General features: G+C 46.4%; 1 protein-coding gene and 5 long non-coding RNA genes across 6 annotated transcripts; 3 read left to right on the forward strand and 3 right to left on the reverse strand.

Annotated features, from left to right (window-relative positions):
• The first annotated feature begins 54,541 nt into the window (after positions 1-54,541).
• Positions 54,542-421,923, forward strand: OTOA (otoancorin). Its single transcript, XM_063934462.1, has 31 exons — positions 54,542-54,678; positions 58,468-58,619; positions 101,054-101,139; positions 165,004-165,032; positions 165,163-165,193; positions 168,883-168,910; positions 175,654-175,738; positions 188,007-188,138; positions 205,185-205,420; positions 211,077-211,180; positions 245,644-245,750; positions 247,795-247,934; positions 263,675-263,798; positions 266,879-267,094; positions 278,072-278,239; positions 285,741-285,881; positions 288,145-288,200; positions 308,895-309,012; positions 311,544-311,617; positions 312,283-312,415; positions 313,360-313,550; positions 313,646-313,739; positions 315,208-315,337; positions 349,659-349,846; positions 357,488-357,643; positions 360,883-361,025; positions 364,197-364,333; positions 364,530-364,627; positions 376,379-376,577; positions 378,911-379,012; positions 421,120-421,923. The coding sequence occupies exons 3-31, from the start codon at positions 101,055-101,057 to the stop codon at positions 421,128-421,130; spliced, it is 3,456 nt and encodes a 1,151-aa protein (XP_063790532.1). The 5' UTR covers positions 54,542-54,678; positions 58,468-58,619; position 101,054; the 3' UTR covers positions 421,131-421,923.
• On the reverse strand, positions 62,494-63,061 carry LOC134943698 (uncharacterized). Its single transcript, XR_010181684.1, has 3 exons — positions 62,998-63,061; positions 62,806-62,924; positions 62,494-62,577 (listed from the first exon to the last, which is right to left on the reverse strand). It is a non-coding gene; the product is annotated as an uncharacterized LOC134943698 (long non-coding RNA).
• On the reverse strand, positions 66,651-68,192 carry LOC134943699 (uncharacterized). The gene is made up of 3 exons (XR_010181685.1): positions 68,129-68,192; positions 67,937-68,055; positions 66,651-67,708 (listed from the first exon to the last, which is right to left on the reverse strand). It is a non-coding gene; the product is annotated as an uncharacterized LOC134943699 (long non-coding RNA).
• On the reverse strand, positions 71,782-73,323 carry LOC134943700 (uncharacterized). Its single transcript, XR_010181686.1, has 3 exons — positions 73,260-73,323; positions 73,068-73,186; positions 71,782-72,839 (listed from the first exon to the last, which is right to left on the reverse strand). It is a non-coding gene; the product is annotated as an uncharacterized LOC134943700 (long non-coding RNA).
• Positions 76,874-77,417, forward strand: LOC134943701 (uncharacterized). Its single transcript, XR_010181687.1, has 3 exons — positions 76,874-76,937; positions 77,011-77,129; positions 77,358-77,417. It is a non-coding gene; the product is annotated as an uncharacterized LOC134943701 (long non-coding RNA).
• On the forward strand, positions 82,005-82,548 carry LOC134943702 (uncharacterized). The gene is made up of 3 exons (XR_010181688.1): positions 82,005-82,068; positions 82,142-82,260; positions 82,489-82,548. It is a non-coding gene; the product is annotated as an uncharacterized LOC134943702 (long non-coding RNA).
• Positions 421,924-423,191: the final 1,268 nt, after the last annotated feature.

The following is a 423,191-nucleotide window of genomic DNA, read 5'->3' on the forward strand; positions in this document are numbered from 1 at the left end:
TGCTGTCACAGCGGCGCCATGTTTGAATCCTGCATGGCGTCTCCCGTTCTCCGCGGCCTCCGCCGCCGCTCCTGTGTTATAGGTGCAGGTTGTCAGTGTGGTGTTCCATGCCTGCCGCGGCCTCCGTTGTCATCCACGAGTATCAGCATACATTTCTCAGTCTGGCGTCTCCTGTCCTCTGCGGCCGGCGCCGCCATTGCAGTTATGTTTCCACATGGTTTCCTAAACCAGTTTTCCCTCCAAGTTCTAACATGGGCGCAGCCATGTTGGATTCAATCACATGCTTCAGTTCCTTCAATCCACTACCTCTGGAAATCTGCATAATTGCCCAGCCAATACCTGCATTGCTGCAGGTATAAGTATCCTGTGCAGGGCCGTCTCTTTGTATGGGCTCAATGGGCTCTTGCCCAAGGGCCCCAGGAGTCTAAGGGCCCTAGGGCTAGGCTGTTAGCTGAGGGTCCCCTCTTTCTAGTGGTACCAGATTTTTGAAAATCGGCCCTGGGGAACCAGAGATATCTGACTTTGAAGCAGTGGTCCCCATCCAAGACTGTTAATTGCTCTTCCCAGCCAGATATCTTGGGTTCTGTCTGACTTAGAGTTTTTCTGAGTGGACTATCCAAAATATGGGACCCCTTCCCTGTCAGTAGACACTGGCAGCTTGTCTCTACTATGCCCAGAAGTGGAGATATAAGCCTTCAAGCAGCTGGTCGCTGCTCCAGCTCCACACATCTGGTTTGCAGTTTTATATTTTCACCGGTGGATTGCTCTGGATCCTGAACTCTGATCCCCAAGTCCCCAGTACCTCCTGAAAGGTGGGAGTATCTAGTTTTTTATCACATTCGAAGCTAAGAAATCTTTTTCCAGGAACTGTGGAGATATCTGCAGTCAAGCAAGCTGCCCTCCCACCGGAAAATGATGAATATTAAGCCCACTCCACTATCCACCCTTCCCCTGCGTATTACACCCCCCCCCCCTACCACCCAGTAAGTCATGTACTGGGGCCACTTCATTCAGCCCAATGTCCCCTTCTACAGTTTAGTGTTCTCTCTCCCGCCCCATCTTCCACCATCTGTGCAGTAAAGGAGTAATTAGCAGAAATTACTGCTCCAGGTACTACATGCTGAGCGGAAGATAGAACACCCCCTACCACCCACTGATAGCACCCCCCACACACCTACCGCTGGAGGATGGGTAGTGGGCCCAGTGCATTGCTGAGCCCAGGGGCCTACACTGCTGTTAAGACGGCCCTGATCCTGTGCCTGGGCCAGGAAATGGTCAGTGCTTTGTTTGTCATACCTTGTTCCAGTCTCTCTCCTGTGGTTGTGTTTCCAGGTTCCAGCTCCTGTCTCCAGCATCCACTAAGAGACCCGCACCTGCCTACCATCCTGCAGTGCAGCCTGACTCTGCAGTCCTCCGTGGCTGATCCAGTTTCCAGCTTCCAGCTATTTCATCTGCTTCCAGCAGTATCCACTACCACCGGTAATCATCCTTCAATTCCTCTGTTTCCACGCTCCCTAGCATCTTACTATATTCACTCCGTGTTTCATCACCTGGCTGGTTCCACCCAGCATTCATTCAGTGACTTTATCATCTGGCTGATTCCATTCCGCATCCACTCCGTGTCTTACCACCTGGCTGGTTCCATCCAGCAATTACAACAGCTGATTCAAGTTACCAATTTCATCTGTTCCATCTACTGGCATGTTCCTTGGATATCTTCACTACTACAGCCAGGCCTGGTAAGGTTATTCCATCTAAGGACTGTAACAGCTGTTCTTACCTACCAGTGTCCTGTGTAACCATTTCATGGTCAGAGTGCTCCAGGAATCATATTATTTATTATTGCCATTATTTACCTTGAATACTGTTTGTTTACACGGAGTCTGTTAATAAACTTTTATTTTGACTTTTACCTGGTTGTCATGGTGACACCTTCGGGTTTCCTTTTAACACTTACATGTCCAGGGGTCTGATTAAACCTCCCCGGTTTAAGGTCCTCTCAGCCCCTACAACTGAGGCTTTCTCCTGTCAGCCAAAACCCTCAGTTGTGACAGTAAGCACTGACCATATGAATCCAGCCGGAGACCAGGATCAAGCGGCTAGGCCGATGCAAGAACTGGCAGCCAGACTCGAACATCAGGAGGCTGCACAAGGCCACATCATCCGCTGTCTCCAGGATCTCTCTACGCGGCTGGATGGGATTCAAATGACCCTCCGTGGACCTGGCACGTCCGGTGCGTCCACTACAGTGACACCAGCTGTAACCCCACCCACCTTACCCATTTCCATTCCACGTCTTCATCTCCCAACGCCAGCAAAGTTTGACGGATCTCCAAGGTTCTGCAGGGGATTTCTTAACCAATGCGAAATCCACTTTGAGCTTCAGCCTGGCAATTTCCCCAGCGACCGTACTAAAATTGCCTATATCATTTCCCTTCTCAGCGGCTCAGCCCTTGACTGGGCATCACCTTTATGGGAGAAGTCTGATCCCCTGCTGTCCTCCTATACGGACTTTGTGGCAACATTCAGGCGCATCTTCGACGAGCCAGGCCGGGTATCCTCTGCTTCATCTGAGATTCTCCATTTACGCCAGGGAACACGTACTGTGGGACAGTATCTCATACAGTTCAAAATCCTGGCATCCGAACTGGCATGGAACGATGAGGCCCTGTATACTGCATTCTGGCATGGCTTATCAGAACGCATCAAGGATGAGTTAGCTACCAGAGACTTGCCCTCTAAGTTGGATGAGCTAATTTCTCTTTGCACGAAGGTTGATCTACGTTTCAGAGAGAGAGCAACCGAGCGAGGAAGATCGTCTGCTCCAAAATCTTCTGCTCCTCCTCTTCGTCAACCGTCTCCATCCAAGGATGAGCCCATGCAAATTGGCCGTTCCCGTCTATCTTCCGCTGAGCGCCGAAGACGTCTCTCTGAGTCTCTCTGTCTCTATTGTGCAGCTCCGTCTCACATTATCAATGCCTGTCCCAAACGTCCGGGAAACTCCAAATCCTAGCTCGCCAAGGAGAGGGCCGGCTAGGAGTAATGATCTCCTCTCCATCTCCTCATGATTGTAATCTCCCAGTCTCGCTCCAAATTGCTCAACGTTACAGGAACGTCATTGCCCTCCTTGATTCCGGGAGAGCTGGGAATTTCATAACCGAAGCTTATGTTAAACGGTGGTCCCTACCCACCGAGAAACTTCCTTCGTCCATCTCCTTAACTGCAGTAGATGGCAGCAAGATTTTTGACGCAGTTATTTCTCTAAGGACTCTACCAGTTCGTCTGAGAGTGGGAGTTCTTCATGCAGAATTTATTTCCTTCCTAGTGATTCCAAGAGCCACACATCCAGTGGTTTTGGGCCTTCCATGGCTCCGTCTCCACAATCCGTCGATTGACTGGACGACTACGCAAATACTAGCATGGGGTCCCTCCTGTGCTAAGACTTGTTTGTCCAAAGTGCTTCCTGTTTGTTCTTCTTTCCCCAGGTCGTCTGATGTTCCACCTCCTCCATATCAAGACTACACGGACGTATTCAGTAAGGCTTCTGCTGATATCCTTCCTCCTCATAGAGAATGGGACTGCCCAATTGATCTCATTCCAGGGAAGGTTCCACCTCGAGGCCGAACTTACCCGTTGTCTCTGCCTGAGACGCACTCCATGGAGGAGTACATCAAAGAGAACCTGGCGAAAGGTTTTATCCGACCTTCTTCTTCTCCAGCTGGCGCAGGCTTCTTCTTCGTTAAGAAGAAGGACGGTGGTCTGCGACCGTGCATCGATTACAGAGGTCTGAACGACATTACCGTCAAGAACCGGTATCCTTTACCTTTGATTACAGAGCTTTTCGATAGAGTCAGCGGAGCAACCATCTTTACAAAGTTGGATTTAAGGGGTGCCTACAATCTCATCCGGATCCGTGAGGGTGACGAGTGGAAGACCGCTTTTAACACCCGTGATGGACATTATGAGTACCTCGTCATGCCCTTCGGATTGAGCAACGCTCCAGCTGTCTTCCAGCATTTCGTGAATGAGATCTTCAGAGACATCTTATACCGCCATGTCGTGGTTTATCTAGATGATATCCTCATCTTTGCCAATAATCTAGAGGAACATCGTTTCTGGGTAAAGGAGGTTCTGTCCCGTCTCCGTGTCAATCATCTCTATTGCAAATTGGAGAAATGTGTCTTTGAAGTTAAATCCATTCCATTCCTAGGTTACATTGTGTCCGGTTCCGGACTAGAGATGGATCCTGAGAAACTACAAGCAATCCAGAATTGGCCGATACCCTTAACCCTCAAAGGGGTCCAGAGGTTCTTAGGGTTCGCCAATTATTACAGAAAGTTCATACGAGACTTTTCCACCATTGTGGCGCCTATCACTGCATTAACCAAGAAGGGTGCTAACCCGTCCAAGTGGTCTGAAGAAGCTACGCAAGCTTTTCATCTTCTAAAACAACGTTTCATCTCTGCACCAGTTCTGAAACAGCCCGACACCGACTCTCCTTTCATCTTAGAGGTGGATGCCTCCTCCGTTGGAGTAGGAGCGGTGTTATCCCAGAGGGCTAAAGATGGCCATCTACATCCCTGCAGTTTCTTCTCCCGGTAGTTCTCCCCAGCTGAGCGCAACTATGCCATTGGCGACCAGGAGATGCTAGCCATCAAGCTCGCTCTTGAGGAGTGGAGATATCTGTTGGAGGGAGCTTCTCATTCAATCACGATATTTACCGACCACAAGAATCTTTTATACCTGAAAGGCACACAATGTCTTAACCCCCGTCAGGCCAGATGGGCACTTTTCCAGGTTCGACTTTAAACTCCAGTTCTGTCCGGGCTCTCAGAATCACAAGGCCGATGCCCTTTCCCGCTCTTGGGAGCAAGAAAACGAGTCAGAGTCTTCAGACAAGCATCCTATTATTAATCCGTTGGCATTCTCCACGGTAGGGATGGACTCTACGCCCCCACCAGGGAAAAGTTTTGTGAAGCCGGTGTTAAGGAAGAAGCTCATGCATTGGGCCCATGCTTCCCGTTTTGCCGGACATACAGGCATTCAGAAAACCCTCGAGTTTATCTCTAGGTCCTACTGGTGGCCAACTCTGAAGAAGGACGTCAAGGAGTTTATTGCCTCTTGCCCAAAGTGTGCCCAACACAAAGTTCCCCGCCAGTCTCCTGCGGGGCAAGTGGTTCTATTATCTGTTCCCAGTCGACCGTGGACCCATTTGTCGATGGACTTTGTTACAGATCTGCCTATATGCAATAAGTTTAATACCATCTGGGTGGTAGTTGACCGGTTCTCCAAGATGGCACATTTCATACCCCTCACCGGTCTCCCGTCAGCTTCCAAGTTGGCCCAAGTGTTTATCCAAGAGATCTTTCGACTTCACGGTCTTCCTGAAGAGATCATCTCCGATCGTGGAGTACAATTTGTAGCCAAATTTTGGCGAAGTTTGTGTCAAGCCCTCCAAGTCAAGTTAAAGTTTTCTACAGCTTACCATCCTCAGACCAATGGTCAAACCGAGAGGGTGAATCAGGACTTGGAGGCCTTCCTCCGCATTTACGTGTCTTCCTCCCAAGATGACTGGGTTCAACTCCTTCCCTGGGCCGAGTTTAGCCACAACAATCAATACCATTCCTCATCCTCCTCAACACCATTCTTCATCAACTATGGATTTCACCCTAAGGTTCCAGAATTCCAACCGCTTCCAGCAACTTCTGTTCCAGCAGTGGATGTCACCTTGCGTCAGTTTTCAAACAACTGGAAGAATGTCCGCGCAGCCCTGCTTAAAGCCTCATTTAGGTACAAGAAGTTTGCCGATAGGAAGCGTAGAGCGATTCCGGCTCTCAAGGTGGGTGATCGAGTATGGTTGTCCACGAAGAATTTGAGGTTGAGAGTTCCCAGCATGAAATTTGCTCCTCGTTATATCGGTCCTTTTACAATTGAACAAGTCATCAATCCTGTTGCTTACAGACTTCAGTTACCTCCCTTCTTGAAAATACCCAGGACATTCCATGTTTCCCTGTTGAAACCGCTGATCCTGAATCTGTTTCATTCTGCACTTCCTCCAACTCCTAAAGTTCAGACTCAACGGGGAATCGAGTATGAGGTGGCCAAGATTCTGGACTCACGTTTCCGTTACGGTCAGTTGCAGTATCTTATTGACTGGAAGGGCTATGGTCCTGAAGAACGCTCTTGGACCAATGCGTCTGATGTCCATGCTCCTGCCTTGGTCCGGAATTTCCACTCGAGGTTTCCTCTAAAGCCTAAGAAGCGTCCTGGGGCCACTCCTAAAGGGGGGGTGCTGTCACGATCCGGGTATCTGGACGCCATTACCTGCCTTTCAGATGTCTCCTGAGGCTCACTCAGCGTTCCAAGGCCGGATCTCATCTGTGTCTACATACTGCACATCCCTCCTGTCACGCTGAGATGCTGTCACAGCGGCGCCATGTTTGAATCCTGCATGGCGTCTCCCGTTCTCCGCGGCCTCCGCCGCCGCTCCTGTGTTATAGGTGCAGGTTGTCAGTGTGGTGTTCCATGCCTGCCGCGGCCTCCGTTGTCATCCACGAGTATCAGCATACATTTCTCAGTCTGGCGTCTCCTGTCCTCTGCGGCCGGCGCTGCCATTGCAGTTATGTTTCCACATGGTTTCCTAAACCAGTTTTCCCTCCAAGTTCTAACATGGGCGCAGCCATGTTGGATTCAATCACATGCTTCAGTTCCTTCAATCCACTGCCTCTGGAAATCTGCATAATTGCCCAGCCAATACCTGCATTGCTGCAGGTATAAGTATCCTGTGCCTGGGCCAGGAAATGGTCAGTGCTTTGTTTGTCATACCTTGTTCCAGTCTCTCTCCTGTGGTTGTGTTTCCAGGTTCCAGCTCCTGTCTCCAGCATCCACTAAGAGACCCGCACCTGCCTACCATCCTGCGGTGCAGCCTGACTCTGCAGTCCTCCGTGGCTGATCCAGCTTCCAGCTATTTCATCTGCTTCCAGCAGTATCCACTACCACCGGTAATCATCCTTCAATTCCTCTGTTTCCACGCTCCCTAGCATCTTACTATATTCACTCCGTGTTTCATCACCTGGCTGGTTCCACCCAGCATTCATTCAGTGACTTTATCATCTGGCTGATTCCATTCCGCATCCACTCCGTGTCTTACCACCTGGCTGGTTCCATCCAGCAATTACAACAGCTGATTCAAGTTACCAATTTCATCTGTTCCATCTACTGGCGTGTTCCTTGGATATCTTCACTACTACAGCCAGGCCTGGTAAGGTTATTCCATCTAAGGACTGTAACAGCTGTTCTTACCTACCAGTGTCCTGTGTAACCATTTCATGGTCAGAGTGCTCCAGGAATCATATTATTTATTAATGCCATTATTTACCTTGAATGCTGTTTGTTTACACGGAGTCTGTTAATAAACTTTTATTTTGACTTTTACCTGGTTGTCATGGTCACACCTTCGGGTTTCCTTTTAACACTTACATGTCCAGGGGTCTGATTAAACCTCCCCGGTTTAAGTTCCTCTCAGCCCCTACAACTGAGGCTTTCTCCTGTCAGCCAAAACCCTCAGTTGTGACACCCAGTGGTGCAAGTAGTACAAATGGTACTGTGTGCGCGCGCACCAAAGGCGTCCGGGCCAAAAAAAAATGTGTGTGGCCAAATGCCACATGGGGCATAGCCATTTAAAATGGGGGCATGGTACACATATGGGGGGGGGCAGATACACAAATGCCCCACCATGCCAGATACACATTGCCCCCACTGTGCCAGAAACACATTGTCCCCAGTGCCAGAAACACACTGCCCCCCTGTGCCTGAAACACATTGACCCCACCGTGCCTGATCCACATTGCTCCCACTGTGCCTGATCCACATTGCTCCCACTGTGCCTGATCCACATTGCCCCTACTGTGCCAGAAACACACTGCCCCCCAGTGCCAGAAACACATTACCTCCCTCATATGTGGACATATTAATCTCTATAAGTTGATATAAGGAACAGAAAAGTAGACCTTTTTGCTCTGAGAAACGTGTGATATTATTCAAACTCACTTTGGATTAAAGTGAGTAATATTTAATACGTTTTTTAATATTTAATATTTTCTTGTGATTGTCTGTTTAACTACTCAGTAAAAAATAAAAGTTAAGTTTTAACTACAGTTATACCCGCTGTGTAAGTACAATTACCAACCAAATTATATAAAACTTGATATACATCATACTAATTAATCAAAAGGGTGGCCCCAGTAAGACCAAACAGTCTTCTTGCTTCTTCGCAAAACCCCAGGAAATAGTTTGCCCCCACTGTGCAAGAAACATATTGCCCGCACTGTGCCAGATCCACATTGCCCCACTGTGCCATAAACACATTGCCCCCACTGTGCCAGAAACACACTGCCCCACAGTGCCAGAAACACATTGCCCCCACCGTGCCAGAAACACATTGCCCCCACCGTGCCAGATACACATTGCCCCCAGTGCCAGATACACATTGCCCCCACCGTGCCAGATACACATTGCTCCCACCGTGCCAGATACACATTGGCCCTCATTCCGAGTTGATCGCTCGCTGACGTTTTTTGCAGCGCATCGATAAGGTTACTACTGCGCATGCACCGCAGTGCGCACATGCGTCGTATGGGTACAAACAGCATCGTTGCTGTGCAATGCTTCTAGCGACGAATCCATTCGCACAACCAATCGCAAGGTGATTGACAGGAAGAGGGCATTTATGGGTGTCAACTGACCGTTTTCTGGGAGTGGTAGGGAAAATGCAGGCATGTCCAGGCGTTTGCAGGGCGGGTGTCTGACGTCAATTCCGGAACCGGACAGGCTGAAGTGATCGCAAGGGCTGAGTAAGTCCAGAGCTACTCAGTAACTGCAAAAAAAAAGTTTTCGTCCCGCTCTGCTGCACAAGCGTTCGCACACTTGCAAAGCGAAAATACACTCCCCTAGAGGCGGGGACTATCTGATCGCTGCACTGTAAAAAAAATAGCTAGCGAGCGATCAACTCGGAATGAGGGCCATTGCCCCCACTGTGCCAGAAACACATTGCCCCCACTGTGCCAGAAACACATTGCCCCCCAGTGCCAGATCCACATTGCCCCCACTGTGCCTGATCCACATTGCCCCCACCATGCCAGATACATTGCCCCACAGTGCCAGATACATTGCCTCCCAGTGCCAGATCCACATTGCCCCCACCGTGCCAGAAATACACTGCCCCCACCGTGCCAGAAACACAATGCCCCCACCGTGCCAGATCCACATTGCCCCCAGTGCCAGATACACATTGCCCCGACCATGCCAGATACATTGCCCCACAGTGCCAGATACATTGCCCCCCAGTGCCAGATCCACATTGCCCCCACCGTGCCAGAAACACAATGCCCCCACCGTGCCAGAAACACAATGCCCCCACCGTGCCAGATCCACATTGCCCCCAGTGCCAGATACACATTGCCCCCACCGTGCCAGAAACACATTGCCCCAGTGCTAGATACACATTGCACACCGTGCCAGATCCACATTGCCCCACTGTACCAGAAACACATTGCCCCCACCATGCCAGAAACACATTGTCCCCACCGTGCCAGAAACACATTGCCCCCCACGGCCCCACCGTACCAGAAACACATTGTCCCCACCGTGCCAGAAACACATTGCCCCCACTGTGCCAGAAACACATTGCCCCCACTGTGCCAGAAACACATTGCCCCCAGTGCCAGATACACATTGCCCCCACCGTGCCAGAAACACATTGCCCCCAGTGGTAAATACACATTGCCCCCACCGTGCCAGATCCACATTGCCCCCACCGTACCAGAAACACATTGCCCCCACCATGCCAGAAACACATTGCCCCCACCGTACCAGAAACACATTGCCCCCACTGTGCCAGATACACATTGCCCCCACTGTGCCAGAAACACATTGCCCCCAGTGCCAGATACACATTGCCCCCACTGTGCCTGATCCACATTGCCCCCACAGTGCCAGATACATTGCCCCACCATGCCAGATACATTGCCCCCAGTGCCAGATACATTGCCCCCCAGTGCCAGATACATTGCCCCCCAGTGCCAGATACATTGCCCCCAGTGCCAGATCCACATTGCCCCCACCATGCCAGAAACACATTGCCCCAACTGTGCCAGAAACACAATGCCCCCACCGTGCCAGAAACACATTGCCCCCAGTGCCAGATACACATTGCCCCCACTGTGCCAGAAACACACTGCCCCCAGTCCCAGAAACACGTTGCCCCCACCGTGCCAGAAACACATTGCTCCCAGTGCCAGATCCACATTGCCCCCAGTGCCAGATCCACATTGCCCCCACCATGCCAGAAACACATTGCCCCCACTGTGCCAGAAACACATTGCCCCCACCATGCCAGAAACACATTGCCCCAGTGCCAGATACACATTGCCCCCACTGTGCCAGAAACACATTGCCCCCACCATGCCAGATACATTGCCCCACAGTGCCAGATCCACATTGCTCCCACCATGCCAGAAACACATTGCCCCCCGTGCCAGATACACATTGCCCCCACTGTGCCAAAAACACATTTCCCCCACCATGCCAGATACATTGCCCCACAGTGCCAGATATATTTCCCCCAATGACAGATACATTGCCCCCCAGTATCAGATACACATTGCCCCCAGTGCCAGATACACATTGCCCACACCGTGCAGGAAACACTAACCCCCAGTGCCAGATACATTGCCCCCCAATGCCAGAAACACATTGCCCCCAGTGCCAGATCCACATTGCCCCCACCGTGCCAGATCCACATTGCCCCCGCCGTGCCAGAAACACATTGCCCCCACCAGTGGCGGAACTAGCGAGCGGTGGGCCCAGGTGCAACAAAATCTTTTGGGCCCCCCATCCCATCCAAGTCCACCCCCTCACCCCTGGAGAGGACCTGGTGAGGGGGACCTGCTCAGGGCCAGAGAAATGGATACCTAGCAACAGTGCCGTTACTAGACATTTTAGCACTGTGTGCAAGAAACGGCATCTGAGCCCCACCCCTGCATGCAAAACAGGAGCAGTGCGGCGCGCGCAAAAATACATAGTGGCGTGGCTTTGTGGGGAAGGGGTGTGGCCACAAAATAATACCAATTAATAAAATGGTGCACAGTAGTCTCCATTATTCAAATTACGCCGCACAGTAGCACCACTACACCAGGTAGAGACCCTTTTACACCTTACGGCAGACAGATTCCTCTTTTTACACATTACAACAGTGTCCCCTTTTTACAAATTACGGCAGACAGCGCCCCCCTTTTTACACATAACGGCAGACATCGTGCCCTTTTTACACATAGCGGTAGACAGCATGCACTTTTTACACATAGCGGCAGACAGCGTACACTTTTTACACATAACGGCAGACAGCGTGCCCTTGTTAAACATAGCGGCAGACAGCGTGCCCTTTTTACACATAACGGCAGACAGCGTGCCCTTTTTACACATAACGGCAGACAGTGTCCCCTTTTTACACATTACGGCAGACAGCGTGCCCTTGTTACACATTACGGCAGACAGCATCCCCCTTTTTACACATTACGGCAGACAGCGTCCCCTTTTTACACATAACGGCAGACAGCGTGCCCTTTTTACACATTACGGCAGACAGTGTGCCCTTGTTACACATTACGGCAGACAGCATCCCCCTTTTTACACATTGCGGCAGACAGCGTCCCCTTTTTACACATAACGGCAGACAGCGTGCCCTTGTTACACATAGCGGCAGACAGCGTACACTTTTTACACATAACGGCAGACAGCGTGCCCTTGTTAAACATAGCGGCAGACAGCGTCCACTTTTTACACATAACGGCAGACAGCGTGCCCTTTTTACACATAACGGCAGACAGCGTCCCCTTTTTACACATTACGGCAGACAGTGTGCCCTTTTTACACATTACGGCAGACAGTGTGCCCTTGTTACACATCACGGCAGACAGATTCCAACTTTTTACACATTGCGTCAGGCATATTCCCCCTTTTTACACATTGCGTCAGGCAGATTCCCCCTTTTTACACATTGCGTCAGGCAGATTCCCCCTTTTTACACATTACGTCAGGCAGCTTCCCCCTTTTTACACATTGCGGCAGGCAGATTCCCCCTTTTTACACATTGCGGCAGGCAGATTCCCCCTTTTTACACATTGCGGCAAGCAGATTCCCCCTTTTTACACATTGCGGCAAGCAGATTCCCCCTTTTTACACATTGCGGTAAGCAGATTCCCCCTTTTTACACATTGCGGCAGGCAGATTCCCCCTTTTTACACATTGCGGCAAGCAGATTCCCCCTTTTTACACATTGCGGCAGGCAGTCCCCCTTTTTGTACATGGAAAGAAAGAAAGAAAGAAAGACAGAAAGAGAGAAAGAAAGACAGAAAGAAAGAAAGAAAAAGAGAAAGACAGAAAGAAAAAGAAAGAAAGAAAGAAAGAAAGAAAGAAAGAGAAAGAAAGAAAGATTATACTTACCCTCTCCGCTGGCTCAGGCTCCTCGGTGCAGCTTCTGGTCACGATTCCAGCGCAGGAGAGAAGGAGGGAGGTGGAGGAGGGAGCCGCAGCAGCGCTGTGTTATTGGTGGAGGCGCTGCTGCTGCTGCCCCTCTGCTTCACTATAGGCTGTTCTCGGAATACAGCCTATAGTGAAGCAGAGGGACAGCAGCAGCAGCACCTCAACCAGTAGTAAAGCGCTGCTGCGGCTCCCTCCTCCTCCTTCTCCCCCATACCGCTGCGCTCCTCTCCTCTCCTCTCTGTCCGGGCGGCTGTGTGCTGCGGGCAGCGGTTGCCCGCAGCACACAGCGGCATGTAATGAGTCAGTTTGACTCATTACATGCTTTGGGCCCCTGGACAGTGGCTGGCCCCAGTGCAAAGCACTGGTTGCACTGGCGGTAGTTCCACCTCTGGCCCCCACCATGCCAGAAACACATTGCCCCCAGTGCCAGATACACATTTCCCCCACTGTGCCAGAAACACATTGCCCCCACCGTGCCAGAAACACATTGCCACTACCGTGCAAGAAACACATTGCCTCCACCATGCCAGAAACACATTGCCTCCACCGTGCCAGAAACACATTGCCCCCACTGTGCCAGATACACATTGCCCCCACTGTGCCTAATCCACATTGCCCCCACTGTGCCTGATCCACATTGCCCCCACCAGAGCCGGATTAAGAGGGGGGCCCCGGGGGTACGTACCCCGGGCCCCCCTTTTTAAAAGGGCCCCCACTGCTGCCACAGATCGGATCTCTAGTCCGATCTGCGGTGCTGCGCTCCCGGCTCCCGGGAGCCGGCACGGCGGCTCCACATGCAGGGCACTGTCCCCAGTCCCGCGGCGGCTCTGCTTCATTACCGCCGCACGCAGACAGTGTGCACAGGAAGGACAGCTGAGCGACGGCTCAGCTGTCCAATTATCTGTGGAGCAGCAGCCTGTGGCTCAGCTATTGGCTGAGCGTGCAGGCTGCAGGGAGCGGGGAGGACAGCATGTGGAGCCAGCCAGCACCACTATACATTAGGTTCTGGGTTGTTATTATATATATATATATATATATATATAATATATATGTATTTATATATATATATATATATATATATATGTATTTTTATATATATATATATATATATATATATGTACACAGAGCAAGTTCAGGCGGCACTCCACGGATTTTCAGCACCAAAAAAGACAGCTACACAGGCTTGAATGTCAACGTTTCAGGTGCTATTTAATCACACCTTTCGTCAGGATACAAACACAGAGAATACAACATACCTTATATAGATCACCCAGTGTCTAGACCCTAATCACCTTCACCACCCATTTCCGGTCACGGGTGCCGTCATTAAACACGGCAACCCACAGCTGACGGGAGATCGGGTTTCCATGGTAACAAAACAAACATCACGTCACCTCCGTGCTCAAGGTCTCCCACACCCCCGGAGTCCGCCCAACGGAAGCGCATCAGAGCGCGTCTACCAGTCAGCGGACGGGGGAGGCGGGGCCCATCACCAAGGTAACAAGTAAATAATAACAAAAGAACCAACAGTCAGTGTGCGTAATCTTGCTGAAAAAACATCACAGGCAATTAAGGAACAACTCTCTATGACGTATAGAACTGTACATAAGACTGCTACGGCAGGTTAAATGAGTCTGGATGCTGAAAAAACATTAATGGATAGGTTATCTAAAGGATTGCAACATTAGAACAGTGTATATTGATAACCGTGTAGTAGTTAATTTAAAGCTACTACGGTCCATAGAAGCAACCGCAGAAACAATCAGTTACCACTGGACTGATAGGTATGTACGAGAATTATATCCCTGTACTTAAACTAATTACTTCTAAGATAAAAAACCATTATAAATTACATAGACATGCAGTAATAATCAACCTGTAAACCAGACCAGGTCAATTAGAGAAAGAACCAATAATTTGGTGCTTGATTAATGGAAAAAGCTCATTGGAGCTGTTTTAACATTGAGAGGTACATCCAATATCTAGAGTGCTCATTAATGCTATCACCGGACCCATTAAACCAACATCAGAAAAAATTACAGGAAACATAGAAGAGATAAATTTTCATTAAGGCCCATTGGTGAGACAGTATTAAGGTCGTTTATCCATCGTGCCTCCAACTTTAACAGCTTCTTATTTCGATTGCCCCCTCGCGACATAGGTGGAACATGGTCCACCAATTTGTAGCGCAGCGTGGCCATACCATGGCCCATTTCCTTAAAGTGACGCGCTACCGGTTGTTCGGTGGCTTTGCCCTCCAGGGCCATTCTAATGGAAGATCTATGCTGTGCAGCTCGCTCCCGGAAAGTACATACGGTTTTGCCTATGTATGCTAAGCCACATGGGCATTTAATGATATAGATGACAAATCTTGAGGTGCAAGTCAGTACATGCTTAATAGCGATTTTTTTACCAGAATGAGGGTGAAGTACCGCTGGTCCCGTTTCCAGGAATCTGCAGGTTGTACATCCCGTACACCTGTAGGACCCAGGTGGCTTACTTAGAAAATGAGATCTAAGCTCTCTTTGTGGTGATATTATATCGGAATGTACCAGCCAGTCCCTTAAATTTCTTCCTCGACGATGACACTTGAGTAAATCACTATTGTGGAGTGCTGGAATGGAGTTATCAGAACTGATAATAGGCCAAAATGTATTGGCATTCTTCCTGATGATCGTACTGGCCGTCGTATAAGTAGTCACCAGAGGTACTACCTTCCGTTCAGGTTTAGTTTTTCTGCGTAGGCATTCTTCCCGTGATAGTGCCAATGCTTTTTCTTTGGCCTTGATCAAATCACGTCTTCTATATCCACGTTGAAGGAATTTTTCCATCATATCATTGATTTCCCTCTCCGCATCAATATCGTTACTTGAAATCCGTTTTGCTCTTAAAAATTGGGAGTACGGAAGACCTTTTTTCATGGCTTCTGGATGGAAGCTCCTTGCATGAAGCAGTGTGTTTTTATCCGTGGGTTTATGGTAAATTGATGTAGATAATGCCGTTCCTGTTCTTGTAACTTGGACGTCCAGATAATGGATTGTGTCAGTACTCACATCATAAGTAAATTTGATGTTTGCGTCCATTTGATTGATGAGTATCATGTGACTCACAAAATCATCTTGTTTGCCAGACCATACAATAAACAGATCATCTATGTAACGCAAAAATAAGATGATACTGTTGGCAAAAGGAGTATTTTCCAAAAACAGCTTTTTTTCCATGGACAGCATAAATGCATTTGCAAACGCTGGGGCCACGTTACTCCCCATCGCGCACCCCAAGCGTTGCAGGAAGAAGGTCCTGTCAAACATAAAAAAATTTCGGGTAAGGGTTTTCTCTAACAAAAGCAAAAAGAAATCAATATCAGGGCCCTTATAGTGCAAGTTACCTGTCAACAACCGCCTCATTGAGGGCAAAGCCACCGAACAACTGGTAGCGCGTCACTTTAAGGAAATGGGCCATGGTATGGCCACGCTGCGCTACAAATTGGTGGACCATGTTCCACCTATGTCGCGAGGGGGCGATCGAAATAAGAAGCTGTTAAAGTTGGAGGCACGATGGATAAACGACCTTAATACTGTCTCACCAATGGGCCTTAATGAAAATTTATCTCTTCTATGTTTCCTGTAATTTTTTCTGATGTTGGTTTAATGGGTCCGGTGATAGCATTAATGAGCACTCTAGATATTGGATGTACCTATCAATGTTAAAACAGCTCCAATGAGCTTTTTCCATTAATCAAGCACCAAATTATTGGTTCTTTCTCTAATTGACCTGGTCTGGTTTACAGGTTGATTATTACTGCATGTCTATGTAATTTATAATGGTTTTTTATCTTAGAAGTAATTAGTTTAAGTACAGGGATATAATTCTCGTACATACCTATCAGTCCAGTGGTAACTGATTGTTTCTGCGGTTGCTTCTATGGACCGTAGTAGCTTTAAATTAACTACTACACGGTTATCAATATACACTGTTCTAATGTTGCAATCCTTTAGATAACCTATCCATTAATGTTTTTTCAGCATCCAGACTCATTTAACCTGCCGTAGCAGTCTTATGTACAGTTCTATACGTCATAGAGAGTTGTTCCTTAATTGCCTGTGATGTTTTTTCAGCAAGATTACGCACACTGACTGTTGGTTCTTTTGTTATTATTTACTTGTTACCTTGGTGATGGGCCCCGCCTCCCCCGTCCGCTGACTGGTAGACGCGCTCTGATGCGCTTCCGTTGGGCGGACTCCGGGGGTGTGGGAGACCTTGAGCACGGAGGTGACGTGATGTTTGTTTTGTTACCATGGAAACCCGATCTCCCGTCAGCTGTGGGTTGCCGTGTTTAATGACGGCACCCGTGACCGGAAATGGGTGGTGAAGGTGATTAGGGTCTGGACACTGGGTGATCTATATAAGGTATGTTGTATTCTCTGTGTTTGTATCCTGACGAAAGGTGTGATTAAATAGCACCTGAAACGTTGACATTCAAGCCTGTGTAGCTGTCTTTTTTGGTGTTGAAAATCCGTGGAGTGCCGCCTGAACTTGCTCTGTGTATCTGCTCTGTTTGGACCGAGGGAGGGCACCCAGGTATTTAATTAAGGTATTTGGAGTGCCGGTCATACTGGAATTATATATATATGTATATATATATAAAATATATATATATATATATATATATATATATATATATTATATATATGTATATATATATATATATCTATATGGATATATACATATATTTATATATATGTATATATACATATATATGTGTATGTATATATATATATATATATATATATATATATACACACACACACATATACGCACAGTGGTCGAAGTGGGGCGGTATACAGCGGTATGGTATACCGCCACTTCTTCCACTGACTCGGAAATGAGCCCATGAAAGTGCAGCAGGAGGCGAGGGAAGTGTCCATCCTGCTGCACATGGTGTTCCCCGTCCCTGCGCAGCGGACGACGGCTGTGTAGAGCACTGTAGTAGCTCAAAGCCGCTCACCGCTGCTTGCCGTCCGCGCACACCGCTCACCAGCCTCCCGTCGCCCGACACCAGCCGCCTGGTGCCAGCCACTAGCTGCCCGACGCCGCCAGCAGCCCACAGCTCACTGTTGCCAGCAACAAATGAGGTAATGTTCCCCTGCTGTCACTGTCATCACTCTCCCTGTCGTCACTGTCGTCACTCTCCCTGTCGTCACTCTCTCTCCCCCTGTCGTCACTGTCTCCCTGTCGTCACTGTCTCTCTCCCTGTCATCACTGTCTCTCTCCCTGTCGTCACTCACTCTCCCTGTCGTCACTCTCCCTGTCGTCACTCTCTTCCTGCCGTCACTGTCTCTCTCTCCCTGTCGTCTTTGGCTGCCCCTGCTGTCACAATTTCAGCTCATTCAGTGTCCTACAATGTGAATTTCGGCTCATTCAGTGTGTTACAATGTGAATTTCGGCTCATTCAGTGTGCTATAATGTGAATTTCGTCTCGTTCAGTGTGCTACAAGGTGAATTTCGGCTCGTTCAGTGTGCTACAAGGTGAATTTCGGCTCATTCAGTGTGCTACAATGTTAATGTCGGCTCAGTCAGCGTGCTACAAGGTGAATTTCGGCTCATTCAGTGTGCTACAATGTGAATTTTGGCTCATTCAGTGTGCTACAATGTGAATTTTGGCTCATTCAGTGTGCTACAATGTGAATTTTGGCTCATTCAGTGTGCTACAATGTGAATTTTGGCTCATTCAGTGAGCTACAATGTGAATTTCGGCTCGTTCAGTGTGCTACAAGGTGAATTTCGGCTCATTCAGTGTGCTACAATGTGAATTTCGGCTCATTCAGTGTGCTACAAGGTGAATTTCAGCTCATTCAGTGTGCTATAATGTGAATTTTGTCTCATTACCGTTTGCTATAATGTGAATTTTGACTCATACCAGGTGCTATATTGTTAATTTTGTCTCATTCTGTGTGCTATAATGTGAATTTTGGCTCATACCGTGTGCTATAAAGTGAATTTTGGCTCATTCTGAGTGCTATAATGTGAATTTCGGCTCATTCTGTGTGCTATAATGTGAATTTTGGCTCATTCTGTGTGCTATAATGTGAATTTCGGCTCATTCTTTGTGCTATATTGTGAATTTTGACTCATAACGTGTGCTATAATGTGAATTTCGGCTCATTCTGTGTGCTATAATGTGAATTTCAGCTCATACTGTGTGGTATAATGTGAATTTCCACTCATTCTGTGTGCTATAATGAGAAAGGTGCACTACTACTAGGTAGCATAAGGGGTCCTACTATTGTGGTGCATAATGTGTATAAGGGGTATATGGTGTGGTAAACTACACTGAAGGATACGCTTCCTTTTGAGTGGCCACGTCCCCTTCCCTGGAGGCGCTTGCATAATTGCAACCTTCACTTTTCCATACCCCCACTTCAAAATTTCCGCTTCGACCACTGTACATAGGTAAAATATATATATATATATATATATATATATATACACACACACACACACACACACACACACACACACACACACACACACGTATATATTATATATACATGCATGTGCTCCCTATATGAAAGATTCTTTCATATTTACCACCAAATTGTAATTTTCTTTGTAGTAATTAAAGATGTTATGATTTTAATTTTAGATTTTAGGGCCCCACTGTCTTAAGTACCCCGGGCCCCCCGAAGCCTTAATCCAGCTCTGGCCCCCACCATGCCAGATCCACATTGCCCCCACCGTGCCAGAAACACATTGCCCCCACCGTGCCAGATACATTACCCCACAGTGCCAGATACACATTGCCTCCCGTGCCAGATACACATTGCCACCCAGTGCCAGATCCACATTGCTCCCCCCGGGCCAGATACACATTGCCCCCACCATGCCAGATCCACATTGCCCCCCAGTGCCACATTACCCACACCGTGCCGGAAACACTAGCCCCCAGTACCAGATACATAGCCCCACAGTTCCACCAGACACATTGCCCCCCAGTGCCAGATAAACATTGCCCCCAGCGCTGACCACCGACCCCCCCTTCCCCCTTCTGGATCGGTATCGCAAGCTCATATCGCAAGCTACTAAAAATACTTGCGATATACACTAGATAGTACACCGATCTAGCAAGGATTGACTTGCCTGCACAGTCTATTTTTTCTTGCGATACTGACCTGGCGGGACTACGCATCAGGATCAAATCGGAATCGCAAGCGGCATAACACCTTGTGATTTGCACTAACTTTTCTTGCGATTTTGACCGATTTTGACTATATGGTCTGTGCGACCATGGATGCAACCATTGATGCTAGGGTACCGCCGTTCACCTAGGGAGCCTTGGCTGTAAAACTCAATTCATTCAAAATTGGCACATCAGTAATAGGAGCACTGGCCTCAACAAGCTCATCTGAACAGAATGGGTGAAAATAATAATGCATAAAATAAATACAGCTACTATACATAATGGGCAATATGTATTCATTACATTGTAATAAGAATGAAATGATCAGAACTGAAAATGATTTCCAATGAGAATATGTTATGCCCTGAGACAGCAGATGGCAGTACAGCTGCAGCTAAGCCGTAAAAGCTGAACATACAGTCTTAGAACATTTAAGGCCAATGGATTTGCATAGTAATAAATAATCATGTGCTGATTTAAATCCATTTCTATGCATTAAAACTTAATGTGATGGTACTAAAATTGATGTGTCTTATCTCAAATCAGTGATTGACTAGTAATAAATTGTGTATTGAAAATAATATTTTAGGACAGCTGGGTTTGTTGCTGCTTTTTACATTAAACAAGATGTGAGAAACTCTGAAAAACTGAAAACCATACTATCCCTTTAAACTGGGACACTCATGAATTACACAGCTGGCACCCCCTCTCTGCGCCACTGTGTCTAGTACCCATGGTGACTAGGAAAAACACCCTGGCGCCCAGTTTACAGCAGTCACGCAGGAATCCGGGGCTACGGAGCTTGTGCTCTCCGGGCCTCCGTCCCTTCTGCAGTAATGTTCACAATGTGTTCTACTGTGAAACACAAGTGCTGTTTAGTTAGTCTGTTGTATTGCAGTCAAAAGCAGTGGCGCACCCAGGGGGGGTTTCCGAGCACCCAGAAACGCTGTCTAGCGTCCTCTGCAGCCTGCTTTCTTCCTGGTGGCACTTGTAAGTGCTTAATAAAAGTTTACTTTATTTTAATTATAGTACATATATATCCATGTGCAATTTGTGCATACATATATACACATGTATATACATACATACATATAAACACACACACATATGATATATATACATGCGTATATATACGTGTACTGTATGTGTATATATATATATATATATATGCATGTTTAATATGCTATGTGTATATGTATATAAATATATACATAGGTGTATATACGGTATATATATGTGTAGATATGTAGATATATATATATATATATATACACAGACACACTAGTTTTACGGACCCAGCATATACTTGGTCACCTCAGTCCCCACCCCCGTGCTTGGCTCCACCCAGTTCTGGAAACCCCCCCCCCCATGCAAATCCTGCGTTTGCCACTGAATAGTTCAATTGTAATGTGTCCTGTTCTAGGACCTTAGAAGGTCCATGTTTTATGAATTATACTAATGCAGTGTCTGTATGGAGCTTTCCATGAGATGGAATCAACCAATCTTGTAAATGTAAATATATGGGGCATGTGAATGATGTTTGATCCCATATAAGGAGCATGTGAGGGATGAATGGACATTATAATGGTTATGTGTGGGTATCTGGTTTGCATATAAAAGACAAAAAGGCATGTGGGGAGTTCTGATGGCCATTTATGAGGCATGTGTGAAGATCAGACATAAAGCTTGCACAGAACCTGGTGCGCTGATAAGGGCTGTTTTGTGTCACTGTGGCAACAGTATATGATGACCCACCTGTAATGTAACACAGGGACGTGCAGTCAGGGAAGGCAGGGGAGTCATTAATGATTAAAATAACACAAGGAAGATACTTATGACACATATTCTGTGTCATAAGTATCTCCTTTATAGTAATCTAATCATTTTTACTTAGAATGGGTTTGGGAGGCACCGACAGTGGTGCCTCCCGTTGTTAATGGGAAAGAAGCAGGAGCGGAGGGCGGGCGGGGTCGGAGCCAAGCCATGAGCAGTAAAAGCCCATTGAAAATATATTGGAAAGCGGCACCTACTAAAGTGCCGCTTTGATACAGGGATGTGCTTTCAACCCATGAAAGCACGCCCCTGTCAGTGAGGCCAGATGTGATTGGCCAGCGGATCCGTCACTGGATCCGCTGCCATCACTGTGTGGGTGCGGGTCCCTTAATGTCCGGGCATGCTGGCACTTGTGGTTCTCCAAGTACTGGCATGCTGGGGCAGGCTTGCTGGGACCTGTAGGCCACCTGTAAAGAACAATATTATCATACTATGAACCCCGCACCCACCGCCACCAGGACCCCATTTAAATTTTTGGGGTCGCCACTTTCTGCTACCCTGGGCTGACTGCTTTAGGGGGTGTTTAATGTTATGACAGGAGGACCCCATACTGAGTGTCTCCCCTGCTATGGCATTATCCCCCCTGGCTGGTACAGCCTGGTGCTGGTTTTAGTGATATAAGGGTGACTCTATGCTTTTTTTTCTGGGGGAGGGTCGGTTGGTTAGCAGCCAGTGCCTCCCCAGCCACTGACCACACCGCACGTCACTGATGTAACATACAGATGGAGCCACGCACATCTTGGCTTCTCTGCTGCGCCTAGGTGCACCATGGTTTATTAGCATAAGCCTTTCATCTGCAATACAATACAGATAGAACAATACAGCAGAGGATTAAGTCCGACTGCCCTGGCTCAGTTAATCCTATTAAAGACAAAGATGAAGAGGGCTCCATCTGTATGTACAATAGTTATTAATTAAGCACATGATCTGTCTATATATACCACTGAATTGTCAGGTCTTGGTGAGTTTGTGTTCCCGGACTAGAGTCTACAGTAGGCTTGGAGTTGGAGAAGAGACTGTATGCAGAAAACTTGGTGGTTTGATAAAGTTTGTGCGCATCAACTAGGACTGTGATGTTTTCTGGAAGCTAACAGGAAAGCAGGTGAAACAGATGAAGCAGATGCTGCAGGGCTATAGAACTCAGAATGACCTGTCCTGACTAGGCTGGTGGACCACATGTAGAAATCGGTTAGGACCAGCAAGGATTGACTTGAGGTAGGTCTGAGACCAGTAGAATACTCGAAAAATGGGCGGGACTTGGACCGCACACCTTAATTCTAAAGATAATTTGAGGTGCTACTATTTTGAGGCTTCTACTACCATAAAGGAAAAAGAAAAATGCAGGTGCACACTCTAAGCACTATGAGGGAGATGTACTAAGCAGTGATAAAAGTGGAGACGTGAGCCAGTGAAGAAGTTGCCCATGGCAACCAATCAACATTGATGTAACATTTATAATTTGCATACTATAAAAGTATACACAGCAGCTGAATGGTTGCCATGGCCAACTTCTCCACTGGCTCACTTATTCACTTTTAGCACTGCTTAGTACATGTCCCCCTTAGAATACTGACAGTCAATATTTTGTCTACCCCCATTTTGTGTCATCTCTTCTAGGGGTAGACTATTCCACCCTGGGTAATCCTACGCTGAGCGCCCAAGATGGCTGCTGCACTTGGTACCTATGAGGGTGGAATACACAACCCTTGGAAGTTATTACCCAAAATGCCTGCACCAATCCTGCGTTATGCTTTCTGTGGGCTTAAGGTTTTTCTTTTATGTCTGTGTTGCTTGTCTATTGTTGTATTACTCAAATCCTCTGTATCATGTGCATTGTTTTTGATGTCTGTAAAGCGCCTTGAGTCCTGTTGGAGAAAGAGCGCTATATAAATAAAATTATTATTATTATTATTATTATTAATATAATTTTGATATACTCCATGTTAATTGTAAGAGTTTAAGTGAAGTTCTTAGCACACATTTGACCAAAAATGTCAGCCCATCCACCACGTCCAGATGAACTTCATCAGATGGGTCCCAAACATCCCTATAACTAACACATTATATCAATTTAGCAAGGTCTCACCTTTAAATAGTGCCCATTCTAATATGCAGTCAGCAATGCAAGAACATGTGCTGATTAAAATCACCTAAGAGTAGATGGGAGGGGTACTAATACCAAACTGAAGGAGCCTCACCTTCAAGTGTAAAATGCACAATTCTTTGACTAGTAGAATACTCAGCTAGGAAAAAAACGAGACTTGGTTCCATCAGGGCTCTGAGGTCATGTGTCACAACTGAGGGCTGAGGCTGACTTAGGGAAGCCTCACATGAAGGATCTGGTGCATAGGTGAACCGAGGAGGTAGGATTAGGTTCCTAGACATACAGGATGTTAGAACACCATCAACCCGAAGGCGTGACCACAACAACGAAGTAAAATATAAAAGTCAATTTATTGAATACACAGTATGTATCTTGGCAGCGATATCTTCAACAATTAAGTGCAGAAAGAAATGCAGTACAGTTCCTGAGAATGCAGAAGGTATTTAAGACTGTGGCTATGCAGAACAAGATGACTAAAAGTCCTTACCAAATTCCGGAGTTGAAAAGTCCGTGGCCACAGCTAATCGCTGTAATGAGGAACAAGCAAGTACTGGCCAGTAGGTGGTTGACAGGAGACTGGGATAGGCACTGATACACTGAGGTTGAAGAGATGTAATTGGAATTGCCAGAGTTTACCAGACGGAACAGGTATGAGGAACGATGTGCTGAACTCACCGCTGGAGCAAAAGTTCGATGGTGAGCATCGATGAATACTGTGATCCGATTTTGTGTAGAAGGATATGCAGGGCGATATAGGAATACCGCTGGAGATGACGTGAAGCACCGCTGTAGGCAGATGGTAACACCAAGCACTGCTGGAAGCTGGAAGCGATATGAATGAAACACTGCAAGCTGGAAGCCAGTGACAACTGTACCATAGAAGCTAGTGAGCGATGCTGTAGATAATGGAAGTAGCAACGATACCAGAACACCGCTGGAAGCTAGGAGCAGGGTAGGTCCAAAGCTGGAAGCCGATGTCAGGATAGCAGTAGATAGCCAGGAAGCTGAGCTGGAACACTGCAGTAGTCAGGCTGCACCGCAGGGTGGTAATAGTTGCCGGTCTCTTGGGGAAGCTGAATCACAGGAGCTGGAATACCTGGAAAGTCAAGCTGTAAATTCACCAAACAGGAGAGACATGTATGCAAGGATTGACAACCAAAGCACTGACGATTATCCAGCCCTGAAACAGGATATTTATACCAGCTGGTGAGCAAGGATTGGCTGGATAATTAAGGCAGATTTCAGACTGCAGCGGATAGGCTAGAAACAACATGTGATGAAAAACAAACATGGCTGCGCCCATGTTTGAAACTGGAGGGAAAGTCTGTTTGTACTTTACATGTGGGAATTGGTAGTAATGGCGGCGGAGGCGGCGGAGGGCAGGAGACGCCATACTTTAAACAAATGGATATTTTGTATAATATTGCCATGCCAGCGCTGCCGCGATCACTGAAGAGAACCTTGAGACACAGACATGCAGCGTGCTGCCCGCAGACAGCGCAGGTGGAATCCAGGCCTGGGACCCCAGGCCAGTCTCAGAAGGCACTAATCAGGTAAATAATGGGGGCTAATAATCCAGATCGTGACAGCACTTCCCCACCTTTAGGAGTGGCCCCAGGGCACTTCTTAGGTTTATGAGGAAATCTAGCCTGGACCAACTTGGGAACATGGACATCCGATGCATTTGTCCAGGATCGTTCCTCTGGGCCATAAACCTTCCAATCAATCAGGTACTGAAGATGACCATACCGGAAGCATGAGTCCAGAATCTTGGCGACCTCATACTCGACACCTCGTTGAGTTCGAACCTTGGGTGCAACGGGAAGTACAGAATGGAAACGATTCAGGACCTCTGGCTTGAAAAGAGAAATGTGAAATGTCCTAGGTATCTTCAGAAATGGAGGCAACTTGAGTCTATAAGCGACTGGATTGACGACTTGTTCAATCTGAAAAGGACCGATATACAGAGGAGCAAACTTCATACTTGGAACTCTCAATCTCAGATTTTTAGTGGACAGCCAAACATGGTCACCTGGTTTGAGGGCCGGAATTGCTCTACGCTTCTTGTCTGCAAACTTCTTGTACCTTGAGAAAGCTTTTAAGAGAGCTGTCCGGATATTCTTCCAGTTTTTAGAAAACTAACGAAAAGTGACATCAGCTGCAGGTACTGCTGTTGCGGGAAGCGGTTGAAACTCTGGAACCTTTGGATAGAAACCGTAGTTTGTAAGGAATGGCGTAGAAGAGGATGAAGAATGGTACTGATTATTGTGACAAAATTCGGCCCATGGAAGAAGATGAACCCAGTCATCTTGAGAAGAGGATATATAAATTCGGAGGAAGGCCTCCAAGTCCTGATTCACCCTTTCGGTTTGCCCATTGGTTTGGGGGTGATAAGCTGTGGAAAACTTTAGCTTGACTTGGAGTGCTGAACACAGACTTCGCCAGAATTTGGCTACGAACTGGACACCTCTATCAGAGATAATTTATTCTGCTAGACCATGTAATCTGAATATTTCTTGAATGAAAACTTGAGCCAGCTTGGAAGCTGATGGAAGACCGGTGAGAGGGACGAAGTGAGCCATCTTGGTGAACCGGTCAACTACCACCCAGATGGTGTTATAGTTGTTACACTTAGGAAGATCTGAAATAAAGTCCATAGATAAATGGGTCCATGGGCGATGAGGAACAGACAAGGGTACCAGTTGTCCAGCGGGCAACTGGCGAGGTACCTTGTGTTGGGCACACTTGGGGCAGGATGCAATAAACTCTGTAGTGTCTTTCTTCGGGGTCCGCCACCAGTAGGATCTGGAAATAAATTTGAAGGTTTTCTGAATACCCACATGTCCGGCGAAGTGAGAGGAATGTGCCCATTGCAGGAGCTTCCTTCTAAGAGCCGGTTTCATGAAGCTTTTCCCTGGCGGAGGCATAGAGTCCACTCTCACGGCGCAGAATGCCACTGGATCGAGAATGGGATATTTACCAGTAGATTCAGACTCATTTTCTTGCTCCCAGGAGCAGGAAAGAACATCAGCCTTACGATTCTGTGACCCTGGACAAAACAAAAGTTTAAATTCAAACCTGGAGAAGTAGAGTGCCCATCTGGCTTGACGAGGGTTGAGGCACTGGGTGGCTTTTAAGTACAGAAGGTTCTTGTGGCCTGTCAGGATAGTGATGGTATGAGAAGCTCCCTCCAGTAGATATCTCTATTCTTCAAGAGCGAGCATAATAGCTAAAAGTTCTTGATCGCCAATGGCGTAATTGCACTCAGCAGGAGAGTACTGCCGTGAGAAGAAGCCACATGGATGTAGGTGGCCATCCTTGGCTCTTTGAGACAGCACTGCGCCAACTGCAACTGAAGAGGCATCCACCTCCAGGGTGCAGGGTGAGCTGGTATCAGGCTGCTTTAGAACTGGAGCGGAGACAAACTTCTGTTTAAGTAGATAAAAAGCTTGAGTGGCTTCTTCCGACCACTTGGAGGGATTAGCACCTTTCCTTGTAAGAGCAGTGATAGGTGCCACAATAGTAGAGACGCCCCGAATGAACCTCCTGTAATAATTGGCGAACCCCAGAAATCTTTGAACACTCTTGAGTGTTGTGGGTATTGGCCAATCACGGATAGCCTGGAGTTTCTCAGGATCCATTTCTAATCCAGAACCGGACACGATGAACCCCAGAAATGGAATTGACTTGACCTCAAAGACACATTTTTCCAATTTACAATAGAGATGGTTGGCACGGAGACGGGACAGAACTTCCTTGACCCAATGACGATGTTCCTTTAAGTCGTTAGCAAAGATGAGAATATCATCGAGGTAGACCACAACATGTCGGTAGAGGATGTCATGAAAAATTTTGTTCACAAAATGCTGGAATACTGCTGACGCGTTACGGAGTACGAAAAGCATGAAGAGGTACTCGTAATGTCCGTCATGGGTGTTAAACGCGGTCTTCCACTCGTCAACCTTCCGGATACGGATGAGATTGTACGCACCCCTCAGATCCAACTTGGAAAAGATGGTGGCTCCACTGACACGATCAAGTAGCTCGTGATAAGAGGCAAAGGATACCTGTTTTCACTGTGATGTCATTGAGCCCACGGAAGTCAATACAGGGTCGCAGACCACCGTCTTTCTTTTTCACAAAGAAGAAGCCTGCGCCAGCCTGTGAGGAGGAAGGTCGAATGAAACCTTTGGCAAGGTTTTCCTTTATATACCCCTCCATAGAGTGGGTCTCTGGAAGCGACAACGGATAGGTACGTCCTCGCGGTGGAGACTTCCCTGGAATGAGAGCAATGGGACAATCCCACTCCCTATGAGGAGGAAGAATATCTGCAGAGGACTTACTAAATACATCAGTGAAGTCTTGGTACGGTGGAGGTGGAACATCTGTAGGCTTGGAAGAAGAGGTGCGGGCTGGAAGTACCCTTTGAAGACAAGTCTCTAAACAGGAAGGACTCCATGCCAGGATGTCCATAGTTGTCCAATCAATTTGTGGATTGTGAAGACGATGCCATGGACAGCCTAGAACCACAGGATGCTTTGCTTTAGGAATGACCAGAAATGATATTAACTCAGAGTGAAGAGCTCCTACCTTCAGACGGATAGGCAGAGTCCTGAGATTAATGACTGCTTCAGAAATCCTGCTGCCATCCACTGCAGTCAGGCATATGGAAGATGAAAGTCTCTCGGTGGGTAGGGACCACCGCTTAGCGAATTCCGCAGTCACGAAGTTCCCAGCTGCTCCAGAATCCAACAAAGCGATGAGGTTACTGAAGCGCTGAGATACCTGAAGAGAAACTGGAATTGTACAATCACACAATGATGGAGAGTAACTCATTACTCCTAGCCAACCCTCTCCTTGACTGGCTAGGATTTAGAGTTTCCCTGACGCTCCGGACAAACGTTGATGACATGGGATGGAGCAGTACAGTATAAACACAAGTGTTCAGATAGGTGTCTTCTACGCTCTGCAGGCGGCAGACAAGAGCAGTTGATATGCATAGGCTCATCTTTGGGGGGAGATAACTGACGAGGAGGTAAAACACTAGAGGTTTTAGGAAGCGTGGACCTTCCTCGGTCAATCGCCCTTTCATGGAATCTGAGATCAACTTTGGTGCAGAGGGATATGAGCTCATAAATTTTAGGAGGTAAGTCTCTAGTAGCAAGCTCATCCTTAATTTGTTCAGACAACCCATGCCAGAAGGCTGCATAGAGAGCGTCATCATTCCAGGAGAGTTCAGACGCTAGGATCTGGAATTGTACTAAATATTGCCCGACTGTCTGTGTCCCCTGACGTAGACGGAAAAGATCAGTGGAAGCAGACGTCACATGACCTGGCTCGTCGAAGATGCGCCTGAAGGTTGCCACGAAATTTGCATATGACGAAAGCAAGGCATCAGACTATCACCATAGTGGTGAGGCCCAATCCATTGCAGGGCCACTGAGGAGGGAGATGATATAGGCAACCTTAGTGCGGTCGGTTGGGAAATTACCAGGCTGTAACTCAAAGTGTATTTCACACTGATTAAAAGAGCCCCAACAGGCTTTAGGGGAACCATCGAACTTGGGTGGTGCCGGCAAGTGAAGACGAGAAGCAGAAACGGAAATGGTGGGTAGGGTTACCACCGAAGGTGCTGTAGTCGAAACACTGGACGCCCCTGAACCACGAAGGGTTACTTGAATCCCATCCAGCCGGGAGGAGAGGTCCTGGAGACAGCGAATCACTTGACCCTGTGCAGCCTCCTGATGTTCAAGGCGGGCTGCAAGTTGTTGCATCGGGGTAGTCGTTTGGGCCTGGTCTCCGGCCGGATCCATTAGCTCAGTGCTTACTGTCACAACTGAGGGCTGAGGCTGACTTAGGGAAGCCTCAGGTGTAGGATCTGGTGCATAGGTGAACCGAGGAGGTAGGATTAGGTTCCTAGACATACAGGATGTTAGAACACCATCAACCCGAAGGCGTGACCACAACAACAAAGTAAAATATAAAAGTCAATTTATTGAATACACAGTATGTATCTTGGCAGTGATATCTTCAACAATTAAGTGCAGAAAGAAATGCAGTACAGTTCCTGAGAATGCAGAAGGTATTTAAGACTGTGGCTATGCAGAACAAGATGACTAAAAGTTCTTGCCAAATTCCGGAGTTGAATAGTCTGTGGCCACAGCTAACCACTGTAATGAGGAACAAGCAAGTACTGGCCAGTAGGTGGTTGACAGGAGACTGGGATAGGCACTGATACACTGAGGTTGAAGAGATGTAATTGGAATTGCCAGAGATAACCGGACGAAACCGGTATGAGGAACGGTGTGCTGAACTCACCGCTGGAGCAAAAGTTTGATGGTGAGCATCGATGAATACTGTGATCCGATGTTGTGTAGAAGGATATGCAGGGCGATATAGGAATACCGCTGGAGATGATGGTGAAGCACCGCTGTAGGCAGATGGTAACACCAAGCACTGCTGGAAGCTGGAAGCGATATGAATGAAACGCTGCAAGCTGGAAGCCAGTGACAACTGTACCATAGAAGCTAGTGAGCGATGCTGTAGATAATGGAAGTAGCAACGATACCAGAACACCGCTGGAAGCTAGGAGCAGGGTAGGTCCAAAGCTGGAAGCCAATGTCAGGATAGCAGTAGATAGCCAGGAAGCTGAGCTGGAACACTGCAGTAGTCAGGCTGCACCGCAGGGTGGTAATAGTTGCCGGTCTCTTGGGGAAGCTGAATCACAGGAGCTGGAATACCTGGAAAGTCAAGCTGTAAATTCACCAAACAGGAGAGACATGTATGCAAGGATTGACAACCAAAGCACTGACGATTATCCAGCCCTGAAACAGGATATTTATACCAGCTGGTGAGCAAGGATTGGCTGGATAATTAAGGCAGATTTCAGACTGCAGCGGATAGGCTAGAAACAACATGTGATGAAAAACAAACATGGCTGCGCCCATGTTTGAAACTGGAGGGAAAGTCTGTTTGTACTTTACATGTGGGAATTGGTAGTAATGGCGGCGGAGGCGGCGGAGGGCAGGAGACGCCATACTTTAAACAAATGGATATTTTGTATAATATTGCCATGCCAGCGCTGCCGCGATCACTGAAGAGAACCTTGAGACACAGACATGCAGCGTGCTGCCCGCAGACAGCGCAGGTGGAATCCAGGCCTGGGACCCCAGGCCAGTCTCAGAAGGCACTAATCAGGTAAATAATGGGGGCTAATAATCCAGATCGTGACAGCACTTCCCCACCTTTAGGAGTGGCCCCAGGGCACTTCTTAGGTTTATGAGGAAATCTAGCCTGGACCAACTTGGGAACATGGACATCCGATGCATTTGTCCAGGATCGTTCCTCTGGGCCATAAACCTTCCAATCAATCAGGTACTGAAGATGACCATACCGGAAGCATGAGTCCAGAATCTTGGCGACCTCATACTCGACACCTCGTTGAGTTCGAACCTTGGGTGCAACGGGAAGTACAGAATGGAAACGATTCAGGACCTCTGGCTTGAAAAGAGAAATGTGAAATGTCCTAGGTATCTTCAGAAATGGAGGCAACTTGAGTCTATAAGCGACTGGATTGACGACTTGTTCAATCTGAAAAGGACCGATATACAGAGGAGCAAACTTCATACTTGGAACTCTCAATCTCAGATTTTTAGTGGACAGCCAAACATGGTCACCTGGTTTGAGGGCCGGAATTGCTCTACGCTTCTTGTCTGCAAACTTCTTGTACCTTGAGAAAGCTTTTAAGAGAGCTGTCCGGATATTCTTCCAGTTTTTAGAAAACTAACGAAAAGTGACATCAGCTGCAGGTACTGCTGTTGCGGGAAGCGGTTGAAACTCTGGAACCTTTGGATAGAAACCGTAGTTTGTAAGGAATGGCGTAGAAGAGGATGAAGAATGGTACTGATTATTGTGACAAAATTCGGCCCATGGAAGAAGATGAACCCAGTCATCTTGAGAAGAGGATATATAAATTCGGAGGAAGGCCTCCAAGTCCTGATTCACCCTTTCGGTTTGCCCATTGGTTTGGGGGTGATAAGCTGTGGAAAACTTTAGCTTGACTTGGAGTGCTGAACACAGACTTCGCCAGAATTTGGCTACGAACTGGACACCTCTATCAGAGATAATTTATTCTGCTAGACCATGTAATCTGAATATTTCTTGAATGAAAACTTGAGCCAGCTTGGAAGCTGATGGAAGACCGGTGAGAGGGACGAAGTGAGCCATCTTGGTGAACCGGTCAACTACCACCCAGATGGTGTTATAGTTGTTACACTTAGGAAGATCTGAAATAAAGTCCATAGATAAATGGGTCCATGGGCGATGAGGAACAGACAAGGGTACCAGTTGTCCAGCGGGCAACTGGCGAGGTACCTTGTGTTGGGCACACTTGGGGCAGGATGCAATAAACTCTGTAGTGTCTTTCTTCGGGGTCCGCCACCAGTAGGATCTGGAAATAAATTTGAAGGTTTTCTGAATACCCACATGTCCGGCGAAGTGAGAGGAATGTGCCCATTGCAGGAGCTTCCTTCTAAGAGCCGGTTTCATGAAGCTTTTCCCTGGCGGAGGCATAGAGTCCACTCTCACGGCGCAGAATGCCACTGGATCGAGAATGGGATATTTACCAGTAGATTCAGACTCATTTTCTTGCTCCCAGGAGCAGGAAAGAACATCAGCCTTACGATTCTGTGACCCTGGACAAAACAAAAGTTTAAATTCAAACCTGGAGAAGTAGAGTGCCCATCTGGCTTGACGAGGGTTGAGGCACTGGGTGGCTTTTAAGTACAGAAGGTTCTTGTGGCCTGTCAGGATAGTGATGGTATGAGAAGCTCCCTCCAGTAGATATCTCTATTCTTCAAGAGCGAGCATAATAGCTAAAAGTTCTTGATCGCCAATGGCGTAATTGCACTCAGCAGGAGAGTACTGCCGTGAGAAGAAGCCACATGGATGTAGGTGGCCATCCTTGGCTCTTTGAGACAGCACTGCGCCAACTGCAACTGAAGAGGCATCCACCTCCAGGGTGCAGGGTGAGCTGGTATCAGGCTGCTTTAGAACTGGAGCGGAGACAAACTTCTGTTTAAGTAGATAAAAAGCTTGAGTGGCTTCTTCCGACCACTTGGAGGGATTAGCACCTTTCCTTGTAAGAGCAGTGATAGGTGCCACAATAGTAGAGACGCCCCGAATGAACCTCCTGTAATAATTGGCGAACCCCAGAAATCTTTGAACACTCTTGAGTGTTGTGGGTATTGGCCAATCACGGATAGCCTGGAGTTTCTCAGGATCCATTTCTAATCCAGAACCGGACACGATGAACCCCAGAAATGGAATTGACTTGACCTCAAAGACACATTTTTCCAATTTACAATAGAGATGGTTGGCACGGAGACGGGACAGAACTTCCTTGACCCAATGACGATGTTCCTTTAAGTCGTTAGCAAAGATGAGAATATCATCGAGGTAGACCACAACATGTCGGTAGAGGATGTCATGAAAAATTTTGTTCACAAAATGCTGGAATACTGCTGACGCGTTACGGAGTACGAAAAGCATGAAGAGGTACTCGTAATGTCCGTCATGGGTGTTAAACGCGGTCTTCCACTCGTCAACCTTCCGGATACGGATGAGATTGTACGCACCCCTCAGATCCAACTTGGAAAAGATGGTGGCTCCACTGACACGATCAAGTAGCTCGTGATAAGAGGCAAAGGATACCTGTTTTCACTGTGATGTCATTGAGCCCACGGAAGTCAATACAGGGTCGCAGACCACCGTCTTTCTTTTTCACAAAGAAGAAGCCTGCGCCAGCCTGTGAGGAGGAAGGTCGAATGAAACCTTTGGCAAGGTTTTCCTTTATATACCCCTCCATAGAGTGGGTCTCTGGAAGCGACAACGGATAGGTACGTCCTCGCGGTGGAGACTTCCCTGGAATGAGAGCAATGGGACAATCCCACTCCCTATGAGGAGGAAGAATATCTGCAGAGGACTTACTAAATACATCAGTGAAGTCTTGGTACGGTGGAGGTGGAACATCTGTAGGCTTGGAAGAAGAGGTGCGGGCTGGAAGTACCCTTTGAAGACAAGTCTCTAAACAGGAAGGACTCCATGCCAGGATGTCCATAGTTGTCCAATCAATTTGTGGATTGTGAAGACGATGCCATGGACAGCCTAGAACCACAGGATGCTTTGCTTTAGGAATGACCAGAAATGATATTAACTCAGAGTGAAGAGCTCCTACCTTCAGACGGATAGGCAGAGTCCTGAGATTAATGACTGCTTCAGAAATCCTGCTGCCATCCACTGCAGTCAGGCATATGGAAGATGAAAGTCTCTCGGTGGGTAGGGACCACCGCTTAGCGAATTCCGCAGTCACGAAGTTCCCAGCTGCTCCAGAATCCAACAAAGCGATGAGGTTACTGAAGCGCTGAGATACCTGAAGAGAAACTGGAATTGTACAATCACACAATGATGGAGAGTAACTCATTACTCCTAGCCAACCCTCTCCTTGACTGGCTAGGATTTAGAGTTTCCCTGACGCTCCGGACAAACGTTGATGACATGGGATGGAGCAGTACAGTATAAACACAAGTGTTCAGATAGGTGTCTTCTACGCTCTGCAGGCGGCAGACAAGAGCAGTTGATATGCATAGGCTCATCTTTGGGGGGAGATAACTGACGAGGAGGTAAAACACTAGAGGTTTTAGGAAGCGTGGACCTTCCTCGGTCAATCGCCCTTTCATGGAATCTGAGATCAACTTTGGTGCAGAGGGATATGAGCTCATAAATTTTAGGAGGTAAGTCTCTAGTAGCAAGCTCATCCTTAATTTGTTCAGACAACCCATGCCAGAAGGCTGCATAGAGAGCGTCATCATTCCAGGAGAGTTCAGACGCTAGGATCTGGAATTGTACTAAATATTGCCCGACTGTCTGTGTCCCCTGACGTAGACGGAAAAGATCAGTGGAAGCAGACGTCACATGACCTGGCTCGTCGAAGATGCGCCTGAAGGTTGCCACGAAATTTGCATATGACGAAAGCAAGGCATCAGACTATCACCATAGTGGTGAGGCCCAATCCATTGCAGGGCCACTGAGGAGGGAGATGATATAGGCAACCTTAGTGCGGTCGGTTGGGAAATTACCAGGCTGTAACTCAAAGTGTATTTCACACTGATTAAAAGAGCCCCAACAGGCTTTAGGGGAACCATCGAACTTGGGTGGTGCCGGCAAGTGAAGACGAGAAGCAGAAACGGAAATGGTGGGTAGGGTTACCACCGAAGGTGCTGTAGTCGAAACACTGGACGCCCCTGAACCACGAAGGGTTACTTGAATCCCATCCAGCCGGGAGGAGAGGTCCTGGAGACAGCGAATCACTTGACCCTGTGCAGCCTCCTGATGTTCAAGGCGGGCTGCAAGTTGTTGCATCGGGGTAGTCGTTTGGGCCTGGTCTCCGGCCGGATCCATTAGCTCAGTGCTTACTGTCACAACTGAGGGCTGAGGCTGACTTAGGGAAGCCTCAGGTGTAGGATCTGGTGCATAGGTGAACCGAGGAGGTAGGATTAGGTTCCTAGACATACAGGATGTTAGAACACCATCAACCCGAAGGCGTGACCACAACAACAAAGTAAAATATAAAAGTCAATTTATTGAATACACAGTATGTATCTTGGCAGTGATATCTTCAACAATTAAGTGCAGAAAGAAATGCAGTACAGTTCCTGAGAATGCAGAAGGTATTTAAGACTGTGGCTATGCAGAACAAGATGACTAAAAGTTCTTGCCAAATTCCGGAGTTGAATAGTCTGTGGCCACAGCTAACCACTGTAATGAGGAACAAGCAAGTACTGGCCAGTAGGTGGTTGACAGGAGACTGGGATAGGCACTGATACACTGAGGTTGAAGAGATGTAATTGGAATTGCCAGAGATAACCGGACGAAACCGGTATGAGGAACGGTGTGCTGAACTCACCGCTGGAGCAAAAGTTTGATGGTGAGCATCGATGAATACTGTGATCCGATGTTGTGTAGAAGGATATGCAGGGCGATATAGGAATACCGCTGGAGATGATGGTGAAGCACCGCTGTAGGCAGATGGTAACACCAAGCACTGCTGGAAGCTGGAAGCGATATGAATGAAACGCTGCAAGCTGGAAGCCAGTGACAACTGTACCATAGAAGCTAGTGAGCGATGCTGTAGATAATGGAAGTAGCAACGATACCAGAACACCGCTGGAAGCTAGGAGCAGGGTAGGTCCAAAGCTGGAAGCCAATGTCAGGATAGCAGTAGATAGCCAGGAAGCTGAGCTGGAACACTGCAGTAGTCAGGCTGCACCGCAGGGTGGTAATAGTTGCCGGTCTCTTGGGGAAGCTGAATCACAGGAGCTGGAATACCTGGAAAGTCAAGCTGTAAATTCACCAAACAGGAGAGACATGTATGCAAGGATTGACAACCAAAGCACTGACGATTATCCAGCCCTGAAACAGGATATTTATACCAGCTGGTGAGCAAGGATTGGCTGGATAATTAAGGCAGATTTCAGACTGCAGCGGATAGGCTAGAAACAACATGTGATGAAAAACAAACATGGCTGCGCCCATGTTTGAAACTGGAGGGAAAGTCTGTTTGTACTTTACATGTGGGAATTGGTAGTAATGGCGGCGGAGGCGGCGGAGGGCAGGAGACGCCATACTTTAAACAAATGGATATTTTGTATAATATTGCCATGCCAGCGCTGCCGCGATCACTGAAGAGAACCTTGAGACACAGACATGCAGCGTGCTGCCCGCAGACAGCGCAGGTGGAATCCAGGCCTGGGACCCCAGGCCAGTCTCAGAAGGCACTAATCAGGTAAATAATGGGGGCTAATAATCCAGATCGTGACAGCACTTCCCCACCTTTAGGAGTGGCCCCAGGGCACTTCTTAGGTTTATGAGGAAATCTAGCCTGGACCAACTTGGGAACATGGACATCCGATGCATTTGTCCAGGATCGTTCCTCTGGGCCATAAACCTTCCAATCAATCAGGTACTGAAGATGACCATACCGGAAGCATGAGTCCAGAATCTTGGCGACCTCATACTCGACACCTCGTTGAGTTCGAACCTTGGGTGCAACGGGAAGTACAGAATGGAAACGATTCAGGACCTCTGGCTTGAAAAGAGAAATGTGAAATGTCCTAGGTATCTTCAGAAATGGAGGCAACTTGAGTCTATAAGCGACTGGATTGACGACTTGTTCAATCTGAAAAGGACCGATATACAGAGGAGCAAACTTCATACTTGGAACTCTCAATCTCAGATTTTTAGTGGACAGCCAAACATGGTCACCTGGTTTGAGGGCCGGAATTGCTCTACGCTTCTTGTCTGCAAACTTCTTGTACCTTGAGGAAGCTTTTAAGAGAGCTGTCCGGATATTCTTCCAGTTTTTAGAAAACTAACGAAAAGTGACATCAGCTGCAGGTACTGCTGTTGCGGGAAGCGGTTGAAACTCTGGAACCTTTGGATAGAAACCGTAGTTTGTAAGGAATGGCGTAGAAGAGGATGAAGAATGGTACTGATTATTGTGACAAAATTCGGCCCATGGAAGAAGATGAACCCAGTCATCTTGAGAAGAGGATATATAAATTCGGAGGAAGGCCTCCAAGTCCTGATTCACCCTTTCGGTTTGCCCATTGGTTTGGGGGTGATAAGCTGTGGAAAACTTTAGCTTGACTTGGAGTGCTGAACACAGACTTCGCCAGAATTTGGCTACGAACTGGACACCTCTATCAGAGATAATTTATTCTGCTAGACCATGTAATCTGAATATTTCTTGAATGAAAACTTGAGCCAGCTTGGAAGCTGATGGAAGACCGGTGAGAGGGACGAAGTGAGCCATCTTGGTGAACCGGTCAACTACCACCCAGATGGTGTTATAGTTGTTACACTTAGGAAGATCTGAAATAAAGTCCATAGATAAATGGGTCCATGGGCGATGAGGAACAGACAAGGGTACCAGTTGTCCAGCGGGCAACTGGCGAGGTACCTTGTGTTGGGCACACTTGGGGCAGGATGCAATAAACTCTGTAGTGTCTTTCTTCGGGGTCCGCCACCAGTAGGATCTGGAAATAAATTTGAAGGTTTTCTGAATACCCACATGTCCGGCGAAGTGAGAGGAATGTGCCCATTGCAGGAGCTTCCTTCTAAGAGCCGGTTTCATGAAGCTTTTCCCTGGCGGAGGCATAGAGTCCACTCTCACGGCGCAGAATGCCACTGGATCGAGAATGGGATATTTACCAGTAGATTCAGACTCATTTTCTTGCTCCCAGGAGCAGGAAAGAACATCAGCCTTACGATTCTGTGACCCTGGACAAAACAAAAGTTTAAATTCAAACCTGGAGAAGTAGAGTGCCCATCTGGCTTGACGAGGGTTGAGGCACTGGGTGGCTTTTAAGTACAGAAGGTTCTTGTGGCCTGTCAGGATAGTGATGGTATGAGAAGCTCCCTCCAGTAGATATCTCTATTCTTCAAGAGCGAGCATAATAGCTAAAAGTTCTTGATCGCCAATGGCGTAATTGCACTCAGCAGGAGAGTACTGCCGTGAGAAGAAGCCACATGGATGTAGGTGGCCATCCTTGGCTCTTTGAGACAGCACTGCGCCAACTGCAACTGAAGAGGCATCCACCTCCAGGGTGCAGGGTGAGCTGGTATCAGGCTGCTTTAGAACTGGAGCGGAGACAAACTTCTGTTTAAGTAGATAAAAAGCTTGAGTGGCTTCTTCCGACCACTTGGAGGGATTAGCACCTTTCCTTGTAAGAGCAGTGATAGGTGCCACAATAGTAGAGACGCCCCGAATGAACCTCCTGTAATAATTGGCGAACCCCAGAAATCTTTGAACACTCTTGAGTGTTGTGGGTATTGGCCAATCACGGATAGCCTGGAGTTTCTCAGGATCCATTTCTAATCCAGAACCGGACACGATGAACCCCAGAAATGGAATTGACTTGACCTCAAAGACACATTTTTCCAATTTACAATAGAGATGGTTGGCACGGAGACGGGACAGAACTTCCTTGACCCAATGACGATGTTCCTTTAAGTCGTTAGCAAAGATGAGAATATCATCGAGGTAGACCACAACATGTCGGTAGAGGATGTCATGAAAAATTTTGTTCACAAAATGCTGGAATACTGCTGACGCGTTACGGAGTACGAAAAAGCATGAAGAGGTACTCGTAATGTCCGTCATGGGTGTTAAACGCGGTCTTCCACTCGTCAACCTTCCGGATACGGATGAGATTGTACGCACCCCTCAGATCCAACTTGGAAAAGATGGTGGCTCCACTGACACGATCAAGTAGCTCGTGATAAGAGGCAAAGGATACCTGTTTTCACTGTGATGTCATTGAGCCCACGGAAGTCAATACAGGGTCGCAGACCACCGTCTTTCTTTTTCACAAAGAAGAAGCCTGCGCCAGCCTGTGAGGAGGAAGGTCGAATGAAACCTTTGGCAAGGTTTTCCTTTATATACCCCTCCATAGAGTGGGTCTCTGGAAGCGACAACGGATAGGTACGTCCTCGCGGTGGAGACTTCCCTGGAATGAGAGCAATGGGACAATCCCACTCCCTATGAGGAGGAAGAATATCTGCAGAGGACTTACTAAATACATCAGTGAAGTCTTGGTACGGTGGAGGTGGAACATCTGTAGGCTTGGAAGAAGAGGTGCGGGCTGGAAGTACCCTTTGAAGACAAGTCTCTAAACAGGAAGGGACTCCATGCCAGGATGTCCATAGTTGTCCAATCAATTTGTGGATTGTGAAGAAGATGCCATGGACAGCCTAGAACCACAGGATGCTTTGCTTTAGGAATGACCAGAAATGATATTAACTCAGAGTGAAGAGCTCCTACCTTCAGACGGATAGGCAGAGTCCTGAGATTAATGACTGCTTCAGAAATCCTGCTGCCATCCACTGCAGTCAGGCATATGGAAGATGAAAGTCTCTCGGTGGGTAGGGACCACCGCTTAGCGAATTCCGCAGTCACGAAGTTCCCAGCTGCTCCAGAATCCAACAAAGCGATGAGGTTACTGAAGCGCTGAGATACCTGAAGAGAAACTGGAATTGTACAATCACACAATGATGGAGAGTAACTCATTACTCCTAGCCAACCCTCTCCTTGACTGGCTAGGATTTAGAGTTTCCCTGACGCTCCGGACAAACGTTGATGACATGGGATGGAGCAGTACAGTATAAACACAAGTGTTCAGATAGGTGTCTTCTACGCTCTGCAGGCGGCAGACAAGAGCAGTTGATATGCATAGGCTCATCTTTGGGGGGAGATAACTGACGAGGAGGTAAAACACTAGAGGTTTTAGGAAGCGTGGACCTTCCTCGGTCAATCGCCCTTTCATGGAATCTGAGATCAACTTTGGTGCAGAGGGATATGAGCTCATAAATTTTAGGAGGTAAGTCTCTAGTAGCAAGCTCATCCTTAATTTGTTCAGACAACCCATGCCAGAAGGCTGCATAGAGAGCGTCATCATTCCAGGAGAGTTCAGACGCTAGGATCTGGAATTGTACTAAATATTGCCCGACTGTCTGTGTCCCCTGACGTAGACGGAAAAGATCAGTGGAAGCAGACGTCACATGACCTGGCTCGTCGAAGATGCGCCTGAAGGTTGCCACGAAATTTGCATATGACGAAAGCAAGGCATCAGACTATCACCATAGTGGTGAGGCCCAATCCATTGCAGGGCCACTGAGGAGGGAGATGATATAGGCAACCTTAGTGCGGTCGGTTGGGAAATTACCAGGCTGTAACTCAAAGTGTATTTCACACTGATTAAAAGAGCCCCAACAGGCTTTAGGGGAACCATCGAACTTGGGTGGTGCCGGCAAGTGAAGACGAGAAGCAGAAACGGAAATGGTGGGTAGGGTTACCACCGAAGGTGCTGTAGTCGAAACACTGGACGCCCCTGAACCACGAAGGGTTACTTGAATCCCATCCAGCCGGGAGGAGAGGTCCTGGAGACAGCGAATCACTTGACCCTGTGCAGCCTCCTGATGTTCAAGGCGGGCTGCAAGTTGTTGCATCGGGGTAGTCGTTTGGGCCTGGTCTCCGGCCGGATCCATTAGCTCAGTGCTTACTGTCACAACTGAGGGCTGAGGCTGACTTAGGGAAGCCTCAGGTGTAGGATCTGGTGCATAGGTGAACCGAGGAGGTAGGATTAGGTTCCTAGACATACAGGATGTTAGAACACCATCAACCCGAAGGCGTGACCACAACAACAAAGTAAAATATAAAAGTCAATTTATTGAATACACAGTATGTATCTTGGCAGTGATATCTTCAACAATTAAGTGCAGAAAGAAATGCAGTACAGTTCCTGAGAATGCAGAAGGTATTTAAGACTGTGGCTATGCAGAACAAGATGACTAAAAGTTCTTGCCAAATTCCGGAGTTGAATAGTCTGTGGCCACAGCTAACCACTGTAATGAGGAACAAGCAAGTACTGGCCAGTAGGTGGTTGACAGGAGACTGGGATAGGCACTGATACACTGAGGTTGAAGAGATGTAATTGGAATTGCCAGAGATAACCGGACGAAACCGGTATGAGGAACGGTGTGCTGAACTCACCGCTGGAGCAAAAGTTTGATGGTGAGCATCGATGAATACTGTGATCCGATGTTGTGTAGAAGGATATGCAGGGCGATATAGGAATACCGCTGGAGATGATGGTGAAGCACCGCTGTAGGCAGATGGTAACACCAAGCACTGCTGGAAGCTGGAAGTGATATGAATGGAACGCTGGAAGCTGGAAGTCAATGACAACTGTACCATAGAAGCTAGTGAGCGATGCTGTAGATAATGGAAGTAGCAACGATACCGGCACACCGCTGGAAGCTAGGAGCAGAGTAGGTCCAAAGCTGGAAGCCAATGTCAGGATAGCAGTAGATAGCCAGGAAGCTGAGCTGGAACACTGCAGGAGTCAGGCTGCACTGCAGGGTGGTAATAGGTGCCGGTCTCTTGGGGAAGCTGAATCACAGGAGCTGGAATACCTGGAAAGTCAAGCTGTAAATTCACCAAACAGGAGAGACATGTATGCAAGGATTGACAACCAATGCACTGACGATTATCCAGCCCTGAAACAGGATATTTATACCAGTTGGTGAGCAAGGATTGGCTGGATAATTAAGGCAGATTCCAGACTGCAGCGGATAGGCTAGAAACAACATGTGATGAAAAACAAACATGGCTGCGCCCATGTTTGAATCTGGAGGGAAAGTCTGTTTGTACTTTACATGTGGGAATCGGTAGTAATGGCGGCGGAGGCGGCGGAGGGCAGGAGACGCCATACTTTAAACAAATGGATATTTTGTATAATGTTGCCATGCCAGCGCTGCCGTGATCACTGAAGAGAACATTGAGACACAGACACAGACATGCAGCGTGCTGCCTGCAGACAGCGCAGGTGGAATCCAGGCCTGGTACACCAGGCCAGTCTCAGAAGGCACTTAGCAGGTAAATAATGGGGGCTAATAGGATTTATGGGTGAGGGCGCCCCTAGACTTAACAGTAATGGCCTTCCTAATTTTGCCACACTGCAATGCCCCTGAGACATTATACCACATACCACAATGCCCGTGATATAGTATGCCAGACACCGTAATGCCTGTGACACATTATGACACATACCGCAATGTCCGTGATACATTATGCCACACACCGTAATGCCCATTACACATTAAGTCCTACAGTAAGGCTTCTAATTACTTTTAAATTACCTGCTCGTTGCCAGGGGTTTCATGCTCTTGGTTCCATGCACGGTGCCAGGGGTTTTCATGCTCAGGGTGTCATGCTCGTTGCCAGGGGTTACATGCACTGGGTGTCATGCTCGTTGCCAGGGGTTTCATGCACTTGGTGTATGCTTGTTGCCAGGGGTTTTATGCACTGGGTGTCATTCTCGTTGCTAGGGGGTAATGCTTGTTGCTAGGGCTGTGCTCCCAGTGCCACATATGCCCCCAGTGCCAAATATGCCCCCCCCAAGTGCCAGGTACACATATACCCCCCAGTGTCACACATGCCCCCTCAGTGCCACATTTGCCCCCCGAAGTGCCAAATATGCTCCCCCTCCCCCAGTGCTACATATGCTCCCCAAGGTCCAGGTACATTCCCCCCCCCTCCCGGCTCCCCGCTGTTTTGTATAGGAGGACAAGGAGGGCACAGCGCGCGCCTCTCCTGTGTCCCTCCTGCATGCCTGTTAAATGAAGTGCCGGTTCCTGAGCCAATCAGAGCTCACGAACGGGCACTTCATTCAATAGACCCGCCGGAGACGCAGGTGGGACACAGGAGAGGCACGCAATGTGCCCTCCGTGTCCCTCCTTACAGCAGCGGCCAGGGAAGAAGGGAGACAGCAGATTGACATGCGGACGCTCGTCCGCATGTCAATCTGCGCTAAATCAGTGATGGCGCCCCCGCAGCCCTGCGCCTCCAAGCCACCGCGAGGGCTGCGGGGGCAGTAGTTACGCCACTGTCTCTAGCTTAGAATTATTTACCTTTCTATGCAATGGCAGATAGCTCAATTAATAGATTGTCTGACTGCAGTGTCACATGCAATGGGTTTGAATACCTGGTATGTCATCATCTTGAAACGGACAGTGTGACTGATAAACAACGAAATCTCAAGTTGAGTTCATGAATGTTGTATAGGTATTAGCGACAGAAGGGGTCAGGGTAGGAGACAGCGGCGGTCAAGAGATGCTGGGCTTCAAAAAGGGGGAAAGCTGCAAGAGAAAGTAATTAAAACTAGCGCCCCCTACCCTGCAGCGCTATGTGTGGTGCCTCCTCCGCACACACCTATATATATATATATATATATATATATATATTGAGAGTCACTATGGCTTGTTGTGAAAAACAAGCACCACTGCACTAGAGAAATAAGATTATTATGTTGAAACTATCTGCTGTTTTATTATCTACAAAGCACATACCGTTTGCTAGGATAAAAATCAATGAGCACTGGTTCTTCCCGACTGCTGTCTTCAAATTCAGTACGAAGAACAGTGACCTTTGCCTGTAGCATTATGCTGGTCTAGAGGGTCTAATTATGGTTGTACCACATGTAGTCTCATCAAGGGTCTCGCTTCTATTTTATTGTAAAACATCATCGGCTAAAGTACTGATTCTCTGTATAAAGCTTAAAAACCTAGGAGAGAACAATTTATGGGGAAGGTTAGACAAGATTAAGCTGAACATCGATCTGCAGCCCACACAAATTGTAATCTTGATTTTATTATTAAAATAAATAAAAGTGTAGCAATAAAAATGACAGCATACATGGTACTATTGTGTATCACAGGGTGGAAATAAATATTGCTCACGTTGGGGACTAATAAATAGGATTCACTAAACCTGTGCTTCCTATAGTTAATTATAGCAAATTCAAGAACACTATATAAATATGCAAACTTTTGTTTTTTGGTTGGCCAGGTTAACTTTGACATAAGGGTCACAAAGGGTCAAATGGTGAAAGAAAAATAAAATTCATGTAGATTTGTTGATGCCATTGGCATAATAACTATAGACAGAATATGGCACATAAAGGTAGTAGACAAAAAAATGGAAATACCATCAGGCATCTAGTATAATCTGTATGAACTGTGGCATTGACTTTACGATTCTTTGGAAGTATATAGTAGGGATATGCAGGACTAGTCTTACAGAAGAAAAGCACTCAGCTGGTAACCTGGTTGCTGCTTGTGGAAAATTCTTTCTCAGAAATCCCATAGATTCTCATAGGGGCTCAGATCAGATGACCGACATGACCATGACATATGGGGCAGATTTAATTGAACATTGTAGCAACTGGAACAAATTTTGGCAACTATGCACATTAATTTACAGAATTGAACACTTGGACAACATGAGTGTCATATTCATAACACTGTTAGGCAAGCACATGTGCTCTATGGCTTGGGGTAATGTGACCCTGAAAGATACCACTCCCATCAGATAACAAATGGTGAAACATGGAATGAAAATTATCACCTAGTGCCAGTGAGTAGTGATTAGCATAGTCGTTGCCTTCAAAGAGCACCCAAACCATTATGGAACCACTAGAAACATTCAATGTTGGAGACAAGCACTCGGGAATGTACAAATTCTTAGCTTGCTGCCGCACATATATTGTACATAGAACATGTGACCATATCACCTTCCTCAATTACTAAGTGTCTGACCACCCACTAGTATGATTAGGCTGCACCCTAGGGCACCAGGACTTTGGGGGGGCACCACACAGTTGAAATAATTCCTAATACATGGTGGCAGCCACACAGCTTAATTAAAGAAGCCCATTATCCAGCTGCCTGAGGCAGAGTTGAGGGAAATTCTTAAAGAGGGCTGTGGTGATGTGACCATGTGTCTTACTGCCAGAACCTTTATTTTATGCACATAGGGGGTAATTCTGAGTTGATCGCAGCAGGAACTTTGTTAGCAGTTGGGCAAAACCATGTGCACTGCAGGGGAGGCAGATATAACATGTGCAGAGAGAGTTAGATTTGGTTGAACACACCCCACCCAAATCTAACTCTCTCTGCACATGTTATATCTGCCCCCCCTGCAGTGCACATGGGTTTGCCCAATTGCTAACAAACTTGCTGCTGCGATCAACTCAGAATTACCCCCATTGTGCTACAGTGTCATCTGGGTAGTATGAAGAGCTGCATATTTCTTTAGTGTATTACTCGCATTCCCCAGAAGATAATCCTCTTAACGCTCCACAAACATTATTAGATGCCAAGTTCAAACATGTTAGTTTTATAACCTTCGTTACCTACACATGTGAATGGTTGGATGGCATTTTCCTCATCATAAGTGGCGAATTTCGGGGGCGTGGCTTGGCTGTATCCCTGAGCAGACGTGCTACAGCAGGGCTCCAGGGAATACAGCTTATAAACCCACTTTGCTGCAGCCAGAACCGGAATAGATCACCCCTAAGCGGGGTACTGAGGCCAGGGAGTGCTTAGCGGTGAGACCTCGGGACGCTGCGGGACACCGCGGGCCGCTCCGGCGCCGCGGCCTACATCAGCCACTGAAGCCGGGGCCTTGAGTTTGACGGCGGCCCGGCGGGAAGCTCCGGGCTGGCGCACGGCCGCAACGGGACCCAGACGGCGCTCCTCGGACACTCCTTGAGCCCCCTGACCACCTGGGGACTTGCCACAGACCCTTCAGGTACACCACAATAAAGGGGAAATCTGCCAGAAGCCCACAGACTCCATACACAGACCTGCACCCTCCAGCCTGTCACAGCAGCGGCGGCCATCTTGGATTCCAAGACACAGTGCACACAAGCAACACAGAGAAAGGGGCTCCTTTACTCATTCTTCCCCACTGAAAAAAAGGAAGTACAGGCCTGATACTACATGCTACAGTGCACTGCTCCTCCGCTAATATTGGGTCCCTGCCTTCCTTGGGGCTGCCACACAGTCATTAGACCCTGCTGCTTCCACATCTGGTCGGCCCCCAGGAACGAAGTGCACACTTGAGCGCGGTGCCGGACGGCTCACAGGTGCCTCGTGCCTCATACCTCATACCTACGAATCGGCAGGACTAAGCCCTGATACCGCACGGTGACGATCAGCTCCTGTCGCTATCCATAATCTACATACGTCACTGACATTCCTAACCCCTACCGACACATATACCATACCTATTATTTGCAGTACATTTCTAAACCTGACCGCAGATTCCCCTGCAACTATGGGAAGACCCCTAGACACTCCTTGGAAGATGTGTCTGCTCGATTGATGTCGCCTTAAAGCCACGTGGGGGGCTACTGCATGGCGATGGCCCGCGCCTTGTTATATTGCCGGGGATATGTGAAAGTATAATACTGCACCAACCTTCTTACAGACCGATCTCATGGTGGGAGGCACGAAAAAACAAAAGGCCAAAACCAAGCCAGACGAAACTCCAAAATACGCGACGCGTCATTCATCGGACCTGCGTCAGTTTCTCACTCCACCAACCGCGGGCCATACTTCCACCCCAGCGACAGCGGATTCCTCGATTCTTCATATACCGAAGGGCGACATGTCGGTCTCCAAAGACGCACATGCCCCATGGACTTCCTCCTCATCTGCAGAAATTAGTGAAATTCTGTCTCACGTCAAGTCGCTTCCTACCAAACAAGACCTCTCCGCGCTAGAGACACGCTTACGCTCTACTATTAAACAGGAGGTGGCAACTCTCCAACAGGACATATCTCAAGTCGCGGCCCGGGTAGATATATTGGAACGCCACGAGACATCTGGCTTGGACACTCTAACTAAATTTCAAGAGGTGCTTACCCATCAGAGGAATGATATTGCCTTCCTCAGGTCACGTATCGAAGATATGGATAACCGCGGGAGGCGGAACAATATTAGGGTCAGAGGCCTCCCTGAGAGTGTCCAACAGGCTGATCTGACGTCTGCCCTTACCTCAATATTTGGAGAGCTTATCGATCTGGATTCGAATGAGACAATCATGTTTGATAGGGCACATCGAGCCCTCCGTCCTCGCGGTATACCATCAGACAAGCCACGGGATGTGATTTGCAGGCTCCACTATTATGCCCAAAAGGAGGAGATAATGAGAAAGGCCCGTCAACTGAATGATATCGATTTCCAGGGGGAAAAGATTCAACTATTTCCGGATCTCGCATGGTCGACATTGCAACAACGCCGTGCCTTAAAGCCTCTTACCGATTCCCTCCGGAAACAAGAGGTGAAATATAGATGGGGCTTCCCTTTTTCTCTCCAGGTCACCCACAATGGCAGATCGGTCATCCTCTCCAGACCTTCAGAGTTACCAGCCTTCCTCTTGACTTTGGGTCTGCAGCCAATATTGTTACCTGATTGGGACTCTTTTCACCACCAACCTGAAATACCAGAGGTGACTCCTCCAGATGACAGGTGGCAACAAGTGCGATCCCCGCGGCCGCGGGGAACTGGGACTGTGAGCGCACAATCCTCCGAGCCTCCATGACGGCGTTGTCTTGTTCTTTTGAGGCATAAAAGTTTTTGTCATTGCAGCCGCATAATTGGTTTCTTTTGCTCCTTTGTGCCGCAATGCGCTACTGATATATACAATCGGTTCTGTAATGGTTTTTCTAAATGATTGTTATGTTTTAGTTAGCTTGCGTTTCGATTATGTCTAGACTGCATTTTTGCTAACGATGCTAATACTTTCTTAATTCCTTAGTAATTTTTTGAGTACTGTATAGATTTCTAGACTCGTGGGCGGTCGCCTTCAGTGGCCCCCCGTAGGACCCCCTACATGCTGCATCCCCTGTCTCTTCGGGCTGGGAGCTGGCAGGACCCCGCTCCTGTCCCTATTGCAGCAACCTTTTTTCTACCACTACGGTTAGCTATGTTTGGTATTATAGCACTTTGTGCTGTGGTTTTCCACACTACATTCTTTTTTATTTTTCTTGGTTATATATGGACTTTCCTTTTTTTTCTTGCTGTCCTTTTTTCTTCTTCTCCCTCTACTATGGTTGAGATGATTGATATAAATCTGTTTAGATTTAGGCTATAATGAGTCACGGTGATTTACATGTTACTTCCCTCAATGTTAAGGGCTTAAATATTCCTGAGAAAAGGTCCAAACTTCTCAAATGGCTTAGAGATGAGAAAGTGGACGTTGCCTTTATTCAAGAAACTCATTTTAAGATTGGCCATGTACCATCACTTAAATGTCATTATTATCCCCATGTCTTTATGACTAATAATCCCTCTGGTAAGACACTAGGTGTAGCTATTCTGTTTGCTCGTCACTTGCCTGTTCAAAATGTCACATCTCATAGACTAGTGGAGGGCAGGGGGTTGCTGGTAAAGTGTGATATCCATAATCAACGCTTTTCCTTTTTGACTGTATATGCTCCCAATATTAAGCAGCCTTCCTTCCTGACCTCGGTTCTGGAACTCGCCGAGCCTCTTCTGGAGGGAGTGGTGGTGATGGGAGGCGACCTGAACTGGACTCTCGATCCTCTCCATGACTCATCTAAAAAGGTATCTCATAAACCAGAGAAGGAGTATAGGAGGATGAGACGCGCTTTGCTTGACCACCAGCTGATCGACACGTGGAGGCTGACACACCCTTCAGAGGTAGACTACTCTTTCTTTTCCCATCCCCATCAGACATATTCTAGGATTGACTACTTGTTTCTAAGCCACCGACACCTACACCTAATTTCTGACACCTCTATAGGACAGATTGTATGGTCCGATCATGCCCCTGTTAATCTCACGATACGCCTTCCTTCAAGTCCACGGCGTCAATGGTCATGGCGTTTCAACGACACACTTTTACAAGATGAGATATGTCGCTCTCAAATAGGAGCGGCTATAGACTCCTATATTGGCGACAATGACCTAGACGATATATCTAAACTTTCGGTGTGGGAGGCACATAAATGTGTCCTGCGAGGGGTTTGCATTCAGATAGGCTCTCGACGCAAAAAGCAGAGGGAACAGCTCAGAGAGGATCTATTATTTAAAATAAAATCCTTAGAACTCTTACATAAGAAGTCCCACACTCCTCAACATTATGCAGATCTCGAGACAGCTAGGGCAGATTTGAACAGACTGCTTTCCGATAGAGTCAAGTTCTCCTACCGGAAATGTCGAAGCAGATATTATCAATGGGGCAATAAACCGGGGAAATTGTTAGCCAGGGCTCTTCGTGAACAACGTGCTATTACTTTTATTCATTGCATTAAGGATGGTCGGGGGAAACCCCTCCACGAGACTCTCCACATAGCTAAAGCCTTCCAGGCTTATTACTCCGCCCTGTACAATCTTTCTGGGCCATCTGGAAGGGCAGACAAGATTTCACACCAAACAGCCATAGCAGATTATTTAAACAGCATAGATTACCCTACTTTGTCAAAAGAAGATGCAGAGGGTTTAGACGCACCCTTCTCTCCTGAGGAGGTTTTAAAAGTCATCGAATCCTCCCCCAATGGCAAAAGTCCGGGCCCCGACGGGTACACTATTGCTTACTATAAGGCCTTTAAGGAGAAATTAACCCCTATTCTCACAAGAGCTTTTAACACCGTGTCGGAAAAATCACAGTTTGCTTCACAATCACTAGAGGCACATATCACAGTTTTGCCTAAGGAGGGTAAAGACCCCAGCCTCTGCTCCAGTTACCGGCCGATCTCACTATTAAATTTAGATATAAAACTCTTCGCAAAGCTGATTGCAAATCGCCTTAAATTGCTGCTACCAGATTTAATTCATGGAGACCAGGCGGGGTTTGTCTTGGGTCGGGAAGCCAGGGATAATACCTCTAAGGTGCTTAATATGATCTATTATGCCAACCAAGCCACATCCCCCTCAATTATATTGTCAACTGATGCTGAAAAAGCGTTTGATAGGGTGGATTGGGACTTTATGTCCGGCATCCTGAGGCACCTGGGGCTTGGCAACGCTTGTCTCCATAGAATTTTATCCCTCTACTCTACGCCGTTTGCCAAAATTAAGATTAATGGCTCCTTATCGGACCCCTTTACCATTTCCAATGGCACACGACAGGGATGCCCGTTATCCCCTTTACTTTTTGTCTTATGCATGGAAGCTTTAGCGAGAAGCATTAGGGCTAACCAAAATATCTCTGGGTTATTAGTAAGAGGACGTGAATACAAATTAGCTCTGTATGCTGATGATTTGCTTGCCCTAATTTCAAACCCGGTGACTTCTCTCCCAAATTTGATGCTAGAATTTGATAGGTTCGGAGCCCTTTCTAATTTTAAGATAAATTATTCCAAATCCATAGCAATGAACCTAACCACTTCCCCTGGCGTGCTGACGGGTCTGAAGGGCTCTTTCCCTTTTACCTGGCACGAACACAAAGTTAAGTACTTGGGGGTAATGCTATCTAACGATTTATCTAAAATATTTCCCTTAAATTTCGGCCCCTTGTTGAAAACACTCCGTTTAGACTTCCAGAAATGGAAGAAATTGCGTATATCCTGGTTTGGTAGGATTAACGTGGTCAAAATGAACGCTCTCCCCAGGAATCTATTCTTTCTTCAAACCCTCCCTATATACATCCCTCCTCTGTGGTTCAGGGACGTTCAGAACCTCATTCGCACGTTTGTCTGGGGAGGTAAAGCTCCTAGATTTAAACATGACATTCTATTCCGGAGGGGACATCAAGGGGGACAACAACTCCCTCATATTCCCAGCTACTACCATGCTGTACAATTAAATAGAGTTCTGGAATGGACAAGGGCCAAAGACTGTAAACAATGGGTGCTTTTGGAAGAAGGCTGTCTCCCACATTACATAGAAATAGTTCCATGGCTGCCCTCCCTCCCGAAAATCGCTCACCCTACGGTCACCCCCACGCTTAAAGTATGGCACAAGTTCAGGTTAAAGACCCACATCTCTTCTAAGTGGTCCCCCTTGACTTCTTTTCTTCATAACCCCGAATTTGTTCCTGGACTCCACAGCCTGGCCTTTGCTTCTTGGGCTGAGGCAGGGCTTTTCAGGGTCGGTCAGCTGGTGAGTTCGGGTAGAGTGCGCTCATTCTCAGATGTTCAGTCCCTCTGGAAAATATCAAGCGTCGACTTTTGGAAGTTCCTTCAGGTTCATCATTTTCTAGCGTCCTCCAAAAATCTCTCTGACATAATTAGAGGTCTCACTAATTTCGAAAAACTATGCGTTTCCACTTGCTCCCCTACACACACCATCTCCCAAATTTATGCGCTTATTGTGGAGGACCTGTTTTCCCAACCCCCTGCCTTCATGACTTCTTGGGAAAGGGAAATACGAGGGATAGACTCTCAAGCCAATTGGGACACTATATTTCGTAATGCTCAGGCAAGCTCTCTATGTTTGTCGACGAAGGAAACGGTATATAAGCTTATATATAGATGGTACAGGACTCCCCGTGTCCTTAATAAAATGTTTCCTACCCTTTCGAATCTCTGTTGGAGGTGTAAGGGGGCTCCAGGGAGCTTTTTACACATCTGGTGGGACTGCCCTTTTATAATTCCTTTCTGGAAGGACGTTTTTAGATGCTCCGAGCTGATAGTGGGAGATGTGATACCCAGGGGGCCTGAGTTTTGGCTCTTTAATCTTACCTCAGCAAGTGCACATTCTTATAAATGCTCACTTCTGAGACACCTTAGCAACGCTGCAAGGGCCGTGATACCGGCTCTTTGGAGATCCACCTCCCCACCCTCGATCAAACAATGGTTTAACAAGATTACATACTTTTTAGACATGGAAGACCTTATATCCTTCTCGATGGGAAGAACCACTGACTTTACCGCTACCTGGTTTCCGTGGTTTGACTTCATGGAGTCTCCGATATACAGGTCCTATATGGTAACTTAATCATCCCCGTATAAATCTCTAGACTAAAAACTTCATCCCAACTGACTTCTTTTATATTCTCTTCCTTTTCATATTTCTCACTTTCTTTCTTTTTCTACTCTCTTTTTCCTTTTCTACACTTCTCATAATTAATGCTTTATAATGTCTGTATTCCTTTATATATATTTTGATTGAAGAACAGTCAACTTTTCTATCTGTTCTACTATGTTTAAAACAAAGTTAATAAGACGATACGACCAGATATGTTTTCTCTTGTTTATTTTGGATTCTATTGTTTGAAAATGTTGTACTACTGTTATATCTACAGCTTTAATAAAAACAGATTAAAGAAAAATAAGTGGCGAATTTCCCATTAGGCATGTGTTGCACATTTGTTTGGGGGGCAGCACTTGGATGCTTGTGTTGGCAACATCAACTCAAAAAGTACCAGTAAATATAAAATATATCCACTGTACTTTACCTTATGCCATCTTGAATGGAGTGTAAATGGGTAGGACAAGCACATACTGCCCCAGCAAGCTGTCACACTTAGTAAATATGCATACATAATTAAAAATAAAGAATGTCATAGTTAGTGTCTGTGTGGAAGGGGGGGGGGGGGGGGTTATTATTATTCTATTAAATTGGCTATCATTAAATGAGGACTTATAACCAACAATAAAAATAATAAAACTAGGAAGGCAGGGGACGTCCGTTACTGTTGTGCCTAGGGGTGCCCCACAGCCATCTTTTTGTGATAGCTGAGGGTCCCCTTTTTCCAGGGGTACTACATCTTTGAAAATCGGCCCTGTGGAACCGGAGATCTCTGACTACAAAGCAGTGGTCCCCATCCGAGCCTGTTAATTGCTTTTCCCAGCCAGATATCTCGTGTTCTGTCTGACTTCGTTTTTCTGAGGGTATTCTCCAAAAGCTGGGACTCTCCCCTTTTTGTGGACACTAGCAACTTGTCTCTGTTATGCCCAGAACCAGAGATATCAGCCTTCCAGCAGTTGGTCCCTGCTCCAGCTCCACACACTTGGTATGCAGTTTTATATTTTTGTTGGTGGATTTCTCTGGCTCCTGAACTCTGGTCCCCCAAGTACCCAGTACCTCCTGGAAGGTGAGACTCTAGTTTTTATCCCATTAAAAGCTAAGAAATCTTTCTATTTCCTGGAACTGGAGATATCTGCAGTCAAGCAAGCTGCCCTCCCACTGGAAAATTATGAATATAAAGCCCACTCCACTATCCATTCTCCCCAGCATATTAAATACCCCCTACCACCCTGAAAGTCATGTCCTGGGGCCCCTTCATTCAGCCCAATGCCCCCTTCTACAGTTAGTGTTCTTCCTCCCGCTCCATCTCCCACCATCTGTGCAGTAAAGGAGTAATTAGCAGAAACTACTGCTCCAGGTCCTATATGCTGAGCGGAAGATAGAACACCCCCTACCACCCACAGGACATCAAAGTTGCCGCTGATAGCACCCCATACCCCTACTGCAGGAGGATGGGTAGGGGCCTCAGTGCATTGCTTTGCCCAGGGGCCTACACTGCTGTTAATACGGCCCTGGGGCACCCTCATCCCTAAATCTGCCCCTGCTCATCAAGCATATTCACTGTGCTCTGTGTTTAACAGCATTAATTTACATAACACTACAAGTGATTGGTCTAGGGTGCCTAGAACCCTTAATCGAGCCCTGCAATTCCTCCTCTTTAAAAATTCACTGAGGTCTCCTCTTGCACCAGTGAAAGGCATAATCATAGCCAACCAATGTAATACAGCATCTTAAGGTGTGTACACATGGTGAGATTCAGGCTAACCCCGATTCTCACTATGCGATAGGGGCTAGGTCAGTATCGCAAGCACATAATGACTGTGCTTGCGATACTGACTATGTGCGATTTTGGCTAAGTGTCAATTTTGACTATCTTTTCTACGAGATAGTCAAAATTGACTTGCCTGCACAGTCCATCTAGGCTTGCGATACCGACCGCGCGGGATCGCGCATCGGCATCGCATCGGGATTGCAAGGTGACTTTCACCTTGCGATCTGCACTAACTTTTCCTACAATTTTGACTATATGGTCAAAATCATAATTATGCCAAGTTAATGCATGGGCAACAGCTGTGTGGTAGTCCACTTAACTGATGACTTTTCTCTTCAAAACCGTTCATAACATTGATTTTTTTTTTTTTTTATTCTTTTTATTAAATGTAGTTTAAAAAGTATTTTTTAAAATATTTAACTATATTATGCCCATCTGCAGAACGGATCTCCTCGTCAAAAACTGGTTGCATGTCATCTGACCATGCCAGTTAATTGGTTAATATGCATCATTTACCCAAGAGTTTCCAGTGGATTTTCATTTGCTACGTCTCATGATAGCAAGCTAGATTACATTCTAGAAAACCAGGTCTATATGTAAATCTAGCAAGCACAGGTAACTACTGTGGGTGTTAGGTATTGGTGTAACTACACTTGTGTCATTCGATCTGATGGTTTGGCTGTAATCAGATCTAGGGTCGTATTGAGAAAATGACTGGCCCACATCATGTTCCTCCGCTGCTGACGCCCCTGACCTTATTACACAGAACTTAGACTTTTCTGCTGCTGCAGAATTACCAGTTTCCTGAACTAGCAAATACCAGCGGCTTCACAAACTACAGGGATAAGAAAGGTGAGTGTCTCTACATAGCCTTCTTTCCATCTTGGTCTTTCTAATGCAGCCCACATTCCATCTATAATTACATGACTGCCAGTAGGTTTTGTTTTTTTTTCTCTTAAAAGAATTGTTTCGCCCTCTACAGTCTGCATTATCTCTGAGATAATCTTTTACGGAAAGTATCCTTTATTCATTTCTCAATATATCTACAAATAACACTCAGTAACAACCACCTTTTCACAGATGCCCTGAATATCGTTATGTAGCATCATGTCCGTAGACACCACTTGCTGTATGTCTACAAATGTCACTCACAGACACTTATAAAATACACTATGTCAAGTAATCAGGTTTGTTTTATGTTTCTAATATACAACAGATAAATGACCGGGATGGCATGGTCAGAGGTGTAGCTAGGTGCCATGGTGCCTGGAGCAAGGGAATGTTTTGGCACCCCCTCCCCTCTACTGAATTGGGGGGATGTTACATTTGAAAATAAAAAAATATTGACAAATCCTAAATTGGTGACAGGGCCGGTTCTAGTCCTTGTGGCGCTCAGGGCGAAAGTTTCCTTAGGGCACCCCACATGTTTAAAACAGGGACAGTGCGCGCCGAGTGTGCACCCCCTCTGTTTCTCCTCCTGCTCTGCGGCTGCCTGTACTGCAGCTCGCAGTATAGTGGACAGAAGGAGGGGGTGGGCAGGTGGCGACGCGCCCTGTAACTTTTCCAGCGCCCAGAGCTCGTGCTCCACCGGAGCCACTTCTCTACACCCGTGGGCATGCTATAGACTATAGAACCGTGATGCAAACAAATCCTACAGTCTCACCTTTTATCCTTAAAGGGCATTTATTTGAACACATAGAGCCTGAATTAGGGATGTACACAATGCCAATGTTTGCGGATCCGGGCGATCTTGTTTTGGGCTGAGCATGGGTCCCACACAGGCATGTTGCGAGCATTTTCTGGGCGTGCAGCAGCCAGCAGCTGCGACTTTGTTCACGGTTGTGCTGGTCCCAATGTCTTAGTTTTGACGATCATTCTGAGCAGCCATAAGTCTGCTCCAAGATGCTGTGCTGTGACTGATATGCTTCCGATGTTGCCATTATGTGACTTTTGTATGTAAGCCACACATTAGAGACAGTGCCAGTGGACGTCTCTGTACAAATCCCCATGGCTCCTGTGGCATTAGCATATTTTCACATATCTACTGCATATAGAATCGCAGTCACAATAGGATTTGCGTCCACCTCTGATTCAGGCCCATCATCCATTACCCTTAGAACACAGCTTTAGATCACCATAAATGCAGCGTACATTGATTTTCAGTATGTAAGCACTCTCTCTGCACATTAAGTAGGGTCTATTCCACATACAAAATGTCACTTCTTAAATCTTTAGATAGATAGATTCACAGACATGTGTAAGTGATTGTATCCAAAGGACACATTATATATGGCATAAAACACCCATAATAATAATAATAATAATAATAATAATAATAATAATAATAATAATAATCAACTAGCAAATACAGATCACAACAGGGAACCTGGAAGTCTCATAGCTGACTTCCCACTGTGCCACATTAATGAATCAGTTCAACACAGATGACTGCAATCATAAATCAAGGGCAGGATATTCTAAAGGTGTGTAGTACTGTGTACACACTGGCCTATATATGGGCCATTCTATTGAACGGCCGATATATTGCGAGTCCATCGGCCAGTGTGTACGAATTATATGTCTGTGAATGCCGTCGTGCACAGACATATCGCATCGGCCCTGATATATTGGTGCATTGCTGTGTGTGTACGGGTGGTCAGCCGACCGTCTGTACACTTGCTGCAGACGCCGGCGGTGATTGACAGCTGAACTGGGCAGGCACATGTAAACGCTCACCCAGTTCGTGATGTCAGTCCCGATGGATCGGGCAGGGTATATGCTCAACACACTGCCCGGTCCGTCCATAGATATATCTGCAGATCAATTGATCTGCAGATATATCTACTAGTGTGTACCCAGCATTACAGTTTAATGTGGTCAGACCTATAGAAGTCATAGGCTCCTTTCTGCACAAAGCCCCAGAGAGGGATTCGAAAGATCCGTCTCTGGCCGCCATCATGGCTTGCACATGTCACAGTCACACATGCACTATAGGACTCCCAGGTCATAAACCTGGAAGTGCTTAACATGCAAAGGACAGTTCTTATAAGAAGAGCTGTCCTTTGAGTAAATATTAACATTTATTCATGCATATGACGGTAATAAATGCTGCTATGCAAGCGATAAGTGGCGGGATGTGCCACATACAAAATGTTATGCATGATACATCCTGCCCTAAGGGGCTCATTTATCAACAAGTGATAAAACTCATTGTGAATGATAAAATTCGTTGCATATGAAAAATGGTGCTCCAGCCAATCAGCTCCCAACTTTCATCTTTCAGACCTATGACCGGAGCTGATTGGGTGGAGCACCATATATCATAAGCAATGAGTTTTATAATTTACAATGCGTGTTATCACTCATTGATAAATGAGCCCCTAAGTGTGATGCCCAAGAGTAGATCATTTTGTCCATGGTTGAAGGGTCATGTTGGGGGGCCTGCTGTAGGAGCAAGACAAATAAGTGTCTGACACATGCAGGTAAGGCAAAAGAAAGGATGAGTTTGGGGTCAGTTGTGTCATGTCCAGTAATCTAGTGACATATAAAGTCAGTGTCACACTAGGGCAGGAAGTGTCCACCAGGAAAATGCAGTGATAGGGGCCCATGTTTAAGGGTGCGTCCAGCCTCCAGAGGAGGTATGTCCAGCTGCCACAGAGGCTTGACTGACCAATAGAGTGCACGGTCTGGGCCTCTTTATAAATATATATATATATATACTGCTAGTGCAGCAGGATAATGCATGAGAGTAATAACAGCAATGCACTGCAGTGAATACACTCTAGTCCTGTGTAGTATTTGATAACATATGCATGATGTATCATTCAAATGCACAATCTGCAACCTGATCCTTAGAAGAGGAGGTGAGGGGCCCAGACAGTGGGGCCCTCTGGGGGTACCCCTGTGACCCTGTGGGCCATTCCAACCCTGTATAAATTACAACTAGCTCTCTTTCTAGTAGTACACGTGGATGTAACAACAGCCTCAGATAGCTAGGGAATAACACTTTTGTAGGTGCATTTATCTAAACTTGGAACATAATAGGAGGCAAACTGGGAGGTGGCTTCAGAGTCATTGAGCACTGAGATTCAGGAAAAGTGTCTGGAGTGGTCGCTATTGTGGTTTCTCCAAGGAGATGGGGTAATTACCAAACCATGGTGAGGTGTGAAGTGTCCACTGCCACCTCAATGTGGCCAGATGAGTCAATCATTTGGCACCTTAATGTCAAGGGCATAAGTGGTGTTCCCCCATGTTGTTTGATATTTCCCTGGTCCTGGGTGACAGAGTAGAAGAGGTGCTTAAAGAGGACAGAAGGGCAGATGTATTAAGCCTGGAGAAGTGATAAAGCGGTGATAAAGCAGTGATAAGTACAAGGTGATAACATGTCAGCCAATCAGCTCCTAATGCCAATTTACATATTGGAGCTGATTGGCTAGTGCGTTATCACCTTGCACTTATCACTGCTTTATCACTTCTCCAGGCTTAATACATCTGCCCCAGAGTGAGGCTGTTAACATCAAGTGACATACTGGGGATTTCAGACAATGAAAATGGGTGGAGGGCTTTAAAACAAAAAGGAGAGTCCGGTAATATACAGTTATATCTGGGCATGTTGTTGTGGCTGTCTTTTTATATTCGCAGGTGCCGAAATCTTAAGAAGAGGCTGAAGCTTGTGTCTCAACTCTAAAAAGTGAGAAAACTTGGTATATTGAGAGAATGAGAAGTTAGGAGTAGGACGGCGGAGGCTCCAAGTAACAGCTGGTCGTGGTCAGCAGGGTCATTCCGTGGTGCAGGTGAGTGACTGCAGCCCATAGCAGGGTGATGCACCTCATTTGGCACGTCATCGTCTAAGGCACTGATAACAAAGCACTGGTAGGCGAATGTGGTCACCTACTGGCAGTGCATCTGTAGAAATCGGACCTTACTGCTTGGATGGGCTCTGCCTTAGTTGTGCTAGTGGCAAGTTTTGTGTTCGAGAATGGGTTGGTGAGCAGTGCACAGAGCTGAAATTCAAGGTGGTAACTTTAAAGAGTCTAAGGTGTGCTTAGCTCCAGGAATCAATGAACATGGAGGGGAAAGTACATACATATTGTCATGTTACTCTCATCCTTTAAAGACTTAGGGGTCTATTTACTAAGCCTTGGGGAGAGATACAGTGGACGGAGATAAAGTACCAGCCAGTGAGCTCCTAACTGCCATGTCACAGGCTGGGTTTGAAAAATGACATGAGCTAATTGTCTGGTACTTTAGCTCCGGCCACCTTATCTCCATCCAAGGCTTAGTAAATAGAGCCCTTAGTTGCTTATTCAGAGTTGCATGAAAGGATTGGTCTTGCAACTTTTAGCGCTGTGCGTGCTCCAGGTACACTATGAGCAACTACAGGTGATTCCGAATCGAACACACCTCAGTCACATCTCCACGTGCTGCTGAGTCGGGTTGGTTGCCGGATCCCTGCGGTCAGCATACCGACCCCGGGATCCCGGCAGCAGAGTGCCGGTCACATGATTGGTGTCACTGGATGGCAATGGAGGGTCCGTACCTAGTCTTAGTGTTTTGAGGGAGCGCCATGACCTTGTAGCTGTAACTGCTTGCTATGAGCAGCTGAGTGTAAGCAGAGACCTATCTGGTTTTGGCAAATCTCTAGCGCCAGGCATAGAGCTAGTGCAGATGCACTCTGATAGTAATGAGCTACTTTCACAATCAGATGGAGATGAGATCGTGTGGACACATAGATACGTACAATTCTGTAGACAAGAGAATACTGTAACCACATTTATTTCCATACAGGACATGCAGCTTTACTTGTTGAAGTTATTAATGGGTGCAGCAGGCAGTTTAGGGTTTGGGGCATTATTTGTGGGAGCATGGTGTGCTCAGAGAGGGCATGCACATGGCTTGACTCGCAATATAGAACTATTAGACCTGCTCTAGTATTAGAGGCAGTGGAGCTATGGGGCCAGGAACAAATTCTAGACAGATATTGTTCAGGCAGTGGTAGAGGCTCTGAATGTGCTCTAGTCAGCCCAGCCACTTTCATCCACTGACTTGTTCAGAGTATAGAAGCAGAAATCTTGGTGTACACTTTAGGTGAGTAGTGGCCTCTCCCACTAGCTGTAGCCCTGGGCAATGCTACTGGCAGCCATTTTTCCTGGGGCGCTCTGGCTAACCATCTTTAAATGACTGCTGAGTGGTGGTGTGAGCGAAAGAACGGTCATAAACACAACCTCTTTATTGTGGCATGTACTTAGTTTTTCTGCTCACACATTCCCTCAGAGCTGTGAACAAAGCAGGAGACTGCTGGTTAGCTTTTTTAACCCTACTATAATAAATATAAATGTGTCCTAAAATAGAACGCCTAGTTTTTAATGACTCCCTACTCATCCAATGTTTACTAGCATTAACATTCTGAGATGAGTTTATATATATATATATATATATATATATATATAATAAACACAAAAAGTATCCTTATCTTGCGCCAAGCTAGAAGCAGCACAGCGGGAGAGATCCCTGTTGGAGGACCTCAGTGACATACATATAAACAATTTTTCCAAGTGCGCTATATAAATGTATCTACAATGATTCTTCCAGTGTTGTTTTCGTAGGAATGAATTGAGTACTGGAGAAGGTTTGTATCTGGGAACCTGTAATAGACACCCCTCACCAAGAAACGTCACCGAAACAAGAGGCCCAAGGCCAATTAGTAAAAGATTATTTTAATAACATACATTTGAATAAATGCAATTTTCACACAAAGTTCATCATGTAATGTTCACAAAAATATGTTTATTGTTTAAAATAATGTCAGTGAAAGACACCCAATATGTTTGTTGAATAGTTATAACTCTAGATACTCCCTCACCTTTTTCAAGGTGCGAGCTTGAGAGGGAGTATCTTCACAAACTAAGTTGGAAACTTCTGACTGACAAACCCGGTTTGTCAGTCAGAAGTTTCCAACTTTGGGGGTGATTCCGAGTTGTTCGCTCGCTAGCTGCTTTTAGCAGCATTGCACACGCGAGGCCGCCGCCCTCTGGGAGTGTATCTTAGCATAGCAGAATTGCGAATAGATATTTCTTAGCAGTTTCTGAGTAGCTCCAGACTTACTCAGCCATTGCGATCAGTTCAGTCAGTTTCGTTCCTGGTTTGACGTCACAAACACACCCAACGTTCGCCCAGACACTCCCCCGTTTCTTCAGACACTCCTGCGTTTTTCCCAGAAACGCCAGCGTTTTTTCGCACACGCCCAGAAAACGGCTAGTTTCCGCCCAGAAACACCCACTTCCTGTCAATCACAGTACGATCACCAGAACGATGAAAAATCCTCGTTATGCCGTGAGTAAAATACCTAACTTTTGTGTAAAATAACTGAGCGCATGCGCTCTGCGAACCTTGCGCATGCGCAGTAAGCGACTAATCGCAATATAGCGAAAATCGGCAACGAGCGAACAACTCAGAATGACCCCCTTAGGGCCTAATTCTGAGTTGATCGCAGCAGCAAATTTGTTAGCAGTTGGGCAAAACCATGGGGGTAATTCCAAGTTGATCGCAGCAGGAAATTTTTTAGCAGTTGGGCAAAACCATGTGCACTGCAGGGGGGACAGATATAACATGTGCAGAGAGAGTTAGATTTGGGTGGGGTGTATTCAAACTGAAATCTAAATTGCACAGAAACGAAATAACCCACCCAAATCTAACTCTCTGCAAATGTTATATCTGCACCCCCTGCAGTACACATGGTTTTGCCCAATTGCTAACAAACTTGCTGGTGCAATCAACTCAGAATTATCCCCTTAGTTTGTGAAGATACTCCCTCTCGAGCTCGCACCTTGAAAAATGTGAGGGAGTATCTAGAGTTATAACTATTCAACAAACATATTGGGTGTCTTTCACTGACATTATTTTAAACAATAAACATATTTTTGTGAACATTACATGATGAACTTTGTGTGAAAATTGCATTTGTTCAAATGTATGTTATTAAAATAATCTTTTACTAATTGGCCTTGGGCCTCTTGTTTGGGTGACGTTTCTTGGTGAGGGGTGTCCGTTACAGGTTCCCAGATACAAACCTTCTCCAGTACTCAATTCATTCCTACGAAAACAACACTGGAAGAATCATTGTAGATACATTTATATAGCGCACTTGGGAAAATTGGTTATACCATGTATGTATGTATGTATGTATGTATGTATATATGTATGTATGTATGTATGTATGCAGAAACGAAGGCGGCACTCAAAGACTTGCACAAAATGGTGAAAAAAGCACCCGTCCAGGGATGCTGTTTTAATACGTGTGACGTTTCGGGGACGTATCCCCTTCCTCAGTCTGAGGAAGGGGATACGTCCCCGAAACGTCACACGTATTAAAACAGCATCCCTGGACGGGTGCTTTTTTCACCATTTTGTGAAAGTCTTTGAGTGCCGCCTTCGTTTCTGTTTGCATATTTGTGTGGGATTGCCCCACAAGGAAGGCACCTTAGCAAGCAAATGTAGCAGGATTGTCGGAGCCGAGCATTTGTGTGTGTGTGTGTGTATATGTATGTGTGTGTGTGTGTATATATATATATATATATATATATATGTACCACAACAACCACCTAGGTGGAAGGTGCACTCACGCCCAGAAATTAGTCTCTGAAGTCACTTGTAAATTCAGTATATTTTTATTCGGGTTCACTGTTGATGCCGTATTTCATCGACGTTTCGGTCCTTATGCGGACCTTTATCAAGATTGGCACTTTAAATCACCTATACAATCAGAAACAGTTACAATTAATATGTATAGGAACCCAGATTTATTCAACACCAACACCACCAGTGCCTCCCAGGCCCTGAAGACTGTCACAAAAACCAGAAAACGTATTAAAAAGCTGTTTTTTTATATATGTAAAAAAGAGATACTTGGAAATAATCCACGTGTGATGAAAGAGACACCTCCACCGTTAGGACTATCTGTTTAGATAGGCAAATGATTACCTGGACGGCAAGCCAGATCACTCAGATGTGTGGAATGGCCTTCAAAGTTGGCAACATGCCTGATCACATAATGAAGTTAAAAAGCCTATAACGTAGGGGAAGCTGCAAGGCGTAGTCACCTATTAGATAAATAACAGAGTAACTACACCATAAGAAAATACACTAACAACGTCATTTTGGAAAAGCTCATACCTAGTTACATGTAGAAATAGCTCATGGCAGCTTGTGGGCTCTGTACATGTGTCAGACACTCAGTCTGTAAGGAGGCACAACAGGAAAAAATAATCACCAACCGTAATCATGTGTCAGAAGGGAGCTGCAGGAGAACCATACTCACTGCTCAAGTGTCCAGAGCCAAATGGAAGCTGCATAAAGTTCAGCCTCAGCTGAGCACTATTTAAGGATCAACCACAGGAAGTGCCAATTAGGGAGATTAGTATAAACCCAGTCTCTCATTAACTGATCACCTCTCAGATAACTAACTCAGACCAACTGGGAAAAACGTTACAGGGTTCACAGGACAGGCAGTGGCTATCGCTAACGCACGGCTACTTAAATGAGTGTATTTTAACGATTTAGAAGGGCAACTGCCGGAGACGCGTCTTTTGCGTTCCACCGACCGGAACACCATGCGTTCCATTCCGCGGAAGTGGCGCTGGCCGGAAGTCTCTGCGTTCCACTCGCGGAAAGAACCGTAATTAGGCTTATCCACTGGCTAATGTTTAAAGGAGGTGTACAACCTAGAGGGGGGTGTTCTCAGAGAATGAACACTCCCCCAGGTGGAATCATCAATGTACAGGTTCACTCATAGCTCACAGGGACTCGGAGGTATACCGGAGGTCTCCTCACGTATAATCCTGGATTAACCTATGTGTAGCCTGTCAATCACCACAGAAGAAAAAGAGTGCAAATGTAAATAATGATCCATAATATGAAATGTCAAAAATGTCAAAAATGACATAAGAGGGCACCAGATCAAATGACCACAACTCACCCTACGCATACAAACTAACATATATCTGATCAACAAAGGCAAATTGAATACTGATGTGAGTGTAATATCTTTATAGTAATACATTGGTATAATGTAGTAAAAGATTTTAAATAATAAAAGGGAATAGTGGGTGGTGTGGTCATTGAAATTGGTGGACCCTCGTGACTAGTATAGGACCTGGGAAGGCCCCGGGAAACAACAGAAAAATATATATAAAAAACATAAGCAAGGACGTATAAATAACTGTCCTTACTTTCTTAATCTCTATACATAAAAAGAACATACAAAAATGAAAAAAATAAAACATAGAACATAGAACATATAAAACACAAATCGAAACCCAGCCTGTATGGGCTGATAGTATCACAGTGCCCTATGTCCCTGAAACATACAAAGTGTGTTCCAAGGTATCCAATCAACTATGGCAAAATAAAATTCTAAAGAAAAATATTAAGGGGGTTGGCCTCATTGAGGCCCTTTGGTGACACTGTATTGAGTTTGTGTATCCAAAAGCTTTCCTTCTGTTTAAGTAACAAGGTGCGATCGCCTCCACTAACAGGTGGCGGCACCCAGTCAATCAGCTGACACTTCAGGGCAGATACTTGATGTCTAACTGACAAAAAGTGCCGTGCTACCGGTTTGTCAGAAAAGCCCACATTGAGGGCCGTGTGTATGGATGACCGATGGTTTGCCATCCTGTCGCGAAAGGGACGCGCGGTTAGTCCGACATAACATAACCCACATGGGCACTTTAGAAGGTAGACGACATGATCCAGTCGACAGTGGAGATGATATCTGATAAAGATTTTTTTCCCTGTGTGTGGGTGATACAAAAAAGGACCAGTGATCATAGATCTGCACGTTGTGCACCCCCCGCAGGAAAAACTGCCAGGTTTGGCTTGCATAAGCTGGATTTGAGATGTGTTCTGTTCAGGGAAAATCGTGGGTCTCATTAGTAATTGCTTTAGGTTGGCCCCTCGTTTGTATGCAACCATAGGAGCAGGTGTTTTAAGAAAAGGCAAACTGTTGTCGGTGGCTATTATTGGCCAATGTTTCCGTAGGGCCTTTCTGGTTGCACTTGTGGAACCATCATACTGAGTGGAACAAATCATCCGATTGTTACGAATGGGGTTTTTAACCTGTTGTCCATGAAAAATGCTGTTCGCTTTATTGAGACAGCGAGTAAGTACACTGCTAGTGTACCCTCGCTCCAGAAAGCGAGAAGTGATCTCGTTACATTGTTGATCTTTGAGTGCTGCGTTGGAATTGATCCTCATGGCTCTGAGGTACTGGGATATGGGCAATCCTTCTTTGAGGGCTGGGGGATGATGGCTGCTAGCATGCAAGGTCAGATTGCGGTCAGTGGGTTTACGGTACAACGAGGTGTCCAGTCGGTCACCATTTCTGGTGATACTGACATCCAGGAAAGTGATGTTAGTGGCCGATACTGTGTATGTGAACTTGATAGGATTATCCAAAGCATTCAATTGGTTCACCATGTCAAGAAACTCAGACTCGGTGCCCTCCCACAGCAAGAAGACGTCATCAATGTACCGTTTAAAGAAGGCAATCTTGTGCCCATACCTAGGTAACAAGTACGTATGTTCATAGTGCGCCATGAACAGATTAGCGTAGGCGGGGGCCAAATTAGACCCCATCGCGGTTCCGGCGATTTGAAGAAAATAATCATTTTTATACATAAAGTGGTTGCACGTAAGAACCAATGAGGTCAGTTCCAACACAAACTCAGTGGGGTAATCTTTGCAGGGGCTGTTGGAAAGAAATTGACGTATAACATCCAAACCTAAGTGGTGTGGTATAACGGTATAAAGGGACCCCACATCCATAGTGGCCAAAAGAGTGCCTTCACTGAGATGGGTAACTGTCCGTAGATGTGTGAGGAAATCCCCAGTGTCCTTTAAATAGCTATCAGTTTTTAATACCAAAGGCTGTAGGATACTGTCAATAAAGACAGCAATTGGCTGTAACAGAGAGCCTTCCGCGGCAATAATGGGTCTGCCGGGAGGGTGAACTAATGTCTTATGAATTTTGGGCAGAGTGTATAGGATGGGACACCTGGGTGAATTGATGGTCAAATATTTTAATGTGTCTTCACTTATGTAGCCCTGCTCAAAACCTAACTTCAGAAATTGATCGATTTTAGATTTAATTTTAGGAACCGGATTGGTGGTTAATTTCTGATAGGTCATGTCATCTGCTAATTGTCGGTTGATCTCCATGTCATAGTCAGTCCAATCTTGGACGACTATTGCTCCTCCCTTATCCGCCGGGCGGATGACTATATGGGGAGAATCCTTTAAAGTTTTTAATGCTTTCCTCTCGGCTATGGACAGGTTATCAAACATCCTTTTGGGGGGTGAGCTCTCAGAGTCTCTTTGGACTAACCGTAAATAGGTTTTGATGCTGGGATTGGAGGATGGAGGATCGAATGTCGATTTGGGTCTGAATTGAGGTATCTCTTTGTTAGTGGATTTGTTAGCAAAGAACTCCCGCAGACGGAGGGAGCGGCCAAATTTATACTGATCTATAGTTTGTTGGAATGAATTAATTCTGCATGTGGGGACGAAAGATAAACCTCGGGCAAGAAGTTTAGTTTCCGCTGGACTCAGTTCTACGCTAGATAGATTAAAGACATTGTCACCTACTGTCTCCTCCTCCCTCTTCTCTTGGTACCCCCCTCTCCTCGGGTGCGGTCTGTGCCGCTTCTGAGAACCCTGGAACGGGTAGAGGAGGCCTCTCCTCCTCGATCTAAAAAACGAGTGGAGTCGTTGTTCCCTTCGTAATAATCGGTGTCTGAGGTAGAGGCGGAGGAAACAAATTCATGGGCAAACGGTTGGGCCCTTCGCCTAGTGTATTGTCTATTCTGACGTTCACTAGTATTGTTTCCAAGTAACCAGCGGTATACAGTATGCGTTTGGTAGTCGTTAGTTACAGTGGACAATTTTTTTCGTTTGAAAGAAATTAGATCACGTTTATAAGTGTCCACCTGTGTCTGTAGACGTTCGATCCAATTTTGGGTTTTGTCATTCTGCAGCACGGTGGTGTGAGATTTGATGGTAATATCCACTTCAGTAGATAATTTCTTTAACTCAATGCCAACTTCCTCCACTACCAGGGTCATGAGGTCAAGCGAACATTTGTTCAATACTCCACACCACCGGCTGCAGAAGACAGGGTTGTTTCTACCCAATGTTGGAACGTTAGAGATACGGAAACCCCGGGGGATTTGTTTTCTCCTGAGGTATTCCGACAAAAATTGACCATGTAAAGTCAAATCAACCTCTTTTTGTCTGTGTTTAAGCACTTTGTAAAACAAATCCACAGGGGTTTCGGCTGGTAAGGCCTCAAACTCTAATTTATCGAATAGTAATTTTTCAGTGTCCTCATCCGTAAATGAAACTATACCAGTTTCAGCTTTGGCCAGTAGGCCATCGTCCAACAAATATACCCCGCTCTGAGTCATAACACTCTTTAGACTGGAAAACTCAAACAGGTATAGCAATTAGATTAATAACATACTAAACATGACAAACAAAACATGTAAGGTTCCCGGAAATAAAGGTGGTGATCGGTGAGGAAGTCCAATCCGGTATGTTGGATGGGTGTCAGGAAGTAGGAACTGCGTATAGTAGTTCGAACAAATGTAGTCTTGGAAGATCCTGCACTCTCATCAAAAATAATAACGACGGCGGGTGCTCCTAATGACCTGAGAGGCCACCAATATACCACAACAACCACCTAGGTGGAAGGTGCACTCACGCCCAGAAATTAGTCTCTGAAGTCACTTGTAAATTCAGTATATTTTTATTCGGGTTCACTGTTGATGCCGTATTTCATCGACGTTTCGGTCCTTATGCGGACCTTTATCAAGATTGGCACTTAAATCACCTATACAATCAGAAACAGTTACAATTAATATGTATAGGAACCCAGATTTATTCAACACCAACACCACCAGTGCCTCCCAGGCCCTGAAGACTGTCACAAAAACCAGAAAACGTATTAAAAAGCTGTTTTTTTATATATGTAAAAAAGAGATACTTGGAAATAATCCACGTGTGATGAAAGAGACACCTCCACCGTTAGGACTATCTGTTTAGATAGGCAAATGATTACCTGGACGGCAAGCCAGATCACTCAGATGTGTGGAATGGCCTTCAAAGTTGGCAACATGCCTGATCACATAATGAAGTTAAAAAGCCTATAACGTAGGGGAAGCTGCAAGGCGTAGTCACCTATTAGATAAATAACAGAGTAACTACACCATAAGAAAATACACTAACAACGTCATTTTGGAAAAGATCATACCTAGTTACATGTAGAAATAGCTCATGGCAGCTTGTGGGCTCTGTACATGTGTCAGACACTCAGTCTGTAAGGAGGCACAACAGGAAAAAATAATCACCAACCGTAATCATGTGTCAGAAGGGAGCTGCAGGAGAACCATACTCACTGCTCAAGTGTCCAGAGCCAAATGGAAGCTGCATAAAGTTCAGCCTCAGCTGAGCACTATTTAAGGATCAACCACAGGAAGTGCCAATTAGGGAGATTAGTATAAACCCAGTCTCTCATTAACTGATCACCTCTCAGATAACTAACTCAGACCAACTGGGAAAAACGTTACAGGGTTCACAGGACAGGCAGTGGCTATCGCTAACGCACGGCTACTTAAATGAGTGTATTTTAACGATTTAGAAGGGCAACTGCCGGAGACGCGTCTTTTGCGTTCCACCGACCGGAACACCATGCGTTCCATTCCGCGGAAGTGGCGCTGGCCGGAAGTCTCTGCGTTCCACTCGCGGAAAGAACCGTAATTAGGCTTATCCACTGGCTAATGTTTAAAGGAGGTGTACAACCTAGAGGGGGGTGTTCTCAGAGAATGAACACTCCCCCAGGTGGAATCATCAATGTACAGGTTCACTCATAGCTCACAGGGACTCGGAGGTATACCGGAGGTCTCCTCACGTATAATCCTGGATTAACCTATGTGTAGCCTGTCAATCACCACAGAAGAAAAAGAGTGCAAATGTAAATAATGATCCATAATATGAAATGTCAAAAATGTCAAAAATGACATAAGAGGGCACCAGATCAAATGACCACAACTCACCCTACGCATACAAACTAACATATATCTGATCAACAAAGGCAAATTGAATACTGATGTGAGTGTAATATCTTTATAGTAATACATTGGTATAATGTAGTAAAAGATTTTAAATAATAAAAGGGAATAGTGGGTGGTGTGGTCATTGAAATTGGTGGACCCTCGTGACTAGTATAGGACCTGGGAAGGCTCCGGGAAACAACAGAAAAATATATATAAAAAACATAAGCAAGGACGTATAAATAACTGTCCTTACTTTCTTAATCTCTATACATAAAAAGAACATACAAAAATGAAAAAAATAAAACATAGAACATAGAACATATAAAACACAAATCGAAACCCAGCCTGTATGGGCTGATAGTATCACAGTGCCCTATGTCCCTGAAACATACAAAGTGTGTTCCAAGGTATCCAATCAACTATGGCAAAATAAAATTCTAAAGAAAAATATTAAGGGGGTTGGCCTCATTGAGGCCCTTTGGTGACACTGTATTGAGTTTGTGTATCCAAAAGCTTTCCTTCTGTTTAAGTAACAAGGTGCGATCGCCTCCACTAACAGGTGGCGGCACCCAGTCAATCAGCTGACACTTCAGGGCAGATACTTGATGTCTAACTGACAAAAAGTGCCGTGCTACCGGTTTGTCAGAAAAGCCCACATTGAGGGCCGTGTGTATGGATGACCGATGGTTTGCCATCCTGTCGCGAAAGGGACGCGCGGTTAGTCCGACATAACATAACCCACATGGGCACTTTAGAAGGTAGACGACATGATCCAGTCGACAGTGGAGATGATATCTGATAAAGATTTTTTTCCCTGTGTGTGGGTGATACAAAAAAGGACCAGTGATCATAGATCTGCACGTTGTGCACCCCCCGCAGGAAAAACTGCCAGGTTTGGCTTGCATAAGCTGGATTTGAGATGTGTTCTGTTCAGGGAAAATCGTGGGTCTCATTAGTAATTGCTTTAGGTTGGCCCCTCGTTTGTATGCAACCATAGGAGCAGGTGTTTTAAGAAAAGGCAAACTGTTGTCGGTGGCTATTATTGGCCAATGTTTCCGTAGGGCCTTTCTGGTTGCACTTGTGGAACCATCATACTGAGTGGAACAAATCATCCGATTGTTACGAATGGGGTTTTTAACCTGTTGTCCATGAAAAATGCTGTTCGCTTTATTGAGACAGCGAGTAAGTACACTGCTAGTGTACCCTCGCTCCAGAAAGCGAGAAGTGATCTCGTTACATTGTTGATCTTTGAGTGCTGCGTTGGAATTGATCCTCATGGCTCTGAGGTACTGGGATATGGGCAATCCTTCTTTGAGGGCTGGGGGATGATGGCTGCTAGCATGCAAGGTCAGATTGCGGTCAGTGGGTTTACGGTACAACGAGGTGTCCAGTCGGTCACCATTTCTGGTGATACTGACATCCAGGAAAGTGATGTTAGTGGCCGATACTGTGTATGTGAACTTGATAGGATTATCCAAAGCATTCAATTGGTTCACCATGTCAAGAAACTCAGACTCGGTGCCCTCCCACAGCAAGAAGACGTCATCAATGTACCGTTTAAAGAAGGCAATCTTGTGCCCATACCTAGGTAACAAGTACGTATGTTCATAGTGCGCCATGAACAGATTAGCGTAGGCGGGGGCCAAATTAGACCCCATCGCGGTTCCGGCGATTTGAAGAAAATAATCATTTTTATACATAAAGTGGTTGCACGTAAGAACCAATGAGGTCAGTTCCAACACAAACTCAGTGGGGTAATCTTTGCAGGGGCTGTTGGAAAGAAATTGACGTATAACATCCAAACCTAAGTGGTGTGGTATAACGGTATAAAGGGACCCCACATCCATAGTGGCCAAAAGAGTGCCTTCACTGAGATGGGTAACTGTCCGTAGATGTGTGAGGAAATCCCCAGTGTCCTTTAAATAGCTATCAGTTTTTAATACCAAAGGCTGTAGGATACTGTCAATAAAGACAGCAATTGGCTGTAACAGAGAGCCTTCCGCGGCAATAATGGGTCTGCCGGGAGGGTGAACTAATGTCTTATGAATTTTGGGCAGAGTGTATAGGATGGGACACCTGGGTGAATTGATGGTCAAATATTTTAATGTGTCTTCACTTATGTAGCCCTGCTCAAAACCTAACTTCAGAAATTGATCGATTTTAGATTTAATTTTAGGAACCGGATTGGTGGTTAATTTCTGATAGGTCATGTCATCTGCTAATTGTCGGTTGATCTCCATGTCATAGTCAGTCCAATCTTGGACGACTATTGCTCCTCCCTTATCCGCCGGGCGGATGACTATATGGGGAGAATCCTTTAAAGTTTTTAATGCTTTCCTCTCGGCTATGGACAGGTTATCAAACATCCTTTTGGGGGGTGAGCTCTCAGAGTCTCTTTGGACTAACCGTAAATAGGTTTTGATGCTGGGATTGGAGGATGGAGGATCGAATGTCGATTTGGGTCTGAATTGAGGTATCTCTTTGTTAGTGGATTTGTTAGCAAAGAACTCCCGCAGACGGAGGGAGCGGCCAAATTTATACTGATCTATAGTTTGTTGGAATGAATTAATTCTGCATGTGGGGACGAAAGATAAACCTCGGGCAAGAAGTTTAGTTTCCGCTGGACTCAGTTCTACGCTAGATAGATTAAAGACATTGTCACCTACTGTCTCCTCCTCCCTCTTCTCTTGGTACCCCCCTCTCCTCGGGTGCGGTCTGTGCCGCTTCTGAGAACCCTGGAACGGGTAGAGGAGGCCTCTCCTCCTCGATCTAAAAAACGAGTGGAGTCGTTGTTCCCTTCGTAATAATCGGTGTCTGAGGTAGAGGCGGAGGAAACAAATTCATGGGCAAACGGTTGGGCCCTTCGCCTAGTGTATTGTCTATTCTGACGTTCACTAGTATTGTTTCCAAGTAACCAGCGGTATACAGTATGCGTTTGGTAGTCGTTAGTTACAGTGGACAATTTTTTTCGTTTGAAAGAAATTAGATCACGTTTATAAGTGTCCACCTGTGTCTGTAGACGTTCGATCCAATTTTGGGTTTTGTCATTCTGCAGCACGGTGGTGTGAGATTTGATGGTAATATCCACTTCAGTAGATAATTTCTTTAACTCAATGCCAACTTCCTCCACTACCAGGGTCATGAGGTCAAGCGAACATTTGTTCAATACTCCACACCACCGGCTGCAGAAGACAGGGTTGTTTCTACCCAATGTTGGAACGTTAGAGATACGGAAACCCCGGGGGATTTGTTTTCTCCTGAGGTATTCCGACAAAAATTGACCATGTAAAGTCAAATCAACCTCTTTTTGTCTGTGTTTAAGCACTTTGTAAAACAAATCCACAGGGGTTTCGGCTGGTAAGGCCTCAAACTCTAATTTATCGAATAGTAATTTTTCAGTGTCCTCATCCGTAAATGAAACTATACCAGTTTCAGCTTTGGCCAGTAGGCCATCGTCCAACAAATATACCCCGCTCTGAGTCATAACACTCTTTAGACTGGAAAACTCAAACAGGTATAGCAATTAGATTAATAACATACTAAACATGACAAACAAAACATGTAAGGTTCCCGGAAATAAAGGTGGTGATCGGTGAGGAAGTCCAATCCGGTATGTTGGATGGGTGTCAGGAAGTAGGAACTGCGTATAGTAGTTCGAACAAATGTAGTCTTGGAAGATCCTGCACTCTCATCAAAAATAATAACGACGGCGGGTGCTCCTAATGACCTGAGAGGCCACCAATATACCACAACAACCACCTAGGTGGAAGGTGCACTCACGCCCAGAAATTAGTCTCTGAAGTCACTTGTAAATTCAGTATATTTTTATTCGGGTTCACTGTTGATGCCGTATTTCATCGACGTTTCGGTCCTTATGCGGACCTTTATCAAGATTGGCACTTAAATCACCTATACAATCAGAAACAGTTACAATTAATATGTATAGGAACCCAGATTTATTCAACACCAACACCACCAGTGCCTCCCAGGCCCTGAAGACTGTCACAAAAACCAGAAAACGTATTAAAAAGCTGTTTTTTTATATATGTAAAAAAGAGATACTTGGAAATAATCCACGTGTGATGAAAGAGACACCTCCACCGTTAGGACTATCTGTTTAGATAGGCAAATGATTACCTGGACGGCAAGCCAGATCACTCAGATGTGTGGAATGGCCTTCAAAGTTGGCAACATGCCTGATCACATAATGAAGTTAAAAAGCCTATAACGTAGGGGAAGCTGCAAGGCGTAGTCACCTATTAGATAAATAACAGAGTAACTACACCATAAGAAAATACACTAACAACGTCATTTTGGAAAAGATCATACCTAGTTACATGTAGAAATAGCTCATGGCAGCTTGTGGGCTCTGTACATGTGTCAGACACTCAGTCTGTAAGGAGGCACAACAGGAAAAAATAATCACCAACCGTAATCATGTGTCAGAAGGGAGCTGCAGGAGAACCATACTCACTGCTCAAGTGTCCAGAGCCAAATGGAAGCTGCATAAAGTTCAGCCTCAGCTGAGCACTATTTAAGGATCAACCACAGGAAGTGCCAATTAGGGAGATTAGTTTAAACCCAGTCTCTCATTAACTGATCACCTCTCAGATAACTAACTCAGACCAACTGGGAAAAACGTTACAGGGTTCACAGGACAGGCAGTGGCTATCGCTAACGCACGGCTACTTAAATGAGTGTATTTTAACGATTTAGAAGGGCAACTGCCGGAGACGCGTCTTTTGCGTTCCACCGACCGGAACACCATGCGTTCCATTCCGCGGAAGTGGCGCTGGCCGGAAGTCTCTGCGTTCCACTCGCGGAAAGAACCGTAATTAGGCTTATCCACTGGCTAATGTTTAAAGGAGGTGTACAACCTAGAGGGGGGTGTTCTCAGAGAATGAACACTCCCCCAGGTGGAATCATCAATGTACAGGTTCACTCATAGCTCACAGGGACTCGGAGGTATACCGGAGGTCTCCTCACGTATAATCCTGGATTAACCTATGTGTAGCCTGTCAATCACCACAGAAGAAAAAGAGTGCAAATGTAAATAATGATCCATAATATGAAATGTCAAAAATGTCAAAAATGACATAAGAGGGCACCAGATCAAATGACCACAACTCACCCTACGCATACAAACTAACATATATCTGATCAACAAAGGCAAATTGAATACTGATGTGAGTGTAATATCTTTATAGTAATACATTGGTATAATGTAGTAAAAGATTTTAAATAATAAAAGGGAATAGTGGGTGGTGTGGTCATTGAAATTGGTGGACCCTCGTGACTAGTATAGGACCTGGGAAGGCTCCGGGAAACAACAGAAAAATATATATAAAAAACATAAGCAAGGACGTATAAATAACTGTCCTTACTTTCTTAATCTCTATACATAAAAAGAACATACAAAAATGAAAAAAATAAAACATAGAACATAGAACATATAAAACACAAATCGAAACCCAGCCTGTATGGGCTGATAGTATCACAGTGCCCTATGTCCCTGAAACATACAAAGTGTGTTCCAAGGTATCCAATCAACTATGGCAAAATAAAATTCTAAAGAAAAATATTAAGGGGGTTGGCCTCATTGAGGCCCTTTGGTGACACTGTATTGAGTTTGTGTATCCAAAAGCTTTCCTTCTGTTTAAGTAACAAGGTGCGATCGCCTCCACTAACAGGTGGCGGCACCCAGTCAATCAGCTGACACTTCAGGGCAGATACTTGATGTCTAACTGACAAAAAGTGCCGTGCTACCGGTTTGTCAGAAAAGCCCACATTGAGGGCCGTGTGTATGGATGACCGATGGTTTGCCATCCTGTCGCGAAAGGGACGCGCGGTTAGTCCGACATAACATAACCCACATGGGCACTTTAGAAGGTAGACGACATGATCCAGTCGACAGTGGAGATGATATCTGATAAAGATTTTTTTCCCTGTGTGTGGGTGATACAAAAAAGGACCAGTGATCATAGATCTGCACGTTGTGCACCCCCCGCAGGAAAAACTGCCAGGTTTGGCTTGCATAAGCTGGATTTGAGATGTGTTCTGTTCAGGGAAAATCGTGGGTCTCATTAGTAATTGCTTTAGGTTGGCCCCTCGTTTGTATGCAACCATAGGAGCAGGTGTTTTAAGAAAAGGCAAACTGTTGTCGGTGGCTATTATTGGCCAATGTTTCCGTAGGGCCTTTCTGGTTGCACTTGTGGAACCATCATACTGAGTGGAACAAATCATCCGATTGTTACGAATGGGGTTTTTAACCTGTTGTCCATGAAAAATGCTGTTCGCTTTATTGAGACAGCGAGTAAGTACACTGCTAGTGTACCCTCGCTCCAGAAAGCGAGAAGTGATCTCGTTACATTTTTGTATCACCCACACACAGGGAAAAAAATCTTTATCAGATATCATCTCCACTGTCGACTGGATCATGTCGTCTACCTTCTAAAGTGCCCATGTGGGTTATGTTATGTCGGACTAACCGCGCGTCCCTTTCGCGACAGGATGGCAAACCATCGGTCATCCATACACACGGCCCTCAATGTGGGCTTTTCTGACAAACCGGTAGCACGGCACTTTTTGTCAGTTAGACATCAAGTATCTGCCCTGAAGTGTCAGCTGATTGACTGGGTGCCGCCACCTGTTAGTGGAGGCGATCGCACCTTGTTACTTAAACAGAAGGAAAGCTTTTGGATACACAAACTCAATACAGTGTCACCAAAGGGCCTCAATGAGGCCAACCCCCTTAATATTTTTCTTTAGAATTTTATTTTGCCATAGTTGATTGGATACCTTGGAACACACTTTGTATGTTTCAGGGACATAGGGCACTGTGATACTATCAGCCCATACAGGCTGGGTTTCGATTTGTGTTTTATATGTTCTATGTTCTATGTTTTATTTTTTTCATTTTTGTATGTTCTTTTTATGTATAGAGATTAAGAAAGTAAGGACAGTTATTTATACGTCCTTGCTTATGTTTTTTATATATATTTTTCTGTTGTTTCCCGGAGCCTTCCCAGGTCCTATACTAGTCACGAGGGTCCACCAATTTCAATGACCACACCACCCACTATTCCCTTTTATTATTTAAAATCTTTTACTACATTATACCAATGTATTACTATAAAGATATTACACTCACATCAGTATTCAATTTGCCTTTGTTGATCAGATATATGTTAGTTTGTATGCTTAGGGTGAGTTGTGGTCATTTGATCTGGTGCCCTCTTATGTCATTTTTGACATTTTTGACATTTCATATTATGGATCATTATTTACATTTGCACTCTTTTTCTTCTGTGGTGATTGACAGGCTACACATAGGTTAATCCAGGATTATACGTGAGGAGACCTCCGGTATACCTCCGAGTCCCTGTGAGCTATGAGTGAACCTGTACATTGATGATTCCACCTGGGGGAGTGTTCATTCTCTGAGAACACCCCCCTCTAGGTTGTACACCTCCTTTAAACATTAGCCAGTGGATAAGCCTAATTACGGTTCTTTCCGCGAGTGGAACGCAGAGACTTCCGGCCAGCGCCACTTCCGCGGAATGGAACGCATGGTGTTCCGGTCGGTGGAACGCAAAAGACGCGTCTCCGGCAGTTGCCCTTCTAAATCGTTAAAATACACTCATTTAAGTAGCCGTGCGTTAGCGATAGCCACTGCCTGTCCTGTGAACCCTGTAACGTTTTTCCCAGTTGGTCTGAGTTAGTTATCTGAGAGGTGATCAGTTAATGAGAGACTGGGTTTATACTAATCTCCCTAATTGGCACTTCCTGTGGTTGATCCTTAAATAGTGCTCAGCTGAGGCTGAACTTTATGCAGCTTCCATTTGGCTCTGGACACTTGAGCAGTGAGTATGGTTCTCCTGCAGCTCCCTTCTGACACATGATTACGGTTGGTGATTATTTTTTCCTGTTGTGCCTCCTTACAGACTGAGTGTCTGACACATGTACAGAGCCCACAAGCTGCCATGAGCTATTTCTACATGTAACTAGGTATGATCTTTTCCAAAATGACGTTGTTAGTGTATTTTCTTATGGTGTAGTTACTCTGTTATTTATCTAATAGGTGACTACGCCTTGCAGCTTCCCCTACGTTATAGGCTTTTTAACTTCATTATGTGATCAGGCATGTTGCCAACTTTGAAGGCCATTCCACACATCTGAGTGATCTGGCTTGCCGTCCAGGTAATCATTTGCCTATCTAAACAGATAGTCCTAACGGTGGAGGTGTCTCTTTCATCACACGTGGATTATTTCCAAGTATCTCTTTTTTACATATATAAAAAAACAGCTTTTTAATACGTTTTCTGGTTTTTGTGACAGTCTTCAGGGCCTGGGAGGCACTGGTGGTGTTGGTGTTGAATAAATCTGGGTTCCTATACATATTAATTGTAACTGTTTCTGATTGTATAGGTGATTTAAGTGCCAATCTTGATAAAGGTCCGCATAAGGACCGAAACGTCGATGAAATACGGCATCAACAGTGAACCCGAATAAAAATATACTGAATTTACAAGTGACTTCAGAGACTAATTTCTGGGCGTGAGTGCACCTTCCACCTAGGTGGTTGTTGTGGTATATTGGTGGCCTCTCAGGTCATTAGGAGCACCCGCCGTCGTTATTATTTTTGATGAGAGTGCAGGATCTTCCAAGACTACATTTGTTCGAACTACTATACGCAGTTCCTACTTCCTGACACCCATCCAACATACCGGATTGGACTTCCTCACCGATCACCACCTTTATTTCCGGGAACCTTACATGTTTTGTTTGTCATGTTTAGTATGTTATTAATCTAATTGCTATACCTGTTTGAGTTTTCCAGTCTAAAGAGTGTTATGACTCAGAGCGGGGTATATTTGTTGGACGATGGCCTACTGGCCAAAGCTGAAACTGGTATAGTTTCATTTACGGATGAGGACACTGAAAAATTACTATTCGATAAATTAGAGTTTGAGGCCTTACCAGCCGAAACCCCTGTGGATTTGTTTTACAAAGTGCTTAAACACAGACAAAAAGAGGTTGATTTGACTTTACATGGTCAATTTTTGTCGGAATACCTCAGGAGAAAACAAATCCCCCGGGGTTTCCGTATCTCTAACGTTCCAACATTGGGTAGAAACAACCCTGTCTTCTGCAGCCGGTGGTGTGGAGTATTGAACAAATGTTCGCTTGACCTCATGACCCTGGTAGTGGAGGAAGTTGGCATTGAGTTAAAGAAATTATCTACTGAAGTGGATATTACCATCAAATCTCACACCACCGTGCTGCAGAATGACAAAACCCAAAATTGGATCGAACGTCTACAGACACAGGTGGACACTTATAAACGTGATCTAATTTCTTTCAAACGAAAAAAATTGTCCACTGTAACTAACGACTACCAAACGCATACTGTATACCGCTGGTTACTTGGAAACAATACTAGTGAACGTCAGAATAGACAATACACTAGGCGAAGGGCCCAACCGTTTGCCCATGAATTTGTTTCCTCCGCCTCTACCTCAGACACCGATTATTACGAAGGGAACAACGACTCCACTCGTTTTTTAGATCGAGGAGGAGAGGCCTCCTCTACCCGTTCCAGGGTTCTCAGAAGCGGCACAGACCGCACCCGAGGAGAGGGGGGTACCAAGAGAAGAGGGAGGAGGAGACAGTAGGTGACAATGTCTTTAATCTATCTAGCGTAGAACTGAGTCCAGCGGAAACTAAACTTCTTGCCCGAGGTTTATCTTTCGTCCCCACATGCAGAATTAATTCATTCCAACAAACTATAGATCAGTATAAATTTGGCCGCTCCCTCCGTCTGCGGGAGTTCTTTGCTAACAAATCCACTAACAAAGAGATACCTCAATTCAGACCCAAATCGACATTCGATCCTCCATCCTCCAATCCCAGCATCAAAACCTATTTACGGTTAGTCCAAAGAGACTCTGAGAGCTCACCCCCCAAAAGGATGTTTGATAACCTGTCCATAGCCGAGAGGAAAGCATTAAAAACTTTAAAGGATTCTCCCCATATAGTCATCCGCCCGGCGGATAAGGGAGGAGCAATAGTCGTCCAAGATTGGACTGACTATGACATGGAGATCAACTGACAATTAGCAGATGACATGACCTATCAGAAATTAACCACCAATCCGGTTCCTAAAATTAAATCTAAAATCGATCAATTTCTGAAGTTAGGTTTTGAGCAGGGCTACATAAGTGAAGACACATTAAAATATTTGACCATCAATTCACCCAGGTGTCCCATCCTATACACTCTGCCCAAAATTCATAAGACATTAGTTCACCCTCCCGGCAGACCCATTATTGCCGCGGAAGGCTCTCTGTTACAGCCAATTGCTGTCTTTATTGACAGTATCCTACAGCCTTTGGTATTAAAAACTGATAGCTATTTAAAGGACACTGGGGATTTCCTCACACATCTACGGACAGTTACCCATCTCAGTGAAGGCACTCTTTTGGCCACTATGGATGTGGGGTCCCTTTATACCGTTATACCACACCACTTAGGTTTGGATGTTATACGTCAATTTCTTTCCAACAGCCCCTGCAAAGATTACCCCACTGAGTTTGTGTTGGAACTGACCTCATTGGTTCTTACGTGCAACCACTTTATGTATAAAAATGATTATTTTCTTCAAATCGCCGGAACCGCGATGGGGTCTAATTTGGCCCCCGCCTACGCTAATCTGTTCATGGCGCACTATGAACATACGTACTTGTTACCTAGGTATGGGCACAAGATTGCCTTCTTTAAACGGTACATTGATGACGTCTTCTTGCTGTGGGAGGGCACCGAGTCTGAGTTTCTTGACATGGTGAACCAATTGAATGCTTTGGATAATCCTATCAAGTTCACATACACAGTATCGGCCACTAACATCACTTTCCTGGATGTCAGTATCACCAGAAATGGTGACCGACTGGACACCTCGTTGTACCGTAAACCCACTGACCGCAATCTGACCTTGCATGCTAGCAGCCATCATCCCCCAGCCCTCAAAGAAGGATTGCCCATATCCCAGTACCTCAGAGCCATGAGGATCAATTCCAACGCAGCACTCAAAGATCAACAATGTAACGAGATCACTTCTCGCTTTCTGGAGCGAGGGTACACTAGCAGTGTACTTACTCGCTGTCTCAATAAAGCGAACAGCATTTTTCATGGACAACAGGTTAAAAACCCCATTCGTAACAATCGGATGATTTGTTCCACTCAGTATGATGGTTCCACAAGTGCAACCAGAAAGGCCCTACGGAAACATTGGCCAATAATAGCCACCGACAACAGTTTGCCTTTTCTTAAAACACCTGCTCCTATGGTTGCATACAAACGAGGGGCCAACCTAAAGCAATTACTAATGAGACCCACGATTTTCCCTGAACAGAACACATCTCAAATCCAGCTTATGCAAGCCAAACCTGGCAGTTTTTCCTGCGGGGGGTGCACAACGTGCAGATCTATGATCACTGGTCCTTTTTTGTATCACCCACACACAGGGAAAAAAATCTTTATCAGATATCATCTCCACTGTCGACTGGATCATGTCGTCTACCTTCTAAAGTGCCCATGTGGGTTATGTTATGTCGGACTAACCGCGCGTCCCTTTCGCGACAGGATGGCAAACCATCGGTCATCCATACACACGGCCCTCAATGTGGGCTTTTCTGACAAACCGGTAGCACGGCACTTTTTGTCAGTTAGACATCAAGTATCTGCCCTGAAGTGTCAGCTGATTGACTGGGTGCCGCCACCTGTTAGTGGAGGCGATCGCACCTTGTTACTTAAACAGAAGGAAAGCTTTTGGATACACAAACTCAATACAGTGTCACCAAAGGGCCTCAATGAGGCCAACCCCCTTAATATTTTTCTTTAGAATTTTATTTTGCCATAGTTGATTGGATACCTTGGAACACACTTTGTATGTTTCAGGGACATAGGGCACTGTGATACTATCAGCCCATACAGGCTGGGTTTCGATTTGTGTTTTATATGTTCTATGTTCTATGTTTTATTTTTTTCATTTTTGTATGTTCTTTTTATGTATAGAGATTAAGAAAGTAAGGACAGTTATTTATACGTCCTTGCTTATGTTTTTTATATATATTTTTCTGTTGTTTCCCGGAGCCTTCCCAGGTCCTATACTAGTCACGAGGGTCCACCAATTTCAATGACCACACCACCCACTATTCCCTTTTATTATTTAAAATCTTTTACTACATTATACCAATGTATTACTATAAAGATATTACACTCACATCAGTATTCAATTTGCCTTTGTTGATCAGATATATGTTAGTTTGTATGCGTAGGGTGAGTTGTGGTCATTTGATCTGGTGCCCTCTTATGTCATTTTTGACATTTTTGACATTTCATATTATGGATCATTATTTACATTTGCACTCTTTTTCTTCTGTGGTGATTGACAGGCTACACATAGGTTAATCCAGGATTATACGTGAGGAGACCTCCGGTATACCTCCGAGTCCCTGTGAGCTATGAGTGAACCTGTACATTGATGATTCCACCTGGGGGAGTGTTCATTCTCTGAGAACACCCCCCTCTAGGTTGTACACCTCCTTTAAACATTAGCCAGTGGATAAGCCTAATTACGGTTCTTTCCGCGAGTGGAACGCAGAGACTTCCGGCCAGCGCCACTTCCGCGGAATGGAACGCATGGTGTTCCGGTCGGTGGAACGCAAAAGACGCGTCTCCGGCAGTTGCCCTTCTAAATCGTTAAAATACACTCATTTAAGTAGCCGTGCGTTAGCGATAGCCACTGCCTGTCCTGTGAACCCTGTAACGTTTTTCCCAGTTGGTCTGAGTTAGTTATCTGAGAGGTGATCAGTTAATGAGAGACTGGGTTTATACTAATCTCCCTAATTGGCACTTCCTGTGGTTGATCCTTAAATAGTGCTCAGCTGAGGCTGAACTTTATGCAGCTTCCATTTGGCTCTGGACACTTGAGCAGTGAGTATGGTTCTCCTGCAGCTCCCTTCTGACACATGATTACGGTTGGTGATTATTTTTTCCTGTTGTGCCTCCTTACAGACTGAGTGTCTGACACATGTACAGAGCCCACAAGCTGCCATGAGCTATTTCTACATGTAACTAGGTATGATCTTTTCCAAAATGACGTTGTTAGTGTATTTTCTTATGGTGTAGTTACCCTGTTATTTATCTAATAGGTGACTACGCCTTGCAGCTTCCCCTACGTTATAGGCTTTTTAACTTCATTATGTGATCAGGCATGTTGCCAACTTTGAAGGCCATTCCACACATCTGAGTGATCTGGCTTGCCGTCCAGGTAATCATTTGCCTATCTAAACAGATAGTCCTAACGGTGGAGGTGTCTCTTTCATCACACGTGGATTATTTCCAAGTATCTCTTTTTTACATATATAAAAAAACAGCTTTTTAATACGTTTTCTGGTTTTTGTGACAGTCTTCAGGGCCTGGGAGGCACTGGTGGTGTTGGTGTTGAATAAATCTGGGTTCCTATACATATTAATTGTAACTGTTTCTGATTGTATAGGTGATTTAAGTGCCAATCTTGATAAAGGTCCGCATAAGGACCGAAACGTCGATGAAATACGGCATCAACAGTGAACCCGAATAAAAATATACTGAATTTACAAGTGACTTCAGAGACTAATTTCTGGGCGTGAGTGCACCTTCCACCTAGGTGGTTGTTGTGGTATATTGGTGGCCTCTCAGGTCATTAGGAGCACCCGCCGTCGTTATTATTTTTGATGAGAGTGCAGGATCTTCCAAGACTATATATATATGTATATATATTGTGTGTGTTAGAGATGAGCGGGTTCGGTTCTTCGAGATCCGAACCCCCCCCCCCCCCCCCCCCCGAACTTCACGTGGTTTACACTGGTCCGAGGCAGCCTCGGTTCTTCACGCCTAACACGCAAAACCCGAATGAGGGAAAACGTCATCATCCCGCTGTCGGATTCTCGCGAGATTCGGATTCCATATAAAGAGCCACACGTCGCCGCCATTGTCACTCGTGCATTGTCGATTGAGCGGAGAGGACGTGGCTACGTTCTCTGCCTGAAAAGCTCAATATCTGTGTTCAGCGTGCTGCATTGTGGTGACCACCAGTATATAGTAGTACAATACAGTAGGCCATTGTTGTATCTTGCAGCTCCGTGCCAGACTCAGTTCTAGTATCCTGATCAGTGCTCAATTTCTGCTGCATTGTTGTGACCAGTATATAGTAGTACAGTGCTGTATTGTGGTGACCACCAGTATATAGTAGTACAGTACAGTAGGCCATTGCTGTATCTTGCAGCTCCGTGTCAGACTCAGTTCTAGTATCCTGATCAGTGCTCAATATCTGCTGCATTGTTGTGACCAGTATATAGTAGTACAGTGCTGCATTGTTGTGACCACCAGTATATAGTAGTACAGTAGGCCATTGTGGTATCTTGCAGCTCCGTGTCACTTCTAGTATCCTGATCAGTGCTCAATATCTGCTGCATTGTGGTGACCACCAGTATATAGTAGTACAGTGCTGCATTGTGGTGACCACCAGTATATAGTAGTACAGTACAGTAGGCCATTGCTGTATCTTGCAGCTCCGTGTCAGACTCAGTTCTAGTATCCTGATCAGTGCTCAATATATGCTGCATTGTTGTGACCAGTATATAGTAGTACAGTGCTGCATCGTGGTGACCACCAGTATATATTAGTACAGTACAGTAGGCCACTGCTGTATCTTGCTGCTCTGTGTCACTTCTAGTATCCTGATCAGTGCTCAATATATGTGCTGCATTGCAGTATATAGTAGTACAGTGCTGCATTGTGGTGACCACCAGTATATTGTAGTACAGTACAGTAGGCCATTGCTGTATCTTGCTGCTCTGTGTCACTTCTAGTATCATGATCAGTGCTCAATATCTGTGCTGCATTGTGGTTACCACCAGTATATAGTAGTACAGTGCTGCATTGTGGTGACCACCAGTATATAGTAGTACAGTACAGTAGACCATTGCTGTATCTTGCAGCTCTGTGTCAGACTCAGTTCTAGTATCCTGATCAGTGCTCAATATCTGCTGCATTGTTGTGACCAGTATATAGTAGTACAGTGCTGCATTGTGGTGACCACCAGTATATAGTAGTACAGTACAGTAGGCCATTGCTGTATCTTGCAGCTCCGTGTCATACTCAGTTCTAGTATCCTGATCAGTGCTCAATATCTGCTGCATTGTTGTGACCAGTATATAGTAGTACAGTGCTGCATTGTGGTGACCACCAGTATATAGTAGTACAGTACAGTAGGCCATAGCGTTATCTTGCTGCACCGTGTCACTTCTAGTATCCTGATCAGTGCTTAATATCTGTGCTCAGTGTCAGTCAGTGCTGCATTTTGGTGACCAGTAAACTACAGTACAATAGTCCAGTGCTGTTCTTGCTGCTCAGTGTCAGTTCTCCGTAGTATCATCAGTGATCAGTATAATCAGTTCTCAGTATAATCAGTGCGCTGTTAGACGTGCGCCCGTTTTCCGCCATTAGTGCATTGGAATTTAGACAATTGATGAGGTTATTGTGTCCCCGGTACAAAATACCATTTAGATTCCACTACACTAGGCAGGCGATAGCGAGATTTTACCAATTAATATCAGTGATTTATAACTATTAATTACAGTGATCTTGCCAAATAATTCCAGTGATTTTGTCATTTTCTTCCAGTGATTTGGACCAATAATACCATTGATTAGAACCAGGGGCGGATTGGGAAACAAAAGTGGCCCTGGAAAAATTTCTAGAAGCGACCTCATGTGGGCGGCACCAAGCCAACTGTAGGCGGAGCTAATAGCAAAGTAGGCGGGGTTACTTCTACTTCAAAATGTAATGTAGGCGGAGTTACACCAACAAAAGGCAGAGCATGTCAAATGAGCTGCACCTAACACATTAAAAGTTTAGAAAGTATTATGCTGTATCAGGAGTAGTTAAGAAATTAAAACTGGGGTGACATTTAATCCTTTGCACACTCACTAAATATCTCTGTCCATTTCCTGAAGGTTTCTCCTCTCTCTGTCCATCTCCTTCATTTGTCTCTCTGTTTCTTAGGGGTCAATTCAGTTCAACGCAGATTGAATAGCGCTGGGAGGGAACTCCCGGAGCTATTCAATTCAGAGTGATGTTGTCCCTGTCTAGAGGATTTCTTCTTGCAGCCTTCCAGGTTTGCGAGTAGAAATCCAACAAAACTAGGTTCGCAATGCTGTTTTGTGACTTAACGCCATGGAAACAGCACCACGGTGAGGCAGTTTAGTCGGAGAATGCCCGTTCTCGTGACTAAACACCTTATTTAGTCTGGGAATACATGCATTCTCCTACTTAGCATCACGCTGAATTGAATAGCTCCAGAAGCTCCCTCCCGGCGCTATTCAATCCGCATTGAATTGAGTTGACCTCTTAGGGTGTGTACACACGGTGAGATCCTTGCTATGGCCGATTTTCTCTTGCGATTTCCCTTGAACTCCCTGGAGCCCAAATAGCACAGATTTTGACTAACTTTTTTTGAGATATGGACTATGTGTGGTTACGATTTTGGCTTATGTGAGATGTCATTGACATGTGAGATGAACTAGATAGTACACCAATCTAGCAAGGATTGACTTGCCTGCACAGTCTATCTTTTCTTGCGATGTCGACCTGGCGGGACCGCGCATCGGGATCGCAAGGTGACTTTCACCTTGCGATATGCACTAACTTTTCTTGCGATAGTGACTATATAGTCAAAATCGAAAGAAAATATCTCACCGTGTGTACACACCCTTAGTCTATCTCCCCCACTAAGTCCATCGTCTGTATGTGTTTCCTCTCTCAGTCCATTTTCTGCATGCGTCTCCTCCTCCCTCTCAGTACATCACCTGCATGTTTCTCCTAGACCCTCTTATCTAATTTTCACACCTATATCATTCTCCCTTCTGCATGTTTCTTTCTGTCTATATACACTGACCACCTTCTGCCTTTCTCCCTCTGCACAGTTTCTGCCTCTCTCTCCTTTTATCTGCCAGGATTCTGCCAGTCACTTGATGCAGAATTTCTGCGCCAATGGGACAGCCACAATTGCATCACAATACTGCATCTCCACTGGGTGAACAATTCTGAGCATTTAGCTTCCCCATGCTCTGCCAATTGTTCCACATCTGTGTATATTCCTTCATCTATCAATCACCTATCTGTCTTCCATCTTCTGGCTTCTTGTCTCCAATTTTGTATGTGCAGTTTCTTCCCCACGTGAGCCACTATATCTCCTTTGTCTTTGAATCTGCCTCCTCTTTGTGTGTTGTATGTCCCTACCAGGGCTTAAAGTGGTTCTGGAAATCATTTCCCCGCCACCGACTTTTCTCCCATAAGGCAGAGGCAGGGGCGATTGTAGAGTGTTAGGCACCCCCCTGTAAACTACAAATCTCAGCCTTAACCCCCATACTGTCTAAAGTAACAGTGTGTGCCAAAGACGTGCATCACAAAAAAGGTGTGTGGTATCACACAGAAGGGGTGTGGCCACACGGCAGTTCCCCCAATTCAAATTACGCCACACTGTAGCAAAATCTTATTGCCATTACACTGTACATAGTGCCTCTATTTCATATTACACCACAGAGTAGTGCCCCTGTCTCACATTACGACACACAGTACTGCCCCATATTTGCGCTATGCTACACAGTAGTAACCATTACACACGATGTCCATGGTAGCAGTGCCCCTTATACACAATGCCCACAGTAGCAGTGCCCCTTATACACATGCCAACAGTATCAGTGCCAATTATACACATAATACCATTGGTATCAGTGCTGCTTATACACATAATAGTGACCATGGTGGCAATGTTGCTTATATACATAATGACCAAGGTAGCAGTGACGCTTATATACATAATAAAACCCACGGTATCAGTTCCGCTTATACACATAATAATGCCCATGGTAGCAGTGCCACTTATACAAATAATAATGACCACAGTAGCAGTGCCGCTTATACACATAATGCCCACAGCATCAGTGCCACTTATACACATAATGACCACGGTACCTGTTCCGCTTATACATATAATGACTACAGTAGCAATGTCACTTATACACATAATGGTCATGGTAGCAGTGCTGCTTATACACATAATGGTCATGGTAGCAGTGCCGCTTATACACATAATGGCCACGGTAGCAGTGCTGCTTATACACATAATGGCCACGGTAGCAGTGCCGTTTATACATATAATAATGCCCACGGTAGCAGTGTCCTTATACGCATGTCCACGGAAGCAGTGCCGCTATTACATATAAGAAATGCCGACGTCCCCCACCCTACTTGCCTTATCTGTCACTGGTGTTTGATCTCAGTGTGCCACCGGTTCCTTATCCCCTCCGCACCATCGGAAGTGGGCCAAGGGCGTCAGTTACAGTCTAGCCTGCCCACCCGTCCATTCTATTTGTGCGGGAGCTGCGGCTACACTACAGTGCTGCATCACAGAATTCTCGTTGTTGGACAAGGTGGGCTGGAGGATATAGAACTGAGCTGCATACTGTTATAACACTCACCCTCCCACCCCCTCCGGTCTATCCAGATCTCCATGTAACACTGGCACTGCAACTCTCAGTGTTTTCAAAATATGTCCTCCAAGCTGCAGTGCCTGATAGTGAGTGGTACATGGAGATCTGCCTGACTGCAGCAATCAGGGCAAGCTTCATGTCACCATTTCTCCGGGCTGCTTCCTCCCTCCCTGCAGAAGGCTGTTGTTAGTCTGGTGGTGGAACGGGAGTGCAGTGCAGGCAGAGGTCAGAGTACACTTATGCTCACCTCTCCTGCAGAACGCGCACCCGCCGCAGCCGCACTATCTCTCCTCCCGAGGTGACATCACTGGTTTGGCGCGCAGACCTCCTCCTTTCAGCAGTGTAGGGCCTGTGCTCCCTATAACGGCAGGGGGCCACAGCGCACACCGCAATATTTCTGTTAATCAGCCGGCACGTGACGTGTGGGGGGCGGAGCTACATACGAGAGGTGGCCCCACAGTCCGAACGGCCCACCGGGGAACTCCCCGGTACAGGCAATGGCCAATCCGGCCCTGATTAGAACAAATAATTCCTGTGATTTTGTAATTTTCTTCCAGTGATTTGCACCAATAATACCATTTATTAGAACGAATAATTCCTGTGATATTGAGGTGTTTGTGTCGCTTAGCTTAACCATCCAGCGACCACAGTGCACCTCTTTTTCTCTTTTCTTTGCATCATGTGCTGTTTGGGGACTATTTTTTAAATCGGCCATCCTGTCTGACACTGCAGTGCCACTCCTAGATGGGCCAGGTGTTTGTGCCGGCCACTTGGGTCGCTTAGCTTAGTCATCCAGCGACCTCGGTGCAAATTTTAGGACTAAAAATACTAAAAATAATATTGTGAGGTGTTCCGAATAGACTGGAAATGAGTGGAAATTATGGTTATTGAGGTTAATAATACTATGGGATCAAAATGACCCCCAAATTCTATGATTTAAGCTGTTTTTGAGGGTTTTTTGAAAAACACCCGGCAAAAATTTTTAAGGGAGGTTTTGCCAAAACGCGTCCGAATCCAAAACACGGCCACGGAACCGAATCCAAAACCAAAACACAAAACCCGAAAAATTTCCGGTGCACATCACTAGTGTGTGTGTGTGTGTGTGTGTGTGTATATATATATATATATATATATAAAATATTTATTTTATATTTGTCCAGATCTGTGACTCTATGACTCATTTGCTAACGCTGGGCGTGACGCTGGCCACGGGTCGCCACGAACACACACACCATAGCTGCTGTTAGCAGCTATTAGGGAGAAAGAGGCTGATGTGCTCCTCCTCCCCTTCCTAGCCCGCTGCTGTGTCAGGAAAGGAGAGGAGAGCGCAGCGCGGTCCAGTCCCTCAGTGCTGCTCAGTCAGACTCTGGTGGTCTACGGCCGCGGCGTGTATCTTCTCAATTGAGCACCAGTTCGTTAGTCAATCGGAGCTTGCGGACCGGCAGCCAATCAGGAGCCGCGGCTGCTGGTCTGCGAGCTCTGATTGGCTAACAAACTGGTGCTCAGTTGAGAAGATACACGCCGCGGCCGGAGACCACCAGAGTCTGACTGAGCAGCACTGAGGGATGGCCCACGTTCCGCTCTCCTCTCCATCCCCCAACCCTGACACAGCAGCAGCGGATGAGCAGCGGGAGGTGTGAGGTGTGGGGTGGTGGGGCATATGTATAACTGGCATTGTGGGCCATGTCTGGCACTGGGGGCATATGTATATATGGCACTGTGGGGAATATGTATATCTGCCAATGTGGGGCATACTGTATGTATATCTGGCATTGTGGGGCATATGTATAACTGTCACTGTGGGGCATATCTGGCACTGTGGGGCATATGTATAACTGTCACTGTGGGGCATATGCATATATGGCATTGGGGGGCATATATATATGGCACTGTGGGGCATATGTATAACTGACATTGTGGGGCATAAGTATATATGGCATTGTGGGGCGCATATATATATATATATATATATATATGGCATTGTGAGGCATATGTATATATGGCATTGTGGGGCATATATATATATATATATATATATATATGGCATTGTGGGGCATATGTATATCTGGTATTGTGAGGCATATGTATATCTGGCACTGGGGGCATATATATATGGCATTGTGGGGCATATGTATATCTGGCATTGTGAGGCATATGTATATCTGGCATTGTGGGTCATATGTATAATTGGCACTGTGGGGCATATCTGGCACTCTGTGGGGTATATGTATAACCGGCATTGTGGGGCTTATCTGTCACTGGAGGCATATATATATATATATATATATATATATATATATATATATATAGCATTGTGGGGCATATGTGTATCTGGCTTTGTGAGGCATATGTATATTTGGCTTTGTGAGGCATATGTATATCTGGCATTGTGAGGCATATGTATATCTGGCATTGTGAGGCATATGTATATCTGGCATTGTGAGGCATATGTATATCTGGCATTGTGGGGCATATGATGGAGCATGGGGGATTATTCATCAATAAAGGACATATTCAAGTCCCATAAGCAATAATAATTTTAAACAATAATTAAGTTCAATGGGCATTTAAGCCTTTATTTGATATTACAGTGCGGATATGCATTTTCGACAATAATCACATTAAAATTTGTTAATTGGTTTGAGTGCACCTTAAACTGTATCTGGTTTCTTTTTCCTTTCCCCTCTCTTTGGGGATTTGATTCTATAACCTTATCTAAACCAGTTGGTAGCACCTTTATGAGCCTTCACACCTGTTGCATATACATATGTGAATCCCTAAAACAGTGGCTTAATTGGATATGATGAAAGGCACCCCAACTTTGTAATACACACTATAATACATTTATCTCGGTGCGGGTTACCCTCCAGACTTGATAGGAGCTTTTTGCTTGACCAGTATTGGAACTCCTAGACTCACATAATAAAGCATGTACAGTATAATACACCTTCTTTAGTAAAAATTCAAGAAGCTAATACATACAACTACAAAATCATATAATATATGTGTGATCTAAAAATTAAGCACCAACCCACTTCACAGGTGAATCTGCAATAAGCCGATAACTGGTGCCTACGACCACCAACATCATCATTATCACCACAACCATGTATAGGCCAGAATTAATTTCGTCGACGAAAATATAGACTAAAACTATTCGTCTACAAAGGGATTTTCTGTGACTAAAATGTAATGATAACAAAAATAGGAATTTCTTAATAACGAAAATGTTGAATAAATATTCGTCCATGTTGTCATGACTAAAATTGACTAGACGAAATTGCTGTATAATTTTCGATAGGACACCACATTTTTTGAGTGATTGATTTTTTGGATTCTTTAATTAATAATACTGTATTGTATACAGTTTTATCCATCCTCTCTGACCCTAGATTTACTTACTTGCACTGCGGCTGTGCAACAACTCTTTGTCATGACAATAGCTAGTTTATGAAGCTAGCTAATTAGTTAACTTTAGCTAAATAATAATAAATAAATAATAATAATAATAATAATAATAATTTTATTTATATAGCGCTCTTTCTCCAATAGGACTCAAGGGGCTTAACAGATACATAGCATAATATAGTACAGAAAATAATGAAGTACAGAACAGCTTTTCATAAAATACAGAAGCATGGAGATACTAAAGGGACATTTATGGGAATGCTTAAGTAAAAAGGAAAGTCTTGAGTCTACTTTTGAAGGATTCTATAGTTGGGGCCTCTCGTACTGTGCGGGGAAGTGAGTTCCATAGAGTCGAAGCCGCATGACTAAAAGTTTGACCCCCAGATGAATTACGGAGATTCTAGGTACTGCTAAAAGTCCTTCATCTACAGATCGCAGAAATCGAGTGGGGCAGTATGGGGTCAGTAGCTGTTTCAGGAACCTTGGGCCCTGGTCATGTAATGCTTTGAAACTCAGTAAGCCAAACTTGAAGATGATTCGCCATCTTACAGGCAGCCAGTGAAGGGAGTAGAGGATGGGTGTTATGTGGCTAGAACGGGGCTGGTCGGTTAACAGCCTGGCAGCTGTGTTTTGCACCAGCTGTAAGCGGTGCAATTCTTTAGCTGGGAGACCAAGGTAGAGGGCATTACAGTAGTCTAATTGAGATGATACAAATGCATGGATGACTTTTGGCAGATCATCTGAGGGAATTAAGTGCTTGATTCTGGCTATGTTCCTCAGGTGAAAGAATGAGGATTTGATTGTGGCTGATATCTGATGTTTAAGTGGCAAGCCACCATCCAGGACAACGCCAAGATTCCGCACACGATCAGTGGTTTGTAATTCTGAATCCCCGAGTGTAAGTCCAGTTGGTTGGCTGTGCTGCAGTCTTGTCCTTTGATGTTGCAGTCCTATCATAAGGACCTCTGTTTTATCCGGGTTCAGTCGCAGCGAACTGGCACTCATACACTCCTGGAGTACAGCTAGACAGCCATAAGCGCCTTGAGTCCTTTTGGAGAAAGAGCGCTATATAAATAAAATTATTATTATTAATTATTATTATTATTTAGGGTTGCTATTGGGTTATCAGTGCCCGGAGCAAAGGACTAGTACAGTTGTGTATCATCTGCATAGCAGTGGTGGACTAGCCCATGGCGCTTGATTATTTCACCCAGCGGGAGCATGTATACTGCAAAAAGGATGGGGGATAGTATAGAACCTTGTGGGACACCACATGGCAATGGCACGGGTAGTGACGAGTACTGTATAATCCAGACAATACTATCTGTGACCTGCCTGTGAGAAATTATTTGAACCAGTTTAGGACTGTGCCATCCAGTCCACAAAAATGTATCAGTCGCTCAATCAGAAGCCCATGGTCCATGGCATCAAATGCTGCAGAGAGATCCAGAAGGATTAATATTGAACAGTCACCTCTGTCTCTTGCCATCAGAAGATCATTTAACACACACACCAGGGCTGTTTCAGTGCTATTTACAGGTTGAGTATCCCTTATCCAAAATTAAAAATCCCAAATTTGTGGGTCCCCTACTGAGATAATAACATAAATATTATATATATTATAAATATTATATATATATATATAATACATATGCCATTACCTCAGTAGGGGACCCAAAAATGTGGGATTTTTAATTTTGAATAAGGGACACTCAGCCTGTATTATAATATGCATCCTTACAGCTTCATTTTATTTTGCAGTAGACTAGTACTATACTACAAATTTGTATCAGGCAGGTTGTATTTTTCTTTCATTATTTAAATAAAAAATTGTAATTAAAAAAAAAACCAAACAATTGTATTCTTGAATTGATATTTGCAGAAAATAAATGATCTGCTGTGAAGGAAATAGCATTTGTGTTGTACTTGTTTGATACCTAGATTACTAAACACATAGTGAAAGGTATACAGAGTATTCAAGGGAATGATAGAGAAATGATCTTCAGCAAAATCCATTACAGTATCATTAAAATGCAAAGCTATGACTAAATCAATTAGACGAAAATGTTTGTCAAGATCCACTGATAAAACTTGACTAAGACGGAATTAAAAAAATTTACTAAAATGGGACATGTAATCAAATTTTAGGAAAGTGACTAAGGCTAAAACTAAATTGAAAATCCCTGATGAAATTAACACTGGTATAGGCACCAGCCCACAGGTACTAGCTACTGATACAGCTACCACGGGTGCTCAGATGCGTCTCTGTGATCTGACTCGGTTCATAAGTACACGTAATTCTCTCACTGTACTTGTCCTATTCTCTATTGTCACTTCCATCGTTTGCCCTGCCTCGACTCCAAGAGGCACTATTATGAAATTATTAACGCTGTTTCCAGATTGTGTCTATTCTTAATTGATTAATGTAAACCTGATATAGCAGCTCAGGGTGTTGTTAATATATCTATATAATTGCAGAAAAAAGACCAGTGGACACTAGGACCTTAAAAGTAATTGTCCAATGAAAGGTCTAGACTTCAAATGTCCATATGTGGTGCAAAGTCAATTCCTGTATGAACTATACAGGAATTGTCTTTGCTCCAAAGTTGTAATTATCTTCATTGAAGTTCGAACCACCAAAGATATTCAGAACTGGTGAGTTGGGCAACCTGGAATATACCCTCGCACCAAAAGAGACACCCCATACACGCCACAAATAGCTACTTGTTAGTAAAACCTGGGTATTGGTGGTTTGAACATTTGGCTAATACTAGAACCTCCCACCATAGAGTTCACACGTGATAGGGTGTTTGGTGGGAATATATACCATCTGTTCCCGTATAGCGAGGGTTCATGACAACACCTGTTTTATGATGTAAAAAGTCATTTTATCTATACATTTTTTTTTAAATTCAAGTTTTTATTGATTTTTGTTTTTCATTAAAACATAAAGACAAAAACTAAACCAGAACATTTCCTAAACTAGGGAATGCGCAGATTCCCAACTCTAATAGTATCCATTTGCAACAGTAAAAAGGTGCAGGCTTAATTCCGAGAAATATATCTAAAAATCAGAACCAATGTCGCAGGTTAACTTAGAGTGTTCAGGTAAATGTGCGGTGTACAGAGTCACCTGTGGCAACAAGATACGGTTGTGTAACAAATCACACATCAACAAGTACGTGCAGAGGAGTGACTGGTCGCAGACGCCAAGAAGAAGAAACATCATAAAGGAAGGAGAGGCAATGCTCCCGATGCAAATCTAGGCTCACAAACCCACTCTAACCCCCCAGTATACATCTAGTCCCCCACACACCCAGACGTGGAGCCCACAGTGGCGAGTGCTCAGACACTCCTTAGCTATACATTTTACTCTGAATATTTTAAATACATTTCTGATAATTGTAATATTAAATGGCTTCCCGCACTTACTACGTCATTTAGTATCTGCAATTATCAAGTCTGCCTAAAGATACGGGAATATGTTTTTTTAGGTGAACATATACAGACAAATTTGGGTAATATATGCCAAGCAAATGGGCATACGCCCAATCGGCATGAGTTTCTTATTACCAAAAGTATTTGCTGTTCTGCAGACTTGATTGTAGAGACCTTTCTATTAGCCTACTGTGTTTACATCATTGACTTAACAGTGCCTGCTATAAATTGGTGTAAAAAGTCTGATTGGCTCATACCTATCTGGCAATGGGGAACTGGGGCAATAGAAACTTCAGGGTTGCTGTCACGGAACAACTCTCCATTGCCTCTAACCGTTATTAGCTGCTCTATAGCAGCTGTTTTCTCTGCAAATAATAATTGACTTCAGTGTTCAATTCATGAAGCTGCCTCGTCATGGAGATAGTAGTTTTGGAGAAGTTCTCAAAATGAGTTCGATTACATTTAGAGCAATGGGTTTGTATGCCTTGGGCTTGTACAATGATGACAGAGGTTTGAGTTATTCAGATTAGATGTTGCAACATGTATAACTGGTCTAGCTCATCCTAGAGTTATGCTAATTTGTACACAGTGTTGGACTGGGGCATGAAGGGACCATCAGGGAAATGCAGTGGTAGAGGCCCATATTTATGGGTGTCGCCAGTCTCCAGATCGTGTGTGGCCAGCTGCCAAATTGGTTTGCCTAACCACTAGATAACTATATATAGTAAATACTGCTAGTGCATGCATGAGGATGTACCAGATTAGTAACAGCAATGCACTGTAGAAAATATACTATGGTCCTGTGCAGAAGGCATTCCCAACCTCGGTCCTCAAGACACCCTAGCTGTGCAGGTTTGAGTGATATCCAGGCTTCAGCACAGATGGTTAAATCAAAATAACTGAGGTTCTAATTAAGCCACCTGTGCTCAAGCATGGATATCACTAAACCCTGGACTGTTAGTGTGCCTTGAGGACCGTGGTTGGGAAAGCCTTCTGTACAGCATAAGGTAACATATGTATAATGTATAAATCAAATCAAGTACTGTACACTGTCTGGAACCTGATCACAATGGGGGGGGGGGGGGAGCAGCCATTGGGGCCCACCGGGGTTGTCTCCTGTACCCTTGTGGACCAGTCCAACCCTGTTTGTACAGCTCTTTGTTGGATCTAACTATTGTCAGTTGTTTGGATCAGCAGGAGCTTATAGGAACGTGTGTAAATGCAAGACTGGTAGCTCCACTCCAACACATCCTCATGGTTCAACAGCAAACTGCGCCTCAATCTCGCATTTTGAACTGAAGCTCATTGTACTGTGGTGCCTCACTGTCACAAATTCCAATTTATGTTTCCAAACTAAGTTGAGCTACTGTAAGTTTTATTGTCTTTAATGTAATTAAGTTTCCTCTGGAAAATAATGAAACCACATTAAAATTTAAAACAATTACTCATGCACTCATAAGGTTTGTATAAGCAGACAGAATTTAAATTGTCTTCTAATGAGTTTCATTCACATTGATCTCTTGCTGTTCTTATGCATTGTTTTAGCTAAGTCAATACATTGTAATTTTATAGAAAAAGCCCAGGGCATCTTCATTTATAAAACCTTGTTAGTGGTCACCTTTAACAATACAGTCTTGCATCACTTAACATTGTATGCAGGGCTTTGATCAACAGTAGGCTCATCAGGCTGCAGCCAAGGTGGTCAGGGCTTGGGTATGTTACTAGGGTTGGATTTGCCATATCATGTAATTACCCGGTGGCCTAAAGGGACTGCTGATATCTCTGCTACATATCTGGTGGCTGGCGCTTCCAGAGTTGTCAGCTGCTGTCTTATTTTGTGGATCAGCCTTGACTGCTCAGTGCTGCCACCAACCGCCCCTCGCAAAGCACACAATGCGGGATCACGGCTGTTCAACTGCCAGACAGGATTTCCAATTTTGTAGCTGGGTGGTTTATGCACTGCACTTCCCCAGCTCGCACTAACTTCCCCAGCTCTCTTCCAATTGGGGCTCAGTGCACAATGCTCCAATGCCGTGACATGACACATGAGGTAAGGAGAATGATAGAGTAGTAAGAGGAGGACATGGAAGCAGAATAAAGAAAGATCAAGGGAGGCAAAGGATCAGTGTAGAGAATGAGGGAAAGAGAAAAGAGAAGAATGAAGGAAGGGAGAAGGAGGATAGAGAATTGTAGAGAAGAGAGAAAGAAGAGACAAAAAGGAGGAGGAGGGCTTTCATTACCCATTATAAGTCTGGACCTAAATGAGCACTATCCATGGAGTGAATGAAGGAGTGTGAAGACTGATCCATTGTATGGGAAGAAAGAAGGAGGAGATGACATGCAAAGGAAGCTGAAAGCAAAAGGAGGCTAGACTCGCGTACCTTGGGCAGGTAGTTATGTGTATATGTATCAACAATATTCTCTGTATTCTATGGTAGTCAGTTTGATGCTCTCTGTGTTGTATGGTGGACTCTTAAATTCCCTCTGTATTGTATAGCAATCTGTAAGATGCTTCCTGATTTTTATGGTAGTCTTTTCATGCCGTCTGTATTGTATAACTGTCTGTAGGATTCTCAGTGCATAGTATTGCATTCTGTATTGTATAGTAGTTACTTGGATGCTTTTTGTATTGCAGGGTCTTCACTATGATATTCTGTATTATATGGAAAATGTACTGATTTAATCTCTGCTTTTTATGGTTGTCACTGTGATGATCTCTTTATTTATGAAAGTCTGTAGGATGCACTCTGAATTGTATAGGTGTCACTGGGATACTCTTTGTATATGGCGGTCACTAGGATTCTCTCTATAGTTAGGGCAATTTTAATTATGCTTTTTATATTATATGGTGGCTACTAGAATGCTTTTTTATTGTTTGGAACTGTATTACATTGCAGTCACTGGCATGCTGTCTGTATTGTTGGTTGTCACTAAGATACTCTCTGTATTGTATTATGCTCTCTGTACTATATTTCAGTAACAATAATGATCTGTGTATTGTATAGTTGTTATTAGGATGCTCTCTGAATTGTATACAAGTTATTACAATGCACTTTGTATTATTTGATGGTCACTGGAATTCTTTCTGTATTGTATGACGGTCCCTAAAATGCTCTCTGTATTGTACAGTGGTCACTAGGATCAAAATAATACTAGTACTATCTAGTACTATCTAAAATGATAGCTACACCGATGGCATGATGGAAATGTCAACTCTTGTAGCATGACGCGGAAACCCCTTTGTGGACATTGATGATGGGTAATATGCTATAAAGGTATTAACCTTCTGCAGCTGGAACCTTTAATCATGCCCTTGATTTTAGGCTCATCCATTCATGGTTTGAATAGTTATAATTAGACCAAGGCCGGATCAAGAATTCGGGGATCCCTTAGCACTTAAGATAGGAGGGCCTGGGGGGAAGGGGGTGTGTATCTTATGCATACCTCTGAACATTACCCTTAACAGGAGGGACAAAATGCTTTGCTTCTGGACTTCCCTCTTAATGTATAATTGATATAATGAATAAATTATTAATAATAATTAAAAATATATGATTAATTGATAAGAAAGGTGAGGAAGATAAGCTGGGATCCATGGGTCATTTACAGTTCTCTCCTCCCTCCTATCTCTCCTCTGGTTGGGAAGCTCCATCGGTAGCTCATGAAACCTTATAATCCTGTGTCTCCGCCTGTACTTCACATTGGCCCTTATTCCGAGTTGATCGCACGCTGCCGTTTTTAGCAGCTCAGCTATCAGGTTACTACTGCGCATGCGTATGCACCGCAATGCGCATGCGCATCATACGGGTACAAACAGCATCGTTGCTGTGCAATGCTCTTAGCGACGAATCCATTCGCACAACCGATTGCAAGGAGATTGACAGGAAGGGGGCGTTTATGGGTGTCAACTGACCGTTTTCTGGGAGTGATAGCGAAAACGCAGGCGTGACAAGGCGTTTGCAGGGCGGATGTCCGACATCAATTCCGGGGCCGGACAGGCTAAAGTGATCACAAGGGCTGAGTAAGTTCAGACCTACTCAGAAACTGCAAAAAACATTTTCGTACTGATCACACACTTGCAAAGCGAAAATACACTCCCCCGTGGGCGGCGACTATACATTTGTAGGTTTGCACAGCTGCAAAAAGTAGCTAGCGAGCGATCAACTCGGAATGAGGGCCATTGTCCTCTCATTCTGGCTGCCTGGTTCTGCTGCTGCACATGAGGGAGAGCTAATGATGTCAGTGTACTCCAGTAGGTTAGGGGGGACCTGTGACAGAGGGGGGAAGCAGGAATACAGTATACCCTGCACCTGCCCCTTAATCTGGCTAATTAGACCCTTCTTTCATTTCTTGATTCATGTGGGTGAAAGTCTGTTAGTGTATTTATGCTTTCTTGGGACATTAGCATCAGTGCATAGTTGCTGGTGTCCTGGCTGCCCTTTCCAGGAGAAATCAGCCAGAACGGCTCAGCAGGGGGGCGGGGTGGAGGTATGATGCATCAAGGGAGCGGGGTGGAGGCAGAATAGGGGGCGTGGTGACCGCGATCGCGTCATTGTAGCAAGACACCCCTCTATGTAATGCCAAGATTACCGGAATAATACTTCAGGGGTTGTGGTTATGATGATGCGATTCAGCGAGAATCACGTCATTGACTGCAAGGATCGCCCACTTTACTCACTACGTGGGCGGTCAGGCAGGGGGGTACCTGCAAAATTGGAAGACTTGCCTGTTCTTCTGGGGGCCGGGAGGGCACCAGATTTTCGGGAGCCTCCCAGAGTAGGCAAGTATGCACCAGTCAGGAGATTTTCAGAGCAAGATGACAAAATAACTTCAAATTTGAAGCTAGCCCTGTATGACGTGCCTTCTCAAAATACACTAATATGGTTCTGTTAAGAGGTAATTGTATAAGAACATTATTATGTAGACCTTTTAAGGGTTATGCTAAAAAGTATTTCAAGTACTGGAACATGCTCATCAATGAAAGGTTGTGCTTCCCCATCATGGGTCAGAGGCAGAGCACAGAAATCTGTAAGTGGAAGGACATCTGAACAAGCACATTGAGTATATTGCAAAGACCCAGTTTATTTCCTCAAACAGGCAGTATGGTGTTTGCATGTGAATGACCCATGCGTGGCGAGCGCACTCGCGCTCAATGCCAAGATTCTGGCGTCGGTCTCCTGACCGCCAGGATCCCGACCGCCGGCAATACATACTGAATCCGCTCATACTGTACATCTGTGTGCTTTTCATGTGGCTGTTATGCTTCTATCTGAGCTGCAGCCATTGTTATATTAAGCACAGCAAAACCAGCTGTTTAAATATGTATCAATGAGTCCTATAAAGAGCCAACAGTACGCTCCAATAATTAGCTTCATGCATGACACAGGACAGGTCACAAATACTAGCGATAAGTGCATGGTGTGTCTAGTCTAAGACTGGGTACGCACTTGCCGATGCACATCAGATGAGATATTGGGGGTCATTCTGACCCGATCGCTCGCAGCAGTTTCGTGCAGCGATCGGGTCGGAACTGCGTCAGCGCATGCCATCCGTCATTGCCTACCGATCGCAGGACTAGCCCTGTGCTGGGCATCCCCCCGCATGTCAGTGTGAATGATCGTGGCTGTGCTAAATTTGACCCCCCTTGTGCAAGATTTTCCCCATAAACAATATCGTTCATACACACTAAATGATATAGTTTATTATATCGTTGGTCACATCGAGGAGCATGCAGTCTTGTACAGTTGGAAAGGATCCGACAGGTACTAAATATACCCCTTTATCATTAATGATGGGACCACAGGGGCCAAAGATACATATTTTGTGTAGATGCAGTTAAGATGCCGGCTGTCGGGATGCCGGCAGTCGGAATACCGTCGCCAGAATCCCAACAGGGTCAGGAGACCGATGCCGGAATCCGGACAGCTGGCATCCCGACCGTAAGTATAGCGGGCAGGTTAGGGTTGGGGGTGTGTGTTAAGTTTAGGCGCCACCCGGGGGCGGTTAGTGTTAGGCTGCGGGTAGGGAAGGCTAGGTTTATGCACTAAGCTTAGGGTTAGGCTGCGGGGAAATGGGGATTTGAGTTAGGCACCACAGGGGGGAGGTTGTGGTTAGGCACTAAGAGGGGAGGCTTGGGTTAGGCTGCGGGAGAGGAGGGCTCGGGGAAGGGGGGTAACACTTACCTTGCCTCTGTAGGGATTTCTAACATCGGTATCTCGACGTCGGTATTGTGACCACCGGCATCCCGTCTGGTGGTCAGACATACTGAACCCATTTTGTGGTGTGTTCTAGTTGTGATACTGAGCAAGTGTGCATGGGAAGTCACATATAAGGTAGATCAGACGTATGCATCTATATATACTCTAATGCTAATAAAGACCAATTAAGCATGCAGTCTAGTGGTGTATAGATAATATAATGTACCAATAATGTACACTGATTTCTTTGTACATAAAATATTGAGTACTGGTACTTATAAAACCCTTTCTGCCAGACAAGAAAGCATATGTTGGATGTTCTAAAAATGGCAGTTGTGTATTTCTGTGGTTAGATAGCTTCCAATTCATATTATCTCACGTGCTTTGAAAGTACATGTTGCTGTAGAAATGACCCCAGTAGGAGAATGGTTAGAGAATGGTTACTCTATTTTCTATTGACCTATAAATGTTCTTTTTATTGTAGGATGAACCTTGAAACGAAGCTTTGTTTCCTGTTTGCGGTTTTCAGTGAACAAAGGATTGCAGCTGCTCAGAGTTTTCTTGTTCCAGGTACCTGGGGAAAAGCCTGCCAGGGCATTTGGTTTCAGGTGTCTCCTGGGCTGGGTCATCTGTGTGGCACTGTTTCCTGACCTCATACCTAATGCTTCTAAATTCCATGGGAAATATATCTCTTACTAAAATGGGAACACCAGATCAACTGAAGTCTAAGGTGTTAGTGCCTAAAACATGAAAGAGCTACAATAATGTATCTTTATTTAACCTTTTCTCATTTACTACAATGATGTGTATTTTAATTTCAAAATAGGACACACTAAAATGTTAAGTCCTTGGGCTTCATTCTTTCACTGTGGCTCGAAGCCATAAACATTGTATTCTTGACATGTATTGTATTTGTGTATATATTACATGTGTAACAATGCCTTTGTATATATAAAGAATGTCTGCGAAAGACAGAAAATGCTGTTATTTGACTGTAAGGACTGTAGCACTCCCAGTTCAACACATTATACTGTATCTGCAAGGATAGGCGTAATTATCTTTTATACTACTATATACAGTGCTGTAATGGGGCTGCATGGCACCCAGTGGCAGTACAAAGGAGGTAGAGACACCAGCAATGAGACGATGATGTCATGAAGTGGTGGGGCCACTGGTATCACCGAGTGCAGCATTGCTGATAGACACTCCAGACGGGATCTGGTCTCTAGGTCGACAGTAACTAGGTCGTCACTATCTAGGTCGACCACTATTGGTCGACAGTAACTAGGTCGACAGGGTTTCTAGGTTGACAGGGTCTCTAGGTCAACATGTTCTAGGGCAACAGGTCAAAAGGTCGATATCTTTTACTATCTACCTTCCATACCACACCCGCTCCAGATGGCACTGCAGCTGAAATCTTGACCGCAGGGTGTAGTACCCTGGCAGCCAAATACAGTGACTGTGGGGCAGTGATAGTGCCACCAACAGAGCCCTGCGCTGTGTATGACAGCACCGCTCGCACACCGCTACTTACAGACCCTGCACATCAATGCAACAGGCAAAGATATTAGGGGGATCATTTTTAAACAATATTTGTCACCTATACCCCCAAAACAACCGTTTTTGGGGTGGGGACCCGCAAATATATCCTGGGATTTACCATGGAGATAACACAGCAGATACCTCTAATATTTGCCGTGTCCCCTCTATTTTTGATGACAAAGCAGCCCCTATTTAACAAGCTTGGCCTCGGTCGCTAATGCCAGTTATACAGCAGCCTATATGTCACTTAGCGCAGTACACAGTCTTAACCCGAACCAGGAAGCACCGTGATAGCTTCAGTTGCTTCCAGCTCTTCGTCAGCACAGGCTTTTTCCAGAGGTTTTTTAGTCCGTAGAGGATGCTGGGGACTTCGTAAGGACCATGGGGTATAGACGGGATCCGCAGGAGCTTGGGCACACTAAAAAGACTTTGACTGGGTGTGAACTGGCTCCTCCCTCTATGCCCCTCCCCCAGACCTCAGTTATAGAAACTGTGCCCAGGAGAGACGGATATTTCGAGGAAAGAATTTATTATGTAAACACGGTGAGTGACATACCAGCTCACACCACGAACACACCGCAAAACGTGGCATTCAATAGAATACCAGCCCACGGTATGAAAAATATACAGCCACATGCTGAGAGAATATGTAACACAACCTATGTGTCAACACAACCAATAAGAAAACACCGCATGCCATGGCATGAACAACGTCAGCAACAAGCTGACAGAAAGAAACACCACCAGAGTGTAACCATAACCAATAACTGCAGACACAGTATGCACTGGGACAGGCGCCCAGCATCCTCTACGGACTAAGAGAAAAGGATTTACCGGTAGGTATTAAAATCCTATTTTCTCATACGTCCTAGAGGATGCTGGGGACTCCGTAAGGACCATGGGGTTTATACCAAAGCTCCAGACCGGGCGGAAGAGTGCGGACGACTCTGCAGCACCGATTGAGCAACATGAGGACCCCCTCAGCTAGGGTACCAAACTTGTAGAGCTTAGCAAAGTGTTTGAACCTGACCAAGTATCCGCTCGGCAAAGTTGAATCGCCGAGACTCCTCGGGCATCCGCCCAAGAAACGCCCACCCACCTAGTAGAATGGGTTACCACCAAATTCAGTAACGGCAATCCAGCCATAGAACGAGCACGCCGAATCGGATCACAGCTCTAGCGTGTAACCGACTGCAGAGAGGCAGACACCCCAATCACGCTTGGAGCATACCGGACAAACAGGGCCTCTGTTTCCGCAATCTGAGCCAAATTGACGACATAATATTCAAAGCTCTGACTACATCGAGAGGCCTTGAATCAGCTTAAGGGGTACATTTACTAAGCAATGATAAGAATGGTGAAGTGAGCCAGTGGAGAAATTTCCCCATCAACCAATCAGCAGCTCTGTATAATTTTATAGTATGCAAAGTATAAATGTTACTTCAGTGCTGATTGGTTGCCATGGGCACTTCTCCACTGGCTCACTTCTCCGCTCTTATCACTGCTTAGTAAATGTACCCCTATGTAACCACCGGCATCAAAATAGACTGATTTCTGCGAAACCCAGAAACCACATTTGGCAGAACTATTAACCGAGTTCTCAAATCCTCTCTATCCACATGGAAGATCAAACAGGACTCTTGAGAGACAAAGCCGCTACTTCGGACACCCGTCTTGCGGACGTCAAAGCCAATAGCATGACCACTTACCAAGAGAGATTTTTTTTTTTTTTTTATGCAACCTTACACAAAGGTTCCAAACAGTGTGACACAAGAAAATGCAACACCACGTCAAGGTCCCACAGTGCCAACGGGGGCACAAATGGAGGATGGATGCGCGGTACTCCTTTCACGAAGGTCCAACTTCCGGAAAGGTTGCCAAATCCTTCTTGAAAGAAAATGTATAAGGCCAAAACCACACTTAAAGAAGTCTAAGTTTAGGCCTGCACCCACACCTGCTTGCAAAGAATGGAGAAGAACGACCCATCCAAAAGTCTTCCATAGTAGGCTTCTTGGATTCCCACCAAGACACATATTGTCTCCAAACACGGTGGTAAGGCTCTGCCGTTACTTCTTTTCTAGCCTGAAGAAGTGCGGAAATGACTTCACTGGGAATAGCCTTTCCGATTAGGATATGGCGTTCAACCGCCACGCCGCCAAATGCAGCCGCGGTAAGTCTTGATACACGCCCGGACCTTGTTGTAACAGTTCCTCACGTAGAGGAAGAGGCCATGGGTCTTCTATTAGTAAACCTTGAAGAACCGGATACCAAGCCCTCCTTGGTCAGACCGGAACAATGAGGATCGCCTGAACCTTTATTCTTCCTACGTCTATCACCTTCCGAAGAGTGAAAACAGAGGGGACACATAGACCGACTGAAAATACTCAAGAAGTCCCGTGGACGTCCACTGCTATGGCTTGAATGTCCCCTGACCCGGAACAATATCCCTGAGATCTCTCGTTGAGGCGAGACGCCAGCATGTCGACCTGAGGCACTCCTCAAAGACTTGTCACATCCGTGAAAACTTCTCGATGACGACTGTATTTCTCCCGGATGGAGATCGCGTCTGCTGAGGAATCTATTTCTCCATCGGTCACATCCGTAACGAAGGCTACTAATATAGCGTTTACCAGTATTTTCACCCAGCGGAAAACCTTTTTCGGCTTCAGCCATTGCCGCTTTGCTCCTTGTTCCGCCCTAGCGGCTTATCTACACGACTGCTGTCAAATCGTCCGACAGAATTAACACGGGCAGATCATGAAGCATATGTTCATTGAAAATAGCTCTTAAGAGATAGCTTATTGCAGACAAACTTCCCAGCTTGACCTTTTCCTCTGGAAATAATTCCCTTGCAAGGACTGCTCCCCAGTCTCGGAAATCTGCATGCATGGACATCAGGATCTCATCCTGAATTCCGAACCTTCGTCCCTCTATGAGGCGAGAACAGAGCAGACACGACAGGAGCAATATCCTGGCCATTAGGATTATATACCGGCGCATGTGCGGGGGAGACCCGGCCACCTTTCCAACTAGCCCCGTGAAAACCACTCTGGCATTTGACCAGCTCACCGAAAAAGGCCTCTTAGGCCGCACCCATCTTCCTCATCAACGGAACATATTGATGGATTGTCACTGCAAATCTGATCGGACTCCGGACCCTCAGACCTCTTTCCACAGGAACACACAGAACATCAACCGTTCTGTATCTACTCTGATAGCCACCTCCGACGCTGAGTCGTTGGGAATAACAGGCTCAGAGAGAAAACGACGATTTTCACCACTTGTGACTTGACCTCGCCTTACTATGGAAAGAATACCAACCTACTGCCATCACTCCGGTGAAATGGCAAGGACATTCCTGGATATCCACCCAGGTAAGCTGAATGCGGAGAAAAGTGCCTTTAAACTAGTGATGTGCATGTTTTGGATTCGGTTCCGCGCCGTGTTTTGGATTCGGACGCGTTTTGGCAAAACCTCCCTGAAATTTTTTTGTCGGATTCGGGTGTGTTTTGGATAGTGATGAGCGGGTTCGGTTTCTCGGAAACCGAACCCCGACGAACTTCACCCTTTTTACACGGGTCCGAGCCATACTCGGATTCTCCCGTATGGCTCGGGTAACCCGAGCGCGCCCGAACGTCATCATCCCGCTGTCGGATTCTTGCGAGATTCGGATTCTATATAAGCAGCCGCGCGTCGCCGCCATTTTCACTCGTGCATTGGAAATGTTAGGGAGAGGACGTGGCTGGCGTCCTCTCCGTTATTGTTGAACTTGATTGTGCACTATTGCTTAATTGTGGGGAGGGCTGGGGAGCAGCTGTATACTATAGGAGGAGTACAGTGCAGACTTTTGCTGATCAGTGACCACCAGTTATCCGTTCTCTGCCTGAAAAAAACGCTCCATATCTGTGCTCAGTGTGCTGCATATATCTGTGCTCACACTGCTTAATTGTGGGGACTGGGGAGCAGCTGTATTATATAGCAGGAGTACAGTGCAGAGTTTTGCTGACAGTGACCACCAGTATACGTTGTCTGCCTGAAAAACACTCCATATCTGTGCTCAGTGTGCTGCTTTATTGTGGGGACTGGGGACCACCAGTATAATATTATATAGGAGGAGTACAGTGCAGAGTTTTGCTGACCAGTGACCACCAGTATATAATATATAGCATTACGGTACAGTAGGCCACTGCTGTACCTACCTCTGTGTCGTCATTAAGTATACTATCCATCTAGATTCTATACCTGTGGTGCATTTCAGTTGTGCAGTTTGCTGACACAGTGACCACCAGTATATATAGCAGTACGGTACGGAAGGCCACTGCTGTACCTACCTCTGTGTCGTCATTAAGTATACTATCCATCTACATTCTATACCTGTGGTGCATTTTAGTTATGCAGTTTGCTGACACAGTGACCACCAGTATACTATATATAGCAGTACGGTACGGAAGGCCACTGCTGTACCTACCTCTGTGTTGTCATTAAGTATACTATCCATCTACATTCTATACCTGTGGTGCATTTTAGTTATGCAGTTTGATGACACAGTGACCACCAGTATACTATATATAGCAGTACGGTACGGAAGGCCACTGCTCTACCTACCTCTGTGTCGTCAAGTATACTATCCATCCATACCTGTGGTGCATTTCAGGTGCGCGCAGTATATATAGTAGTAGGCCATTGCTATTGATAGTTACTGGCATATAATTCCACACATTAAAAAATGGAGAACAAAAATGTGGAGGTTAAAATAGGGAAAGATCAAGATCCACTTCCACCTCGTGCTGAAGCTGCTGCCACTAGTCATGGCCGAGACGATGAAATGCCATCAACGTCGTCTGCCAAGGCCGATGCCCAATGTCATAGTAGAGAGCATGTAAAATCCAAAAAACAAAAGTTCAGTAAAATGACTCAAAAATCAAAATTAAAAGCGTCTGAGGAGAAGCGTAAACTTGCCAATATGCCATTTACGACACGGAGTGGCAAGGAACAGCTGAGGCCCTGGCCTATGTTCATGAGTAGTGGTTCAGCTTCACATGAGGATGGAAGCACTCATCCTCTCGCTAGAAAAATTAAAAGACTTAAGCTGGCAAAAGCACAGCAAAGAACTGTGCGTTCTTCTAAATCACAAATCCCCAAGGAGAGTCCAATTGTGTCGGTTGCGATGCCTGACCTTCCCAACACTGGACGGGAAGAGCTTGCACCTTCCACCATTTGCACGCCCCCTGCAAGTGCTGGAAGGAGCACCCGCAGTCCAGTTCCTGATAGTCAAATTGAAGATGTCACTGTTGAAGTACACCAGGATGAGGATATGGGTGTTGCTGGCGCTGGGGAGGAAATTGACAAGGAGGATTCTGATGGTGAGGTGGTTTGTTTAAGTCAGGCACCCGGGGAGACACCTGTTGTCCGTGGGACGAATATGGCCATTGACATGCCTGGTCAAAATACAAAAAAAATCAGCTCTTTGGTGTGGAATTATTTCAACACAAATGCGGACAACAGGTGTCAAGCCGTGTGTTGCCTTTGTCAAGCTGTAATAAGTAGGGGTAAGGTCGTTAGCCACCTCGGAACATCCTCCCTTATACGTCACCTGCAGCGCATTCATCATAAGTCAGTGACAAGTTCAAAAACTTTGGGTGACAGCGGAAGCAGTCCACTGACCACTAAATCCCTTCCTCTTGTAACCAAGCTCCTACAAACCACACCACCAACTCCCTCAGTGTCAATTTCCTCCTTACCCAGGAAATCCAATAGTCCTGCAGGCCATGTCACTGGCAAGTCTGACGAGTCCTCTCCTGCCTGGGATTCCTCCGATGCATCCTTGAGTGTAACGCCTACTGCTGCTGGCGCTGCTGTTGTAGCCGCTGGGAGTCGATCGTCATCCCAGAGGGGAAGTCGGAAGACCACTTGTACTACTTCCAGTAAGCAATTGACTGTCCAACAGTCCTTTGCGAGGAAGATGAAATATCACAGCAGTCATCCGGCTGCAAAGCAGATAACTCAAGCCTTGGCAGCCTGGGCGGTGGGAAACGTGGTTCCGGTATCCACCGTTAATTCAGAGGCAACTAGAGACTTGATTGAGGTACTGTGTCCCTGGTACCAAATACCATCTAGGTTCCATTTCTCTAGGCAGGCGATACCGAAAATTTACACAGACCTCAGAAAAAGACTCACCAGTGTCCTAAAAAATGCAGTTGTACCCAATGTCCACTAAACCACGGATATGTGGACAAGTGGAGCAGGGCAGACTCAGGACTATTTGACTGTGACAGCCCACTGGGTAGATGTATTGCCTCCCGCAGCAAGAACAGCAGCGGCGGCACCAGTAGCAGCATCTCGCAAACGCCAACTCGTTCCTAGGCAGGCTACGCTTTGTATCACCGCTTTCCATAAGAGGCACACAGCTGACAACCTCTTACGGAAACTGAGGAAGATCATCGCAGAATAGCTTACCCCAATTGGACTCTCCTGGGGATTTGTGACATCGGACAACGCCAGCAATATTGTGCGTGCATTACATCTGGGCAAATTCCAGCACGTCCCATGTTTTGCACATACATTGAATTTGGTGGTGCAGAATTATTTAAAAAACGACAGGGGCGTGCAAGAGATGCTGTCGGTGGCCCGAAGAATTGCGGGCCACTTTCGGCATTCAGCCACAGCGTACAGAAGACTGGAGCACCAGCAAACAGTCCTGAACCTGCCCTGCCATCATCTGAAGCAAGAGGTGGTAACGAGGTGGAATTCAACCCTCTATATGCTTCAGAGGATGGAGGAGCAGCAAAAGGCCATTCAAGCCTATACATCTGCCCACGATATAGGCAAAGGAGGGGGAATGCACCTGACTCAAGCGCAGTGGAGAATGATTTCAATGTTGTGCAAGGTTCTGCAACCCTTTGAACTTGCCATACGTGAAGTCAGTTCAGACACTGCCAGCCTGAGTCAGGTCATTCCCCTCATCAGGCTTTTGCAGAAGAAGCTGGAGACATTGAAGGAAGGAGCTAAAACAGAGCGATTCCGCTAGGCATGTGGGACTTGTGGATGGAGCCCTTAATTCGCTTAACCAGGATTCACGGGTGGTCAATCTGTTGAAATCAGAGCACTACATTTTGGCCACCGTGCTCGATCCTAGATTTATAACCTACGTTGTATCTCTCTTTCCGGCAGACACAAGTCTGCAGAGGTTCAAAGACCTGCTGGTGAGAAAATTGTCAAGTCAAGCGGAACGTGACCCGTCAACATCTCCTCCTTCACATTCTCCCGCAACTGGGGGTGCGAGGAAAAGGCTAAGAATTCCGAGCCCACCCGCTGGCGGTGATGCAGGGCAGTCTGGAGCGAGTACTGACATCTGGTCCGGACTGAAGGACCTGCCAACGATTACTGACATGTCGTCTACTGTCACTTCATATGATTCTCTCACCATTGAAAGAATGGTGGAGGATTATATGAGTGACCGCATCCAAGTAGGCACGTCAGACAGTCCGTACGTATACTGGCAGGAAAAAGAGGCAATTTGGAGGCCCTTGCACAAACTGGCTTTATTCTACCTAAGTTGCCCTCCCTCCAGTGTGTACTCCGAAAGAGTGTTTAGTGCAGCCGCTCACCTTGTCAGCAATCGGCGTACGAGGTTACTTCCAGAAAATGTGGAGAAGATGATGTTCATCAAAATGAATTATAATCAATTCCTCCGTGGAGACATTCACCAGCAGCAATTGCCTCCACAAAGTACACAGGGACCTGAGATGGTGGATTCTTGTAGAGCTTAGCAAAGTGTTTGAACCTGACCAAGTATCCGCTCGGCAAAGTTGAATCGCCGAGACTCCTCGGGCATCCGCCCAAGAAACGCCCACCCACCTAGTAGAATGGGTTACCACCAAATTCAGTAACGGCAATCCAGCCATAGAACGAGCACGCCGAATCGGATCACAGCTCTAGCGTGTAACCGACTGCAGAGAGGCAGAAACCCCAATCACGCTTGGAGCATACCGGACAAACAGGGCCTCTGTTTCCGCAATCTGAGCCAAATTGGCGACATAATATTCAAAGCTCTGACTACATCGAGAGGCCTTGAATCAGCTTAAGGGGTACATTTACTAAGCAATGATAAGAATGGTGAAGTGAGCCAGTGGAGAAATTTCCCCATCAACCAATCAGCAGCTCTGTATAATTTTATAGTATGCAAAGTATAAATGTTACTTCAGTGCTGATTGGTTGCCATGGGCACTTCTCCACTGGCTCACTTCTCCGCTCTTATCACTGCTTAGTAAATGTACCCCTATGTAACCACCGGCATCAAAATAGACTGATTTCTGCGAAACCCAGAAACCACATTTGGCAGAACTATTAACCGAGTTCTCAAATCCTCTCTATCCACATGGAAGATCAAACAGGACTCTTGAGAGACAAAGCCGCTACTTCGGACACCCGTCTTGCGGACGTCAAAGCCAATAGCATGACCACTTACCAAGAGAGATTTTTTTTTTTTTTTTATGCAACCTTACACAAAGGTTCCAAACAGTGTGACACAAGAAAATGCAACACCACGTCAAGGTCCCACAGTGCCAACGGGGGCACAAATGGAGGATGGATGCGCGGTACTCCTTTCACGAAGGTCCAACTTCCGGAAAGGTTGCCAAATCCTTCTTGAAAGAAAATGTATAAGGCCAAAACCACACTTAAAGAAGTCTAAGTTTAGGCCTGCACCCACACCTGCTTGCAAAGAATGGAGAAGAACGACCCATCCAAAAGTCTTCCATAGTAGGCTTCTTGGATTCCCACCAAGACACATATTGTCTCCAAACACGGTGGTAAGGCTCTGCCGTTACTTCTTTTCTAGCCTGAAGAAGTGCGGAAATGACTTCACTGGGAATAGCCTTTCCGATTAGGATATGGCGTTCAACCGCCACGCCGCCAAATGCAGCCGCGGTAAGTCTTGATACACGCCCGGACCTTGTTGTAACAGTTCCTCACGTAGAGGAAGAGGCCATGGGTCTTCTATTAGTAAACCTTGAAGAACCGGATACCAAGCCCTCCTTGGTCAGACCGGAACAATGAGGATCGCCTGAACCTTTATTCTTCCTACGTCTATCACCTTCCGAAGAGTGAAAACAGAGGGGACACATAGACCGACTGAAAATACTCAAGAAGTCCCGAGGACGTCCACTGCTATGGCTTGAATGTCCCCTGACCCGGAACAATATCCCTGAGATCTCTCGTTGAGGCGAGACGCCAGCATGTCGACCTGAGGCACTCCTCAAAGACTTGTCACATCCGTGAAAACTTCTCGATGACGACTGTATTTCTCCCGGATGGAGATCGCGTCTGCTGAGGAATCTATTTCTCCATCGGTCACATCCGTAACGAAGGCTGCTAATATAGCGTTTACCAGTATTTTCACCCAGCGGAAAACCTTTTTCGGCTTCAGCCATTGCCGCTTTGCTCCTTGTTCCGCCCTAGCGGCTTATCTACACGACTGCTGTCAAATCGTCCGACAGAATTAACACGGGCAGATCATGAAGCATATGTTCATTGAAAATAGCTCTTAAGAGATAGCTTATTGCAGACAAACTTCCCAGCTTGACCTTTTCCTCTGGAAATAATTCCCTTGCAAGGACTGCTCCCCAGTCTCGGAAATCTGCATGCATGGACATCAGGATCTCATCCTGAATTCCGAACCTTCGTCCCTCTATGAGGCGAGAACAGAGCAGACACGACAGGAGCAATATCCTGGCCATTAGGATTATATACCGGCGCATGTGCGGGGGAGACCCGGCCACCTTTCCAACTAGCCCCGTGAAAACCACTCTGGCATTTGACCAGCTCACCGAAAAAGGCCTCTTAGGCCGCACCCATCTTCCTCATCAACGGAACATATTGATGGATTGTCACTGCAAATCTGATCGGACTCCGGACCCTCAGACCTCTTTCCACAGGAACACACAGAACATCAACCGTTCTGTATCTACTCTGATAGCCACCTCCGACGCTGAGTCGTTGGGAATAACAGGCTCAGAGAGAAAACGACGATTTTCACCACTTGTGACTTGACCTCGCCTTACTATGGAAAGAATACCAACCTACTGCCATCACTCCGGTGAAATGGCAAGGACATTCCTGGATATCCACCCAGGTAAGCTGAATGCGGAGAAAAGTGCCTTTAAACTAGTGATGTGCATGTTTTGGATTCGGTTCCGCGCCGTGTTTTGGATTCGGACGCGTTTTGGCAAAACCTCCCTGAAATTTTTTTGTCGGATTCGGGTGTGTTTTGGATAGTGATGAGCGGGTTCGGTTTCTCGGAAACCGAACCCCGACGAACTTCACCCTTTTTACACGGGTCCGAGCCATACTCGGATTCTCCCGTATGGCTCGGGTAACCCGAGCGCGCCCGAATGTCATCATCCCGCTGTCGGATTCTTGCGAGATTCGGATTCTATATAAGCAGCCGCGCGTCGCCGCCATTTTCACTCGTGCATTGGAAATGTTAGGGAGAGGACGTGGCTGGCGTCCTCTCCGTTATTGTTGAACTTGATTGTGCACTATTGCTTAATTGTGGGGAGGGCTGGGGAGCAGCTGTATACTATAGGAGGAGTACAGTGCAGACTTTTGCTGATCAGTGACCACCAGTTATCCGTTCTCTGCCTGAAAAAAACGCTCCATATCTGTGCTCAGTGTGCTGCATATATCTGTGCTCACACTGCTTAATTGTGGGGACTGGGGAGCAGCTGTATTATATAGCAGGAGTACAGTGCAGAGTTTTGCTGACAGTGACCACCAGTATACGTTGTCTGCCTGAAAAACACTCCATATCTGTGCTCAGTGTGCTGCTTTATTGTGGGGACTGGGGACCACCAGTATAATATTATATAGGAGGAGTACAGTGCAGAGTTTTGCTGACCAGTGACCACCAGTATATAATATATAGCATTACGGTACAGTAGGCCACTGCAGTACCTACCTCTGTGTCGTCATTAAGTATACTATCCATCTAGATTCTATACCTGTGGTGCATTTCAGTTGTGCAGTTTGCTGACACAGTGACCACCAGTATATATAGCAGTACGGTACGGAAGGCCACTGCTGTACCTACCTCTGTGTCGTCATTAAGTATACTATCCATCTACATTCTATACCTGTGGTGCATTTTAGTTATGCAGTTTGCTGACACAGTGACCACCAGTATACTATATATAGCAGTACGGTACGGAAGGCCACTGCTGTACCTACCTCTGTGTTGTCATTAAGTATACTATCCATCTACATTCTATACCTGTGGTGCATTTTAGTTATGCAGTTTGATGACACAGTGACCACCAGTATACTATATATAGCAGTACGGTACGGAAGGCCACTGCTCTATCTACCTCTGTGTCGTCAAGTATACTATCCATCCATACCTGTGGTGCATTTCAGGTGTGCGCAGTATATATAGTAGTAGGCCATTGCTATTGATAGTTACTGGCATATAATTCCACACATTAAAAAATGGAGAACAAAAATGTGGAGGTTAAAATAGGGAAAGATCAAGATCCACTTCCACCTCGTGCTGAAGCTGCTGCCACTAGTCATGGCCGAGACGATGAAATGCCATCAACGTCGTCTGCCAAGGCCGATGCCCAATGTCATAGTAGAGAGCATGTAAAATCCAAAAAACAAAAGTTCAGTAAAATGACTCAAAAATCAAAATTAAAAGCGTCTGAGGAGAAGCGTAAACTTGCCAATATGCCATTTACGACACGGAGTGGCAAGGAACAGCTGAGGCCCTGGCCTATGTTCATGGCTAGTGGTTCAGCTTCACATGAGGATGGAAGCACTCATCCTCTCGCTAGAAAAATTAAAAGACTTAAGCTGGCAAAAGCACAGCAAAGAACTGTGCGTTCTTCTAAATCACAAATCCCCAAGGAGAGTCCAATTGTGTCGGTTGCGATGCCTGACCTTCCCAACACTGGACGGGAAGAGCTTGCACCTTCCACCATTTGCACGCCCCCTGCAAGTGCTGGAAGGAGCACCCGCAGTCCAGTTCCTGATAGTCAAATTGAAGATGTCACTGTTGAAGTACACCAGGATGAGGATATGGGTGTTGCTGGCGCTGGGGAGGAAATTGACAAGGAGGATTCTGATGGTGAGGTGGTTTGTTTAAGTCAGGCACCCGGGGAGACACCTGTTGTCCGTGGGACGAATATGGCCATTGACATGCCTGGTCAAAATACAAAAAAAATCAGCTCTTTGGTGTGGAATTATTTCAACACAAATGCGGACAACAGGTGTCAAGCCGTGTGTTGCCTTTGTCAAGCTGTAATAAGTAGGGGTAAGGTCGTTAACCACCTCGGAACATCCTCCCTTATACGTCACCTGCAGCGCATTCATCATAAGTCAGTGACAAGTTCAAAAACTTTGGGTGACAGCGGAAGCAGTCCACTGACCACTAAATCCCTTCCTCTTGTAACCAAGCTCCTACAAACCACACCACCAACTCCCTCAGTGTCAATTTCCTCCTTACCCAGGAAATCCAATAGTCCTGCAGGCCATGTCACTGGCAAGTCTGACGAGTCCTCTCCTGCCTGGGATTCCTCCGATGCATCCTTGAGTGTAACGCCTACTGCTGCTGGCGCTGCTGTTGTAGCCGCTGGGAGTCGATCGTCATCCCAGAGGGGAAGTCGGAAGACCACTTGTACTACTTCCAGTAAGCAATTGACTGTCCAACAGTCCTTTGCGAGGAAGATGAAATATCACAGCAGTCATCCGGCTGCAAAGCAGATAACTCAAGCCTTGGCAACCTGGGCGGTGAGAAACGTGGTTCCGGTATCCACCGTTAATTCAGAGGCAACTAGAGACTTGATTGAGGTACTGTGTCCCTGGTACCAAATACCATCTAGGTTCCATTTCTCTAGGCAGGCGATACCGAAAATTTACACAGACCTCAGAAAAAGACTCACCAGTGTCCTAAAAAATGCAGTTGTACCCAATGTCCACTAAACCACGGATATGTGGACAAGTGGAGCAGGGCAGACTCAGGACTATTTGACTGTGACAGCCCACTGGGTAGATGTATTGCCTCCCGCAGCAAGAACAGCAGCGGCGGCACCAGTAGCAGCATCTCGCAAACGCCAACTCGTTCCTAGGCAGGCTACGCTTTGTATCACCGCTTTCCATAAGAGGCACACAGCTGACAACCTCTTACGGAAACTGAGGAAGATCATCGCAGAATAGCTTACCCCAATTGGACTCTCCTGGGGATTTGTGACATCGGACAACGCCAGCAATATTGTGCGTGCATTACATCTGGGCAAATTCCAGCACGTCCCATGTTTTGCACATACATTGAATTTGGTGGTGCAGAATTATTTAAAAAACGACAGGGGCGTGCAAGAGATGCTGTCGGTGGCCCGAAGAATTGCGGGCCACTTTCGGCATTCAGCCACAGCGTACAGAAGACTGGAGCACCAGCAAACAGTCCTGAACCTGCCCTGCCATCATCTGAAGCAAGAGGTGGTAACGAGGTGGAATTCAACCCTCTATATGCTTCAGAGGATGGAGGAGCAGCAAAAGGCCATTCAAGCCTATACATCTGCCCACGATATAGGCAAAGGAGGGGGAATGCACCTGACTCAAGCGCAGTGGAGAATGATTTCAATGTTGTGCAAGGTTCTGCAACCCTTTGAACTTGCCATACGTGAAGTCAGTTCAGACACTGCCAGCCTGAGTCAGGTCATTCCCCTCATCAGGCTTTTGCAGAAGAAGCTGGAGACATTGAAGGAAGGAGCTAAAACAGAGCGATTCCGCTAGGCATGTGGGACTTGTGGATGGAGCCCTTAATTCGCTTAACCAGGATTCACGGGTGGTCAATCTGTTGAAATCAGAGCACTACATTTTGGCCACCGTGCTCGATCCTAGATTTATAACCTACGTTGTATCTCTCTTTCCGGCAGACACAAGTCTGCAGAGGTTCAAAGACCTGCTGGTGAGAAAATTGTCAAGTCAAGCGGAACGTGACCCGTCAACATCTCCTCCTTCACATTCTCCCGCAACTGGGGGTGCGAGGAAAAGGCTAAGAATTCCGAGCCCACCCGCTGGCGGTGATGCAGGGCAGTCTGGAGCGAGTACTGACATCTGGTCCGGACTGAAGGACCTGCCAACGATTACTGACATGTCGTCTACTGTCACTTCATATGATTCTCTCACCATTGAAAGAATGGTGGAGGATTATATGAGTGACCGCATCCAAGTAGGCACGTCAGACAGTCCGTACGTATACTGGCAGGAAAAAGAGGCAATTTGGAGGCCCTTGCACAAACTGGCTTTATTCTACCTAAGTTGCCCTCCCTCCAGTGTGTACTCCGAAAGAGTGTTTAGTGCAGCCGCTCACCTTGTCAGCAATCGGCGTACGAGGTTACTTCCAGAAAATGTGGAGAAGATGATGTTCATCAAAATGAATTATAATCAATTCCTCCGTGGAGACATTCACCAGCAGCAATTGCCTCCACAAAGTACACAGGGACCTGAGATGGTGGATTCCAGTGGGGACGAATTAATAATCTGTGAGGAGGGGGATGTACACAGTGAAAGGGGTGAGGAATCGGAGGATGATGATGAGGTGGATATCTTGCCTCTGTAGAGCCAGTTTGGGATTGGATATTAGGATTATTGAATGGATAAGATCTTGGTTGAAGGATAGAAAACAGAGAGTTGTGGTAAATGGAGTGCATTCACAGGAGGGAAATGTTACCAGTGGAGTACCCCAGGGATCTGTACTTGGACCAGTGCTTTTTAATATTTTTATTGGTGACATTGCAAATGGCATTAAAGGGAAAGCATGCCTTTTTGCAGATGACACAAAGGTATGCAACAGGGTAGACACACCAGGTGGGGTAAAACAAATGATTGAGGATCTAGGTAGACTAGAGGAATGGTCAAGAGTTTGGCAGTTACAGTTTAATGCCAAAAAATGCAAAATCATGCACCTGGGTCTCAAAAATCCTAAAGCTAAATATAGTATTAATGGCACTATACTGGAAACTACTGAGGAGGAAAGGGATCTAGGAGTCACTATTTCAGATGACTTAAAGGCAGGTAAGCAATGTAACAAGGCAATGAGGAAGGCTAGTCAGATGCTTGGCTGCATTGGGAGAGGAATCAGCAGCAGAAAGAAAGAAGTAATAATGCCACTGTATAGGTCATTGGTACGGCCTCATCTAGAATACTGTATTCAGTTCTGGAGGCCATATCTTCAAAAGGATATTAATACATTAGAAACTGTACAAAGGAGGGCAACTAAAATGGTGCATGGCCTACATCACAAAACATACCCAGAAAGACTAAGAAATCTCAATATGTATAGTTTGGAGCAGAGAAGGGAAAGGGGGGACATGATAGAAACTTTCAAATATATCAAGGGTTTTAACAAAGTCCAGGAGGGAAACATTCTCCAAATGAAGAGAAGCAATAGGACACGAGGACATGCACTGAGGCTGGAGGGGGGGAGGTTCAGGGGAAATTTGCGGAAAAATTATTTCATAGAAAGGGTAGTGGACACTGGACAAGTGGAATAGCCTCCCATCAGAAGTGGTAGAGGCTAAGACAGTAGAGCAATTTAAACATGCATGGGATAGACATAAGGATATCCTTACAAAGAAATAAGGATCAAATAAGGTTAGAGATAAAAATAATGTAAAAAAAAAAAAAAAAGGGGCAGACTAGATGGGCCAAGTGGTTCTTATCTGCCGACAAATTCTATGTTTCTATGTTTCTAAATTTGTGCAAGGAGAGATTGATTGCTTCTTTTTTTGGTGGGGGCCCAAACCAACCAGTCATTTCAGTCACAGTCGTGTGGCAGACCCTGTCGCTGAAATGATGGGTTCGTTAAAGTGTGCATGTCCTGTTTATACAACATAAGGGTGGGTGGGAGGGCCCAAGGACAATTCCATCTTGCACCTCTTTTTTCTTTCATTTTTCTTTGCATCATGTGCTGTTTGGGGACTATTTTTTTGAAGTGCCATCCTGTCTAACACTGCAGTGCCACTCCTAGATGGGCCAGGTGTTTGTGTCGGCCACTTGTGTCGCTTAGCTTAGTCACACAGCGACCTTGGTGCGCCTCTTTTTTTCTTTGCATCATGTGCTGTTTGGGGACTATTTTTTTGAAGTGCCATCCTGCCTGACACTGCAGTGCCACTCCTAGATGGGCCAGGTGTTTGTGTCGGCCACTTGTGTCGCTTAGCTTAGCCATCCAACGACCTCGGTGTAAATTTTAGGACTAAAAATAATATTGTGAGGTGTGAGGTGTTCAGAATAGACTGGAAATGAGTGGAAATTATGGTTATTGAGGTTAATAATACTATGGGATCAAAATGACCCCAAATTCTATGATTTAAGCTGTATTTTAGGGTTTTTTGTAAAAAACACCCGAATCCAAAACACACCCGAATCCGACAAAAAAATTTCGGTGAGGTTTTGCCAAAACGCGTCCGAATTCAAAACACGGCCGCGGAACCGAATCCAAAACCAAAACACAAAACCCGAAAAATGTCCGGTGCACATCACTATTTTGGATTCGTTTTTTTTTTTTACAAAAAACCCTCAAAAACAGCTTAAATCATAGAATTTGGGGGTCATTTTGATCCCATAGTATTATTAACCTCAATAACCATAATTTCCACTCATTTCCAGTCTATTCTAAACACCTCACACCTCACAATATTATTTTTAGTCCTAAAATTTGCACAGAGTTAGCTGGATGACTAAGCTAAGCGACCCAAGTGGCCGACACAAACACCTGGCCCATCTAGGAGTGGCACTGCAGTGTCAGACAGGATGGCCGATTTAAAAAATAGTCCCCAAACAGCACATGATGTAAAGAAAAAAAGGTGCACCAAGGTCGCTGTATGGCTAAGCTAAGCGACCCAAGTGGCCGACGCAAACACCTGGCCCATCTAGGAGTGGCACTGCAGTGTCAGACAGGATGGCCCATTTAAAAAATAGTCCCCAAACAGCACATGATGCAAAGGAAAAAAAAGAGGTGCACCAAGGTCGCTGGATGACTAAGCTAAGCGACCAGAGTGGCCGACACAAACACCTGGCCCATCTAGGAGTGGCACTGCAGTGTCAGACAGGATGGCACTTCAAAAAATTGTCCCCAAACAGCACATGATGCAAAGAAAAAAAGAGGTGCACCAAGGTCGCTGGATGACTAAGCTAAGCGACCCAAGTGGCCGACACAAACACCTGGCCCATCTAGGAGTGGCACTGCAGTATCAGACAGGATGGCTGATTTAAAAAATAGTCCCCAAACAGCACATGATGCAAAGAAAAAAAGAGGTGCACCAAGGTCGCTGGATGGCTAAGCTAAGCGACCCAAGAGGCCGACACAAACACCTGGCCCACCTAGGAGTGGCACTGCAGTTTTCTAGCGAGAGGATGAGTGCTTCCATCCTCATGTGAATCTGAACCACTAGCCATGAACATAGGCCAGGGCCTCAGCCGTTCCTTGCCACTCCGTGTCGTAAATGGCATATTGGCAAGTTTACGCTTCTCATCAGATGCTTTTACTTTTGATTTTTGGGTCATTTTACTGAATGTTTGTAGTATACTTGACGAAACAGAGGTAGAACAATGGACTACTGTACCGTACTGCTATATATATACTGGTGGTCAGCAAAATTCTGCACTTTCCTCCTACTATATAGTATACTGCACACAACTAAAATGCAGCACAGGTATGGATGCATAGTAGACTTGACGACACAGAGGTAGAGCAGTGGACTACTGTACCGTACTGCTATATATATACTGGTGGTCAGCAAAATTCTGCACTGTCCTCCTACTATATATACTGCGCACAACTAAAATGCAGCACAGGTATGGATGGATAGTATACTTGACGACACAGAGGTAGAGCAGTGGACTACTGTACCGTACTGCTATATATATATACTGGTGGTCAGCAAAATTCTGCACTGTCCTCCTACTATATAGTATACTGCGCACAACTAAAATGCAGCACAGGTATGGATGCATAGTATACTTGACGACACAGAGGTAGAGCAGTGGACTACTGTACCATACTGCTATATATATATATACTGGTGGTCAGCAAAATTCTGCACTGTCCTCCTACTATATATACTGCGCACAACTAAAATGCAGCACAGGTATGGATGGATAGTATAATTTGACGACACAGAGGTAGGTAGAGCAGTGGACTACTGTACCGTACTGCTATATATATATACTGGTGGTCAGCAAAATTCTGCACCGTCCTACTATATATACTGCGCACAACTAAAATGCAGCACAGGTATGGATGGATAGTATACTTGACGACACAGAGGTAGGTAGAGCAGTGGACTACTGTACCGTACTGCTATATATATACTGGTGGTCAGCAAAATTCTGCACTGTCCTACTATATATACTGCGCACAACTAAAATGCAGCACAGGTATGGATGGATAGTATGCTTGATGACACAGAGGTAGGTAGAGCAGTGGACTACTGTACCGTACTGCTATATAATACTGGTGGTCAGCAAAATTCTGCACTGTCCTCCTACTATATACTACAATGCAGCACAGATATGGAGCGTTTTTCAGGCAGAGAACGTAGATATTTTCAGCACACTGAGCACAGATATTTGCAAGCACACTGAGCACAGATATTTGCAGCACACTGAGCACAGATGTTTGCAGCACACTGAGCACAGAAACTGAGAGGACGCCAGCCACGTCCTCTCCCTATCATCTCCAATGCACGAGTGAAAATGGCGGCGACGCGCGGCTCCTTATATAGAATACGAATCTCGCGAGAATCCGACAGCGGGATGATGACGTTCGGGCGCGCTCGGTTTAACCGAGCAAGGCGGGAAGATCCGAGTCTGCCTCGGAACCGTGTAAAATGGGTGAAGTTCGGGGGGGGTTCGGATCTCGAGGAACCGAACCCGCTCATCACTACTTTAAACCCCTTACTATCTTGACGTGCTGGAGCTCCCTGGTCTGAGAGATTCCATCTTGTATTTCAACTTCGTAAGGAGAAATCTTTGTTGTTTTTTTAACCAGGTACAGCAGGACAATGCCCTGAACCTTACGCACCTCTGGTATGGCGTCGCGTACCACCTCCCCTTCCAGAGGGGAACAGCAAGATCTATTAGAAAAATCAGTGGGGGGAAACATCTGTAACGCCAGAAAGTCCCCCTTAGGATTCTATAATTAACTCACAGGTCCTAGTCTATTCCCGGACTGACTGAAAAGTAGTAGACGAGTTCCCACCAGGGTGGCCTCCAGCCAGGTAGACTCCGCGACATGTGATGTATGTGGCAGAAACAGACAACGACATCCACTTCTGCGAACCGAACAAGGCTGCAGAACTCTTACCTTTTTCACCTTCCACTGTCAGCACAGAAAAGGAAAAATAAGAATTTACTCACCGGTAATTCTATTTCTCGTAGTCCGTAGTGGATGCTGGGAACTCCGTAAGGACCATGGGGAATAGACTGGCTCCGCAGGAGACTGGGCACTCCAAAAGAAAGATTAGGTACTATCTGGTGTGCACTGGCTCCTCCCTCTATGCCCCTCCTCCAGACCTCAGTTAAGGAAACTGTGCCCGGAAGAGCTGACACAACAAGGAAAGGATTTGGAATCCAGGGTAAGACTCATACCAGCCACAGCAATCACACTGTACAACTTGTGATAACCATACCCAGTTAACAGTATGAACAACAACTGAGCCTCAGTAACAGATGGCTCATAACAATAACCCTTTAGTTAAGCAATAACTATATACATGTATTGCAGAGAGTCCGCACTTGGGACGGGCGCCCAGCATCCACTACGGACTACGAGAAATAGAATTATCGGTGAGTAAATTCTTATTTTCTCTGACGTCCTAGTGGATGCTGGGAACTCCGTAAGGACCATGGGGATTATACCAAAGCTCCCAAACGGGCGGGAGAGTGCGGATGACTCTGCAGCACCGAATGAGCAAAGGCAAGGTCCTCCTCAGCCAGGGTATTAAACTTGTAGAACTTAGCAAATGTGTTTGAACCCGACCAAGTAGCAGCTCGGCAAAGCTGTAAAGCCGAGACCCCTCGGGCAGCCGCCCAAGAAGAGCCCACCTTCCTTGTGGAATGGGCTTTTACCGATTTTGGATGCGGCAACCCTGCCGCAGAATGAGCTTGCTGAATCGTGTTACAGATCCAGCGCGCAATAGTTTGCTTTGAAGCCGGAGCACCCAGTTTGTTGGGTGCATGCAGGATAAACAGCGAGTCAGTTTTCCTGACTCCAGCCGTCCTGGCTACATAGATTTTCAAAGCCCTGACTACGTCCAGCAACTTGGAAGCCTCCAAGTCCCGAGTAGCCGCAGGCACCACAATAGGTTGGGTCACATGAAACGCTGATACCACCTTTGGGAGAAATTGGGGACGAGTCCTCAATTCTGCCCTGTCCATATGGAAGATCAGATACAGGCTTTTACATAACAAAGCCGCCAATTCTTTCTGACACACGGCTAGCTGAAGCCAAGGCCAACAGCATGACTACTTTCCACGTGAGATACTTTAGTGCCACGGTCTTAAGTGGTTCAAACCAGTGGGATTTCAGGAAATCCAACACAACGTTAAGATCCCAAGGTGCCACTGGAGGCACAAAAGGGGGCTGAATATGCAGCACTCCCTTAACAAACGTCTGAACTTCAGGCAGTGAAGCCAGTTCCTTTTGAAAGACAATAGATAGGGCGGAAATCTGGATCTTTATGGATCCTAATTTTAGGCCCATAGTCACTCCTGACTGTAGGAAGTGCAAGAATCGACCCAGCTGGAATTCCTCTGTAGGGGCCTTCCTGGCCTCACACCAAGCAACATATTTTCGCCATATACGGTGAAAATGTTTTGCTGTCACGTCTTTCCTAGCCTTTATCAGCGTAGGAATAACTTCATCTGGAATGCCCTTTTCCGCTAGGATCCGGCGTTCAACCGCCATGCCATCAAACGCAACTGTGGTAAGTAACTGAGGAGGGAACACATAAACCGACTGGTACACCAACGGTGTCACTAGTGCGTCCACAGCTATCGCCTGAGGGTCCCTTGACCTGGCGCAATATTTTTTTAGCTTTTTGTTGAGGCGGGACGCCATCATGTCCACCTGTAGCCGTTCCCAACGGTTTACAATCTGCGTGAAGACTTCTGGATGAAGTCCCCACTCTCCCGGGTGGAGGTCGTGCCTGCTGAGGAAATCTGCTTCCCAGTTGTCCACTCCCGGAATGAACACTGCTGACAGTGCTAGCACGTAATTCTCCGCCCATCGAAGAATCCTTGTGGCTTCTGCCATCGCCAACCTGCTTCTTGTGCGCCCTGGCGGTTTACATGGGCGACCGCCGTAATGTTGTCTGATTGAATCAGCACTGGTTGGTTTTGAAGCAGGGGTTCTGCTTGACTCAGGGCGTTGTAAATGGCCCTTAGTTCCAGTATATTTATGTGTAGTGAAGTCTCCTGACTTGACCACTGTCCTTGGAAGTTCCTTCCCTGAGTGACTGCCCCCATCCTCGGAGGCTTGCATCTGTGGTCACCAGGACCCAGTCCTGTATGCCGAATCTGCGGCCCTCGAGAAGATGAGCACTCTGCAGCCACCACAGCAGAGACACCCTGGCCCTTGGGGACAGGGTGATCAACCGATGCATCTGAAGATGCGATCCGGACCATTTGTCTAACAGATCCCACTGAAAGATCCTTGCATGGAACCTGCCGAAGGGAATTGCTTCGTAAGAAGCCACCATCTTTCCCAGGACTCGCGTGCAGTGATGTACCGACACCTGTTTTGGTTTCAGGAGGTCCCTGACCAGAGATGACAATTCCTGGGCCTTCTCCACCGGGAGAAACACCTTCTTCTGTTCTGTGTCCAGAATCATGCCCAGGAAAATCAGACGCGTCGCAGGAATCAGCTGCGACTTTGGGATATTCAGAATCCAGCCGTGCTGTTGCAACACTTCCCGAGAGAGTGCTACGCTGACTAACAACTGCTCTCTGGACCTCGCCTTTATAAGGAGATCGTCCAAGTACGGGATAATTATAACTCCCTTCTTCCGAAGGAGTATCATCATTTCGGCCATTACCTTGGTAAATACTCTCGGTGCCGTGGACAGACCAAACGGCAATGTCTGGAATTGGTAATGACAATCCTGTACCACAAACCTGAGGTACTCCTGGTGAGGTGGGTAAATGGGGACATGCAAGTAAGCATCCTTGATGTCCAGCGACACCATAAAATCCCCCTCTTCCAGGCTTGCAATAACCGCCCTGAGCGATTCCATTTTGAACTTGAACTTGAACTTCCTTATATAAGTGTTCAAGGATTTTAAATTCAGAATGGGTCTCACCGAACTGGTGGTCTGGTTTTGGTACCACAAACATTGTGGAATAGTAACCCCGTCCCTGTTGAAGGAGGGGAACCTTGATTATCACCTGCTGGAGGTACAGCTTGTGAATTGCCGCCAGTACTACCTCCCTTTCCCTGGGAGCAGCTGGCAAGGCTGATTTGAGGTAACGGCGAGGGGGAGTTGCCTCTAACTCCAGCTTGTATCCCTGAGATACAATTTGTACAGCCCAGAGATCCACCTGTGAGCGAACCCACTGGTTGCTGAAGTTTCGGAGACGCGCCCCCACCGCACCTGGCTCCGCCTGTGGAGCCCCAGCGTCATGTGTTGGACTTAGTGGAAGCGGGGGAGGATTTTTGTTCCTGGGAACTGGCTGCCTGGCGCAGCTTCTTTCCTCTACCCCTGCCTCTGGGCAGAAAGGATGAGCCTCTGACCCGCTTGCCTTTCTGAGGCCGAAAGGACTGTACATGATAATACGGTGCTTTCTTAGGCTGTGAGGGAACCTGAGGTAAAAAAGTTGACTTCCCAGCTGTTGCTGTGGATACGAGGTCCGAGAGACCGTCCCCAAACAATTCCTCACCCTTATAAGGCAAAACCTCCATGTGTTTTTTAGAATCAGCATCACCTGTCCACTGCCGAGTCCATAATACTCTCCTGGCAGAAATGGACATTGCATTAATTCTAGATGCCAGCAGGCAAATGTCCCTCTGTGCATCCTGCATATATAAGATGACGTCTTTTATATGTTCTATGGTTAGTAAAATAGTATCCCTGTCGAGGGAATCAATGTTGTCTGACAGGGTATCAGACCATGCTGCTGCAGCACTACACATCCATGCTGAAGCAATAGCAGGTCTCAGTATAGTACCCGAGTGTGTATACACAGACTTCAGGATAGCTTCCTGCTTTCTATCCGCAGGCTCCTTTAGGGCGGCCGTATCCTGAGACGGCAGTGCCACCTTTTTTGATAAGCGTGTGAGCGCCTTGTCCACCCTAGGGGATGTTTCCCAACGTAACCTGTCCGTTGGCGGGAAAGGGTACGCCATCAGTAACCTCTTAGAAATCACTAGTTTCTTATCGGGGGAACTCCACGCTTCTTCACACAATTCATTTAATTCATCAGATGGGGGAAAAGTCACTGGCTGCTTTTTCTCCCCAAACATAATACCCTTCTTGGTAGTAACCGGGTTAACATCAGAAATGTGCAATACATTTTTCATTGCAGTAATCATGCATCGGATGGCCTTTGTAGACTGTACATTTGTCTCATCCTCATCTACACTGGAGTCAGACTCCGTGTCGACATCTGTGTCTACCATCTGAGCTAGCGGGCGTTTATGAGCCCCTGATGGCCTCTGAGACGCCTGGGCAGGCGCGGGCTGAGATCCCGGCTGTCCCAAGGCTGCTGCGTCATCGAACCTTTTATGTAAGGAGTTGACACTGTCTGTTAAGACCTTCCACATATCCATCCAATCCGGTGTCGGCCCCGTCGGGGGCGACACCACACTTATCTGCCCCTGCTCCGCCTCCACGTAACCCTCGTTCAAACATGTCGACACAGCCGTACCGACACACCGCACACACACAGGGAATGCTCTGACTGAGGACAGGACCCCACAAAGTCCTTTGGGGAGACAGAGAGAGAGTATGCCAGCACACACCACAGCGCTATATAACACAGGGATTTACACTAGGGATGAGCGGGTTCGGTTCCTCGGAATCCGAACCCGCCCGAACTTCAGTTTTTTTACACTGGGCCGAGCGACTCGGATCTTCCCGCCTTGCTCGGTTAACCCGAGCGCGCCCGAACGTCATCATCCCGCTGTCGGATTCTCGCGAGACTCGGATTCTATATAAGGAGCCGCGCGTCGCCGCCATTTTCACACGTGCATTGAGATTCATAGGGAGAGGACGTGGCTGGCGTCCTCTCCGTTTATAGAGAAGAGAGTGAGACAGTAGAGAGAGACACAGTAGTAATTTTGGGGAGCATTAGGAGGAGTACTAGTAGTTACTTGCTGAAGTGATAGATAGTGTGACTGTATTATCTGACTTGTGGGGGAGACACTGACAGTGGGGAGCAGTTAGAGTCTGAGAGCAGGACTCAGGAGTACATATAACGTACAGTGCACACTTTTGCTGCCAGAGTGCCACACTGCCATTGTGACCACACTGACCACCAGTATAATATATATTGTGATTGTCTGCTTAGGAGTACTACTTGCAAGTTGCTGATAGTGTGACCAGTGACCTGAACACCAGTTTAATAATCACCACCAGTGAGTTTAATATATATATATATATATATATATATATATATATATATATAATTGTATATAATATATATATAATATTGTATACCACCTACCCGTGTTTTTTTTTTTTTCTTTCTTCTTTATACATACTACTATAGTAGCTTACTGTAGCAGTCTGCGGTGCTGCTGAGCTGACAGTGTCCAGCAGGTCCGTCACATAATAAATATATATACCTGTCCGGCTGCAGTACTAGTGATATTATATATATATATATATATATATATATATATATATATTGATTTCATCTCATTATCATCCAGTCTATATTAGCAGCAGACACAGTATGGTAGTCCACGGCTGTAGCTACCTCTGTGTCGGCAGTCGCTCGTCCATCCATAATTGTATACCACCTACCCGTGGTTTTTTTTTTTCTTTCTTCTTTATACATACTACTATAGTAGCTTACTGTAGCAGTCTGCGGTGCTGCTGAGCTGACAGTGTCCAGCAGGTCCGTCATCAGTCATTACATAATAAATATATATACCTGTCCGGCTGCAGTACTAGTGTGATATAATATATATTGATTTCATCTCATTATCATCCAGTCTATATTAGCAGCAGACACAGTACGGTAGTCCACGGCTGTAGCTACCTCTGTGTCGGCAGTCGCTCGTCCATCCATAATTGTATACCACCTACCCGTGGTTTTTTTTTTCTTTCTTTCTTCTTTATACATACTACTATAGTAGCTTACTGTAGCAGTCTGCGGTGCTGCTGAGCTGACAGTGTCCAGCAGGTCCGTCATCAGTCATTACATAATAAATATATCTACCTGTCCGGCTGCAGTACTAGTGTGATATAATATATATTGATTTCATCTCATTATCATCCAGTCTATATTAGCAGCAGACACAGTACGGTAGTCCACGGCTGTAGCTACCTCTGTGTCGGCAGTCGCTCGTCCATCCATAATTGTATACCACCTACCCGTGGTTTTTTTTTTCTTTCTTCTTTATACATACTACTATAGTAGCTTACTGTAGCAGTCTGCGGTGCTGCTGAGCTGACAGTGTCCAGCAGGTCCGTCATCAGTCATTACATAATAAATATATATACCTGTCCGGCTGCAGTACTAGTGATATTATATATATATATATATATATATATATATATATATTGATTTCATCTCATTATCATCCAGTCTATATTAGCAGCAGACACAGTACGGTAGTCCACGGCTGTAGCTACCTCTGTGTCGGCAGTCGCTCGTCCATCCATAATTGTATACCACCTACCCGTGGTTTTTTTTTTCTTTCTTCTTTATACATACTACTATAGTAGCTTACTGTAGCAGTCTGCGGTGCTGCTGAGCTGACAGTGTCCAGCAGGTCCGTCATCAGTCATTACATAATAAATATATCTACCTGTCCGGCTGCAGTACTAGTGATATTATATATATATATATATATATTGATTTCATCTCATTATCATCCAGTCTATATTAGCAGCAGACACAGTACGGTAGTCCACGGCTGTAGCTACCTCTGTGTCGGCAGTCGCTCGTCCATCCATAATTGTATACCACCTACCCGTGGGTTTTTTTTTCTTTCTTCTTTATGCATACTACTATAGTAGCTTACTGTAGCAGTCTGCGGTGCTGCTGAGCTGACAGTGTCCAGCAGGTCCGTCATCAGTCATTACATAATAAATATATCTACCTGTCCGGCTGCAGTACTAGTGTGATATAATATATATTGATTTCATCTCATTATCATTGGGGAGTATTTTTTGGAAGGGCCATCCTGCGTGACACTGCAGTGCCACTCCTAGATGGGCCAGGTGTTTGTGTCGGCCACTAGGGTCGCTTAGCTTACTCACACAGCTACCTCATTGCGCCTCTTTTTTTCTTCTTTGCGTCATGTGCTGTTTGGGGAGTGTTTTTTGGAAGGGCCATCCTGCGTGACACTGCAGTGCCACTCCTAGATGGGCCAGGTGTTTGTGTCGGCCACTAGGGTCGCTTATCTTACTCACACAGCTACCTCATTGCGCCTCTTTTTTTCTTCTTTGTGTCATGTGCTGTTTGGGGAGTGTTTTTTGGAAGGGCCATCCTGCGTGACACTGCAGTGCCACTCCTAGATGGGCCAGGTGTTTGTGTCGGCCACTAGGGTCGCTTATCTTACTCACACAGCTACCTCATTGCGCCTCTTTTTTTCTTCTTTGCGTCATGTGCTGTTTGGGGAGTGTTTTTTGGAAGGGCCATCCTGCGTGACACTGCAGTGCCACTCCTAGATGGGCCAGGTGTTTGTGTCGGCCACTAGGGTCGCTTATCTTACTCACACAGCTACCTCATTGCGCCTCTTTTTTTCTTCTTTGCGTCATGTGCTGTTTGGGGAGTGTTTTTTGGAAGGGCCATCCTGCGTGACACTGCAGTGCCACTCCTAGATGGGCCAGGTGTTTGTGTCGGCAACTAGGGTCGCTTAGCTTACTCACACAGCTACCTCATTGCGCCTCTTTTTTTCTTCTTTGCGTCATGTGCTGTTTGGGGAGTGTTTTTTGGAAGGGCCATCCTGCGTGACACTGCAGTGCCACTCCTAGATGGGCCAGGTGTTTGTGTCGGCCACTAGGGTCGCTTAGCTTACTCACACAGCTACCTCATTGCGCCTCTTTTTTTCTTCTTTGCGTCATGTGCTGTTTGGGGAGTGTTTTTTGGAAGGCCCATCCTGCGTGACACTGCAGTGCCACTCCTAGATGGGCCAGGTGCTTGTGTCGGCCACTAGGGTCGCTTAGCTTACTCACACAGCTACCTCATTGCGCCTCTTTTTTTCTTTGCGTCATGTGCTGTTTGGTGAGTGTTTTTTGGAAGGGCCATCCTGCGTGACACTGCAGTGCCACTCCTAGATGGGCCAGGTGTTTGTGTCGGCCACTAGGGTCGCTTAGCTTAGTCATCCAGCGACCTCGGTGCAAATTTTAGGACTAAAAATAATATTGTGAGGTGTGAGGTATTCAGAATAGACTGAAAATGAGTGTAAATTATGGTTTTTGAGGTTAATAATACTTTGGGATCAAAATGACCCCCAAATTCTATGATTTAAGCTGTTTTTTAGGGTTTTTTGAAAAAAAACACCCGAATCCAAAACACACCCGAATCCGACAAAAAAAATTCGGTGAGGTTTTGCCAAAACGCGGTCGAACCCAAAACACGGCCGCGGAACCGAACCCAAAACCAAAACACAAAACCCGAAAAATTTCAAGTGCACATCCCTAATTTACACTATAATGAGTGATTTTTCCCAATAGCTGCTTATTATCCTATTTGCGCCTAAATTTATGTGCCCCCCCTCTCTTTTTTACCCTTCTTGTACAGGATACTGCAGGGGAGAGCCTGGGGGGCGTCCTTCCAGCGGAGCTGTGAAGAGAAAATGGCGCTGGTGTGCTGAGGAAGAAGGCCCCGCCCCCTCAGCGGCGGGCTTCTGCCGCGTTTTGTATAACTTAATGGCGGGGTTTTTTACACATATACAGTTTTCCAGACTGTATTATGTGTATTTAGTGCCAAAAGGTATTATAATTGCTGCCCAGGGTGCCCCCCCCCCCCAGCGCCCTGCACCCAACAGTGACCGGAGTGTGTGGTGTGCTGTGGGAGCAATGGCGCACAGCTGCGGTGCTGTGCGCTACCTTAATGAAGACAGGAGTCTTCAGCCGTCGTTTTCGTCGTTTCTTCTGTCTTCTGGCACTGCACGGGGGACGGCGGCGCGGCTCCGGGAACGGACGATCGAGGTCAGGCCCTGTGTTCGAACCCTCTGGAGCTAATGGTGTCCAGTAGCCTAAGAAGCACACGCTAGGTGCATGCAGGTAGGTTTGCTTTTCTCCCCTCAGTCCCACGTAGCAGTGAGTCTGTTGCCAGCAGATCTCACTGAAAATAAAAAACCTAACATATACTTTCTTTCTAGCAAGCTCAGGAGAGCCCACTAGGAGCACCCAGCTCTGGCCGGGCACAGATTCTAACTGAGGTCTGGAGGAGGGGCATAGAGGGAGGAGCCAGTGCACACCAGATAGTACCTAATCTTTCTTTTGGAGTGCCCAGTCTCCTGCGGAGCCTGTCTATTCCCCATGGTCCTTACGGAGTTCCCAGCATCCACTAGGACGTCAGAGAAAAGAACGGTATCGAACCGGTTAAAACGACTACATCCCACAAAAGAATGCGTCACCAACCATTGTGAAGGAGAATAACTCACGAAGTTAGAATCACCAGCAGTATCCTCCAGGATTGCTGAACTGAGGTATCCTCAAACAGTGGTACACCGTCCCAGGGAAAAACTCCAGTATCTCTCGGAGTCAGCCTCAGAATTTCCCCGGCCACACCTCCTGTATACGTACAGCAGCCGCCGCAATGTTATAAAGAAGAACCAACAGTAGGAACAAACCTTACACACTTTAGGTTAATTCTATCGGATGCCTTTCCGAATATAAACACTTCCTCATGTGCATGTAATGTAAACAAGCTCAAAGCATAGAAATAAAATATCACTTAGCTTCCTGTATACGATCCTTTGTGACAGGGCCCCGTGTCGACCAGGAGTTGACTTCCACAGTATTCTCTCCGCGTCGGGAAGAGAATAAACATTCGGACTCCTCGAGAGGATTGAAGACCAACTCGTCACTGCCGACGTAGAGCTTAATCAACAGAGCGACCAGCACATGAAAAAGAATACTATTATTTCAGCATTCATGAATATACATAGGCCCTCATTCCGAGTTGTTCGCTCGTTCTTTTTCATCGCATCGCAGTGAAAATCCGCTTAGTACGCATGCGCAAAGTTCGCACTGCGACTGCGCCAAGTAACTTTACTATGAAGAAAGTATTTTTACTCACGGCTTTTTCTTCGCTCCGGCGATCGTAATGTGATTGACAGGAAATGGGTGTTACTGGGCGGAAACACGGCGTTTCAGGGGCGTGTGGCTGAAAACGCTACCGTTTCCGGAAAAAACGCAGGAGTGGCCGGAGAAACGGTGGGAGTGCCTGGGCGAACGCTGGGTGTGTTTGTGACGTCAACCAGGAACGACAAGCACTGAACTGATCGCACAGGCAGAGTAAGTCTGGAGCTACTCTGAAACTGCTAAGTAGTTAGTAATCGCAATATTGCGAATACATCGGTCGCAATTTTAAGAAGCTAAGATTCACTCCCAGTAGGCGGCGGCTTAGCGTGTGTAACTCTGCTAAATTCGCCTTGCGACCGATCAACTCGGAATGAGGGCCATAATGTAATACACAATATCTCACACAAATCCTAACCATGTATATATAAATATATATATATATATATATATATATATATATATATATATATATATATATATATATATATATATAAAAGCGGATTGTCCGGACCCAACAGGTCCCTAGTGACAGTACTGTGTTCTGAATGTGTATAATCATGTACTGACGTGCCCCAGTTGTGGATCTACCAGGAATGTTATGGTCGACAGAAAACCTAGTAGTCGTCGACAGCAGGGAATAGTAAGCAGGCAAAATTAACATTTTTGGAACCCCGAGGGGTCTGAGGGAAGCATACATATATAATATCAAAACACTCCCCCCACATATACCTATAAACATATAATACAGGTATAAGGCAGTTACAGCATGTTAATTATCACCCAGTAAATACAGTTGATGCCGACAGGGCACCCACATACGACTGTCTCCCATACAGTGTTTACATTTACAAGCATACAACCACCAACCTGCTGATACTAAATCTTCCGAACCGTTGTGAGTGCTATGCTCCGCCCCTTCCCGGCGCGCTTAAGCCCGCTAAAATAAATATATATATATATTTAGCTGGCGGGGTCTATATACAGCAGTTATCCCCTGTATATATACATATATAAATATCGCTGCCCAGGGCGCCCCCCCTGCACCCTACACCCTCGTAAGCCGTTGGTGTGTGGGAGCAATGGCGCGCAGCGCGACCGCTGCGTTACACTGGCGGGGGTATCGTACCCGGTGCCCGGCCACCTAGTAGGTCCCCTTGCCAGCGATCTTGACCCTCAGTAACGTGCCGCCCAGGGCGCTCCCCCCCAGCGCCCTGCACCCTGAGAGTGCAGTTGTTGTGTGGGAGCATGGAGCGCAGCGCTACCGCTGCGGTTACCTCCGTTACTGAAGTCTTCTGCCATCACTGAAGTCTTCTTTTCTTCCAATACTCACCGGCTTCTTTCTTCTGGCTTCTGTGAGGGGGGTGACAGTGCGGCTCCGGGAACAAGCAGCTAGGCGAACCAAGTGATCGAACCCTGTAGAGCTAATGGTGTCCAGTAGCCTATGAAGCAGAGCCCTTAACTAAGAAGAAGTAGGTCTCACTTCTCTCCCCTCAGTTCCACGATGCAGGGAGCCTGTAGCCAGCAGGTCTTCCTGAAAATAAAAAACCTAACATAAAGTCTTTTAAAGAAACTCAGGAGAGCTCCCCTAGTGTGTGTCCAGTCACTCCTGGGCACAAAGTCTAACTGAGGTCTGGGGGAGGGGCATAGAGGGAGGAGCCAGTTCACACCCAGTCAAAGTCTTTTTAGTGTGCCCAAGCTCCTGCGGATCCCGTCTATACCCCACGGTCCTTACGGAGTCCCCAGCATCCTCTAGGACGTATGAGAAAATAATTTTCACTTTGTGAATTTAGGTGTAAAATATTTTTCACTTCTGCATGAAAAATGCGTACTGAGATACATATGCCCCTTTTGTAAGGTCACTGGTTCCTAGTGAATTGGTTGCACTCATTATTTCAGACCATGCATTGTCTCCACTGTGTGTAGGTGACAGATACACTGTAATCAGAAGAAAAAAAACACCCACTCAGTAAACGTAACCACTGCACGGTATATGAAAACAAATTATGCAAAATGCTAAGAGCCAGTTTTATCACAATCTGCTTTTTAAAAAAACAATCTTTAGGTTTATTTAGATAGTTATATACGGTAAAGGCCCGTACACACTGGCCGATATATCGGCCGTTCTCTTAAACGGCCGATATATCGCGGGACCGTCGGCCAGTGTGTACGGCCGATACGTCTGTGAACTCCGTCATTCACAGGCGTATCATGTTGGCCCTGCTGCACAGCTGACGGCCAATATATCTATCGATATATTGGCGCGTCGCTGTGTGTGTACGGCGCGGTCGGCCAACCGCCCGTACACATGCTGCTGCGGCCGGCGGTGATTGACAGCTGAACTGGGCCGGCGTGTGTACACATCCGCCCAGTTCATGACATCAGTCACCGACGGATCGGGCAGTGTGTATGCACAGCACACTGCCCGAATCGTCCATAGATATATCTGCAGATCAATTGATCTGCAGATATATCTTTCTAGTGTGTACCCACCTAAACAAGAATCATGGCACGCTAACATAAAAATTGCATATACAGTACAACAGACATCTGATTGATATAACTTGACAATAAAATTAGCATCAAACTAATAAGTGTGCAATTATTATGACTACAGATAACAACTGTCACGATCCATGCAGTTTCTCCTCCATGCCTGGGGTGGCGCTCTCTGCTCTGGTGCTCAGCACTCTCTGCTCTGTATCTGCAGCTTGGTAATTAGCTGTTACCACAGCTGTGAGCAGCAACTGAACGCACTATATAGGCCAGCCACACAGGCTCCCAGTTGCCAGTTCATCGTGTCAAGGTTGTCTCAGTTCCTGGTCCTGGTAATGCTGGTCTCTACTGCTAAATCATCCATAGAACTGCCAGGTTCTACCATAGTGCTATCCTCTGATCCAGCTACAGTGCAATCCTGTTATCCTGCTACGTTGCATATTCTACCACAGTGCTATCCTGTTATCCTGGTATGTTGCACATTCTACCACAGTGCTATCCTGTGATCCAGCTACAGTGCAATCCTGTTATTCTGCTACGTTGCATACTCTACCACAGTGCTATCCTGTGATCCTGCTACAGTGCAATCCTGTTATCCTGCTACGTTGCATACTCTACCACAGTGCTATCCTCTGATCCTGTTACAGTGCAATTCTGTGATCCAGCTACAGTGCAATCCTGTTATTCTGCTACGTTGCATACTCTACCACAGTGCTATCCTGTGATCCAGCTACAGTGCAATCCTGTTATTCTGCTACGTTGCATACTCTACCACAGTGCTATCCTGTGATCCTGCTACAGTGCAATCCTGTTATCCTGCTACGTTGCATACTCTACCACAGTGCTATCCTCTGATCCTGTTACAGTGCAATCCTGTGATCCTGCTACAGTGCAATCCTGTTATCCTGCTACGTTGCATACTCTACCACAGTGCTATCCTGTGATCCTGCTACAGTGCAATCCTGTTATCCTGCTACGTTGCATACTCTACCACAGTGCTATCCTCTGATCCTGCTACAGTGCAGTCCTGTTATCCTGCTGCGTTGCATACTCTACCACAGTGCTATCCTGTGATCCTGCTACAGTGCAATCCTGTTATTCTGCTATGTTGCATACTCTACCACAGTGCTATCCTGTGATCCAGCAACAGTGCAATCCTGTTATTCTGCTACGTTGCATACTCTACCACAGTGCTATCCTGTGATCCTGCTACAGTGCAATCCTGTTATCCTGCTACGTTGCATACTCTACCACAGTGCTATCCTCTGATCCTGGTACAGTGCGATCCTGTGATCCTGCTACAGTGCAATCCTGTTATCCTGCTACGTTGCATACTCTACCACAGTGCTATCCTGTGATCCTGCTACAGTGCAATCCTGTTATCCTGCTACGTTGCATACTCTACCACAGTGCTATCCTCTGATCCTGTTACAGTGCTATCCTGTGATCCTGCTACAGTGCAATCTTGTTATCCTGCTACGTTGCATACTCTACCGCAGTGCTATCCTGTGATCCTGCTACAGTGCAATCCTGTTATCCTGTGATAATGTCGATATTATCTTAAACCATAAAGCTATACCTCTAGATACACTTTTACCGTGGAGCCGCTATGGCCGCTAGACTGAATGCACGCGCTACGCACTTTGTACGCTATTTGCGTACAGAGGGGGTCATTCCGAGTTGTTCGCTCGCAAGTGAATTTTAGCAGATTTGCTCATGCTAAGCCGCCGCCTACTGGGAGTGAATCTTAGCATCTTAAAATTGCGAACGATGTATTCGCAATATTGCGATTACACACCTCGTAGCAGTTTCTGAGTTGCTTCAGACTTACTCGGCATCTGCGATCATTTCACTGCTTGTCGTTCCTGGTTTGACGTCACAAACACACCCAGCGTTCGCCCAGACACTCCCCCGTTTCTCCAGCCACTCCTGCATTTTTCGGGAAACGGTAGCGTTTTTTCCCACACGCCCATAAAACGGCCTGTTTCCGCCCAGTAACACCCATTTCCTGTCAATCACATTACGATCGCCAGAACGATGAAAATGCCGTGAGTAAAATTCCTAAGTGCATAGCAAATTTACTTGGCGCAGTCGCAGTGCGGACATTGCGCATGCGCATTAAGCGGAAAATCGCTGCGATGCGAAGATTTTTACCGAGCGAACAACTCGGAATGACCCCCAGAGTCCTGTACGTTGTACGTACTTGGCGTACACACGCCGCGCTGAGTGTACAGGGTACGCACAGCGCGCGCACACACTTTTAATAAACTTTAAACCTTATTCGTACTGCAATGCAATGTTATTCTTACACTCTAAACCATGTGCCGTAAAGCACTGTAATGATGTTATACTTTAAACCTTAAGTAGCGCTGACGGTATAAAGTACCCGTAGTGCGTACACCTTATCAATATACTCTTAAACCTTATACAGTAAAATACGCTTTAAACCCTAGCAGGAAAGTGAGGACACAACACCGATATGTAGGTAACCACAGGGTTCTAAGGCCACAGTGGATTATTTCAAAAAGGATAACAGTACAAATTATACACTACAGGCTAACAAGATAAATCTACAACAGAATAATGGCTACAGAAAATGTACATACGTGAGAATGTTCGCTTGCGCAACCTGGACCAGTCCTCCGCTTATCAGGTAGAAAGCGTTCAGATTCTTCTGACCAGCCAGGCAGCAACAGGCTATTTATACACAACTTCCATACACAATATAATGGTCACTGTAATCTCATTGTCCATTGGACACAGAGATGCATCTTTACATTACAGGAGAGGTCATAGGTTGATTTGAAAAGGTGGGCGATGTCTTTCTCAACTGCTCTTGGGGGTGGTATCCTCTGGATTCCCGCCGCATACATAATATACAGTAAATACAGTTTATATCTATATTCTACTTCTGCACATAACTATACGCTGGAACATGCGATCTTTCTCTAACCAACACCGGAATGTTACCCTTAAAATACCCTACAGCTGTATACTAGACATCACCTTCTAACCTTAGTCTGTCCCTTCCTATCATGCAAAGGCGAATCTCTTAGCCCTGGAATCATTTAAACTGTTGATACTTTCTGATGTGGTGCGGGGTGGCTATGTGTAAAATGTGCACTATTTGGGTTAAATATGTAATGTTCTGATAACCCTCTATGCGCTCACAAACTCCGCCGTAAATACTCATACCACGCGCGGGAGCGGTCATACGCAAATTGCGGATATGTGCACGCACGGCGGAATAAGTGCACGCGCAGCGGGCATGTGTGTGGGGTTAGTACATGGTGTATGCATTACAATATTTTTCGACTTTGACAGTCCACCCTTTGGCAGTCAACAATAACTGCCATTATCTAAACATTAAACTGAAAAATATACAGTATAATATCTACAGATGATTGGATGGTAGGAGGAGAGGTGTAGGTGGGAAATGTATTACCTAGTGGGATAATAAAAGCATGTATGTATGAAATCCATGTCTGAGGGGCATGTATCATCGTGCCGTACATGTTCTAGATAAGCTTCGAGGTATTGCGAAGTATACATTAAATCCTTCTTATCCCGTATTAAGGGTCTGTAAGTGGGCCAACAAACACTACCGAGCTCTTTTCGGCTTCTTGTTCCAACAAATGGGGTGCACATTTAGTTGATGATACATGGAGGGGGAACACATGTGAATGCTACTATATGGATATCACCTATCGACTATGTGTGTCACTACCTGAAGGTTGTAGAGATAAAGATAAGAAACATATCAAAAATACATTCACATAACATTTGCGTAATCATTCTTGGGTGTTGATTGAAGTCTTCTCCGGATGGGTGTATTTTTGCTGAGGGAAAACAAAGGAAAAACGGGTGAAAGAAACGGGCCATGGAATCACGTCTTATCACAACATGGTCTCTATTGATGGGTCATAAATTAAATCTGCTGCTGTACCAATACCCCCGCTCCTTAAACTCATCACTTTGGTACCGTGCTTGTGCCGCGTTAAAATTCGAACACACCTAAATATCAAGCCAATAATTATGACGACTCCCAGGATACAAAGGAGAAACTTTCCCACACTCATGATAACATTTTGAGCCCATTCTCCTAAACCTGAGAGCCAATTGCGTGGGTTCAACCATGAGACCCAGCCGGTCAGTTCATTACTCACAGCAGTAAGGGTAAGGTTGTGTCTCCTTCGGAACTCCCACTTCAACTGCAAGATATCGTCCATCTTTTGATCTATGACCTCGGTTGGGTCATCAGTGCTGTTGGTAATATACGTGCAGCACTTCACACCATACTGAGTTGCCAAAGTGACACAGTACCCGCCTGTCACCGCTGTGATATAATTGAGGACCATCCTGTGCTGGATCAGTTCCGTTTTGTAAGCTTGCAACTCCCTTCCTGTGTACCTGAAGGTGTCATCATACATCTCGGTGATATTATCTATCAGGTTCGCTAGCGCGTGGATATACCTATAATTTATAATTCCTCTGGCGGTGCGGGTGATGTCTAACGCGAGTAGGAATTAAATCCCGGTGGATTCGTGAATTAAATCAGAGGCTGCGTGCTCTGTCCTATCAATGAGGTGTCTCTTAACGATGTGTTCATAGTGAGTGTGAGTATAAGGAGCTTGAGCACTGCGGTGAATGTCTTTCATTTTATCATGAGTTATGGTCATTGCTTCTGGCAACACTCTTCCAATGTAACACAATCCCTCTGAGTTTGGGGCAAGCCACTTATACGCCTTCCTCCCGCATATGAAATAGGCATCATCGGGGAGAACATATGGGACAGAATATGACATTACCATATTGCAAACTTTCCAAAGAAAAACCCAATCCCTAGTTCTCTCATCTGTTCAGTACACGTATCAGGCTGTATGATATGCGCACAGTACCCTGGTGATACTTCTCCAACCCGCATGGTCTTACTTCCTAGAGTGTACCTATACCGAAAATACCTTCCATTGTCGGCTATTTGGCGTATAAGTTCAGAGTCTACAGGTATCCTATCAGCTCTGTGTGAAAATGCCATGGTTTGGTTATTCCATGTCACTTCCCAATTTCCCGGCTTTCGGGAATTGGAAATGTTGAAACACACTAAGGATCTATCTACATGATACTGGTGGAGCTTCAAACTAGGGGGCCTAGAAATATTACATTTCTTGTCCACCGGTCTCCCACCCCGTAATTCGAGTACCTCAACTATTGCTAACGGGTACGGTACTAGTCCTGACTTGCTCTGACCTTGAGGTACTTGTGAGCATACCCAGCATTCTGTCTGGTTTAAGACCTTACCCACTAGTGAGTGGTAATCACTCAATGGATGACGGTCCATGTTAATATTAAGGTTGGACTGACATCTCTGGATGCACCCGTCCTCAACTATGTTTTCACAATTCCTACAAATGCAATTTTCCTCAGCCAATAATCCTTCACAGTGCCTCCTAGTTTCCTGACTATCAGATCGTTTTCTGATACTCGCCTTTGCTCAATGGATGTGTTGCTCTTGGAATCCTAAAAATCCGTCCTTGCCATCAGAACCCATTCCAGATCCTTTCTCGACCTCTCTGGTACTCTCACCGAAACAGACTGCTCTGGTCAACAACAGGGTCAACAGGAAAACCCGGAACGCAGTCTCTTGGGGTAAGTCCATCTTGTTAAGGGGAGAGAAAGGGGAACAAGAAGGGGGAGGAAAGGAGGGTAATGGGAGATGGAGAAAATAATAAAAAGGAAAAAAGAAAATTGGTGCGACAACCGCCTCTGGTCTTGTTGTTCTCCGTGCTCAGGTGCCGTGACAACAGTCCTGCCTCTCAACCTTCCCGGAACAGACACTCCAGTGATACGATCTTCTCTACACTCTGCTCTTTGTCACGGGCTCTCTCTGGGTCAGCGACCTTCTTACAGTGGGACGAGTGGACCCAAGTCTCTTTTTCGGCAACCTTTAATGCTGTCGTGCTGGTTAGTAAGACTTGGTACGGTCCTTCCCACCTGTCAATGAGGCAACCTGAGCGTAGAAAATTTCAAATCATTACATAATCCCCAGGTTCAATGTCATGACAATTACTGTTTGGTAGGTCAGGAATCCCCAGCTTTAGATTTCTGTTTTGATTCCTCAGCTGCTGGCTCATCTTAACCAAATATTTTACAGTCACCTCATTATTGCATTTCAAATCATCCTGGGGGTCAATCATTACATGGGGTTGTCGACCAAAAAGAATCTCAAAGGGTGATAGGTTAAGTGGTGACCTGGGAGTGGTTCTGATGCTGTACAATACAAGTGGCAAAGCTTCTGGCCACAACAATCCAGTTTCAGCCATCACTTTGCTCAGCTTGTTCTTAATAGTGCTGTTTACTCTTTCCACCTTCGCACTCGCCTGTGGGCGGTACGGAGTATGCAGCTTGCTATTAATTCCCATCAGCATGCACATAACCTGAAAGACTTCACCTGTAAAATGGGTACCCCTATCGCTTTCAATTATCCTAGGGATACCATATCTGCACACAAATTCCTGCACAATTTTCTTTGCAGTGAACGTAGCAGTATTTGTGGCAGCGGGGAACGCTTCTACCCAATTGGAAAACACATCAATACAGACTTACAAATATTTTAAATTTCTGCAGGGTGGTAACTGTATGAAATCAATCTGTATTACCTGAAAAGGGCCGTCTGTTGGCGGGATATGGGATGGTTCTGTTGGTATTGACTTTCCAATATTCTTCCTCAAGCAGATAAGACATGTCATTGCTCTCTTACCCGCATGAGAAGAGAATCCTGGCGCACACCAGTAGGCTCTCACCAGCTTACACATACCCTCTTTGCCCAGATGAGTCAGACCGTGTGCCGCCTCAGCTAAGGTTGGAAGATATGCTCTGGGGGCTACTGGCTTACCCTGTCCAGAGTCCTGAGGACTCCTGGCCATATCCCTTTGACCTCCAGACCGCCTTTTCCTGTGGAGAACACAAATTTTGCATTTCACTTAATTTTTGTGTATTGACGGTGTTGAATATCATCAGTGATGTGATATCTGTTTGTATGGGGGTGCTGGCTGCTGATTTAGCAGCTTCGTCTGCCCAGCTGTTACCAAGTGACACTGGGTCTTGACTTTAAGTGTGGGCTTTGCACTTGATAACAGCCACTCTGTCAGGTTCCTGTATCGCTGTTAGAAGCCTTTTTATGTGGGATGCATGCGCTACAGGTGTGCCAGCTGTCGTCATGAAATTTCTGAGGCGCCATAGGGCCCCGAAATCATGCACTACTCCAAAGGCATACCTAGAATCTGTATACATATTGGCTGACTTACCCTTAGCCAATTCACACGCTCTGGTTAGGGCGACCAGCTCAGCAACTTGTGCTGAGTGCGGTGGGCCCAGGGGCTCAGCTTCTATGATACCTCTGTCATCTACGACTGCGTATCCAGTACACAAGTCTCCCGAGTCCGTCTGTCTGTGGCAACTACCGTCAGTGTAAAAAGTAAAATCTACGCCTTCCAGTGGGTTGTCACTAATGTCGGGTCTTGCAGTGAAAGTTTGGTTCAGATATTCCATACAATCATGTGTGTCAGTGTCTATACTAAATCCTCCTTCACCATCATTCTCATCCTCCACCCTTTGTGCCTGTCCAGGCACACCTGGCAAATAAGTTGCAGGATTTACTGCGCTGCATCTTTTTATGGTGATGTTTACAGGGGCCATTAGTGCTAATTCCCACCTTGTAAACCGTGCTGATGAGACATGTCTGGTTTGGGCAGAGTTCAGTAAGGCCGACACTGCATGAGGTGTATGGATGGTCAGGTTGTGTCCTAACACTACGTCTTCGCTTTTACTCACTAGCAAAGCTATCGCTGCAACACTTCGCAAGCATGTGGGGAGAGACCGCGCTACGGTGTCCAACTGTGCACTGTAGTAAGCTACCGGCCTGCTGGCATCACCATGTCTCTGGGTTAGGACACCTGCCGCGCACCCAGCACTTTCCGTACCGTACAATTCAAAGGGTTTCCCATAATCTGGCATGCCTAATGCAGGTGCCTGTGATAGGCATTGTTTAAGTCTCTCAAATGCCAGTTCGGACTCATCTGTGTGAGAGATCCGATCTGGTTTGTTCGAGGAGACCATTTCCTGCAAAGGTAAAGCTAGTAAGGAGAACCCTGGGATCCAGTTTCGACAGTACCCACACATTCCAAGGAAAGTGCGGATCTGCTGCTGGGTTTGTGGCAGAGTCATGTCGCGAATCGCCTGTATTCTATCAGCGGTGAGGTGTCTAAGTCCTTGTGTCAAGCAATGTCCCAAATATTTTACCTTGGTCTGGCACAGCTGCAACTTATCCTTTGAAACCTTGTGTCCCGTATTAGAAAGGTGAAACAAAAGCTGTTTTGTGTCTTTCAAGGACGACTCGAGTGAATCTGAACACAGCAGTAAGTCCTCTACATACTGTATTAATACTGATCCGTTCTCAGGTTGAAAGGATTGTAAACAGTCATGCAAAGCCTGGGAGAAAATACTTGGGCTGTCAATGAAACCTTGGGGTAGGCGAGTCCATGTGTACTGTACTCCCCTGTATGTGAATGCAAACAGGTATTGGCTGTCAGGGTGCAGAGGGACCGAAAAGAAAGCAGAACAGAGGTCAATGACAGTGAAAAATTTCGCAGTAGGGGGAATTTGCATGAGGATGACAGCTGGATTTGGCACTACGGGGAATTGGCTCTCAACTATCTTGTTTATCCCCCTTAGATCCTGCACTAGCCTGTAACCCCTCCCCCCACTCTTTTTCACAGGGAAGATGGGACTATTGGCAGTGCTGGACGTCCTAACTAGGATGCCCTGTTGTAGCAAGCGCTCTATGACTGGGTACACTCCTAATTCCACCTCTGGCTTCAGAGGATACTGTGGGATTTTTGGAGCTATCCTACCATCTTTTACTTGCACTACTACAGGAGCTACATTCGCCATCAGTCCAGTGTCTTGTCCATCTTTGGTCCAGAGGGATTCCGGTATCTGGGAGATCATTTCCTCTACCTTGGATGGACACCTGTCTATAACAGCAGAGTGTGACATTAACCTTTGTGGGGTGTCTAACATATCCTGCACTTCCTGAACGTGATTCTCGGGTATATCTAAGAAGACACCCTCAGGAGTACAATATATGACACACCTCATCTTACACAATAAATCTCTCCCAAGTAGATTAGTCGGAGCCGATGCAGCTAGCAAAAAGGAGTGCTTGGTCTGCAAAGGCCCTATCGTAATCTCCGCTGGTCTACTTAAAGGGTAGTGTTGCACTATTCCTGTTACCCCCATTGCTGAAATTGTTTTACCCGTGGTTTTCATACCTACCGTTGAATTTATCACTGACCTGGCCGCCCCTGTATCTACAAGGAAAGGTAGTGATCTACCAGCTACATCAACTGTGACCTCGGGTTCACTACCAAGGCTAGCAATCAACTTCACTGGCTGCAGACTACAGGTGTGGCCTAACCCCTATTGTGTGTTGTGACCCTCCCGCAGCACGCTGGCAGCTACAATATGTGAGGGGGGTAGCTGAGAATTTTCAGAGGTCTGCCAGTCCCTTCTAGGTGGGTACCTCCTTGTTTCCCCTGCATGTGGCTCATAACTCCTCCTATGCGATCCCTGATCCCTATTACGTGTATCATAATGTGGTTCATGTTCTGGTCTAGGGGGTCGATATCCCTTCTGTGTGCCTTTATAATTACAGTTCCGTGCGTAATGTCCTTCCCTCTGACAGTTATAACATTTTACTACATACGACTTACCATCAGGGGTCTGGGGTTTTGGCTGATGCGGCTTCGTTGTAAGGGCTTTTATACTTACTGTCATCAGCTTATCCCCCTGTGACTCCCTGTACTTAATGATGTTCCGGTCATGCTCGATAGCGGACTCTCTTAATGCAGCCACCGAGATACCTCTCCAGTTAGGTTGAGTGGTTTGTACCCTTGTTCTCAATGTTTCTTAGTTTTAACCCGTCCATTAATACTTACACAGCTACCTCTCTATGATGTACATTTTCCTTAAAGTCCTCGACCCCAGTGTATCTAGCCATTTCCTGCAGTGCTCGATGGAAATATTCAGAAGCAGTTTCACCTTCTTTTTGTCTTATGGAAAAGATTTTATTCCATTTGACAACAGTAGGGAAATATACTCCTAATTGTAGATTGATCTGTCGTACATTCTCCTGAGTGTATTCATCAGTGAGAGGTACTTCTACGTCCAATTTACAATCAGTAATGAATTTCACGGGGTCAATATTGGAAGGTAAACATGCCCGTAGCACTGTTCGCCAATCTTTGTTTGTGGGTTCGGTGGCGTTACCTAATTCTCTAATAAACCTCTGACATGCGGCTAGATCCTTTCTGGGATCGGGAAATTCAGACATAATTGTTCTCAATTCTGTCCGGGACCAAGGACAATGCATAGCAATGTTCCTGATGGGAGTGATTCCCTGAGCGTCAGTCTTCCCATTGGTGACTGCGATCACCCTGACAGGATTTAGTTCAATTACATAATTTTGTGTTGACTCTACAATCTGAGGTGCTATTGTCTCTGCATAATGTACGGTACCGTACTTACCTGTGGACACGACCTCACCTGTCCCTCCGCTAGGGGCCTTTGCTACTGCTCTTACTGGTTGGGCCGTGCCCACTTAGATGTCTTGTATGGTGGCTGCTAGTGAGAGTGCCGATATCGTGCTGGGCTCATCTTCTTGCTCGCAGTCCTGAGGGAAGTTTAGAATGGGATACAACTTGCACGGGTTAGCATTAATACATTTATCAAGTTCACTCTTATCATATATCAGTATGCCATTGTCTGTAGCCACTTTTTCTCCTGTAATATACGGTGGTGGTGGTGCGGTTGCCATCAGTTTCCTGCTAGGTTTGGAACCGGCTGCGTGAGCTAGTTCCCTCTGCATATCGCCCTCTTGCTACCATAAATGTAAACAGTTTGTGTGTCTGACCCTTTGTTTTCGGGATTTTAACAGACATATCCTAAACCTTAAATTCTGCAACACCTCTGGTTCAAAACTGCCTACCCTAGGGAATGGTTCCCTATCTTCCGCAGTCATACGTTCCCATTCATTGCATAAAACCTCTGTGTGTGATCCATACTTCTCACACATTATGTACCTCGCCAACCCCTTGGGCTGCGGAATATCAACCTGAACCCTGGTTGATCGTCCCTTACTTGAGCAACTGGCCCCCATATTTTGCAGGTATTGCCTTCTCAGCTAATTCCTACAAAAAAACAAAATACTCGATATAAGGCAACGGCGAAAGTTCAACGAGTGCTCTCACCCACTCACGCCCACGTTGGCCAATACTACCATACACTGTTGATAGCGCAGGCAATGTACCCAACCTAGGGCCCCTGTGTAACCTCTATTCACTGAAAGTATCTGGGAGTGACTTACCCTTTCCAGTAAATATTGGTTGTTGGAGATTTCCTGAGTGACCAGCGAAACTCCCTTAAAACAAAAAACTTTTTACACAAATCACGCTTGCGTATGCTACACCCAGCGCTAATGATCCCGCGATTTTACGCAAAGCTCGTAAAAGGGTATCACGTTGCGCTAAGTATTGCACCCACGAACGCGCGGTCCAATCGCACAGCGTATAGGTAACTGTTACTTATCCGCCGTACGACCAATGGAATCGTTTTTCAGGCTGCGAAACCTCAGCCGGAGCGTATCTAAACGGGCCTATATTGGTTCTTCGCTAACCCCCTGGGCTGCGGTCTCTAATCGAAAACCTTGCTGACCTTTGGTGTGCGGTACTCTAAACCTTCGCTGACCTTTGGTCTGCGATATCTACTACTTTTCTCCTTTGTACTTTAATCAATGTTAACGTGAGCAAGCCCCTCTCACGCCACCAAGTGTCCACTCACCTGGTGTGGTCTCCTACGGGATCCCGAATTATCTGGGTCCACAAAACCTTTATTGTTTGCACACTCACGCTCGTTCACTCATATACACTTTGAGGTTTTTTTCTGTACAGAAAATTAACTTTCATTCAGATAAACAGCCTTAGTACCAGAGGTAATACAGTAAAAAAGGATTTATTTAAACTAAATCTTGGACACTGTTAGGTTCCTGGTGCTCAGAACAAGGGAGATGTTATGAAGCGAGTCCAGAGCACCAGGACGGAATGCTGGGAAAGGGGAATGGAAAGGGAATAGCCCCTGGCGCCCTATCTCCGTTGTCTCACCCGTGCTGTCAGTACACTCTTGCGAGACTATGGTTGCTTGAGCCCATGGCAGCCGCGTTTGAAGGGCGGATTACGTCTGCCCAACTTCGATGCCCCCTCAGGTCTTAATGAGAGACAAAGAGTGAACCGAGACAGGGTGATAACAAGGGGCCCTCTGACTAAACAACAAGGCCAGGGGCTACTAACAAACCTAAAACCAAAGTATGTGCGGCTTGCCGCCAAAGGAAAAGAACAACAAAGGAAATGCTGACCACACGCCGACACAATACTTTTGTGTACCGGCGGTGACAGCATAAGCAGAACCCTCTGCAAAACACCAGTGACAGAAATAATAAGGGAATACAGCGGCCTAAGCCAACGGACGCGGCCGTGCCGCTACTCACGGAACCGGTACGAATACTGGCAAACGGACAGGAACTCCCAATGCTGCTGACACAGACTCTCAGAACTGGAGGACAGGCAGAATCCCAAACGACAGACCGGTGAACACCAAGAAGCCAGAAACTTGCACAGGCAAAGGTACTGGACCTCAGGACAGGAACGCCTCACGGCAGGACACGGGATCAGACATAGGAATCGACACAGGGACTGACACAGGAATCGACACAGGAAGCTCAGGAACTAGCAGGAACCAAGCTCAGAACTCAAGCAGACTGAAAACCCAGGAATATCACCAGCATCTGTGAATTGCAAACAGCCAGCATATAACAGAGAGGCCTAATTAATAATCCCATGCAGCTGCCTTGTTGCATGATTCCAAACTGACCAGATGCAATTAGCAGCCAGGTGAGGCTGAACACAAGGGAACAAGCTGCAATTACACAGACTCACCAGCGGCAGCAGACAAGAGTATTCTAAAACAGAGCAACAGGAAATCCTGGCATGCAAGACAACTTTATAAACATAAAATAGGAATGAACCACTACCTGTGGTTCATAACAGTATCCCCTCCTTAAGGGTGAGCTCCGAGCACCCCATGACACCCACGGGGAACATAAACAGAAGTATAACATGAAATACAGAACAAAACTGCAAAACAGGAATGAGCCACAGCCGTGGCTCATAACATTACCCCCCCCTTGAGGAGGGGTCAAAAGACCCCAAAATTCAGACTATCCAGAACAAGGGATACAAAAAAAAAAAACCTGACACACTGGTCTAACAGACAAGAAAACAAAAAACAAGTTGTAGCAACAACTTGTAACAGTGCCCTCCCCTTGATGGTGGCCACTGGACACAAGACAAGGAAAAAAATTTTTTTTTTTTTTTTTTATCAAGGCAAGAGTCAAAAATTATTTCTTTTTCTTCTTCTTCTTTTTACAAAGCTCTTTAGGTCTGACCAAGGTAATTCCCCAAACATTGTCTGAACTGATGGTACCACCCAGCAAGGCTGCGTTCAAATCAGAGACAGGTCTCTTACCCTTGGGAGCTGAACTTTCTGGTAAAGTACTATTATTAGAAGAAGTCAAAAAAGCACATCCTGCAGTCAAAACATCGGGCTGGGACTCTTGTGCAGAGTTTACAGTATTTGGTGGACTCTCAGCAGACAAGACGGGTGACTTAGAGGAACCTGAACCAATTTCTTTGGAACCGTATCTTTTAACAATTGCATCACAGAATGCTAGGGGATCCTGAAGAATGGGATCTTCAGCTTTCATTAGGCTGGTTGCCCACTCAGAAGGCTCTCCTCTAAAAGAATAAATCAGATAGAGCCCAAGGTTTTCTGAAGTGATGCCCAGAAATGGTCTAGACAACATAATAGTGTAATAATGTTTGAAAAGCGCCAGAAATTGGGCGAAGTCCCCATTAAAGGTTATGGATGTTGAGATATCAGAGTCAGGATCTGTTTCCTTCTCATCTGACTGACTGGAGTGCTTTGCTAGGACCTGGTCACTATTGACCTTACTCGAGACTGAGACTCTCTGAACCCCACCCGGGGCTGAGACTTTCTGAACCCCACCCGGGGCAGTGACTTTCTGAACCCCACCCGGGGCAGTGACTTTCTGAACCCCACCCGGGGCAGTGACTTTCTGAACCCCACCGGGGCAGTGGCCTCCGGGGACCCCGCTGGGGCAGTGGCCTCCGGGAACCCCGCTGGGGCAGTGGCCTCCGGGAACCCCGCTGGGGCAGTGGCCTCCGGGAACCCCACTGGGACAGTGGCCTCCGGGAACCCCGCTGGGACAGTGGCCTCCGGGAACCCCGCTGGGACAGTGGCCTCCGGGAACCCCGCTGGGACAGTGGCCTCCGAGAACCCCGCTGGGGCCAGCACCTCGGATTCTTTTACTGGGACCGGGCCGTTGGCCTCCCTGACTGGGATCGGGCCATCGGCCTCCCTCTCTGAGTCGATAATTATCGAAAGTTCTCCCGGGACTATGACTTCCGGGACTTTTGCTGAAGCAATAACGTTCAGATCCTCCACTAATGCTATGCTTCTTAAGTTCTTTCCTGGGGAAGCGACTTCTAGACCCTTCTTTGGGGCTGCGTCTCTCGAGACCCCACTTGGGGATATTACTTCAAAGATCCCTTCTGGGGTTTTGCTTCTCGAGTTCCCCTCAAGAACTATGGTTTTAGAGACCCTTTCTAGGGTTGCGCTTTTCAAGTCCCTACCTGGGGTAACAGCTTCTGAGACCCCTTCCGGTATGGACACCTGAACTATAATATTTGATGTCCCTCTATAAGCTAGGGCATCGGGTACCGCTCCAGCACTCTGGGCATCGGGTACCGCTCCAGCACTCTGGGCATCGGGTACCGCTCCAGCACTCTGGGCATCGGGTACCGCTCCAGCACTCTGGGCATCGGGTACCGCTCCAGCACTCTGGGCATCGGGTACCGCTCCAGGACCCTGGGCTACGGGCACCACTCCAGGACCCTGGGCTACGGGCACCACTCCAGGACCCTGGGCATCGGGCACCACTCCAGGACCCTGGGCATCGGGCACCACTCCAGGAACCTGGGCATCAGGCACCACTCCAGGAACCTGGGCATCAGGCACCACTCCAGGAACCTGGGCATCAGGCACCACTCCAGGAACCTGGGCATCAGGCACCACTCCAGGGACTTGCAACTCCGCTTCCACAGGAACCTCAAGAGAGGAGAGAAACATTCTCTTTTGATTCATGAATCTATAATGGGGCTCCCTTGCCCAAGGACCCCAATTATAGGACAGAGAGCTTTTTTGTGTGGGTTGTGTGACAAGTACCTCTGCCACAGTAGAGACAGGAGTAGGTCTTGTATCATGACTCAACTTGGCCAGAGGGCAAGACTCGTCACCACACTTTGGCTTGCGCAACTCACAGGTCTGCAGATAATGGCCTAAACCCCCACAATATAGGCATAAGTTTAAGTTTCTGCGACGCAGACGCTCCTCTTCTGAGAGCCTGGGCCGCAGAAAACTTTTAAACCTTTTCTCTTCAATTAAACCAGAGGATTCTCTTGTCACCATACTGTGAGCAAGAGTCTCTTTAGAGATAGATGTACTCTCAACGACTTCTGGCAAAATGAGCAAGATTTTAGTCAGAAGGTTTTGCAGTTGCTTTAGGGATTGCTGCAAAACTTCTAGTCGCTCTGGTCTCAAAGCACTGAATACAGAATTCAGGGCTGCGAGAGATGCCTGCAGGGCTTGCATAGTAGACATAGGAGGATTTAAAACTAGACAAGACAAGACAAGACAAGACAAGGCAAGACAAGGCAAGGCAAGGCTAAATTTTGCTAAACAAAACAAGACTCTTTTTTTTTTTTTTTTTTAACACCGGACTGGATTCTAAACACCGGACTGGATTCTAAACACCGGACTGGATTCTAAACACCGGACTGGATTCTAAACACTGGACTGGATTCTAAACACTGAATTCTAGACAGGACTGGATTCTAGACTAGACACTGGACTGGGCCAAAAAAGAAAAAAAGTTTTATTTCTTTTTTGTGGTATGGCTGGTGATAATGTTAGGTTCCTGGTGCTCAGAACAAGGGAGATGTTATGAAGCGAGTCCAGAGCACCAGGACGGAATGCTGGGAAAGGGGAATGGAAAGGGAATAGCCCCTGGCGCCCTATCTCCGTTGTCTCACCCGTGCTGTCAGTACACTCTTGCGAGACTATGGTTGCTTGAGCCCATGGCAGCCGCGTTTGAAGGGCGGATTACGTCTGCCCAACTTCGATGCCCCCTCAGGTCTTAATGAGAGACAAAGAGTGAACCGAGACAGGGTGATAACAAGGGGCCCTCTGACTAAACAACAAGGCCAGGGGCTACTAACAAACCTAAAACCAAAGTATGTGCGGCTTGCCGCCAAAGGAAAAGAACAACAAAGGAAATGCTGACCACACGCCGACACAATACTTTTGTGTACCGGCGGTGACAGCATAAGCAGAACCCTCTGCAAAACACCAGTGACAGAAATAATAAGGGAATACAGCGGCCTAAGCCAACGGACGCGGCCGTGCCGCTACTCACGGAACCGGTACGAATACTGGCAAACGGACAGGAACTCCCAATGCTGCTGACACAGACTCTCAGAACTGGAGGACAGGCAGAATCCCAAACGACAGACCGGTGAACACCAAGAAGCCAGAAACTTGCACAGGCAAAGGTACTGGACCTCAGGACAGGAACGCCTCACGGCAGGACACGGGATCAGACATAGGAATCGACACAGGGACTGACACAGGAATCGACACAGGAAGCTCAGGAACTAGCAGGAACCAAGCTCAGAACTCAAGCAGACTGAAAACCCAGGAATATCACCAGCATCTGTGAATTGCAAACAGCCAGCATATAACAGAGAGGCCTAATTAATAATCCCATGCAGCTGCCTTGTTGCATGATTCCAAACTGACCAGATGCAATTAGCAGCCAGGTGAGGCTGAACACAAGGGAACAAGCTGCAATTACACAGACTCACCAGCGGCAGCAGACAAGAGTATTCTAAAACAGAGCAACAGGAAATCCTGGCATGCAAGACAACTTTATAAACATAAAATAGGAATGAACCACTACCTGTGGTTCATAACAGTATCCCCTCCTTAAGGGTGAGCTCCGAGCACCCCATGACACCCACGGGGAACATAAACAGAAGTATAACATGAAATACAGAACAAAACTGCAAAACAGGAATGAGCCACAGCCGTGGCTCATAACAGACACTGAGCAATTTGTGCTATTATCGCGTGGCTACCGTCTCGCGCCTAAAGTAAACAATGCTATTGTGTAATTTGTACTTAGCGGTCGTACCTTTACGCACGTTGCGTGAACACGCCACGTGCGTATGTCTTTACGTAGCGTACGCAGTCCCGTACTTTGTCCGAGACACGTGTACAAAGACCGTACGTCCGCAGTAGTACAAATCCCACACTTCTATAAATGTAAACGATATTACCTATAATCGCTCACTTAACACTACACACAGTTTCTTCTGTATAAACCTTTACAACTAGGCCAGGCTGTGTATGCGTCTTACACTTACTTCCTTAAATATTAACTCTTATTTTAACTAAATAGCAACAAATTCCTCAGCACAGGTCAAAATTAATCTAATAATCAATACTTATTTATTATTTATTATTTATTTATTACCAGTTATTTATATAGCGCACACAAATTCCGCAGCGCTTTACAGAGAATATTCGGTCATTCACATCAGTCCCTGCCCCAGTGGAGCTTACAATCTTTCTCTATCGTCCTAGTGGATGCTGGGGTTCCTGAAAGGACCATGGGGAATAGCGGCTCCGCAGGAGACAGGGCACAAAAAGTAAAGCTTTTCCAGATCAGGTGGTGTGCACTGGCTCCTCCCCCTATGACCCTCCTCCAGACTCCAGTTAGATTTTTGTGCCCGGCCGAGAAGGGTGCAATTCTAGGTGGCTCTCATAAAGAGCTGCTTAGAGAAAGTTTAGCTTAGGTTTTTTATTTTACAGTGATTCCTGCTGGCAACAGGATCACTGCAACGAGGGACAGAGGGGAGAAGAAGTGAACTCACCTGCGTGCAGGATGGATTGGCTTCTTGGCTACTGGACATCAGCTCCAGAGGGACGATCACAGGTACAGCCTGGATGGTCACCGGAGCCGCGCCGCCGGCCCCCTTGCAGATGCTGAAGTAAGAAGAGGTCCAGAATCGGCGGCTGAAGACTCCTGCAGTCTTCTAAAGGTAGCGCACAGCACTGCAGCTGTGCGCCATTTTCCTCTCAGCACACTTCACATGCAGTCACTGAGGGTGCAGGGCGCTGGGGGGGGGCGCCCTGGGAGGCAAATGAAAACCTATTAAAAGGCTAAAAATACCTCACATATAGCCCCCAGAGGCTATATGGAGATATTTAACCCCTGCCTGGATTCACAAAATAGCGGGAGACGAGCCCGCCGGAAAAGGGGCGGGGCCTATCTCCTCAGCACACGGCGCCATTTCCTCTCACAGCTCCGCTGGTCAGGACGGCTCCCAGGTCTCTCCCCTGCACTGCACTACAGAAACAGGGTAAAACAGAGAGGGGGGGCAAATTTAATGGCAATATTTTGATATATATAAAGCAGCTATAAGGGAGCACTTATTATAAGGCTATCCCTGTCATATATAGCGCTTTTTTGGTGTGTGTGCTGGCAGACTCTCCCTCTGTCTCCCCAAAGGGCTAGTGGGTCCTGTCTTCGTGTAGAGCATTCCCTGTGTGTCTGCTGTGTGTCGGTACGTGTGTGTCGACATGTATGAGGACGATATTGGTGTGGAGGCGGAGCAATTGCCAAATATGGGGATGTCACCTCCTAGGGGGTCGACACCAGAATGGATGCCTTTATTGGTGGAATTACGGGATAGCGTCAACTCGCTTAAGCAGTCGTTTGACGACATGAGGCGGCCGGACAATCAATTAGTGCCTGTCCAGGCGCCTCAAACACCGTCAGGGGCTGTGAAACGCCCTTTGCCTCAGTCGGTCGACACAGACCCAGACACAGGCACTGATTCCAGTGGTGACGGTGACGAATCAACCGTATTTTCCAGTAGGGCCACACGTTATATGATTTTGGCAATGAAGGAGGCGTTACATTTAGCTGATACTACAGGTACCACTAAACAGGGTATTATGTGGGGTGTGAAAAAACTACCTATAGTTTTTCCTGAATCAGAAGAATTAAATGACGTGTGTGATGAAGCGTGGGTTGCCCCTGATAAAAAGCTGATAATTTCAAAGAAATTATTGGCATTATACCCTTTCCCGCCAGAGGTTAGGGAGCGCTGGGAAACACCTCCTAGGGTGGACAAGGCGCTAACACGCTTATCTAAACAAGTGGCGTTACCCTCTCCTGAGACGGCCGCACTTAAAGATCCATCAGATAGGAGGATGGAAAATATCCAAAAAAGTATATACACACATGCAGGTGTTATACTACGACCAGCTATAGCGACTGCCTGGATGTGCAGTGCTGGGGTAGTTTGGTCAGAGTCCCTGATTGAAAATATTGATACCCTGGACAGGGACAATATTTTACTGTCGTTAGAACAAATAAAGGATGCATTTCTTTATATGCGTGATGCACAGAGGGATATCTGCACACTGGCATCACGGGTAAGTGCTATGTCCATTTCGGCCAGAAGAGCTTTATGGACGCGACAGTGGACAGGCGATGCGGATTCAAAACGGCATATGGAAGTTTTGCTGTATAAAGGGGAGGAGTTATTTGGAGTCGGTCTATCAGATTTGGTGGCCACGGCTACAGCCGGGAAATCCACCTTTCTACCTCAAGTCACTCCCCAACAGGAAAAGGCACCGACTTTTCAACCGCAGCCCTTTCGTTCCTTTAAAAATAAGAGAGCAAAGGGCTATTCATATCTGCCACGAGGCAGAGGTCGAGGGAAGAGACAGCAACAGGCAGCTCCTTCCCAGGAACAGAAGCCCTCCCCGGCTTCTACAAAAGCCTCAGCATGACGCTGGGGCTTCTCAAGCGGACTCGGGGACGGTGGGCGGTCGTCTCAAAAATTACAGCGCGCAGTGGGCTCACTCGCAGGTAGATCCCTGGATCCTGCAGATAATATCTCAGGGGTACAGGTTGGAATTAGAGACAGATCCACCTCGCCGTTTCCTGAAGTCTGCTTTACCAACGTCCCCCTCCGAAAGGGAGACGGTTTTGGAAGCCATTCACAAGCTGTACTCTCAGCAGGTGATAGTCAAGGTACCTCTTCTACAACAAGGGAAGGGGTATTATTCCACTCTATTTGTGGTACCGAAGCCGGATGGCTCGGTAAGGCCTATTCTAAATCTGAAGTCCTTGAACCTGTACATAAAGAAGTTCAAGTTCAAGATGGAGTCACTCAGAGCAGTGATAGCGAACCTGGAAGAAGGGGACTTTATGGTATCCTTGGACATCAAGGATGCGTATCTCCACGTTCCAATTTACCCCTCACACCAGGGGTACCTCAGGTTCGTTGTACAAAACTGTCACTATCAGTTTCAGACGCTGCCGTTTGGTTTGTCCACGGCACCTCGGGTCTTTACAAAGGTAATGGCCGAGATGATGATTCTTCTTCGAAGAAAAGGCGTATTAATTATCCCATACTTGGACGATCTCCTAATAAGGGCAAGGTCCAGAGAACAGCTAGAGATGGGATTAGCACTATCTCAAGAGGTGCTAAAGCAGCACGGATGGATTCTGAATATTCCAAAATCCCAATTAATGCCGACAACTCGTCTGCTGTTCCTAGGGATGATTCTGGACACGGTTCAGAAAAAGGTTTTTCTTCCCGAGGAAAAAGCCAAGGAGTTATCCGACCTGGTCAGGAACCTCCTAAAACCAGGAAAGGTGTCTGTGCATCAATGCACAAGAGTCCTGGGAAAAATGGTGGCTTCTTACGAAGCAATTCCATTCGGCAGATTCCATGCAAGAATTTTCCAAAGGGATCTGTTGGACAAATGGTCAGGGTCGCATCTTCAGATGCACCTGCGGATAACCCTGTCTCCAAGGACAAGGGTATCTCTTCTGTGGTGGTTGCAGAGGGCTCATCTATTGGAGGGCCGCAGATTCGGCATACAGGATTGGATCCTGGTGACCACGGACGCCAGCCTGAGAGGCTGGGGAGCAGTCACACAAGGAAGAAACTTCCAGGGAGTGTGGTCGAGCCTGGAAAAGTCTCTTCACATAAACATTCTGGAACTAAGAGCAATCTACAATGCTCTAAGCCAGGCGGAACCTCTGCTTCAAGGAAGACCGGTGTTGATCCAGTCGGACAACATCACGGCAGTCGCCCATGTAAACAGACAGGGCGGCACAAGAAGCAGGAGTGCAATGGCAGAAGCTGCCAGGATCCTTCGCTGGGCGGAGAATCACGTGATAGCACTGTCAGCAGTGTTCATCCCGGGCGTGGACAACTGGGAAGCAGACTTCCTCAGCAGACACGATCTTCACCCGGGAGAGTGGGGACTTCATCCAGAAGTTTTCCACATGCTAATAAACCGTTGGGAAAGACCAATGGTGGACATGATGGCGTCTCGCCTCAACAAAAAACTGGACAGGTATTGCGCCAGGTCAAGAGATCCGCAGGCAATAGCTGTGGACGCGCTGGTAACACCTTGGGTGTACCAGTCGGTGTATGTGTTTCCTCCTCTGCCTCTCATACCAAAGGTATTGAGAATCATACGGCAAAGCGGAGTAAGAACGATACTAGTGGCTCCGGATTGGCCAAGAAGGTCTTGGTACCCGGAACTTCAAGAGATGGTCACGGACGATCCGTGGCCTCTACCTCTGAGAAGGGACCTGCTTCAACAGGGTCCCTGCCTCTTTCAAGACTTACCGCGGCTGCGTTTGACGGCATGGCGGTTGAACGCCAGATCCTAAAAGGAAAAGGCATTCCAGAAGAAGTCATTCCTACCTTGATTAAGGCAAGAAAGGAAGTCACCGCGAAGCATTATCACCGCATTTGGCGGAAATATGTTGCGTGGTGCGAGGATCGGAGTGCTCCGACGGAGGAATTTCAACTGGGTCGTTTCCTACATTTCCTGCAATCAGGATTGTCTATGGGTCTCAAATTGGGATCTATTAAGGTTCAAATTTCGGCCCTGTCAATATTCTTCCAAAAAGAATTGGCCTCAGTCCCTGAGGTCCAGACTTTTGTCAAAGGAGTACTGCATATACAGCCTCCTGTGGTGCCTCCGGTGGCACCGTGGGATCTAAATGTAGTTTTAGATTTCCTCAAATCCCATTGGTTTGAACCACTAAAAAATGTGGATTTGAAATATCTCACATGGAAAGTGACTATGTTACTGGCCCTGGCTTCCGCCAGGAGAGTATCTGAACTGGCGGCTTTATCTTATAAAAGCCCTTACTTAATTTTCCATTCGGATAGGGCAGAGCTGCGGACGCGTCCGCATTTTCTCCCTAAGGTGGTATCAGCGTTTCACCTGAACCAGCCTATTGTAGTGCCTGCGGCTACAAGCGACTTGGAGGACTCCAAGTTGTTGGACGTTGTCAGAGCTTTAAAAATATACATTTCAAGGACGGCTGGAGTCAGAAAATCTGACTCGCTGTTTATACTGTATGCACCCAACAAGTTGGGTGCGCCTGCTTCTAAGCAGTCGATTGCTCGTTGGATTTGTAACACAATTCAACTTGCACATTCTGTGGCAGGCCTGCCACAGCCTAAATCTGTTAAGGCCCATTCCACAAGGAAGGTGGGCTCATCTTGGGCGGCTGCCCGAGGGGTCTCGGCATTACAACTCTGCCGAGCAGCTACGTGGTCAGGGGAGAACACGTTTGTAAAATTCTACAAATTTGATACCCTGGCAAAAGAGGACCTGGAGTTCTCTCATTCGGTGCTGCAGAGTCATCCGCACTCTCCCGCCCGTTTGGGAGCTTTGGTATAATCCCCATGGTCCTTTCAGGAACCCCAGCATCCACTAGGACGATAGAGAAAATAAGAATTTACTTACCGATAATTCTATTTCTCGGAGTCCGTAGTGGATGCTGGGCGCCCATCCCAAGTGCGGATTATCTGCAATACTTGTACATAGTTATTGTTAACTAATTCGGGTTATTGTTTAGGGAGCCATCTTTCAGAGGCTCCTCTGTTATCATACTGTTAACTGGGTTTAGATCACAAGTTGTACGGTGTGATTGGTGTGGCTGGTATGAGTCTTACCCGGGATTCAAAATCCTCCCTTATTGTGTACGCTCGTCCGGGCACAGTACCTAACTGGAGTCTGGAGGAGGGTCATAGGGGGAGGAGCCAGTGCACACCACCTGATCTGGAAAAGCTTTACTTTTTGTGCCCTGTCTCCTGCGGAGCCGCTATTCCCCATGGTCCTTTCAGGAACCCCAGCATCCACTACGGACTCCGAGAAATAGAATTATCGGTAAGTAAATTCTTATTATATTCCCTATCACATGTACACGCACACACATACATACTAGGGTTAATTTTGTTGGGAGCCAATTAACCTACCAGTATATTTTTGGATTGTGGGAGGAAACCGGAGTACCCGGAGGAAACCCACGCAAGTACGGGGAGAATATACAAACTCCCCACAGTTAGGGCCATGAGGAAGCTGGATCACTCTGTTGCCAGCGAAACGTGTTGAGCTTATTCACCGACCTGGACACCACTCTCTGATATCATACCGAGGCCCTGACACTTTGGGCTATAATTGGACTCTGTTCCTATCACTGGGAAATTACCACAAATAAAAACCGATCCACATCTGCAGCTAGCAATGGACTTTTCCTAAAGCTGATGCCATCATATACGTCTAATGTGGAACTGGTAACTATTTCTGCTACAGTGAGTGCTATCTGGAGATTGTCCTAGGCTTTACAACACATGTCTCAGAGAAGAGTGGACTTTTAATATATCTCTCCAGGGAGAGATTATGATTGCAAGTGTATCTATCAGATAATCGGAATCGATTCCTGTTTTTTAATGGTTTAATAAATTGTATTTTATATTCAGCAAACCGTCTTTTTATAATTTGTACAGCCAGCGCTGGTATCCTGTGTTTTTTCTCCTTACGTGGATACCTGTCCGCCCTTTGCTGATAGATAAAGTCTGCTTTAACCTGCTAGGTTGTGGGTATGAGGAAAAACCGGACGATGCCCCCAATTGATAATGTCGATATTATCTTAAACCATAAAGCTATACCTCTAGATACACTTTTACCGTGGAGCCGCTATGGCCGCTAGACTGAATGCACGTGCTACGCACTTTGTACGCTATTTGCGTACAGAGTCCTGTACATTGTACGTACTTGGCGTACACATGCCGCGCTGAGTGTACAGGGTACGCACAGCGCGCGCACACACTTTTAATAAACTTTAAACCTTATTCGTACTGCAATGCAATGTTATTCTTACACTCTAAACCATGTGCCGCAAAGCACTGTAATGATGTTATACTTTAAACCTTAAGTAGCGCTGACGGTATAAAGTACCCGTAGTGCGTACACCTTATCAATATACTCTTAAACCTTATACAGTAAAATACGCTTTAAACCCTAGCAGGAAAGTGAGGACGCAACACCGATATGTAGGTAACCACAGGGTTCTAAGGCCACAGTGGATTATTTCAAAAAGGATAACAGTACAAATTATACACTACAGGCTAACAAGATAAATCTACAACAGAATAATGGCTACAGAAAATGTACATACGTGAGAATGTTTGCTTGCGCAACCTGGACCAGTCCTCCGCTTATCAGGTAGAAAGCGTTCAGAGTCTTCTGACCAGCCAGGCAGCAACAGGCTATTTATACACAACTTCCATACACAATATAATGGTCACTGTAATCTCATTGTCACACAGGACACAGCAATGCATCTTTACATTACAGGAGAGGTCATAGGTTGATTTGAAAAGGTGGGCGATGTCTTTCTCAACTGCTCTTGGGGGTGGTATCCTCTGGATTCCCGCCGCATACATAATATACAGTAAATACAGTTTATATCTATATTCTACTTCTGCACATAACTATACGCTGGAACATGCGATCTTTCTCTAACCAACACCGGAATGTTACCCTTAAAATACCCTACAGCTGTATACTAGACATCACCTTCTAACCTTAGTCTGTCCCTTCCTATCATGCAAAGGCGAATCTCTTAGCCCTGGAATCATTTAAACTGTTGATACTTGCTGATGTGGTGCGGGGTGGCTATGTGTAAAATGTGCACTATTTGGGTTAAATATGTAATGTTTTGATAACCCTCTATGCGCTCACAAACCCCGCCGTAAATACCCATACCACGCGCAGGAACGCGGGAGCGATCATACGCAAATTGCGGATATGTGCACGCACGGCGGAATAAGTGCTCGCGCAGCGGGCATGTGTGTGGGGTTAGTACATGGTGTATGCATTACAATATTTTTCGACTTTGACACCTGCTACGTTGCATGCTCTACCACAGTGCTATCCTGTGATCCTGCTACAGTGCCTTCACAGTCCACAGTGTCTCAAGTGTTTCCACAGTCTACACCGTTTTCATGTACTCACAGTCTCCTGGCATCCCATGTCCCCTCAGTTCTCCCTTTCATTTTGTGTTCTCTAATTATTCCTGGTTTATACTTATTGTTTACAGTTGTACACTGCTTTAATAAACTTGCTATTGTATCGTGAACATCAGTCCCTGCGAATATGTTCTCACAAAGGGAAATCCAAACGGATTCTGACAGTATGAACTGGCCCAAAACAAACACGGAAGATAACTGCAATCTGCCTGAGGGAGTTTTCTCACAGCTCGTTAACCCTGCAGCTCCCAAAACATCACCTTCTTTAGATTCATTACGACTGGGGATTTTAAAGGAAAAGTTAGACCAGCTACAGACTTTAGTATCTAGTATTCTATGCATTCTACCTGAATTCCCGGGGAGACTGGTGGACCCCAGTAAAATAGCTCCAGAAAAGGAATTTTATTCTGACCCATGGACTAGGCATGCTAGGGGCACCTCTCTTCCACAAACAAGAGGCAGGTTCCAAAGTTTCCCTCGACCTAGCCTCTCAGAAACAGAATGCCAGCATCGCAGAGACAATAAACTTTGCCTGTATTGTGGGGGTCAAGGACATTTTATTCTAACTTGTCCCATTTGAAAACCAAGAAATGGGGGCAGAGTGCATCTCCAATCTTTAAATACCATCTGTCTCAAAACTGGTCTTCCACCTAAAGTTTCCGAGCCTGTTGCCCCAGGAGGAGTTTCCGAGCCTGTAGCCCCAAGAGGGGGTTCTTCAGAGTGTCCAGCCCCAGTGAGGGGTTCAGAGTGTCTAGCCCCAGGGAGGGATTCAGAGTGTCCAGCCCCAGTGAGGGGTTCTTCAGAGTGTCCAGCCCCAGGAGGGGGTTCTTCAGAGTGTCCAGCCCCAGTGAGGGGTTCAGAGTGCCCAGCCCGAGAGTCTACAGAGTGCTGCCCAGCCCGAGAGTCTACAGAGCGCTGCCCAGCCCCAGAGTCTACAGAGCGCTGCCCAGCCCCAGAGTCTACAGAGCGCTGCCCAGCCCCAGAGTCTACAGAGCGCTGCCCAGCCCCAGAGTCTACAGAGCGCTGCCCAGCCCCAGAGTCTACAGAGCGCTGCCCAGCCCCAGAGTCTACAGAGCGCTGCCCAGCCCCAGAGTCTACAGAGCGCTGCCCAGCCCCAGAGTCTACAGAGCGCTGCCCAGCCCGAGTCTACAGAGCGCTGCCCAGCCCCAGAGTCTACAGAGCGCTGCCCAGCCCCAGAGTCTACAGAGCACTGCCCAGCCCCAGAGTCTACAGAGCACTGCCCAGCCCCAGAGTCTACAGAGCGCTGCCCAGCCCCAGAGTCTACAGAGCGCTGCCCAGCCCCAGAGTCTTCAGAGCGCTGCCCAGCCCCAGAGTCTTCAGAGCGCTGCCCAGCCAGAGAGTCTTCAGAGCGCTGCCCAGCCAGAGAGTCTTCAGAGCGCTGCCCCGTGAAGAGGGGGTTCTTGCCTCAGCCCAGCCCCATGAAGGGGGGGCTCTTGCCTCAGCCCAGCCCCGTGAAGAGGGGGCTCCTGCCTCAGCCCAGCCCCGTGAAGAGGGGGCTCCTGCTTTAGCCCAGCCCAGTGAAGAAAGGGCTCCTGCCTTAGTTCAGCCCCAGGAGGGGGCTCTGAGCATTATGCCAATCTCCGAAGAAGAATCTAGCACTCCCGTTTCTCACAACACAGGCCATATATCTAGGCACGTAGGCACTGCTGTAGTCCTGGGTTCCAATCCTACTACTAACTTGTTGGCTCGCGATTTGGGAACAACTCAGTCTCACAGGACTTCCAGGAAGGACCAAATCCAGAAAGTGCCATCCAAATCTCTAGTCAACGTTCGGTTAGGATCATCATGTATTCCTGACCAGTCTCCTGAAAGTCTGTCCCCTCCTCAGTGTCCTGATGCTCCATTTTTTATTCCATCTCCAGTGTTTCCAGAAAATCAAGCTTCCACTTCACAGAATTCATCCAACGCTCCATCTTTGGATTACTTTGATGGAGATTTAATGCAATACTTCGCACTAGTTAACCGATATCTTTCCATGATGGAGACAGACCCTTCCCTCGGAATTACTCCCTCCAACATAGTTAAATTGTTATTCCTGACCTTCAGAGGAGAAGCCTTGGAATGGGCTAGTCCACTAATTGAAACCAATGACCCAGTTCTTCTCAATCTTGTGACCTTCAGTGAGGTGGTAATTAAGAAATCAATTCATGCTCTTATCAGTCTTCAGGGAACCAGTCTATTTCAGTTTAGGTTCCTGCCCAGTAGGGGCCATCTAAGGTTTCTATCTATCTTGGTTCATCCGAGACTCCTGTTGCCAGCTCAGAGACTCCAGCAATCAGCTTACCTGTTGGTTTTCTTAGGCTTCAGTCTACTGCTCCTGCTGGGAAATCTACAAAAAAGGAGAAAGAAGAAAAAGGGAAAGTCTAAGTTGAAAGCCACTGTTGGACTTCCTTGGCAGCATGAGGATACCCTGATATGCCCTCTACCTTTTGATTCAGACTCTGACATGTGTTGAGCGTCTGGAATCCGCTCCTTAGGGAGGGGGTACCGTCACGATCCATGCAGTTTCTCCTCCATGCCTGGGGTGGCGCTCTCTGCTCTGGTGCTCAGCACTCTCTGCTCTGTATCTGCAGCTTGGTAATTAGCTGTTACCACAGCTGTGAGCAGCACCTGAACTCACTATTCATCGCCACACAGGCTCCCAGTTGCCAGTTCATCGTGTCAAGGTTATCTCAGTTCCTGGTCCTGGTTATGCTGGTCTCTACTGCTAAATCATCCATAGAACTGCCAGGTTCTACCACAGTGCTATCCTCTGATCCAGCTACAGTGCAATCCTGTTATCCTGCTACGTTGCATATTCTACCACAGTGCTATCCTGTGATCCTGCTACAGTACAATCCTGTTATCCTGGTATGTTGCACACTCTACCACAGTGCTATCCTGTGATCCAGCTACAGTGCAATCCTGTTATTCTGCTACGTTGCATACTCTACCACAGTGCTATCCTGTGATCCTGCTACAGTGCAATCCTGTTATCCTGCTACGTTGCATACTCTACCACAGTGCTATCCTCTGATCCTGTTACAGTGCAATTCTGTGATCCAGCTACAGTGCAATCCTGTTATTCTGCTACGTTGCATACTCTACCACAGTGCTATCCTGTGATCCAGCTACAGTGCAATCCTGTTATTCTGCTACGTTGCATACTCTACCACAGTGCTATCCTGTGATCCTGCTACAGTGCAATCCTGTTATCCTGCTACGTTGCATACTCTACCACAGTGCTATCCTCTGATCCTGTTACAGTGCAATCCTGTGATCCTGCTACGTTGCATACTCTACCACAGTGCTATCCTGTGATCCAGCTACAGTGCAATCCTGTTATCCTGCTATGTTGCATACTCTACCACAGTGCTATCCTGTGATCCTGCTACAGTGCAATCCTGTTATCCTGCTACATTGCATACTCTACCACAGTGCTATCCTGTGATCCTGCTACAGTGCAATCCTGTTATCCTGCTACGTTGCATGCTCTACCACAGTGCTATCCTGTGAACCTGCTACAGTGCAATCCTGTTATCCTGCTACGTTGCATTTTCTACCACAGTGCTATCCTGTGATCCTGCTACAGCATACTTGCCTACCCTCCCGGAATGGCCGGGAGGCTCCCGAAAATCGGGCGACCCTCCCGGCCCCCCGGAAAGGTGGGCAAGCCTCCCGCTTTCCCCCTCGGCCGCCCGCAGCAGTGAACAAGTAGGCGGGCCGAGACGGTCCGATGACGCGATTCGCGCTGAATCGCGTCATCGTAGCTCCGCCCCCTGCTATGCAGCGCCTCGTTTCTCGGCACAGCACAGCGGGGGGTGGAGTCATGATGACGCAACCCTGATGCAACGCCCCCGGACCGCCCATCCTGCTGCCGGCCACGCCCCCGAACCACCTGTCCTGCTGCCGGCCATGCCCCCATTCACCTACAACGCTGCCTCCTCCCGGAGGAGGAGGCAGCAAAGTAGGTAAGCCTGTGCTACAGTGCCTTCACAGTCCACAGTGTCTCAAGTGTTTCCACAGTCTACACCGTTTTCATGTACTCACAGTCTCCTGGCATCCTGTGTATTCACAGTCTCCTGGCATCCCATGTCCCCTCAGTTCTCCCTTTCATTTTGTGTTCTCTAATTATTCCTGGTTTATACTTATTGTTTACAGTTGTACACTGCTTTAATAAACTTGCCATTGTGCCGTGAACATCAGTCCCTGCGAATATGTTCTCACAAAGGGAAATCCAAACGGATTCTGACAACAACCTACAACAAGTATAAATAGGGTGGACCAGAATATGAAGGGGTGAAATAATAGAAGGGCGGGCTGGGAGGGGAGGGAGGCAACACACATCTCACACTCAAGCCAGAAGAAGGCTCAGTTCACACCACCCCAGGAAGTTGTCTGTGAAAAGAAACGTACCAAGGATCCCAGGTCGTTTAGTATTTGAGCACAGCATTGTCAAGAAAGGGAATCTATTTACTCCATGGAGGATGCTACATGCCATATCTTATTAATTAAAGCTTGGAGGGGCAGTGGTTTGTTACCTATTCATCGCAAACAGGAGTTTTGCTGTGTTGTAGCTGTGGCCAGAGAGCTTATTTTGAGGTTTAGAGAGAAAACATAGGAGCTTGCAAAGTAATACGTGTAGTGGGTGGTCTTCAGTATGCCGACTGTCGGGATCCCAGCGCACAGTATACCGGCGCTGGAATCGGGCTCCCGGCGCCGGTATGCTGGTCGACGGGAGCACGGCCGCCGGCATACCATACTACACCCCGTGTAGTGGGTACTTGGGGGGAAAGATACCAATCACCTTATTTATCAGTGAATAGACTTCATCCCAAAATTTGGAAACCACAGGGCAGTTCCACCAAATATGCAAATAGGTGCCAACGTGGCCACACTGTCTCCAGCACAGGTGCAGTGAGCACGAAAAGATCACATTCCGCATTTTTATTATTTTTACCTAAATTCACGAGATAAAAAGGCTAATTTCCTCCTGTATTTAGCATTCTGCCATCGACAGGAGACGGGCTCTGGTAAGAGCCTTTCCAAGCGAAGAGCTGGAAGCAAAGTGAGAGGATTCATCTCCGAAGATATCTGCGCTATAGTTTCCAGTTGCCTTTACATCCCGGAGCTTGGTAAATCCGACAGTACAGCATCCCACACAAATGACAGATAGAGAGAAATCCCCCTTGTACATGCCAACTTTTACTGTGTACATATAATTGCCTTTCTTTCTTTCTTTACAGACTTGCCGGAACAACTGCTAAACGGACTGGTCAGTATGTTTTATTATATTACCTACTTTGCTTTTAATGGAAGCTGCTATATGTTTCCTGATGCGTTTTGATCTTTATTTCATTCATGCTTTATTTATTTATTTGTTTGTTTGTTTGTTTGTCTTGCAGAATGAATTATTATCTGGAAAATACCTGAATGGTAATGTGATTCTGCCAGTGTTACCCATTATGTACCAAACTAAGGGCCCGATTCAGACCTGATCGCTGCTGTGCATTTTTCGCACAGCGGGCGATTATCGAACTACTGCGCATGTGCGATGGGTAGCAGTGATGATTCTAGAAGAAAAATTCATTCGCACAGCGTACGCAAGGTGATTGACAGGAAGAAGCCATTTGTGGGTGGTAACTGCCCATTTACTGGGTGTGTGCGGAAAAAACACAGGCGTTCCCAAACGTTTTCAGGGAGGGGGTATGACGTCAGCGCCGGCCTGATCAGCCTGATTTCTTCACACTGGAGGAGTAAGTATTGAGCTACGCAAAGACTGCACACACTGCACAAAATGGGAAAAACATTCGATGGTGACTGTGATGCGAACCGTTTTGCAGCTGTCCACTGACTGAGGGGAATTTTTGCACAGCGTACACATGCATTCGCACACTGTCTTGCACTGGGCGAATTTTCACTCCCCCTGGACGGCGACTATCTGATCGCAGGACAGTGTAATTTGCAGCACAGCGATCAGGTCTGAATTAGGCAATAAGTCTGAGAAATATAAAATTATACAAAAATGACACAAAATTACCCATCACAGAGGGATATGCCATCTATTTCTTCATGCCCCAATATTTTGTCATCCAAATTATGGAAAATGCTTTGCGATAATTCCCTAAAAAAGTATTAATCTGTAAATCTGATCCAACAACTGTACCTGCCATCAGCACTGCCTAGTATGAACCAGACTGGTGTAGGCAAAGTACCTCCCTCCAGCCCAGAGGTGGATTTAGACCTCATGGAGCCCTAAGCAAGATACAGATTTGGGCCACCCTCCGTCAAACAATCTACAGCACTACCTTCCTGATTTATGCCTCTTACATAATTTGTTGTTTTTTCACCTCTATTACAGTATATTACTTTCCCCCTTTACTGATTACACCGAGGGGGTCACTCAGACCCAATCACAGGCTAGCTTTTTTTGCAGCGGTGCAATCGGGCCTGAACTGAGCATGCGTATGCACCGCAATGCGCAGGTGCGACGGCCGCCGGCGATAGGCATTGCCGGACAGAGACGGATTTCACGAAGAAAGCGATTGCGCCGGCGATCGCAAGAAGATTGACAGGAAGAGGCCATTTGTGGGTGGCAACTGAGTGTCCAGGAGAACGCAGGCGTGCCCAGCCATTTGGAAGGAGGGTTTCTGACGTCCGCATCGGTCCAGAACGTCACAGCGGCTGAGTAAGTCCTGGGCTGTGCAGAGACTGCACAAACTTTTGTTTGTGCATCTCTCTGCACATCCGTTCGCACCCCTGCACATCAACTACCCCCTCCCCCTGTAGGCGGCAATTACCTGATCACAGCAGTGCAAAAAATGCCTGCTTGCAATCAGGTCTGAATTAGGCCCCATGTCCACTCACTGACTGCATTTTATATCAGCATTTTATAATACCCATTATAACTCTTCAGTCAGTGTGACTGTATTGATTATATGGAATCAAGAGGTTTGCGTGGAGCGCACAGTGCGTGTATCTTGTTTAAGGGGGCTGCTGGTATCTGAAGAGTTGTCTAGACTCTAAGGCTAGTGTTATTGTACAGGTTTTGGATACCTGCGCTCACCCTCTATTTGGTGTTTGTATGTGAGAAATAATGTATCTCTATGATTCCGAGTTGTTCGCTCGCTAGCTGTTTTTAGCAGCCGTGCAAACGCTAAGCCGCCGCCCTCTGGGAGTGTATCTTAGCTTAGCAGAAGTGCGACCGAAAGGATCGCAGAACTGCTACAAAAAATGATTGTGCAGTTTCAGAGTAGCTCGAGACTTACTCCTAGCTTGCGATCACTGCAGACTATTTAATTCCTGTTTTGACGTCACAAACACGCCCTGCGTTCTGCCAGCCACGTCTACGTTTCCCCAGCCACTCCTGCGTTTTTATCTGACACGCCTGCGTTTTTACACACACTCCCCGTAAACTGTCAGTTACCTCCCAGAAACACCCACTTCCTGTCAATCACTCTGCGGCCAGTAGTGCAATTGAAAAGCGTCGCCAGACCTTGTGTGAAACTGCAATGGCTTTTGTGAAAGTACGTCGCGCGTGCGCAGTGCGCCCCATACACATGCGCAGAAGTGCCGTTTTTTTTGCCTGATCGCTGCGCTGCGAACGAAAGCAGCTAGCGATCAACTCGGAATGAAGGCCATTAGCCTAATAAGTGACAGACATTTTTCACTTCAAGAACACAAACCTTCATTATGATGCCTATAAAAGTAGAGATGACGGACGCAGGGCCATCGTAACGGCAGTGTAGGCCCCTGGGCAAAGCAATGTACTGGGGTGCCTACCAATCCTCTAGCGGTAGTGGTGGCGGCAACTTTTATGTCCCATGGACGGTAGGGGATGTTCTATCTTCCGTTTAGCATGTAGGACCTGGAGCAGTAATTTCTGCTAATTACTCCTTTACTGCACAGATGGTGGGAGATGGGGCGGGAGGAAGAACACTAACTGTAGAAGGGGGCATTGGGCTGAATGAAAGGGCCCCAGTACATGAATTCCAGAGTGGTAAGGGGTGTGTTTATTTTCAAAGAAATCAAGAAGCACGGGGTTCTGCACACATCTCTAATAAAAAGTGACCCAACCATGTGGTTTACTGTGGTTGTTGGAATTTTGGGCCCTATTCAGAGAGCCTGTGGACCTGTCACTCACTTTGTGACTAATGCTTCGCACTACGGCTCAGATGCATACACAGTAAGAAAACATCAACCAATGTGTGTACAATAGCCGCACCAATGTGTGTACAATAGCCGCTTTGCAACCTGAATGAGCCTCGTTTTTGCCTGGGCCCAAGGTTGCCTGCCAGCACTCCCTCTATCTGTGTCTCATTTCACTCCCCTGTGTTAAAGATCCTTTTGCAGATTTATCTCCACACATCTTGTTACGGGTGTGGTATTGAAAGTCGACAGTAACTAGGTCGACCACTATTGGTCGACAGTAACTAGGTCGACAGGGTGTCTAGGTCGACAGGGTCTTTAGGTCGACATTTTCTAGGTCGACAGGTCAAAAGGTCGACATGAGTTTTTAATGTTATTTTGGTGTCGTTTTCTTCGTAGAGTGACCGGGAACCCCAATTAGTGCACCGCGTCCGCTCGCCATGCTTTGGGCATGGTGCCTTCGCTCCGCTACCGCTTCGCTCGGCACAGATTACCGTTCCAATCGTAGTCCACGTGGATCGTTAAGTATGAAAAGGTTCAAAAAAATAAAAAATTGTGAAAAACTCATGTCGACCTTTTGACCTGTCGACCTAGAACATGTCGACCTAAAGACCCTGTTGACCTAGACACCCTGTCGACCTAGTTACTGTCGACCAATAGTGGTCGACCTAGACATTGTCGACCTAGTTACTGTCGACTTTCAGTCCGGATCCCCTTGTTACACCAGGTTACACCATGTTCTCCACTGGAGGGATCGATCTGAGGACCCCACACAACTACCTAAGTGGTAATAGTGACGGGTAGTGTAAATAAATAATAACATCACCATACCATCTCCAGTAAGCACACGCACAATTCAGTGTCTTAAAAAATCCTGTCATCCATTGTAAACTATTTTTGGAAATGTATTCAGTACGCTGGAAACCAACCAGTCTGCCAGACATTAACATATTTTGAATTTTTTGGTTCTTTTCCAGGTCTCCTTGACATACTGCAATTCCAAAGGTAATGTTACACGATACTCTAATAAATAAAATATGTTGAGTAACAAAAAAACATAAACAACAATTGTAAGAGAAACTTGAGGCGTGTGAACACATATTATTAACTATTAGGAAAATATTTATCAAGCTCCTCTGTTACTTAATTTTGTGTAACGTGTTGATTTATTACAGGTGATTGAAGCATAACCCTGTTCCATACAATGGGATGTAGTTATGTGACCAGGTCACAATACCGACATCCCGCAGGCTCATAATCCCGACAGTCGGCATGCAACTAGTAGGGACTATTCCCACTCGTGAGTGTCCACGACACCCATATAGTGGGAATAGAAACCCCCCACCTCCCCCCTGCCAGCATTCTGTGTCCGGGATCCCGGCGTCAGGATGCTGACCGCCAGGATCCCGTCCACCGAGATAATAGATGTTGTCTGTTAACACAAAGGTGGTGGCTCACCATGTTTGGTGAGTCTGTTTTCTACCTCTGCCCTGAAGTAATTAATTGCACACAGGGCCATAACTAGGGTGGTGTGGATGGTGCTCAGCCTTCAACGTATATGGCCTGTGAGCAGAGAACGGTCTGCACCCACCCGCGATGGTCTATGTGCCTGCTTTAATGTATGGGCTGGCTGACCAGGGGACAGTGTAGCATGATTTGCACCCCGGGCCTGTACAGTGTTGCTGCGTGGCTGGATGCAGGCTTGCTACACTTGTGCAGAGATTGCGGCCGGGAGACATGTAGAGTATGTTCCTGACCGCTATGACAATGACTGCTTTATCTTTTACGTTCATTGAGACAGGTGCAGTGTCTCGGGGATGAGGCAGTTTCGGTCCAGAGCACAGGCAGTAGCTCCTTGTGTGCAGTGACGTGCGGTGGGGACATTGGCTGGGGAGGCACTGGTTATGCGCGCGTCTCCAGAAAAGGGGGCATGGCCACTCAAATGGGGGCGTGTCCTTCAGTGTAGTAGGACCCCTTATACTATACTGTGCCCCTTTCACCTTATACCACACAGTATGAGCCAAAATTCACATTACAGCACACGGTATGAGCCGAAATTCACATTACAGCACATGGTATGAGCCGAAATTCACATAACAGCACACAGCACAGTATGAGCCGAAATTCACATTACAGCACACGGTATGAGCCGAAATTCACATTACAGCACACGGTATCAGCCGAAATTCACATAACAGCACACGGTATGAGCCGAAATTCACATAACAGCACACGGTATCAGCCGAAATTCACATTACAGCACACGGTATGACCCGAAATTCAGATTATAGCACACGGTATGACCCGAAATTCAGATTATAGCACACGGTATGAACCGAAATTCACATTACAGCACACGGTATGACCTGAAATTCAGATTATAGCACACGGTATGAGGTGAAATTCACATAACAGCACACGGTATCAGCCGAAATTCACATTACAGCACACGGTATCAGTCGAAATTCACATTACAGCACACGGTATCAGCCGAAATTCACATTACAGCACACGGTATCACCCGAAATTCACATTACAGCACACGGTATGACCCGAAATTCAGATTATAGCACACGGTATGACCCGAAATTCAGATTATAGCACACGGTATGAACCGAAATTCACATTACAGCACACGGTATGACCTGAAATTCAGATTATAGCACACGGTATGAGGTGAAATTCACATAACAGCACACGGTATCAGCCGAAATTCACATTACAGCACACGGTATCAGTCGAAATTCACATTACAGCACACGGTATCAGCCGAAATTCACATTACAGCACACGGTATCACCCGAAATTCACATTACAGCACACGGTATGACCCGAAATTCAGATTATAGCACACGGTATGAGGTGAAATTCACATTACAGCATACGGTATCAGTCGAAATTCACATTACAGCACACAGTATCAGCCGAAATTCACATTACAGCACACGGTATCAGCCGAAATTCACATTACAGCACACGGTATGACCCAAAATTCAGATTATAGCACACGGTATGAGGTGAAATTCACATAACAGCACATGGTATGTGCCGAAATTCAGATTACAGCACACGGTATGAGACGAAATTCACATTACAGCAAACGGTATAAGACGAAATTCACATTACAGTACACGGTATGATACACATTTCAGGGACAGGGAGAGAGAGTGACAGCAGTGACAGAGAGAGTGACAGAAGGGACAGGGAAAGTGACAGCAGAGGACATAGGGAAGCAGGGAAACATTACCTGATATGTGCAGCGGAAGTGTGGAAGGGACTGTCGGCGGCGGTGGCGGAGGAGCCCATGGTCTGCGGGAGATGCGGCGGTACTAAGCTGTCCTTTGTTGCTGCGGCGTTGATGTCCCTCTGACCACCGCCAGTTGTGGTCTGCGGTGGTCAGCTTTCAGTGGCGGTGCAGCGTACGGCAGTGAGCGTTGGTCAGCGGTGAGCGGCGGGCGGCTGTGATATATACATATATATATTTTTTACATTTATTTTATTTATTCCTCATTGTCCCTGCAGTCCAAGTGATCTGGGGGTGAACTGCAGTCCAAGTGATCTGGCCGAGATCACTTGGACTGCAGCTCACCCCCAGATCACTTGGACTGCAGCTCAACCCCAGATCACTTGGACTGCAGCTCATCCCCTGATTATCTGAAGGTGAGTTGCAGTACAGGTGATCTGAGGGTGAGCTGCCCAGTCACTTCCCACCCAGTACAACTGCCCCCCCCCCCACCCAGTACAACTGCCCCCCTCCCCACCCAGTACAACTGCCCCCCCCCCCCTCCCCACCCACCCACCACCAACAACAACAACAACCCCACCACCTCGCCTGTGTGGTGATGGGCCCCGTTCCAGAGGGTGCAGGTGCTGCTGTGAGGAGAGCGGGGGACGATCAAGGTGAGCTGCAGTCACAGCGCTGCCCAGCGCCGCCGCACGGTTCCCAGCCCGCTGCCTCCGTCCGTAGCGCCTGCTTCCCTGACATGCAGTGCAGCTCTAACATCGGGTCCCGCCGCCGCTTCACTTGCCCGTGCTACTGTCCAGACGTGATAGCGCGACAGCAGCGCCGGGTCCCGCTGCCGATTCAGCCCACCGGTGATTGGATCAGCGGATCCAGTACTGGATCCGCTGTCCAATCACATCTGCCTCGCTGACAGGGGCGGGTTTCCCCTGTCAACGAGGCACTTGCATAAGTGCCGCTTACCCCGTTGATTTTCAATGGGCTTTTATGGCCCAGTCCTTGGCCCCGCCCCCCGTTTTAGCCCATTTCTATTGATGACGGGAGGCACTGCTATCAGTGCCTCCCAAACTGATGAAAAGAGCTGAAATGGGTAGCATAATATAAAGAAATAACTTATGACACAGAATATGTGTCATAAGTATCTTCTTTATATTATTCTAATCATTTAGCACTGCCTCCCCTGCCTCCCCTGACTGCACGTCCCTGCTTGTGTGAAAGGAAAACAGGACTTTTGCCCAGGGCGCTGCCTTCCGGAGGGCGCCAGCGCCATCCGGAGAGCGCCGCACCATGGCAAGATCCGCTGCTGCTGTGCCCCCCCCCGCTGCCACTGCCCGCTGTGAAGGGAAACTAGACGCTACGCGTCTAGTTTCCCTTCGTCGGCTGCCCGTTGTGAAGGGAAACTAGGCGCTACGCGTCTAGTTTCCCTTCGTGGAGAGGACCTTTACTGTAATGATGTGCGGTGCGCGTTGACGTCATCGCGCACCGCACAGCAAAGGTCTTCTCCACGAAGGGAACTAGACGCTTAGCGTCTAGTTTTCCTTCGTGGAGAGGACCTTTGCTGTGCGGTGCGTGATGACGTCATCGCGCACCGCACATCCTACTACAGTACAGGGGGCGTAATGGACCACGCCCCCTGTATGAAGCCACGCCCCCTAATGCCGCCCAGGGCGCAAGAAACCCCGGAACCGGCCCTGCCCTTTATCTAACTGTACCCTGCTTTACAGTGCCCCTTTTCCTGTCTAATCCACCCCTCCTCTCTGTACACTGACCTCTGTTAAACCAGGTTAGTGGCTTGAGGGGGGGGTTATGAAAGTAGGGGGTATATCATACTTGCCTACTTTTGACAAAGCATTTCAGGGAGAGTGTGAAGGAACACCTATAAGCGCGACGTGCACTGCTATATCTGAGAGGCGTGTCATAAAAATGACTTACATCCAAATGTAAATGAGCCCCAGCATTTGTAATATCTACTTGTTTTCAGGAATTGTTTGTGTATTGTGTTTTACATGAGGTTCCATATACTGTAAGTGGTCACGAGAAACCTTATTTAATGTGCATGTAGCCATAGGGATCATTGTGCCTTATAACCAATGCAGGAAAATGGCATTGATTAACTAATTTGAATGTACAGTATGTATCTCTGATTTCATTTTTTTACCCCAAGAATGTAACAGCTATATAATGGGGGTATGGTGCAATCAGGGAGATTGCTGGTCTATTCAGGGAGTCAGGGAGATTGCTACTATTTCAGGGAGCCTCCTGCAGAATGAGGGAGGGTAGGCAACTATTGGGTATATTTACTAATGTGCCAGTTTTCAGAAGTGGAGATGTTGCCCATAGCACCCAATCAGATTCTAGATATTATCTTCTAGAAGGTGCTAGATAAATAGGTAGAATATGATTGGTTGCCATCGGCAACATCTCCACTACTGAAAACCCACAGTTGATGAGAGAGAGCTTATGAGAGTGAGAACACTTATGAGAAAGAAACTTATGAGAGACAGAGAGAGCTTATTAGAGAGAGAGAAAGCTTATTAGAGTTTATGAGAGAGAAAGTTTATGAGAGAGTGTTGGGTTACGGTCGTTAGGTCGACACAACTTAGGTCGTCATTCATTAGGTTGACCAATGAAGGTCAACAATGCCATTAGATTGACGTGCATTAGGTCAACATGAACATTAGGTCGACATGTACTAGGTTGACAGGTCAAAAGGTCAACATGAGTTTTTCCCATGTTTTTCCCATTTTTGGGATTTTTTAATACTTAACGATCCACGTGGACTACAATTGGAACGGTAATCTGCCTTGCCTGAATCATGGCGAGCGAACGCGGTGCACTAATATGGGTTCCCCGTCACTTTACGGAGAAAACGACACCAAAAAACAGTCAAAAACCTCATGTTGACCTTTTGACCTGTCAACCTAGTACATGTCGACCTAACGCCCATGTCGACCTAATGCATGTCGACCTAATGGCAATGTCGACCTTCAGTGGTCGACCTAATGAGTGTCGACCTAAGTTGGGTCGACCCAACGATCAATACCCAGAGTGTTTATGAGAGAGAGAGAGAGAGAGAAAGAAAGTTTATGAGAGAGATTATTAGAGAGAAATCTTATGAGAGAGGGAGATTATTAGTGAGAGAGTTTATGAGAGAGAGATAAAGTTACATGATTTCTTTCAAAATATGTTATTGTTACTATTACAGTAATGTAAGAGGTTGGCAGCTGGGCTGTAAATAGGGTGGTGTGGACATTGCTCAGCCAACAGCGCATATGACCTGTGGGCAGAGCACTGTCCACATCCACTATGCACCAGCTACATTGCTGCCCGCTGTAATGTATGTAGCAGTATGTCTGTCGCCTTCTCTGCCAGACGCACTGTTACATACAATACAGCGGGCAGGCCCGCAACTGCCTGCCCTTGTGCTCCGCCACCTCCCAGCTCCCGCAGTGTCTCTTGGGACTGTCTCCCAGACCATTCCTACAGTGCCCTGCGCCATGGAGCCGCAGCGTTTTGGCGGGCAGTCAGGACTCATGAGGAGAATGAGCTCAGGCAGGCCAGTGTGAACACTGAGGGGGTCATTCAGATCTAATCGCTGGGCTGCTAATTTTGCTGTCCTGCGTTCAGATAGTCGCCGCCTACAGGGAGAGTGTATAGCCGCCATGCAAGTGTGCGATTCTATGTGTACGCCGAGTATGCTAAAATCCACTTTGTGCAGCCTCTGCAAATTGCGAGCCGTACCGCCTCCCTGATGGCAGCCTTCTGAACATGTCGTGAGCGGAGTGGGAGTGATAACCGATTGGCCTTCCACTTCAGATCCCTAGCAATCGTGGAGCCTAAACTACTCACCCAGACTTTTAGGCCGGACCGGCCCATCAGGCCATCGGCCCTTCTGGTATTTGCCCTGGCCAACATTTTTGCATAAGAGGAAGCTTCAGATTCCTCCCCGGCAGCTTATAATGTGCACATGCAGTTTAGTGGATAAAGCGGGGTCCTAACCGGCAGTAAGGGCACAGCAAGAGTTACTTTGGCTAGTAGAGCATGCTAGTGTTTGTACATACCTCCCAACTTTACATTTGGATGGAATGGGAGTTTTGCGCGGCGTAGCCGTGCCTCAATGGGGAAAGGGGGTGTGGCCTCATGAAAGGGGGGGTGGCTTTGCGGGAGTGCCGCGATCGCGAGCCTCGCCCCTCCGCCCCCCACCCGCTTTTGTCACTGAGGGGGCATGCCCCCTCTCCTAGTGAATAGACGCTAAGCAGAGCAGCGAATGATAGAGCCTCCCAACTGCCCCCCACCACGGAACACTGCGGCCCGCGGATGGGACAGTCCCAAAAAACGGGACTGTCCCGCAAAAATCGGGACAGTTGGGAGGTATATTTGTAGATCTACAATAGCTGTGAAGTCAGGTCATCATCTCCTTCTCTAAGCTTATGTAAAATTCCCAGTAATCGATAGGCAAACGTTCCATACCATGTGCAACTCCCAATCAATGTCACTTTATTTGTAGCTTCAGCAAATGGACACCGGACTTAGATACCAAAATCCTGCTTTATCTATCTGCTCAGAATGCGTCTTCAGTCTGGAAGCTCCAGGTAAGATCAGGACTGCGTTATGAAGCACCTAGTTATTATTTCCAGAATAAATAAAGTACTGTATTACGGTGCTATAGGTTACAGTTTCTGCATCCCATTTTGAATACCGTCCTACAGTATACTTTTATGGCTACTTTTCAGGAAGGACTTTATATCATTAAGCAGAGCTGTGTAATTCAGTGTCCTCCAGATACAATATGGTCTGCTTTGCTCTTTTTTTATTGGATGCAATTTTACCCAGGTATCAGCTCCTTCTTGTATCTTGAGCAAAAAAAATAAACAACTGTACGGAATGATGTACGCACATGGATGAAAAGCACAGAAGGCAACCATATTTAAAGGGGTGTGTGTGCTGTGTATTTTAAAGATCCAGAAGTATATGTACAAGCCAGTCAACTAAGGCAGAAGACCATAAACTCATCCCTCCATATTAAGGAAGAAAAGTATTGTTATACATTACTTTTTTCAAGAAAGTAATTGATAAATGCAGCTGTAATAATTTTTACACACAATAAAGAACAATTCCATACAGAGAATGCAGTTAGAAATCTACATTTCACATTCAAAGGAAAACACATTTTTAAAGACCAGGGGGTATATTTACTAAGCTCCCGATTTTGGCCGATATGCTGTTTTTTCTTCAAAGTGTCATCTCGGGAATTTACTAAACTGAAATCTCGGCAGTGATGAGGGCATTCGTATTTTTTTTTAAGTCAAAGAAACAAAATACGAATGAATACACCATCGGTCAAATACGCCTGTTATTTGATACAACTCGGTAATTTACTAAAAATTCTATTTCACAAACACTGCCGTGAAAAAATACAATTCGTAAAAAAAAGCAGTTTTAAAATAGACCTGCTTTTTTTTTACCGCGTTCTGATAGGCATGCACGGATCCGTGAGATCCGTGCATGTTTATCAGTGGGAAGGGGTGGGAAAGTGTTAAAAAAAAATAAAAAAAATGCGTGGGGTCCCCCCTCCTAAGCATAACCAGCCTCGGGCTCTTTGAGCCGGTCCTGGTTGTAAAAATATGGGGGGAAAATTGACAGGGGTTCCCCCATATTTGAACAACCAGCACCGGGCTCTGCGCCTGGTCCTGGTGCCAAAAATACGGGGGACAAAATGCGTAGGGGTCCCCCGTATTTTTTGAACCAGCACCGGGCTCCACTAGTCAGAGAGATAATGCCACAACCGGGGGACACTTTTATATAGGTCCCTGCGGCCCTGGCATTAAATCACTAACTAGTCACCCCTGGCCAGGGTACCCTGGAGGAGTGGGGACCCCTTAAATCAAAGTAACCTCAACCGCGAGTAACCTCAACCGCTGACCGCAAAGTTCCCACCATTGGATACAATGGAGCGCCTATGCGCTACATTGTATCTCTGCCGTGCGCAGCCTGACTGACAGCTCAGGAGCGCACAGCCAATCAGGAGAGTGCCACGACGTGGCGCTCCCTGATTGGCTGAAGGGACCCTCTTTGACAGGAGTCAGGGGAGTCCCAGCAGTCGGGGAAAGGGGTCCCATGTGTAAACATGGGACCCCTTTCAGTGCGTGGTTCGGGTTTCCGGTTTGTTTTTTTGCCAAGTACGTGGATTATAAAGAGGACACAAACTACACTGGATTATGTGAGTATAATTTTTTTCACAGGTACCCCGTGGATTCTACATGGAGAAGTGGACCGACCCTCGTGTGAACATAGGTAAGTATGTATGTATGTAGGTGTGCATGTATGTAATAAAGTTTTACTGTCACGGTGTGTGTGTCCTGTTTTTTGTTGGGTATTTTTTTTGTAGTAGTACTATAGGTACCAGCGGGCCCATTTTTCCACCGCATGCTGGTACTTGTGGTTCTCCTAGTACCAGCTTGCGGGGGAGGCTTGCTGGAACTTGTAGTACTGCTACAAAAAAACAATATTCTTCTTTTTTCACTTGGCTATCAGCCCCCATCCGCCGCCCTTGGATGGGGGGGACAGCCTCGGGCTTCACCCCTGGCCCTTGGGTGGCTGGAGGGGGGGAACCCTTGATTTAAGGGGTCCCCACTCCTCCAGGGTACCCCGGCCAGGGGTGACTAGTTAGTGATTTAATGCTAGGCCGCAGGGACCTATATAAAAGTGTCCCCCGGCTGTGGCATTATCTCTCTGACTAGTGGAGCCCGGTGCTGGTTCAAAAAATACGGGGGACCCCTACGCTTTTTGTCCCTCGTATTTTTGGCACCAGGACCAGGCGAAGAGCCCGGTGCTGGTTGTTCAAATATGGGGGAACCCCTGTCAATTTCCCCCCCATATTTTTACAACCAGGAGCGGCTCAAAGAGTCCGAGGCTGGTTTTGCTTAGGAGGGGGGACCCCACGCATTTTTTTTTCAGGATTTTTAACACTTTATTTTTTTTTGGAAAGGTGCACAATGAAGCCCAGCACGGATCTCACAGATCCGGCCGAGATTCATTGTGTTAATGTCGGCAGTGTTTTACTATTCACTCCCGTAAAACAGTGGCCGAAATTACGAATGACATCGACATCGGAAAAAACGAAAATGCTGAATACGACAGGATAGTAAACCTGGCGTAAAAAATTCAAAAAGTTGCAAATTCACACATTCGATGTCATTCGTGTTTAATCACCCTCCAAATCGACACAGATACGAATTTTAGTAAATATACCCCCAGATAATCTTATGTTCTTTTGTGCTTTACTGCATTCTGCCTTATGCACTATGGGGGTCATTCCGAGTTGATCGCACGTAGCAACTTTTTGACAGCGCCTATGGGGGAGTGTATTTTAGCATAGCAAGGCTGCGATCGCTTGTGCAGTCCTGCTATGCTAGAAAAGTTTTGTGTGAAACAAGACCAGCCCTGCAGTTACTTACCCTGTGTGATGGATCCAGCAATGAAGATCCCAGAATTGACGTCAGACATCCGCCCTCCAAATGCCTGGACACGCCTGCGTTCGCTGCTCCACTCCTGGAAAATGGTCAGTTGACGCCCCGGAACGCCTTCCGCCTGTCACTCTTTTTGCGATCGCAGCAGGGATCGCTTTCTTCATTATTGTTGTTGTTGCCCAGCGACGGTCGTCGCTGGGCAACGACGCACGTGCGCATTGCGGTCGGCGCACATATGTAGAACCAACCCATTTGCACCGTGTGCGAAGAACCGCAGTGTGCGAACGGGTCGGAATGACACCCTATGGCCCAATTCATGTTTATACGTAATGGTCGATGTTCATGCACCATGCAGACTGCGCATGTGCTGCAATTGCAATGTGCATGCGTCAAGGTACTGCTGCAGTCTCACTCGCAATGAGGAATTCATGGAGAAGTGATTGACAGGAAGTGACTTTAGGTGTCAAAGGGGAGTGGTTGGAAAAACGCAAGCATGTCATGGCAGCTTGCGGGGCGTGCATCTGCTGTCAGCTGCAAGCTCGTACGTGCAAAAATATGGCGCCTGCGTCGCAACTGCTGTGTCCAGTCTGCGTACCCTTAACCTCAATGTTCCTCGTTTTTGCATATAGGCTGCGAATGTGTACGTAACTGCGAGTGAGTTTGTGAAAGCTCCAGTGGGTGTCTCATTTCTGGATGGCTGCTCCGCTTGCTAACAGCAGTTCTGTAGCCTAGAAAATTCATTTGCATACAAACATGAATTAGGCCCTGTGCTCACTCCGTCACACTGGCTTTTGATATACTTCTTAGTTCTCCTGAAAGCAATGGCATGGCTAGGGTTGCCACCTCATGCATCATTGATTCCTGGAGATCCACCCCCACAATACCAACTCCCCTGCCGATCCCAATCCCCGCCCCCCACCAATCCCCCAACACCTTCCGCCTGTCGGGGATCTCACAATCGGGATGCCGCGGTCGGTATTCTGACCACCGGCATTCAGAAGCCAACCCACACACACACATACACACACACACATATATATATATATACACAAAAGAAGCCGCTTCTCACTTTCTATTGTATTTGATGCTGGTGCTCGGTCAGTATAATAGTATAGATAATTCCAAGAAAAACCACCAGAGGGATCAAACTCAGAAAAACCAGCACACTGCTTAAATGCAAAAAAGACTTTTTACTGTTTGTGAAACGAACAGTGATGTATAAAAGGCAGCAAGCATATGGCACACATGATAATTGCAGCATATGAAATAAACCAGTAGATACTTAGCATCCCGACAGCTGTTTTGAATGTCTTCTTCAGGGGAATGAGTAAAGTGTCATAGTGCTGACCACTGCACACCCCGCAGTGTCAATTTCAAAGTGTCCTGTGCCTAATGTGCTTAACTTGCAAGTGCAATTTATAGTGTGTAATGTGCTTACCTGAGAGCCATCTCTCCCGCCCGGTCACACGAGGACGCAGCCGACGTCATTCACAGGCGCCGCCGAACGCTGCCAGGATATGACGTCAGGGGAAGAGTATGTCCGCTGTACCTTCCGTGTGAAACACATGAAGGGGCCCGACAGTGACTTTCCTAGACAGAGGAAAATTCCTCCGTGAATGCGTACACGTGACACAGGTCGCCTGATGGCGCGCGTCGTGTCCAGCGCGCAGCATAGGACAACCCGTGGGAGGCGCTCAGTAAGTCCCGATGTGAAAACCATCCGGAACTCAGAGAGAGCCATACCTGTTTCCGGGGAGGGAGAAAAAAGGCTCACAGGCACACACAGAATAGTGTAGTTAAAACAAAAAGTACAAATAATAAATCACATTGTGTAAACTGGACAAATGGAGCATATTAATAGTCAATCATGAACCTGTCTATTAGCTTGTAAATAAGTATCAATTTATACAATGGAATTAGCTCTGACCCCAAATTCAACTACTGTGGTCTCATTAGATAATGGATTCACGGCTCCAGAATGTGGTCCTAATTCTAGACCTGGTGACCAGTAACAATGTATAATAACATAATCTAAATACAAAAAAAATTATATATATATATATAAAAATATATATAAAACTCGGATAATGGATCCAGATGCGACATCATAAACTTGGTCTAGGCCCACATGTGTTTATGTGTAATAAACTGAAAAAAAAATTCCTGAAAAAATGAAAGATGAAAATGAAAAATCTTATAAAAATGGCACAAAAGAAAAATCCTCATTGAGACCAGCTGGCGAGAGGGAGTCCAAACGTCGAATCCACCGACATTCTTGTTGTAATAACAACTTATGACGATCGCCGCCCCTCTTCAGTGGAGGTACATGGTCGATAGGCATGAACACTAAATCTTTAATATGATGTCCAAGATGAACAAAATGCTTTGCGACTGGTGGCGTTGAACTCTCAACTTTGGTGAACGCCTTTTTGATTGATGACCTATGCAAGGCCATGCGCTCTTTGAGCATTCTGATTGTCTTTCCAACATATAGTTTATTACAGGGACATCGAACTCACGTAGATGACATATCTTGTTTCACATGTCATACGATATTTTAATCGAAAAACGTTGCCCTTAGTTGGATGTAAGAAAGTGCTGCCCGTGTGCATATGCTTGCAATTAACACAGGAGCCACATTTGTGTGCTCCTGGTTTCAATTGTAACCAACCGCTACCTTGTTGTGACATCGGCACTATGTCTGAGTAGGTAATCTGATCCTTGAGATTTGAGCTCCGTTTGTAGCTAAATAGCGGTAAATTGCCACAAAATCTCCCCATTGTCGGATCTGCCTGTAAGATGTGCCAGTATTTGGAGATCGCACGTCTCATGACACCAGAGGCAACAGAATATGTGCTGGAAAAGACTAGTCGTCCAAGTTCATTGTCTTTATTTTTAGATCTAATCACATCTGTCCGTTCGATCTTCAGACATTTCGTAATGTTTCAATATGAGAAACAGCACATCATGGCAGATTCAGAATTTTCTTCATTTATTAAGTTTTATGTTCGATTTATTGATGACCTTTTCATGCTGTGGACTGGAGGTGAGACCAAATTACAACAATTCATTGCCAAAGTGAATCAATTACCAGGGTCTATTAGGCTCACATGTGTTTATGATTTTGTTTCTATTAATTTTTTGGACGTTACCATTAAGTTGGTTAATGGGTCTATCACCACGGAGGTGTTTAAAAAACCTACAGACAAAAATTCTCTTTTGCTGGCAACAAGTTTTCATCCGCAACCTTTGAAGAGGGGTTTACCTTTTTCGCAACTTATACGAGTGAGGCGAATAACCTCTGACGACAAATTATTACCAAGTGCTTTGGCCGAGATGGGCAAGAAATTCACTGAGAGGGGCTATGATCCAACAGAAGTACAAGAAGCCATTACGAAATGTCTGAAGATCGAACGGACAGATGTGATTAGATCTAAAAATAAAGACAATGAACTTGGACGACTAGTCTTTTCCAGCACATATTCTGTTGCCTCTGGTGTCATGAGACGTGCGATCTCCAAATACTGGCACATCTTACAGGCAGATCCGACAATGGGGAGATTTTGTGGCAATTTACCGCTATTTAGCTACAAACGGAGCTCAAATCTCAAGGATCAGATTACCTACTCAGACATAGTGCCGATGTCACAACAAGGTAGCGGTTGGTTACAATTGAAACCAGGAGCACACAAATGTGGCTCCTGTGTTAATTGCAAGCATATGCACACGGGCAGCACTTTCTTACATCCAACTAAGGGCAACGTTTTTCGATTAAAATATCGTATGACATGTGAAACAAGATATGTCATCTACGTGATTCGATGTCCCTGTAATAAACTATATGTTGGAAAGACAATCAGAATGCTCAAAGAACGCATGGCCTTGCATAGGTCATCAATCAAAAAGGCGTTCACCAAAGTTGAGAGTTCAACGCCACCAGTCGCAAAGCATTTTGTTCATCTTGGACATCATATTAAAGATTTAGTGTTCATGCCTATCGACCATGTACCTCCACTGAAGAGGGGCGGCGATCGTCATAAGTTGTTATTACAACAAGAATGTCGGTGGATTCGACGTTTGGACTCCCTCTCGCCAGCTGGTCTCAATGAGGATTTTTCTTTTGTGCCATTTTTATAAGATTTTTCATTTTCAGCTTTCATTTTTTTCAGGAAAATTTTTTTCAGTTTATTACACATAAACACATGTGGGCCTAGACCAAGTTTATGATGTCGCATCTGGATCCATTATCCGAGTTTTATATATATTTTTATATATATATATATATATATATTTTTTTTGTATTTAGATTATGTTATTATACATTGTTACTGGTCACCAGGTCTAGAATTAGGACCACATTCTGGAGCCGTGAATCCATTATCTAATGAGACCACAGTAGTTGAATTTGGGGTCAGAGCTAATTCCATTGTATAAATTGATACTTATTTACAAGCTAATAGACAGGTTCATGATTGACTATTAATATGCTCCATTTGTCCAGTTTACACAATGTGATTTATTATTTGTACTTTTTGTTTTAACTACACTATTCTGTGTGTGCCTGTGAGCCTTTTTTCTCCCTCCCCGGAAACAGGTATGGCTCTCTCTGAGTTCCGGATGGTTTTCACATCGGGACTTACTGAGCGCCTCCCACGGGTTGTCCTATGCTGCGCGCTGGACACGACGCGCGCCATCAGGCGACCTGTGTCACGTGTACGCATTCACGGAGGAATTTTCCTCCGTCTAGGAAAGTCACTGTCGGGCCCCTTCATGTGTTTCACACGGAAGGTACAGCGGACATACTCTTCCCCTGACGTCATATCCTGGCAGCGTTCGGCGGCGCCTGTGAATGACGTCGGCTGCGTCCTCGTGTGACCGGGCGGGAGAGATGGCTCTCAGGTAAGCACATTACACACTATAAATTGCACTTGCAAGTTAAGCACATTAGGCACAGGACACTTTGAAATTGACACTGCGGGGTGTGCAGTGGTCAGCACTATGACACTTTACTCATTCCCCTGAAGAAGACATTCGAAACAGCTGTCGGGATGCTAAGTATCTACTGGTTTATTTCATATGCTGCAATTATCATGTGTGCCATATGCTTGCTGCCTTTTATACATCACTGTTCGTTTCACAAACAGTAAAAAGTCTTTTTTGCATTTAAGCAGTGTGCTGGTTTTTCTGAGTTTGATCCCTCTGGTGGTTTTTCTTGGAATTTATATATATATATATATATATATATATATTGTGGCAAGGATCACACACACTGGGACTTAGATGAACACTTTCAGTGTTTATTTTGCACAGCAGGTTACCACATAGCAAGTTGATTCCATACAATCGGTACTACAGGCAGTATCATACAGGTACTCACAGCATAGCAGACTCTTGATAGGCTCCAGTGGTCCCTAGTCTAACCCACACAACCCGGCCTATCACTCGGGTAGCTATTCCACCTTCGAGAGCAAGGTGACCCTGTCCTGGAAAGCCTTATATTAGGAAATCCCAGGTACTGCTGATCGCACACTTGGGAGTCTGCTACTGCTTCTAAAACCTGGTCTGGATCCTCCACATTACTTTTACATGGAAAACTGCTGTCTCTGCCACAACACCCTGACAGGAGGCTGGACCTTGTCAGCTCCCAGGTGAACCACGTTGGCCGCGACAATGGTGAGCTCACTGCCAGTATCCACCAGGGCCCAAATCTCCTGGTTTCCCATCTGTACCTGCACCCGGAACAGGGAGGACTCTGCTTCGGATACCCCCGCCGCCGCCATGCTGACCAACGGCCGAGCCGTTTTCCCCGCCCTGCAATCCATCGGCTCGTCCTGATTCGGGCAGTCCCGCCGTACATGACCAGGCTTGCCACACTCAAAGCACACCAAGGGAGGCGGAGCCTTTGGTTTAACTACTGGGACCTGAGTTCTGGGTTTCGGTGATAGCCCGTATCCTGACCTGGCTTTATTCAGCTTTCCCAGCGTCAGGTGCCGCTGAATCACCACCGCCAACTCCTCAAATGTCTGGGGGTCAGCCTGAAGGGCCCACTGCTGTACCGAGCGGTCTAACACTCGCATAGCCTGGTCCAGTGCAACTACTTCCACAATCTGTACTGCAGAGTTTTTATCCGGCTGCAACCAGGCCCTTGCCAGTCGGGCTAGTTTGGCCAGCTGAATCCTGGGAGGCTCAGAGCCCTCCAGCCAGCTAATCATGGAATTCCTGAGCTCTGCTGGGCCCCGTCACTCCAATCCTATCCAGTATAGCCTTTTTCAGGGCAGGATAGGAGCGTGCCTCAGCCACAGTCATGTCCACATACGCCCACTGTGCCTCCCCTGTTAAGCAGGGAGCCAGCCTGTCAGACCATTCCTTCGCAGGCCATCCCAACCGCGTTGCCGTGCGCTCAAACGTGCAAAGGAATGCCTCTATATGATCCGCTGGGGTGAGCTTCAGTAGCCTTTCCTGCTCTGCTCAGATTTCTTTAGTGCTTTTAACTTATCACACAACATTTGAATTTCAGTTTGCTGTCCTTCAGCCTGGGTTCGTTGCCCCTCATGTAACATCTGAATCTGGGTTTGCTGCCCCTCATGTAACATTTGAACTTGAGTTTGCTGTCTTTCAGCCTGGGTTCGTTGCCCCTCATATAACATTTGAATCTGGGTTTGTTGCCCAGCTGCAAGTTCAGCAAATTGTTTTAGTAACTCGTCCATATTGCCCTGCGTGGGCCCTTTAAGGACAAATCTAGGAGGTTTAATATAATGTGTCAGGTTTATCAAACAGGCCAAGCCGACACCCGCCTGCTTTGCTGGCTTATTTAACACATAACAGCAAACAGTCTACCTATAATGCTATGGCCCTTTAAGGCTGCTACTTGCACTGCATAACCAGATAGGAAGAAAAGGAAAAGGAAAAACTTGCAGTTTAAACACCAACAGTTTCTGCTGTACACCGTGTCCTTGCTCGCATTCTCCACCACTTGTGACAAGGATCACACACACGGGGACTTAGATGAACAGTTTCAGTGTTTATTTTGCACAGCAGGTTACCACATAGCAAGTTGATTCCATACAATCGGTATTACAGGCAGTAGCATACAGGTACTCACAGCATAGCAGACTCCTTATAGGCTCCAGTGGTCCCTAGTCTAACTCACACAACCCGGCCTATCACTCGGATAGCTATTCCACCGTCAAGAGCAAGGTGACCCTGTCCTGGAAAGCATTATATCAGGAAATCCCAGGTGCTGCTGATCACACACCTGGGAGTCTGCTACTGCTTCTAAAACCTGGTCTGAATCCTCCACATTACTTTTACATGGAAAACTGCTGTCTCTGCCACAATATATATATATATATATATATATATATATATATATATATATAATCACACAGCGGATGGATGCATACATACACAGCAAGTACATACTATAGATATATACACAGCTGGTACATATGTACCGTATATATATTATGTATATGTTTAAAAATAAATTGTAAAAATAAATCCCTTACATGGGAACAGCATGACCAGAAGCAGCAGCGTTGGAAAGTGGACGAGGGGCAGAGGGAGGCAGAAATCACAGCTGCAGCTGTGTGTACGCACAGCAAGGACAGATCTTCCCTCTGCACAACCCGCCATTTTGAAGAGGGGGTGGGGCCAGTGCTCAAGGGGCGGGGATAAATTACGGGCCGTGGGCAAGTTTCTCACACTGTCTAATGCCGCACAGCTGAATCCAGCAGAGGAAGGAGGTTGAGCGCATATCACTCCAGATGACAGGTGAGCTGCCGTCCCTTCCAACGAAGTTTGGCACACAACGGCAGACCTCTTCTGGACGGCCTGGACCTCCTCTCCTGCACTGTACATGAGTTAGTGACGCGCGGGAGGGTGCGGGGGCAGGTCCCCTTATTCCGGGAGAATCCCAGAATCCGGGAGACAGGAAGCCTCCTGGAGGGTTGCCACCAAATCCTGGAGAATCCAGGAAATCCTGGAGAGGCAGCAACCCTAGGCATGGCTATAATGGGTGAAGGTTGTGTGGCGCACACGTGCATTTTGGTCAAGGGGGGCAGGCTTACACTGCGTGGTTCAGCCCTCACTCCCACCCAACACTGTGCCAGAGTCTTTGCTGTCTCCACACATGCACCATTTGTTCCGAAGACTTTGGTGCCCCCAGCAGAAGATTTAGAGGTTCCCACTGCAAGAGGTAGGTGCTGCACATGAGCCTCCCATTTATTAAAACACCTCTGCAGTTATTAAGTTGTTTACAACTTACTCATGTTTAATACATTCACTTGTTTTTGCTGTCTATTATGAAAAGTAAGAACAATAATAACAATGTATATCTGCGCACATGCAGTATTTTTCTGTCTTCCCTTTTTGGATCTTTTGGTAGATTAATATACTGTATTCCCATTGCATTGCATCAGTCCCATTAGTTTACTAACTAAAATATTAGCGGTCCACTCCACCCTGAGCCGAATCCAGTCACATGGACAATGCAGTATACATAGCTTTCATTCATCAGCGGGAATATAGTGACCACAGGATGCACAAGTCAAATATATCAGGAAGAGGTCAACGGCGCTCATTTATCTTTGCATATTTGCAGCTATTTCCCTGAGGGGTTAGCTGCAAATCTTAGGTATCACCCGAATGTCTGTAGGAGGGACTGCAGCAGTCCCATCCATTCCCGCCGACACCTGCATTTCCCATAGGTTTCTATGGGGGATACAATGCTGCCTATTCCCGATATTGGCCCCTGCAGCTACCATCTGGGCTACAGGACGTGTTTATACCCGGCAGAGGGTACCCTCGGAACCCTCTCTGGAAGTGGCCTCTGTGTTTGTGCGATCAGCAGGGACCATGCATGCGGAGGCGTCACCCGTCACTATTCTACAAAACGGGGGAGATGTCACCCCTCATTTGAAGGTGTGACGGGTCCAGGGACTGCGTCGGTGGAGGCAGACTTCCTGGTCCCGGGTGTCCAGATCCTATGTCCAGCCTGAGTAAACTTCAACTTAAGCAGGCTGGCTGGTACCTAAATCCATTGCGAATTGCGTGTATTGCGAATCGTCAGACTCAGCACTCATATCCTTGCTAATACAAACAGGCGGCTTCTGTCTCCTATAGGCGCCTCTTGCTGTATTCGCATTTTAATGACACGGAATTGCACAGCCGCTTCCTTGGGTCTGTGCAATACCTTACAATCATGGATCAGGCCCCAGTCCAGGTGTGTGCTGCATTCACCCCGCACCTGGACGCAGTGTAGGCTAGGTGGACCAAAAACCATACAGAGCAGCATATGGGCCCCTTATCCTTATAATCTTTACTACAAAACAATACATTAAGGAAGGGTTGTTACTTGTTACGGACTATGCATTTTTTTTTCTCATTTAAGACATCAGTAAAAAAGTATCTTGAGGATCTTTCTGAGGACCCAGAGTGTCTGCTGTCCGAACTACAGAAGCTGCATCATGAATCATTTCCGCTGGCGATGAATTATCTGCTTGGTGGGAAGAAAGAGCATTTTGTAAGTATGTTTTCCTGGAACACTGAGAAGAGATACAGCATAAAGGTTTTCAATCTGCACTGCAGGGTTTATAACCAACAGGTGAAGGGACTTCTGGGTAATAGCATTTACATTGCAGCCTAATGATTAAAAGCCCAATCAACACAGGTTAGAACATACACAAAAGAATAAAATAAATATATTTGGGGGAAACAAAAAAATCTTCATTTATATAGAAGACATATACAAGTATATACCTCTTTCTTTTTTTATTTGTTTTCCTATAGATGCCAAGTACTGTAATCCTAATTCCCAAGGACAGTACAGAGTGTTAACTATTTACCCATGAATGTGTCTATGTTCTTCAGCACTTATCATAGTACAGTTCCTGTTACGCTGTATATTACTGTACATACAATTCTGGTTATTTGTTCATATTATCTTGGTTTTATAAATATGTAATGAAGAGAATCAATTAAAATGCAAAAAAAAAAAAATCCCCCAAAAAACAGACATAACCAAGTCCAGTACCACTGCCTGCTTACATAGTATAAGAGCAGTACAGCTGCACCTGGTCTGCAACATAGTAACCTTGCCTGGCTGTGCTGTAAATCTCACTGCTGACAGGATGGCCTGCTGTAAAGTCAGACACTGTAGATGGACACCTGGTCTTCCTGGCTGCAAGATGGCGGCGCGTTCAGACGCAGCGGCTGTGAGCAGGGTGCAATAGCACAAAATTGAATGCCACATAAAGAATAATGAAAAAAGAGGCACGGGATTCCATAGTATCTTTACCCTGGCTATGCTAAGCCTGGTCCTGGGGGCTACACGGGGTCTTGGAGTGGACGGGATTGTGTACACCCGTGGTGAGCTGCTTGCATTCTGTGCCGACTCTGGTCTGCCCGTGTCAGTGAGCTGGTCGGCGGACGGCTTGCGGTGCGGGTCCCGTGGCAGCTGCTGGTGTGGATGTGGAGGGGAGCTCCAGTTGGCATGGCCGCGGTGTGGTGGCGGAGGCAGGGCCGGTGCTAGGGTGTTCGGCGCCTCCCTGCAAACTATAAATTTGCGCCCTCCCATATCCCACAAAGGGTCAGCACGTGCCTTTGGCTCGCGCCAGGAAGGGGCATGGCCACACAATAGTACCACCATTTAAAATTACGCCACACAGTACCACAATCTTATTCAACTTATACGTAATGCCCCACCCGTAGTAGTAGCGTCCCTATATGTAATGCCCCCCAGTAGTAGTAGCATCCTTATGCATAATGCACCCACAGTAGTAGTAGCATCCTTATACGTAGTGCCCCCCCCCAGTAGTAGAAGCGTCCTTATACATAATGCCCCCCTAGTAGTAGTAGCGTCCTTATACGTAGTGCACCCCCAGTAGTAGATGCGTCCTTATACGTAATGCCCCCCTAGTAGTAGTAGTGTCCTTATGCGTAATGCCCCCCCCAGTAGTAGTAGCATCCGGATATGTAATGCCCCCCCCCCAGTAGTAGCGTCGTTATACGTAATGCCCCCCCAGTAGTAGTGTCGTTATACGTAATGCCCCCCCAGTAGTAGCATCGTTATACGTAATGCCCCCGCCAGTAGTAGCATCCTTACATGTAATGCCCCCCCAGTAGTAGCGTCCATAATGCGCGCGCACACAGACACACCTCACACACACACACACATACACACCCCCACCATACACACACACACACACACACACACACACACACACACACACACACATACCATACACACTCCCACCATACACACACATACACAGTGGCAGAACTACCGCCAGTGCAAGCTGCCTTGCATGCCACTGTCAAGGGGCCCGCCACTGTCAAGGGGCCCAAAGCCAGAGCGGCATGAGCTGCATGTAATGAGTCAAACTGACTCATTACATGCCGCCTGGCTGCCACTGTGAGCCACCACCGCCGAGTGGAGCGCACCGGCTACGGGGGGGGGGGGGGGGGAAGAGGAGGGAGGTGGAGGAGGAATCAGCACCAGCACACTGTAATTGATGGAGGCGCTGCTGCTGCTGTCCCGCTCCTTCACCATAGGCTGTCCTCCGCCGCTGTGAATGCTGGGATGTGCTTCCCAGCATCAGTAGCAGATCTTGTCACGGGCAAGCAGGACTTTTGCCCGGGTCGCCGCCTTCCGGAGGGCGCCGGCGCCCTCCGGATGGCGTTGCACCATGGCAAGATCCGCTACTGTTTGGCAGTGCCCCCCGCTGTGGCCGCTGTGTCCCCCGCTGTGAAGGGAACTAGACGCTACCAGTCTAGTTTCTCTTCGTGGAGAGGACCTTTGCTGTCCGGTGCGCAATGACGTCATCGCGCACCGCACAGCATTGTGGGACTGGCACGGATGCTAGGGGTCATAATTGACCTCTAGTGTCTATCTATGCTGTGATATGGGAGAGACGTCATGACGTCTCTCCCATAGATCCGAGGAGAGGAGCAGCACCGGCGGAGGTCTGCAGCGGTCGGGAATCAGGAGCGGGGATAGTAAGTATTAATTTTTTTTGTTTGTTTTTTTGTAAGCGGCGCTACTGTACAGGGGGCACGAATGGGGGCACAACTCTACAGGGGGCATAACTGACCACGCCCCTGTGTGAAGCCACACCCCTATTATTCCCCCGGGGCGCCACAAGGGCTAGAACCGGCCCTGCCCAGCATTCACAGCGGCGGAGGGCAGCCTATGGTGAAGAAGAGGGACAGCAGCAGCAGCAGCGCCTCCACCAGTTACACTGAGCTGCTGCGGCTCCCTCCTCCACCTCCCTCCTCCTTCTTCTACCCTGCCCGGAATCTGCCAGAAGCTGCACGAGGAGCCTGAGCCAGCGGAAACAGTAAGTATATCTATTCTGTCTGTCTATCTATTCTGTCTGCCTTAAGGTGTAAAAATGGGGACGCTGTCTGCCTTAATGTGTAAAAAGGGGACGCTGTCTGCCGTTATGTGTAAAAAGGGGGACGCTGTCTGCCGTTATGTGTAAAAAGGGGTACGCTGTCTGCCGTTATGTGTAAAAAGGGGAACGCTGTCTGCCGTAATGTGTAAAAAGGGGGACGCTGTCTGCCGTAATGTGTAAAAAGAGGACGCTGTCTGCCGTAATGTGTAAAAAGGGGCGCTGTCTGCCGTAATGTGTAAAAAAGGGGACGCTGTCTGCCGTAATGTGCAAAAAAGGGGACGCTGTCTGCCGTAATGTGTAAAAAGGGGACGCTGTCTGCCGTAATGTGTAAAAAAGGGACGCTGTCTGCCATAATGTGTAAAAAAATCGGACGCTGTCTGCTGTAATGTGTAAAAATGGGACGCTGTCTGCCGTAATGTGTAAAAAGGGGGCACTGTCTGCCGTAATGTGTAAAAAAAAAAGGGGACTGTCTGCCGTAATGTGTAAAATGGGGAATCTGTCTGCCGTAATGTGTAAAAAGGGGACGCTGTCTGCCGTAAGGTGTAAAAAGGGGAATCTGTCCGTCGTAAGGTGTAAAAGGGGCTCTACCTGGTGTAGTGGTGCTACCGTGCAGCGTAATTTGAATAATGGAGACTACTGTGCACAGTTATATGAATTGGTATTATTTTGTGGCTACACCCGTTCCCCACGAAGCCACCCCCCTGTTTTTTTGGCGCGCGCCTACTGCATGCACTGCCCCTGTTTTGCATAGAGGGGGGCTCCGGTGCCGTTTCTTGCACACAGCGCTAAAATGTCTAATTACGGCACTGCTGCTAGGTATCCATTTCCCTGGCCCTGAGCAGGTCCCCCTCACCAGATCCTCTCCAGGGGTGAGGGGGTGGACTTGGATGGGATGAGGGGGAAGGGGGGGGTCCCAAAGCATTTTGTTGCACCGGGGCCCACCGCTCGCTAGTTCCGCCACTGCACATACATGCATACATTTCTATCTCACCCTCCACTTGCCTAAGTCTGGCTGGTTGCCACTGTAATTACTCTCCAGTCTGCCTCTGTACAGCATCCTTGTCCGTGTAGCTCTGCCCCCTTTCGTCATGTGTAGCTCCGCCCCTTCTGGACCGTGTATCTCCACCCCTTCTGTCCCGTGTAGCTCCGCCCCCTCCTCTGATTCTTACACAGCGCTGTCACACAGGTGAGGGGAGGAGGCTTTTCATGATGCCAGTGCCTGTCATACAGTGACAGCCACAGCAGCTGGCAGTAGCAGCAGGGGGGACAGGAAGGCACAGCAGCAGGTAAGGGATGCAGAGCAGGGACAGCGCCTCTCCATCCCAGCACCTCCCTGCACTGCATCCCTTCGCTGAGCGGGTAGCGCCGGGCCTGGGCGGAGGGCTCATTCCTGAAGATGGGTCAGTGTCATTGCGGTGCGCGATCATCATGTGACCTGAAGTCTGATGCAGCTGACGCGGCTGTTGGGAAATCTCAGGGTTAGCGTCACTGCGGTGCGCGAATGCCACCTGACCCGAAGTATGCTGCTGCTGCCGAGGTTGCTGGAGGATCTCGCGGCCTGCGGAGTGGTGGGAGGTCTCGTGCCGCTGGCTCTGCTGCAGCATCCATTGGAGGTATGAGTCGACTGGGGGGGGTGCATACCTGGAGGAAGTTTGTGCCTGAGGGGGACACAGGCGATGAGGAGCATGGGCATCAGGGCCAGAGAATTAGCTATTAGCGGCAAGGGATAGAGCATTTAAATCTAACGATGCGGTTGCTTTTAGGGCTGCTAGATTAAATTTAGAAAGGGGAATTTGTGATGCAAAGAGGGCATTTTCTGTTAAACTTGAAACTAAATTTAAAAATGATAGAGATGTGAGAAGTATGTGGAAGGGAATCCAGGATATTACTGACCGTAAGGCTAATAGGTGTAACTTGAAACAACCCACGGATCCCACGTTTGGTGAAACGTTGAATATTTTTTATTCCCGTTTTGATAAGGTGGTTGATTTTCCTCTCAAGTGGGGAGCAAATGAGGGTGACGGCGAGCCCTTGGTGTTGGACGAGTTGTCCGCCAGGAAGTGCTTCGCTAACACCAAATCTAGTAAAGACCCTGGTCCTGATGGAATTCCAGGGAGCGTAATTAAGGACTGCTCTGAACAGCTAGCGGGAATTTTTACCATCATTTTTTACCTTTCCCTAGCGCAATGCATTGTCCCCAAGAGCTTTAAATCAACGGTAATTATTCCCATTCCAAAAAATGTCAAATAAATTCCAGTGAACCAAATGACTTTCGGCCAATTGCTCTTACCTCACTTTTCATGAAGTCATTTGAGAAACTAGTTATGAGACATATAAATGGTTTTATACCGGCCACATTTGATCCCTTTCAATTCACATACGGGGCAAATAGATCAACTGACGATGCTGCCCTTACTTTATTCCATCATGTCCTCACTCATTTGGAAAACAGGAATTCCTCTGTAAGAATTTTGGGGGTCATTCCGAGTTGTTCGCTCGTTGCCGATTTTCGCTATGCTGCGATTTGATGGTACGCATGGTACGCAGCGCGCATGCACTTAGTTATTTAACTAAAAACTTAGCAGTTTTGCTGGTGTTCGTACAACGCTTTTCAGTCGCACTGCTGATCGGTAAATGATTGACAGGAAAGGGGCGTTTCTGGGAGGTAACTGAGCGTTTTCCAGGAGTGTGCTAAAAAACGCAGGCGTGTCAGGGAAAAACGCGGGAATGGCTGGACGAACGCAGGGCGTGTTTGTGACGTCAAACCAGGAACTGAACGGACTGAGCTGATCGCAATCTGTAAGTAGGTCCGGAGCTACTCAGAAACTGCAAAGAATTATTTAGTAGCACTTCTGCTAATCTTTCATTCGCAATTCTGCTAAGCTAAGATACACTCCCAGAGGGCGGCGGCCTAGCGTGTGCAATGCTGCTAAAAGCAGCTAGCGAGCGATTAACTCGGAATGAGGGCCTTTATTCGTAGATTACAGTTCGGCTTTAAATACTGTTATTCCCACTTCCCTAGTTAATAAATTGATTCAGTTAGGACTGGACAGCTTTGTCTGTAGATGGATTTTTTATTTTTTTAACCTATAGATCTCAGGCAGTTAGGAACAATAACAAAATTACAAATGAGGTAATGATTAGTACAGGTGTTCCACAGGTTTGTGTGTTGAGTACGTTACTCCATAGGTTCGCAAACTCGGTCCTCAGGACCCCACACAGTGCATGTTTTGCAGGTAACCAGCAGGTGCACAGGTGTATTCATTACTCACAGACACATTTTAAAAGATCCACAGGTGGAGCTAATTATTTCACTTGCGATTCTGTGAGGAGACCTGCAAAACATGCACTGTGTGGGGTCCTGAGGACCGAGTTTGAGAACCTGTGTACTAGAGTATGACCGGAACATCAAAGTATGAAGCAGAGGGACAGGGCAGCGACTAGGTGTGTACGTGTGCATGGCGGGATTATCCAAGGAAGGTGGAGCCCGAGGTGCACACAGGCCATTTGTATTGGTTGTATTCTCAGTGGGGTCAATAATTTGGGGGCAATAACAGAATATATTCTGATGAATACTGGTTCAGCCTACAACATAATTTTCTTCATTTTATGAAAACAAAAAATACATTTTAAAGTCTGATCAGTAAATACAAAGTGTGTGTGTTATGTGTTACTGACCTGCATTTGCAAAGCTCCTCTCTCCTCACTTCCACATCTCCAGATTGAATGATGCTGTAGTGGTAGATATACTGAATGCAGATCTGCATTTGCGCATATATGTATGTCCTCCTTGTGTGTATGCACAATTTACACTACACAGTCTGACATAGGTTAAACTTCAGCATCCTGTGACATCCCAATTGCCAGTACTCAAAACTGGTGTTTTAGGCAGATTAGGGGTGTGGCCTATTTTCAGTGCCGAAACTAGACATTTTAGCGCTGTGTGCAAGAAACAGCATCGGCGCCCTCCACTACTTAATATAAAACAGGGCCAATGCGCGCCATAGGCGTGCGCCAAAAATATAGGGGCGTGGCTTCATGGGGAAGGGGCATGGCCACATAGCTCCCTTTTACACAGTACGGCAGGCAGAGTTCCCTTTTACATAGTATAGCAGGTAGAGTCCCATTTTAGACATTATGGCAGGCAGAGTCCCCCTTTTACATAGTACGATAGGTAGAGTCCCATTTTACACAATAGGTAGGTAGTCCCCTTTTACACATTAGGCAGGTAGAGGCCCCTTTTACACATTAGGCAGGTAGAGCCCCCTTTTACACATTAGGCAGGTAGAGCCCCCTTTTACACATTAGGCAGGTAAAGTCCCCCTTATACACATTACATCAGCAGAGTCCCTTTTTAAACATTAGGCAGCAGAGTCCCCCTTTAGTACATATTACAGCAACAGAGCTCCACACATTAGGCAGGGAGTGTGAGAGATAGAGAGTGTGTGTGTGTGTGTGTGTGTGTGTGTGTTAAAGCAACAGAGCTCTACACATTAGGCAGGGAGTGTGAGAGAGATAGAGAGAGAGTGAGTGACTGAGTGTGTGTGTGTGTGTGTGTGTGTATTACAGCAAGAGAGCTCTACACATTAGGCAGGGAGTGTGAGAGAGTGTGTGTTGTTGTTTTTTTTTACAGTCACCTCTGTGGTCGATCCGGCATCCAGGCGCAGTCACTCTTGTACAGGCGCTCCCAGTCCCACTCCATTGCCGACGGCGGCTCTCACAGGTAGAGCAGCGGTGGCTCATTTAACGGAGGTGCCGCCTGCAATAGCGCTTCCACTCCCTCCTCGTTGCCGGTGGTGGGTTTCACAGGCAGAGCAGCGGCAGCTCATTTAATGGAGCTGCCACCTGCAGTAGCACTTCCACTCCCTCACCATTGCTGGCGACGGGTCCCTTACAGAGGCGGCGGTGGGAGACAGGCGCCGACACCCAGCGGAACTTACACAACGACCTCACTTACTAAAACGGCCATACGAGGGGGTGATGTGCTGCCAGATGGTGCACCTTCAGTGCAGTTGCGCTGTGGGCAAGGCCCCATCGGCACGCACTTAGTTACGGCTCTGCCTATTTTGTCCCTATTTTCCTCACTGGAGAGCACACAGTAGCTATGTAATGGCACTACCTGTGATGCTCATTGATTTGCTTCATCTATGTGCGTATGGACTGGCTGTAGCAATATGCTCATTGGTTTGATGTGTCTATGTGCTCACTGATTGGCTGTAGAACTACATTTGTTAATTGACAGTAGCAATATGCTCATTGCTTAGTTGTGTCTATGTGCTCATTGATTGGCTGTAACATTATGCTCACTGATTAGCTGTGTTACTGTCTTCCTGCCTATTAGTGACCATACTATAAGTACAGAGATAATGGGATTGTAGGCTGTCAGTCTGCAGTGTATTATCTGTGCTCCACTTGTACTCTCTTCAGACACACCTATATTTTCCACAAGGACAGATGCCACAGACGATATATTAAATTATGGTGCCATGCTATGAAAAATGGACAAGGATAATCTTAGTTATGTGCAAGCACAAGTCTTAACTTTCTGTATGGCTTTACCAACAGGGCCAGGTTTACATTGGTTGCCCTGTCCCACCCACCGCCTTTATCCAAGATGTGTTTTGCAGATGAGGCTATGTCAGTGGCAACACCAATGTTGTGTGTCTTTTCTCAGTTAAACCCAGCCCTGTTTCTTGAGTTTATTCATCATCTGAATTGAATTTTATATAAGGGGACAATGGCCCTCATTCAGCTTCAGTTTTGTTATTCTAGCAAAATTGCAACTGGCTGCGATCGTATGCTAGAGGCCGCCCAGCATAGGGCATGCAAATACCCTGAAGCAATGCGATCCTAATTCAATTGCAATCGCATCGCTGATTTGTGGATGCACCCCTGCCTCCGCAGCCAGGCTGCGAAGACAGGCACAGGGCGGACATTTTCCAGGTCGCAGCACACGCGTGTGACATCATGTGGCCGCTCCAAACCCACCCCCATTTTCGTTGCCATGCCCGCTCAACGCCGTGTCACCGCCCCAGCAACACCGCTTCACAGCCTTGTACTGCCCCGCAAACGCCTCTGCCTGTCAATCAAACAGAGGCGATCGCAGCAGTGAGATTGGTCCTGCGCATGCGCACAGTGGGAGCAGATGGGGAGATGCGATCGCATCTCAGTACCGCCTACTACTTCACTTCTTCTGCACTATACTTACAGGATTGTGAGTATACTATAAATTAAGTATATCCTAGCAAAAGGCACTAGACATGTTGAAATAACATGGAGCGCCCTGTAACTGTCACCTACACAGACAGGAAGAAGACATTGGGAGTCTGATTCAGAGATAGATGCTTTAGCATCTGTTGCCGGAGGTTAGTTTCAGCCTTCCCTTGTGTACTAGCATGCGGGCAGAGCCGGCCCTAACCAATATGATGCCCTAGGCAAGATTTTGGCTGGTGCCCCCTAGCACCACCGCTGGTTCCGCCTCTGACCTTGCACTTCTTTCCCAGCACCATCACCCCTCACCCGTAGCAGTCCTTATTTTGGTGTTTGTACCCCCTATATTTTAAATAGGAACAGTTTGCACATTTGGCGCACAGCCCAAAAAGGGGTGTGTTTTTGCTGGCAAGGGGCATGGCCACACAATAGTAACCCCAATTCCAATTACGCCACACAGTACTGCAACTTTATTCACATTTGATCATGCGATAGTGTCCATAATTCATATTACATCCCACAGTAGTATCACTTTACCTTATAAACGTTACTCCTCACAGTAGAGCCCCTTATTCACATTACATCACACTGAATTGCTCCTTATTCACATTACACCACACCCTATTGCTCTTTATTCACATTAGACGACACAGTAGTGCCCTTTCTATACGCAACGCCACATAGTAGAGCACCTTATACACATAATGTCACACATTAGTAATGCATTTATACACAATTCCACACAGTAATGCCCCTTACACATATGAGACACCTTATTAATGCCCTTTTACACATAATGTCCCTTACACATATGCCGCACATTATTAATGCCCTTATACACATAATGACACACATTGTGCCCCCTACACATTTGCTGCACATTATTAATGCCCTTATACACATAATGACACACATAGTGCCCCTTACACATATGTTGCACATTAGTAATGCATTTTACATGACACACATAATGCTCCTTACACATATTCCGAACACTACTGCAAACCCACTCACATGCACACAGCACTCACACTGCCACTAACACTGTGACCTCTGCTTGGATACAGATGTGTCCTCATAAATCTTGCCTCAATGCTAACGTCGGGCACATTTTTTTTAATGAAAATGCATCTTATTTACTTGCTACACACAGAATATAGGCATGCCACATATAATTTTAATCAGCAGAAGCTGCTGATGCCCCTAGGCATATCAAATGCCCTAGGCAATTGCCTAGTTTTGAAAAAACATACCCTCCAAGATATAATCTTGGGAGTATACCAAGAGCGCTGTTTCCACCACAATTCCTACTATATTATTTCACAACCGGTTTATATTCAATACTTTTTTATTTTAAAAAGAATGTTTATATAAACATAATACTTTAAATAGACACAAAGAAATTCATCACATACAATACATGCTGCAGCATAACAATTAATATTTAAAAAAACAAAACAAAAAGACCTAAGAGGCTTATTTGTATCCAAATGAGGCTTGTAATAAAATCAATTTAGCTGGGTAATATCTACATTAAATCAATATGTCCCAGTAGAATGTAGAAACTTTTCATTTCATAGTGATCCAAGATTTGATTAAGTTGATACGTGTATTATCTTCAAAAGTGTCCCAATTTACTTGGATTCCTAATAATGTGTGCACACATACAGTTCTTTATATTCACTGGTGTTTACCATACAGCTGTTGATTTCACCTCCAATACTGGACTCCTTGCTGTTACGGCTCTTTTGGTAGTCGCAAACCATCAGTCATCATCTGTTTCTACTCACAGTGCTCAGGCTCCCTCCGCTGGTATAAGCCCGTATTGCAATTTGCACTGTATGATGCTGTTGCCGACCCCGTATTTCAGCGTTCCGGAGGTAGAAATCAGTTACCACGGTCACTCGAAAACGCGTTTCTCCGCCTTGATGTTCCCTCAGCGGCTTCCTCAGCTCAAATGACCCAGCTCTACTCGATCTCCTTATATACACCATTCATCATTCAAATCTCCCACGCCGTTATGCGCATGCGCACTCTTTCGTGCGTTCCAAACCTCCACTTGAATCACTTCCTTTTGTCTTCTACAGCGGCCATCTCTCCGCTCACCACCAAGCCTCATTTTCAATATATACATACAAGTTTCATCGTGCAACTATGTTGCCATCGGCCTCATTTCTGTTTCCTCTATTGTTCAAGCCTCCTTCTGAATACCAATGGCTGTATTGTCATGGGTATCCAGACTTCATATAAAATATACATATCTTAAAATTAAGTCTAAATTACATTAATATACAGTGCAGCATACATATACATCTCGTTCTTATATCTAAATCTATAGAGATTCCTCTCCCTTATGTATATCCATAATGTACTGCGCTGCATTTAAATTACATTACCTAAAAAAACCGGGGAAATATTACTAATCACCTGACAAAAACATTTTATAAAGCCTTCATTATTCTCTCGTTAGACCTAAATCCTGATAATACATTCATCATGGGGACAAATCACACCTCCCCTAATTATGTCACAGGGGATATTCTATATTTTTTATATATATATTTATTTTAGATAAATCATTACTTTTCCTTACATATAAATATCAACATCTCATCAACATCCCCCCCCCCCCCCCCCCCCCCGGACAGCACACTTACCTCCCTCCCCCTTCCCTTTCCTTTCCCCCCTATATATTATTTAGTTCCACTGTATCATTCAATCCGTACGGCACCAGGGTCTTTAGTCTAAAAATCCAGAAAAATCCTAAATTTAAATGCAGCGCAGTACATTATGGATATACATAAGGGAGAGGAATCTCTATAGATTTAGATATAAGAACGAGATGTATATGTATGCTGCACTGTATATTAATGTAATTTAGACTTAATTTTAAGATATGTATATTTTATATGAAGTCTGGATACCCATGACAATACAGCCATTGGTATTCAGAAGGAGGCTTGAACAATAGAGGAAACAGAAATGAGGCCGATGGCAACATAGTTGCACGATGAAACTTGTATGTATATATTGAAAATGAGGCTTGGTGGTGAGCGGAGAGATGGCCGCTGTAGAAGACAAAAGGAAGTGATTCAAGTGGAGGTTTGGAACGCACGAAAGAGTGCGCATGCGCATAACGGCGCGGGAGATTTGAATGATGAATGGTGTATATAAGGAGATCGAGTAGAGCTGGGTCATTTGAGCTGAGGAAGCCGCTGAGGGAGCATCAAGGCGGAGAAACGCGTTTTCGAGTGACCGTGGTAACTGATTTCTACCTCCGGAACGCTGAAATACGGGGTCGGCAACAGCATCATACAGTGCAAATTGCAATACGGGCTTATACCAGCGGAGGGAGCCTGAGCACTGTGAGTAGAAACAGATGATGACTGATGGTTTGCGACTACCAAAAGAGCCGTAACAGCAAGGAGTCCAGTATTGGAGGTGAAATCAACAGCTGTATGGTAAACACCAGTGAATATAAAGAACTGTATGTGTGCACACATTATTAGGAATCCAAGTAAATTGGGACACTTTTGAAGATAATACACGTATCAACTTAATCAAATCTTGGATCACTATGAAATGAAAAGTTTCTACATTCTACTGGGACATACTGATTTAATGTAGATATTACCCAGCTAAATTGATTTTATTACAAGCCTCATTTGGATACAAATAAGCCTCTTAGGTCTTTTTGTTTTGTTTTTTTAAATATTAATTGTTATGCTGCAGCATGTATTGTATGTGATGAATTTCTTTGTGTCTATTTAAAGTATTATGTTTATATAAACATTCTTTTTAAAATAAAAAAGTATTGAATATAAACCGGTTGTGAAATAATATAGTAGGAATTGTGGTGGAAACAGCGCTCTTGGTATACTCCCAAGATTATATCTTGGAGGGTATGTTTTTTCAATTCTGTCTTGTATAAGGAATGCAATTATCCTTAACCAAAGAGCAGCAGTATCCACTTAGTATAGGGGTAGAAATCTCCTCCATAAGGTAAATTCAGCGCTCTTTCTTTGTATACACCGGAGTCCTTGTGCAATATCGGGGAATACGGTGTGTGCAAATATATGTATAATTGCCTAGTTTGCCTATGCCAATGGCCGGCTCTGCATGCGGGTGAATGTGCAAGTCCTGAGACGCCTACTATCATGCAATGCCGTAACTAGACATTTTAGTGCTGTGTGCAAGAAACAGCATTGGCGCCCCCCACCATATTTAGAATAGGGCCAGAGCGCGCTGTCAAAAATACAGGGGTGTGGCTTCATTGGGAAGGGGAGTGGCCACGAAATAATACCAATTCATATTACGCTGCACAGTTGTCTATGTTATTCAAATTATGCCACACAGTAGCACCAATTAGACACATTACACCAGGTAGAGACTCTTTGACGCATTACGGCAGGCAGAGTCCCCATTTACACATTACGGCAGCAGAGTCCCCCTTTTACACATTACGGCCAGTAGAGTCCCCTTTTTACACATTACAGCAGGTAGAGTCGCCTTTTTTACACATTACGCCAGGCAGAGTCCCCTTTTTACACATTACGGCAGGCAGAGTCCCCTTTTTACACATTACGGCAGGCAGGGTCTCCTTTTTACACATTACTGCAGTAGAGTCCCCTTTTTACACATTATGGCAGGGTACTCACCTAGGTCCTGAGCAGGTCGCAGGGCAGGCACAGGTCCTCTACAGGGGTGGAAATCCGAGATTCCGTGCTCAAGCAGCGTGCACTCTGCAGCATGGAGCAGTGAGCTCCGGGGAGAGCTGACGGAGCTTAAGGATTGGCGCTGGAAGATGCTACAAGTGTCTGGGTGCAGGGGAGCGGCGGGACCAGTAAACAGTCCAGGCCCCATATCAGCCGCATTCCCTTTCAGGCTGAACTGAAATCTGCGGGATGCTCAGGCTGCGTGATAAAGGCTGGGTTGTGGGATGGAGCACTGCTGCCCACGATGGCTCACCGAGCGGAAGAGGGGGTGATCAGGGACGGCTGCCCTGGAGGGATCGGGCATTGCTGCCCGCACCGCGGCTCACCGAGCGGGGGAGGATGGAAGGGATGATCAGGGCCGGCTGCTGGGGAGGGATCGGGCATTGCTGCCCACGCCGTGGCTCCCCAAGCGGGGGAGGAGGGAGAGGGTAATCAAGGCCGGCTGCTCGCGAGGGATCGGGCATTGCTGTCCGCGCCGCAGCTCATCGAGCGGGGGAGGAGGGAGGGGGTGATCAGGGACGGCTGCTCGGGAGGGATCGGGCATTGCTGCCCGCGCCACGGCTCACCGAGCGGGTGAGGAGGGAGGGGGTGATCAGGGCCGGCTGCTGGGGAGGGATCGAGCATTGCTGCCCGTGACATGGCTCACCAAGCGGGGGAGGAGGGAGGGGGTGATCAGTGACGGCTCTTCGGGAGGGATCGAGCATTGCTGTCTACTGCGCAGCTCACCGTGCGGGGGAGGAGGAGAGCAGGGCTGGCTGCTGGGGAGGGATCAGGCAGCTCACTGTAACCTCGACTACGGGGAGGAGGGATGGGATATTCAGGCGGTAGAGGAACGGCACAAACAGTAGCACAGACTGCGGGAGCCGTACAGCACTTACTAGCTGTACCCTGTGGACACACATTGCGGCACGTAGCTACGGTGTTGCCGGCGGTACTGCGCCCCCAGCGCAGATGCGCTGCGTGCCAGGCACTGCTGGCACACACCTAGTTACGGCCATGCTATCACGCACTGCTGGTGGTTTTAGACAATCCATCATCGGCGCACCATCGCATGCACCTGACCATCGGAACTTTCACCTGCCTATAACATGTCCATGAGACAGACTTTATTTGCATTCAACCCATCTCATCTCAGGTGCAGCAGCATCTTTGTGCAATCACTTAGGGTAGGGCCACACATAGCTGGCAAGCGGGTCCCATTTAGCAGGACCCGCTTGGCCACAATGTGTGGCCCTAGCCTTAGGGTAACACATGCGCTGTTGGGTTTTCTGAATATTTTGCACATGCACAGAAGCAAATAATAATTCAACTACGTGAACACCGGAATAGCAGGCACCTATGAATCTGTCCCCATGTGTTGGGAACCAATATTCAGAAGAATGTAGTTTACCATGATGAAGTTGCTTCCTTGTAAATTGATAGTCTACGAATGTATGTAATGTGCATGTTAAGAAAATGAGTTGAGTTGAGTTTATTGTCATTAAATATTCAACATATGAACAATCAATGAAATTTCGATGTAAGCAAGTACAAATACCACAAAAATATAAATACCATAAAAGAACAATACCATGGAATACCATAAAAGAGCCATAAGGACACAAGTGAACACGTGGACAGGTACAACAGTCCTATCTACATTTAAAACTATTAAGCATAGTAATTGCTTTAGGAAAGAAGCTATCTTCCAGCCAGCTGGTCTTAAGGGCCCTACACACTGGCAGATAATACTGCACAATATGAACATTCTCGTTCATTAATGAATGAGAACTCGTTCATATCATGCAGTGTGTAGGCACCAATGATGAACGATGCGCGGTCCCGCGCTCGTTCATCGTTGGTGCCCCGTTGCTTATGCATGCATGCAGGCCAATATGGACGAGATTGTCCATATTAGCATGCAGTGCTATGGAGCCGGATGACCGGGGGAGGTGAAGAAACTTCACTCCCCCCCCCGCCGCCGGGTCGCCCGTCTGCCATATCTGCCGTCGGGCAGCTCGGCGGCGGATCGGTGAGTGTGTAGGGCCCTTTACACAGTAGCGATCACATCACCCAGTATACTCCTAGTCTTCGTAAGGAGCCTCTTTTTATAAATAGACTGGATGCTGAGCAGTTGTAAGCCAATTATCCTACCAGCAGTTTTTACAATTATTTCAAGCGACTTACACTCTGCAATGGTACAGTTTCCAAACCAAAGTGAAATACCATAGATGAGAACACTCTCAATAATGCATGAGTAAAAAATAACTAAAATTTTCTCATTTATTCCTGCTGTTCGCATTTTCCTAAGTAAATATAAACGCTGTTGGGCTTTCATTATCACAATGTCAGTGTGAGAATTCCATGACAAATCTTTGGATATAGTCATGCCCAAAAATTAAAAAGATGTTACTATCTCCACTTCTTGTTTATCCAAGACTAGGGGACTATAAATATACCTATTTGTTATCCTAAAATCCATGATCATCTCCTTAGTCTTTTTAACATTAAGAATCAGATGATTTTCTTGACTCCACTCCTCTAACCTACACACCTCAGATATAAATTCAGAGTCGTCATTACCACAGATAAGACCTACGATGGCAATGTCATCTGCAAATTTAATTATATGCATTGAATCTGATTTCGAAACACAATCATAAGTGAACAGGGAATAGAGCAGGCCTGGCCAACCTGTGGCTCTCCAGCTGTTGTAAAACTACAAGTCCCATCATGCTTTGACACAGTTTTGCTATTAGGGAGTGCTAAAACTGTGGCAGGGCATGCTGGGATGTGTAGTTTCACAACATCTGGAGAGCCACAGGTTGGCCATGCCTGGAATAGAGTAACGCACAGGTTCTCAAACTCGGTCCTCAGGACCGCACACAGTGCATGTTTTGCAGGTCTCCTCACAGAATCGCAAGTGAAATAATTAGCTCCACCTGTGGATCTTTTAAAATGTGTCTGTGAGTAATGAATACACCTGTGCACCTGCTGGTTACCTGCAAAACATGCACTGTGTGGGGTCCTGAGGACCGAGTTTGAGAACCTATGTTCTATCCATTCACTAGAAAGCAGTCTGATAGCTAAGCATGAAGCTATTTGATCAGTCTCCCAATAAAATGGATGCCTTCGCTGTATGCAGGTACACACAACAGACATAAATAGCCTAGATTTGTATTTGGCAGAGCTTCCCTAGGGCCCCTGTAATGAAGACTCAGTTTGGGTTATCTCTAAAGCAATGTAATCTCTCTTTGTGATTATCACCAGGACATGGCAGGCGTTGTGGTAGACTTTGAGACCATGCGGGAAGGTATATTTCAGTCTCCCATAGGAAATCGTAGCATATTCAACACTACTCTCCAGAAATGCCTTCCAGCCTTGACCTCAGCGGATTGTGTGAAAATACTGGGTGAAGTTATACGTATGTATGAAGGGATGTACCTGCAAACAGATATGATAGCGGGATTGCCGACTGAGATAGCAGATGACCCCTTCAGGAACCTGTAAGTGTAACGGCCATGAGTAGCAGCATATAGTCATATACTATGCTGTGAGAGTGATTGACATAATTAATATATAGACTGTACTGTTCGTAAATGGAGTTTTAAATATAAACATGTCCACTCACATTAAGGTGTTCTGTCCGTAACATTCACTCTATGCTTTATATTTTTTTCAGCTATGCAGTAACATCGTTTAATGATCCTGCTGAAAGGTTTAATAAATTGTACTGGGGCACACTACTTTTTGGGGGTTGGATACGAAATGTCAACAGTCATAATGCCGCATTCAACATGTCAACATGAGAATGTTGGCATGGCCACCGTGTCGATGATGAACATGTTGACATTCATCATGTAGACAGTGATGAAATGCTGACATGTTAGAATGTGGACATTTTATCCTGGTGGCCCAGCAGCGACTTACCTTCTCATGGGGTCTGTAGCAGCTCCAGCCCGTTTTCCATGTCTCAGCAGTCATGTGACTGTCACTTTCCGGTATAATGGGTGCAGGGCGTGTGATGCACACATACTGTACCTCCCAACATTTTCATTGCTGAAATTGGATGCCTGCCGCATGTTGGACACTGTGGCTGGGGGTGGAACAGTGGGACAGTGCCTAAAAAATGGGACTGTCCCTCAAAAATCGGGACAGTTGGGAGGTATGCCCCTGGGTCCAGGGCAGGGCCAGACTAAGCCTTGGGTGGGCATGCAGTACTTAAAACAGGAAGGCCTGGGTGATGGAGGGTGGTATATGTTTGAATCTGTATACCTCCCATTATGACCCATTCCAGAAGGAACAAACCTTTCTCTACCTGGTCTTCCCTCTTAATATATGATTGGCGTCACCTGTGTTGAACTATTTAGTTTATAAGAAAGGTATTTCCACACAGGTGATTGTAATCATAAATTTAGATGGAAGTCCAGGTAGAGAGCATTTTGGCCCTCTGGAATGGGTCTTGTTGTAAGGTATGAATTGTGTATATTAAATGTAAACCAATGATGTATATTAGATTTAAACTAATAGTTTAATAATGCCAGGGTACTGTTTATAGCACCACCTAATTGAAATACAACTATTTAAAAAGAAAAAAAAATTCTTGTAGTGGAACAAAGACAACTTAAACAACCTTAAAATACACATAGAAAAATAACATCTATAATTTATCTTGTCAAATGCAAGAATAGCATCAGCCTCTCTGCTACTTACACACTGTGACAGGACTCAGGTGCACTCTCTGAGGTGTCTCTCACTAGACCCGAATGCTCACATTAGATGACAGGTTACACAGGACTCAGACACTCAGGTGGGGAGGAGAAGAAGCTGGGATCCTTGGGTCCTTTACAGCTCTCTCCCCCTCCTATCTCTCCTCTGGTCAGGAAGCTCCGTCAGTAGCTGATGAAACCAAATACGCTTGTGCCTCTGCTCGTATTCTGGTTGCCTGGCAATGCTGCTGCACAAGAGGGAGTTCTAGTGACGTTAGTGTGCTCGAGCCGGGAGGGGCCGTGACAGTGGGAGGCCCGGAGTACAGTATCCCAAACACCCCCACCTTAATCTGGCTATGGTACAGGAGGGCCAACACTGCACACTCTGAACACATAAAATGATACTTACATCTCTAGAGTCCAGGAGGGGGCAGTGCTGCAGAAAAAAAAAATCACCTGCATGGCCTCTATTTACTCAGTGATTTGCACATGCGCAGTAAATATGTTCCCGGGAACAAAGTGTGGGGACCATGGGGGTCATTCCGAGTTGATCGCACGCTGCCGATTTTCACAGCGCAGCGATAAGGTTACTGCGCATGCGTATGCACCGCAATGCGCACGCGCATCGTACGGGTACAAACAGCATCGTTCCTGTGCAATGCTACTAGCGACGAATCCATTCGCACAACCGATCACAAGGAGATTGACAGGAAGAGGGCGTTTATGGGTGTCAACTGACCGTTTTCTGGGAGTGGTAGGGAAAACGCAGGCGTGTCCAGGCATTTGCAGGGCAGGTGTCTGACGTCAATTCCGGGACCGGAGAGGCTGAAGTGATCGCAAGGGCTGAGTAAGTTCAGACCTACTCAGAAACTGCAAAAAACATTTTCGTCCCGCTCGGGTGCACATGCGATCGCACACTTGCAAAGCGAAAATACACTCCCCGTTGTCGGTGACTATCTGATCGCTGCTCTGCAAGAAATAGCTAGCGAGCGATCAACTCGGAATGAGGCCCCATGTTCCCTGTGACCTGCGTATGCACAGTAGACTCCGGTACACAGCCAGAGTATACAGCCCTGCAGCCACGCCACAGAAGAGAGGGCCACAGACTCCCTCCTCTCTTAACTATTCAACCAACAATTTTTCCCCCCAAAAAATGCTCTGAAATTGTCGTTTTTTTAAATGAGGGAATTAGGTGAAGAACATGAATTTAACCCTATGCAAAATGATTTTAGTTAAAAAAATGTTTGTTTTTTAATTATTTTCCCCCCGCAAACAACGAAACATTGATTGGGAACATAGCGACCATCAGAACATCGGGAACATCGCGACCATTGCGGCTTTCATCTTGAAAGCCGGGACAGCCTCCACGTACACAGGGGGGCTTGGGGGGTTAATTTACACTCCCCGGCGGCTGCTATTGTCTGCATCCGCTGGGGGGGGGAGATCCTGCCGTGCTGACCGATCAGCAGTGATCAGCAGCACGCAATCAGTAGGGGAGAGTGCAGGGAGGCAGAGGGACCTTTAGGTCCCTCTGACAGCAGCAGCGGAGGGAAGTTTCCCTTTCCTACCGCTGCTAACACTGTTTATCTGACTGGTCGCATCCTGTGCGACCAGGTCAGATAAAGCACTTGCATCTGATGCGACCATGCCAGGCAAGTGTTAATCCACCCCTGGTAACCCTAACCCCTACCAGCAGCATAACACTCCCACCCACAGTATTACCCTAATGTCGACATTCTGACTATGTCAACATTTCACCAGTCAACATTCTCAGAATGTAGACATGTTGCCTATTGACATTTTAACATAATGAATGTCGACATGGACACTCTGGGGTATATTTACTAAAGCTTCTAAAATTGAGTGGTGATGTTGCCCATAGCAACCAGATTCTGTCTATCATTTTCTAGAATGCAGTAGAGAGAAATGATAGACAGAATCTGATTGGTTGCTATGGGCAACATCACTACATTTTCATTTTTATAAGCTTTAGTAAATTACCCCTATGTTTTAAGGACAGAATTAATTTAATAAATGACCTTCTTAGTGATATTACTTTTTCCTAATGTAATGATTGGCTGCACTTCATGATTCAGCTCGCTAATGTCTCAGGTGTAACTTCTATTATTTATTCGACATGCATTGTGATGGTATGTATTAGTATTTTGTCACTATACATTGGTGAGGATACTTTGCATATTTTTTTCATACAGCTGCCAATAATCATGTACATTTTATAGCAAATGCAATGGAATTAATAATAAAAATCAGAAGAAGAATAATAATAATAAGAATATTATTATTATTATTATTATTATTATTATTATTATTAATATAAAATTAATTTTTTAGACTTTTTAAATATTTGTACTAGTTACATATGACATGTCCTCCTACAGCTAGTGATGTTGCTCATTATGACGTGAGATGCTTGGCATGACTTAGACCACAGGTAGTAATTGCCGTACTTTAATACGTTTTCCTTATTCACATTGTAGCTGCATACATTTTTAATGAACGTGATAAATATTTTTTGCAGAAATTCACACAGTAAAAATGAATATTTTCATCCAAATTTATAAACATTCTCTTGCCATGAGATGAGCTCCAACGAGATGAGCTTGCCATGATATGAGCTCCAATGAGATGAGCTTGCCATGAGATGAGTTCCAATGAGATGAGCTTGCCATGAGATGAGCTCCAATGAGATGAGCTTGCCATGAGATGAGCTCCAATGAGATGAGCTTGCCATGAGATGAGCTCCAACGAGATGAGCTTGCCATGAGATGAGCTCCAATGAGATGAGCTTGCCATGAGATGAGCTCCAATGAGATGAGCTTGCCTTGAGATGAGCTCCAACTAGATGAGCTTGCCATGAGATGAGCTCCAACTAGATGAGCTTGCCATGAGATGAGCTCCAACGAGATGAGCTTGCCATGATATGAGCTCCAATGAGATGAGTTCCAACGAGATGAGCTTGCCATGATATGAGCTGCAATGAGATGAGCTTGCCATGAGATGAGCTCCAATGAGATGAGCTTGCCATGAGATGAGTTTCAATGAGATGAGCTTGCCATGAGAAGAGCTGGAAGCAGTGTGATAGAATAACTCTATCACACTGCTTCCTGGTTTGGGCACCCTGCAGCCAATGCACATGAGCGACCGTTGGCGTGCACATGTGCCACCAGTGGCTGGCGGTCTCTATAAAGATGTACAAATTAGTAGCCCATAGGCTACCCATAGGCGACTATAGGCTAATGCTATCTGGAGATGGCTTCACATTCTGGAGCTTGGTAAATCTGACATCTTTGCTGAAACTATGGGGGCTGCAGCTGCTGTTGGAAATGGCGACACTGCAGCAGATATCTCTGATCGGGATGTAGTTATGTGACCGGCTTGTCAGGATCCTGCCCCCTCACAATCCCGACAGTCGTCATGCTGACTAACAGGGACTATTCCCGATACCCATAGAGTGGGAATAGAACCTGTGGCGAGTGCAGGGGCTTCCTTGCACTCGCCCACCCCCTCCCCCGGGCATCTAAAAGCCGGGATTCCAGCATCGGTGTTGTGACTGATCCCAATCCCTCTGATCCCTCCACAGAACATTTGGGGTATCCTTATTTACGAATATCATGTTTTCGGGGATTATCCCACAAATATTGCTTGATAAATTAGCCCCCTAGGTTTACTATTTTCTCAAACAAAGTGGTATAAAGTCACAGGTGAAGGATAACAATGCGAGGCGCGGTGTGGCTCACTAGTATTGAACCTCTGTCTTTTGGATTTTAATCCGGATTAGTGAATGAGTTGCACACAGAGATGCCAGCATCACTTTCCAGGGTACACCTGCGTTGTACTTTTGTCGCATTAGTAATGTGAATAAGATGCACATTTTGTGAAAACGTAGCTGGCAGGATAACTGGTGCAACTAAGGGGTCTATTTACTAAGCCTTGGATGGAGATAAAGTGCACGGAGATAAGGTACCAGCCAATCAGGTCCTAACTTCCATGTCACGGGCTGGGTTTGTAAAATGACAGTTAGGAGTTGATTGGCTGGTACTTTGGGGGAGATGTACTAAGCAGTGAGAAAAGTGGTGAAGTGAGCCAGTGGAGAAGTTGCCCATGGCAACCAATCAGCATTGATTTAACATTTATAACTTGCATACTGTAAAAGTATACAGAGCAGCTGATTGGTTGTCATGGGCAACTTCTCCACTGGCTCACTTCTCCACTTTTATCACTGCTTAGTACATGTCCCCCTTTATCTCCATCCACTTTATCTCCAAACAAGGCTTAGTAAATAGACCCCTTAATCACATGCCCATGGCTCGCTAAACCGGGGCTCTTTGGTGCTTTGAGGATAGGAGGATGTGGACAAACTTATAGTTCCCTTTCAATAGCCCAGATATCTTGCTCTCAACAGGAATTCATGCTTCTGTAATTCTACTTGTAGGTCATCTGTATTCAGGGATCTGTATGATAAATTAACAGCCAATACCCGGAGAGCTCTGTATGAATGGATTACTCAAACTCTGCAAAACTCCTACGCAGCTAATGGTGAGTGCTAATTACTTATCAGCAACGAACGATGTATTTGTACTAAAGAAAAGAGCATGTGTATTGTACAGCTATTAGCCTGTGAAGCCAACAATACGGTGGAAATAGGATAGTCTGTGAAAAGGAAACCAAAATCAGTGGAGCAAGTTCTGTTTTACTAACCTCTGTGTCTGGATACACCAGATAGAAAGAGGGAGAGCACTTCAGGGCAATCCAGTGTCACTTACACTGTGCAATAAACAGCAGGGTCCAATGACACTGGGGGGAATTCTACACCGGCATTCCTTTACTTCCATACAATAATAGATAAGGAGGCGGTGTCAACAACATTTATACATGTTGCTTTTGATATTTTATTAGGTAAAAGATTAAAAAAGTTTTGATACTATTATTTTTTTATTTTTTTTACATTAAATAAGGAGTTCCCCACCTTTGGTTCAGTATATTTTTTCGACGGTTAGAATGCCGACATTCATCATGTCACATGAAAATGTCATCATATCGACATTGGCCAGGTAGACATTGAGCAGGTCAAATGTTGACATGCTAACAATGTCGACAGGGTTGATTCAGACCTGATCGCTAGGCTGCTAAAATTGTTGTCCTGCGATCAGATAGTCGCCGCCCAAGTGGAGTGCATATTTGCCGTGCAAGAATGTGATTGCATGTGTACGCCGAGCAGCTAAAAATCCCTCTGTCAGCGGACAGCTGCAAATCACTCACCAGTGAATGGATTTTACCAGTGTGTGCAGTCTGTGCGCAGCCCAGGACTTACGCCCACAGTGCGATCAGAACAGGCTGATTCGGGCCGGAGCTGACGTCACACTCCCATAGAGAGTGAAAACCCACACCCAGGGCTGTTTCTAGATAATTTGGCTCCCAGTGCGAGAATTAAAAATGCGCCCCCCCCCCCCTCCCCTGCACTGACATAAAAAAAATGCGCCCCCCCCCCCCCCTCCCATAGATATAAAGAATTCAAATTTGCGCCCGCTCCCGGCAAGGGGGCGTGACCTTGCTCAAATGGGCGTGGCCCCGCTAAAATGGGCGTGGTCTTACCTGAAAAGTAAGACCCCAGTTTTTGACCCTGCACCAACAGATCATGGTCACCACAGGGGAAAAAAAATGTCCACAATATTATGCCCCACACAGTAATTCCCCTGCACCATATTATGCCACACACCGCAATGCCCTTGATACATTATGCCCTACAGTAAAGCTTCTAATTACTTTTAAATTACCTGCTCATTGCCAAGGGTTTCACGTGCTGGGTGTCATGCTGGTTGCCAGGGGTTTCATGCTCTGGGATCCATGCTGGTTGCGAGGGCTGTGTGAGGGCTCTCAGCACACCATCACCTTCCTGTCTGTCGTCTCTCAGCACGCAATCACCTCCCCATGTCGTCTTTCAGCACACCATCAGCACGCATTGTCTCCCCCTTCATTCTATGGGGGGATATCCAATTACCCACTGTCAATGACCGCTGGGGTAATTGTATCGCCGGGGGCTATCCAATTAGCTCCGATGCCGGCATTTATCAGGGATTTTGCTTCCGGTGCCTGAAGCATAATCCGCGATAAGTGTCCTGCCGGAGCTGCGCTCACGCATTGGATTGGGGACTTATCCCTGTTCCCATGTATTATCGCACGATCGCGGGTCCAATTTTGGCCAATAAAAACGGGCTGTAATTGGATACCGCGATAATGACCATTGGTCATTAATTGTGATGACCGGCCGTTTTTATCGTGCAAAACCGCATCAGGGATAATTGGATACCCACCTATGTCTCCCTGTGTCCCTTCCCCCCTTCATTATTTGCTTCACTGTGTCCTCTCCCTTATTCTATGCCTCTGTGTGTATCCCCACTCCCCCTTCATTCTTTGCCTCTCTGTCGTCGTCCCCTTATTCTATGCCTCTTTGTGTAACCCCCTCCCCCTTCATTCTGTGCCTGTGTGTGCCCCCCCCTTATTCTCTGCCTCTCTGTGTGTAACCCCCTCCCCCTTCATTCTGTGCCTGTGTGCCCCCCTTATTCTACGCCTCTGTGTGTACCCCCCTCCCCCTTCATTCTGTGCCTGTGTGTGCCCCCCATATTGTATGCCTCTGTGTGTACCCCCCTCCCCATTCATTCTGTGCCCCCCTTATTGTATGCCTCTTTGTGTACCCCCTTCATTCTTTGCCTGTGTGCACCCTTATTCTCTGCCTCTCCATGTGTCTGGTACCCCCCCCCCCCCCCCCCCCCCCCCCCCCCCCTCACCACTCAAATTCAGCAAGGACAGAGGAGATACTAAAAGTATTGACAGTATGACACTCTGGTCTGGAGCAGGGGGGGTGAGGACTGGCGGCAGACGCTCCCGGCAGCAGCTAGCAAGGAGGGAGTCTAGGAGCTGCTGTAGTAACGCCGCCAAGCACCACGGCGGGTCTTGCTCGGAGGCGGATTTGTGTCAGGGGGCGGCTGTGGGATAATGGTGGTGGGTGGGTGGGATCGATGCACCGGGCACCCTGCTTGCCCCGCGGTTTTTACGTCACTGCTCTCCTGCCTAGTACTCCGTTCGGGGGCGGAGTTTCATGCAATGACGCCGTTGCGTTGTGATGTCACAACGCAACCACGTCATTCCGCAAAACTCCGCCCCCCGAACGGTGTACTCGGGAAGAGGAGTGATGAGGGGGAGCTGTGAAGGGATAAAGTGCCGCGGCGGGTGCCCAGTGCAGTTGCACGGCTCGTCCGCCGCAAGAAACGGCACTGCCCACACCGTGCAAGTGTGTGAATACATGCTTACGCCGTGTAATACCCTCACTAAACAGGGGACACCTGCAAATCCGTTTGCAACTCACTCACCATCAAATAATTTTTCCAGTTTGTGTGTAGCCCAGGACTTACTCCTACAGTGCGAAAGAAACAGGCTGATCAGGGCCGGAGCTGACGTCACACACCCTCCCTGAAAACGCTTTGTAGCGCCTAGCGGTCTAAATTTTCACACCACTTTGTCGTTGTTTGGCCTCGCACATGTGCATTGCGGTGCATACAAATGCGCAGTTATTCCATAATCGGCCGCTGTGCGATTTTGCACAACATCGATAAGGTCTGAATTTGGCCCTGGGTGTCACTCTCCTAGGGGTTGACAGACACCAAAATGCCATCTCCTCTGTAGTGACCAGGAGCTGGGTGCTCACTGAGAATGAGCTGGCAGTGCAAGGAGAGTCTCTGGAGGCAGCCCAGCAACTCTGGGAATGCTTGGCACGCCACCGAAATGTATTGGGTGGACCGTTACAGAGCCAAACCCCTTTTTGGTCACGTGTGTGTGTGCCTTCGGTTGTACACAGGGGATGCTACTATGGCGAACTGGGTAGCACCGACCCCAGTGACGCCACTGACAATAGTGTAATACTATGAAATGGAAATAAAATAGATAAATAAGAAGGTAAATATTGAGAATTTCTCTTCCTAGAGGATACTGGGGTTCCATTTAGTACCACGGGGTATAAACGGGTCCACTAGGAGCCATGGGCACTTTAAGAATTTGATTGTGTGGGCTGGCTCTTCCCTCTATGCCCCTCCTACCAGACTCAGTTTAGAAAATGTGCCCGGAGGAGCCGGCCACGCTGAGGGAAGCTCCTGAAGAGTTTTCTGCATTTATTTTATGTTTGTTATTTGTAGGCAGGGCTAGTTGGCACCAGCCTGCCTGCATCGTGGGACTTAGAGGGGGAAGAGGGTGGGACGGCCCAACCTCTTGAAGGGTTAATGGTCCCGTTCCCCGCTGATAGGACACTGAACTCCTGGGGAAACTATTCGCAAGCCCCACCGCCACCCCTAACAGAGCCAGAAGAAACTCTGTGTCTCCCTGAAGGGCTCTTTGTGGGTTAATTGTGCTTAAACTTTTCCTGTGTGTGTGTGTGTGTTGTCACATTTACATTATGTCAGGCAAAGAGTGTGTTTCTTGTACAGCGGAGTGTTCCTCTTCACCAGGGGGTTCACTACTGGGTACTCAGCGCAGTGCACCTTTCAGAATAGCAGGGCTGAACCGGAGTGGGTTAATTCCATTAGGGGAATGATCTCAAATATTTCTACAAAGCTATCCCGCAATGAGAAAGAGACACAATACTTAAGACAGACTGTGGAGGAGTTTATGAATAGAGACTCAGGCCCTCATTCCGAGTTGTTCGCTCGGTATTTTTCATCGCATCGCAGTGAAAATCCGCTTAGTACGCATGCGCAATGTTCGCACTGCGACTGCGCCAAGTAACTTTACTATGAAGAAAGTAATTTTACTCACGGCTTTTTCTTCGCTCCAGCGATCGTAATGTGATTGACAGGAAATGGGTGTTACTGGGCGGAAACACGGCGTTTCAGGGGCGTGTGGCTGAAAACGCTACCGTTTCCGGAAAAAACGCAGGAGTGGCCGGGGAAACGGTGGGAGTGCCTGGGCGAACGCTGGGTGTGTTTGTGACGTCAACCAGGAACGACAAGCACTGAACTGATCGCACAGGCAGAGTAAGTCTGAAGCTACTCTGAAACTGCTAAGTAGTTAGTAATCGCAATATTGCGCATACATCGGTCGCAATTTTAAGAAGCTAAGATTCACTCCCAGTAGGCGGCGGCTTAGCGTGTGTAACTCTGCTAAATTCGCCTTGCGACCGATCAACTCGGAATGAGGGCCTCAGTACCCAAACTAGCGTCTCCATCCCCTCCCATTTGTCCGCAAAAATGACCTCTGGCCCACATCCTGCAGTCTGACTCTGACGGGTCAGGCATGGAGGAGGGTGAGGTGAATTTGGAGGGGGGGGGGATGCTACTCTGTCACAGGGAATAGAGGCTCTTATAGAGGCTATCAGAGATGTTCTGACAATTCCTGATAAGGTGTCAGAGGAGTGTGAGGAATCTTATTTTAATGTAAAGAAGTAGTCCTCAGTCACTTTTCCTGCCAAAGGAATTGAATACCCTGTTTGAAGAACAATGGGTTAATCCTGATAAGACATTTCAAATCCCTAAAAGGTTGCTCTCATCTTTTCCTTTTACTATAGAGGATAGGAAAAAATTGGAAAATCCACCAATAGTGGACACATCAGTCTCTAGGCTGTCACATAAAATTGTATTGCCTGTCCCTGGTGCAGCCTCCCCAAAAGATACGGCTGATCCTAAAATTGAGACTACACTCAAATCATTGTACACAGCTGCTGGGGTGGCCCAAATACCCACTATTGCATGTGCGTGGATCACTAAAGCTATTGCTAAATGGTCAGGTAACCTAATTGAGGGGTTAAATTCCTTGTCTAGGGGGGATGTTGTTTTACTCCTGCAGCATATTCAGGACTCTGCGAAATTTAAGGTGGAAGTCATAAAAGAGATTGGTTTGCTTAATGCACGCACCACCGCTATGGCAGTGTCAGCACGCAGGGGCCAGTGGATTGCTGATGCGGACTCCAGGAAAGGCGTGGAAGGCCTGCCATTCACATGAGAGGCCTTGTTTGGAGACAAACTAGACAAATGGATCTCCAAAGCTATTGCGGGTAAGTGTACGTATCTTCCTTTCACAGCTCCCCCAGCCAGGAAAGCTTATTCAGCTTCACATTTACAGTCCTTTTGGACAGCCAAGTTTAAGGGAAAATCCAGGGGTGCTTCTACGTCTTCCAGAGCTGCAAGAGGTAAACCATACAAACCAGCAACTGCAGGTGCTCCGTAACAGAGCTCAGGCTCTGCTTCCTCAAAGCCTTCAGCATGATGGTGGACCGCGTTGCCTGGAAGGCTGTCAGATGGGAGCCCGACTAAAATTCTTCAGCCACATCTGGTCAAGTTTGAGTCAGGATCTTTGGGTCATAGATCTTATTTACCAGGGCTACAGACTGGAGTTCCAAGACCTCCCACATCACAGATTCTTCAAATCAGGCTTACCAGCTTCACAAGAGGCAAGTATAACTTTACAGCAGGTCATCCAGAAACTGGTACAGACTCAAGTCACTGTTCCAATTCCACCTCATCTGCACAACAAGGGGTACTATTCCAGCTTGTTTGTAGTACCAAAACCGGACGGTTCGGCCCGTCCAATTCTGAACCTCAAGTCCTTGAATCCGTTCTTAAGAGTGTTCAAGTTCAAGATGGAGTCTCTGAGAACGGTGATCTCCGGTCTGGAGGAAGGGGAATTCCTTGTGTCTCTGGATAGTAAGGATGCGTACTTTCACATTCCGATCTGACCGCCTCATCAGGCTTATCTACGGTTTGCACTGCAGGACTGTCACTACCAGTTCCAGGCCCTGCCATTTGGTCTCTCCACGGCACCAAGGGTATTCACCAACGTCATGGCAGAGATGATGTTTCTTCTTCGCCAGCAGGGAGTGAACATAATTCCGTACCTGGACGATCTTCTGATAAAGGCTCCGTCCAGCGAGAGGTTGCTGGACAGCATTGGCCTCTCAACAAAACTTCTCCAGAATCACAGGTGGATTCTGAACCTTCCGATATCTCACCTAGAGCCAACACGGAGGCTCCCATTCCTAGGAATGATACTGGACATGGAGTCGCAGAAAGTGTTCCTTCTGTTGGAAAAGGCATTTGGTTCGGGATGTCCTGAAGCCAACCCGGATATCGGTGCATCTATGCATTCACCTTCTGGGGAAAATGGTGGCTTCTTACGAGGTGCTTCAATATGGAAGGTTTCACGCAAGACCCTTCCAGCTCGATCTGTTGGACAAATGGTCCGGATCGCATCTTCACATGCACCAGAGGATTTGTCTGTCGCCAAAAGCCAGGATCTCCCTTCTGTGCTGGCTACAGATTTCTCACCTCATCAAGGGTCGGAGGTTCGGAATTAAGGACTGGATCCTGTTAACCACGGACGCAAGCCTCAGAGGTTGGGGAGCAGTCACCCAGGGGGTGCAGTTTCAAGAAAGATGGTCAAGTCAGGAAGTCACCCTTCCAATCAAAATTCTGCAACTCAGGGCCATATTCAACGCCCTTCTGCAGGCCTCTTATTTTCTTCACGATCGGGCCATTCAGGTCCAGTCGGACAATGTGACAGCAGTGATGTCCATAAACCGACAGGACGGAACGAAAAGCAGAGCAGCGATGTCAGAGGTGTCAAGAATTCTCCTCTTGGACTTCCGGTGGGCGGGCCATCCAGCATGGCTGCTTTTAACATGGGCTCTGGCTTGCAGGCTAGGAATCAAAAGTCATCCTCCTGCAATTTATCCCTCACCCTCTTGAAAAACCTATCCAGCTTTTCCCTGACCTGTGGGGAACTCATAACTACCCTACACAAGTGGGTTCAGGATTGTATGCCCCCGGAATCCGGCCCTCAAGGAGACGGCCTGCATGACCGCCGGTGAGCTGACTGGCGCGAAACGTGCTGCCCCGTGTCCGACTGCCCTGACCCCTGTCGCTGGCTCTGAGGCTTTTTAATACCTGCCGCTCCTGGATGTGGACAGCTGCACGCTGTGGGCGAGTAGACCTGTGGATCAGCCGAGGCGGACTGGAGTTTCCTGCTTTCCTGCGGCCGACTGTTTATTCGGCCGGTGACACGTGGGGTCCCCGCGGCTGCCCGCGATGAGAAACCCGGATGGAGGTGACCTGTGGCTGGACGACCCCTGCACCCACCCCAACCTCTCCGACCCTTGTTCCCCTGTGGGGCTGTCAGACCCGGGATCGGACCTGACACGGCGAAACGGTGGACGGGCATGTGACGGCGGAGGACTCGGGGAGACACCTGCCTGCTACTGCGCGGTCGACGCCGCCTGCATCTGAGGCCGGAGGACGATTGCCAGACACAGCTTAACCGGGTGAAGAGGTGAGCGGCGTTCGTGCCTGAAGCCCGGGGGGGGGTCCGTTATTGCCCCTCTACTGCCTTTCCCCCCCGACCTTACTCCCAAGCCCAGTGACTCTGACTCCTGGGATCTCACTGATACACCCGCTGGACTCACTTGTCGTCCTGAGGTGATCGGACAGCGAAGTGGAGACTGCTGCAGAGGACTACATCTGTGCCCGAGACTGCTGAGCTTTGCAAGTGGGACTGTATCTCCGTGTCTCTTGCTGCAACTGACCCTACTTGGCAGCTGAAAGACCTACTTGCAGCAACTTTGAACTTTTTTTTTTTTCCTTCTTTCCCTTTACCTACACATGTCCACTTATTATTATTATTATTATTATTATTATTATTATTGTTTGTGACTCTACTTGTTTATTATTCTGCTTTTTCTTCTCACTATAGCCATTATTATTACTGCTTGCTCTGCCTTACAAGGCTTGATCACGCAGTTGTTTGCGTTAAGATTGGAACTACCCCAGAGTTGAATTATTTCCTGAGCTATGCTGCCACCTAGTGACCACTAACAGTTGTGCAGTACTATTTTCCTGGCTCAATTTCTCTGCTGTTGAATGCACGCTGAGGAGCCCCTTATCCTGAGCAACCTCTGTTTTGTTTTTTGTTTTTGTTTTTCTCTTTTTCTTTTTGTGTTGTGCAACCTATGGTTACTCTCACATGATTATTTATATTCAACAAGTTATCGTACTGCCCTGAGTTTTGTTTACACCAGACAGTTACGTGACGTCATAACTATGGCGTGCCTGAATCTGCATATTATGTGAATTAATGTTTGATTTTTTTTAATTTTCGCTGAGTAGCTCTGGCATATCTTCCAACTTGAGCTCTTACGTGAGGTGTTTCATTATCATATCCCACCGCGTGTTCATATCAGGGCCTTTTGACCCTTGTGTTTAGCGGTCTAACGACCAGGTGATGGACAAATACGTCCATAAGACTCCAGCGGTTAGACCTTCCCAATCCTCAGTGAATACAAGAATGAGTAAAAATAAGAACACTGCGGGGAAACTTAACCCCCCCTCTCCTCCAGCTGTGGGCAATCCCCAGGCTCAGCCTCAAGAAACAGAGGCTCTGCCTGACCAGCCCTCTTTAATGCATATGGCACAGGAGCTCTCGCGACTCCTCATGCCCCAAATTGACAAGAAACTTGAAAATATCCTTCTAATTGATAAAAGATTGGAACAGATACAAACACTACTGGACTCCACACTTACAAAGATTGATCAAAACACCTCACGGATAAATTCCTTAGAGCAAAGGGTTTGTGACGGGGAGGACCAGATACATACACTCCAACGATCCACTGACACCCAAGATTCGTCCCTTAAGGCTTTACAGGCAAAAATAGATGATCTTGAGAACAGAGATAGGAGATCGAATTTGCGCTTCGTGGGCATCCCCGAAACAATCAGGGATGAGCAATTGTCTGATTTTATAATGAATGACCTGTTCGTAACTCTAGATATCGCAGATCCCCCATTTCTGACACACATTGAAAGAGCGCATAGAATTGGTCCCACTCACCCTGATGTTGATGTGAAACCAAGGCCTGTCATCGCAAGGTTTATGGATTTCCGCATGAAGGAACATGTTTTGCACTCCTACCGTAAGATCCCGCAATTGCTAGTGAATGGCAAACGTATTTTGCTTTTTCAAGATTTCTCTGCCTCTGTTGCGCAAAAGAGGAGTTTTCAGACGTTTTCAAGCTGCTTCACGAGAGCAATACCAGATTTGCGCTGATGTATCCAGCTAAGTTGCGGGTTCATGACAATGGTCGCACACTACTATTTGCTGATCCTGTTTCTGCCAAAACCCATGTCACAAGTATGTTGACTCCTGGGAACCCGTAACACAAGTGACAGCTATTATGCTACTACATGTTTACTGCCTCAGGTTGGTTTATCTTCTACAATTAAGAGACCATAGGTCCCGTACTACGCTATACAGCTTAACCTTAAATGCGATATCTATTATTGTTGTGGTCCTCGCCAATGCTATCGAATTCTAGATATTTTGACATTCCATACCTTATATACTGTGTTGGTTTAACTTACACATGAATGAGGCCTTTGGTCTCATTATCTGCTACTCAGCTTAATTTAATTTAATTTAATTACTACTGTTAATATTGATGTGTTCCTCGCCAGTGCTACCGGACGGTTTAGCACTTGCGCTGTTGCTATTTTGGTTTGGAAAATGTGAAAATTGTTATGTGAAGCAATGTGTGTTTTTTTTTTCTTTTTGTTTTGCCCGTGCCGTGCCTCCTTCACCCGGTCCGTTGATGAGCTCTATGATACAATGTGGTACAGGTTGTCCCTCTCCGCTCTCTGGGACAGGAGAGGACAACTTTGTGATGTACTGTTCCTTCTGGATTGGCACCCTCGGGTGGGTGTAGGTTAGCGGACTCATGACTGCCTCCGGTACAGGAGCCTCTTCCTCGGATACATTTGTTAAGATTCTGTCCTGGAATGTGGGCAGCCTTAACTCCCCAATTAAACGTAAAAGGGTTCTCACACATTTGAAGCGGTTTAAACCTCAAATTATATTCCTTCAAGAGACCCACTGGATGTCAGGCACCTCCTCCGCTCTTCGGGCGCCTTGGTTAGATGACTGTATCTCCGCTGATAATACAAGGAAGACTAGGGGGGTTGCGATCCTATTTAGTAAAAATTTACAGTACACTGTTCTGAACTCTATTATTGACCCACAGGGGCGTTATTTAATTTTAGATGTGGAAGTTTGGGGTAATAAGTATACATTGGTAAATGTCTACGCACCCAATGTCGACACCGCTGCCTTCCTCCGGGAATTAAGTTCTCAGTTGTTGCAACGCGACAATTTTCAGCTTGTCCTGGGAGGTAACTGGAACACTGTTGATGACCCTACTGTTGATAAATGTCCTGTCCCACGCACTTCACAATCTTCTTTTTGGTCACAACTTCAAACTTTAAAGGTCTCCCTCCAGCTTACTGATGTTTGGCGTCTTCTAAACCCCTCCGACAAATCATTTACTTTCTTCTCTGGGGTTCATCGATCCTGGTCCAGGATTGATTCAATTTTAATTGCAGATTCTTTAGTTACGCGGGTCGCCCATGCTGATATCCATAACATTTTAATCTTGGATCACGCTCCGGTGACATTGACGCTGCAGAGAACTCTTCAGTCAGGGGGCTCCAAGAACTGGAGATTTCCGAGTTATCTTTATAATTGCGATGACTTTCGGACATTTTTGATAACCAATTGGGCCAACTTCTTAGACGATAACTTTGAACACTGGGATCGCCCAAAAACTTTCTGGGGTGCGGCAAAGGCTGTTCTTCAAGGCCAAATTATTGAATATGTCCATAGATTGAAAAATAAAAATCTGGCGACGTATAATGCTTTACATTCGTAGTTAAATGCTGCGCTGCAGAATCATCATATCCTGCAGACTGAGAAATCTTTGTGGCTCTATTTGCAGGCAAAGCAACTATTGAATGACCACTTGCTGGCGCAAGCAAAGCGTGAAGTGGTGTTTTCTTCTCATAAGTATTATCAATGAGGTAACAAATCTGGTCGACTATTGGCTAATATGGCTAGGAAGAAAACAACTCGTAAATTCATAACGGCTATTAAACATCGGGATACGGGCCCCTCCTTACCATTTCCCCTGCTATAGTAAAACATTTTGAGTCTTATTTTGCCGACTTATATTCTGATCTCCCTTTTAGTGAACCTGCTCATGCCACACTTTTACCTGATTCAGTTTTACCTCCTATAACGAGTGCGCAGTCGGATTTACTGGCGAGCGCAATTACTGAGGAGGAGCTTATCTCGGCCATGTCCAAACTCCATCTGCACAAATCTCCAGGCCCGGATGGCCTCTCCAATGAATTTTATAAAATCCTCCAGCCTCACATAATTCCGACTCTGCTAGAATTGTTTAACGGCCTTTTACATCACCGAGCCCCTTTTCACCATTTCACAACAGCCCATACCGTTCTAATCCCTAAGCCCGTCCAGGACCCTCAATTGGTGACTTCATACAGACCCATTATGTTATTAAATACCGACATAAAACTATTTACCAAAATTTTGGCAGATCGACTACAGACGATTCTCCCCCACGCTCTAACTAGTCATCAACTTGGCTTTGTTCGCAATACGCATTCGGTAAAGGGGATTCGGGCTGCTATTGCTGCAGTCATAGCCTCTGCTCAGTCACCCCAATCCAGGAATATACTCCTCAGTCTAGACACTACTAAGGCCTTCGATACGGTACTTTGGCCCCATCTATTCAGGGTCTTAGAACGTAGACTTTTCCACCAAGACTTTATTAATATTATTCGTTACTTATACGATTCTCCTTACACTACCTTCTTACTGAATGGCTATACCAGTGATCCGGTGGTTATGCATCGTGGCACACGACAGGGCTGCCCCTTGTCTCCCCTGCTGTTCAACTTGGCCATAGATCCCCTCCATCGTTTACTATTGACTGACACTCAGTTTCATGGCATTCAGATAGGTCGCACAGAGCTAAAGCTTACAGCATTTGCTGATGATCTACTGCTGTATGTTTCAGATCCGGGGACTTCCTTGACTCATATATTTAATTTACTACGGGCGTACGGACATGTTTCTGGTTTCAATGTTAACTGGTCGAAGTCGGTGGCACTAAGACTGGGGAGTGGTGCGTTTTTAAGAGGCGGAATGGGGGGCTTACCACTAAAATGGAGCTCAGATCAATTAACCTATCTGGGGATTCAAGTATCGAGATAACCGGAACGACTTTACACCCTAAATTTTACCTCGGCTGTCCGCAAAATTGAAGCAGAACTTGACACCTGGAAATCTATGCCCTTATCATACATGGGGAGAGCTAGTTTGATTAAGATGATATCATTCGCCCGTCTGATGTACTTTATTCAGGCCATGCCACATATGCTTCTACCTAAAGATGTTCAACGCATCAATTTTCTTTTTAGAAGATTTATTTGGCAGGGAAGGAAACCACGTATAGCGTTGATTAAGCTACAGCAAACCACAGGGAATGGGGGGATTAATTTTCCTAATGTTCTTTGGTACTCCCAAGCCGCTCAACTACGGTATTTACATGACTGGGTGCTCAATGACAACAACTACACGAACACTGACTTAGATAGGGAATTTTTACAAGGGGGGGATCTGGTTGCCTTTCTACATCTACATGCTCGGTAGGTGTCTGAGGAGTGGTGGAGGAATTCACTATTGTGGAGCATTACAAAATTATGGACGGACATACAAAATAAACTGGATCTAAATGCCCACAAATCACTTTACCTTCCGTTCATGGCTAATCCGGACTTCCAGGAGGGTAGGGCGCACTATCCTTTCAACATCTGGCGGGTGGGGGTTGCTTCCAAGATAGCTCATTTGGTGGATTTGCAAAGCTTGAGGCCGCTCACGTTCCAGGAGGCCACCGCTAGATATCCAGTTTTATTGGCCTATCCTGTGGCCTTTCTGTTAGCTCAACACTATGTTTCTGCTACTATAAGCTGCTTCTCACCTATGGATTGGAGCAATCCGATAGATAAACTGCTGCAACAAGCCCCTAGGGTTAGTAAGGCAATATCAACTGCTTATGGTTACTTTTGGAATGTTCTGGACTACTCTACGGGACAGGGAGGTATCCGGTCCGGGACGGAATGTCTCCCTGGGATTGAGATGAACGACTTGCTTGCGGCCCATATAAAGGCTTGTAAACTATTTCCCTCTTCTAGATATAAAGAAATGTCTCTTAATATTTTACACAGGACTTATTTATCGCCGCATAGAAGGTGCCTAATAGGTCTAGCTGACACGCATGCATGTTGGAAGTGTGGCTCTCCCCAGGAAGACCTATATCACTGCCTGTGGACCTGCCCTATGATTAGACAGTTCTGGATAACTATGAGGAACTACTTGACGGCTAAACTAGTGAATTATTGGAGATTGTGTCCAGAATGGGCGCTTTTCGGTATAGTCTCACCGGACCTACGTCTCTCTCAGGGAAGTAGAAAGCTGCTGTTGGCAGTTAGTATAGCGGCCAGGAAGGCTATTTTGCAAGTGTGGATTGCTAGAGATCCACTTACACTTTCATTATTTAAGGCCAAATTATTTTATCTCTTTCGGATGGAATGGATAGGAATTATGCTAGACAAAGATACTAAGATACAGAGATTTTTTGAAGTATGGGAAAGTTATATAACGACCTTGTCGACAGCAATTAGGGTGCAGCTCCATAACTCCTTGTCTAATAAAGAATGGTTTTTAACTAGAACGATTGCGGGGGATCCGCCGATTGTGCTATAGAACTGATTGTCATTCTGAGCTCGGTAGACGACTGGGGGGGAAGTTGGCGGACGGTCACGGATGTTTTTTTTTTTTTTTTTTTGTTATCTTAATCTGCATAAATCTGGGTCAGCTGATTAGACCAGATTTTAATTCAATGGATACTGAGACCTCCGGAGGCATGCTCTATACAAGTGTAATTTATTGTTCTTATTATAATTGAAATGTCTCTTAACTGAGGACTCCGTTGTATTCTTATTTATTCCCCTCTCGCTTTTACCTTTCTGGTATAGGTTTGACCTACTGTGAATGTTTATGTATGTACCACATACGTTGCTTCAATAAAAATATGTTGAAAAAAAAAAAAGAATTCTCCTCTTGTCAGCGGTTTTCATTCCGGGAGTAGATAACTGGAAAGCAGACGTCCTCAGCAGACACGACCTGCACCAGGTGGAGTGGGTCCTTCACCTGGAAGTGTTCAGGTGCTTGGCACGTCGGTGGGGATATCCACAGATTGACATGATGGCCTCTCGTCTCAACAAGAAGCTCAAGCGGTATTGTTCCAGGTCAAGAGACCCACAGGCAGTGGCGGTAGACGCTCAGACGACTCCATGGGTCTATCAGATCGTGTATGTGTTTCCTCCATTTCCTCTGATCCCAAGAATTCTCAAAAGAATAAAAAGGGAAAAGGTTCAAGCAACACTTATTGCTCCGGCCTGGCCAAGATGGGCCTGGTACGCGGACCTTCTGGAGATGCTACTCGAAGATTCGTGGCCTCTACCTCTTTGCGAGGATCTTCTGCAACAGGGCCCGTTCGTCTACCAGGAATGTCTAAACATTACCACCGTATTTGTAAGAAATACGTCTCTTGGTGTGAGAGCAGAAAATATTCTGTTGTGGAATTTCACCTGGGACGTTTTCTGCTTTTTCTTCTGGCAGGTGTGGATGTGGGCCTACGTCTGGGCTCCATAAAAGTCCAGATTTCAGCCTTGTCCATTTTCTTTCAAAAACAATTGGCTTCTCTCCCTGAGGTCCAGATGTTTTTGAAAGGTGTTCTGCGCATCCAACCTCCCTTTGTGCCTCCCACGGCACCTTGGGATCTCAATTTGGTGCTGCAGTTCCTCCAATCTGACTAGTTTGAACCGTTACAGGAGGTTGACGTAAAGTACCGTACGTGGAAGACCTTCACACTGTTGGCCTTGGCTTCAGCAAGACGTGTGTCGGAGCTAGGGGTGTTGTCTCACAATAGTCCCTACGTAATTTTTCATCAAGACAGAGCTGAACTCAGAACTCGGCAGCAATTTCTTCCTAAGGTGGTGTCCGCGTTTCACATCAACCAACCTATTGTGGTTCCGGCTGTTACGGACACCTCGTCTATCTCAAAGTCTTTCGATGGTGTGAGGGCTTTGAAAGTGTATGTAAAGAGAACAGCTCGTCACAGGAAATCCGACTCGCTGTTCGTTCTATATGATCCCAATAAAATTGGGTGTCAAGCTTCGAAGAAGACATTTGCACGCTGGATCAGGCTCACTATCCAGCATGCTTATTTGACGGCAGGTTTGCCATGTCCAAAATCTGTACAGGCCCACTCTACTAGGTCGGTGGGTTCTTCCTGGGTGGCTGCCTTGGGTGTCTCGGCTTTACAACTCTGCCAAGCAGCTACTTGGTCAGGTTCGAACACGTTTGCTAAGTTCTACAAGTTCGATACTGTGGCCTCTGAGGACCTTCAGTTTGGTCAATCAGTTCTGCAGGAACCTCAACACTCGCCCATCTGGTTTGGGAGCTTTGGTACATCCCCATGGTACTAAATGGATTCCCAGTATCCTCTAGGATGTAAGAGAAAATAGGATTTCAATTAACTACCGGTAAATCCTTTTCTCGTAGTCCATAGACCGCCCGCCCGGTGCTTCATTCTTCCGCACTGTTACTTGGTTAAGTTTTGTTGGTTCAGCTATTGCTGTTCCTGTTTAAAGTTGGCTTAGCATAGCTTTCCTCTGGTTTGTGTGTGCTGGTTCGGAGTCTCACCACTATCTTTATCCTTCTCTCAAAATATGTCCATCTCCTCAGCCAGTTTCCTAGACTGAGTCTGGTAGGAGGGGCATAGAGAGAAGCCAGCCCACACTATCAAATTCTTAAAGTGCCCATGGCTCCTAGTGGACCCATCTATACCCCATGGTACTAAATGGAACCCCAGTATCATGTACGGACTACGAGAAAAAGATTTACCGGTAGGTGATTAAAATCCTATTTTTTCAGTCTGGCAAATTTATCCTTCAGGTAATCTGTTTACTGGAATAGGCTCAGTTATACAAATCCTGTTTTGCACGTGAAGTGGTCTCAATAAATTAGGAAGTCATCCTCCATACACCATGTAACAAAATGTGAAATTCACTCTTATACTACTTTAAAAGAATAACAATTTTAATGAAATAAAGCAATCAGCAATAAAATAATAGTGGGTAAAAGAACCAAATTGAAACCACGCTTCAAAAGAGCAGTGGTGTACTGTCCTTAAAGTTGGGAGGCTCTGAACAATCCTTAGCAAAAATCCTTTAAAGGTGGTTAAAGGTATAGGTTCTTCTTATAACATTCCTTAGGACAGTGGTCTCTAAACTTAATTGGGGTGTGAGCTACTCGAGAAAAATGAAACCTCCTTGAGCGGTTGCTGAGACTCTCTCAGTGTTAAGACTGGACTCGTGGGCAGTGGCGTAGCTATAAATTTTGCACCCCCCTGTCAAAAAAGTTTCTAGCGCCCCCTCCCATTGTCATATGAAAAGTAAAGAAGTAGCACGTGCCGTAGGTGCGCTCTAAAAAGAGGGTGTGGCCTCACTGCAAGGGGCATGGCGTTGCAGGAAATGACTACCTTATACCCCAGTTTTGGAAACTGCACACGCAGATGCTGGCACCCCAGGAAAAAAAAATCCTGATTCATGCCCATTACATTACTTGTCATTTTTCCTCCTTATAGTAATGCCAGTTACACATTATGCTGCACACCATAATGCCCGTGATACATTATACCACACACCGTAATGCCACTTACACAATATGCCACACACTGTAATGCCTGTTACATATTATGCCACACACCGCAATGTCCCTGACACATTATTCCACACACCACAATGTCCCTGACACATTATTGCACAAACCACAATGTCCCTGACACATTATTACACACACCGCAATGCCCATGACGGATTATGCCATACACACCGCAATGCCTCCTACACATTGTTACACACACCGCAATGCCCGTGACACATTATGCCACACACTGCAATGCCCCTGACACATTATTACACACACTGTAATGCCCATGACACATTATGCCACAAACCGCAATGCCCCTGACACATTATTCCACACTCCGTAATGCCCATGACTCATTATGCCCTACACCGCAATGCCCCTGACACATTATTACAAACACCATAATTCCAATGACACATTATGCCACACACAGGGCCGGTGCAAGGTCTCTATGCACCCTAGGCAAAGCTTCAACCCGGAGCCCCCTAACCTGCAACCCCCCTGCAGGAGGTGCATCAGGGCTATGAGGAGCAGCCGTGGGGGTGCCTCTCAGGAGCCATAGTTACATTTGCATCCTATGTGCCTTCACATGACTTGATGTTACTCATGTCGGCACAGAGGAAGCGCTGAGGCATTATGTGGTATAGCCTGATAGTGATAGCTGCACCTGATTAGACCCGCAGCAGCAGCCAGCGCAGTGTAAAAGGAGGAGGCCGCATACAGAGCATACTTGCCTACTTTTGAAAACTAGAATCAGGGAGATTACAGTAGCATGTGCCGAGCAAAGTGCGGCATGCCGCCAAGGGGGGCGTGTCAAATGCTACCCAAAGGGCGTGTCTAGTTCCACAAATGGGCGTGTCTATGCTTAAATGCTTGTTGTTGCAAGATATTTCTATATAACATTAGTAACAATATATTTTGGGAAGTTTTGCAAGTATTGATACTAACATTACTGCCTGAAATACGGGGTTTCTTATTTGCAATATGTTTTCGCTTTGATATTTCTTTTCTTCTCACTCAGCACAATATGCATGGTAAATGTGATGCCTACTGTATGCAATCAATTACAAATGCAAGTTGACTGTGTGTGAATTTATCCCTAAACATATACGTAAATAATTATTTTGGTGTAGTAGATGTTATTTTTATTGTGAACACTGGATTGTCTGCGTCTTGTACCTATATTTATTGGATGTGCTATTTTCCATTCCATTACAGCATTAACCAAATCATTACAGACACCAGATACTCTAATTAAACAAATGTGTTTAACTACAGAAAGATTACTAACAACAATTCTTACACCAGCAGCAGCAGAGGCACCCTATGGGTCAGTGCACTCCAGCACAGATAAGAGGAGTGTGTGATCAGGCACTGCTGTCACTCTCTCAGGGGTTACACAAGGGGGGTAAAGAGAGCCGTCAGCAGCAATTCCTCAGCAGCTACAGCAAATCACTGTTCTTACAAAGAAACTCCTTAGTGTCACCCCTGACAGAATCTGAAGAATCCGGGAGAATTGACCTATAAAGCAGGGCACCAGGAGATTTATGGCCGAAACGGGAGGCTCCCGCAGGATGCGGGAGGGTAGGCAACCCTGATACAGAGTCATCCTTCAGTTTTCAGCTAGATGAATTCAGTGGCGCCCTCCAGGAGCTGGCGCCCCTAGGCAGCCGCCTAAAGCTGCCTAATGGTAGAGCCGGCCCTGGCCACACACTGCAATGCCTGTGATACATTATGCAACACACCAGAATGCCTGTGACACATTATGCCACATACCCTAATGCTCATTACACATTATGGGGTATATGCAACTCTGGCCGAATTGCGTCTTTTTTTCGTCCGTTTTAGGATTCGACTGAACTCGACAGCCGAAACCCTCCACCCGGGACCATGAATTCGACATATTCAATACAAAACGCATTCGACACTCCCCTTGTCGAATAACGGACCAATCGTCGAGTAGGGGGTGTTCTGGATTCGACTTCCCGCCGTTTTCAGCCCTTTATATGGGCTTGTTTGCTGCGTGCTCAGCAGCCATTTTGTGAACCTGCAGAGTGAGGTGGAGGTGCTGCAGAGCTAGCAAATTGGTATTGTTTGCTGTGGTATTGTTTGGACACCCAGCAGGCTTTAATCCAGGACGGACAGGAGACCTGTTACCCCGTAGGAGAGTCGTTTTTGGAGCGATTTCTACATTTATAGGTAAGTACCACATGTGGTCTGGCGTTGTATGTATGTGTCTGTGTAGTGGGGGGGTGTCATGAGGTGTACATGTGGCGTTGCTTTGGGGTGTTTGGGATATGTATATGTGTGCAGGTATGTGTATCTCCTGCTTGTATTGCTGCATGTTTTTTTTTTTTTAGTTTTGTGTTTGGGGGTAGTTTTTCACGTTTTGTTTTTTTCATAAAATGTTTTTTGGGTCATGCTTTTGCATTGGTGTACCTCCAGCATGTGCAGCAATGATTTTTGGCTTGTTTGGGGTGATTTTAGACCGTGTCGGTATCCACCATGTGGTCGACAGGTGATGTCGTTTGTTTCCAAAACATGTTTTTTGGATCCTATTTTAGCACTGGTGCATCCCTGAACATGCTGGAGGTACTTTTTGGCTTGTTTGGGGTGATTTTCATCGTGTTTGTATCAGCCATGTGGCCGACATGTGGTGTAGATTGTTTCCAAAACATGTTTTTTGCTCCTGCTTTAGCACTGGTTGACCTCCAGCATGTGCAGGGATGCTTTTTGGCTTGTTTTGGGGTGATTTTAGAGTGTGTCGGTTTCTGCCATGTGGCCGACATGTGTCACTGTTTGTTTCCAAAACATGTTTTTTTTGCTCCTATTTCAGCACTGGTGCATCCCTGCACATGCTGGAGGTAATTTTGGCCTTGTTTGGGCTGACTTTGACTGTGTCGGTATCTGCCATGTGGCCGACATGTGGTGTAGATTGTTTCCAAAACATGTTTTTTGCTCCTACTTTAGCACTGGTTGACCTCCAGCATGTGCAGGGATGCTTTTTGGCTTGTTTTGGGGTGATTTTAGAGTGTCGGTTTCTGCCATGTGGCCGACATGTGTCGTTGTTTGTTCCCAAAACATGTTTTTTTGCTCCTATTTTAGCACTGGTGCATCCCTGCACATGCTGGAAGTAATTTTGGCCTTGTTTAGGCTGACTTTGACTGTGTCGGTATATGCCATGTGGCCGACGTGCTGTAGTTTGTTTCCAAAACATGTTTTTTTGCTCCTTTTTTAGCACTAGTCCAGCATATGCAGGGATGCTTGTACGGGGGTTTTGGCTTGTTTGGCTGAGGTTTTTTTCAATTTTTCATTTTTTTTTGGTGGTGTTTGGTCCTGCTTGAGCACTGGGGTCCCAGCAGCATGACGTGTGGTTGCATGTAATTATGCAATGTGTGTGAAATTTGTAAAAAAAAATTTTTTTCTTTTTACAACAGAGATGTACAGGGACAAGCGGCCCTGATCCCCCCCCCTTCCCCCCACCCCTCAGAAGAACTTTCCCTGCACAGCAATGAGGAGTGGGAGCCGACCCAGGAGGAGGATACGACCGACCAGGCATGCAGTCAGGGCCGGCGCTACCACTAGGCAGCTTTAGGCAGCTGCCTATGGGCGGAGACCACTGGAGGGCGGCACAGCACTGCACAGTGAATGAAACAACGAATGACCGATTTTTATTTTTTTTAAACACAGTCCGTAGCTCCAGCTGCGTTATGGCCCGTCTGCAGCAGCTGCCTCCTCCTTACATGTACAGTGACAGTGGAAGGCTGGCGGCTGGCTGCATGTAAAGGACGCTGAAGCAGGAGCGCACCGCGCAGCTCCTCTCAGGAAGCCGAGTTCTCAGCATGGGGAGGTAAACTAGACACTATCGGATTTGAGGTGAGGAGCATGGAGTGACCAAACAGGGCCAGAGGGAGGGCCAGTGCACGCCGGGACCAGTGCCGGAACCTGACACAGCAATACAGGCAAACACCCAATTGGCTGTCTGCATGTAGTTTTTTAGGGTCTTATTTAAAAAAAAAAAAAGAAAGCTGTCTTTTATTTCTCACAATGACCTGGTAGCGGCTAGTTTATGACCTGTGGGAGAGGGGAAATCAGGTGCATTCCGGAGCCCTCTGCTACAATTCATTCTAAGGCAGCAGCAGCGGCAGCAGGGAAATCCCTGCAAATGCATATCTCTCACTCACTGGTGCCGAGTCTCTCCCTATCTATGAGTCTGTACAGGGATCAGAAGAGCATGTGCTGAGCTCTGATTGGAAGAGCTCGGCACATGCTGATTAGAAGAGCCTCTGAATGGACAAGACTGACACGTGACCTGCTTTCCTTACCCCTGGAACATCGAGGATCTCTCGGCATGGTCCCCATCTGTGAGTAATCAGCCTGCCTCCTCTGTCCCCACGGTTAATGCTCATATTCCCATAGCTCCTGCCTATAGCTGCAACCCTCTTTTCACTGCTTCTGTCACTGTCTCTCTATATCCTCTGCCCACCATCTGTGTCCCCCTGTCTGCTCACCATCTGCCACCCCTCTCTCTGCCCACCATGTGTGTCCCCCCCCTTCTCTGCCCACCAGCTGCCTCCCCCTCTCTTTGCCCAGCATCTGTCCCCCCTCTCTGCCCACCATGTGTGTTCCCCCCCTTCTCTGCCCACTAGCTGCCTCCCCCTCTTTGCCCAGCATCTGTCCCCCCTCTCTGCCCACCATCTATCTCCCCCCCACTCTGCCCACCATCTGTGTCCCCCACTCTGCCCACCATCTGTGTCCCCCTGTCTGCTCACCATCTGCCACCCCTCTCTCTGCCCACCATGTGTGTGTCCCCCTTCTCTGCCCACCAGCTGCCTCCCCCTCTCTTTGCCCAGCATCTGCCACCCCTCTCTCTGCCCACCATGTGTGTTCCCCCCTTCTCTGCCCACCAGCTGCCTCCCCCTCTCTCTGCCCAGCATCTGTCCCCCCTCTCTGCCCACCATCTGTCCCCCCCTCTTTGCCCACCATCTGTGTCCCCCTCTCTGCCCACCATCTGCCACTCTTCTCTGCCCACCATCTGCCAGCCCCTCTCTGCCCACCACCTATCTCCCCCCTCTCTCTGCCCACCATCTGTCCCGCCCTCTCTCTGCCCACCATCTGCCACCCCTTCTCTGCCCAGCATCTGTTCCCACTCTCTCCCCACCATCTGTCTCCCCCCTCTCTCTGCCCACCATCTGTCTCCCCATACTCTCTGCCCACCATCTGTCTCTCCCCTTTCTCTGTCCAGCATCTGTCCCCACTCTCTACCTACCATCATCTCCCCCTACTCTCTGCCCACTATCTGTCTCCCCCCTCTGCCCAGCATCTGTCTCCCCCTCTTTGCCCACCATGTGCGTGTCACCCTTCTCTGCTCACCAGCTGCCTCCCCCTCTCTGCCCAGCATCTGTCTCCCCTCTCTGCCCACCATCTGTGTCCCCCTGTCTGGCCACCATCTGTCCACCACCTCTCTCTGGCCAGAATCTGTCTGCCCCTTCTCTCTGCCTAGCATCTGTCCCCACCTCCACCCTTCTACCCAGTATTTGTGTCCCCCTCTTTCTGTTACAGTAACAAGTAACTAGAACTGTGGAGTGTGGCTCATGACTCAATTTAACTAGCAGTTTGCAACATATGGATAAACTTAGAGAAACATAATAGTACACAGTTATAACTTTAGAGGGTAGTTCATGATTTATTCCCTCTAGAGTAAAAAAATACCCTTTTTACACTATCAGCATATAACACGGGTTATTACACATGAACGTGCATAACCCGTGTTGCTGTGCGGTGTAAAAGATCGTCCATATTTGCCTGCACTGCTATGGAGCTGGGTGACGGGGAAGTGAAGAAACTTCACTCCCCCGTCACTATCCCCCCACCACCACCGGGTCGCCCGTCGGCCGTATCCGCAGTCGGGCAGCTTGGAGGCATATTGCAAAGTGTGTAGGGCCCTTAACAGTGAAATTAATTTGTAACATCTTTTCTTTATCAATTTAATTTAATTTGCACATTTTGTCACTGTTTTATGTTTTGTGTATATTTTGCCGTCTTAAATATATATAATAAAAGTTATATTTTAAAAATCAGTGGTCACTCCTACTAGGAGTGACTTATAGTTGTATAGAAGAATACAAGTGATCCGTGAGTGCCGCGTTAAGGAATACTTGCCCTCTTTCTGTTTACATATATAAACATTCTATTCCTGGGTGCACCTCTCTTGTGATAATAATAATAACATTCTATATTGACAATTGGGAAAGGATAGCATAAACGGTTAAGTCTGTGTGGACACTGTACTACCGTCCACCCCCATCTCTCTTCCCATATTCTGACTGCCCCCCTCTCTCTGCCCCCCCCCACCCACACTTTTCTGCCCGGCATCTGGCTGCCCCGATTATTTGGAAACCCCCCTTACAAAATCCTGCGTTTGCCACTGCCTCCTATTCTTTCAGAAACGAGAAGCAGCGAAGGATGTTGTGGGCGCTCCCAGCAAGTCTGTCTTTGTTGAACGTCAGTTACTGTGAGTCTTGTTCCTGCAATCTGCCGCCCCACACTTCCGCGATAGCAACACCCGGCACAGCTATATTCAGGCTGCTGCCGCAGTTCGCATGTGCTCCCAAGTCCCACAAATTACAAGCTGACACTGCAGCTCCCCCCGCGATTGGCTCCCACATGATGCCCGCTCCGGCACTCCATCCCCCCTGAGATTGGGCTCCCGAATCAGTCACCTGCTCAGGTGGCGCATCTTGTTACCCGCTCGCTTCCCCCGGACCTCCCCGCTGCGCGCGCAATTATGCCTCTGCTCCCGAATGTTACCTGCTGCCTCCCCGAGTACCCCCCCTCCGGCATCTTTTGACCAGCCCCCCCGCGCAATTGGGCTCCCGCATGTTACCCACTGCCTTCCCCTCCTCCTGCATCTTGTCAACAGTCCCCCCCCCCGCACGCGCCAATTGGGCTCCCGCACCTTACCCGCTGCCTCTCCCCCACTGCCGCTGTTCACGATGACTGCAGCTGACAGCTAGCCGTCAGCTGCACCTGGGTGGGGTATCCTGTGCCACTGCCGTCGCTGTCGGCGTGTAACCTGCCGCACACTGTGACCCGCTTGCCTCCAGTGAGACCTGCGCCGACTCGCAGGTGGCTATTTGATTTTTTTTTTATACATGTGACTCCTCATAAAGACTCAGAGTGCCGCTGTTCCTTTCTTCAATAGTGTGTATATGTATATATTATATATATTATATATATAAAATATATATATATATATATATATAGTTCCAAAGGTCCTGCACTCCAATAATAGAAAGAATAGCCGCTGATGCTGCACAATTCCATATACGTCAAAGGTTTGGCACTCGGCGTAATAAACACAGTAGACAGATTACAACAACGTTTCAGTGCTTTACCACTATCCTCAGGTTACCTTGTAATCTGTCTACTGCGTTTATTACGCTGAGTATATATACTGTACACAGATCCGGCGCTTTCCTTAGGCAGCTTTAAGCAGTGGCCCCTGATGGGGCAGACCCACTCTCCTCTCCCTATCCGAGGAGGATGACAATGGCTGTGAAACTTGTAGGAAGCCAACTTTACATCTGGGGGACTGGACAGTTGGTATTGGGGTGTGTGTGGGGAAGGGAGGGGGGGTGGAGAAGGAGGGGGTGGGGGGTGGCAGTAAGCAGATGGTTTGCCTAGGGTGCTCAGAAACCTTGCACCGGCCCTGCATGCAGTGACCAGCCGCGGTCGTCAAGGGACCAAAGACAGAAGCAAAACAAAAAGAAAAGGCCTACACAGGTAAATACTGACAACACCTGCAGACACAATAGCATCCAACTTGACACACCCTAGTTTGCGCACTGCCATGCACACCTACAGGTATCTTTGCGCACTGCCAGGGAAGAAGCCGCGTGGACCCAGATACACTGAGGCGGAAAACTGTGACCTAGTGGATGGCGTCGACAGGTCCTACGACGTTCTGTATGGACCAAGGGCACAGACCACAGCAGCTAAGACCAAGCGAAACATCTGGGATGCCATCGCGAGACAAGTCACTGCAGTATCTGGAAACTGCCGGAGCACCAGAAACTGCATGAAGCGGTACAGTGATTGCCGCAGACAGACCAAAAAGAAGATGGGAAATCAGCGCCGACATGAGACAGCTACGGGAGGTGGTCCGGCTCTCAATCTGAAGTGGCTACCCTGGGAGAACGTTAATAAAAGGCGCATGAACCCTGTCATGGTCTAAGGAGTTCGCGGAGGTGTGGACTCTAGCCGTCCTGCTGGCTTTCCCGAGGAGGAAGAACCGCCCAGAAGACGGAAGACGGCAGGAGACAAGCAGTCCAAAAGGAGGCCTGATGGTAAGAATACATTCAGATGAGCTGCACTAATCTTTTTTTTTTATTTTTTTTATTTGCTAATGTGTTTGTTCTTTTTCCCCCAGACACGCCTGCCCAGAGGACATCACCTGCGCGCAGGACATCGCCAGCGCGCGGACCATCACCTGCGCAGCAGGCATCGGCAGCAGCGCGCGGACCATCACCTGCGCAGCAAGCATCAGCAGCGCGCAGATCATCACCTGCGCGCCACACATCGTCAGCGCGCAAAATGTCACCTGCGCGCCAGACATCGTCAGCGCGCAGACCACCACCTGTGTGCCAGACATCAGCACGCAAAACGTCACCTGCGCGCCAGACACCGTCGGCGACCACACCACCAGCTGGGCGCCAAACTACATCTCCTGCGCGCAGGCCATCACCAGCTCGTCATCTCTCCAGGAGCTCTGGGACTGTGACCGAAGAGCCTCAACAAGACACTACCCTTGTGGACCCATCACCCGAACTGTTTGAGTCTACAGGGTTAACGGACGAGACTTTTCTTGGGTTGGAAGACAGCCATGCAGACGTATCCAGCCATACCCTTGAAAAGTCTCCAGAATTGAGGACAAGCGAAGCTCCTGGAGCAGCGGCACCACCGGATGGAGAAGGTTTTTATTTTATTTTTATTTTATTTTATTTTTGGGGGGGGGGGGGGGGGTTTCACCATTTTTGTATAGTTTATTAACTTTATATTTTCTTTTGCAAACAGAGGTGCCACGGACCAGCAGCGGACTTGCGTCGGGGATTGGTCCCTTCTTCAGGCCGGATCTCCTACAGGATTTGTCGGACGACGAGGTGGAAGTGCAGCAGTCCGCTGTTTCTACATCCCTGTGTGAGTATTTATCAAATTGTGAACCTTCAAACAAATGTATGAATGTGTATACTAATTTCTAATTTTCTTTTCAGCTTCACAAATGCAATTGGTGGCAGACGTCCAGCAAGGACAGGATCCCTCAAATGTTCAGAGGGTACACACCCTGGCAGCAGAGATGAATGTCAGCCAGGATAGTTTTCGGGTTGTCGTTGGAACCAGACTGGACGCCATTGAGAAGGCTATGGATAAGATGGTAAACGGTTTGGTTGACATGCAAAAGGCTCTTGCCGACAGCACGGCAGAAATGCAAAAGACCAGGCGAGAAGATCACAGGGAGACTATGGACATCCTTCACGTTCTGGCCACATCCATCAACCGGCTGGTGGATAACACATCATGCCTGGCACACAGCGTTGACAACATGTCGGAGAGCCATCGACATTCTGCATCCAGCCAACAGATCATCGCAACAACGCTACAGATGTTCTATGATAAGCTCCCAGAGCTAGCTCAACAACACGCTGGTGAACCACCACATCCGCCACCACAAGCCACACTGACGCCTCCTGCCCTTGCTCCACCACGATCCTGGTATGGACGGTCACAGCTGTACCAAGGATATACAGGGATGTACCACCCCTACCAGATGCCTCCACCACTGGCCGCCAGGTCTACACCAGCACGGCCACCGAGGCCAATTCAACACACCCCACAGCCGCCCAGGGCATTGACGCCACATCAAGAGGAAGAAGAGGATCCGGATGGCCAACAACCACCATAAGCCCAGTCGTATTGTTTTATTATTTACTCATGTTTTTCATGTTTCCCTTTCTCCCCCTCCCTCCCATTAGTTTGTTTTTTTTCTTAATATTGTGTTATATGTGTGTTGGGCTCGCCCACCCCCGACCAGATACTACCAAGGAGCTTTATGTCTATGCGTGTGGTAACTGATGAAAGCTCCTTGTGGTTACATGTATGATGGGCCAAAGAGCTATTCTGATACCACTTATTTATTTATTTTTTTAAATCCTTTTTGTATTGGTGTAAAATAGGCTTTCACTTTTGTGTGAATTTACTATTCACTAGTGTTTATTTTTGGCTTCTTCCTAGGATTGGGTGGAAAATTGAAGTGGACTGCGTAGTTTGTGTTATGCGTGCCAAGGTGAGTAAAGTCATGTTTCAATGTATATATTCAAGAAACTTTGGACCGCCTGCACTTGGGGAACAACACAGTCCAGCAATGGGTCATGCTGGGCTGTGTGGTTCCCCAAGTGCAGGCGGTCCAAAGTGCTGACCACTGACAACACTCTGCCACTTTGGACCACCTGCACTTGGGGAACAACACAGTCCAGCAATGGGTCATGCTGGGCTGTGTGGTTCCCCAAGTGCAGGCGTGTCAAAGTGCTGACCACTGACACCACTCTGCCACTTTGGACCGCCTGCACTTGGGGAACAACACAGTCCAGCAATGGGTCATGCTGGGCTGTGTGGTTCCCCAAGTGCAGGCGTGTCAAAGTGCTGACCACTGACACCACTCTGCCACTTTGGACCGCCTGCACTTGGGGAACATCCAGCAATGGGTCATGCTGGGCTGTGTGGTTCCCCAAGTGCAGGCGTGTCAAAGTGCTGACCACTGACACCACTCTGCCACTTTGGACCGCCTGCACTTGGGGAACAACACAGTCCAGCAATGGGTCGTGCTGGGCTGTGTGGTTCCACAAATGTTCTTGGGAAAAAAATGAACATGACATCAATAGTGTCTTTACTTAATATGGATTTTTTTTTTATTTCACAGATCTCTACACAAGAAAAGAATGTAAAGAAGAACACACTACTTTTTTTGTTTTTATTACATTTTATTTTTTTGATTAAAAAAAAATAATTTTAATTCTTCGATAAATCTTTAAAATTAACGGTTTTGTGTGGTTTTTCTTTAAATTATTAGTTCATAAAATGTAAAATAGGGCATTTCAGAGATACAGTGGTATTGTGGTAGGTTACCCATGGTACAGCAGGGGAACTGTCTTGTCCCTTGACATCCACGCTGGTTCCTGAACCTTGGGAAGGATACTCCGCAAGACCTGTGGAAGAGAATAGTATGGTGTTATCCAAAGACAAGGTACAAGCAACACTTAACACAAGCAGGTTACATTGGCCTTTGTCCCAAATGCAACCCTCCGGCACTTGAGAAACTACACATCCAAGCATGCCCTGACACAGCGTAAGCATTGCTGTGTCAGAGCATGATTGGATATGCAGTTTTGCAAATGCCGGAGGGCCGCAGTTGGGACATGCCTGGGTTACTTTTAGACAAGAGGGAGTTTTGGGCAATACATCTCACCTGAGGGGGGGGGGGGGGGGTGTCTGCAACATGGCGGAGGTTCAGGTCCACATCCCAAGTAGGTCACCCATGGTACAGCAGGGGAACTGTCCGGTCCCTTTATCCACGCTGGTTCCTGCAAATCGGGAAGGATACTCCACAAGACCTGCGGAAGACAATAAGGAGGTAATTTGAGAGTGTTTCCTCCACCCTGGGAAAGAACAAAAGGTCCCAGCAACACTGCGCATATACACAATGGTTACTTAGACAAGATGGAGTTTTGGCCAATACATCTCACCTGAAAGAGTGACTCTAACTTGGCGGTGGTTCAGGTCCACATCACAAGTAGGACATCCATGGTGGAGTGGGGTAAACTGGTCTAATACTTGAGTGGTTTTGCAGAAATGTATCCTGGGTAAAACTGTTGAAGCATGGGTACATTCCCCTCAGCAGAGTGAAGAAAAAAATATTCTTTTAAAAAATCTATTAAAAAATACTTGTGAGTCAAAGATAGACAATCCAATTACATAATCCCTTCTAATAAAAATCGATATGCTATTAGCAATAAAAAAAACACACAAAAAAACATGTTTTTAAACATTTTTATTAGATTCCGCCAGCAAAGTGAGGCGGAATGAAATTGACGAAATTACTGTTGAAAACCACTGTTGTCGAATCGACAATCTTCAATTGAATATACTTTTGTTGAAAAGCCGCATTTTTACCATTGCAGACATGTCGAATTTTGAAAATGTCGATTTACAAAAAGTCGAATCTGAAACAGCAGGTATTTTGACGAAAAGTACTGTATTGCATTGTCGAATCCAATTCGACATGTTTTTTTTTGTTGAAAATGCCCCATTTTTCGACTTTCGCGGCAATTCGACCGCAATTGCATATACCCCTATGCCTCCTACTGCAATGCCCTTGCTTGATTATGCCTCTCACCACAATGCCCATGATACATTATGCAACATACTGTAATGCCCATTACACATTATGCCCCACAGTAAGGCTTCTAATTACTTGCTCATTGCCAGGGGTCAAATGCTTGTTGTCAGAGGTTTCATGCTCATTGTCAGGGGTTCCACATTCATTGCCAGGGGTTTCATGCTCTGGGTGTCATGCTTGTTGCCAGCGGTGTAATGCTCTGGGTGTCATGCTTGTTGCTAGGGGTGTAATGCTCTGGGTGTCATGCTCGTTGCCAGGGGTCTTGTTGCCAGGGGTGTAATGCTCTGGGTGTCATGCTCGTTGCCAGGGGTCTTGTTGCCAGGGGTGTAATGCTCTGAGTGTCATGCTCATTGCCTTAGGTCTTGTTGCCAGGGGTGTAATGTTCTGGGTGTCATGCTCATTGCTAGGGGTGCAATGCTCTGGTTGTTATGCTCGTTGCCAGGGGTTTTGTTGCCAGGGTTGTATTGTTTATTGCCAGGGGTCTTTTTGCTAGGGGTGGAATTCTTGTTGTCAGGGGCGTAATGTTTGTTGCCAGGGGTCTTGTTACCAGGGGTGTAATGTTTGTTGCCAGGGGTGTAACGCTTGTTGTCAGGGGTGTAATGCTCATTGCCAGGGCATAATGCTCATTGCCAGGGGTGTAATGGAAGTGCCGGGAGCAGCCAGCAGGGGTCGGGCGACCCGGAATGCGGCTGCGAGTGGCTGCCTTAGGACATCAGGGTCCAGTTTGGTTATCTAACACATTTCAAACTGTTTGCAGTAGTTCTTCCTTAAGGCGAATATTTACTGTGTTGAAGCCATGAATATTGAGATTTTGCAGATGTCAACTTGTTAGCTGTCGACATTTCAGCAATGTGGACATTGTAACTGCCAACTTTGTATTGTCAACATTATGCCCATTGACTTGCAGACCACATACTCTGAACATCAACCCTGAAGTTTTCCCTACAGATTATGTTTTGAGAAATTCTGTCCCTGGAAGCTGGTGGGATAATTTCTGACCCAGCAAAACAGATGAAATCATCTGTGCATGAATAAAGAAATCCCCAAAACATGACCTGCTGGTGGTATTTACGAATGGCTGGGTACACACTGCACAGACAAATCAGCCAACTGCCTGTCGTGTTCAGAGCGGCCGATTATGAAAGCATACACACTTACTAATTCCCAACTTGATATGTCTGTGCTGGCGTCACAACTTTAATGTCAGTCCCTGTATCCAGTTTGAAGGTGGTCAGCGGATTACCCACACACACAGCCAGACATGACGAAATAACTGAAAGGGCCGATACGATATGCCTTTAAATAATGTACTGTAGTTCACAGACATATCGGGTGTACACACATGCTGACCTGCTACCGATATATCGTTTGTTGCATGAACGAACAGTATATCGTTCTAGTGTGTACCCAGTCTTAGGGCATATTCAATTAGCCACAGGGCTTACTGTGGCAGGTGGGGAGTTTGACTAGAGCGGTACCCCTGTCAAACCAGAACGCAGGTGTCCGAAGGTGAGCTCAGTGAACTATTCAGTTGTAGCCTGCGGTTTGCACTTACGTGAATTTCTGCTTGCACCCTCCTGAGGTGCGAGAGGGTGCAAACAGAAATCCATGGTAAGTCTGACCTTTTTGTCCTTACTGTCGTGAGTGCATTAACACATTGCACATGCACTGTACCCCGGAACCTATGGATTAATGCGCGTTAGCAATGGATTTTCCATTGGAGGAAACAGCTTTTTAATCGAATAGCTCAGAGCGTTGAAGTTCAAGGCTAACCATCTTTAGTAAGCCCCATCCCCCCTTATGTTGAGAGCCCCTGCATGCACTGCACATTGAGTACAGTGTGTAATTAGGGCAGGTGTGTTATACTGCAAAGGCTTTCTTTATGGCAAACAGCACCATCTATAGACTATTAAAAAAAAACAGCATAACAATAAACTTGCATAAAATAGCAATGTACTCCTGTTTAAATGATTAAGAACCCTACAAAATAAAAGTAGTTTGAAAGAAAACCTGTAGGTCTCCCAAGGACCATGATTGAGAGGTATCTCTTTTTCCAAATATACTAAGTACAGCAAGTACCAGTGGCAAACGCAGGATTTGCATGGGGGGGTTTCCAGAACTGGGCGGAGCCAATCACGGGGGTGGGGACTGAGGTGACCCAGTATATGCTGGGTCCGTAAAACTAGTGTGTCTGTGTGTGTGTGTGTGTGTGTGTGTATATATATATATATATATATATATATATCTACACATATATATGCTTGTGCCATTATGCCACAGTTTACACTGCACCACTGGCTGTTGGAGTGATGCAGGTCGTTGATTAAGTGGATGCATTAAAATCATTTATACTAAAGTTCTGGAGTGCCATGTCCTGTCTTGGACATTTGTTTGTTCTGACTCTTCTACATATATATATATACATATATCTACACACACACACACATATATATATATATATATATACATACACACACACATACATATACACGGGTGGTCTTCAGTATGCCGGCGGTCGGGCTCCCGGCGACCAGCATACCGGCGCCGGGAGCCTGACCGCCGGCATACCGACACTTATTCTCCCTCGTGGGGGTCCACGACCCCCCTGGAGGGAGAATAGAATAGTGTGGCGCGCGTAGCGTGGCGAGCGCAGCGAGCCCGCAAGGGGCTCATTTGTGCTCGCCACACTGTTGGTAAGCCGGCGGCCGGCCTCCCGGCGCTGGTATGCTGGTCACTGGGAGGCCGGCCGCCGGGAGATCGTAGTGAACCCATATACACATATACATAGCATATTAAACATGCATACATATATATAAATATATATATATATATATACACACACACATACAGTACACATATATATACACGTATATATATATATATATATATCATATGTGTGTGTGTGTGTGTGTGTGTTTATATATATGTATGTATGTATGTATGTATGTATGTATATACATGTGTATATATGTAGGCACATGAATATATATGTACTATAATTAAAATAAAGTAAACTTTTATTGCACTTGCAAGTGCCACCAGGAAGACAGCAGGCTGCAGAGGGCGCTAGACAGTCATTAATAATACTCATGCAGCTAAAAAAAAAAAAAAAAAAATTTTTTTTTTTTTTTTTTTTTTAGTGGAGGGGGGTTTCTGGGTACTCGGAAACCCCCCCCCTGGGTGCGCCACTGAGTACAGTATGTCCCTAACACAGTGCACTTGGAGTGGGTAGCTTGCTGTATTGTAATACGATAAAGGTGGTCATTCCGAGTTGATCGCAGCCAGCAACTTTTTGCTGCTGCTGCGATCACCTAGTCCACGCCTACGGGGGAGTGTATTTTAGCTTTGCAGGGCTGCGATCGCTTGTGCAGGTGACGGTCCGGTGACGCCCAGGAATGCCTTCTTTCTGTCAATCTTCTTGCGGTTGCCTCTGCAACCGCTTTCTTTGTTGTCCGCGACGTAACAACCGGGCAACGATGCGTGTGCGCAGTGCGGCCGCCACGCATGTGCATTACAGACCCGTTCGCACCGCAGCGACAAACCGATGCGTGTGAACGGGTCGGAATGACCCCCAAAGTCCGATTCTGTGTCCTTCCCTTACAAGCTTGGGAATTACATTAAGCAAGAGCACACAAAAAGTGATCCACACTACAAGGTACTAAATGGAGACAGAAGATGTATTTAAAAAATTACCACGTAATAAACAATCACTGTGATGCAAACATTATCATCAATGTCATTTATTAAACCAAAATGACAAAACAGTACACCTGACATGAAAAATTCACTCCAAGCAGCCGACCAACAGGGACTATTTCCACAGAGTGGGAATGGCGAGCGCAGCGAGGCCACAAAGGGTTTCGTTGCACTCGCCCCCATCTGGCCATCTAAAAGCCGGGATCCTGCATCGGTATGGTGACCGGTGGTCACACAAACCCAACCCACCCATTCGCCTTGTTGAATAGACACCTTAGGGCAGGCATGTCCAAACTGCGGCACACCAGCTGTTGTGAAACTACATATCCCAGCATGCCCTGACACAGTTTTGCTGTCAGAGAATGCTAAAGCTGTGTCAGGGCATGCTGGGATGTGTAGTTTCTCAACAGCTGGAGGGCCGCAGTTTGGACATGCCTGCCTTAGGGAATGGGATATAACACTGTAGGGTTGACAGAGGGTTAATTTTTATGTGCAATTCCCACACTAATTAAATGCTTCTAATTAATAAAGTATAATTATTTAACAGGCATCAATGGAAGGTTTTATTGTAACCAAATCATTTATTTTACCCTACATTTATTCAGAACTGTCAACTTTACATAACTGCCCTATGGGGGTCATTCCGAGTTGATTGCTCGCTAGCTACTTTTAGCAGCTGTGCAAACGCATAGTCGTCGCCCACGCGGGAGTGTATTTTCGCTTTGCAAGAGTGCGAACACCTGTGCAGCCGATCGGTACAAAAACATTTTGTGCAAAACAAGACCAGCCCTGTAGTTACTTTATTCTGTGCGATGATTGCTGCGACAAAGGTCCCGGAATTGACGTCAGATACCCGCCATGCAAACGCCTGGACACGCCTGTGTTTTCCCAAACACTCCCAGAAAACGGTCAGCTGACACCCATAAACGCCCTCTTCCTGTCAATCTCCTTGTGATCGGCTGTGCAAATGGAATCTTTGCTAGATCCAGTGCACAACAGTGATGCTCTTTGTGCCTGTACGACGCACGTGTGCACTGCGGCACATACGCATCCGCAGTTTTGCCATTTTTTTTACCTGATCGATGCGCTCCGAAAATCGGCAGTGAGCGATCAACTCGAAATGACCCCCTATATCTCATGCAAAGAGTACTCTGTTATATATTAAATGAATGCCCTTATATGTGCGCAGAAGTCAACGGATCCACGTCATGGGTGACTGCAGAGAGCCTCTGGATCTTAGGCAAATTCATGGTACATCTCCCACTGGATGAAATTAGGAAAATCAGTGTCAGCGAAGTAAGTAAATGACAAATGTGTAAAATGTAATTGTCTTGAGATACAGAACACATTTACATTCAGTACCTGGCTTATTTTCTTTTACATAATCGCCAAATTGATAATATTGTTTTCTAAACCTTTAGTTGTCTTCTCTCTCTCTTTCTCTCTCTTCGACAGGCAGAGGCAGTCGCGGGGCTGGAGTGGCCGTGGTCCGGACAACGGAGGCATGTCCGTACCATTGGTTGGGTGGGCCACGGCAGCTGCGTGACATCACATGCAGCCGCTGTGTGGCCAGTAGCTCCCTGCCAGAGCACAGGAGCTGCGCTGGCAGGGAGCTACTCACCAGCATACTTTTGTACCTGTACGGGGGGGTAGGGCCTGACATCCGGGGCGGTCTAGCCCTGTGCTGGGCGTCACCCCGCACATCTACGATCAACTCTGAATTACCCCCTAAGAGAGGAGGGGACCCATGTGCAGTCTCCATCCGGCAGTGACATGCGGTGAGGTTAATGGTTGGCTAGTATTAGAGCCAGATTTACACACACATATATGAACCCGATGGTTCATGTGGGCATTATACAAAGCGGAGCGCTGCAAATTTATGCAGGTCTCTGGGGAAATGGCTTTGCGCCCAGTTTCCCGGTGATTTTCTTATGCCGCGTGCACAAAACAACGGCGCTATTTCCCTAGAGACCTGTGCGTGCAAAATGGGGTAAGCATGCAAGAAAACTGTGGGCCCCCTGGACCCAAGGGCCCGTGGGCACCACATACTTTGTATCCATTAAAGATACGCCACTGGTCCTGTATGGAATTGAGGTAACTGGTAATTTGCAGTTTGCTGATATGAACACAAAGTGCTACAATCTGTACACAAAGTGCTACAATGTAGCAGCCGCAGCTTTTTTTCCAATACAAATTTTGTTGTGCTCTGTATAAAGACTCAGTCACACACAATATACAAGTGTCATAGTGCATCTCGTACTGTATGGTGTATTGAGGCTGGATGTATACGGAAACATTTGCATGTATACCAAAGTAGTCATCTCAGTCATGGATACTGAAAGGAGGACACCCAGGAGTGTACCTAGCAGTCAGTGTGGTTACCAAGAGTACAACAGATCACATATACTGTACACTGCGTAAGTCTGTATGTAAAACCTAAAAATTCCACACAGGTAGTGCTTTGGTTATTAATTGAACTCATGACCAGTAGCAGCAGCTCCTACCATTTTTAGGTAGAGTGGCTGCCGCTATGAGGACAGTCTTACTACCGTGTCCCGGTGCCTGCGCAATAGAACTGAAAGGCGCCAGGACCCGGTGCATGTGCAAAAGCGGTTACTGGAGTGCGCATGCGCAAACTGTCATCTTCTATGGACTGTATCAGCTGCAGTCCAGAGAAGCTGGCTAGGCAGGGAGTGGCTACCTAAGCCAGCACTCAGCCAATCGCAGCCCGGTTTGCCAGTCCTGGAGGGAGGAAGCACCTCCCAATGGGACTGCCTGTCCTGCGGGTGACTGGCAGGTAGGACTTCCAATAGGAAGTCACTGCCAGTCACAGTGAAGCCAGAGCAGTTTCACGGACTGCATCTGGTTCACTGAGCTGAGGTGGCGGCTTTTACCTGGGAGGCTGCATAGAATCCGCCACTGCTCATGACTTCAAGGTTATGAGGCAGTAATGCTAACCACTATAACAACCTTGCTGCCAAACATGCATACATACATTCATACATATTGTACATACAGTACATACATACATACATACATACATACATACATACATACATACATACAGGAGAAACACTTTCTATGAATAGGTGCACTCCAAGAAGACTCCTATACTATAAACACCTAGCCTTAAAATGTTAATCTTTGTTGTAAGGACAATATTTTACAAGGGTTTTTTTCCTGACAAAAATAAAGATATGAAAAAAGGTTAAAAAAAACAAAACTTGATTTCCCCCTATCCAAAAGTTTGCTTCTCTTGGCCTTCACATCTCTACGTGAGTCTTTAATTAAGGTTACATACTTTAGAAATAATTGGCTTGATGTTTAATTCCTTTCCTAGATTCGGATTTTTATTAGTTACGATAATGCCACAAAGCAGCTTGATACAGTATGTGATATTACACGAGACCTGGCAAAAGCCTTCCTGGAACTTATAAATTCATCAGGGTTTGATATGAGAAATATCTCCACTCTGTACAGGTAAGGGAGTCATACTATTATTTAGATCCATTATATTATATTGGTATTTTTAATGTCTAAAATATAAACAAACAGACTCTTTTCATATAAAATGACTGTGAAACTATGATAGCTAATTTAAATAATTTTATCCTACATAACAAAGGGATATTTTTTTCAAAGGAGAACAGTAACATGCTGTTGCTTGTGTGATAATATTTTGATTGTTCTGATAAACAGCGATAAGAAATAATAAGTATCACTGAAATAGGCGTATTAACAGTAAGTTGGCCCTTAACCATTTAACTGACTATTCGTTCCCCACAAAACCGCTCAGAAACGGGCAGGTTTTTTTCTATTACTTAATAAAGTTTAAAAAGTGTTTTCAATAAACCATTTTTCTGTACCCAAAACCCCACCCCTATACCCTGTGGCCAGGTATCAGCCCCACTGCTCAAACTTTCCCCCTAGGGTTACCCCCGCCCCCCATATGCATATACCCCTCCTTTCCCATGCAGAGCGCAGCAGAGCGCGTGCAGGTGGGGACTGATGATCAGCTCCCCCCCTGCAGCAGCTGATCTCTGCACACACAGAGATCAGCCAAATTATGCAGGAAGAGGAACAAATGTTCCCCCTCCCTGCACTGTGGTTCCCGAAGCGTTGGATCCAGAATGCCAGCCACAAGGCATTCTGGGGTGCGATTTCGGCAGTGATGTTGGCGATCAGAGACCGCTGCATCAATGCAAGGTCCGGGAACAAGAAGGGGGCAGCGCAAAATGGGTGCAGCACGCCGCCAGGGGCTGCGGACACTAGCGGACTACTAGCTTTGGTTGCATCACATGTGACTATGGTAGGCAAGTGGTTAAATTGTGCCTTTTTGTTACAAAATTATACCTACTCATGTGTCTAATCTCAACTCTGTTAGTTCAACTAACTCCTATTATCAGAAGAACCACCATCAGTCCAACCATCCACACACACAACCAAAAAACCCACAGGCGCCTTTATTCCACAGAAGAAATTGCTGCTTTCCCAGGGGTAATTGGTTTAAAAACCCCTAAAATCAATAGAACAAGAAAAACAGTAGGAAAGCGCTAATTTAATCTGCAGTAGATTTTATTATTAAATGATTAATTTTAAAAAATAAACATTAGTACCGGCCAGTATCAATAAAATTGACTCATATTTTAGTAAAACACATGTACATTACACTAATACATATAAACAGTGACCTGCAAAAGCTGTATTATAAATGCACACCAAGTCTCTGTTTAAAAGTCCTTGAATGATACTTTCTATTTTGGCTACAAGCTTACTGTTCAGTCCACATATCCAATGTAGCAATATACGCATGCACTTGAAAGTTCCTTTCTTTGCAGTTGATAAATGCCTGTTACTTTAATAATGCAATTAGTCACTTTTTGTTAGTTTTAACTGCAATATTAGTTTGATAGAAAGCAGTCATGCATGGCCATGCAAAGAATATATCTGTGCTAAATCCAAAGTTGTTGTTAGCAGATAAAATATCTTAGCATATTTTTTATGGATCAGTCAGCAAACCTATTTCACCGCAGTTGGATGATTACCCTCCCGGCTGCAGCTCTTTTATTCAGCCTTATCTGGAGTCCGTAAATCACCTCTATAGCAGCGATGTTCCTCCTGGCTGCTTGGTCACCATCAGCTTTCTCGGGGGTAATGGTCACCTCTCCGCCTTGTGCCCCTCTTTGCACAGGGGTATCTTATTAACCAGCCGGCTGGTAAATGTAACTCCGCTATCCCGTGTGTGTGGGAGACGACACAGACGCGTTTCCCCGCCTATTACACCTCGGCGGCTTCCTCAGTGTGATTCTCCCCGGCCGCACGTCTTTTAAAGCACATATTTTTCCCGCGGCCCGTGCTAGCATAGACGTCCTATTTTACATGCCTCCTTTGTACAGCTGGCATCAATACAAGCATAATGGCTTAAGTCCTTATTCAAATCTAAGCCCCGTTATCGGCTCATCGACATAGCAGTATCACTTACTCATCTTCAAGAATAATTATTAGTACCTTCAAGAGCTCATCCTATTTGTAACATTATCCATAAACATAAACTAATATACATATATATACACATGTATCAGTTCCCTTTGTTGGCAACACTGGTCACTCCTGTCATTTTTACCATTGCAATATTACTTCACTAAAATATATATATATATATATATATATCTACTCACTTTTACATATTATAAATAGACAAAAATAAAGTAAAATTAACACAAAAATTAAATGAGTGCAACCTCCTAAAACCACCTAACATTGCCTCACTTACATAATTTAATCATACCTCAACTACATATTTACTCTCAGTTGTGTGAATATCTACTATCCCCATAAATTGGAACTACATCTATTGCATTTCACAGATTCCTATACACTTATTTTCTTACATCCCATCAAATATCACTTCATATAATAATATCATATTTATAGTTTATAGTTTGTAATTTATACTCCATTTAACTCTATCATGTAATTTATACTCCATTTAACTCTATCATGTCATTGAGACCAAAAGGGACCATAGTGTCCATTCTAAATGTCCAGTAAGCTTCTCTCCTCCGAAGTCTGTCAAATCGATCACCTCCCCTGTTTGTCACCTTAATTTGTTCTATACCAATCATTTTAATATTTTCCACTTTTGAATTCTGACAATAAATCACAATAGTCTGATAATGGATGTTTAGCACCATTTATAATATTTCTTCTATGCTCCATATATCTAACATGGAGAGTTCTAGTAGTCCTACCTATATATTGTTTGCCACATTGGCATGAAATAAGATAAATGATATAAGTCGACATAAAATTCATAAATTCCCTTATAGGAAATTTTTCTCCCATTTTAGATGACTCAAAGCTGATGCTTTTCCTAGGTAAATTTTTACAGGATAAACAATTTAATTTCCCACATTGGTTTTTCTGGGAGCCAATTACTCTGTACACCCATTTCCAGTTTCCCTTTACTCATATAGTGACTAGGCACCAGTTTATTTCTCAGATTATCAGCCTTTCTAAAGATAGTGTATCCCTTTGGATTCACCTGTGGCTTTAAATATTCATCTAGAAGTAGTAATGAGGTATTCTTCCTTATAACTTGGCTGATCTTACCAGCACAACTGTTGTATTTTGTGGTAAAGGCCACCCATCTATCTGTATTTATATTATTGTCTACCCGACTCTGAACCTTAGGTTTAAGTAATAACTCTCTCTCAATTCCTTCCACCTCTAGCATTGCTGTCTCTAATAGATTTTGTGGATACCCTTGTTCTTGAAATGACTCCATAAGTTTTACTGCTTGTTCCCGATATGTGGACACTGAGGTGCAATTTCGCCTCAATCTGATAAACTGACCCCTGGGGATATTATTTTTCCAGCTTCTCTTATGAGAGCTGTTGTAATTGAAGTATCTATTTTGATCAACCTCCTTAATGTATGTCTTAGTAGTTAGTTGATCTTCTTCTACTGATAATTCTATATCCAAGAAACTAATTTTTTTGTTACTATAATTAAATGTAAATTTCAAACCATAATCATTTTTATTCAGGTTATTAGTGAAATCATGCAGTGCTTCCAAACTCCCACCCCAAATTATAAACAAATCATCTATAAAGCGGCCATAGATCCGCCCCGAGTCCACCTCCCCATACATGTTGATCTTCAAAGACTCCCATGTACAGGTTAGCGAAACTCGGAGCGAATCTGGCCCCCATGGCCACACCCCGTGTCTGTAGATAATATTTGGTGTCAAAAATAAAGTAATTATGGGATAATATAAATTGTGTAGCTGCCAATAAAAACTTCCGTAGAGAGTCTGAGACCTCACCCTGTCTCAAATATTGATCCATTGCTTTAATACCTTTTTCATGTGGTATATTTGAGTACAATGCCTCAACATCACATGTTAATAAATAATAATTCTTTTTCCATGTAATTTGATTAATAGTATTCAGGAAATGTTGAGTATCCTTTAAGTGTGATCTCAGACCCTCTACATGTGTTTGCAAAAAATGATCAACAAAAAACGATAAATTACTGGTGAGTGACCCAATACCTGAAATAATAGGTCTACCTGGTGGATTAACAAGTGACTTATGTATTTTTGGCAAAACATAAAATGTGGCAGTGATAGGATGTGCACAAACTAAAAAATTTAATAATTCCTTGGATATAGCTGCATCTTCAAGGGCTCCATCTAGTAACCCCATATATTGTTTGTGATATAGGGTGGTGGGGTTGGAGTCAAGTCTGCGGTAGAACATCTCATCACACAACTGTCTATGACATTCTGCAATGTAGCTCTCCACATCCATGACAACCACCCCACCACCCTTATCCGCAGGTTTGATAACAATAGTTTTATCACTTTGCAGTGATTTCAAAGCTTTTCTCTCCCCAGGGGTCAGATTATCCTGATACCTAATGTCATCAGAATTCTCACAGATCTCCCTGAAACTAGCCAGGGTTGATCTATAAAAAACTGTCCACATATGGACCTTTATATGACAAGGGGTAAAAATCCGATTTCTTTTTAAAGGGATTTATTCTACTGTCATACACTGGAATTTCCATTCCTGTATTTAGATCATCCGTAGCCCCTTCTTGTTCCAAACATTCAAGGATTTCCCTCATCTTATCATCATCTGCATCCAGAATTATAGGAGTCTCATCGCTTTTATTCTTTTTTAAAGATTTTAAGGCAAAATACCTTTTTCTACTAAGAGTACGCACATAACGGTTCAAATCCACAAATAATTGGAACAGATTTGGCTTCGCTACTGGCGCATAATTCAAACCTTTTTCTAATATTTTGATTTCCTCATCTGTTAGTGATCTTTTTGCTTAATTATATATGCCTTTACCTGATGTTCCACTTTTTACCTTCTGCGAGGTGTTTTCAATCTGTTTTCTTCTACCTCCTCCCCTACATCCTCTACTTCTCGGTTTCTTTCCCTTTTTCCCTGATGATTTGTTGTCCGCCACATGTTTGATCCTATTCGCCTGTCTAAAAAACGCTGGTCAGGTGTATGATCTTGTTCATCCTCGGTTTCTGAAGGTCTAATATTCCTCCCAGTGCAACTGTCATTATTATATTCATCTAACACCTGGTACCTATTCCTATGTGTAAAGAAGTTTTTTTTGTTGGTGATAGTTTCAATCTGTATGAAACCTCTGCCCCTTCTAGGACCATTGGCTTTCTCTCGATATTGTGTTTGATTATATTGTCTATGTGGTTGTCTTTGTCTATTTAATTGTCTAGGTGTGAACTGATTAGATTGGTAATTTTTCCGATAATCATCCCTCTTATAATTATCACTCCTCTTATAATTACGTGATGATCCATTTTTATAATCCCGGACATCCCTTTCCATCTTATGTTCTTTTCTATCCACTAGGGATTCTTCAAACTCCATTAATTTTTTATTCACTTTAACATCTCTTTCCTTAAATTCCCCCAATTTTTCATAACCTTTCAATGACACATGTACTCCTTCTAATTCAGCCTGTATTTCATTTACACGTTGTTCTCTATATCTGATTAGCAATTGCATAAGTTTTTTGGAGCAATCATCTAATATACCATTCCACTCATCAGTAAAAATTACATCATCCCTAAAGGTAGACTCCTTCAAGATCCTAAGACCTCTGGGGATAAGTCCCCCATCTATATATTTCTGTAAGGAAATCTGATCCCACCAGTGTTTAGTTTCAGACATGCACAGGTTCTCCAATTTGTTGAACAACCCATGCATCTCTGACACCGCACGTGTGACTTCATCATTAATAGAAGTTTTTTTCCCCCTCAAATAGAGATCTCTTCTTTCCATTCTATTAGTAATACATGTCAGGTGTGCCATACCTAAATAGCAACCAGTGATGCCTATTCAAAAGGAACCGAGTTAATTACACACAATGAAATTTTTTTTTTCCCTTTGCTCTTTATCTACAATAGAATAAAGGCTGCCCAAGAACCAATTATCTTGCAAACAAAACCAAAAAACCCACAGGCGCCTTTATTCCACAGAAGAAATTGCTGCTTTCCCAGGGGTAATTGGTTTGAAAACCCCTAAAATCAATAGAACAAGAAAAACAGTAGGAAAGCGCTAATTTAATCTGCAGTAGATTTTTATTATGAAATGATTAATTTTAAAAACTAAACATTAGTACCGGCCAGTATCAATAAAATTGACTCATATTTTAGTAAAACACATGTACATTACACCAATACATATAAACAGTGACCTGCAAAAGCTGTATTATAAATGCACACCAAGTCTCTGTTTAAAAGTCCTTGAATGATACTTTCTATTTTGGCTACAAGTTTACTGTTCAGTCCACATATCCAATGTAGCAATATACGCATGCACTTGAAAGTTCCTTTCTTTGCCGTTGATAAATGCCTGTTACTTTAATAATGCAATTAGTCACTTTTTGTTAGTTTTAACTGCAATATTAGTTTGATAGAAAGCAGTCATGCATGGCCATGCAAAGAATATATCTGTGCTAAATCCAAAGTTGTTGTTAGCAGATAAAATATCTTAGCATATTTTTTATGGATCAGTCAGCAAACCTATTTCACCGCAGTTGGATGATTACCCTCCCGGCTGCAGCTCTTTTATTCAGCCTTATCTGGAGTCCGTAAATCACCTCTATAGCAGCGATGTTCCTCCCGGCTGCTTGCTCACCATCAGCTTTCTCGGGGGTAATGGTCACCTCTCCGCCTTGTGCCCCTCTTTGCACAGGGGTATCTTATTAACCAGCCGGCTGGTAAATGTAACTCCGCTATCCCGTGTGTGTGGGAGACGAAACAGACGCGTTTCCCCGCCTATTAGACCTCGGCGGCTTCCTCAGTGTGATTCTCTCTCCCCGGCCGCACGTCTTTTAAAGCACATATTTTTCCCGCGGCCCGTGCTAGCATAGACGTCCTATTTTACACACCTCCTTTGTACAGCTGGCATCAATACAAGCATAATGGCTTAACTCCTTATTCAAATCTAAGCCCCGTTATGTATGGCCAAGGGCGGATTTATGGGTGAGGCCGCCCTTAGGCACAACAGTAACAGCCGCACCCCGCCTGCCTAATTTTATTATTTTTATTGATTGGTTATAAGCCTCATTTGATGATAGCCAATTTAATAGAACAGGGTTTCTCAAACTCGGTCCTCAGGACCCCACACAGTGCATATTTTGCAGGTAACCCAGCAAGTGCACAGGTGTATTAATTACTCACTGACCCATTTTAAAAGGTCCACAGGTAGAGCTAATTATTTCACTTGTGATTCTGTGAGGAGACCTGCAAAACATGCACTGTGTGGGGTCCTGAGGACCGAGTTTGAGAACCTGTGTAATAGAATAATTTAAGGAGAACGAATTGACAGAATAGGAGAGGAGTGGGTTAAACCTCAGCTAGTCTGGGGGGCAGGACGGTAAGGCATTATGGGAGTTTATGGTTAGCCAATAGGAATGAATGTTAGGGGTAGGTGGAAAGGGATCTTAAGCCTGGTAAAGGGGCTGGGTCAGCCTCTTCTGCTTTTATCGTTGTAAGGGTGAGTGCTCTTCCCCCTTTGTCTCCTTGCTGTGCTGCTTACCCTTATTTTAAATCTTAGGTGTGCTGCTGCTGTTGGCAGTGTACCTTATACTGTGCCCCTCCTTATCTGTGCCACTCTTTCCCCATTACCTGGGATTTACTTGTTTGGCCTGCCATGCCCCATCCCCGCCGCTCCTCTGGTCCCCCTGCACGCTATGTTGATGCGGCCCCCGCTCAGGAAGCATCGTCCGGTGCCCCGGGCCTGAGCACTTTGCTCACGGCCGGGGCTGAGTCTGCTGGCGCTACTGCGGGTGCCCATCCATGGGCGCGCGGCAGCGCGTGCGTCCGCCCCTTTGCCGGCTAGGCCGCGGGCGCCGGGGGATCCCTCCGGCGCAGCGGCGGCTGGTGAGGGACAGGGCGGCGGCCGGCGGCGGACTGGATAGGGCAGTCGGCAGGGGGACGCGCGCGCGTTCCCTGCGCCCTCCACTGGCAAGAATCCCCCTCCGGCTGCTACGGCGCGGGGACGCGCGCGCGTTCCCTGCGCCCTCCACTGCTGAGAGTCGCCGGCGGCTCCCCAGTGAATGAGGGGACTTTATGGAGGGATGGGGCCAGTGGCTCTTCCACTGGCCGTCCCTTCCAGGCGGCTTCTGTTTCGCGGGCGCGCGGGCGCCCGTGGGGCTGCTGTACTCCCTGGGCGCTCTCCCCGCTCTAACGGGAGGGGCTCCCAGGAGCCTTTGTTGGTGTCAGCACGGGACCAGAGGGTGGGGTGTGATGTCTGGAGGCGGGGGTCAGCGAGTTCTCCCGGTGGGCGGGGCCAGTAGGGGCCGGGGCGGCGCTGGGGCTCGTGGTTCACCGCGGGAGAGAACGGGGGATCTGAGGGCGGCTAGGGCCGGTCCCAGGCGGGGCCGGCCTGGGCGGCGCGGCGACGCGGTTGGGGCTGTCCCTGCTTCGGACCCGGGGAACGGGGGACCATTGGGGCTGCAGCTGCGGCTCCGGATCCCTCCGCCGTTGCGGCGGCAATGTCGGCCATGACGGCGGAGTTTGCGCCGTTTTTGTCGACTTTGTCCCCGGGTGGCGTTTCCATGGTTCCCGCTTCGGTCGACACGGCCGTTCTCACAGGTGCTTCTGGCCCCGCCATGGTGCAGTTTCTACAGGCGTGTTGCAGTCTGGGCTCCGCCGCTGCATTGCTGGGTGGCGCTACCCCATCGCCCGCAGGGTCGTCTGCTTTCATCCCCGCCGGGGGGGCTTCGGCTCCCGTGGCGGTTGTCCCTTCTTTTTCAGGTGCGGACCCGGGTGGCGATCAGGACGAGGAGCCGGTCGTGACGGACGTTTCACCTTCCGGAAGCGGGCCTACCGGTGAGTGGGACACCGATACAGTTGCTGGGGTCCTCTTCTTCCTCGTCCGGCAGTAGATCCAGTAGATCTTTTTCCTCTTCTTCTTCGTTCCAGTCGGCGATTAGTAGCACCGCCAAGGCTAAGAAGAGGGCTTACAAGTACGCGCGGTGTGAGGCGCGGCACCGGGATAAGCGGTCTCGGAAGAGTAGTAGTAGTTCCCGTAGGGAAAGGAGGAGGCGTAATTTGCCGGGTGTGGTTCGCTGCGAGTACACGGCAGTCTTACGAGGGTTGCGTGAGAGTTGCAGGAGGAAGATTAGACGGGGGGAATATGTCGACCTTTTTACGTTGACGGAGGACACCAAGAGGGAAGGTAAGGAAGCGCTGCATTATGACAAGCATTTCCATCAGAAGCACGATTGCCTGCACATCATTGACTTCGGATGCAAAGATGTGGAGGTATGGCTTCGGGTCACGCGAGCGCAGGATATGAAGATGGTGACTAAAGGGGCGTCAGTGGCGCAGGCCGCGGTGGCGAGTCTGTTTCGGCCCGCAGTTGAGGCTCCGCCATGCTGCCCTTGGACCGCGTCCCGTTCTCCGCCGCAGGCGCCGGCGAAGGGGAAGTGTTTCGCGTTCAACAATTCCACGTGCCCCCTCGGACAACGGTGTCGTTTTCGCCACCTTTGCTTACGATGTAACGGATCCCACCCGGCTTCCAATTGCTTCCGCGCAGGGCGACCGGCTGCTAAGGCGGCCGCGGGCTCGGCCGGAAAAGCAACTGGGGGGCTTGCCGCTAGTTAGGGCCCCGGTTCATTTGGGGGCCATGCTCAAATGGTTGGGGTGGTACCCAAACACAGACTACGCAAAATTTCTGCGGGAGGGTTTTGCGTCGGGTTTTCGTTTGCCAGTGGTGGGGAAGGTTTTAGTTCGGGCCGCCAGGAACCTGCAGTCTGCTCGGGATTTCCCCGACATGCTTCAGGAATAGGTTGAGCAGGAGGTTTGCCTAGGGAGAATGGCGGGCCCCTTTGCGCTGCCGCCTGTCGAGGATTTGATTATTTCCCCGGTGGGGGTCGTACCCAAAAAGGCTCCGGGTAAGTTCCGGCTCATTCAGCATTTGTCTTATCCATCTGGGTCCTCGGTTAACGATGCAATTTCACCGGAATGTTGTTCGGTGGTGTATCAGTCCTTTGAGGATGCTCTGGGCATGGTTCGGGGCTGTGGCCCCGGGGCCCTCATGGCTAAACTGGATGTTGAATCGGCTTTTCGCTTGCTCCCTTTGCACCCGGAGTCGTTTCGATTCATGGGTTTCCGCGTCGGAGAGGAATACTTTGTAGATAAGTGTCTGCCTATGAGGTGTTCCGTTTCGTGTGCCTTTTTCGAAAAGTTCAGCACCTTTTTACATTGGTGTGTGGAGTTTTCTTGCGGAGGTAGCGGGATTGCACATTACCTTGATGATTTTTTGTGTATGGGGCCCGCGGGTTCGCCTCGCTGTGGTTTCCTGCTGTTGTCGCTGCGTGCCTTGTTGGGGCATTTTGGCGTCCCTGTGGCCGAGGATAAGACGGAGAGGCCTCTCTCCTGTTTGTCCTTTTTGGGTATCGAGATCGATACGGTCGCGGGGGCTTGCCGGCTGCCTCAGGACAAGGTTGCGAAGCTTCGGGAGTCCATTGCGCAGTGCTTGGAGCAGCGTAAGGTGACGTTGCGGGAGGCTCAATCCCTCCTAGGACTATTGAACTTTGCCTGTCGGGTAATTCCCATGGGCAGGGTTTTTTGTAGGAAGTTGAGACTGTCCACAGCTGGGGTGTCCAGGCCACACCATTTTGTCCATTTCTCGGCTGAGATTAGGCGGGACCTCGCTGTGTAGGTTTAGTTTCTGGCGGATTTCAGTGGTGTGCTGATCTGGATGGCCCCGTTCGTTGACAGTTTCGACCTGCAGTTGTTTAAGGATGCGGCGGGCTCGTCGGGGTTCGGTTGTTATCTAGACGGGTCTTGGTGCGCGGCTTCATGGCCCGAGTCTTGGTCTCGGGAGGGGCTGACCGGCGACTTGTTGTTGCTGGAGCTTTTTCCCATCATGGTGGCCTTGGAGGTTTGGGGGGAGCGCCTTCGCGATCGCAGTATTCTCTTCCGCTGCGATAACTTAGGGGTCGTGCACGCGGTTAACAACCAAAGAGCTTAGGCCCTCCGAGTCCTTCGGGTGTTGTCGCGACTCGTGCTGACTTGTATGCGCTGCAATGTTCTGTTTCGGGCTCAACACGTCCCCGGGGTAGATAATGGGATCGCCGATGCATTGTCCAGGGGGCAGTGGGATAGGTTCTGTTTGTTGGCCCCGGAGGCTGATTCAGCAGGTTTGCCCTGCCCTTCTTATGTTTGACAGGTCATCATGGCGGATTGGAAGGGCTAGCAGAGCTATCTTTGGCTCCGTCCACTCTCGCAGGATACCGTCGGGCCTGGAAGGAGTGGGAAGACTTTTCCCGTGACCAAGGGCCTAGAGGTAAGAGGGGTCAGAGATTGTTTCTAGACTTCGTTTGGCAACTCTTCGTAATGGGAAGATCGAGGGCCGTGGTGTCTCGATACCTCGCCGGGATAACCTTTTATTCAAAATTGAAGTGTATGCCGGATTTTACAAAGGGTTTCCTGCTGACGAGGGCACTTAAAGGTTGGGAGCGCTCGGCACCGAGGCCTCCTGATGGCCGGCGCCCTATTGATGCGTCCCTGCTTTCTTCCCTCTTAGGGGCGGTGGCGGGGGTGGCGGACTCCCGTTTTGAAACACTGCTGTTTCAGCTGGCTTTTTCCATGGCGCGTTCAGGGTTTCTGAGCTGGTTGCGGCTTCTAAGACGTCCGAGGCCATGATGCGGCGCGCGGATGTTGTCGTGGGTGGGGGTCCATGCTGTGCAGGCTGCGCCGCTCCAAAACTGATCAGATGGGTAGAGGTCATTGGATCACTTTGGCACCATCGGGTGGTGGGGACTGTTGTCCGGTGGCATTGGCTGGTCGGTATGCGGAGGTCAGGCCCTTGTCTGAGGGGTCTTGGCTGCTGCATTACGATGGGTCGCCATTGACGAAGTACCAATTTACATGGATGATGCGGCGCTGCCTGTCCAGTTTGGGCCTCTCCCCTCAGGACTTTGGTTCGCATTCCTTTAGAATCGGGGCCGCCACTTCCGCAGCATCTGCAGGGCGCGCCGTGGACGAAATTAAGGCTTTGGGCCGCTGGAAGTCGGCGGCTTATAAGCGTTACATTCGGCCCGTTGTTGCGTAAGCGAGTTTGTTTCTACTAACATGTTGTTCGTTTACTGCGTTATATGTTTCAGTTCCGTTTGTTCATTCGTTCTTGTTTGTCTCCCCTGTCCTCCCTACTCGGATGGCTAGCTACTCGCCACTGCTGGAAGTGGGGGTCTGGAGTGCTTCGCGATTTTTTGCCTGAACTGACAAACTGATTTGGCTTAATTCATTCAATTCGGCTAATTGACATCTAATTCAAGTTCCTCAGCAGGTTTTTACGTTTCACCTCCAGCCGAGTTATCCTGTGTGTCCCTACACCCCCCCAACCCTAACCCCCCCCTCCCTCCCCCTTTTTATTATTTTGCTTTTCCTTTTGTTTCTTTCTGTTGCTTCGATTGGCCTGAAGCTTGTCCAAGAGGAAAGTCATAGTCCTCTATTCAATTTTTCTTTTTGGCAGATCCTCGTTCTGGTAGTTGGTTCCTGTTCGGGGCTGGGTTTGGTTTTACCTCGCATATTCACATTTGTGTATCTGTCTTTCCCTTTATAGGTTGGCGGGAGGATGTGTGTGGTGTGTGGGTGATTGGTCACTCCTATGTTTATTGGGCAGCCGAGTTTGTGGCTGCGGAAGGGTCGGATGACGTACGGTGGATAGGTGTTTGGGGTATGCTTAGGCATGACCTGAAAGCGAAGCTTATGGAGCAGGTTCGGCGGTTTGGCATCCCCAAACTGTTGGTGATACACTTAGGAGGGAACGACCTGGGTAAGAGGAAGGCGGTAAATCTTCGATTGGCCATTATTCAGGATTTGCAAGTGATTGCGGGCGCTTGGCCAGGCTGTAGGCTTATCTGGTCTTGTATAGTGCCGTGATTGTGTTGGCGTGGAGTGGTGGATTGTCGGGCGATCGATGTGGCTCGCCGGAAAGTTAATGCCGCGGTTGCTAAGTTTGTGGTGGCCCATGGCGGTGCGGTAGTTTGGCACCAGCGGATCAAGTGCCGGTGCTTCTACTTGTTTAGACCTGATGGGGTGCACTTGACCGCTCACGGACTATCTATATTTCTGGAGGATCTGTTTTCGGTGGTTGGTTCGGTGGGTTAGGGGTATGGTGGCGGTGCGTAGTTTCTGTGGAGCAGAACTTCGCTGTTGGCGGGAAAGAACGGCAAGTTAACTTTTGTTGTATTAAAGAGTGGATTGGAGGTCGTTTGGTGGTTGATTTTTAGGTGCGCTCTCCTTCGCTGACTGGTATTACATCTGCTGGACCGCCTTCACGGGTGGCAGCCTCATCACCTTCACGGGTGGGTAATCAGGATGGAGGTTGAGCGGATACCTATTGTTTGTTGGAAGGTTTACATCAGTTTTTTATAAGATAGTTTTTGTTCATGGGATAGGTTCGTTTTAGCCGTTCTTTCTGGCCACCATACTTTAGTTTAACTATTCACCAGTTAATGGTTCACTTAAATAAATAGCTAACATTTTCTGCCAAATTCAAGTCTCCGTGTCTTTATTTATTATAATTAAGTGTTAAGATGTTATGGTTTATGTTACGGACAATCCTCAGACTATATGAGGTTTAGGAGAACGAATTGACCGAATAGGAGAGGAGTGGGTTAAACCTCAGCTAGTCTGGGGGGCAGGACGGTAAGGCATTATGGGAGTTTATGGTTAGCCAATAGGAATGAATGTTGGGGGTAGGTGGAAAGGGTTCTTAAGCCTGGTAAAGGGGCTAGGTCAGCCTCCTCTGCTTTTATCGTCCCACCCTCCCTCCCTACTGGTGGTGTTTGATTTTTATGCTGTTGCGTTGGCTATTTCCGTGATGTGGATTTTTACGGTTTGGTTGTGGCGGGAAAGAACGGCAAGTTAACTTTTGTTGTATTAAAGAGTGGATTGGAGGTCGTTTGGTGGTTGATTTTTAGGTGCGCTCTCCTTCGCTGACATGTATTACATCTGCTGGACCGCCTTCACGGGTGGCAGCCTCATCACCTTCACGGGTGGGTAGTCAGGATGGAGGTTGAGCGGATACCTTTTGCTTGTTTGAAGGTTTACGTCAGTTTTTTATAAGTTAGTTTTTGTCATGGGATAGGTTCGTTTTAGCCGTTCTTTCTAGCCACCATACTTTAGTTTAATTATTCACCAGTTAATGGTTCACTTAAATAAATAGCTAACATTTTCTGCCAAATTCAAGTCTCCGTGTCTTTATTTATTATAATTAAGTGTTAAGATGTTATGGTTTATATTACGGACAATCCTCAGACTATATGAGGTTTAAAAAAGCCACTAACTATAAAAACATTTTTTTTTAAATTATGTGTATATATTTGCTAAGTGTGACAGCTTACAGGGGCAGTATGTGCATATCCTACCCATTTACACTCCATTCAAGATGGCATATGGTACAATACACAGAAAATATTTTGCAGTTAATGGTACTTTTTGGGCTCACAGTACCAACACAAGCAGTGTCGGACTGGGACATGTAGGGCCCACCGGGGGAATGCAGTGGTAAGGGCCCATGTTTAGGGGTGTAGTCAGTCTCCAGAGGGGGTGTGGCTTGGCCAACTATTAGAAAGTGCATGGTCTGGGACCCTTGATAAATATATATAGTACAGTATAATTATAAGTATATTATAAGTATTATACTGTATAATAATGTATAATAAGTATAATGTATAATTCATGTGCACAGTGTGGAACTTGATCAATAGAGTAGGAGGTGGGCCCCGAGGCAGTGGGGCCCACCGATGGTTTCCCCTGTACCCCTATGGGCCAGTCCAACCCTGAACAAAAGCATCCAAGTGCCGCCCCCAAACAAGTGCTGCCCCTAGGCACATGGCTCACATGGCTCACGTGCCTAATGGGAAATTTGCTACTGTGTATGGCCAATCTGGGCACTGAGCTTGGCAATGAGTCCCTGAGTCCTAGCAGCAGGACATATTTGGTGTAGACATTGCAATGTTTTTCAATATAGTCATCTATTATAGCAACCAACTTTGACTACTATGATTTGCGTTTACATTTTTGTTCCTTACCAATTATGCATGATGTGCTTCTATTAACCACTTGCCTGGCGTGGTTGCTTCAGATACCACCACATCATGGTACCAGTCAGAAACGCCCACTGTTAGGCTGCTGGAAGATATTCTTCCAGCAGCTGCCAATCTCAGATAGACCTCCCATCTCCCCTGCTTCCTGGTTCCTCCCCCACTGCTGATCGGGCCTACGGCTGCCACTGGCCTGTGCAAAGAAGCTAGTGCTGGTGCTTGTACAGAGATAGTAATGTCTTTATATTTTATATTGTTCTAATGGGGAGATTCCTGCTTGTATTCCCTCCCTGTGCTGGCCTATGTCAATGTAGAAGGCCGTCTCATAATAAACTGCTCCCTCTACATTCCTTTCCCCTAACAATACTGTACATGAGGAGCCCACTATACCTGAGCTATGCCGCAGGCCATGCATTATCAGCGATCCCCTGCTCACATATAGTGGTTTCAGTTCACTATTTAAAATTTACATTCTCAGTGTGCAGGATGAAACGGAAATGAAATAATTGTGTAGGATGATTGCTGACTCTGCTGAGGCTCTTTGATGTAGTTCTGAGTATTCTGGTCATGTGTGAATAGAATGCTGATTCTTCTGTCAATCACAGGCTTGGATTGCTGGTCTGCTTCTACGATGATGTACAAGATTTTGATCCTACTATGGCAAAAGCTTTGTTGCATCAGATGATTAAGTGCAGCCAGCTGCGGGGCTTCCATGCTGATGTACAGAAGGTGCGTATATTCCGATTCTACCCTTATTCTGATGGCACACTGCCTGAGAAACTTACTCATGAATAATGCAACACCCAAACACTTCAGAAAGTACCTATACGTAATAAAGATGATTACATGTAACGTTTATGCCTAGAATTTATTAGAATTTATACATCTTACTGTGTGGTTGTTAATTACATGATTTGCTGACCCCAATGGATGAGGTTTTCATTTTGTTACATTTTGTGGCATTTATACATATTTACAAACAAAACATTTGATTATATTCAGGATCCGTGTCCACAACCAAGGCTCAAGCAGATGTTTTCTTTCCGATAGACATCCCTATTTTAGGGGTGGTATTCATGTGACCGGCGGTCCGGAGACCGACAGTCACATGACCTCCTCCAGCATCCCGACCCCTTACTATCCCGATGGTCGGCATGCCGACCAACAGGGACTATTTCCACTCGTGGGTGTCCACGACACCCATAGAGTGGGAATAGAACCCGTGGCGACCGTAGGTCGCCACCGAGCCCGCAAGGGGCTTGCTGCACTCGCCCCTCCCCGCCGGGATCCCGGCGTCGGTATGCTGCCGGAATCAGCCATACTACACCCCTATTTTAGGGCTTTTCAGAGAACCAATCATGCACCCTAGGGCATTGACTATTCAGGGACCATTGATTTTAATGAAGTTACCATCAATTGCAAATGATATACAGATGACCCGTTGCTGAGACTTAGGGGGAATCCTATTAGCTGCGATAATGAGATCCCTGATAACGGCTAATGTTATCACACCTATCTCCCGAAAAATCCGGTTATCACAGCCTGCACACTCCCATTAATCGCACCTATCCTATTACAAATCGGCTATAGCGGCAATTTGCGTGATAATTCTACCCAGCAAAAGCATAGATAAAAAGTGGGGAAATGTGCCTGTACCCCCAAAAATTCCAAACTAATATTGAAAAACATTATAGAAGTCTGTTAGTGGCCATAATATAACTAATTGGTGTCTTTAAATCGGGTCAAATGGCTGTTATATGCATTTTTTTTTTAAATGCTGAAAAATGATAGAAAGCTATTTTTTTCAGCAATATGAGTGCTCTCATTAAATTTGTGGTACCGGTATATAAAAATGTGTATAAGTATACTGTATATTTGGGTTATTTTAGGGGACTTTAAAAACAAAGTGGAAACGGACCAATTACTCCCACCTGCAAGCCTAAAAACACTTGTCCCACTCATAAAGCACCCCAGTATACCTGTCCAATATCTTGTACCCCAGTTTCCGTCTCTTTGCATTTTTTGACCGCAAAAATTACATGTTATAATTGGCTAATTAAAAATAATTCAAAACATTTAAGTGCCTAATTAGTCATTAGGGGGCATGTGCCAGGGGTTCTGAACCAAATCCCGACATTTTTAGTGTAAAATAGGGATTGTGCACTACTTATCACCAGCTCTGAGATGGTGAAGAGAAATCCACGATAAACCCTTTGGAGACTTATTGCCGCTAATAGGATACCGAATTATCGCACTTGCGAAAAATTTTGGCGAAACTGCGATATTCTGGCTAATAGGATCCCCCACTCTTTGTTGCTGTGCAGTTGCAGCAAAATACATCATGTAATGTCTAGGACTACTGTCCCCATCATAGAATGTTCGCTGAGCATCTACCAAATCCACATTAATCAACTCTGGGACAGCTTATGCAGCACTGCTGTTTGCACAGTTCACAACATCTGTTGAAGCAGTGAGTGCATGTACTCACCATCATTGTAAAAATACATTGAGAAAACGTGGGGGTGGGGGGGGAGAAGAGAGAGAGAGAGGGAGAGAGAGAAAGAGGGCTTAGAGAGAAAGATGAAAGGGAGAGAGAAAGAGGGGCTACAGAAAAAAAAAGAGGTGGATATCGCGAGAGGAAGCGTGAAAGAAAGTTAGGGGAAAGAAGGAGGAAGAAGAGATAGACAGGGAAGAAAGGGACAAATGTGGAAAGAGAAAGGGAGCAAATATAGTGTAATATATTTTTATAGTTTCCTTTGGCTTCATTACATATTACCATCCTTTTTGGATAAGCCAGACACTTCTTCGTCCCAAACAGCAAAATTAGATTTCAAACTTGTTGGTCTGTCAATGCTACAAGGCTGTTCCTACAGACCTGCTTAGGTCTGTCTTTGCTACAATTCCTACATGGACATTATTCAATATACTATTACAGTATATATTTAAGGTGAACAAAGGTTAGATAGAAGCTTATATCGAGATCATCGATACCTCTGTAAAGATGTTGGTGCAGGGCACACGGCAATCTTTAAAAACAGGACACTAGAGCAGGAACATGCTCTGCATCCCTCTACATTCCCCACCAATGTTCTGTCTCCCACTATGGCAGGACGGGTGTGGTATGGAAGGTAGATAGTAACTAGGTCGACAGTGTCTAGGTCAACCACTATTGGTCGACAGTAACTAGGTCGACAGGGTCTCTAGGTCAACAGGGTCTCTAGGTTGACATGATCTAGGTCGACAGGTCAAAAGGTCGACATAAGTTTTTAATGGGGGGTTTTTGTGTCGTTTTCTTCGTAGAGTGACCGGGAACCCCAATTAGTGCACCGTGTTCCCTCGCATGGCTCGCTTCGCTCGCCATGCTGCGCTCCGCACAGGTTACCGTTCCCATTTGTAGTCCACGTGGATCGTTAAGTATGAAAAGGTTCAAAAAAAGAAAAAATTTGTGAAAAACTCATGTCGACCTTTTGGCCTATCGACCTATAGACCCTGTCGACCTATAGACCCTGTCGACCTAGAGACCCTGTCGACCTAGTTACTGTTGACCAATAGTGGTCAACCTAGATACTGTCAACCTAGAGACTGGATCCCGGCAGGACAGCAGTGTACACTGTGCCAGCGATTCTCTGAAAAGATCACTGATCTCTATGCAAGCTTCTGTATCCCTTCCATTCCACTGTCAGAAATGGAATAATGATCCATTCTCCTATAAATTATTGCCAGATAATCATTTTTTTTACTTAAATATAAAGTAAAACTAATATCAATTCAGCATCAGCTATAATAGACTACTGATTACTTATTTGCAGCTGAAGTCTGAGCTCCTGCATATTGCTACTATAAACCAGACTTTGAAGGAGAGTCTGGGGTCTCTGTCAGATGCTGTGGTTGGATTGACCATATCCCAGCTGGAATCATTATCACCAGAAGCTGTGCAGGGTGCTATCCTAACACTTCAGCAAGTCTCAGGGTGGACTAAGAGCCAGATCATGATTTTGACAAGGAAGTTTCTCCATTCCGAGAAGGTAAGTCTGATGAAGAACACATTGCAGCATGATAACAATGACAAGGGGCTGCTGGTGCATCACCAGGGTCCCTCAATGCTACCTGAACTGAGCTGCTAACACATCACATTCCCCAGAAGACAGAGGAGGCGAATTAATGCATCTGTCCTACAGACGTAGCCACCCAGGCCAGTAGTAAGTGAATGCAGCATGTGATTGGATGCCTGTGTTCCATAATGATGAATTGGCAGCGCAGTCCATTAGGCCACCCGGACAAAAAAATATACTCTTTATCAAGGCGCTGTACACTATTTCCTCCCCCATGCCTTCCCCTGAAACAGAAATGTAGATTAAAACCTACAATTTCAGTTTGCTGTTATTTATTTATTAACGGTCATTTATATAGATCACACATAGGCGTATGTATAATGGGTGCAAGTCACATAGGCCCTACACACTGGCCGATCCGCCGCCGAGCTGCCCGAGGGCGGATACGGCCGACGAGCGACCCGGCGGCGGGGGGGCAGTGACGGGGGGAGTGAAGTCTCTTCACTCCCCCCCCCCCTCACCCGGCTGCATTGAAGTGCAGGCAAATCTGGACGAGATCGTCCATATTGGCCTGCATGTACAGCCGACGAGGGACCAGCGATGAACGAGTGCGGGGCCGCGCATCGTTCATCGCTGGAGTCTCCACACTGCACGATATGAACGGTATCTCGTTCATTAATGAACGAGATCGTTCATATCGTGCAGTCATGTCGGCCAGTGTGTAGGGCCCTATACTTGCCTACCTGACCCTCTCCATAAGGGAGAAAATGCTCTGTTCCTGGACTTTCCTGGTAATGTATGATTGCCATCACCTGTGGTGAAACACCTTTCTTATCAATTAACTAGCTCACCACAGGTGATGGCAATCATACATTACCAGGAAAGTCCAGGAATAGAGCATTTTCTCCCTCATGGAGAGGGTCAGATAGGCAAGTATGGTGGTATGGTGCAAGTACCTGTCATGAATACCTGGAAGCAAGTCTTTCATTTGGCGGTGCCATCTTCCCAGTGCTAAATTTAGAAAGGGTAACTGGTTGATAGGTCTACCAGTCAACAGGTTAACACCATATGGTCGACATGCATTAGGAGGACATGTGCAAAACGTTGACATGGTCAATAGGTCGACATGTAAAGGTCGATAGTGCTTTAGGTCGATAGGCACACAAGGTCCACAGGTTCACATGGTCAATATGACAATGGTAGACACACATATGGTCGATACATTTTTTATTATATTATTTTTTCATTTTTGACAGATTTTTCATCTTTTACCATCCACGTGCAAGCGTAGTGAACGTGGTACACTAACTGAGGTTATATGTGGCTTCAGGTTGAAAATGACACCCAAAAAAACAAATGTTTGTGTTGACCATTTTCACATTGATCTTTTGACCCTTGGATGATGTAGTTTCAACTGCGCTTAATGTGTCAGCAGCTCGATTAAAAATAGGTCCATTAAATTAATATTCAAGCACATGTAGGATGCTAAAATGTGTTAAAGTGGCACCTGTAAAGAAAATAGTGGTTAAAAACAATGTTTAAGCCCTTTTGGGGAAAAGTGAAGGCGACACCAGTCCTGTAGATGGTCTGTCCCTAACTGGCTTACCCTATGGTGGCAGTGGTATTCCTCAGCCTGATGTTGTTGGCTGTCTGCTGCTTGTTACACACTCTCACCAAGTCTGGTGGGGTGCAGGATGATGACATCACTGGAGGGTGCCGTGATAATCACAGGTGGCTCAGTTTGGTGCAGGAATAATGCTGGTATCGCTATAGTTTCTGGCCAACGCGTTTCATGCGCTTACCGCACTGATCATTGACAAAGTGCGGTAAGCGCATGAAACGTGTTGGCCGGTCACTATAGCGATACCAGCATTATTCCTGCACCGAACTGAGCCACCTGTGATTATCACGGCACCCTCCAGTGATGTCATCATCCTGTACCCCACTGTACTTGGTGGGAGTATGTAACAAGCAGCAGACAGCCAACAACATCAGGCTGAGCAATACCACTGCCACCATAGGGTAAGCCAGTTAGGGACAGACCATCTGCAGGACTGGTGTCGCCTTCACTTTTCCCAAAAAGGGCTTAAACATTGTTTTTAACCACTATTTTCTTTACAGGTGCCACTTTAACACATTTTACCATCATACAAGGGCTTGAATATTAATTTAATGGACCTTTTGACCCTGTTGACCTTTTGTACCTGTTGACCATTTGCATGTCAACCATATAGTGTCAACCTATTGACTGTTGAGCTAATACTGGTCGACCCAATGATCCACACCCTTCGAGTCATGGTGCTGCTCATTGACACTTTGCAGGAGCCTTTGCTATCTTATGCGCATGCGCCACTTTATCAAATATCACTGAACAGATGGTACCGACCACAAAAGGTAGCAGGGAGGCCTGCTGCATGGAGGATGGTGCTGGACACGGGTACCTAGCGGGTATTACTACGCCCCTGAGTGCACACATAGGGCCTGGTTCTGAGTCTGACACAAGTGTGTTTGGGGGCACATCTCCCGGATTTCAGCATACTGTACTACGCATGCACTGTAGAAAGAAATTGGGGACAGCTCACGCATAGAATCAGGTATGCTCACATGGGGGTAAATTTACTAAGGTGTGAGTTTTTTAGAACTGGTGATGTTGCTCATAGCAACCAATCAGATTCTACTTAACATTTATCTAGCTGCTTCTACAAGATAATAGATAGAATCTGATTGGTTGGTATGGGCAACATCACCAGTTCTAAAAAATTCACATACCTTAGTATCATAGGCGTGCGCAGCACATATTATTAGGGGGTGCACCATCGGAGGGGTGTGTCTAGCACCGCCTTTTGGGCGTGTCTAGCACCATCTATGGACGGTCAACGCAATATAAAATATCGACCCTTGTACCAATCCTAATAAAGCAGATACATTGTCAGATGTTGTGGTGTGCACCAAACAAACACCCCTGATGGCACTCATTGCAGTTACACTGCTCCTCCGCAGCCTGGTCTGGCTCCCCCTCTCTTTCCCCTGCAAGATGCAGCAGCTTACTTACAAGTCAGTCACTCACTGACACTGACAGTTGCAGACTAGTACTGCTGCTGCTGGAAAAACGAGTGACGTGTCAATGCTGCTGCCGACCACCTGCTAGTATTGAATTTGTCTTCCTAAGAGGAACGCTGGCTGCATGCTGATACTCATCAGTGGCTGGCGTTGGCATAGCATAGAAGGAGAGAGGTGGGCATGTGGCAGGTGTGGCGGGTGGGCGTGTGAGTAGCATGACGTAATCACAACACATCACACTGTTTTTGTACATGGAGGTGGAGACGGGAGTTTGAAAGCCGGTTTCAGTGGCACCCTTCATTAACCCAGGCGTCCAGTCCATAATGCAGTCCTGACAGGGTGCAGCGCAGAGGGGACAGTAATCAGCCTGCTCGGCGATCGCTGCATCAGGCATGTGAGATCGGGGTGCCAGACATTAGGGGGTGCCTGTGCGCACCAGGCCCCCCCCCTGCGCACACCTATGCTTAGTATATTTACCCCATGGACGTGATCACAAGTGCAGACAGATTAATTATACCACTCTGGGAATTTCTGACAGGTAACTGGATGGTGACGTGACCATGTGGATGCACAGAACTGTTCCCTCTAGTGGGAGTGTCATGGGAAGCCAACTTCAGTAGTGTGCACTGTAGACAAACACAGCACCCATGTTTCAGATGGATCTTTTGCACCTGGCATGGAGCAGGTGCATGTCCAGATACCTATGATGACAGTTGCAGCTGCAGGCAGACAAACAGTGGGCAGGATGGCAAGCCACATACAGACATGAATGTTCTGCATTCATGGGCGGATGTTTTTTGCCGTGAAGATAACATTTAAAATATAGCATACTGCAAACTAAGAATGTAGTTGTAAAAAAAAAATAGTAACCAACAGTGTCATCACAATGGTAATAACTTACAGTAGATAAATGATTTTTACACTGGTATGTATTTGCCTTTATTAGACCTAATATGGTTATTTTTGAGTTTTAGATACTGGCTGGTATGTACAGGATAGAGAGTGCATTAATGTGGAATATATAGTTAGGATCACCATCATGTGCTATATTATTTTACTAATGTGACATTGTACTACATTCCCAGGACTATGGTGTATTGACAACAGTATATAACCTGGTATATTATAATGCATGAATCATCAGTTTAGGTGCCTGACACTTCAGGGGCAGGTCAAGATGCGTTTCTAGAAGAGTTAAGCCAGCAGGAACTATGGGGGTCATTCCGACCCGATCGCTCGCTGCAGTTTGTCGCAGCTCAGCGATCGGAACTGCGAATGCACCGGCGCCGTCGTTACCTAGCGATCGCCTCTGAGACAGAGGCGGTCGCTAGGCGGGAGGGGGCTGAACGGCGACGTTAAGCCACCGTTTAGGGGCGTGGCCGGACAGTTCGGGGGGCAGGCCGTGGCGGCTGCGTGACGTGTCACACAGCCGCTGCGGCCAGCGGGAGCGACGAGTAACTCCCAGCCAGCCGCAGAAGCTGCGCTGGCCGGGAGTTACTCCTCAAATACAAAGGCATCGCCTTTGTATGCTTTTGTATTTGTGCCGGGGGGGGGCGGCACTGACGTGCGGGGCGGACTAGCCCTGTGCTGGGCATCCCCCCGCATGTCTGAGTTTATGATCGTAGCTGTGCTAAATTTAGCACAGCTACGGTCAACTCGGAATGACCCCCTATATTTCTCTAACGTCCTAAGTGGATGCTGGGGACTCCGTAAGGACCATGGGGAATAGAGGCTCCGCAGGAGACTGGGCACATCTAAAGAAAGCTTTAGGACTATCTGGTGTGCACTGGCTCCTTCCCCTATGACCCTCCTCCAAGCCTCAGTTAGATCTCTGTGCCCGAACGAGAAGGGTGCACACTAGGGGCTCTCCTGAGCTTCTTAGTGAAAGTTTTAGTTTAGGTTTTTTATTTTCAGTGAGACCTGCTGGCAACAGGCTCACTGCATCGAGGGACTAAGGGGAGAAGAAGCGAACTCACCTGCGTGCAGAGTGGATTGGGCTTCTTAGGCTACTGGACATTAGCTCCAGAGGGACGATCACAGGCCCAGCCATGGATGGGTCCCAGAGCCGCGCCGCCGGCCCCCTTACAGAGCCAGAAGACAGAAGAGGTCCGGAAAATCGGCGGCAGAAGACATCCTGTCTTCACCAAGGTAGCGCACAGCACTGCAGCTGTGCGCCATTGCTCCTCAGCACACTTCACACTTCGGTCACTGAGGGTGCAGGGCGCTAGGGGGGGGCGCCCTGAGCAGCAATAAAAACACCTTGGCTGGCGAAAATACATCACATATAGGCCCTCATTCCGAGTTGTTCGCTCGGAGATTTTCATCGCATCGCAGTGAGAATTCTCTTAGTGCGCATGCGCAATGTTCGCACTGCGACTGCGCCAAGTAACTTTACTATGATGAAAGTAAGTTTACTCACGGCATTTTCATCGCTCCGACGTTCGCATTGTGATTGACAGGAAATGGGTGTTACTGGGCGGATGCACGGCGATTTAGGGGCGTGTGGCTGGAAACGCTACCGTTTCCGGAAAAAACGCAGGAGTGGCCGGAGAAACGGTGGGAGTGCCTGGGCGAACGCTGGGTGTGTTTATGACGTCAGCCAGGAACGAAAAGCACTGAACTGATCGCACAGGCAGAGTAAGTCTGAAGCTACTCAGAAACTGCTAACTCGTTTGTAATCGCAATATTGCGCGTACGTCGGTCGCAATTTTAAGAAGCTAAGATTCACTCCCAGTAGGCGGCGGCTTAGCGTGTGTAACTCTGCTACATTCGCCTTGCGAGCGAACAACTCGGAATGAGGGCCATAGCCCCCAGGGCTATATGGATGAATTTTAACCCCTGCCAGAATCCATAAAAAAGCAGGAGAAAAGTCCGCGAAAAAGGGGCGGAGCCTATCTCCTCAGCACACTGGCGCCATTTTCCCTCACAGCTCAGTTGGAGGGAAGCTCCCCTGGCTCTCCCCTGCAGTCACTACACTACAGAAAGGGTTAAAAAAGAGAGGGGGGCATTAATTAGGCGCAGTATTAACAATACAGCAGCTATAAGAGGAAAAACACTTATATAAGGTTATCCCTGTATATATATAGCGCTTTGGTGTGTGCTGGCAAACTCTCCCTCTGTCTCCCCAAAGGGCTAGTGGGGTCCTGTCCTCTATCAGAGCATTCCCTGTGTGTGTGCTGTATGTCGGTACGTTTGTGTCGACATGTATGAGGAGAAAAATGATGTGGAGACGGAGCAGATTGCCTGTAATAGTGATGTCACCCCCTAGGGGGTCGACACCTGAATGGATGAACTGTTGGAAGGAATTACGTGACAGTGTCAGCTCTGTATAAAAGACAGTGGTTGACATGAGACAGCCGGCTACTCAGCTTGTGCCTGTCCAGACGTCTCATAGGCCGTCAGGGGCTCTAAAGCGCCCGTTACCTCAGATGGCAGATATAGACGCCGACACGGATACTGACTCCAGTGTCGACGGTGAAGAGACAAATGTGACTTCCAGTAGGGCCACACGTTACATGATTGAGGCAATAAAAAATGTTTTACACATTTCTGATAATACGAGTACCACCAAAAAGGGGTATTATGTTCAGTGAGGAAAAACTACCTGTAGTTTTCCTGAATCTGAGAAATTAAATGAGGTGTGTGATGATGCGTGGTTTTCCCCCGATAACAACTGATAATTTCTAAAATGTTATTGGCATTATATCCTTTCCCGCCAGAGGTTAGGGTGCGTTGGGAAACACCTCCTAGGGTGGATAAAGCGCTCACACGCTTGTAAGGGCTCTACCCTCTCCTGAGATGGCCGCCCTTAAGGATCCTGCTGATAGAAAGCAGGAGGGTATCCTAAAATGTATTTACACACATACTTGTGTTATACTGCGACCAGCAATCGCCTCAGCCTGGATGTGCAGTGCTGGGTTGGCGTGGTCGGATTCCCTGACTGAAAATATTGATACCCTAGATAGGGACAGTATATTTTTGCCTATAGAGCATTTAAAAGATGCATTTCTATATATGCGTGATGCACAGCGGAATATTTGCCGACTGGCATCAAGTCTAAGTGCGTTGTCCATTTCTACCAGTAGAGGGTTATGGACACGTCAGTGGTCAGGTGATGCGTATTCCAAACGGCATTTGGAAGTATTGCCTTAATAAGGGGAGGAGTTATTTGGGGTCGGTCTTTCAGACCTGGTGGCCACGGCAACAGCTGGAAAATCCACGTTTGTACCCCAGGTCGCCTCTCAACATGAGATGACGCCGTATTATCAGGCGCAGTCTTTTCGTGGACAAGCGGGCAAAATGTTCCTCATTTCTGCCCCGTGACAGAGGGAGAGGAAAAACGCTGCAGAAATCAGCCAGTTCCCAGGAACAGAAACCCTCTCCCGCCTCTGCCAAGCCCTCAGTATGACGCTGGGGCTTTACAAGCAGAATCAGGCACGGTGGGGGGCCCGTCTCAATGAATTTCAGCGCGCAGTGGGCTCACTCGCAAGTAGACCCCTGGATCCTTCAGGTGATATCTCAGGGGTACAAATTAGAATTCGAGACGTCTCCCCCTCGCCGTTTTCCTAAAGTCAACTTTACCAATGTCTCCTTCTGACAGGGAGACAGTTTTGGAAGCCATTCACAAGCTGTATTCCCAGCAGGTGATAATCAAGGTACCCCTCCTGCAACAGGGAACGGGGTATTATTCCACACTGTTGTGGTACCGAAGCCGGACGGCTCGGTGAGACCGATTCTAAATCTAAAATCTTTGAACACTTACATACAGAGGTTCAAATTCAAGATTGAGTCACTCAGAGCAGTGATTGCGAACCTGGAAGAAGGGGACTACATGATGTCTCGGGACATCAAGGATGCTTACCTTCATGTCAAAATTTACCCTTCTCACCAAGGGTACCTCAGGTTTATGGTACAGAACTGTCACTATCAGTTCAGACGCTGCCGTATGGATGGTCCACGGCACCCCGGGTCTTTACCAAGGTAATGGCCGAAATGATGATATTCCTTCGAAGGAAGGGAATTTTAGTTATCCCTTACTTGGACGATTCCCTGATAAGGGTAAGATCCAGGGAACAGTTGGAGGTCGGTGTAGCACTATCTCAGGTAGTGTTGCGGCAGCACGATTGGATTCTCAATATTCCAAAATCGCAGCTGGTTCCGACGACTTGTCTTCTGTTCCTAGGGATGATCCTGGACACAGTCCAGAAAAAGGTGTTTCTCCCGGAGGGGAAAGACAGGGAGTTATCCGAGCTAGTCAGGAACCTCCTAAAACCGAGCCAAGTCTCAGTGCATCAATGCACAAGGGTTCTGGGTAAAATGGTGGCTTCCTACGAAGCAATCCCATTCGGCAGATTCCACGCAAGAACTTTCCAGTGGGACCTGCTGGACAAATGGTCCGGGTCGCATCTTCAGATGCATCAGCGGATAACCCTGTCACCAAGGACAAGGGTGTCCCTCCTGTGGTGGTTGCAGAGTGCTCATCTTCTAGAGGGCCGCAGATTCGGCATTCAGGACTGGGTCCTGGTGACTACGGATGCCAGCCTGCGAGGCTGGGGAGCAGTCACACAGGGAAGGAATATCCAGGGCTTATGGTCAAGCCTGGAGACATCACTTCACATAAATATCCTGAAGCTAAGGGCCATTTACAATGCTCTAAGCTTAGCAAGACCTCTGCTTCAAGGTCAGCCGGTGTTGATCCAGTCGGACAACATCACGGCAGTCACCCACGTAAACAGACAGGGTGGCACAAGAAGCAGGAGGGCAATGGCAGAAGCTGCAAGGATTCTTCGCTGGGCGGAAAATCATGTGATAGCACTGTCAGCAGTATTCATTCCGGGAGTGGACAACTGGGAAGCAGACTTCCTCAGCACGACCTCCACCCGGGAGAGTGGGGACTTCACCCAGAAGTCTTCCACATGATTATAAACCGTTGGGAAAAACTCGACAGGCATTGCGCCAGGTCAAGGGACCCTCAGGCAATAGCTGTAGACGCTCTGGTAACACCGTGGGTGTACCAGTCAGTGTATGTGTTCCCTCCTCTGCCTCTCATACCCAAGGTACTGAGATTGATAAGATGGAGAGGAGTAAGCACTATATTCGTGGCTCCGGATAGGCCAAGAAGAACTTGGTAACCGGAACTTCAAGAGATGCTCACGGAGGATCCTTGGCCTCTACCTCTAAGAAGGGACCTGCTCCAACAAGGACCCTGTCTGTTCCAAGACTTACCGCGGCTGCGTTTGACGGCATGGCGGTTGAACGCCGGATTCTGAAGGAAAAAAGGCATTCCGGATGAAGTCATCCCTATCCTGATCAAAGCCAGGAAGGATGTAACCGCAAAACATTATCACCGCATTTGGCGAAAATATGTTGCGTGGTGCGAGGCCAGTAAGGCCCGACGGAGGAAATTCAACTGGGTCGATTCCTACATTTCCTGCAAACAGGAGTGTCTATGGGCCTGAAATTGGGGTCCATTAAGGTTCAAATTTCGGCCCTGTCAATTTTCTTCCAAAAAGAGCTAGCTTCAGTCCCTGAAGTTCAGACGTTTGTAAAAGGGGTACTGCATATACAGCCTCCTTTTGTGCCTCCAGTGGCACTTTGGGATCTCAATGTAGTTTTTTGGGTTCCAAAAGTCACATTGGTTTGAACCACTTAAATCTGTGGAGTTAAAATATCTCACATGGAAAGTGGTCATGCTGTTGGCCCTGGCCTGGGCCAGGCGCGTGTCAGAATTGGCGGCTTTATCCTGTAAAAGCCCTTATCTGATTTTCCATTCGGACAGGGCGGAATTGAGGACTCGTCCTCAGTTTCTCCCTAAGGTGGTTTCAGCGTTTCACCTGAACCAACCTATTGTGGTGCCTGCGGCTACTAGGGACTTGGAGGACTCCAAGTTGCTAGACGTTGTCAGGGCCCTGAAAATATATGTTTCCAGGACGGCTGGAGTCAGAAAATCTGACTCGCTGTTTATCCTGTATGCACCCAACAAGCTGGGTGCTCCTGCTTCTAAGCAGACTATTGCTCGTTGGATTTGTAGTACAATTCAGCTTGCACATTCTGTGGCAGGCCTGCCACAGCCAAAAATCTGTAAATGCCCACTCCACAAGGAAGGTGGGCTCATCTTGGGCGGCTGCCCGAGGGGTCTCGGCTTTACAACTTTGCCGAGCAGCTACTTGGTCAGGAGCAAATACGTTTGTAAAATTCTACAAAATTGATACCCTGGCTGAGGAGGACCTGGAGTTCTCTCAATTGGTGCTGCAGAGTCATCCGCACTCTCCCGCCCGTTTGGGAGCTTTGGTATAATCCCCATGGTCCTTACGGAGTCCCCAGCATCCACTTAGGACGTTAGAGAAAATAAGAATTTACTTAACGATAATTCTATTTCTCGTAGTCCGTAGTGGATGCTGGGCGCCCATCCCAAGTGCGGATTGTCTGCAATACTGGTACATAGTTATTGTTACCAAAAAATCGGGTTATTGCTGTAGTGAGCCATCTTTTCTAGAGGCTCCTCTGTTATCATGCTGTTAACTGGGTTCAGATCACAAGTTGTACAGTGTGATTGGTGTGGCTGGTATGAGTCTTACCCGGGATTCAAAATCCTTCCTTATTGTGTACGCTCGTCCGGGCACAGTATCCTAACTGAGGCTTGGAGGAGGGTCATAGGGGGAGGAGCCAGTGCACACCAGATAGTCCTAAAGCTTTCTTTAGATGTGCCCAGTCTCCTGCGGAGCCTCTATTCCCCATGGTCCTTACGGAGTCCCCAGCATCCACTACGGACTACGAGAAATAGAATTATCGTTAAGTAAATTCTTATTTTTTTGCTTATCACTATCACCTCTGTTTCTCAGATGACTATGCGACTTTATTTACTGCTTTAACTTTCTGCATTGATCACAGGTTTTAACATTTTCCAATATAAGTCAACTGGGAGAATTGGTTTCAGGTGTCAGTGCAAACTCATTTTATGAAATGAATTCACGTGAGCTGTTGATGGCTTTGAAAAGTGGACTTTCCCTGCATTCACCAGGTTTTTCCCCAGCACAGCAAGAAAGCATCCTAAGTAAGGTAACCAGTATTACCAGAGGAATATTTGCAGGGCTGGATTTAGGCTTGTGGGGACCCTGGGGCAACAAATTTGTGGTGGCCCCCACCAATACAATTGACACTACCCACCCACATATAATCCACCCCTGGAGATCCCCCTGTCCCAAGTGCGGTGAATGGGTTGGCAGACAGGGACACACTTCTCTTCCATATGCGGTGCAAGGGTGGGGAAAGGGGCAGAGAGGGTTCAGTGCTGCCACTGTCCGATGCTGCCAACCGGGGATTGGTCTGACCAGTTCTTAAAGTGGTCCTAGAGAGGGGGTTGAACTCCCCCCCCCTCTCCCCCGGCGCCCATGCAATAAAGGTAAAAAAGGGCGTGGTCTCAAAAAGAAAGGGGCGTGGTCACACAATAGTAATAATGCCCACAGTAGTAGCACCCCTAATACACATAATGCCGACAGTAGTAGCACCCCATAACACACAATGCCCACAGCAATAGCGCCCCTTTTACAATGCCCACAGTAGTAGTGCTCCTTATGCAATGTCCACTGTACTGGTAGTGCCCACAGTGGTATTAACCCTTATATACTGTAGAGCCCATAGTAGTGGTGCCCCTTATGCAATGCCACCAGTAGTAGTGCCTTATGTCCCCAGGAGTGATGCCCCTTATGAAGTGCCCCCTTTACAATGCCCTCATTAGTAGTGCCCCCATTAGTAATGCCCCTGTGTAGTATTGCCCCCAGTAGTTAAGTCGCCTGTAGTAATGCGCCCAGTTGTTTAGCCCATGTAGTTTGGCCCAAGTAGTAATGCCCCCAATAGTTTAGCCCCTGTAGTTATGCCTCCAGTTGTAATGCCCCCAGTAGTTTAGCCCCCAGTAGTAATGCTCCCTGTAGTTATGCCCCCAGTAGTAATGCGCCCCTGTAGTTATGCCCCCAGTAGTAATGTGCCCCTGTAGTTTGCCCCTAGTAGTTAGCCCCTGTAGTTTAGCCCCATGTAGTTTGCCCTCAGTAGTTTGCCCCAAGTAGTAATGCCCCCTTGTAGTATAGCCCCCAGTGGTTAGCCCCCTGTAGCTTGCTCCCAGTAGTTTGCCCCCAGTAGATTGCCACCAGTAATTAGCCCCCCTGTAGCTTGCCCCAAGTGGTTATCCCCCTGTAGCTTGCCCCCTGTGGTTATCCTCCTGTAGCTTGCCCCCAGTGGTTATCCTCCTGTAGCTTGCCCCCTGTGGTTATCCTCCTGTAGCTTGCCCCCTGTGGTTATCCCCCTGTAGCTTGCCCCCTGTGGTTATCCCCCTGTAGCTTGCCCCTAGTGGTTAGCCCCCTGTAGCCGCGCTGCTAATACAGTCACACATTTTAAAAAAAAAAGCCACCATACTTAACAAGCCCCGCTCCCGCGTCCGACCACTGTGATCCTCCTGGCGTCCGGCTCCCCAGCACTTCGAGAGACACATCATGACGTCTCTCTCATAGCGCGCACTGACAGAGTCGGGAGCCGGAAGCCGGAGCTAAGTAGTGAGCTCCTGCCGCTGTGCAGGGAGAGCCGAGCGCCGCTGGTAACACAATCTCAGCGGGCGCCCAGCATCTCCCTGTGCGGCGCCGGCACACATCGGGTGAGGTGAGCCGGAGGAGGCGGAACAGCGTTCCATCTCCAAGTGGAACTGACGGAACGCAGTTCCACCCCGTTCCGCCTCACTTTAACCCCTGGGTGTGACTCTCCTTGATAGCTGGGAGAGGAGCCATCACAAACACACGTGCCAGAAAACATAAGGAAATTAGGAAACTCCTCCGTGCCATGGTGACACGGAGGAGGAGTTTGGGAGACTGCTGCATATAATAACTGCTGGGAGCTCTGCTGTTGTTGCTGCTCCCCAGAGCAAGTAGGTGAAGTACACCAAGGGGTCACCTGAACTCATTGCTGCCGCTGGTACCTGAGCTATTAACTTCTAGCTGCTTCCGTCTGGCTGCCAGCACTTGGCAACATGTGTGGGTGCAGAATGGTATGGGTTGGGGCATTTGCGTCAGTGTGGGGGCCCCCAATGTGTGGGGACCCCTAATGTGTGGGGACCCCTAAGCGACTGCCCCCTTCGTTCCCCTATAATCTGGCCCTGCATATTTGCCATGCAGGTTGAGTTACACCTAAAAACATTACATTTATTATTTACTGAATTTCCTTTTTGATCATTTATATTTGGGTAATGGTGGCATGATGGTTCAGTGTACAGTGTCCTCACACTCATGGTGCAACTTAGATGCTATGCTACGGGTAGTGATTCTTGAGCATTCATAATTATTTCTTAGTTTGTGAGCCATTATGGGCCTAATTCAGTAATGATTGTAAAACTCAGAAAATAGCAGATGGACGCTTTTTGGCCATCTGCACATGCGCAAAGACAGCAGCGTGTGCGCGCAGACTTTCACACTGCGATCGCACTTAACTGGCATGGTCAGATCACAATGTTATGAATGATTTTGAAGGGAAAAATAATCAGTTAAGTGGTCAAGCACAATGCTGCACAGCATAATCAGAGATGTATTAATTCCAGAGGTGGCCCTTATGCAGCACCCCCCCATACCCTCCGCATTGGTAAGTGGTTCCCTCCTTCTCCACGTTGACATCTTCCCAGTGATATTTAGGAAGATGGTGTATGCGCACAAGAGAGCAAAGTCTTTGCCTTCACTGTGCGGTGCTATCTTCCCGAAGATGTCACTGGGAATATGGCACCACAGAGAAGGAGGGACCAGCATGCTGGTACATAGTAATTATACTCTGGGTGCAGGGTGTGCAGTACGCCGCCTCCCTGGATGCACCCATTGTAAATACACTTACAGGCGCAGTGCATGATGTGGCTCACTTGTATATGTCCTCACTCTTTTGTCTTTGTATCCAGCGTCCAAGTCGCACACAGCTGCTACATGCAATGCCAGTCCCAGTGTCCAGGGTATCTTTGTTGCATTAGTAATGTGGAACACAAAGTGCGGCTTACTCACAAAATCTGTGGATTACAATTGGGGCTATTTTGCGATTTGGAGCTAGGTCTATGTGGACACATCTGTTACATATGTCATAGTGACATACGAGAGCACAGTTACATTCACATTAAAACATAAACTCATGTTTAGACAGAAAGTATAATGAAAGTCATTTAATAATATTAAATATTAGTAATTAGAAATAATGAACATTTGCTGAAAATGTTATTAGTGTTGTGATAACAACACATAACCAGCGGCGGTTCCTACTTACCAAAGGTAGGGGGGCTGCCACTACCCCCTGTGCCTGGACAGGAGAGTCGACAGCCAGCCTTGGGTTCCGGCACCTGTGCAATGGATCCAGCAGGTGCTGGGACAGGTGCATACGCAGACGCCGCGGTGCACATGCGCGCAAACCCCCGGCTTCTATGGACTGCATCAATTGCAGCCCATAGAAGCCAGATTGGGCTGCGCAAATGGCAAGGTGTTTCTTCCTACAGGTAGCCAGCTTCTGCTAATCGCAGCCCAGTCCGTCAGTCTCAGAGGGAGGAAACTCCTCCCAATGGGTCTGCCTTGAGTGTCTGTGACTGACAATTAGAACTTCCAAGGAAGTCACTGCCAGTCACATAGAAGCCAGTGCAGTCACAGACTGCATTTGGCTTCACTGACACTGCCATGCTCTACGATATTTTACTATAGGGTCTTAAGACAAAAATGTATCATTTCATTTAACCAGCCCTCCTAATATCAGAATTTATTGCATGCTTGAATTAGTTATGTAAATACTGTAGTATCATCACACACACGTGAATGAAGTATTTCCTGTTTGATATTCTCTAACTGGCCACACGCCATCTACCACCCACCTGGACTTGGCAACTATTCACAGTTAATACTATAATTAGCGGCTCAATACGGATAACTTTATTCTGCTATTTAGCAGTTTTCTAAGCCACAGCATTTTATTAACTTTTTAAACCACAGCGAATACCTTCATATCCGGTGACGCCCTGTTTTCAATTGGCTTTATTGATATTACACAATTAAATTGATATATGGAGCTGGTCCTCCAGTAACACATTTGCATTTACTTATTGGGGGTCATTCCGAGTTGTTCGCTCGTTGCCGATTTTCGCTATACTGCGATTAGTCGCTAACTGAGCATGCGCATGGTACGCAGAGCGCATGCGCTTAGTTATTTTACACAAAACTTAGCTGTTTTGCTGTAGCATCTGCGGCGCTTTTCAGTCGCACTGGTGTTCGGTAAATGATTGACAGGAAAGGGGCGTTTCTGGGCGGCAACTCAGCGTTTTCCCGACGTTGGCTAAAAAACGCAGGCGTGTCAGGGAAAAATGCGGGAGTGTCTGGAGAAACGGGGGAGTGGCTGGCCGAACGCAGGGCGTGTTTGTGATGTCAAACCAGGAAACGAAACGGGCTGAGCTGATCGCAGTGTAGGAGTAAGTCTCGAGCTACTCAGAAACTGCTAAGAATTTTCTATTCGCAATTCTGCTAATCTTTCGTTCGCAATTCTGCTAAGCTAAGATACACTCCCAGAGGGCGGCGGCCTAGCGTGTGCAATGCTGCTAATATCTGCTAGCGAGCGAACAACTCGGAATGAGGGCCTTTGTCATCTATTTGTACAAAGTCTGTTTTTTAATTGTTAGTAAGACATATGTCATGCATATGGTTATAAAGTGTTTACATTAGTTTTTAATAAAGCAATTTGCTGCTTATTAACTTTTGGACTCCTTTGACTGATATATTTCTGAAGAGCATTATATATGGTTCTATGAGCGCTTCTATTCTATCTTTTCTGTTTGTTTTTATAGCCTTCTGCTGCCTTAGTGCCAAAACTGTCGGATTGTCCCATTTGGAAGCTATATTTAGTGGAAGACATGGAGTAAAGGGCAGGGGTGGATTTAGGGGTAAAGCCGCCACTAGGCACATAATTTTTTATGCCCCCCTTTCCCCCAACTACGTCACTGCCCCCATCATTTCTGGGCCAGTTCGGATGCCTGGAGGCCACCAAAGCAGCCCCAACCTCACCCCACTACCAGCTACTGGACCACAATTTGCTGCCCATTGTCCCACTCATCAGTTGCAAAATAAAATATTGGAAAATGACAACAACAAAAGAATCACCTGTCCTCATCAGCCAGGTGTGCTGCCCCCCAGCAAGTGCGGCCCCTAGGCACGTGCCTCACGTGCCTAGTGGGAAATACACCCCTGGTAAAGGGTTATATGAATTGACTGAGTGACAGATTATAAATGTAAAGTCAGCCACCATGCCAGTATTACTATACATTTTGGTCATGCAGTACTGTGTTTACACAGTCAGATTAGTGCATGACCCAAGCAGCCAAGTCTTCTGACTTCACTATGGCCTGTTAGTCTGACTAGAAAATGTCCTTACATTCTGATACCAGTCATTTGTAGTTATTAGTCAAACTGGTTAAATTGGTTTAAATTATATTATTTTCTGAGTTGTTCTGGGGTCAATAACACTACTATACAGTCCACGTTCCCAGTATTACTGTCCACAGTTCAATCTGTTTTTTGCCATTATAATTAAATGCAGCTCAGCATTCTGCAAATCAGTGGCCCAATTAGTCCACACACTTGGGTGATCAGGTTGGGAGACATGCGTTTAGTAAGTCGCTGGGGCAGAGCGACAGGATCTATTCTGATGTCACTGGGACGTGGTAATGTGGCTGAAAGATGACTGCACACAATGACCAGCAGTGATCATTTCTCAATGTCACTGACCAACATTCCTAATAAACTTATGCATCATATTGATCTAATTATTATAAGGTATCATGATTCATTTTGGGCCACAAATGCTGTATCGCACTGTGGGCCTGATTCCCTACAGATCGCTACTGAGGCTGAGATAGTGATGTTCACAAATCTGCTATTGCTAAACTTCGCATATGAAGAGCTGCCCAGAATGGATAAAAGATTCCCACTAATGCATTCACAAATCTGCGTAGGCATTAGCATATTCGCAATGCATACGCAAAAAAAGGACACCATCCACATTTATGGCTGACCCCATACTAATATCAATGAGAATGTTGTTGTACTGGGTGCCATGTTTTTGAAAGCAGCATTTGCAGATGACGTCAGATACACATACCCCGAAAATGGCCATGATACGCCTGCGTTTTCCCAACCACACCCCACAAACACTATGTTACCACCCACAAGCGGTCACTTCCTGTCAATCTAAATGCGTTCACTTTACAATTAGGCAGCATAAGTAGGGCAGTCGCATTTTGCCCTTTGCGCACACGCAATGTGTTCACAGCACATGCGCAGTCTGGCGATTAATCACTCACTGCGTGCAATCTCACATTTGCAATTGTTAATGAATCAAGCCCAGTGACCCTGATTAAGAGGTGCATGCAGTTGCATGTGTACCTGTTATTTCTCTTGTAGGGTAGTTGTGGAAATACACTGATGGCTCAGCTGCTGTCTTGCTCACAGAAGTGCTCCCTGCCGGTGTCACTGCAGCGCTCATGTACATAAGCAGGAACATCAGACGTGCATCGCAACACCAACGGACCCGTGAGCAACCCTGTGCTGTCTCACAATGACTCTTTCTGCCTTTTTGCCCAAATACAACTTTATGCATGGCTCTTTCAGGCTTGGCCTATAGGTACATTATTACAAAAGCAATGCATGTCTTTCATAGTGTGCTCTGCATATATTCCCAATGGGTGCCTGGTTTAATAGATCTACAGAAAATAGATAGACAGTCAATAGTTCAACTTCCTATGGTGGGCATGCCAAAGGTCAACAGGGTAAAAAGGTTGAGAGTGAAAAGGTTGACTGTAATGCCGATAGGTGCAGAAGATCATTAGTGTTAAAAGGTCACCATAGAAATGGTCAACACAAGACACAAGTTTTTTCATTTTTTATTTTTTTGCCAAAATTTGTTCATTTCACTGTCTGTGTCCATGATTAGTGCCTACGTAAACCCTTGTGGACTTGCTACGCTTCGAGCAAGGTGGCTCACTGCACTTGCCATAGGTTACTATTCCCAATCCTAGTCCACGCGGATGGTAAATGAAGCAAAAGTTGAAAAAAACAACAACCTTGTGTCGACCTTTGATGTGTCGAACATTATCATGTCATCTTTTTGATCCTGTCAACCATTAACACAGTCGACCTTTTGCTTGTCAACCTTTTGACGATGTCAACCTATTGCATGTCGACCATAAGGGGTCTACCTATTGACTGTACAACGAGACACTATCCATTGACTGGGATCCATATACACTTCACTTCAGAAAACAGTATAGTATTAACAGTTTTGTAACTTGTATAAATCTACTTTACAACATAGAGTATGTGACCACAAGATTCAAATATTTCTATATTATTTGGCAGTGAGGCATATTAATAGACTAAATTTATTACCCGGAAAAAATAATTGTCACGCTGTTCTCTCTTCCATGACAATTATTTTCTCAAGAACAATGCCATGAAATAAATGTGACAAGCCCCTATGACACCAGTTCTATGTCCTTGCTGTTTCCTCTTCTAATTAGCTGATGTCTTCTGGAGAATTTCAGACAGTTCTGTCAGACATGAGCGGAGTGTTCTTTAAAGAAGTGTCTCTCTCACAACTGTTAGCACAAGGGGACTTGGATGCCGCAGTCCTAAAGGAGAAAGAGATGAGACGAAGCCAGGTAATTATGTGTTTAACCTGAATGCCCTTCAGCAATGAGCATTTATTCAAGCTGGGTTTGCAATCATAGAGGTTTTGGCCACGTTGAAGTCCCCTGGTATTTAGGACGAAAATCTTTTGAGGCTGCAGTTATTGTTCTTTTCTGTAAGAGAACTGAATAATGTGGTTTATTGGATAAATGTGGTGTTTAAGAAGTATCACTCAAGGGAGGGGCTACGCAGAGTAAGTACTGCTATCCAGAAAGCTGACAGTGCCTATGTGCCTGATTTGGACACATACGCATGGAAGTGCAGCTATCAGATGATACTTATAATGGCTACCAGCACTAGAGAACCATTTGTATTTTTTTTATAGCAACTCGGCCATTTATTATTATTATTATTATTATTATTATCATTATTATTATCATTCTTATTACTTTGTGTGTGTAAAAAAAAATTTTGTACACAAGAGAGAGTTGTTTTTCCTATATTAGAGAGGTTATTGAAGTTTCATTGATACCTAATAACAAGCAAAACAAATATAGTAGTTAAAAACCTTGGATGTATGTGACATAAACAGAGTGCATAATCCACTGGTTGGCCCTGTACGCAGCCTGGAACAGCATATGGGCATGTGGGAGTAAATTTGTCATGTTTATACTACTTTTTTAGTATATATTCCACTCCTCATCAGGGCTCTGTGTCTATTTTAAACAAGCAAATTGATACTAAGCACAACTTTAAGTGAAGAGAAGGCTGATAACTTGTCTAAATCATGTGTAATGGCGAAGCTCGGTCAGTCCTTTTGCAGCGTACATAGAGATTTGGATCTGCTGTGGTGCCTCTCAGCGGCGTCACATAAATGATCGCCATTTAGACCTCTCTTTTGTTCCTTAAAACAGCTCTTATAAGCTTTTAATAAGTATATGGCTGCCTGATAATGTGTTGCCTAGTTCACTGCTATGCTATTCTATGTAGATAAACATATTTCCAGACACACGGCGAGCAGTTTTACAAAATACAAACTTGAGAACTATAATAAAGACAGTCCCCACTGCATTGTTTACAATATATATATTTATTGTACATAGTCAGTGTATGACTGGTCATTGTATAGCAATAAAACTAACCTACAACAGGTTTCGGTTCTATTTATTGTGGCGTGATCCAGTTAGCATACCGGCATTCAGGATGCTGGCAGTTGGAATACTGACACTGGTCAGAAGACCGATGCCAGGATCCCGACATCGATCACAGTGCTGGAGCCGGGATCCTGACTGTCGGCATCCAGATCATAAGTAAGTATGCTGTGGGGAGGGGGTTAGATTTAGGCACTAGAGGGAAGGTTAGGGTTGGGCTGCAGTGGGGTAGGGAGGGGGGGTTAGAGTTCGGCTGCAGGTAGGGAGGGTTAGGGTTAGGCACTAGAAAGGGAGGGTTAGGGACCAAGTGGGAAGGTTTAGGGTTAGGCTGCGAGGAAGGAGGGTTAGACATTAAAAAGGGAGGGTTAGGGACTAAGGGGGGAGGGTTAAGCTGCAGGGAGGGAGGGTTAGGGTTAGGCACTAGAAAGGGAGGGTTAGGGACCAAGTGGGAAGGTTTAGGGTTAGGCTGCGAGGAAGGAGGGTTAGACATTAAAAAGGGAGGGTTAGGGACTAAGGGGGGAGGGTTAAGCTGCAGGGAGGGTTAGGGTTAGGGACTAAGGGGGGAGGGTTAGGCTGCAGGGAGGGAGGGTTAGGCACTAAGGGGGGAGGGTTAGGCTGCAGGGAGGGAGGGTTAGGGTTAGGCACTAAGGGGGGAGGGTTTGGCTGCAGGGAGGGACGGTTAGGGTTAGGCACTAAGGGGGGAGGGTTAGGCTGCAGGGAGGGAGGGTTAGGGTTAGGCACTAAAAAGGGGGGGGTTAGGGTTAGGCACTAAGGGGGGAGGGTTAAGATTAGGCAGCGGAGAGGGAGGGTTAGGTGTGTTATTATGTGTTGTAGTTCCACAATGATTGGAAAGTCACTATTTACCTGTTAGTTCTAATTAAAGGGATTCTGCAGGCAAATTAAATACCCCCTCCCATAATCCCCTAATAATAGATTTTATTTTATTTGAACTGATGGGCTATTTTATGTAGTGCCGCTGTCTCCATCACGCATTGCATTGCATTGCATGGAAACACATGTTCTCATGCGAACTGTTATGCAGTACAATATCATTTTATACATATTAGAAGGTTGTTGTTTTTTAATTAAAGTGTTTTTATATCAGATAACTGTGTAAAGTAACTTGGTGCCCTTTCTGTTGCAGGCTCTACTTCTGTTTGATATGCTATATTCCCAGACATCATTGGTGGATCTTCTGAGGTATACTGACACACATATCAGTAACACAATTTTCCCCGTAGTTTGTTTATTTAGCCTCTTATCAGTGTAATGCATAAATTGAGGCCAACTTAATTAGTGTTGATTTCTTGGTTGTGTCACCATCACTGCTTTTACTGTGCACCACTAGGGGGTGTGAGAAAAAAGTAGCAATGTTGCTGACAGGGATATATGAATGTAACACATATTTCTCATACGTCCTATAGGATGCTGGGGTCACATCAAGAACCATGGGGTATAGACGGGATCCGCAGGAGACATGGGTACTTTAAGACTTTCAAAGAGTGTGAACTGGCTCCTCCCTCTATGCCCCTCCTCCAGACTCCAGTTTAGAATCTGTGCCGAGGCAGACTGGATGCACTCTGAGGAGCTCTACTGAGTTTCTCTGAAAAGACTTTATGTTAGTTTTTTTTATTTTCAGGGAGAACTGCTGGCAACAATCTCCCTGCTTCGTGGGACTTAGGGGAGAGAAGTCAGACCTACTTCTGTGAGTTTCAAGGCTCTGCTTCTTTGGCTACAGGACACCATTAGCTCCTGAGGGTTTGATCACTAGGTACGCCTAGGGGCTCATTCCCAGAGCCGGCCATCACCCCCCTTGCAGAGCCAGAAGTCAGAAGACAGGTGAGTAGAAGAAGAAAGAAGACTTCAGTGACGGCTTTGAGGTACCGCACAGCGATCGCACGCTGCGCGCCATGCTCCCACTACACAGTGGCACTACAGGGTGCAGGGCACGCGGGGGGGCATCCTGGGCAGCATGTCTAACCTCTATAACTAACTGGCAAGAGCGGACATAGTGCCAGGGCACTGTCCGGACCCCCGCCATTATAATTTTTTTTTTTTTAAAAGAGCAAGTCTGAAGCGCGCCATTACGGGGCGGGGCTTAGCCCTCACAGCACACAGCCCGGCGCCATTTTCTCTACACAAGGTTGCAGAGATGCTGGTCCTTCCTCACACTGCTGTACAAGTAACAGGGTGCAAAACGGGGGGGGGGGGGGGGGGGCACAGTTATTTTGGTGCATTATATGTAAATTATAAAAGCGCTACAGGTCTGGGGCATTTTCTGTGGTGTTTCAGACCGGGATTGGGCGCTGGGGTGTGAGCTGGCAATATCTCCCTCTGTGTCTCTCTGACAGGCTTTACTGTGGGTCTGTCCCCTATAGGCCCAGTGTGTCTGCGTGTGTTGGGTACACGTGTGTCGGCATGTCTGAGGAGGAGTGCTCTTCCCAGGAGGAGACTATGCTAGGGACACAAACGGCTGTGGGAGTGACCCTGTCGGCACCGCCGACACCTGATTGGGTGAATGTTTTGAGTGCTTTGAATGCTAATGTGGCTCTGATAAATAAGAGATTGGATAAATCTGAATCTCAGAACCAGGCATGGAAGAAATCCGTAGAGGATGTGTTGTTTCAAGTCCAGACCCCCTTGGGGTCACAAAAACGTTCATTTGCCCAGCTGGCAGACACAGATACCGACACGGACACTGACTCAAGTGTCGACTATAGTGATGCCAGATTAGATCCAAAACTGGCAAAGAGCATTCAGTACATGATTGTGGCAGTAAAAGACGTGTTACATATCACTGAGGACCCTGCTGTTCCTGATACTAGGGTATGTATAAAGGAAAGAAACATGAGGTAACGTTTCCTCCCTCTTATGAACTGAACACGCTTTGTGAAAAGGTTTGGGAAAATACTGACAAAAAGTTTCAGATTCTCAAAAGGATTCCAGTGGCATATCCGTTTCCCTCTAGGGATAGGGAAAAATGGGAGTCACCCCCCATTGTGGACAAAGCCCTATCTCGGCTGTCCAAAAAGGTGGCTCTTCTGTCCCCTGACACGGCAGCCCTAATCCTGCGGATCGTAGGCAGGAAAATACATTGAAATCCATTTATGTCACCACGGGTACGCTACTCAGACCAGCCATTGCATCTGCGTGGGTGAGTAGCGCTATCGAAAAATGGGCAGATAACTTGTCATCTGAAATAGATACCCTGGATAGGGATAGCGTTCTTTTGACACTAGGTTATATCAGGGACGCTGCAGTCTACCTAAAGGAAGCTGCGAGGGATATTGGCCTCTTGGGATCAAGGGCCAATGCTATGGCAGTCTCAGCTAGGAGAGCATTGTGGATTCATCAATGGAATGCTGATGCTGACTCTAAGAAAGCTATGGAGTCTCTACCGTATAAAGGTGGTGTATTGTTTGATGACGGCCTCGCTGATTTGGTATCTACGGCTACCGCGGGTAAGTCATCATTTTTACCTTATGTGCCTGCACCACAAAAGAAAGCACACCACTATCATATGCAGTCCTTTCGGCCGAATAAATACAGAAAAGGCAGAGGGTCTTCCTTCCTTGCTACTAGAGGAAAGGGAAAAGGGAAACGATCACCAGCCGTGGCCGGTTCCCAGAAGCAGAAGTCCTCCCCGGCTTCTGCCAAATCCACCGCATGACGCTGGGGCTCCTCTGCGGGAGTCCGCACCGGTGGGGGCAAGTCTCAAGCTCTTCAGTCAGTTCTGGGCTCGTTCGGCCCTGGACCCATGGGTTTTAGAAATAGTGTCCCAGGGGTACAAACTGGAGTTTCAAGACGTTCTCCCTCACCTATTTTTCAAATCGTCCTTACCAGCTTCTCTTCCGGACAGGGAGGTGGTATGCGCCGCAAAACAACAATTGTGTCACAATCAAGTCATTGTCAGGGTTCCCCCATCGCAACAGGGAGAAGGCTTTTACTCGAGCCTGTTCGTGGCCCCGAAGCCAGACGGCTCAGTCAGACCAATCCTGAACCTCAAATCCCTAAATTTCTACCTAAGAAAATTCAAATTCAAGATGGAATCTCTCCGGGCAGTGATCTCCAGTTTCGAGGAGGGGGATTTTATGGTGTCGGTAGACATAAAGGATGCCTACTTACATGTCCCCATTTATCCTCCACATCAGGCTTACCTGAGGTTTGCAGTTCAGGATTGTCATTACCAATTTCAGACGTTGCCGTTTGGTCTGTCCACGGCTCCGAGGATTTTCACCAAGGTAATGGCCGAAATGATGGTTCTCCTGCGCAAGCAAGGAGTCACAATTATCCCGTACTTGGATGATCTCCTGATAAAGGCGAGATCCAAGGACCAATTACTGCAGAACAATACGCTCTCCCTGACAATTCTGCAGCAACATGGTTGGCTCCTAAACTTGCCAAAATCACAGTTGGTTCCGACGAGACGGCTGTCGTTTTTGGGAATGATTCTGGACACAGAATTACAGAGAGTTTTTCTTCCAGTAGAAAAGGCTCTGGAAATTCAGAACCTGGTCAAACAAATTCTGAAACCAGCAAAAGTATCGATCCATCAATGCACTCGGTTGCTGGGGAAGATGGTGGCAGCCTACAAGGCCATTCAGTTTGGCAGATTCCATGCCAAACTGAGTGTTTCAGTGGGACCTGTTGGACAAGTGGTCCGGGTCCCATCTGCACATGCACCAAAGGATAATTCTGTCTTCCAAGACCAGAATCTCACTCCTGTGGTGGCTGCACAGCTCTCACCTCCTAGAGGGATGCAGGTTCGGGATCCAGGACTGGATCTTAGTGACCACGGATGCGAGTCTCCCAGGCTGGGGAGCAGTCGCACAGGGGGAAAGCTTCCAGGGAAGGTGGTCAAGCCAGGTAATTTGTCTACACATAAACGTTCTGGAGCTAAGAGCCATTTACAACGGCCTTCTGCAAGCGGAACAACTTCTTCGCAATCGGCCCGTCTTGATTCAGCCGGACAACATAACAGCAGTAGCGTACATAAACCGCCAGGCCGGAACAAAGAGCAGAGCAGCAATGGCAGAGGCCACAAAGGTTCTCCGCTAGCAGGAAAGCATACAAGCGCTCTGTCAGCGATCTTCATTCCAGGAGTGGACAACTGGGAAGCAGACTTCCTCAGCAGACACGATCTCCATCCAGGAGAGTGGGGTCTTCATCAAGAGGTCTTTGCCGAAGTGACAAGTCTTTGGGGAATTCCTCAAATAGACATGATGGCGTCTCGCCTCAACAAGAAACTTCAGAGATATTGTTCCAGGTCGAGAGACCCTCAAGCGACAGCAGTGGATGCCCTAGTGACACCGTGGGTGTTTCAGTCGGTGTATGTGTTTCCTCCGCTTCCACTCGTTCCAAAAGTAATAAAGATCATAAGAAGGACAAAGGTTCAAGCGATCCTCATTGTTCCAGACTGGCCAAGGAGGGCTTGGTATCCAGATCTTCAGGAATTACTTATAGGAGATCTCTGGCCTCTTCCTCTGAGGGAGGATCTGTTACAGCAGGGGCCGTGCGTGTTCCAAGACTTACCGCGACTTTGTTTGACGGCTTGGCGGTTGAACGCCGGATCCTAGCCCAAAAGGGTATTCCCAAGGAAGTCATCCCCACTCTTATTCAGGCCAGGAAAGGAGTAACGTCTAAACATTACCACCGTATTTGGAGAAAATACGTGTCTTGGTGTGAATCCAGGAAGGCTCCTATGGAAGAATTTCAGTTAGGACGTTTTCTCCATATTCTACGAGCTGGTGTGGATGCAGGCCTAAAGTTGGCCTCAATTAAAGTACAAATTTTAGCCTTATCGGTTTTCTTCCAAAAACAGTTGGCCTCCCTTCCAGAAGTTCAGACTTTTGTGAAAGGCGTGTTGCACATCCAACCTCCCTTTGTGCCCCCGGTGGCACCGTGGGATCTTAACGTGGTGTTGCAATTCCTTCAATCTCATTGGTTTGAACCTTTACAGAAGGTAGATTTGAAATTCCTCACTTGGAAAGTGGTCATGCTGTTGGCCTTGGCATCCGCAAGGCGGGTGTCTGAATTAGCGGCCTTGTCTCACAAGAGCCCTTATTTGATCTTCCATGAAGATAGAGCAGAGTTGAGGACTCGTCAGCAATTTCTGCCGAAAGTGGATTCTTCGTTCCACTTCAACCAACCTATTGTGGTGCCAGTTGCCACTGACACCTTGCTGGAATCGAAGTTTCTCGATGTAGTCAGAGGTTTGAAAATTTATGTCGCCATAACGGCTCAGTTTAGGAAAACGGAGGCTCTGTTTGTCCTGTATGCTCACAACAAGATTGGGGCTCCTGCTTCCAAGCAGACTATTGCGCGCTGGATCTGTCATACGATTCAGCAGGCTCATTCTACGGCTGGATTGCCGTTACTGAAATCGGTGAAGGCCCATTCTACCAGAAAGGTGGGGTCGTCCTGGGCGGCTGCCCGGGGGGGTCTCGGCATTACAACTTTGCCAAGCAGCTACTTGGTCGGGTTCAAACACCTTTGCGAAGTTCTACAAGTTTGATACCCTGGCTGATGAGGACCTCATGTTTGGTCAATCGGTGCTGCAGAGTCATCCGCACTCTCCCGCCCGTTCTAGAGCTTTGGTATAACCCCATGGTTCTTGATGTGACCCCAGCATCCTCTAGGACGTATGAGAAAATAGGATTTTAATACCTACCGGTAAATCCTTTTTTCTTAGTACGTAAAGGATGCTGGGCGCCCGTCCCAGTGCGTACTGTATCTGCAGTTTTTTGTTACGTTTCAACACATGTTGTGTTACGTTCTTAGCCTGTTGCTGACGTTGTTCATGCCGTTGACTTGCGTTATGTTGAATGCCATGTTGTATGGCGTGCTTGAGGTGTGAGCTGGTATGTATCTCACCTTAGTTTAACTATAAATCCTTTTCCTCTAAATGTCCGTCTCCCTAAGCACAGTTCCTATAACAGGAGTCTGGAGGAGGGGCATAGAGGGAGGAGCCAGTTCACACCATTTGAAAGTCTTAAAGTGCCCATGTCTCCTGCGGATCCCTTCCCTACCCCATGGTTCTTGATGTGACCCCAGCATTCTCTACGGACTAAGAGAAAAGGATTTACCGGTAAGTATTAAAATCCTATATTTCCTACTTTCCCGGAATGGCCGGAAGGCTCCCAAAAATCAGGTGACGCTCCCGGTCACACGAAAAAGTTGGCAAGTCTCCCGGCCAGGAACCAAACTCCCGCACCCCCCAGGAGCAGCACACATATCTCCCGCAGCGGAGGTGCCTATGACACAATTGACGCTGAATCACGTCATCATGGCCTCGCCTTCTGCTTCACTATGCTGGTAATCCCAGCAAAATGTGTCAGGGGCAGGGCCACAATGACACAATATCGCGGTCACGCCCCATGCCCCGCCCCAAACAGCATCATATTTTCTCCTGTCATGCCCCCTGTGCCATGCCATGCCCCTTGCTGTGTCGACCTGGCTGCCTCCTTCCGGAGGAGGCAACCAGAATGTCAGCTAGTATGATGTAACATTACGGCCCAGGTGCTAATTAAATTGACCCCTTTGTGTCAGAAGCATCAGGGACAAAAATAGGATTTTCGTCACCCAGGGCAGGCAGCTACTTGTCGCCCCCACCTCCTAACCCCACCCCCCAAAAACATTTTTTTATAAATACATAACATGAAGAAAAAAAAACGTCAGACTAAAATAATCAGATTATCAAAAATGTCGAAAAAAGGTGATACTATTGGACAATATTCCCCTATGTGCCCCAAATGCCCTATGCATCACATGCCCCCCCAGCAGCGTGTTCCACTACATGCCCCCCTGTGTGTCCCCATACATTGCACTATATCGCTGCACTATGGGGCTAACTCAGGTTGGATAGCAAATTGTGCTAATCAGCAGAATTTGCTATCCTTTGTATCGCATGCTGGGGGTCGCCCATCGCAGGGCAAGGCCACCCAGCATGCTGACCGGAGCCTCCCCCAGTTGAACAAGCAGAAATTGCGGAGCGTTCGCAAGTTCTGCTGGTTAGCAGAGACTGTGGTAGCCTCCTGCCGGCGCCGCTTAGCTGCGGCCGCAGGAGACTCGCTGACAGTTTCCTGATCGCAGCGGCTGCGTGTGACGTCACGCACCCGCCGTGATCACGCCCATGACACGGCCCAGTTTGTCGGCCTCCGCAACCCCATTCACGACGTAACGTTCCGTCTCCTCCCTGGAAACGGAGCGTTGCCGCCCCCCCACCCTGCGACCATCTCTGCCTGATTGACAGGCAGAGGCTATCGCATTTTCTGCATCCCCCCCTGCAGAAAGTGCGGTTGGATCGCACACTAGGATCCAACCTGAACTAGCCCCTATATCATAACACTTCATTACTGCACTATATTCCCCTATCCACTGCACTACATTACTATACTACATCCCCTACACCCTGAACTACATCACTACACTACATGCCCCCATACACTGCACTACATAGCCTATATGCTACAATACATAACTACACTACATCCCCTAATATGCTAAACACATCAGTGCACTACATGCCCCTATATCATAGTTGCCGACTTTTGGGCTGCTCTCTCCGGGAGAGAGCAGTCAGTCGGCTCAGCAGGGGGGCGGGCACGCCGGGCAGTGAGCTGATGTGAGGAGGGGGGCGGGCCGGAGGCGGCACGGGGGCGGGCCAGAGGAGGGTTGGGGGCGTGGCTGCTGGATCGCGTCATGCAAGCCACGCCCCCACTGTGCAATGCCACAATTACCGGCATTATACAGTGGGGGGCGTGGCTTGCATGACGCGATTCAACAAGAATCGCGTCATCGCCTGCCCGGACCGCCCACTTCACTCGCTAATTGGGCAGCCGGGCAGGGGGGGACCCCTGTAATCGGGAGACTTGCCTGCTCTTCCGGGGGGCCGGGAGGGTTACCCGATTTTCGGGAGCCTCCCGGCCATTTCAGGAGGGTAGGCAAGTATGCCCTATATAAAGCAATACATTACTACACTACATACCCTATATGGTACACAACATCACTACACTACGTCCCCCTATATGCTACACCAAATCCCCCATCTGGGAGGCAAAGCAGAGGTTGATACTGCTAACTGGGAGCACAGTGCCAGTAATAAAGTCTGTCTTTAAACTGGTATCCGTTCACATGGTCGACCATGTTATGGTCGACAGTCATTAGGTCGACCACTATTGGTCGACATTGACATGGTCGACATGGACACATGGTCGACACATGAAAATGGTCGACACATGAAAGGTCGACACATGAAAAGGTCGACATGAGTTTTTAAACTTTTTTTTCTTTTGGGGAACTTTTCCATACTTTACGATCCACATGGACTACGATTGGAACGGTAAAGTGTGCCGAGCGAAGCCCTTTAAACTCACCACAAAGCTGCTGTAGTGATACTCGATGAGAGTTGGAGGTTGTTCAGGCTCTTGGTTTCCACTGTTAAGTGGATAGCTAACAAAGTGAGCTTTTTATTTCTGTAACATCGGTGACTGCACCTGTTAACAAGCAAAAGCCTGGGGCAGCGTGTCCTCTCAATGGTGTGTAGCCAGCAGCTTGTTATCGGTTGGTGCTGGTCAGGCAGCCGGGATCATAGCCTGCTGAAAAAACACAGCACCAACAGCTCGCTTCTATAGCTTGCAAGGTGCACCACAGGCTAGTCGCAGCACTGCATGGCAAAGAAGAGAGTTTAAGACAGTAGCTGGCATAGGAGAGACCCCAGGTACCGGAGCTCACCTGCACAGCATTGGAGTCAGCTGCAAGCAGGGGTGTGGCTCATTATATCGACAGTGTCTAGGTCGACAATGTTTAGATCGACCACTATAGGTCGACAGTCACTAGGTCGACAGGGTTTCTAGGTCGACATGTGCTAGGTCGACAAGTCAAAAGGTCGACATGAGTTTTTGTTTTTTTGGGTGTCGTTTTCTTCGTACAGTGACCGGGAAGCTGAATTAGTGCACCATGTCCCCTCGTATAGCTCGCTTCGCTCGCCATGCTTCGGGCAGATTACCGTTCCAATCGTAGTCCACGTGGATCGTTAAGTATGAAAAAGTAAAAAAAAAAGAAAAAATGTGAAAAACTCATGTTGACCTTTTGACCTGTCGACCTAGCAAATGTCGACCTAGAAACCCTGTCGACCTTCCAACCCTGTCGACCTATTGACTGTCGACCTATAGTGGTCAACCAAAACATTGTCGACCTAGACAGTGCCGATCTTCAGACCGGATCCCGCAGGCAGGCAGGTGGGTCAGAGACAGGGGCTGGCTGGCAACTTTCAGCCTGGGGGGCAGACTCAAGCATATGGCCCAGCTTTTCACAGGGAATGCAATGCAACAGTGCCCCTGGAACCCTTAAATTGCACTGGCCCGGGGGGCAGATGGCACCCTGCCCCCCTGTCCAGCCAGCCGCTGGTCAGAGACACTACCCCGGGAGCCGTTTGCTGTCTACACTGGAGCTGCACAGCACTGCCAGTAAAAAAAAACAAAACCTGCTTCTCTGTAACTCCTCGGCGCCCCCTTAAATCCTGCACTCGGGGTGCATAACCCCTTAGCCTCCCCTAGCTCCCCTAGTTGCGGCCCTGGAGGCATTCAACTTTCTAAAGTTGGGAGGCGGGACACAGATGTGCGCCAATGGCTTGTACCCGAAACTAGGGAGTGTATCCGCGTGGCTAGGGGGAGTGGCCTCTTGGGACACGCCCCCATTTTCCCCGATGTGGGGGCATGAAAAATGCTATGTGAGCTGCTGGCATGCACCCAGACCCTCTCTCATGGCGAATAGGCGCTGTGCGCACCGCTGCTCTGCTTGGAGAGAGGTCTCCCAACTGCATCTACCCCCCACCACGGGACACTGTGACCTGCGGGTGGAACAGCGGGACAGTCCCATTAAATGGGACTGCCCCGACAAAATCGGGACAGTTGGGAGGTATGCAATTCACAATCAATTTAAACCCTTAAAACCCTTGTGGTTTAATTCTCCTCATGCTAACACAGTCAGCCTTCGGTGGAACATATTAAAGGAGTTGTCCGACGTGAGGCACTATCATCTGTTCATCTATATTTATTAATTTATTAATTATCCTTTGATGATGATGATGATGATGACGATGATGGTGACGATAATGGGTTTTCAGAACAAACTAGTTAACTGATTTAGCTGATTGCAAAATCACACTTCCTTCATTGATTAGAACTACATGATTTTAAAAATTGTTTTTTCCTCTTTCATTTCTTGTGCTGATGACCTGACTAGATGTCAGTATATCAGGGTGCATGATATCAAACTTGCCTCATATGCTTCTGGTTCAGGAATGGAAGCATCTTCTGATGGCTACATCCCAGTATATGGGAGAAAATACAGGTTTTTAGAGAATTTGGGGTTTTGAACGCCTATGTGTTACGGTCAGTGTCAGCCTCTAAGAACCTACATTTCATTCCAGATTTTATAATACATAACAAATGTTGCAGAGTCTGTTATCATGTTTATTTTCTGTTTTGTATTGGGCTTAGTATGTTTTACTGCCTAAAGTAAGCTCCTGCACTTTTGTGTTTTGTAGTCAGTCACAGAAGTGTAGCACCTTTCCATACATTTCATATATTATGCCATGCAAATCAGGCCTTCCTGTAGTAAGCCTTGGAGAGTGATAAAGTACTAACCAATCAGCTCCAAACTGCCGTGTTACTGGCTGCGTTTGAAAAATGACAAGAGCTGATTGGCAGGTACTTTGGGGGACATTTACTAAGCAGTGATAAAAGCGGAGACATGAGCCAGTGGAGAAGTTACCCGTGGCAACCAATCAGCACTGAAGTAACATCTATAATATACATACTATAAAATGATACAGAGCTGCTGATTGGTTGATGGGGCAACATATCCACTGGCTCACTTCTTTGCTCTTATCACTGCTTAGTAAATGTCCCCCTTTATCTCTCTCAACTTTATCACTCTCCAAGGCTTAGTACATCTGCTCCTGAGTGATGTCACTGGTTCTTAATCAATGAATCCAGGCTGCATGTTTCTGAATATTGTAAATTCCACTGTAAGTGTGTGAAACAGATGTTTATAGCATTTGTTTATCAAGACCCAGCCTTGGGCCATGGCTGTGTTTTTCCTGAAAACTCCAATTCCCACTTCAGGTAAGGTGCAAATGTATTTGCATATATTGCCTATAAATAAATTGCAGCTTTAAATCCCAGTGCAAACCCAAAGAACAAACACAAACCTCTATTTAGTAAACAAAACTATTAGTGGGGATGTATTAGTGTTATGTTTTCAACCCTCAATTAAAATGCTTTTTGTGACATTTTCAATCAAACAATCCCTACAAATCATGCAATGTACTGTATGAGCATCACCCTGCCAAACTGCATGAAGATTCAAAGAAGTCGGATGTGTTTTGAGTATATTGTTTATACAAATGACTTGTAGATGATAGTTTAAATGGGACTACAGAGTAACTGAAAAACACATTTACGGGCATATTTATCATAATTATGTTTACTAAAAAACTGTATAAAAGGGGTGTTTTCACAATCTTTTCACATTATTTTAGTATCCCCAAAATTTACTAAAGAGCAATTGGAGGACAGTTAGCAAAATTCACCTCCATGCCCTTAAATGCGCATTTCAGATCGCATTTCCCATATATGTATTGGGAAATGCGATCAGTCTGAACTTACTAAAAAAAAAAATGCCGAAGGGAGCACTGTGATAATAACACTATATTGAGATTGCATTATCAGGGCTTCCCTCTAGTTCCCTTACCCCTGCACAGCCTTTTCTGCCAGCTGATAGTGAAGGCTGTGCTGGGATCCGGCCCCTGTGATCAGCCATGTGTGTCTGTGAGACATGCAGGATGATCACTGTGTAAAAAAAATAAAAAGTTACAAAAAAGGTAATACTTGCACCCAGGATCTGGTGAGGGCAGCCAGTCACATACCCTCCAACATGTCCCGCCCCACTAGGTACAAAATGCTCTGTTTCTGGACTTCCATCTTAATTTATTATTGCCATCACCTGTGAAGAAACAGCTTTCTTATCATTTAACTAGTTCAACACAGGTGATGGAACTCATAAATTAAGAGGGAAGTCCAGAAACAGAGCATTTTGTACCTAGTGGGGCGGATCATGTTGGAGGGTCTGCAGTCATCGGATCACGGTGCTCCTGCTGTGACCCCCGATGCAGTTAATTGATGCTGCAAAGCGCAGGGTAGCCGACGGCGGCATATGTGCAGACACAATCTCAGGGTATTTTTCACTAAAAATACCCAGAGATTTGCGATAAGTGGATATACAGGGACAGAGTTTTCTCACAAGCTCTGTTCCTGCATGCAATAATTGATACATCCGTGCTATGTATTCAATTATCGCATTGCGGATTTGGTAATTTTTATCACATCCCATCTGCATCTGAGATGTGGGTTGTGATAAATATGCCCCTTAGAAACACATATTATGATATGGTCAATTTCTAGTAATACAGTATAAGATGAGCACAAAGTATCCAATACTCGCCATACAGAGCACAGATGTGAAGGTCATCATCAACAAATACAGTATACTGGCATCAGGTCAATGGGACGGGCAAAGTTACGCTTCCTACAAAAGCGGAAGTCAATACTGGATGCATGCAGAGGGCATACTTGCCTGCATTCTTTTTTTTTTTTATCTGTTTATTAATACCCCTTTCACACTGACAAATATTTCCTGGGTTATTGCACATGAACGCGCATCAACCCGGGAATTTGCACAGTGCGAAAGGGTACTTAAAGAATATCCCAGGATGAGTGTCCCGGGATTTCATCCCAGGTCTTGACCAGGGTTGAATCCGGGATCGTCCCGGGAAGCAGTGTAGTGTGAACGGGTAAGCTAGGTCAAGGCGACCTGGCACTCGTTCTCTGCATAGGAGGAGGCGGCGTTTGGAGATGATGATCTCCAAGCACCACCTCCAATAGCGTCAGCGGTGACGTCACCAATTCGGCAATATGCCGGGTCGGGCCGCAAGTCTGAAAGGGGTCTCAAGCCGGGTCGCACCTGGGAAACACCCGTGTACATATTCCCGGGTGCGACCCGGCTACTGTCAGTGTGAAAGGGGTATTAGTGCAGCAGAGAAGACTAACATTCAGAATAACTGATGAGTGACACGTAATACAGAAAAGACAAATAAGCAAACAGTCAAAAACCAGCTAGCCTAGGAATAAGTTAATAACACTTAGTATACAGATTGAAAGTGAAAAGAAAGAAGGAAGAGGAGGGGTTAGGGAGTAAACCATTTCCAGAAAAAAGTCAGGTGCAGTGGAGACATTCAATCCGGGTGACAAACTCAGAATAAGCAGTAAACAGAATATAAATAGTAAACTGCTGCAAAGAAGAAGTAATTAAATTGAACCTGGAAGAGGCTTATTATGTCTACCATATAATGGAGCTCAGACCTGATGGAATGAGTATACCTGTCTACATTCTTAATGGCCCCTCTGGGACAGTTCTAGAGGAGACAAACACACACCAATTGCTGGGGGCATGGAGCCGCATTCCTGTCATTGTGGCCACGCCACTGCTGTTTTAAAGCTGCTGTCACAACTGAGGGCCTGAGCTGACGGGAGGCAGCCTCAGTTGTAGGGGCTGAGATGTACCGGAACCTGGGAGGTTGTATCAGACCCCTGGACATGTAAGTAACATGAATAATAACTGCCCGAAGGCGTGACCACGACAACTTGGATAAAAGTCAATGATGTTTATTATGACAACTCCGCAACACAGCAGCAGTAAAAGAAAACGTAAAAGTCAGCAAAGAATAAATACAGTTCCTGGGTACTACAGGATGGCAGGAGCCACAGGGCACTGGTAGTGTGAGATAGTTCTTATGATCTTCTAGATGGAAAGTCCTTACCAGGCCCGACTGTAGCAATGGAGATAACCCAGGATTGTGCCAGCTGGTGTTCCAGGAAAAGCTGGGTTGCTGAAGATAAAACAGCTGCTGTGGATACTGGCTGGAACCAGACTGTTGTTAGCACGGAGTGGATACTGGCTGGAACCAGTTAAATAATAAATGAACTTGGGAGCGATGAAATATGAACTGAAATGTAGAACTTGAGAGCGGAGAAATAATAATACCGGTGGAGAGTGGTAAAGTGTAGAAAGGACACCGGCCCTTTAAGGAAAGCTGTACTCTGCTGGAAGCTGAGCTGGAAGCAGGTAATGTTGTAGCTGGAAACAGATGAATCCACAATGGATTGTAGAGTCAGGCTACACCGCAGGTGGAATGCTGGTGCGGGTCTCTATGGTGGAAGTCTTGAGACAGGAGCTGGAACCTGGAAGACAATCACAGGAGAGAGACAAACAGGAACTAGGTTTGACAACCAAAGCACTGACGCCTTCCTTGCTCAGGCACAGTGTATTTATACCTGCAGCAAGGAAGGGATTGGCTAGGCAATTATGCAGATTATCAATACTGACAACAGATTGGTGGAAATGATCAGCTGACAGAATCCAAGATGGCTGCGCCCATGCAGACACTTGGAGGGAAGTTTGGTTTGTAATCCATGTGGTAATGAAAACAGTAATGGCGGCGCCGGCCACCGGAGACAGGAGGCGCCAGGCTGACAGATGCACATCCAACCACGCGGACACAGCGGAGGCCGCGGCTGACGTAATCGCCACTCAGACACTCTGCATGCAGAAGTTCAGGGACGGCGGCGGAGGCCGCCGGAGACGCCATGCCAGGTGTAATATGGCGTTTACTGTGACAGCGTCCCAGAGTGACAGGAGAGGATACAGGAGTGTACACATCAGGATAACAGATGGGATCCGGTCCTGGAGCGCTGAGCCAGCCTTAGGAGGCATCTGATGGGTAAGAAATGGCGTCCAGATACCCGGATCGTGACAGCACCCCCCCCTTTAGGAGTGGCCCCAGGACACTTCTTTGGCTTTTGAGGAAACTTGGAATGGAATCTCCGGACCAAGGCAGGAGCATGGACATCAGAAGCATTGGTCCATGAACGTTCCTCAGGACCATAACCCTTCCAGTCAATAAGATATTGTAGTTGACCGTAACGGTGACGTGAGTCCAGGATCTTGGCCACTTCATACTCAACGCCTCGTTGAGTTTGGACTTTCGGAGTTGGAGGAAGTGAGGAATGAAACCGATTCAAGATCAGCGGTTTCAACAGGGAAACATGGAATGTCCTGGGTATTTTTAAGAAGGGAGGCAACTGGAGTCTGTAAGCAACAGGATTGATGACTTGTTCAATCTTGAAAGGACCGATATAGCGAGGTGCAAACTTCATACTGGGAACTCTTAACCTCAAATTCTTCGTGGATAACCATACCCGATCACCCACCTTGAGAGCAGGAACTGCTCGACGCTTCTTATCCGCAAACTTCTTGTACCTGAACGATGCCTTGAGCAGAGCTGATCGTACGCTCTTCCAGATATTGGCAAACTGATGCAAGGTGATATCCACTGCGGGAACAGAAGTTGCTGGAAGCGGTTGGAACTCAGGGACTTTAGGGTGGAATCCAAAGTTAGTGAAGAATGGTGTTGAAGCAGATGAAGAATGATACTGGTTGTTATGACAGAACTCGGCCCAGGGAAGTAATTGAACCCAGTCATCTTGAGAGGAGGACACATAGATGCGGAGGAAGGCCTCCAAGTCCTGATTCACCCTCTCGGTTTGACCATTGGTCTGAGGATGGTAAGCCGTGGAAAACTTTAGCTTGACTTGGAGGACTTGACATAAACTTCGCCAGAATTTGGCTGTGAATTGAACTCCTCGATCTGAGATAATTTCTTCAGGAAGACCGTGGAGTCGGAAGATCTCTTGTATGAATACTTGAGCCAACTTGGAAGCTGACGGAAGACCGGTGAGAGGAATGAAGTGTGCCATCTTGGTGAACCGGTCAACTACCACCCAGATGGTATTGAACTTGTTACACATGGGTAAGTCTGTAATGAAATCCATCGACAAGTGGGTCCATGGTCGACGGGGAACGGATAGTGGAACCAGTTGCCCCGCAGGCGACTGGCGGGATACTTTATGTTGGGCACACTTTGGGCAAGATGCAATAAACTCCAAGACGTCCTTTTTCAGAGTTGGCCACCAATAGGACCTAGAGATAAACTCCAGGGTTTTTTGGATACCTGTATGTCCGGCAAAACGGGAAGCATGGGCCCAATGCATGAGCTTCTTCCTTAGCATCGGCTTCACAAAACTTTTCCCTGATGGGGGCGTAGAGTCCATCCCTACCGTGGAGAATGCCAACGGATTTATAATAGGATGCTTGTCTGAAGACTCTGACTCATTTTCTTGCTCCCATGAGCGGGAAAGGGCATCAGCCTTGCGATTCTGAGAGCCCGGACAGAACTGGAGTTTAAAGTCGAACCTGGAAAAGAAAAGTGCCCATCTGGCCTGACGAGGGTTGAGACATTGTGCGCCCTTCAGGTATAAAAGGTTCTTGTGGTCTGTAAGTATGGTGATTGAATGAGAAGCTCCCTCCAACAGATACCTCCACTCTTCTAGAGCGAGCTTGATGGCTAGCAACTCCTGGTCGCCAATGGCATAGTTGCGCTCAGCTGGGGAGAACTTCCGGGAGAAGAAACTGCAAGGGTGTAAATGGCCATCTTTAGCCCTCTGAGATAACACCGCTCCTACTCCAACGGAGGAGGCATCCACCTCTAAGATGAAAGGAGAGTCGATGTCAGGCTGTTTCAGAACAGGCGCAGAGATGAACCTTTGTTTTAAAAGATGAAATGCTTGCATGGCTTCTTCAGACCACTTGGACGGGTTAGCACCCTTCTTAGTGAAAGCAGTAATAGGCGCCACAATGGTGGAAAAGTCTCGTATAAACTTTCGGTAATAGTTGGCGAACCCTAAGAACCTCTGGACCCCTTTGAGGGTTAAGGGTACCGGCCAATTTTGGATTGCTTGTAGTTTCTCAGGATCCATCTCTAGTCCGGAACCGGACACAATGTACCCTAGAAACGGAATGGACTTGACTTCAAAGACGCATTTTTCTAATTTGCAATAGAGATGATTGACACGGAGACGGGACAGAACCTCTTTAACCCAAAAACGATGTTCCTCTAAATCGTTGGCAAAAATGAGGATATCGTCTAGATAGACCACGACATGACGGTATAGAATGTCTCTGAAGATCTCATTGACAAAATGCTGGAAGACAGCTGGAGCATTGCTCAATCCGAAGGGCATGACGAGGTACTCATAATGTCCGTCACGGGTGTTAAAGGCGGTCTTCCACTCGTCACCCTCACGGATCCGGATGAGATTGTATGCACCTCGCAAGTCCAGCTTTGTAAAGATGGTAGCTCCGCTAACTCTGTCAAAGAGCTCAGTAATCAGGGGTAAAGGATAACGGTTCTTGATGGTAATGTTGTTCAAACCTCTGTAGTCGATGCACGGCCGCAGACCACCATCTTTCTTTTTTACAAAAAAGAAGCCTGCGCCGGCTGGAGAAGAAGAAGGTCGAATGAACCCCTTTGCTAGGTTCTCTTTAATATATTCCTCCATAGAATGCGTCTCAGGCAGAGACAATGGATAAGTTCGGCCTCGAGGTGGAACCTTCCCTGGAACGAGATCAATCGGACAGTCCCATTCTCTATGAGGAGGAAGGATATCAGCAGAAGCTTTACTGAACACATCCGTGAAATCTTGATATGGAGGAGGTGGAACATCAGACGACCTGGGGGAGGAAGAACAGACAGGCAATACTTTAAACAAACATGTCTCAGCACAGGAGGAACCCCATGCCAGGATTTGCGTAGTCGTCCAATCAATTGTAGGATTGTGAAGACGGAGCCATGGAAGGCCCAGGACCACAGGATGTGTGGCTCTTGGAATCACTAAAAAAGAAATAAGTTCGGAATGAAGAACTCCCACTCTCAGACGAACTGGTAGAGTCCTTAAAGAAATAACTGCATCAAAAATTTTGCTGCCATCCACGGCAGTTAAAGAAATGGACGAAGAAAGTCTCTCGGTGGGTAGGGACCACCGTTTAACATAGGCTTCGGTAATAAAGTTCCCAGCTGCTCCGGAATCAAGGAGGGCAATGACGTTCCGATAACGTTGAGCAACTTGAAGCGAGACTGGGAGATTACAATCTTGAGGAGATGGAGAGGAGATCATTACTCCTAGCCGGCCCTCTCCTTGGCGAGCTAGGATTTGGAGTTTCCCGGACGTTTGGGACAGGCATTAATGGTGTGAGACGGAGCTGCACAATAGAGACAGAGAAACTCGGAGAGACGTCTTCGGCGCTCAGCAGGAGTTAAACGGGAACGGCCAAGTTGCATGGGCTCATCTTTAGATGGTGACAGTTGACGAGGAGGAGGAGCAGAAGATTTTGGAGCAGATGATCTTCCACGCTCAGTTGCTCTCTCTCTGAAACGTAAATCAACTTTCGTGCAGAGTGAGATTAGCTCATCTAACTTAGAAGGTAAGTCTCTGGTAGCTAACTCATCTTTAATACGCTCAGATAAGCCATGCCAGAATGCAGCATACAGGGCCTCGTCGTTCCATGCCAGTTCGGATGCCAGGATCTGGAACTGTATCAGATATTGTCCTACAGTACGTGACCCCTGGCGTAAACGGAGAATCTCGGATGAAGCTGAGGTTACCCGGCCTGGCTCGTCGAAGATGCGCCTGAATGTTGACACGAAGGCAGTGTAGGAAGATAGCAGGGTGTCGGACCTCTCCCATAACGGTGATGCCCAATCAAGGGCTGAGCCACTGAGAAGAGAAATAATGTAGGCAATTTTTGTACGGTCACTGGGAAAATTGCCAGGTTGTAGCTCAAACTGAATCTCACACTGGTTGAGAAATCCCCTGCAGAATCTTGGAGATCCGTCAAATTTTGCTGGCGTTGGAAGATGAAGACGTGGAGCAGAAATGGGTAAGGTGGGTGGGGTTATAGCTGGAGTCACTGTGGTTGACGCACCAGACGCGCCTGATCCACGGAGAGTTGTCTGAATCCCATCCAGCCGAGTAGAGAGATCCTGGAGACAGCGGATGATGTGGCCCTGTGCAGCCTCCTGATGTTCTAGTCGGGCTGCCAGTTCTTGCATAGGCCTGGCCGCTTGATCCTGGTCTCCGGCTGGATTCATTAGGTCAGTGCTTACTGTCACAACTGAGGGCCTGAGCTGACGGGAGGCAGCCTCAGTTGTAGGGGCTGAGATGTACCGGAACCTGGGAGGTTGTATCAGACCCCTGGACATGTAAGTAACATGAATAATAACTGCCCGAAGGCGTGACCACGACAACTTGGATAAAAGTCAATGATGTTTATTATGACAACTCCGCAACACAGCAGCAGTAAAAGAAAACGTAAAAGTCAGCAAAGAATAAATACAGTTCCTGGGTACTACAGGATGGCAGGAGCCACAGGGCACTGGTAGTGTGAGATAGTTCTTATGATCTTCTAGATGGAAAGTCCTTACCAGGCCCGACTGTAGCAATGGAGATAACCCAGGATTGTGCCAGCTGGTGTTCCAGGAAAAGCTGGGTTGCTGAAGATAAAACAGCTGCTGTGGATACTGGCTGGAACCAGACTGTTGTTAGCACGGAGTGGATACTGGCTGGAACCAGTTAAATAATAAATGAACTTGGGAGCGATGAAATATGAACTGAAATGTAGAACTTGAGAGCGGAGAAATAATAATACCGGTGGAGAGTGGTAAAGTGTAGAAAGGACACCGGCCCTTTAAGGAAAGCTGTACTCTGCTGGAAGCTGAGCTGGAAGCAGGTAATGTTGTAGCTGGAAACAGATGAATCCACAATGGATTGGAGAGTCAGGCTACACCGCAGGTGGAATGCTGGTGCGGGTCTCTATGGTGGAAGTCTTGAGACAGGAGCTGGAACCTGGAAGACAATCACAGGAGAGAGACAAACAGGAACTAGGTTTGACAACCAAAGCACTGACGCCTTCCTTGCTCAGGCACAGTGTATTTATACCTGCAGCAAGGAAGGGATTGGCTAGGCAATTATGCAGATTATCAATACTGACAACAGATTGGTGGAAATGATCAGCTGACAGAATCCAAGATGGCTGCGCCCATGCAGACACTTGGAGGGAAGTTTGGTTTGTAATCCATGTGGTAATGAAAACAGTAATGGCGGCGCCGGCCACCGGAGACAGGAGGCGCCAGGCTGACAGATGCACATCCAACCACGCGGACACAGCGGAGGCCGCGGCTGACGTAATCGCCACTCAGACACTCTGCATGCAGAAGTTCAGGGACGGCGGCGGAGGCCGCGGGAGACGCCATGCCAGGTGTAATATGGCGTTTACTGTGACAGCGTCCCAGAGTGACAGGAGAGGATACAGGAATGTACACATCAGGATAACAGATGGGATCCGGTCCTGGAGCGCTGAGCCAGCCTTAGGAGGCATCTGATGGGTAAGAAATGGCGTCCAGATACCCGGATCGTGACAGCTGCAGCATTTGTAGTGAGGGTGGGTCTAGATGGCGCAATTTGATTTGAATTACGTCATGTATCCTCTCAACCACCTATTGCAGTCACCCAGCGGGAGATTGGCCAAGTCTGTAGAGAGAAAGGGAGAGCCCTCCCAAATTCGGGACTCATCAGGACTTTCCAGGATAGTTGGCAAGTATGGCAGAGGGTTAAATAAAGATCAAATATTTTTATTTTCTTCTTTACGTTCAGTTTGCTATAAACCACATACAGTTTGGGCGAGTTTAATAAATATTTTTTTGTGTTTTTAAAAAGCTCATCCAGTTGATTATGGTTTAAAAAGTGCTTAATTAACATCGCATAACTCCTTAGTATATATGTGTGTTTAACATATATAAGCCATCACTTGGGTATCAGTGGTTCTAATGTCCATTAACTCTTCATAATGAATGGTGGATTTCACCCTGTTCTTTTCTAGTACAGGGCAGTTGGTGAAAGGGATCACATGTGAGCAGATAGACGGCATGAGTAAACCCACCTTCCTTAACCACTACAAGCTCTTTGAGAAGAACCTTCTGTTACTTTCTCCACATCAGGTAAAATATGTATTTCCATCTAACTAGTCCGTCCCTTTAATGTGGCACCATTTCATGGACTACAGACATGCACCATATCACATGAATACACTGTAAAAGTTTTGATTTAAACAATGCAAAGTGTGTGTCACAGCCACGGACGGATTAGCCATCTGACCCTTCTGGCAAAAGCCAGAAGGGCTGATGGGCTCATCCGGCCACACAGAAAGCAGGGCTGGCCAAGCAGCACAGCCTCCCGGCACTCTTCTCGGCCGTCTGGCCACCCAACATAAAAATAGAGGGGGGGGTGCTGCGAGGCCAGGCGCCCATTACTTGGGTCATCACTCAGTCTCCGCTCTCCTTGCATGATATCCCACTGCCACTGCACTGCTATGTATTATAGTCACCAGTGGTAGTGGACGGGTAAAAAGTGTTATGGGATGAATCATACTGAATAACCCCCTGGGGGCGGTGCTAACGAGAGAGAGGGCCAGAGGAGTGGGGATGGGCCCCCATGTCTTAAGTGCCCCAGCTTCCCCGAAGCAAAACCAGTGAAAGAAGCCTCTAACACATCACAGAAATTCATTATTTACTTATGGATCCACCAGAACTGTACGTACTTTACAGACAGAACATTACTCTTCTGATGTCAGATAGCTGATAGTTCAGCCAGGCATTCTACATGAAAAGTTGCTTACAAGAAACAGCAATCAGTGACAAAAGTATTTGGCACCAAGAACTGCTTGATGTCTACCTGTTTCATAAGTTGACATGCTGGTGGCAGGGGCAATGCTGTGCACATTATGTAATGTGGTCTCCATCAGTCAGATGGTTTTAAAAGCTTTTCTGGATTTCATTTTTATTTTGTAAACTCTGTGCCCTACACAATGTAAAAGATAGAGGACGTGTATTTGTTGCTTAATACTGGCCAGACATGCTGCAATATCAAAGGGGTGTGGCCAGTGACCCATCCCATGGCGAAAAGCTGATGGGGCAGCATATCTATAGAGTGTAAGCTTGCCAGCAGGGCCTTCCTACCTCTATGTCTGTCTGTTCTTACCCAGTTTTGTTCTATTACTGTTGTTCTAATTGTAAAGTGCAAAAGAATATGCTGCGCTATATAAGCAACTGTTAATAAATAAATAAATAAATAAATAGCTGACCATCTTGTAGTAGTGGCCCTAGGATCACCCATTCTCACACATGGCTGAAATTCACTATCTATATGTGTGTTCAGCAGACCTGTACTGTTCATTTAAAAAAATAAGGAAAAATGTGAGGAATTTAACAGTAAGTCAAAGTATGTGATCATATGTTTCCAGAGTGTCTAACCGTGGCTGTCAAATTAGCTGAGACTTTTGTGTTGGTCCCATACTTGTATAGGTCAAGAACTTATTAGGTCAGGACTCATTTACCTATACATAATGAAATGTAAGGAGGATTTTGGTTCTTCCGCTGTAATATAGTAACCCGTCCAGCAATCAGCCAAACAAGAGAATTTTGTTGTACAGACATACTTGTATTTGGTGATCAGACCCATTGGCTGGATCCCGTGAAGCTGTTGTAGTGCACCTGTCCCATGTTGACTATATAAGTAACGATTGCGGTTACCATTTATTGCAATCCACATGGTCCATGGAGGCCATAGGCAAGGGCATATCTACCATAGGTGCTGGGAGTGTAGCTGTTATGGGGCCCAGAGCTGAGAGGGGCCCACCTTCCCTTACATGTGTTATATACATTTTTCAACATTGGGTGATACATACTCTAGAAGCCCTTTCAAACGTTTGCCGTGGGGCCTTCAATATATCTAGTTATGGACATGGACCTGTTCATTGTACTGTGGTATAAAATGAACTGGAGGGCATTATAATGTTATATAATATTAACTGGGGCACTGTAATGTGGCACAATATGAAGTAGAGGCACTATAGTGTGCCATAATATGAACTGGGGCACTGTAATGTGGCACAGTATGAACTGGGGGCACCGTATGTCATAATGTGGATTGGGGGTACTGTGTTGTGTAATATGCGCTGGCAACCTTACAATGTGACGTAACGTGAACTAGGGCACTACTATGGGTCAGAAAATTAACTACAGAGTGATTTTCCAGAAAGTGAACACAAAGTCCCATGTATCACACGCTTTTAATTTTTTTTCCCTTTTAAACTGGTCTGTTAAGAAATTGTTCTTATATGAAAACTTAATTGCTTAGTAGCAATGCCTTACCCTGTAACTTAAGACCCACTAAAATCTTGGTATTTTGGAGAAGTATGTAGTTTGAATTTGTGTAGCTGTCCCATGCATCACGGAAAATCGCCCTACAGTAGGGCACTATTATGGGGCATAAAATTAACAATTTTTGCAGAGAGGTGCCTCTAAAGAAGCACTGGGATACGGGTCCCTTCAAAATGATGCTATGAGGCCCACAAAGTTCTGGCTACGCCTCTGGCCATAGGTGTTCGCCATCTTTCTACTAAGCATTTACTTATACTTAAATTGCTTGTGTTTTTTGGTTTGGTATGTACATGTTTTTTATGTTTTTTCAGATACATTGTCTGGCGTGGAAATATTGGAGGGTTTCCCAAGCAATCATCCCACCATTCCTACTAGCCGTCCTTCCGTAAGTTTTCAACTTCAAAGAATCTTGAAAAAAATGAGTTTTCTAATGGTACCCTGCAGCTTATGCAAATAAGGAATCAGGAGGCAGCAGTTCATCCCTAGGCAAGACGCGTCCTGCTTCTTTGATCGTCATTGCAGTGATGGGAAATTAGTAATATTGCCATCACCGGAGTCACGCAATCTCTGCAGTGATGCCACCTACAAGAGTAGGATATGAGAAGACGGGCTGGTTCTGAACAAGAAGTACAAGATGAGACCGTGATGGTGTGATGTCTAATATGAGCTATATTATAAGACCACTGATGACCAGATCATTATCCTCTTGAAGTTAGCGTCACATTATTTTTAATCTTTAATTGCAAAAATATCCTGTTCTATTAGTCACAAGTTTTAATCACATTCCTGTATTACGATGCTGATCACAGATGTAGAAAAATAAAAACTGAATAACACTAATAATGGAGCAATGAGCATGTCAGTTCATTTTTAGCCCTTCTAGGGCTCTTGGTCTAGACAAGTGCCCTATTGCCCTGATCAAGTGGTTTATAGCAAATGCCCTTCTGGTTCTGTATTCTCCAAAAGTCTATTATATTAGAAATGAAAGTCAGAAAGTGATTTTTAGCAATTCAAATAACTATTTGTAAATATCTTACTTTTAATTTTCAGGACAGAATATTTTACATCTCACCCTCCTCCCTGCAAAATGTTGTTAATTAGTCTCAGAAAGATGGATCTTAACTATTTGCTGTTACATGCAAGCAAAAAAGACTTTGTAATTAACAAAGTGAATCAGTGCCTGGTAAGAATGTTTACACTGCAAATCCACAGGGATCTTAGACAGCCCAATGCATAATTAAAGATATTTTGTTTGGATAGATGTTGTCTCACAGAGAAGTTTTTTTTTTGTATCTGTTCTCATTTCAAAAATGCAGATAAAAGTCCACCAACATTGGGGGTAATTCAGAGTTGATAGCAGCAGCAAATTTGTTAGCAGTTGGGCAAAACCATGGGGGTAATTCTGAGTTGATCGCAGCAGGAACTTTGTTAGCAGTTGGGCAAAACCATGTGCACTGCAGGGGAGGCAGATATAACATGTGCAGAGAGAGTTAGATTTGGGTAGTTTATATTGTTTCTGTGCAGGGTAAATACTGGCTGCTTTATTTTTACACTACAATTTAGATTTCAGTTTGAACACACCCCACCCAAATCTAACTCTCTCTGCACATGTTACATCTGCCCCCCCCCCCCCCCTTCAGAGCACATGGTTTTGCCCAACTGCTAACAAATTTGCTGCTGCGATCAACTCTGAATTAGGCCCATTGTCCACTTGCGGCAGATGCATCATACCTTGGATACAGATATAGTGGAAAGAGATAACTGTTAGGAGCTTCTTGATTGATACTTTAACTTTCTCCTCTTCATCTCACTCCAAGGTTTGATACATGTCCCCCATAATGTAGAATTAGTGACTGCTTCTTATATGGGGGCAGATGTATTGACCTGGAGAAGGCATAAGGAAGTGATAAACCAGTGATATGTGCAAGGTGACAAAGGCACCAGCCAATCAGCTCCTAACTGTTTATGTACATATTGGAGCTGATTGGCTGGTGTGTTTATCACCTTGCACATATCACTGGTTCATCACTTCCTTATGCCTTATCCAGGTTAATACATCTGCCCCAATGATCTGTAATGCCACAAGGTTAACAGTGCAAGCATCAATTTCTGATGTCTCTATTTCAGAACAATTCTATTGCTGATGTGTATCAGCTAGATATACTTGGGAATCTCATCTGTCACTTGTCCCCAAGCATCATACAGAAAGGGATATCTCCAAATGTAATAGCAGAAGTGCTAAATCAGTTGAAGACCTGCTCAAATCTCAGTCATGAGCAAAACCAAGAAATTAAATACAGGATCCTGGAGCATTATGGGTATGCCACATTTCATAGGCTTGTCAGTTACTTACATTGTAGTTTATTTATACACCTATCTCTGCGTATAATCTGTCTATCTGTGTTGTGTGTAGGAACCCATTAAACTGGACATCTGAAACACTGCAGGATTTGGCACCATTTTGGTATCTGCTTTCAAAAGAGAATATTGTGATTGTAATACAGAAGGTATCACTCTTAGCGGCTGATTCAAGCAAACACGATGGGGGTAATTCAGACCTGATCGCTCGCTAACGGTTTTTGCAGCGCTGCGATCAGGTCAGAACTGCACATGCACCGCAATGCGCATGCGCGTCACTCAGGTACAAAGCGGATCGCCGCTCTGCGATGGGTTTGTGTGAAGAATCCATTCGCACGGGTGATCGCAAAGAGATTGACAGGAAGAAGCCGTTTGTGGGTGTCAACTGACCGTTTTCCTGGAGTGGTTGGAAAAACGCAGGCGTGTCCAAGCATTTGCATGGAGGGTTCCTGATGTCAATTCCGGTCCCGGACAGGCTAAACTGTTCGCAGCGGCTGAATAAGTCCTGGGCTACTTAGACTGCACAAGTTTTGTTTGTACAGCTCTGCTACACATGCGTTCGCACACTTGGCAAGCAAAAATACACTCCCCTATGGGCTGCGACTATCTGTTGGCACCAGTGCAAAAAAACCCTAGCGAGCGATCAGGTCTGAATTAGGCGCAATGTCCGCAATGTAACATCCAGCAACATCGCAAGTTTTTCCTTGCATCCCATAGAGGTGTACAGGAAAACCTGCGATGCTGCAGATACCGTGGTGGATATGTGGGCAGTCAAGCATTGCGGCAATGCTTGGCGGCATACAGTATCACGCTGAAATTACTTGTGCCTGGGTGGTAAAATGCAATATGATCATTAAAGTCATCAGAAAATTATGGTTGTCAAATTGCATTGCTCTACCAACTTGTACATTTTATGGGCATACAGTACATGTACCGTAAACATTGTAAATAAGTTTTTACTGTATGTCATTGTTAAAATGAGTGTTTTCCAAACTGCTCACTTTGATGGTATAATGTGAAACCACCTATTAACTGTAATACAGGGATAAGCAGCTTGTGGCTCTCTAGCTATTCTTGTAAAATGTGTTTTTGACTCAGAATTCTCCCATATAATTCTAACAAACTTGTTAAAAGATAATACTGGAGGGGTGCCCAGGTATGAGGTTTGGGGGGCCTGGTACAGGAAACGTGTCATCATGGCCTCTTCACGCTGAGCAGTGGTTCGGCAATATACAGTAAGGAGGGTCTGGTAAGATGATCCAACACAAATCGTGTCATCAAGCACCCAGACCGCCCATTTCACTGGATATGTTGGCTGGTTAAGGTTGGCTGGTGTACTCTCCCAGAATCAGGGGGTGCTCCCTGAAATTCAGGATTTTACCAGTCATTCTGAGAGAGTAGGCATGTATGCCTCAAATCTACACCAGGCTCATACATAGCTCAGATGTTGCAAAGATAAACTGGTTTGGCCATGTGGGACTAGTTTGTAAACATCACAATTACTGAAATACATGCCACTTTTCATTCTTAACCGCCTGGGAACATGGGATTCAACACGTGCTCGCTTTACCTTTACGCCTTTCTAACTGGTTCCCTAACGTGGAATTTTGTATGTAGTTCCAGGATCTGGTATCAGAGATGGTATCGGAAGCAGCAGGAATTCCGCACAGTGACGAGATGCTATCTGCCCTATTTGATGCCTTTCGGCTGCGTAGTACCAGCAGTGCTCTGCCTGACCAATCATCAGGTAACAGTTGTTATCCTACCTCTTAGCTCTGATTTGCAAATGTCGTAATGCATGCCATTTCCTTCATTCTCTGCACTTTTCAAAAGCCTCATTGTCTGCGTGGGATCAAACAAATGTCTATTCAGATATTGAATGACCTGAGCGATTCAGATAGAAAAAGAGGGTTTGTGTCCTGAGGTTTTGCTGAGAGATTAAGATCAACATTTTTCCTGCAAAGAAAGTGAATTGTGTATTTATCTTTATATTAAATATCTAGGCACTTCCCAGTGTGCTTATGATTAATTTAAGCTGATATATATATATATATATATATATATATATATATATATATATAAAGTCTGCTCACTGCTCCACCCCATCCCATTCCATGCTATGTTTCTGCTCTGCTCTCTCCCGCGTACTTCCTTTTTGTCCACTGCTCTGGCCTTGGGGTGTCCATTGATGGGTTACCCAACGATGATCACCTTCTATGGTATCACTGCTGGTTACCATGTATGGTATATAACTACTCACATGGAGATCATCAATGGTTTCACCCACCGATGTTCATCCCTACTCTATGACATGCTGGGCTGCTGTGCAATCAGAACTGGGGGTGGAGCTCTGCCGGTGCATTGGGGCGGAGCTAGGCATTAAGTATTTTTTCTCCACCATCGATGGCAAAACTATCTGACATATGTTGTCAAACATCACAAACATTGAGGGTCGATGGGCATCCGAATACTGCCCCATCCCACCCCAGCTCCCTGCTCAGTTACTTACACACACATATACTGTATATACACAGATGTAGCCATGCTCAGATTTGCGCCATCCTTACGCATTGCAGCATAGCTGGTCCAACTAGTGTGTCCGCGACTAGGGCACGTGCGTGTGTTTGAGCAGTTTATTGTTGCTTCTTTGTCTGCCTCAGTTTTCATTTATATACAGGTATCATACTGCTACTGCTAATATGTGACATTACTACATTAGCTTACAGGTGACACTGGACTCTCTGTGTGTGCTTTTTCTATATATTTTTATATTTGCGGCTATTTTGATGTGTGAGTATGTTGCTCTGCGACTCAGATGCAGTTGTTTTTAATCTTGCGGCTCCGAACGCTATATTGTTATTTATGCTTATGCAGCAGCGCCGCCCGAGCATTTCTCCCACTGAAGGAACTACAGTTGTTTTTTTATTTTTTATGGCTCCGATCCCTATATTGTTATCTATGTTTATGCAGTGTTTGTCCCAATAAGGAAACTATAGGTAAGTGCTATGTTACTATTATGGCTGCCTGTTGGAAGTTCTGCTGGTGTTGCTATAGTGATGCCAATCATCTTTTGTTACTTCTGTCTGTGAGTTTCTAGCACTGTTTCCTTTATGTCAGCTGACTGGTTTAATCTGTCAACGCTATATCATGCATTTATTGTGCTTCTTGTACTTCATACTGTTACATATTTTGTATACATGGAATAATTGGGGTTTTGTTATTATCAATCAAACCGCTCTTGATCTTGAACTAGGATGCGGTTCTGCCCTAGGCTAGCCTAGCAGGTATCTCTGTGGTAATGCTATACTCTAATACACCTGTCTTTAGCAGTCTCTTTCACTGTTTAACCCTGTGTTTACAATTGTATGTATGTATGCCACTGAGGAAAATCTTACTGATTAAAAATGGACGTTAGGCTCTTACCTATGCTGTACATTTTTCAATATATGTACCTTCGTTTTTTTCACCTTTTATCTACGAGTGCTGATCCTTCCTATATGTTATTTTATATAGCAGTACTCCGGACTCAATAGAAACTCACAGCAATAGCAATGATATGCAACGTTTCAGCTCTTTATTTTATTTTTGTCAAGCAACAAAACAACAATACATTTACTCACCAGGTTAAGTATCCCAGGGGGTAATTCTGAGTTGATCGCAGCAGGATTTTTATTAGCAGTTAGGCAAAACCATGTGCACTGCAGGGGAGGCAGATATAACATGTGCAGAGAGAGTTAGATTTGGGTGTGGTGTGTTCAATATGCAATCTAATATGCAGTGTAAAAATAAAGCAGCCAGCATTTACCCTGCACAGAAACAAAATAACCCACCCAAATCTAACTCTCTCTGCACATGTTATATCTGCCTCCCCTGCAGTGCACATGGTTTTGCCCAACTGCTAACAAAAATCCTGCTGCGATCAACTCAGAATTACCCCCCCCCCCCAACCCCCCCAGTCACCAGGCTTGCTAAATGCCGCTGCCCCATATCTGGCTGCTCAATGCGTCCCATAGGAAGTGAATTCAGCAAGAAAATATAAACAAGTGCAACAAAAATAATCAAGTGCACACTAATGATGTGATACAAACGTTACAAACTATTTGATATAAAAAGTAAACAGCATGTACCAGACCTACAAATGCAGCACATAGTGAAAGGCTATCACTGACCTGGTTTGGGAGTGTTGTGGACTCGGGGCTTCTTCCGATGACCGGGAAGAGGAACCGCCACTGGGTCGTAGTAGAGATGGCCGGATGTAGGTCTTCCTCATGCAGAACTAAGACGGCAGGCGGGAGGCCCAGAGGAATTCTTGTAGGTCTCCTGTAAGACAAGACTTGTAGAAATAATGAAGGCTGGGGTACTGAGATATTGGAGACACTGTGGTATTGAAGGCACTGAGGTACTGGGAGTACAGGGAGTGCTGGGAGACCCTTGGAGGCACGGAGGTGTTTGGAGGCACGGAGGTGCTTGGAGGCACGGAGGTGTTTGGAGACACCGAGGTGTTTGGAGGGACGAGGTGCTTGGAGGCACGAGGTGCTTGGAGACACGGAGGTAACTGGAGGCACGGAGGTGCTTTGAGGCGCGGAGGTGCTTGGAGGCACGGGGTGCTTGGAGGCACGAGGTGCTTGGAGGCACGGAGGTGCTTGGAGGCACGGAGGTAACTGGAGGCACGGAGGTAACTGGAGGCACGGAGGTAACTGGAGGCACGGAGGTGCTTGAGGCGCGGAGGTGCTTGGAGGCACGAGGTGCTTGGAGGCACGAGGTGCTTGGAGGCACGGAGGTGCTTGGAGGCACGGAGGTGCTTGGAGGCACGAGGTGCTTGGAGACACGGAGGTAACTGGAGGCACGGAGGTGCTTGTAGGCACAGGATGCTTGGAAGCACAGGTTGCTTGTAGGCACAGGATGCTTGGAAGCACAGGTTGCTTGTAGGCACAGGATGCTTGGAAGCACAGGATGCTTGCAGGGACAGGATGCTTGGAAGCACAGGATGCTTGCAGGGACAGGATGCTTGGAAGCACAGGATGCTTGCAGGGACAGGATGCTTGGAAGCACAGGATGCTTGCAGGGACAGGATGCTTGGAAGCACAGGATGCTTGCAGGGACGAGGGAGCTCTGGATCATAGCTTCCACAGGAGAAACGAAGATACTCAGGCATCGGATCTCTGCCTGGTATCTGATTTTAAATTCCCCGCCCTAGCCTGATTGGCGGAGCAGGCAGGTGACGTCAGACCTGCTCCGCCTCCTTGCCCTTGCTTGTGATGGCGGCGCCCTTGCTTCCGGGAAGCCGCCGGAGAGCAGCGCCGACCCGCCGCTGAAGCCGGAGACTGACAGGGGAAGAGAGGCGCCGGGCAGACCAGGCCACCCGCAGGGACAAGCGCGGTCGCCGCTGCCCGAGGTTCGTGACAGTACCCCCTCCTCCAGGAGTGGCCCCTGGACACTTCCCGGGCTTAGTCGGATGTCTGGAGTGGAAGATCCGAATCAGACGAGGAGCCGTTACTTCAGTAGCCCCAATCCAACTTCTCTCCTCAGGTCCATAACCCTTCCAGTCCACCAAGTACTGTAATTTTTTATGAAGATAACGAGAGTCCAGAATAGCTTTGATTTCAAACTCCGCTCCAGCTTCTGCCACTACGGACGTTGGCCTTGGGAGTGCTGAGTGGAATCGATTCAGTATGAGGGGACGGAGTAGAGAAACATGGAAGGCGTTAGGTATGCGAAGATGGGCAGGCAAACCCAGTTTACAGACCACAGGATTTAAGACTTGTAGCACAGGGTAAGGACCGATGAACCTTGGAGCGAATTTCATGGTGGGCACCTTCAACCGGAGATTCCGTGTGGACAGCCATACCCTGTCCCCAACTTTATATTGAGGTGCGGCTTGCCGTTTCTTATCTGCAAAGAACTTGTACCGAACAGAAACCTGCTTAAGATTAGCATGAACCTTTCTCCAAATTTGTCCAAAGTGTCGTAGAGTGGACGCTACAGCAGGAACCTCTATTATCGGAAGGCTTGGAAATTCCGGAACACGGGGATGGAACCCGTAGTTGACGAAAAATGGTGATTCCCCAGTGGAAGAATGAAACAAATGGTTATGGGCAAACTCCGCCCAAGGCAACAACTCCACCCAGTTGTCCTGTGAAGGAGAGAGATACAACCGAAGAAAAGTCTCTAGATCTTGATTGACTCGTTCCGTTTGTCCATTTGTTTGGGGATGATAAGCCGACGAAAACTTAAGTTTAATGTGTAGAGTTGAACAAAGGGCTTTCCAAAACCTGGCGGTGAACTGTACTCCACGGTCAGAAACAATCTCTTGTGGCAACCCATGCAAACGAAAATGTTCTCGGATAAACAATAGAGCCAGTTTCGGTGCTGTCGGAAGACCAGTCAAGGGCACAAAGTGTGCCATCTTCGAAAAACGGTCAACGATAACCCAAACGGTGTTGCAACCCTTGGAACAGGGCAAGTCAGTGATGAAGTCCATGGAAATGTGAGTCCAGGGTCTCACAGGGATAGGCAGAGGACGAAGTAACCCTGCAGGAGGCAGACGAGGAGATTTATGTTGTGTACATTGGGGACATGAATTAACGCAATCTTGTACATCCTTCCTCATGGTGTTCCACCAGTAAGACCTTTGCAGAAACTTGTACATCTTCTGAGCGCCGGGATGACCGGAAAACTTGGAGTTATGGACCCACCGTAGTATTCCTGGGCGGAATCTAGCTGGTACGGACATTCTTCCAGGAGGAGGAGCTGGAGTAGTTAAAGCAGCAGAGACAGAAACTGGATTCAGAATTAAACCCCGCTCCGGAGGTTCATCCTCGTCTGTGGGAACCTGTGAACGGGAAAGCGCATCTGCTTTAATATTGAGAGTCCCGGCACGGTACTTGATAATGAACGAGAATCGGGAAAAGAAAAGTGCCCATCTCGCCTGGCGAGGATTCAAACATTGTGCGGATTTGATGTACAGTAAATTCTTGTGATCCGTGTAGATGGTAAACACATGTTTAGCCCCTTCTAGAAGATATCTCCATTCTTCCAAGGCAGATTTGATTGCCAAGAGTTCCTGGTCTCCAATAGAGTAATTTCGTTCGGCTGGAGAGAATTTACGAGAGTGGAAGCCACACGGATGTAATTTCTTATCAGAGGAATGCTGGGAGAGGACAGCCCCCACCCCGACTGAAGATGCATCAACTTCTAAGAAGAAGGGTTCCTCGAAATTTGGTTGTTGGAGAACTGGAGCCGTCGTGAAAGCTAACTTTAAGCGAGAAAAAGCTACAATGGCTTCCGGAGGCCACAAACTAGGATTAGAACCCTTTCTCGTCAGGGCAGTAATGGGTGCAACAATGGTGGAGAAACCTTTAATGAATTTCCTGTAGTAGTTCGCAAAGCCCAGGAACCTTTGTATTGCTTTCAGGGAAAGAGGCTGAGTCCAATCACGAATGGCCGACAACTTTTCCGGATCCATGCGAAGCTCCGTCCCCGAGATGACATAACCGAGGAACGGAATAGATGTTACTTCAAAGGTACATTTGGAAAGCTTGGCGTAGAGATGATTCTCTTGTAAACGGTGTAGCACCTCTTTGACTTGAGTCCTGTGTTCGACAAGATTCTTGGAAAAAATCAGTATGTCGTCCAGATATACCACAACGCTCTGATACAGCATATCACGAAAGATTTCGTTGACGAATCCCTGGAAAACCGCGGGAGCATTACTAAGACCAAACGGCATCACCAAGTATTCGTAATGCCCATCTCGGGTATTAAAGGCAGTCTTCCATTCATCCCCCTCTCGGATGCGTATAAGATTATAAGCTCCTCTCAAGTCGAGTTTTGAAAAAATGCGGGCACCACGAACCCTATCAAATAACTCTGTGATTAGTGGCAAGGGGTATTTATTCTTAATAGTAATGTCGTTTAGGCCGCGGTAGTCGATGCATGGTCTCAACCCCCCGTCCTTTTTCTTCACGAAAAAGAAGCCTGCACCAGCAGGGGAGGAAGAGGGGCGAATGAATCCCTTGAGCATATTGGACTTAATATACTCCGACATGGCTTGAGTCTCGGGAAGAGACAGAGGATATGTGCGACCACGAGGTGGCGTCTTCCCTGGGACAAGGTCAATAGGGCAGTCCCAAGGCCTGTGAGGTGGTAACAGGTCAGCAGCTTGTTCCGAAAATACGTCCTTGTACCCTTGATATGCCTCCGGAATGTGCTCTTCATCCGTTTTGGAGGTAACACGGAGCGGACAAACAGGAGTAAGACAATTAGTGTGACAAAAGGAACTCCAGGACAGAATTTGTGACGACTTCCAATCGATGTGGGGGTTATGACTTTTCAGCCAAGGCATTCCAAGAACCAGATCATGGGGCATTTCTGGGATTACCAAGAGTTCCAAATCTTCCTGATGTAGAGCCCCGACCCGCAGCTTAACTGGCCCCGTGCGCCACATTATGAGACCTTTGGAAATTCTAGTCCCGTTGATAGCCGTCAGTGAAATTGGCCGCTCGATAGGCCGTAACTTTAAACCCAAACTTTGGGCACAGAAGGAAGAAACGAAGTTCCCTGCAGCTCCGGAATCCAATAGGGCTTCACAAGACCTGGAGACTGAATTGGAGACTAGAGTTACTGGAAGCAAGCAGTCCGAAGTTGGAGAAGCTTTTGTCGTAACTCCCAGCTTGACTCCTCCGGAACAAGCTAGGTCTGCCCGTTTCCCGGACGGACTTTACAAGATTTAAGAAAATGATCTGCGGCTCCACAGTAAAGGCAGAGTTTACCCTCACGACGACGCTGTCGTTCTTCCGGAGACAGTCGGGAGCGGTTAATTTGCATGGGCTCATCTGAGCTAGGTGAGGCCACCGGCCTAGGAGTAGGATTCCGGAACCTGGAACGATCCGAACGGTTACGTTCTCTTCCACGCTCCTGCATCCGAAGATCCACCTTGACGCAAAGGGAAATCAAATCTTCTAATGGATCCGGCAGATCTCTAGTAACCAGCTCGTCTTTCAGCCGGTCGGAAAGACCGTTCCAGAAGGCAGCTCTCAGGGCATCATTATTCCAGCGTAGTTCGGAAGCAATGGTCTGGAAATGAACCACGTACTGGCCCACGGAACGGGCGCCCTGCCGAACACGGAGCAAATCGGAAGAAGCAGTGGTCATTCTGCCGGGCTCGTCGAAAATCCTTCGAAAGGACGAGATGAAGTTGGTGTAGTTGGAAACCATGGGATCAGATCGTTCCCATAATGGAGACACCCAATCCAAAGCAGAACCTTCCAACAGAGAAATAATATATGCTACCTTGGACCGGTCTGTAGGAAAGTTGTGTGCAAGTAGCTCGAAATGTACCTCGCACTGGTTCAAGAAACCACGACAATTTTTGGGATTCCCATTATAGCGGGACGGAGTAGGCAACTGAAGGCGTGGAGTGACACCGGCCGATGGTTGAACATTGCTGGCAACGGCAACTGGTGCGACTGCTGGAACAGGAGCCGGAATTACTGAGGCCAGAGACGCCTGAATCTGATCCAGACGCCCGGACAACTGCTGGAGGTACTGCATCACCTGACCTTGTGCTGCTTCCTGACTTTGCACTCGAGAAGCCAGGTTCTGGATGGCACTAGAGTCCGTGTTCCGATCCCCCGAGTCCATGAGGCCTGAGTATACTATCACTGACCTGGTTTGGGAGTGTTGTGGACTCGGGGCTTCTTCCGATGACCGGGAAGAGGAACCGCCACTGGGTCGTAGTAGAGATGGCCGGATGTAGGTCTTCCTCATGCAGAACTAAGACGGCAGGCGGGAGGCCCAGAGGAATTCTTGTAGGTCTCCTGTAAGACAAGACTTGTAGAAATAATGAAGGCTGGGGTACTGAGATATTGGAGACACTGTGGTATTGAAGGCACTGAGGTACTGGGAGTACAGGGAGTGCTGGGAGACCCTTGGAGGCACGGAGGTGTTTGGAGGCACGGAGGTGCTTGGAGGCACGGAGGTGTTTGGAGACACCGAGGTGTTTGGAGGGACGAGGTGCTTGGAGGCACGAGGTGCTTGGAGACACGGAGGTAACTGGAGGCACGGAGGTGCTTTGAGGCGCGGAGGTGCTTGGAGGCACGGGGTGCTTGGAGGCACGAGGTGCTTGGAGGCACGGAGGTGCTTGGAGGCACGGAGGTAACTGGAGGCACGGAGGTAACTGGAGGCACGGAGGTAACTGGAGGCACGGAGGTGCTTGAGGCGCGGAGGTGCTTGGAGGCACGAGGTGCTTGGAGGCACGAGGTGCTTGGAGGCACGGAGGTGCTTGGAGGCACGGAGGTGCTTGGAGGCACGAGGTGCTTGGAGACACGGAGGTAACTGGAGGCACGGAGGTGCTTGTAGGCACAGGATGCTTGGAAGCACAGGTTGCTTGTAGGCACAGGATGCTTGGAAGCACAGGTTGCTTGTAGGCACAGGATGCTTGGAAGCACAGGATGCTTGCAGGGACAGGATGCTTGGAAGCACAGGATGCTTGCAGGGACAGGATGCTTGGAAGCACAGGATGCTTGCAGGGACAGGATGCTTGGAAGCACAGGATGCTTGCAGGGACAGGATGCTTGGAAGCACAGGATGCTTGCAGGGACGAGGGAGCTCTGGATCATAGCTTCCACAGGAGAAACGAAGATACTCAGGCATCGGATCTCTGCCTGGTATCTGATTTTAAATTCCCCGCCCTAGCCTGATTGGCGGAGCAGGCAGGTGACGTCAGACCTGCTCCGCCTCCTTGCCCTTGCTTGTGATGGCGGCGCCCTTGCTTCCGGGAAGCCGCCGGAGAGCAGCGCCGACCCGCCGCTGAAGCCGGAGACTGACAGGGGAAGAGAGGCGCCGGGCAGACCAGGCCACCCGCAGGGACAAGCGCGGTCGCCGCTGCCCGAGGTTCGTGACAAAGGCTATAGATGATTAATGCAGAAGGAAGCACTATTTGCCATATATTCATTTAAATACGTTAATGAAAAATACAGTTGGCTGTTAACCTGTAATGCCTCGACTTTTGGATTGCAATAATAAATAAATACATATAAAATATTAATAAATAAATACAAAATATACATGATAAATACATATGTCACAAAAATACAACATAAAGCCAAATGTCAGGATACATCCCCGCTGTTACAGGAAGCAATGTAGACCCAATGACTAGTGCCTTAATTATACCTATTGGTGCCCTGTGCCAAAGAGAATTGGTACCCTCCCCCCATATTCGAAACAGGGGTACCACGTCGTAGACACGTGCCAAAAGTAAAGCTGCGTGACTTAATGGGGAAGGGGCATGGCCACAGAATAGTATCAGTTCACATAACATCGCACAGTAGTACCCCTTACACACGTTACACCTGACCACCCAGTAGTCATTCACATTACACCACACCACACAGTAGTCCCCTTATACACGTTACACCAGACAGCAGAGCCCCTTATACACATTGCTCAACAGTAAAGTCTGTCTTCCCCATCCCGCCTCCTCAGCATCATTCCTCATTCATTATCATTCCTTCTCATAATTCCTCATTATCATCATTCTTCCTCCACATTCCTCTAAACATTCCTCCTCTTCCTCCTCCTCATTCATCATCATTCATCCATCTCCTCATCTTCATTCCCACACCCTGTTCCCCAATACATATTACATCCCATACCTCATACCCCCAGTCATAATATTACACATCATACCTCATACCCCCAGACATAATTGTCACAACTGAGGGCTGGTGTCGGTAGCTGGAAGCCTCAGTTGTAGGGGCTGACGGGTACGTGAATTTAGGAGGTAAGAGAGGACTCCTAGACATGTGCTGAGATAGTAGTACCAGATGCCCGAAGGCGTGACCACGACAACAGGAGGTGCCTTTGAGGGTTTTTATTAAATAATAAAAGTCAAAGAATGGGCAACCAAACAATAACTGTCACAAGTGAGTCTCTGAATCACAACTGGTTAAGACCAGTAATCCGGAGTATAAGTGGGAGTGCTTTATGATACTTGGGAACACAGGTGAAACATAAAGTGATGCTGGGGATCGCAGGTAAAGCTTTGAGTGATGCTGGGGATCGTAGGTAAAGCTTTGAGCGATGCTGGGGATCGCAGGTAAATACTCCACTGTTATGGTGAGTACTGGTAGTAGTGGAGACAGAGGACTGCTAGAGAGTGGCTGCTGTCATACACTCTGCTAGCGCTGGGTGCGGGAACAAGGAAGGCAGGTTGCACCACAGAGCATCAGCACAGGAGAACTGGAGCAGCACCGCAGAGAGAGTAACCACAAGGGAGTCAGGCTATACTGCAGGGAGTGTTCACAGGAGAGTCCTTAGTGAAGCTGCATACTGGAATGCTGGAGAGACGATTGAAGCACTGACAACCTTCTGGGTGCTGAGACAGGATATTTATACCTGCTGGATAGCAGGGAATGGCTGACAATTATGCTCAGGCTCCGGCAGCACTGCGGATAGGTGAGGAGAGTATCATGTGATTCAATCCAAAATGGCTGCGCCCATTGACGGAGATTGAAGGGGAAAGAAGCACTCAGAAACCATGTGTCAAACGGTAATGGCGGCGGAGGCAGCAGCAGCAGAAACTCCATGCGCCCAGACACGCACAGTGGCCACAGGGATGGCGGCCGCGGCACACAGAGAGTGCACATCCAGCGGAAGACCACAGGTGCGCAAGTGACGGCCGCGACGGGGCTGAGAGCGCCACACCACCGTAAGTGTATACACGAAGGAGGCCGCTGAACCAGCGCTGCAGGCAATACCCATGAAATGTAACCCAAAACATAGTTATAGCCCAGCCCTGGACTCAGGAGACACCTAAAAGGCAGGAAACGGCGTCCAGTTACCCGGATCGTGACAGCACCCCCCCCCCCCTTTAGGAGTGGCCCCAGGACACTTCTTAGGTTTTCGCGGAAATCTGGTATGGAATTTCTGGACCAATTTAGGAGCATGGACATCAGATGCATTTGTCCAGGAACATTCCTCAGGACCATAGCCATTCCAATCTATCTAATACTGGAGATGACCATATCTGATACGTGAATCCAGGATCTTGGCGACCTCATACTCAACACCACGTTGAGTCTGGACTTTGGAAGCAGAGGGAAGCGCTGAATGGAAGCGATTCAGAATCACTGGTTTGAGGAGTGAAACATGGAACGTCCTAGGAACTTTCAGAAACGAAGGTAGCTGAAGCTTGTAAGCCACTGGGTTGACAACTTGTTTAATCAGGAAGGGTCCGATATAGCCGGAGGGGGGGCGAATTTCATACTCGGAACCCTCAGTCATAGAATCTTCGTAGACAGCCAAACGCAGTCACCAACTTTAAGGGCAGGAATTGCCCTACGCTTCTTATCCGCAAATCTCTTGTACCTGGAGGATGCTTTCAAAAGAGCTGCACGAACATTCTTCCAGTTATTTGAAAACTGCCGAATCGTGATATCAGCTGCAGGCACCGATGTTGCTGGAAGCGGTTGGAACTCAGGAACTTTTGGATGAAACCTATAATTGGTGAAGAATGGCGTGGAGGAAGATGAAGAATCATACTTATTGTTGTGGCAGAATTCAGCCCATGTGAGAAGTTGAACCCAATCATCCTGGGAAGAGGATACATAGATACGGAGGAAGGCCTCCAAGTCTTGATTCACCCTCTTAGTTTGCCCATTGGTTTGAGGGTGATAGGCTGTAGAGAATTTCAGCTTGACTTGGAGTGCCTGACAAAGACTTCGCCAGAACTTGGCCACAAACTGAACACCTCTATCGGAAATTATCTCCACAGGGCGACCGTGTAATCTGAAGATCTCTTGAATAAAGACTTGTGCCAACTTGGAAGCTGACGGAAGACCAGTGAGAGGAATGAAATGAGCAATCTTGGTGAATCGGTCAACTACCACCCAGATGGTGTTGAATTTGTTAGACACAGGGAGATCTGTGACGAAATCCATCAAAAGATGGGTCCACGGATGATGAGGAACAGACAAAGGAACCAGTTGCCCAGCGGGTGACTGGCGGGGTACCTTGTGTTGGGCACATTTTGGGCAGGAGGCCACAAATTCAGCAATGTCCTTCTTTAGGGTCGGCCACCAGTACAATCTGGAAACAAATTCTAAGGTCTTGTGTATGCCCCCGTGTCTGGCAAAGCTAGAGGAATGTGCCCAATGCAAGAGCTTCCTTCTGAGAGCCGGCTTCACAAAACTTTTCCCTAGCGGGGGCATAGAGTCCATCCTCACTGCGGAGAATGCCACTGGATCAATGATATAATGCTTGTCAGTAGACTCAGACTCATTTTCTTGCTCCCAGGAGCGGGAAAGAGCATCAGCCTTGCGATTCTGTGACCCTGGACAAAACTGCAATTTGAAGTCAAATCTGGAAAAGAAAAGTGCCCACCTGGCTTGGCGAGGGTTAAGACATTGAGCGCCTTTTAGGTACAGGAGATTCTTGTGATCCGCCATGATGGTGATGGTATGAGAAGCTCCTTCTAATAAGTACCTCCACTCTTCCAAAGCAAGCTTGATCGCCAAAAGTTCTTGATCGCCAATGGTGTAATTACGCTCAGCAGGAGAGAACTTTCATGAGAAGAAGCCACAAGGATGTAGATGACCATCGTTAGCTCTTTGAGACAGTACTGCGTCCACTCTAACAGAAGAGGCATCCACCTCAAGGATGAAGGGCGAACTGGTATCTGGCTGTTTCAAAACTGGAGCAGAGATGAATCTTTGTTTCAACAAATGAAAGGCTTGGGTAGCTTCTTCTGACCATGTGGAAGGATTGGCACCTTTTTTGGTAAATCCAATCCAACAAGGCAATAAGATTCTTGGTACGCTGAGCCACCTGAAGAGAAACTGAGAGGTGTCAGTCACTTGAAGATGGAGAGAAGTTCGTTACTCCTAGCCGGTCTTCTCCCTGGCAGGCTAGGACTTGGAATTTTCCCAGACGCTCAGGACAGGCGTTAATAAGGTGGGAAGGTGCAGCACAATACAGGCAAAGATGATTAGATAGGCGTCTTCTACGCTCTGCTGGAGACAATCGTGAGTGACCTAACTGCATAGGTTCCTCACTAGGCGGAGATGGCTGACGAGGAATGGAAGTAATAGACGTCTTAGGAAACGTGGATCTTTCTCGCTCAACTGCCCTTTCACGGAATCGCAGATCGACTTTAGTGCAGAGTGATATGAGCTCGTTTAATGTTGGAGGTAAGTCTCTAGTAGCGAGCTCATCCTTGATTCGTCCAGATAAGCCACCCCAGAAGGCTGCGTAAACTTTCGTCATCATTCCAGGAAAGTTCTGAAGCCAGAATTTGAAATTGAACTAAATACTGGCCGACGGTTCGTGTCCCCTGGCGTAGCCGGAGGATTTTAGAAGAGGCGGATGTCACACGACCTGGCTCGTCGAAGATGCGCCTAAAAGTTGCCACGAAGTCAGAATAGGAGGATAACAGAGCATCCGATCTCTCCCATAGGGGTGATGCCCAGTCGAGGGTGGAGTCACTGAGGAGGGAGATAATGTAGGCAACTTTGGTGCGGTCGGTAGGAAAACTGCCAGGTTGCAACTCAAAGTGAATCTCACACTGGTTTAGGAATCCCTTGCAGGCTTTTGGGGACCCGTCAAATTTAGCAGGTGTCGGCAAGTGGAGACATGGAGCAGAAATGGGTATGGTGGGTGGGGATACCACCGTCGGTACTGTAGCTGGTACACTAGATGCCCCTGACCCACGGAGGGTTCTTTGTCCTGGAGACACCGAATCACATGGCCCAGGGCAGCCTCCAGCTGTTCAAGGCGGGTTGCATGTTCTTGCCTCGGCCCGGTCGCCTGATTTTGATCTCCGGCCGGACTCATTAGGTCAGTGCTTACTGTCACAACTGGGGGCTGGTGTCGGTAGCTGGAAGCCTCAGTTGTAGGGGCTGACGGGTACATGAATTTGGGAGGTTAGAGAGGACTCCTAGACATGTGCTGAGACAGTAGTACCAGATGCGCGAAGGCGTGACCACAACAACAGGAGGTGCCTTTGAGGGTTTTTATTAAATCATAAAAGTCAAAGAATGTGCAACCAAACAATAAATGTCACAAGTGAGTCTCTGAATCACAACTGGTTAAGACCAGTAATCCGGAGTATAATACCCCTTTTCCACTAGCTCCTTAAAACACGGGTAAATGCGCGGGGGCGCGCATTTACCCGTGTTTTTCCCTAGTGGAAACGGGTCCCCCGGCAAATTCCCGGATCAAGTGATCCGGGAATCCTACCCGGGTAGCTAGCCGGGTTGAACACGTGTTCAACTCGGCTAGCTGTCTAGTGTGAACGGGTGCCGTGTCGAGGCGACACGGCTCCCGTTCACTGTGTATAGGGAGGGCGGCGCTGGGAGACCATGTGATCTCCCAGCGCCGCCACTAGCGCGTCACCAACCCGGCAATATGCCGGGTTGGTGAGCGCTGTCATTAGGGGGCAGTAGCACGGGTCGCAGCCGTGTCAGGCGACACGGCTGCGACCCGTGCTTTAAGTGGAAAAGGGGTATAAGTGGGAGTGCTTTATGATACTTGGGAACACAGGTGAAACATAAAGTGATGCTCGGGATCGTAGGTAAAGCTTTAAGTGATGCTGGGGATCGCAGGTAAAACTTTGAGTAATATAAAATAAACAAATAGAGTGCGCTGTCAACGGCAGCCTGTACAGGGAAGGTCAGTTCCCTTAGAAATATATATAGAGAAAAAAAGGAAAGTACTGGCGCCGGCTGAAGTTCAAAACACAATATATAAAATATAAAATATATCTTTAATACATTTATCTAGGAGATTTTCTATCTCTCAAGGGTAAAACAACAACAATAAAATGAACACTGTAGGATACCACAAATAATTAACCCTTTCAGTTAGAATGTCCACAGTTCCTGGCTAGGACACTAATCCACATTTGCCCACAAGTTAGTGTGTTTAAAACTTTTTACCAGACTTGCTTCCGGATAAAGTCCCCTAGGAATCCCGTGCAGATAGGGTCCAGATGGCAAATGGGGATAAGTCTGGGTCTGTAGAAAAACTTGTGCCGGAATTTGATCCAGTGGATGCTGATGGGTCCAAATAACGCCAGGAGGTGGATATGGGTGCTGGTACTTGTGGTCCTACAGAAAGAAGCCCAACGTGTTTCGCTGGTCTGATGGATGCCAGCTTCCTCAGGAGCATAAGTCCAGTGTCCAACTTATGGACTATGGGTCTGGGACTCAGGGTCGACAACAAAAAGGTCGACACACCTTAGGTCGACATGGACAAAAGGTCGACATGGACAAAAGGTCGACAGGAACAAGGTCGACATGGAAAAAGGTCGACATGAGTTTTTTATGTTTTTTTGGTGTCGTTTTCTTCGGAGAGTGACCGGGAACCCCAATTAGTGCACCGCGTCCCCTCGCATGGCTCGCTTCGCTCGCCATGCTTCGGGCATGGTGCCTTCGCTCCGCTCCGCTTCGCTCGGCACAGATTACCGTTCCAATCGTAGTCCACGTGGATCGTTAAGTATGAAAAGGTTCCAAAAAAGAAAAAAAACATAAAAAACTCATGTCGACCTTGTTCCTGTCGACCTTTTGTCCATGTCGACCTTTTGTCCATGTCGACCTTTTGTCCATGTCGACCTGTGTGTCGACCAATTGGCGTCGACCTAAGGTGTGTCGACCTTTTTGTTGTCGACCTGGAGTCCGGATACCATGGACTATATATACCCTTAATAATTAGGGATTAGTTAGAAACATCTGTTGACCCTGCTAACACATGTTAAAATCTATTCCACAAAGTCAATATTTAACTACAGCAGAAGGCAATCAATCATAAAGTGTACATTGTAAAGATCTTTATTCATAAAAACGAGTGTTCAAAAGGTCATAATAATATGAAAATAAAATACAGAGTTTGTCATGTGATCGCGACCGATCACAGGATGTTGAATAACCAATGAGACCAGTGTTGCTAATTTATTGTAATCGCGCCCAGGACCACGTGACCGGCTCCGATCACGTGGTCACACTGGTGCGTCATGCGTCTCACAGACTCAGAGGTGGTCGTCCCACACTGACGCTTGTCTCATATGATCCCGCCCGGGACCACGTGACTTTCTCAGATCACGTGATCCCGCTAATGCGTCATGCGGTCCACGGACCCGGAAGGATCACACCGCTCCGTGGAACGCACACATATGAATCAGGAAATGAGTGCCGCACTCCAAAATCTTTGGAACGCAGCACTTGTTATCAATTGAGGATACCAAAATCATCAGGCACAATTAAGGTGGAAACACATATTTTTATATAAAAGTTGGGAAAATGAACCCCAAGCTATTCATTTATTATAATTTATAGTTAAGCGACACATATATACGGATAGAGCGTCTGACCATATTTATACAGGGGTGTCAGAAAGACCTCAATTGATACGACATATGAAATTTCTAGTCTATCAAACTATATATAACATATATTACTATTACCATCATACTAAGTAGAAGGACAGTGCAGTTGTTAGATTTAGAGCACATATTATTTTTCATATCTAGCTTTTAGTTACATATATTCCAGAGAGAAACACAATTATTTAGAAAATATAAATATCTAGAGTGAGGATGAATATATGGATAGTCAAAAAAGAATTATAGATGGTCTCACAATCTCCATCTATCCAACATATCCTATATATGAATTAAGGAATTATTCAATCTACAGAGACCATTCTTTCATTCTTCAAAGTGGAATTCTACACCTAAATATTATTCTATACCAAGTATCTATTATTTGTTTCTATTGGACTTAAATATAGGCATCAAATTAAAAAAGGGGGGGGGGGGGAGGGGGGATGGAACAACTAAAAAGGGGAGAGACGGGAAAGCAAGAGGACGAGAATAATAGTGAAAATTATATATCACACACGGAGACCCATATCAATATTATCGGATTGCATTCAATTCAATTGTCTCGTTCAACCAATCTGGGTGCAGGGAGCCGAATTTTAATATCCAGTATACTTCCCTACAGCAAAGCTTATTAAACCTGCCCCCCCCTTGGTGTGGGGGCGACATGTTCCAAGCAAATTAGAGACAAACTTTTCGGATCTCCCATATGTACCTGCGAAAAATGTCTTGATACACTATGTTTTTCATATCTCCTAATAATATTCCTGCGGTGCTCCATAAATCTTATGTGTATGGGTCTTGTGGTTCTCCCCACATAATTAAGACCGCACCCGCAGGTAAGGAGATAGATTACATAGTTAGTATCACAGTTCATAAATGTTTTCAATTTGTATTGTTCATTATTCCCTGGTATAGTCAGAGAGCATGTTTTCTTGGGCATATATGTGCATGTAGTACATCGATTTTTCCCACATTTGAAACACCCATTTGGTTTAGTTGACAGCCACATACATCCTGTAGGTGTCACCTTTTTTTGCCCTATGGGATCCAAGAAGGAAGGGGCTAGTATGGTTTTTAGGGAACGATTCTTTTTAAAAACCACTGAAGGTTTAGAGGGAAGTATTTGGCTGAGAGTACGGTCCTGTCTTAGGACTCAATAATTTTTAGAGATAATAGATCGAATCTCTTGAGCTGAGTTGTTATATTTGCAAACAAAAGCTAGTTGTCTTTCATCCTTCATGTTTATTTCATTTTTATCTTTATTTTCATCCCCAATAGTTTTATCTTTAATTTTAGAAGTGAGAAGTTTATTCCTATCCATGTGATATACTTCACTAAAGGCCTGTTGGAGGAGTCTCTCAGGGTATTTTCTCTGTCTTAGAGAATCCATAAGCTCTTTAGCCTGCCTAGAGAAGGTATCAATATTAGAGCAATTACGTCTGAGTCGCATCATCTGCCCCTTGGGAATGTTACGTTTCCAAGGAGCAAAATGAGCGCTCTCATAATGTAAATATGAAAAAGTGCTAACTGATTTAGCATAATTTGATGTGGTAATTTGATTGTCTATAATCTCAAGGGTCACATCCAGGAAGTTTATACTCTCCCCACTATGCTCAGAAGTGAAAGATAAATTATAAGTGTTGCTGTTCAAATGCAAAACAAAAGAAGTGATACTAGATGGATCCCCATCCCAAATAATAAAAAGATCGTCAATGTAACGGCCATAGAAGACCAGGTTCTCCTCCCAGCCGCTCCCCCACACGAGTGATTCCTCAAGATCTCCCATGTATAGGTTGGTGTAACTGGGGGCGAACCTGGTCCCCATGGCCGTACCCATCACCTGTAAATAATAAGTGGACAAAAATAGAAAATAATTGTGAGAAAGTATGAAAGAAATAGACTGAAGTAAAAAAACTTTGGTGTTCAGCACTGAGGTCCCCAACCAAAGACAGTTTTCTGCAAATGACATCAAGTCCTGCTGAATGAGGAATATGTGTATACAGTGCTTGCACGTCAAGTGTAAGAAAATGGTAAGTTTCTTTCAATTGTATATGGTTTATTTTGTTGAGAAAATCGGCAGTGTCCCTGATGTATGACCTCAGTGCTGAAACCCATGGCTGAAGAAAAGAATCCACATAAAATGAAAGATTAGAAGTGATAGAGCCTATACCCGAAATAATAGGTCTCCCTGGTGGTGAGGTGAGGGACTTGTGAATCTTAGGGAGAAAGTAAAAAGTGGGAGAAACAGGAAAAGGGGATAGTAGAAAGCCATATTCCTCCCTGGATATGACCCTCGACAGAAGCGCTGAATCTAACAGAATTTTAAATTCTTTAAGGAAAGCCTCGATGGGGTTCTTCTCCAAAATGCGATAGAATTTTTTATCGCTTAATTGTCGGTTGGCCTCATTGATATAGTCGGTTTTGTTCATAACCACAAGGCCCCCCCCCCTTATAAGCTTCCTTTATAACAAGAGTACTATCCTGTGTAAGGTTCCTAAGTGCCCTTCTTTCCTCTCTAGATAGATTCGATGGTGCTTTTGTATTTCCCTGTTTACGTCCTACCAATTCCTTAAAATCTTCAAGTGTTATCTTATAGAATGATTCTATTGAACTGCTTTTGGCGTGTATGGGAAAGAACTCAGATCTTTTCTTGAAGATCGTGGGTTCTTTACCACAATCATATATCTTATATTGCTGACAGTCTCCCTCTATATGATTTTGTTCCCATAACTCTTCTAGTGAAGACAATATAATATCATCATTACTATCTAATACTATTGGAATAGAGGTATCAGTATCTTTCAGTAATTTCTTGTTTGCAAAGTATTTTTTCCTGCACATAGTCCGGACATACCGGTTGAGCTCTACGAAGAGATCAAACATGTTTGGTCCGTTCATCGGAGCAAATTTGAGACCTCTTTCCAACAGCAAGATTTCTGAACTATTTAAATCTCTTGAAGAGAGATTGAACACACTTTGTCTCTTATTAGAGATTTCATGAGCTGGCTCTACATTCTTCTTAGATTTTTCCTTTCTTTTCCTACCTCTGCCTGCTCTTCTTCCTCTTGATTTGAATCCCGTCTCCTTTTTGGAGTCCCCCATGTGTTGTTCTTCGTGGTATCCCAAAGCTTGATTTTGGGGCGTGCTCCCAAAAAACATTCCCTTGAAAAGTTGCCCTCTCTGTTTTTGGGACTTTCCCTATCTTTATATTGTTGGGATATGATTTCTTAACCTGATGGTCAACCTTCCTCCCCCTGGCCCACCTATTTTCCCCCCATTCATGTCGTTCTGATTGTCGTCTGTTGGGGCTGTAATTAAAATGGTCCCGATTATCCCGTCTGTTGTCTTTTTCCCAATTTCTCCTCCCTATATAGTCTTGTGCCTCTTGTTTATCCTCAATTTCTCTATTATTTTGTCTCCCTTTCTCTCTGAATGTTCTTACTCTGTTGTTCTCATAATCTAGTAGATCTCTTCTGAATTTTTTCTGTTTAGTTTCCATAATGTTACGCTCATATTTGACAACTCTATCATTAATGATCTTGTCCTTTTCTTCCAATCTCTTATCATTTGTATCCATAGTTTTCTTAATTTCCTCTATTTCCCTTTCTATTACCTGAAATCTCGATGTCCTGTATTTTATGACTAAACCAATTAGTGCAAAAGAACAATTATCCAATAATTGGTCCCAGTCTCTCTGGTATTCCACATCATTTTGAAATATTGATGGCTTAAATAAACGGAGACCCCTAGGGATTATTTTCTTATCCAGATATTGTCGGAGGTTAACACTATCTAACCAATTCCTTGATTCTGCTTTAAGCAGATCCTCCAATCTAAATAGTTTTTTATGAAAATCAGTTTCATCAGATACAGGAACATCTATTTTAGGTTCATCTAAATTAGACCAAAAAGATTGCCTTCTGCTGTTACGTTCACTCGAATTTGAAAAACAGCTCATGACTGCAGCACTCTGTGAACAAATGGATAAGTAATATAAAATAAACAAATAGAGTGCGCTGTCAACGGCAGCCTGTACAGGGAAGGTCAGTTCCCTTAGAAATATATATAGAGAAAAAAAGGAAAGTACTGGCGCCGGCTGAAGTTCAAAACACAATATATAAAATATATCTGTAATACATTTATCTAGGAGATTTTCTATCTCTCAAGGGTAAAACAACAACAATAAAATGAACACTGTAGGATACCACAAAGAATTAACCCTTTCAGTTAGAATGTCCACAGTTCCTGGCTAGGACACTAATCCACATTTGCCCACAAGTTAGTTGGTGTAAAGCTTTTTACCAGACTTGCTTCCGGATTAAGTCCCCTAGGAATCCCGTGCAGATAGGGTCCAGATGGCAAATGGGGATAAGTCCGGGTCTGTAGAAAAACTTGTGCCGGAATTTGATCCAGTGGATGCTGATGGGTCCAAATAACGCCAGGAGGTGGATATGGGTGCTGGTACTTGTGGTCCTACAGAAAGAAGCCCAACGCGTTTCGCTGGTCTGATGGATGCCAGCTTCCTTAAGGAGCATAAGTCCAGTGTCCAACTTATGGACTATATATACCCTTAATAATTAGGGATTAGTTAGAAACATCTGTTGACCCTGCTAACACATGTTAAAATCTATTCCAAAAGTCAATATTTAACTACAGCAGAAAGCAATCAATCATAAAGTGTACATTGTAAAGATCTTTATTCATAAAAACAAGTGTTCAAAATGTCATAATAATATGAAAATAAAATACAGAGTTTATGTCATGTGATCGCGACCGATCACATGATGTTGAATAACCAATGAGACCAGTGTTGCTAATTTATTGTAATGCTGGGGATTGCAGGTAAATACTCCACTGTTATGGTGAGTACTGGTAGTAGTGGAGACAGAGGACTGCTAGAGAGTGGCTGCTGGAAGCCGGAGTCATACACTCTGCTAGCGCTGGGTGCGGGAACAAGGAAGGCAGGTTGCACCACAGAGCATCAGCACAGGAGAACTGGAGCTGTACCGCAGAGAGTAACCACAAGGGAGTCAGGCTATACTGCAGGGAGTATTCACAGGAGAGTCCTTAGTGAAGCTGCATACTGGAACGCTGGAGAGACAATTGAAGCACTGACAACCTTCTGGGTGCTGAGGCAGGATATTTATACCTGCTGGATAGCAGGGATTGGCTGACAATTATGCTCAGGCTCTGGCAGCACTGCGGATAGGTGAGGAGAGTATCATGTGATTCAATCCAAAATGGCTGCGCCCATTGATGGAGATTGAAGGGGAAAGAAGCACTCAGAAACCATGTGTCAAACGGTAATGGCGGCGGAGGCCGCAGCAGCAGAAACTCCATGCGCCCAGACGCGCACAGCGGCCACAGGGATGGCGGCCGCGGCACACAGAGGATGCACATCCAGCAGAAGACCACAGGCGCGGCAGTGACGGCCGTGATGGGGCTGAGAGCGCCACACCACCGTAAGTGTATACACGAAGGAGGCCGCTGAACCAGCGCTGCAGGCAATACCCATGAAATGTAACCCAAAACATAGTTATAACTCGGCCCTGGCTCGCTGAGCCAACCTCAGGAGACACCTAACAAGCAGGAAACTGCGTCCAGTTACCCGGATCGTGACAGCAATATTACACCCCATAGCTGCCAGAGTCTCCGTGGCTGGCAGATTGCCAGCAGCATAATTTGGCAATTGAGGAGATGTAATGTTCCAGAGTGATAGATCAGCATGGGCCAATAGAAGAATTGGTCACTGGTGCTGGCTGCAGTTACCGTGGTTGTTCTAGATGCTTCCAGGGAGGCTCTATTCATCGTAGCTGCTGGGCCCACAGCCCCTGTAGCCTCTGCATCTGCCTCCGCAGTGGCATCCTTCACTTCCGCCGTGGATGAGGTGCCATTTGACCGCTGCCGCCTTGTATGCTGCATTGTGGCTGAAAAGGCAGACAAAGCTGCGTTTCCTGCCAGACCCCTTGTTTGGGATGAGCTCCGCCATCTTCACCATGCCGAACCTTCAGAGTCGTGCCAGTAGGTTACACTTGCCGATGTTCTATCTCAGGCTGCTGGTGAACAGCTTCTTGATCATGCCAATGACTCATTAAGCAAGCCACCGTGCCCACAGCATGGTGAGCGCAGCGTGCCCGCAAGGGGCTTTGTTGCACTTGCCCCCTCTTGGCATTTGGGAGGCCGGGATCATGGCACCGGTATGCTGACCACCGGGATCCCAACCGCCGTTCACGCATACCCGACAAAAGTCCATTAAAAAATACAAGAATAATTAATTAATTAATTAATTAATTAAATTAGTAATGTGTTGGAGCAATAACCAATAAAAATATATATGCTAAAAACACCATCCCAAATGCCCCCTTAAAATCCTACCCATTACGAAAAGTGGTGCAAGATGGAATTGTCCTTGGCTCCTCACACCCACATAGTTTAACAAACCAAGCACATCAGCGACAGGGACCTCCACTTTTGTTGCTGAACTACTTGGTTTGTTTGGGCCCCCACAAATACATTTTTTGGAAGGCCTACCTTTGACCACTAATGAGGAGGTTGATGATGATGGTGTTAATTACAGTATAATCTTGTAAAATTAATTTCAGGAATTCACTGCAAATGACGTAACATGGCGGAGGGGCCTAGATGGTTAACATCTCTACCTCTACTAAAATTAACCTCACAAATAGAGCAGATGCCTTCACAACTTTGTCAAGATTTGGGTAAAGATAATCCCGCACCCAAGAAGTGGCTTTTCTGGTCTTATGCCCAGGCATCGCAATCACTTTTTTTTTATCACGGGTAAGAACTGCTGCCACTGGTTGCTGACTTATACAAACAACATCATCAACATCCTCGTCCTTCCAAAATTTTGTCAGAGAATGGTCATATTATTAAGACTGCAATATTTTACAAGGCAAACCAACCTGGTTTTGTCTTGTAAATGATTGCCACTTTAAAAATACTGTATGGCCATTCTTGGAAGAAATCCCGGACATCTGGCAACTTGAACCATATTACATTTATACACTTTTTAAGGTGACATTTCTACCCCTTTTCAACATTGTGAAAGATTTCAATTTCATATGCCCTTTTGTAAACTTTCTGTCCCCTGGACCAATTTTAGTAAATGTTGTACTATCATGACTGTTAGCAGCTGCAGTGCTAGTAGTTGGTTGCAGCTCCTGCTCTTCTCTCGACTCATCATTATTCATATCGATGAACTCAACACATACAATTTGTACAAACATAAGAGCAATTATTTTTTCTTTTTTGAAAATAAAAACTCACAGCGGTGTGTCACACTGCATATTTCGTCTGTTAACAAAGGCGCAGTGGGGAACAGCGCATCCCGCTTGTATTAAAACAAAACAATGATTTTTATTTTTTTTACATGACAACACAAACCGTTGAGTCAAACTGCTTATATTTATTATGCCAACAAAAGCGCAGTGGGCCTGCGGAGTCACAGTGCAGTACCAGTGTGACAAACTTAGACAATTAATGTAACTAAATTCCTGCACTATAAAAAATAATAAACAATGACTTATTAACTGGCTGTACTGTAATCTAGCTCCACCAATATTGACAATACTAAGCTGCACTGGAGTGTATGGACACAGTGGATACAGATAGGTCAGCTCAGCTCAGCCACTGCAGTGGATGGACACAGTGGACACAGATAGGTCAGCTCAGCCACTGGAGTGAATAGGCACAGTGGACACAGATAGGTCAGCTCAGTTCAGCCACTGGAGTGGATGCACACAGTGGACACAGATAGGTCAGCTCAGCCACTGGAGTGAGTGGACACAGATAGGTCAACCCAGCTATGGAGTGGAGGCACACAATGGACACAAAGATAGGTCAGCTCAGCCACTGGAATGGGTGGGTGCAGCGTGGAGTAAGTACAGACCGTCAGAGCACATAGCTCTCCCCGCGGTCTGCTGTGAAATGGCGTCGAATCACAGCTGCAGGCACTTATATAGAATCCAAAACCTGCGAGAATCCAACGCCGGGATGATGACGTTGTGCCTGCTCATCTCTAGTTTTAGATAGTGATGAGCGGATTCGGTTTTACTCGGTTTTACTCGGTTTTACTCGGTTCTCAAAACGGCATCTTATTGGCTCACGGATGTCACGTGTTTTGGATAGCCAATAAGATGCCGTTATGAGAACCGAGTAAAACCGAGTAAAACCGAGTAAAACCGAACCTCGCTCATCACTAGTTTTAGATCAGGGTCTGAAGACAGCATCAGCCACAAGTTTTTTAACTACTGTGACAGTCCGAGTCCACTGATACCTGGCAAGTAATTCTATGCATAAGAGCCAGCGAGTGCCGGACCAATGTGCGTGTATGTGCATTATCCTATTTACATCTAATGGCGGCAGGAGCTATGTTGGTGGTCTTTGAACGGTCTGTGAGGGGACCGAAGTTGACAGACAGTAATTTACTATTGCCTACATGAGAATATAACATGCTATATGACATGAGATGTGCTGATGCTGCTTATGACTAAATGCTTTATACTGGGTGATAACAATAATGTTTTGGTTTGGATTTGTTCGGTTTTCCGCGTATTTCAAAAATGGCATCTAATTTGCTATCAGTTCTCACATGTTTTGGATAGCCAGTAAGATAAATCCGGATAAATCTGAACTCGTAATAGTTTGGCGGAAAAAAAACAACATCCGTGGCCACAACCAGAAAAGTAGCATGCAGAGAATGGTTATCATAGCATCATCACATTGCTGCATAATGGGGGTCATTCCGAGTTGTTCGCTCGTTATTTTTTTCTCGCAACGGAGCGATTAGTCGCTAATGCGCATGCGCAATGTCCGCAGTGCGACTGCGCCAAGTAAATTTACTATGCAGTTAGGTTTTTTACTCACGACATTACGAGGTTTTTTCTTCGTTCTGGTGATCGTAGTGTGAAAAAACGCTACCGTTTCTGGGAAAAACGCGGGAGTGGCTGGAGAAACGGAGGAGTGTCTGGGCGAACGCTGGGTGTGTTTGTGACGTCAAACCAGGAACGACAAGCACTGAACTGATCGCACTGGCAGAGTAAGTTTCGAGCTACTCAGAAACTGCTAAGAAGTGTCTATTCGCAATTCTGCTAATCTTTCGTTCGCAATTTTGAGAAGCTAAGATTCACTCCCAGTAGGCGGCGGCTTAGCGTGTGCAAAGCTGCTAAAAGCAGCTTGCGAGCGAACAACTCGGAATGACCACCAATGTGCAGTAGGTCCTTTCATGTCAGCCTGCTTTGTGTTATTCCAAGGTTTTCAGCCAGGTTCATTCTCTGAGGGAGTCGGTGATATATTTGGGAGCAGTCACATCTCCTGTATGAAATAATAAGAATTTACTCACCGGTAATTCTATTTCTCGTAGTCCGTAGTGGATGCTGGGAACTCCGTAAGGACCATGGGGAATAGACGGGCTCCGCAGGAGACTGGGCACTCTAAAAGAAAGATTAGGTACTATGTGGTGTGCACTGGCTCCTCCCTCTATGCCCCTCCTCCAGACCTCAGTTAAGGTAACTGTGCCCGGAAGAGCTGACACAACAAGGAAAGGATTTGGAATCAAGGGTAAGACTCATACCAGCCACACCAATCACACCGTACAACTTGTGATAACCATACCCAGTTAACAGTATGAACAACAACTGAGCCTCAGTAACAGATGGCTCATAACAATAACCCTTTAGTTAAGCAATAACTATATACATGTATTGCAGAGAGTCCGCACTTGGGACGGGCGCCCAGCATCCACTACGGACTACGAGAAATAGAATTACCGGTGAGTAAATTCTTATTTTCTCTGACGTCCTAGTGGATGCTGGGAACTCCGTAAGGACCATGGGGATTATACCAAAGCTCCCAAACGGGCGGGAGAGTGCGGATGACTCTGCAGCACCGCATGAGCAAACTCAAGGTCCTCCTCAGCCAGGGTATCAAACTTGTAGAACTTAGCAAACTTGTTTGACCCCGACCAAGTAGCAGCTCGGCAAAGCTGTAAAGCCGAGACCCCTCGGGCAGCCGCCCAAGAAGAGCCCACCTTCCTTGTGGAATGGGCTTTCACCATTTTGGATGCGGCAAGCTAGCCGCAGAGTGAACCAGCTAAATCGTGCTATAGATCCAGCGAACAATAGTCTGCTTCGAAGCAGGAGCGCCAACCTTGTTGGCTGCATACAGAATAAACAGCGAGTCAGACTTTCTGACTCCCGCCTTTCTGGAAACATAAATTTTCAAAGCCCGGACTACGTCCAGCAACTTGGAATCCTCCAAGTCCCTAGTAGCCGCAGGCACCACAATAGGCTGGTTCAAATGAAACGATGATACCACCCTAGGAAGAAATTGGGGACGAGTCCTCAATTCTGCCCTGTCCATATGGAAGATCAAATAAGGGTTTTTACATGACAAAACCGCCAATACTGACACACGCCTAGCCGAAGCTAAGGCCAATAGCATGACCACTTTCCACGTGAGATATTTTAGCTCCATGGTCTTAAGTGGCTCAAACCAGTGGGATTTCAGGAAATCCAACACAACGTTAAGATCCCAAGGTGCCACCGGTGGCACAAAAGGAGGCTGAATATGCAGCACCCCCGGAACAACGTCTGAACTTCAGGCAGTGAAGCCAGTTCTTTTTGAGAGAAAATGTATAGGGCCGAAATCTTGACCTTTATGGATCCTAATTTTAGGCCCATAGTCACTCCTGACTGTAGGAAGTGCAGGAATCGACCCCGCTGGAATTCCTCTGTAGGGCCTTCCCGGCCTCACACCAAGCAACCTATTTTCGCCATATACAGTGAAAAAGTCTTGCTGTCAAGTCTTTCCTAGCCTTTATCAGCGTAGGAATAACTGCATCCGGAATGCCCTTTTCCGCTAGGATCCGGCGTTCAACCATGCCGTCAAATGCAGCCGCGGTAAATTTTGGAACAGACAGGGCCCCTGTTGCAACATGTCCTGTCTGAGAGGCAGAAGCCCTGAGTCCTCTGAGAGCCTGCAGCTCCGAGTACCGAGTCCTTCTTGGCCAATTCGGAGCAAAGAATATTGTTTTCACTCCTCCTTTTATTACAATTCTCAGCCCTTGGGTATGAGAGGAAGAGGAGGGAATACAGAGACCGACTGGAACACCCACGGTGTTACTAGTGCGACCACAGCTATCACCTGAGGGTCCCTTGACCCGGCATAAAACCTTTTTTAGCTTTTTATTGAGGTGGGACGCCATCTAGTCCACCTTAGGCAGTTCCCATCAATTTGCAAACTGCGTGAAGACTTCCTGATGAAGTCCCCACTTTCCCGGGTGGAGGTCGTGCCTGCTGAGGAAGTCTGCTTCCCAGATGTCCACTCCCGGAACGAACACTGCTGACAGTGCGCTTACTTGATTCTCCGCCCAGCGAAGAATTCTGGTGGCTTCTACCCTCGCCACCCTGCTCCTTGTGCCGCCTTGGCGGTTTACATGAACCCCTACGGTCTGACTGGATCAGAACCGGTTGGTCGCGAAGCAGGATCTCCGCTTGACTTAGGGCGTTGTATATGGCCCTTAGTTCCAGGATTTTGATGTGAAGGCAAGTCAGTTGACTTGACCACAGACTTTGGAAATTTCTTCCCTGAGTAACTGCCCCCCACCCTCGGAGGCTTGCATCCGTGGTCACCAGGATCCAGTCCTGAATGCCGAATCTGCGGCCCTCGAGAAGGTGAGCACTCTGCAGCCACCACAGGAGAGACACCCTGGCCCTGGGGGATAGGGTGATTAACCGATGCATCTGAAGAGGTGATCCGGACCACTTGTCCAGTAAGTCCCATTGGAAGGTCCTCGCATGGAACCTGCCTAAGGGGATGGCCTCGTATGATGCCACCATCCTTCCCAGGACTCGAGTGCAGTGATGCACTGACACCTGTTTTGGTTTTAATAGATTCCTGACCAGTGTCATGAGCTCCTGAGCTCTCTCTATCGGGAAATAACCCTTTTCTGGTCTGTGTCTAGGATCGTGCCTAGGAGAGGCAGATGAGCTGTAGGAACCAACTGCGACTTTGAAATATATAGAATCCAGCCGTGTTGCCGTTACACTTCCAGAGAAAGTGATACGCTGTTCAGCAACTGCTCTCTTGATCTCACTTTTATGAGGAGATCGTCCAAGTACGTGATAATAGTGACACCTTGCTTCCGCAGGAGCACAATCATATCCGCCATTACCATGGTGAATATTCTCGGGGCCGTGGAGAGACCAAACGGCAACATCTGAAATTGGTAATGACAGTCCCGTACCGCAATTCTGAGGTATGCCTAATGAGGTGGATAAATGGGGACCTGAAGGTATGCATCCCTTATGTCCCGATTCACAATAAAGTCTCCCCCTTTTTAGGCTTGCACTGACCGCTCTTAGCGATTCCATCTTGAACTTGAGCCTTCTCAGGTATATGTTCAGGGATTTTTAATTCAATATGGGTCTGACCGAACCGTCTGGTTTCGGGATTACAACATGGTCTAATAATAACACCCTCTTGTTGAAGGAGGGGACCCTTGACCACCACCTGTTAAAGATACAATTTGTGAATTGCAGGGCCGTCGGTGAGGGGGCATCTTCTCACAGTCCAGCTTGTATCCCTGAGACACAATATCTATTGCCCAGGGATCGAACAGGGAGTGAACCCACTTGTGGCTGAACTTACGAAGGCGTGTCCCCACCGGGCCTAGCTCCGCCTGTGGAGCCCCAGAGACATTGGTGGATTTTTGTAGGGGCCGGGGAGGACTTCTGTTACTGGGAACTAGCTGCCCGGCTCTGACAAGAAAGGACGCCCCTCAGACATTCTTGTTTCTTTATACGAAAGGCTGCATTTAATAATGTTGTGTTTTCTTAGGCTGTGCAGGAATATAAGGCAAACTAGCAGAATTACCAGCTATAGCTGTGGAGACCAGGCCCGAGAACCCTTCTCCACACAATCCTCAGCCTTCCATATGCCTCTTAAGTCGGCATCATCTGTCCAATGCATATTCTACAGGACACGTCAAGCAGAGATCGACATAGCTTTGACTCTAGGACCCAGTATACTCATGTCTCTTTGGGCATGCTTTATAACTATATATCTATCACTTAAGACAGCATCTTTAATATATTTATATTGCAGATTAGGGTCTCATCTCTGCTGATAAGGTACCTGTCCACGCTGCCACAGCGCTATAAACCCATGCCGACACAATCGCCGGTCTGGGTAGTATACTAGAATGTGCACGCTATCTGCAGGATCCCTGAGAATAGCAAGTGCTACCGTCTGTGCAAACAGGACACCCCAGGGGAAGATTCTCAACATATCCTGGCCCTAGTGGGGAAAGGATACAGCCTGAGAATTCTCTTGTGGGAAGCTGCCGTCTCTTGTCTGGAGATTCCCGCTCTTTTTCCTCATGAGAGGAGGGAAATTTACCTCAGCATTCTTCCCCTTAAACATGTGTACTCTCGTGTCAGGGACAGATGAGTCATCAGTGATATGCAAATCATCTATTATTTCAATAATCATATATTGAATACCTTATAGCCATCTTGGCTGTAACTTTGCATTATCGTAGTCGACAGTAGAGTTAAACTCCATGTCGATACCAGTGTTTATGGATAGTGAGCATTGAGAGACTCTGAAGGTCTCTGTGACATAGGGACAGACATGGGTAGATTTCCTGTCTGTTCCCTAACCTTTTGTGCAATAAATTCACCTTAGCACTTACACATATCCACACAGGTGTCGGCGTTGTCGACGGAGACACCCTCTCACACACATATCCGCTCTGTCACCTCCTTAGAGGAGCCTTTTACCTCAGACATGTCGACACACGCGTACCGACACACCACACACACAGGGGATGCTCTATTTGAGGACAGTTCCCCAACAAGGCCCTTTGGAGAGACAGAGAGAGAGTATGCCAGCACACACCCCAGCGCTATATAACCCAGGGATTACACTACAACTCAGTGTTTACCCAGTAGCTGCTGTATATACAAATTTTGCGCCTAAATTTATGTGCCCCCCCCCTCTCTTTTAACTCTTTGTGTACCAGGATACTGCCGGGGAGAGCCTGGGGAGCTTCCTTCCAGCGGAGCTGTGAAGAGAAAATGGCGCTGGTGTGCTGAGGAAGAAGGCCCGGCCCCCTCAGCGGCGGGCTTCTGTCCTGTTTCTGACTAAAAATGGCGGGGGTTTTACACATATACAGTTTTCCAGACTGTATTATGTGTATATATTGCCAAAAGGTATACTTATTGCTGCCCAGGGCGCCCCCCCCCCAGCGCCCTGCACCCTACAGTGACCGGAGTGTGTGGTGTGCAGTGGGAGCAATGGCGCACAGCTGCAGTGCTGTGCGCTACCTTAATGAAGACTGGAGTCTTCTGCCGCCGATTTTATCTCCTTCTTCTGTCTTCTGGCTCTGCAAGGGGGACGGCGGCGCGGCTCCGGGAACGGACGATCGAGGTCAGGCCCTGTGTTCGAACCCTCTGGAGCTAATGGTGTCCAGAAGCCTAAGAAGCACAAGCTAGCTGCACGCAGGTAGGTTTGCTTCTCTCCCCTCAGTCCCACGTAGCAGTGAGTCTGTTGCCAGCAGATCTCACTGAAAATAAAAAACCTAATTAATACTTTCTTTCTAGCAAGCTCAGGAGAGCCCACTAGGTGCATCCAGCTCTGGCCGGGCACAGATTCTAACTGAGGTCTGGAGGAGGGGCATAGAGGGAGGAGCCAGTGCACACCAGATAGTACCTAATCTTTCTTTTAGAGTGCCCAGTCTCCTGCGGAGCCCGTCTATTCCCCATGGTCCTTACGGAGTTCCCAGCATCCACTAGGACGTCAGAGAAAACTGTTTACGGTGAGATTTTGACTAAGTGCCAGTTTTGACTATGCGTCTTTCCTTGAACTCCCCAGAGCCCAGAACCACCAATTTTGACTATAATTACTTGCGATTTTGACTATATACAATTTTGATATACTAGAAACTAGATTGTACATAATATAGTCAAAATTGCCTTGCCTGCACAGTCTATTTTTTCTTGCGATACCGACCCCACGGGAGCACGCATCGGTATCGCAAGCTATATACACACGGTGCGATATGTGCTAACTTTTCTTACGATTTTGACTATATAGTCAAAATCATAAGCATACATTGCACCGTGTGTATGCACCTTAACACAAATTAGATTGACACAATCAGAACAATTTAGTGACACAGACATTCCAAAGTTTGTACAGCTGGCTTGAAGCACATTGACAATTCCAGTAAACAGCTCTAGTCATTGTTTGCTTCACGTAATTTACAGAAAGTTTGAACCATCCACCACTACTTTTACTCATCTGTGCTAATTATTTTAGGGAAAGTACAAAGATAGGATTTTTAAACTGCTCATTCTAAAGATGCGTACACACGGTGCGATGTGCATAGCACCCAACATTGACTATGCAATGTGACCGAAGCCTGGCACCACCAATATAGTCAATGTTGGGCTGCCTGCACAGTCTATTTCACTTGTGATGCTGACCCACGGTCGCTGTGTATACACGCTGTGATATGCACTACATTTTCCTGCGATATGGACTATATAGTCCAAATCACAAAGAAAATCGCACCTTAACATTGAATTTAAAAGCACACATTTATAATGTGGTTATTGAATGCTTAAATCCGTTAGAATGTTTCACATATTTACACATTAAATATGTGTATATTTCAGCTCAATTATTGTTTCCCATAATGCCATACTTATCTACTTTCCCAAAATGGCTGGGGAAAAGAAGGCAAGTTGGCTCGCTTGACTGGGTGGGGCGATGGCGTAATTCCCACTAAATCGTGTCATCATAGCCATGCCCCCCACTGTAATGCTGTAATTTGGGCATTGTATAGTAGGTGTGGGGCTGCGATGATGCAATCGCACCTCCACGCCCCCACACCGCCCACCTATACCGATGCCCCCCCCATCCTATTGAGCTCACCTGGCTGAATCCTCCAGGAGGCAGCCAGAAAATCGACAAGGATGCATAATGCCTGTTTGTATCATTAACTGTACATTTGTAGCATGGCTCCATAGATAATAGCCAACCAGTTTACACTGAGTAATTGCATGCAGACAAGTGCATCTGAAATGATGTACATACAGTACATGCAGTGAATAATAACTGGATTACAGTTCTATAATATCTGTAAACAAAATGGGAGATATTCTGTGAAAAAGGATTAATGGAATTTGGTGTGTACACACATATATTGTGTGAAATTGTATAGTCTTTCCATCAAAGGGAATTTCAGCAACATTTACAGATTGTTTTACTTCTATAGTAAGTCCACATTGGTTTATAGTCTAACTCATACTTGCCTACTTTTGATAAAGCATTTCAGGGAGACTGTGAAAGTAACACCTATCAGTGCGGACGTGTACTGCTACATCTGAGAGGTGTGTCATGAAAATGACTTACATCCAAATGTAAATGAGCCCCAAAGTTAGTAAGATCTACTTGTTGAAGAAAAGACTCTTCTATTTTGCAGGATTTGTTTGGTGTATTGTGCTTTATAAGAGGTTCCATATACTGTAAGTGGCCATGAGAAACTTTTTTTAAAATGCATGTAGCCATAGGGATCATTGTGTCTTATAACCAATGCAGGGAAATGGCACTGATGTTCCAATTTGAATGTATGTATCTCTGATTTATTTTTTCCTCCAAGAATGTAACAGCTGCATAATGGGGTTAAGGTGCAATCAGGGAGATTGCTGGTCTATTCAGGGAGTCAGGGAGATTGCTGCTATTTCAGGGAGTCTCCTGCAGAATGAGGGAGGGTAGGCAACTATGGTCTAACTTTTTCCATTTATTTAACATTAAAAAAATAATAATAATAATGTGATGTGATATGTGTCATTTACTTTGTCAGTCCAGAACCTTATTGTTATATAGAGAATTTACACATCACTATAGTTGGGCTGAAGTATAGTTTTGTGCCCAAATCATCGGGAATGCTGGCCACGCCCCCAGAGTTATGTAAACTGGGGCATCCACGCCCTCCCTGTTAGGCCTCTCCCCTGGAATTATGTGTTCTGCTGAGGCCACCCGCCCCCCCCTTTCAGATAGGTCATGCCCCTTTTAGCTTTGGTGCGTGGTGAAGGCTATTTATCGTAACGGGTGTCACCAACCCCAGTGCCGCCACTGGGTGGCTGCCAATCACAGTATCTATAAATTTGAGTTGGTCCTTGATCACCAAGCTGTGCCACCCATACATGTGCCCCATGGCACCCAGTTTGGGAACCACTGATTTAATCCAACATTTCAGGACTTCTTAATAAAGGAATATTAAATGTTCTGAAACAACAGATTTACTGGAGCTTTATGAACTTGTGTCTATTTAAGCCGGGCACTCCCCACTGCTGTCAAGCTTCCCAGGAGATTGTATTAAATACAGGTTGAGTATCCCTTATCCAAAATGCTTGGGACCAAAGGTATTTTGCATACCATAGTGAGATATCATGGAATATTTGGATATTCGGATATGGGATACTCAACCTGTAATATGATACAGATGGAACAGTATCTCTGTCCTTTAGCATTGATGAGAGATTAGTATTTGTTAAAAAAATGAATTGTTTTCCTAAGTGAAAAAAATCTCTACTGTATCAGTATATACAGTCACTGCCATTGTCTCTTCCAAATGAGATCATATGTGTTCATATTTCAGAGTGTATAGGCACCACAGTGCCATCTGCTGGCCTTATGATGATACTGGGTGAAGCCAATTCCTTCTGGTCCTCCAAGGAGCTGCAGTGCATGACCCCAGACATATTCACCAAAAGTGTTCACGTGCTCAGCAGCCTGAGAAGCTTCAGTCAGCCTCAGCTGGTTGTGTTGAAGGATAAAGCTAAAATGGTACAGTAAATGTTTTCTCATTTGTGTATAGACAACACAATTCTGTGTCTCAGTCATAGATATAATTGTAGTACACATATGTAGTATCCAACATATGGGGCGGGATTCAATTCTTTTCACCCCTTTCCACACCCGTTCTATTTCTGCCCTCAGGGACGTTGTATCATCATTTCAGCTCGCTACCCCCGGAGTAGCGATGCACACAACCCTTTACACAGCTAAACCTGATTACTATGGGAACAATATGCGCGATAACGGAGATCATTTTAGAAAGGAAATTGGGCGTGATAGATCATTTGAATCTCACCCATGGAATCTTTTATGCCTCAAACAACCATACCAAGAGTTACAGAACATTGGCATAGGAGAGGAAAAGTTTGCTTTTGCTCAATGATAGTATTATACCACCATCACAATGTGCCAGTCACTGTGCTAAGAGCTGCAATTAATACCCCTTCAACACTGCCAAAAATAACCCGGGTTATGGCACATGAACGCGCAGTAATCTGGGTTATTGTGCAGCGTGAAGGGGGTCAGGGGAAATATCCCGGGTCGAGTAACCTGGCATTTCCATCCGTTGCACCCGGAAAGGACCCATGTACAAATCCCGGGTGCGACCTGCTATAACAATGTGAAAGCCATATTACTAAAGAGAATATCAAGGACTGATGTAGGACAGATCATTTTTGACTGTAATTTCATGTATTTTGGGTATTAATCTCCAAACACAAGAAACATTGGGCATATGTTGCTCAAAAGAAACAAACACATAAATATGACATGTATGTTCGCAGTCACATGTGCACAACTGGCTTACATCTGTTTGCATAGTATATGTTTCTACACCTCCGTGTGGATAGCATACGTATCTATACCTCTGTGTGGGCAGTGCATGTGCCTCTAGTGTATATATCTACACCATTGTGTGGGTAGCATATGTGTAGCATATGTTGGTAGCATACGTGTCTGCACCTCTGTGTGGGTAGCGTTTGTGTCTGCGCCTGTGTGTGGGTAACATATGCCTCTGTGCCTCTGTGTGGGTAGCGTACGTGTCTGTGCTTCTTTGTGGATAGCATACGTATCTATACCTCTGTGTGGGCAGTGCATGTGCCTCTAGTGTATATATCTACACCATTGTGTGGGTAGCATATGTGTAGCATATGTTGGTAGCATACGTGTCTGCACCTCTGTGTGGGTAGCGTGTGTGTCTGCGCCTGTGTGTGGGTAACATATGCCTCTGTGCCTCTGTGTGGGTAGCGTACGTGTCTGTGCCTCTTTGTGGATAGCATACGTATCTATACCTCTGTGTGGGCAGTGCATTTGCCTCTAGTGTATGTATCTACACCACTCTGTGGGTAGCATATGTGTAGGCACTTCTGTGTGGGTAGCGTACGTGTCTGCACCTCTGTGTGGGTAGCGTACGTGTCTGCGCCTCTGTGTTGGTAGCGTACATGTCTGCACCTCTGTGTGGGTAGCGTATGTGTCTGCACCTCTGTGTGGGTAGCGTACATATCTGTGCCTCTGTGTGGGTAGCATACGTGTCTGCGCCTCTGTGTGGGTAACATACGCGTCTGTGCCTCTGTGTTGGTAGCGTACATGTCCGCGCCTCTGTGTGGGTAGCGTACATGTCTGCTCCTCTGTGTGGGTAGCGTACGTGTCTGTGCCTCCATAAGGGTAATGTACGTGTCTGCGCCTCTGTGTTGGTAGCATATGTATCTGCGCCTCTGTGTGAGTAACGTGTCTGCACCTCTATGTGGGTAGCATAGGTGTCTGCGCATCTGTGTGGGTAACATACGCGTCTGCGCCTCTGTGTTGGTAGCGTACGTGTCTGCGCCTCTGTGTCGGTAGTGTACATGTCACATATGTATCTACCCCATTGTGTGATAGCATATGTGTCTGCACCTCTGGGTGGGTAGTGTATGTGTGGGCGCCTCTGTGTGGGTAACATATGCCTCTGTGCCTCTGTGTGGGTAGCGTACGTGTCTGTGCCTCTTTGTGAATAGCATACATATCTATACCTCTGTGTGGGCAGTGCATTTGCCTCTAGTGTATGTATCTACACCACTGTGTGGGTAGCATAAGTGTAGGCATTTCTGTGTGGGTAGCGTATGTGTCTGCACCTCTGTGTGGGTAGCGTACGTGTCTGCATCTCTGTGTGGGTAGCGTACGTGTCTGCACCTCTGTGTGGGTAGCGTACGTGTCTGCGCCTCTGTGTTGGTAGCGTACATGTCTGCACCTCTGTGTGGCTATCATACGTGTCTGCGCCTCTGTGTGGGTAACATACGCGTCTTTGCCTCTGTGTTGGTAGCGTACATGTCCGTGCCTCTGTGTCGGTAGTGTACCTGTCACATATGTATCTACCCCATTGTGTGATAGCATATGTGTCTGCATCTCTGGGTGGGTAGTGTATGTGTGGGCACCTCTGTATGGGTAGCTTATATGTATATGCACCTCTGTGTAGGCAGCTTATGTGCCTGCTCCTCTGTGTGGGTAGCGCACTTGTCTGTGTGTCTGTGTGGGCAGCTTATGTGTCTGCACCTAGTATATGTTTCTACACCTATGTGTGGGTAGCGTACGTGTCTGCACCTCTGTGTGGGTAGCTTACGTGTCTGCATCTCTGTGTGGGTATCTTACGTGTCTGCACCTCTGTGTGGGTAGCGTACATGTCTGCACCTCTGTGTGGGTAGCGTACATGTCTGCACCTCTGTGTGGGTAGCGTACGTGTCTGCACCTCTGTGTGGGTAGCATACGTGTCTGCACCTCTGTGTGGGTAGCGTATGTGTCTGCACCTCTGTGTGGGTAGCGTACGTGTCTGCATCTCTGTGTGGGTAGCATACGTGTCTGCACCTCTGTGTGGGTATCTTACGTGTCTGCACCTCTGTGTGGGTAGCGTACGTGTCTGCACCTCTGTGTGGGTAGCGTATGTGTCTGCATCTCTGTGTGGGTACGGTACGTGTCTGCACCTCTGTGTGGGTAGCGTACGTGTCTGCACCTTTGTGTGGGTAGCGTACGTGTCTGCACCTCTGTGTGGGTAGCGTACGTGTCTGCATCTCTGTGTGGGTAGCGTACGTGTCTGCACCTCTGTGTGGGTAGCGTACGTGTCTGCACCTCTGTGTGGGTAGCATACGTGTCTGCACCTCTGTGTGGGTAGTGTACGTGTCGGCACCTCTGTGTGGGTAGCGTACATGTCTGCACCTCTGTGTGGGTAGCATACGTGTCTGCACCTCTGTGTGGGTAGCGTACGTGTCTGCACCTCTGTGTGGGTAGCGTACGTGTCTGCACCTCTGTGTGGGTAGCGTACGTGTCTGCACCTCTGTGTGGGTAGCGTACGTGTCTGCACCTCTGTGTGGGTAGCGTACGTGTCTGCACCTCTGTGTGGGTAGCGCACGTGTCTGCACCTCTGTGTGGGTAGTGTACGTGTCTGCACCTCTTTGTGGGTAGTGTACATGTCTGCACCTCTGTGTGGGTAGCGTATGTGTCTGCACCTCTGTGTGGGTAGCATACGTGTCTGCACCTCTGTGTGGGTAGCGTACGTGTCTGCACCTCTGTGTGGGTAGCGTACGTGTCTGCATCTCTGTGTGGGTAGCATACGTGTCTGCACCTCTGTGTGGATATCTTACGTATCTGCACCTCTGTGTGGGTAGCGTACGTGTCTGCACCTCTGGGTGGGTAGCGTACGTGTCTGCATCTCTGTGTGGGTAGGGTACGTGTCTGCACCTCTGTGTGGGTAGCGTAAGTGTCTGCACCTCTGTGTGGGTAGCGTACGTGTCTGCACCTCTGTGTGGGTAGTGTACGTATCTGCACTTCTGTGTGGGTAGCGTACGTGTCTGCACCTCTGTGTGGGTAGCGTACATGTCTGCACCTCTGTGTGGGTAGCGTACGTGTCTGCACCTCTGTGTGGGTAGCGTACGTGTCTGCACCTCTGTGTGGGTAGCATACGTGTCTGCACCTCTGTGTGGGTAGCATACGTGTCTGCACCTCTGTGTGGGTAGCATACGTGTCTGCACCTCTGTGTGGGTAGCGTACGTGTCTGCACCTCTGTGTGGGTAGCGTACGTGTCTGCGCCTCTGTGTGGGTAGCATACGTGTCTGCATCTCTGTGTGGGTAGCATACGTGTCTGCACCTCTGTGTGGGTAGCGTACGTGTCTGCACCTCTGTGTGGGTATCTTACGTGTCTGCACCTCTGTGTGGGTATCTTACGTGTCTGCACCTCTGTGTGGGTATCTTACGTGTCTGCATCTCTGTGTGGGTAGCGTACGTGTCTGCACCTCTGTGTGGGTAGCGTACGTGTCTGCATTTTTGTGTGGGTAGCATACGTGTCTGCACCTCTGTGTGAGTAGCTTACGTGTCTGCACCTCTGTGTGGGTAGCGTACGTGTCTGCACCTCTGTGTGGGTAGCATACGTGTCTGCGCCTCTGTGTGGGTAGCGTACGTGTCTGCATCTCTGTGTGGGTAGCGTACGTGTCTGCACCTCTGTGTGGGTAGCGTACGTGTCTGCACCTCTGTGTGGGTAGTGTACGTGTCTGCGCCTCTGTGTGGGTAGCGTACGTGTCTGCATCTCTGTGTGGGTAGCATACGTGTCTGCATCTCTGTGTGGGTAGCGTACGTGTCTGCACCTTAAATAAATTATTTTCTCTGACGTCCTAGTGGATGCTGGGGACTCCGTCAGGACCGTTTGGATTGTCCACGGCACCCAGGGTCTTTACCAAGGTAAAGGCCGAAATGATGATCCTTCTTCGAAGAGAAGGCGTATTAATTATCCCTTACTTGGACGATCTCCTGATAAGGGCAAGATCCAGAGAACAGCTGGAGGTCGGAGTAGCACTAACTCAAGTAGTGCTCCAACAGCACGGGTGGATTCTGAATTTTCCAAAATCCCAACTGATCCCGACGACACGTCTGCTGTTCCTAGGGATGATTCTGGACACTGTTCAGAAAAAGGTATTTCTTCCGGAGGAGAAAGCCAGGGAGTTATCCGAACTCGTCAGGAACCTCCTAAAACCAGGGACAGTGTCTGTGCATCAATGCACAAGAGTCCTGGGAAAAATGGTGGCTTCTTACGAAGCGATTCCATTCGGCAGATTCCATGCACGAATTTTTCAGTGGGATCTGCTAGACAAATGGTCCGGATCGCATCTGCAGATGCATCAGCGGATAAAATTGTCGACAAGGACAAGGGTCTCTCTGCTATGGTGGTTGCAGAGTGCTCATCTGTTAGAGGGCCGCAGATTCGGCATACAGAACTGGGTCCTAGTGACCATGGATGCCAGCCTGAGAGGCTGGGGAGCGGTCACACAAGGAAGAAACTTCCAGGGCGTGTGGTCAAACCTGGAAACGTCTCTTCACATAAATATACTGGAACTAAGAGCAATCTACAATGCTCTAAGCCTGGCAAAACCTCTGCTTCAGGGTCAGCCGGTGTTGATCCAGTCGGACAACATCACGGCAGTCGCCCACGTAAACAGATAGGGCGGCACAAGAAGCAGGAGGGCAATGGCAGAAGCTGCAAGGATTCTTCGCTGGGCGGAAAATCATGTGATAGCACTGTCAGCAGTGTTCATCCCGGGAGTGGACAACTGGGAAGCAGACTTCCTCAGCAGACACGATCTTCACCCGGGAGAGTGGGGACTTCATCCAGAAGTCTTCCACATGATTGTAGTCCATTGGGAAAGACCAATGGTGGACATGATGGCGTCCCGCCTCAACAAAAAACTGGACAGGTATTGCGCCAGGTCAAGAGACCCTCAGGCAATAGCTGTGGACGCTCTGGTAACACCATGGGTGTACCAGTCAGTGTATGTGTTCCCTCCTCTGCCTCTCATACCCAAGGTACTGAGAATTATACGGCAAAGGGGAGTAAGAACGATACTAGTGGCTCCGGACTGGCCAAGAAGGACTTGGTACCCGGAACTTCAGGAGATGCTCACGGAAGATCCGTGGCCTCTACCTCTAAGAAGGGATCTGCTTCAGCAGGGACCGTGTCTATTCCAAGACTTACCGCGGCTGCGTTTGACGGCATGGCGGTTGAACGCCGGATCCTAAGGGAAAAAGGCATTCCGGAAGAGGTCATCCCTACCCTGGTCAAAGCCAGGAAGGAGGTGACTGCACAACATTATCACCGCATTTGGAGAAAATATGTTGCATGGTGTGAGGCCAGGAAGGCCCCGACAGAGGAATTTCAACTGGGTCAATTCCTACATTTCCTGCAAACAGGATTATCTATGGGCCTCAAATTAGGGTCCATTAAGGTTCAAATTTCGGCCCTGTCGATTTTTTTCCAGAAAGAATTGGCTTCAGTTCCTGAAGTCCAGACTTTTGTAAAAGGAGTACTACATATACAGCCCCCGGTTGTGCCCCCAGTGGCACCGTGGGATCTCAATGTAGTTTTGGATTTTCTCAAATCCCATTGGTTTGAGCCACTCAAATCGGTAGATTTGAAATATCTTACATGGAAAGTAACCATGCTACTGGCCCTGGCTTCAGCCAGGAGAGTGTCGGAATTGGCGGCTTTATCGTATAAAAGCCCATATCTGATTTTCCATTCGGACAGGGCAGAATTGAGGACGCGTCCTCATTTTCTGCCTAAGGTGGTATCAGCGTTTCACCTGAACCAGCCTATTGTGGTGCCTGCGGCTACTAGCGATTTGGAGGATTCCAAGTTGCTGGACGTTGTCAGAGCATTGAAAATACATATTTCAAGGACGGCTGGAGTCAGAAAATCTGACTCGCTGTTTATACTGTATGCACCCAACAAGCTGGGTGCTCCTGCTTCTAAGCAGACGATTGCTCGTTGGATTTGTAGCACAATTCAACTGGCACATTCTGTGGCAGGCCTGCCACAGCCTAAATCTGTCAATGCCCACTCCACAAGGAAGGTGGGCTCATCTTGGGCGGCTGCCCGAGGGGTCTCGGCATTACAACTCTGCCGAGCAGCTACGTGGTCAGGGGAGAACACGTTTGTAAAATTCTACAAATTTGATACCCTGGCTAAGGAGGACCTGGAGTTCTCTCATTCGGTGCTGCAGAGTCATCCGCACTCTCCCGCCCGTTTGGGAGCTTTGGTGTAATCCCCATGGTCCTGACGGAGTCCCCAGCATCCACTAGGACGTCAGAGAAAATAAGAATTTACTCACCGGTAATTCTATTTCTCGTAGTCCGTAGTGGATGCTGGGCGCCCATCCCAAGTGCGGATTGTCTGCAATACTTGTACATAGTTATTGTTACAAAAAAATCGGGTTGTTTATTGTTGTGAGCCATCTTTTCAGAGGCTCCTACGTTATCATACTGTTAACTGGGTTCAGATCACAAGTTGTACGGTGTGATTGGTGTGGCTGGTATGAGTCTTACCCGGGATTCAAAATCCTTCCTTATTGTGTACGCTCGTCCGGGCACAGTATCCTAACTGAGGCTTGGAGGAGGGTCATAGGGGGAGGAGCCAGTACACACCACCTAGTGGTCAAACTTTTAAATTTTGTGCCCTGTCTCCTGCGGAGCCGCTATTCCCCATGGTCCTGACGGAGTCCCCAGCATCCACTACGGACTACGAGAAATAGAATTACCGGTGAGTAAATTCTTATTATTTCACATGTATTAATAATAATGAATGTCTGTTTCTGGTATAATCAAACCTTACTCTAAAAGGTTTGGGGTCCGGTGTCAGAATGGAAATGTTATCATATCACATCGTTGGGACGGATTGCCACCGCTCTAAGTGTCAATGAGCTGGACGAGCTGGACCTGTCCTCTATAGATATGGTTGCTGCACTTACTCAGCAGACAGAATGGACTGTGCGTCAGGTGAGTTTGTTTGCCATATGCATTATTTAATCACTTCTGTGTTCAACCAAAATAGAAAACAATATGTTTTCTTTTTGGTGTAAGAAGCAACTGATGTATCGCTAAAAAAGACATTTACCCTATTTAACAATGGGCTTTATATAAATAACCGTAAATCCAAATTCTAGAGATACCTGACATTATTAAATCCATCAGGTCCTACATTCATTAATAGCAATGGTCTCCAGTATTGAGTTAGCCTCCAGTACTTAGTATTTGCTGTACGTGTTCATAAGGCCATCTTACATGACCCAAGTTGTTGAAGAATTTCCACGAGGTCCGTTCCGACAAACCTAGTTATGCAGTAGATCGCCTGGAGGAAGCTTCCCTAGATGGGCGAGTAATGTCAGGAATGAATCCAGCTGCTTTCCAAATCAGATGCACCTGACACATTGAGCATTGGTATATATGAAACCATTAACCACGTTAGCTGAGCCATCCTTCACCTCAGCTTCCATCTTGTAGGAAGCATTTCCTGTCATCACTTTAGTGTTTGCATGATAACACAGCTATGGCTTCCCTTTCTGAGCAATTAACTTCTCTGTTGCTGACCATTGTTTTTTGCCTGAGTATATCCCGGCTGGTATCTGGACGATAGATCTACACTATCTACGTCAACAGTCAGTAGGTTGACCCCATATGGTCGACATGCATTAGGTCGTCATGTGGTCAACACACACATTGTTGAGTTTTCACATGTTTTTCCAACATTTGCTTCATTTACTATCCACTACAATCGGGAGTAGTGGAGAGCTAAGCTGTAGCAGAGCATGTGGTCACAGAACTTGAAATATACAAGATTTGGACAAAAATGTGTCAATAATTTTTTTTTTGTGTCGACCATTGTCATGTCAGTCCTTTTAAACCTGTCGACCCTCTATTGTTTGTAACTGCCAAACTAATGCATGTCTACCTAGACAATGTAGCCCGCACCACAGCAATTGCACATTTGGGCAGTTTAAAAGAGCATCTATATTGAGGTCTTAAAAAATCTAAGTATAGTAAATATATCTATCTGTGCATTGTGAGTCAGGATATTTCCCGTTCTGTTATGTAGTAGATGACACAGTTGTTGTTACTGTCTGTAATACTGTGTATGTTTGGCTGTTATCAAAGCACCATCCTATAACCACACATATTATGTCTTCCAACATTGCTGGGTGATCATATCATATAACCCATTAAGAACCTAGCAATCTGATGGACCATTATGCAATAGGTAGCATCTATCCTTGTGTATCAATGCCTATTCCTATAAATTTTAAGCTTGCGAGCAGGGCCTTCCTACCTCTATATCTGTCTGTCTTTGCCCAGTTTTGTTCTATAACTGTTGTTCTAATTGTTAAGCGCAACGGAATTTGCTGCGCTATATAAGAAACTGCTAATAATAATAATAATAATAATAATAATAATAATAATCAGTTTCTTAAAGTGCCTAGGAGCTGAGCTACAATTTCTTCATAGAATCTTTTCAACTTACGCTCATTACAGCATGGTTATATCATGCACAACTCCATGAACTGTACTGGAAAGATCTGGGAACTGGTGTCATCAATTCCACCAAGGCCCTCATTCCGAGTTGTTCGCTCGCTAGCTGCTTTTAGCAGCATTGTACACGCTAGGCCGCCGCCCTCTGGGAGTGTATCTTAGCTTAGCAGAATAGCGAACGAAAGATTAGCAAAACTGCTACTAAATAATTCTTTGCAGTTTCTGAGTAGCTCCAGACCTACTCCTAGATTGCGATCAGCTCAGTCCGTTTAGTTCCTGGTTTGACGTCACAAACACGCTCTGCGTTCGGCCAGCCACTCCCCCGTTTCTCCAGACACTCCCGCGTTTTTCCCTGACACACCTGCGGTTTTTAGCACACTCCCGTAAAAAACGCTCAGTTATCACCCAGAAACGCCCCTTTCCTGTCAATCATTGACCGATTAGCAGTGCGACTGAAAAGCGTCGTTCGAACACCAGCAAATCTACTAAGTTTTGTGTTAAATAACTTAGCGCATGCGCCCTGTGTACCATGCGCATGCGCATTTAGCAACAAATCGCAGCATAGCGAAAATCGGCAACAAGCGAACAACTCGGAATGACCACCCATGTACATAAACAAGCACATACAGTACACCCTGACAGGCACAAATAACAGATAATACAGTCACTAATACCACAGTAACTAGCAATGCCTTGCTCCTTAGGAAAATTGTGTTTGTGCCCCCTATGCACCATCATAAAGTTGCAGCCACTGCAATTTCTGCTTCAGTTGGGGTTGGGAGCAGAATGATGTGGTTACAGAAGGATTACATTTCCTTCCCTCACAGTTTCTCATCCAAAAAAAGTACTTTATATTTGTTTATTTTTTTTTTCTCGGTTGTCTTTCCAAATGGGTCGACATGTTAAGCCTATGGCTATATAGCATTTTGGTGAAGCTGGCGAGCTTTGGCTCGTCCCTCATACAATCCTTGTGATCAGCGTAACTCATTGGTTCCCAAACTTTCTTGAGTAGCGGCACCCTAGAGTGTCAGCATTTATCTCCAAGCACCCCCATTAGGCCAAAAGTTTCTTATTGAGAAATTCAGCAAAAATAAATAAATGTAAGTAAATTGTGTGTACTTGTTATCCTTAGGTTCAGTTCTGTGGTGGCGGACATGTGGTCACATTTCTGCTTATCCATATATCTTATGATTGGCAGCCACTATCACTGGTTTTACCTGTGAGATTGACCATAAATAATTTGATTTAGTCCTGGACCACCAACCAATGGCACACCTGGCACCCAGTTTAGGAGCCGCAGGTGTAATGCCTACTCTTACCACCAACCTAATTAATCTGTTGCTATAGATACAATACTGTTTCAGCTCTATCAGCATTTCATACTAGTGGTATAAGCTCATAATGTGATTTGATGCTTCTACGCCACAAGTGAGGCCTCTGAAAATAATCAAGCTGTCCACCAATACGGGAGTCCTTGTTGACTTCCAATATCTAATTCTACTATTCTGTTGTTGCATAATAGTGGAAATACCCATTCAAACATCTCTGAAAATATATTTTTGGATATCTAACTTCTGAAAAAGAAATATTGTAATTCATAATAGTTCAATTAATATTATTATTATTATTATTATTATTATTATTATCATCATCATCATCTTCATCATCATCATCATCCCAGGGTATATGAATTAGTTCTATAATCTTTACAGGCAAAGTCTATACTCCATGGGTTTCTGAATGATTCTGCAATATCAATAAAAGACATGAAGAGCTATCAGCTGGCTGGACTGGGAGCGTGTATATGTAGTGCTAGTCAGGAGCAGGTAGATCAGATGGACACATTGGAGTTCCGGTACGTCTTCTTCTAACATGGTCATAGATAAGAGCCTCTATGAGATTAGAAATACTATATGTTGGGGGGCTGAGCTTGTGTGTATATGATAATACTAAAAACAGAAATTCCCTACCATATGACTGTCGTGCATTATAACAACAGTAATAATAATGAGTAAATACAAAGTATTCCTTGAATGTGAGGTAAAATTTATTCAAATTATTAGTCAGCAAAAAGCATATAAATATACTACTCAAAAAATCCTAATATCGGTATACAGTGTAGAAACACCATACAATCATTAAAAGAGAACATATTGAAAAGTAAAATAAAAAAATTAAATATACGGATGTGCAAATTCCAGTATGGTTCTGTATATAATAAGCACAGTAGGTATATATCTATAGAAATAGGCCCTTTAATGGTGCTATGATTTCCTCAGTGGGTAGGTGTCTCTATCCAATAATCCAATGTATAGATGCAGTTCTGAAGTTCCTATTATACACTGCTCAAAAAAATAAAGGGAACACTTAAGAAACACAATGTAACTCCAAGTCAATCACACTTCTGTGAAATCAAACTGTCCACTTAGGAAGCAACACTGATTGACAATCAATTTCACATGCTGTTGTGCAAATGGAATAGACAACAGGTGGAAATTATAGGCAATTAGCAAGACACCCCCAATAAAGGAGTTGTTCTACAGGTTGTGACCACAGACACTTCTCAACTCCTATGCTTTCTGGCTGATGTTTTGGTCACTTTTGAAAGATGGCGGTGCTTTCACTCTAGTGGTAGCATGAGACGGAGTCTACAACCCACACAAGTGGCTCAGGTAGTGCAGCTCATCCAGGATGGCACATCAATGCGAGCTGTGGCAAGAAGGTTTGCTGTGTCTGTCAGCATAGTGTCCAGAGCATGGAGGCGCTACCAGGAGACAGGCCAGTACATCAGGAGACGTGGAGGAAGCCGTAGGAGGGCAACAACCCAGCAGCAGGACCGCTACCTCCGCCTTTGTGCTAGGAGGAACAGGAGGAGCACTGCCAGAGCCCTGCAAAATAACCTCCAGCAAGCCACAAATGTGCAAGTGTCTACTCAAACGATCAGAAACAGACTCCATGAGGGTGGTATGAGGGCCCGACGTCCGCAATTGGGGGTTGTGCTTACAGCCCAACACCGTGCAGGACGTTTGGCATTTGCCAGAGAACACCAAGATTGGCAAATTCGCCACTGGTGCCCTGTGCTCTTCACAGATGAAAGCAGGTTCTCACTGAGCACATGTGACAGATGTGACAGAGTCTGGAGACGCCAAGGAGAACATTCTGCTGCCTGCAACATCCTCCAGCATGACCGGTTTGGCAGTAGGTCAGTAATGGTGTGGGGTGGCATTTCTTTGGGGGGCCGCACAGCCCTCCATGAGGTAGCCTGACTGCCATTAGGTACCGAGATGAGATCCTCAGACCCCTTGTGAGACCATATGCTGGTGCGGTTGGCCCTGGGTTCCTCCTAATGCAAGACACTGCTAGACCTCATGTGGCTGGAGTGTGTCAGCAGTTCCTGCAAGATGAAGGCATTGATGCTATGGACTGGCCCGCCCGTTCTCCTGACCTGAATCCAATTGAGCACATCTGGGACATAATGTCTCGCTCCATCCACCAACGCCACGTTGCACCACAGACTGTCCAGGAGTTGGCGGATGCTTTAGTCCAGGTCTGGGAGGAGATCCCTCAGGAGACCATCCGCCACCTCATCAGGAGCATGCCCAGGCGTTGTAGGGAGGTCATACAGACACGTGGAGGCCACACACACTACTGAGCCTCATTTTGACTTGTTTTAAGGACATTACATCAAAGTTGGATCAGCCTGTAGTGTGTTATTTTCACTTTAATTTTGAGTGTGACTCCAAATCCAGACCTCCATGGGTTAATAAATTTGATTTCCATTGATAATTTTTGTGTGATTTTGTTGTCAGCACATTCAACTATGTAAAGAACAAAGTATTTAATAAGAATATTTCATTCAGATCTAGGATGTGTTATTTTAGTGTTCCCTTTATTTTTTTGAGCAGTGTATAATGATGTGGCTATAGTTCCGTAACAGAAGGGAATGAATGTCACTTACCCCTACTTCACTTATAGATGTCAGTCCTATAATTAGGTTGTAGGGGTTTGTGTGAGGTGCAAGTGCACTCACATAGCCAGGCGGATTCTGGGGGGGTTTTGGCAGCAAAAATGGGGTTTCCTTACTCCTGTGACCTCAGTGGTCTGGTGTCATTACAGTATACCGACAACGGCATCCCGGCCGTCAGTATACCTGCAAAGGGGTGAGCGCAAAGAGTCCCCTTGTGGGCTCGCTGTGCTCGCCACTCTGCGCTCACCATGCTACGAGCTCTGTGGCTCATTGCGCTCGCCACAGGTTCCATTCCCACTCTACGGGTGTCGTGGACACCCACAAGTGGGAATAGCCCCTGTGAGTCGGGATTCCAGCTGTCAGTATTGTCAGCAGTTGGGATTCCTGCGTCGGTATCCTAACTGCCGGGATCCTAACCGCTGGAAAATTAACTGCATCCCTGTTGGACAACTTGATAAACCAATTCCGATCACTTCTTTGTTGGAATCGCCAATTGGTGAACCCCAAACATTGTTGTTGTTTTTTTTATACTCAACCCATATGTGAAATGCAGAATTGCTTCAAGTGATTGTTGATTTATAGGCCCCTTTACACTTAGATGCTTTCAGAGCAATGACAATGCTATGAACGTAAACTGAGCAAGGAAAAGAGATGTATAAGGGAACAAGAACAGGGATGACGGAAGAGAATTAAAGGTCGGCACTTTTCCTGACTGATGGAGTGTTAGTATACATGAATAATGCTCTAGCTGTAAATTAGGAGGCATAGCTAAAACTATAAATGAAACTGACTTCTCACGAGTTGAGTTAAGAACCTTTTGGTACTTTTTCATAATTAGTGACATCTACTTTCTCTGATCTATTCAACCACCGCATAGTGCCTATAACAAAATATATTAACTTTTGGGTGACCCCACAAAGCACTAAAGTACAGGTCAGCAATTTTTTGCACAGCCTTCAACATAGGGATATACTGGTAAACCTTGTGATTCTGGAGCGAACCACTCACTACCACTAAATAATTGAACATAATGTATAATATTTGGTCTGTCTTCCTCAGCACCATTATTTCTAGAATTGGATCTCTTCCCTGCAACCTGAACGTTTTGCAAGCCTTTAAGAAAAAAACAGAGATGATTTATGGAAGGCCAGAAACATGGGGCCATTTTATCGTGAATGATGTTGGCTACATTGCAGGTAGGTGAGGTCACTTGCTGCAATGTTTAGAAATAAACAGATGTAGAACTGTATTACAGAGAGCACGTGTGGAGATCACAGCTGTACATGGCACTTTACTCACTCTGGTTTTCGTAGAGCTGAACGCAACACATGCAAATAACATTTTGCAGGCAATTATAAACATTCCTGTTCTATATGCTTCTCTCTTTTCAAGCTGCTTTGAGTAAAGAAGATTTCAAGGCACTTGATCCAAGACTAATGCCTTATATCCAGCCAGCAGCTATTAAACTTATACCAGCGGAGACATTTAAGGTAACAATTTGAAAAGTGATTTTTTTTTCTTCATGAAGTAGATGTTTTACGCGGGTGAGTCACATTATTATGACCACCTTCTACATTTGACGTCGGCAGCGCGTAGCCCATGAAGTACATCACATGTTGTGCGCTGGCTTGGTGGGTATATAAGGTGTGCGATAGGCCGTCTGCACACATATCACTTGTTGCTGTCATGGGTAAAAGGGGAGATATATTCGAGTTGCAAAAAGGGATGATTATCGGCTTTTGAGCCAAGGGTGGCAGTATTTCTGAAACAGCTTAGTTTGTGACCTGTTCGCGTGCTGCTGTGGTGAAGGTGTATAGTGACTGGACAGATAGCACCATTGTGAATAACCGACGTGGAAACTGCGGAGCACCACATACCATTGTTGTGATAGTTCATTGGTTCTCAACCTCGGTCCTCAAGTACCCCCAACAGTTCATGTTTTCCAGGTCACCTAGCAGTTGAACAGGTGTATTCATTACTCACTGACACATTTTAAAAGACCCACAGGTGGAGCAAATAATTTCACTTGCAATCCTGTGAGGAAACCTGGAAAACATGAACTGTTGGGGGTACTTGAGGACTGCGGTTGAGAACCACTGTGATAGATGAACGTCGGCTACGAAGGTGCGTGAGGGCTGACCGACACGCTAGAGTGGAGCAGCTCACCGTCGAAATGTACCTGTGCCACCCTGCCAGCACCGTATTGAGTCAGTCTAAGCCCATGTAGCGGTTGTTTGTGCTGCACACGGCGGTTACTCTAGCCAGTAGCTGGTGGGGGTGGTCTTCTGTTTGCCGGCGGTCGGGCTCCCGGCGCTCAGTATACCGGCGCCGGGAGCCCGACAGCCGGCATACCGACACTTATTTTCCCTCGTGGGGGTCCACGACCCCCATAGAGGGAGAATAAAATAGTGTGGCGCGCGTAGCGCGCCACCGTGCCCGTAGCGTGGCGAGCGCAGCGAGCCCGCAAGGGGCTCATTTGCGCTCGCCAAGCTGTCGGTAAGCCGGCGGTCGGGCTCCCGGCGCCGGGATGCTGGTCGCCGGGAGCCCGACCGCCGGCCAGCCGTAGTGAACCCGCTGGTGGTCATAATAATGTGACTCGACCGTGTATATGCAATTTACTTATAATGTACTGTATAAGTTCAACAAAACATGGAAACATTTTAAATGATGTTTTAGTGAGTAAGTACTGATATTAAACGATCACAGCCACCATAATGAGAGAAGGTAAATATAGGCGGTACCCGTTACACAGAGCGCCACACAAACCAACAGGCTAATTGAATATGTATAGGATATATAAAGCTCAATAATACATCCCTTTCATACGTGGAATAATTTTTCCAAGAATGTCTTCTCCTACTCCTGTACCATCAGCACATGGGGAGAAAACAGATGATACAACATGTGTGGTACAGTAATTGTAATCACACATATAGACACAATGAATACAAATAGTATAAAACATAGAACAGTGAAATCCTGAGTGCTATTGGTGCTGTGAAAAGACTGCACAATTACCAGAAAGGTATGAGAACCGGTGGAAAACAGTTCTCAACCAAAGCTCATTAATATATCACCAGTCTGGTCTCCCCGGGTGGACGATCTGGGATAAGTTCCTGGCAAAGGTCCGGTCCCCCACGTCTCCAAAGCAGAAGTTTCGGGATGCACTGTTCACACTTTGCCAATGCGTTTCGAACCTGTCCTTAGGTTCTTTTTCAAGGCAATGAAACCTTGGCGCTCTGTGTAACGGGTACCGCCTATATTTACCTTCTGTCTATATTAAGTGTACCGGAGAGACACTTTTAATAGGTATTTTGTTTATCGAGCAGACTACTCTGTGCAGATTGTCTCAATATCACTTAGAGTTCTTCTTGTATACAGCCACCATAATGTTTACCAGTGTGAACGTGTAGAAAGTGTAGAAAAGGAGATTACAGCGCTGTAGGACAGGAGCTGTTCTAGTGGTGCTTGGGAAGGAGGTGTGTGCGGAATGCGGTACTGGATGGACCACTCAGGTGCTGCATTCACTTATTCATGCTTGGAAAGCAGGTGTGTGCTGAATCCAGTACTGGATGGGCCATTCTGGTGCTGCATTCACTTATTCGCACTTGGAAAGGAGGTGTGTGCGGAATGCAGTGCTGGATGGACCAATCAGGTGCTGCATTCACTTATTCATGCTTGGAAAGGAGGTGTGTGCTGAATCCAGTACTGGATGGGCCATTCTGGTGCTGCATTCACTTATTCGCACTTGGAAAGGAGGTGTGTGCTGAATGCAGTGCTGGATAGACCACTCAGGTGCTGCATTCACTTATTCATGCTTGGAAAGGTGGTGTGTGCTGAATCCAGTACTGGATGGACCATTCTGGTGCTGCATTCACTTATTCACACTTGGAAAGGAGGTGTGTGCTGAATGCAGTACTGGATGGACCACTCAGGTGCTGCATTCACTTATTCATGCTTGGAAAGGAGGTGTGTGCTGAATCCAGTACTGGATGGACCATTCTGGTGCTGCATTCACTTATTCACACTTGGAAAGGAGGTGTGTGCTGAATGCATTGCTGGATGGACCACTCAGGTGCTGCATTCATTTATTTGCGCTTGGAAAGGAGGTGTGTGCGGAATGCAGTGCTGGATGGACCAATCAGGTGCTGCATTCAGTTATTCGCGCTTGGAAAGGAGATGTGTGCGGAGTGCAGTGCTGTATGGACCAATCAGGTGCTGCATTCAGTTATTCGCGCTTGGAAAGGAAGTGTGTGCGGAGTGCAGTGCTGGATGGATCAATCAGGTGCTGCATTCACTTATTCACACTTGGAAAGGAGGTGTGTGCTGAATGCAGTACTGGATGGAACATTCTGGTGCTGCATTCACTTATTCATGCTTGGAAAGGAGGTGTGTGCTGAATCCAGTACTGGATGGGCCATTCTGGTGCTGCATTCACTTATTCGCACTTGGAAAGGAGGTGTGTGCTGAATGCAGTACTGGATAGACCACTCAGGTGCTGCATTCACTTATTCATGCTTGGAAAGGAGGTGTGTGCTGAATCCAGTACTGGATGGGCCATTCTGGTGCTGCATTCACTTATTCGCACTTGGAAAGGAGGTGTGTGCTGAATGCAGTACTGGATAGACCACTCAGGTGCTGCATTCACTTATTCATGCTTGGAAAGGAGGTGTGTGCTGAATCCAGTACTGGATGGACCACTCAGGTGCTGCATTCACTTATTCATGCTTGGAAAGTAGGTGTGTGCTGAATCCAGTACTGGATGGACCAATCAGGTGCTGCATTCACTTATTCGCACTTGGAAAGGAGGTGTGTGCTGAATGCAGTACTGGATAGACCACTCAGGTGCTGCATTCACTTATTCATGCTTGGAAAGGAGGTGTGTGCTGAATCCAGTACTGGATGGACCATTCTGGTGCTGCATTCACTTATTCACACTTGGAAAGGAGGTGTGTGCTGAATGCGGTACTGGATGGACCACTCAGGTGCTGCATTCACTTATTCATGCTTGGAAAGGAGGTGTGTGCTGAATCCAGTACTGGATGGACCATTCTGGTGCTGCATTCACTTATTCACACTTGGAAAGGAGGTGTGTGCTGAATGCATTGCTGGATGGACCACTCAGGTGCTGCATTCATTTATTTGCGCTTGGAAAGGAGGTGTGTGCGGAATGCAGTGCTGGATGGACCAATCAGGTGCTGCATTCAGTTATTCGCGCTTGGAAAGGAGATGTGTGCGGAGTGCAGTGCTGTATGGACCAATCAGGTGCTGCATTCAGTTATTCGCGCTTGGAAAGGAAGTGTGTGCGGAGTGCAGTGCTGGATGGATCAATCAGGTGCTGCATTCACTTATTCACACTTGGAAAGGAGGTGTGTGCTGAATGCAGTACTGGATGGAACATTCTGGTGCTGCATTCACTTATTCATGCTTGGAAAGGAGGTGTGTGCTGAATCCAGTACTGGATGGGCCATTCTGGTGCTGCATTCACTTATTCGCACTTGGAAAGGAGGTGTGTGCTGAATGCAGTACTGGATAGACCACTCAGCTGCTGCATTCACTTATTCATGCTTGGAAAGGAGGTGTGTGCTGAATCCAGTACTGGATGGACCACTCAGGTGCTGCATTCACTTATTCATGCTTGGAAAGTAGGTGTGTGCTGAATCCAGTACTGGATGGGCCATTCTGGTGCTGCATTCACTTATTCGCACTTGGAAAGGAGGTGTGTGCTGAATGCAGTACTGGATAGACCACTCAGGTGCTGCATTCACTTATTCATGCTTGGAAAGGAGGTGTGTGCTGAATCCAGTACTGGATGGACCATTCTGGTGCTGCATTCACTTATTCACACTTGGAAAGGAGGTGTGTGCTGAATGCGGTACTGGATGGACCACTCAGGTGCTGCATTCACTTATTCATGCTTGGAAAGGAGGTGTGTGCTGAATCCAGTACTGGATGGACCATTCTGGTGCTGCATTCACTTATTCACACTTGGAAAGGAGGTGTGTGCTGAATGCATTGCTGGATGGACCACTCAGGTGCTGCATTCATTTATTTGCGCTTGGAAAGGAGGTGTGTGCGGAATGCAGTGCTGGATGGACCAATCAGGTGCTGCATTCAGTTATTCGCGCTTGGAAAGGAGATGTGTGCGGAGTGCAGTGCTGTATGGACCAATCAGGTGCTGCATTCAGTTATTCGCGCTTGGAAAGGAAGTGTGTGCGGAGTGCAGTGCTGGATGGATCAATCAGGTGCTGCATTCACTTATTCACACTTGGAAAGGAGGTGTGTGCTGAATGCAGTACTGGATGGAACATTCTGGTGCTGCATTCACTTATTCATGCTTGGAAAGGAGGTGTGTGCTGAATCCAGTACTGGATGGACCATTCTGGTGCTGCATTCACTTATTCGCACTTGGAAAGGAGGTGTGTGCTGAATGCAGTGCTGGATGGAGCACTCAGGTGCTGCATTCACTTATTCATGCTTGGAAAGGAGGTGAGTGCGGAATGCAGTGCTGGATGGACCAATCAGGTGCTGCATTCACTTATTCACACTTGGAAAGGAGGTGTGTGCTGAATGCAGTACTGGTTGGACCATTCTGGTGCTGCATTCATTTATTCGCACTTGGAAAGGAGGTGTGTGCTGAATCCAGTACTGGATTGACCACTCAGGTGCTGCATTCACTTATTCGCACTTGGAAAGGAGGTGTGTGCGGAATGCAGTACTGGATGGACCACTCAGGTGCTGCATTCACTTATTCACGCTTGGAAAGGAGGTGTGTGCTGAATGCAGTACTGGATGGACCACTCAGGTGCTGCATTCATTTATTCGCGCTTGGAAAGGAGGTGTGTGCGGAATGCAGTACAGGATGGACCAATTAGGTGCTGCATTCACTTATTCGCACTTGGAAAGGAGGTGTGTGTTAAATGCAGTACTGGATGGACCAATCAGGTGCTGCATTCACTTAATAACGCTTGGAAAGGAGGTGTGTAACATAGTAACATAGTTTCAGAGGTTGAAAAGAGACCATTTGTCCATCGAGTTAAACCTATTTGTGGTCTCCTACGCTGTATTATTTTTAGGACTAATTTTATCTGCTGTGGATGACGGACGTTATTTTTATTCCTTTTTTTTTTTTTACTATAGTGCGTGATCTACCCACCATAACGCTGTATATCCTTATCCATTAGGAATTTATCTAGCCCATTCTTAAAAGTATTGACCGAGTCTGCCTTTGCTACCCTCTCAGGCAAGGAATTCCAAATACATATTGTCCTTACTGTGAAGAAACCTTTTCACCTCTGTGTGTGAAATCTCTTCTCCTCCAACCTGAGCGGATGTCCACGTGTCCTTTGTGTAGATTTTATCAAAAACAGATAATCCGCAAGCTCTGTGTATTGTCCCCTTCTATATTTGTAAAGGTTAATCATTTCCCCTCTTAATCTCCTCTTTTCCAATGTAAATATGCCTAGCATAGCAAGCCTTTCCTCGTATTCAGGTGTCTCCACCCCTTGATCAGTTTGGTCACCCGCCTCTGAACCTTTTCTAGTTCCAGGATATCCTTTTTGTAGTATGGTACCCAAAATTGCACACAGTATTCAAGATGTGGCCTCACTAGTGATTTATATAATGGGAGTATAACACTCTCGTCCCTTGCATCAATTCCCCGATTAATGCATACTAATCCCTTGTTTGCCTTCTTTGCTGCAATCGTTATTTGGGTACTGCTGCTAAGTTTGTTATCTATGTGAACGCCTAAGCCTTTTTACAGTACAGAATACCCTAATTTTACCCCATTTAGGGTGTAGATGGTATTTTTGTTCTTGCTATCAAAGTGCATTACCTTACACTTGTCTATATTGAACCTCATTCTCCATTTTGCTGCCCACGCTTCCAGTTTGAAAAAGTCGTTCTGAAGAGACTCAGTATCTCCCTCTGAATTTATAACCTTACACAGTTTGGTATCGTCTGCAAAAGGTGACACCATGCTCTCTAGACCTACTGCTAGATCAATTATGAAAATGTTGAACAATAGTGGTCCAAGTACAGACCCTTGTGGCACCCCACTTAGTACTTCAGTCCAATTTGAAAAAGTTCCATTACCACAACTTGGTGCTCCCCATTATCTAACCAATTTCTAACCCAAGTGCAAATTGTGCTCCCTAACCCCAGTTCTTGTAACTTATAGATAAGTCTCATGTGCGGTACTGTGTCGAAAGCTTTAGCAAAGTCTAAAAAGATTACATCCACCTCCTTACCCTGGTCTATGTTCGCGCTGTTTCATTAAAGCCTAACAAGTTTGTTTGACAAGATCTATCCTTCACAAATCCATGTTGGTTCCTAATAATAACCTTATTGGCTTCAAGGAAATTCTGTATACTATTCCTTAAAATACCTTCCAGTACTTTCCCAACTATAGATGTAAGACTAACTGTTCTATAGTTACCCGGTTCAGATTTATTTCCCTTTTTTAATATCGGCACTACTTCCACTATACACCAGTCTTTGGGAACCATGCCTGATGTAAGCAAGTCATTGAAGATCAAAAATACCGGTCTTGCTAGTTCGGTGTGTAGTTCCATTGTAACCCTAGGGTGAATTCCGTCAGGAGCAGGTGATTTATTAATCTTAATTATTTTTAATTGGTCACAGACTACTTCCTCTCTTAAATAAGCACTTAGCAGTGGGACATTATCATTGCTGAGGTTATGTGTAAATCCTGCTATCTGGTCCTCTCTTGTGAATACAGATGAGAAAAAATCATTTAATTTTCCGCTATGTCAGTATCGTCTTTGATTAAGACGTCCAACTTGTCTTTTAAAGGGCCTATACTCCCTCTTTTGCTGTTGATTTATTTGAAAAACTTTTTGGGGGTTTGATGTACTTTCCATTGCTACTAGTTTTTCAGTTTCTATTTTAGCCGCTTATTTCTTTTTTGCATATTTTGTTATAATCCTTATAGTACTGGAATGACTCCGCTTTCCTATCTGATTTACATTTTTTGAATGCTCGTCTCTTTTTGCCCATTAGTTCCTTAATCTTTTTGTTAAGTCACATTGGTTTTGAATTATTAGTCCTTTGTATGCTGCCCATGGGAATAAATTTACGAGTATAATTATCGAGCAGCATTTTTAATACCTCCCATTATTCCGTAGTATTTTTTCCTTGAAACAAAATTTCCCATTCAATGTCACTTAGAGCATCCCCCAACATGCCAAAGTTGGCTTTGCTAAAGTATAGAGTCCTAGTTGAGCCTATATAGGACTGCTTCTGAAAACTGATATTGAATGTGACCATATTGTGGTCACTGTTTCCCATGTGCTCCCCTACTAATATTTGATATTAATTCCCCATTATTTGTTAATACCAGGTCTAAAATTGCATTGTACCTAGGTCGTTCCTCGATTAGTTGAAGTAAGCAGTTATAATTTAGTGTGTTTAAAAACCTATTACCCCTAGCAGTATCACATGAATAATTTGTCCAAGTAATCTCCAGATAGTTAAAATCTCCCATCACTATTATGTATCCTAATCCTGATGCTTTTTCAATTTGTTTAAGTAACAATTCTTCATCAGACACATTTATACCTGGCGGCATGTAGCATAGCCCTAATACTATCTTTTTTGTTCTCTTTCCCCTGCATGCAATTTCTACCCATAACATCTCAACAGTATTTACAGATCCCTTGTAAATATCTTCCCGTATATCAGGTTTTAAAAACGGCTTTATATAAAGACATATCCCTCCACCCATTTGTTTAATCTGTCTCTCCTGAACAGCATATACAGTAACTCTCCAGAGTAACGGTCCAATCATGAGATTTGTCCCACCAAGTTTCAGTAATGCCTACAATATCATACTGTTTGCTTGCTGCAAGGACTTCTAGTTCCCCCTTCTTTCCTGTAAGGCTTCTAGCGTTCACATACATACAATTAAGATAAGTATTCCCCCTTGTGCTAGGGACATAATTTTCTATATGCGGTATTGATAACCCATAATCGTCATTAGTGTTTTGGCAATACCCTCGTTTCCTACACCAGTCTCTAAGGCACACATTTACCTCCCTAATCTCCCTCTGCCTCCCTGGGCTAGGGCGTGGCACAGGTAATATTTTGGAGAATATTACCTTAGATGTCCTTGCCTTTAGTTTCTGGCCTAAGTCCCTATAATCTGTTTTAAGGACATCCCATCTACTTCTAACTTTGTCGTTGGTGCCAACGTGCACCAAGACCGCCGGGTTGTTCCCAGGCCCTCCCAACAATCTTTCTACCCGGTCTGCGATGTGCCATACCCGAGCACTCGGGAGACAACAGACTGTATGACAATCACGGTCCTGGTAGCAGATTGCCCTATCTGTCTACCTTTTAATAGAATCCCTTACCAACACAATCTGGCTAGGTACCAGTGGCGTAACTACTGCCCCCGCAGCCCTCGCGGTTGCTTGGGGACGCAGGGCTGCGGGGGCACCGCCACTGATTTAGCGCAGATTGACATGTGGACGAGCATCCGCATGTCAATCTGCTGTCTCCTCGCCCTCCTTCCCACCGCTGCTGTGATGGAGGGACACGGAGGGCACAGCGCGCGCCTCTCCTGTGTCCCTCCTGGGTCTCCGGCTGGTCTAATAAATGAAGTGCCGTTCGTGAGCTCTGATTGGCTCACGAACCGGCACTTCCTTTAACAGACCCGCCGGAGACCCAGGAGGGACACAGGAGAGGCGCGCGCTGTGCCCTCCGTGTCCCTCCATCACAAAACAGCGTGGGAGCGCGGGGTGGGGGGGGGGGAGCTTGGGGAAATTTAACTGGCACTGGGGGAGCAAATTCGGGGGAGGGGGAGCATATTTTGTACTTCGGGGGCATATGTGGCACTGAGGGGGCATATGTGGCACTGGGGGGGTATATGTGTACCTGGCGCATGGGGGGGGCTATATTTGGCACTGGGGGAATGTGAGTACCTGGCACTGTGGAGGAATATCTGGCACTGGGGACATATGTGGCACTGGGGGGGTATATGTGTACCTGGCACATGGGGGGGCGCTATATTTGGCACTGGGGGCATGTGAGTACCTGGCACTGTGGGGGAATATCTGGCACTGGGGGCATATGTGGCACTGGGGGGGTATATGTGTACCTGGCACATGGGGGGGGGCTATATTTGGTACTGGGGGCATGTGAGTACCTGGCACTGTGGGGGAATATCTGGCACTGGGGGCATATGTGGCACTGGGAGCACAGCCCTAGCAACAAGCACTACCCCCTAGCAACGAGCATGACACCCAGTGCATGAAACCTCTGGCAACGAGCATGACACCCAGTGCATGAAACCCCTGGCAACGAGCATGACACCCTGAGCATGAAAACCCCTGGCACCGTGCATGGAACCAAAAGCATGAAACCCCTCTGGCAACGAGCAGGTAATTTAAAAGTAATTAGAAGCCTTACTGTAGTACTTAATGTGTAATGGGTATTACGGTGTGTGGCATAATGTATCACGGACATTGAGGTGTGTGTCATAATGTGTCACAGGCATTACGGTGTGTGGCATACTATATCACGGGCATTGTGGTATGTGGTATAATGTCTCAGGGGCATTGCAGTGTGGCATAATGTATAACGGGCATTGCAGTGTGTGGCATAGGGTATAACGGGCATTGCGGTATGTGTCACAGGCATTACGGTGTATGGTATACTATATCACGGGCATTGTGATATGTGGTATAATGTCTCGGGCATTGCAGTGTGGCATAATGTATAACGGGCATTACGGTGTGTGGCATAGGGTATAATGGGCATTGCGGTATGTGTCACAGGCATTACAGTGTATGGTATACTATATTACGGGCATTGTGATATGTGGTATAATGTCTCAGGGTCATTGCAGTGTGTGGCATAATGTATCACGGACATTGCGGTGTGTGTCATAATGTGTCAGGCATTACGGTGTGTTGTATACTATATCACGGGCATTGTGGTATGTGGTATAATGTCTCAGGGTCATTGCGGTGTGTGTCATAATGTGTCACAGACATTGTATGTGCTATAATGTATCAGGGGCATTGCAGTGTGTAGCATAATGTATAACGGGCATTGCGATTCCTGTCATAATGTGTCGGGGGCATTACGGTGTGTGGCATAATGTGTCGGGGGCATTACGGTGTGGGCATATTGTGTCATGTGCATTATTGTGTGTGGCATAATGTCTAAGGGCCATTGCAGTATGTGGCATAATGTATACTGGGCATTACTATAAGGAGGAAAAATGACAAATAATGTAAGGGGCATGAATCAGGATTATTTTTCTTTTCTGTGGTGGCTAACGTCTGGACGTGCAGGTTGCAAAACTGGGGTATAAGGTAGTCTTTTCCTGCAATGCCATGCCCCTTTATGCGAAGCCGCGCCCATTCAAACGAAGCCACACACCCTTTTTGCGGCGCGCGCATGTTTGTCCCTTTAATAGTGCCAATTATGGGGGATGGGGGGGGGGAGCGCCGAAGAATTTTTTGGCTTGGGGGAGAAAAATTTCTAGTTACGCCACTGCTAGGTACTCTCTTTCTTTTATCCCATCAGTGCTGGAGGGACCGCTCTTCCAGTTGCTAGAGGGAACAGTCTCGTCCAGCTCTGTCATTTCTTCACTACCATCCACCGAATCTTCGTCCAATCGGGCAAATTTGTTCAGGTTTTGCCTCCCCCTCTTTTTCTTCCTTCTGACCCAGCTGGCTACCTGGTTGTCCTCATCTACTGGTGTGTCCCCCTGCAACTCCTCCACCGTTCTATCTAAGCTTTGCTCGACATTGTGAAAATGATGGCAGACAAAGGGTTGACATTCTCAGAATCCTTGTACTCATTCTCAAAATGTCGACAGGTAAAGTGTGGTCATTCTCAGAATGTCGACATAAGGGTTAGGCTGCAGCGGGGAGGGTTAAACTGTGGGGAGGGGACTAGGGTTTGGTACTAGAGGTTGGGTTACGGTTATGGAAAGTAAGTGAAGAAATACTTATTGAAACGCCAGAAGATTAGAGGCCTGACCCTGAAGTGACGGTCACATAAGTAACCGCCTGGACCTGGAAGTAATCTGAGCCATCCATTTATTCCATTGTGAAGTGCAACTCCCTAACACCTGTTCATTTCTTGCTGTGTCTTTTGTACATATAACCATCACAGTACCAATTGAATGAGATAATAATTGCTTACAGTGCACGGATAAGGTGTTGAAATAAAGGAAAACTGACCAAATAATTTACTTTTTAAAGGAACTGTCTCCAGAGCAGATTACAAACCTTGGACCTGAAAATGGAGCTATGGTTACAGAATCACAGCGAGTACTGCTGGACACCGTACAGTTGCAGAGCCTCAGTTGGGCACTAGAGGGCATTAGGACAAACAGTAAAAAATCTGAACTGTTCACCACACATACTACGTCCATAGCTACCCCTTCACCTGTGTCCCAGAGTAAGTACAGAAGCAGCTTACCCTCAGCTATTGAGTGCGTGTTATATACACAGATAGGATGCTAGAAATGTGTAATAGTAGTAATTACTTTGGCTCGTTGCGTATCAATCATAGGGGATTGGCAATTTAAATAACCCCTGTACTAAATCCCTTCCCTTTCCATTAATTGGACTAGGGCAGTGAGTTGGAACAGAGCTTTAGGTATCACGTATATAACCTTTGGAAGACAGTGCTAGTATAATGTGTAGCATCACGGCTGATTAGGATGCGTAGGCAACCATAGCTAGAATGTGTAGATGAGCAGGTATCCACAGTCCCTGTATTGTATTGTCTTTCCCTGCCACAGGACATTAGGGCTTTGTTGTTCCAAATTTCTATTCATTTTTAATACCTTGGTTTGCATTACATGCACATATATATATATAAGTTTGTGAAGGCGGCACTCACAGGTAAATAATCAGACGTAGTCCATATATCACTTCCACAAACTTCTGTATGCATCCTTTAGGAAGGCACCAGGTGACTTGGATCCAAGGAAGCGAGGAGTGCCGGCTATACGAATACACTATATATATATATACATATATATATATAATTATATATATATATATATATATATATATATATATATATATGTAATATGTACTGTTCCCTATATGGCACAGAGGGCATGAATGGATTGTCTGTATTTGCAATAGAAATAAAATATAGGGGCTAATGAAGAGTTTTTTTATTAATTGTAAATTACATTAAAAAAAAATGTGCTCACAAATAACGTATCCCGGCCACATGCAGAGCTGCATACATCTTTAGATGCGTCCGGCTCAGCATCAGCAGCATATGCGTCTGATTACTCCAGGTGATGATTATCAGCGTGTTTTTAGCAGGGGCATAGCATGCGCCCCCTAACAGACATGAATGTGTGTTTCTGAGGCTCTGCATTAGCTGCATTCACGGGAACTCCCTTAATGCGCTCAGCTGCACCGGACTGCACCTTCCCTAACATGTTCCACCTTTCTAGTACTAACGCCAAATGTCAGATATGAGCTAGTCTGCATTGGTGCATGTGAGTCCATCTACTCTTGTGGACATGCATAGTGACAATGTATACTGTGCAGACTGGCAGAAGTTCAACTCGGCATCAGGCACGCAAAGTCACATAAAGACAAAGCATTTAAAAAAACAAATACAAAAAGAACATTAAAATACTTTAAGAAGAATTTGATTGCTGGCGGTGTGCTAATACCCAGCTGCACACATATCGCCCAGCTGGATTGGGTACAATTGGTCAACAGATATCTTGTCGGCACGTCATGTCGATATGATCAAACTGTCGACATGCAGGTTCTCGGCAGTGACCATCTCAATAGTAATCATGTCTACATGGATGGTAAGTCAACAAGATGAACTGTCAACAAACGGTCCCTGCCACTCCAGCGTCTTCTGCCGGGTAACTAGAGAATAATTTCCGACGGTGATGTCACCGCTGCAGCATTTCAGTGAGTATTTTCTTCACTGACCCTAATACTAGTCCCTTAATCACTGTCCCTAATCCTCCTCATAGTGCCTAACCTCTGCCCCCCCTCAAAGACACACAGTCTAACCCTACCACCCCTCCACACACACACACACACACACACACACACACACACACACACACACACACACACACACACACACAGCCTAAATCTAACCCCCCACAGCACCAAACCATCCACATCCTCAGACTGTTGACATGTCACATGGAGACAGTTCAGATGTCAACATTGCAAACATGTAAACATTCTGAGGAAGCCATCATGTGACTTGTCAACAGTTTGAACTATATCGGCAATGGGGTGTAGACATTATAAATGTTGACATGGTTACTGTCTACCTTCTGACTGGATACTGCTCAGTTACGGTACAGTCAGCATTGCAGGTTTTCCTGCACACCTCTATGGGGTGCAAGGCAATACATTTTATGTGGATGGATTCCATACACCAGGCATGTCCAAACTGCGGCCCTCCAGCTGTTGTAAAACTACATATCCCAGCATGCCCTGACACATTTTTGCTGTCAGAGAATGCTAAAGCTGTGTCAGGGCATGCTGGGATGTGTAGTTTCTCAACAGTTGGAGTGCCAGAGTCTGGACATGCCTGCCCTACACCATTTCCAAATGGCAAGTTATGTCTATTGTGTTGAATTGAATGCTTCCTTCATACGCATTGTATTATTGTGTCATTGTCCAATCAAAAGAATCTACATCAAAACATCTAAATTTATTGAAAACTTTGCAAGTGAAAAGAACAGAGAACAGATAGAGACTTGTTTTGTTTGTCCTTCTCTACAGGTGCCTCACTGACAGCTGATTACGGCATCTTCTGCTTCTGTCTGTCACTTGCTCTATCTATGAACAGGTGGTCTGCAGTGCCTTATACTTCGCCTGTAACAGGTATTTAGTGCCAGTCCTGAAATGATCCATTGTTACCTGCCCTACACAGTTCCTCTGTACTGTACAAGACCAATAATGAATAACCAGTTTGGACTGGGAACCAGTTACATTTGATCTTGCTTAAATGTGGTTTATGTCTGTACTCACCCACATTGGGTGTTGTCAAAAGAAAATTAGGACATTAAAGTTGTTGCCATTTCTTAAGATTTTTTTTTTACATTTTTTTTAATGAAACAGTAATAAAAAAATATAAAGTTGTTTTCATTAGCATTTAATGTACAAATGCATAATTTCTCAGAAACTAATAAACTGTGACTTGATGCCATCTATTTATAGTCCTACCATTTCACAATGAAACGGGTGCAAATACATTTATTTTCTTGCATGCAGGGTAAATACTGGCTGCTTTTGCATGTAGCCTACAGATGCTGGACAGCTTTATTTATCTCACAGTGTATACACAGCATACATCTCTCGGCACATTTTAAACCAGCACCTCCTACAGTGGTTTATCCAGGTGCAAAGTTACTTGATTTAATTTGATTTGCTCCCAACTCAGAATGAGCCCCAAAGTCTAAGTTATTATAAAATACATAATGCACCTCATCTGGGACCAGGTGTTCTCCACAATGTTGCAGGTCCCCCCAAGGCTTCAGTAGTCCAGCAATATAGTCCTGATAATGCCGATTTATTACCTTATAAAATTCAATATATATGGGTAAGAGACTCAGTACGCAATTGGCGTATGGGGTGCCGTAAGGGTACGCACTTAGCGTAGCAGACGCTCAGCCGTGGTCGAGACGCACATGCGGCACGCTCGCTCACAGCTTAACGCTTGGTGTCGAGCACGCTATAGGCGGCCGACTACCGTAATGCTACGCAAACAGCGTAGCGGACGCTCGTGACCACGAGGGGAACACGAGCGGCGCAGACGCTCACGGGATGACACTCAGTAAACCTTGTATGCAACACACTGAAAAGATTGAGTTTGTACTGTAAACCTTACTACTGAAATACTGTAGTGATATAACGCTGCTTAACCTTGTTAATACTAAAGCTGCTTGAGCGATTGAGACGCTCCGATTACCCTCAGCAATGTAATAAACACACAATACCTTGCTAAGGTTCCAACACCTTTACTAACAATATCTAGCTATGTAAAAAGGGGAAAACAGTTAACAGTTCATACACTACAGGCTAACATCAATATCTAAGCAGAATAACTACACATAAATAGCGGCACAATTGCAAACTATAACATACAATGAGAGAGAGAGAGAACGTGGCAAAATACAGTTAGAGTTTTAGAATGGTCACAGAGAATAACTTACACACACTGGGGAATGATTCGCTGCGCAGTCCTGGTACCAGCTCTGAGTTAGTCAAGATGAAAACCGTTTGTGGAGAGAAGACCGAGCTGGCCAGGCTGGCTGTCCTTATATACACTGCGTACAGTACGCTACAAAGGGACCTATAATCTCATTGTTCATTGGACACAGGAATGTCTCCTCGCATCATAACAAAAGGTCATAGGTTAGTTTGAACAGGTGGGCTGTGACTATATCAAACTGCTCAGGTGGGAGGGAATCTCAGGATTCCCGCCGCATGGATAATGAACCGCAAATATAGTAAATGTCCAGAAACTACTAATAGACATAACTATACGCAGGAGCGATTAATCTTTACCTAACCAGCACCGGATTGTTTCTAATAAAATGTTCTTTAGTTAGGTACCGAACACCACTGCTCAAACCCTGTCTGACCCTCCGTATCATGCAAAGAGGAATTCCTCTGTCCAGCGACCAGTTACAATAAACAGACTTACAGTTATTATTAAGGGGAACATTACCTATAAAACATACTTTCTCTGACGTCCTAGTGGATGCTGGGAACTCCGTAAGGACCATGGGGAATAGTGGCTCCGCAGGAGACTGGGCACAAAAGTAAAAGCTTTAGACTAGCTGGTGTGCACTGGCTCCTCCCCCTATGACCCTCCTCCAAGCCCCAGTTAGATTTTTGTGCCCGAACGAGAAGGGTGCAGGCTAGGTGGCTCTCCTGAGCTGCTTAGAAGTAAAAGTTTAAATAGGTTTTTTATTTTCAGTGAGTCCTGCTGGCAACAGGCTCACTGCATCGTGGGACTAAGGGGAGAAGAAGCGAACTCACCTGCGTGCAGAGTGGATTGGGCTTCTTGGCTACTGGACATTAGCTCCAGAGGGACGATCACAGGTTCAGCCTGGATGGGTCCCGGAGCCGCGCCGCCGGCCCCCTTACAGAGCCAGAAGAGCGAAGAGGTCCGGAAGAAGCGGCGGCAGAAGACGTTCCTGTCTTCAAATAAGGTAGCGCACAGCACTGCAGCTGTGCGCCATTGCTCTCAGCACACTTCACACTCCGGTCACTGAGGGTGCAGGGCGCTGGGGGGGAGCGCCCTGAGACGCAATAAAACACTATAAAAACCTTATATGGCTAAAGAAATGCATCACATATAGCTCCTGGGCTATATGGATGCATTTAACCCCTGCCAGTTTTCCTGAAAAAAGCGGGAGAAAAGGCCGCCGTGAAGGGGGCGGAGCCTTTCTCCTCAGCACACAAGCGCCATTTTCTTTCACAGCTCCGCTGGAAGGACGGCTCCCTGACTCTCCCCTGCAGTCCTGCTACAAGAATCAGGGTAAAACAAGAGAGGGGGGGCACTATTGGCAGCTAATATAAAACAGCAGCTATAAAGGGAGAAACACTTATATAAGGTTATCCCTGTATATATATAGCGCTCTGGTGTGTGCTGGCAAACTCTCCCTCTGTCTCCCCAAAGGGCTAGTGGGGTCCTGTCCTCTATCAGAGCATTCCCTGTGTGTGTGCTGGGTGTCGGTACGATTGTGTCGACATGTATGAGGAGGAAAATGATGTGGAAGCAGAGCAATTGCCTGTGTTAGTGATGTCACCCCCTAGGGAGTCGACACTTGATTGGATGGTCGTATTTAAAGAATTACGTGACAATGTCAGCACTTTGCAAAAAACTGTTGACGACATGAGACAGCCGGCAAACCAATTAGTGCCTGTTCAGGCGTCTCAGACACCGTCAGGAGCGCTAAAACGCCCGTTACCTCAGATGGTCGACACAGACCCAGACACGGATACTGAATCCAGTGTCGACGGTGAGGAGACAAACGTAATGTCCAGTAGGGCCACACGTTACATGATCACGGCAATGAAGGAGGCATTGAACATTTCTGACACTACAAGTACCACAAAAAAGGGTATTATGTGGGGTGGTAAAAAACTACCAGTAGTTTTTCCTGAATCAGATGAATTAAATGAGGTGTGTGATAAGGCGCTCACACGCTTATCAAAACAAGTGGCGTTACCGTCTCCAGATACGGCCGCCCTCAAGGAACCAGCTGATAGAAGGCTGGAAAATATCCTAAAAGGTATATACACACATACCGGTGTTATACTGCGACCAGCAATCGCCTTAGCCTGGATGTGCAGCGCTGGAGTGGCTTGGTCGGATTCCCTGACTGAAAATATTGATACCCTGGATAGGGACAGTATATTATTAACTATAGAGCATTTAAAGGATGCATTACTATATATGCGAGATGCACAGAGGGATATTTGCACCCTGGCATCTAGAGTGAGTGCGATGTCCATTTCTGCCAGAAGAACGTTATGGACGCGACAGTGGTCAGGTGATGCGGATTCCAAACGACATATGGAAGTATTGCTGTATAAAGGGGAGGAGTTATTTGGGGTCGGTCTATCGGACCTGGTGGCCACGGCAACGGCTGGAAAATCCACCTTTTTACCCCAGGTCACCTCTCAGCAGAAAAAGACACCGTCTTTTCAAACTCAGTCCTTTCGTCCCTATAAGGGCAAGCGGGAAAAAGGCCGCTCATTTCTGCCCCGGGGCAGAGGAAGGGGAAAAAGACTACACCAGGCAGCCTCTTCCCAGGAACAGAAGCCCTCCCCCGCTTCTGCCAAGTCTTCAGCATGACGCTGGGGCTCTACATGCGGACTCAGGCACGGTGGGGGGTCGTCTCAAGAAATTCAGCGCGCAGTGGGCTCACTCGCAAGTGGACCCCTGGATCCTGCAGGTAGTATCACAGGGGTACAAATTGGAATTCGAGACGTCTCCCCCTCGCCGGTTCCTGAAGTCTGCTCTACCAACGTCTCCCTCCGACAGGGAGGCAGTATTGGAAGCTATTCACAAGCTGTATTCCCAGCAGGTGATAATCAAGGTACCCCTCCTACAACAGGGAAAGGGGTATTATTCCACGCTGTTTGTGGTACCGAAGCCGGACGGCTCGGTGAGACCAATTTTAAATCTAAAATCTTTGAACACTTACATAAAAAGGTTCAAATTCAAGATGGAGTCACTCAGAGCAGTGATAGCGAACCTGGAAGAAGGGGACTATATGGTATCTCTAGACATCAAGGATGCTTATCTCCATGTCCCAATCTACCCTTCTCACCAAGGGTACCTCAGGTTTGTGATACAAAACTGTCATTATCAGTTTCAGACGCTGCCGTTTGGATTGTCCACGGCACCACGGGTCTTTACCAAGGTAATGGCCGAAATGATGATTCTTCTTCGAAGAGAAGGCGTATTAATTATCCCTTACTTGGACGATCTCCTGATAAGGGCAAGGTCCAGGGAGCAGTTAGAGGTCGGAGTAGCACTATCTCAGGTAGTGCTACGTCAGCACGGGTGGATTCTAAATATCCCAAAATCACAGCTGATTCCAACAACACGTCTACTGTTCCTAGGGATGATTCTGGACACAGTCCAGAAAAAGGTTTTTCTCCCGGAGGAGAAGGCCAGGGAGTTATCCGAGCTAGTCAGGAACCTCCTAAAACCAGGACAAGTGTCAGTGCATCAATGCACGAGAGTCCTGGGAAAAATGGTGGCTTCTTACGAAGCGATTCCATTCGGAAGATTCCATGCAAGAACTTTTCAGTGGGATCTGCTGGACAAATGGTCCGGATCGCATCTTCAGATGCATCAGCGGATAACCCTATCTCCAAGGACAAGGGTGTCTCTCCTGTGGTGGTTACAGAGGGCTCATCTTCTAGAGGGCCGCAGATTCGGCATTCAGGATTGGATGCTGGTGACCACGGATGCCAGCCTGAGAGGCTGGGGAGCAGTCACAGAGGGAAAAAATTTCCAGGGCTTGTGGTCAAGCATGGAAACGTCTCTTCACATAAATATCCTAGAACTAAGGGCCATTTACAATGCCCTAAGTCAAGCAAGGCCTCTGCTTCAGGGTCAACCGGTATTGATCCAGTCGGACAACATCACGGCTGTCGCCCACGTAAACAGACAGGGCGGCACAAGAAGCAGGAGGGCAATGGCAGAAGCTGCAAGGATTCTCCGCTGGGCGAAAAATCATGTGATAGCACTGTCAGCAGTGTTCATTCCGGGAGTGGACAACTGGGAAGCAGACTTCCTCAGCAGACACGACCTCCACCCGGGGGAGTGGGGACTTCATCCAGAAGTCTTCCAAGTGATTGTAAACCGTTGGGAAAAACCAAGGGTGGACATGATGGCGTCCCGTCTCAACAAGAAACTGGACAGATATTGCGCCAGGTCAAAGGACCCTCAGGCAATAGCGGTGGACGCTCTGGTAACACCGTGGGTGTTCCAGTCGGTGTATGTGTTCCCTCCTCTGCCTCTCATACCAAAAGTACTGAGAATCATAAGAAGGAGAGGAGTAAGAACTATACTCGTGGCTCCGGATTGGCCAAGAAGAACTTGGTACCCGGAGCTGCAAGAGATGCTCACGGAGGACCCGTGGCCTCTACCTCTAAGAAAGGACCTGATTCAGCAGGGACCTTGCCTGTTCCAAGACTTACCGCGGCTGCGTTTGACGGCATGGTGGTTGAACGCCGGATCCTGAAGGAAAAAGGCATTCCAGATGAAGTCATCCCTACCCTGATCAAAGCCAGGAAGGATGTAACCGCAAAACATTATCACCGCATTTGGCGAAAATATGTTGCGTGGTGTGAGGCCAAGAAGGCCCCTACAGAGGAATTTCAACTGGGTCGTTTCCTGCATTTCCTGCAAGCAGGATTGTCTATGGGCCTAAAATTAGGATCCATTAAGGTTCAAATTTCGGCCCTGTCGATCTTCTTCCAGAAGGAACTGGCTTCAATTCCTGAAGTCCAGACCTTTGTAAAGGGGGTACTGCATATACAGCCTCCCTTTGTGCCTCCAGTGGCACCCTGGGATCTCAATGTGGTTTTGGGATTCCTAAAATCACATTGGTTCGAACCACTTGCCACAGTGGATTTAAAATGTCTCACATGGAAAGTGGTAATGCTGTTAGCCCTGGCTTCAGCCAGGCGCGTATCAGAATTGGCGGCTTTATCCTATAAAAGCCCTTACCTGATATTTCATTCGGATAGGGCGGAATTGAGGACTCGTCCTCAATTTCTCCCTAAGGTGGTTTCAGCGTTTCACATGAACCAACCTATTGTGGTACCTGCGGCTACTAGGGACTTGGAGGACTCCAAGTTGCTGGACGTAGTCAGGGCCCTGAAAATATATGTTTCCAGGACGGCTGGAGTCAGAAAATCTGACTCGCTGTTTATACTGTATGCACCCAACAAGCTGGGTGCTCCTGCTTCTAAGCAGACGATTGCTCGTTGGATTTGTAATACAATTCAGCTTGCACATTCTGTGGCAGGCCTGCCACAGCCAAAATCTGTTAAAGCCCATTCCACAAGGAAGGTGGGCTCATCTTGGGCGGCTGCCCGAGGGGTCTCGGCTTTATAACTTTGCCGAGCAGCTACTTGGTCAGGGGCAAACACGTTTGCTAAATTCTACAAATTTGATACCCTGGCTGAGGAGGACCTTGAGTTCTCTCATTCGGTGCTGCAGAGTCATCCGCACTCTCCCGCCCGTTTGGGAGCTTTGGTATAATCCCCATGGTCCTTACGGAGTTCCCAGCATCCACTAGGACGTCAGAGAAAATAAGAATTTACTTACCGATAATTCTATTTCTCGTAGTCCGTAGTGGATGCTGGGCGCCCATCCCAAGTACGGATTGTCTGCAATACTTGTATATAGTTATTGTTACAAAAAAATCGGGTTGTTTATTGTTGTGAGCCGTCTTTTCAGAGGCTCCTACGTTTATCATACTGTTAACTGGGTTCAGATCACAGGTTGTACGGTGTGATTGGTGTGGCTGGTATGAGTCTTACCCGGGATTCAAAATCCTTCCTTATTATGTACGCTCGTCCGGGTACAGTATCCTAACTGAGGCTTGGAGGAGGGTCATAGGGGGAGGAGCCAGAGCACACCAGCTAGTCTAAAGCTTTTACTTTTGTGCCCAGTCTCCTGCGGAGCCGCTATTCCCCATGGTCCTTACGGAGTTCCCAGCATCCACTACGGACTACGAGAAATAGAATTATCGGTAAGTAAATTCTTATTTTTTGGTTTTACTATGTAACGATTGAGTCGCCGACTAGACGCACACAAACTCTACCGTAAATGCACACACCACGCGCTCGAGCGCATGGCCGAGGAAGTGCCATCACGCAGCTGCGAGTATCCGCACGCACGGGAGAGAATGTGCACGTGCAGTGGGCAAGCGCATGGGGTGAATATATGGCAACGTGTAGCGTGATATTTTTCGACTTTGACAGTCCACCCTTTGGCAGTCATCAATAACTGCCACTTCCTAAAACAGTTCAAAAAAGAAAAATATATGTCATCATGTAAATACCATTTTATGATTGGGTAAAGGGAGGAGAGGAGAAGGTGGGAAAAGTATGACCTAGTGAAATAGTAGAAGCATGTGTGTAGGAATCCATGTCTGAGGGGTCATGTATCATCGTGCCGTACGTGTTTTAAATCAAGCTTCGAGGTATTGCGAAGTATACATTTGAATCCTTCTTATCCCGTATTAAGGGTCTGTGGATGGGCTGTCAAACTTTACCGAGCTCTTTTCGGCTTTTGCTTGCAACAAATGGGGAGCACATTTTAGTTGATGATACATGAATGGGGGGAACATGTGAATGCTGATATATATGTGTCTATATTCCCTATCGACTATGTGTGTCATTACCTGAAGGTTGTAGAGATGAAGATAAGAAACAATCGTTATAAATGCAGTCGTAAACTATGTGAGTTTAAATAAACAGTCGCCGATTGAGGTCTTGTCTGATGTCTTGTCTTGATGTACATGTTGTCTGATGTCTCTCGGTGCTTTTGCTATAAATAGCGAGCAAAAGTTGTTCCATTGTCCATAAAATTACAGTCTCTAAAGTATTGGGCTATGTAAAAGTTAAAGTCACTAGGGATATTGGGGGTCTGTGGCATAGTCCATCAATGGTCTGTGTAAAAGAGGTTGTCAAATTCTTCTTCCAAGCGGATGTCTTTGTACCTTGGAGGAAAACAAAGGAGAAACGGGTGAAAGAAACGGACCGTGGAATCACATTTTCATCACAACATTGTCTCTATCGTTGGGTCATAAATCAAATTAGTTGTTGTTATTACAGTGTCTTCGCTCCTCAGACTCATCACTCTAGTACTACCTTTACACTTCGTTAAAGCCCGAACGCATCTAAATATCAGTCCAACCAATATGACGACTCCCAGAATACACAAAAGAAATTTCCCTACATCCATAATTCTTTCCCAGTATACCTGAATGTGTCGTCATACATTTCGGTGATATTGTCTAATAAATTTGCAAGCGCAGATATATATCTATAATTTATCACTCCTCTGGCGGTACGAGTGATATCTAACGCGAGTAGGACTTGAATCCCGGTGGATTCATGGATCAGGTCAGAGGCTGGATGCTCTGTTCTTTCTATCAGGTGCCGTTTAACGATGTGCTCGTAATGAGTGTGAGTATAAGGAGCTTGGGCACTGCGGTGAATATCTTTCATTTTGTTATGGGTTACAGTCATTACTTCAGGCAGTACTTTTCCAATATAACATAATCCTTCTGAGTTTGGGGCAAGCCACTTATACGCCTTCCTCCCGCATATGAAATATGCATCATCGGGGAGAACATATGGGACTGAGTATGACATAACCATGTTACAAACTTTCCATGTGAACTCTCCTAACCCTAACTCTCCCATCTGTCTTGTACACGTATCAGGTTGTACGATATGTGCACAGTATCCTGGTGATACTTCTCCAACTCGCATGGTCCTACTTCCTAGAGTGTACCTATACCGGAAAAATCTTCCATGGTCGGCTATCTGGCGTATAAGTTCTGTGTCTATGGGCATTCTGTCGGCTCTGTATGAAAAGGTCATGGTTTGATTACTCCATGACACTTCCCAATTTCCCGGCTTTCGGGGATTGGAAATGTTAAAGCATACTAAGGACCTATCCACATGATATTGGTGGAGCTTCAAACTAGGAGGACTAGAGATATTAAACCTCTTGTCCACCGGCCTCCCACCACTTAACTCAAGTACCTCTCCTACAGTTAAAGGGAATGGTACTAGTCCTGATTTGCTATGACCTTGAGGTACTTGAGAGCATACCCAACAGTCTGTCTGATTTAACACTTTACCCACTAAGGAGTGATAGTCACTCAATGGATGCCGGTCCATGTGGATATTAAAACTGGACTGGCATTTCTTGATGCACCCATCCTCAACTATATTGTCACAATGCCTACAGATGCAGTTCTCTTCAGCTAACAATCCTTCACAATTCCTTCTATTGTCAATGCTACCAGATCGTTTTCTGATACTCGCCTTTACTCGGTGATTATGTTGCTCTTGGAAATTTACGCCTCCGTCTCTGTCATCAGAACCCATTCCAGATCCTTTCTCGACCTCACTGGTACTCTCACCGAAACAGACTGCTCTGGTCAACATCATGGTCAACAGGAAAATCCGGATCAAAGTCTCTTGGGGCAAGTCCATCTTAGAGGAGTAAAAGGAAAAATTTGTAATGGGGATACAAAAAAATACTTTGAGGGGAAAGAAAAATGTTACGATGCTTTTGTCCTCTAGTCTTGTTGTTCTTCTTGCTCTGCTGTCATCTCAAAGGTGCTGTCTCTCAGTCTTCCAAACGAACATTCTGGTGATACAACATTCCTTCCAAATCTGCAATCTTTCTGTAAGGAGCAAAAAATCTTGCATTACCATTTGTCTAACTGATGTGTGACATACCATCTTTAAAACATAAGAACGTGAGAGAGAGAGAGACAAAAAAAAACAAAAGAGAGAGAGAACAATTCATATATATATTACATTAAACAACAAACAAAAAACATTGTCATATCTTCCGTTCACCATCAGGCTGTCACACCAACACATCCACTGGTATCCTTGCGCAGTCCCCTCCCCACCAGTATTTCCACACTCCACCCTTTTGTGCCTGGCCAGGACACACCGATGTCGGTAGGTCACACTGGGGTTAGGTAGACTTCTGCAAAGATCAAGTAGCTATGTGATGTTTGAGTCCTGCCGATGAACGTCAGAGATGGGGAAAAAGAAACATTTACAGATAAATTTCAACGTTTTACCCGGCCGTTCCTGTGTCTACAAGGAACTGACCTCCCAATATCATTAACTGTACCCTCAGGCTTACCATCAGTCCTAATGATCACCTTTCCTGACTGCATCTTATGGGTGTAGATCAAAATTTTACATATGTGGTACCTGATTACAATTTTGTGTATCCTGACTCTGCTCGTGTTCTTGTCTAGGGGGTCTGACTTTATGTGGGCTGTTACAGTTGCTGTCGTAATGCCCTTCCCTTTTACACAAATAACAAACCTTGGGCTTCCTCCAAGTGCCAGTGACCTGGGGTCTTGGTTGATTTGATGCCTCCTCAAACGCTTGGATGCTCATCACCATCAACCGCTTTCCCTGTACTTCCCTGATTCCTTGGATACCATGGTTATGTTGTTGTCTAGGGGGTTGATATGACTTTTGTCTACTTCTTGATTTACAATCTCTTGCAAAATGTCCCTCTTTGTGACAATGGTAACAAACTACCACATTTGAATTTCTCACAGGGGTTTGGGTCTTAAGCTGGTGTGGCTTCGTTGTCAGGGCTTGTCTACTGATTGTCGTTTGCTTACTGCCCTGTGACTCCAGATGTCTTTTGATGTTCCACTCGACAACGGCTGGGAAATATTTTCCTAACTGTCGGTTGATCTGCTTAATACATTCCTGAATGTGTTCCTCCGTTTGAGGTACTTCTGTGTCTAATTTACAATCAGTAATACATTTTGAAGGGTCAACACTGGAGAGCAAACATGCCCTCAGCACTGTCCGCCAACCTTTGTTGGTGGGTTCTGTGGAGTTTCCTAGTTCTTTAATAAACCTCTGACATGCAACTAGATCTGTCCTAGGATCAGGGAATGCAGACATAATTGCTCTCAATTCCATCCGGGACCAGGGACGGCGCATTGCACTGTCCCTGGCGGGAATGTTTCCCTGAGCGTCAGTCTTCCCATTGGGGACTGTGATCACCCTGACAGGATTAAATTCAATTACATCATCTTGTGTTGGTTCTACAATATGAGATACATTTGTTTGTGCGTGATACATAACACCGTACGTACCTGTGGACACGACCTCACCTGATCCTCCGTTAGGGGGTTTGATTACTGCCTTTACCGATTTTTGGTCGCGTCCACCTGGATGTCTTGTATGATGGCTGCTGGAAATGGTGCCGACCTCGTGCTGGGCTCACTTTCTTGCTTGTAATCCTGAGGGAAGTTTAATATGGAGTGCAACTTGCACAGGTTAACAGTTGTACATTTAACAGTTTTACTTTTATCATTGTTACATTCGTTACAATTATTCTTATCATCTATACAGTTACTAAGTGCATGTTTATCACACCCCAGTGTGCCATTCTCTGTAACCACCTTCTCTCTTGTTGCCACATTTTTCTTACCACAGTGAGAGTCAGCTGTGTAAGCTAATCCTCCTTGTCTCTCACCTTCCCGTTGCCATAACTGTAAACAATCATAATGTCTGATTCGTCTCTTTGCAGATTTAATGAGACCTATACTTCTTCTTAGATTTTGCACTACCTCAGGGTTCAAACTGCCTACCCGGGGAAACTGTTCCCCATCATCCTCTGTCATTCGTTTCCATTTTTTGCATAATACCTGTGTGTGTGATCCGTATTTTTCACACATTATATACCGTGCTGACCCTTTGGGCCAACAAATACCAACGTGAACCCTTGTTGCGACGTCCCTTCTTTGAGCAATTGGCCCCCATTGTTTGCAGATATTGCTGTCTCAGCGAATTCTTACAAAACAAACCAAGTTGCCCGCGGTAAGGCGACGGTGAAAGTTTAACTAGTGCCTTCACTCACTTTACGCCCCAATTGGCCAATACGAGTTCCAGCAATGTGCCCACCACTGGTCGTATCCAATTCGCGGGATCTTTTTGTAACCTCTATTTACTGGGGCGTGTGGGAGTATGCTACCCTCCCCAGTAAGTATTGGTTGTTGGAGATTTCCTGAGTGAACAGCGAAACTCCCTTAAAATAACAAAAACCTACACAAATCACGTTAGAATGTACAAATAGCGTTTATGATCCCACAGTAAATTTTAATGGGTATCAAGGTAACAAACTAATGCACACAATTACGTGCGGTCCAGTCGCACTGCGCATAAGTAACTTAATATTTATACGCTGTATGACCAACGGAATCGGTTGTTTAGGCTGCGAAACCTTCAGCCAGAGCTCAACTTGTCTATATGGGTACTACGCAAAACCCCCCGAGCTGCGCTTAAACCTTCGCAGTCCTTTTGTCTGCGGATACTACTTGCTCCTTTTACCTTATATAATGTTAACGCGGGCAAGCCATTCCCACGCCACCAAGTGTCCACTCAACTGATGTGGTCTCCGACGGGATCCCGATTTCTGGGTTCACAAAATAATACCTTTATTTACACACTCACTCCTGTTCATTCATATACACTCTAATCTTTCTGTACAGAAATTCCTTTCATACAGGCAGTAGTCCAATCCCAGAGGAGTTGCAACTAGAGAAGGATCTATTAGCTTAAAATTTTGGACACTGAGATTGATTTGCGCTATTATCGCGTTGCCTCCGTATCGCCTACTAAAATAATACTATCGTGTGATTTGTATTACGTGGGCGTACCCAGACGTTCCGTTGCGTAATATACGCTCCGTGCGTCGGCCCCTTGCGTCGCGTACGCTAGTCCCGCCCTTTGTTAGAGACACGTGTACGCAAGCCGGATATGTCCACAGAAATACAACTAACACGTTTATATCAATGTAAATGATCTTTAACTATAATCATCTACTGAACACCACACAGATCTTTCCTTGTATCTTTAGGCAAAGCCGTGTGCGTGTTTTACAAATTACCCCTTAACGTATTATTTTTACTTTTAACTACCAATAGCAACAAATCTTTCTCAGCACGTTATCAATTATGAAATGGCAAACAGGAAGGCGGGATGTGAAAATTACACAAATGAAAAGAAATGCAGGTGTGTGCGTGCGTGTGTTGCGTACGCAATGTGTACCAAACAGAAATGAAAGTTTTAAAAGACAATAGCGTACTGTTCTTACCTTCCGGTTCCGGATTCCACCAGCACTCCTACAGCGTAGCGATGCAGACGCTTATCTAGTCAGCACTACTGTATCCCTCACCACCAATACGGATACGAAGGGATACTGCCTTCCCGCCCTTGCTGACAGATAAAGTCTGTGTTCGCTAGTGCGGATATGTGGAGGACGGACGAGGCCCCAATTGATAATGCCGATTTATTACCTTATAAAATTCAATATATATGGGTAAGAGACTCAGTATGCAATTGGCGTATGGGGTGCCGTAAGGGTACGCACTTAGCGTAGCAGACGCTCAGCCGTGGTCGAGATGCACATGCGGCACGCTCGCTCACAGCTTAACGCTTGGTGTCGAGCACGCTATAGGCGGCCGACTACCGTAATGCTACGCAAACAGCGTAGCGGACGCTTGTGACCACGAGGGGAACACGAGCGGCGCAGACGCTCACGGGATGACACTCAGTAAACCTTGTATGCAACACACTGAAAAGATTGAGTTTGTACTGTAACCCTTACTACTGAAATACTGTAGCGATATAACGCTGCTTAACCTTGTTAATACTAAAGCTGCTTGAGCGATTGAGACGCTCCGATTACCCTCAGCAATGTAATAAACACACAATACCTTGCTAAGGTTCCAACACCTTTACTAACAATATCTAGCTATGTAAAAAGGGGAAAACAGTTAACAGTTCATACACTACAGGCTAACATCAATATCTAAGCAGAATAACTACACATAAATATACAATAGCGGCACAATTGCAAACTATAACATACAATGAGAGAGAGAGAGAGAGAGAACGTGGCAAAATACAGTCAGAGTTTTAGAATGGTCACAGAGAATAACTTACACACACTGGGGAATGATTCGCTGCGCAGTCCTGGTACCAGCTCCGAGTTAGTCAAGATGAAAACCGTTTGTGGAGAGAAGACCGAGCTGGCCAGGCTGGCTGTCTTTATATACACTGCGTACAGTACGCTACAAAGGGACCTATAATCTCATTGTTCATTGGACACAGGAATGTCTCCTCGCATCATAGCAAAAGGTCATAGGTTAGTTTGAACAGGTGGGCTGTGACTATATCAAACTGCTCAGGTGGGAGGGAATCTCAGGATTCCCGCCGCATGGATAATGAACCGCAAATATAGTAAATGTCCATAAACTACTAATAGACATAACTATACGCAGGAGTGATTAATCTTTACCTAACCAGCACCGGATTGTTTCTAATAAAATGTTCTTTAGTTAGGTACCGAACACCACTGCTCAAACCCTGTCTGACCCTTCGTATCATGCAAAGAGGAATTCCTCTGTCCAGCGACCAGTTACAATAAACAGACTTACAGTTATTATTAAGGGGAACATTACCTATAAAACATACTATTTGGTTTTACTATGTAACGATTGAGTCGCCGACTAGACGCACACAAACTCTACCGTAAATGCACATACCACGCGCTCGAGCGCATGGCCGAGGAAGTGCCATCACGCAGCTGCGAGTATCCGCACGCACGGGAGAGAATGTGCACGTGCAGCGGGCAAGTGCATGGGGTGAATATATGGCAACGTGTAGCGTGATATTTTTCGACTTTGACAGTCCATACTCTAAGTTAGGCCCTTGCCCTGTGCTGGGTAGCCCCCCCACATGCTAGAGAAAGGAGTTGTAGTTTTGTGATTTCTCATAAGACTACAATTTATGCTGAATAAGCCCATAGTTCATTCTAGTTAGCTGATGATGATGGCCTGTGGATAAGTGAATGTAACATGAGCAACAGAAGAGAACAGCTGAGTACAGCATGGTCTAGCATCTGTTTTGCTTTCTTATAGAGTCAGTGTGCCCAGGAGACACAATTGTATAACACATGAATAATACCTGGGGAAGCAGCTTTTTTCCACAACATGGTTTTCTCACTTTGATACTTTAATAATTACTATGTTTACATCATTCAGGATCATTTGCATAAGAAGCAATGTTCTTCTCATACCATTTTGAGGAAATTTGTCATTTGGTGAATTTTTAATATTTACCAACCTCAATAAATATAAAAATATCAAATATAAAGCATGGATTAAATGGGACCTTTCACCAGTCCATTTGAAAGAAAGGGGGGCAGTGGTATTAAATTATTAAACTGGATGACCAAGTACTTTTAATAATAAAAGACATAAATAATTTGCCTAACATTCCACTTTATCCGTAGGAGTCCGATTGAGTGCAAAGCTGGGGCCCTCCTCAGCGATGTCTCCCATTCAGCATGTCATTGCTCACCGCCCTCTAGACCAGCAGGCAGTGGCACATTAATCACATCGCCATAGCTGGTCGGAGCTAGTGCTACCTTTATCTATGTCATCACTGCTTTACTGGTCTAGGGCCCACACTGTCAACTAGTGGTACATGTAACACAAAGGGTCCCTCAGATACAGGCAGGTCGTGCATCATTCTGTTAAATATAACTCGCACTAATAGTAACATTACATAATGAAATGTACAGTGAGTCCGGAAAGTATTCATAGCACTTCCCTTTTTCCACATTTTGTTATGTTACAGCCGTAATCCAAAATGGAATAAATTAATTTTTCCCCTCAAAATTTTACACACAATACCCCATAATGACAATGTGACAAAAGTTTTTTTGTGATGTTTGCAAATTTATTAAAAATGAAAAACTAAGAAATCACATGTACTTAAGTAGTCACAGCCTTTACCATGAAGCTCAAAACTGAGCTCAGGTACATCCTATTTCCACTGATCATCCTTGAGATGTTTCTACAGCTTAATTGGAATCCACCTGTGGTAAATTCAGTTACATAGGGGGTCATTCCGAGTTGGTCGCTCGGTAAAAATCTTCGCATCGCAGCGAATTTCCGCTTAATGCGCATGCGCAATGTCCGCACTGCAACTGCGCCAAGTAAATTTGCTATGCAGTTAGGATTTTTACTCACGGCTTTTTCATCGTTCTGGCGATCGTAATGTGATTGACAGGAAATGGGTGTTACTGGGCGGAAACAGGCCGTTTTATGGGCGTGTGGGAAAAAACGCTACCGTTTCCGGAAAAAACGCAGGAATGGTCGGAGAAACGGAGGAGTGTCTAGGCGAACGCTGGGTGTGTTTGTGACGTCAAACCAGGAACGACAAACAGTGGAATGATCGCAGATGCCGAGTAAGTCTGGAGCTACTCAGAAACTGCTACGAGGTGTGTAATCGCAATATTGCGAATACATCGTTCGCAATTTTAAGATGCTAAGATTCACTCCCAGTAGGCGGCGGCTTAGCATGAGCAAATCTGCTAAAATCCGCATGCGAGCGAACAACTCGGAATGACCCCCATAGTTACATAGTTAGTGAGGTTGAAAAGAGGCAAAATGCAGATCCGGTTCAACCTCTGTATTCGGTATTAAGATGTTCATATTATAATGCACCTGCTGAAGTAATGGTTTATTACCAATTGACAACTATGATTGTTACCACTCCCAGATATTAATGTCACTATGTTAAAAGCTATAACCCTGGATACTTTTTCTAGTTAAAAATTTGTCTAGTCCGTTCTTAAATGCATTTACAGAGTCTGCCGTTATTACCTTCTCTGGCAGAGAGTTCCAAATCTTTATTGCCCTTACCGTGAAGAACCCTTTCCTATGTTGTGTACGGAATTTTCTCTCCTCTAGCCTCAGCGAGTGCCCACGTGTCCTATACAGAGTTATTTTAATAAACAAATCCCCTGCTAACTCCTTGTAATGACCCTTTACATATTTGAAGATATTAATAATGTCTCCTCTTAGACGCCTCTTTTCTAGTGTATACATATTTAACCTAATAGGCCTTTCCTCGTACTCCAGTGTCTCTAACCCTTTCATCAATTTGGTAGCTCACCTTTGAACTCTTTCTAGTTCCCCGATCTCTTTTTTATAATATGGTGCCCAGAACTGAACACAATATTCAAGATGTGGACATACCAATGATTTGTACAGTGACAGGATTACATCCTCGTCCCTTGTCTCAATGCCCCGTTTTATGCACGCTAGCACTTTACTTGCCTTTTTTGCTGCATTTTGACATTGCGTTCTGTTATTAAGCCTATTATCTATGAGCACACCCAAATATTTTTCCACCACAGTTAACCCTATATTTTCCCCATTAAGAGTATAGGATGCATGTGTGTTTTTTGGCCCAAAATGCATAACTTTGCATTCTCCATTTAGCCGCCCAGGTTTCAAGTTTAAATAAGTCATTCTATAGAGACTCCACATCGCTTTCTGACTTAATTACCTTGCACAGTTTAGTATCATCTGCAAATATTGACACTGTGCTTTCCAGGCCTATTCCTAGATCATTGATAAATATATTGAATAGTAGCGGGCCAAGTACGGACCCTTGTGGTATTCCGCTGACTACTGGTGCCCACCTGGAGAACATTCCGTTGACCACTACTCGTTGTACTCTGTTATCCAGAAAATTACCTATCCATGTACAAATAGTATATCCTAGGCCAAGTTCCCTCAATTTGATGATCAGTCTCCTGTGAGGCACTGTATCGAACGAAGGCTTTTGCAAAATCTAAATACACCACATCCACTGATTTTCCCTGGTCAAGATTCTCGCTCACTTCCTCGCAGAAGCTAATTAAGTTAGTTTGACATGATCTACCCCTTACAAACCCATGCTGACTTTTGCTAAAAATCTTATTAACCTTCTGATAATCCTCTATGCTATCCCTCAAAATACCTTCCAACATTTTACCCACTATAGAGGTTAAACTAACAGGTCTATAGTTACCAGGATTATTTTTAGTTCCCTTTTTAAATAAAGGCACTACCTCAGCTACGCGCCAATCCTTTGGTACCATGCCTGATGTAATTGAACTATGGAAAATCAAGTATAGTGGTTTTGCTAGTTGTGACCTAAGCTCCATAATAACCCTCAGATGAAAACCATCTGGGCCTGGTGATTTATTAATCTTTATGTTGCTTAGTCTCTCCAGGACTACTTAGTTTATAGGGTAAAATCAGCCAGCTTTTTACATGACCGGGAACAAAGTTAAAAACAAGAGGTCCTGACTTCACAGCATTTCATTTATTCAGTACAAAGTCACAAACATCTTGATACCCAGCCCGGATGAGGTCCGTCAACTAATCAACCATTGCAGGAGCACACAGCAGGTGCAACAAGGCTGAAGTTGGCTTCTTATTCGGCCAGCTTCTTATTCACTTCTTATTCAAGCTCCAGCTTCTTATTCACTTATTATTCGAGGTCCAGCTTCTTATTCAGAGATTGAAGTTGTGCAAGGGTTAACTAGTCTTGGGCCACAAATTTGACTTCTGAAACCAACAGAGGCTGGTCAATTACATATGACACACTTGAAAAAGAAGCTAACTGCAGCCTCATGCAGGTGCATTGGATTTAGTGCTGCGTAGCATACGGGAAGACGGAACACTCTCCATAGGCTCCCCCTCTTACTCTGATTGTTCATGCCAAGCCTTGTCAGCTCTCTTTAGGAGCATCAGATTGGTGGTTGCAAACAGCGGAGCTGTTGATTGGCCAAAACTTGTCCTGTGGGACAAAGGGCCTAATTCAGACCTGGTTGCACGCAGGCTATTTTGTGCACTGCTGCGACCAGGTAATCGACGCCCACAGGGGAAGGGGGATTCAGACCTGGTCGCACGCAGGCTGCAAACGCTTGTACAGAGAGCTGCACAAACAAAAGATTGTGCAATATCTGCACAGCTCAGGACTTACTCACCCGCTGCGATGAACCAGGACGGAGCTGACGTCAGGATCCCTCCCTGGAAACGGGCAGGCACGCCTGCGTTCGCATGGACACTCCCTGAAAATGGTCAGTTGAAGCCCACAAACGGCCTATTCCTGTCAATCTTCTAGCGATCTCCGGTCGATCGCTTTCTTCATTAGATCCATCGCTCCCTGGCGACGGCTGCATTGCGACCCATGAGCAGGCGCACTTCAGACCTGATTGCACCGCTGTGAAAAACGTCAGCGTGCGATCAGGTCTGAATGACCCCCAAAGTGTTTTGTTTTTTTTTAAAGTCCCAGCCAGTGTTGTCATTTTGGGTAACAGAGACATTACAGTTCAAGATGATAGACTGCAGCCGCTAGGGCCAGCTGCATGTCTGCCATTTATAAGACTTTTAGCATGGGGAGATGTCGCTCCACCTACCTCCCCTTGGGAATGTCACCACCGGCACCTACCTCCCCTTGGCAATGCCACTGGGTGAAATATAATGTTCTCTTCATCAAAATATAAAGCCCTCTTCACCATGCGGTGTACATGTTTCTGGTTAATGACTGGCTGGTTGATACAGACAAATATATTGATTGAGGAACGGAACTCGGATCCGTATAGTGGTGGAGATTAGTGATTGGCTAATATTTTTGTCAGTCACTGAATGGTCTGATTCTCCACCTCACATGTCGCAGATAAAGTTTTACACAATTAAATAGTAGATAATACCTTAAAAATGAACAAAATGTAGAGGTGCATTTTTAATGTGTGGATCTTTTCTTGCATACGTTCAGGGAGCAAATGCAATCATCTGTACATGAGGTCCCTCGTGTCTATTCCTCCACATTTTATGGCTAATATCAGAATCTTACAGACACAGTCTCAGACTAGGGGGCTAATTGATTCTCCGGGGGTATCCAATTGGCCCTGAAGCCGTCGGTTATCTGGGATTTTTTTCACCTGCCTGAGGCAGGTGAAAAAAATTCCCAGATAATCAGCCCAGGTTTCACAATTACATTGGCGAAAACACATAAGGTCCGGGAACTTATCATGGATTCTATGTGTTTTAGTCTAAATATACTGTAGATCATTATTTAGGTGGCAAACATGGGAGATCTTTTTTTTTTTGTTCTTTTTTTCCCAATTCAACTATGCCCCATTTTTTTGCGCACAAAAAAGTAATTAGGGCTACTTGAATCCCCCATAGATATTTCACAATATCTTTTTTTTAGCTTGACCATAATATCCCTTTAATCTGGGACACCTATGATTTACACAAGTTCTGTGGCTGGCTAAACTCTAGCCTGAATTTCACCTGTTTTTAGCCAGCCACAGAACCTGTGTAAATCATATGTGTCCCAGATTAAAGGGATATTATGGTCACCCTACTTATTTGCTAGAATACCTTAGGGTTTTATTCAGGTTTGTTAGCAGAAAAAATAGGCACACTAATAGCAAACCCATGTGCACTGCAGGAGGAGCAGACATAACGTGGCGAAAGATTAGATTTGGGTGGGGTGTGTTCAAATTGAAATCTAATTTGCAGTGTAAAAATAAAGCAGCCAGTATTTACCCTGCACAGAAACATTATAACCCACCCAAATCTAACTCTCTCTGCAAATGTTATATCTGTCCCATCTGCAGTGCAACATGATTTTGTCCATTACTGGTTTTTTTTTTCAGGTTTGGCCTGACTCCGCACTTCTCCAAAATCACGCTGTGACTCCGCTGCCAAAGACATAAGATTTTACCACATGAGGGCTTCCTGAAACCACTACAGATTTACATACCTCCCAACATGAGCCTCTCCAGGAGGGACACATTGCTCTGCTCCTGGACTTTTCTCTTAATTTGCAATTGCCAGCACCTATTACGAACAGGTTAATGGATAACAAAGGTGTTTCCCCACAGGTGAGGGCAATCGTAACTCAATAGGGAAGTCCAGGAGCAGAGCATTGTGTCCCTCCTGGAGAGGGTAATGTTGGGAGGTATGGATTTACAGAAATGAAACATTGATATGTTCCCCAAATAGTGCACACGTGTCCTCAATATAGACCTGTCAGGCGGGTGTGGATCATTAGATCGACAGTGTCTAGGTCGACAAGATTTAGGTCGACCACTATAGGTCGACAGTCACTAGGTCAACAGGGTCAGAAGGTCAACAGGGTCAGAAGGTTGACATGTTGTAGGTCGACAGGGTCAGAAGGTCGACATGTTCTGGGTCGACAGGTCAAAAGGTTGACATGAGTTTTTAATGTTTTTTTTGCTGTCGTTTTCTTCGTAGAGTGACCGTGAACCCCAATTAGTGCACCGTGTCCCCTCGGGCATGGTGCCTCACTCCACTACCGCTTCGCTCGGCACAGATTTTCGTTCCAATTGTAGTCTGCGTAGATCGTTAAGTATGAAAAAGTAAAAATAAAATAAAAACTCATGTCGACCTTTAGACCTGTCGACCTAGAACATGTCGACCTTCTGGCCCTGATGACCTAGTGACTGTCGACCTATAGTGGTCGACCTAAACATTGTCGACCTAGACGCTGTCGATCTTCAGACCAGATCCCCGTCAGGCATAGCTATCCATTAAACAGGAAACAGCAACGATTACATGAAAGTTGTGTATGGAAAATAATCAGTTCTCTGTTCTTGGCATGACCCACATGGGTAGTAAAATGGCCTCCACTACTTCTTTATTTCCACCAAACCAAATGATCAGTAACAATGATTATTGGATAATTTAGGCTATTAACTAAATCCTAGGAGTTGGAACGTTTGTATCAAGTTCACAAAATCTGACCAAACATCCTCCATTTGATCCTAGTGCATTTGGTAATTCTATTCATGGCTTTAAGTAAAAAAATAAGTTTATACAATTGACCATTTGATAGTTAGTTTTTAGTACATAAAAAATGCAGTATTGATTTGATTTCTGGCCTGGAAGAAATTGTGATGGAAGAGCTTATTTTGCAAAGAGAACAGAGTCTATCCAGGTTTTCTTTTTTTCGTCTTTCATGTAAACATTTTTTTTTTTACCTTAAAGGAAAGGTGGGAATGATTACTGTAACGAGAAAGAGTTCTAGGTACAGTGCCAGGGATTATACAGTAAATTAGGGATTATCTTCATTTTGGGGACTCAGACTGAGTGAAAACCTTATTTAGAATAGAAATTTGAGCAGTGCTGGGCTGCTAGGTGCAGAAAGGTCTCACAGGATATGTATCCGGCAGCCAAGGGATTTCAGCCTAACAGGTTATTTAAAGGGAGAGTTACAGACGTATGTGCTTGGAGTTAATTCTCAACAACAGAAGGGTGTGATCGAAGCCCAAACAGCTATTACTGATCATTCAAGAGATCCTGGAAGACTTATGTATATACACCCAAAAAGCAAATATAACTAGTGAAACTAGAAAATGCCCATGAATTCCAGTAACCAGGTAATCTTCCTAGTCCATAGTCAAGGTCTGCTAGTCTCTAACTCTTCATATGATTTCCACTGCACAGAAATAACATAAAGGCTCCTTATGTGCCTGATTTAGAGCTGTAATGCCGCTGCAGCTGTGAATGCGTACACAGTGACTGTTAAAATATGCTAATGCCGCAGCCATCTGGATTTGTATTGAGAGGCCGCGTCAGTCGCAGATCACTCGATTATTGGGCGTCTGGGTGGCGCTGTGGTCACGCAGCGTGTCCGCAGGAAGTAAGACCCCAGATCCAATGTAACTGCATACAGGTTCGCAGCTGCAGGCTGAGACACCCCCCAAAAACAGTCACAAAGCGCCTGCGTATTGCCATCCCTGAGTGTCAATCACTTTGCAAATAAGTCCTCTCTGCGAACTATATCACAAGTCCATCACGTCACATGCGCAGTGCGACTTACACGCATGCACACTCAGCTGTGTAAATATCGGGTTTGCGCCCATCACTGAATCAGGCCCTATGATAGATGTACAGATAGAGATAAATGTATCCTAGTTTGTAGGTTCTGACAAGGAGATGTGTGTAGGTAGAAATAGATATATTTTAAACAGACATTGAGGATTATGAAATTGTAGCAGGTGGATTGGTTCAGGTCAATCTGTATATTTGCACTATTGAGTGTGAATGGGAAATGTTGGTGCCCCATTACAGCCATGGGCACCGGGTTATGGTGTAATCTCCTACTGTCAATTAACCCTGTCATTGATGGTGTATGCGTATATAACACAGTGTGCATACCTGGCACACCACAACATCCAGCAAACCCTGCAAATGTTCCTACCTGCAACTGGACAGTCCAGATAACCTGTACTTGCTATAAACCCTGTAATTACCTATTCCTGTTACTACTGTACTTGGTTAATAAACCTTCACCTGGTTAATACCATGTGGACTAACCTCCATTGCACACCGTTGCCATCTACCATCGGGCGGTGATGTTGCACCAGCATCCAGTGGATAGAGGATCTGTACACAAGATTCAGCAAAGACGTGAGAACAGATGGATGGATGGACAACTGACTGAAGATGCTCTGCACTTTCAGCTACTGTCTAATGACACCAAAGGACCAGTGCTTGTGTGAAAGGCATAATTTCAAGAATGTTTTTATTAAATGATTGGTGGCAGCAAGCATTTTCCCTGGGCAATACTAGGCAGGCCCACACCGGTGCCCACAAAGTTTTAGCTACACCTCAGTGTACTGTATATAGAAAGAGAGTGCAGATGCTGACTCAGTGTACTGTATATAGAGAGAAAGTGCAGATGCTGACTCTATGGGGTATATTTTCTAAAGGTGGATTTTGATTGATTTCAAATTGATCAAAGTCGACCTTTAGTAAATATACCTTTATGAGAAAGTTACCATCTACCATACTGTACTTTAGTGCACATGTGCCTTGTAATGAGTTCAGAATCAGGTGGCCTGTAGTTTTTACTGTTTGTAGTGAATGGGTGTCTGGATTGGCATGGCACATGTGGTAACTGTAGCTTTAAATTAGATGCCAACCTGACAGATTATGCCCATATTAACTGTGTAAAATAGGCAGTGCCGTAGAGAGCTGGGCTGGGCCTGTGTACTTTTCAGAGACCTGGCCTAATCAAAAAGTATTGGTGCTGCGTGACGAGCAGAGGCGGTACCGTATACTCCACAGCCAGGGATAAATCCAGGGGGGCGCACAGGCAGAGGAGACAGCTCCCTGGATCCACTGGAGTTTAGCACACTGCAGCGTGAGAGGCTGCTGATGACACGTAAGGGGTAGGGGGGGAGCCGAGTACCTGCCGCTCCAACAGCCCAGGTAATAAGTACCCGCTCCCCCTCCCCCTGAAAATAGGGTCTATATATAGCTGAGATTTCTGACTGAATTTGAGCTTGCCAAGATTACCATTGTGCAGATTTCCATTCTGAATCCAGCAGTGCTACTCCCACCATCATGTAGGTATATGGATTCATTTTTGGGACTTTGCGCTGAGTCTCCAGTGCTGCTTGTGTGTACGGCAGACACATGCAGGCATCAGGTACAATGATTACAGTCATACTTACCGGGAGGTAGTTATGTGACTGGCGGTCAGGAGACCAACGGTCACATAACCTCCCCCTACATCCCGCCCCCTCACAATCCCAATGGTCGGCATACCGACCAACAGGGACTACTCCCACTCGTGGGTGTCCACGACAGCCATAGAGTAAAAATAGAACCCGTGACGACTGTAGGTCGCCACCGAGCCTGCAAGGGGCTTGCTGCACTCGCCACCCCCCGCCGGGATACCACACCCTACCTACCTACAGTACTTTTATGTCCTCCCTAGGAGAAGCTGAGCGGAGACACTGCAGAACACTTCGGGGGGAAGGGGGAACACGGGAACCGGCTGTCGTGTTGCTAAGTCCCACCCTCGTTGTGCAAAATGCTGCGATTTGCAGGGAGGAAGCGGGGCTAACATAACATTACTTGCAGAGTAGTTAGCGTGTGTTCGATTCTATTTGGAATATGCCATGAGAAAATGTAGACACTGTGGGGTAAATTTACTAAGATGGGATTTCTATTTAAGATGGGATGATGCCCATAGCAACCAATCAGATTCTACTTCTCATTTATCTAGTGCCTTCTAGAAGATAATACCTGGAATCTGATTGGTTGCTATGGGCAACATCCCATCTTAAATAGAACTCCCATTTTAGTAAATTTACCCCCGGGACTGATTCTGGATTGGGAATAACGTAAAAAAGAGCAAAGGACAGTGCACCTGGACAAGCATGTTGCACTGCAAGGGGTGCAAATACATTAAAAAAAAATGCATGCAAGGTGAATATTGGCTGCATTTGCATGCAGCCCACAAATGCTGGATAACTTTATTTTTACACTGCAATTTATACTTGAGGTTGGACACACCTCTTTCACATCTAAATTTATCTGCACATTTTGGGGTAAATGTACCATGCCTCCCAACTATCCTGATTTTTCACGGGACAGTCCCGTTTTTTTGGGACTGTCCCACCCGTGAGACGCAGTGTCCCACGGTGGGGATGGGGAGGGGGCAGTTGGGAGGCTCCTATCACTGCTGCTCTGCTTAATAGAGCAGTGAAGAATAGACACTGTGCGCATGCGCACAGCATCTATTCAGTGGAGACAGAGGGAGAGAGGGCATGGCAGCAGCTCACAGAGCACTGTGCATGCTCCCTCAGTGACAAAAATGGGGTTGTGGCTCAGGATCGTGGGTCCTCTCGTGATGCCACACCCTCTTTTCCATAGGCCACGCACCCCTTTAGGGTGGCCACGCGCAGGTGTCCCTCTCCTTGGGTTTCAAATGTTGGGAGGTATGAATTTACTAAGATGGAGTTTTTTAGAACTGGTGATGTTGCTCGTAGCACATTCTACTTAACATTTATCTAGCTGCTTCTAGAAGATAATTTGATAGAATTGCTATGGGCAACATCACCAGTTCTAAAACACCTTAGTAAATTTACCCCTTTTAATCTGCCCCACCTGCAGTGTAACATGGTTTTACCAAGATGCACCGTTGCTTGTTCTTTATTCCCAACTCAGATTCAGTACCACTTAAACTGGATTATCTGTCCAATCTTTCTGGTTATAATGAAAATTAGGGTTGGCCATCGACCACCGATGATTCCTACTCATCGATGGTTTATGGCCAATATTGAATGCTTTTGCCATCGATGGGAGAGAACCAGATGTTTTCCCTCCATCAATGGGACAGCATAAACGAATATTTTGTATTTATTTGCAAGGTGGCGAGACTCGAGTATAGCCCCGCCCCTGACACCAGTGAAGCCCCTCCCCCAGGCTGCGATTGGCCCTCGGGTCATTAAATGAAATAACAGGGATGACCATCGATGAGTGAAACCATCAATGGTCTCCCATAGCATAGTTGGTGGACATTCACAGTTTCGTCATTGATGGTGAACACACCGATGGCCATCCCTAATGGTAATGTATGTGAGCAAATGACAATTGTCTATTTGCTCCCAAAAACTTGAAAACAGACAAAAATGAATGTTCAGACAAATTGGTTAAATCCATTTTTGACCATTTTCTGGCTTTTGGGAGCAAATGGTTGATTGTCATTTGTGAGTAAAGTGGGCAGTCCAGGCGGCCGATGACACGATTCTTTCTGAATAGCGTCATCCTAGCCACTCCCCCAGCTGTATGATGTTGGTAATCTTGGCATTATATAGCGGGGGCGTGGCTATGATAACGCGTCCCGGTCACCACGTTCCCCGGAGAGAGCAGCCAGGAAGTCGGCACTTGGCAAGTATGTCTCAAACTTGTATTAAGCAAACTGAGTCACAAATGTATGGATAAATAAAGGCAATTATCTTCTATATAAAATAAGCCCGGTCCATATGCATTTTGGTATCCGTTCAGATGGTCGACAGTGTTAAGGTCGACACTCATTAGGTCGACCACTATTGGTCGACATTGACATGGTCGACATGGACAAATGGTCGATCCATGAAAGGTTGACACATGAAATGGTTGACATGCATTTTTCACATTATTATTTTTTTCTTTTTTGGAACTTTTTCATACTTTATGATCCATGTGGACTACGATTGGGAATGGTAATCTGTGCCAAACACAGCGGTAGCGGAGGGAGGCACCTTGCCCAATGCATGGCGAACCATGCGAGGGGACACGGTGCACTAATTGCAGAAAACAACACCAAAAAAGTAAAAAAAAACTCATGTCGACCTTTTCATGTGTCGACCATTTTCATGTGTCGACAATTTGTCCATGTCGACCATGTAAATGTCGACCAATAGTGGTCAACCTAATGAGTGTCGATCTTAACATTGTCGACCATTCATACCGGAACCATGCATGTTGTATGGGTGTGCTCACAGTGACCCGAGTGGACACATCAGACTGTTAGGACACATATTACGTCACCTGTGCTTCTGTGAAGAGATCCTGGTGAGTCCTGAGGACAGATTGGAGTACCAGTGGTAGGGTGTGGCTGCTTGCTTCCAGTAGGTATTCTGGTTTGTTTCTCTCTGTTTGCAATGCAGTGACTCTGTAGCCCCACCCATGGACTATTGTTTGTCAGCTGAATCAGCACAGTGACCCATACGTACTCAAGGACACATCATGCTAATAAGTATGTAAGTCTGTGACATGTGGAACAAGTGCAATCTGATTTATACACAATAATTCCACATAAAGGGGTTCATGTAGTTGGACATAAAAACAAAGTGAACATTTTTCTGCTGCGCATGTGCTTCAGAACTGATTGGTGACGGGGCACTTTTTGGTCTTAGAGAGGCGGAATGGAGTTTGGAGGGGGAATTTTTTTGCTCACACTCTATAAAGGAAGGTGCGAGCAAAAATGAGCAAGGCTGATCATGGGACCCCCAATTGAATTGTTCCCAGCATTTACCCAGGTTAACACAGAGAGGCAACGCTCGCCTAAGGACATGTTCACAAATGCATCCGATGCTGACGAGAAGAGAGATGCATAAAGTATGCATCTGTTTGGAGGTGGGTTACTAGCTGGTGCTCGTCCCCTTGTGCAAAATGTGAACTGATGGTGATGATCAGCAGCCAGTTCTGATGGGCTAAGTGCTTTTGCACACATAGAGACTATACTGCTGCAGAGATCACGGCTGAAATGTCGCTGTGCCAGTTTTGAGATCTGCGCATGACCAGTACAGAAATCCCAGAAATGTGTGTATTCACATAGACACCGGCCCAGAGTCAGACTCAGGGCCCGATTCAGACCTGATCGCTGCTGTGCGAAATCGCACATCGTCCGATTATCGACTGCGCATGTGTATGCATCGCAATGCGTAGGCATGATGCCAAACAGCGACAGGATGGAGCGAAAATTTAGATCGCTAGGCGTTTGCAAGGTGATTGACAGGAAGTTGGCGTTTGTGGGTGGTGGTAACGTCCATTTTTCTGGGAGTGTCAGGAAAAACTCAGACGTTCCCAAGCGTTTTCAGAGTGGGGGTGTGACGTCAGCTCCGGCCCCCGATCAGCATGTTTGTATCGCACTGTAGGAATAAGTCCTGGGCTACGCACAGTCTGCAAACACTGGAAGAATCACAGGGCAGGTTTTCACTCTCTATGGGCGGCGGCTATCTTATCACACCCTCTGCAAAAAACGCACAGTAGCAGTCAGGTCTGAATTAGGCCCTTAGTTCGGCAGGGATGCAGTTCATTTGCCGGCTGTCAGGATTCCGGCTCCGTTCGGCACGTGCGCTGGGCGAGAAAGAGACTGACAGCCCCTTCCTCTCTTGAACCACCCCTGCTTCCACTTATACTATTACTATTCTAATGTGGCTGCTGATCTATTCAATATGTGCCGTTTGTCTGCAGCAAGTGAGCAGATTCCTATTTGACCTTTTAAAATCGAAGGTGACGAATATTTGCAGTGATTTGAACTTAGTGGCTGATTCAGGTCGCATTGCAAAGCCGATGCGACTGCAAAAATCAGCGACGGGACCCGCGTACACATGCGCAGGTCCCGTCCTGCGCATGCACCCACAGTTAATGCCGTCTGCCCACATTAACTGTGAACGCCTCTGCCTGATTGACAGAAAATGGCGACGGAACTCCTGCCATCACAGCCAGGCTGTACCGGCAGGAGGCATCCTCATTTTCTGTGCCCACACTGAAATTACGGTGCGGTCGCAATTACAGCGTGATCGCAGTGGGTGGGTGGCAGGTTGCATGCTGGGTGGTCTTGCCCTGTGATGGGCGGCCCCAGCATGCGATTGCAAGATTTGCAGATTCTGCTAAAAAGCAGATTCTACAATCCTTACTGAATAAGGTCCTTAATTAGTACTTTCATTTTGTCTTTGCATCTGGTTTTAATTCAGTTTTACATTACCTACCCTATCAGATTCAACCTGAAGTCTCCCACTGCCCTAGAAGGCTAGGCAGAAATCCCAGATTCCTCCACCACTGCCCCTCACTAGACTGAACTCCGCATGTGCGAATCCAGATGCGTCAGGAAGGGTGCGCGCATGACATATAAATGTCTTGTGGACAGGGTTGTGTAGAGGTGATTTGAGGTGCCTATCCCCCTTGACTTCCCTTTCAACGGACAATATAGTGCACACTGTCTCAGCATTACAAATTGTAGTCAATAGCCTAAGAACACTTGTGCCGCTTTCAGATCGCAAATGCCGGATCCCACCTGGTAAGAGAAACGTGTCCTCACCGGGTGAGATCCGGCATTTGCTCTGCCTTGGTGGCTTTCCGACCCGGCAATATACCGGGTCGGTTGCCATAGCAGCAGGGGGGTGCAGCAGCAGCAGGGGCGGGGGTGGAGGCGGCGCTGGGAGATAAGCTCATCTCCTGCGCCGCCTCTCCCTATGCTGTGAATGGGAGTCTTGTCGCATCGAAACGGCTCCCATTCACACTGCGCCTGACCCAGTATTCAACCCGGTAATAACCCTTCTTTTTTACTGGGTTGAATTATCGGGTCAGGCGACCTGCTAATTCGGCCAAAGTTCTTTCACGTCGCACACTGACCCGCATATTGCCGTGTCGATACCGGGTTATTTGTGTGATGTGAAAGGGGTATTAGTTCTTATGGTGAAATAATCCACAAAAAGTTGGCTCTCTCTACATAAAATCTTTCCATTCAAAGTTTCTGATGCGCCTAGTCATCAGGAACTAATAAATAGGGCATGGTTTATTAACTAAATGGAATACATTACCAGCTTACAAAGCAACACAGTGAAACAATTCCACTCCATCTGGCTACCCTGGTTTAGATTTCACGATACTCCTCTCCCGGGTCTTGGTTAATTTCAGTCCCGGATCTGCAAACATTTGCATTTTATATATATATATATATATATATATATATATAAAAAAAAAAAATTTCCCTTTCTCTTTTCTCCCCCACCTGTTTCCCAATTCGGTAGGAGGCCCTTGTCGCCCTCCACTCCCTTCACCCCCACACCCCAATCTTTTTCTCTACTCTCTTCTCTTTCCCGTTATCTTCTCCTCTGACAATACTCAGGCTTTAATTTGATAGATCTTACGCATATACTTATTTGCGTTTCCTCATTGGATGTTTATAGTGTTTTCCTCAGTTTATGTAATCGTTGCTAATTTTCTATACAGTCACACCTTTTTTATGTTGTTATTTGTTCTACTTCATTGCCCTGACTGTGTGCATACCTCTCGATTACCATTGTGCATTCGCCCCTCCCCTTTTCTTTTCTGTATTGACTTTATATGACTTAAAAAAAAAATCACGGCCCGATATGGGGAGAGATGTGTGCTGAGCGTGCGGGGGGAGACGGGGGCGCTTATTTCACCCAGCGGGTGAAATGAGTGACGTGCTAGATTGAGGCTGCGCATCGCTATCGCTGTAGGGGGTACACACGGAGTGATCACTGCTTGAAATCTAAGCAATCTAGTCAGATTGCTTAGATTTTAAGCAGCGATCGCTCTGTGAGTACCCCCCTTAACAGTCAATCTCTGATTTTTGCTAGTCTATTTTTGCTATCATACACAGGAGGGAGGCACAAAAGGTGTCTGATAACAGAAATATATGTAAGGAATTTATGAAGCAGTGACTCGAGAAATTTTAGTATCAAACCCACGAATTTAGTCAAAATCGCTAGAAAATTGCTGTAATATTGGGATTTTAAATCACAATACTCTGCAAATTGTAAAACCTTGTGTTTTCTTTTAAATGTGTGAGGTATGGGTCATTAGGTCGACCACACTTAGGTCGACAGTCATTAGGTCGACCATTATTGGTTGACAGTGACTAGGTCGACACCTGAAATAGGTCGACACAGTCATTAGGTCGACATGCAAAAATATCGACATGAGGTTTTTCTTTTTTTGGTGTCGTTTTCTTCGTAAAGTGACGGGGAACCCCAATTAGTGCACGGCGAGCGAACTTCGAGCAACGTGCCTCGCTCCGCTACCGCTGTGCTCGCCACAGGTTACTATTCCCAATCGTAGTCCACGTGGATCGTAAAGTATGAAAAAGTTAAAAAATTTAAACATTTTGAAACACGCATGTCGACCTTTTTCCAAGTCGACCTTGCACCTGTCGACTTAGTGGCCATGTCGACCTAATGCATGTGGACCAATAGTGGTCGACCTAATGACTGTTGACCTAAGTGTGGTCGACCTAATGACTGCATCCCAAAGTGTGATACCCCTGGTTCATGGGAGCTAATGGACAATGCAGTGTAGAAGGCTAAACATGCCCAGAAGCAGACAAGCCAGCAGCAGAACAGTGAGTGACTGGTGAGGCATGTTACATGTCGTTCCATAATTAAACTTCTGGCCTAGGCAGCGCTGGACTCATCTTCCAGCTAAGGCGCTGTTTGGGCTGTGATCCATAATTGGTGCCGTGGCTGAGTAACATCATGGAGGTCATCCCTCCCAGGGGGAATAGGCTTGAGAGGGGTGGCGGGTACAGACGGGATGCAGTCAATTTACCGACAATCAAAATCCCGATGGTCAAAATACCGGCAGCAATTGACCGACAGTCAAAATCCCAACAGGGTCAAGATCCTGACATGGTCAAATACCGACATTTAAAATATCAACAAGGTCAAAATACCGACATTTATAATGTTGACGGTTCAAAAAGTCGACATAAGTTTTTCATAATTTTTTCATTGAAACCGATTTGTTCATACTTTACCATCCCAGTGGACCTGGAGGGGGAATATAATAGTGTGCCGAGCGCAGCGAGGCACCGTGCTCGAAGCATAGCGAGCCATGCGAGGGCATGCGGTACACTTATATGGTGTCCACGTCGACCTATGTTGACATACACACAAAAAAACTACGAATAACTCATGTCAGCTTTATGACCTGTCGTCATTTTAAATGTCGGTATTTTGTCCATGTCGGGATTTTGACCTTGTTGGGACTTTGACCGTCGATCAATTGCTGTCTGGATTTTGACCGTCGGGATTTTGATTGGAGGTATTTCATACTGATCCCGTACAGACAGTGAAGGATTACCTTTGTATCCCGCCCCCTTCACGTCACACAGCACACCTGTATGCTGCTTCCCTGTGCCTGCCTGCATTTTATCTGCTATTGTTATCTGTTACATACTGCAGGCAATAATAATTATTGAATTTTTATAGCACTTTTTTTCAAACAGGACTCCAACTCAACCCATGTAGAGTTTTCTGATTAGCAATGATACTATATGTGGGGTGGTATAATGGCATATCTGAGGGGCATTTAAGGGAGATGTATGATGGTCTGGTGGACGTTGAAGTGGCATGCTAGGTGGTCTGGTGCGCATTGAAGGGGCATGTCTGAGTGGTCTGATGGCATGTGGGAGGATTTATCAAAGAGTGATATTCTTGTTATCACTCATCACAAATTATAAATGGTGGTCCAGCTGATCCGCTCCTAACTGTCACGTGTTTAAAAAATAAGAATAACATCTGTTGTTAAATGTGCCCCTTTATTCAGAGCCGTATTAACAGTAGTGTAGGCCTCTGGGCACAGCAATGCACTGGGGCCCCTACCCACCCACCAGCAGTAGGGGTGGGGGGTGCTATCAGCGGCATCTTTGATGTTCCGCGGGGGGTAGGGGGGTTCTATCTTTCGCTCAGCATGTAGGACCTGGAGAAATCATTTCTTACTCCTTTACTGCACAAATGGGGCGGGAAGGAGAACACTAAACTGTAGAAGGGGACATTGTGCTGAATGATGGGGCCCTGGAACATAACTTCCAAAATGGTATGGGGTGTTTAATACACAGGGGAGGGATGGATAGTGGAGTGGGCTTAATATTCATAATTTTCCGGGGGTCAGGGCAGCTTGCTTTACTGCAGATATCTCCAGTTCCTGAAAATAGTTTTCTTAGCTTTAATGGGATAAAAAAAACTAGAGTCCCATCTTTCAGGAGATACTGGAGACTTGGGGATAAGACTTCAGGAGCCAGAGCAATCCACCAACAAATATATAAAACTGCATATTAGGCGTTTGGAGCTGGAGCAGGGACCAGCAGCTTGAAGGCTGATATTTCTGGTTCTGGGCATAGTAGAGACAAGCTGCTAGTGTCCACTGAAAGGGGAGAGTCCCAGCTTTTGGAGTGTACCCTCAGAAAAACTCTAAGTCAGCCAGAACCCGAGATATCTGGCTGGGAAGAACAATTAACAGGCTTGGATGGGGACCACTGCTTTGAAGTCGGATATCTCCGGTTCCCCTGGGCCGATTTTCAAAAACCTGGTACCCCTGGAAAGAGGGGACCCTCAGCTATCAGCCTAGGGCCCTTTTACTCCTGGGGCCCTTGGGCAAGAGCCCATTGAGCCCATACGAAAAGACGGCCCTGCCTTTATTATATAGAATACTATAGTGGTTCCCAAACTTTCTTAAAACATGGCACCCTACAGTATCAGCATTTGTTTCACGGCACCCCAAGGATAAAAGTTTTTGTATTGATAAATTTTGGAGAAAAAAAAGTGTTACATTTTCTAAATTGTGCCTACCTGTCATCCTTAAGGGCCCTACACATTGGGCGATCCGCCGCCGAGCTGCCCGACGGCGGATACGGCCGACGGGTGACCCGGCGGCGGCGGGGGGGGGGGGGGCAGTGATGGGGGGAGTGAAGTTTCTTCACTCCCCCCATTACCCGGCTCCATAGCAGTGCAGGCAAATATGGACAAGATCGTCCATATTGGCCTGCAGGCACAGCCGACGGGGCACCCAGGGCCGTCTTTTTGTATGGGCTAAATGGGCTCTTGCCCAAGGGCCCCAGGAGTATAAGGGCCCTAGGCTGATAGCTGAGGGTCCCCTCTTTCCAGAGGTACCAGATCTTTGAAAATCGGCCATAGGGAACCAGAGATATCCGACATCACAGCAGTGGTCCCCATCCGAGCCTGTTAATTGCTCTTCCCAGCCAGATATCTCGGGCTCTGTATAACGTAGAGTTTTTCTGAGGATACATTTCAAAATCTGGGACTCTTCACTTTTCGGTGGACACTGGCAGCTTGTCTCTGCTATGCCCAGAAGCAGATATCAGTATTAGCAGAAATTACTGCTCCAGGTCCTACTTGCTGAGCGGAAGATAGAACACCCCCTACCGCCCGCGGGACATCAAAGCTGCTGCTGATAGCACCCCCCCTAGAGGATGGGTAGGGGCCCCAGTGCATTGCTGTGCTCAGGGGCCCACACTGCTGTTAAGACGGCCCTAGGGGCACCAGCGATGAACGAGCGTGGGGCCGCGCATCGTTCATCGCTGGTGCCTCCACACTCAAAGATATGAACGGTATCTCGTTCATTAATGAACGAGACCGTTCATATCTTTGAGTAACATCGCCCAGTGTGTGGGGCCTATCACATACCTCCCAACAGAGACTTTATGGACTTCCCTCTTAATTTGTGATTGCTGGCACCTGTAGTGAAACGCCTGTCTTATCAATTAACTAGTTTAATACAGGTGATGGCAATCGTAAATTAGGAGAGAAGGCCAGGAACAGAGCATTCTGTCTCACCTGGAATGAGTCATGTTGGGAAGTATGTACTTAGGGTCAGTTATGTGGTGGTGTACAGTTGTGCTTCTGATTGTCCACATGTTTCATGATTGGCAGCCACCAGCACTGGTTGCTTTTGCCTATCACTTTAACCATAAATAATTAGTTTTGGTCTTGGATTACAAACCCGAGGCACCACTGCAAGAGCCTTGCGGCACCTCAGGGTGCCTAGGCACACAGTTTGGGAACCACTGTAATATTTTAGCGACATATGTTCAAAATGTTTCCCTTAAATATTAAAAAAATGTGCCCTCAGTGGTCACAACTGCCCGAAAATTCCTAGAATGAACACTATACACCAAAGTCTCAATAGCTTGAATAGCTATTACAACAACAATATTTAACAGTGTTTTGGTCCATTAATTTAAAATTAAGCTGAAACTAGCTGAGTGTATTTTGATTGTATTTATCATTTTCAATTAGCCATAAACATCAGTTTCACAATATTTTATTTTTACCAACAGGAGACAATTTACACAATTCTGAAATGTGATAAATGCTAAAATAATTATTACAGGAATATGACTGACTGTGACAGAGCCATAGCCAGACATTTTGGTGCCTTGTGAGAGAAAGAGCATTGGTGCCCCCCCCCCCCCCCCCCCACCCATATGATAAATAGATGCTTGTGGATAAAAATGGAGGGTTGTCTCACAGGGAAGGAACGGCCACGGGATGCAGTAAATATCCCGGTGGTCGGAATACCAACACCGGACTCCCGACCGGCACAATCCCGACATATTCTCCCTCTGTGGGTGTCCGCGACACCCACAGAGGGAGAATAAATTAGTGTGTCGAGCGTAGCGATCGCAGCGAGCCCGCAAGGGGCTGCGTTGCACTCGCCCCCCTGTCGGGATTGTGCCAGTCGCGATTCCAGTGTCGGGATTCCGACCGGCGGGATCCCGTCCGGCGGGATCTCGTACTGATCCCACGGCCACACAATAGTAGCCCCAATTCAAATTACACCACAGATTAGTGCCACCTTATTTCTATTATTCCACACAGTAGTACTCATTATTCACGGTTTGCCGCACACTAGTGCCCCTTATTTAGATTATGCCACACAGTAGTACTCATTCGATTCTGCCTCCCCGGATCGCACATCAGTGTTTGTGTGTGTGTGTGTGTGTGTGTGTGTGTGTGTGTGTGTGTGTGTGTGTGTGTGTACACGTGTGTGCAGGGTTGGACTGGCCCACAGTGGGACAGGGGAAACCACCGGTGGGCCCTACTGCCTGGGGGCCCTCCTCCTCTAGTGATCAGGTTCCAGACTGTGCTGTTACTAATCTAGTACATTATCTTGCATGCACTACAGTATTTACCAGGGGTTAAAGTGAGCCGAACGGGTCAGTTCCACTTGGAGACGGAACGCAGGAGCTGCAGGGAGATGCCGGGGGGCCGCTGTTATCAGCGGTGCCCGTCTCTCCCAACACAGCGGCAGCCGGAGGCAGGAGCTCAGTACTGAGCTCCTGCCTCCGGCTCTGTCAGTACGCGCTATGGGAGAGACGTCATGACGCCTCTCCCATAGTGCCGAGGAGCGGGCGCCAAGAGAGGACTGCGGCGGGAGCGGGGCTTGGTAAGTATGGTGCCTCTCTCCCCCCCCCCTCCCATATGTGCACTACTAGCGGCGCTGTTATTGGGGGGTCTATACTACTGGGGGCAAAGTACTGGGGGGCTATACTACAGAGGAGCCAAACTACTGGGGGGCTATACTACAGAGGTGCAAACTACTGGGGGGCTATACTACAGAGGGGCAAACTACTGGGGGCTATACTACAGAGGGGCAAACTACTGGGGGGCTATACTACAGAGGGGCAAATGACTGGGGGGCTATACTACAGAGGGGCAAACTACTGGGGGGCTATACTACAGAGGGGCAAACTACTGGGGGGCTCTACTACAGAGGGGCAAACTACTGGGGGGCTATACAACAGAGGCAAACTACTGGGGGCTTTACTACTGGGGCAAACTACTGGGGGCTTTACTACTGGGGACAAACTGCAAAGGGGCAAACTACTGGGGGGCTTTACTACTGGGGGCATTACTACAAGAGGGCAAACTACAGGGGGGCTTTACTACTGGGGGCATTACTACAAGGGGGCAAACTACAGGGGGTCTTTACTACTGGGGGCATTACTACAAGGGGGCAAACTACTGGGGGGCTTTACTACTGGGGGCATTGCTACAAGGGGGAAAACTACTGGGGGGCTTTACTACTGGGGGCATTATTACAAGGGGGCAAACTACAGGGGGGCTGGGGCAAACTACTGGGGGCATTACTAATGGGGCTAAACTACATGGGGCAAAACTACTGGGGCCATTACCACTGGGAGGCTAAACTAAAGGGGGGGGGGAGTAAATTACTGGGGTCATAACTGCAGGGGCATTACCAATGGGGGCATGACTACTGGGGCTAAACGACTGGGGGCATTACTACTGGGGGCAATACTACACAGGGGCATTATTATTAAGGGCATTAATGATGGGGTGCACTGCTAATGAGGGCATTGTAAAGGGGACACTTCATAAGGGGCACCACTCTTGGGGACATAAGGGGCACTACTATTGCTGGTATTGCATAAGGGGCACTACTATTGCGGGTATTGCATAAGGGGCACTACTACTGTGGGCATAGTATAAGGGGTGCTACTGCTGTGGGCATTACTGTATGGGCTGACAAAGAAGCTGAGCTCCTGGTCTGCCCTTCGTTGCTCCGCCCCTACCATCGCCGCCGCACTGGGAGCCCTGGTTCCAGACTCCCAGCTGCAGCGGATCTGGGACCAGGCTGGCTTTATAATCCCTGCCGCCGCATCGCGCTCCTGTGACTGCGGCGCTACTAGTTCAAATCTGTCGCTGATTGGCTGCCGGTCCGCAGCAGTTTTGAAATATTAGCACCGTGGTCACAGGAGCTCGATGCGGCGGCAGGGATAATAAAGCCAGCCTGGTTCCCGATCCACTGCAGCCGCCCTCAGCCTCCTCTGCCGCCCCGCCCTCGGACCTCTGCATACCCATAGCCTCCTCCTCCGCACTATCTCCGAGGCCCACAGCCTTCTCCACTCCACGCCTACCACCGCCTACTCATCCGCAGACCACCGCCGCTGCTAAACAGGTAATCTTACCCTGCTGCCTTTCTCTCTCCCTAGTCCCTACTGTATTCCCTTGCTGTCACTCTCCATGTCCCTGCTGTCACTTTGCATGTCCCTGCTGTCATTTTCCATGTCCCTGCTGTCACTCTCCCTGTCACTCTGTCACTCTATAATGTGAATTTCGGCTCATTCTGTATGCTATAATGTGAATGGCGGCTCATACCGTGTGCTATAATGTGAATTTCGGCGCATACCGTGTGCTATAATGTGAATTTCGGCTCATACTGTGTGCTATAATGTGAATTTCGGCTCATACCGTGTGCTATAATGTGAATTTCGGCTCATACTGTGTGCTATAATGTGAATTTCGGCTCATACCGTGTGCTGTAATGTGAATTTCGGCTCATACCGTGTGCTATAATGTGAATTTCGGCTTATACTGTGTGCTGTAATGTGAATTTGGCTAATACTGTGTGGTGTAATGTGAATCTCGGCTCATACTGTGTGGTATAATGTGAATTTTGGCTCATACTGTGTGCTATAATGTGAAAGGGGTCCTGTTATTGTGGTGTATAAGGGGTATATGGTGTGGTAAACTACACTGAAGGGCACACCCCCTTTTGTGTGGCCATGCCCCCTTTTCAGGAGCGCGCACGCCATCGGCGCGCACATAATTACAACCTTCACTTTTCCATACCCCCACTTCAAAATTTACACTTAGGTGCTACTACTGTGGGCATTATTACTATTGTGTGACCACGCCCCTTTCTTTTTGAGACCGCACCCCCTTTTTGACGCGCGCGCCTACGGCGCGCGCAATACCTTTATTGAATGGGCGCCGTGGGGAGGGGGGTGAGTTCCACCACCTCTCTAGGACCACTTTAAGCACTGGTATTTACTGTATATATTTATCTAGGGGACCAACACTTGCAAAATGGCTAGGTAAACCAATGTGGTGGCTTGGCACACCCCCTCTAGAGAATGGCCACACCCCTAAACATGGGCCCCTACCACTGCATTCCCCCGGTGGGCCCTACATGCCCCAGTCCGGCACTGCGTGTGTGTACGTATGATCTGGGAGGTGGCGACTGCTTAAAGACAAGTTCACACAACTAAATGCCACACGATAAAAAATATTTATAATATATTTTTCACACATTTCAGCTACATCTATTTTATACAAATTTCATCTACATAATATGAGCTATAATTCAACATACTGTGCATTTCCAACCTCCTGTTCCTGGCATTAGTAGTTACCGTGGCAACCTCTTCATCGTATTATGAGTGAATGTCATTGCCAGTTTTGTCAGTGCTGTCTTATTTATTTTATGCCCAGCCACAGTACACAAAATCGTAATTTGGTTGCATTTTTAAAGTCGTGTTGTTTTGTAGAGGTTGCACAATGGCAAGAGATCAAAAAACAGGAAAAACAATAGTCAAGAATTGTACATGGATCAGATGCAAGGCTGCAAAGTATGTAGAAAAATAATTCACTGCTTGGTTCAGAGACGGACTGTGCTAAAATATAGTAATGCTGTAGGAAGCGCCTTGTGTAAATAGATGCCCCTGACAACTTCTGATATCCACTGCTATATCTGAATATGCAGCACGCCCCCATTTTCAGGAACGCTGACTGCTGTCCCTTTCCTGTCCCCATGCTGCGAATTAGGGGGCACTGCGACCATTGTTGCAGACGGAGATCTGCACATACACCGTACAGATCCCATGCATGTGCAGATGTGAAAGCATCGGAGATGTACACAAACCATCGGATTTGCGGACATCTCTGAATCTGGCCCCATGTGCAATGGTATTACTAGTGATCTGAGAACTGGTGCCATCAAATAACTCCTATTTAAACAGTGGTACAACCTAATAAACTTTATTTATTTTGGTTTGTACTTTGTACAAATCCTCCAGAAAATGAACTCATTTATCATTCTGGCTTCCTGTCTATATTTTTCATTCATGTATTTTATATCATGAGGAAGAGTTGTTTATTTTACCCCTTTTGTCCTCACTGCAATGGGCAACAGACTACCCCACCCCCCACTCATCCTGATCAGTAAAATGCATTTCTGAAAAGCACAGCATGCAGCCAATAACAAGACAATATACTAGTCAAAGCTTTTACATTTCATCTTGAGAATGTTACAGTTGGGGGGGGGGGGGGTCAGAATAACTGAACAAATTCTAAAGTGCATTTTTTTAACTATATGAACTCACTTGTCATAATGTGTATTTTAGCCACTGACTATTTATAAGGGCTGTCCAACAGTGTTGGGCTGGGTCATGGAGGCCACACCGGAGGAATGCACTGGTAAGGACCTGCTAAAGAGGTGTGACCAGCTGCTTCTTGGTGGGCCCACAAAGAACATGGCATTATACACTGCAGTCTCAGATATACAAATACAACACTGCTCTGTAAAACCCCATTCAGACATAAGCCTAAAAGAAATTGATTGGCCGGAGACAGTATCGCTTGGAGATGAGATCATCCCCAAGTGCCCACTAAATACCAGAAGACCATGGTCATTGGAAGACCCGGACCTGATATTTAGCAGCAAATAAAGTAAAATTCAGTCCAAAATCAACAAGCAGTATCTGTGTGGCCAGGTGAAATGCAACAGTAGGGCAAAATACACCCACTTTAGTCTAATTTATTATCTGTGAGCCCTCAGTCTAAAAATAATAGTCTCTGGCCACTTTGGTAGAATGTGCCTCCTTTACTACAATTATAATAATCTGTGACCCCTTTGGTGTCAGAAATTTTTGGGTTCAGTATTTAAGGCCCCCATCCACTAGTGCGATATGGGCGCTTTTTATGCGATTGTGCCGAATTGCTGAGACGGATTGGATGAAAAGTATCACATTTTCATGCGATATCGATGCGAGGCGCATTCCCGTTCGCCTCGCATTGGAGTCGCAGATCATATGGGCTGACCATAATATTTATCTCAATCGCATGGAAATAGGAGCAATACGTTAGATCGCATGCGATAAATCAGATGTAAAAAATACACTCAAGTAGCAAATCTCAAACGCAGGGCTCCGGGGAAGCTGCCCGCCAGATCGCAGGAAAAAGGATCCAGCTCATTGTTGAGATAAATCTCGCTAGTGGATGGGGGCCTTTATAGTTAACATTCATAGGGCGGAATGTACTAAGGGAAAAATGCGGTAAAGCCCCCGTTTTCGGGGGTTTTACCGCATTTTCAAATGTACTAAGACCCGGCCCCCGGGTTTTCGCCGCACAGGGTATCGCCGTCTTTGGATTGGCGATACCCTATAGAAGCCTATGGGCTTCTTATCGCCGGCCGCCGCAACCCGCGCTGCAGATGCCTTTCCCCGGCATACCTTCCTCCAGGCAGCCTGGACCCAGAAGGTAAACTCCTCTTCCCCCTAGCAACGCAGCCGGAGGTCCTTCCGGCTGCAGGGGGGAGGAGGAGACCTGGGGACAGCCTGCTGCTGCTTCCCGGCATGCAGGGAGTGTAGAGACCCCTGGGAGATGACGGCGACCCCCTGCACACCACCTCACAGGTATCGCGTGGGGCCTCCGTCACCGCATTGCGATGTTGATCGTATATGTCAGTACATATGCGATCGACATCGCTGCGAGGGGCGGCAATGTATGTTAAAACATCCCGCACATAATTAGAATATCAACATGGTTGTTAATGAAAATGAAATGTCAACATGATTAGAATGTAGACAAAATGATCCTGGTGGTCTAGTAATGACTTACCTGTTTTGGTGTCTTCTGGGTCCAGCTGTCAGCTGATGAGGACTACCGTCTGTCATTCCGCAGCACTTCTGGCAGCAGGCAGGGCCGGACTGGCCATCTAGCCCTTCTAAACAACCGCAGACCAGCCCAAGCAACACTTAATCTGAGGAAGCAAGGTGGAAACGCCGTCCCAGTGAAACACATTGACTACGCTGATCCCCTCTCTATGTTTAAAAACTTATATATGGCTGCACAATCAACCTGCAGCCAGCATCAAACTCAGCTGCAGGACAGTCTTCTGAACTAGCAGCCTTTAAAAGGAGAACTGTCACCATCATTTCACTATCTAAAACCTGACTTTTATGGGACTTTTAATAGAATTTGATAAATATATATTTTTATTTATATGTCAACGTATGCCTTTTACACAGCATGCTAAACTGCAACTGATATTTTTGTTTGAAATTATTATTGTGGAATAACTGTGTTTGCGCCTTTGGATTTACTATTTATTGACCCAGAAGCAGCACCACAGACATCCATACATTTATACAACTACCCCACTAAGGAAAGAAGGGGGAAAGTGCACTCCATACTAAATTTTCATAAGTATCGCCGCCTCCTGGCACTGCTAAGCGAGTGGAGTTTCAGAAATGTGCATCAGCGGCAGGATGTACATACATACATATATATATATAGTTACCAGTCCGCCAAAGTGACGGAACAACGTAACAGTAATGTCAACCCTGGCAGCTGTGTGCACCCGAATGAAGCAACACTTGTATTGCTCCATTGAGCGCCATCATCTATTGGCCGCCAACGCGTAAATAAATTCCCCCATAGAGACGGGGAGCAGGAATAAATATATATATATATATATATATATATATATTTTCATCAGGTACCTGATGAAAATGCCGCATGAATAAAGGGCATTGAAACGTTTTATTCCTCATACTCTGTGTGAAAATCATTGGAGTGTCGCACCAACTTTGCATGGTGTGTGTATATATATATATATATATATATATAAACAAACAAACACACAAACGTTACTGGACCGGCACTTCTTCAATGTATAATAGCTGCTCTGGTGCCCTCAGCAGAGAATAGCCGTGTCGAATACAAAAGCAGCAGCACTCGGAGAACTTAAATTAGTCAAAAGTGTGTTAAAGAAGCATCATAAGAGACACCAACGTTTCGGGGCCACAACGCCCCTTTGTCCAAACGTGTGGCCCCGAAACATTGGTGTCTCTTATGATGCTTCTTTAATATACTTTTGACTAATTTAAGTTCTCCGAGTGCCGCTGCTTTTGTATTCAACATATATATACAAACATATATATAGATATAAACAAACAAAATAACCAAATTGCGCTAACACTTGATTGTAAAACCACCCGAGGTACAATAATCTTTGGGGGAGTTGGCAGCTAATCCCAGACAGGTCCTCTTGCCAGCGGAGAACCAAATACAAATAAGAATTTATAAGAACTTTCAAGTGAATTTGAGCGCTTCTCTGACAGTCTTTGCATTTCCATATATATAGATATATACAGGTATGTACCTGTATGTAGTGTGTCTGAGTAGATTATTTTATTTATACAAAGGGTGAACAAGTGAAATCATAATAAATGAACTACCTGTGGAATCAGCTTTTTGGATCAAATCCATTAAAACATTGGACATAAGTCAAATGTAGAAAAAGTTACACAGATCAAATTATATCTGGACATTTCCGGGGTCTGGTTAAAATTTTGTTCCAGATTTTTTACCTGCAATGGTGAAAGATATGTAAGTATTGCGACTAACACAGGTGGGCATACCTGCCTTGAAATCCCAAAATAGACACTGTTAACCTGGTTAAAGTTTTCATTGCTGTTATGAAAAGGAACAAAGATGTGTTTCCCTTCTGCTACTGTATACTGCTCTGTAACTGTAATAGAGGGAATTTCCAATTTTGCACAATCTGTAAAGGGAACAGAACAATTATACAACTGACAGGCCATTTAAAAGGATAAAAAAGACAGAAGCCCTTTATCTTTTTTTTTTTTAAATGTCTTACCATAAATACACACACACACACACGCACACACACACACGCACACACACACACAC

Source organism: Pseudophryne corroboree, chromosome 7 (genome assembly GCF_028390025.1).
Source record: "Pseudophryne corroboree isolate aPseCor3 chromosome 7, aPseCor3.hap2, whole genome shotgun sequence".
Lineage (NCBI taxonomy): Eukaryota > Metazoa > Chordata > Amphibia > Anura > Myobatrachidae > Pseudophryne > Pseudophryne corroboree.

Coding starts and splice junctions, on each gene's coding strand:
- OTOA (XM_063934462.1), top strand. CDS start 101,055: ATGAACCTTGAAACGAAGCTTTGTTTCCTGTTTGCGGTTTTCAGTGAA. Junction 211,181..245,643: donor AAACTCCTACGCAGCTAATG/GTGAGTGCTAAT, acceptor ATATGTGCGCAG/AAGTCAACGGATCCACGTCA. Junction 361,026..364,196: donor ATGGACACATTGGAGTTCCG/GTACGTCTTCTT, acceptor TGTCTTCCTCAG/CACCATTATTTCTAGAATTG.